Source organism: Ranitomeya imitator, chromosome 3, assembly GCF_032444005.1.
Source record: "Ranitomeya imitator isolate aRanImi1 chromosome 3, aRanImi1.pri, whole genome shotgun sequence".
In the NCBI taxonomy this organism is placed as follows: Eukaryota; Metazoa; Chordata; class Amphibia; order Anura; family Dendrobatidae; genus Ranitomeya; species Ranitomeya imitator.
In genome coordinates, this window is record NC_091284.1 from 807,447,039 (window position 1) to 807,990,669 (window position 543,631).

General features: G+C 44.1%; 1 protein-coding gene across 3 annotated transcripts; it reads left to right on the plus strand.

Annotated features, from left to right (window-relative positions):
• The first annotated feature begins 188,196 nt into the window (after window positions 1–188,196).
• On the plus strand, window positions 188,197–472,301 carry NOX4 (NADPH oxidase 4). 3 transcript variants are annotated; one of them, XM_069759250.1, is made up of 18 exons: window positions 188,197–188,470; window positions 195,163–195,258; window positions 242,592–242,702; window positions 249,991–250,075; window positions 262,561–262,658; window positions 265,359–265,386; window positions 303,073–303,145; window positions 304,746–304,826; window positions 313,421–313,652; window positions 322,124–322,288; window positions 322,959–323,021; window positions 338,833–338,893; window positions 399,136–399,214; window positions 446,791–446,910; window positions 452,939–453,047; window positions 455,704–455,772; window positions 457,927–458,027; window positions 468,797–472,301. In XM_069759250.1, the coding sequence occupies exons 1-18, from the start codon at window positions 188,414–188,416 to the stop codon at window positions 468,915–468,917; spliced, it is 1,749 nt and encodes a 582-aa protein (XP_069615351.1). In that variant the 5' UTR covers window positions 188,197–188,413; the 3' UTR covers window positions 468,918–472,301. The 3 variants fall into 3 exon arrangements, with proteins under 3 accessions (XP_069615351.1, XP_069615352.1, XP_069615353.1); XM_069759251.1 differs by having other exon boundaries at window positions 188,429–188,470; window positions 242,596–242,702; XM_069759252.1 differs by lacking the exons at window positions 188,197–188,470; window positions 195,163–195,258 and adding an exon at window positions 206,535–206,642.
• The last annotated feature ends 71,330 nt before the right edge of the window (window positions 472,302–543,631 follow it).

Sequence of the window (543,631 nt, forward strand, 5' to 3'; positions counted from 1 at the left end):
GAAAGCATCACCAAACCAGGGATTCAAGCTTCAGGAGGCTAATTTGCATATTCCAGGTGCCTTCTGGGAGAAGCGAAGTCTCCCTAAGCTAGAAGATCGTTGGGTACAGCCGGGACCAGCTGCTTCGAAAGCATCACCAAACCAGGGATTCAAGCTTCAGGAGGCTAATTTGCATATTCCAGGTGCCTTCTGGGAGAAGCGAAGTCTCCCTAAGCTAGAAGATCGTTGGGTACAGCCGGGACCAGCTGCTTCGAAAGCATCACCAAACCAGGGATTCAAGCTTCAGGAGGCTAATTTGCATATTCCAGGTGCCTTCTGGGAGAAGCGAAGTCTCCCTAAGCTAGAAGATCGTTGGGTACAGCCGGGACCAGCTGCTTCGAAAGCATCACCAAACCAGGGATTCAAGCTTCAGGAGGCTAATTTGCATATTCCAGGTGCCTTCTGGGAGAAGCGAAGTCTCCCTAAGCTAGAAGATCGTTGGGTACAGCCGGGACCAGCTGCTTCGAAAGCATCACCAAACCAGGGATTCAAGCTTCAGGAGGCTAATTTGCATATTCCAGGTGCCTTCTGGGAGAAGCGAAGTCTCCCTAAGCTAGAAGATCGTTGGGTACAGCCGGGACCAGCTGCTTCGAAAGCATCACCAAACCAGGGATTCAAGCTTCAGGAGGCTAATTTGCATATTCCAGGTGCCTTCTGGGAGAAGCGAAGTCTCCCTAAGCTAGAAGATCGTTGGGTACAGCCGGGACCAGCTGCTTCGAAAGCATCACCAAACCAGGGATTCAAGCTTCAGGAGGCTAATTTGCATATTCCAGGTGCCTTCTGGGAGAAGCGAAGTCTCCCTAAGCTAGAAGATCGTTGGGTACAGCCGGGACCAGCTGCTTCGAAAGCATCACCAAACCAGGGATTCAAGCTTCAGGAGGCTAATTTGCATATTCCAGGTGCCTTCTGGGAGAAGCGAAGTCTCCCTAAGCTAGAAGATCGTTGGGTACAGCCGGGACCAGCTGCTTCGAAAGCATCACCAAACCAGGGATTCAAGCTTCAGGAGGCTAATTTGCATATTCCAGGTGCCTTCTGGGAGAAGCGAAGTCTCCCTAAGCTAGAAGATCGTTGGGTACAGCCGGGACCAGCTGCTTCGAAAGCATCACCAAACCAGGGATTCAAGCTTCAGGAGGCTAATTTGCATATTCCAGGTGCCTTCTGGGAGAAGCGAAGTCTCCCTAAGCTAGAAGATCGTTGGGTACAGCCGGGACCAGCTGCTTCGAAAGCATCACCAAACCAGGGATTCAAGCTTCAGGAGGCTAATTTGCATATTCCAGGTGCCTTCTGGGAGAAGCGAAGTCTCCCTAAGCTAGAAGATCGTTGGGTACAGCCGGGACCAGCTGCTTCGAAAGCATCACCAAACCAGGGATTCAAGCTTCAGGAGGCTAATTTGCATATTCCAGGTGCCTTCTGGGAGAAGCGAAGTCTCCCTAAGCTAGAAGATCGTTGGGTACAGCCGGGACCAGCTGCTTCGAAAGCATCACCAAACCAGGGATTCAAGCTTCAGGAGGCTAATTTGCATATTCCAGGTGCCTTCTGGGAGAAGCGAAGTCTCCCTAAGCTAGAAGATCGTTGGGTACAGCCGGGACCAGCTGCTTCGAAAGCATCACCAAACCAGGGATTCAAGCTTCAGGAGGCTAATTTGCATATTCCAGGTGCCTTCTGGGAGAAGCGAAGTCTCCCTAAGCTAGAAGATCGTTGGGTACAGCCGGGACCAGCTGCTTCGAAAGCATCACCAAACCAGGGATTCAAGCTTCAGGAGGCTAATTTGCATATTCCAGGTGCCTTCTGGGAGAAGCGAAGTCTCCCTAAGCTAGAAGATCGTTGGGTACAGCCGGGACCAGCTGCTTCGAAAGCATCACCAAACCAGGGATTCAAGCTTCAGGAGGCTAATTTGCATATTCCAGGTGCCTTCTGGGAGAAGCGAAGTCTCCCTAAGCTAGAAGATCGTTGGGTACAGCCGGGACCAGCTGCTTCGAAAGCATCACCAAACCAGGGATTCAAGCTTCAGGAGGCTAATTTGCATATTCCAGGTGCCTTCTGGGAGAAGCGAAGTCTCCCTAAGCTAGAAGATCGTTGGGTACAGCCGGGACCAGCTGCTTCGAAAGCATCACCAAACCAGGGATTCAAGCTTCAGGAGGCTAATTTGCATATTCCAGGTGCCTTCTGGGAGAAGCGAAGTCTCCCTAAGCTAGAAGATCGTTGGGTACAGCCGGGACCAGCTGCTTCGAAAGCATCACCAAACCAGGGATTCAAGCTTCAGGAGGCTAATTTGCATATTCCAGGTGCCTTCTGGGAGAAGCGAAGTCTCCCTAAGCTAGAAGATCGTTGGGTACAGCCGGGACCAGCTGCTTCGAAAGCATCACCAAACCAGGGATTCAAGCTTCAGGAGGCTAATTTGCATATTCCAGGTGCCTTCTGGGAGAAGCGAAGTCTCCCTAAGCTAGAAGATCGTTGGGTACAGCCGGGACCAGCTGCTTCGAAAGCATCACCAAACCAGGGATTCAAGCTTCAGGAGGCTAATTTGCATATTCCAGGTGCCTTCTGGGAGAAGCGAAGTCTCCCTAAGCTAGAAGATCGTTGGGTACAGCCGGGACCAGCTGCTTCGAAAGCATCACCAAACCAGGGATTCAAGCTTCAGGAGGCTAATTTGCATATTCCAGGTGCCTTCTGGGAGAAGCGAAGTCTCCCTAAGCTAGAAGATCGTTGGGTACAGCCGGGACCAGCTGCTTCGAAAGCATCACCAAACCAGGGATTCAAGCTTCAGGAGGCTAATTTGCATATTCCAGGTGCCTTCTGGGAGAAGCGAAGTCTCCCTAAGCTAGAAGATCGTTGGGTACAGCCGGGACCAGCTGCTTCGAAAGCATCACCAAACCAGGGATTCAAGCTTCAGGAGGCTAATTTGCATATTCCAGGTGCCTTCTGGGAGAAGCGAAGTCTCCCTAAGCTAGAAGATCGTTGGGTACAGCCGGGACCAGCTGCTTCGAAAGCATCACCAAACCAGGGATTCAAGCTTCAGGAGGCTAATTTGCATATTCCAGGTGCCTTCTGGGAGAAGCGAAGTCTCCCTAAGCTAGAAGATCGTTGGGTACAGCCGGGACCAGCTGCTTCGAAAGCATCACCAAACCAGGGATTCAAGCTTCAGGAGGCTAATTTGCATATTCCAGGTGCCTTCTGGGAGAAGCGAAGTCTCCCTAAGCTAGAAGATCGTTGGGTACAGCCGGGACCAGCTGCTTCGAAAGCATCACCAAACCAGGGATTCAAGCTTCAGGAGGCTAATTTGCATATTCCAGGTGCCTTCTGGGAGAAGCGAAGTCTCCCTAAGCTAGAAGATCGTTGGGTACAGCCGGGACCAGCTGCTTCGAAAGCATCACCAAACCAGGGATTCAAGCTTCAGGAGGCTAATTTGCATATTCCAGGTGCCTTCTGGGAGAAGCGAAGTCTCCCTAAGCTAGAAGATCGTTGGGTACAGCCGGGACCAGCTGCTTCGAAAGCATCACCAAACCAGGGATTCAAGCTTCAGGAGGCTAATTTGCATATTCCAGGTGCCTTCTGGGAGAAGCGAAGTCTCCCTAAGCTAGAAGATCGTTGGGTACAGCCGGGACCAGCTGCTTCGAAAGCATCACCAAACCAGGGATTCAAGCTTCAGGAGGCTAATTTGCATATTCCAGGTGCCTTCTGGGAGAAGCGAAGTCTCCCTAAGCTAGAAGATCGTTGGGTACAGCCGGGACCAGCTGCTTCGAAAGCATCACCAAACCAGGGATTCAAGCTTCAGGAGGCTAATTTGCATATTCCAGGTGCCTTCTGGGAGAAGCGAAGTCTCCCTAAGCTAGAAGATCGTTGGGTACAGCCGGGACCAGCTGCTTCGAAAGCATCACCAAACCAGGGATTCAAGCTTCAGGAGGCTAATTTGCATATTCCAGGTGCCTTCTGGGAGAAGCGAAGTCTCCCTAAGCTAGAAGATCGTTGGGTACAGCCGGGACCAGCTGCTTCGAAAGCATCACCAAACCAGGGATTCAAGCTTCAGGAGGCTAATTTGCATATTCCAGGTGCCTTCTGGGAGAAGCGAAGTCTCCCTAAGCTAGAAGATCGTTGGGTACAGCCGGGACCAGCTGCTTCGAAAGCATCACCAAACCAGGGATTCAAGCTTCAGGAGGCTAATTTGCATATTCCAGGTGCCTTCTGGGAGAAGCGAAGTCTCCCTAAGCTAGAAGATCGTTGGGTACAGCCGGGACCAGCTGCTTCGAAAGCATCACCAAACCAGGGATTCAAGCTTCAGGAGGCTAATTTGCATATTCCAGGTGCCTTCTGGGAGAAGCGAAGTCTCCCTAAGCTAGAAGATCGTTGGGTACAGCCGGGACCAGCTGCTTCGAAAGCATCACCAAACCAGGGATTCAAGCTTCAGGAGGCTAATTTGCATATTCCAGGTGCCTTCTGGGAGAAGCGAAGTCTCCCTAAGCTAGAAGATCGTTGGGTACAGCCGGGACCAGCTGCTTCGAAAGCATCACCAAACCAGGGATTCAAGCTTCAGGAGGCTAATTTGCATATTCCAGGTGCCTTCTGGGAGAAGCGAAGTCTCCCTAAGCTAGAAGATCGTTGGGTACAGCCGGGACCAGCTGCTTCGAAAGCATCACCAAACCAGGGATTCAAGCTTCAGGAGGCTAATTTGCATATTCCAGGTGCCTTCTGGGAGAAGCGAAGTCTCCCTAAGCTAGAAGATCGTTGGGTACAGCCGGGACCAGCTGCTTCGAAAGCATCACCAAACCAGGGATTCAAGCTTCAGGAGGCTAATTTGCATATTCCAGGTGCCTTCTGGGAGAAGCGAAGTCTCCCTAAGCTAGAAGATCGTTGGGTACAGCCGGGACCAGCTGCTTCGAAAGCATCACCAAACCAGGGATTCAAGCTTCAGGAGGCTAATTTGCATATTCCAGGTGCCTTCTGGGAGAAGCGAAGTCTCCCTAAGCTAGAAGATCGTTGGGTACAGCCGGGACCAGCTGCTTCGAAAGCATCACCAAACCAGGGATTCAAGCTTCAGGAGGCTAATTTGCATATTCCAGGTGCCTTCTGGGAGAAGCGAAGTCTCCCTAAGCTAGAAGATCGTTGGGTACAGCCGGGACCAGCTGCTTCGAAAGCATCACCAAACCAGGGATTCAAGCTTCAGGAGGCTAATTTGCATATTCCAGGTGCCTTCTGGGAGAAGCGAAGTCTCCCTAAGCTAGAAGATCGTTGGGTACAGCCGGGACCAGCTGCTTCGAAAGCATCACCAAACCAGGGATTCAAGCTTCAGGAGGCTAATTTGCATATTCCAGGTGCCTTCTGGGAGAAGCGAAGTCTCCCTAAGCTAGAAGATCGTTGGGTACAGCCGGGACCAGCTGCTTCGAAAGCATCACCAAACCAGGGATTCAAGCTTCAGGAGGCTAATTTGCATATTCCAGGTGCCTTCTGGGAGAAGCGAAGTCTCCCTAAGCTAGAAGATCGTTGGGTACAGCCGGGCCCAGCTGCTTCGAAAGCATCACCAAACCAGGGATTCAAGCTTCAGGAGGCTAATTTGCATATTCCAGGTGCCTTCTGGGAGAAGCGAAGTCTCCCTAAGCTAGAAGATCGTTGGGTACAGCCGGGCCCAGCTGCTTCGAAAGCATCACCAAACCAGGGATTCAAGCTTCAGGAGGCTAATTTGCATATTCCAGGTGCCTTCTGGGAGAAGCGAAGTCTCCCTAAGCTAGAAGATCGTTGGGTACAGCCGGGACCAGCTGCTTCGAAAGCATCACCAAACCAGGGATTCAAGCTTCAGGAGGCTAATTTGCATATTCCAGGTGCCTTCTGGGAGAAGCGAAGTCTCCCTAAGCTAGAAGATCGTTGGGTACAGCCGGGACCAGCTGCTTCGAAAGCATCACCAAACCAGGGATTCAAGCTTCAGGAGGCTAATTTGCATATTCCAGGTGCCTTCTGGGAGAAGCGAAGTCTCCCTAAGCTAGAAGATCGTTGGGTACAGCCGGGACCAGCTGCTTCGAAAGCATCACCCAACCAGGGATTCAAGCTTCAGGAGGCTAATTTGCATATTCCAGGTGCCTTCTGGGAGAAGCGAAGTCTCCCTAAGCTAGAAGATCGTTGGGTACAGCCGGGACCAGCTGCTTCGAAAGCATCACCAAACCGCGCGCCTTACGGCGCACGAATTTTTGCCTGTAGGACATTATTGCAAGAGAGCTTGGCTGAGTAGATTACACAAGAAGGAAAACACACAGCAAGTCAGCAGGATCTAGGAGCAACATGGCAGATGTGACAACCTACATGGTGAGCTGCAGCATGTGCTACATGTTCACAGATCGACCAGAAGAAGAATCCAATTTCACCTGTCAGAAGTGTAGACTAGTGGCCCTTTTAGAAGAAAAGGTGCGGGGTCTGGAAGAAAGAATAGCAACTTTGAAACTCATCAAAGAGAATGAAGACTTTCTAGACAGAACAGAAGCATCTCTACTGGTCACAGAAGGTGAAAAAAGTGTCAGAGAACCTCCAAAAGCAGATGAGTGGAAGCATGTGACCAAAAGAAGCAATTAGACCATGGAGAAATCACCAACCACTAGTGTTGAGCGATACCGTCCGATACTTGAAAGTATCGGTATCGGATAGTATCGGCCGATACCCGAAAAATATCGGATATCGCCGATACCGATATCCGATACCAATACAAGTCAATGGGACATCAAGTATCGGAATGTATCCTCATGGATCCCAGGGTCTGAAGGAGAGGAAACTCTCCTTCAGGCCCTGGGATCCATATTAAAGTGTAAAATAAAGAATTAAAATAAAAAATATTGTTATATTCACCTCTCCGGCGGCCCCTGGACATCAGCGGGAGGATCCGGCGTCCGGCACGGCTTCTTTCTTCAAAATGCGCGCCTTTAGGACCTGTGGAATGACGTCCCGGCTTCTGATTGGTCGCGTGCCGCCCATGTGACCGCCACGCGACCAATCAGAAGCCGCGACGTCATTCCTCAGGTCCTAGAAGGCGCTCATTCTAGGACTTTAGCTGAGGAATGACGTCGCGGCTTCTGATTGGTCGCGTGGCGGTCACATGGGCGGCACGCGACCAATCAGAAGCCGGGACGTCATACCACAGGTCCTAAAGGCGCGCATTTTGAAGAAAGAAGCCGTGCCGGACGCCGGATCCTCCCGCTGATGTCCAGGGGCCGCCGGAGAGGTGAATATAACAATATTTTTTATTTTAATTCTTTATTTTACACTTCCAATACCGATACCCGATATCACAAAAATATCGGATCTCGGTATCGGAATTCCGATACCGCAAGTATCGGCCGATACCCGATACTTGCGGTATCGGAATGCTCAACACTACCAACCACACAACTGAAGAACCGATATCAAATCTTTGTAGAGGATGAAGATGGCACACCTAAGGATGAAGCAATACCAGCAAGCAAAAAAGAAAAGGGCACACAGCAACAAGTGACAGCAAAAAGTACAGCCAAGAAGCAACGAAGAGTGGTGGTGGTGGGAGACTCACTACTGAGAGGCACCGAAGCAGCCATCTGCAGACCGGACATAACTGCAAGAGAAGTATGCTGCCTTCCAGGTGCGATGATCAAGGATGTGACCGATAGGATACCAAAGCTCTTCAGCTCCAAGGACGTCCACCCATTTCTTCTGATACATGTTGGCACCAATGACACGGCAAGGAAGGACCTACCGACAATCTGCAAGGACTTTGAAGAGTTGGGGAAGAAAGTAAAGGAACTGGATGCACAGGTAGTTTTTTCTTCTATCCTTCCAGTAGACGGGCATGGCACCAGGAGATGGAACAGGATCCTTGATGCAAACAACTGGCTAAGACGATGGTGCAGACAACAAGGATTTGGATTCCTGGACCACGGTGTGAATTACTGGTATGATGGACTCCTCGCCAGAGACGGACTACACCTCAACAAACCTGGGAAACACAAATTCGCCAGAAGACTCGCTACACTCATCAGGAGGGCGTTAAACTAGAAGAAGAGGGGACGGGAAGAAAAACATTAGACTCGAACAAAGACGACCCAGGAAAACATACTCAGAAGGGAGGTAAGAACATTTCTAAAACAATCCACAGTGAGGAGATTGGAACAAAACAAAATCCTCTAAACTGCATGCTCGCAAACGCCAGAAGCCTGACAAACAAGATGGAAGAACTAGAAGCAGAAATATCTACAGGTAACTTTGACATAGTGGGAATAACCGAGACATGGTTAGATGAAAGCTATGACTGGGCAGTTAACTTACAGGGTTACAGTCTGTTTAGAAAGGATCGTAAAAATCGGAGAGGAGGAGGGGTTTGTCTCTATGTAAAGTCTTGTCTAAAGTCCACTTTAAGGGAGGATATTAGCGAAGGGAATGAGGATGTCGAGTCCATATGGGTCGAAATTCATGGAGGGAAAAATGGTAACAAAATTCTCATTGGGGTCTGTTACAAACCCCCAAATATAACAGAAACCATGGAAAGTCTACTTCTAAAGCAGATAGATGAAGCTGCAACCCATAATGAGGTCCTGGTTATGGGGGACTTTAACTACCCGGATATTAACTGGGAAACAGAAACCTGTGAAACCCATAAAGGCAACAGGTTTCTGCTAATAACCAAGAAAAATTATCTTTCACAATTGGTGCAGAATCCAACCAGAGGAGCAGCACTTTTAGACCTAATACTATCTAATAGACCTGACAGAATAACAAATCTGCAGGTGGTTGGGCATTTAGGAAATAGCGACCACAACATTGTGCAGTTTCACCTGTCTTTCACTAGGGGGACTTGTCAGGGAGTCACAAAAACATTGAACTTTAGGAAGGCAAAGTTTGAACAGCTTAGAGATGCCCTTAATCTGGTAGACTGGGACAATATCCTCAGAAATGAGAATACAGATAATAAATGGGAAATGTTTAAGAACATCCTAAATAGGCAGTGTAAGCGGTTTATACCTTGTGGGAATAAAAGGACTAGAAATAGGAAAAACCCAATGTGGCTAAACAAAGAAGTAAGACAGGCAATTAACAGTAAAAAGAAAGCATTTGCACTACTAAAGCAGGATGGCACCATTGAAGCTCTAAAAAACTATAGGGAGAAAAATACTTTATCTAAAAAACTAATTAAAGCTGCCAAAAAGGAAACAGAGAAGCACATTGCTAAGGAGAGTAAAACTAATCCCAAACTGTTCTTCAACTATATCAATAGTAAAAGAATAAAAACTGAAAATGTAGGCCCCTTAAAAAATAGTGAGGAAAGAATGGTTGTAGATGACGAGGAAAAAGCTAACATATTAAACACCTTCTTCTCCACGGTATTCACGGTGGAAAATGAAATGCTAGGTGAAATCCCAAGAAACAATGAAAACCCTATATTAAGGGTCACCAATCTAACCCAAGAAGAGGTGCGAAACCGGCTAAATAAGATTAAAATAGATAAATCTCCGGGTCCGGATGGCATACACCCACGAGTACTAAGAGAACTAAGTAATGTAATAGATAAACCATTATTTCTTATTTTTAGTGACTCTATAGCAACAGGGTCTGTTCCGCAGGACTGGCGCATAGCAAATGTGGTGCCAATATTCAAAAAGGGCTCTAAAAGTGAACCTGGAAATTATAGGCCAGTAAGTCTAACCTCTATTGTTGGTAAAATATTTGAAGGGTTTCTGAGGGATGTTATTCTGGATTATCTCAATGAGAATAACTGTTTAACTCCATATCAGCATGGGTTTATGAGAAATCGCTCCTGTCAAACCAATCTAATCAGTTTTTATGAAGAGGTAAGCTATAGACTGGACCACGGTGAGTCATTGGACGTGGTATATCTCGATTTTTCCAAAGCGTTTGATACCGTGCCGCACAAGAGGTTGGTACACAAAATGAGAATGCTTGGTCTGGGGGAAAATGTGTGTAAATGGGTTAGTAACTGGCTTAGTGATAGAAAGCAGAGGGTGGTTATAAATGGTATAGTCTCTAACTGGGTCGAAGTGACCAGTGGGGTACCGCAGGGGTCAGTATTGGGACCTGTTCTCTTCAACATATTCATTAATGATCTGGTAGAAGGTTTACACAGTAAAATATCGATATTTGCAGATGATACAAAACTATGTAAAGCAGTTAATACAAGAGAAGATAGTATTCTGCTACAGATGGATCTGGATAAGTTGGAAACTTGGGCTGAAAGGTGGCAGATGAGGTTTAACAATGATAAATGTAAGGTTATACACATGGGAAGAGGGAATCAATATCACCATTACACACTGAACGGGAAACCACTGGGTAAATCTGACAGGGAGAAGGACTTGGGGATCCTAGTTAATGATAAACTTACCTGGAGCAGCCAGTGCCAGGCAGCAGCTGCCAAGGCAAACAGGATCATGGGGTGCATTAAAAGAGGTCTGGATACACATGATGAGAGCATTATACTGCCTCTGTACAAATCCCTAGTTAGACCGCACATGGAGTACTGTGTCCAGTTTTGGGCACCGGTGCTCAGGAAGGATATAATGGAACTAGAGAGAGTACAAAGGAGGGCAACAAAATTAATAAAGGGGATGGGAGAACTACAATACCCAGATAGATTAGCGAAATTAGGATTATTTAGTCTAGAAAAAAGACGACTGAGGGGCGATCTAATAACCATGTATAAGTATATAAGGGGACGATACAAATATCTCGCTGAGGATCTGTTTATACCAAGGAAGGTGACGGGCACAAGGGGGCATTCTTTGCGTCTGGAGGAGAGAAGGTTTTTCCACCAACATAGAAGAGGATTCTTTACTGTTAGGGCAGTGAGAATCTGGAATTGCTTGCCTGAGGAGGTGGTGATGGCGAACTCAGTCGAGGGGTTCAAGAGAGGCCTGGATGTCTTCCTGGAGCAGAACAATATTGTATCATACAATTATTAGGTTCTGTAGAAGGACGTAGATCTGGGTATTTATTATGATGGAATATAGGCTGAACTGGATGGACAAATGTCTTTTTTCGGCCTTACTAACTATGTTACTATGTTACTATGTTAAGCGATAGAAATCGGAGGTGCATCATCATGAACCCCCTGACATCCCCAGCTTAACACAGACATTGTTTTCCAGTCAAGGACTGGATTATGAGTTTGTAACCATGGCACACCAAGTACTAGAACATCATGTAAATTATACAACACCAGGAAGCGAATCACCTCCTGATGAACGGGAGTCATACGCATGGTCACTTGTGTCCAGTACTGAGGTTTATTCATAGCTAAAGGTGTAGAGTCAATTCCCTTCAAAGGAATAGGGACTTCCAGAGGCTCAAGACTAAACCCACATCGCTTGGCAAATGACCAATCCATAAGACTCAGGGCAGCGCCTGAATCTACATAGGCATCGACGGAAATGGATGATAATGAGCAAATCAGAGTCACAGACAGAATGAACTTAGACTGTAACGTACTAATGGCAACAGACTTATCAACCTTTTTTGTGCGTTTAGAGCATGCTGATATAACATGAGCTGAATCACCACAATAAAAGCACAACCCCTTTTTCCGCCTATAGTTTTGCCGTTCACTTCTAGACTGAACTCTATCACATTGCATTGTCTCAAGTGCCTGTTCAGAAGACACCGCCAAATGGTGCACAGGTTTGCGCTCCCGTAAACGCCGATCAATCTGAATAGCCATAGTCATAGACTCATTCAGACCCGTAGGCGCAGGGAACCCCACCATAACATCTTTAATGGCCTCAGAAAGGCCATCTCTGAACTTTGCAGCCAGGGCGCACTCATTCCACTGAGTAAGCACTGACCATTTCCGAAATTTTTGACAATATATTTCTGCTTCATCTTGCCCCTGAGAGAGAGCTAATAAAGCTTTTTCAGCCTGAATCTCTTGGTTAGGTTCCTCATAGAGCAAACCCAATGCCAGAAAAAATGCATCCACATTAAGCAACGCAGGATCCCCTGGTGCCAATGCAAATGCCCAATTTTGAGGGTCACCCCGCAGGAAAGATATAATAATCTTAACCTGCTGAGCAGGGTCTCCAGAAGAGCGAGATTTCAAAGAAAGGAACAGCTTGCAATTGTTCCTAAAATTCAGAAAACTGGATCTATCTCCAGCAAAGAACTCTGGAATAGGAATTCTAGGTTCAGACATAGGAGCATGTACAACAAAATCTTGTATATTTTGAACCTTAGCAGCAAGATTATTCAAGCTGGAAGCTAAACTCTGGACGTCCATGATAAACAGCTAAGGTCAGAGCCATTCAAGGATTAAGAGGAGGAAAAAAAAAAAAAAAAAATCAGCCAGGCTGCAATTAAGGCTAGGCAGCAACCTCAGAGGAGAAAAAAAAAAAAAAAACTTCCTCAGACTACTTTTCCTCCTACTTCAGCCCAAAAATTTTGGGCCGGCTATACTGTCATGATTCCAATGGCAGGGAATCACAAAAGGACAAGCACCAACGAGCTCTAGGGTGATGGAACCTGAGCTGACCGCGACCCTAAACCTGAACACACAAATAACAATAGCCGGGGAACGTGCCTACGTTGATCCTAGACGTCTCGCACCAGCCGAAGATCTAACTTCCCCTATTAGAAGAAACACAGACCTCTCTTGCCTCCAGAGAAATACCCCACAGAAAATAGCAGCCCCCCACATATAATGACGGTGAAATGAGAGGAAGGCACATACACAGTATGAAATCAGATTCAGCAAAATGAGGCCCGCTAAAACTAGATAGCAGAGGATACAAAAGTAAACTGCGCGGTCAGCAAAAAACCCTTCAAAAAACCATCCTGTAATTACTTGAACTCATGTTCCAACTCATGGAACATGAGGAGCAATTACAGCCCGCTAGAGCAACCAGCAGCAAAGAAACAATTATATGCAAGCTGGACAAGACAAAAATAAAGCAAAACGTGGAACAAGAAAATCAAAAACTTAGCTTGTCCTGAAGATTACTGAAGCCAGAAGCTGAGGAAACAAAACACTCTGATAACCTTGATAGCCGGCGGGGAAATGACAAGAAAGCCCGGTTAAATAGGAAACTCCCAAATCCTAATAAAACAGGTGGACACCAGAGACAGCAGAACACAAATCACCCAGTACCATCAGTAACCACCAGAGGGAGCCCAAAAACAGAACTCACAACAGTTGTCCCCTTTAATGGTTTCAGGAATGGCTTCAATATCTTTCATAACCAACTGAACAAATAAGTCAATGGCAGGCACAGTACTGATCTGTGGGAAGTTTTTTTGATTTAGGAAGCAAATACTTAGGGTACTGTCTGGAAGAAGCTGCCTCCTCAGCAAGTTCTTCTAAAATCTGGAGTACTTCCGCTTCTGTTTCTGTAGGGGATGAAGCCACAGGAGGTTGTTGGCAATATACTCTCCTAAAAAACATCTTACACGCAAACAAATTAAGATCTTTCAAAATAGAAAAATGATCAGGGGCAGATGATGGAGAAAAAGAGAGACCGCCACGAGACCAATCAGAAGCCACGACGTCATTCGCAGATCCTAAATTCCTAGAATGAGGAGTTTAGTGCCTGAGAATGACGTCGCGGCTTGTGATTGGTCGCGTGGCGGTCACATGAGCGGCACGCGACCAATCAGAAGCCGCGACTTCATTCTCAGGTCCTAAACGCGCTCATTTTAAACAAAGAAGCCTGCCGGTTACCACCGGTGATGTCCAGGGGCCGCCGGAGAGGTGAATATATCAATATTTTTTATTTTAATTCTTTATTTTACACATCACTATGGATCTGATACCGATTCCAGATACCACAAAAGTATCGGAACTCGGTATCAGTATTCCGATACCGCAAGTATCGGCCGATACCCGATACTTGCGGTATCGGAATGCTCAACACTAGTGGTGATCTAAATGTCGCGTTGGATCCAGCCCTAGACACATCTACAAAAAAAAGTTCTATATCCCTGAGAGATTTGGCTCGCCTTAAATCTAATATATAAAGCTGAATGTGTGTATGTGTGTATGTGTGTATGTATGTCCGGGATTGGCATCTGCACCGTCGCAGCTACAGCCACAAAATTTTGCACAGTCACACGTCTGGAACCCGAGAACGTCATAGGCTATGTTGTGAGGCGAAATTTTAACCCCGCGCTTTCCAATTCACCAAACAATTTTGCCCCTATCTACATAATGGGGAAAAGTGAAAGGAAAAGTGTTGGAGGCAAATTGACAGCTGCCAGATGTGAACAAGGGGGACTTAAAGAGTGAGAGTGAGGTGGGGCCCCGACATGGGATACTCACCACACACGGGGATATGAACACACACACAAAATGCGCCACACACTACCACGTGCTTGAACACATATTACCCTCAGCACACATTTCACCACACATACACCAACCTCGCCACATAAAAGTCGAAACACAAAAGTCGCTGCTCAGAACTTGCCACCCGCAAAACTCGCCACATGCAAAAACTAGGCTCACGCAAAACTCGCCACAAGTACAAAACTCACCTCATGGAAAACTCGCCACACGCAAAACTTGCACACGCGGAAAAATTCCCACATGCACAAAAGTTGCAACACATGCAAAAGTTGCCTCACACAAAACTTGCACATACTCAAAAGGCACCACACATAAAACTCGCCATGCACAAAACTCGCCATGCGCAAAACTCGCCATGTGCAAAACTTGCTGCACACAACTTGCTACACTAACCTGTCACATGCAACTCGACACACAAAAAGTTGCTACACGCATGTTGCCACACAAAACTCATCTCACAAAAGTCGCTACATGCATGTCGCCACACGCAACTCAACACACAACTTGACATATGAAACTCGCCCTAAAACACACAAGAGTCTGGTATTATCCTTCAAAAATAAAAATCTGATTAATAAGCAGACAAACTACAAGAGCAACAAATGTACCATATAGGAAATACGGCAGCTGTCAGTCACATGACCTGTCTATTATGTGTATGTGTGAGCTAATATATACTGCCAGGGGGAGGGCTTCCTGTTGGCTGGGGATTTATCAGGCTGCCAATTTAGCTTACAAATACTGAGGTAAAAATACTGAGCGAATAACGTGTGAACAAGGTCTAATACAGGAGGAGATAACACACAGGTATATACTATATACAGGGGAGATGACACACAGATATATACTATCTACAGGAGAGATGACACACAGGTATATACTATATAGAGGAGGAAATGACATACAGGTACATATATATACAGGAGGAGATGACATACAGGTATATACTATATACAGGAGGAGATGACACACGTATATACTATATACAGGAGCAGATGACCTACAGGTATATACTATATACAGGAGGAGATGACATACAGGTATATGCTATATATAGAAGATGACATGCAGGTATATACTATATACAGGAGGAGATGACAGGTATATACTATATACAGGAGCAGATGACCTACAGGTATATACTATATACAGGAGGAGATGACCTACAGGTATATGCTATATATAGAAGATGACATGCAGGTATATACTATATACAGGAGGAGATGACACACAGGTATATACTATATACAGGAGCAGATGACCTACAGGTATATACTATATACAGGAGGAGATGACATACAGGTATATGCTATATATAGAAGATGACATGCAGGTATATACTATATACAGGAGGAGATGACACACAGATATATACTATATACAGGGAAGATGACACACAGGTATATACTATATACAGGAGGAGATGACACACAGATATATACTATATACAGGGAAGATGACACACAGGTATATACTATATATAGGAGGAGATGACATACAGGTATATACTATATATAGAAGGAGATGACATTCAGGTATATACTATATATAGGGGAGATGACACACAGCAGGTATATACTATATACAGGGGAGATGACATACAGGTATATACTATATACAGGAGATGACATACAGATGTATACTATATATAAGGGAGATGACAAACATGTATATACTGAGGTGATGAGGTGAAAATGAGAGGTGTGAGGTGAAAATGAAAAGGTGTGAGTGCAAAATGAGAGGAGTGAGGAAAAATAGTGGAGTGATCAGAAAATGACAGATGTGATGTTGAAATGACAAGTGTTAGGGGGGAATGAGAGGAGTGAGGGAGAAAATGAGAGGTGTGAGGGAGAAAATGAGAGATATGAGGGGGAAAATGAAAGATGTGATTGGGAAAATGAGAGGCATGATGGGAAAATAAGAGACGTGAGGTGCTATAACTAACCACAGATATTTACTATGCCCAGGCAACGCCGGGCTCTTCAGCTAGTCAATTATATATTCGCTAGAGTTGGTCGATGCCTGGAGATACCTACACCCATCTGATATTGACTTCACATATTACTCACACCCTCATAACTCTTATCACCACCTCGACTACATTCTAGTTTCCAGATCCATTCTACCCTCCACACTGAAAGCTGATATAATTCCTGCTATACACTCTGACCACTCTGTGGTAGTGACTAACCTAGAATTTCATAAACCCTACTCCAGCTTCAACTCTTGGAGGCTCAATGAGTCTATATTACAAAGCGAGGAATTCAAAAACCGTATCCGTTAGTCACTTCAAGAGTTTTTCAAAATTAACGCCTCTCCGGACATTGCCCCTCCTGTGCTATGGGAGGCGCACAAGGCCACTATTCAAGGTGTTTTTATTTCAATTGCCTCTTTCCTAAACAAACAAAGGAAATCAGAAATTCTTGCCTTATACAGTGACATCGTGGCTCTGGATGCCCAACATAAAGAACTATCACAAACCACACTCACCCAACTCACCAATAAACGCCAATCTTTCAGGGATCTCCTCAACACACACACCTCCAAACATTACCTATCTTGGAAAAATAAAATCTTTGCCCATGGAGACAAAGCCTCCAAACTCATGATCTCACTTATCGAAAAACGCCAAACCCAAACATTTATTCATAGAATTAAATCCAGGGTTGGCCAAATCCTTCAGCAATACAATCAGATCATCGACTCCTTCCTGTCTTTCTATAAAGACCTATATCAACTCTGACACAATGATACAATAGAAGATAAAAATCGGAGGAAATCCCATGTCCAAGCTTTCTTATGCTCCTTACACCTCCCTAAACTATCCAATCTTCAGCAAGATTGCCTACTCAGACCCTTCAACTTCTCTGAACTCCAGTCCACCCTGTCTGGAGGAGGAAGGGGGAAAGCCCCTGGCCCAGATGGGCTCCCTAAAATCTACTACAAAACTTTTGCTGATGTCTTAGGCCCACACCTATTGAATGTCTGTAACGCAGTCCTGGGTGGGGGGTCTTTCCCCACTCAATCGCTTGAAGCCCACATCTCTCTTCTTCATAAAGAAGGTAAAGACCCAGAATGTTGTGGAAGCTATAGGCCTATCTCCCTACTTAATGTTGATTTAAAAATTTATGCCAGTCTTTTTGCAGGGAGATTGGCAGAGCTCATGCCGCAACTCATTTCTCTCAATCAATCAGGCTTCATGGTGGGGCGTGAGGGGAGGGATAATACATCAAGAATTCTCCACCTGATTCAGTACGCAAAAATTCGAATAACTCCACTCGTTCTGTTGGGGACAGATGCCGAAAAGGCTTTTGACAGGGTGGACTGGATATTCCTTCGCAAAACGCTTCTTGCATTTCACATCCCTACTCAATTAGTAGATGCAATTTTCCAAATGTACACTACCCCCTCTGCCCGACTAAGAATTAATAATCTATTATGCCCTCTTTCCCCGATTTTATATGTATTGGCCATGGAGCCTCTCATTCAGAGCATTCAACAGGATCCAGATATTAAGGGAGTCCAGGTGGGTGGATTTCACCACAAATCTGCAGCGTTCGCTGATGATCTCTTTGTGTTCCTATCTGAACCCGAGGAGGGCATCCCTGTCTTCGTCCACATATTAGATCTATACGGGGAACTATCTAACTATAAAATTAACATCACAAAATCGGAAGCACTCAGTATAAACATATCCAAACCCGCTATAGACAAACTAAAAAAACTTTACCCCTTCAAGTGGCCCTCTAGATTTATCACCAACTTAGGGATTAAGATTGGGAGTTCGACTGGGGAGCTTCTGGAACTTAATATCATCCCCTTGCTGAAGCAAGCTACCTCCACCGTACAATCCTGGAGGGCCCCCTTCCTATCTTGGATGGGTAGAAAAAACCTCCTGAAAAGAATTATCCTACCCAAATTTCTATATTTATTTCAGATGCTCCCCATCTACATTCTAAAGCACTATCTATTAAGGATCAATTCTTTTTTCATTAACTACATCTGGAACGGCAAACGCCCCCGAATCAACGCAAATTCTCTTACTCTACCGAAATCTAAGGGAGGAATGGGTGTCCCAGATATCTTTAAATACTACAGAGCAGCTATGCTTACCAGAGTGGTGGACTGGATTAGAAATCCCCCGGAAAAATTGTGGATACCTATTGAAGAACAACTAGCCCCAATCCACCTTAGGACATTGGCCCTTTTGTATAACCACTCAAATCTAAACCAACTACTTTTCAACGAAATTAATAATAATAATCTTTATTTTTATATAGCGCTAACATATTCCGCAGCGCTTTACAGGTTGCACACATTATCATCACTGTCCCCGATGGGGCTCACAATCTTAATTCCCTATCAGTATGTCTTTGGAATGTGGGAGGAAACCGGAGTACCCGGAGGAAACCCATGCAAACATGGGGAGAACATACAAACTCCTTGCAGATGTTGTCCAAGGTGGGATTAGAACCCAGGACCCCAGCGCTGCAAGGCTGCAATTACAATTGCTATCCTTAAAATTTGGAGAACAGAATTTCCCAAATCAACCGCGCCTATCTCCCCAATATTGACGATACAAGATGTCGCGGGACTCATCTCCCTTAAAATGCCCAAAGGTCCCTCCAGCTCCAGCGATTTGCCTAACCCACCTCTACCACTTGACTTTTTTTTTTATCGACGGCTCCCTAATGAGCCTCGCTGAATTCCAGGCCTCAAGACCACAACTAAATATTTATTTTCTCCACTACAAATGAGTGAAAGACTACTGTTGCAAATACAAAGGACAAATAGACTTGCTCCGCCCACTCACTCCCTTCGAACAATTGTGCGCCCACAAAAACCTACCCCAAAAAGTTCTATCAAAAATTTACAGCCTCCTGATGATGGATGGTGCTAATATCAAGAGAGCCTTCATAGGTCTCTGGGAGAGGGATCTCAATATTTCTTTCACAGATGACCAGATTGCCTCTATCTACAACAAATCCCACGGACCCTCACAGAGTGTAAAAATACAAGAAAATTCATACCAGGTGCTATCTAGGTGGTACCCCACTTTAATCCAACTTCATCGTTGGCATCCCTCCACTTCCGATTGTGCTGGAGATGCTGCTCAGATTCAGGCTCTTATTTACACATCTGGTGGTCATGCTCAAAAATTACCCCCTTTTGGCAAATGGTTTCGAACATAATCTCCACGGTGTTAGGTCAAAACATTCTCTTACACCCTCAATCTACTTTACTTAACCAACCCTTATGGCCCGGGAATCCTTCAGCCTCAAAACTGGCATGCAACATAATTGCAGCCGGAAAATACCTGATCCCCACTTTTTGGAAATCTACTCTCATCCCCACTAAAAACTTAATATCATCCCCTTGCTGAAGCAAGCTACCTCCACCGTACAATCCTGGAGGGCCCCCTTCCTATCTTGGATGGGTAGAAAAAACCTCCTGAAAAGAATTATCCTACCCAAATTTCTATATTTATTTCAGATGCTCCCCATCTACATTCTAAAGCACTATCTATTAAGGATCAATTCTTTTTTCATTAACTACATCTGGAACGGCAAACGCCCCCGAATCAACGCAAATTCTCTTACTCTACCGAAATCTAAGGGAGGAATGGGTGTCCCAGATATCTTTAAATACTACAGAGCAGCTATGCTTACCAGAGTGGTGGACTGGATTAGAAATCCCCCGGAAAAATTGTGGATACCTATTGAAGAACAACTAGCCCCAATCCACCTTAGGACATTGGCCCTTTTGTATAACCACTCAAATCTAAACCAACTACTTTTCAACGAAATTAATAATAATAATCTTTATTTTTATATAGCGCTAACATATTCCGCAGCGCTTTACAGGTTGCACACATTATCATCACTGTCCCCGATGGGGCTCACAATCTTAATTCCCTATCAGTATGTCTTTGGAATGTGGGAGGAAACCGGAGTACCCGGAGGAAACCCATGCAAACATGGGGAGAACATACAAACTCCTTGCAGATGTTGTCCAAGGTGGGATTAGAACCCAGGACCCCAGCGCTGCAAGGCTGCAATTACAATTGCTATCCTTAAAATTTGGAGAACAGAATTTCCCAAATCAACCGCGCCTATCTCCCCAATATTGACGATACAAGATGTCGCGGGACTCATCTCCCTTAAAATGCCCAAAGGTCCCTCCAGCTCCAGCGATTTGCCTAACCCACCTCTACCACTTGACTTTTTTTTTTATCGACGGCTCCCTAATGAGCCTCGCTGAATTCCAGGCCTCAAGACCACAACTAAATATTTATTTTCTCCACTACAAATGAGTGAAAGACTACTGTTGCAAATACAAAGGACAAATAGACTTGCTCCGCCCACTCACTCCCTTCGAACAATTGTGCGCCCACAAAAACCTACCCCAAAAAGTTCTATCAAAAATTTACAGCCTCCTGATGATGGATGGTGCTAATATCAAGAGAGCCTTCATAGGTCTCTGGGAGAGGGATCTCAATATTTCTTTCACAGATGACCAGATTGCCTCTATCTACAACAAATCCCACGGACCCTCACAGAGTGTAAAAATACAAGAAAATTCATACCAGGTGCTATCTAGGTGGTACCCCACTTTAATCCAACTTCATCGTTGGCATCCCTCCACTTCCGATTGTGCTGGAGATGCTGCTCAGATTCAGGCTCTTATTTACACATCTGGTGGTCATGCTCAAAAATTACCCCCTTTTGGCAAATGGTTTCGAACATAATCTCCACGGTGTTAGGTCAAAACATTCTCTTACACCCTCAATCTACTTTACTTAACCAACCCTTATGGCCCGGGAATCCTTCAGCCTCAAAACTGGCATGCAACATAATTGCAGCCGGAAAATACCTGATCCCCACTTTTTGGAAATCTACTCTCATCCCCACTAAAAAACAAGTATTAGATAAAATTGACCTTCTATATCACACTGCTGAGTTAGTAGCCAATACACAAGAATCCCTCACCTCTTATAGGTGTATCTGGGAACCGTGGAGTATTTTCCGCTCCAGCCCTGACTTCCTATCAACAATATCGGATGCTACCTGAATCCACCTGAGTTCACAAAAACCTATATACTTAGTTACCCCCTTATTCTCGATTCCATCCTCCAAGACCTTCTCTCCCATCGGTTCCTCCCTCTTCTACCCTTCCTTCCTCTAACTATTCCCTTATGTCTCCCCTCCCTTTCTCCTCTTTCCTTCCCGTTACCCCCCTCTCCATTAATCTTCTTAGATCTGTTATTCCTACCCTAAAATTTTACTCGTGTTTCCATTGTCTTCTCTTGAATCACTACTTCTAGCTACATTTTTGTTCCTTTGATGAGGTCTGCTCCTGAAATCTCATTCAGTTTACCTAACTTAATGTATCCTCATAATTTGTTGGACTCATGATGTTGTCCCAATGTATGTCCAATGTTTTTGAAACTTCTACTGTTTCTTTTTCATTTCCTGTTCAAATGTGATTCTTTTTCTTCAATAAAAAGAAAGTTGAAGGAGAGAGACTTGGACTTGGGCAAGAGAATCTACAGGATGTAAAGTGCCAGAGGGTCATAGTCGTTGGCGAGCTGCTACTCCATGACGTCCTGGCACTATCCCTGCTTTAACTGGTCCTGTCAGTCACAGGGATTCCCAGCCCAGTCCCGCAGTACATCCAAGGTCTGTTAATTCTCCCACTCGCAACTAGATTTCTATCTTACTCCTAACGGAAGTGGTTAGAGTGCTTGCCTTAGCACAGGGTTTGAGCCTTTGGCTCCAGACGTTACTAGAGTATATTCACCCAGGGAATTCATACTGCCCAGAACAACTTATGCTTTCACCTTGCTGTTCAGCCCTCACTCTCAGCTACCTGTACTTGAACTTGGCCAACTACAGTCACTTGCCCTAACACTAATCCCTTCACACTATGGGCTTATCCCGAACATTCTTAAACACTATACATATTATAGGTAAACATCACATATCACAATATATATACAAGACGCATGACAAAATTTACAATATAATACAACACGATTGGTGATTTTAGGGGTAGGTACGTGATAGCCATTGCTCACCACCCTTACACAGGACACGGTCCCCAAAAGAGTCATTAACAAATCAGAATTAGATGGGAAAGTGAACATAGGTAAGAGTGAGTTGGGGTTTGGAAACAGAAGAACAGGAGTCTAGCACATTATCCAGGGGGTCTGGACTGGTACAATTTCAAGAGCAAGAGCAAGATGAGGGTCAAAATCAGAAAAGACGTACTGGAGAAGGTACAGCATGAAAGGGACCATAAAAAATGTTGTCTAATAATAAAACGGGTAAAACCTTAATACATTTTTATATAGAACAGCCAGCTCTCTGAATTGCTGAATGGCTTTGTATGCTGATTAGCTGGACAGCCAAGTGTGCAGATTGCCCAGTCAGCTGAATGCCATGATTGGGACCTGCAGTGGGGGCCTGGAAGCAGGGAACAGTACAGGATCATGTTGGGATGATAATATTACATTAGAGGGGGTCTAACCGTTCTAACCCCACACAACAGTAAAGTTGCATGCAACTATAACCTCTTATCGTTCCCACTTCTAGAGACCAAAGGGTTAACTATTGACTCTATTGAGCCAACCATGTGACCCCGTCCCCCCCAAAAAAAATGTATGAAGCCAACCAAATGGAGTCTAAACTGACCTTCATTCTGCTTTCATTGGGTGAATAAGTTTCTTTGGATTGGTTTGGTTTGGTGGTCTGCAAAAACAATGAAAATATAGGCTACTTATTACAGAGGTCAATATAGAGGACAGCCACAGCTATATGTGGCTAGAATAGGAGTCCAGGTGGTATTGGGGTTTTAAACATGGGATAGGGGCCAATACCAATCTATATTTGCCTCTGACCTGATTAGCGTGAATTATTCTAGGCCCTGCAATATTACTAACGCCACTAATAACTCCTTCTAAAATACATACTTCTGTAGAACAAGGTGATTTCCGAAAATGTAAACTGGCCCAAGATTTTGATAAGCTCCTCTTCTGAGTACGTTACTCCCGTAAATTTAATTTTGATTGATTTTAATTTATTTGAAGTCTCTAAAGAACAATAGTCATCTCCTAACGTTTCCCTCCTCCTTACTTAAGACGAGTGGGTAGACATATTCTATCAGTAAACCTATAATAAGGTAGTGTTTTATCACAATCTAAGATGATAATTGTAGAATAATGCCTGCAAATTGGAAGTTCTTGAATGCTTCTTGCATAAAGGAGAGAACTCAAGGACAGAGCGATTAAACACCCCCATTAGAAGCACTTAAAGAGATTGTGCAACCGGGAAATAAACACATATTGAGAACATTAAATACAATGAGTTAGTTATTTCCGCTCATGAAAACTCTAAATGATGTTATAAAGTAAAATTAACGGTACAGATACAGTTTTCATACATTCTCTTATCCCATCTGCTTATCATTATGTACCTGTCATTTCAGGTGACTTTCAATACACTGTCGTGTGTGTACATGAAGAATACAACTACGGTGTTTCTGAAAATCGCATTGCTTTTATTCTGAATTTTTTCAGTAGTTTTTCACTGTGCATCATGTATCTCTAATTTTCAGTTGTCTCAGAGCTGGTGGGTGTAGACCAAACCATACCCAGAAACTGAACGGTGGCTGTTGTGAATTCTGTGGCAGAGTTCACTCCTGTGGTCACAAGTGGTACTTCGGCTGATTCTCTCTGGGAGCTTCCGTTTGTGGAGGAAAGTGGTACTGCTGCTTCTGAGTTTCTTCCCTCAGGTGATCTGGTGAGGTCGTTAGCTGCTTCTCTACTTAACTCCACCTGATGCTTTGATCCATGCTTCCTGTCAATGTTCCAGTGTTGGACTTGTGTTTCTCTGGATCATTCCTGTGGCCTGCTGCTCTGCATAGCTAAGTGCTTCTTTGCTATTTGTTGCTATTTTTTCTGTCCAGCTTGTCTATTTGTTTTGCTGGAAGCTCTGGGACGCAAAGGGTGTACCTCCGTGCCGTTAGTTCGGTACGGAGGGTCTTTTTGCCCCTTTGCGTGGTTTTCTTTAGGGTTTTGTGTAGACCGCAAAGTTATCTTTCCTATCCTCGTTCTGTCTAGAATATCGGGCCTCACTTTGCTGAATCTATTTCATCCCTACGTTTGTCTTTTCATCTTACTCACAGTCATTATATGTGGGGGGCTGCCTTTTCCTTTGGGGTATTTCTCTGAGGCAAGGTAGGCTTATTTTTCTATCTTCAGGCTAGTTAGTTTCTCAGGCTGTGCCGAGTTGCATAGGGAGCGTTAGGCGCAATCCACAGCTGCCTCTAGTTGTGTTTGGAGAGGATCAGGAATTGCGGTCTACAGAGTTTCCACGTCTCAGAGCTCGTTCTATTATTTTGGGTTATTGTCAGATCATTGTATGTGCTCTGATCGCTATGTACATTGTGTTACTGAATTGCCTATCATAACAGGTGGCCACACATGTGCACCTTTCGCCGTTCATTTGTATGAAAGTTCTAAAAGTTGCCAATCAACCCTTCAAAATCCCAGAATCTTAGTGCTGCACTTGGCTTTTTCCAGCAGTTCAGAAAAGATTGAATCTAGTAAAGTAAGTGCGCACTCTCTAACTATCATTTGTCACTTTAAAGCCTTTCAGTGATCTCAAAAAAAGTTATGTTATTAACTGACTAATGTCACCATTGTCTCACTATGTCACTATGGAAAAGCAGTTGCTCGTCTGTCGAAAGTCAAAAGATTTGTCAGCTCTGATTATTATGAACATTTGGATAAATTGAGATTTTTGGTCTCTTCAATTCAGGCAATTATGTAAAGATATTGCATGTGCCTATAGACAAAGATATAGATTTGTAGAAACTCTGTGCGTCTTGAACTTTTTTTAGTAGGTGTTGTAAATTTAAGACTTTGGTTGGGTTTGACTTTTCACCACAAACACAAATTTTAAGTTTTTCCACAAAATTTTATTTTTGATCTAAAGTTACTTGAAGGCACTGTTCCATTCATTTTCATTCCCATTCCTTCTACTTTTTGCATGTTCTGCTAGGTGGTGAAGGGCCTTCATTTCATATGATTCAGGGTGACACCAGGACAGTTCAAGGACTTGTGGTGCCTGTGGGTTAATATCTGACTATTATCATCTTATTAGCTTCCTGCTGTGAGCCAAGGGCTGGGCTGGAACATTTTTAATGAAAATCCCTAGAAGTCTGTTTCCAGTTGCCAGTTATATGTTTCACTTACTCTGGTTCACTCCTGCCTACAAGCTCTTATTTAGCTTTTTTATTCTTGTCGGTGACACCTGTCTTTTGTTTTAGCTGTCCAACTGCCTATTGATATTGTTCCTGACTGTAACCTCTTGGCTCTTACTATTCTCTGCCAGCTTGCTACATTGGCCAGCGGTTACTTCATGAGCTCAACCTAGGGGGCTTTGCGTAAGACCAGTTCCCTGTATAGGGGTTAAAGGGTAAAGGCCAAGGTTCCTCTGGGACTTGCTAGATAGAGTGTTTTACACAGTATGTTCGTGGAAGAAATATTAAGAGCTGCTAGCCTTCTACATCGGTCAGCAGATATTCCATGAACTCAACCTAGGGGAATCTGCATAAGACCAGATCCCGTACAGGGGTTAAAGAGCAAAGACCAAGGTTCCCCCGGGACATGCTAGATGGAGTGGTTTGCACAAAGTCAGTCCATAGAAATAAAATTAAGAGCTGCCAACCTGCTGTATCGGCCAGCAGATACTCCATGAACTCAAACTAGGGGACCTTGCGTAACACCAGATCTCTCTATTGTGGTTAAAGGTTAAAGTCCAAGGTTCCACTGAGACTTGCTAGATAGAATGGTTTATAAAGTCTGTGGAAGTAATATTAAGAGTTACCAGCCTGCTGCATCGAAGAGCAGATAATTCATGAACTCAAACTAGGGGACCTTGCGTAAGACCACATCTCTGTATTGTGGTTAAACGGAAAAGTCCAGGGTACCCCTGTAACATGTTAGATGGAGTTGCTTGCACACAATCTGTCCATGGAAGCCATATTAAGAGCTGCCAGCCTGCCACTGACAGTGCTTTGTTAAATGTCTGGTAAATAAAACTCCTTGACTTAAGCTGGAGTGCTCCATGATTGCTCCACAAGCACCCATGATTGTAAAGCATTAGCACAATCTCTACGATAGCTGTCTACTTTCAGTAAATATGGGATTTAGAGTTTTAAAACTGATGCCTTAAAAATGTGACTTATGTACAGCATTAAAATCCTAGTGGGGGCTCTCTTCTAATTACAACTTTTTCAACATGTTTCCAGTAACGACTGTCAACAAGAGGAATTTGTCAATCAGAAATATCCTACAAGATGGCCTTTTTTTGGCTTTTGACGAACGGAGCGATTTGAGAAATGACCTAAGAGATGATCCTCTACTAGTCTGCAGCTGAAGCCTGTGCGACCTTGGTCATTTGACTATAATGCCATTGCCCCCTCCAACCTGCGGAACTTGAATTTCAAATTTCAGACATCCAAGGTGCATTTCTGGTCTTTTTCATTCATTTATTTCCTAAAAGGAGAATAATTAGAATCGGGAAAGAAATGGAAACTCTTCGCATCGAAGCACATTAAGACTTTTATCACAGAATGTAACACCAGACACTTACAGTGGTGTTCAAAAGTCCTGCATAGGATAAATTGATTGATTGATTTTTCAAGTTTTAAACGTTTTCTGTTGAATATCTTCGATGCTAATATGACATATTATATATGGTTTTGTGCAGAGTATATGTTGATGGAAAATAAATACGGTACTTTTTCCTCTTTGCCACCAATGCCCATTGATATACTCAATACGCCTTCAGTCCAAACCATCTTGCTGTGCAGATGACAAGATAATTGCCTTTATTTTTATACAACTGTCAAACCAACACTTAGCACAGAGTTGAGTCATCAAAGTATCGAGCAATGCATTCACGATACAAGGCACTTCAATCTCCCCTTTTGTGACGCTTAATTCATGGACGCTTTAATGGTATCTCTAGAACTGGTTCCATCCTGTTATTCTCTCTATCTATGTATATATATGAATGTAAGCATAAAATGTGTTTCTTTACAGGGAATAGAATGTATCTTCGGTGCAATCAATGGCCTATTTCATTCCTGTACCCATGGTAACTAGAAGGCCACCATTGATTAATAAGATGAAAACTCATAGAAGTAAAACAAAATAGCCGTGAAACATAAATAATTTTGTGCACTTGAGTACAATATGAGCCATTTATGGTTTTCGAGATGACAAGAAATGGTCTATAGTGGTCTGAAGGAGCAGCAACCATTTCTTTATAAGGACTCTGCTCCAAACACCTCCAGACTGATTTATTTGAAAAGCGCATGTGACGCCCAGGGGACCGGGATACCCAGCACCGGACCAATGGAGTCTGTCTCTTGAGGGGGATGTCACGGGTGGCTTGACCCGGTGCTGTGGCCTCAGGCAATGCACAGTGTAAGGGGTATCGTGAGGGGACAGGCACTTACTTGATCAGCAGCAGGTTCTCCCAGCGGTGACGATCCCGATCCTGGATAGATGGCTATTGTCCAAATGAAAGACTGAGGCACTGAAACGTTTAACCAGTTTACTTTAACATAAAAGGATTTACAACCAGTCCTGTCACCGGAGTCTGTATGGGAACTCTGAGTTACTTTGACCCTGCCGGGGTCTTCGCCTCTTATTGTGCGCAATTTCTGTGTGGCCCTGCTGCTGTATGTGAACTGGCTGCCGGCCCAATCTGTCCCCTCCGGGTCCTGGTTCGACGGGCAACCCAAGTCCTTTTATCGGTTTACCCCCTCTGGGAGTACCGCTGAACTCTGTATCTGTTGCTGCGTCCGGCCCTAGTGAAGCTGATATCACCTCACGTTTTTCCGGTTGCTGTATTATATATAATGAATACAGCCACGGATCCGGTATCCGTCTTTGCGCCTGTTCTGGGTAGTGATTAATGCTACCCGGTTCTCACAATGTCCTTTTTCTCTATCCCTCTTCTCCTCAGGCCGGTGATTTAGGCCTGGTAACAGTCACAGGGCTGTTAGATATTCAACTGTATGACCTCTCACTTTCAGCTCCTTGGCCCAACTGCCATTTCTTCTCTCAGACCAGAATGGATCAAGGGGAGTCTCTGGAGCTCCCCCTTCTGGCCGGAGGTGGTAGTGCAGTCTTGCTATTTTAGTATTTGTATTTACTGTCAGTAACTATTTTTGTGGCAAATACCCCTAGGGGTGCCACATTCCCCCTTAGTTAAGAACAGTACTCCGGGACTGTGGGACAATAACATTTTGAAATAACAATTAATATGTACAGAGTCTTAAAAATGAAAAGTTACAAAAACCACTCAAGGAAACAAAAATAGAGTTCTGTAAAAAGTCACTTCAAATAGCATCCATTAATACAGTTCTATCCTTGAAGGTATTAGGAAAGGCACTGTACTTAGTGTCCAGGAATTTAGTTCCATTTTTCCAACGGAGTTACCAATATAAAGTCTAAAGAAAGTTCAAAAAGAGCAAAAAGCAAAGTTCAAAAAGCAGTCTTTCCGGAGCTTTGATTTAGTGCCTCCGGGCTGATAAAAAGTTCAAGAATATGCAAGAAGTTCATACAGACAAGTCTCTGAAGGCACTGGGCTTAAACGTTGCAGACTGATAACAATGACTATACTACATTTTCTGTTTAACTATATATGGCATAACATATATACAATTCACATTATGAGCTTTATAGTTGGTAATCTGCATACCTGGCCGGTAATTGACCCTGGGTACTACGCTGTGATCTACGTAATAGCGGTGTCTCTTCATGTGGTGTACTACTGTCTACTGCGGATGTAGTATCTGCCCGCTCTGCTAAAGATAATTCCACGACTATGGAGTTGGCAAGTCCACCGTGAATGGGACTACTCTGACCAGGAATCTGTTCTTCCTGGCCTGGAACCTCCTGTAGTACGGGGTCAGCCTCTTCCCGTCTTGGGACTTCTGGTATTGGGTTCGGTGTTGGGTAAAAGGCCACCATGGGAACCACTACTGCACCATGGTATGTTAGTAGGGTTTTGGGAAAGTCTCCTATACAGGTGTGATACACTTCCTCTTCTTTTTCCTTTACTGGTTGAACCTGTATGGGTTGAATAACTTCTGGTTCTGGCTGGACAACGTCTGGCTCTTTCAATGCTTCTGGACATAATTTAAGATTGTCTCTTGACACTAGTACAGATGTTAAGCCTCCGTTTTTGCTAATGAGACACATTTTAGGATTATCCACTCTTGTTGGTAAAACTGTGTAGGGTACGGCTTCCCACTGATTGTCCAGTTTATTGGCTCGACGATTTCTCTTGAGCACTTGGTCACCCGGTCTTAATGGGGTCGCTAGAGCATTCTGGTTGAAAGTTCGCTCTTGTCTTTCTCTAGTTTGCTGAAGGCTTCTTTCCACACTCTCTTGCACTTGGCGATACTGCTTTTGCCGTATGATATCCCAATTGGAGTCTTGAACTTCTGCGTCTGGTTTCAGAATTCCCATTTCTAGATCGATTGGTAATTGGCCGGGTCTTGCACGCATAAGATAAGCTGGGGTGCAGTTGGTGGAGCTCACCGGGACATGATTATACAGATCCACCAAGTCAGGCAATTTCTCTGGCCATTGATTCCTTTCTGTCTCAGGTAAAGTCTTTAGTAGGTCTATTACAATATGGTTCATCTTCTCACATAAGCCGTTTGTTTGTGGATGATAGGCCGTCGTCCTGATCTTTTTGCAACCATACATATTACAGAATTCTCTGAAGATCTCTGATTCAAAGGCTGTACCTTGGTCGGTGAGAACCTGTTCCGGATATCCATGGGGTCTACAAAAGTACGTTTGGAACGCTTTGGCTGCTGTTTTTGCTGTCAGATCTTTTACGGGTACTACTACCAAGAAGCGTGAATAATGGTCCACGATGGTCAAGGCATAGACATAGCCGGACCGGCTTGGTATTAACTTCACGTGGTCTATGGCTACAAGTTCAAGTGGTTGTTTGGTGATTATGGGCTGCAGTGGTGCTCTTTGGTTCTTTTGATCGTTTCTTCTGAGGTTGCACGGGCCACAATTTCTGCACCACTGTTCGATTGATTTTCTCATCCCGACCCAATATAAATCTTTCTCTTAGAAGTACTTCTAACTTTTTCCAACCAAAGTGACCAGCACCATTATGGTAAGCTTCGAGGACCATCTTGACATCTTGTTTAGGCACGATAATCTGCCAAACCAATTCATGTGTTTTCGGATTGGTGTACCTTCTACAGAGCTTCCCTTGATACAGGAACATTTTGCCTCTCTCTTTCCAGAGTTGATGCGTCTCTTCTGGGGCATCCTCATCGGGATATGCACTTTGCTCAGTTAACAGTTCCTTCACCAACTTCACAGCCGGATTGCTGTGTCAGCCCATCTATGGTGTGCTAACGGATTAAAATTCACCTCTTGTTGTTTCTGATAGGTACTTGACTGATGATGTTTTGCCTTGGGATGATGGAAGGCTGGTAGTTCAATTTCTTCAAGCTCCCCCGTTTCTTCTTCTACATCTCTCAAGTGTGGCATCCGGGATAGGGCATCGGCATTTCCATTCTTGCGACCTGCTCGATACTTGATCTTGAAGTTGTAATTAGATAACCGGGCTATCCATCGCTGTTCTAACGCACCTAATTTGGCTGTGTCCAGGTGGGTCAACGGATTGTTGTCAGTATAGACAATAAATTCTGCAGCGGCCAGATAGTGTTTGAAACGTTCCGTCACAGCCCAAACTACTGCCAGTAGTTCCAATTTGAAGGAGCTATAATTTTCTGGATTTCTTTCAGTAGGCCGGAGCTTTCTACTTGCAAAGGCGATGACTTTCTCCCGACCTTCTTGCTTTTGTGACAGCACCGCTCCTAGTCCCACATTACTGGCATCGGTGTAGAGGATGAAAGGTTGATGGTAATCTGGGTATGCCAGAACCTCTTCCCCGGTTAGTGCCTTCTTTAGTTGTTCAAAGGAGTCTTCCCTTTCGTCGTTCCACTGGAAAGTAGGGTTTCGGTTTGAAGGTTTCTTCGTCTGCCCTACCAAGGCGTCTTGCAAGGGTGCTGCCAACTTGGTAAATCCTTTTATAAATCTGCGATAGTAACCCACCAATCCCAGGAATTGCCTCACTTCTTTTGCGCTGGTAGGTCTCGGCCAATCCCTTATGGCGGTTATTTTCTCGGGATCCGGTGCTACTCCCTCCGAACTCACGATGTGTCCCAGGTACTGTACCTTTGGCTTGAGAAGGTGACATTTGGATGGCTTGATTTTTCATGCCATACCTGGATAAGGCTTCGAACACTTCTGCCAAGTCTTTTAAGTGTTGTTTGTAAGTCTTTGAGTAGACGATCACATCATCTAGGTACAGGAGGACGGTCTCGAAGTTCTTGTGTCCGAGGCAGCATTACATCAGCCGCTGGAAGGTACCGGATGCATTGCAGAGTCCGAACGGCATGCGATTAAATTCACTTAGACCCATTGGTGTGGTGAATGCCGTCTTTTCCTTATCTCTCTCAACCACAGGGACTTGCCAATACCCGCTTGTTAAGTCTAAGGTGGAAAAATAATTAGCAGATTTCAAAGCAGTCAAGGACTCTTCTAACCTAGGCAAGGGTAGGCATCTTTATGGGTGATGTTATTAATCTGCCGGTAGTCTACGCACATTCTCATAGTTCCATCTTTTTTTTTGACAATCACTAGAGGGGCCGCCCAGGGGCTACAGCTGTCTCTTATTACCCCGGCCTGTTTCATTTCCCTCAGCATATCTTTTGCACATTGATAGTGAGCGGGCGGTATGGGTCTATATCTTTCTTTTATTGGGAGATGGTCACCTGTGGGGATTGTGTGTTCTATCCCTTCTATCCGTCCGAAGTCCAATGGGTGTTTACTGAAGACTTGTTCATATTCCGTCACTAGCCTATACACCCCTTGTTTTTGATGGGTAGGTGTTGAATTTATGCCCACGTGTAGCTGTTGGCACCAATCCTCCATTTCCCCATCTGAGCCATTGCCTTCCACCTGACAGGTTGGTTCTAAGGGCTCAATGGTTGTGATGGCATTGTTGTCAACAGTATATAGCTTTGCCATTGTAGCATACCTTGGCAAAGTGACCTCTTCCTCTCCACAGTTCAAAAGTCGTACCGGCACTCGTCCCCGGTATACCTCGACTATCCCTCGTGCTGTGAGTATAGTGGGCCTGCTGTCGGTGTACACTGGTTCTATTAAGGCTTGATAATCTCGTCCCTTAGTACCAATGGCTGCTCTACACCATACCAGCATTTCTGTTTTTGGTGGGATTACAATAGATGTTGGATCACTTACCCTCACACTGCCGATTTCTCCACCTGCAACTTCTACCTGTTGCCTTAACATCAATACTTTTATTTCCCTCCGGAGAACTCTCTGCTGGCAGGATTGGGCAGTTTGAGCAATTTGCTCTAAGACAGAAATGACTTCGGAAAAGCAGTTCTATAACACATTCATTCCTATCAATACAGTTGGTTCACAGTTCCGCCGGTCAACATCAACAACAATTATACCCTGTTTCTTCAATTCTACTTTACCAATCTTTATGGTCATCTCCCTGAATCCTAGTTTCGGTACCAACTTACCATTACTGGCCCATATATCTAGTTCAACATCAGAGGGCCCTTTATCAATATCTGCATCAGCCCAGTACCTCTTATAAAGGATATACGGTATAGATGAAATCTGGGAACCTGTGTCCAGCAAAGCATTGAGGGGCATTCCGTCCAGCACGATAGGGATAATGGGTCGTCCTCCGATGTACCTGTCGTGCCAGGGTGTTGGGCCTTGAAAGTTCATTCCTGTGAAGCGGCCCGCATTCCCAGGGGATTCCCATTTAAATCACAATCTCGTGCAAAGTGGCCTGGCTGCTGGCAACGGCGGCAAATGGGCTGTCCATCCGGTTGGTAGCGGTCGCGGGGTCATCCTCTCCATGTCGGGTATCTCCGGGGTCTCATCCATGGAACATCTTCTCTACGGTTTGCCAACTCCATCTTGGGTCCTCTCATCTCCTGCATGGTTTTAGCCATTGAAGCAACAACATCAGTTAAAGAGTCAAGCTTTTGTTGAAGAGCCTCATTAGTACTGGGCCCCAGGGGCTTAGCAATGTCCCCGGACATAGCTGATGTCACTGGTACTCCATGTTGTTGAGGAGCCTCTGCCATGAGTTGCGCAGGCTCCTGATCCCGAGGTGCTTCTGCCAGCTGGAGACATATAACGCTCTCCTTTAATTGGGTAAATGTCAATTCAGGGTTCTTAAAAACAAGCATGCTCACATGCCCCCGGTGAGAAGGGGTGTAGAGTCCCTCAATAAATTGATCTCTTAGCAGTTTATACGCTCCGGTGTTAAAAATGGGTTCAGCCAGTGTAAGTGATTTAAGGGCTTCCTGCAGGTTTAAGGCAAAGTCTCTCACGCACTCATTAACTTTTTGTTTGCAATTAAAGAATCGTACTTTAGCTTTGCTGCTGGCAGTGGTTTCAAATGTAGCTTTTAATCCAGCAAATATGCGTTCAACAGTGCCTTTTAGATCAGCTGCCCATGCTGTGACTTCTCGCTTAGCATGGCCACTTAACTGCATCATCAGGAGACTAACACGCTGAACTTCACCCACGGGGAACATGTCAAAATGGGCCAGCATCTTTTCTCTGAAATCGTCAAGGGTATTAGGCTCACCTTCATACATTGGAAGCCATGGGCCACCCGGGGTATATGGCATCAGCACCGACATGATGGGCGCCACTCCTTGCACCGCTGCGCTACCGGACTCTCTATCGACACTCTGTCTTTCAGCTGCATTAGCATCGCCGGGTGCTGCGGCGTCTCCGTGCTGCGACATACTGTGCCCCCTTAGTTAATCCGGACCCTTCCGGTCCTCCGCTTCCGTTGGGTTAGTGTAGATTCGTTCCGCTGTGCAGCAGGATCGATTTTCCCCTTGCTCTGATGTCAGAGCGCTCAGCTTGGTGCCGCCCACAATGACACCCACCCACTGCGCTCTGTAATGGCGGATTCTGAAGTTTTTCAGTTAGACTGGGGCTCAGGTGATGGCGTAGCTCAATTAACAGTCTCGTGCCTAACGGTTATGAAGTGATTACCTCAGGGGATGGCGGCCATCTTTACTCCATTATAACCAATGGGGAAAACTCACTTTCAATAGTTTTCAATGGGAAATGGAATTTTCTTTAATAAAGTCAATTTTCAAGATTTTTCATCCAAGTTTTCACAATTTTGGACTCCAATCATGGCACACAATACCCGGTATACGGGCTGGCTGAATCCTGTTCGTGACGCCAATTGTGACGCACAAGAGACCGGGATACCCAGCACCGGACCAATGGAGTCTGTCTCTTGAGGGGGATGTCACGGGTGGCTTGACCCGGTGCTGTGGCCTCAGGCAATGCACAGTGTAAGGGGTATCGTGAGGGGACAGGCACTTACTTGATCAGCAGCAGGTTCTCCCAGCGGTGACGATCCCGATCCTGGATAGATGGCTATTGTCCAAATGAAAGACTGAGGCACTGAAACGTTTAACCAGTTTACTTTAACATAAAAGGATTTACAACCAGTCCTGTCACCGGAGTCTGTATGGGAACTCTGAGTTACTTTGACCCTGCCAGGGTCTTCGCCTCTTATTGTGCGCAATTTCTGTGTGGCCCTGCTGCTGTATGTGAACTGGCTGCCGGCCCAATCTGTCCCCTCCGGGTCCTGGTTCGACGGGCAACCCAAGTCCTTTTATCGGTTTACCCCCTCTGGGAGTACCGCTGAACTCTGTATCTGTTGCTGCGTCCGGCCCTAGTGAAGCTGATATCACCTCATGTTTTTCCGGTTGCTGTATTATATATAATGAATACAGCCACGGATCCGGTATCCGTCTTTGCGCCTGTTCTGGGTAGTGATTAATGCTACCCGGTTCTCACAATGTCCTTTTTCTCTATCCCTCTTCTCCTCAGGCCGGTGATTTAGGCCTGGTAACAGTCACAGGGCTGTTAGATATTCAACTGTATGACCTCTCACTTTCAGCTCCTTGGCCCAACTGCCATTTCTTCTCTCAGACCAGAATGGATCAAGGGGAGTCTCTGGAGCTCCCCCTTCTGGCCGGAGGTGGTAGTGCAGTCTTGCTATTTTAGTATTTGTATTTACTGTCAGTAACTATTTTTGTGGCAAATACCCCTAGGGGTGCCACACGCACACAACCTTTTTATCACAAAATGAGTTCTGACTCCAACATATTGAGACTACAGATGAGCTAATCGATCGGTAGAGAATTGAGTTTGAGTCAAATTTCCTCAAAATTTGTGGTTTCATTCATTCAAACATTTTGAGATTCAATTTACTGCTCACAAAAAAAAACAAACTTGACTGGCACCAATTCCCACATTGTTTAAACATCAGTGAGTGGGTTATCGTCATTCTGGTTTGCTGCGTAGCCTCTCTATAATGCCCTGTACCTAGTGGATTATCATACCTTGTACAATGGTGGTCAGTGCCTGGAACATCACAGATCAGCAGGACCCAGTGGAGCACAACTTAACAGCAGAGTAATTTTCCTTCTCCTGAGTCACCGATTAAGCCTTTAACTCCTGTAGAGAGTAAGCTCTTATGGTCAGCGGCGTCCTCTCTCTCCTGTAGAGTGTAAGCTCTTATGATCAGCGGGGTCCTCTCTCTCTCCTGTAGAGTGTAAGCTCTTATGGTCAGTGGGGTCCTCTATCTCCTGTAGAGTGTAAGTTCTTATGATCAGTGGGGTCCTCTCTCTCTCCTGTAGAGTGTAAGCTCTTATGGTCAGTGGGGTCCTCTCTCCTGTAGAGTGTAAGCTCTAATGATCAGTGGGGTCCTCTCTCTCTCTTGTAGAGTGTAAGCTCTTATGGTCAGCAGGTCCTCTCTCTCTCCTGTAGAGTGTAAGCTCTTATGGTCAGTGGGGTCCTCTCTCTCCTGTAGAGTGTAAGCTTTTATGGTCAGTTGGGTCCTCTCTCTCTCTCTCTCTCTCCTGTAGAGTGTAAGTTCTTATGGTCAGTGCGGTCCTCTCTCTCCTGTAGCGTGTAAGCTTTTATAGTCAGCGGGGTCCTCTCTCTCCTGTAGAGTGTAAGTTCTTATGGTCAGTGCGGTCCTCTCTCTCTCTCTATCCTGTAGAGTGTAAGTTCTTATGATCAGTGGGATCGTCTCTCTCTCCTGTAGAGTGTAAGCTTTTATAGTCAGCGGGGTCCTCTCTCTCCTGTAGAGTGTAAAGGTACCGTCACACTTTAGCGACGCTGCAGCGATACCGACAACGATCCGGATCGCTGCAGCGTCGCTGTTTGGTCGCTGGAGAGCTGTCACACAGACCGCTCTCCAGCGACCAACAATGCCGGTAACCAGGGTAAACATCGGGTAACTAAGCGCAGGGCTGCGCTTAGTAACCCGATGTTTACCCTGGTTACCATCCTAAAAGTAAAAAAAAAAAAAACTACATACTTACCTACAGCCGTCTGTCCTCCAGCGCTGTGCTCTGCACTCCTCCTGTACTGTCTGTGTGAGCACAGCGGCTGGAAAGCAGAGCGGTGATGTCACCGCTCTGCTTTCCGGCTGACCGACGCTCACAGCCAGTACAGGAGGAGAGCAGAGCACAGCGCTGGAGGACAGACGGCTGTAGGTAAGTATGTAGTGTTTGTTTTTTTTTACTTTTAGGATGGTAACCAGGGTAAACATCGGGTAACTAAGCGCGGCCCTGCGCTTAGTTACTCGATGTTTACCCTGGTTACCAGTGAAGACATCGCTGAATCGGTGTCACACACGCCGATTCAGCGATGTCTACGGGGAGTCCAGCGACCAAATAAAGTTCTGGACTTTCTTCCCCGACCAGCGACAGCACAGCAGGGGCCTGATCGCTGCTGCCTGTCACACTGGACGATATCGCTAGCGAGGACGCTGCAACGTCACGGATCGCTAGCGATATCGTCTAGTGTGACGGTACCTTAAGTTCTTACAGACAGCGGGGTCCTCTCTTTCTCTCCTGTAGAGTGTAAGTTTTTATGGACAGTGGGGTCTTCTCTCTCTTGTAGATTGTAAGCTTTTATGATCAGTGGGGTCCTCCCTCTATCTCTTCTTTAGAGTATAAGCTCTTAAGATCACGGGGGGTCCTCTATTTCTCTGTCCTCTCCCCACATGTGTTTTCCAAGCAAGCTTTCTAGTAATAGGATTCACTCAAATTTATTAGCTGCAAATCGAATTTTGGGAGAAAATTTGGGGTCAACGAATTTGAATTTCAAAACTTCCTCTCATCTTTAATAGAGACATTAGATTCAGATGTTAAAATCAAAAGCACTATCAGACTTTGACATTGAATACAGGCCCCAAATTGGAACCCATATTGTATTCAATTTTCAACATTACAATTAAAATTTAGACCCTCAGTCCAGACCCTGATTAGTAGATCCCCAAGTTATGAGTGTATCATGCCACAAGAAGAAATGCCAGATGCTTCTGGTAGTAGGTCTGCACCACTGTGGTCTGGCAGCCATGGACTGCTAATCTGCATGTAGGACTGGGGTCCAGTGCAGCTCTAATTCCTATAATGAATTGCATGTAACTAAGATCAGTGGGGATCTGACCATTGGAACCCTTGAGAATTCCAAAAAGATAAATTTTGATGCACTTGTTGGGAAGATGATTGCGAGTGTGAGCTTTCAGCCTTCGAAGATAACCAATGTTTACCAGACGAAACTGACATTTTTATGATATCCATACTCAAATTAACTGGCATGTGTGCCTGCTGCTGTGCTACTCACTGTGTTCACCGCTCTGCTTATCCTCATGTCTGGCCGCCACACTGAGTCTATGCCGCACTTCCAACTCTGATGCCTATCCCGGATTTTTTACATATGGCTATAAGGTCTCTCACAGTCAAAAAGTATACACTTGGGGTAAATCAAACTAGACTCACAGAAAAAAATCCCCAAAGAAAAGAAAAATATTCTAAAAATGTATCCTTTATTGATATATATTAAAATCATAAATGTGCACTTGACAACACCAACACCAAGTAGATGCAAGCGTACTATAGGAAAGGCCGGGTGGTGCCAAGCCCTACGCTTTCTCAATACCCCCTACCTGTCAGCGGAGGTTGGCACCCTATTATCCTGCGCCGTGGCGCCCCCGCTCCTCGTCGACTAGCCCTGCTATCCCTTTTATGCCCTAAGTAGGGTCAGGAGAGAAAATCTCACTCAAACAATAATTAAATATGGATAGCTTGGAAGGACATGAAAATGTCAGTAAAATATCTAACTAGATCTAAGGGTCTCACCTGACTTGGTAGTCTGTGTCCCTTACTTAATATATATATACATCAAAATTATTATTTAGGCAAGACGATATAGACAACAGGTAGGGATGTCACAAAGAGACTAAACAAATACACATGTGATCTTGGTCTAGCTATATATGTATTACGGTCACCAGATGTTATGATGACAATAGGGAAGATGTATTTGCTGTAGTGTCAAGCATATCCCATACAGTCATAATAGCGATCAAGCTGCAGCTCTCAATAGATACTCAGTGCAGAGTAGCCACACATCGTCCCCCCATACACTTGTTTGTTGTGACACACGTGCTGACCAGATCCATAAATCACCTTCTATTTCACACAGAAGTTAATATGCATATCCCTTTTCTACTCAACGCGTTTCTCCCCTTCTAATGAAAAGGGGTTCATCAGGAGTACATCCAGATAACAAAGGGTTACTTAGCTTGCATAAGATATCAGCATGTTGGCATGGTAGATAGCTGCACCACCGGGCCGATCCCCTTATCTCAGTAGCGCCCACACACAAGTGCTAAACCTCGTGTATTAAATAGACTCCCCATTACCTCCGCACTCCAAACACCTGAGAACCTGGAGCGCTTATCCCATTTCCGCCGCTTCTGTCTTACTGGTCCATTACCTGAGTGTTCAAAGACGCGCTGGCGTCATCAGAAGGCGCGCCGTCGCTACAGCAGGACGACAAAGCGCAGGCGCCGACCAATCCAAAATGGCGCATGCGCACATCAATAGGCGTCTCACCGCCACAGAAGACCAGAACGCCGAACGTTCAGGGCGATCCGGCGTCACACAGAAGCGCATCTCCGCCAACGATGCGCAGGCGCCAATCCGCCCAGGACCAAGCATGGACACTCCGGCAAAACACCACATCGCCACACATCAAGGCGATAGTGCGCAGGCGCCAACCCATCCCGAGCTGCGCCTGCGCCCCTCAGTATATAGGATAGCAGCCGGTTCCATTAGCGCGCTATAGAGTATGGAAGTTCTTATATTCTTGCATAATTCCAAAATACAATGCAGCACCGGCCAATTGCGGTAGCGCCTGTGCACCCACATATGGGGACTCACGTTCACCAGGTTCTGAAGTAAAATGTAAAGCGCACAAATTTAATATTAGAAGTAATACAATAGCGCCCGTACTACAACATATTTAGTCATAAATGGTACATCCCAATTCACGTATCTACATGAGAGAAGGCAGAGGTAACAGGTAAAGCATAATACAGTCCTTAATACACTTTTTAAGACACAAATAACGTCTGTCACAAATTTGACAGGTAATAACAAGTTAATTGTCCAAGATTTGGACCGATAGTAAATAAATGACCCATTAGGGTCGATATGACAGGTTTTTCAATTACCACATATCTCTCAACCTTCATATGTATCGAGTCATAGGTAGCAGCCAAAGTTCATTTGTTCGTTTAGACCCTTCGGTGAGACCGTGTCCAGTCTATGGATCCATTTCAGTTCTTTTTGCAAGATTCTACGGTCCCAATCACCTCCTCGTATAGAGGGGGTCACTACCTCCACAGCACAAAAGGAAAAAGATCTCAGATCACCCCCATGTACAGATCGTATATGTCGAGAAATCGGTGTATCCCTAGCATGTTTTATATCACCCACATGATCACCAATTCTCCTGCGCAGCTCTCTCCTCGTCTTCCCAACATAGTTAACTGGACACGTGCAACTGAACAAGTAGATCACCCCGCTGCTTTTGCAATTGGCAAAGTGTCTACTTTCAAAATTCTGTCCTGTACTTGCACTTGAAAAATACTTCCCAGTGGCCAAATAGCCACAGAAAGAGCAGCCACCGCATCGAAATGTACCCACTTGTCTTCTTTCTAGCCATACCTTTCTTTATAGGGGGAATAAAGGTGCTATGCACAAGTTGATCCTTTATAGATCTCCCTCTCCTATACGTGATCATAGGTGTTTCTGACAAATACTCCCTGATGTCCGTGTCGGCAAGCAATATACCCCAATATTTGTTGATAATATTTCTCACTTCCTGGGAGCAGTCATCAAAACCCCCAATAAGTCTGACCAGGGCCTCCGAGTCACCTCTATCCCTTTGTTGGAATAGGCTAGACCTAGGGGTTGCCTCCACCTGTTTAAAAGTGCTCTGAAGAATGTTTCTAGGGTATCCTTTATCCAAAAATCTGTCCCTCAGTTCACGTGATTCAGCATAAAAGGACGCATCAGAGGAACAATTCCTCCTCACTCTCATGTATTGCCCCTTTGGTATCCCTTTTTTAAGGCCATAGGGGTGATGACTGCCCCAGTTAAGTAAGTTGTTAGTTGATGTAGGTTTCCTGTATACCGTGGTTGCAAGATGGCCATCACTGTCCTTACTGATTGTGACATCTAGAAAGTTAATTTTATTTTTGTCAATTTCAGATGTAAAAACAAGACCTACATTATTCACATTAAGGTCAAGAACGAAAGCATTGAAAGAGGCAACATCACCCGTCCATAAAATCAGGACATCATCTATAAAGCGTCCCCAGAATAATATCTGGGAGCCCCATAGTGCCAATTTCTCTTCACTAAACACAATAGTATCCTCCCACCAGCCCAGGAGCAAATTTGCATATGTGGGGGCACATGGGCTCCCCATAGCGGTGCCCCTGAGCTGGTGGTAGAACCTCCCCTCAAACAAAAAATAATTGTGAGTCAAGATGAAAGATAGGAGGCGATTGATAAATTGGTTGTGTTCAGTGAATTGAATACCTCTTGACCTTAGAAAAAAATCAACAGCTTTTAAACCGGCCTCATGTGGGATACTGCTATATAGTGCTTCCACGTCTATTGACGCCAGCAGTGTATCACTACTAACAGATATCCCCTCGATTTTTAACAATAGGTCAGATGTGTCACGGATATAGGATGGCAGAGCTGTCACGAATTCTCTCAAGACCTTATCAATATAAATACCACAATTTTGTGTGATGGAATCATTACCAGAAACTATTGGCCGGCCCTTTAGCGGTGTCAGGCCCTTGTGCACCTTTGGAAGGGCATAGAAAACCGGTATGGTAGGTGTTTTTTGCATCATAAACCTCCTCTCCCCATCAGAAATCAAACCAGCTCCATATGCCTCATCCAGGATATGTTCCAATTCCAAATTAAACACCGCTGTCGGGTCCTTCCGTAATAAACCATATGTGGTATCATCTCTCAAGATCCTAAGACACATCTCCCGATATTTGTCACAATCTAGAATAACCAGGTTTCCACCCTTATCAGATGGTTTGAACACGAGTTCCGTCCTCTCTGATAATAAATCCAGGGCCTTCCTCTCATCAGGAGACAAATTTGACACAGTCTTTCTTTTCTTCATGCTCAACTGTTTGAAGTCAGTTAGTACTAACTGCATGAATATATCAATGCTAGTATTTATAGACATAGGGGGCATTCTTGTGCTGTTTGGTTTCAATTTCGTAAATGGTCCAGCTCCCATTGGTCTAGAGCTCTCTTCCAACATGTTTGTGAGAATCCTCACATCTGAGAGCTCAGATAGATCAATACCCAGGGTTAGACACTCAGCCTGATCGTGATTTTTAAAGAATTTTTTCCACTTCAATTTACGGGCAAAGAGATTCATATCTTTCACCCATTCAAACTCATTAAATCTATTAGTTGGTACAAAGCCAAGGCCCCTTTCAAGAACCGCTGAATCAACATTTGAAAGACAATAGGAAGAAAGATTTATTATTCGATTCTCCCTATATCTATCTAACGCGGAGCCCCCAGCCGCTCTCTTAGATAGTATGGCAGAGTTCGTCTCTCTAAAAAAGAAGACGAGGAGGATGAGGAAGAAGAGGATGATGGACCAATTGAATTTCCGGGACCAGCATTGTAGCCTGAAAAGGTGTAATAGTTGTTTCCACCCCTTGTGTATCTCTTTTTTCCAGATCTCCCCATCTCTCCCTACGGGGTCTGAAAGCCGGACTGGAGAGATTACCCCCTGTGTTCCTACTCAGCTCCCCTCTTTCACTATCCGACGTTTCAGCTTCAGATGATGAGAGACTTGGGGCTTCACCTATCTGGGCCAGATGTTCCTCAGACAGAAACCCAAATGCTCTATTCTCTTTGAAATCCCAGCTGTCACGGTCAAATTGTTTATGTTTCCTATCCTTTATGTCAGCCTGAAACTTCTCAATGTTGGTCTGAAGTGTTGATTCTCGTCTGCTGAAATCTGGATCACCCTTATGCTTAACAATGTTGTCTATTAATTCAGTGAGTTTTTTACTAGATCTATCAAATGTATTTTTCTCTTCTTGTAGAAGAATCTGCATGAACCTTATTGAACTCTCAACCAATTCATTTTTCCACTTCTGTAGTAATTCAGGTGTTCTGGCTCTACGTGCTGGTATAATACTAAGTCTCAACCCTTTGGGTACAATCTTAGTTCTAATATAATTCTCCAGTGATTGGACCTCCCACCATGACTTTATATTGTCCCTATAACAGCCAGTCAGCTCGTGAAATAGATCTTTCAAATCCGGTATTTTAGCTGGATCACTCGGACCTATGGGGCCACTAAAAATGTCCCTGGCGTCAAATGCCCATGACTCTCTGTTGATTGGTCCCGTCAAAAAACCTGCCATAGAAGCTAACTAATCTCTCACAGTCAAAAAGTATACACTTGAGGTAAATCAAACTAGACTCACAGAAAAAAATCCCCAAAGAAAAATATTCTAAAAATTTATCCTTTATTGATATATATTAAAATCACAAATGTGCACTTGACAACACCAACACCAAGTAGATGCAAGCGTACTATAGGAAAGGCCGGGTGGTGCCAAGCCCTACGCTTTCTCAATACTCCCTACCTGTCAGCGGAGGTTGGCACCCTATTATCCTGCGCCGTGGCGCCCCTGCTCCTCGTCGACTAGCCCTGCTATCCCTTTTATGCCCTAAGTAGGGTCAGGAGAGAAAATCTCACTCAAACAATAATTAAATATGGATAGCTTGGAAGGACATGAAAATGTCAGTAAAATATCTAACTAGATCTAAGGGTCTCACCTGACTTGGTAGTCTGTGTCCCTTACTTAATATATATATACATCAAAATTATTATTTAGGCAAGACGATATAGACAACAGGTAGGGATGTCACAAAGAGACTAAACAAATACACATGTGATCTTGGTCTAGCTATATATGTATTACGGTCACCAGATGTTATGATGACAATAGGGAAGATGTATTTGCTGTAGTGTCAAGCATATCCCATACAGTCATAATAGCGATCAAGCTGCAGCTCTCAATAGATACTCAGTGCAGAGTAGCCACACATCGTCCCCCCATACACTTGTTTGTTGTGACACACGTGCTGACCAGATCCATAAATCACCTTCTATTTCACACAGAAGTTAATATGCATATCCCTTTTCTACTCAACGCGTTTCTCCCCTTCTAATGAAAAGGGGTTCATCAGGAGTACATCCAGATAACAAAGGGTTACTTAGCTTGCATAAGATATCAGCATGTTGGCATGGTAGATAGCTGCACCACCGGGCCGATCCCCTTATCTCAGTAGCGCCCACACACAAGTGCTAAACCTCGTGTATTAAATAGACTCCCCATTACCTCCGCACTCCAAACACCTGAGAACCTGGAGCGCTTATCCCATTTCCGCCGCTTCTGTCTTACTGGTCCATTACCTGAGTGTTCAAAGACGCGCTGGCGTCATCAGAAGGCGCGCCGTCGCTACAGCAGGACGACAAAGCGCAGGCGCCGACCAATCCAAAATGGCGCATGCGCACATCAATAGGCGTCTCACCGCCACAGAAGACCAGAACGCCGAACGTTCAGGGCGATCCGGCGTCACACAGAAGCGCATCTCCGCCAACGATGCGCAGGCGCCAATCCGCCCAGGACCAAGCATGGACACTCCGGCAAAACACCACATCGCCACACATCAAGGCGATAGTGCGCAGGCGCCAACCCATCCGGAGCTGCGCCTGCGCCCCTCAGTATATAGGATATCAGCCGGTTCCATTAGCGCGCTATAGAGTATGGAAGTTCTCTATAGCGGAAGTACTCCTCTATAGGAAGTACTCCTGATGAACCCCTTTTCATTAGAAGGGGAGAAACGCGTTGAGTAGAAAAGGGATATGCATATTAACTTCTGTGTGAAATAGAAGGTGATTTATGGATCTGGTCAGCACGTGTGTCGCAACAAACAAGTGTATGGGGGGACGATGTGTGGCTACTCTGCACTGAGTATCTATTGAGAGCTGCAGCTTGATCGCTATTATGACTGTATGGGATATGCTTGACACTACAGCAAATACATCTTCCCTATTGTCATAACATCTGGTGACCGTAATACATATATAGCTAGACCAAGATCACATGTGTATTTGTTTAGTCTCTTTGTGACATCCCTACCTGTTGTCTATATCGTCTTGCCTAAATAATAATTTTGATGTATATATATATATTAAGTAAGGGACACAGACTACCAAGTCAGGTGAGACCCTTAGATCTAGTTAGATATTTTACTGACATTTTCATGTCCTTCCAAGCTATCCATATTTAATTATTGTTTGAGTGAGATTTTCTCTCCTGACCCTACTTAGGGCATAAAAGGGATAGCAGGGCTAGTCGACGAGGAGCAGGGGCGCCACGGCGCAGGATAATAGGGTGCCAACCTCCGCTGACAGGTAGAGTTGAGCGACCTTGACCTTTTTAGAGTCGAGCCGGGTTTTGCGAAACCCGACTATGTCCAAAGTCGGGTCGAGTGAAATCGGCCGATTATGACGTAAAGTCGGGATCGACCGAAACACGAAACCCAATGCAAGTCAATGGGGCAGCATAGTCGGCAGTGAGTGGGGGCCAGGAAAACACCTAGAGTGGCCATTTTAATGTCAAAACCATCCATTCTTCTTAATGAAGCTTGTCAAGCGTAATTTACCTTATAATAATTGGAAGGCATTTGAAATTGGGGGTCATTTGGCTAAAGTTGTGGGGGGTAGGGCTGGTTCAAGTAATTAGTGGGCCCAGGAAATCTGGACCACGTCACGGCAGTGGAGCAGGGAGAGGTAAGTATTTCAACTTTGCAAGTGCTGTGAACCTGAGCAAGCAGGGGGGGCCCACTCGTTGGCATTGGCACTGGCACAGGGCCCCTCAAAGTACAGCGGTGTGTTTGCACGGCGGGGGCGCCTCCCACCGGCAGCAACACTTTTGCGTACTATGAGAGGCCCTGTGCCAGTGACGTCGCCAACTAGTATTCCTCCCCCCACCTGATGAAGGAACCTGCACTTTCATCTGCACCTTCCTCTTTGTCCCCGTGTAAGGTGGTATGGTATGCGGGAAGAGCAACCTGACTTTCAGCAGGGTCACAATGTTGTTGTGTAGCGTGCACGGGGAATGTTGCGTTATGGGTCAATGTACCAGCAGACTCATCTATCACTGGCTGGGCAATGGGCACGATGAAGTGGAAACACAGATATAGGCCCAAAGAAGAAAGTGGGCTAAATGCAGTTCAAAATTGGTAACACAGGAATAACCAGGGGGCATTGCAGTGGAGGACAACTGGAATGAGAGGCTGACACAGAGAGTAGGGCCAAATCAGTAAGTAGTCGAAATGCAGTTCAAAATTGGCAACCGTAGTAAACAGGCGGCACAGCTTTGTTCAGTGGAGGAGAACAGCAAGGAGTGGCAGACACCGATAGTAGGCCCCAAACCAACTAGTACGCCAAATGCAGTTGTTCCATTTAACCACAATTTAATGAGAGCCTGAAGATAGAAGCTCAGGAAAGGCAACCTGGGGAACACCTTGGAGTGTAACACACCATCTCTCTCCACCCCATACCCATTTTGTATGGCCTAATGCAGTGTACTTTTCTACAACTACTAAACGAGAGTCGGAAGACCGAAGCAATGGCAAGGAAACCTGGGGAACACCTTAGAGTGTAACACACCCTCTCTCTACACCCCATACCCAATTTGAAGGTCTAATGCAGTGTAGTTTCCAAGAACTATTAAACGAGAGCCGGAAGATCGAAGCTCAGGAAAGGCAACCTGGGGAACACCTTGGAGTGTAACACACCCTCTCGCTACACCCCATACCCAATTTGAAGGCCTAATGCAGCGTAGTTTCCAACAACTACTAAACGAGAGCCGGAAGATCGAAGCTCAGGAAAGGCAACCTGGGGAACACCTTGGAGTGTAACAAACCCTCTCTCTACACCCCATACCCAATTTGTAGGCCTAATGCAGCGTAGTTTCCGACAACTACTAAACGAGAGCATGAAGATCGAAGCTCAGGAAAGGCAACCTGGGGAACACCTTGGAGTGTAACACACCCTCTCTCTACACCCCATACCCAATTTGTAGGCCTAATGCAGCGTAGTTTCCGACAACTACTAAACGAGAGCCGGAATATCGAAGCTCAGGAAAGGCAACCTGGGGAACACCTTGGAGTGTAACACACCCTCTCTCTACGCCCCATACCCAATTTGTAGGCCTAATGCAGCGTAGTTTCCGACAACTACTAAACGAGAGCCGGAATATCGAAGCTCAGGAAAGGCAACCTGGGGAACACCTTGGAGTGTAACACACCCTCTCTCTACACCCCATACCCAATTTGAAGGCCTAATGCAGTGTAGTTTCCAAGAACTACAAAACGAGAGCCGGAAGATCGAAGCTCAGGAAAGGCAACCTGGGGAACACCTTGGAGTGTAACACACCCTCTCGCTACACCCCATACCCAATTTGAAGGCCTAATGCAGCGTAGTTTCCAACAACTACTAAACGAGAGCCGGAAGATCGAAGCTCAGGAAAGGCAACCTGGGGAACACCTTGGAGTGGAACACACCATCTCTCTACACCCCATACCCAATTTGAAGGCCTAATGCAGAGTAGTTTCCAAGAACTACTAAACGAGAGCCGGAAGATCGAAGCTCAGGAAAGGCAACCTGGGGAACACCTTGGAGTGTAACACAACGTCTCTCTACACGACGGAAGGGCTGATTCTTAGGAAGGAAGGCTGTTGGAAATAAGCATTGCGCGTCCGAGGGTGATTATATTCTTATTAGGTATATACTCACCCTCGGACGCGCCCTGCTTCTTTATTTGGAATGAATGTTTATTTGCAATGTGGTGTTGACTTTCTCTATTATTTTGGTAATTAATGATTTTATTATTTTCATTATTTTGCATCTTCTCGGCAATAATATAAAGAAGACGCGACAGGACAACACTCGGTGGATGCCATATGTGTGTTTTCAATTTAAAAAAACTTTCAGTTAACTACTTGCAGGAGAAAGTAATTGTAGCTGGTGGCCATTTTTAGTACTGTACCAGATTTTAGTTGTGTGTTTGTTTTTAATGTTAAAATGTCTGCATTTGATATCTCACCAGTATTTTCTTTTTTATAAGCAAAATACTTATTTTTATATTTTCTGATGTTGGTTCCAGGGGTACACGGCCAGCAGTGCCCTGGTCAGTGTAGTAGTAGTTGAAAGAATGGACCGCAGACAGGCATCGAAGGCCTAAAATAATAACACATGGCTGTAGGCAATTTTAAATTGGTTCCAGGGGTACACGGACAGCAGTGGTGTGGTCAGTGGAGGCCTAGTGGAAGGAGTGACCGCAGACAGGCATCGAAGGCCTAAAATAATAACACATGGCTGTAGGCAATTTTAAATTGGTTCCAGGGGTACACGGGCAGCAGTGACCTGGTCAGTGTAGTAGTAGTTGAAAGAATGGACCGCAGACAGGCATCGAAGGCCTAAAATAAAAAAATTGGGCTGGCTGTAGGCAATTTTAAATTGGTTCCAGGGGTACACGGGCAGCAGTGGTGTGGTCAGTGGAGGCCTAGTGGAAGGAGTGACCGCAGACAGGCATCGAAGGCCTAAAATAATAACACATGGCTGTAGGCAATTTTAAATTGGTTCCAGGGGTACACGGGCAGCAGTGACCTGGTCAGTGTAGTAGTAGTTGAAAAAATGGACCGCAGACAGGCATCGAATGCCTAAAATAATAACACATGGCTGTAGGCAATTTTAAATTGGTTCCAGGGGTACACGGGCAGCAGTGACCTGGTCAGTGTAGTAGTAGTTGAAAGAATGGACCGCAGACAGGCATCGAAGGCCTAAAATAAAAAAATTGGGCTGGCTGTAGGCAATTTTAAATTGGTTCCAGGGGTACACGGACAGCAGTGGTGTGGTCAGTGGAGGCCTAGTGGAAGGAGTGACCGCAGACAGGCATCGAAGGCCTAAAATAATAACACATGGCTGTAGGCAATTTTAAATTGGTTCCAGGGGTACACGGGCAGCAGTGACCTGGTCAGTGTAGTAGTAGTTGAAAGAATGGACCGCAGACAGGCATCGAAGGCCTAAAATAATAACACATGGCTGTAGGCAATTTTAAATTGGTTCCAGGGGTACACGGACAGCAGTGGTGTGGTCAGTGGAGGCCTAGTGGAAGGAGTGACCGCAGACAGGCATCGAAGGCCTAAAATAATAACACATGGCTGTAGGCAATTTTAAATTGGTTCCAGGGGTACACGGACAGCAGTGGTGTGGTCAGTGGAGGCCTAGTGGAAGGAGTGACCGCAGACAGGCATCGAAGGCCTAAAATAATAACACATGGCTGTAGGCAATTTTAAATTGGTTCCAGGGGTACACGGGCAGCAGTGACCTGGTCAGTGTAGTAGTAGTTGAAAGAATGGACCGCAGACAGGCATCGAAGGCCTAAAATAAAAAAATTGGGCTGGCTGTAGGCAATTTTAAATTGGTTCCAGGGGTACACGGGCAGCAGTGACCTGGTCAGTGTAGTAGTAGTTGAAAGAATGGACCGCAGACAGGCATCGAAGGCCTAAAATAAAAAAATTGGGCTGGCTGAAGGCAATTTTAAATTGGTTCCAGGGGTACACGGGCAGCAGTGGTGTGGTCAGTGGAGGCCTAGTGGAAGGAGTGACCGCAGACAGGCATCGAAGGTCTAAAATAATAACACATGGCTGTAGGCAATTTTAAATTGGTTCCAGGGGTACACGGGCAGCAGTGACCTGGTCAGTGTAGTAGTAGTTGAAAGAATGGACCGCAGACAGGCATCGAAGGCCTAAAATAAAAAAATTGGGCTGGCTGAAGGCAATTTTAAATTGGTTCCAGGGGTACACGGGCAGCAGTGGTGTGGTCAGTGGAGGCCTAGTGGAAGGAGTGACCGCAGACAGGCATCGAAGGCCTAAAATAATAACACATGGCTGTAGGCAATTTTAAATTGGTTCCAGGGGTACACGGGCAGCAGTGGTGTGGTCAGTGGAGGCCTAGTGGAAGGAGTGACCGCAGACAGGCATCGAAGGCCTAAAATAATAACACATGGCTGTAGGCAATTTTAAATTGGTTCCAGGGGTACACGGGCAGCAGTGACCTGGTCAGTGTAGTAGTAGTTGAAAGAATGGACCGCAGACAGGCATCGAAGGCCTAAAATAAAAAAATTGGGCTGGCTGAAGGCAATTTTAAATTGGTTCCAGGGGTACACGGGCAGCAGTGGTGTGGTCAGTGGAGGCCTAGTGGAAGGAGTGACCGCAGACAGGCATCGAAGGTCTAAAATAATAACACATGGCTGTAGGCAATTTTAAATTGGTTCCAGGGGTACACGGACAGCAGTGGTGTGGTCAGTGGAGGCCTAGTGGAAGGAGTGACCGCAGACAGGCATCGAAGGCCTAAAATAATAACACATGGCTGTAGGCAATTTTAAATTGGTTCCAGGGGTACACGGGCAGCAGTGACCTGGTCAGTGTAGTAGTAGTTGAAAGAATGGACCGCAGACAGGCATCGAAGGCCTAAAATAAAAAAATTGGGCTGGCTGAAGGCAATTTTAAATTGGTTCCAGGGGTACACGGGCAGCAGTGGTGTGGTCAGTGGAGGCCTAGTGGAAGGAGTGACCGCAGACAGGCATCGAAGGTCTAAAATAATAACACATGGCTGTAGGCAATTTTAAATTGGTTCCAGGGGTACACGGGCAGCAGTGACCTGGTCAGTGTAGTAGTAGTTGAAAGAATGGACCGCAGACAGGCATCGAAGGCCTAAAATAAAAAAATTGGGCTGGCTGTAGGCAATTTTAAATTGGTTCCAGGGGTACACGGGCAGCAGTGGTGTGGTCAGTGGAGGCCTAGTGGAAGGAGTGACCGCAGACAGGCATCGAAGGCCTAAAATAATAACACATGGCTGTAGGCAATTTTAAATTGGTTCCAGGGGTACACGGGCAGCAGTGGTGTGGTCAGTGGAGGCCTAGTGGAAGGAGTGACCGCAGACAGGCATCGAAGGCCTAAAATAATAACACATGGCTGTAGGCAATTTTAAATTGGTTCCAGGGGTACACGGGCAGCAGTGGTGTGGTCAGTGGAGGCCTAGTGGAAGGAGTGACCGCAGATAGGCATCGAAGGCCTAAAATAATAACACATGGCTGTAGGCAATTTTAAATTGGTTCCAGGGGTACACAGGCAGCAGTGGTGTGGTCAGTGGAGGCCTAGTGGAAGGAGTGACCGCAGACAGGCATCGAAGGCCTAAAATAATAACACATGGCTGTAGGCAATTTTAAATTGGTTCCAGGGGTACACGGACAGCAGTGGTGTGGTCAGTGGAGGCCTAGTGGAAGGAGTGACCGCAGACAGGCATCGAAGGCCTAAAATAATAACACATGGCTGTAGGCAATTTTAAATTGGTTCCAGGGGTACACGGACAGCAGTGACCTGGTCAGTGTAGTAGTAGTTGAAAGAATGGACCGCAGACAGGCATCGAAGGCCTAAAATAAAAAAATTGGGCTGGCTGTAGGCAATTTTAAATTGGTTCCAGGGGTACACGGGCAGCAGTGACCTGGTCAGTGTAGTAGTAGTTGAAAGAATGGACCGCAGACAGGCTTAGAAGGCCTAACATAACAAACTTGGGCTGGCTGTAGGCACTTTTAAATTGGTTCCAGGGGTACACGGGCAGCAGTGGTCTGGTCAGTGGAAGTCTAGTGGAAGGAGTGACCGCAGACAGGCTTCCAAGGCCTAACATAACAAACTTGGGCTGGCTGTAGGCACTTTTAAATTGGTTCCAGGGGTACACGGGCAGCAGTGGTCTGGTCAGTGGAAGTCTAGTGGAAGGAGTGACCGCAGACAGGCTTCGAAGGCCTAACATAACAAAATTGGGCTGGCTGTAGGCACTTTTAAATTGGTTCCAGGGGTACACGGGCAGCAGTGGTCTGGTCAGTGGAAGTCTAGTGGAAGGAGTGACCGCAGACAGGCTTCCAAGGCCTAACATAACAAACTTGGGCTGGCTGTAGGCACTTTTAAATTGGTTCCAGGGGTACACGGGCAGCAGTGGTCTGGTCAGTGGAAGTCTAGTGGAAGGAGTGACCGCAGACAGGCTTCGAAGGCCTAACATAACAAAATTGGGCTGGCTGTAGGCACTTTTAAATTGGTTCCAGGGGTACACGGGCAGCAGTGGTCTGGTCAGTGGAAGTCTAGTGGAAGGAGTGACCGCAGACAGGCTTCGAAGGCCTAACATAACAAAATTGGGCTGGCTGTAGGCACTTTAAATTGGTTCCAGGGGTACATGGGCAGCAGTGTATGGTCAGTGGAAGTCTAGTGGAAGGAGTGACGGCAGACAGTCTTCGAAGGCCTAACATAACAAAATTGGGCTGACTGTAGGCACTTTTAAATTGGTTCCAGGGTAACACGGCCAGCAGTGGCCTGGTCAGTGTAGTAGTTGTAGAAAGAAGGGACCGCAGACAGGCTTCGAAGGCCTAACATAAAAAAAATGTCAAAACAATGGTATTGTCAGTGCCAGGCATTGAAGGATGTCAGCGGCTAGACTACACATTGGTGAAGCTGTGAGAGATAATTTTGCTAGTGGTAGAGCACTGTTTGAGCTGGGGGGGGGAACTGTCTTGTGGCCGGCGGTACAGGCACAGGGCCCCTCATATTACAACGGTGTGTCTGACGTTGGGTGCGCACCACCACCGCCAGAGACACTTTATTGTACTATGAGGGACCCAGTGGCAGTGCCGTCGACCAAAAGCGGCCACACCCACCTCTTCAGACAAACAGCACTCTCAAGGGTCCAAGCGCAAAGTGGCGATAGCACGGCCCCGTGTGGGGAGTTTGGCCATTTCGTGAGTTGGAAACATGTCGTATGCTGGACAATCAGGTGAAGAAAATTACGAGATTGGAAAAGTCATTCAGAATAGTCCACAGGCAAGACCTTTTCATAGGAAAGCTAGGTGTCAGCCGGGCAGGGTGGGGCAAAAGATTTTGAAATCCAGTTGTGGTTCATTTTAATGAAGGTTAGATCATCTACATTTTGGGTAGCCAGACGAGTCCTTTTTTCTGTTAGTATTGAACCTGCAGCACTGAATACTCTTTCTGATAGGACACTAGCTGCCGGGCAAGCAAGCTCCTGCAATGCATATTCTGCCAATTCTGGCCAGGTGTCTAATTTGGATGCCCAGTAATCAAATGGGAATGACGGTTGAGGGAGAACGTCGATAAGGGATGAAAAATAGTTTGTAACCATACTGGACAAATGTTGTCTCCTGTCACTTTGAATTGATGCTGCAGTACCTGTCCTGTCTGCGGTCATAGAAAAATCACTCCACAACCTGGTCAGAAAACCCCTCTGTCCAACGCCACTTCTGATTTCTGCCCCTCTAACACCTCTGGTCTGCTGGCCCCTGGAGCTCGTGTGAGAACGATCACGGGCGCTGTGTGCAGGGAATGCCAGAAGCAAACGGTCAACAAGAGTTGATTGTTTTGTTGCTAATATTAGTTCCAAGTTCTCATGTGGCATAATATTTTGCAATTTGCCTTTATAGCGAGGATCAAGGAGGCAGGCCAACCAGTAATCGTCATCGTTCATCATTTTTGTAATGCGTGTGTCCCTTTTGAGGATACGCAAGGCATAATCCGCCATGTGGGCCAAAGTTCCCGTTGTCAAATCTGCGGTTGTGCTTGGTTGAGGGGCAGTTGCAGGCAAATCTACGTCACTTGTGTCCCTCAAAAAACCAGAACCCGGCCTTGCCACGCCACCAATTTCCCGTGCCCCCGGGAAAGCTTCCTCATTAAAAATATACTCATCCCCATCATCCTCCTCATCCTCCACCTCCTCTTCGCCCGGTACCTCGTCATGTACACTGCCCTGACCAGACAATCGCTGACTGTCATCAAGGCTTTCCTCTTCCTCTGGTGCAGACGCCTGATCCTTTATGTGCGTCAAACTTTGCATCAGCAGACGCATTAGGGGGATGCTCATGCTTATTATGGCGTTGTCTGCACTAACCAGCCGTGTGCATTCCTCAAAACACTGAAGGACTTGACACATGTCTTGAATCTTCGACCACTGCACACCTGACAACTCCATGTCTGCCATCCTACTGCCTGCCCGTGTATGTGTATCCTCCCACAAAAACATAACAGCCCGCCTCTGTTCGCACAGTCTCTGAAGCATGTGCAGTGTTGAGTTCCACCTTGTTGCAACGTCTATGATTAGGCGATGCTGGGGAAGGTTCAAAGAACGCTGATAGGTCTGCATACGGCTGGAGTGTACAGGCGAACGGCGGATATGTGCGCAAAGTCCACGCACTTTGAGGAGCAGGTCGGATAACCCCGGATAACTTTTCAGGAAGCACTGCACCACCAGGTTTAAGGTGTGAGCCAGGCAAGGAATGTGTTTCAGTTGGGAAAGGGAGATGGCAGCCATGAAATTCCTTCCGTTATCACTCACTACCTTGCCTGCCTCAAGATCTACAGTGCCCAGCCACGACTGCGTTTCTTGCTGCAAGAACTCGGACAGAACTTCCGCGGTGTGTCTATTGTCGCCCAAACACTTCATAGCCAATACAGCCTGCTGACGTATGCCAGTAGCTGCCCCATAATGGGAGACCTGGTGTGCAACAGTGGCAGGTGCGGATGGAGTGTTTGTGCGACTGCGGTCTGTGGACGAGCTCTTGCTTCTGCAGGAGGACGAGGAGGAGGAGGAGGAGGGGGTGCGAACGGCTACAGACAACTGTTTACTAGACCGTGGGCTAGGCAGAACTGTCCCAAACTTGCTGTCCCCTGTGGACCCTGAATCCACCACATTTACCCAGTGTGCCGTGATGGACACGTAACGTCCCTGGCCATGCCTACTGGTCCATGCATCTGTTGTCAGGTGCACCTTTGTGCTCACAGATTGCCTGAGTGCATGGACGATGCGCTCTTTAACATGCTGGTGGAGGGCTGGGATGGCTTTTCTGGAAAAAAAGTGTCGACTGGGTAGCTCGTAGCGTGGTACAGCGTAGTCCATCAGGTCTTTGAAAGCTTCGCTTTCAACTAACCGGTAGGGCATCATCTCTAACGAGATTAGTCTAGCTATGTGGGCGTTCAAACCCTGTGTACGCGGATGCGAGGCTAAGTATTTCCTTTTTCTAACCATAGTCTCATGTAGGGTGAGCTGGACTGGAGAGCTGGAGATCGTGGAACTAGCGGGGGTGCCGGTGGACATGGCAGACTGAGAGACGGTGGGAGATGGTATTGTTGCCGCCGGTGCCCTAGATGCAGTGTTTCCTACTACGAAACTGGTGATTCCCTGACCCTGACTGCTTTGGCCTGGCAAAGATACCTGCACAGATACAGCAGGTGGTGCGCTAAATGGTGGTCCTACACTGCCGGAAGGGATGTTGCGTTGATGACTAGCTTCATTGGCCGAGGGTGCAACAACCTTAAGGGACGTTTGGTAGTTAGTCCAAGCTTTCAAATGCATGGTGGTTAAATGTCTATGCATGCAACTAGTATTGAGACTTTTCAGATTCTGACCTCTGCTTAAGGAAGTAGAACATTTTTGACAGATGACTTTGCGCTGATCAATTGGATGTTGTTTAAAAAAATGCCAGACTGCACTCTTTCTAGCATCGGATACCTTTTCAGGCATTGCAGACTGAGCTTTAACCGGATGGCCACGCTGTCCTCCACCAGGTTTTGGCTTTGCCACGCGTTTTGGGCAAGATACGGGCCCGGCAGATGGAACCTGTGGCGATGTTGATGCCTGCTGCGGCCCCTCCTCCTCCTCTGCTTCAGAACTGCTGCCGCCTGCACCCTGTTCCCCCAATGGCTGCCAATCGGGGTCAAGAACTGGGTCATCTAATAACTCTTCTTGTACCTCCTGCGCAACTTCGTCTGTGTCACCGTGTCGTTCGGTGGTATAGCGTTCGTGATGGGGCAACATAGTCTCATCAGGGTCTGATTCTTGATCAGCACCCTGCGAGGGCAATGTTGTGGTCTGAGTCAAAGGACCAGCATAGTAGTCTGGCTGTGGCTGTGCGTCAGTGCACTCCATGTCAGATTCAATTTGTAATGGGCATGGACTGTTAACTGCTTCACTTTCTAAGCCAGGGACGGTATGTGTAAAGAGCTCCATGGAGTAACCCGTTGTGTCGCCTGCTGCATTCTTCTCTGTTGTTGTTTTTGCTGAAGAGGACAAGGAAGTGACTTGTCCCTGACCGTGAACATCCACTAACGACGCGCTGCTTTTACTTTTACCAGTTTCACGAGATGAGGCAAAAGAGCTAGAGGCTGAGTCAGCAAGATAAGCCAAAACTTGCTCTTGCTGCTCCGGCTTTAAAAGCGGTTTTCCTAATCCCAGAAAAGGGAGCGTTCGAGGCCTTGTGTAGCCGGACGACGAACCTGGCTCCACAGCTCCAGACTTAGGTGCAATATTTTTTCCCCCACGACCACCTGATGCTCCACCACTACCACTACCCTCATTACCAGCTGACAATGAACGCCCCCGGCCACGACCTCTTCCACTAGACTTCCTCATTGTTTTAAAAACGTAACCAAACTAACGTTATTTGTTGCAGTCACACAACTTACACGGTGAGCTATAACTTCAGTATGATTTAGCTACCCCTTTACAGGTTGGTGAGACCACAGCGAAAATCAGGCCCAATGTTACACACTCTTTTTTTGGTGGCTGCAAATTAGAGAGATGCCCCACACGCAGGACTGTCACTGAAGCACAAATGTTAATATTAATGTCACACTATTATTTTTTTTTTATTTTTATTTTTTTCAGGAACACTTTAGAAACCCCCCCAAAAAAAAAAATAGATTTTTGCAGGGAGAATTTAGAAAACAAATGTAACAAACTATATGCTTTCTATGGGCCACTGAGTGAGAGATGACGCACACAGGAATCAGGAGTGGCACACAAGCCCAGAGGCCAATATTTTTCTACCAATGATTGATGGAGTTATTTTCTCTGGTAGATTTTGGAACCCAAATCAAGGAAAAAAAATGTAGGCTTTCTATGGACCACAATTGGAGAGAGAGAGAGAGAGAGATGGCACACCCAGGAGTCAAGACTGGCACACAAGCAGAAAGGCCAATATTAATCTCCCACTGTTTTTTTTTTGTTTTTTTTTTTTCAGGGAGACTTTAGAAAAAAAAATAATAAAAAAAATATGATTTTATCAGGAAGAATTTAGAAACCAAATAAAATAAAATGATTTTTTCAGGGAGAATTTATAAAACAAATAAAACCAAAAATAGGCGTTCTATGGCCCACTGACTGAGAGATGACGCACCCAGGAGTCAAGACTGGCACACAAGCAGAAAGGCCAATATTAATCTCCCACTGTTTTTTTTTTTTGTTTTTTTTTCAGGGAGACTTTAGAAAAAAAAATAATAAAAAAAATATGATTTTATCAGGAAGAATTTAGAAACCAAATAAAATAAAATGATTTTTTCAGGGAGAATTTAGAAAACAAATAAAACCAAAAATATGCGTTCTATGGCCCACTGACTGAGAGATGACGCACCCAGGAGTCAAGACTGGCACACAAGCAGAAAGGCCAATATTAATCTCCCACTGTTTTTTTTTTTTTTTTTTTTTTCAGGGAGACTTTAGAAAAAAAAATAATAAAAAAAATATGATTTTATCAGGAAGAATTTAGAAACCAAATAAAATAAAATGATTTTTTCAGGGAGAATTTAGAAAACAAATAAAACCAAAAATAGGCGTTCTATGGCCCACTGACTGAGAGAGAGAGAGAGATGGAACGCTTAGTACTGGCACACAAGCCCAAAGGGCAATATTAATCTCCCTTTTTTTTTCCAGGGAGAATTTCTGAAACCCAAAAAAAAAATAAAATAGGCTTTCTATGGCCCACTATTTGTGAGAGAGATGGGACGCTCAGGACTGGCACAGATGGCACGCTCAGGACTGGCACAGAAGCCCAGAGGCCAATATTAATCTCCCTTTTTTTCTGGGAGAATTTATAAAACCAAAAAAATATTTAAATAGGCTTTCTATGGCCCACTATTTGTGAGAGAGATGGCACGCTCAGGACTGGCACAGATGGCACGCTCACAACTGGCACACAAGCCCAGAGGCCAATATTAATCTCCCTTTTTTCAGGGAAAATTGATAAAACAAAAAAAAAAAAAAAATAGGCTTTCTATGGCCCACTATTTGTGAGAGAGATGGCACGCTCAGGGCTGGCTGGCACAGATGGCACGCTCAGGACTGGCACACAAGCCCAGAGGCCAATATTAATCTCCCTTTTTTTCTGGGAGAATTTATAAAACCAAAAAAATATTTAAATAGGCTTTCTATGGCCCACTATTTGTGAGAGAGATGGCACGCTCATGACTGGCACAGATGGCACGCTCACAACTGGCACACAAGCCCAGAGGCCAATATTAATCTCCCTTTTTTCAGGGAAAATTGATAAAACAAAAAAAAAAATTAAATAGTCTTTCTATGGCCCACTATTTGTGAGAGAGATGGCACGCTCAGGGCTGGCTGGCACAGATGGCACGCTCAGGACTGGCACACAAGCCCAGAGGCCAATATTAATCTCCCTTTTTTTCTGGGAGAATTTATAAAACCAAAAAAATATTTAAATAGGCTTTCTATGGCCCACTATTTGTGAGAGAGATGGCACGCTCAGGACTGGCACAGATGGCACGCTCACAACTGGCACACAAGCCCAGAGGCCAATATTAATCTCCCTTTTTTCAGGGAAAATTTATAAAACAAAAAAAAAAATTAAATAGGCTTTCTATGGCCCACTATTTGTGAGAGAGATGGCACGCTCAGGGCTGGCACAGATGGCACGCTCAGGACTGGCACACAAGCCCAGAGGCCAATATTAATCTCCCTTTTTTTCAGGGAGAATTTATAAAACCAAAAAAAAAAATAAATAGGCTTTCTATGGCCCACTATTTGTGAGAGAGATGGCACACTCAGGACTGGCACACAAGCCCAAAGGCCAATATTAATCTCCCACTGTATTTTTATCAGGGAGAATTTATACACCCCACAAAAAAAAATACAGAAAAATGAAAAGGCTTTCTATGGCCCACTATGTGAGAGAGATGGCACACACAGGGATGGCACTCTAGCAGAAATGCCAAATTGCCAATCTTAATCTCCCACCAAAAAAAAAAAAAAAAAAAAAACAGGGAATGTCCTACAATTACTATCTCCCTGCCTGCAGTAATCTCAGCCAGGTATGGCAGGCAGCTACTATCTCCCTGCCTGCAGTAATCTCAGCCAGGTATGGCAGGCAGCAATAAGGAGTGGACTGATGCACAAATGAAATAAAAAGTGTGGACAAACAAAAAAGATAGCTGTGCAGAAAGGAAGGAACAAGAGGATTTGTGCTTTGAAAAAAGCAGTTGGTTTGCACAGCGGCGTACACACAGCAATGCAGCTATCAGGGAGCCTTCTAGGGCAGCCCAATGAGCTACAGCGCTGAGGGGAAAAAAAAAAAAAAAAAAAACTTCCACTGTCCCTGCACACCGAGGGTGGTGTTGGACAGTGCAAATCGCTGCAGCACAAGCGGTTTTGTGGTTAATGGACCCTGCCTAACGCTATCCCTGCTTCTGACAAAGCGGCAGCAACCTCTCCCTAAGCTCAGATCAGCAGCAGTAAGATGGCGGTCGGCGGGAACGCCTCTTTATAGCCCCTGTGACGTCGCAGACAGCAAGCCAATCACTGCAATGCCCTTCTCTAAGATGGTGGGGACCAGGACCTATGTCATCACGCTGCCCACACTCTGCGTTTACCTTCATTGGCTGAGAAATGGCGCTTTTCGCGTCATTGAAACGCGACTTTGGCGCGAAAGTCGCGTACCGCATGGCCGACCCCGCACAGGGGTCGGATCGGGTTTCATGAAACCCCGACTTAGCCAAAAGTCGGCGACTTTTGAAAATGTTCGACCCGTTTCGCTCAACCCTACTGACAGGTAGGGAGTATTGAGAAAGCGTAGGGCTTGGCACCACCCGGCCTTTCCTATAGTACGCTTGCATCTACTTGGTGTTGGTGTTGTCAAGTGCACATTTATGATTTTAATATATATCAATAAAGGATAAATTTTTAGAATATTTTTCTTTTCTTTGGGGATTTTTTTCTGTGAGTCCTATATGGCTATAAGGGGGCCAGATCATACAGGAATTTATCCCTGCTGTGTCCTGCAGGGTTTGGACTCCCCAGCCAATTACCAACCAGCAGATGCTATATCAGGCAGAATCACACTCAACACCTTGCCTGTGCTTAGGTTCCAGAATGCTGTTAGCATCTAGTTCCCAGTCAAGGAGGTTTGTTGTTTATCCCTCCCATTCCTGACCCGGATTGTCTTCTCATCGTGTCTGATCTCTCCGGTCTTGATGTCGTCTACGTATCCTGAACTTTTACTGCCTGTTCCGACCCGGGACCAACTGACTACACTTCTGTCTCCCCCTCCTGTGCATAACTCATATATCTGCTCGGACCCGTGGGTCAGCTACTGCAGATCAGGACACTGCCCTTGAGTGACACTTGGTGGCTATCCTGCGGCCCAAGCCTATCCGCCACATCAGAGATGCTAGTGAAGATCAGGTAGTCACTTAATCACGCTTCTCCATGGTAAGCCAAGATTATTGAATTTAAAAGGCAGGGTGTAATTCTTCATTTCCCCTGCGGAGGCGCTGTAGAAAAATTGAACACTTGCTACATGTTCTACAGGTTGTTGCTGATCATTGGTGGTCCCAATAGCAATGTGAAATGTGGTCACAAATTTGGAAACTTATAAACAAGGCATGTTCAAAAATGCATCCAAATTGTCCATACCCCAGTGGGCATTCCACATCAGCTACATGCATGATCATTTTTGGTGAAAAGAAAGTCATGTTTGTAACTTCGCTGCACACAAGACTATAGGCCGGGATCCATACTTGTCCAGGAATCATTTACAACTACTGTCTGGCATGATAGATTGATCAGTTTACTACTGGAGACCGGGAAGGACATTTATTTCTGTAATTATATCCTGGTATGGAGGAATGAAAAGTACAATGAGTTATCGTTCAGACATTATTTTTTTTATCACCCGGACAGTTGAAGATTGCGTTTTACATGCCTTATTACATTTATCGGTGCTTAGCATGCTAATAATTTAATAGGCTGTTGAAATCCGGGTGATTAATCAAAGCATTTCTCTCCATGTGAACGTCCCATAGTCATCATGGGTGCTGAATTATTGAAATGAGACGTTATATTATTAGTCATTTTCTCCTTCACTGTCATCCAAACATGCTTCTATTATACATAGTAATAACTGGGAAAAACTGAGGTCTCATAAATGGCCAAAAATAGCATTGTATTACTGGGACACAACAGGCAACGTTGTAGAGATAAAAAATTGCAATTGGCAGTATGGTTTTACCTCTACACTCTGCAGGAGAGAGAGAGAGATGATCCTACTGACCATAAGCGCTTACACTCTACAGGAGAGAGAGAGGACCCCGCTGACCATAAAAGATTACACTCTACAGGAGAGAGAGGACCCCGCTGACCATAAGAGCTTACACTCTACAGGAGAGGGAGGATCCCACTGACCATAAGAGCTTACACTCTACAGGAGAGGGAGGATCCCACTGACCATAAGAGCTTACACTCTACAGGAGAGAGAGAGGACCTCGCTGACCATAACATCTTACACTCTACAGGAGAGAGAGTACCCCACTGACCATAAGAGCTTACACTCTACAGGAAAGAGAGAGATGATCCTACTGACCATAAGAGCTTACACTCTACAGGAGAGAGAGAGAGGACCCCACTGACCATAAGAGCTTACACTCTACAGGAGAGAGAGAGGACTCCGCTGACCATAAGATCTTACACTCTACAGGAGATAGAGGACCCCACTGACCATAAGAGCTTACACTCTACAGGAGAGAGAAAGGACCTCACTGACCATAAGATCTTACACTCTACAGGAGAGAGAGAGTACCCCACTGACCATAAGTGCTTATACTCTACAGGAGAGAGAAAGGACCCCACTGACCATAAGAGCTTACACTAAACAGGAGAGAGAGAGGACCCCGCTGACCATAAGAGCTTACACTCTACAGGAGAGAGAGGACCCCGCTGACCATAAGAGCTTACACTCTACAGGAGAGAGAGAGGACCCCACTGACCATAAGAGCTTACACTCTACAGGAGAGAGAGGACTCCGCTAAACATAAGAGCTTACACTCTACAGGAGAGAGAGGGGAACTGTTGTGAATTCTGTGGCAGAGCTCCCTCCTGTGGTCACAAGTGGTACTTCGGCTGATTCTCTCTATGAGCTTCCGTTGGTGGAGGAGAGTGGTACTGCGGCTTCTGAGTTTCCTTCCTCAGGTGATGTGGTGAAGTCGTTAGGTGCTGCTCTATTTAACTTCACCTAGTGCTTTGATCCTGGCCTCCAGTCAATGTTCTAGTATTGGACCTGTTTCCTCCTGGATCGTTCCTGTGGCCTGCTGCTTTGCATAGCTAAGTCCGCTTTTGTTATTTTGTTTGCTGCTTTTTTCTGTCCAGCTTGCTTTTTTGTTTCTTCTTGCTTGCTGGAAGCTCTGGGACGCAGAGGGTGTACCTCCGTGCCGTTAGTTCGGTACGGAGGGTCTTTTTGCCCCCTTTGCGTGGTTGTTTGTAGGGTTTTGTGTTGACCGCAAAAGTTACCTTTCCTATCCTCACTCTGTTTAGAAAGTCGGGCCTCACTTTGCTAAATCTATTTCATCTCTACGTTTGTCTTTTCATCTTAACTCACAGTCATTATATGTGGGGGCTGCCTTTTCCTTTGGGGTATTTCTCTGAGGCAAGGTAGACTTATTTTCTATCTTCAGGCTAGCTAGTTTCTCAGGCTGTGCCGAGTTGCATAGGGAGCGTTAGGCGCAATCCACGGCTACCTCTAGTGTGGTTGGAGAGGATTAGGGATTGCGGTCAGCAGAGTTCCCACGTCTCAGAGCTCGTTCAATGTTTTTGGGTTATAGTCAGGTCACTGTATGTGCTCTGACTTCTATGTCCATTGTGGTACTGAATTACCAAATCATAACAGTACTGGAGGCCAAAAGTACTAATGATTCTCAATAGAGGGAAAAAAGAACTTCTGAGACCATTTTTTTTTTTCTCTGCACTGTGTTTTGCCTTTTTTTCCCCTAGACATTTGGGTGGTTCAGGACACAGGTGTAGCGATGGACATTAAAGGTCTGTCTTCATGTGTGGATCAGCTCACGGCAAGAGTACAAAATATTCAAGACTTTGTGGTTCAGAATTCTATGTTAGAACCTAGAATTCCTATTCTTGATTTGTTTTTTGGAGATAGAACTAAATTTCTGAGTTTCAAAAATAATTGTAAACTATTTCTGGCTTTGAAACCTCGCTCCTCTGGTGACCCAGTTCAACAAGTTAGGATCATTATTTCTTTTTTACGTGGCGACCCTCAGGACTGGGCATTTTCTCTTGCGCCAGGAGATCCTGCATTAAGTAATATCGATGCGTTTTTCCTGGCGCTCGGATTGCTGTACGATGAACCTAATTCAGTGGATCAGGCAGAGAGAAATTTGCTGGCTCTGTGTCAGGCTCAGGATGAGATAGAGGTATATTGTCAGAAATTTAGAAAGTGGTCCGTACTCACTCAGTGGAATGAAGGTGCGCTCGCAGCTATTTTCAGAAAGGGTCTCTCTGAAGCCCTTAAGGATGTCATGGTGGGATTTCCTATGCCTGCTGGTCTGAATGAGTCTATGTCTTTGGCCATTCAGATCGGTCGACGCTTGCGTGAGCGTAAATCTGTGCACCATTTGGCGGTATTATCTGAGCATAAACCTGAGCCTATGCAGTGCGATAGGACTTTGACCAGAGTTGAACGGCAAGAACACAGACGTCAGAATAGGCTGTGTTTCTACTGTGGTGATTCCACTCATGCTATCTCTGATTGTCCTAAGTGCACTAAGCGGTTCGCTAGGTCTGCCACCATTGGTACGGTACAGTCAAAATTTATTTTGTCCGTTACCTTGATCTGCTCTTTGTCATCTTATTCTGTCATGGCATTTGTGGATTCAGGCGCTGCCCTGAATTTGATGGACTTGGAGTATGCTAGGCGTTGTGGGTTTTTCTTGGAGCCCTTGCAGTGTCCTATTCCATTGAGAGAAATTGATGCTACGCCTTTGGCCAAGAATAAGCCTCAGTACTGGACCCAGCTGACCATGTGCATGGCTCCTGCACATCAGGAGGTTATTCGCTTTCTGGTGCTGCATAATCTGCATGATGTGGTCGTGTTGGGGTTGCCATGGCTACAACTCCATAATCCAGTATTAGATTGGAAATCCATGTCTGTGTCCAGCTGGGGTTGTCAGGGGGTACATGGTGATGTCCCATTTCTGTCTATTTCATCATCCACCCCTTCTGAGGTTCCAGAGTTCTTGTCTGATTACCGGGATGTATTTGATGAGCCCAAGTCCGATACCCTACCTCCGCATAGGGATTGTGATTGTGCTATCGATTTGATTCCTGGTAGTAAATTCCCAAAAGGTCCACTGTTTAATTTATCTGTGCCTGAGCACGCCGCTATGCGGAGTTACGTGAAGGAGTCCTTGGAGAAGGGGCATATTCGCCCATCATCGTCGCCATTAGGAGCAGGGTTCTTTTTTGTGGCCAAGAAGGATGGTTCGCTGAGACCTTGTATAGATTACCGCCTTCTAAATAAGATCACGGTTAAATTTCAGTACCCCTTGCTGTTGTTATCTGATTTGTTTGCTCGGATTAAGGGGGCTAGTTGGTTCACCAAGATAGATCTTCGTGGTGCGTATAATCTTGTGCGTATTAAGCGAGGCGATGAATGGAAAACTGCATTTAATACGCCCGAGGGCCATTTTGAGTATCTTGTAATGCCATTCGGACTTGCCAATGCTCCATCAGTGTTTCAGTCCTTTATGCATGACATCTTCCGAGAGTACCTAGATAAATTCCTGATTGTATACTTGGATGATATTTTGATCTTCTCGGATGATTGGGAGTCTCATGTGAAGCAGGTCAGAACGGTGTTTCAGGTCCTGCGTACTAATTCTTTGTTTGTGAAGGGATCAAAGTGTCTCTTTGGTGTTCAGAAGGTTTCATTTTTGGGGTTCATTTTTTCCCCTTCTACTATCGAGATGGACCCTGTTAAGGTCCAGGCCATCCATGATTGGACTCAGCCGAAATCTCTGAAAAGTCTGCAAAAGTTCCTGGGCTTTGCTAATTTTTATCGTCGCTTCATCTGCAATTTTTCTAGTATTGCTAAACCAATGACCGATTTGACCAAGAAGGGTGCTGATGTGGTCAATTGGTCTTCTGCTGCTGTGGAAGCTTTTCAACAGTTGAAGCGTCGTTTTTCTTCTGCCCCGGTGTTGTGTCAACCAGATGTTTCGCTTCCATTCCAAGTCGAGGTTGATGCTTCTGAGATTGGAGCAGGGGCTGTTTTGTCGCAGAGAAGTTCTGATTGCTCGGTGATGAAACCATGCGCCTTCTTTTCCAGGAAGTTTTCGCCTGCTGAGCGAAATTATGATGTTGGCAATCGAGAGTTGCTGGCCATGAAGTGGGCATTCGAGGAGTGGCGTCATTGGCTTGAAGGAGCTAAGCATCGCGTGGTGGTCTTGACTGATCATAAGAACTTGACTTATCTCGAGTCTGCCAAGCGGTTGAATCCTAGACAGGCTCGTTGGTCGCAGTTTTTTGCCCGTTTTGACTTTGTGATTTCGTACCTTCCGGGCTCTAAAAATGTGAAGGCGGATGCCCTGTCTAGGAGTTTTGTGCCCGACTCTCCGGGTTTGTCTGAGCCGGCGGGTATTCTCAAAGAGGGAGTAATTGTGTCTGCCATCTCCCCTGATTTGCGGCGGGTGCTGCAAAAATTTCAGGCTAATAAACCTGATCGTTGCCCAGCGGAGAAACTGTTTGTCCCTGATAGGTGGACGAATAAGGTTATCTCTGAGGTTCATTGTTCGGTGTTGGCTGGTCATCCTGGAATCTTTGGTACCAGAGAGTTAGTGGCTAGATCCTTTTGGTGGCCATCTCTGTCGCGGGATGTGCGTTCTTTTGTGCAGTCCTGTGGGATTTGTGCTCGGGCTAAGCCCTGCTGTTCTCGTGCCAGTGGGTTGCTTTTGCCCTTGCCGGTCCCGAAGAGGCCTTGGACACATATCTCTATGGATTTTATTTCAGATCTTCCTGTCTCTCAAAAAATGTCAGTCATTTGGGTGGTTTGTGATCGCTTCTCTAAGATGGTCCATTTGGTACCCTTGTCTAAATTACCTTCCTCCTCTGATTTGGTGCCATTGTTCTTCCAGCATGTGGTTCGTTTACATGGCATTCCAGAGAATATCGTTTCTGACAGAGGTTCCCAGTTTGTTTTGAGGTTTTGGCGAGCCTTTTGTGCTAGGATGGGCATTGACTTGTCTTTTTCCTCGGCTTTCCATCCTCAGACTAATGGCCAGACCGAACGAACCAATCAGACCTTGGAAACATATCTGAGATGCTTTTGTTTCTGCTGATCAGGATGACTGGGTGTCCTTTTTGCCTTTGGCTGAGTTCGCCCTTAATAATCGGGCCAGCTCGGCTACCTTGGTTTCGCCGTTTTTCTGCAACTCTGGGTTCCATCCACGTTTCTCTTCAAGGCAGGTTGAGTCTTCGGACTGTCCTGGTGTGGATACTGTGGTGGACAGGTTGCAGCAGATTTGGACTCATGTAGTGGACAATTTGACCTTGTCCCAGGAGAAGGCTCAACGTTTCGCTAATCGCAGACGCTGTGTGGGTCCCCGACTTCGTGTTGGGGATTTGGTTTGGTTGTCTTCTTGTCATATTCCTATGAAGGTTTCCTCTCCTAAGTTTAAACCTCGTTTCACTGGTCCATATAGGATTTCTGAGGTTCTTAATCCTGTGTCTTTTCGTCTGACCCTTCCAGATTCTTTTTCCATTCATAACGTATTCCATAGGTCATTGTTGCGGAGATACGTGGCACCTATGGTTCCATCTGGTGATCCTCCTGCCCCGGTTTTGGTGGAGGGGGAGTATATTGTGGAGAAGATTTTGGATTCTCGTGTTTCAAGACGGAAACTCCAGTATCTGGTTAAGTGGAAGGGTTATGCTCAGGAAGATAATTCCTGGGTCTTTGCCTCTGATGTCCATGCTCCCGATCTTGTTTGTGCCTTTCATATGGCTCATCCTGGTCGTCCTGGGGGCTCTGGTGAGGGTTCGGTGACCCCTCCTCAAGGGGGGGGGTACTGTTGTGAATTCTGTGGCAGAGCTCCCTCCTGTGGTCACAAGTGGTACTTCGGCTGATTCTCTCTATGAGCTTCCGTTGGTGGAGGAGAGTGGTACTGCGGCTTCTGAGTTTCCTTCCTCAGGTGATGTGGTGAAGTCGTTAGGTGCTGCTCTATTTAACTTCACCTAGTGCTTTGATCCTGGCCTCCAGTCAATGTTCTAGTATTGGACCTGTTTCCTCCTGGATCGTTCCTGTGGCCTGCTGCTTTGCATAGCTAAGTCCGCTTTTGTTATTTTGTTTGCTGCTTTTTTCTGTCCAGCTTGCTTTTTTGTTTCTTCTTGCTTGCTGGAAGCTCTGGGACGCAGAGGGTGTACCTCCGTGCCGTTAGTTCGGTACGGAGGGTCTTTTTGCCCCCTTTGCGTGGTTGTTTGTAGGGTTTTGTGTTGACCGCAAAGTTACCTTTCCTATCCTCACTCTGTTTAGAAAGTCGGGCCTCACTTTGCTAAATCTATTTCATCTCTACGTTTGTCTTTTCATCTTAACTCACAGTCATTATATGTGGGGGCTGCCTTTTCCTTTGGGGTATTTCCCTGAGGCAAGGTAGGCTTATTTTCTATCTTCAGGCTAGCTAGTTTCTCAGGCTGTGCCGAGTTGCATAGGGAGCGTTAGGCGCAATCCACGGCTACCTCTAGTGTGGTTGGAGAGGATTAGGGATTGCGGTCAGCAGAGTTCCCACATCTCAGAGCTCGTTCAATGTTTTTGGGTTATAGTCAGGTCACTGTATGTGCTCTGACTTCTATGTCCATTGTGGTACTGAATTACCAAATCATAACAGGGAACCCACTGACCATTAATGCTTACACTCTACAGGAGAGAGAGAGGACCCTACTGACCATAAGTGCTTATACTCTACAGGAGAGAGAGGACTCCGCTAAACATAAGAGCTTACACTCTACAGGAGAGAGAGGACTCCGCTAAACATAAGAGCTTACACTCTACAGGAGAGAGAGGGGAACCCACTGACCATTAATGCTTACACTCTACAGGAGAGAGAGATGACCCCGCTGACCATAAGAGCTTATACTCTACAGGAGAGAGAGGACTCCGCTAAACATAAGAGCTAACACTCTACAGGAGAGAGAGAGGACCCGCTGTCCATAGGAGCTTACACTCTACAGGAGAGAGAGAGAGGACCCCACTGACCATAAGAACTTACACTCTACAGGAGAGAGAGGACCCCACTGATCATAAGGGCTTGCAGTCTACAGAAGAGAGATGACCCCACTGACCATAAGAGCTTACACTCTACAGGAGAGAGAGAGGACCCCGCTGACTATAAGAGCTTACACTCTACAGGAGAGAGAGAGGACCCCGCTGACTATAAGAGCTTACACTCTACAGGAGAGAGAGGACTCCGCTAAACATAAGAGCTTACACTCTACAGGAGAGAATGAGGATCCCACTGACCATTAATGCTTGCAGTCTACAGAAGAGAGATGACCCCGCTGACCATAAGAGCTTGCACTCTACAGGAGAGAGAGAACCCTAATGATCATAAGATCTTACACTCCACAGGAGAGAGAGAGGACCCTGCTGACCATAAGAACTTACACTCTATAGGAGAGAGGACACCGCTGACCATAAGAGCTTACACTCTACAGGAGAGAGCGAAGACCCTGTTGACCATAAGAGCTTACACTCTACAGGAGAGAGGACCCCACTGACCATAAGAGCTTACACTCTACAGGAGAAAGAGGACCCCGCTGACCATAAGAGCTTATGCTCTACAGGAGAGAGAGAACCCCGCTGACCATAATATAAAGGGAGAGAGCCTTTTTCCAGCGATGTTTTCCTTACTGGGCTGCTTGGTGTAGTATTGATAGAATCACTATTTTCTCTCTGGGAGATGCAGCGGTGGTTAGAATGCTGAGCTCTGTACAACCCTGCCCACATTCCTGATTGGCAGCTTCCTGTGTACACTGTTAGCAAGCTGCCAATCAGTGGTGTGGGAGGGGTTACACAGATTAGCTGAACTACTGTGCACATGAGACCTAGTCCTGGAGTAATAATCTCCTTCTGATAAATCACTGATTGTATTGAAACTACACCATGCAGCCTAATAAGTGATAAATCCCTGAAATCAGACACCCTTGCCCTATATTATGTTGCCTTCAGATTAAATAGCAATAACCTGCTGACAAATTCCTTTTAAGGAAATTCCTATGGTAAAATCCTCCCTGGGAAATAAAATATGAAAATAAGCTCTTTACAGAGAGAGAGAACATGGTACCTAGTTTCACCAATTGGATGTAGCAATCTAAGTCTATATCGATCCCTTAAATACTAGTGCCACATGACTTAGGATATAAAGCCAAAGTAGAATGTCTATTTATTTGTTTCTGGCTTCTTGCCCCTCATCAGTGCAGAGTAGGAGCCCTGAAAAAAAGGGGTCTCCATGACCTCCACTAATTCCCCGTTCCTCCTTTTTTAGAAACAATAGCAAAAGTAGCCGATAGAGATTTGCGAATCGATTCGTAAAGAATCAAATTCAATACAAAAAATTTGTATGAACTAAAAAATGATTTTTTTATGGCACACAATTTGTTGGAATTTCAGAAAAATAGTGGCCAGCCAGCTCATATTTTGGTGGATTCTAAGCGGCAGGAGAGGGATAATAAAAATCTTACGCCTATTTATCGTCTGTCCTCTCCAATCTTCCTCCAGAGATTTGCCAATTGCCATGGCTGCCTTCTATCTTCTGTTTCCAGACCTCCAGCCGTCACCATTCTTCCCTAGTCTCTGTGCCGTCACCTTGGGTGCAATGTACCCCATTGACCCACGTAGAGCATGTCAATAACTTCAATGACGTGAATTGCGCCCCATGTGACGGAACAGCGCCTAGTAAGCAACAAAGGGGCCGAAAGAGCCTATTGGACGCTGGTCAGTAGCGAGACAAAAATGAGGACCGGGGAGAGGTGAGTATTAATTTTTTTTCCCATTCGTTTTGCACTGAATTTATTCAATGGGCATAAAATTTCCAGATCGATTTTAATAGAAGCCGCCAAGTTCGACTTTCGGCAGACTTGCTCATCACTTGTGGCCATGTATGCTCTTGGGTCCTATCGGAGAAAGCTGAGCAACGTTAATATCCTATAAATGTTAAAGAAATTCCCCTTGAAGGCGTTCAGCGAGCAATGATTTAAAAGGCAGCCATTTATAGGCAGAATGAATATTAGATTTTGTCTTTAGCGCTGCCGGAGGAGGATCATCATCAGTAAATCTCCGCGCACACCTTGGGTGCTTTTAGTCTATTACAAGTGAAGAGACACATGTACATGTCCCATCTTCACCAAATTGAAAAGTGACAAGTATTGAACAAGAAAGCAGCCGGGATAAAATGTAACACAAATGAATACATTCCCTTACCATTCAGCACAACGCGTGGACTTCTGCCGAGAGGTGATAGATCCTGATTCTGGGATATTGTACATAATATCTCTGACAATCCTGTGAGGAAGAGCAATAACATTTACAATCTGAACCTTCTTTGAGACGATGAATGATAAGTCACCGTTGATTTATACTGTCGATGTAACATGTTAAAGGAGAAGTATTATCTGAAAATTATGTATTATTAATTTTTATTTACTTATTATTTTAGATATTTATCCAAATATTTTGAATAATATATAATTTTTTAAGCTGATTAGCCATGTAAAAAAAAAATCATGAAAATATTGCTGTTGTTATGGTGGCCAATGAAGAATGAACATTAGGTTTACATATACTATTTTATTTAGCTAATTTTTCAGCTTTGCTGTGTAGACTTGTATAGAATCAGCAAAGTTATCTCAATGTCATTAGAGGACAAGGTCACCAGTCATTTTAATATGATTTAAGAAAGCAGGAATAGTAGTTATCCCATCATTAGAGGTGATGCTCTGTATAATCATCTCATTATCATTAGTAGGTAGGGCCAGAAGAGTCATCTCATTATCAATAGTAGGCATGGTCTGAAGAGTCATCTTATCATGGGATAGGATAAGAATAGTAACCATTATTGCTAGACAGAGTCAGCAGATTTGTATCATTAGAGAACAGGCTCAGCTGAGTCATCTCATTATCATTAGTAGGTAGGGCAAGTAGAATAATTGCATTATCAGTAGGTAGGGTCAGCAGTCATCTCATTATGAATAGTAGGTAGGTAGGTTCAGCAGAGTTATCATGGGATAGGATCAGAAAAGTAATCTCATTATCATTAGTAGGTAGGGTCAGAAGAGTCATCTCATTATTATTAGTAGGTAGGGTCATCAAAGTCATTCATTATCACTAGCACGTGGGGTCACCAGAGTAATCTCATTATCATTAGTAGGTAGGGTCAGCAGAGTCCTCTCGTTATCATTAGTAAGTAGTGTCAGCAGAGTCATCTCATTATCAATAGTAGGTAGGGTCAGCAGAGTCATCTCATTATCATTAGTAGGTAGGGTCACCAGAGTAATCTCATTATCAATAGTAGGTAGGGTCAGCAGAGTCATCTCATTATCATTAGTAGATAGGGTCACCAGAGTAATCTCATTATCAATAGTAGGTAGGGTCAGCAGAGTCATCTCATTATCTTTAGTAGGTAGGGTCAGCAGAGTCATCTCATTATCATTAGTAGCTGGGTCAGCAGAGTCATCTCATTATCATTAGTATGTGGGGTCACCAGAGTAATCTCATTATCATTAGTAGGTAGGTTCAGCAGAGTCTTCTCATTATTATTAGTACGTGTGGTAACCAGAGTCATCTCATTATCATTAGTAGGTAGGGTCAGCAGAGTCCTCTCGTTATCATTAGTAAGTAGGGTCAGCAGAGTCCTCTCATTATCAATAGTAGGTAGGGTCAGCAGAGTCATCTCATTATCATTAATAGGTAGGGTCAGCAGAGTCATCTCATTATCATTAGTAGGTAGGGTCACCAGAGTAATCTCATTATCAATAGTAGGTAGGGTCAGCAGAGTCATCTCATTATCTTTAGTAGGTGGGGTCAGCAGAGTCATCTCATTATCATTAGTACGTGGGGTCACCAGAGTAATCTCATTATCATTAGTAGGTAGGTTCAGCAGAGTCTTCTCATTATTATTAGCAGATAGAATCAGAGGAGTCATCTCATTATCATTAGTAGGTAGGGTCAGAAGAGTCATCTCATTATTATTAGTAGGTAGGGTAATCAAAGTCATCTCATTATCATTAGTATGTGGGGTCACCAGAGTAATCTCATTATCATTAGTAGGTAGGGTCAGCAGAGTCATCTCATTATCATTAGTAGGTAGGATCAGCAGAGTCATCTAATTATCATTAGTAGGTAGGGTCAGAAGAGTCATCTCATTATTATTAGTAGGTAGGGTCAGCAGAGTCATCTAATATCGTTAGTAGGTAGGGTCAGCAGAGTCATCTCATTATCATTAGTAAGTAGGGTCAGCAGAGTCATCTCATTATCATTAGTAGGTAGGGTCAGCAGAGTCATCTAATATCGTTAGTAATATAGATGAGCAAATAAATTCGAGTGGCATTGAATATTATTCAAAGATTGCAAAAATCTGCATTTCCCCAAAAGCAGATTTTTTTTGTAATTTTCTTCCACACGGATTTAGCAAATTGGCTGCTACTGGCTGCCATTTTTCTAACACATAGAGGGCTATTGAAATGTAAAAAAAAAAAATACTAAATACACACCTTACTGCTCACCTCTCCGGCTGCTTTGCTCCGCACCATTACCAGATGGATCCTCGGTGCAACTTCTTATCATCGCTGCAAGCGCTAAAATCTCCTTACACTAAACCGAGACTTCTGGCTCTGATGAGGCCGGGGATGGTTATGCATACGCGTGAACAAGGACGTGGCGCACATTGTAACAACTTGACATCATGACTAGAGTTGAGCGACCTTGAGCTTTTTAGAGTCGAGCCGGGTTTCGCGAAACCCGACTATCTCAAAAGTCGAGTCGAGTGGAATCGGCCGATTATCGCGAAAAGTCGGGGATCGACCGAAACACGAAACCCAATGCAAGTCAATGGGGGAGCATAGTCGGCAGTGAGTAGAGGCCAGGAAAACATGTACAGAGCCCATTGTATTGGGAAAAACATCCATTCTTGCTACTGAAGCTTGTCAATTGTAATTTAGCTTATAATAATTGTAAGGCATTTGAAATTGGGCGTCATTTGGCTAAAGTTGTGGGGGGTAGGGCTTGTTCAAGTAATTAGTGGGCCCAGGACATCTGGACCACGTCACGGCAGTGGAGCAGGGAGAGGTAAGTATTTCAACTTTGCAAGTGCTGTGATCCTGAGCAAGCAGGGGGGCCCACTCGTTGGCATTGGCACTGGCACAGGGCCCCTCAAAGTACAGCGGTGTGTTTGCACGGCGGGGGCGCCTCCCACCGGCAGCAACACTTTTGCGTACTATGAGGGGCCCTGTGCCAGTGACGTCGCCAACGAGTATTCCTCCCCCCACCTGATGAATGAACCTGCACCTTCATCAGCACCTTCCTCTTTGTCCCCGTGTAAGGTGGTATGGTATGCGGGAAGGGGGACCTGACTTTCAGCAGGGTCACAATCTTGTAGTGTAGCGTGCACGGGGAATGTTGCGTTATGGGTCAATGTACCAGCAGACTCATCTATCACTGGCTGGACAATGGGCAGGATGAGGGGGAAACAGATATGGGCCCAAAGAATAAAGTGGGCTAAATGCAGTGCAAAATTGGTAACAGGACTACACAGGGGGCATTGTTTTGTTCAGTGGAGGACAACTGGAATGAGAGGCTGACACAGAGAGTAGGCCCAAATCAGTAAGTATTCTAAATGCAGTTCAAAATTGGCAACAGTAGTAAACCGGCGGCACAGCTTTGTTCACAGTAGGAGAACAGCAAGGAGCGGCAGACACAGATAGAAGGCCCCAACCCAACTAGTAGGCCTAATGCAGTGTGGTTTTCAACAACTACTTCAGAAGAGCCAGAAGATCGAAGCAATGGAGACAAAACCTGGGGAACACCTTGGAGTGGATCACACCGTCTCTACACCCCATACCCAATTTGTAGGCCTAATGCAGTGTAGTTTCAACAACTACTAAACACGAGCATGAAGATTGAATCAATGGAGAGGAAACCTGGAGAACACCTTGGAGCGGCAGAGACCGTTAGTAGGCCCTACCGAAGTAGTAGCCCCAATGCAGTTTTCCAATTCCTAGAGGCTGAAAACCAGACTATTGATGCTCAGATTTTTTCAAAGGAGGACAGCTGTATTGAGTGGCGCAAACAGACACAGTTATTAGGCCTTAACCCAAAAATGTGGCTCAATGCAGTTAAAAAAAGGTTACAGGGGTACACAGGCAGCATTGGTCTGTTCAGTGGAGGAATATTAAAATTATGGACCGTAGACATACTTTGTACGCCTACTATTAAAAAAAGGATGCTCTATGCAATTAAAAATAGGTTCCAGGGGTACACGGGCAGCAGTGGTCTGGTCAGTGGAGGCCTAGTGGAAGGAGGGACCGCAGACAGGCTTCGAAGGCCTAACATAATAACATTGGGCTGTAGGCACTTTATAATTGGTTCCAGGGGTACACAGGCAGCAGTGCTCTGGTCAGCGGAGGACAATTTGAATTAGGGACTGCAGATAGACTTTGTAGGCTGTCCCCTGTGGACCATGCATCCAACACATTAACCCAGTGCGCCGTAATGGACACGTAACTTTTTGTGGAAATGCCTACTGGTCCATATGTCTCTTGTCAGGTGCACCTTTCTACTGTTTTATTGCCTGAGTGCTATGACAATGCAGACTTTTTGATGCCGGTGGAGGGCTGGGATGGCTTTTCTCGCAAAAGAAGTGTCGACTGGGTAGCTTGAACCGTGGTACAGAGTAGTTCATCTTTTTTAAAAAAATATAAAACAAAGAAAAAAAGTAGGCTCCATGCACTTTCAGCTGGGTTCCAGGGGTACACGGCCAGCATTGGCCTGGTCAGTGGAGGACAAGTGTAAGGAGGTACCGCAGACAGGCTTCGAAGGCCTAACATAATAAAATTGGGCTGTAGGCAATTTAAAATTGGTTCCAGGGGTACACGGGCAGCAGTGGTCTGGTCAGTGGAGGCCTAGTGGAAGGAGGGACCGCAGACAGGCTTCGAAGGCCTAACATAATAAAATTGGGCTGTAGGCAATTTAAAATTGGTTCCAGGATTACACGGGCAGCAGTGGCCAGGTCAGCGGAGGCTGATTGTAATGAGTGTCTGCCAGTTAGTAGTCCAAAACAATACATAAATGTGAATGTCTCACATTAAAACCCAACGAAAACACTAAAAGGTGCAATCTTTAGGTACAGGGGTGGGATCCTCTGCGTAGTTTCTGACCTACTAATTTGGCGCCAAGTATTTACTTGGGTAAATAGAGGACACTGCCCCTGACTATGTTAAGTACCATCATACATGTCAACACAATGGTATTGTCAGTGGCAGGAATGGAAGGATGTCAGCGCATAGTCTAAACATTGGTGGAAGTGTGAGAGATAATTGTGGAAGAGGTAGAGCAATGTTTGACCTGGGGGTGGGTGAACTCTCTTGTGGCCGGCGGTACAGGCCCAGGGCCCCTCATGTTACAACAGTGTGTCTGACGTTGGGTGCGCACCACCACCGCCAGAGACAGTTTATTGTACTATGAGGGACCCAGTGTCAGTGCTGTCGACCAAAAGCGGGCACACCCACCTCTTCAGACAAACAGCACTCTCACGGGTGCTTGCGCCAATTCGCGATACCACGGCCCCGTGTGGGGAGTTTGGCCATTTAGGGAGGTGTAAACATGTCGTATGCTGGACAATCAGCTGCTGCAAATTAAGACATTTGATAAGTAATTCACAGTAGTCCACAGGCAAGAACTTTTCATAGGAAAGCTAGGTGTCGCCCGGGCAAGGTGGGGCAAAAAAATTAGAAATCCAGTTGTGGTTCATTTTAATGAATGTTAGATCATCAACATTTTGTGTAGCCAGACGAGTCCTTTTTCGGTTAATATTGAACCAGCAGCACTGAATACTCTTTCAGATAGGACACTAGCTGCCGGGCAAGCAAGCTCCTGCAATGCATATTCAGCCAATTCTGGTCAGGTGTCTAATTTGGATGCCCAGTAATCAAATGGGAATGACGGTTGAGGGAGAACATCGATAAGGGATGAAAAATAGTTTGTAACCATACTGGACAAATGTTGTCTCCTGTCACTTTGAATTGATGCAGCAGTACCTGTCCTGTCTGTGGTCATAGCAAAATCACTCCACAACCTGGTCAGAAAACCCCTCTGTCCAACGCCACTTCTGATGTGTGCACCCCTAGCACTCCTGGTCTGCTGCCCCCTGCAGCTCGTGTGAGAACGATCACGGGCGCTGTGTTCTGGGAATGCCTGAAGCAAACGGTCAACAAGAGTTGATTGTTTTGTTGCTAATATTAGTTCCAAGTTCTCATGTGGCATAATATTTTGCAATTTGCCTTTATAGAGAGGATCAAGGAGGCAGGTCAACCAGTAATCGTCATCGTTCATCATTTTTGTAATGCGTGTGTCCCTTTTGAGGATACGCAAGGCATAATCCGCCATGTCGGCCAAAGTTCCAGTTCTCAAATCTGCGGTTGTGCTTGGTTGAGGGGCAGTTGCAGGCAAATCTACGTCACTTGTGTCCCTCAAAAAACCAGAACCCGGCCTTGCCACGCCACCAATTTTCAGTGCCCCCAGGAAAGCTTCCTCATTAAAAATATACTCATCCCCATCATCCTCCTCGTCCTCCACCTCCTCTTCGCCCGCTACCTCGTCCTGTACACTGCCCTGACCAGACAATGGCTGACTGTCATCACGGCTTTCCTCTTCCTCTGATGCAGACGCCTGATCCTTTATGTGCGTCAAACTTTGCATCAGCAGACGCATTAGGGGGATGCTCATGCTTATTATGGCGTTGTCTGCACTAACCAGCCGTGTGCATTCCTCAAAACACTGAAGGACTTGACACATGTCTTGTATCTTCGACCACTGCACACCTGACAACTCCATGTCTGCCATCCTACTGCCTGCCCGTGTATGTGTATCCTCCCACAAAAACATAACAGTCCGCCTCTGTTCGCACAGTCTCTGAAGCATGTGCAGTGTTGAGTTCCACCTTGTTGCAACGTCTATGATTAGGCGATGCTGGGGAAGGTTCAAAGACCGCTGATAGGTCTGCATACGGCTGGAGTGTACAGGCGAACGGCGGATATGTGAGCAAAGTCCACGCACTTTGAGAAGCAGGTCGGAGAAACCTGGATAAGTTTTCAATAAGCACTGCACCACCAGGTTTAAGGTGTGAGCCAGGCAAGGAATGTGTTTCAGTTGGGAAAGGGAGATGGCAGCCATGAAATTCCTTCCATTATCACTCACTACCTTGCCTGCCTCAAGATCTACTGTGTCCAGCCACGACTGCGTTTCTTGCTGCAAGAACTCGGACAGAACTTCCGCGGTGTGTCTGTTGTCGCCCAAACACTTCATAGCCAATACAGCCTGCTGACGCTTGCCAGTAGCTGCCCCATAATGGGACAACTGGTGTGCAACAGTGACAGCTGACGATGGAGTGGTTTGACGACTGCGGTCTGTGGAAGAGCTCTCGCTTCTGCAGGAGGACGAGGAGGAGGAGGAGGGGGTGCGAACGCCTACAGCCAACTGTTTCCTAGACCGTGGGCTAGGCACAACTGTCCCGAAATTGATGTCCCCTGTGGACCCTGCATCCACCACATTCACCCAGTGTGCCGTGATGGACACGTAACGTCCCTGGCCATGCCTACTGGTCCATGCATCTGTAGTCAGGTGCACCTTTGTACTCACAGATTGCCTGAGTGCATGGATGATGCGCTGTTTAACATGCTGGTGCAGGGCTGGGATGGCTTTTCTGGAAAAAAAGTGTCGACTGGGTAGCTCGTAGCGTGGTTCAGCGTACTCCATCAGGGCTTTGAAAGCTTCGCTTTCAACTAACCGGTAGGGCATCATCTCTAACGAGATTAGTCTAGCTATGTGGGCGTTCAAACTCTGTGTACGCGGAAGAGAGGATAAGTACTTCCTTTTTCTAATCAGAGTCTCATGTAGGGTGAGCTGGACTGGAGAGCTGGAGATCGTGGAACTAGCGGGTGTGCCGGTGGACATGGCAGACTGAGAGACGGTTGGAGACGGTATTGTTTCCGCCGGTGCCCTAGATGCAGTATTTCCTCCTACGAAACTGGTGATTCCCTGACCCTGACTGCTTTGGGATGGCAAAGAAACCTGCACAGATTCTGCCGGAGGTGCAGAAAATGGTGGCCCTACACTGCCGGAAGGGATGTTGCGTTGCTGACTAGCTTCATTGGCCGAGGGTGCTACAACCTTAAGGGACGTTTGGTAGTTAGTCCAGGCTTGCAAATGCATGGTGGTTAAATGTCTATGCATGCAACTTGTATTGAGACTTTTCAGATTCTGACCTCTGCTTAAGCTAGTTGAACATTTTTGACAGATGACTTTGTGCGGATCAATTGGATGTTGTTTAAAAAAATGCCAGACTGCACTCTTTCGAGCCACGGATCCCTTTTCAGCCATTGCAGACTGAGCTTTAACCGGATGGCCACGCTGTCCTCCAACAGTTTTTGGCTTTGCCACGCATTTTGGGCCAGATACGGGCCCGGCAGATGGAACCTTTTGCGATGTTGATGCCTGCTGCGGCCCCTCCTCCTCCTCCGCTTCAGAACTACTGCCGCCTGCACCCTGTTCCCCAATGGCTGCCAATCGGGGTCAACAACTGGGTCATCTATAACCTCCTCTTCTACCTCGTTCGCAACTTCGTCTGTGTCACCGTGTAAGTCGGTGGTAGAGTGTTCGTGATGGGGCAATATAGTCTCATCAGGGTCTGGTTCTGGATCAGCACCCTGCGAAGGCAATGTTGTGGTCTGAGTCAAAGGACCAGCATAGTAGTCTGGCTGTGGCTGTGCATCAGTGCACTCCATGTCAGAATCTACTTGTAATGGGCATGGCCTGTTAACTGTTTCACTTTCTAAGCCAGGGACGGTATGTGTAAAGAGCTCCATGGAGTAACCCGTTGTGTGGCCTGCTGCATCCTTCTCTCTTGTTGTTGTTTTTGCTGAAGAGGACAAGGAAGCGACTTGTCCCTGACCGTGAACATCCACAAACGATGCGCTGCTTTTACATTTACCAGTTTCAGAAGAGGAGGCAAAAGAGCTAGAGGCTGAGTCTGCAAGGTAAGCCAAAACTTGCTGTTGCTGCTCCGGCTTTAAATGCGGTTTTCCTACTCCCAGAAAAGAGAGTGTTCGAGGCCTTGTGTAGCCAGACGACGAACCTGGCTCCACAGCTCCAGACTTAGGTGGAATATTTTATTTCCCACGACCACCTGACGCTCCACTACCACTACCATCATTACCAGCTGACAATGAACGCCCACGGCCACGACCTCTTGCACCAGACTTCCTCATTGTTTTAAAAACTTAACCAAAGTAACTTTATTTGTTGCTGTCAAACAACTTACACGGTGACCTATAACTTCAGTATGATTTCGATATCCCTTTACAGGTGGGTGAGACCGCAAGGAAAATCAGGCACAATGTTACACACTCTGTTTTCTGTGGCACCAAATCAGAGAGATGCCACACACGCAGGACTGTCACTCAAGCACAAATGTCAATAATAATCTCCCACTGTATTTTTTTTTTTTTGTTTGTTTTTTAAGGAAACTTTAGAAACAAAATAAAATAAAATGATTTATTCAGGAAGAATTTGGAAACAAAATAACATAAAATGATTTTTTCAGGGAGAATTTAGAAACCAAAAAAAAAAAAAAATAGCCTTTCTATGGCCCAGTGCCCACTATTTGAGAGAGAGAGATGGCACACCCAGGAGTCAGGAGTGGCACACAAGCAGAAAGGGCAATATTTATCTCCCACTGATTTTTTTATGATTTTTTCTGGGAGTATTTAGAAACCAAATAAAACAGAAAAATGAAAAGGCTTTCTATGGCCCACTATGTGAGAGAGATGGCACACACAGGGATGGCACTCTAGCAGAAATGCCAAATTGCCAATCTTAATCTCCCACAAAAAAAAAAAAAAAAAACAGGGACTGTCCTACAATTACTATCTCCCTGCAGTAATCTCAGCCAGGTATGGCAGGCAGCAATAAGGAGTGGACTGATGCACAAATTAAATAAAAAGTGTGGACAAACAAAAAAGATAGCTGTGCAGAAAGGAAGGAACAAGAGGATTTGTGCTTTGAAAAAAGCAGTTGGTTTGCACAGCGGCGTACACACAGCAATGCAGCTATCAGGGAGCCTTCTAGGGCAGCACAATGAGCTACAGCGCTGAGAAAAAAAAAAAAAATGTAGCTTCCACTGTCCCTGCAAACCGAAGGTGGTGTTGGACAGTGGAAATTGCTACAGCACAAGTGGTTTTGTGGTTAATGGACCCTGCCTAACGCTATCCCTGCTTCTGACGAAGCGGCAGCAACCTCTCCCTAAGCTCAGATCAGCAGCAGTAAGATGGCGGTCGGCGGGAACGCCTCTTTATAGCCCCTGTGACGCCGCAGACAGCAAGCCAATCACTGCAATGCCCTTCTCTAAGATGGTGGGGACCAGGACCTATGTCATCACGCTGCCCACACTCTGCGTTCACCTTCATTGGCTGAGAAATGGCGCTTTCCGCGTCATTGAAACGCGACTTTGGCGCGAAAATCGCGTACCGCATGGCCGACCCCACACAGGGGTCGGGTCGGGTTTCATGAAACCCGACTTTGCCAAAAGTCGGCGACTTTTGAAAATGAACGACCCGTTTCGCTCAACCCTAATCATGACATTATGTGCACTTATGCAGAAAACTGCCGGACCTCTTCAGAACTGGAAGTCCTGGCCTAAAATGAGGAGGTCTGAGCTTTCAGTGCTCATAGCAGTGATAAGAACATGCATCAAGAACCGAATGAATGACGGCAAGGAGTGGAGGGGCCGTAGAGTTGAGCGATGAGGTGGGTATAAGGATTTTTTTCCTACATCTTATATTTATTATGCTATGGGGTCTGGAGAGATCCAAAAGAATACGAAGGGACATTAAATTCATGGAGAATAGCTTCTCTGTGAATCAAATTTCTCAGGAACATTAGCGCAAACAGACGAGTTCAAATTTTGTCTGATCCACTCAGCTCCAATTAATCGGCAGAGTCAGCAGAGTCATCACATTATCATTTGCAGCAAGGCCAGGTTTAGGCAAAGTGGGGCCCTGGGCAAAAATTTAAAGTGGGGCCTACACCCCTCCCCTGCTTCAACCGCATTTCATGCCAGTCTTCATGAATTGAGGTTCTAGGGTCCATTTACATGAGTCGATTTCAGATGATTGACGTTGTTCGGAGCTTGTCTACCATCCTCTTTAAACAGGCTGACAAAGAATGATGGGGACACAACGATCACTAATAGATCTTTCAGTCCCATGCAATATCATGTTATTATACACCGGTCCATGTGCTGCTGAGAACTATGATTTTTGTACCGGCATTAACGATCCCGTCACTAAATGAATGAGCATTTTCCTTGTCGATTGGGTGATTGCCAACGGGGTGAGTGCCAGTATTTTTTAAAGAGCGATGCTACAAACAAACTTCATGCTGCGCACAAACTACATTTTTCACACAGACACAAACATACTGTATCTTACACACAAATTGCATGTTACAAAAACTGAATGTTAGTATACATAACATACACACTCCATGCTACACTCACACTACATGTTACACACATAAGTAGTCCATATCGCACACACACACAAGCTAGAGTATTTATTAGGCTCTCACTACCTCTTCGAATCCTTAATATTCCTGCAGAATGAAGGATCTTTGAGCATATGATCATGATGTTACCAAAGTTCCTTCAACCCTTCTAATCTTTTGGCTATGAGGTTCTTGGGCAATTCCACAATTTCCCCCTTTAAAAGCAACCCTGATTAGCAAGCTAGCTCTGAAGAGTCAAGTCATGGTCATTAGGGAGCAGAATCAGCAGTTATGTCTTGGTGTAAAGTCTGTCGGAAGATCTCACACAGGCATGGCCCAAGCTACTCCATCTAGCAAGTCCCAGAGCAATTCCAGCCATCAATCTTTAACACCTATACATGGATCTTTACTTACTCTGGAGGGCAATAGGCCACATCCATGGAGTGGCTGCTGGCCGGTGAGGGTAGCCTGAAGCAAGGATTGTCAACCGAATCTGGATAATAACAGGCAGAACAAACCAGGGACAGGATCTTGAGACAAAACCATAGTCAGGGTAACAGCTAGGGTCAAATATCAGGTGGTAAGTCACAGCAACGTCAAGCTAGACGGGTCAGAGTCAGGAGGAACACAGAACAAACAAAGTCAGGATCACAAGCTGGAACAGGCTCAACATCAAAACAGAAAAAACACCAGTAAACGGTAAATCTTCAAGCTGTAAACACATGGAGACACCAGATTACACTAGATTACAAGAGATTATCACAAATGTTACTTCATTGACAGGTATGTATGGCTTCAAGAATGGCGTTTCAAGGCCACACGAGAGTAATGAAACATCTATTTTAACCTTCATGAATCTTATTAAAGTCATTGATGATGATGATGGGCTGTAGGCCATTAGTATTCATCATTTCCTGCAAGACAAACTGTGTTCATACGTTTGGATATGTCCGTTTTTATTTTGTCACTTAGAGTATTTTACATGTCTTATGATCTCTATATTCAACCTCGGGCCCTGAAGGCAAAAGAGCCCACTGCTGCCTTACATGAATAATAGTGAACCCTAAAATCTAAGCTCTTTGTTAGAGGGAACCTGTCACCTGAATTTGGCGGGACCGGTTTTCGGTTATATGGGTGGAGTTTTCAGGTGTTTGATACACCCTTTCCTTACCCGCCGGCTGCATGCTGGCCGCAATATTGGATTGAAGTTAATTCTCTGTCCTCCGTAGTACACGCCTGCGCAAGGCAAGATTACAAGACACACACACACACATATTCTCTGCCCACTCACTCTTCCTCCTTCTGACACAATTTCACTTTGACAAATAGTAGCATTTTTGGCAGCCAAATCTGCAGCAAATCTGCAAACCTTTTTACACCGGCATTTTTGATGCAGAAATGACTGGCTGCAGAAACGCAAAAAGAATTGACATGCTGCAGAAAAGAAAACACTGCAAATACGGACGGAAATTTACGGATCATGTGCACAACACTTCATAATTGCCATTGCATTGCCTTGCTTTAGCATTCCGTTGAGTTTTTGGAGCATTTCCGCATGTAAAAAAAGTAGCGAAAACGCATCGCGTGCACATAGCCTTATGGAGAATATGGAGTTATCGTACGTCCTAGCCACACACCAATTACATTTTCAAGATCTCTGGAATGGGCCGAACACCTTTCAGGGTCTTGATCTGTTCTAGCACCCCAGGGTGGAGAGATACACACAATGGCTAGTAGAAGCCAGGTAGCGAAGCCATGTTTGGTCTCCAAGCATGACGGGGTGCCCAACCGGATACGATAGCTCCAGAACCACAACCCTATGACATTCCATTAGGAAGTTTTGAATGATCCTTCATAGGTTGTGGGAGTTTTGGCTTCAAACACCCAGGGGAGGGAGGATAAGGCGAAAAGGGTATGACGTACCAATGCTTGTGGAAAGTCACATGTCCTCTCTCTTTGTCATGCTTGGCGTTCACTTTTAAAAGGGGGGGTACATCATGTAATGTGTTGGAAGAAACTGAATCAGTTGGCAGCCCATGCCACAATGCAGCCCAGCACACAAGGTCGAACATCAAACCAGTAATTGACATGATTCATCTGCTTAAATCTTTTGTCCTTCACCTATTGTTGACCATTGTATATGTATAACCATTGCGTATATAGTGTATTGTCTAGTATGCTCTTAAGGCGAGTAAATGTATAATTTAACCTTTGGCTGCCCTTTCATCTTGATCCATGTGTCTGTGTTCTCAGTTCTAACTTCACGTGGATGGTTTCTGGATAGATATAATCCGGTTAACAGAACCCGTTTTGAACACGTATAGTGCTCTTAGTCCTCAGTTTCATGTGAAACTGAGCACTATACGTGTTGGAAACGCGGCCAGTTATTCAAGACATGCCTTCCTCCAGTATGCACTGGTTTGTCAAGCAGCTTACTTTTTAAATTTGTCCAAATAAAGACTTTTGATTTTATTTTCTGAGCTGGATACCTTCATTTTCAAGCAATAGCATTTTATTGCCAGATGCAGGGCAGAATAGTGTTATTTTATCCTCCGTCTGGCCAATTTGCACACACTAGACAGGTTTAGAATAGACACTATATATCAGCCCAGAGTGTCCTGTAATGGAACCCAAGTGACAACCACAATACCTATAGATAAGACACCCCTCATTAACTCTCTGTGTCTGGAAGCTCTAGTTCAAGGAAAAAACAGCCGCACTCAATCCAGTGTATACGTTGCAAAAAAACGTATTGTGTTTATTACATGTGCAGAAAACACTACAGCAGGACAAAATAGTGATGGTAAGGTAACGTTTTGACCCAATTCAATGTCTTTGTCAAACCTCACTGAAAAATAAACATATACAATAATAATGTGCTGCACATGACAATATAACACCATAAACTAAAGGCCCCTTCACATTTAGCGACGCTGCAGCGATACCGACAACGATCCGAATCGCTGCAGCGTCGCTGTTTGGTCGCTGGAGAGCTGTCACACAGACCGCTCTCCAGCGACCAACGATGCCGGTAACCAGGGTAAACATCGGGTAACTAAGCGCAGGGCCGATGTTTACCCTGGTTACCATGCTAAAGGTAAAAAAAAACAAACACTAGATACTTACCTACAGCCGTCTGTCCTCCAGCGCTGCGCTCTGCTTCTCTGCTCTCCTCCTGTACTGTCTGGGAGCCGGAAAGCAGAGCGGTGACGTCACCGCTCTGCTTTCCGGCTCACAGCCAGTACAGGAGGAGTGCAGAGCGCAGCGCTGGAGGACAGACAGCTGTAGGTAAGTATGTACTGTTTGTTTTTTTTTACTTTTAGGATGGTAACCAGGGTAAACATCGGGTTACTAAGCGCGGCCCTGCGCTTAGTTACCCGATGTTTACCCTGGTTACCAGTGAAGACATCGCTGGATCGGTGTCACACACGCCGATCCAGCGATGTCTCCAGGGAGTCCAGCGACGAAATAAAGTTCTGGACTTTGTTCAGCGACCAACGATCTCCCAGCAGGGGCCTGATCGTTGGTCGCTGTCACACATAACGATTTCATTAACGATATCGTTGCTACGTCACAAATAGCAACGATATCGTTAACAATATCGTTATGTGTGAAGGGGCCTTAAAACCTGAAATAAACATAAATACGAAAGATCCCTTTTGTACATTTTTTGGAGCATCAAAGGAAAGGTACCAGGGTAGTCCATATCAAGGTCAAATCAGCATAGCATGAAATGACAATAGACAGTAATTAAGGCATGAAGCTTCAAGTATAGAAAATTATGCATAAACAGTGGTTAACTGCTGGGGGGTCAAAAGTAATTAGATTGAGCCATCCCAAAAGGGTAGTCTGAGAGGATCTACATAGGCACGGAATGAAGCCTGCATTTTAAACTTCACAATGTGATGAGGTGGATAGTGTGAGCCAGCAGAACACATCAATAAGATACTGACCTGAGAATTTAGAGAGGAAGGTCTAGACATAATGGTATAAGGTCCCCTTAGAGGCTGTGGGGAAAGGAGACATATAAGCTAAATAAAAAAGTAAATACTGAGAAAATGAAATAGATCCAGCAAGGGATGCAGGGAACTGACCTCCGTATTGGGGGAGGATGGTGAATCCTGCTTTTTCAATGGTGTGGTACCGGAGCATTGGTGGCAGTGTGCCTTAAATACAGTTCCGGTTGTGTATCGGAAGCTGGTGGCCGCGTGTGATGCGGCAGTGAAAACGAGGCTGGAGGCGCTGGAGCCCATGGCACTTGCACTTTGTTCGGGCGCATGCGCTATGGTGTTATGACGAGTTGTGACACGCAAGGTGTCGGAGCCTTTGTGTATCAGTGGTATCCGGAGTCTAGGCACATGCGCGTTGTGGAAAAAAGGGGATAGTGTTGTGGAATGGTTAACCCTGCTCTAGTGACGTCAGAACACAAATACGGAGTCCTCTCACTGGCGCTCCTCCGGGTGCTCAAGAAGACACCAATACATTTGTTCCTTTTTTCAATACTAAACATTGTGGACAGTGGATTTATTTTTTCTAAATACTTAATATGACTGTAAAAGGGAACCTGCCATGTGATTAATGCTGACCAGACTACGGGCGGCATGAATCAGAGCCTGACTGCGGGATTGTAGTCATGTATATATTTTTTCTGAAACAATGCAGAGCTTTAGAGAATACATACCGTAGCTTAAAGGTCAGATTATCCCTACACTGCTCAAGATGGCAGATCTTTCAAATGTGTACCTGCCAATCAGCTGGATTCATGGAGAAGGCAGCTGGACATGGCAGTGGATAACGCTAATCTATTTCATGGTCACTGGTCAGTTCTGTAGAGCATCACTTCAGCGTTTTATTTATTTCACTATTGGAGTGGTATCACCTAATGTAAGTTCCTTGTCCCTAGTAATATACTAACCAGCTGCTGCCTTCTGCTCTTCCCAGTGCAAGCTCAATTGTCCATCTTGTGACCGGGACTCTTGACTGACGTAAGTCGGAGGTTTGACAGTGAGGGTGATCAATGAGTGGGTCAGGCTGCCACCAGAGGTGGTGACTTCTCCTTCAATGGAAGTCTTTAAACAGAGGCTGGACAGACATCTGTCTGAGATGGTTTAGTGACTCCTGCATTGAGCAGGGGGTTGGATACAATGACCCTGGAGGCCTCTTCCAACTGTAACATTCTAGGATTCTATGGTAACCGTCACAACCTCTCAATGAAAATCCATGAAACTTGTTCTGACTCTCTTAAACTTACATTGAAAAATGACCTCCAGCTCCCCCAACAAACACTGGAACAATCTAGCAGGTCATAACTTGAAGAAGACCATGTCCAACGGTGGTGGATTCGCGTAGCTGCAGATCAGAACAGATCAGAGACATTATAGTTGCCACGGCCAGGTACTGCAGACGCACCCATTTCAATTTGAATAGAGGTGAATGTGCAGTACCAAGTTGTGGACACTATTCATTTGATGGAGCTGTACTGTTCTGCTTCGCAATTAAACCCTTCTGATTGCCGCTGGTTCAGAGAAAAATTGATCCGTGGTTTTTGCTCACCAGTGGGGGTCACACCCGCACTGATCTGTTATTGATGACCTATCCTAAGGATAGGCCCTCAATATTAAAGTAATAAATAGCCCCTTTAAATGCCTTTCCCAGTGACAGGTCACCGATTGAGATGGATTCTGTGCGGAAAATTGCACACATGCCACATGCAGAGTATCTCCATTGACTAGGGGTACTTCGCAAATAGATTTGCAGAAAATCAAACTGCACATCTGAGACTACATCAAGCTAACAATTGCTCCATCTGTGAATATGTATGTATATTCTGTATGTTTCATATGTAGAGGAGGGGGCCCCAATGACACTTTTTTCAAAGAGGCCCTCCAATGTCAGTGTCCGCCCCTGGCTGTAAGGGATATTCTCTTTTTCATTGTGATGGCTCAATATAAAGAGGCTATCACCCAAAAATCCTCAGTCTTCTTCATTATGCACATTCTTTAAATATTCAAGAACACAAAACGTCCCAGCTGCCCGAACACGATTCAGTAAGCAAACATTACACACAGGGACGGTATAATGTTTGATTTGCAGAGATGTTTTCCATATTCTGCTGAAATTTGCAATAAGCGCCTAAAACAAACAGTTCTGTGAAAGTTTTTCAAAGGTGGGACGTGTGCCAGACAATGAGAGGTGGAATATGTCAAAATCAGCGGCGCAGTAGCCTGAAACCCAAACAATGCAGGGGAGAAGTGACGATATCTGTAAGACGAGAAGCAAAGAAAAGGAGTACGTCAGCAAAACTCATAAAACTGGGAAGAGGTGGGAAACCCTCAGGTTGTGTTCTAGGCAAGTTCATAGAGAAAGTCTTTCGAGAACTTTGGGCTTTATTTACATTACATTTATTATATGTGATTGCCGTCTATACCCCAGAAGTTCCCAGTACACTCTCATAATACAAAATGTTCCATCTCTCTTTAACTATCTATCTTTCTTTCTATAAATATACTGCGGATATAAAAAGTCGACACACCGATGCTAAAATGGCACGTGTTTCTCATGTAAAAAAAAAATCATACTAAGAAGAAGAATTTCAGAACTTTGTCCACCGTTAATCTTCCCCATAATCTGTACAAATCCATTTAAAAATAAACTGAAATCTTTTCGGATGGAATAAGAAAAATAAACAACTAAAGTGTTGTGGCTTGAGAAAGTTTTCACCTCCTTTGGCTTTTTAACTATTTTGTATCATTACAAGCTGTGTTAAAATATTTTTGTAGTCCGATTTGTGTGTGATGCAACAGCACGAAATAGTCTAAATTGGTGAAGTGAAATTAAGAAAATATAGGTATAAAATAAATTTATGGGATCAAATAACTAAAAATTGGCATGTGCATATGTATTCATCCCTTTTGTGATTAAGTCTCTAAAAATTTCTGGTTCAAGCAATTCCCTTCATATGTCCCATGCTTAGTGACTGGATGCCCACCTACGTGCAATCTAAGTGTCATGTATCTGTCAGTATATACAATTTACCTTTTCTGAAAGGCCACAGAGGCTACAACGCCATTAACCAAACACCACCATGAAGACCAAGGAGATCTCCAAACAACACCATGAAGACCAAGGAGATATCCAAACACCATGAAGACCAAGGAGATCTCCAAACAACATCATGAAGCAAAAATCCTCCTGAGAAAGCATCTTGTGAACAGATGAGACCAACATAGAGCTTTTTTGGTAAAGCACATCATTCTAGTGTTTACCGAAAATGGAATGAGGTCTACAAAGAAAACACAGTACCTACAATCAAAAGTGGTGGAGGTTAAAATATGTTTTCGAGTTGTTTTGCTGCCTCTGGCACTGGGTATCTTGACTGTGTGCAAGGCATCATAAAATCTGAAGATTAAGGATTTTAGGTCACAATGTAGTGCCCAGTGTCAGAAAGCTGAGTTTGCTTCCTACGTCATGGGGTTTCCATCAGGACAATGACCCCGAACACAAGTCAAGAAGCACCCAGAAATGGATGGAAACAAAGTACTGGAGAGTTCTGAAGTGTCAAGCAATGAGTTCGGATCTAAATCTCAATGAATACCTGTAGAGGGATCTTGAAATTTCAGTTGGCAGAAGGCATCCTTCAAATATGAGACATGGAACAGTTTGCAAAAAAAAAGTGGTAAAAATTTCCAGTTGAGAGGTGTAAGAAGCTGGTTGATGGTTATAGGTGTTAGGGCTAGCAGAACGCACCAAATAATTAGAGAGATGGTATAAGGTGCGTTTGCAGCCCGGGGTCCACCGTGCAGAGATGGAACCTGCTGCTGAGTAATGATGGACTATATAAGCGGTACAATGAGGATACACACATGAGTTAGCTTCACCCTGTATGAAAGAAGCGAACCCTCTACCGCACAAAGAGCGCAAGCAAGGAGTCACAGAACTCAATCCCAAGACTCGGGATTAGAGTTCGTCTAGACCACTTGCGCTCGACACCACTACTGGGTGTCAGAAAATAACTAAAATAGTAATTTTATGCACAAGAGTGCGAGCAGAGCCGCACTGGCGGATGCCACTAACCACCCAGACTTGGGACAGGGAAGCTCTCTAATAGCGCACGGTGCCGCACTGGCGGTCACAGCAATAGACGCTGTATCATGTGTTTAGTACTGATGGCTCTTTCGGGCGCTAGATAGCAAACATCCATCTTATGTGAGCAGTCATACACAAGGGAGAGGATGATTAATGAGCGACTTTCACACATCAACACACATACGTTTTCAAGTTTACACTAGCGCATGGCCGAGCGGCCATGCAAACCTATTTATAGCGGCAGTGCAACAAGACCTTCCAGATGGACCAATAGGAGCTGCAACAGGACCTGAGCATGTGACCCCCGACCTCCAATGGGAGGTCATCCCATGGGCTTGCTCAGTATGTGAAAAGCAGGACTTAGTGCCAGAAAGACCTGCTCGCTGCTGAACATTGCTGGCTACAAGGACAGAGCCTGGAAGGGCAGTAGTAACCAGTTGTCCGTTATCAGCCTGAGCTAGATGCTGGGACTGATGTTTCTGCTGAGCAGACTTCACTGTGGCTGGAGAAGAATGGGAGATGGTTCAAGATTCCCCCTGTGCAGAGGCGGCAACTCGACACCTAACAAAAGAAGCGATTGATTGCAGTAAATTATTCCAAAGTGTGTTTTGTGTGAAATTATGTCCAATTTGCTATTTTTTCTTTACGTTTTTTGTGTTGTTCCAATACACACAAAGGAAATAAAAATATGTATAACAAAACCTGTGTAACTGCAATAATTTACTTCATTTTCTGGAACAAATTCAAGGGTGTCAACACTTTCGGCCATGGCTGTATTATGCATGGGAATGTATTTGTTCCCTTCTCTTAACTGCTAACTTTCAACAATGAGATCCCTTTGCTATGTTGTGAGCTGTTTACAAACCAGGGCTTCTGCTGTAAAATACAAGTAAGTAAATGTCAGGAAAATCCTAGTTAAACAGCTAAATTTACTATTTAACATGAACATAAATGTGATTGGCTAATTAACACAATCACATCATCAATTATAAGAGGATGTTCACGTTTATGCAACCACATTATTTTACTTTTATTTTTATTTTCCCCCTCAAATGATTACAGTTTGCTTCACGATGGATTTGTACAGATTACACAGGTCTGCGACTAAAAAGCTGTTTGATTACTTTCATGTAATTTCCATGCATTTTGGTGTTTTGATGACAAAAAAATATTTGTAAAAATCCTAACCATCAGGACTTTCCACAAACCTATAGGTTATTTTCGTTCCCTATTAACATCAATAGGAGCTGCGTGATTGGCTGTTGACAGTCACGGGGGTTAGTGACATAGTGAAAGGTCCTTATGCTTTCAAGAAACTTGCATTGGAATTTCATTCATCAACCGTTTTTCCCCAAATTAACGTTATGGCTTTGTGGAATTGTATTAATTTGCCTGTTTATTTCTGTTTCATTTCTGTTGAATATTAAGTGTTGAATCAGCAGCTGAATATTGCAGACTTTGTGAAAAAATTATATTTCGCATAATTTGGACAAAACCTTGGAGATCAAGACAAAGTTTGGGCGTCTCATAAAGTGAGCAAACCGTGTGTTGAGGATCTCCGAAATTGGTTCAAGGGTAAGAAAAAAGCTTTCCGTTATGGGATTTCTATGGTATGGCAAGAGCAAAAGAACCATAGTGATGGCTGTTACTTTTGTTCATGCAATGTGAAAGGGTATAATTCCAAATAGAAGCCTTCCATGTCATGCACCAATCTTTACTTAGTCCCATCTCCCATGGCACAGATATATCAGTACCCAATGTGCCTGCTACCTTGGAAGAGATACCTAGCTTCAATGAAGGTGGAATCATACCTGAACCACATGACGAATCAAGTTCTGACTTTGAATATGATACAAGACCAAATTTTTTTTTCCCATGAGGAGATGAAGGATTTAGTAAGAGACTTGAATCTTCCCAAAGATGCTGAAGAGTTACTTGAATCAAGTCTCAAAAGCAGGAATTTAATGTTAGCAGAAGTGTCTTTTCCATGGTTCAGACATTGTGAAAAGGAATTAGTTCCTTACTTTGCCAAGGAAGGTAAGTTGGTCTATTGCATCGATGTTGAAGGTTTGATGGGTTAATTCAAAATCCAATATGATTCAGTGCAATGGCGTCTTTTTATAGATTCTTCAAAAAGAAGTCTCAAAGCAGTTTTACTCCACAAAGGCGTTTTTTACGCTTTCATCCCTGTAGGTCATTCTGTACACTTGAAAGAAACCTACGAGAACGTGAAATTGGTTCTTCGTAAACTTAAATATGAAGACCACAGTTGGCAAGTGTGTGTGGATTTGTAGGTCTTGTGCGTGCTGCTTGGGCAACAAGCTAGGTATACCAAATACCCTTGTTTTCTGTGTCTGTGGGACAGTCAAGACCGATAAAATCACTGGACCAAGAGCAGTTGGCAACCGAGGGTGCTCACGGTCGGTGAAAAAAAATGTCTTCCGATAAACTTTGGTACAACTCTATAAAATTCTTCTACCACCTCTACACATAAAATTGGACTTGATGAAGCAATTCGTAAAATCACTTCCAAGAGATGGGGAATGCTTCAAATACTTGGACACCAAGTTTCAAAGCCTCTCAGAGGCAAAATCGAAGGAAGGTGTGTTCGTCGGACCAGACATTAGAAGGCTTATAGGTGATAAAGAGTTTGTCAATACCATCACGGATCCTCAAAAAGAAGGGTAGATTGCATTTAAAGAGGTCGTAGAGAAATTTTTAGGCAAGAAAAAAGATCCGGACTACGAAAAGATCGTAGGACGAATGCTGAAAGCCTTTCAAGCTTTAGGTTGCCTGATGAGTTTGAAAGTGCATTTCCTCCATTCCCACCTTGACAACTTTCCTGAAAATTTGGGAGCTGTGAGTAAAGAGCAAGGTGAACGATTCCACCAGGACATTAAAGAGATGGAAAGAAGATACCAGAGAAAATGGAGCATTACAATGATGGCAGACTACTGTTGGATATTTCAGAGAGACATTCCAGATGCTACTCACAAGCGTAAATGAGGAGCCTCAAGGGGAAATAAAACGATTTTAGTTAGTGTTATTGAGTTCATTTCAGTTCAAAAATAATTTTCATGAAAGATTTGTAACAAAAAGTAAATATGATATACTTTTATTTATTTTGCAGTATTGCCTTAACTAACATGTCTACCTACATTGTCAGGAAACGTCATGTTCTATGACAAAACAGAGGTCATTTTCAGAGTCAGTGCACCAAAAAACATAAATATGACATGGAATAACCAAGACAACTGTTGAAATTTTATTTTTTGCAGACCTGTGTTTTCGGAGACATTAAAGGGAACCTGTCACCCCCGTTTTTGAAAGATGAGATATAAATAGTGTGAAATAGGGGCAGAGCTGGGCTTTACATTAGTGTCCTTTTGGTGCCTTTATTCCCCCGGGATGCTGCTGAAATACCTTTGTGAAGTGTCCGTTTTGTCCTGTCAGTCAAGTTGGTCAGGTCGAATGGGCGTTGTAAAATAGCGGTTCCTCCCCCTGATTCTCGGCTTGTCTTTCGTAAACGCGATCTGTGAATAGCACAGATCGCGCTTTTTCTTAGCGCCTGCGCAGTGAATTTGCCTCCGGCGCCTGCGCATTATGTTTCGCAGTGTGGGATGAGATACGGCATCCAGAATAACACTTTGCCGATATGACAACTTCCGGGGCACCCCGGCTAAAGTGAAGGCCCGCGCATGCGCAATGATGTCAATTATGCTTTGCCCACAGATGGGCAAAACATAATGCGCAGGCGCCGGAGGCAAATTCACTGCGCAAGCGCTAAACATAACGCCAACGGCGGAACTAAACTTCGCAGGGAATCGCATGAGGTGGGGGAGGAACCGCTATTTTACAACGCCCATTCGACCTGACCAACTTGACTGACAGGACAAAACGGACACTTCACAAAGGTATTTCAGCAGCATCCCGGGGGAATAAAGGCACCAAAAGGACACTAATGTAAAGCCCAGCTCTGCCCCTATTTCACACTATTTATATCTCATCTTTCAAAAACGGGGTGACAGGTTCCCTTTAAAGGTGGAAAAAAAATTCTAAAATGATTCTTCTTGGAATAATGTTTTTACATGATAAAAACCTGGCATTTTTAAAGGGGTGTAGACTGTTTAAATACACTTTATTTCTATGATCCTTGATGGTTGTGGTGTATAGTTGACCCAGGCCAAATTGTTTAATGCATATTGGCCAATATTTGGGGAGAACCATGCCTCTAGAAGTTCCTACAAAGCATGTTTGGTCATCTTCCGAAATGCTCTGGATACAATCTTTAGGAATGGAGCAGCACAGGGAGAGTGAGCTGAGAAATAGGGCAGAGCTAAATTTAGATTTACTCATTTATTGCCAGTTACAAGATACACGGTTCCTAGGTATAGAAATGTAATAGCAGCCATATCGCTGTCACATTCATTCGATATTACTATATGAAGCTTCTGCCATATTTCACTTTCTCCCATTCCAGCATTTCATCTGAAACCTGAAATGAGGATCCAAATTAATTATCACAAAGCAATGTAAATGCAATCAGCATTCATTTACCAAATTCAGCAAGGTCATCGCCTTTTATAAAATAGCCCAATTTCAAATATATCTCCCTGCATTGACAAAAAATCTAAAACTGCAGATTGTTGTAGTCTGTAAATAAGATTTATATCATTAGCCAGAGTAGAAATTTTTACAAAGCTCGTAACTCGCTCTGGAGTGCTGAGCACATACTGTATATACAGTGCCTTGTGAAAGTATTCGGCCCCCTTGAACTTTTCAACCTTTTCCCACATACAATGCTTGAAACATAAAGATACCAAATGTAATTTTTTGGCGAAGAATCAACAACAAGTGGAACACAATTGTGAAGTTGAACGAAATTTGTTGGTTATTTTTAATTTTTTTGGAAATTCAAAAACTGAAAAGTGGGGCGTGCAATATTATTTGGCCCCTTTACTTTCAGTGCAGCAAACTCACTCCAGAAGTTCATTGTGGATCACTGAATAATCCAATGTTGTCCTAAATGCCTAATGATGATAAATATAATCCACCTGGGTGTAATCAAGTAGCCGTATAAATGCACCTGCTCTGTGATAGTCTCAGGGTTCTGCTTGAAGCACAGAGAGCATCATGAAGGCCAAGGAACACAACAGGCAGGTCTGTGATACTGTTGTGGAGAAGTTTAAAGCCAGATTTGGATACAAAATGATTTCCAAAACTCAAGGAGCACTGTGCAAGCGATCATATTGAAATGGAAGGAGTATCATACAACTGCAAATCTACCAAGACCCGGCCATCCTTCTAAACTTTCATCTCAAACAAGGAGAAGACTGATCAGAGATGCAGCCAAGAGGCCCATGATCACTCTGGATGAACTGCAGAGATTTACAGCTGAGGTGGGACAGTCTGTCCATAGGACAACAATCAGTCGTACACTGCACAAATCTGGCCTTTATGGAAGAGTGGCAAGAAGAATACCATTTCTCAAAGATATCCATAAAAAGCATTGTTTAAAGTTTGCAACAAGCCACCTGGGAGGCACACAAAATATGTGGAAGAAGGTGCTCTGGTCAGATGAAACCAAAATCAAACTTTTTGGCAACAATGCCAAATGATATGTTTGGCGTAAAGGCAACACAGCTCATCACCCTGAACACACCATCCCCACTGTCAAACATGATGGTGGCAGCATCATGGTTTGGGCCTGCTTTTATTCAGCAGGGACAGGGAAGATGGTTAAAATTGATGGGAAGATGGATGGAGCCAAATACAGGACCATTCTTGAAGAAAACCTGTTGGAGTCTGCAAAAGACCTGAGACTGGGACAGAGATTTTTCTTCCAACAAGACAATTATCCCAAACATAAAGCAAAATCTACAATGGAATGGTTCACAAATAAACGTATCCAGGTGTTAGAATGGCCAAGTCAAAGTCCAGACCTCAATCCAATCGAGAATCCGTGGAAAAAAGCTGAAAACTGCTGTTCACAAACGATCTCCATCAAACCTCACTGAGCTCGAGCTGTTTGCCAAGGAAGAATGGGCAAGAATTTCAGTCTCTCAATGTACAAAACTGATAGAGACATACCCCAAGCGACTTGCAGCTGTAATCGCAGCAAAAAGTGGCGCAACAAAGTATTAAGTTAAAGGGGCCGAATAATATTTCACGCCCCACTTTTCAGTTTTTGTATTTCCACAAAAATTTAAAATAAACAATAAATTTCGTTCAACTTCATAATTGTGTTCCCCTTGTTGTTGATTCTTCACCAAAAATTTACATTTGGTGTCTTTATGTTTGAAGCATGGTATGTGGGAAAAGGTTGAAAAGTTCAAAGAGGCCGAATACTTTCGCCAGGCACTGTACATTACATGGACTGTCCAATTATTTTAATTAATGCTATGTAATAGTTCAGTTCTCCTATAAGGGTACTGCATTGTAATTAAAATTGTTAGTCACCTGTCCCAGCATCGGGCTCTTTTCCTTTACTGCTCTACGACCTGCTCCTCTGATGTCATAATCCAAGGTCTTTTAAATGTAGCTCAGGTAGCTGTTTGCTGCCTGAGTATATTATATATATATATATAACGTAGTATAGTCCTCGCCAATCACATTTTTTGTCAGAAGTTTGGCTTCATCTTCCACTCAGCTCAGCTCCAACCAGCTAACTATCTCCTTAGCTTCATTTAACATCCATGCAGCTACCAGAATTTACTACAAGCTCCTGTCCATGTTCTGTAAGTGTTTCCTATATCCACAAATATGCAGAATTAAGATTACATTTAGCTAACTTTTCTCATTTAATCTTGGTGTTGTTACCGCCTTAGTCTCTGCTATCAAGGTGCTTATTTTTGAGTATGTTCATTCCTAATCAAAATAGTCTTTTTTTATGTGAATTTCTTTTTTTACACATTTATTTTTAAGAAATGGTGCCCAAGAGATTACACAGTGAGCCCCTTCCTTTTACCTACGTCCTAAGGTGCTGTGATTGATACTGACTGTGGCATTCAAAGGGGTTATACAATTATCATATGAGTTATCTCAGATGCCAATAGTTACCTCAAGATATCAGCTGTAGGTACATGTAAATGATGGCAAGGGAAATGCTTCTAACTGTGTCCATATATTTTGGATAGCAGCTGGCTGAATATCTCTGATGAGTCCCCCACAAACATGAACGCTAGGTTCAATGTATGTATTTTCAACATGGAGAAAGGAATAAGCTGCTGCCCGAAACATTTCAAGATCACCAGGAAGAACAAAAGAATTGTGAGTCTAAATGTAACATTTTATCAAGTTATTGAAAACTTGACATGATTGTCTGTGATCACGATACCAGATAGTCAACTCCTGTAGGCTTCAGGTCTGCTATCAAGGTACCTTATAATTCAATAATTTCTGTTTTTCGCAAGCCATCCTCATCTCCAACTTAGCCGTGTCAAGTTTGCTGGTGATCAACTTGCTTACTTAAACTATTCTGGTGCTGCCTATACACCTCTGCTGTACCTGTGTGTTTATCTGCACTCCTGCTGAAAAATATTAGTTTGCACATAAATCTCTGCTTTACCTTTACAATTTGCACATTTGACACAACTGCATCTAGTGCATCCAGCTCCACTTTCTCTTCTATCGTCTTCCATAGACTGATGTACAGGTCCTTGTTGACATACATGCCATCTGGGACATTCAGCTTCATTGCATCAATGCCTCTGGTCCATGCTGCTCACTCTGACCTATGGCTTAGAGCAGTGGTCCCCAACTCCGGTCCTCAAGAGCCACCAACAGGTCATGTTGTCAAGATTTCCTTAGTATGGCCCAGATGATAATTGCATCACCTTCACAGGCAGGAATGTCATCACCTGTGAGATACTAAGGAAATCCTGAAAACATGACCTGTTGGTGGCTCTTGAGGACTGTAGTTGGGGAACACTAGTTTAGAGAATGTAAGCTGTCACACGGGTATTGTCTAAAGAACACATAACACTTATGCAACACTATCTAAAACAATAGGAAAGTTTGAGGTCCCCCTTCCTTAACGAAGACCGTCACAGCGTGACACCAACATCGTTTGTTGGAAAGCCTGTTAGTGATCCCATAGATATTGGCAGGTTCTCATACTCAAAAAACCTAAACTCTCCCTGAAACCTGACCTGAATACTATGCCTTTAAATGCTTATTCTAGATACACTGCATATGTCTGGTTCTAATCTGTCCAAGAACCTGGATCCCGCTATGTAATGTATACAGAGTCAAGGCCATACTCTGTGGTCATCCTTTGTTAATAAAGTTCCCAGGGTCTGTCATATTTGTAAAGCCGCATGGTGCCCATGAAATCTCTCACTTTTTCTCTACCATTCATTAAAGGCTAATTTCCCAGTATGTCAGGATATTCTGCCAAAGCGGGAGCTATGTGCAGTGCCGCTTCGCCCCGCTCTCTAATGAAAGGAACAGACATGAGATTATGTCATAATTTCTGCATTTTAATGACAACACAGCTGCTGTTCCAAAAGTCAATCTATGCGATGACAGGCTACGTAAATGAGATGCCTAATTAATGGTAGTGTCGACAAGATTTGCAAAAGTAGATTCCTCTTCAAAAACTGTCAGTGACTCATCCGCAATTTTGCAGAGAGAGCCGTGTTTGGGCAAATATGCTCAACATAGAGGGATGTAAGATAAACTTGAGGGAAAGGATTTAGGTTCTTCAAGTCTTCTGGTAATTTAAAGAGGTCTTCCCGTTGTGTAAAATGATGAAATATCGGTAGAAGTTGACGTAAATATATGATTGGTGGATGACCGACCTCTTGGATCACCACGAATCCTGAGAATCTAGGGGACAAGGCACTAGTTTTTTCTTATGTGCACGAGCCAAGAACATTTCTGTGCAGGAAAAAAATTAAAAGGATGTGCAGCGCTACATGAACACTTGTCTCTTTCATAAGATCTGTTGAGGTCCCGAAGGTCCAATCCCAATCAACCATCAAGTGGTTTTATATTGTATTTTACCCTTGACCATATGCGAATTGCCTCTGTTGAGAGGAAGAGGGCTTTGAACTCTGGTGCCACCTATTGGAAGTAGCAATCCTAAAAGTCAATATTGATCATTTAACGAGCCTTGCTACATGACTAAGAATAAAATACCAACTAGGTTCTCAATTTTCAGACACATATTTCGGGGGCGTTGCCCCTCATCAGTGCACAGCATGAGATCTTATTTGGCTGTACGAAAGTTCTCTGACTGTGGTCTAAGGGGTAATGTTTCTCTTTGGGGAGAGAGACATGTCAGTGTAAGGAGACTTATCAACCATGCAATGCTCCTTTGGAAAATGAAATATGCAAATTGTCTCTTCAGATAAGAAAAAAAAACTTGAACTCTAATGCCATCTATTGGAAGTAGCAATCCGAAAATTCAATATTGACCATTTAATGAGACTTGCCACATGGATGAAAGACCAACTGGGATCTTAAGTTGCAGACATATGTTTCGGGGTGTTGCCCTTCATCAGTGCAAAGCAAAATATCTGATTTGGCTGCATGTGAGACTTCTAACTGGGATCTTAGAGGTAACATCAATCCTTGAGGAGAGTGACATGCCTGACATGCCAGTGTAAGTAGACTTATAGGCCATGCAATGCACCTCTGGAAAATTAAACAGAAATCCTTGATTATCATACATCATTCTCAATACCTGTATTTTGTTATTTGGCAGCACAAACCAACTTTTTTCCTCAGATTTCCGAATTTTAAAAATCTTTACAAGTTTGCTATATCGCTGTAATCATACTGACCTAAAGAATCAGGTTTCACGCCATTAAAAAAAAATCATTGGCGGAATTGTAGTTTTTCTTCATGTCAACGCACTTAGAATTTCTTTACCGTTTGTCGATACATTGTATGGTAAAATGAATAGAATCTTTCTAAACTACATTTCTTCTAGCAAAGAAAAAAAAAACAATTCCTTATATGGCCATATTGAGAGAAAAATCTAAAAAGTTACGGTTCTTGGAAGAAGGAGAGGAAAACATGAACTCGGAAAAAAATTGAAAACAATTGACTGGTAAATCCTTACAGAGTGCATACTGCACGCTGTCAAAATTGTTGGGTGCGATGAAGGAGCAGGCACGCATGTGACTGCAAGTATGTGACATGCCAACTAGTAGGTCACATGCCGACTTGACGTGATGGCCCCGTAGATTGATCTAATGGTGGGCTTCAGTAAAATGGCACTGGTTGCACTGAGCAGTCTAGCATGAGCAATTGCCAGTGAAATTTTTTTGAAGACCTTCAAGAGCTCACATCCCAATATTACACTCTTATCCTAAAATAGTTGTCTAGATGCAGAAAACATCTATATATATAATTGTCTAAGGGTTTTTCTGTCTGTCTGTCCTGGAAATCCCGTGTCTCTGATTGGTCGAGGCCGCCAGGCCTCGACCAATCAGCGACAGGCACAGCATGGCGACGATGATGTCATAAAGGTTGCCTCGACCAATCAGCGACGGGCACAGTCTGCCGCGAATTTGCCTCGACCAATCAGCGACGGGCACAGTATCGACGTAGATGTCATAATGGTTGCCATGACGACGATGATGTCAAAGGTTGCCTCGACCAATCAGCGACGGGCACAGTCTGCCGCGAATTCTGGAATCATCATTGTCCATATACTACAGGGATATGCATATTCTAGAATACCCGATGCGTTAGAATCGGGCCACAATCTAGTCTACTATATAATTGTCTAAGGGTCACTTCCGTCTTTCTGTCTGTCTGTTTTTCTGTCTGTCTTTTTGTCTGTCTTTGTCTATCTTTGTCTGTCTGTCTTTGTCTGTCTTTCTGTCTGTAACGGAAATCCCAAGTCGCAGATTGATTGGTCATGGCCGTTTTGCCGTGACCAATCTGCGACGGGCACAGTCCAGCATCAAAATGGCCGCTCCCCACTCCCCTGCAGTCAGTGCCTGCTCCATACTCCCCTCCAGTCAGTGCTCACACAGGGTTAATGGCAGCATTAACGGACCGCGTTATGCCGCAGTGTAACGCACTCCGTTAACGCTGCTATTAACCCCGTGTGACCAACTTTTTACTATTGATGCTGCCTATGCGGCATCAATAGTAAAAGGATTTAATGTTAAAAATAATTAAAAAAAATAAAAAATCATTATATACTCATCTTCTGTCGGCCCCCGGATCCAGCCCAAGCCTTTCCCGCTCCTCGCGACGCTGCGGTGACCGGTCCATGAATTGCGGTCTCGTGAAATGACGTAGTGGTCTCGCGAGACCGCTACGTTATCATCTCACGAGACCGCAATGCACTCTTGGGACCGGAGTGTCATGAGGAGCATCGATTAACGCCTCGGCTGAATCCGAGGGCCGACAGAGGGTGAGTATATAATTATTTTTTATTTTATTTTTTTCACTGGGATATGGTGCCCACATTGCTATATACTCCGTGGGCTGTGTTATATACTACATCTCTGTGCTATATACTATATGGGCTGTGCTATATACTACGTGGCTGTGGTATATATTACGTGGCTGTGCTATATTACGTGGCCTGTGTTATATACTGCATGGGCAGTGTTATGTACTATGTCTCTGTGCTATATACTAAGTGGCTGTGCAATATCTTACGTGGCTGTGCTATATACTACGTGGCTGTACAATATACTACGTGTCTGTGCTATAAACTACATGTCTGTGCTATATACTACGTGGCTGGGCAATATACTACGTGGCTGTGTTATATACTACGTGGCTGTATTATTTACTACGTGGCTGTATTATATACTACATGGGCTGTGTTATATGCTACTTGGCTTTGCTATATTTCTCTGCTGTATCTGTGCATCATGAATCGTTGTATGTGTTAAAGAGGAAGGCCCACTGAGACTTCTTTCGCCCGGGGCCCTCAAAAACCTGGAGCCGGCCCTGGCTTCACTGATTGGTCACGCCCGGCCACGAACAATCAGCAACAGGCGCAGTCCACACGCGAATTGGCACAGAATTTGAACTACGCTTCGTTAATTGGTCGTGCCCGGCCGGCTAAATCTTGTGTATAAATTACATTATTCTGAAAACTTCATAAATAAATTACATACATATTCTAGAATACCCGATGCATTAGAATCGGGCCACCATCTAGTGGCTTTATAACAATTTAGTGCCACCACTTCTTCATTTTCATGGTAAGGAGAGGATTAGTGAAGATAGTGCCCTACTGTAGACAGCACAAAGGGGGGAGGCTCCTGCTGCAGTAAGTTGTCTCACAACCACACACAGGACAATGAGAAGGAGGGTGGACAGCGAAAAATAAAACACTGAAAGAGAGACCAAGATAGTGATGATACTATCCTGTATCAGCGTCTGCTAGAAGATCCCAGTGAATGGAACTAGCGCCACACACTGTAAAGTGGCCATTCTTGGGTACTGCAGCTCTGTTCTTATTCTTCTCTTTGGGAGCTGAGCTTTAGTACCCTATTCTAGCCCCTGAAAGCCACTTACGTGTCCAAGGCAGATAATACTTTTTGGGTGCGTGCAAGATGCTGGGACATAATAATAATAGGAGTACCCAGATAGCAAAACTCCATGACAGATCCACAGTAGATGAAAATATACGCCTAATATTTATTTAAATCCATCTACAAATCCCATAAAAACATAACGTCGGATCTATGTAGTGATTGCAGGAATCAGAGATACAAATGTAACAGCGCTTCCCAACAACGCTTAGTGCTGTATCGGTGATTAGACCGATGGCTTTTGGATGTAATAATGGCGACGTGCACACATGAGGTCTCCTCCGAAGCCTGAAAACTGCTAGACTCAGAGGATGATTGTGAATTCTGAGCACATAGGTAACTAGCACACTGCGGGAACAGCGGGAGCCACAGCCAATATCCAGACTGAAGTGGAAGTTCACACTGAGGAAACTCCTGATGTGCTGTTTCCAGGCAAAATGAGATGCCCTAAATGCGTGAAAATGGAGAGAGAGAGAGAGACGTGGCCCTCGACCTTGTGTTATTGCAGAAAAGATCTCCTACCAAATATACGTCCATGGGTTAAAGATTCTATTTATTGTTCTTCATTATATCTGTATCTAGAAAAGCTGTGAAAAAATATTATCTATTTCAGTATCTACCTATCCATTATCTATCACCTATCTATCTAATATTTATCATCTATCTATCAAATTATCTATCTATCTATCTCATTCCTTCTATCTATTGATCTATTATCTATCTGTTATCTATCATCTATTATATCTGTTATCTATCTATTGTCTATCATCTATCCATCTATTATCTCTCTATCTATCTTTTTTATAATCATTTGACATGTACATAATATGACAATTATAATCAACCAATAACCACACTGGCGCTGCACGTGTATATGTTCAAAAGGAAGAAGGGGGGGGGGGGAAATAAGGGGAAGCAGCTGGTATTTGGACAAAGGTTATGCCGACCTCTGACAATTAAATTAACATCAGTAAAAAGTAAAAAATACCGCGCTATAAAATGCCTCACTGTGGAGGCTAGACAAAAGCTACAAGTACCATCAATAACTGACGTACCAATGTAAATAAACACCCTACTAGCGTATATTGAGACCAGCAGGCTGCGGCCAAAGATTAAGATATAATGCACGTTCCTAACGAGGTACTAATGGTTATAAATTAACAGCCTGGTTTAAATATAATTCCTCTTGCCTACCTTTGAGAGTGGAGAAATGTCCTATTGACCGCAGGGTAGATGTCTCCAGTATGCGGGGTTCCCGTACTGCTCTTGAGACAGAGCGGGTAGAGCGGAGGAAATGTTTCACGGTGCAGAGCCAGAGGCGCCCCGGCCGGTAGCGTCCCTGGATAAACGTGGAGAAAAGGAAGATGGCCGATGCTGTTCGGCCGCTCGACCTGAAAGTGACGTCACTTGTCCTACGGAAGCACAGGGGAGTCAGAATAAACCAACGCGTTTCGAGGTGGAGCGCACCTCTTCGTCAGGGTTACGGACCCCTCCATGCGAAGCCACTTATATTGCCGTCGGCTTGGCTGATTACCTCCGCCTCTTCACATTCACCCTTCGCATACTGGATTACCCAGTCAGTCTAGCAGTGGCCGTACCTAATGAGTGCTTAGCCACTATTACTGTGGGCTTCTGCCAGATTATTGTTTATAATAATATCTAAAACCTTAATTTTATTTAAATAGATTTAAAAATGGAATTAAACAAGAATAAATAACAATTACCTTAAGTTACATTAAAATACATTCACATACATTTATAATCAACTTGACAGTTGTTCAATTGAAAGCCAACATCCAGCATAATATGATGTTGGTATAACATAGTTAAATTACGGTAAGTTAAGTTAAAAAGAGGGATGGGAGAAATGCCATAGGTGACTCAGCACGTGTTTATATGTACACATCCATGAGTATATATATTTAGATGTGCACAACAAATATATATGCTCATGGATGTGTACATATAAACACGCGCTGAGTCACCTATGGCATTTCTCCCATCCCTCTTGGCGGAGGTAATCAGCCAAGCCGACGGCAATATAAGTGGCTTCGCATGGAGGGGTCCGTAACCCTGACGAAGAGGTGCACTCCACCTTGAAACGCGTTGGTTTATTCTGACTCCCCTGTGCTTCCGTAGGACAAGTGACGTCACTTTCAGGTCGAGCGGCCGAACAGCATCGGCCATCTTCCTTTTCTCCGCGTGTATCCAGGGACGCTACTGGCCGGGGCGCCTCTGGCTCTGCACCGTTAAACATTTCCTCCGCTCTACCCGCTCTGTCTCAAGAGCAGCACGGGAACCCCGCATACTGGAGACATCTACCCTACGGTCAATAGGACATTTCTCCACTCTCAAAGGTAGGCAAGAGGAATTATATTTAAACCAGGCTGTTAATTTATAACCATTAGTTCCTCGTTAGGAACACGCATTATATCTTAATCTTTGGCCGCAGCCTGCTGGTCTCAATATGCGCTAGTAGGGTGTTTATTTACATTGGTACGTCAGTTATTGATGGTACTTGTAGCTTTTGTCTAGCCTCCACAGTGAGGCATTTTATAGCGCGGTATTTTTTACTTTTTACTGATGTTAATATAATATGACAATTGCCCGGGATGATGACCCAGTGATGAGTCGTATAAAGTAGAGTTTACATAACAGCAATGCTGTAAATAATTCATATATTCAATTTGTAGTCTTTTGGCCATATTTTAGGTTAGGATCCTATCAAAAAATGGTCACATTGTCCAGGTTGGTGGGCACACACATGAATAGGCCATAAATATAGTCTATATTTAAGCGGTAATAATATAAGTAATATATTTAATGTTTGTATACATTCTAATTTACAGTAAGTAGCCAATTTGTGCAAAAAGTAGCTCCATATTATAAGTATAGTATTTTCTCGAATAGTCTATTTTTATTCTTATCATTTTGGAACCATATGCCTATTTATCTATTGACTTGCCTTATTAGTGTATATATATATATATATATATATATATATATATATATATACATATATATATATATATATATATAATAATAATAATAATCTTTATTTTTATATAGCGCTAACATATTCCGCAGCGCTTTACATTTATATATATATATATATATATATATATATATATATATATAAAAGTAATGTACACTGGCGCTGCACTGACAGAACAAGGGGGAAGGGAGGGGACTAGTCCAGTGGAAGGGGGGGGAGGGGGGCTGAGCTGTTGGTGAGATGACAGGGTCTGTGCTAAACCTTGTCTAAAATAAACCAATAAAAAGTATATGGGTATATCACCTGCGCTATAAAGTGGTACTGTTGGTAGGTGCACTGCGTCGACGCTTCCACCAAAGAAAAAGTCAAGGAGTGCTCTGCTTGGAGTATCAAACTCAATAAATTGGTTATTCCTCAGATCTGTATGTACACAAAAACATTGGTGATTCTAGCGGGGTAATCCTTCGCCCGATAATAACTGACAATGCAGGAGTGCTGATTATCATAAAGAAATGCACTTACTGGTTGTAGAGGCGAGGGTAGTTGCGAGGATCAGGGAATGTCGGTCCTCCTTGTAGGTTAACGTGTCGGGCTGCACCGTAGGGCTGCGGGGTGGTGCCCAGACTGGCTTACCCCAGAATATAGAACTGGAGTTATGTCCCAACGGGTCTATGGTCATTTATATACACTATGGAGTTAATTGTGCCACGGATAACCATACTATTCATCAGTAAATCCTGGTATAGACCTTTTTATCGCCTTCTCTGAATAATGATCATGTAGCTCTATCTGTTCTAATCTAGGTCTGATATACATGCACAACACACGTCACATCATAGTCTATGACTTAATCTAGCACGTCAATGATACTGTCCATAGGCTCCACTATGCGGGCTATATAGGCAGGTTTTGAGTGAAGGGGGCGTAGGCTATATAAGGACGGGCCCCACAGGGAACTCCAGCCCTGACTAAGAAGGAGTGTATCCTTCAAAACGCGTTGGATTGGTTGCCCTGACACGCGCCCGCCCACCAACCTTGTGACGTCACAACAGTTGCCACGCCCCCTCACACACTCCGCCTCTGCTCCGGGGTTGCTTCCGGCCGGGGCACGCTAGGAGTTGGCGGTTCCTGCCCATTCTTGACGCCTAGTGAGCAGAGACCTTCTGGGGTAAGCCAGTCTGGGCACCATCCCGCAGCCCTACGGTGCAGCCGGACATGTTAGCCTACAAGGAAGACCGATATTCCCTGATCCTCGCAACTGCCCTCGCCTCTACAACCAGTAAGTGCATTTCTTTATGATAATTAGCACTCCTGCACTGTGCACTTAACGCTAGCACGGAACAGCAGATGCAGCATGAAATGGACTGTTTTTCGCAAGCCTGCGACAGTTTTGGTCTCAAGATCAACATTAGAAAAAACCGAAGTCATGTATCAACCGGTTCCAGGAAAACTGTACAAGGAGCCACGTATCACGGTGAAGGAGCAAAACCTCAAAGCAGTCGATAACTTCACCTTCTTAGGCAGCACACTTTCCCGTGAGGTAACCATAGACGCTGAGGTTAATAACAGAATCGCCAAAGCCAGTGCCGCCTTCGGGAGACTACGTAAGAACGTCTGGGAACGAAGGGGACTCAGCCTTACCACCAAGCTGAAGGTCTACTGCGCGGTGGTCCTCACCACACTTCTCTATGCTAGCGAGACCTGGACAGTGTAGAGCCGGCATGCTAAACAGCTTAATCGTTTCCACATGAGTTGCCTCCGCAGACTCCTCCACATCAGGTGGCAAGACAAGGTCCCGGACACGGCAATTCTGGAACAAACTGGGCTCTCCAGCATTTACACTCTCCTGCTGAAAGTCCAAGCCAGGTGGGCTGGACATGTGGTCTGAATGCCTGACAGCCGACTACCGAAACAACTGCTGTATGGAGAACTGTGCCAAGGAAAGCGAGCAGTTGGGGGGCAGAAGAAGCGCTATAAAGACTGCCTTAAGGTGTCTCTCAAAAACCTGGAAGTCAACACCAATGAATGGGAAGAGCTTGCCCTGGATCGTCCAGGTTGGCGAGGCAGGATCACCTCAGGAGCACGTGCAGCTGAAGATAGGAAAATCTGTGACACAAAAAGAAAGCGTGCTGTCCGCAAGGCACAAGTAGAATCTGGTGTACTGACCACATCTGCTTTCGTATGTCAAGTATGTGGGCGAACCTTCAGGGCCCGGATTGGACTCATCAGCCACCTCCGGACCCATAACTATTAATTCTCTTCTAACCCTGAAGTCATGGTCATCTTCGAAAACGAAGGACGAACAACATCATCACAGTATATAACACTGCCCAAGCAGTAAATAACACTGCCCATGTAGTATATAACACTACCCAAGCAGTAAATAACACTGCCCGCGTGGTATATAACACTGCCCACGTGGTATATAACACTGCCCACGTAGTATGTAGTACCCACGTAGTATATAACACTGCCCACGTTGTATGTAGCAGCTGCGTAGTATATAACACAGCCCAAGTACTATGTAGCAGTGTGGGCACCAACATGCATAAAAAAATGGATTCGGAGGACGGATTCATCATTTAACATCATTCGTCATTTAACATCTCATTTTCATACGTTTTTCACCGGATCCGTTGCTGTGCGTTTTTTCGCCGGACAGAAAAACCGTTCCTCTATATGTGTTTTCCGTCCAACGGAAACAGCTTTTTTGACGGATCTGGCAAAAAATGGATGAAACGTGTGGCCATCAGGCACAATCCGGCACTAATACAACTCTATGAGAAAAAATGGATCCAAAACTCGCCGGATTGTGCCTGACAGCAAAAACCTGATGTGTGAAATTAGCCAGATAGATATATGGATAGAAACATCTATGTATTGTAGGGATTGTACTCACTCAGAGGCGTAGGTTGACACTCAGGAGACACATTCCATTAACCCTCCGTCACATACAACTGATCTGACAGGCGCTTCTCTTTTACTTTCATTTCTCCTTCCTCACCAGATTGTGAGGAAACCCCCTCCCTCCAGGTAGTCTCCTGTCTCTTGAAGGTCTGTGAAACCTGATATCACAGTTGGATTTCAGAGCTTCAGGGGAGAGGATATAGCTGCACAGATCTCTCAGGCTCATTGTATGTGAATACGTCACATTCAGTAAGGTTGGTATTTTATGTTTTTATTCATCACAATAGTTTATTTAGCTTGTTTTATGAATGTATAGCACAAAATGTGAGGATATTTCATAGAAATAAGGGAGATTTTATAAAAGAAAGTGTGCTGCTCAGGCATATACAGTAGTTCCCTAACATATTCCTTCTCTTGCTTCAGATTATCTGCTGAAATGGAGAGGAAAATGTACAATTTATCCAAACAACTTGATGTTGAGGAAGTAACAAACATGCTGTTAGATGATAGAGACCTCACACTGAATGAGGATTTAGGAGAGGAAAGTGAGATTGATTCTCATGATAAGGTGGAAGAATGTGTCCTGGATTCTGAAACAGAGCAAGATGGTGACAGTGGTGAGGATGAAGAAGTTGGATCATATTAGGCTTTCAAATTATGAATGTCTCAAATGTCATAAAGCAATTTGCCTGACACATGCAAAAATCGTGAGTAATTCTTGCTATTTGCTCTGCAAGTGTGACTTTTCTGGGGAAACCTCAGCATCTACTTCTGATTGAATATGTTTTTAATAGTACTTAAGGTACCTTAAAATTAAGTTTGTGTTCAAAAATTTTCTTTGTACATTTTTTTGAGAGAGTCGAACTGGGGACTATTTGGCGGGAGTTTTGAAAAGTTTGTATTTCATAGTTATTAGTTTTATGTTAAGTAAATGTTTTTTTTGCAACTGATTATGTGTAGTCTCTTTTATTACATCCCTATGAAGGTCACTGATCACTTTTAGAGCACTGAAATTGCAAACATTAGATATTATAGGTATTTTTCCAGCAGGCGCCTGACAGGCACATTGTTTGTGAACTCGTTAGTCCGAATATTGTATGTGACGGAGGGTTAAAAGTTCACAGGTTCATTGCTCCATAAACCACATAGCAACAGGAACAACAGGTAAACAGTCTTACTTCAGACAGTTGAATCCTCAATGTCCATATTAGAGCTCCGCTCTCTCTCAGACCTGTAGGCATACAGGCTGTGCCATGTCCAGCACGTAGGCTCTCCAGCCTAAATATGGTCTCTGTGTGCTGTTCAGGACGTCTGTCCCCACTTGGAACCGTCCAACACACAGGCCACTCTGCAGTGTCCAGCCAGGACACATGGAAGTCTGTCCACTCTTGCAGACTCCCAAACACACTCACCACATGGGCTACACACACCTCTTTACATAAGTGTAACCACACCCAGATACCTGTCACATGGCCAGTCAGGTGAGTGTGACATCACCACAGGTCCTTCAACACAAAACCATCTTAGGTATTCAAACACGCGTCTTAGGGTGGGTTTGTAGGTGACTGAACCCACCCATCTCTCCAATCACCTGGAAGCCTTCCCAATGTAAACAAATCCCTCAGCAGTAGATCTGCTTGAGCAAAACATACCTAGGCTTCCATCACAGGGCCACCCACCTCTGCGATACATACCGTCCATTAATCACATGACCTTTAGCCATGCTACAGTATCTATAGATAATCTATAGATAGATATATCCATAAATAGGCCGATGTTGATTAATGAACACAAAGAAAAGCCATTAGCCAATGTACAGCCCGTACAGTCTCCCCCCCAAAAAAACGGAAAAACCGGCATGGGCTCCTGCGCAATTTTCTGCACCAGAGGGGGAAAGCCGATGGCCGGGGGCCAATATTTGTAGCCTGGGAAGGGGTTAATACCCATGGCACCTCCCAGGCTATGAATATCAGCCCGCAGCTGACTGCGTAGCCATTACTGGCTATTAAAATAGGGGGACCCCCCAAAAAAAATGACACAGGGTCCCCCTATATTTTATACCAGAAAGGCTACGCTGGTATTCATAGCCTAGAGAGAGGCCATGGATATTGCCCCCCCGGCAACAAATACCAGCCTGCAGCCGCCCCAGAAATGGCGCATCTGTTAGATGCACCAATTCTGGCACATAGCCCCTCTCTTCCCATTCCCATGTAGCGGTGGGATATGGGGTAATAAGGGGTTAATGTCACCTTGCTATTGTAAGGTGACATTAAGCCGGGTTAATAATGGCGAGGCGTCTATAAGACGCCTATCCATTGTTAATCCTAGAGTAGTGAAAGAGTTAAAAACAAAATAAAGACAGCCTGAAAAAAGTATTTTATTATTCTTAATTTAACCATACTTACCATACTTCAGTGCCTGCAAAAAATGTAAAATTGTATTCCTGGAGCCCCTAGAGAGTGGTCGCATCTGCTGATGCTGACGCTCTCTGCGGGAGATCGTCGTGGGACACTCGTGGATTTCTGCGGATCAGGGAGTATAGTGTTTGTTTGTTATTTTAATTTTTTTTGCAGGTGACACTGGCTTCGGGGAACAAAGTGACAAGTGATGGTGAGAATGTAATCTATGTTATATGTACTGCATGTTATATGTATGTATTGTATGAATGTACTGTATGTAAGTATTGTATGTAGTATGTATGTTGTATGTTCTGTCATATGTTGTATGTAGTGTTGAGCATTCCGATACCGCAAGTATCGGGTATCGGCCGATACTTGCGGTATCGGAATTCCGATACCGAGATCCGATACTTTTGTGGTATCGGGTATCGGTATCGGATCCATAGTGAGGTGTAAAATAAAGAATTAAAATAAAAAATATTGATATATTCACCTCTCCGGCGGCCCCTGGACATCACCGCGGGTAACCGGCAGGCTTCTTTGTTTAAAATGAGCGCGTTTAGGACCTGAGGAATGACGTCGCGGCTTCTGATTGGTCGCGTGCCGCCCATATGACCGTGACGCGACCAATCAGAAGCCGCGACGTCATTCCTCAGGTCCTAAATTCCTAGAATGAGCGCGTTTAGGACCTGAGGAATGACGTCGCGGCTTCTGATTGGTCGCGTGCCGCCCATGTGACCGCGACGCGACCAATCAGAAGCCGCGACGTCATTCTCAGGCACTAAACTCCTCATTCTAGGAATTTAGGACCTGAGGAATGACGTCGCGGCTTCTGATTGGTCGCGTCGCGGTCACATGGGCGGCACGCGACCAATCAGAAGCCGCGACGTCAGTCCTCAGGTCCTAAACGCGCTCATTTTAAACAAAGAAGCCTGCTGGTTACCCGCGGTGATGTCCAGGGGCCGCCGGAGAGGTGAATATATCAATATTTTTTATTTTAATTCTTTATTTTACACATTAATATGGATCCCAGGGCCTGAAGGAGAGTTTCCTCTCCTTCAGACCCTGGGAACCATCAGAATACCTTCCGATACTTGGTGTCCCATTGACTTGTATTGGTATCGGATATCGGCGATATCCAATACTTTTCGGGTATCGGCCGATACCGATACTTTCAAGTATCGGACGGTATCGCTCAGCACTAGTTGTATGTTGTATGTACTGTCATATGTTGTATGTACTGTCATATATTGTATGTTGTATGTACTGTCATATGTTGTATGTTGTATGTTCTGTCATATGTTGTATGTTCTGTCATATGTTGTATGTTGTATGTACTGTCACATGTTGTATGTTGTATGTACTGTCATATGTTGCATGTTGTATGTACTGTCATATGTTGTATGTACTGTCATTAGTGTGGAGCGATACCTTCTGATATCCAGGAGTATCGGTATCGGATTGGATCGGCCGATATCCAAAAAATATCGGATATTGCCGATACCGATACACGAAACCAATGCAAGTCAATGGGACACAAATATCGGAATGTAAATAAGCCCTTTCTGCCCTTCTACATCCTTTTACGGAGGGGGGAAGAGTGTGGGCGGTGCGTGGGCGGACACTGTGCATATCTGTGTGTGTGGGCGGGGTCTGTGCGGGCCTGCTGGGGGTTTGTGTGGGCTGCCAGGGGCCTGTGCGGGCCTGCCAGGGCTCTGTGCTGGCTGCCGGGGGTCTGTGCGGGCTGCCGGGGGTCTGTGCGGGCTTCCGGGGGTCTGTGCGGGATGCTGGGGGTCTGAATGGGCCTGCCAGGGCTCTGTGCAGGCTGCCGGGGCTCTGTGCAGGCTGCCGGGGGGCTGTGCAGGCTGCCGGGGGTCTGTGCAGGCTGCTAGGGGTCTGTACGGGCCTGCTGGGGCTCTGTGCGGACTGCCGGGGCTCTGTGCGCGCTGTCGTGGCTCTGTGCGGGCTGTCGTGGCTCTGTGCGGGCTGCCGGGGATCTGTGCGTGTGCGCAGGCATCGTCCGATGGGAATACAAGTCCCACCGGATGATGCCTGCTTCAGTGACAGTGATTGACACATTAGCCAATCATGAGACAGTAGTAGTCCCATCATCTGGCTAATGTGTTGAATGAAAAAAACAAACATACATACATACTACATACATACATACATACTACATACATACATACTACATATAGTACATTCGTACATTACATACAATACATACATACAGACACAGTACATTAAACATAGAGTCCATACTCACCATTACTTGTCATTTTGATCCCCGAAGCCAGTGTCACCTGTAAAAAATATAAAAATAACAAACAACCAATATGCTCCCTGATCCGCAGAAATCCACGAGTGTCCCACGACGATCTCCCATTGAGAACGGCAGCATCAGCGGATGCGACCGCTCTCCAGGGGCTCCAGGAATACAATGACGGGAGGAAGGTATTTTTCCGCACTGTAGTCCTCCGCTGCTGTAAAAAAATAGTCCCTAGTTTCACTTTTGGCATTGCTGTGTGAGAAAGTTTCCCACGCAGCAATTGCCATAAAGTGAGACTTTGAACTATAGTAACCTCAGTGATGCACTGCAGGAGCCATTGTCTCCTGTCAGTGTGTCACTGAGGGTCCTATAGAGCAGTGACATCACCCGATGTCACTGTTCTATAGGGGAGATCGTCGTGGGACACTCGTTATTAATTGGACTACGGTGGACAGGTACTATACGGTTTATTATTTTACGTTTTTTGCAGGCGCTGAAGTATGGTAAGTATGGTTAAATGAAGAATATTAAAATACTTTTTTCCTAATGTGTGTGTGTGTATTATTAACCCTTTATTACTATTGGATTAATAATGGATAGGCGTCTTATTGACGCCTCTCCATTATTAACCCGGCTTAATGTCACCTTACAATAGCAAGGTGACATTAACCCCTTATTACCCCATATCCCACCGCTACACGGGAGTGGGAAGAGAGGGGCTAAGTGCCGAAATTGGCACATCTTAAAGATGCGCCATTTCTGGGGCGGCTGCGGACTGGTATTTGTAGCCGGGGGGTCAATATCCTTGGCCCCTCTCTAGGCTATGAATATTAACCCGCAGCTGTCTGTGTAGCCTTTCTGGCTATAAAATATAGGGGGACCCCAAGTCATTTTTTTGGGGGGTCCCCCTATTTTAATAGCCAGTAAAGGCTACGCAAACAGCTGCGGGCTGATATTCATAGCAGGCTACAAATATTGGCCCCCAGCCGTCGACTTTCCCCCTCTGGCGGAGAAAATTGCGCGGGAGCCCACGCCGTTTTTTACCTCTTTTGGGGGGGGGATCTGTATGGGCTGTACATTGGCTAATGTGTCAATCACTGTCACTGTAGCATGCATCGTCCGATGGGACTTGTAGTCCCATCGGACGATGCCTGCACACATGCACAGACCCCCGGCAGCCCGTACAGAGCCCCGGCAGCCCACACAGAGTCCCGGCAGCCGCAACAGAGCCCCGGCAGGCCTGCACAGACCCCCGGCAGCCCGGACAGACCCCGGGCAGCCCGCACAGAGCCTCGGCAGGCCTGCACAGACCTCTGGCAGGCACGCACAGACCCCCCATGGTTGCGCACAGACCCCGCCCGCACACACAGACACGCAGTCTCCGCCCAGGCACCGCCCACACTCCATTATAGTGCATCATTGGACTATGGGAACTTCTGATTCCGGTATCCGATATCGCAAAAGTATCGGAACTCGGCATCGGAATTCCGATGCAGCGAATATTGTCTGATACCCGATATTTGCAGTATCGGAATGCTCAACACTAACTGTCATATGTTGTATGTACTGTCATATGTTATATGTTGTATGTTCTGTCATATGTTATATGTTGTATGTTCTGTTGTATGTTCGTGTTTTTTTTAATTTTTACATTCATCACATTAGCCGGATGATGGGACTACTACTGTCCCATCATTAGCTAATGTGTCAATCACTGCCACTGTAGCAGGTATAGCCCGATGGGACTTGTAGTCTCATCGGACGATGCCTGCATGCGCACACACCCCCAAGGACCCCCCCACCGCCCACCGCAGACCCCCACAGCCTGCCGCAGACCCCACACAGCCCACCGCAGACCCCCGACAGCCTGGCACAGACCCCCCAAAGCCCGGAACAGACCCCCCCACAGCCCGGCATAGACCCCCCACAGCTGGCTACAGACCCCCCACAGCCTGCCGGGGACCCCCGACAGCCCAGCACAGACCCCCCCACAGCCCGCCGCAGACCCCCGACAGCCCGCCGCAGACCCCCGACAGCCCGCCGCAGACCCCCAACAGCCCGGCTCAGACCCCCCACAGTCCGGCACAGAACCCCCACAGCCCGGCACAGAACCCCCACAGCCCAGCGCAGACCCCCAGCATCCTCGCGATCCCCGCAGACCCTCGCGATCACCGCACAGACACGCACATTTTCCCCGCCCACGCACCGCCCACACTCCGCCAACGCACTCTTCCCCCTCCCGATCTGCAGCGTTTCTCACAGCAAAACCGCAGATCTTTTTTAACCTACAAGGAAAGAAAAGGTTTATTTTCATTCTGATATTTGTGTCCCATTGACTTGCATGGGTTTCCGGTATCGGTATCGGCGATATCCGATATTTTTTGGGTATCGGTCCGATCCAATCCAATCTGATATTTGCCGATTTTGGAAGTTATCGCACAACACTAGTCATTTCTGAACAGACTATAACCCTGCAATTTAACAGCCCTGTCATGGCTCTCATCCAGCCATGTCTCAGATATCCCCACCATGTCATAATTATGCTCAAACAACATTAGTTCTAATTCGTACATTTTGTTGGCGAGGCTTCTGGCATTAGAATACATGCACTTTATGTATCTCTCTGCACCTCTATTCTTTCTTAAATTATTAACTGTTCTAACCCCACCCCCCATGCCACCGCCAACCCCAACTTCCTTATTTGTGCCCAGGTCTCTATCTGCACTATCTTCCCCTCCTATAAATTGAATACCCTCCCCCACAATCCCTAGTTTAAACACTCCTCCAACCTTCTAGCCATTTTCTCCCCCAGCACAGCTGCACCTTCCCCATTGAGGTGCAGCCCGTCCCTAGCGTAGAACCTGTAGCCAACTGAGAAGTCGGCCCAGTTCTGCAGGAACCCAAACCCCTCCTTTGTACACCAATTCTTGAGCCACTTATTAACCTCCCTAATCTCCCGTTACCTCTCTGGCGTGGCACGTGGTATAGGCAATATTTCAGAAAATACCACGTTGGAGGTCCTTGCTGTCAGCTTGCAGCCTAATTCCCTGAAATCATTTTTAAGGACCTTCCACCTACCTCTAACTTTGTCATTTGTGCCAATGTGCACCATGACCGCTGGGTCCCCACCTGCCCCTCCCAGTAATCTGTCCACCCGATCTGTGATGTGTTGGACCCGAGCGCCAGGTAGGCAGCACACCGTTCGACGATCCCTGTCTTTGTGACAGATTGCCCTATCTGTTCCCCTAATAATTGAGTCGCCCACTACCAGCACCTGTCTGGCCTGCCCTACTCTCCTATTTCCCTTCTTACTGGAGCAGTCACTCTTCCGGCTTTAAGAGGACATGCCTGGCTGCAGCAGTGCTACCCCTGTACTGGCACCCCCCTCATCTGCCAACTTAGCAAACTTATTATGGTGAGCCAGATCAGGACTAGCCTCCCTGGCACTCTTCCCTCTACCCGGCCTTCTAACTGTCACCCAGCTAACTGCCTCACTGTCCTGCAGCTCCATCCTACCATCCCCCCCCTCATCTATCCCATTGAGCGTCTGCTCCGTGAGCAGAAGACTCCTCTCCATATTGTCTATGGATCTCAGTGTTGCCAGCTGCGCATTTAGATCCAGAATCTGGGCTTCCAAATGCACAACGTGCTCACATCTCGCACAGCAGTATGCACCCTCGATCGGCTGCTCAAGGACTGCATACATGTGGCAAGATATGCACTGGATGGCATTAACAATAGTGGAGCACATTTCCTAATGGGGATTGCACCAGACAGAAAAGTTAAATAAAAATAAATTCAAAGTATTAATAAAATACAGGCGCAGTAATAAGAACACATACAGCAGCTTTTGCAGGTTGGGGATAGTTGAGGACGGTGCTGGAAATGTGAGAAGTCAGATGTCACTTTGTCATAATCTCTGCAGACAAGTCGTGGCTTGAAGTAGTTGTCCGGTCTGGGCTAGATGGAAAAGACTGGAAAAGCAAACTACTATTAGAAAAAACATCAGCTGTAAGTCATTGCCTGTAACTGTACTGTCATCTAATTGGTGTTCTGCAGGACTGGTATCTACAGTATTTATCTATCTATACAATTATCGATCTCATATCTATTCATCTTCTATATATTTGTTTTTTATCTATCTATCTATCTATCTATCTATCTATCTATCTATCTATCTATCTATCTATCTATCTATCTATCTATCTATCTATCTATCCAGTGGTCCAAAAAAGGAAGCAGCACACCACTATCTGTGAATAAGGAGCTGTTTTATCTGTCCACCTTCTATCTATCTGGTTTCTATCTGACTCGTTTCTATCTATCTATCTATCTATCTCTGGATCTATCTAGGGATCTTCTCACTGACTGGACATCCTTGGAGCAGAACGTAGCGGGATTGGAACCTTGAATTGCTAAGTCTCTCCTTGCCCAGCAAGGTTGGCCAACCCCTTGGAAAAAACGAAGATGGATTGTGATTCTTCCTTCTGGTCGGTAGAAAGTAGAGACTCGGAAGATGACTCCGCCTTGACGTTCTCATTCTGTGACCTGGATCCAGAAGATACCTTCTCCGGGTCAGTTTTCAAATCGGTCTCACCGAGGACAGGTCCTTGAGGCAGGAAGGTTCGTGGTGGAGAAGATAGCAACACTCACAGCTGAGCTGGACGTATAGCGACCAGACACCTCTTGTGACGCGACTGTTCCCAACAAAGAACTTCACTGGAACTGGAAAGTGTTCTAGCCATGGAAACCTAAGAGGAGTTGGTGAAAAATACCAGACAGCATAAAGAAAAAGTTTTTCTCTAAATGCAATTCTCCTATCTGGAGCTCTACTGGTTTTGTGACAACTTTAATGACTTTGGTTAGGTCCTTTCCATCAACAGATGATAGTATCAGAAAAGTATGGAGATGTAGGATGGGAATCTGATATCGTCCCACTACGGATTGCTGTAATAAATTTCCCCATGAAACCGGAGTCCAGATAAGTTGTTTCGATAAACTGGATATATTTTCACTGGACACAGATACGTTCAAAGTCAGCGGTGAAGAATCGTCACTCACACCCAGGGAAGCTTCACCTACAGGCCCTAGATTTAGGAGTTTTTCAGAACTCTCAGGACAGCAACGAATCAAGTGCTCCTTCCTACTGCACTTGAAGCACACTCCCCTGGCACAACCAAATTTCGACTGCTGCTCTGCCAGTCTAAGATGATTGACCTGCATGGGTTCAGAGTTGATAGCAGTCACTGGGAACTCAGGAACAAGCAGTCTCTGGAAGGACAGAGCCAAACATGACAGTTTCCTTTCACCCGTCACCTTTTTGGTCCGCTCTTGAAACCTGAGGTAGATCCAGATTGCCAGGGAGATTCATTTGTCCAGAGTGGCAGGGATGTCACGACCAGCCAATATATACTTGATCCTTCTGGATAATCCCTCCCAATGCTTTGTTGTTCCAGCCTAGTTCAGAAACCATACCGGCTTACAGACAGTCCTACCTGACACAGTCTGAGAAGGGAAGATGCAGTGGAGGAAGCATGACAAGGCTTGTCGAAGACTTTTCAGAAGGCCACCAGGAAGGCCTGTAGATCCATGGTCACAATGTCTACAAGCCCGCAGATCCCATGCCAGAGTCTCTCCTGCAAGGTGGGACATCAGGAATCCCACTCTAGCCTGATCGGACAGGAACTGATGGGTCAAAAGTTCATAGCACAGGGAGAGGGCTGTATACATATAATTGTCTGATGTAGATGAGACAGAGAGAGAGCTCACAAAGAGTCTGGCTGACAAAGGAGTCCCTGCTCTCCCACCAGGGGAAATCAGGGCTTAGGGTACCATCACACAGTGGCATTTTGATCGCTACGACGGCACGATCGGTGACGCTCCAGCATCGTAACAATATCGCTCCAGCGTCGTAGACTGCTGTCACACTTTGCAATGTACGACGCTGGAGCGATAACTTCATGACGTATGTGTGATGTAGAAGCCGTTGGTTACTATGCGCACATCATATACAATATCTGCTGCTCTCTGCTGAGATTCAAAGGAACTTATTACAGGGACCGGAGCATCTCTTTCTCTCTCCTACCTGGGACGCTGAGTGCAGGTCTACCGGAAAAATGCTTGATTCTTTCATTGACATACATTATTCTCGGTACTCGAGTTGAGCAGTCTGACGTCCGCAAGTCAAGTACAGAGCACCCGAGCAGTTTACTGCTTGCCCATCACTAGAGATATCAGGTGTGTGCTACAGTTCTTCTATATTCACTGAGACTGAGGAATTCCTCAGGTGACCTCCCAAGAGCTCTTGACTTCGGACAAGTGTTAACATGCTAGAAAAAAGAGGGGGATTAAGAGGAAATAGATGGCTAGAAATCAGCAACTGTGACATGGAAACACCTTAAAGAGGAATCTATACACTGGCAATTGTGTCTCATCGGATTATAACATCCAATTCCACAGTCACCATGATAAATACAAACACCCAGGTCTATAATCAGAGGATTTGTCAAACACTTAGACTTTACTTATTCAAATACTACATAACTAATATATATATGTATATATATATACAGGTCCTTCTCAAAAAATTAGCATATAGTGTTAAATTTCATTATTTACCATAATGTAATGATTACAATTAAACTTTCATATATTATAGATTCATTATCCACCAACTGAAATTTGTCAGGTCTTTTATTGTTTTAATACTGATGATTTTGGCATACAACTCCTGATAACCCAAAAAACCTGTCTCAATAAATAAATAAATTAGCATATTTCACCCATCCAATCAAATAAAAGTGTTTTTTAATAACAAACAAAAAAACCATCAAATAATAATGTTCAGTTATGCACTCAATACTTGGTCGGGAATCCTTTGGCAGAAATGACTGCTTCAATGCGGCGTGGCATGGAGGCAATCAGCCTGTGACACTGCTGAGATGTTATGGAGGCCCAGGATGCTTCAATAGCGGCCTTAAGCTCATCCAGAGTGTTGGGTCTTGCGTCTCTCAACTTTCTCTTCACAATATCCCACAGATTCTCTATGGGGTTCAGGTCAGGAGAGTTGGCAGGCCAATTGAGCACAGTAATACCATGGTCAGTAAACCATTTACCAGTGGTTTTGACACTGTGAGCAGGTGCCAGGTCGTGCTGAAAAATGAAATCTTCATCTCCATAAAGCATTTCAGCCGATGGAAGCATGAAGTGCTCCAAAATCTCCTGATAGCTAGCTGCATTGACCCTGCCCTTGATGAAACACAGTGGACCAACACCAGCAGCTGACATGGCACCCCACACCATCACTGACTGTGGGTACTTGACACTGGACTTCAGGCATTTTGGCATTTCCTTCTCCCCAGTCTTCCTCCAGACTCTGGCACCTTGATTTCCGAATGACATGCAAAATTTGCTTTCATCAGAAAAAAGTACTTGGGACCACTTAGCAACAGTCCAGTGCTGCTTCTCTGTAGCCCAGGTTAGGCGCCTCTGCCGCTGTTTATGGTTCAAAAGTGGCTTTACCTGGGGAATGCGGCACCTGTAGCCCATTTCCTGCACACGCCTGTGCACGGTGGCTCTGGATGTTTCCACACCAGACTCAGTCCACTGCTTCCTCAGGTTCCCCAAGGTCTGGAATCGGTCCTTCTCCACAATCTTCCTCAGGGTCCGGTCTCCTCTTCTCGTTGTACAGCGTTTTCTGCCACATTGTTTCCTTCCAACAGACTTACCATTGAGGTGCCTTGATACAGCACTCTGGGAACAGCCTATTTGTTGAGAAATTTCTTTCTGGGTCTTACCCTCTTGCTTGAGGGTGTCAATGATGGCCTTCTTGACATCTGTCAGGTCGCTAGTCTTACCCATGATGGGGGTTTTGAGTAATGAACCAGGCAGGGAGTTTATAAAAGCCTCAGGTATCTTTTGCATGTGTTTAGAGTTAATTAGTTGATTCAGAAGATTAGGGTAATAGGTCGTTTAGAGAACCTTTTCTTGATATGCTAATTTATTGAGACAGGTTTTTTGGGTTATCAGGAGTTGTATGCCAAAATCATCAGTATTAAAACAATAAAAGACCTGACAAATTTCAGTTGGTGGATAATGAATCTATAATATATGAAAGTTTAATTGTAATCATTACATTATGGTAAATAATGAAATTTAACGCTATATGCTAATTTTTTGAGAAGGACCTGTATATATTCCTATCCTCCTATGTTATTCCTATCCTCCTATGTTCCCTTGCAATCCACATTCACCGCCCAATCCCCCCTCCATCACGACTCATATACATCAGCTCCTCTCTCCTTCCCTCTCCCATGTACAGCTCCCATGCACTTCTCACCTTCCTGAAAAACCTCAGTCCATCTTACCCAAACAGACTGCATAAAAAAACTTCATACAATCCCAAAAGCTACTTGCTTTTTATCTTCCTACTCCTGCTGATATCAGGAGACATCTCCCCAAACCCCGGTCCACCATCCACCAACCTCAACCCCTACCCTACCTCACATCGAAACCTTAATAATCTTACTAATATTAATTGCACTCCTTCATCCCCTCCTTCTTTTAATTGTGCCCTTTGGAATCCACGGTCTGTATGTAACAAGCTTCCTTTCCTACACAATTACTTTCTGAAAAACTCTCTGAATCTGCTGGCCCTCACGGAAACCTGGATTCAGGATTCTGACACTGTCTCTCCTGCTGCCATTACCCATGGTGGCTTACAATTCTCCCATTCCCCAAGACCAACAAACAAACCTGGTGGTGGAGTTGGCATACTCCTGTCCCCACAATGCACTTTCCAGGTCATCCCCTCAGTTCCATCACTCTCATTCCCTTCTTTTGAGGTCCACACCATCAGGCTCTTTCGCCCCCTCTCCCTCAGAGTAGCGGTAATATACCGGCCCCCAGGCTCACCCACCCGCTTCCTGGACCATTTCTCTGCCTGGCTGCCGCACTTCATGTCCTCAGAACTACCAAACCTTATCCTGGGAGACTTCAACATCCCCATTAACAGCCCCACTTCCACATCTGCATCCCAGCTTCTGTCACTAACCACTTCTCTCGGCCTCTCACAGCTCTCAACCTCTGAGACACACAAGGACGGTAACACCCTGGACCTGGTTTTTGCCCGGCTCTGCTCAATCTCCTACATAGATAACTCACCGCTTCCCCTCTCTGACCACAACATTCTCTCCTTCACACTCACATATCCTCGCTCACCCCAGCACCCTCCTACACACCATTCAGTCAGAAATCTACAAGCCATTAACCCTCTTACACTTTCAGACTCCCTACGCTTATCATTGTCCCCAATCTCTTCCTTTTCCTGTCCTGATCTGGCGGTACATCACTTCAATGACACTCTTAGAAGCACCCTTGACCAAGTAGCTCCCCTCACCCTCAGGACCTCCAAACACAGAATAAAACAGCCCTGGCTCACATCGCAAACCCGATTTCTCCAGCGATCCTCTAGGTGTGCTGAACGCTTATGGAGGAAAACACGCACACCAGAAGACTTCATACACTTCAAATTTATGTTAAGGACCTATAACTTTGCCCTTCACTTCGCTAAACAGACCTACTTTACCACTCTGATCTCCTCACTATCCAACAACCCCAAGAAACTTTTTGACACCTTTCACTCCCTCCTCAGGCCAAAAGCACAAGCCCCTATCACAGATATTTGTGCTGGTGACCTGGCCTCCCACTTTATAGAGAAAATAGACAATATCCGTCAGGAAATCCGCTCCCAACAACTAAGTTCAGTGACTCCCATCCCTCCCCTCATTGCCCCTGGCTCACTCTCCACATTCGATCCCATCACAGAAGAAGGAGTCTCCAAGCTCCTCTCTTCTTCTCGTCCGACTACATGCACTACCGACCCCATTCCCTCACATCTCCTCCAGTCTCTCTCTCCAGTTGTCACAAGTCACCTAACTACAATCTTTAATCTCTCCCTCTCCTCTGGCATTTTCCCCTCCTCCTTCAAACACTCTATCATTACTCCATTACTAAAGAAACCCACCCTCGACCCATCCTGCACAAACAACTACAGACCGGTCTCCAATCTCCCCTTCATCTCTAAACTCTTGGAGCGCCTGATATACTCCCGCCTTACCCGTTACCTCTCCACTCACTCCCTCCTAGACCCTTCACAGTCCGGTTTCCGCCCCCTACATTCGACATAAACTGCACTCATCAAAGTGACCAATGACCTTCTGACAGCAAAACGTAATGGTGACCACTCTCTGCTCATTCTTCTCGACCTTTCTGCAGCTTTTGACACTGTTGACCACCCTCTCCTGCTCTCTAGGCTCCAGTCACTAGGCATTAAGGACACTGCTCTCTCCTGGTTCTCCTCCTATCTTTCCGACCGCTCCTTCAGTGTTCTGTTCTTTGGCTCCACTTCATCTCCTCTTCCTCTCACTGTTGGGGTACCTCAGGGCTCAGTCCTTGGCCCCCTTCTGTTCTCTCTCTACACGGCCCCAATTGGACAGACCATCAGCAGATTTGGCTTTCAGTACCATCTTTATGCCGACGACACACAACTATATACGTCATCCCCTGACCTTACCCCCGCTGTACTACAGAATGCCACTGACTGTCTGTCCGCAGTCTCCAACATCATGTCCGCTCTCTATCTGAAACTCAACCTCTCCAAAACTGAACTTCTTCTGCTCCCACCATCTACTAACCTCCCTAAATCTGACATTTCCCTCTCCGTGGGTGGCACCATAATAACACCCCGGCAGCAGGCGCGCTGTCTGGGTGTTATGTTTGACTCCGATCTCTCTTTCACCTCCCATATACAATCTCTTGCCCGCTCGTGCCGCTTACACCTAAAGAACATCTCTAGAATCCGCCCTTTTCTCACCATGGAGACAGCTAAAACCCTCACGGTCGCCCTGATCCACTTCCGCCTGGACTACTGTAACGCTCTATTAATTGGCCTCCCCCTCACTCGACTTTCCCCTCTCCAGTCCATCCTTAATGCAGCAGCCAGGGTCGTCCATCTGGCTAATCGTTACTCGGACGCGTCCGCTCTTCGCCAGTCGTTACACTGGCTGCCCATTCATTACAGGATACAATTCAAAGTACTTGTTCTCACCCACAAAGCTCTCCACAGTGCGGCACCCCCTTACATCTCCTCCCTCATTTCTGTCTATCAGCCTAACAGACCACTGCGCTCTGCAAATGACTTTCGGCTAACCTCTGCACTAATCCGTACCTCCCACTCCCGACTCCAAGACTTCTCCCGTGCTGCGCCAATCCTCTGGAATGCTCTACCCCAAGATATTAGGACCATCCATAATTTGCATAGTTTTAGGCGCTCGCTCAAAACACATTTGTTCAGAGCGGCCTATCACGTTCACTAATCAAAGTTATGTTATGTTTGTGTGTGTGTAGCCCATTCACTATCCCCATCTATTCCCCACCCCCTGAAGATGGCTGGACCATGATTGTAAATACATCATTGTAAATACACACCTGTACTTTGTATCTCCCCCACCTCATTGTAGATTGTAAGCTCTCACGAGCAGGGTCGTCTTATTTTGCTTTAATTATTGTATTGTTAACGTTGTTACTTATGACTTTTGTGTTTGAAACTGTTAAACTGTAAAGCGCTGCGGAATATGTTGGCGCTATATAAATAAAGATTATTATTATTATTATTATATATATATATATATATATATATATATATATATATACACTGCTTAAAAAATAAAGGTAATGCTAAAATCCCACATCCTAGATATCACTGAATGAAATATTCCAGTTATAAATCTTCATTCATTACATAGTGGAATGTGTTGAGAACAATAAAACCTAAAAATTATCAACGTAAATCACAAATAATATCCCACGGAGGTCTGGAGTTGGAATGATGCTCCAATTCAAAGTGGAAAATGAAGTTACAGGCTCATCCAACTTCAGTGGAAATGCCTCAATACAAAGAAATGATGCTTAGTAGTCAGTGTGGCCTCCACGTGCCTGTATGATCTCCCTACAAAGCCTGGGCATGCTCCTGATGAGGCAGCAGATGGTTTCCTGAGGGATCTCCCCCCAGACCTGGACTCCATCAACTCCTGGACAGTCTGTTGGTGGATGGTGCGAGACATGTCCCAGATGTGTTCAATTGGATTCAGGTCTGGGGAACGGGCTGGCCAGTCCATAGCTTCAATGCCTTCTTCTTGCAGTAACTGCTGACACACTCCAGCCACATAAGGTCTGGCATTGTCCTGCATTAGAAGGAACCCAGGGCCAACCGCACCAGCATATGGTCTCCCAAGGGGTCTGAGGATCTCACCACATTACCTAATGGCAGTCAGGCTACATCTGGCGAGCACATGGAGAAAAGCCACACAACACCGTTACTGACCCACTGCCAAATCGGTCGTGCTGAAGGATGTTGCAGACAGCAGATCCCTCTACAAGGCATATCCAGACTCTGTCACGTTTGTCACATGTGCTCAGTGTGAACCTGCTTTCATCTGTGAAGAGCACAGGGCGCCAGTGGCGAATTTGCCAATCCTGGTGTTCTGTGGCAAATGCCAAGTGTCCTGCATGATGTTGGACTGTGAGCATAACCCCCATCTGTGGACGTCGGGCACTCAGACCATCCTCATGGAGTCAGTTTCTAACCGTTTGTGCAGACACATGCACATTTGTGGCCTGCTGGAGGTCATTTTGCTGGGCTCTGGCAGTGCTCCTCCTGTTCCTCCTTGCACAAAGGCTGAGGTAGCGGTCCTGCTGTTGCGTTGTTGCCCTCCTATGGCCCCTCCATGTCTCCTGTGTACTGGCCTTTCTCCTGATAGCGCCTCCAGCCTCTGGACACTATGCTGACATACATAGCAAACCTTCTTGCCACAGCTCGCATTGATGTGCCATCTTGGATGAGCTGCACTTGTGTGGGTTGTAGAGTCCGTCTCATGCTACCATGAGTGTGAAAGCACAACCAACATTCAAAAGTAACCAAAACATCACCCAGAAAGCATTGGTACTGAGATGTGGTCTGTGGTCCCCACTTGCAGAACCACTCCTTTATTGAATGTGTCCTGATAATTGACAATAATTTCCATCTGGTCTATTCCATTTGCACAACAGCATGTGAAATTGATTGTCAAACAGTGTTGCTTCCTAAGTGGACAGTTTGATTTCACAGAAGTTTGATTTACTTGGAGTTATATTCTGTTGTTTAAGTGTTCCCTTTACTTTTTCAGCTGTGTATATATATACACTACCGTTCAAAAGTTTAGAGTCACTTAGAAATTTCCTTATTTTTGAAAGAGAAGCACAGTCTTTTCCAATGAAGCTAACATTAAATGATTTAGAAATACACTCTATACATTGTTAATGTGGTAAATGACTATTCTAGCTGCAAATGTCTGTTTGTAGTGCAATATCTTCATAGGTGTATAGAGGCCCATTTCCAACAACCATCACTCCCGTGTTCTTATGGTACTTTGTGTTTTCTAACTGTGTAAGAAGGCTAATGGATGGTTAGAATACCCTTGAAAATCCTTGCGCAAGTATGTTAGCACAGCTGAAAACAGTTTGGCTGATTAGAGAACCTATAAACCTGGCCTTCCTTTGACCTAGTTGAAAATCTGGAGCATTACATTTGTTGGTTCCATTAAACTCTCAAAATGGCCAGAAAAAAGAACTTTCATGTGAAACTGGACAGTCTATTCTTGTTCTTAGAAATGAAGGCTATTCCATGCGAGAAATTGCCAAGAAACTGAAGATTTCCTACAACGGTGTGTACTACTCCCTTCAGAGGAGAACACAAACAGGCTCTAACCAGAGTAGATAGAGAAGTGGGAGGCCCCACTGCACAACTGAGCAACAAGACAAGTACATTAGAGTCTGTAGTTTGAGAAATCAATGCCTCACAGTCACAGGTACTCAACTGGCAGCTTCATTAAATAGTACATGCAAAACGCCAGTGTCAACGTCTATAGTGAAGAGGAGACTCTGGGATGCTGGCCTTCAGGGCAGAGTGGCAAAGAAAAAGCCATATCTGAGACCGGCTAATAAAAGGAAAAGATTAATATGGGCAAAAGAACACAGACTTTGGACAGAGGAAGATTGGAAAAAGTGTTATGGACAGACGAATCCAAGTTTGAGGTGTTTGGATCACACAGAAGAACATTTGTGGGACACAGAACAACTGAAAAGATGCTGGAAGAGCGCCTGACGCCATCTGTCAAGCATGGTGGAGGTAATGTGATGGTCTGAGGTTGCTTTGGTGCTGGTAAAGTGGGAGATTTGTACAAGGTAAAAGGGGTTTTTGAATAAGGAAGGCTATCACTCCATTTTGCAACGCCATGCCATACCCTGTGGACAGCACTTGATTGGAGCCAATTTCATCCTACAACAGGACAATGACCCAAAGCACATCTCTAAATTATGCAAGAACTATTTAGGGAAGAAGCAGGCAGCTGGTATTCTATCTGTAATGGAGCGGCCAGCGCAGTCACCAGATCTCAGCTCCATTGAGCTGTTGTGGGAGCAGCTTGACCATATGGTGCAAAAATGTCCATCAAGCCAAACCAACTTGTGGGAGGGGCTTCTGGAAGCATGGGGGGAAATTTCTCCAGATTACCTCAGCAAATTAACTGCTAGAATGCCAAAGGTCTGCAATGCTGGAATTGCTGCAAAAGGAACATTTTTGACGAAAGCAAAGTTTGAAGGATAAAATTATTATTTCAAATAAAAATCTTTTTTTCAAACCTTGTCAATGTCTGGAATAGATTTTCAATTCATTTGGCAACTCATTTGATTAACAAAAGCATGAGTTTTCATGGAAAACACAAAATTGTCTAGGTCACCCTAAATTTTTGAACGGTAGTGTATATGTATATATATATATATATATATATATATATATATATATATATATATATATATATATATATATACTGTATATATTATAAACAATATATATAATACTACCGTATACTGTAGGTACTCGAAATAATACCTGAATTATACTGTTCTATGCTTAAAAAGGACTCTACTAGCTTGGTAGACTGATGGACTATGAGTAGGTCCTCTGGGGCAAATATAGCTTGATCCATAAGGGGTTAAATGACTACCATATATTAGTATTTTTTTGGCAGGACCTTCAAAGATGATTGATTGATCCAACTTTGAAAAACCTCGTTGACTTCGACTAATATATCATTTACCTCTCTAGTCAGGATGAATTTAGGGTGATTCTTAGATAAAATGTCACTTCTCTGAGAACATACATACAAGGTGACTAATAAATGGAGTTAGCTGAGTTGTGATCTCATAAGCCCCAAGCTCGTCAGTCTGGTGGTTACAAAGAAAAAAAAATTCCAAGCATTATAATGAAATAACAGCCCCCTCCATGGATTACTGAGGAATGTATCTATCCCGAGCTTGGCTTGCAGTTAAATGCACCGTATAACCAGAAGACAACATGTCCATTCATGCTTGATTAGACCACTGACATCTAATGAACGTTCTCCACACATCCTGATGGAACCGCACCTGCCCGGTTGGCACATGCCTGCTGCTTTTCAGATTGTACTGAATCCATTTAAAGAGCTGATTTGGAGTCTTATGCAGATCAGATTTCATTTGTCAGTGATAACTATTTTTATCCAATATATTTTCCGACAGGCTGGCCATAAACAGTTAAATGTCTCATGTAAAAGTGCAACATCTCCAGAGATCAAACTCTGTCATTGTGTCATGATGAAAGAAGGGTTTCCTACTGTGGTCATTAGGGGATGCAGAGGTAACAGTGCCCCCGGCCCCTGGTGTCTGAGGAGCCTAAATGCTCATCATGCCACATTGGAAGTAACCAGTATCATTAATGGCACAAATAGGAAAGGGACATGTGACATATTTTTCAGTGGAACCTACAGTAGTTATAACTCTGATGGTTGCCCTTATGAGATACAACTGGTGCTAAGAGGAGCAAAAAGTCCAATTTCATTTGTTTAAAACATTTTAGGAGTACTGATTAGAAATGAGAGAACACTTCAAGGTTTGGTTTGGATTGGCGAACGTTCTAATGTATGCCGAACACTTCGTCGAACATATCTAAACCGAATTTAATTCAATGGGAAGCAAAAAGCAAAAGCATAGACAATACCTCCAGGGGAGCCAAAAAAGCTGCAAAAACAGCTCAAACTAGGGGCAGACTCCAGGACAAGTGGCACCAATTGACCCAGAGTACAAATAATATAATGGCGCAGCATGGGACAGGGCTTGGACCAGCATTTGTAGCTTAATCATTGAGCAATAACAGATGGGTGAGTGACAAGTGTAGTCCTGGTGCACTGAGAACCCTGCCAAATTCAGGCAACACACGAAGGAGACCCAACTTAGAGTCCAAACATTTCCAAAAATTAGGGGCAGACACTAGGAAAGGTGGCATCAATTGACCCACAGTAGAAATTTGATAATGGCACAGCAGCAGTCAGCCATGCATGAGGTAAGAATTTAAGTTTAAATTAAGACGAGGTGGGTGAGGGATCGATGTAGGCCTGCTGTCCTGGGAGCCCTGATACCACATGCAACAGCTCAACCTGCTTTCATGCTGAGCCACACTCAGGTGGCACAAATATCAGCTTGGTAGACCAATAATGTTAGAAAAATCTAACAATAGTAGCACAGATAGTTGACTGATCAATTCACCCACAGGAGAAATTTTAGAATGGCACAGCAGCAGTCAGCCATGGGCCATGCATGAGGCATCAAGGTCTGGCCCAGCATTTACAGCTTTTAATTGAAGTTTAAATTAAAATGAGGTGGGTGAGGGATCGGTGTAGCCCTGCTGTGCTGGGAGCTCTGAAACCTCATGCAACAGCTCAAACTGTTTCTCTGCTCAGCCACACTCAGGTGGCACAAATATCAGGTTTGCAGACTACTATGTAACAATCCGGTCGGCTGGATCACTCCAGGATACTGGAAGATCAGGCCTCGTCTGGCCGCAGGCATTCCCCTGTTCACCGCAATCTTACTTACCCTGTCCGCACTCCCATGATGTTCCCTCGGGCTGCGGTGGCTTCATGATGTGTCGCCTCCGCCTCTTCTCTTTCGGGTCGCGGGCAAGAGTGCGCGCACCCCGCTGTCAAATGATTTACAGGGCCAGTGCACCCTTTTCCTGTAATCACCTCTCAGCCAATCGCTGAGAGTCCTGCCTATACTTATGGTAATCACTTCCTTTTTTGAAGTGCCTGGGAAACTTTGTGCATTATTCAAAGTTGCCGTTCTCAGGTCTCAGACCAGCACTTGTTTGTTCAGCCTTGTCTTGCCTTGTTCTAATTCCCAGAGCTTTCTTCTCGTGCCAGTGTCCAGCCTACCTACCATCAACCCACAGACCCTGGCGTACCCTCAGGACCTTCCGGTTCACCTTCTCCGATTCCCAGGACCTCTTGCTCTCTTCCCCTCAATTCCACTGTTCCTCTTGGGTCTGATCCTCTGGTCTTGGAGCTGTTGCACTTGAGCCTCCATGGTAGTTCCGGGTCAATCCCTGTTAAGGGGTTCGCTCGCCGGAGCTCCCTCTGGGAATTCGGTGTTTCAGACCAGGGGGTCCTCCATTGTGAGTTCTCCTGTTTAAGAGTCTAAATAAAGTCTTGCAATTCATCTGACACCCTGGTTCCTAGGGTTCAGCTTCCACAGAGAACTCTTTTGTGGATTCACTAACCTCGCTCCGCCTGCCTTGGCGTGACAAAACATTTAAGGATAGTAACAAGGGTAGTTGACTGAAAGTAAGTACAGGCCTGCTGGTCTGGGATCCCTACTGCTACAGGAAACGCACATGGAGGAGACCCAACTTGGAGTCCAAACATTTAAAATTATTATTGCAACACACCACTAAAGTAGCATCAATTTCCCCAGAGTAGAAATGGTCTAATGGGGCTCTGACACCCCTTCCACTACAATCAAAAAAAGATGGGAACAGCATCCAGTCCAGGTGAAAAAAGATAAAATTGCTTTATTCTGCCATGTTACCCCTTCCACTACAGGCAACCCTCCAGATGCTGACCCAACTTAGGGTTTCCACACTTCCAAAAATTATTGGAGCACCTCACCAGGGCAATGGGGTACTCGGCACCAGGTCCGGTATTTAAAGGGGATGTCACGGTGGCTGCGACCCGGTCCATGGCCCTGGGCGTGCAAATAAAAGGGAACGGTCTTTTAAGGGAAACGTGTTTATGAGTCTGTCGTGACACCACCTGTGGTGTTTGGTCAATAGTGGGACCAACGCTGCGTCAAAGGGGTCCTCTGGGGGATGTTATTGCAGCACTGATTGTACACTTCTCACAGGTGAAGAGGGGTCCCCAGGGGTCCTAAGGTGTATGGTGGTGATGACAGTTGCCGGTAAATGAGTAAAGAACACAAGTTGTAAGTCTTTACCTGGTTTACTGTAGTTGGCAGGCCACAGTCCAGAGTACCAGGCACAGGTGATGGTGGTCTGGCCGGCTCAGAGGCAATGGGAGGATCTCCTTTCCAGTTGAGGTTCGTGAGCCTTTCCGACTAGCGCTTGCTGTATATGAAGTCCCTGCTGCCTGAAGCTTTCTGCAGAGTCCTCTATTCCCCCTGTCCTGAGACAGGTACCTGCATGATGTGCAGCTTGAGCCATTTTACAGGGACTCCATCATGCCACGGGCTCCTAGGTGCTGCTGTGTCTCAGGTGTGGTGTGTGCCAATCACAAAAAGCTCTGAGCCCTCTGGTTCTGCCAAGTGTCGTACAGTTCCACTAATGCCTCGGGCTCCTGGTACCCGGCACTGCGCTTTGGCTCTGAGGGTGTCCTTCCGCTGTTCCCCTCTGAGCCCTTTCTCTCTCCTCTGCTCCTTTCCTCTGTAGCTCCAACACATACAACAACCCTTCAGGTTTTCTCTTTCCAGAGGCTACAGATTCCTCGTGGCTGCCAAGCCTCTCTGTCTGCTCTCAGTTCCAGACTTCCTTCTTCTATCTCTCCCTCCTGGAGACTAACTAAGACTCCTTAGCTCCTTCTCCAGGTCAGGATACATATAGCTTAGGGAAGCTCCCCTGAATCCTCCTGAGCTCCCCCTCCTGGCCGGGATTTGGAATACGTTGTGTTGTGTGTGGGTGCCTTAGCTGGTGAAGAGAACTCCATTGCCTCTGAGCATGATATTACCCTCCCCAAAAGGAAATCCCGCCTCCCCCCCCCCCATTATAACCAGTACTCCCAGACTGGGAAAAGAAAAAAAAAACAGGCATTACAGGTTAAGAAATTTTGAGACATGCATGTCAACAGGTTCAAACTTAAACTGGAGCATCCCTTTATGGGAGGTATGATTCTTGAACGTTGCATAACATAACATTAACATAACTGTTTATTACAAGTGCACGCAGGTTAAAGTGCAAACTTTAATGATAGCAAGACGCATTAACCAGTCCTGGTCTCGGCTGCGCCATGCTGTTCTGCTTTGAGTCTGTAAAGAAACAAGGCCCTACCCACGCCGGCAAGAGGGCAGAACCAGGGTGCACCTTAACAGGTGCCAACCATTTACAGGAACAGTTCTCAGGTAATCATTGTCCATTACCCTATTGTCTCTTTAACTGTAAAAGAAACATCAATTAAACATTATTTACATTACTTTCTCGCAGGTGAATGTGCAGTGCCCCAAAGTCCTGGTCGTTGCAGTAATGTCGTTCTTCCACCTGGGGGAGCGATGTTACGTCTGATGGCACCAAAGGAGTTCACCCTGCCAGGTATCACAGCCACACACACACTTCACACACTGGCCACCAGGGGGAGCAAAAGGTTCTATCTGTTAGGCCACTCCTCACACTTGGGTAAAACTGGGGGTTGGTTAGGAAGTGAGAACAGAGTCGGAGTCGAGTTTAGGAGGAGGAGACGAGAGGAGCAGACTGGGCTCGACCCAGGAAAAGGGAAAGAAGGATACGGAGCTGGCTGCCTCCCACTGAGCGCAGATCCGGTGGCCGTAACACCGAGGGAGAAATAGACTCTACGCTTTTCTTCAGAGACCGGCAGGACAGTCGATTCAAAGTTGGCTGTCCAACCTAAGAACCTAAGCAGACAAGGTGGCAACGCGGAGGAGGGGCGACGCTAGGGTCCCTATAAAATAGCCTCAGGCCACCACCGTCATACGGGTTTGTCCTATCCATCTGGGGGACCGAGAGAAGAGTAACAAGAGTGAGGACCTTATGGTATCTAATGCAAGTTAGGACCTACTACGTTACTGTGCGCAAGGGGAAGGCTACTGATTTCCACCTGGATAAGGGGACTCTGGAATTGCCATCAGACCGGCCGGACCCTGCCTACCCTGTCATCCGGCACCGTGGACTGTGGATGCTGAAGCCTTCAGTAAAGGTAAAGAGACTGCACCCATTGTGTCCTCGTTATTCACCACACCTTGCACCATCCACCATCAACATCTACACTTCTGGGAAACCCTGGAGATATACTTCACCTGTGGGAAGGTATACCATCTAGCTTCCATTCCATCACCCCCGCGGACCCCTAAGCAGCGTCGGTCACCCTGACCGAATACCACAGGTGGGGTCACGAACACTACCGTTATCTACAAACTACTCTACCCTTTTATTTGGGCGCCCCTCATAGGGCCACGGTCCGGGTCGGGCCACCGTGACATCCCAGCTCAGGGAACTGAAGGACCTGGTACCGAGTACCCCATTGACCTTACGTGGGGGCGCAGCAAATGTCTCTTTAATAATTCTTGCAGGGCAGGTCCTGGTGTGCACAGCTTCCTGATTGGGGAAGTCCTTTGGTGTGTGTCACAACTGGTGACTCTGCTGCAAACAGCCCATCATCAGATATTTGTGTAGCCTGGGTTTGCGTTCCACTCTCAGTGGCTACATGGGTTGGAATATATTGTCCTAGGCACCTTTTTACATGTAGTATCCCCTTTCGCCAAGGTGCCGGGTAAAGGTCACTTTGTCAACTGGGTACAGATCACGGTCAGGATGCCCCCTTAATAGATGTGATTCAAGGTCTCTGCGGTTGACAAATAGTTCCTTATGTCCTCCTTGCTCTCTGATAAATCCCTATCCTTTGTCTAAATAAAAGATAATAACATTTCCTAGTCTTATAGGTCCTATATTGGTAAGTCTAGCCGTACAGGACTGAGCTTTAGATAGCAGGTTACGTTGTTCCTTTTGCTCCCATTTATCTCTGTGGTGTTTCTCCTCTGTGGCTAGTTTTAATTTCTGTTGTCTGCAATAAGTTAAATCATGTATTAAGTCTGCCATGTTATCCCAGATTATGGTTACAATGACTGAGTGGCCAAGTGGTAAAGTTGGTGGGATTACCAAGGGTCCTACTAGAGTGTCTTCAGCCTCCGGGGTAGTTTGCATACCTGTCTCGCCAGTGCCGGTGTTCTGTTCTGTCTTCGCTGGGGTCAGAATGTATGGTTGCTGCACCTGGTCTGCAGGCTGCAGGGCCTGGTGCTGCAGCACAGTCGTCATCTTTGGTTTCGGCGGCTAACTTTTTGGCCCTGCTGGGGTCACAGGTGCGGGCTCGGGGTTCTCCGTCGGTGTCATCTCACTTTCCAGCATCATCTCACTTTCTCGCTCCATCGGTGTTGTGAGTGCTGGTGGTAAGTTCCGTTGCTGTGCGGTCATCATCCTTTTGATCAGGGACTCCTTCCATGCAGCCACCGCTGTCATCTGGGTCTGCAGGAGTCGTTGGGCCAGCTCCTCCATCTCTGCACCGAGGAGCTCCAGATCATAGGTAGGTTTCTGGTCCGAGGTTTCTTGTCTCTGCGGACTGGGGACATCTCTGTTAATATCGACATGTTCCGGCGGCTCTCCACTGCTGTCCGCCATCTCCTCTACCGGGTAGTGTGCAGCCATGCTGCGGCCACGCTTTCCCTCGTCTTCCTCCTTTTTTTTCTCCATTTCGTGGGCGGTCTATGCTACACTTTCCCGCCGGCCATCTCCGGGGGCGGACCAGTCCTGGTGACGGACATCTTTTGTTAGCATTACAGTCTCTGAAGGGAGTGGATCCAGCTTTCGCAGCGGTTCTTGAACTCCACCCATGGCAACACATCTTCTTCCTCATCTGCCTCGTGGTGCAGCAAAGGCGGCCATTACACAAATCAATTTCACACATTCCATTATAATCCATGGCGCACAGGACCCATTCCAATGAGTCGGTCGATCCTGTTTGTGACGCCAAGTTGGAACACCAGCCAGGGCAGTGGGGTACTTGGTACCGGGTCCGGTCGCTCTTAAAGGGGATGTCACGGTGGCTGCGACCCAGTCTGTGGCCCTGGGCATCCAATAAAAGGGGAAAGGTCTTTAAAGGGGAAATTGTAAATGAGTCTGCCGTGACGCCACCTGTGGTGTTCGGTCAATAGTGGGACCGACGCTGCGTTAAAGGGGTCCTCTGGGGGTTGTTATTGCAGCACTGATGGTACACTTCCCACAGGTGAAGTGGGATCCCCAGGGGTCCTAAGGTGTGTGGCAAGGTAGTGATTGCCAACGAATAAGTGGAGGACACAAGTTGTAAAGTCTTTACCTGATATACTGAAGATGTAGTATTCCACAGTCCAGGGTACCAGGCACAGGTGTCCTATGGTTCGGCCGGCTCAGAGGCAATGGGAGAATCTCCTTCCCAGTTCAGGTCTATGAGCCTTTCCTACTAGTGCTTGCTGTATATGAAGTCCCTGCAGCCTGAAGCTTTCTGCAGAGTCCTCTATTCCCATTGTCCTGAGACAGGTACCTGCATGACGAGCAGCTTGAGCCGTTTACAGGGACTCTATCATGCCCCGGGCTCCTTATGTGCTGCTGCGCCTCAGGTGTGGTGTGGGCCAATCAAATAAAGCTCTGAGCCCTCCTGTTGTGAATTCTGTTATCAAACTCCCTCCTGTGGTCATGAATGGTACTTCGGCGAGTTCTGTCCATGGGCTCCCTTTGGTGGCTGTGAGTGGAGCTGCTGCTTCTGAGGTTCCTTCCACAGGTGACGTGGTTTGTCCTTTGGTTGGCTGCTCTATTTAACTCCACTCAGATCGTTACTCCATGCCAGCTGTCAATGTTCCTGCATTGGTTCAGTTCGCTCTTGGATCTTTCTGGTGACCTGTCTACTTCAGCAGAAGCTAAGTTCCTGCTAGTTATTATTTGTTCATTGTTTCCTTGTCCAGCTGGATATCATGATTTTGCCTTGCTAGCTGGAAGCTCTGGGATGCAGAGTGGCATCTCCGCACCGTTAGTCGGTGCGGAGGTCTTTTTGCACACTCTGCGTGGTCTTTTGTAGTTTTTTGTGCTGACCGCAAAGATACCTTTCCTATCCTCTGTCTGTTTAGTAAGTCTGGCCTCACTTTGCTGAAACCTGTTTCATTTCTGCGTTTGTGACTTTCATCTTTACTCACAGTCAATATATGTGGGGGGCTGCCTTTTCCTTTGGGGAATTTCTCTGAGGCAAGGTAGGCTTTATTTTCTATCTCTAGGGCTAGCTAGCTCTTAGGCTGTGAAGAGGCGTCTAGGGAGTGTCAGGAACGCTCCACGGCTATTTCTAGTTGTGATAGGATTAGGGGTTGCGGTCAGCAGAGCTCCCACATCCCAGAGCTTGTCCTGTGTGAGTTTAACGATCAGGTCGTGCCGGGTGCTCCTAACCACCAGGTCCATAACAGTACAGCTGGTCCAAAGTATTAATGCATCTCAATAGAGGGATAAGAGAAGTTCTGAGACCATTTTTTTTTTCTTTGCACTGTGTTTTGTCTTTCTTTTCCCCTTAACCTTTGGGTGGTTGAGGACACAGGTGTAGATATGGACATTCAAGGTCTGTCCTCTTGTGTGGATCATCTCACTGCAAGGGTACAAAACATTCAAGATTTTGTGGTTCAGAATCCGATGTTAGAGCCTAGAATTTCTATTCCTGATTTATTTTCTGGGGATAGATCTAAGTTCCTGAATTTCAAAAATAATTGTAAACTGTTTCTAGCTTTGAAACCCCGCTCTTCTGGTGACCCCGTTCAACAAGTGAAAATCATTATTTCTTTGTTGCGTGGTGACCTTCAAGACTGGCATTTTCCCTTGCGCCAGGAGATCCTGCATTGCGTGATGTTGATGCGTTTTTTCTGGCTCTTGGATTGCTTTATGATGAACCAAATTCAGTGGATCAGGCAGAGAAAATCTTGCTGGCTTTGAGTCAGGGTCAGGATGAAGCGGAGGTTTACTGTCAGAAGTTTAGAAAGTGGTCTGTGCTTACTCAGTGGAATGAGTGTGCCCTGGCGGCAATATTCAGAAAGGGTCTCTCTGAAGCCCTTAAGGATGTCATGGTGGGATTTCCCACGCCTGCTGGTCTGAATGAGTCTATGTCCTTGGCCATTCAGATCGATCGGCGCTTGCGTGAGCGCAAAGCTGTGCACCATTTGGCGGTATTCTCTGAGCATAGGCCTCAGCCTATGCAATGTGATAGGACTTTGACCAGAGCTGAACGGCAAGAACACAGACGTCGGAATGGGCTGTGTTTTTACTGTGGTGAATCCACTCATGCTATCTCCGATTGTCCTAAGCGCACTAAGCGGTTCGCTAGGTCTGCCACCATTGGTACGGTACAGTCTAAATTTCTTTTGTCCGTTACTCTGATTTGCTCTCTGTCGTCCTATTCTGTTATGGCATTTGTGGATTCAGGCGCTGCCCTGAATTTGATGGACTTGGAGTTTGCCAGGCGCTGTGGTTTTTTCTTGGAGCCCTTGCAGTATCCTATTCCATTGAGAGGAATTGATGCTACGCCTTTGGCCAAGAATAAGCCTCAGTACTGGACTCAATTGACCATGTGCATGGCTCCTGCACATCAGGAGGATATTCGCTTTTTGGTGCTGCATAATCTGCATGATGTGGTCGTTTTGGGGTTACCATGGCTACAGGTCCATAATCCAGTGTTGGATTGGAAATCTATGTCTGTGTCCGGCTGGGGTTGTCAGGGGGTACATGGTGATGTTCCATTGTTGTCAATTTCACCTTCCACTCCTTCTGAAGTCCCTGAGTTTTTATCAGATTACCGGGATGTATTTGAAGAGCCCAAATCCGGTGCCCTACCTCCTCATAGGGATTGCGATTGTGCTATTAATTTGATTCCTGGTAGTAACTTTCCTAAAGGTACCGTCACACTAAGCGACGCTGCAGCGATACCGACAACGATCCGGATCGCTGCAGCATCGCTGTTTGGTCGCTGGAGAGCTGTCACACAGACAGCTCTCCAGCGACCAACGATCCCGAGGTCCCCGGTAACAAGGGTAAACATCGGGTTACTAAGCGCAGGGCCGCGCTTAGTAACCCGATGTTTACCCTGGTTACCATCCTAAAAGTAAAAAAACAAACGCTTCATAGTAACATAGTAACATAGTAACATAGTTAGTAAGGCCGAAAAAAGACATTTGTCCATCCAGTTCAGCCTATATTCCATCATAATAAATACCCAGATCTACGTCCTTCTACAGAACCTAATAATTGTATGATACAATATTGTTCTGCTCCAGGAAGACATAAAGGCCTCTCTTGAACCCCTCGACTGAGTTCGCCATCACCACCTCCTCAGGCAAGCAATTCCAGATTCTCACTGCCCTAACAGTAAAGAATCCTCTTCTATGTTGGTGGAAAAACCTTCTCTCTTCCAGACGCAAAGAATGCCCCCTTGTGCCCATCACCTTCCTTGGTATAAACAGATCCTCAGCGAGATATTTGTATTGTCCCCTTATATACTTATACATGGTTATTAGATCGCCCCTCAGTCGTCTTTTTTCTAGACTAAATAATCCTAATTTCGCTAATCTATCTGGGTATTGTAGTTCTCCCATCCCCTTTATTAATTTTGTTGCCCTCCTTTGTACTCTCTCTAGTTCCATTATATCCTTCCTGAGCACCGGTGCCCAAAACTGGACACAGTACTCCATGTGCGGTCTAACTAGGGATTTGTACAGAGGCAGTATAATGCTCTCATCATGTGTATCCAGACCTCTTTTAATGCACCCCATGATCCTGTTTGCCTTGGCAGCTGCTGCCTGGCACTGGCTGCTCCAGGTAAGTTTATCATTAACTAGGATCCCCAAGTCCTTCTCCCTGTCAGATTTACCCAGTGGTTTCCCGTTCAGTGTGTAATGGTGATATTGATTCCCTCTTCCCATGTGTATAACCTTACATTTATCATTGTTAAACCTCATCTGCCACCTTTCAGCCCAAGTTTCCAACTTATCCAGATCCATCTGTAGCAGAATACTATCTTCTCTTGTATTAACTGCTTTACATAGTTTTTTACCTACCGCTGTCTGTCCTCGGTGCTCTGCTTCTCTGCTCTGGCTGCGAGCGCCGGGCAGCCGGAAAGCAGAGCGGTGACGTCACCGCTCTGCTTTCCGGCCACTGTGCTCACAGCCAGAGCAGAGAAGCAGAGCGCCGAGGACAGACAGCGGTAGGTAAGTATGAAGCGGTTGTTTATTTTACTTTAACGATGGTAACCAGGGTAAACATCGGGTTACTAAGCGCGGCCCTGCGCTTAGTAACCCGATGTTTACCCTGGTTACCAGCGAAGACATCGCTGAATCGGTGTCACACACGCCGATTCAGCGATGTCTGCGGGGAGTCCAGCGAGGAAACAAAGTTCTGGACTTTCTTCCCCGACCAGCGACAGCACAGCAGGGGCCTGATCGCTGCTGCCTGTCACACTGGACGATATCGCTAGCCAGGACACTGCAACGTCACGGATCGCTAGCGATATCGTCTAGTGTGACGGTACCTTTAGGGCCGACTGTTTAATTTATCTGTGCCAGAGCACGCCGCTATGCGGAGTTATATAAAGGAATCCTTGGAGAAGGGTCATATTCGCCCGTCATCGTCACCATTGGGAGCAGGGTTCTTTTTTGTGGCCAAGAAGGATGGCTCTTTGAGACCTTGTATTGATTACCGCCTTCTTAATAAGATCACAGTCAAATTTCAGTACCCTTTGCCACTGCTGTCTGATTTGTTTGCTCGGATTAAGGGGGCTAGTTGGTTCACCAAGATAGATCTTCGAGGGGCGTATAATCTTGTGCGAATTAAACAGGGCGATGAATGGAAAACAGCATTTAATATGCCGAGGGCCATTTTGAGTACCTGGTTATGCCATTCGGGCTTTCTAATGCTCCATCTGTGTTTCAGTCCTTTATGCATGACATCTTCCGAGAGTACCTGGATAGATTCATGATTGTATATTTGGATGACATTTTGGTCTTTTCGGATGATTGGGAGTCTCATGTGAAGCAGGTCAGAATGGTGTTCCAGGTCCTTCGTGCGAATTCCTTGTTTGTGAAGGGGTCAAAGTGTCTCTTTGGAGTTCAGAAGGTTTCATTTTTGGGTTTCATTTTTTCCCCTTCTACTATCGAGATGGACCCTGTTAAAGTTCAGGCCATTTATGATTGGACTCAGCCGACATCTGTGAAGAGCCTGCAGAAGTTCCTGGGCTTTGCTAATTTTTACCGTCGCTTCATCGCTAATTTTTCTAGTATTGCTAAACCGTTGACTGATTTGACCAAGAAAGGTGCTAATGTGGTCAATTGGTCCTCTGCAGCTGTAGATGCTTTTCAGGAGTTGAAGCGTCGTTTTTCTTCTGCACTTGTGTTGTGCCAGCCAGATGTTTCGCTCCCGTTTCAGGTCGAGGTTGATGCTTCTGAGATTGGAGCAGGGGCTGTTTTGTCGCAAAGAAGTTCTGATGGCTCGGTGATGAAAACATGTGCCTTCTTTTCTAGAAAATTCTCGCCTGCTGAGCGCAATTATGATGTTGGCAATCGAGAGTTGTTGGCCATAAAGTGGGCATTCGAGGAGTGGCGACATTGGCTTGAAGGAGCTAAACATCGCGTGGTGGTCTTGACGGATCACAAGAATTTGACTTATCTCGAGTCTGCCAAACGGTTGAATCCTAGACAGGCTCGATGGTCGCTCATTTTCTCCCGTTTTGATTTTGTGGTTTCATACCTTCCAGGATCTAAGAATGTGAAGGCTGATGCCCTGTCAAGGAGTTTTGTGCCTGACTCTCCGGGTGTTCCGGAGCCGGCGGGTATTCTCAAAGAGGGGGTAATTTTGTCTGCCATCTCCCCTGATTTGCGGCGCGTGCTGCAGAAGTTTCAGGCTGATAGACCTGACCGTTGTCCAACGGAGAAACTGTTTGTCTCTGATAGATGGACTAGTAGAGTTATCTCTGAGGTTCATTGTTCGGTGTTGGCGGGTCATCCTGGAATCTTTGGTACCAGAGATTTGGTGGCTAGATCCTTTTGGTGGCCTTCTTTGTCACGGGATGTGCGTTCTTTTGTGCAGTCCCGTGGGACTTGTGCTCGGGCTAAGCCCTGCTGTTCTCGTGCCAGTGGGTTGCTTTTGCCCTTGCCGGTCCCGAAGAGGCCCTGGACGCATATTTCCATGGATTTTATTTCTGATCTCCCTGTCTCTCAAAGGATGTCGGTCATTTGGGTGGTTTGTGATCGCTTCTCTAAGATGGTCCATTTGGTACCCTTGTCTAAATTGCCTTCCTCCTCTGATTTGGTGCCATTTTTTTTCCAGCATGTGGTTCGTTTGCATGGCATTCCGGAGAACATAGTCTCGGACAGAGGTTCCCAGTTTGTTTTGGGGTTTTGGCGGTCCTTTTGTGCTAAGTTGGGCATTGATTTGTCTTTTTCTTCGGCTTTCCATCCTCAGACTAATGGCCAAACCGAAAGAACTAATCAGACTTTGGAAACATATCTGAGATGCTTTGTTTCTGCTGATCAGGATGATTGGGTGTCCTTCTTGCCTTTGGCTGAGTTCGCCCTTAATAATCGGGCCAGCTCGGATACTTTGGTTTCTCCTTTTTTCTGTAATTCTGGTTTCCATCCTCGTTTCTCTTCAGGGCAGGTTGAGCCTTCGGACTGTCCTGGTGTGGATACTGTGGTGGACAGGTTGCAGCAGATTTGGACTCATGTGGTGGACAATTTGACATTGTCCCAGGAGAGGGCTCAATGTTTCGCTAACCGTCGGCGTTGTGTTGGTCTCCGACTTCGTGTTGGGGATTTGGTTTGGTTGTCGTCTCGTTATGTTCCTATGAAGGTTTCCTCTCCTAAGTTTAAGCCTTGTTTCATTGGTCCGTATAAGATTTCTGAAGTTCTCAATCCTGTGTCCTTTCGTTTGGCCCTTCCAGCTTCTTTTCCCATCCATAATGTGTTCCATAGGTCGTTATTGCGGAGATACGTGGCGCCTATGGTTCCCTCCGTTGATCCTCCTGCCCCGGTGTTGGTCGAGGGGGAGTTGGAGTATGTGGTGAAGATTTTGGATTCTCGTGTTTCGAGACGGAAACTCCAGTACCTGGTCAAGTGGAAGGGTTATGGTCAGGAAGATAATTCCTGGGTTTTTGCCTCTGATGTTCATGCTGCCGATCTAGTTCGTGCCTTTCATTTGGCTCAACCTGATCGGCCTGGGGGCTCTGGTGAGGGTTCGGTGACCCCTCCTCAAGGGGGGGTACTGTTTTGAATTCTGTTATCGAACTCCCTCCTGTGGTCATGAATGGTACTTCGGCGAGTTCTGTCCATGGGCTCCCTCTGGTGGCTGTGAGTGGAGCTGCTGCTTCTGAGGTTCCTTCCACAGGTGACATGGTTTGTCCTTTGGTTGGCTGCTCTATTTAACTCCACTCAGATCGTTACTCCATGCCAGCTGTCAATGTTCCTGCATTGGTTCAGTTCGCTCTTGGATCTTTCTGGTGACCTGTCTACTTCAGCAGAAGCTAAGTTCCTGCTAGTTATTATTTGTTCATTGTTTCCTTGTCCAGCTGGATATCATGATTTTGCCTTGCTAGCTGGAAGCTCTGGGATGCAGGGTGGCATCTCCGCACCGTTAGTCAGTGCGGAGGTCTTTTTGCACACTCTGCGTGGTCTTTTCTAGTTTTTTGTGCTGACCGCAAAGATACCTTTCCTATCCTCTGTCTGTTTAGTAAGTCTGGCCTCCCTTTGCTGAAACCTGTTTCATTTCTGTGTTTGTGACTTTAATCTTTACTCACAGTCAATATATGTGGGGGGCTGCCTTTTCCTTTGGGGAATTTCTCTGAGGCAAGGTAGGCTTTATTTTCTATCTCTAGGGCTAGCTAGCTCTTAGGCTGTGAAGAGGCATCTAGGGAGTGTCAGGAACGCTCCACGGCTATTTCTAGTTGTTGTGATAGGATTAGGGGTTGTGGTCAGCAGAGCTCCCACATCCCAGAGCTTGTCCTGTGTGAGTTTAACTATCAGGTCGTGCCGGGTGCTCCTAACCACCAGGTCCATAACACCCTCCGGTTCTGCCAAGTGTCGTACAGTTCCACTAAGGCCTCGGGCTCCCGCTACCCGGCACTGCACTCTGGCTCTGAGGGTGTCCTTCCGCTGTTCCCCTCTGAGCCCTTTCTCTCTCCTCTGCTCCTTTCCTCTGTAGCTCCACCACATACAACAACCCTTCAGGTTCTCTCTTTCCAGAGGCTGCAGCTCCCTCATGGCTGCCAGGCCTCTCTGTCTGCTCTCAGTTCCAGACTTCCTTCTTCTATCTCTCCCTCCTGGAGACTAACTAAGACTCCCTAGCTCCTCCTCCAGGTCAGAATACATAAAGTAGGCCAAATAAATAATTTTTCAGGACTGCTGTCTGTTTTCTAGTAGTTTTGAAAATCAATATATAACATCAGCCGTCTCGTGCCATTTCCAGGCCCCAAAAATAATTTCCCTGGACTGGTGTGTGTTTTTTATTAGTCTGGGAAATAAATAATTGGCATCAGCCATCTAGTTTCCACTTCTAGGCCAAAGAAATAATTTTCAGGATTACTGTGTTTTTTCTGGTACTGTTGCAAATAAATACATCTACTCTTCTGCCATCTCTTTGAGAGTAGTGTTTAGAAAACCAACTTACAAAACTGAGGAGAGCATCAAATAAGGGACTAGGCCGTGTTGGTGATGGTGTAACTGCTGATGGTGGTGATGGTGCAGCTGATGCAGGGAGAGGACGTGGTCATTCTGTATCTGCTACGTGCCCAAATACAACACCTTCCTCTGGTGCACACAGGCGACAGGACATAATGTGTCCTTTCTTGGGCCCAATACAGCTGAACGAATGGTGAGGCCACAAGATGTTGAAATGATGTTAGATTGGATGGCTGAGAGTGTCTCCAGTTCCTTCACAATGTCTTCCATCCAGTCCAGTGCAAAAAGTGCACAGTTGGCACCTGAGGACCATGGTCCTCTGGCTTCCTCCTCACCCCCTTGCAAATCAGCCAACCAGTCTGAGCCCCAAGTCATGCAGCAATCTCTTCTGCCTTTTGATGACTCCACTGGCTGGGGCTCCATAGCCCATCCACCTACCCCTGTTCCAGAAGTGGAAAAGTGAGAAGGTACTGATGCACAACAACTTGTTGGGTTGGATGATGAGTACGTGGGAGGGCTAGTGCACGCGGACAGTGCATCATCGCAGCACATGTCATTCCAAAGACATACTGATAGGGAATTTAGATTGTGAGCCCCATCGGGACAGTGATGATTATGTGTGCAAAACTGGAAAGCGCTGTGGAATATGTTAGCACTAAATAAAAATTATTATTATTAAAGATTATTATTATAATGTCGAAACTCGGTTGCCAACTTCATCATAGTCATGCACTGTGCAGACTGGCAAGGATGGCAGGGTTGAGGAGCCAGTGGAAGATGATGTGGGGGATCATGATGCCCATCCTAGTGATGTACACAGTTTAGAGGAAGAGGAGGTGGCCACACTGCCACAAGAGCACAGCAAAAGAGGGAGCAGGGTGCAAAGGCACAGCAGGAATCCTCTATCCAGTACAACGGCTGCTACTGCCCATCGGGCCGCCAATATATGCACACCAAAGACAGCTCAAAGGAACTCCCTGGGGTGGTATTTCTTCAGGGAATGTGGTGTCGACAAACACTCTGTGCCATCAGACACTGAAGCGAGGCATGAGCACCACCTGTATGGCGAGGCATCTGAATTCCAAGCACGAGGTTTAGTGGAGTACACACCTTAAAAACTATGACAAATCTGAGCCTCCTTCTGCTCCTCCTCCTGCTGACCCTCTTCTGCTCTGGTCTCAACCTCTTAAGGTACCTTCACACATAACGATATTGTTAACGATATCGTTGCTTTTTGTGACGTAGCAACGATATCGTTAATAAAATCGTTCTGTGTGACAGCGACCAACGATCAGGCCCCTGCTGGGAGATCGTTGGTCTCTGAAGAAAGTCCAGAACTTTATTTCGTCGCTGGATCTCCCGTGGACATCGCTGGATCGGCGTGTGTGACACCGATCCAGCGATGTCTTCACTGGTAACCAGGGTAAACATCAGGTAACTAAGCGCAGGGCCGCGCTTAGTAACCCGATGTTTACCCTGGTTACAATCCTAAAAGTAAAAAAAACAAACACTACATACTTACCTACCGCTGTCTGTCCTCCAGCGCTGTGCTCTGCACTCCTCCTGTACTGGCTGTGAGCGTCGGTCAGCCGGAAAGCAGAGCGGTGACGTCACCGCTCTGCTTTCCGGCCGCTGTGCTCACACAGCCAGTGCAGGAGGAGTGCAGAGCACAGCGCTGGAGGACAGACAGCGTTAGGTAAGTATGTACTGTTTGTTTTTTTTACTTTTAGGATGGTAACCAGGGTAAACATCGGGTTACTAAGCGCGGCCCTGCGCTTAGTTACCCGATGTTTACCCTGGTTACCGGCATCGTTGGTCGCTGGAGAGCGGTCTGTGTGACAGATCTCCAGTGACCAAACAGCGACGCTGCAGCGATCCGGATCGTTGTCGGTATCGCTGCAGCGTCGCTTAATGTGAAGGGGCCATTACTCCTGCTCACGATCAACAGGGCCACCTGCCTCCCTGCAGAGAGAATGTAACAGCATCACCACCATCAGTGTCACCGATTATCTCCAAAATGCAGAGCCAGAGCCGTAGTCGTGGCTGCGGTTAACTGGTTACACGTGCCCTGGGTCCCAATTACATGCAAACAATGTCCCTTCTGCAGTATACCTTTCGATTCACCTTCTGCACCATCTGGATCCCATCGGGCTAGCTGAAGTTACGCTGCTTCCATAGTACTATAAAAGACAGAGTCCTTTTCAAGCTTAAACTTTACTCTTGGTTTGTCGCAGCACATTATTTTCAGTTACATCATCAGCATTAGGTTTCAAGCAGTACCTGTTCTCCGCTCTCCCTACGCTTTCTCCTACATCCTACAGTACATTACAGGGTCTCTTGCGATAATGCAGCGTCCTCCCTGTGCGAGCTCAATGCACGTGAGTGTTCCTCTGTCCGTTTCGCACTGGCACGAAAGGCATCAACCCAAGCAATGATCTGCCACATGGTGAGCGACCTATGTCCCTGTACTGGTTAAGGACTTTTGTTCTCAACTGTGGAAACGCTGCTGCCTCAGCTGTACTCTCTGTCCATCCAGACTCTGAATGGCTGGGTATAGGGCTTGAATGTTGTGGAGCTGTCTGCCCAGAATGGGCACTAGGCCCCTACTGACTACAAAACAGGAAGACACCTTACTTGACACAGACAGCCCCTCCTACATGACTATGTACAATATAGTGCCCAATCTAGTGTCGATAACAGGTCCTACACTTGCCCTATACTACAATACACAATATGGTAAATATGTACATACCAGCATAACCAGTTTACACATTTAAAGGGTTTACATATTTAAAGGGGTAGGAATGCGACACCCCCTTACACCATCCATACAGAAAGAGGAAAAATTATCCTAAAACCCACAAACCATGGTCCTGAATCACAGCATTTTCAAATTAATGGCCCTTGAAATGCTACCATTCCAGCTGGTCTAGATCGACAGTTTTAAAAAACCGATGTCAGTGGCTGTCCCACAGTAGGTTGTTCTCAGCAGCCACTACTTTTCCAGGTGGATCAATCTGCCCTGCACAATCATGTTGCAGACCAAATCAAGTGTGCACTGTGCAACACCATCGGTGGCGAGGTCCACATAACCACCTATACGTGGACCAGTAAGTATGGCCAGGGACATTACATCTCCCTAAGAGCACACTGAGTAAATGTAGTGCCAGCTGGGGTTGAGTTCATGTCCTACCGCCATCTATTATTGCTGGATGCTTATCTGACCAGGTGGCCTACTCTTCTTCCTCCATTGCCTCCTCATTTGGTCACAGGAAGATCTGCACCACCAAGTTGAGTACAGTCAGGGGAAATGACAGCAGGCTGTTCTGAAACTCATCTGTTTGGAGGACAAATCCCACAATGTGCAGAAGCTGTAGACTTGGATCAAACACCAGACAGATGAGTGGTTGGTGGCGGTGCACCTCAAGCTTGGCCTGGTGGTGTGCGATAATAGGCAAAATCTCAGAGCAGCTCTGGGCCTACCCGGTTTGACACACATTCCTTGCCTGGCTCATGTGCTAAACTTGGTGTTGCAGACCTTCCCGAAAAATTTGTAATCTGCTAATGTAGGGGTACTCTGCACCATGTTCTGTGGGTGAAATTTGTAAGCTACTTCAGAGGGGGCACACTGTGACATGCTCTGTGGGTGAAATTTATAAGCTGCTTTGGGGGTATACTCTCTCCCATATGCTCTGTGGGTGAAATGTTTAACTGGACTGGAAGAAGCAAGTCTCAGTCTCTGTGGGGTGCACTATTAACATTTTTAAGTTGTTCAATTGCTTCCTATATAACCATGATTGCTATGGTGACAGAACCCCTTTAATTTCCCTATTCACATATGTTTGCAGGACAATTGTCCTGCTCTTAGCCCCATTTTGGTTCCTTTCGCAGCTCCCTAGCCCTAACTATGACCATTTTGCAGCCATTTTAAATCACCGAAGTTCAGGTCTCCAACGACTTCTATTGAATTCGGGCCAGGGGTCAAGTTTGAGGTTAAGTTCGGACTCAAATCAAACTTTTTACTGTATGTTCATTGAACCCGGTGAACCTGAACATCCACAGGTTCGCTCATCTCTAATCCTGACTTAAAGCCTGTATTACTCTCCAGAGCTCCACTCACCACTCTGCCGGTGGAGTCATATAGTAACATAGTTAGTAAGGCCGAAAAAAGACATTTGTCCATCCAGTCCCTGTGTGCATGTAGACTGTGTACCAGAGTAGGCTCCCCAAGATATAGTGAAGGTGAGAAAAAGAAAAGTAGCCAACACCTAACTTGCTAGATAAACTTTTACTGATGAATTTAGAGTGCTTTTCTAACAACCGAAAAAAATGAAACTAGGTAACTCACACACACCCAGTCAGGACTGACTAGGACCACTGCGCTGCACCACTCTGTAGACCCAGAAGAAGTGACTCGGATGCTATAATTTACCTACTTCTGAACCCACCTAGTGTGGTCACCAAGCATTTACCTTAGACTCTGGAACAATCAAATTAATGTCAGGGGGGCTGTTGTGAGTTCTGTTTTTGGGCTCCCTCTGGTGGTTACTGATGGTACTGGGTGATTTGTGTTCTGCTGTCTCTGGTGTCCACCTGTTCTATTAGGATTTGGGAGTTTCCAATTTAACCGGGCTTTCTTGTCATTTCCTCGCCGGCTATCAAGGTTATCAGAGTGTTTTGTTACCTCAGCTTCTGGCTTCAGTAATCTTCAGGACAAGCTAAGTTTTTGATTTTCTTGTTCCACGTTTTGATTTATTTTTGTCTTGTCCAGCTTGCATTTAATTGTTTCTTTGCTGCTGGTTGCTCTAGCGGGCTGTAATTGCTCCTCATGTTCCATGAGTTGGAACATGAGTTCAAGTAATTACAGGATGGTTTTTTGAAGGGTTTTTTGCTGACCGCGCAGTTTACTTTTGTATCCTCTGCTATCTAGTTTTAGTGGGCCTCATTTTGCTGAATCTGATTTCATACTGTGTATGTGCCTTCCTCTCATTTCACCGTCATTATAGGTGGGGGGCTGCTATTTCTGTGGGGTATTTCTCTGGAGGCAAGAGAGGTCTGTGTTTCTTCTAATAGGAGAAGTTAGATCTTCGGCTGGTGCGAGACGTCTAGGATCAACGTAGGCACGTTCCCCGGCTATTGTTATTTGTGTGTTCAGGTTTAGGGTCGCGGTCAGCTCAGGTTCCATCACCCTAGAGCTCGTTGGTGCTTGTCCTTTTGTGATTCCCTGCCATTGGAATCATGACAGGGGGCCTATTGCTAATACAGCACACCAGCTCACAAAAGTAATGAAATGACTCTAAACCCACTTCTCCCATTGGTGGGTAAATGAGTACTGCTCAGCTGTAGTGGCACGTGTGGTGGAGGGGGGAACCCTCCTAGGTAGAATCCAGTTCTCGATTTAGCTCTATGCTGAACCGTGTATCCCAATGATGGACGTCTTAAGTGCGGGTAAATTTACCTCAAGAAGGATTTATAAACTGTGCTGTTCACTTTAAGAACCATTTGAGCATGGCAAGGCTTCCCCCCAGGACAACTGTGTGTACTCCGGTGGATTGCACTTTACCGGTCTGGTCTCTCTAATGCCGACATTGTCACTGCAAACTTCTCCCCTATCAATGGAACTGGAAGGAGATGGTATCCTCTGTTATCCGATGCGGTCTTTGTCTCCCTAGGACACATGGCACGTTGTCCCTCTTCTAGCTCTCACCTTCTTCTTCCCAAGATGGTCACGATCAGCCCTTTCCTATGATGCAGTGCCTCCTAGTTGATTGCTACTCCCATCATCCCGGTCTCCATCTGATGCTGTAAAAGTGCAGTCCAAACCAGCAGAACAGAGTCTGTTTAACATTGCAAAAGTCTCTGCCAACTATATACTGTATGTACACACATAAATATATATACAGTGGGGCAAAAAAGTATTTAGTCAGTCAGCAATAGTGCAAGTTCCACCACTTAAAAAGATGAGAGGCGTCTGTAATTTACATCATAGGTAGACCTCAACTATGGGAGACAAACTGAGAAAAAAAAATCCAGAAAATCACATTGTCTGTTTTTTTATCATTTTTTTTGCATATTATGGTGGAAAATAAGTATTTGGTCAGAAACAAACAATCAAGATTTCTGGCTCTCACAGACCTGTAACTTCTTCTTTAAGAGTCTCCTCTTTCCTCCACTCATTACCTGTAGTAATGGCACCTGTTTAAACTTGTTACCAGTATAAAAAGACACCTGTGCGCACCCTCAAACAGTCTGACTCCAAACTCCACTATGGTGAAGACCAAAGAGCTGTCAAAGGACACCAGAAACAAAATTGTAGCCCTGCACCAGGCTGGGAAGACTGAATCTGCAATAGCCAACCAGCTTGGAGTGAAGAAATCAACAGTGGGAGCAATAATTAGAAAATGGAAGACATACAAGACCACTGATAATCTCCCTCGATCTGGGGCTCCACGCAAAATCCCACCCCGTAGGGTCAGAATGATCACAAGAACGGTGAGCAAAAATTCCAGAACCACGCGGGGGGACCTAGTGAATGAACTGCAGAGAGCTGGGACCAATGTAACAAGGCCTACCATAAGTAACACACTATGCCACCATGGACTCAGATCCTGCAGTGCCAGACGTGTCCCACTGCTTAAGCCAGTACATGTCCGGGCCCGTCTGAAGTTTGCTAGAGAGCATTTGGATGATCCAGAGGAGTTTTGGGAGAATGTCCTATGGTCTGATGAAACCAAACTGGAACTGTTTGGTAGAAACACAACTTGACGTGTTTGGAGGAAAAAGAATACTGAGTTGCATCCATCAAACACCATACCTACTGTAAAGCATGGTGGTGGAAACATCATGCTTTGGGGCTGTTTCTCTGCAAAGGGGCCAGGACGACTGATCCGGGTACATGAAAGAATGAATGGGGCCATGTATCGTGAGATTTTGAGTGCAAACCTCCTTCCATCAGCAAGGGCATTGAAGATGAAATGTGGCTGGGTCTTTCAACATGACAATGATCCAAAGCACACCGCCAGGGCAACGAAGGAGTGGCTTGGTAAGAAGCATTTCAAGGTCCTGGAGTGGCCTAGCCAGTCTCCAGATCTCAACCCTATAGAAAACCTTTGGAGGGAGTTGAAAGTCCGTGTTGCCAAGCGAAAAGCCAAAAACATCACTGCTCTAGAGGAGATCTGCATGGAGGAATGGGCCAACAACAGTGTGTGGCAACCTTGTGAAGACTTACAGAAAACGTTTGACCTCTGTCATTGCCAACAAAGGATATATTACAAAGTATTGAGATGAAATTTTGTTTCTGACCAAATACTTATTTTCCACCATAATATGCAAATAAAATGTTAAAAAAACAGACAATGTGATTTTCTGGATTTTTTTTTCTCAGTTTGTCTCCCATAGTTGAGGTCTACCTATGATGTAAATTACAGACGCCTCTCATCTTTTTAAGTGGTGGAACTTGCACTATTGCTGACTGACTAATTACTTTTTTGCCCCACTGTATATACTAGATGGCAGCCCAATTCTAAAGAATCGGAGTCTAGAATCCATATATACTTTATTTATTCAAATATAAGAATAATACAATTAATAAATAATAGTAAGAAAGAACAAAAAATGGCTGCACTCACCAGCTCTTGACAATTCTTGTTATTTAAGGTACAGTTACACAGGATCCATGAACATGCTTATGAGGGGAGGGATGAAAGACATCAGACGACAACTTCTCCTCTGTACTCTTGTTAGCACGCTGTTTGCGCTTACGTGCGGCATCGGCGGCTTTTCGCTCTGCATCATTACCATACTTTATATCAGACCTGATCTTACGTGCGCCATCAGCAGCTTTGGACTCTGTGTCATTAGTATACTTAACAGTATCCAGGCGCTTGCATCTATCCTCTGTACTCTTGTTAACACGCTGTTTGCACTCACGTCCGGCATCGGCGGCTTTTCGCTCTGCATCATTACCATACTTTATATCAGACCTGATCTTACGTGCGCCATCATAAGCTTTGGACTCTGTGTCATTAGTATACTTAACAGTGTCCATGCGCTTGCATCTATCCTCTGTACTCTTGTTAGCACGCTGTTTGAGCTTACGTGCGGCATCGGCGTCTTTTTGCTCTGCATTATTAGTATACTTTCTATCAGCCCTAATCTTACGTGCGCCATCAGCAGCTTTGGGCTCTGTGTCATTAGTATCCTTACTATTAGAGCTCATGTTAGCTAAGCTAAACAGCTTTAAGCGTGGTGGTGGCAAACAACAGGTTAATAAGAGGCAGTGTCAGGTAGTAGGAAAATAGCCAGTTAATAATAGGCAATAGTTCTTTGCAGGAATGCAGATATTAATAAATAGGCAGTTTATATCGCAGAGAAATTGCTGGGCAATAATGGACAATGTCCTTATGTGGCAAATAATAGAGCAATATACCCAATGTGGCAAAGAAGAGGTTAATAAACGGCAGTCTCTCAGTATAACAGTCAGTGAATAATAGGCAGTATATGGAGAAAACACCAAACAAAAGTTCAAAATTGGTGTGAAAATGTCACTGAACCACTTCACAACTAAATATATATAGTTTTGGTAAATGGTATTATCATTTTTTTGACGAAATTCGGCAGGAGCTTGAAGAGCAACGTCACTGGGCCCGCCTCCACGCAGTAGAAACTTGCTGTGAGGTAAAAATTCAAAAATCACACCAAAATGGCGGGCGGAGTGTGTCACAGTATGGCACGTTTCTGATGGGTCGCTCGCAGCAGGCGGCAACCAATCAGACACTGGACACTGTTGACGTCACTTATCTCCGGACATTAGCTCCGGACATTAGCTCCGGACATTAGCTCCGGACATTAGCTCCGGACATTATCTCCGCACATTAGCTCCGGACAAAGCCACGGAAGTTGGCACAAATTGCAGGAAGTAGTATTCTAGGCAATTAATCTCCGGACATTAGCTCCGGACATTAGCTCCGGACATTAGCTCCGGACAAAGCCACGGAAGTTGGCACAAATTGCAGGAAGTAGTATTCTAGGCAATTATATATTAGATATATGTATATATATATATATATATATATACATCTATCTATATATGTAATTGTCTAAGGGGTACTTCCGTCTGTTTGTTTGTCTGTCTGTAACAGAAATCCTGAGTTGCTGATTGGTTGCGGCCGACAGGCTTAGCCAGGCCGCGAATTGGCTCTTCCCTGTTCTCCTCCAGTCAGTGTCCCCTCCCTACTCCAGTCAGTGCCAGTGGGTCGCACCATCCCGGACCAACTTTTTACTATTGATGCTGCATATGCAGCATCAATAGTAAAAATATATAATGTTAAAAATAATTTTAAAAAATGTCCTATTCTCACCTTCCGACGTCCACCGATGCGCGCGATGCGGCCGCCAGCTTCCGTTCCCAGAGATGCATTGCGAAATTACCCAGATGACTTAGCAGACCACCAAAGACAGACCACATTGCTACGCACACTACCTGACCCGGCTGTTTGTAGGGACCACACTGTATCCCCCCTCTTTGCTCTCGGAAGGCCCGAAGGCCATGCCTCTCTATCCAGAAGGATAGATCAACCTCTTGACGCTCTACCATTAGTGATCTCTCCCCCTTCTTTAGAGCCTCCAGGAGACACCGTTGCAATATGCCATCCCCAGAGCCCGGAGACGAGGAGGGCACCATATTTCCCATGGAGGTGACAGCGGCATAACTCCTGACAGGTGCTGTCACTACTGGGGGGGCAACCGGACCAGTGACCACATCCACACCAACAGTATCACTATTGCCCACTAGAGTTGAGCGACCTTGACCTTTTTAGAGTCGAGCCGGGTTTCGCGAAACCCGACTATCTCAAAAGTCGGGTCGAGTGAAATCGGCCAATTATGACGTAAAGTCGGGATCGACCGAAACACGAAACCCAATGCAAGTCAATGGGGCAGCATAGTCGGCAGTGAGTGGGGGCCAGGAAAACACCTAGAGTGCCCATTTTAATGTCAAAACCATCCATTCTTCTTAATGAAGCTTGTCAAGCGTAATTTACCTTATAATAATTGGAAGGCATTTGAAATTGGGGGTCATTTGGCTAAAGTTGTGGTGGGTAGGGCTGGTTCAAGTAATTAGTGGGCCCAGGAAATCTGGACCACGTCACGGCAGTGGAGCAGGGAGAGGTAAGTATTTCAACTTTGCAAGTGCTGTGAACCTGAGCAAGCAGGGGGGCCCACTCGTTGGCATTGGCACTGGCACAGGGCCCCTCAAAGTACAGCGGTGTGTTTGCACGGCGGGGGCGCCTCCCACCGGCAGCAACACTTTTGCGTACCATGAGAGGCCCTGTGCCAGTGACGTCGCCAACTAGTATTCCTCCCCCCACCTGATGAAGGAACCTGCACTTTCATCTGCACCTTCATGTTTGTCCCCGTGTAAGGTGGTATGGTATGCGGGAAGGGGGACCTGACTTTCAGCAGGGTCACAATCTTGCAGTGTAGCGTGCACGGGAAATGTTGCGTTATGGGTCAATGTACCAGCAGACTCATCTATCACTGGCTGGGCAATGGGCAGGATGAGGAGGAAACACAGATATAGGCCCAAAGAATAAAGTGGGCTAAATGCAGTTCAAAATTGGTAACACAGGACTAATCAGGGGGCATTGCAGTGGAGGACAACTGGAATGAGAGGCTGACACAGAGAGTAGGCCCAAATCAGTAAGTAGTCGAAATGCAGTTCAAAATTGGCAACAGTAGTAAACAGGCGGCACAGCTTTGTTCAGTGGAGGAGAACAGCAAGGAGTTGCAGACACCGATAGTAGGCCCCAACCCAACTAGTAGGGCAAATGCAGTCTAACATTAACAACTACTTAACGAGCGCCTGAAAACGGAATTTCAGGACAGGAAACCAGGAGAACAGCAAGGAGCGGCAGACACCGATAGTAGGCCCCAAACCAACTAGTACGCCAAATGCAGTTGTTCCGTTTAACCACAATTTAATGAGAGCCTGAAGATAGAAGTTCAGGAAAGGCAACCTGGAGAACACCTTGGAGTGGAACACACCATCTCTCTACACCCCATACCCAATTTGTAGGCCTAATGCAGCGTAGTTTCCAACAACTACTAAACGAGAGCATGATGATCGAAGCATTGGCGAGGAAACCTGGGGAACACCTTGGAGTGGAACACACCATCTCTCTACAGTGGAACACACCATCTCTCTACACCCCATACCCAATTTGTAGGCCTAATGCAGCGTAGTTTCCAACAACTACTAAACGAGAGCCGGAAGATCGAAGCAATGGAGAGGAAACCTGGGGAACACCTTGGAGTGTAACACACCATCTCTCTACACCCCATACCCAATTTGTAGGCCTAATGCAGCGTAGTTTCCAACAACTACTAAACGAGAGCAGGAAGATCGAAGCTCAGGAAAGGCAACCTGGAGAACACCTTGGAGTGGAACACACCATCTCTCTACACCCCATACCCAATTTGTAGGCCCAATGCAGCGTAGTTTCCAACAACTACTAAACGAGAGCCGGAAGATCGAAGCAATGGAGAGGAAACCTGGGGAACACCTTGGAGTGTAACACACCATCTCTCTACACCCCATACCCAATTTGTAGGCCTAATGCAGCGTAGTTTCCAACAACTACTAAACGAGAGCCGGAAGATCGAAGCAATGGAGAGGAAACCTGGGGAACACCTTGGAGTGTAACACACCATCTCTCTACACCCCATACCCAATTTGTAGGCCTAATGCAGCGTAGTTTCCAACAACTACTAAACGAGAGCCGGAAGATCGAAGCAATGGAGAGGAAACCTGGGGAACACCTTGGAGTGTAACACACCATCTCTCTACACCCCATACCCAATTTGTAGGCCTAATGCAGCGTAGTTTCCAACAACTACTAAACGAGAGCCGGAAGATCGAAGCTCAGGAAAGGCAACCTGGGGAACACCTTGGAGTGGAACACACCATCTCTCTACACCCCATACCCAATTTGTAGGCCCAATGCAGCGTAGTTTCCAACAACTACTAAACGAGAGCCGGAAGATCGAAGCTCAGGAAAGGCAACCTGGGGAACACCTTGGAGTGTAACAAACCCTCTATCTACACCACGGAAGGGCTGATTCTTAGGAAGGAAGGCTGTCGGAAAGAAGCAGGGCGCGTCCGAGGGTGATTATATTCTTATTAGGTATATACTCACCCTCGGACGCGCCCTGCTTCTTTATTTGTAATGAATGTTTATTTGCAATGTGGTTTTGACTTACTCTATTTTTTTGGTAAATAATGATTTTATTATTTTCATTGTTTTGCATCTTCTTGGCAATAATATAAAGAAGACGCGACAGGACAACACTCGGTGGATGCCATATCTGTGTTTAAAATTGAAAAAACCTTTCAGTTAACTACTTGCAGGAGAAAGTTATTGTAGCTGGTGGCCATTTTTAGTACTGTACCAGATTTTTGTTGTATGTGTTTGTTTTTAATGTTAAAATGTCTGCATTTGATATCTCTCCAGTATTTTCTTTTTTATAAGCAAAATACTTATTTTTATATTTTCTGATGTTGGTTCCAGGGGTACACGGGCAGCAGTGGTTTGGTCAGTGGAGACCTAGTGGAAGGAGTGACCGCAGACAGGCATCGAAGGCCTAAAATAATAACACATGGCTGTAGGCAATTTTAAATTGGTTACAGGGGTACACGGGCAGCAGTGGTGTGGTCAGTGGAGGCCTAGTGGAAGGAGTCACCGCAGACAGGCATCGAAGGCCTAAAATAATAACACATGGCTGTAGGCAATTTTAAATTGGTTACAGGGGTACACGGGCAGCAGTGGTGTGGTCAGTGGAGGCCTAGTGGAAGGAGTCACCGCAGACAGGCATCGAAGGCCTAAAATAATAACACATGGCTGTAGGCAATTTTAAATTGGTTCCAGGGGTACACGGGCAGCAGTGGTGTGGTCAGTGGAGGCCTAGTGGAAGGAGTCACCGCAGACAGGCATCGAAGGCCTAAAATAATAACACATGGCTGTAGGCAATTTTAAATTGGTTACAGGGGTACACGGGCAGCAGTGGTGTGGTCAGTGGAGGCCTAGTGGAAGGAGTGACCACAGACAGGCATCGAAGGCCTAACATAACAAAAATGTCAATACAATGGTATTGTCAGTGGCAGGCATTGAAGGATGTCAGCGCATAGACTAAACATTGGTGGAGCTGTGAGATAATTTTGCAAGTGGTAGAGCACTGTTTGAGCTGGGGTGGGGGGAAACTGTCTTGTGGCCGGCGGTACAGGCCCAGGGCCCCTCATATTACAACGGTGTGTCTGACGTTGGGTGTGCACCACCACCGCCAGAGACACTTTATTGTTTTAGGAGGGACCCAGTGGCAGTGCCGTCGACCAAAAGCGGGCTCACCCACCTCTTCAGACAAACTGCACTCTCACGGGTGCTGTCGCCAAGTGTCGATACCACGGCCCCGTGTGGGGAATTTGGCCATTTAGTGAGGTGTAAACATGTCGTATGCTGGACAATCAGGTGCAGAAAATTACGAGATTGGAAAAGGCATTCAGAATAGTCCACAGGCAAGACCTTTTCATAGGAAAGCTAGGTGTCAGCCGGGCAAGGTGGGGCAAAAGATTTCGAAATCCAGTTGTGGTTCATTTTAATGAAGGTTAGATCATCTACATTTTGGGTAGCCAGACGAGTCCTTTTTTCTGTTAGTATTGAACCTGCAGCACTGAATACTCTTTCTGATAGGACACTAGCTGCCGGGCAAGCAAGCTCCCGCAATGCATATTCTGCCAATTCTGGCCAGGTGTCTAATTTTGATGCCCAGTAATCAAATGGGAATGACGGTTGAGGGAGAACATCGATAAGGGATGAAAAATAGTTTGTAACCATACTGGACAAATGTTGTCTCCTGTCACTTTGAATTGATGCTGCAGTACCTGTCCTGTCTGCGGTCATAGCAAAATCACTCCACAACCTGGTCAGAAAACCCCTCTGGCCAACGCCACTTCTGATTTCTGCCCCTCTAACTCCTCTGGTCTGCTGGCCCCTGCAGCTCGTGTGAGAACGATCACGGGCGCTGTGTGCAGGGAATGCCAGAAGCAAACGGTCAACAAGAGTTGATTGTTTGGTTGCTAATATTAGTTCCAAGTTCTCATGTGGCATTATATTTTGCAATTTGCCTTTATAGCGAGGATCAAGGAGGCAGGCCAACCAGTAATCGTCATCATTCATCATTTTAGTTATGCGTGTGTCCCTTTTGAGGATACGTAAGGCATAATCCGCCATGTGGGCCAAAGTTCCAGTTCTCAAATCTGCGGTTGTGCTTGTTTGAGGGGCAGTTTCAGGCAAATCCACGTCACTTGGGTCCCTCAAAAAACCAGAACCCGGCCTTGCCGCGCCACTAATTTCCAGTGGCCCCGGAAAAGCTTCCTCATTAAAAATATAATCATCCCCATCATCCTCCTCGTCCTCCTCCTCCTCTTCGCCCGCTAACTCGTCCTGTACACTGCCCTGGCCAGACAATGGCTGACTGTCATCAAGGCTTTCCTCTTCCTCAGCTGCAGACGCCTGATCCTTTATGTGCGTCAAACTTTGCATCAGCAGACGCATTAGGGGGATGCTCATGCTTATTATGGCGTTGTCTGCACTAACCAGCCGTGTGCATTCCTCAAAACACTGAAGGACTTGACACATGTCTTGAATCTTCGACCACTGCACACCTGACAACTCCATGTCTGCCATCCTACTGCCTGCCCGTGTATGTGTATCCTCCCACAAAAACATAACAGCCCGCCTCTGTTCACACAGTCTCTGAAGCATGTGCAGTGTTGAGTTCCACCTTGTTGCAACGTCTATGATTAGGCGATGCTGGGGAAGGTTCAAAGAACGCTGATAGGTCTGCATACGGCTGGAGTGTACGGGCGAACGGCGGATATGTGAGCAAAGTCCACGCACTTTGAGGAGCAGGTCGGATAACCCCGGATAACTTTTCAGGAAGCACTGCACCACCAGGTTTAAGGTGTGAGCCAGGCAAGGAATGTGTTTCAGTTGGGAAAGGGAGATGGCAGCCATGAAATTCCTTCCGTTATCACTCACTACCTTGCCTGCCTCAAGATCTACAGTGCCCAGCCACGACTGCGTTTCTTTCTGCAAGAACTCGGACAGAACTTCCGCGGTGTGTCTGTTGTCGCCCAAACACTTCATAGCCAATACAGCCTGCTGACGTTTGCCAGTAGCTGCCCCATAATGGGAGACCTGGTGTGCAACAGTGGCAGCTGCGGATGGAGTGGTTGTGCGACTGCGGTCTGTGGACGAGCTCTCGCTTCTGCAGGAGGACGAAGAGGAGGAGGAGGGGGTGCGAACGGCTACAGCCAATTGTTTGTGTTTGTGACTGGGTAGCTCGTAGCGTGGTACAGCGTAGTCCATCAGGGCTTTGAAAGCTTCGCTTTCAACTAACCGGTAGGGCATCATCTCTAACGAGATTAGTCTAGCTATGTGTGCGTTCAAACCCTGTGTACGCGGATGCGAGGCTAAGTACTTCCTTTTTCTAACAATAGTCTCATGTAGGGTGAGCTGGACTGGAGAGCTGGAGATCGTGGAACTAGCGGGGGTGCCGGTGGACATGGCAGACTGAGAGACGGTGGGAGATGGTATTGTTGCCACCGGTGCCCTAGATGCAGTGTTTCCTACTATGAAACTGGTGATTCCCTGACCCTGACGGCTTTGGCCTGGCAAAGAAACCTGCACAGATACTGCAGGTGGTGCGGAAAATGGTGGCCCTACACTGCCGGAAGGGATGTTGCGTTGCTGACTAGCTTCATTGGCCGAGGGTGCTACAACCTTAAGGGACGTTTGGTAGTTAGTCCAGGCTTGCAAATGCATGGTGGTTAAATGTCTATGCATGCAACTTGTATTGAGACTTTTCAGATTCTGTCCTCTGCTTAAGGTAGTTGAACATTTTTGACAGATGACTTTGCGCTGATCAATTGGATGTTGTTTAAAAAAATGCCAGACTGCACTCTTTCTAGCATCGGATACCTTTTCAGGCATTGCAGACTGAGCTTTAACCGGATGGCCACGCTGTCCTCCAACAGGTTTTAGCTTTGCCACGCGTTTTGGGCAAGATACGGGTCCGGCAGATGGAACCTGTTACGATGTTGATGCCTGCTGCGGCCCTTCCTCCTCTGCTTCAGAACTGCTGCCGCCTGCACCCTGTTCCCCCAATGGCTGCCAATCGGGGTCAAGAACTGGGTCATCTATTACCTCTTCTTGTAGCTCGTGTGCAACTTCGTCTGTGTCACCGTGTCGGTCGGTGGTATAGCGTTCGTGATGGGGCAACATAGTCTCATCAGGGTCTGATTCTTGATCAGCACCCTGCGAGGGCAATGTTGTGGTCTGAGTCAAAGGACCAGCATAGTAGTCTGGCTGTGGCTGTGCATCAGTGCACTCCATGTCAGATTCAACTTGTAATGGGCATGGACTGTTAACTGCTTCACTTTCTAAGCCAGGGACGGTATGTGTAAAGAGCTCCATGGAGTAACCCGTTGTGTCGCCTGCTGCATTCTTCTCTGTTGTTGTTTTTGCTGAAGAGGACAAGGAAGCGACTTGTCCCTGACCGTGAACATCCACTAACGACGCGCTGCTTTGACATTTACCAGTTTCACGAGAGGAGGCAAAAGAGCTAGAGGCTGAGTCAGCAAGATAAGCCAAAACTTGCTGCTCCGGCTTTAAAAGCGGTTTTCCTACTCCCAGAAAAGGGAGCGTTCGAGGCCTTGTGTAGCCAGACGACGAACCTGGCTCCACAGCTCCAGACTTAGGTGCAATATTTTTTTTCCCACGACCAGCTGATGCTCCACCACTACCACTACCCTCATTACCAGCTGACAATGAACGCCCCCGGCCACGACCTCTTCCACCATACTTCCTCATTGTTTTAAAAACGTAAACAAACTAACGGTATTTGTTGCTGTCACACAACTTACACGGTGAGCTATAACTTCAGTATGATTTAGCTACCCCTTTACAGGTGAGTGAGACCACAACGAAAATCAGGCACAATGTTACACACTCTGTTGTTGGTGGCAACAAATGAGAGAGATGCCACACACGCAGGACTGTCACTGAAGCACAAATGTAAATATTTTTTTAAGGGAGACTTTAGGAAAAAAAATAATAGAATAAAATGATTTTTTCAGGAAGAATTTAGAAACCAAATAAAATAAAATGATTTTTTCAGGGAGAATTTAGAAAACAAATAAAACAAAAAAAGGCTTTCTATGGCCCACTGAGTGAGAGATGACGCACACAGGAGTCAGGAGTGGCACACAAGCCCAGAGGCCAATATTTATCTCCCACTGATTGATGTAGTGATTTTTTCAGGTAGATTTTGGAACCCAAATCAAGCTAAAAAAATAATAGGCTTTCTATGGCCCACAATTGGAGAGAGAGAGAGATGGCACACCCAGGAGTCAAGACTGGCACACAAGCAGAAAGGGCAATATTAATCTCCCACTGATTTGTTTTTTTTTTTTTTTTTTCAGGGAGACTTTAGGAAAAAAAAAATAGAATAAAATGATTTTTTCAGGAAGAATTTAGAAACCAAATAAAATAAAATTATTTTTTCAGGGAGAATTTAGAAAACAAATAAAACAAAAAAAGGCTTTCTATGGCCCACTGAGTGAGAGATGACGCACACAGGAGTCAGGAGTGGCACACAAGCCCAGAGGCCAATATTTATCTCCCACTGATTGATGTAGTGATTTTTTCAGGTAGATTTTGGAACCCAAATCAAGCTAAAAAAATAATAGGCTTTCTATGGCCCACAATTGGAGAGAGAGAGAGAGAGAGATGGCACACCCAGGAGTCAAGACTGGCACACAAGCAGAAAGGGCAATATTAATCTCCCACTGATTTGTTTTTTTTTTTTTTTTCAGGGAGACTTTAGGAAAAAAAAAAAATAGAATAAAATGATTTTTTCAGGAAGAATTTAGAAACCAAATAAAATAAAATGATTTTTTCAGGGAGAATTTAGAAAACAAATAAAACAAAAAAGGCTTTCTATGGCCCACTGAGTGAGAGATGACGCACACAGGAGTCAGGAGTGGCACACAAGCCCAGAGGCCAATATTTATCTCCCACTGATTGATGTAGTGATTTTTTATCTCCCACTTTTTTTTTTTTGTTCCAGGGAAAATTTATAAACCCAATAAAAAAAATAATAAATAGGCTTTCTATGGCCCACTATCTGAGAGACAGAGAGAGATGGCACGCTTAGGACTGGCACACAAGCCCAAAGGCCAATATTAATCTCCCTTTTTTTTTTAAGGGAGAACCAAAATCAAGCAAAAAAATAAATAGGCTTTCTATGGCCCACTGAGTGAGTGATGATGCACACAGGAGTCAAGAGTGGCACACAAGCCCTGAGGCCAATATTTTTCTCCCACTGATTGATGTAGTGATTTTTTCAGGTAGATTTTATAACCCAAATCAAGCAAAAAAATAAATAGGCTTTCTATGGCCCACTGAGTGAGAGATGGCACAGACAGGGATGGCACTCTAACAGAAATGTCAATCTTAATCTCCCACAAAAAAAAAAAAAAAAACAGGGAGTGTCCTTCAATTACTATCTCCCTGCAGTAATCTCAGCCAGGTATGGCAGGCAGCAATAAGGAGTGGACTGATGCACAAATTAAATAAAAAGTGTGTACAAACCAAAAAGATAGCTGTGCAGAAAGGAAGGAACAAGAGGATTTGTGCTTTGAAAAAAGCAGTTGGTTTGCACAGCGGCGTACACACAGCAATGCAGCTATCAGGGAGCCTTCTAGGGCAGCCCAATGAGCTACAGCGCTGAGGGGGAAAAAAAAAAAAAATGTAGCTTCCACTGTCCCTGCACACCGAAGGTGGTGTTGGGCAGTGGAAATCGCTACAGCACAAGCGGTTTTGTGGTTAATGGACCCTGCCTAACGCTATCCCTGCTTCTGACGAAGCGGCAGCAACCTCTCCCTAAGCTCAGATCAGCAGCAGTAACATGGCGGTCGGCGGGAACGCCTCTTTATAGCCCCTGTGACGCCGCAGACAGCAAGCCAATCACTGCAATGCCCTTCTCTAAGATGGTGGGGACCAGGACCTATGTCATCACGCTGCCCACACTCTGCGTTTACCTTCATTGGCTGAGAAATGGCGCTTTTCGCGTCATTGAAACGCGACTTTGGCGCGAAAGTCGCGTACCGCATGGCCGACCCCGCACAGGGGTCGGATCGGGTTTCATGAAACCCGACTTTGCCAAAAGTCGGCGACTTTTGAAAATGAACGACCCGTTTCGCTCAACCCTATTGCCCACCTCTATAACCCCCTCACCCTCCACCAAACCAGCAACCACACCACTAGTCAAAGAATTTTCCTCATCCATACCCACCACCACATTCACACCTGCTGGACCAGTGACAACAGGGGCGACATTTTGACCTCCCCATCATCAGGAACAAGGGGCTGAGTCTCCTCCACAGAAATGGAGGTGACCTGCTCTTACGTGTGCCCTCCACATCATCAGTTGACAATTTCCAATGTTTCATAGTTGATTCCAGACGCCGCTGATCTTCTGCCACTGTGATGCGCCGCTGATCCTTTATATCACCATCCTGTTGACCAGCGGCGTCAACATAGAATAGCACTTTGGTGGGAGGACCGAAACTCCCAGCCCTGGCAACCCCCTCACACTGCCGCCACTTCTCAACTAAGTGATCAGCGGCAACAGCATTCAGGGGCACCGAGGCTACCGGAGATGTCCCTGACACTGAGCTGCTCCCTCCTCCCACTGAGGAGCGCACCACAGTATCGTGGCCTGACCGTATGACCGCAGCCGGGCCGCCCTCACTGTCCAGCCTCTCGGCTGATGCACCTGTTGCTACATCCCCGCTACCACAAGCAGAAACGGAGCTCTGCACCTTACTACTTTGCTTTGTAATCTCCCCGCACCTTTGTACTGGATCCACAGCAGAACCCGGGCTGACCCTGCAGCTGACTCAGGGGGTACAGGGAGGGGAGCATATACATACCTTACCGCTTCTTGCAGCTTTGGCTTGATGGTCTTCTTTACCTTTTTCTTCTGGCCCCCAGGTGACTCCTCCAGTAAATCATAACCAAGATGAAAGTTCTGAAGGCACACTGGGGACTCCAGGAGCTTAATCTTCTCCATTAGCGCCCCACCCTGTTGTCACTGTCCTCCCCAAAGCCAGCAGAACTGCACCCAGATGTTAATGTCCCCTGTCCTGCATGAAGCTTGCTGCACGTGGCCTGCAGGTGACTTTGCATGCTGCCATGTGGGGCTTTGCACTGGTCATCCTCCTCCTCATCATCATCATCCACCTGACTCTCAGGCTGCAACCTCATCTGTCTTTTCTCTCTGTTATCAGCAATTTCTTTAAATCTGTCCTCATTCATTAGTTTTTCCTTGAAGGGACCACTTATCTCTCTGATGAAGGCTTTCCTCAATTCAAGCTCATTAATTTCATGTTTCAGTCTCCTTACCTCTGCCTAGAATTGTTTTCCTCGGTTTAGAGGAACTTGCAGCTTTGTTTCTTGTGCAGTGCAGCTTTTCTGGAGCCTCCTGATGGTCTTGCTCACTTCTTCACACTCAAGGAGGTGGCTCATGGCCCGGGAGCCATAGGTGGACACAGACTCCTGGGGTCTCTGCAGCAACCAACCTTCCTCAGTGAGGTCGGCCTCACCTCCGTGAGCACTCAGCTTTCCTCCGGAAGGATCGCCATCTTGCATGCTAGCAGGCTTCTCCTCCATGTTGGAAGCCTTGAGGCTTCTCTGGGTCTGCAGACCCGGGGGCAGTAGGAGCCACATTGCTGTGACTCCTGGTGGAGCGTCTCACCCCTGAGTCCTCTTATCTGCAGGTCGGTTGCTGGTTTCTTCTGCCCCCCGCTGGCCTGGCTCAAGAAGCAGAAGCCTGGGACTTGGCTCCTTCAGTCATCCCAGGAAACCCACTCTCTCCCTGGGTAGGAGAGAGAGCAGGTCCCCGGGTGGAGAGGTGGTGGTTATCTGGAGCTCTGGAGCACACAGCAGGATCAGCAGCGAACACACCCACAATTACCACAATGAGCAGCAGCTGAGCACAGCTGCACTCACTATTCTGCTGGTGCAGTCACTGTGTACATATATTGCATTACTGATCCTGAGTTACATCCTGTATTATACTCCAGAGCTGTACTCACTATTCTGCTGGTGCAGTCACTGTGTACATACATTACGTTACTGATCCTGTACTGATCCTGAGTTACATCCTGTATTATACCCAAGAGCTACACTCACTATTCTGCTGGTGCAGTCACTGTGAACATACATTACATTACTGATCCTGAGTTACATCCTGTATTATACTCCAGAGCTGCACTCACTATTCTGCTGGTGCAGCCACTGTGTACATACATTACATTACTGATTCTGTACTGATCTTGAGTTACATCCTGTATTATACCCCAGAGCTGCACTCACTGTTCTGCTGGTGCAGTCACTGTGTACATTCATTACATTACTGATCCTGTACTGATCCTGAGTTACATCTGTATTATACCCCAGAGCTGCACTCACTATTCTGCTGGTGCAGTCACTGTGTACATTCATTACATTACTGATCCTGTACTGATCCTGAGTTACATCCTGTATTATACCCCAGAGCTGCACTTACTATTCTGCTGGTGCAGTCACTGTGTACATACATTACATTACTGATCCTGAGTTACATAAGTTACAAACTGTATTATACTCCAGAGCTGCACTCACTATACTGCTGGTGCAGTCACTGTGTACATACATTACATTACTGACCCTGAGTTACCTCCTGTATTATACTCCAGAACTGCACTCACTATTCTGCTGGTGCAGTCACTGTGTACATACATTACATTACTGATCCTGTACTGATCCTGAGTTACATCCTGTATTATACTCCAGAGCTGCACTCACTATACTGCTGGTGCAGCCACTGTGTACATACATTACTGATCCTGTACTGATCCTGAGTTACATCCTGTATTATACTCCAGAGCTGCACTCACTATTCTGCTGGTGCAGTCACTGTGTACATACATTACTGATCCTGTACTGATCCTGAGTTACATCCTGTATTATACTCCAGAGCTGCACTCACTATTCTGCTGGTGCAGTCACTGTGTACATACATTACATTACTCATCCTGATTTACCTCCTGTATTATACCCCAGAGCTGCACTCACTATTCTGCTGGTGCAGTCACTGTGTACATACATTACATTACTGATCCTGAGTTACATCCTGTATTATACTCCAGAGCTGCACTCACTATTCTGCTGGTGGACTCACTATGTACTTACATAAGGATATTTCAAGATCGCCATTCAGTGGGGCAGGTTACAAACACAGCAGTGCTGATTATCATCTATGAATAAAATTGTAGAGCAAAAGACTACTTTGATCAAAGACTAAGTGCAGTATCTTGAACATGAGGCTGAGATTTGTAGTTCAGCATTGTGTCGATTCACATAGCTGAATTTAGTGATAGAAAAGTATGACATTCAAAGAAGACCTTAGACAGGTCATGTGATACAACCTCCAGAGCGAAGGAAAATACAAACAGCAGCAAAATCTTCTGTCTTCAGTGAGTTGCAGACATAACTGTACAAGATCAATTGAACATGAGACTTGGAGCAGACCTCTAAATACAGACATCATTACCTGCAAACTCTATAGCCTTCCAATTACCACTCATGCCCGAGGCTTCACTGACAACATTAAGGCAGAGATTCTAATTAGGAAGCGAGCACAAAAACTGTAAAAGAAAAGGATATTTTAGCATTTTACATGGAAAATATGGAAATAAAAAGATGGGAGAAGAATTCATTATATGAACAACTCCCAAAGCATAAAAACAGTGAGTAGTATTAAAGTAGTTATATTCTTGTACATAGGAGCAGTATTATAGTAGTTATATTCTTGTACATAGGAGCAGTATTATAGTAGTTATATTCTTGTACATAGGAGCAGTATTATAGCAGTTATATTCTTGTACATAGGAGCAGTATTAAAGTAGTTATATTCTTGTACATAGGGGCAGTATTATAGTAGTTATATTCTTGTACATAGGAGGCAGTATTATAGTAGTTATATTCTTGTACATAGGGGCAGTATTATAGTAATTATATTCTTGTACATAGGAGCAGTATTATAGTAGTTATATTCTTGTACATAGGGGCAGTATTATAGTAGTTATATTCTTGTACATAGGGGTCAGTATTATAGTAGTTATATTCTTGTACATAGGGGCAGTATTATAGTAGTTATATTCTTGTATATAGGGGCAGTAGTATAGTAGTTATATTCTTGTACATAGGAGCAGTATTATAGTAGTTATATTCTTGTACATAGGAGCAGTATTATAGTAGTTATATTCTTGTACATAGGGGCAGTATTAAAGTAGTTATATTCTTGTACATAGGAGCAGTATTATAGTAGTTATATTCTTGTACATAGGAGCAGTATTATAGTAGTTATATTCTTGTACATAGTGGCAGTATTATAGTAATTATATTCTTGTACATAGGGGCAGTGTTATAGTAGTTATATTCTTGTACATAGGAGCAGTATTATAGTAGTTATATTCTTGTACATAGTGGCAGTATTATAGTAGTTATATTCTTGTACATAGGGGCAGTGTTATAGTAGTTATATTCTTGTACATGGGGCAGTATTATAGTAGTTATATTCTTGTACATAGGGGCAGTGTTATAGTAGTTATATTCTTGTACATAGGAGCAGTATTATAGTAGTTATATTCTTGTACATAGGAGCAGTATTATAGTAGTTATATTATTGTACCTAGGAGTAGTATTATAGCAGTTATATTCTTGTACATAGGAGCAGTATTAAAGTAGTTATATTCTTGTACATAGGGACAGTATTATAGTAGTTATATTCTTGTACATAGGGACAGTATTATAGTAGTTATATTCTTGTACATAGGGACAGTATTATAGTAGTTATATTCTTGTACATAGGGGCAGTATTAAAGTAGTTATATTCTTGTACATAGGGGCAGTATTATAGTAGTTATATTCTTGTACATAGGGACAGTATTATAGTAGTTATATTCTTGTACATAGGAGCAGTATTAAAGTAGTTATATTCTTGTACATAGGAGCAGTATTAAAGTAGTTATATTCTTGTACATAGGAGCAGTATTATAGTAGTTATATTATTGTACCTAGGAGTAGTATTATAGCAGTTATATTCTTGTACATAGGAGCAGTATTAAAGTAGTTATATTCCTGTACATAGGGACAGTATTATAGTAGTTATATTCTTGTACATAGGGACAGTATTATAGTAGTTATATTCTTGTACATAGGGGCAGTATTAAAGTAGTTATATTCTTGTACATGGGAGCAGTATTAAAGTAGTTATATTCTTGTACATAGGAGCAGTATTAAAGTAGTTATATTCTTGTACATAGGAGCAGTATTAAAGTAGTTATATTCTTGTACATAGGAGCAGTATTATAGTAGTTATATTCTTGAACATAGGAGCAGTATTATAGCAGTTATATTCTTATACATAGGAGCAGTATTAAAGTAGTTATATTCTGGTACATAGGGGGCAGTATTATAGTAGTTATATTCTTGTACATAGGGGCAGTATTATAGTAGTTATATTCTTGTATATAGGGGCAGTATTATAGTAGTTATATTCTTATAGAGAGGGGTAGCATTATAGTAGTTATATTCTTGTACATAGGGGTCAGTATTATAGTAGTTATATTCTTGTACATAGGGGTCAGTATTATAGTAGTTATATTCTTGTACATAGGGGCAGTATTATAGTAGTTATATTCTTGTACATAGGGGCAGTATTATAGTAGTTATATTCTTGTACATAGGGGCAGTATTATAGTAGTTATATTCTTGTACATAGGGGGCAGTATTATAGTAGTTATATTCTTGTATATAGGGGCAGTATTATAGTAGTTATATTCTTGTGCTTAGGGGCAGTATTATAGTAGTTATATTCTTGTACATAGGGGCTATATTATAGTAGTTATATTCTTGTACATAGGGGCAGTATTATAGTAGTTATATTCTTGTACATAGGGGCAGTATTATAGTAGTTATATTCTTGTACATAGGGGGCAGTATAATAGTAGTTATATTCTTGTATATAGGGGCAGTATTATAGTAGTTATATTCTTGTACATAGGTGTCAGTATTATAGTAGTTATATTCTTGTATATAGGGGCAGTATTATAGTAGTTATATTCTTGTACATAGGGGTCAGTATTATAGTAGTTATATTCTTGTACATAGGGGTCAGTATTATAGTAGTTATATTCTTGTACATAGGGGCAGTATTATAGTAGTTATATTCTTGTACATAGGGGCAGTATTATAGTAGTTATATTCTTGTACATAGGGGCAGTATTATAGTAGTTATATTCTTGTATATAGGGGCAGTATTATAGTAGTTATATTCTTATAGAGAGGGGTAGCATTATAGTAGTTATAATCTTGTACATAGGGGTCAGTATTATAGTAGTTATATTCTTGTATATAGGGGCAGTATTAAAGTAGTTATATTCTGGTACATAGGGGGCAGTATTATAGTAGTTATATATTTGTACATAGGGGCAGTATTATAGTAGTTATATTCTTGTACATAGGGGCAGTATTATAGTAGTTTTATTCTTGTACATAGGGGCAGTATTATAGTAGTTATATTCTTGTATATAGGGGCAGTATTATAGTAGTTATATTCTTGTATATAGGGGCAGTATTATAGTAGTTATATTCTTATAGAGAGGGGTAGCATTATAGTAGTTATATTCTTGTACATAGGGGTCAGTATTATAGTAGTTATATTCTTGTACATAGGGGTCAGTATTATAGTAGTTATATTCTTGTACATAGGGGCAGTATTATAGTAGTTATATTCTTGTACATAGGGGCAGTATTATAGTAGTTATATTCTTGTACATAGGGGCAGTATTATAGTAGTTATATTCTTGTACATAGGGGGCAGTATTATAGTAGTTATATTCTTGTATATAGGGGCAGTATTATAGTAGTTATATTCTTGTGCTTAGGGGCAGTATTATAGTAGTTATATTCTTGTACATAGGGGCTATATTATAGTAGTTATATTCTTGTACATAGGGGCAGTATTATAGTAGTTATATTCTTGTACATAGGGGCAGTATTATAGTAGTTATATTCTTGTACATAGGGGGCAGTATAATAGTAGTTATATTCTTGTATATAGGGGCAGTATTATAGTAGTTATATTCTTGTACATAGGTGTCAGTATTATAGTAGTTATATTCTTGTATATAGGGGCAGTATTATAGTAGTTATATTCTTGTACATAGGGGTCAGTATTATAGTAGTTATATTCTTGTACATAGGGGTCAGTATTATAGTAGTTATATTCTTGTACATAGGGGCAGTATTATAGTAGTTATATTCTTGTACATAGGGGCAGTATTATAGTAGTTATATTCTTGTACATAGGGGCAGTATTATAGTAGTTATATTCTTGTATATAGGGGCAGTATTATAGTAGTTATATTCTTATAGAGAGGGGTAGCATTATAGTAGTTATAATCTTGTACATAGGGGTCAGTATTATAGTAGTTATATTCTTGTACATAGGGGTCAGTATTATAGTAGTTATATTCTTGTACATAGGGGCAGTATTATAGTAGTTATATTCTTGTACATAGGGGCAGTATTAAAGTAGTTATATTCTTGTACATAGGAGCAGTATTAAAGTAGTTATATTCTTGTACATAGTAGCAGTATAATAGTAGTTATATTCTTGTACATAGGAGCAGTATTATAGCAGTTATATTCTTGTACATAGGAGCAGTATTAAAGTAGTTATATTCTTGTACATAGGGGGCAGTATTATAGTAGTTATATTCTTGTACATAGGGGCAGTATTATAGTAGTTATATTCTTGTATATAGGGGCAGTATTATAGTAGTTATATTCTTATAGAGAGGGGTAGCATTATAGTCGTTATATTCTTGTACATAGGGGTCAGTATTATAGTAGTTATATTCTTGTATATAGGGGCAGTATTATAGTAGTTATATTCTTGTACATAGTGGCAGTATTATAGTAGTTATATTCTTGTACATAGGGGCAGTGTTATAGTAGTTATATTCTTGTACATGGGGCAGTATTATAGTAGTTATATTCTTGTACATAGGGGCAGTGTTATAGTAGTTATATTCTTGTACATAGGAGCAGTATTATAGTAGTTATATTCTTGTACATAGGAGCAGTATTATAGTAGTTATATTATTGTACCTAGGAGTAGTATTATAGCAGTTATATTCTTGTACATAGGAGCAGTATTAAAGTAGTTATATTCTTGTACATAGGGACAGTATTATAGTAGTTATATTCTTGTACATAGGGACAGTATTATAGTAGTTATATTCTTGTACATAGGGACAGTATTATAGTAGTTATATTCTTGTACATAGGGGCAGTATTAAAGTAGTTATATTCTTGTACATAGGGGCAGTATTATAGTAGTTATATTCTTGTACATAGGGACAGTATTATAGTAGTTATATTCTTGTACATAGGAGCAGTATTAAAGTAGTTATATTCTTGTACATAGGAGCAGTATTAAAGTAGTTATATTCTTGTACATAGGAGCAGTATTATAGTAGTTATATTATTGTACCTAGGAGTAGTATTATAGCAGTTATATTCTTGTACATAGGAGCAGTATTAAAGTAGTTATATTCCTGTACATAGGGACAGTATTATAGTAGTTATATTCTTGTACATAGGGACAGTATTATAGTAGTTATATTCTTGTGCATAGGGGCAGTATTAAAGTAGTTATATTCTTGTACATGGGAGCAGTATTAAAGTAGTTATATTCTTGTACATAGGAGCAGTATTAAAGTAGTTATATTCTTGTACATAGGAGCAGTATTAAAGTAGTTATATTCTTGTACATAGGAGCAGTATTATAGTAGTTATATTCTTGAACATAGGAGCAGTATTATAGCAGTTATATTCTTATACATAGGAGCAGTATTAAAGTAGTTATATTCTGGTACATAGGGGGCAGTATTATAGTAGTTATATTCTTGTACATAGGGGCAGTATTATAGTAGTTATATTCTTGTATATAGGGGCAGTATTATAGTAGTTATATTCTTATAGAGAGGGGTAGCATTATAGTAGTTATATTCTTGTACATAGGGGTCAGTATTATAGTAGTTATATTCTTGTACATAGGGGTCAGTATTATAGTAGTTATATTCTTGTACATAGGGGCAGTATTATAGTAGTTATATTCTTGTACATAGGGGCAGTATTATAGTAGTTATATTCTTGTACATAGGGGCAGTATTATAGTAGTTATATTCTTGTACATAGGGGGCAGTATTATAGTAGTTATATTCTTGTATATAGGGGCAGTATTATAGTAGTTATATTCTTGTGCTTAGGGGCAGTATTATAGTAGTTATATTCTTGTACATAGGGGCTATATTATAGTAGTTATATTCTTGTACATAGGAGCAGTATTATAGTAGTTATATTCTTGTACATAGGGGCAGTATTATAGTAGTTATATTCTTGTACATAGGGGGCAGTATAATAGTAGTTATATTCTTGTATATAGGGGCAGTATTATAGTAGTTATATTCTTGTACATAGGTGTCAGTATTATAGTAGTTATATTCTTGTATATAGGGGCAGTATTATAGTAGTTATATTCTTGTACATAGGGGTCAGTATTATAGTAGTTATATTCTTGTACATAGGGGTCAGTATTATAGTAGTTATATTCTTGTACATAGGGGCAGTATTATAGTAGTTATATTCTTGTACATAGGGGCAGTATTATAGTAGTTATATTCTTGTACATAGGGGCAGTATTATAGTAGTTATATTCTTGTATATAGGGGCAGTATTATAGTAGTTATATTCTTATAGAGAGGGGTAGCATTATAGTAGTTATAATCTTGTACATAGGGGTCAGTATTATAGTAGTTATATTCTTGTACATAGGGGCAGTATTATAGTAGTTATATTCTTGTACATAGGGGCAGTATTAAAGTAGTTATATTCTTGTACATAGGAGCAGTATTAAAGTAGTTATATTCTTGTACATAGTAGCAGTATAATAGTAGTTATATTCTTGTACATAGGAGCAGTATTATAGCAGTTATATTCTTGTACATAGGAGCAGTATTAAAGTAGTTATATTCTTGTACATAGGGGGCAGTATTATAGTAGTTATATTCTTGTACATAGGGGCAGTATTATAGTAGTTATATTCTTGTATATAGGGGCAGTATTATAGTAGTTATATTCTTATAGAGAGGGGTAGCATTATAGTCGTTATATTCTTGTACATAGGGGTCAGTATTATGGTAGTTATATTCTTGTACATAGGGGTCAGTATTATAGTAGTTATATTCTTGTACATAGGGGCAGTATTATAGTAGTTATATTCTTGTACATAGGGGCAGTATTATAGTAGTTATATTCTTGTACATAGGGGCAGTATTATAGTAGTTATATTCTTGTACATAGGGGCAGTATTATAGTAGTTATATTCTTGTACATAGGGGCAGTATTATAGTAGTTATATTCTTGTACATATGGGCAGTATTATAGTAGTTATATTCTTGTACATAGGGGTCAGTATTATAGTAGTTATATTCTTGTACATAGGGGCAGTATTATAGTAGTTATATTCTTGTATATAGGGGCAGTATTATAGTAGTTATATTCTTGTACATAGGGGTCAGTATTATAGTAGTTATATTCTTGTATATAGGGGCAGTATTATAGTAGTTATATTCTTGTACATAGGGGTCAGTATTATAGTAGTTATATTCTTGTATATAGGGGCAGTATTATAGTAGTTATATTCTTGTACATAGGGGTCAGTATTATAGTAGTTATATTCTTGTACATAGGGGCAGTATTATAGTAGTTATATTCTTGTACATATGGGCAGTATTATAGTAGTTATATTCTTGTACATAGGGGTCAGTATTATAGTAGCTATATTCTTGTACATAGGGGCAGTATTATAGTAGTTATATTCTTGTATATAGGGGCAGTATTATAGTAGTTATATTCTTGTACATAGGGGTCAGTATTATAGTAGTTATATTCTTGTATATAGGGGCAGTATTATAGTAGTTATATTCTTGTACATAGGGGTCAGTATTATAGTAGTTATATTCTTGTACATAGGGGTCAGTATTATAGTAGTTATATTCTTGTACATAGGGGCAGTATTTTAGTAGTTATATTCTTGTACATAGGGGGCAGTATTATAGTAGTTATATTCTTGTACATAGGGGGCAGTATTACAGTAGTTATATTCTTGCATAAAGGGGCAGTATTATAGTAGTTATATTCTTGTACATAGGGGCAGTATTATAGTAGTTATATTCTTATAGAGAGGGGTAGCATTATAGTAGTTATATTCTTGTACATAGGGGTCAGTATTATAGTAGTTATATTCTTGTACATAGGGGTCAGTATTATAGTAGTTATATTCTTGTACATAGGGGCAGTATTATAGTAGTTATATTCTTGTACATAGGGGCAGTATTATAGTAGTTATATTCCTGTACATAGGGGCAGTATTATAGTAGTTATATTCTTGTACATAGGAGCAGCATTATAGTAGTAATATTCTTGTACATAGGGGCAGTATTATAGTAGTTACATTCTTGTACATAGGGGCAGCATTATAGTAGTTATATTCTTGTACATAGGGGGCAGTATTATAGTAGTTATATTCTTGTACATAGGGGGCAGTATTATTGTAGTTATATTCTTGTATATAGGGGCAGTATTATAGTAGTTATATTCTTGTACATAGGGGCAGTATTATAGTAGTTATATTCTTATAGAGAGGGGTAGCATTATAGTAGTTATATTCTTGTACATAGGGGTCAGTATTATAGTAGTTATATTCTTGTACATAGGGGCAGTATTATAGTAGTTATATTCTTGTACATAGGGGCAGCATTATAGTAGTAATATTCTTGTACATAGGGGCAGTATTATAGTAGTTACATTCTTGTACATAGGGGCAGCATTATAGTAGTTATATTCTTGTACATAGGGGGCAGTATTATAGTAGTTATATTCTTGTACATAGGGGGCAGTAACATAGTTAGTTAGTTAGTAGTAGTTAGTAGTAAGGCCGAAAAAAGACATTTGTCCATCCAGTTCAGCCTATATTCCATCATAATAAATCCCCAGATCTACGTCCTTCTACAGAACCTAATAATTGTATGATACAATATTGTTCTGCTCCAGGAAGACATCCAGGCCTCTCTTGAACCCCTCGACTGAGTTCGCCATCACCACCTCCTCAGGCAAGCAATTCCAGATTCTCACTGCCCTAACAGTAAAGAATCCTCTTCTATGTTGGTGGAAAAACCTTCTCTCCTCCAGACGCAAAGAATGCCCCCTTGTGCCCGTCACCTTCCTTGGTATAAACAGATCCTCAGCGAGATATTTGTATTGTCCCCTTATATACTTATACATGGTTATTAGATCGCCCCTCAGTCGTCTTTTTTCTAGACTAAATAATCCTAATTTCGCTAATCTATCTGGGTATTGTAGTTCTCCCATCCCCTTTATTAATTTTGTTGCCCTCCTTTGTACTCTCTCTAGTTCCATTATATCCTTCCTGAGCACCGGTGCCCAAAACTGGACACAGTACTCCATGTGCGGTCTAACTAGGGATTTGTACAGAGGCAGTATAATGCTCTCATCATGTGTATCCAGACCTCTTTTAATGCACCCCATGATCCTGTTTGCCTTGGCAGCTGCTGCCTGGCACTGGCTGCTCCAGGTAAGTTTATCATTAACTAGGATCCCCAAGTCCTTCTCCCTGTCAGATTTACCCAGTGGTTTCCCGTTCAGTGTGTAATGGTGATATTGATTCCCTCTTCCCATGTGTATAACCTTACATTTATCATTGTTAAACCTCATCTGCCACCTTTCAGCCCAAGTTTCCAACTTATCCAGATCCATCTGTAGCAGAATACTATCTTCTCTTGTATTAACTGCTTTACATAGTTTTGTATCATCTGCAAATATCGATATTTTACTGTGTAAACCTTCTACCAGATCATTAATGAATATGTTGAAGAGAACAGGTCCCAATACTGACCCCTGCGGTACCCCACTGGTCACAGCGACCCAGTTAGAGACTATACCATTTATAACCACCCTCTGCTTTCTATCACTAAGCCAGTTACTAACCCATTTACACACATTTTCCCCCAGACCAAGCATTCTCATTTTGTGTACCAACCTCTTGTGCGGCACGGTATCAAACGCTTTGGAAAAATCGAGATATACCACGTCCAATGACTCACCGTGGTCCAGTCTATAGCTTACCTCTTCATAAAAACTGATTAGATTGGTTTGACAGGAGCGATTTCTCATAAACCCATGCTGATATGGAGTTAAACAGTTATTCTCATTGAGATAATCCAGAATAACATCCCTCAGAAACCCTTCAAATATTTTACCAACAATAGAGGTTAGACTTACTGGCCTATAATTTCCAGGTTCACTTTTAGAGCCCTTTTTGAATATTGGCACCACATTTGCTATGCGCCAGTCCTGCGGAACAGACCCTGTCGCTATAGAGTCACTAAAAATAAGAAATAATGGTTTATCTATTACATTACTTAGTTCTCTTAGTACTCGTGGGTGTATGCCATCCGGACCCGGAGATTTATCTATTTTAATCTTATTTAGCCGGTTTCGCACCTCTTCTTGGGTTAGATTGGTGACTCTTAATATAGGGTTTTCATTGTTTCTTGGGATTTCACCTAGCATTTCATTTTCCACCGTGAATACCGTGGAGAAGAAGGTGTTTAATATGTTAGCTTTTTCCTCGTCATCTACAACCATTCTTTCCTCACTATTTTTTAAGGGGCCTACATTTTCAGTTTTTATTCTTTTACTATTGATATAGTTGAAGAACAGTTTGGGATTAGTTTTACTCTCCTTAGCAATGTGCTTCTCTGTTTCCTTTTTGGCAGCTTTAATTAGTTTTTTAGATAAAGTATTTTTCTCCCTATAGTTTTTTAGAGCTTCAATGGTGCCATCCTGCTTTAGTAGTGCAAATGCTTTCTTTTTACTGTTAATTGCCTGTCTTACTTCTTTGTTTAGCCACATTGGGTTTTTCCTATTTCTAGTCCTTTTATTCCCACAAGGTATAAACCGCTTACACTGCCTATTTAGGATGTTCTTAAACATTTCCCATTTATTATCTGTATTCTCATTTCTGAGGATATTGTCCCAGTCTACCAGATTAAGGGCATCTCTAAGCTGGTCAAACTTTGCCTTCCTAAAGTTCAATGTTTTTGTGACTCCCTGACAAGTCCCCCTAGTGAAAGACAGGTGAAACTGCACAATATTGTGGTCGCTATTTCCTAAATGCCCAACCACCTGCAGATTTGTTATTCTGTCAGGTCTATTAGATAGTATTAGGTCTAAAAGTGCTGCTCCTCTGGTTGGATTCTGCACCAATTGTGAAAGATAATTTTTCTTGGTTATTAGCAGAAACCTGTTGCCTTTATGGGTTTCACAGGTTTCTGTTTCCCAGTTAATATCCGGGTAGTTAAAGTCCCCCATAACCAGGACCTCATTATGGGTTGCAGCTTCATCTATCTGCTTTAGAAGTAGACTTTCCATGCTTTCTGTTATATTTGGGGGTTTGTAACAGACCCCAATGAGAATTTTGTTACCATTTTTCCCTCCATGAATTTCAACCCATATGGACTCGACATCCTCATTCCCTTCGCTAATATCCTCCCTTAAAGTGGACTTTAGACAAGACTTTACATAGAGACAAACCCCTCCTCCTCTCCGATTTTTACGATCCTTTCTAAACAGACTGTAACCCTGTAAGTTAACTGCCCAGTCATAGCTTTCATCTAACCATGTCTCGGTTATTCCCACTATGTCAAAGTTACCTGTAGATATTTCTGCTTCTAGTTCTTCCATCTTGTTTGTCAGGCTTCTGGCGTTTGCGAGCATGCAGTTTAGAGGATTTTAGAGGGGCAGTATTATAGTAGTAGTATTATAGTAGTTACATTCTTGTACATAGGGGCAGCATTATAGTAGTTATATTCTTGTACATAGGGGGCAGTATTATAGTAGTTATATTCTTGTACATAGGGGGCAGTATTATAGTAGTTATATTCTTGTATATAGGGGCAGTATTATAGTAGTTATATTCTTGTACATAGGGGCAGTATTATAGTAGTTATATTCTTATAGAGAGGGGTAGCATTATAGTAGTTATATTCTTGTACATAGGGGTCAGTATTATAGTAGTTATATTCTTGTACATAGGGGTCAGTATTATAGTAGTTATATTCTTGTACATAGGGGCAGTATTATAGTAGTTATATTCTTGTACATAGGAGCAGCATTATAGTAGTAATATTCTTGTACATAGGGGCAGTATTATAGTAGTTACATTCTTGTACATAGGGGCAGCATTATAGTAGTTATATTCTTGTACATAGGAACAGTATTATAGTAGTTATATTCTTGTACATAGGGGCAGTGTTATAGTAGTTATATTCTTGTACATAAGAGCAGTATTATAGTAGTTATATTCTTGTACATAGGGGGCAGTATTATAGTAGTTATATTCCTGTACATAGGGGCAGTATTATAGTAGTTATATTCTTGTACATAGGTCAGTATTATAGTAGTTATATTCTTGTACATAGGGGCAGTATTATAGTAGTTATATTCTTGTACATAGGAGCAGCATTATAGTAGTAATATTCTTGTACATAGGGGCAGTATTATAGTAGTTACATTCTTGTACATAGGGGCAGTATTGTAGTAGTTATATTCTTGTACATAGGAGCAGTATTATAGTAGTTATATTCTTGTACATAGGGGCAGTGTTATAGTAGTTATATTCTTGTACATAAGAGCAGTATTATAGTAGTTATATTCTTGTACATAGGGGGCAGTATTATAGTAGTTATATTCCTGTACATAGGGGCAGTATTATAGTAGTTATATTCTTGTACATAGGTCAGTATTATAGTAGTTATATTCTTGTACATAGAGGCAGTATTATAGTAGTTATATTCTTGTACATAGGAGCAGCATTATAGTAGTAATATTCTTGTACATAGGGGCAGTATTATAGTAGTTACATTCTTGTACATAGGGGCAGTATTATAGTAGTTATATTCTTGTACATAGGAGCAGTATTATAGTAGTTATATTCTTGTACATAAGAGCAGTATTATAGTAGTTATATTCTTGTACATAGGAGCAGTGTTATAGTAGTTATATTCTTGTACATAAGAGCAGTATTATAGTAGTTATATTCTTGTACATAGGGGCAGCATTATAGTAGTTATATTCTTGTACATAGGGGTCAGTATTATAGTAGTTATATTCTTGTATATAGGGGCAGTATTATAGTAGTTATATTCTTGTACATAGGGGTCAGTATTATAGTAGTTATATTCTTGTACATAGGGGTCAGTATTATAGTAGTTATATTCTTGTACATAGGGGCAGTATTATAGTAGTTATATTCTTGTACATAGGGGCAGTATTATAGTAGTTATATTCTTGTACATAGGGGCAGTATTATAGTAGTTATATTCTTGTATATAGGGGCAGTATTATAGTAGTTATATTCTTATAGAGAGGGGTAGCATTATAGTAGTTATATTCTTGTATATAGGGGTCAGTATTATAGTAGTTATATTCTTGTACATAGGGGTCAGTATTATAGTAGTTATATTCTTGTACATAGGGGCAGTATTATAGTAGTTATATTCTTGCACATAGGGGCAGTATTATAGTAGTTATATTCTTGGACATAGGGGCAGTATTATAGTAGTTATATTCTTGTACATATGGGCAGTATTATAGTAGTTATATTCTTGTACATAGGGGTCAGTATTATAGTAGTTATATTCTTGTACATAGGGGCAGTATTATAGTAGTTATATTCTTGTATATAGGGGCAGTATTATAGTAGTTATATTCTTGTACATAGGGGTCAGTATTATAGTAGTTATATTCTTGTATATAGGGGCAGTATTATAGTAGTTATATTCTTGTACATAGGGGTCAGTATTATAGTAGTTATATTCTTGTACATAGGGGTCAGTATTATAGTAGTTATATTCTTGTACATAGGGGCAGTATTTTAGTAGTTATATTCTTGTACATAGGGGGCAGTATTATAGTAGTTATATTCTTGTACATAGGGGGCAGTATTACAGTAGTTATATTCTTGCATATAGGGGCAGTATTATAGTAGTTATATTCTTGTACATAGGGGCAGTATTATAGTAGTTACATTCTTGTACATAGGGGCTGCATTATAGTAGTTATATTCTTGTACATAGTGGGCAGTATTATAGTAGTTATATTCCTGTACATAGGGGCAGTATTATAGTAGTTATATTCTTGTACATAGGAGCAGCATTATAGTAGTAATATTCTTGTACATAGGGGCAGTATTATAGTAGTTACATTCTTGTACATAGGGGCAGCATTATAGTAGTTATATTCTTGTACATAGGAACAGTATTATAGTAGTTATATTCTTGTACATAGGGGCAGTGTTATAGTAGTTATATTCTTGTACATAAGAGCAGTATTATAGTAGTTATATTCTTGTACATAGGGGGCAGTATTATAGTAGTTATATTCCTGTACATAGGGGCAGTATTATAGTAGTTATATTCTTGTACATAGGTCAGTATTATAGTAGTTATATTCTTGTACATAGGGGCAGTATTATAGTAGTTATATTCTTGTACATAGGAGCAGCATTATAGTAGTAATATTCTTGTACATAGGGGCAGTATTATAGTAGTTACATTCTTGTACATAGGGGCAGTATTATAGTAGTTATATTCTTGTACATAGGAGCAGTATTATAGTAGTTATATTCTTGTACATAGGAACAGTATAATAGTAGTTATATTCTTGTACATAGGAGCAGTGTTATAGTAGTTATATTCTTGTACATAAGAGCAGTATTATAGTAGTTATATTCTTGTACATAGGAGCAGTATTATAGTAGTAATATTCTTGTACATAGGGGCAGTATTATAGTAGTTACATTCTTGTACATAGGGGCAGTATTATAGTAGTTATATTCTTGTACATAGGAGCAGTATTATAGTAGTTATATTCTTGTACATAGGAACAGTATTATAGTAGTTATATTCTTGTACATAGGAGCAGTGTTATAGTAGTTATATTCTTGTACATAAGAGCAGTATTATAGTAGTTATATTCTTGTACATAGGAGCAGTATTATAGTAGTTATGTTCTTGTACATAGGGGCAGCATTATAGTAGTTATATTCTTGTACATAGGGGTCAGTATTATAGTAGTTATATTCTTGTATATAGGGGCAGTATGATAGTAGTTATATTCTTGTACATAGGGGTCAGTATTATAGTAGTTATATTCTTGTACATAGGGGTCAGTATTATAGTAGTTATATTCTTGTACATAGGGGCAGTATTATAGTAGTTATATTCTTGTACATAGGGGCAGTATTATAGTAGTTATATTCTTGTATATAGGGGCAGTATTATAGTAGTTATATTCTTATAGAGAGGGGTAACATTATAGTAGTTATATTCTTGTACATAGGGGTCAGTATTATAGTAGTTATATTCTTGTACATAGGGGTCAGTATTATAGTAGTTATATTCTTGTACATAGGGGCAGTATTATAGTAGTTATATTCTTGTACATAGGGGCAGTATTATAGTAGTTATATTCTTGGACATAGGGGCAGTATTATCGTAGTTATATTCTTGTACATATGGGCAGTATTATAGTAGTTATATTCTTGTACATAGGGGTCAGTATTATAGTAGTTATATTCTTGTACATAGGGGCAGTATTATAGTAGTTATATTCTTGTATATAGGGGCAGTATTATAGTAGTTATAATCTTGTACATAGGGGTCAGTATTATAGTAGTTATATTCTTGTATATAGGGGCAGTATTATAGTAGTTATATTCTTGTACATAGGGGTCAGTATTATAGTAGTTATATTCTTGTACATAGGGGTCAGTATTATAGTAGTTATATTCTTGTACATAGGGGCAGTATTTTAGTAGTTATATTCTTGTACATAGGGGGCAGTATTATAGTAGTTATATTCTTGTACATAGGGGGCAGTATTACAGTAGTTATATTCTTGCATATAGGGGCAGTATTATAGTAGTTATATTCTTGTACATAGGGGCAGTATTATAGTAGTTATATTCTTATAGAGAGGGGTAGCATTATAGTAGTTATATTCTTGTACATAGGGGCAGTATTATAGTAGTTATATTCCTGTACATAGGGGCAGTATTATAGTAGTTATATTCTTGTACATAGGAGCAGCATTATAGTAGTAATATTCTTGTACATAGGGGCAGTATTATAGTAGTTACATTCTTGTACATAGGGGCTGCATTATAGTAGTTATATTCTTGTACATAGGGGGCAGTATTATAGTAGTTATATTCTTGTACATAGGGGGCAGTATTATAGTAGTTATATTCTTGTATATAGGGGCAGTATTATAGTAGTTATATTCTTGTACATAGGGGCAGTATTATAGTAGTTATATTCTTATAGAGAGGGGTAGCATTATAGTAGTTATATTCTTGTACATAGGGGTCAGTATTATAGTAGTTATATTCTTGTACATAGGGGTCAGTATTATAGTAGTTATATTCTTGTACATAGGGGTCAGTATTATAGTAGTTATATTCTTGTACATAGGGGCAGTATTATAGTAGTTATATTCTTGTACATAGGGGCAGTATTATAGTAGTTATATTCCTGTACATAGGGGCAGTATTATAGTAGTTATATTCTTGTACATAGGAGCAGCATTATAGTAGTAATATTCTTGTACATAGGGGCAGTATTATAGTAGTTATATTCTTGTACATAGGAACAGTATTATAGTAGTTATATTCTTGTACATAGGGGCAGTGTTATAGTAGTTATATTCTTGTACATAAGAGCAGTATTATAGTAGTTATATTCTTGTACATAGGGGGCAGTATTATAGTAGTTATATTCCTGTACATAGGGGCAGTATTATAGTAGTTATATTCTTGTACATAGGTCAGTATTATAGTAGTTATATTCTTGTACATAGGGGCAGTATTATAGTAGTTATATTCTTGTACATAGGAGCAGCATTATAGTAGTAATATTCTTGTACATAGGGGCAGTATTATAGTAGTTACATTCTTGTACATAGGGGCAGTATTATAGTAGTTATATTCTTGTACATAGGAGCAGTATTATAGTAGTTATATTCTTGTACATAGGAACAGTATTATAGTAGTTATATTCTTGTACATAGGAGCAGTGTTATAGTAGTTATATTCTTGTACATAAGAGCAGTATTATAGTAGTTATATTCTTGTACATAGGAGCAGTATTATAGTAGTTATATTCTTGTACATAGGGGCAGCATTATAGTAGTTATATTCTTGTACATAGGGGCAGTATTATAGTAGTTATATTCTTGTACATAGGGGTCAGTATTATAGTAGTTATATTCTTGTACATAGGGGCAGTATTATAGTAGTTATATTCTTGTACATAGGGGGCAGTATTATAGTAGTTATATTCTTGTATATAGGGGCAGTATTATAGTAGTTATATTCTTGTAATTCTTGTACATAGGGGCAGTATTATAGTAGTTATATTCTTATAGAGAGGGGTAGCATTATAGTAGTTATATTCTTGTACATAGGGGTCAGTATTATAGGAGTTATATTCTTGTACATAGGGGTCAGTATTATAGTAGTTATATTCTTGTACATAGGGGCAGTATTATAGTAGTTATATTCTTGTACATAGGGGCAGTATTATAGTAGTTATATTCTTGTACATAGGAGCAGCATTATAGTAGTAATATTCTTGTACATAGGGGCAGTATTATAGTAGTTACATTCTTGTACATAGGAGCAGCATTATAGTAGTTATATTCTTGTACATAGGGGCAGTATTATAGTAGTTATATTCTTGTACATAGGAACAGTATTATAGTAGTTATATTCTTGTACATAGGGGCAGTGTTATACTAGTAATATTCTTGTACATAAGAGCAGTATTATAGTAGTTATATTCTTGTACATAGGAACAGTATTATAGTAGTTATATTCTTGTACATAGGGGCAGTGTTATAGTAGTTATATTCTTATACATAGGAGCAGTATTATAGTAGTTATATTCTTGTACATAGGAGCAGCATTATAGTAGTTATATTCTTGTACATAGGTCAGTATTATAGTAGTTATATTCTTGTACATAGGAGCAGCATTATAGTAGTTAAAATCTTGTACATAGGGGCAGTATTGTAGTAGTTACATTCCTGTACATAGGGGCAGTATTATAGTAGTTATATTCTTGTACATAGGAGCAGCATTATAGTAGTTATATTCTTTTACATAGGTCAGTATTATAGTAGTTATATTCTTGTACATATGAGCAGCATTATAGTAGTTATATTCTTGTACATAGGGGCAGTATTATAGTAGTTACATTCCTGTACATAGGGGCAGTATTATAGTAGTTATATTCTTGTACATAGGAGCAGTATTATAGTAGTTATATTCTTGTACATAGGAACAGTATTATAGTAGTTATATTCTTGTACATAGGGGCAGTGTTATAGTAGTTATATTCTTATACATAAGAGCAGTATTATAGTAGTTATATTCTTGTACATAGGAGCAGTATTATAGTAGTTATATTCTTGTACATAGGGGCAGCATTATAGTAGTTATATTCTTGTACATAGGGGCAGTATTATAGTAGTTATATTCTTGTACATAGGAGCAGTATTATAGTAGTTATATTCTTGTACATAGGAGCAGCATTATTGTAGTTATATTCTTGTACATAAGAGCAGTATTATAGTAGTTATATTCTTGTACATAGGAGCAGTATTATAGTAGTTTTATTCTTGTACATAGGGGCAGTATTATAATAGTTATATTCTTGTACATAGGAGTAGTATTATAGCCGTTATATTCTTATACATAGGGGCAATATTATAGTAGTTATATTCTTGTACATAGGAGCAGTATTATAGTAGTTATATTCTTGTACATAGAAGCAGTATTATAATAGTCATATTCCTATATAAAGGAGCAGTATTATAGTAGTTATATTCCTGTACATAGGGGCAGTATTATATTAGTTATATCCTTTTACATGGGGGCAGTATTATAGTAGTGATATTCTTGTACATAGGGGGCAGTATTATAGTAGTTATATTCTTGCACATAGGAGCAGCATTATAGTAGTTATATTCTTGTACATAGGAGCAGTATTATAGTAGTTATATTCTTGTACATAGGAGCAGTATTATAGTAGTTATATTCTTGTACATAGGGGCAGAATTATAATAGTTATATTCTTGTACATAGGAGCAGTATTATAGCCGTTATATTCTTATACATAGGGGCAGTATTATAGTAGTTATATTCTTGTACATAGGGGCAGTATTATAGTAGTTATATTCTTATAGTGAGGGGTAGCATTATAGTAGTTATATTCTTGCACATAGTAGCAGCATTATAGTAGTTATATTCTTGTACATAGGAGCAGTATTATAGTAGTTATATTCTTGTACATAGGGGCAGTATTATAGTAGTTATATTCTTGTACATAGGAGCAGCATTATAGTAGTTATATTCTTGTTCATAGGGGCAGTATTATAGTAGTTTTTTTCTTGTACATAGGAGCAGTATTATAGCAGTTATATTCTTATTTATAGGGGCAGTATTATAGTAGTTATGTTCTTGTACATAGGGGCAGTATTATAGTAGTTATATTCTTGGACATAGGAGCAGTATTATAGTAGTTATATTCTTGTACATAGGGGCAGTATTATAGTAGGTATATTCTTGTACATAGGAGCAGTATTATAGTAGTCATATTCTTATATAAAGGAGCAGTATTATAGTAGTTATAGTCTTGTACATAGGGGCAGTATTATAGTAGTTATATTCTTGTACATAAGAGCAATATTATTGTAGTTATATTCTTGTACATAGGGGCAGAATTATAATAGTTATATTCTTGTACATAGGAGCAGTATTATAGCCGTTATATTCTTATACATAGGGGCAGTATTATAGTAGTTATATTCTTGTACATAGGGGCAGTATTATAGTAGTTATATTCTTATAGTGAGGGGTAGCATTATAGTAGTTATATTCTTGCACATAGTAGCAGCATTATAGTAGTTATATTCTTGTACATAGGAGCAGTATTATAGTAGTTATATTCTTGTACATAGGGGCAGTATTATAGTAGTTATATTCTTGTACATAGGAGCAGCATTATAGTAGTTATATTCTTGTTCATAGGGCCAGTATTATAGTAGTTATATTCTTGTACATAGGAGCAGTATTATAGCAGTTATATTCTTATTTATAGGGGCAGTATTATAGTAGTTATGTTCTTGTACATAGGGGCAGTATTATAGTAGTTATATTCTTGTACATAGGAGCAGTATTATAGTAGTTATATTCTTGTACATAGGGGCAGTATTATAGTAGGTATATTCTTGTACATAGGAGCAGTATTATAGTAGTCATATTCTTATATAAAGGAGCAGTATTATAGTAGTTATAGTCTTGTACATAGGGGCAGTATTATAGTAGTTATATTCTTGTACATAAGATCAATATTATTGTAGTTATATTCTTGTACATAGGAGCAGTATTATAGTAGTTATATTCTTGTACAGTGGGGCAAAAAAGTATTTAGTCAGTCAGCAATAGTGCAAGTTCCACCACTTAAAAAGATGAGAGGCGTCTGCAATTTACATCATAGGTAGACCTCAACTATGGGAGATCAACTGAGAAAAAAAAATACAGAAAATCACATTGTCTGTTTTTTTAACAATTTATTTGCATATTATGGTGGAAAATAAGTATTTGGTCAGAAACAAAATTTCATCTCAATACTTTGTAATATATCCTTTGTTGGCAATGACAGAGGTCAAACGTGGATCTGGTCTTCAGCCTCGTGATAATCCAGGCTTTGGTCGCAGGGTGGATTTTTGGCATTTTGTCAGAGCTCAAGTTGCAGTGCAAGTGAAGGTCTAGGGTAATGGGATTCTTTTTATACACACACTAATTAACCAATCATTTACTGAGCACAGGTGAGGATGTAAACTAGGATTGGGTGCATAATATGACCAGGCAACAAAACTTTTGTCTTGCCAAAATCTGACCATTCTGTGTCCATTAACTGATCAATATTTCTGCATTGATGCCAATGTATTTTCTTAACCTAAACCACATTTCAGAGGGTTTCAGCTTTCAACAGAATAATTTATACAACCAATGGATGAATTTAACGTCAGGTTATAAGCTTTTATTTATGTAACATGGATAAGCGACATAACTCCTGCCAGGGAGTGTATAGTCTTGTACATGGTGGGCAGTTTTATAGTTGTTACTTGTAATATTGTTTTTAAGCTGTAAATTGTTCAAACGCACTTGTTTTCTATTAACTTTTTTTGCAATTTAAAGTTATATTTGATCTATTTTTGTATTTACAAAATATGTTTTTTATTAACGCCATGCATTCCTATTCTCTTTGTACAGTATTTACGTCTCTTTTAATATAATGTTTTCTGTTTATACTACATTTTATTTATAGAGCTTGACAGTCACTGCTTTTTTTTTTTTTTTTTTTTAAGCTGGGAAAAACGCAAACATCTGTTAACAAAAAAAAAAAAAAAGAATGAGCCCTCGGGGCCCCTGTAGCTGGCAGCCCCCCTTCTCCTAATCCCTCCTCTTTGTTAAACTATATCTGAATGGAAAAAGTTAGCCAGGAATCTAGAGATATGGAATGACTGGATGAGTGCCGGCTTCCTGCATTTCTTGGGGGGGGGGGAGAATATTTTACGCTACCTATCATGACAACTGTCTAGCACTTGATACATTGTACCTTCTATGGAAGTTTTATACTTTTTAAACTTTTTCCAGTAACTTTGAAATAGTTTGGAAAAACTTTTTTTTTTTTTTTTTTTGGGGTGTGTGGGGGGGGGGGGGGGGGGAGTTTACAGCTTGTCCTGTGTGCTGTGATTGCTGCTGATGATTCCTACTAGTAACAATGCAGTCTGTCCCACATCATTAACCAGAGGGTGAGGGTTACACAGGGTTGGGAATATATAGACATGAAGATCACTGGGGAGAAGGCAGGAAGCAGCTTCCTGCAACTTGTGGGGAGAGCTCTGACCGTTGTGGATTGATTTCACTCCCGCTGGAGCAGGACCGGAGGATGGCTTTACCTTGTAACAGCTGGCTCTACAATGAAGGATCCAAGCACCTCTTCCTGGTAGGACACATTCTCCATTTTCATTTTTAAAATTTGCAATATTAATTTGTAATAATTTTGTTTTTTTAAATTTAATTTCCCTTACAAAACTTGTTGGGAAAGTTTTAGGAAATTTTCAAAGTTTTTCTTTTTTTTTTGGTATTATTATGATGATATTTTATGTAGTATATTCCAGACTTCTTTACCTGTGCGGACTGGCGGTCCCACGGCTGAAACTTGTCTGTCGGGGCAGGCATGTTGGGAGTTGTAGTTCATCGACAGGTACTTACCAGGCACCACTGGTAGGCTCTGTTTTGGTAGCATTAATATTTTTTCGTTTAAAATATAGCGCTAACTTATTCCGCAGCGCACACATTATCATCGTTGTCCCCGATGCGGCTCACAATCTAAATTCCGTATCAGTATGTCTTAATATTACATTTTGCACAACCATCCAATTTATGCATTGCACGACAGATTTATCAGCACGGCTTACGCACAGCATAGGGTCAATACAATTTTGGGATGGACGCACTTGAAAATTACAATAAATTGATTTAACCCCTCTGTGATCTTAGACGTATTATCCCGTCGAGGTGCCCTGCGCTTATCTGACCCTGGACGGGATAGTACGTCATAGCGATCGGCAGCGCTCACGGGGGGAGCGCCGCCGATCACGGCCGGGTGTCAGCTGCTTATCGCAGCTGACATCCGGCACTATGTGCCAGGAGCGGTCACGGACCGCCCCCGGCACATTAACCCCTGGCACACCGCGATCAAACATGATCGCGGTGTGCCGGCGGTGCAGGGAAGCACCGCGCAGGGAGGGGGCTCCCTGCGGGCTTCCCTGAGCCCCCCGCAGCAACGCGATGTGATCGCGTTGCTGCGAGGGTCTTACCTCCCTCCCTCCCTGCTCCAGGCCCGGATCCAAGATGGCCGCGGATCCGGGTCCTGCAGGGAGGGAGGTGGCTTCACAGAGCCTGCTCAGAGCAGGCACTGTGAAGGCTGCAGCACTGCATGTCAGATCAGTGATCTGACAGAGTGCTGTGCAAACTGTCAGATCACTGATCTGTGATGTCCCCCCCTGGGACAATGTAATAAAGTAGAAAAAAAATTTCCAAATGTGTAAAAAAAAAAAAAAAAAATTCAAAAATAATGAAAAAAAAAAAAATTATTATTCCCATAAATACATTTCTTCATCTAAATTTAAAAAAAAACCAATAAAAGTACACATATTTAGTATCGCCGCGTCTGTAACGACGCGACCTATATAACTGGCCCACTAGTTAACCCCTTCAGTAAACACCGTAAGAAAAAAAAAAAAGAGGCAAAAAACCACGCTTTATTATCATACCGCCGAACAAAAAGTGGAATAACACGCGATCAAAAAGACAGTTATAAATAACCATGGTACCGCTGCAAACGTCATCTTGTCCCACAAAAAACGAGCCGCCATACAGCATCATCAGCAAAAAAATAAAAAAGTTATAGTCCTGAGAATAAAGCGATGCAAAAATAATTATTTTTTCTGTTAAATAGTTTTATCGTATAAAAGCGCCAAAACATAAAAAAATGATATAAATGAGGTATCGCTGTAATCGTACTGACCCGAAGAATAAGACTGCTTTATCAATTTTACCAAACACGGAACGGTATAAACGCCTTCCCCAATAGAAATTCATGAATAGCTGGTTTTTGGTCATTCTGCCTCACAAAAATCGGAATAAAAAGCGATCAAAAAATGTCACATGCCCGAAAATGTTTTTAATAAAAACGTCAACTCGTCCCGCAAAAAACAAGACCTCACATGACTCTGTGGACCAAAATATGGAAAAATTATAGCTCTCAAAATGTGGTATTGCAAAAAATATTTTTTGCAATAAAAAGCGTCTTTCAGTGTGTGACGGCTGCCAATCATAAAAATCCGCTAAAAAACCTGCTATAAAAGGAAATCAAACCCCACTTCATCACCCCCTTAGTTAGGGAAAAATAAAAAAAAATGTATTTATTTCCATTTTCCCATTAGGGCTAGAGTTAGGGCTAGGGCTAGGGTTAGGGCTAGGGTTAGGTTTAGGGTTAGGGTTAGGGCTAGGGTTAGGGTTAGGGCTAGGGTTAGGGTTGGGGCTACAGTTAGGGTTGGGGCTAAAGTTACGGTTAGGGTTTAGATTACATTTACGGTTGGGAATAGGGTTGGGATTAGGGTTAGAGGTGTGTCAGGGTTAGAGGTGTGGTTAGGGTTACCGTTGGAATTAAGGTTAGGGGTGTGTTTGGATTAGGGTTTCAGTTAGAATTGGGGGGTTTCCACTGTTTAGGCACATCAGGGGCTCTCCAAACACGACATGGCGTCCGATCTCAATTCCAGCCAATTCTGCGTTGAAAAAGTAAAACAGTGCTTCTTCCCTTCCGAGCTCTCCCGTGTGCCCAAACAGGGGTTTACCCCAACATATGGGGTATCAGCGTACTCAGGACAAATAGGACAACAACTTTTGTGGTCCAATTTCTCCTGTTACCCTTGGGAAAATACAAAACTGGGGGCTAAAAAATAATTTTTGTGGGAAAAAAAAATATTTTTTATTTGCACGGCTCTGCGTTATAAACTGTAGTGAAATACTTGGGGGTTCAAAGCTCTCACAACACATCAAGATGAGTTCCTTAGGGGGTCTACTTTCCAAAATGGTGTCACTTGTGGGGGGATTCTACTGTTTAGGTACATTAGGGGCTCTGCAAACGCAATGTGACGCCTGCAGACCATTCCATCTAAGTCTGCATTCCAAATAGCGCTCCTTCCCTTCCGAGCTCTCCCATGCGCCCAAACGGTGGTTCCCCCCCACATATGGGGTATCAGCGTACTCAGGACAAATAGGACAACAACTTTTGGGGTCCAATTTCTCCTGTTACCCTAGGGAAAATACAAAACTGGGGGTTAAAAAATAATTTTTGTGGGAAAAAAATTTTGTTTTATTTTTATGGCTCTGCATTATAAACTTCTGTGAAGCCCTTGGTGGGTCAAAGTGCTCACCACACATCCAGATAAGTTCCTTAGGGGGTCTACTTTCCAAAATGGTGTCACTTGTGGGGGGTTTCAATGTTTAGGCACATCAGTGGCTCTCCAAACGCAACATGGCGTCCCATCTCAATTCCTGTCAATTTTGCATTGAAAAGTCAAACGGCGCTCCTTCCCTTCCGAGCTCTCCCATACGCCCAAACAGTGGTTTACTGCCACATATGGGGTATCAGCATACTCAGGACAAATTGGACAACAACTTTTCAGGTCCAATTTCTTCTCTTACCCTTGGAAAAATAAAAAATTGGGGGCAAAAATATAATTTTTGTGAAAAAATATGATTTTTTATTTTTACGGTTCTGCATTATAAACTTCTGTGAAGCACTTGGTGGGTCAAAGTGCTCACCACACATCCAGATAAGTTCCTTAGGGGGTCTACTTTCCAAAATGGTGTCACTTGTGGGGGGTTTCAATGTTTAGGCACATCAGTGGCTCTCCAAACGCAACATGGCGTCCCATCTCAATTTCTGTCAATTTTGCATTGAAAAGTCAAATAGCGCTCCTTCCCTTCCGAGCTCTCCCATGTGCCCAAACAGTGGTTTACTGCCACATATCGGGTATCAGCGTACTCAGGACAAATTGGACAACAACTTTTGGGGTCCATTTTCTGCTGTTACCCTTGGTAAAATAAAACAAATTGGAGCTGAAGTAAATTTTTTGTGTAAAAAAGTTAAATGTTCATTTTTATTTAAACATTCCAAAAATTCCTATTAAACACCTGAAGGGTTAATAAACTTCTTGAATATGGTTTTGAGCACCTTGAGGGGTGTAGTTTTTAGAATGGTGTCACACTTGGGTATTTTCTATCATATAGACCCCTCAAAATGACTTCAAATGAGATGTGGTCCCTAAAAAAAAAATGGTGTTGTAAAAATGAGAAATTGCTGGTCAACTTTTAACCCTTATAACTCCCTAACAAAAAAAAAATTTGGTTCCAAAATTATGCTGATGTAAAGGAGACATGTGGGAAATGTTACTTATTAAGTATTTTGTGTGACATATCTCTGTGATTTAATTGCATAAAAATTCAAAATTTGAAAATTGCGAAATTTTCAAAATTTTCGCCAAATTTCCGTTTTGTTTCACAAATAAATGCAGGTACTATCAAAGAAATTTTACCACTATCATGAAGTACAATATGTCACGAGAAAACAATGTCAGAATCACCAGGATCCGTTGAAGCGTTCCAGAGTTATAGCCTCATAAAGGGACAGTGGTCAGAATTGTAAAAATTGGCCTGGTCATTGACGTGCAAACCACCCTTGGGGGTAAAGGGGTTAAATTAGAGGATGAGAGGTTCGTTTGAAATCTGAATTTGATGAATTTTCTCCCAAAATTATCGTGGCATAAAAAAAAAAAAATTCACTGCCAATTTCAATACTGAGAAGCCTTGAATTGTCCGGAAAATACAAGTATAGGTAACACTCGGAGGTCTCCTATGACTGTACTGTACCCCTTTTTAGCCCTTTAATGCAAACACAGGATTTTTAATGTCCAACTGATCGCAACCTATCTGGAAAAATCAGTGATTACCCAGAGCAGTATTCAGATGGCGTGTACTGGTCTAATATTCAACTATTGTTCAGGAAGTGTGCAATATATATATATATATATATATATATATATTTTTTTTTTTTTTTTTACATCTCGCGCACTGTATAAGGTAGACAGTTGTATTTACGTTTCTGGATGGGGACATTTTTTTTGGCCTTTAAAAATGAATATGAGTGCTTATCCATCTAACCTCCAGTCATCACGCTTTGTCTGACACACAAGCCCTGGTTTCATGATTTTTCTTTACCAGTTAAATTGGGACAGAGGGGTTTAAAACTGCCCTTGTTTGCAGTTTGTGAAGAATAATTACCAACAATGCTGTCATTAAGGTGCTGTTACTGCGGCATGTCACAGATCAATCAAGGCCACGTTCACTCGATCAGTATGTGGTCAGTATTTTACATCGCTATTTGTAAGCCAAAGTCAGGAGTGAGTGAAAAATGCAGAAGTTTTGACACGTTTCTATTATAGTTTTCGTCTGATTGTTCCTCTCCTGATTTTGACTTATAAATACTGATGTGAAATACTGAACGTGTGAACGTGGCCTTAAGCCCTCTTCACATGCCCGTATAATACCGCTACCAGAAAAATCCGTATTGGTGTCATCAATGTGTCATCTGTGTTTTTGCGGTATAGATAAAGAAAGAATTAAAGTACAAATCTTCTCATATACTTTGCAGAGTTTAACATGTACAGCACATGGATGCCATCCATGTACTGTACGTGTTTTTCATGGACCCATAGACTTGTATTGGCACTTGTCATTGTACTTCCGGAAAGCAAAGGGACATGTCTACATGTGGCTCACATGGACGCACGGAGCTTGAGAACATATAGACATGTGAAAATCACTATAGATTATACACAGTACATGTGGCATCTGTGCAAAAAAAGGATGCTACATGTACTGCAAACACATACATGTTAAAGGGGTCTTACACTGACTGTGCAGGTCCAGGACCTCCCTATCACTTAAATCTTTGAATTTGTATTCACAGATTGAATCTATCACTCCCGTTTTCAATGTGCTTCAGCATTGCAGTAGTTCCCCTCCATCGGATTTAGGCCTTTTCCTATCCTTATGGCTGGGTTCACGCAAACATTTTTTGCGCCCTTTATATGGACCATAATGCCCAGCGGATTTTCAGATTCAATTGAACACACCGCCTCATATGAAGATGTAAATTTTGGGTTGGTAGTCTTGTAATCACTCTGGGCATTGCATCTATTTATCGTCCATGAAAAACGTCCTTGTGAAATGAGCCGTGCGCTCTGACATACTATACCTATACTTGTGAAATCCTAAAAAAGATCTTCTTGGCCGACCACCATCTTTTATAGTCCCTCCAATAGTTCTCCATGATTGGCTGCCATAGACCATGGGAGAACAGAGCATCATTGAATAGCCCATATGGCCACACCTAATGTCATTGCCATGGTCTCTAAGTCTTCGGCAGTATATGAAATGGCGGCGGGCAATTTTTGTGTTTTTGATTCTCGCAAATTGAATCGCGAGCTGTTCAAATTTGCGGGGCCTGTGAAGTCGATCCGCCGCGTATGCTAACCTCTACCCATGTTGCATAAATTTGCTGCCGATGCCATGTAGAATAATTCTGCTCTAGCAGGGAAACCTCTAGAATAAATCATCTGATCAAACATATATAAACCTTTGTACAGTATAGGACAAATTTATTGAGGTTTTGTACTCCACGTTTCTGTTATAAAAAAAAAAAAAGTTGCATAGTTTGTCAAATGCAGTTTTCTAGGCTAAAATTTGTTTTTGTTGTTTTGTGTTTCATCCGTCAGTTTTGAATAGTGATGAGTAGAGTGGCAAATGTATGAAACGCCTCTGTAAATTCACTTCTGTGACAGTAGGGAATCGAAGGCGCAATGTGGAATTATAGATTTTTATGGGTGCCATATTCTGGGTCGGTGTAAGGAGGACCTGTAATACAATGGAGTATATGATGCCTTAGACAGATACCGGTGTGTAGCTATGGGGGGCGTAGCAGAGGCACCCATGTCCTGGTGCCTAAAAGAGACCACTGACCCCTCTATTTTGGTCTTTTTTCTAAGTGTCTCTTTTTTTCCCCAGTTTCTCTGGCTGGTCGCCAATACTCTACTATTCTGGAGAACCTTCACCCGGTACTACAGCGGCCCACAGTACTACTACTTGCACCAGATGCTGGGGGTAAGCACTCATAGTGGCAATGTTTTTGGATGCTCCATGAGATGTGTGTGCACTAGCACTAGGCAGCTGGGGTGATAGACACTGTCTTGCTGCAGTGGAAAAGCTGACAAGTGGAGAACAAAGGCTGCTGTTTGCTTAGTCACAGCCTCTGGCTGGGTTTGAATGAACTGACAGATTGCTGGAGACCCCCCCCTTCCCATCTCCAGAGCTGCAGGGGTCTTCTGAGCCTTCCACCATCAGCCTGTGGAATGAGGAAGCTGTGGGATCTCAATTAGTTTACAGGCAGGTAGAACGGATGTCGTGGTGCTGCGCCGACTTCACAGCGGGCCATTGTGCATGTAAACGGCTGCATTGACGGCTACGGAGAACCCAAGAGGGAAGAAGCAGCTGAATTCTCTGTTACGTTAATTGAATAATGTATGGGAATTCACATACTGTGTGTGTATGCCCTGGTGCCATGGGGCGGAGGATGGGCACTGGTTTATATTACATTAAAAATAGAGATGAGAGAATCTGCCAAAATCTGATTTACGTTAAATTTATTCTATGCAAATCAAATTGCTTGTGAAAGCCATTAATTATGCTATGAGGTCTCTCCCGACCCCAGAATATAATCAACGAAGAGGTTAAAAAATAGAAAAATATTATACTCTTGTCACCCTTCACCTGTCCTGGTGCTGCGGCTCCCCGCCTCGTCCATTGCTGGCTCGCTTCCTCCCTGAGGCTCAAGTCTTCTTTTCCACTTTCAGTCGTTATTTTTTTGCACGTCCGGTGCTCACTGTGCCTCATACAGCGTCTTGGCATGTGTTGCCCCATGACTACTTCATTTGAGTTCTAGCCAATGCTGGAAGTGCGGAAGAGTTAACATGGAAAAGAAGATGGGAGCTGGAGGGTAGAAGCAAGTCAGCGGAGGGAGAGATGGAGAGCTTCAGCGCCAGGACAGGAGAGGGATGAGTAGAAAAAAATGTTTTGAGTTTTTTTTAACCCTTTTTTTTCTTTTTACGCACAACCCTAAAAATAACCAAGCAAAATGGTCCTCTGATTGAGGTAATGTATTCTTTTGGTTTTTGGTGAGTAGGAAGTTTTTTTGACATTGGAGCCAAATCAATGTGGCTAGAATTGATTCTTTTATCTCTGAAATATTTTTTTTAATTAATCAGAACATGCTTCAGTCGATCGAAACACAATGCTTGGACTGGCTATCGGCTCGTCCCACCCGAGCGTGACAGCTGCATAGAAATACATGCTGTCACGCTCAGGTCCGCAGAGCCGCCGGCCAGTCCAAGCATGGTATTCTGATCCTCGTTCGAATTATATGGCGTCTGACTCTTTCCTAAACGGAATGTGCCATCAGGAATTGACCGATTGTTTAAGGCTGGTTTTATACTTGCCGTGTTTTTGCGGTCCGTTTTTGCGGCCCCAATAGATTTCAATGGGGCCGCAAAAGCGGGCCGCCAAAAATCGTAGGAGCACCGTATGCTGTATGGCCGTGAGGTCCGTATTTACGGCCATGAAAAAATATCGAGATTGCTTGAATGGGTCAGTGAGGAATAATAGAGGAACAGCACACCACAGAAAATGTGCTTTAGAATTCTTATACAAGTGATTACTAAATGAAAGATGTCTAGAAGGGTGACAGGTCCTCTTTAAGGAAAGAAGGGAAAAATATTGTATTTTCTGATCTTTTTTTCTTTTAACTATCAAGTTGCCACAAAATTCAGTGTAAATAGGTGGTCAGGGAAAAGGGAACATAGAATATCAAGCCTGGGTGACTGTGTGACAAAAGTAGATAGCTGCTGTGCCAATATCTTTTTTTACGAGGGACAGTCCGGAATCCCTTCTGTCTCCATTGCTCGTGAAATGTTTCTCTTTTGGAAGTGATCTATAGATCTGCATTCAGATATTGAGGGTCTGCGTCCAGGATTGTGAAAGGATGACAAATAAAATGAATTTAATGATGATCTTTTTTTGGATTTTTTTCTCTTTAAATCTGATCCCCCTCCTGGGTTTCTTCTCAGATCAGCCTCGTCTCCCTTCTTACGATTTTCCCTCATTTAATTGGCCTTTTCCTAGGTTGCTCAGTGAAGTTTATGATAAGAAGCCTGTCATCTCTGTAAAGTAGTGTGCGGCTGCCGTACATATAGGCTAGAGATTAATCCCCGAAAATAAAATGTACAATGCGGCAGATTGAAGAAATGATTGTGACAGATTCTTGGCCGGTTGTCACCTCCTGGATGCAATAATGTGAAAGCTTCTCACATGGCGGAATAGACAAAAAAAAATAAAAAATGAACATAGACGTTGTCAGTAACGACTCTGCTGACCTTTATCGGGAGGAGAAGAACTTCAGAAAACTTCACACTGAAATGTAGGAAATGCTTTCATGCGGAAAATAAAAAATCATTGGAACTGAAATGATGGCAACAGATATTTCTATTTGGTTAGAAACCTTCTAGACGTTCTGCAGATCTCTCTATCTGTAGCAATGAATCTGATATCATTGTACACACTAAAAATGGAGCTGATTGTGTACATAAGTGAGAGGGGGCTCTGATGAGACCCTAATATCTGCCAGAATGCCCTTTCTATTTCCTGAAACCTTTGTTTGCAAAAAAAATATAGTTCCTCGGGGGAGGGGAGTGTTGCACAATAATTACTGCCCAATACCAAAGCTGATGAAACCAATCAAAGTTGGTTTCTCACTCTACAAGGGTCTCATAGCTTCTACCTGGCCTACCCTTATCATACGCACCCTGTACGATGGTATTGAGGTCCATACGTTACATATAAAATGTATTCAAGTTTGTTACTCACCTTCCCTGGATTCATCACCGGAAACTTCACACTCCTCATTCTGCTGGCTCTTCCTTGGCATGTTCAGCTGTCTCCTTACTAACCCTGGTCTTATAAGGCCGCTGATACTGACTGAGTATTCAGGTAGTTTGAAATCAGAAATCCCAGTTCTGCTAATTCTGATACTTCACTTGGAAACTTTGCTTTGCTCAAACTGCCAAAGCTTTGTGAAGAATGAAACGTGAAGCGACTAAGAAGCCGTTATCCTCCAGTGCTATCATATTCCTGAAATGCAACCTTTCTGGAGGCCAAAAGTACAAAGTGTTTAGTACTCAGAGACACGGCCGAGGTGAGGAAGCTGAGCCGGATCACCACTGAGCAAGACACAGAAGTGCAAGGAGTTCAGTGCTCAGAGACATGGCCAAGGTGAGGAGACTGAGCCGGATCACCACTGAGCAAGACACAGAAGTGCAAAGGGTTCAGTGCTCAGAGACATGGCCAAGGTGAGGAGACTGAGCCGGATCACCACTGAGCAAGACACAGAAGTGCAAAGGGTTCAGTGCTCAGAGACACGACCAAGGTGAGGAAGCTGAGCCGGATCACCGCTGAGCAAGTCACAGAAGTACAAGGTGTTCAGTGCTCAGAGACACGACCAAGGTGAGGAAGCTGAGCCGGATCACCACTGAGTAAGTCACAGAAGTACAAGGTGTTCAGTGCTCAGAGACACGACCAAGGTGAGGAAGCTGAGCCGGATCACCACTGAGCAAGTCACAGAAGTACAAAGGGTTCAGTGCTCAGAGACACAGCCAAGGTAATGAGGCTAAGCCAGATCACCACTGAACAAGTTACCGAAGTACAAGGTGTTCAGTGCTCAGAGACATGGTCAAGGTGAGGAGGCTGAGCCGGATCACCACTGAGCAAGTCACAGAAGTACAAGGTGTTCAGTGCTCAGAGACATGACCAAGGTGAGGAGGCTGAACCAGATCACCACTGAGCAAGTCACACAAGTACAAGGTGTTCAGTGCTCAGAGACATGACCAAGGTGAGGAGGCTGAACCAGATCACCACTGAGCAAGTCACAGAAGTACAAAGGGTTCAGTGCTCAGAGACATGGCCAAGGTGAGGAAGCTGAGCCAGATCACCACTGAGCAAGTCACAGAAGTACAAAGGGTTCAGTGCTCAGAGACATGGCCAAGGTGAGGAGACTGAGCCGGATCACCACTGATCAAGTCACAGAAGTACAAAGGGTTCAGTGCTCAGAGACACGGCCAAGGTGAGGAGGCTGAGCCAGATCACCATTGAGCAAGTCACAGAAGTACAAAGGGTTCAGTGCTCAGAGACACGGCCAAGGTGAGGAGGCTGAGCCACATCACCACTGAGCAAGTCACAGAAGTACAAAGGGTTCAGTGCTCAGAGACATGGCCAAGGTGAGGGAGCTGAGCCGGATCACCACTGAGCAAATCACAGAAGTACAAAGGGTTCAGTGCTCAGAGACACGGCCAAGGTGAGGAGGCTGAGCCAGATCACCACTGAGCAAGTCACAGAAGTACAAAGGGTTCAGTGCTCAGAGACATGGCCAAGGTGAGGGAGCTGAGCCGGATCACCACTGAGCAAATCACAGAAGTACAAAGGGTTCAGTGCTCAGAGACACGGCCAAGGTGAGGAGGCTGAGCCGGATCACCACTGAGCAAGTCACAGAAGTACAAAGGGTTCAGTGCTCAGAGACACGGCCAAGGTGAGGAGGCTGAGCCAGATCACCACTGAGCAAGTCACAGAAGTACAAAGGGTTCAGTGCTCAGAGACACGGCCAAGGTGAGGAGGCTGAGCCAGATCACCACTGAGCAAGTCACAGGAGAACAAAGGGTTCAGTGCTCAGAGACATGGCCAAGGTGAGGAGACTGAGCCGGCGGAGGTAGGACCCCGAGGAAAACAAGCTGCCTAATAATTCTGCACACCCTGATAAAGGGCGCTGTATCCTTATGCTATATCCTCCTCACTACACAAATATACATCACCTAACCTGTTTCATCCAATCAGCATTGCCCTTTATATATCATGGAGGTGGAAAATTTGCTCAAAAATGATTATTTGGTCAAAATACTCCCTGCCTAATAATTCTGCGCACAGTGTAAAAGGGGTTATCCCAGAAAAAAATTGCTTTTTACCCTAAGTTTTGGAATAATAATTTAATGAGTTCTTCAATTGGATGTGGTAATAAAATGTTCTTGCGCTGATAAAATCTTAGAAATGTGCCCCCAATATATACTGTGTTATTTTCAATGTCCAACTATTCAGCCCTGCTACAGTTGACACATCCGCAGGTCCTGGCAAGGCTAGAAAGCATAAGAGATTATAAAGATGACACAGCTTGGGCTTGCATCTGCTTGTTTCTGTGAGGTAACACATTTCCCTGCCTCTTTTTGTCACAGGAACGAGTGTTTCAGTCCTGTGAGCTCATCATAGTTCAGGTGAATGACCTACAAGCTCAGTGTCCACCAGTGTTTCTACATGATTAACTTGATATACGATAAGCTCAGAGGACTGGAGATGTGGCAGAAACACTCGCTCCTGTTATAAAACAAGTGGGGAAATGTGTTAACTCACAGAAAGATGCAGTTGTACTTGTGAGCCTCTGTTGTCTGTACACTCACTCCTCTTAAGTGAAATGTGCTTCCTTCTCTGTACAGGAGCAATGTGACAACCATGAGCTACAGCAGCTCTACATGGTCAGACAGAGCAAACATAACAATACATAGAAAGGGAACATTTCTATGATTATCTCAGCACAGGAATATTTTTTAAGACATCCATACTTAATATTATTCCGATATCTCTTCTTGATCAGTTTCATCTTAGTCAGGTGAAGGACTAATGGATGGAGCTTAGCCAAGGATTCGGGTATTAAAGGAGTTGTCCCAAGAACAAAGTACATTTTAATCAATAGATATTATAATAATAAATAATAATAATATCTATTGATTAAAATGTACTTTGTTCTCGGGACAACTCCTTTAATACCCGAATCCTTGGCTAAGCTCCATCCATTAGTCCTTCACCTGACTAAGATGAAACTGATCAAGAAGAGATTAAGTCCTGAGTTTTCTGCAGGTTTTCTATATCACTAATTGTTTCAGTATCACGCTTAAAATGATGTATACTGACAATAAACGGTGAGTTCCGCTATATTTTTTTGGAAGATGCAGGCTGTGAATGTGTGCAATAATGAGGTCAAGACCTCTTGGGCCACCACCATTCCTGGAGCTACTTAACTATTTCCATAAGGAGAAGAACACAACCAAGATGAAGGCTAACAGCTGACTGTAGGAGTGATAGCACAGCTGTTTAGCACTTAATTGTCATGGAAATAGCTTCTGCTCTTGGCACTTAGGAGGGTAATTGACCACTGACTATTATAGGACTGTTAGTGACAACAGGGAGAGTGAGGGTTCATTTTTTTGTTTCTGCATCTTCTTAGCTTGCATTTTTCCATTTTATCTACTTCCAATAGGTGTCAAGGAGAGCCAACTTTCTTTCTCATTGAGGATAGCTCATTTGCATATATTTTTCCCAGGGTGCATAGCAGAATTTATGTGTCCTTACGACAGCTTGAGGGTACCCAAAAGGAGAATAAGTACCCATAGACTTTTTAAAAACCTACGTCAAGAGATGACCACGTGGGATCTAGGGCGTTTGCTACTGGATTTTGTGGGTTTCCTCCAAGTTCTCTGGTTTCCTCCCACATTCCAAACACAGACTGATAGGGAATTTAGATTGTGAGCCCCATTGGGGACAGCGACGATAATGTGTGCAACCTGTAAAGCGCTGCGGAATATGTTAGTGCTATATAAAAATAAAGATTGCTATCTATTCTATCTTGTCAGTGTGATATGACTGTACTCCGCACTGAATTGCCGGCTTTTCTATAGAACACCGATGCACATTTCTCGCAAGTCACACTGATGGTCTGTGTGTAATTCGCATTTTTCTCGCCCCCATAGACATTCATTGGCGGATTTTTTGCACAATACTCTGACAAACACAGCATGCTGCGATTTTCTATGCCCGTAAAATACAGCTGAGAAATATACGGCAGATAGGAGCTGCCCCATAGAGAATCATTGGGTCGTGTGCAATGCGTTGATTTTGCGCCTCTCATACGTCCATAAAACTCTCTAGTGTGACGCCGGCCTAAGTGATATGGCAGGAAGACATGAATGAGTGACTGTATAGCGCAGGCAGCAGAGAGTTAGGATATGTGCACACGTTGCGGAAAGTCCTGTGGATTTTTCCTGACTAATTTTGATAAATCCACAGGTAAACCGCACTGCGGATTTACTGCGGAATTACCGTGTATTTACCGTGGGTTTTTTTTTCGTTTTTTGTGCGGATTTCACATGCGGTTTTACACCTGCGGATTCTTATTAAGGAGCAGGTGTAAACCGCTGTGGAATCCGCACAAAGATCTGACATGCAGCGGAATAAACAACGTTACGGTTCCGCGTATTTTTTTTTTCCGCGGCATGTGCACTGCTGATTTTGTTTTCCATAGGTTTACATGGTACTGTAAATTCAGGGAAAAATGCTGCAGATCCGCAGCAAAATCCGCAACGTGTTCACATACCCTTACCGCTCAGTAATGGCCATTTTTAAATATTTCATGAAATTCAGCTCCAGATAAAGTTTGATTAAGTTTACATTCCAAAAAAAAACCTACCGAAAATCCACATGTTCTCAATGCAAATTTTAATGTGCCATTGAATTGCACATTTCACCCACAGCATTTTTATATCTAAATTTTATGGCGGATTTGGAACGGGTATAAAATTAAAGCTTCTCCTAATCCTTCCAAAACATACTGTATCTCCACATGGGGAAATCCACAGCAAAAAATGCATCAGACCATGTTTTCTTTCTGGATTTTATTTCCGAAAAGCTATTGATTTGTTATAGATTTTACACTGCCACACATGTCAATATACACCATGGATTTTTTTTTTTGTAGTGTGCAGATGAGAATTGGTAATATCTTATCCACAATACCGCTATTGCAATACACTTTGAAAAATGCAATACATACTCTTAAGTGTCTAAGACAGCTTACCGCTCAGTACCAGGCAGCAGCTGCAAAAGCCAATACAATTTTAGGCCTGTCCCACACGTCCAGATAATTCCGGTACCGGAAAAATCGGTACCAGAATTATCCGTGTCCGTGTGCTTACGGAGCACATCAGTGTGGCACACGTGCGGCAGCCGTGTGCCGCCCGTGTGCCGACTGGGGACCACACGGACCGTGCAGGAGACAGCGCTACAGGTAAGCGCTGTCCCCTGCGTGCGGTGCTGAAGCCGCCATTCATCCCTTCTTCCCAGCAGCGTTCACTGGAGAGAAGGAATGAAAAATCTTTTTTTTTTCTTTCCCCTGAAAACTAAAGTTTGTGTGTCCCCTCCCGCCTCCCATCCCCTGTGCGCCCCCCGGCTTGCCAGTAAATACTCACCGACACCCAGCTCCAGCGATGTCTCCTCTCAGCAGCTGCAGCAAGCCCTGTGTGAGCGGTCACATGATCCCGCTCATTACAGTGAGGAATATGCGCATATTCCTCACTGTAATGAGCAGGACCCCGTGACCGCTCACACAGCACAGGCTGCAGCCGCTGAGAGGAGAGATCGCTGGAGCTGGGTGTCGGTGAGTATTTCCTGGCAAGCGGGGGGGGGGCATAGGGGATGGGAGGCGGGAGGGGACGCACAAACTTTATTTTTAAGGGGAAAGAAAAAAAAAAGATTATTCATTTCTTCTTTCCAGCGAAGAAGGGATGAATACCAGCTTCAGCACCACACGCGGGGGGGACAGCGCTTACAGTAGCGCTGTCTCCTGCACAGCACACGGACTGCACATGGACAGCATCCGTGTGCGGTACATGTTTCACACGGACCCATTGACTTTAATGGGTCCGTGTGATCCATGCATTCCTACGAACACTGACATGTCTCCGTGTTTTTCAAACGGACACACGGTCCATGAAAACACGCTGACATGTGCAGAGACACACTGATTTTAATGTGTCTAAGTGAGTCAGTGTCTCCGGTACGTGAGGAAACTGTCACCTCACGTACCGGAGCCACTGACGTGTGAAACCGGCCTTAAGGTATTTGAAAAAAATAAAACAACAGCTCAAATATATTGTTGTCCCTTTTATAAATCTTCTAGGCCATATCTTAAATATAAGATGCAGGATTGTTTTAGCTGCACACTCTTAAAAATGGATAAATGAGAACTGAAAATGGTTTATGGACATGCAACTGCATTACTACAATTAGAAAGGATGTCTTAAAGATGACTTGTTCAGTAGTTCAAAAGTGGCCAGTTTTTGCTCCTCCCCTTAGTTGTTTTTTTTTAATCCGCATAGGGTTCCGGAGATATTGGCCTTTTTTATTTAGTGCTGATTTTTCGTGTGCCATCTGTGTGTATTGTCATTTATTTATCCATCCGTGAAAAACACTGATGACAACGGTACCTTCGTTTTGCAAACGTGAAAAACATAATGTCTGAATAAGACCTTGTACTTATTTCTGCTTATCTGGTCTTCAACTTAGGCCAAGCTCACACGTTCAGTATTTGGTCAGTATTTCATTTCAGTATTTCTCAGCCAAAACCAGGAGTGGGTGATAAATACAGAAGTGGTGCATATGTTTCTATTGTACTTTTCCTCTGATTGTTCCACTCTTGATTTTGGCTTACAAATACTGATATAAAATAGTGACCAAATACTGAACGTGTGAACGTGGTCAAAAATGGTCTTTCTGGTGGATCAGTAGGAGATCCCTACATGCCCTAATCTGTAGGAGCTTATTATAGATGATTTCAGGGTGCTGCTCTTCCCCACCTATATGCCTCTCCACTTTTACATTCACAGTATACATCACCCAATCCTAGGGACGTTCATCTCTCCCGATGTCTCTGTAGACCGGCAGCATTGGTGCATCATTCATACGTAGGCCATGAATCATTCTGATTAATGACGCCCCCACCTCTACATGCATGCAGTAATTGGCACATCAGATCCATTCATACATATTTCAGTATGACGGGCTGTGGTGCCTCACACGTATAGAAAGAGTCACACAATCTAGGAACAAGGTCTGGTGATTAGTAGCGCCATCTCGTCTATAGGAAATGATCACATCTGTGACATTACTCAGATCTAACTACCCATCAGTGTTATATCCGCACAATTATTAATTAAGAAGCAATTACAGAGCAGTAGAAATGTATCTCGGTAGGCTTAAGTACTATGCAACTCTACAATGGCTGTTTACTTTCCATGTGTCGTCAATTCCATATCTATCTACCTTGCATCATCCAAGTCCATCGAGCCGTTAAATCAGAAAGTGGTAAAGTTGCAAATCCAAAAGTGTAACTCATACTCGAGTCGCCAGCTGTTGCTGTGGCTACCCATTTGCCCGTTTTTACACGTCATGCTCCGTGCATGTGTGATTGAATGCCGGAGCTTCGTCTGATCATGGATTATCCTGCTGTCATGAAGAAGAAACCTTTCAAAAGTCGAGGCTATGTTGACATCTGGTTTACCAACTCGTCCAGGAGTCTTAGTGGTCTCTACTTTTTCTGGAAGCGTCCTATTTGCTTCAAAAGAATTGGCAAGATTGATGTTATTTGGGAATCAAGGACCTCTTTTGCAAAATTGTAGTAGGGTCCTAGCTGACCGTAAGACACTCATAATATGGGTGCCTTCTTACGTTGCAGGGCCCCAATCGCTACTTCTCCAGTCCGTATTGCTGTATCCCTCCTTTTAGTGGATGAATTGAAGCTTGAGTACCCACCTAACTGCAGAACTAAAGTCCTTCACGTTATGGTCACAAACAGTAGCAGCAGAGGTTTAGCTAGAGGTTCAGCTCAGAGAGGCATTTATCTGAGTGGACCTCAAAATGGTAACCAATGATTACAACTATGGTGGCACACCCTAATTGTGGGTATAGGGGAACCTCAGCAGATGACCACAATGTAACTGAAAGTAAATCTCTACCAACGATATTACCACCATATGGTGACCATTTAGTGGGAGATACCAGTCCAGCAAAACATATAGGAGACTACAGCACAGTTATATATAGTGACTTACAGATGATGTTGTTGTAAGAAGGTGGTGGGGACCTTCATGTACCTTCTCTCTCCTTAATGCTGTTCACCTGTGTCACATGCGGCACCCTGATGTTTTGCTATTATGTGCACTGTAATGTATTTGTCATGTACTGTAATGTGATGTATTGTGTTTAAGCTTAGGGATAGATTAGTAAATAGTGCAGGGCCATAGGGGTTAAGCAAATGGGAGGAGTCACAGAGCAGAGCAGCACAGAGCGGGGAAGTATAGGAAAGGCACTTCCTGATTAGACAGACACCCGGGCACCTTGCCCAAAGGCAGGACGTGTGAGCAGAGTATTATAGGCCATGGAGAATAAGTCTGCAGATGGCAGTAAGGGACCCCAGGCTCAGAATCGTGCAGGTGGTCACCAGCTTAGACAAGAACCGTTCCAAGGAAAGATGCGAAGCAAGCAGCGGGGATTAGGAGGCAGCTGAGTCGGTGAGCCTGTTACCCTATAACTCACAGCTGGACCAGGGAAACGGTAGGAAGCTGGTGGGCCTGGAGCACAAGTGGGACAGAGATTGTCCAGTAGAGGGACAGGGATTGTCCAATAGTCAGTCAGCGATTGACCAAGTATATAGACAGAGGCTGCAAGGATATAAACAGAGTGTCAGGAAGAACTGAGTCTGCCCAGATGGCAGGGAAAGATAAGAAGTTGTCTGTGTTTGAACTGTGCTGTCTGTGAGATGAATATGTTGCTGTTTAGTAAAGTTTAACTGTTGAAATGAAGACTGTGACTCCGTGGTGCTTCATGGTACTAGGATTCCAGCAGACACAGTGAGTACTCATCCCTTCATGTGTATGGTGCTGGGGTGCTCACTGACTGTTGCTTAGTGAACTCGCCCACGACTACCACCCCATGCCACCTTGTTACCTTCTTTCTGAAGGAGTCATTCATTTTTACTGTATTTTCTATGTGACCCAGATCGATATGACAACTTCTCTGGTTATGGCTCATCTGCAGAGATTAAAACAAAATTAGTGCCCCACATACTAATGCCACCTCTTTTCCCTTTACATACTAATAATGCCTCCTTTGTGCCCTCTACATGATAAAATTGCCCCATAAAAAATATGAATACCCTGTGCAAATACCCTAGAAAAGTGTCCACATTTTGCCCCTTTGATGGTTACAATATTCTTAGTTCCACTGTAACAATAATTCTTCTTAAGTACACACTTAACATTTAAAAAATTTCCCCTGAGTCCCCAATATGTATGCACAGCTCTTTATACACAGTATAGTGTGCCGCCAATCTCAAAGTTTTGATGATTTTTATGTTTTTAACATAGCCGTGAAGCATGTTTATGGATTGCTGCATTTTCAAGATCAAAACCGCCATCGGCACATAAATGCAGCGCTAGAACCACCATCAGTATATGAATGTAACAGTTTTCAGTACATAAATACCTCACCAAAAGCACCATCAGTACATGAATACCTCACCAGAATCACCATCAGTATATGAATACTTACTTCACCAGAACCAGTCAGTACATGAATGTAGCACGCGAACCACCGTCAGTACATTTATGCAGCACAAGAACCACTGTCAGTACATGAATGCAGCACAAGAACCACCATCCGTATGTGACTGCAGCATGAGACCCACCATCAGTACATGAATGCTGGATGAGAACCACCGTAAATACATGAATGCAGCACCACAATCACTGTTACTGAATGAATTCAGCACCATGATCATCGTCAGTACATGAATGCAGCATGAGAATCACTGTCAGTACAGGAATGCTGCATGAAAACCATCATCAGTACAAGAATGCAGTACATGAACCACTATTGGTAAATGAATGAAGTGCCAGAACCACTGTCAGTAGATGAATACAGCACTAGAACCACACTCTCCCTTCTCTGCATACAGCCAACAAAATACTCTGTGCCTTCACATTAACGTACCTCATATACAACAAAAGTCCCTATAAACTTTGGCTCTATAATGTACCTTCCTTTCCCACTTCAGTAGCAGGAAAATGGCGGCAGCAGAATGAGTGTGGCAGCAAGTGATGGACTCAGCAGGGTGACAGTCTCAGCAAGGTCACGGCCCCAATAGGGTGGCAGTGGCAGAAAGATCACAGCCTCAGCCAGTCAGTGATCCTGATTGTGTTCTCACTTCTCCATTCTGTCCCTCCATGCTCCCACCTCTCCACTGGCCTATCGCCCCACCTCTCTGTCCACACTTTGCCCATACAAAACTTTCTTCAAAATCATGACTCTCATAATATCTGTTCACACTCCCTCCATGCACTTAATAGCTCCCTGTGCCTGTACTGTACACATACTGACCGGTTCATGCAGCATTATGTGCATTCCTTATTTAGTATATTATGGCTGTACTGTACAATGTAAGCACACTTTATTATTTACCTTCCATGTCTTTCCTATTTCCTTATAGATTGTAAGCTTGCGAGCAGAGCCCTCACTCCTTTTGGTATCTGAGTCATGTTTATACTCTATTGTCTGTACAAATCCCCTCTAAAATTGTAAACTGCTGCGGAATATGTTGGTGCTATAAAAATTATTATTATTAAAAATTACTGTGCCCACGCATCTCTATACATTCGCCCCACTTTCCCACTTCTACATATAGTCCCCATACGCTCCTAATTCTACATCCTGTTCCTCCATTTCTCTATATTGTCCCTTACACTTTCACCACTCCATCCTGTTCCCCCAGTTCTCCATATTGTCCTCTATGCTTCCACCTCTCCATACTGTCCCCACACCTCTCCATAATGTCCTCCATTTCTCAATATGATTCCCCTAGTCCATCATATTGTCCCTCCATGCTCCCACCTTTCTATACTGTACCCCACTTCACCATACTGTTCTCCCACTGAACACCTGGATCCACAATTCGTGCCAGCAGGTGATACCACTGCCTTTTCTCTTGTGCTAGGTGCTTACCAATCCCCTGTCCATGACACTGGCCTCTCACCCTGCACCTGTCCTTGCGCATTCTGAGGCATCATCATCAGTCACTTCCAAATCCTTGTCCCAGCAAGGCATTCAGCTGTCCCTACCCCAGGCCTTGGAAAGAAAACTAAAGTTTCCAGCCAAAACAGGCCAAAATACTAAACGGGCACATTTCTAGGCTGCTTGTCATAGAAATGTTGACGTGAAGACTTCTAGACACTGAGGATATCCGCCAACTCATGGAGGTAGATGTCCCTCGTTAATTGTTTACTAGACACCACTATTTCTCCCAGTGTGGGGTCCCCACCTTGGACCAGCACTTATCCAGAAACATCAGTCTTGCCCTTACCAATGCAGTTACTGGGATGGCCCACTTAATGACTGACATGTACACAAGTGCTTGTGACCATAGATGTTACATTTCCCTTATGGCACACTGGGTGAACTGTTATGAACTGGTGGTTTAGCAGCAATATGGGACGAGCTCTGAAGGAAGTGGTACCTGTACTAACCGCAGTCCCTAAGCTCAACACAACACTAGAAATAGCCGTGGGATGCTCCTGACACTCCCTAGGCACCTCGTCACAGCCTGAGAACTAACTACCCCTAAAGATAGAAACAGGAAAACTATCTTGCCTCAGAGAAAATCCCCAAGGGATAGATAGCCCCCCACAAGTAATGACTGTGAGTGGAGAGGGAAAAGACATACACAGAATGAAACCAGGATGTAGCACAGAAAGCCAGTCTAGCTAGATAGATAGGACAGGATGGAATACTGTGCAGTCAGTTTTAAACACTACAAAAAAATCCACACAGAGTTTACAAAAATCTCCACACCTGACTAAAGGTGTGGAGGGTAAATCTGCTTCCAAGAGCTTCCAGCTTCACTGAATTAATTCATACTGACAAGCTGGACAAAACCTAGAAAGCACAGAACGGATAAGTCCACAACCTGTGGACAGAAAAGAGCAAGCAAGGACTTAGCTTTGCTGAACTGGTCAGGATAACAGGGAAATCCAAAGAGATGTGAATCCAACCAGGAACCATTGACAAGTGGCACAAGCTGAAGGAAAGAGCCAGGCTAAATAGCCGAGCAGAATAGACAATCAGTGGAAGCAGCTGCTGACTGCTAAATCCAAGGAGCAGCCATACCACTTAAAACCACCGGAGGGAGCCCAAGAGCAGAACTCACAAAAGTGCCACTTACAACCACCGGAGGGAGCCCAAGAGCGGAATTCACAACAGTGAACATTGTGAAGGCCAGGGCCGAGTCCCACCCTGGCACAGCACATGTGTTACCGATGCCGAGAAATGCTGGCTCTACTTCTATCAGGGTTTCCTACACCTACTACACCAGTTCCTGCACCCCCTCCAGCCTTTCCTCATCCTCCATTGCCAATGTGCTATTTCAGAGCATGTCGTCCGCATCAGCCAGAGCTGGAAGCTCTGAAGCACTGCCTCAGGGAAGTGGCTACAGGATCTGGTGAATCTAATTTGTCTAGGAGACAAACTGCACACCGCAGCTGAGTTATTGAAAGTAATAACAGACCAAACAGATCTGTGGCTCTCGCAGCTGAACCCACAACCTGAAATGGCCATGTGTGACAATAGCCGTAACATGGTAGGAGCTTTAAAGCTTGGCAAGCTCACACGTGCACCATGCTTGGCTCACATGCCCAGATTTTCCAGAGCTTCTGGTCATGGTATGCCACGTCAGTTGTCGCCGCTCTGGCAATGCTGCAGCAATGCATGCACGTGCCAGCTCACCGACTGGTATGCGATGTCACCACGCACTGGAATTCGACATTGCACATACTGGCAAGTTTTCGTAAGCAGCAGTGGTCAGGTGTGGAATACCAGCTCCAAATCGCCCACCTTGTCAGCCTTTGCATATAACAACTAAAGTGTGGGCACAGATGTCTGACATTTAAGCGTTTCTCTTGTGAGGACTCTACAAAGATGAATAGCAATGATGCCATAATCAGTGCAACAATCCCACTTTTGTGCCTACTTAAACAGTCGCTGCTGTCAATTAATTCTGAAGCTTTGCATGCAGACCTGGTGGAGATTGAGGAAGACATGAAACCGGAAGATACTACCCATCCCAGCCTCATCTTATGTGCTCAGCAAAGATTGGGTAACAATGAGGTTGTGGAGGATGAGATGAGGAGGAGGAGGAGGAAAAGGAGCTGTTGCTAGCTCAACAGAGACTAGTAACCACACAAGCCTTGTCCTGTCTCTGCTACGTGGATGGGCTGAGGAGGGGAATGAGGAGGAGGAGATGGAGAGTCGTTATCATGGTGGAGACATTATATTCATCTTGGCCAAAAAAGAGTACTAGTTGTTCACCCTGCTAGGTGCACTTTACAAGGAGAACTTTGCATCTCTCCTTCCTGAGACAGAGAGATCTTCTAAAATCGTGCTTTACCAAAAGGCCATTGTGGAAAATATGCTGAATAAATTCCCATCAGATAACGCTAGGGGCAGGGGGCAAGCTTCCTTGCCCAACCAAGGAGGAGAGGCCAGGGAGACACACACCAGGTACAACAGAGGCAGGGGTACACTGTCAATGGCCTGGGCCAAATTCACAACACCCTCCCAGCATCCAGTCCCTATTTTTGACAATGCGGGAAATGTTTTTAAAGATGGTCAGGCAATACATGGCCAACAAAACCAGCATACTCCATTGAAAATGCTGACAGGCTCACTCTGATAAAAATGAACAAAGTCTGGATTAGATCTGACTTTTCCACACTATCAGATGACAGCAGCACATAAAGTGTTTTTATCTTTAATATTTGAATGAGGCCCTCGAGTTATTGCCTTCACGAGTGTATTGAAAACCTTCCTTACAATTTTCTTCTGGATTTGCACTTTGTGCTGAGCCTTTATGATTGTAGAAGTACCCCAACTACATTTTCTTAATTTTTTATGAGGCACTCCAATTGGTGACTTCAAGGGTGTATGGATGACCATCCCTTATAATTGTTTTGTGGCTTTGCATAATGTGCAGAGATTTTATGAGTGTAGAAGTACCACAACTACACTTTGTTTACAATATTTGAATGAGGCACTACAGTTGGTGCTTTTAATTGTTTATGGATGACCCTGCTTGGAATTTTTGGCAGACTTTGCACTTAGTGCTTAGCTTTTATGAGTCTATGAGCACCACTACATGACAATTTGTACAGAATATGTATGAGGCCCTTCTTTATGTCTAATATAGGGTATATCGAAGTCCCACTGAGTTCCTAATTTTTGGCACTTCTTGCTTCCTTCATGAATTACACTGCAATTTTCAATTTTTTAATAAAAACTTCAATTTTAGTTTACTTAAATTATTATTTTTTTTTAATCCTTTTTAATATTTGCCTTATATACAAGTCATTGTACAGGAAAAAATGTTTCTTAACAATTTTTTTCCAGTATACTCCAATTTCTCTTCGATTTTGGATGTTTTTGTCCTTAAAGTGGAGTAAAAGTATGATACCATTGTTCTCAGCAGCGATCTGGGAGTAAGGGATGATTACAAGGGCTTTCCCCATGCTGTACTCCTTCCATTTCAAAATTGTCACTGTCCTCCAGACCATCTTGTAAGGTCTTCCGAAAAAATGCTCGGAATTCCAATTGACTTCCATAATACTTGTTGCTTAAAATGAGCATCCGAGCTTTAGGAATTGCTCACTTTAATTAATGAGCACCTGAGCAGTTTAGTGCTTGCTCATCCCTAATAACTAATTAAAGGAATTGTTCAATACTTTTATATTGATCAACTATGTTTGGATAAGTCATGAATATAATAAATGTGGTAGTCCGATCTTATGTTGATAACCTATTCTAAAAATAGGTCATCAATATAAAAGTAGTGGACAACCCCTTCAGTTACTGTATCCATTGTTGTGAGTAGGTAAAAGACAATAAAGAGAGCAGCATGAGGACAATAGAAAAGAGAGGGGGGGAAAGAAATTTCCATAAAAATAACTTTCCTAGTTTTTGCACACACCTATTTCTTGTGGGGGTTGTTATGAAGGGTGCCCGTTTTGTAATATTGCTATGCAGTTGTGACCAATTGGTCCTGGTGGGTCCTCATTGTCAAGTCCACAAATATTATATATCTTTGTGTTACCAGCATGTTCCATATCTATAGCATCCCACTGCAGGGCTGCCACTAGAAATTTCGGGGCCCCATACTGGCAAAATTTTCGGGGCCCCCTTGAGACTCCGCCCAGGCTCCACCCCAGCCCCGCCTCCAGGCTCCACCCCTCGAACTGTCCACAGTCCCACCGCCATCTCTTGGAAAATCTCCACTTCTCACCTATCACACATTGACAGTTCCCATCACCAGATCGCACATATAGCCGGCAGCTTTTGTTTTGGCCAAAAGATTTTTTAAGCCGCCACCAGAACACGGTTGACACTTTTGGCCGGGCCCTACTCTGCTGTAACCTATTAAATATTTGTTAAAATATGCAATACAATTTAGGTATATTTTTATTTATTTTTCAATTTTTAAAATGACCTATAATACTACATACGAGGAACAAATACCACAGCACTATGACCAGATGACATATTACCACCACAGTGACCGAATAATATCAAATACAAGGAACAAATACCACAACACCATGACCAGACCGCATATTACCACCACAGTGATCGAATAATATAAAATACAAGGAACAAATACCACCACATCATGACCAGACCACATATTACCACCAATGACTGAATACTACAATACTGATCAGTAATAAAAAAAAAAAAAAACAATACTATCACCATCAGTGCCATTATACACAGGAGATCTGTAATTAGTAAGCAGTGTCTGTGTACAGGTAATACAGTGATCACCGGTGACATTATACACAGGAGCTCTGTATATAGTATACAGTGTATAGTGTCAGTGTATAGTTAACACTGACTCACCAGTGACGTCTCTAGGTGAAGTCCTTCATCTTTCATCCAGCACAGACCGCCATCATTTCTTCCAGCCAGGACTCGTCTCTGCAGGAAATAACACAGTTATCTCGAGTTCCACTTGCAGAACACATTACTTAATTTTCACAGCCTCTACATTACACCACATAAAGAAGGTGACATAGTATCACTCTGCACAGTAACAGGACCTCCCCCCATTTAAAACAGTATACTCAAAAAATAAAATAAATGCATCACTGCAATAATAATATCCCTTAATTAGCCCCTATGGTAATATTCGCCATCCTAGCCCCCGTGTGTCTCATTCCAGGCTCCAGCCATATGTTCTCCCATCCTGCCCTCATGAGTATCCATTCTGCCCCATATGATCTCCCCATCCTGCCCCATCTGTCTCCATCGTATCCATCCTGCCCCATCTGTCTCCAATCCTGCCCCATCTGTCTCCATTCTGCCCCATCTGTTTCCAATCCTGCCCCATCTGTGTCCAGCACTCTGCCCCATCTGTGTCCAGCACTCTGCCCCATCTGTTTCCAATCCTGCCCCATCTGTGTCCAGCACTCTGCCCCATCTGTGTCCAGCACTCTACCTGTTGTGAGTTCTGTTTTTGGGCTCCCTCTGGTGGTTGCTGATGGTACTGGGTGACTTGTCTTTCCTGGGTTTCTGGGTTCCACCTGTTCCATCAGCATATGGGAGTTTCCTATTTAACCTGGCTTTGCTGGCATTTCCTCGCCGGTTATCAATGTATCCAGTGTGTCTTGTTACCTCTGCTCCCTGCTCCTAGAACCTTCTGGTCAAGCTAAGTTTGGATTTTCCTGTTTTGGTGTTTTGCTTTATTTGGTTTTTAGTCCAGCCTGCAGATATGTGATTCTTGCTGCTGGTTGCTCTAGTGGGCTGAAATTGCTTCTCATGTACCATGAGTTGGCACATGAGTCCAAGTAATTTCAGGATGGTTTTTTGAAGGGTTTTTCGCTGACCGCGCAGTTCACTTTTGTATCCTCTGCTATCTAGCTTTAGCGGGCCTCATTTTGCTGAAACTGTTTTCATACTGCGTATGTGCTTTCCTCTCATTTCACCGTCATTATATGTGGGGGGCTGCTATTTCTGTGGGGGATTTCTCTGGAGGCAAGAGAGGTCTGTGTTTCTTCTAATAGGGGAAGTTAGATCTTCGGCTGGAGCGAGACGTCTAGGATCATCGTAGGCACGTTCCCCGGCTACTTTTATTTGTGTGTTAGGTTCAGGGTCGCGGTCAGCTCAGGTTCCATCGCCCTAGAGCTTGTTTGTATCTGTGCTTGTCCTTTAGTGATCCCCTGCCATTGGGATCATGACAGTATAACCGGCCCACAAAGTGTTAATTGTATTGGCTGAAGTAGGAGGATAAGTAGTCTGAGGAAGTTGTTTTTTTTTTTTTTTTCTTTCTCTTTCCCTCAGAGTTTGCTGCCTAGCCTTATTGCAGCCTGGCTATTTCCTCCTCCTCTTAATCTTTGAATGGCTTTGATCCCAGCTGTTTATCATGGACGTCCAGAGTTTGGCTTCCAGCCTGAATAATCTTGCCACTAAGGTTCAAAATATACAGGATTTTGTTGTACATGCTCCTATGTCTGAACCTAGAATTCCTGTCCCAGAGTTTTTTTCTGGAGATAGATCTCGTTTTCTGAATTTTAGGAACAATTGCAAGTTGTTTCTTTCTTTGAAATCTCGCTCCTCTGGAGACCCTGCTCAGCAAGTCAAGATAATTATATCTTTCCTGCGGGGTGACCCTCAGGATTGGGCATTTGCATTGGCACCAGGGGACCCTGCGTTGCTTAATGCGGATGCGTTTTTTCTGGCATTGGGTTTGCTCTATGAGGAACCTAACCAAGAGATTCAGGCTGAAAAAGCTTTGTTGGCCCTCTCTCAGGGGCAAGATGAAGCAGAAATTTATTGTCAAAAATTTCGGAAGTGGTCGGTACTTACTCAGTGGAATGAGTGTGCTCTGGCTGCAAAGTTTAGAGATGGCCTTTCTGAGGCCATTAAAGATGTTATGGTGGGGTTCCCTGCGCCTGCTGGTCTGAATGAGTCTATGACTATGGCTGTTCAGATTGATCGGCGTTTACGGGAGCGCAAACCTGTGCATCATTTGGCGGTGTCGTCTGAACCGTCACCTGAGATAATGCAATGTGATAGAATTCAGTCCAGAAGTGAACGGCAAAAGTATAGGCGGAAAAAAGGGTTGTGCTTTTATTGTGGTGATTCAGCTCATGTTATATCAGCATGCTCTAAACGCACAAAAAAGGTTGATAAGTCTGTTGCCATTAGTACTCTACAGTCTAAGTTCATTCTGTCTGTGACTCTGATTTGTTCATTATCATCCATTTCCGTCGATGCCTATGTGGATTCAGGCGCTGCCCTGAGTCTTATGGATTGGTCATTTGCCAATCGCTGTGGGTTTAGTCTGGAGCCTCTGGAAGTCCCTATTCCTTTGAAGGGAATTGACTCTACACCTTTGGCTATGAATAAACCTCAGTACTGGACACAAGTGACCATGCGTATGACTCCCGTTCATCAGGAGGTGATTCGCTTCCTGGTACTGTATAATTTGCATGATGTCCTAGTGCTTGGTCTGCCATGGTTACAAACTCGTAATCCAGTCCTTGACTGGAAATCAATGTCTGTGTTAAGCTGGGGATGTCAGGGGGTTCATGATGATGCACCTCCAATTTCTATCACTTCTTCTACTCCTTCTGAGATTCCTGTGTTTTTGTCTGACTATCGGGATGTTTTTGAGGAGCCTAAGCTCAGTTCGCTTCCTCCTCACAGGGATTGCGATTGTGCTATAAATTTAATTCCAGGCAGTAAATTTCCTAAAGGTCGTTTGTTCAATCTGTCAGTGCCAGAGCATACTGCTATGCGGGATTATGTTAAGGAGTCCTTGGAAAAGGGACATATCCGTCCATCTTTGTCCCCTTTGGGAGCAGGTTTTTTTTTCGTGGCCAAAAAAGATGGTTCCTTGAGGCCTTGTATAGATTATCGTCTTTTGAATAAGATTACCGTAAAATATCAGTATCCTTTGCCATTGTTGACTGATTTGTTTGCTCGCATTAAGGGGGCTAAATGGTTCACTAAGATTGATCTTCGGGGTGCGTATAATCTTATACGAATAAAGCAAGGTGATGAGTGGAAAACCGCATTTAATACGCCTGAGGGCCATTTTGAGTATTTGGTAATGCCTTTTGGACTTTCTAATGCTCCTTCAGTCTTCCAGTCCTTTATGCACGATATTTTCCGTGAATATCTGGATAAATTTATGATTGTGTATTTGGATGATATTTTGGTTTTTTCTGATGACTGGGAGTCTCATGTTCAGCAGGTCAGGAAGGTGTTTCAGGTCCTGCGGGCCAATTCCTTGTTTGTAAAAGGCTCAAAGTGTCTCTTTGGAGTCCAGAAGATTTCTTTCTTGGGGTATATTTTTTCCCCTTCTACTATTGAGATGGATCCCGTCAAGGTTCAGGCTATTTGTGACTGGACGCAGCCTACATCTCTTAAGAGTCTACAGAAGTTCTTGGGCTTTGCTAATTTCTATCGTCGTTTTATAACTAATTTTTCTAGTGTTGTTAAGCCTTTGACGGATTTGACTAAGAAGTTTGCTGATGTTGCTAATTGGTCTCCTGCGGCTGTGGAGGCCTTTCAGGAACTTAAGCGCCGGTTTTCTTCTGCTCCTGTGTTGCGTCAGCCTGATGTTTCGCTTCCTTTTCAGGTTGAGGTTGATGCTTCCGAGATTGGAGCGGGGGCGGTTTTGTCACAGAGAAGCTCCGATGGCTCAGTGATGAAGCCATGCGCGTTTTTTTCTAGAAAGTTTTCGCCGGCTGAGCGGAATTATGATGTTGGTAATCGGGAACTTTTGGCCATGAAGTGGGCATTTGAGGAGTGGCGTCATTGGCTAGAGGGTGCTAGACATCGTGTGGTGGTCTTGACTGATCACAAAAATTTGATTTACCTTGAGTCTGCCAGGCGTCTGAATCCTAGACAGGCTCGTTGGTCACTGTTTTTCTCTCGTTTCAATTTTGTGGTTTCATACCTGCCAGGTTCAAAGAATGTGAAGGCGGATGCTCTTTCTAGGAGTTTTGTGCCTGACTCCCTTGGAAATTCTGAGCCCTCTGGTATCCTTAGGGATGGGGTGATTTTGTCTGCTGTCTCCCCAGACTTGCGACGTGCTTTGCAGGAGTTTCAGGCGGGTAAACCTGATCGTTGTCCGCCTGAGAGACTGTTTGTTCCGGATAATTGGACCAGTAGAGTCATCTCCGAGGTCCATTCTTCTGCGTTGGCAGGTCATCCTGGAATATTTGGTACTAGAGACTTGGTGGCCAGGTCTTTTTGGTGGCCTTCCTTGTCGAGGGATGTGCGTTCTTTTGTGCAGTCTTGTGAGGTTTGTGCTCGGGCTAAGCCTTGCTGTTCTCAGGCCAGTGGATTGTTGTCACCTTTGCCTATCCCGAAGAGGCCTTGGACGCACATTTCCATGGACTTTATTTCGGATCTCCCTGTCTCTCAAAAAATGTCCGTCATCTGGGTTGTGTGTGATCGCTTTTCTAAAATGGTTCATCTGGTACCCTTGCCTAAGTTGCCTTCCTCCTCTGAGTTGGTCCCTCTATTTTTTCAGAATGTGGTTCGTTTGCATGGGATTCCTGAGAACATCGTTTCTGACAGGGGATCCCAGTTTGTGTCTAGATTTTGGCGGACGTTCTGTGCTAAGATGGGCATTGATTTGTCCTTTTCGTCTGCATTCCATCCTCAGACGAATGGCCAGACTGAACGAACTAATCAGACCTTGGAAACTTATTTAAGGTGTTTTGTTTCTGCTGATCAGGATGACTGGGTTACCTTTTTGCCGCTGGCCGAGTTTGCCCTTAATAATCGGGCTAGTTCTGCTACCTTGGTTTCTCCTTTCTTTTGTAATTCGGGGTTTCATCCTCGTTTTTCCTCTGGTCAGGTGGAACCTTCTGATTGTCCTGGAGTGGACATGGTGGTGGATAGGTTGCATCGGATTTGGAGTCATGTGGTGGACAATTTGAAGTTGTCCCAGGAGAAGGCTCAGCAGTTTGCTAATCGCCGTCGCCGCGTGGGTCCTCGACTTCTTGTTGGTGACTTGGTGTGGTTGTCTTCTCGTTTTGTTCCTATGAAGGTCTCTTCTCCTAAGTTCAAGCCTCGGTTCATCGGTCCCTATAGGATCTTGGAAATTCTTAACCCTGTGTCGTTTCGTTTGGATCTCCCGGCATCATTTGCTATTCATAATGTGTTTCATCGGTCGTTGTTGCGGAAGTATGAGGTACCTGTTGTTCCTTCGCTTGAGCCTCCTGCTCCAGTGCTGGTGGAGGGAGAATTGGAGTATGTTGTGGAGAAGATCTTGGATTCTCGTGTTTCCAGACGGAAACTCCAGTATTTGGTCAAGTGGAAGGGTTATGGTCAGGAGGATAATTCTTGGGTGGTTGCCTCGGATGTTCATGCTGATGATTTGGTTCGCGCTTTTCATAGGGCTCATCCTGGTCGCCCTGGTGGTTCTCGTGAGGGTTCGGTGACCCCTCCTCAAGGGGGGGGTACTGTTGTGAGTTCTGTTTTTGGGCTCCCTCTGGTGGTTGCTGATGGTACTGGGTGACTTGTCTTTCCTGGGTTTCTGGGTTCCACCTGTTCCATCAGCATATGGGAGTTTCCTATTTAACCTGGCTTTGCTGGCATTTCCTCGCCGGTTATCAATGTATCCAGTGTGTCTTGTTACCTCTGCTCCCTGCTCCTAGAACCTTCTGGTCAAGCTAAGTTTGGATTTTCCTGTTTTGGTGTTTTGCTTTATTTGGTTTTTAGTCCAGCCTGCAGATATGTGATTCTTGCTGCTGGTTGCTCTAGTGGGCTGAAATTGCTCCTCATGTACCATGAGTTGGCACATGAGTCCAAGTAATTTCAGGATGGTTTTTTGAAGGGTTTTTCGCTGACCGCGCAGTTCACTTTTGTATCCTCTGCTATCTAGCTTTAGCGGGCCTCATTTTGCTGAAACTGTTTTCATACTGCGTATGTGCTTTCCTCTCATTTCACCGTCATTATATGTGGGGGGCTGCTATTTCTGTGGGGGATTTCTCTGGAGGCAAGAGAGGTCTGTGTTTCTTCTAATAGGGGAAGTTAGATCTTCGGCTGGAGCGAGACGTCTAGGATCATCGTAGGCACGTTCCCCGGCTACTTTTATTTGTGTGTTAGGTTCAGGGTCGCGGTCAGCTCAGGTTCCATCGCCCTAGAGCTTGTTTGTATCTGTGCTTGTCCTTTAGTGATCCCCTGCCATTGGGATCATGACATCTACCCCATCTGTGTCCAATCCTGCCCCATCTGTGTCCAGCACTCTGCCACATCTGTGTCCAATCCTGCCCCATCTGTGTCCAGCACTCTGCCCCATCTGTGTCCAATCCTGCCCCATCTGTGTCCAGCACTCTGCCCCATCTGTGTCCAGCACTCTGCCCCATCTGTGTCCAGCATATCTGCCCCATCTGTGTCCAGCACTCTGCCCCATCTGTGTCCAGCACTCTGCCCCATCTGTGTCCAGCACTCTGCCCCATCTGTTTCCAATCCTGCCCCATCTGTGTCCAGCACTCTGCCCCATCTGTGTCCAATCCTGCCCCATCTGTGTCCAGCACTCTGCCCCATCTGTGTCCAATCCTGCCCCATCTGTGTCCAGCACTCTGCCCCATCTGTTTCCAATCCTGCCCCATCTCTGTCCAGCACTCTGCCCCATCTCTGTCCAGCACTCTGCCCCATCTCTGTCCAGCACTCTGCCCCATCTCTATCCAGCACTCTGCCCCATCTCTGTCCAGCACTCTGCCCCATCTCTGTCCAGCACTCTGCCCCATCTCTTCCCAGCACTCTGCCCCATCTCTTCCCAGCACTCTGCCCCATCTCTGTCCAGCACTCTGCCCCATCTCTGTCCAGCACTCTGCCCCATCTGTTTCCAATCCTGCCCCATCTCTGTCCAGCACTCTGCCCCATCTCTGTCCAGCACTCTGCCCCATCTCTGTCCAGCACACTGCCCCATCTCTATCCAGCACTCTGCCCCATCTCTGTCCAGCACTCTGCCCCATCTCTGTCCAGCACTCTGCCCCATCTCTGTCCAGCACTCTGCCCCATCTCTTCCCAGCACTCTGCCCCATCTCTTCCCAGCACTCTGCCCCATCTCTGTCCAGCACTCTGCCCCATCTCTGTCCAGCACTCTGCCCCATCTCTGTCCAGCACTCTGCCCCATCTCTGTCCAGCACTCTACCCCATCTCTGTCCAGCACTCTGCCCCATCTCTGTCCAGCACTCTGCCCCATCTCTTCCCAGCACTCTGCCCCATCTCTGTCCAGCACTCTGCCCCATCTCTGTCCAGCACTCTGCCCCATCTCTGTCCAGCACTCTGCCCCATCTCTGTCCAGCACTCTGCCCCATCTCTTCCCAGCACTCTGCCCCATCTCTTCCCAGCACTCTGCCCCATCTCTGTCCAGCACTCTGCCCCATCTCTGTCCAGCACTCTGCCCCATCTCTGTCCAGCACTCTGCCCCATCTCTGTCCAGCACTCTACCCCATCTCTGTCCAGCACTCTGCCCCATCTCTGTCCAGCACTCTGCCCCATCTCTTCCCAGCACTCTGCCCCATCTCTGTCCAGCACTCTGCCCCATCTCTGTCCAGCACTCTGCCCCATCTCTGTCCAGCACTCTGCCCCATCTCTGTCCAGCACTCTGCCCAGCACTCTGCCCCATCTCTATCCAGCACTCTGCCCCATCTCTGTCCAGCACTCTGCCCCATCTCTGTCCAGCACTCTGCCCCATTTCTGTCCCGCACTCTGCCCCATCTCTGTCCAGCACTCTGCCCCATCTCTGTCCAGCACTCTGCCCCATCTCTATCCAGCACTCTGCCCCATCTCTGTCCAGCACTCTGCCCAGCACTCTGCCCCATCTCTTCCCAGCACTCTGCCCCATCTCTTTCCAGCACTCTGCCCCATCTCTGTCCAGCACTCTGCCCCATCTCTGTCCAGCACTCTGCCACATCTCTGTCCAGCACTCTGCCACATCTCTGTCCAGCACTCTGCCCCATCTCTGTCCAGCACTCTGCCACATCTCTGTCCAGCACTCTGCCCCATCTCTGTCCAGCACTCTGCCCCATCTCTGTCCAGCACTCTGCCCCATCTCTGTCCAGCACTCTGCCCCATCTCTTCCCAGCACTCTGCCCCATCTCTGTCCAGCGTTTTGCCCCTGTGTCCAGCGTTCTTCCCTGGGCCCCCGGATCGCCGCTCTCAAGAAAAAAAAAAAAAAAGAAGTTCTTCTTACCTGGCCGCACTCCTGCGGCGGGCGAAGTCTCCACGCAGCTGCAGCGTGCATGCACTCGCCGGCGACTGACAATGATGTCAGACGCCGGCGACATGCACGCACGCTGCAGCTGACGTCAGCGCCTGCCAGCCTCAGATTGGCTGGCGGCGCCGCGGCTGTTAACTATTGATGTGCGGGCCCGCGCCCGCACGTCAATAGCTTTAAACAGCTGCAGCGTCGGCGCTAAGGGCCCGGTTCAGCCTGCGGCTGCCGGTAGGGGCCCGGTGAGCAGATAAGACGGGGCCCGATGCGGGCCCCCTCTGCTCACCGGGCCCCATACGCCAGTCACGGCCGTCATGCCCTGATGGCGGCCCTGTCCCACTGTAAAACCAAGCCAGATGCTTTTTGCTCTTCCGTCTGATTTATCTCCAGCGTTTCTCACCCCGCCCGCTACTGCTGTATTCCGAGAGAGGCTGTCACATTATGGTTGCACAAGAAGACGTTCATGCCGTAGTGATTAATCTTATTCATACCATCTCCTCCAAGGGAGTCAAACAAGAGATTGTTCCCACCTATGGAGCGCTTGTAGTTTCTTCAGTCCCCCACAGAGCCTAACAGCCAGCGATTGTTACTGCAGAAGAAATCTACTAGCGCCGGTCATTGGGGGGCCTACACTATTGTGTGCACTTTTACTCATAATGGTCATATGTTTGCATGCATTTCTACAGTAGCACTCCGAATAATTAGTCTTGGAAGTCTCCTACACATACTTACCAAGTTCTCAGGCTACACATCCTTTGTTTTTGGGCACAAGCCCCCCTATAACACATTATTCATCCCACCAGGGCATGCCGTCATGATGCACAACCCTTGGAGAATGGTCATACTCAGACTGGATAAGACAATAGAAATTTGGGAAATGCACATCTTTTTGGGGGGTACAGTGTGTGGAGATCTAGTCTGTGTGGGATGTCTCAAAGGCAATGATCACTTGGCAAGTTAGCTCTACTCCTATAGAAAAAAAAAACCTTTTTTGGAGGAAAAATTTTGCCATGCCCAGGTCCTACTAGGGTGAGGGTTCATCTAAACTTTGCCCACCAATGTGGGGCAGAGTCATAGATGGGACAAAATATCCCATAGGTACCAACACATCCCTTACTAAGCTTCACTCCACCATTACAGCCACACTTTGCTCCATCATGAGCTTTGTGTCACTGGTCCCAGTTGCATCTCACGCTACTGCGGCGCCCCCACGTGGCAATGGGGTACTCGGTACCGGGTCCTTCAGTTCCCTCAGCTGGGATGTCACGGTGGCCCGACCCGGACCGTGGCCCTATGAGGGGCGCCCAATTAAAAGGTGGAATAAGTTTGTAGATAACGGTAGTGTTCGTGACGCCACCTGTGGTATTCGGTCAGGGTGACCGTCGCTGCTTAGGGGTCTGCTGGGGTGATGGAATGGCAGCTAGATGGTGTACCTTCCCACAGGTGAAGTATATCCCCAGGGCTTCCCGGAAGTGTAGTTGGTGATGGTGGATGGTGCAAGGCGCGGTGAATAACGAGGACACAATGGGTGCAGTCTCTTTACCTTTACTGAAGGCTTCAGCATCCACAGTCCAGAGTGCCGGATCACAGGGTAGGCAGAGTCCAGCCAGTCTGATGGCACTTCCAGAGTCTCCTTATCCAGGTGGAAATCAGTAGCCTACCCCTTGCGCACAGTAACGTGGTAGGTCCCTACGTGCATTAGCCCTCATAGGGTCCTCACTCTTGTTACTCTTCTCTCGGTCCCCCAGATGGATAGGACAAAGCTGTATGACGGTGGTGGCCTGAGGCTATTTTATAGGGACCCTAGCGTCGCCCTTCCTCCGCGTTGCCACCTTGTCTGCTTAGGTTCTTAGGTCGGGCAGCCAACTTGAAGATGACTGTCCTGCCAGTCTCTGAAGTAAAGCGTAGAGTCTATTACTCCCTCGGTGTTCCGGCTACCGACTCTGCACTCAGTGGGAGGCAGCCTGCTTCTAGCTGGTCTCCCACTGGTGTTATACTCCTGTTGCTACGACCAGGGCCGGCGTTAGGGGCAGGCAGACTAGGCAGCTGCCTAGGGCCCCCGCTGCCCTAGGGGCCCCCAGTCAGGGGCGGACACACTGCTGATGGCACTGCTCGGGGGGCCCCTGCAGGCAGGATTGGGCCCCTCTCACTCCCTCCTATAATGATGGAATACCCAGTGCCAGGGAGAGAGCGGGGCGCGAAGAGCAGGAGATCAAAAAGGGGGCGTGTCATGCAGGGAGAGACGCTGGCCAATGAACGCTTTCCTTACCTCACCATGACCAGACTGAGGAGAGCGCTCACTGGTTGCTGTCCTCCTGCATGGCGCGTCCCAATCGTGAGTACTCACCCCTACACCGCACAGCACATAGAGACAGCAGTGGAGGAAGAAAGCCTTAGGGGGTCTTCTGCTCCCTCCACTGTTCTGTCCCCAGCAGACTGCAGCGTCTCCTCACTGTGAAGAGATGGGGGAGGAGGCTCACTGCACGGGACAGCAGGTAGAACCAGGGGGCTGATATCAGTGCTGTCTGCTCTGTGCCCCATCCCCCACAGCGGGGTCTGCAGCCCACTCCAACTGAACTATGTGACCTCATCCAGGGCTCCTCTGATCACCTCTACAAGATTAGTATGTGTGTATATATGTGCTTGTATGTGTGTATGTATGTGTGCATCTGTGTGTATATCTGTGTATGTATGTACGGCATATGTGTGTATGTATGGTATATTTGTATGGCTGTGTGTGTATGCATGTACAGTATGTGTATGTCTATGTGTGTATGTATGTACAGTATCTGTGTGTATCTGTGTATGTGCAATACATTTCTTTGGATATATGGTATATATGTATGTTTCTGTGCATGTACATACAGTATATGTGTATGTATATGTGTGTATGCTATGTGTATATACTGTATGTGCGTATGTATGGTACATGAATGTGTATCTGTATGTTCGGTATATGTGTATATGTACGGTATGTGTATTTGGTGTATGTATGGTATATGTATGTACGGTATGTGTGTACTATATGTGTATATAACTATCTGTGTATGTACGGTATATGTGTGTGTATGCATGTAAGGTATGTGTATGTATGTACGGTATATGTATGTGTATCTGTGTGCATGTATAGTATATGTATGTACGGTATTTGTGTGAATGTACGGTATATGCATGTGTGTATGTACGGTATGTGTATGTATGACTGTATATGTATGTGTATCTGTGTGCATGTAAGGTATATGTATGTGTTTGCATATACCGTATTTGTATGTATATCTGTGTGTATGTACGGTGTATGTACGGTATGTGTATACTATATGTGTATATAACTGTATGTGTGTATGCATGTAAGGTATATGTCTGTGTATGTATGTACGGTATGTGTATCTGTGTGTATGTACGGTGTATGTACGGTATGTGTATACTATATGTGTATATAACTGTATGTGTGTATGCATGTAAGGTATATGTCTGTGTATGTATGTACGGTATGTGTATCTGTGTGTATGTACGGTGTATGTACGGTATGTGTATACTATATGTGTATATAACTGTATGTGTGTATGCATGTAAGGTATATGTCTGTGTATGTATGTACGGTATGTGTATCTGTGTGTATGTACGGTGTATGTACGGTATGTGTATACTATATGTGTATATAACTGTATGTGTGTGTGCATGTAAGGTATATGTCTGTGTATGTATGTACGGTATGTGTATCTGTGTGTATGTACGGTGTATGTACGGTATGTGTATACTATATGTGTATATAACTGTATGTGTGTGTGCATGTAAGGTATATGTCTGTGTATGTATGTACGGTATGTGTATCTGTGTGTATGTACGGTGTATGTACGGTATGTGTATACTATATGTGTATATAACTGTATGTGTGTATGCATGTAAGGTATATGTCTGTGTATCTATGTACGGTATGTGTATCTGTGTGTATGTACGGTGTATGCCGGAACAAAAATCATTGTTCTCATCAGCACATCGCCCAGTTAAACCTGCAGATATGCTGCTAAGATGATGCTGTATGGGGACAGATTGATTTACTAGTGATCATTCTGTCCCCATCATTATTCCTCAGCCAGTGTAAAGAGGCTGGAAACAAGCGGCGAATGACTTCAATATTGTTAAACACACTCGTTTAGTGGCCTGAAATCCGCGCATGTAGCTACAACCAAAATGTTTCTGTTTGATGGTGCAATATGTTAGCATTTGGGGCCCCATTTTAATTATTTGCCTAGGGCCCCACTTTGCCTAAAACCAGCCCTGGCTACGACTTCGGTGATCACTCACTACGGCACACTTCCTTTCTTGTCCTTCCTTAGGAGTCTGCCACAATCAGGTGCAGGCCCAGCTCCGTATCCTTCTTTCCCTTTTCCTGGGCCGAACCCAGTCTGCTCCTCTCCTCTCCTTCTGACTATCTCCTTCTCCCTCCAGTCAGAACTGAACTCACTTCCTAACCAAACCCCCAGTTTTACACAAGTGTGAGGAGTGGCCTACTAGATAGAACCTTTTGCTCCCCCTGGTGGCCGGTGTGTGAAGTGTGTGTGTGGCTGTGATACCTGGCAGGATGAACTCCTTTGGTGCCATTACACGTAACATCGCTCCCCCTAGTGGAAGAACGACATTACTGCAACGACCAGGACTCTGGGGCGCTGCACTACACGTGATTAGATTATGAATGAAGACATCCATAAGTCCCAGTCTAAGTACCTTGATGCATGGACTGGCAACAGGTCTCTTGACGAAGACTCGTCAACCTCATTGAGTCAGCTGTTGAGTTCAGGTCATGAGTTTCGAACAGTTCATATATTATAGTCCGTGCTAACAATGTGATATATGAACATCTGAATTTGGCCAACTACTGGTAGTCATCCTTTTGATCCCTGCCTTCGACAGAGAGTAATCCCTCATTTTTTATCTAACTGCTTAGATGCCGCAGTGACTATTGACCACTGCATCTAATGTGTTATCTATGATCTTGGCTTTTACAGTGAAAGCCTGTCAATCACTGCCAGGCTTATATGATGATCACCCTGGCAGAAGTTCTAAGCATGGGATACTGTATAATATCACTGTCACCATACACAAGGCATAATGACTTAAAGGGAGTCTGTCAGCAAAGAATGACAGTTCAGACCACGTACAGGCACTCTGTGTACCCTTGACTTGGCCAAACTGTTCAGTGCACCTTACCACATACTTGTTTTCCATCTATTGCCACGTTTCTCTAAAGTCAGAGCTGTCAATCAAAATAGGAGCAGAGATAGATGGAAAACAAGTAGGTGAAGATGCACTTAATTATTTAGCCACACCAAGGGTACACTGAGCATCTGTACATAACAGTCATTCTGTGCCGACAGAATCCATTCAAGCTAAAGGCTAAGTCCAGGGATCAGATTGGTTTGAAAAAATATGTATTTATATACATAGGGGAAAATACCGTATATACTCCAGTATAAGCCGACCCGAGTGTAAGCCGCCCCCCCTAATTTTGCCACAAAAAACTGGGAAAACTTAATGACTCAGTATAAGCCTGGGGTGGGAAATGCAGCAGCTACCGATAAATTTCAAAAATAAAAATAGATACCAATAAAAGTAAAATTAATTGCGACACCAGTAGTTTAAGTGTATTTGAATATCCATATTGAATCAGGAGCCCCATATAATTCTCCATATAGTTCATGATGGACCCATAAGATGCTCCATACAAAATACGCCCAATATAATGCTCCATGCAGTATATGATGGGCTCCATAAGATGCTCCATATTAAAATACGCCCCGTATAATGCTGCACAAATGTTGATTATGGCCCCATAAGACGCTCCATACAGACATTTGCCCCATAAAATGCTGCACAAATGCTGATTATGGCCCCATAAGATGCTCCATAGACACATTTGCCCCATATATTGCTGCACAAATGCTGATTATGGCCCCATATGATGCTCCATAGAGATATTTGCCCCGTGTAATGCTGCACATGGCCCCATACAGATATTTGCCCCATATAATGCTGCACATGGCCCCATACAGATATTTGCCCCATACAATGCTGCACATGGCCCCATACAGATATTTGCCCCATACAATGCTGCACATGGCCCCATACAGATATTTGCCCCATATAATGCTGCACATGGCCCCATACAGATATTTGCCCCATACAATGCTGCACATGGCCCCATAAGATGCTCCATACAGATATTTGCCCCATATAATGCTGCACATGGCCCCATAAGATGCTCCATACAGATATTTGCCCCATATAATGCTGCACATGGCCCCATACAGATATTTGCCCCATATAATGCTGCACATGGCCCCATAAGATGCTCCATACAGATATTTGCCCCATATGCTGTTGCTGCGATTAAAAAAATGAGAAAATCACATACTCACCTCTCAGGCCCCCAGCACTTGCTATACTCACCGTTCCCGTTCCACCGCCGACCGCCGATGTGTCTTCCCCGTCCTCTGCACTGACTGTTCAGGCAGATAGCGGCGCGCACTAATTGCGTCATCGCGCCCTCTGACCTGCGCGTCAATGCAAAGGACGGGGAAGGCGCAGCGGCGCCGATGGTGGAACGGGGAGCAGGTGAATATCACACACTGTGTTATACTCACCTGCTTCTGGTGCGGTCCCTGCACGTCTGTTCCCCGGCGCTGGCATCTTTTCCTGTAGTGAGCGGTCACATGGTAGTGCTCATTACAGTAATGAATATGTGGCTCCACCCCTATGGGAGTCCATATTCATTACTGTAATGAGCAGTACCATGTGACCGCTCACTACAGGTAGAAGCTGCCGGCGCCGGGGAACCAGAGACCTGCAGGGACCGCGCCAGGAGCAGGTGAGTATTATTACAAAGCTCCGCTACCCCTCCCCTGCCGACCCCTGGGTATGACTCGAGTATGAGCCGAGAGGGACAATTTCAGCCTAAAAAAGTGGGCTGAAATTCTCGGCTTATACTCAAGTATATACGGTAAGTATTTCATGCACTGACTATTTTGGAAGTTTTCCCAGTTACAAAAAATGTAGAGGTCTATAATTTTTATCTTACTGAGAGAGACAGAATCTAAAATAAACACGAGAAAATCACATTGTATGATTTTTATTTAATTAAATAGCATTTTTTTGCATGAAATAAGTATTTGATCATCTACCAACCACCAAGAATTCTGTCTCTCAGAGACCTGTTAGTTTTTCTTTAAGAAGCCCCCTACTCTGCACTCACTACCTGTAATTATTACACTTGTTTGAACTTGTTACCTGTATAAAAGACACCTGTCCACGCACTCAATCAATCTCACTCCAACCTCTCCACCATGGTCAAAACCAAAGAGCTGTTTAAGGACACCAAGAACAAAACTGCAGACCTGCACAAGGCTGGAATGGGCTACTGGACAATGGGCAAGGAGCTTGGTGAGAAGGCAACAACTGTTGGTACAATTATTAGAATATGGAATATTCAAATTGCCTCTTCTGAGAAAAAGAGGACTTAAACTCTATAGCGCCACCTGTTGGAAGTAGCGATCCTAAAAGTCACAATCAACCCTTTAACGAGTCGTGCAATATGACTTAGAATAAAAGCCAAATCAATATCTCAATTCGCAGACACGGTGTTTCGGGCTGTTGGCCCTCGTCAGTGCGAAGCATGAGAACTTATTTGGCTAGGTGAGAGGCTCTGGACTGGGGTCTAAGGGTTATCGTTTCTCCTTATGGAGAGTGACATACCATCTCTGGCTTGTCAAGGTAAGGAGGCTTATGATATTGATTTGGCTTTTATCCTAAGTCATATTGCACAACTCGTTAAAGGGTTGATTGTGACTTGTACGATCGCTACTTCCAACAGGTGGCGCTATAGAGTTTAAGTCCTCTTTTTCTCAGAAGAGGGAATTTGCATATTATATTTCCCAGAGGAGCATTGCACGGCGAATAAGCCTCCTTACCTTGACAAGCCAGAGATGGTATGTCACTCTCCATAAGGAGAAACGATACCCCTTAGAAAATGGAAAAAACACAAGATGACTGTCAATCTTCCTTGGTCTGGGGATCCATGCAAGATCTCGCCTCGTGGGTTAAGGATGATTCTGAGAATGATCAGGAATTAGCCCAGAACTACATGGGTGGACTTGATCAATGACCTGAAGAAAGCTGGGACCACAGTCTCAAACATTACCGTTAGTAACACACTACGTCGTCATGGATTAAAGTCCTTTAGGGCACGCAAGGTCCCCCTGCTCATGCCAGAACATGTCCATGCCTGTTTGAAGTTCACCAGTGACCATCTGGATAATCCAGAGGAAGCATGGGAGTAGGTCCTTTTGTTAAATGAGACCAAAACAGACCTTTTTGGTATCAACTCCACTCACTGTGTTTGGAGGAAGAAGAAGGATGAATACAACCCCAAATGCACCATCCCAACCGTGAAACATGGTGGAGAAAACCTCATACATTGGGGGTGCTTTTCTGCAAAAGGGACAGGACGACTGCAACGTATTAAAGGGCGGATGGATGGGTTCATGTATCGCAAGATTTTGGCCAACAACCTCCTTCTGTCAGTAAGATCATTGAAGATGGATCTTGGCTGGGTCTTCCAGCATGACAATGACCCAAAACACACAGGCAGGGCAACTAAAGAGTGGCTCCATAAGAAGCATTTCAGGATCCTGGCTTGGCCTAGCCAGTCTCCAGACCTGAACCCAATAGAAAATCTTTGGAGGGAGCTTAAACTCAATGTTACCCAGGGACTGCCCCGAAATCTGAAAGATCTGGAGAAGATCTGTATGGAGGAGGGGGCCAAAATCCCTGCTGCAGTGTGTGCAAACCAGGTCAAGAACTACAGGAAACATCTTATCTCTGTAATTGCAAACAAAGGTTTCTGTACCAAATTCTAAGTTCTGTTTTTAGATTGTATCAAATACTTATTTCATGCAATAAAATGTAAATTAATTATGTAAAAATCATACTCTCAATATGGGCCAACTTTCTATTCTTGGTAATTGCAGTACAGAAGACAATTGACATTTTTACTGTTATCAAGTCCTCCTGTGCCAGATATTGGATGTGTAGCCCAAGTGAATAACAATATGATTGTTTTTTTTCTGAAGCACAGCTTGTCTGGTCACCTTTAGTGACCCCCCAGAAAAAGTTTATCTTCAATACATGGAATTAATAATTGGCGTCCTGCTTTTCAAAGCTGGTAAATGTCAGGCCTGTGGACAAGAGTTGGGCTCTACATCACATTCAGGTGACAGGCATGTGTTCCGATGTGGAACCAGAAAGCGCACGGTTCTACTTCACCGGGTAAATCTAGATGATTCATTCTCCATTCTTCTGTTACATTTTTCACAATTTGTTCCAAAACTGTGCATATAAAAGGAACACTCTGATATAATGCATTGTACCCAGTGCTCTGGCAGCAAGCAGAGATGTTAAAAATTATCAGCAATGGAAACACGAAGGACGCTACAAAACCGCCGACCTTTTCATTATACAATAATTAGACTTTTCTTTTTTACACAAACTCATTTAAAGGGAATCATCAGAAAATTACCTATTGTTTAAATCGGGTTTTTGTGTTATTTGTATTTTTATATATTTTTTTGGCTTTATTTCTGTCTCCATATTACAAACTTGTCATTTTCACACTGTTTTTCCTATATGTTTCAGGAAACAACACATGCATATTAAGCCACAATGGTCAGACTTTGACACTATCTTTTGTATTGATGTGTTTCATCAGCATGTGCACAGGTCAATGTGAATGGAGGAACTGTGACATCACCTCTTGTGATTGGTTGATCCTGTGTTATCAGCTGTGTAAACAAGTGTCACCTGTCATTGTAACCCTGCCTCTGATGATAAGAAGCTTACTGAATATGCTTTATAACTTATAAATAAATAAATCAGCACAACTTCTATACTGCACTTATTTTCTCATCATGTGCTTTTATCCTTACCTGTAGACTATTTTCTCTGCCTTCCCTGACACTTAAAATGCTTTCTTCCCTGTCAACACTGGAGATTTGCAGACAACCTCCGTTCAGCTACTATATCTACAGTAGCAACAAAAAGTTTTGCACTTTAAAAAAAAAAAAGTTTGATTACTTCAGTCTTGTTGTTGTGATGCCATTTTCTTGGTGATTTTAGTAAACTGAAAGCAAATGGTTGCCAGCTATGAGGATGAAAATTATGTTTTGACATTGTATTTTCCCTTTATGTTTTAGTTTTCAATATTTGCTGGGCCAAATGTTTTGCATACTTTGTCATGGGTAGTCGATTTGCCTAAAATGTATTTATTTTTTTAGTTTTGTGTGTTTTTCATTTAAAACATGGCAAAGACAGAGCCAAATTTATCACCAGATGTCACAAAGATTATTATTTTGAGAGTAAATTCAGGCAAAAGTCAAAAAGAGGAGCTATGGAATTTAATTGCTCTCCGAATCAAGTGTAACCTATAATAAAGAAAGGAAAAAAAAGGTTATGGAACAGCTGACAAACCTAGAAATGGACGGCCATGGAAAACGTCCTCCAAAGTTGATCACATGATTAAGAAAAAGTGAGTATCTGATGTCCATAAAAGTGCTGTACCTATTTTACACGAAATTAATGAAGAATATGTGGTCAAAGCGAGTCGCCAAACTTTGGTGCGACGGCTAATAGCCAGGGCCGGTGTTAGGGGCAGGCAGACCAGGCAGTAGCCTAGGTCCTCTGCTTCTCCAGGTGCCACCAGTCAGTGGCCGCTGTGGGGCCCCTGAGTAAAAGGGGCTCAGCGCCGCCCCCTCCCCGCATCGCGCATTCAACTTATCGGCATCATAGATGCGGACAAAGTTGAAAGCAGTGATGGAGGAGAGAGCGTCATGTGACGCTCCCTCTCCCATCCCTCCCCCTCTGTATGTGACTCAGCGTGTTTCAGCAGTGGAGCTGATGAGACGCTCTGCAGAAGTCAGAGCAGCTGGAGAATGAGGAGAAGAGGTAAGTATTGAGTGTGTCTCTGCATTATAGTGTGTGTGTGTCTGCTTCATAGTGTGTGTGTGTGTGTCTGCTTCATAGTGTGTGTGTGTGTCTGCTGCATGATAGTGTGCGAGGGGGTACTGCACTATACTGTGTGTATTTGTGGGGGGGCTGCATTATACTGTGTGTGTAGGGCTGCATTATACTCTGAGGGGGCTGCTTTATAATCTGGGGGCTGCATTATACTGTGTGTGGGGGGGGCTGCATTAAACTGTGTGTGAAGGGGGCTGTATTATACTGTGTGTGGGGGGCTAAACTATACTGTGTAAGTTTGTGGGGGCTGAATTATACTGGGTAGGGGTGGGGCCTGCATTATACTGTGTGTGACGCTGAATTACACCCTGGGGGCTGCATTATACTCTGTGTGTGGGGGGGGGCGCATTACACTGTGTGTGGGGGGGCTGCACTATACTGTGTGTGTTTGTGGGGCCTGCATTATACTGTGTGTGTGGGGCTGCATTATACTCTGAAGGGGCTAACTATACCAATCATTCTTCCTCAGCCAGAGTAAGTGTAGGTGCACACGGTCAGTAAACAATGCGGGTTGGACTTTGCGCACTTGTACAGCAGCCAGATGTTACAGCATAGTGGAGGGGATTTCAAGAAATCCCATGCTCAGTATGCGTGTACAGACACGCGAGGTTAACCCGTGGAAACGGACATGCGTTGCGTCTTTCCAGACCGCAGCATGTCAATTTATCTTTATTTTTCTCCGCAAGATAAATTTCACCCGTACAAAGTATTGGACGCAGTGAATCCGCACGGTTCAATGAACACATGAGGATTCCCCTGCGTTCAATAGCTGGCAGAGGACATGTGCTGCCTCCAAAGAGCTGCCAATTACTGAACTAAAACTGGCGCCTTGCTAATAGCAGTAGGGTTGAATGCATGTGTTCCAGTCAAGAAGCTTTTCATCTCTGCAAAGAACCGGAAGGTCCAACTTGAGTTTGGCAAAGAACATGGTCAATGGAAATAAATAGATTGGTCTCAGGTGTTGTGGTTGGATGAATCCAAGTTCAATCTGTTTGATAGTGATGGCAAACACTATATATACTGCCCAATTGAAAAACATAATGATGTATGGCACCAAACACCTACAGTGAAGCATGGTGGAGGCAATGTCATGGTTTGGGGTTGCCTTTCTGCCATTGGCCCTCCGCATAGAATTGATGGAAATATGAATGCTACCATGTACAATGATATACTGGACAATGTCCTACTGCTACATAGTAAAACCAAAGTAGGCAGGGGCTGGAAATTCCAAGACAATGATCGTAAGCACACATCCAAGTTAGTCAAAAATTGGTTAGCAAAGAAAAATGTTTGCCTGTTGCAATGGCCAAGCCGATCACCAGGTTTACACTCTATAGAGCACCTTTCAGATGAGTTACGGGCTGGGGCCCATACCCATAGCAGTAAAAATTAGGGTTGAGCGAAACGGGTCGGCCATTTTCAGAAGTCGCCAACTTTTGGCAAAGTCGGGTTTCATGAAACCCGACCCGACCCCTGTGTGGGGTCGGCCATGAGGTCGGCGATCTTCTGAATCTTGTATCGGAATTCCAATACCGACTTCCGATATGTTTGCAATATCGGAAATCTGTATCGGAATCCATATTTAAGTGTAAAATAAAGAATTAAAATAAAAAATATCGCTATACTTACCCTCTGACGCGCCCTGGTACTAACCGGCAGCCTTCCTTCCTTAGAATCAGCGCGTGAAGGACCTTAGATGACGTCGTGGCTTGTGATTGGTCGCGCGACCGCCCATGTGACTGCTCACGCGACCAATCACAAGCCGCAACGTCACAGAAGGTCCTTCAAGCACTGATTCTTAGGAAGGAAGGCTGCCGGAAAGAAGAAGGGCGCGTCCGAGGGTAAGTATATACCTAATAGGACCCTGGGAACCATAGTATCCCATTGCACTGCATTGGGTTTCGTGTTTCGGCCGACCCCAACCCCGACTTTTCTATAGGATCGGCCGATTTTACTCGACCCGACTTTTGAGAAAGTCGGGTTTCGTGAAACCCGACCCGATCCTATAAAAGTAAAAGTCGCTCAACCCTAGTAAAGATGAATTGTTTGCAGAATTGTAAATGGAATGGAGCAAGATCCCTCAGAATGTCCTGAATACCTGAGTGGCTATATCATTCCCCGTCTGTGTGGTACAGTAATTAAAGCAAGAGGTTATGCTACAAAATACTAAGTTATGGCATTGAAGCAATGAATTACTCTCTATGTTGTGATCAATAAATAGTATATGCAAAACTTTTGACAGTCAGTTTTCTTTAATTAAATGACCAAACCTGTATTCTAAAGCATTTAGGTTAAAATTAAAGTCTTGCATGATGACAACTTCGTGCACTTTCAATTCCTCACCAGGAAAATGGCATCACAACAACCAGACAGAAGTAATCACACTTTTAAAAAAAATGCTAAGACAAGGAAGGAGGAAAGTTGAGAAAACCCCAGAGAATCCAGAGCACTTGCTGTGATGGATTTGTATCTTTTTTTTTCTTAACTGAGCACTCTAATAAAAAGACTTACAGACACTTTGTATCAGCAAAATGGTAGAAATTTTCTAAAGAAGGCTACTTAGAAATTTGCTTAACTATGCTTTTAGGAGACAAACAAACAATAATACTTTTCTGTACAAATATAAATATAGCATTAAAATATTAATTTTGTATTCATTACAAATATATATATATATGATAACTGAAAGGTTCATGTATGCAAATCTCAAGTATTGACAGGGGAGAAAGCATTTACAGTATCAGAGAGGGCAGAGAAAACAAGGCACAGATGAGAAGGGAAGCACATGATGGGGACATAGGTGCAGGGCAACAATTGTGCTGATATATATCACTTATTAAAGACAGCAGAACCCTTGGTACAGACCTCAATCCAGCCTATTACAAGAAGGGACACATGCTTATAATCTGAAACCAGGAATAGATTGAAAACTCATTTCCATGCATACATATTGTATTGGATATTGTACATAAATATCACGTTCATAGTTAATAGGGATGTGGCTATAGAGGTCGTAGAAGTTGTGCGTGGGTGCTGTTGTTTAAAGGGGGCTCCACTGGCACAGGTTTTAAAGATAGCACGTGTTCCGTAGAATACGTGGGTGTTGCGGATTTTACACTGTAGTCATCTTTGAAAACACATCTTCCTATCAAAAATAAGCTCACCATTTTTCCTCCTGAGTTAACATCAAGTTACAGAAATAGCAATATGAAATATCTGCCCTAGAGACCTGTAATCCCAGATATGTGACCGAAAATCAATACTCTATGAACTGTTTAACAACATTATGGATTTTCTCACACTAATCTTGCAGCCATAGAAGCAGCGTGACTCTTGTGTGATCCTTGGGATATTAATTCATGTGGTTTTATCCCAAGAGAAAAAACATTACCAATATATGGAAATAAGTAAAAAATTGTGTTGCTTTTTCATCCTTCATAGTAGTGGATAGTACTTGTCTGTAATCCATGTACTTAAGTGTATTCTGGTAAGAAGAAATTATCACCTATCCTTGGGATAGGTGATAATTACTACATCAGTGGGGATCTACCGAAATCCTTACTGATTGCTAGAATTGGGGACTTCTGTCCCCCGCTCGAATGAAGAAGCCATTCATTCTCAATGGAACTTCTGGAGATATCCAAGTGACTTCCTATAGTAACGACTACTTATGGTCAGACTCCTAGGGAATGAGCCAACAGTTCAGATTGACACTTAAAAGCATTAAGCTGCTTGCAATGTATTGTGATCTGTGCAAGCAGATAAAAAATAAATAGCAATGTTTAATGAAAACTAAATACTGAAATATTTTTTCACATATTGCATGCAATGCAATAAAAAAAGATTCAAAGGTATTCTTAGCCTCTAGGTGAGGGGGTAAAACATACTATCTGTGCAACCTGTGCCCATAGGGATCCTGTGACCCTGAGTCATGTCTCATGGCCAAGCCGTGACATAGGATAGTCAAGGACTCCAAGGTCAAAAGCCAGGAAGGTACATCATAAACAGAAGGAAGAGACGGAGGCGCTGTCAGGTAACGTTCCGAGGTCAAGAATACCAGGAGAATAGCGGATCAAAGCAGAAGGGGTTAAACAGATGGATGGTCAGAATGAAGTCCAAGGTCAGGCAATGAAAGATCTACAAACAGAATGCAAGACACAGAGAGACAAACATCAACAGCTGAATGTACGTCTGGGAGAAACAGCCCAGTTAAGTAGCCTGGCAATCGCCTGGGATAATGAACACCTGGAGACAGCTAGCACCTCCCAGTCTCAGATTGGAAGGCCGAGCTGTCAATCAACACACTGACAGCTCAGCATGCCCCTGCACCATATTGGATGACTGAGCTGTCGGTAACTGCTTCCCAGACACCCTAAAGGGTGGAACTATGACAGACCCAATGCGATTTGAAAACAGTTTCCACATATCGTCCATTATATTGCCTGTAAGGGGTTAAGCTAAAAAAAATCTACCCTCACTTCAACAACATAAATTACCTATCAACAGTGGTGAGACCCCCATGCATAAGTAGAGCTGGGGTCCCGCATTCCCTGTGTGAGTAGTAGCAGGTATATGGGAGCAACGGTTAGACATGCGCACTACCACTCCCATAGACCTATAGAGGTGAATGGAGTAGCGTTCTGACATGGGCACTATTTTGCAACATATACATGGGGAATACAAAACCCATCGGGTTTGTTGGGGAGTAGTAATTGTACTTTTATCACCTAAACAGATAGGACAACCCCTTTAATGGAGGAAGGATTGTGAATGACAAAAGGAATGTTCTCAGCAATGAGAAGAATTTTTTGCACAGGGACTCTCTGCTGTCTGTGGCCCTTTATACCGTAATTCTTCCAATTTGTAAAAGGCAGAATTTGTGTTTGATTTTTCCAGTTGGAGGACGTCTGGTGCACCCCATAAACCAGTCACCACCATTTCAGTAAAACATCACGTCTATACTTTATTTTTCTTAATGGCCCCTTGTCAGATCTCTGAGCAGGAGGCTCCAGCAGTGATTTTCCTGAGCAGTTTGTGATTATAGACCCGAGCCGTGCTGAAACCAATGACTGTGTTATTAGCGGTTGTCGTCACGGAAGGACACACATGGCTGTGCCACGACATAGGGGGTGGTGTATTAAATAGAGATTGCTTTAGGTGGGATCAATGTTGTATATAAATTGTGTTTTAGCTTTTTAGAATTGTTGTGCAAATGGAAATTTGCCTGTGTATCACTGCTTTGCATTTTCCACAACACCTCTGAAGTTGGCCGCCGTTGCCAGCTACAGTAAGGACAATTATGGAGAGTATAGGGATAAAGGACCATCATCATATATAGGCGGGTGCATGCAGAGATATTAAATAAAGCAGTTTAAAGCTATTTATATGGCTGTGATCTGTGAATCTAAGTTATTGACTCCCAAAAGATAAAGCACATGCTGTATCACATCTAGTGAGTCAACCCTACAGACCTGATCTCATTTAATAGATGATGTGATAAACAGACAATCTGCAAATCATTATATTCATAAAATATGTTGCTTTACACCCGAAAAATCTCCCTGAAGTGCCGTCCACAAGGTGGTTTGCTCCAATGCAACTTGCTATCCAGTTCCTGTTGTCAAGTGTAATCCATGGATTATAAAAAGTGGAGGTGGAGCTTTGTCTCTTTACAAGAAGTGGGGATGATCCTTTATCGCTCTATAGGAAGTGGATATAGTCCTTTATCGCTCTACAGGAAGTGGAGGTAGTCCTTTATCCCTCTACAGGAATTGGAGGTAGTCCTTTATCCCTCTACAGGAAGTGGAGGTAGTCGTATATCTCTCTACAGGAAGGGGAGGTAGTCCTTTATCGCTCTACAGGAAGTGGAGTTAGTCTTTTATCGCTCTACAGGAAATGGAGTTAGTCCTTTATCTCTACAGGAAGTGGAGGTAGTCCTTTATCTCTACAGGAAGTGGAGGTAGTCCTTTATCTCTACAGGAAGTGGAGGTAGTCCTTTATCACTCTACAGGAAGTGGAGGTAGTCCTTTATCACTCTACAGGAAGTGGAGGTAGTCCTTTATCTCTCTACAGGAAGTGGAGGTAGTCCTTTATCGCTCTTCAGGAAGAGGAGGCAGTCGTGTATCGCTCTACAGGAAAAGGAGTTAGTCCTTTATCGCTCTACAGGAAGTGGAGGTAGTCCTTTATCTCTACTGGAAGTGGAGGTAGTCCTTTATCACTCTACAGCAGGTGGAGGTAGTCCTTTATCACTCTACAGGAGGTGGAGGTAGTCCTTTTTCTCTCTACAGGAAGTGGAGACAGTCCTTTATCGCTCTACAGGAAGTGGAGTTAGTCCTTTATCGCTCTACAGGAAGTGGGGGTAGTCTTTTATCTCTACAGGAAGTGGAGGTAGTCCTTTATCTCTACAGGAAGTGGAGGTAGTCCTTTATCACTCTACAGGAAGTGGAGGTAGTCCTTTATCTCTCTACAGGAAGTGGAGGTAGTCCTTTATCGCTCTTCAGGAAGAGGAGGCAGTCCTTTATCGCTCTACAGGAAATGGAGTTAGTCCTTTATCGCTCTACAGGAAGTGGAGGTAGTCCTTTATCACTCTACAGCAGGTGGAGGTAGTCCTTTATCACTCTACTGGAGGTGGAGGTAGTCCTTTTTCTCTCTACAGGAAGTGGAGGTAGTCCTTTATCACTCTACTGGAGGTGGAGGTAGTCCTTTATCACTCTACATGAAGTGGAGGTAGTCCTTTATCTTTCTACAGGAAGTGGAGGTAGTCCTTTATCGCTCTACAGGAAGTGGAAGTAGTCCTTTATCTCTACAGGAAGTGAAGGTAGTCCTTTATCATTCTACAGGAAGTAGAGGTAGTCCTTTATGGCTCTACAGGAAATGGAGGCAGTCCTTTATCTCTCTACAGGAAGTGGAGCGGAGCCATTATCTCTCCACAGGAAGTGGGGACGGGTCTTTATCTTTCTAAAGGAACTGATGGTAGTCCTTTTTTTCTCTAAAAGAAGTGGGAGTGGGTCTTTATCTCTGTACAGGAAGTGCTGGCTGGTCTTTATCTCTACTGGAAGTGGGGGTGGTTCATTATCTCTACAGGAAGTGGGGGTGGATCTTTGTCTCTGTACATGAATTGGGGACTGGTCCTTGTGTCTCTGCTCCTTTTCTGTGTGTCAAAATGCATAGAGGCCTAATAGAGTCTTTCAGTTGGAGGCAGGAAATCTATTGACAATATGAAGCTCAGTGCTGAAACATAAGGGAAATGAAATTACAGCACCCATAGTGCTGGTAGAACACTGGTGAAGAGGATCCACTAAAAAAGTTAAAGAACAATAGAATTGGACGTGACAGCTACGTCTGCAGTCTAATATGTCCAAGAATTGTCTCAGAGACATGAGTAGACTCTATATGGCACAAGGCAAGTGGTGGCTTTTTACAGATTTTGATTGAAATCAAAGGACTTCAAATTACACCTCTGATTCCACCTCCACTATCTGTAGGATTAGTATATAAAATCATCAAATGAGGAACCACATTTAAAACAGGCTATATTAGGGAGATACTGATACTGTCTTTGACATGAGTGTGCATTATTTTGCTAGCAAAAGAAAAAGATCCTGAATTCCAAAGAGTACGATGTCACTCGAAGTCTTTACACCCCTAATAACTTCTTGAAATTAGAATCTGTTGACAACCAGGGAATGACATCCTGCTGTAGCGTGCATGATATTCACAGGATTGGTATTATAATGGTGCCTTTATTCTTCGAGGAGGGTCAGTAAAGCAGGTTCCGCCATGTCAGTCATTTGACAAGTTCACTCCTTAAACATAATTAAACTCCGGGAGGAGAAGATTCTTTAAAAGTTAAAAATTGCTTCTAAAATTCTCTTTGAATGGAGACATGTAAAACGCATGATCATGACTTGTTTGTGTCTCGGGAAGGAAAGTTGACGTCGCCTCCATAATTTGTTATCTGTTTACTCCTGTCTTGCAATCATTATTTCATCTTGAGAACCTTCAGTAAGTGAATGGGCTTCATGTTACCTTCATGTAGAATACTACCTTCATTCCAGTCCACCTTTCCTGAAATTGTGTTAACGACTCACAAATTATCATTATACAAATTCAATTAATTATAGAGGAATGCTGCCAAACCCTCAGTCAGGCTCAAAATTCCCATCACAACCAGATGCTCTGTTTCTCATAATAATCTAAAAATTTCACTGCACATATAGAAATATGTAGCAAAAATATCTCCCAATGGAATCTCCCAAAATGAGATTTTGTTTTTTTTTCAATCTGGTCATCCCACAACACTTATCTCTGGATATACTGAGCCAAGAGAAAAGGTAAAGATGGACCCTTATATTGGACGGAGTGGTAATCCAACAGAGCCTGGAGATTTAGCTCATAAACCTTGAGAACCTTTGAAAGAGGACCTATAAGCAGGACAAACGTGGCCAATTTTCACTCTCCTGCAGCTCCAATTTTTTTTTAAATTAGCTGTATGGTTTAAAAGTTTATTTAATGCGACCAATATGCAAATTTTTATGGTCTTTACAAGAGGTCGCTGCCCACAAGATTCTCTGGGGGTGTCTCTTTAGGCTGCTCTACATAATTACTCTCTGAGCGATTGATGAAATACTCAAAATAAGACCAAGAACAGGCCATTTATTTACCTCGCGACAGGTCCTTTTTAGGATTATATTAAAAACATGGGGATCCCAGTAAAACCAAAATTGTCATCAATACTTGATGGAGTGGGACCATAACCTATAGCTCCCATTATTTGATAGGAAGGTCTAGCACTTGATCACTATCCATTGTAGGAAATATAGGTATTGTAATCTTCGGTCTTGTCCTCCAGTAATTTTGCAATATCGAGTCGAATTTCTTAGAAAATGGAGATCACTCCATACTAAATTTTCAATGATTTTATAAAGCTAAGAGGAAAGGTGAGTAAGGATAAATTTCTATTTCCAAAATGGTACGAGTCAAACCTATGGCTCAGTAGAGCTGCCCGATAATGCTCACCCGTGGACTACAACCATGGACGAGTTGCCTACTATTGTTGCTATATTAATGGACTTATTGTATACACTTCACCCTAAAGCTTGTTGTGTTTGTCCAGTTAGGATTGTGTATAAGCAGAGCTTCAGCCTCTATCCTCAACTTCAACTGCAGCTTGGTTCTGTTGCCAATGTGCCGGACTCTGCTGGCTCTGGTCCGTAGGTCTAAAAAGGTAAGTACACGTCTCTTCTACATTTTTCTTCATTGAGTTGCCATATTGGTTTTTTTTTGTTGGATTAGTAGATGCTTTGTGTTTCTAGTTACTGTAACCAGTCAATGACCCTATGTCCTAGGCAATTCCATCAGGGTTTATGGTATTTTTTTTATAGCAATATCAATACTAGTAGACCATGTACAGTGCCTTATGAAAGTATTCGGCTCCCTGGAACTTTTCAACCTTTTCCCACATATCATGCTTCAAACATAAAGATGCCAAATGTAAATTTTTGGTGAAGAATTAACAAGCGGAACACAATTGTGAAGTTGAACGAAATTTATTGGTTATTTTAAATTTTTGTGGAAATTCAAAAACTGAAAAGTGGGGCGTGCAATATTATTCGGCCCCTTTACTTTCAGTGCAGCAAACTCACTCCAGAAGTTCATTGTGGATCTCTGAATGATCCAATGTTGTCCTGAATGCCTAATGATGATAAATATAATCCACCTGTGTGTAATCGAGTCTCCGTATAAATGCACCTACTCTGTGATAGTCTCAGGGTTCTGTTTGAAGCATCATGAAGACCAAGGAACACAACAGGCAGGTCCGTAATACTGTTGTGGAGAAGTTTAAAGCTGGATTTGGATACAAAATGATTTCCAAAACTTTAAACATCCAAAGGAGCACTGTGCAAGCGATCATATTGAAATGGAAGGAGTATCACACCACTGCAAATCTACCAAGACCCGGCCATCCCTCTAAACTTTCATCTCAAACAAGGAGAAGACTGATCAGAGATAAAGCAAAGAGGCCCATGATCACTCTGGGTGAACTGCAGAGATCTACAGCTGAGGTGAGACAGTCTGTCCATAGGACAACAATCAGTCGTACACTGCACAAATCTGGCCTTTATGGAAGGGTAGCAAGAAGAAAGCCATTTCTCAAAGATATCCATAAAAAGTGTTGTTTAAAGTTTGCAACAAGCCACCTGGGAGACACACCAAACATATGGAAGAAGGTGCTCTGGTCAGATGAAATAAAAATCGAAATATTTGGCAGCAATGCCAAACTATATGTTTGGCGTAAAGGCAACACAGTTCATCACCCTGAACACACCATCCCCACTGTCAAACATGGTGGTGGCAGCATCATGGTTTGGGCCTGCTTTTCTTCAGCAGGGACAGGGAAGATGGTTAAAATTTATGGGGAGATGGATGGAGCCAAATACAGGATCATTCTTGAAGAAAACCTGCTGGAGTCTGCAAAAGACCTGAGACTGGGACCGAGATTTGTCTTCCAACAAGACAATGATCCCAAACATAAAGCAAAATCTACAATGGAATGGTTCACAAATAAATGTATCCAGGTGTTAGAATGGCCAAGTCAAAGTCCAGACCTCAATCCAATCGAGAATCTGTGGAAAGAGCTGATAACTGCTGTTCACAAACGATCTCCATGAAACCTCACTGAGCTCGAGCTGTTTGCCAAGGAAGAATGGGCAAGAATTTCAGTCTCTCGATGTACAAAACTGATAGAGACATACCCCAAGCGACTTGCAGATGTAATCGCAGCAAAAGGTGGCGCAACACAGTATTAAGTTAAAGGGGCCAAATAATATTGCACGCCCTACTTCTCAGTTTTTGAATTTCCACAAAAATGTAAAATAACCAATACATTTCGTTCAACTTCACAATTGTGTTCCACTTGTTGTTGATTCTTCACCAAAAAAATTACATTTGGTATCTTTATGTTTGAAGCATGGTATGTGGGAAAAGGTTGAAAAGTTCCAGGGAGTTGAATACTTTCACAAGGCACTGTAGAAGCCAATATATCCTCTAATTGTCTCTATCTGTCCTAAAACTGGTCCCGCACAGCTGTCATGGCTCTTAAATACTCAATAGAATAGTATGTTTTTGATCAACAAGGTTGCAATAAAATGGTAAGGGAAAATTAAGGATGAGTCAACACTTTTAAATGGTTAGTTACCAAGAAAACGTGTGGATAGTTCATAGTTTGTTGATTGTTGGAAGTCTGACCACTAGACCTGTAGCAATCCAAAGAGTCGAAATTGAGAGATGGCTTTACAAGTGCTCCATTCATTGTTCCAGTTATGGGACTGCATGAGAAAGCCAAGAGCTGTACTCGCTCTTCTCTGGCAGATACCTTGCCAATGAATGGAGCAGAGGCTTAGCGTGCGCATCTCTGCTTCATTCAAGATGGGGCTGCAGGGTTCAACAGCCTCTTTCTTGGGTTCACTGGCGAACTCCTGTCCAATAGATAGGGGTTAAGTTGTTTTTTTGGAAAAAGACCTTTACGTTTCGCTTATTAAAGCTTGGGCTCCATGGCATCCTTTGATTACATGCGAGATGGTGAAAATCCTTGAGACCATTGCAAGTTGGCCATGACTTATTGTAATACAAAGGGAAGGCTGCATAAATGTCATAGTAATTGCATGATTTTACAGTGACTCACGGATGACCAACAGACATCACCACGGTGTCCCAGCCTACTGTAAATCAAAGGAGCAATAGGAAGCTTTTGTGCCCCAACAGAATAGAAATAAAAGTGACCTTAGCCACATATTGCGGTTTATAGCACCGATGTCCAGTTATGTAATCAAAGGGTCCCTGCAATGACAATAGAAAAAATTGGAGTCCGACTCAACGGGACTAGATTTTCCTTTTTTTTCCAAAAGAAAATATAGTGCATACAAAAGAAAAATTTACATGGTCCACATGACCCAGTCAAAGCTTTTGACTGCACTAAGCATGAGTCATGAGTAAGATTGCTTAGTGCAGTCGAAACGCGTCGACTGGGTCATGTCGACCATGTAAATTTTTCTTTTGTATGCACTATATTTTCTTTTGAAAAATAAAGGAAAATCCAGTCCTGTTGCGTCGGACCACAATTTTTTCTATTTTCCTTGATGTGAGGCCAAGGCGAGGTCGGTGTCTGAGCCCCAGGTGGATGAGCATAGAGCTACTAGGTGAGCTAGAATCAAGTTTTTATTCCAGTAATGACCTCAGGTCCTGCCAATGTCCCCCACTTAGTAACCCCAAGATGGATTCACAATTCTAGAACCTGAAGATTCACAAACTATTTATCCTCATGAATGTCGACTTCTACAACCTCTAGGCATAACTTTTATACCAATCTTGCATTGATGATTTTGAGCTGACCCTCAGATCAAAATAAGATATATCCCCGTGATTTTCCACTGAAAAAAATCACGGACATGTGAACGGACCCATATACTATCACAGGTATGAGTGATATCTCCAATTCCACGGATAGCACTTGTATGCGAAAATTGGACGTATAACTGAGGCCTAAGAGGCATTTTCCTCTTTATAAATCAAGCGTGTCAGACTCCAGCATGCCTCATCAAAACCTGTGTGAAAAATGTCCATCTTCATGACTCGGGGCCTATGGAAGATGAGAAGGAAATATCCAAACTGGCCTTGTTACCCATAGCAACCAATCAGAGCTCAGCTTTCATTTTTTAAACTACTGCGGAGAAATGAAAGCCACTTTGTGATTGGTTACTATGTGCAATAAAGTCAGTTTTACAATTAGACTAGTTTTTGCATGACGTGTTTTTTTTTATGTTCCTCTGTAAACAATACAATTCCGATTTTTCCCAAAAGCTGACATGGACCACACATTAGCAGTCATCTGTCGTATGTTTCTTATGTAGGAAGGTTTCCTGCAATACTAGTATATAAATCACCGCACTGCGATAGCTGAATTGTAGTGTTATATCACAGAACAGACAGTAAAGGTGCCAACAGAAGAAACAAATTCACAGCAAAGGAACACCATATACAGAATAGAAATACAATACTCAATAAAACTTAACATTTAATAATTAATTTTATAATGAAAAAACTCATACCACATACAACCTAAAACCAGTATCTACTGTTTAACACAGAAAGATACAATAAAGATACAGGGTGCTCTCCGACCCTAGGGTCCCGACTATCTGTCCCCTACCTTGCCGCGGAGGTTGGCACCCTATATATCCTGCGCAATGGCGCCCCCGCTCAACGTAGACTAACCCTAAATCGCCCTAATAGACCCTCACGTGCAAGAAAATAGACAAAAATATATCAAACAGCAGAGCATACACTCATAAGCTAATAGTTGATAAAGATAAACATATTGCACTTGCCCAGATCCTAAAGTGCAAACCCTAACACTCGTTTGGATGTTGCAAAAAATGATAACAAGCAACAAAAAAAAAAAAAAAAAAAAAAGGGAGAAACCTATAACGGCACCCTAGTTCACCCTACCTGTCAGTGGGGGTTGGCGCCCTAGAATCCTGCGCAGATGGCGCCCCCACTCCACGTAGTCTACCCCTAGTAACACCCTAGGCTATTTGTAGGGGGATGGCAGAGTACTATACAGGATGTACAATAAGGGGCAACCGCAAAAAAGAAAAAAGAAAGAAATATATAATACAAAACCCAAAACAGTATTCCAAACAGTGTTAGACTAGAACATACATTAATCGAAGTACTCTTTAAAGTATGAAGATCTCGACGCGTTTCCCTGAAATCAGTTCATCAGGAGACATACTTATGAACAATTAAGAGAACTTATCTGACTGACGATTCGGGAGGATAATGTCATTTGCATGTGGTGGGGAACAATGTCCAACCAGTACCACAGACCTAGATCAGCCCTATGTTGCCGGCAATATAACCAGCTTATATAGCACATGTACCTTCTTGTTAGTCCTGGTATCCCCGTTAGTTCCGGCGTGAAAGTTACTTCCGGGTTCATGGTTTAGCCCAGCCACATCATGTGACTAAATACTATGATGGACCCTAACGCGCCTACAAATATTACAACATTCTGATATCAAAAATGTGTAAAGCGATAATGCGCTAATAGTAAGGTCTTACCCGATTTAGTTCACAGTATACCTAACAAGCACAGAACAGTAAACTGATAAAACACTTCCGGGGTTACGAGCTAATATATATGCGGTTCGCTGCGTTCCACAGTGCGCAATCGCACTGAGGCACAGCATACCTGTGACCTCACTTCCGCTCGTATACCCAACTCCTCATGCGATTCACTGCGTTACACAGTGCGCAGTCGCATTGAAGCACAGTGTGCCTGTGACTTCACTTCCGGTATTATACACCAATCCTCATGCGCTTCATCCCTGCGTTCCATGATGCGCAGTCTCACACTAACAAAGTGTATCCTCCAAAGCAAAGGAAGACCAAGCAGGTATATGATGTCAGTATGATAAATGTATAATGTCTTGGAATAATTTTATTTTATGCAGAACGACAAACCAAAACCTCCATAGTACTTATGTACTCTCATGGACAATGTATAGAGGGCTAATAAGTACGACAGCACAGCCGCAGAGGAACTTATTGTATACATATATATGGCTGCCTATAAGGATGAGGAGTAACTAACAAGAAAGAATAATAAAAAGAAAAAGAAAAAAGAAATCCTCCTGACTACCCAGCCAAGGTTATATAAGGAGAGATAAATAACGATAAGATCTACATAAAGATAGTGATCAAACCCCATTTGGGGCAATGGATCATGGGAATCACATCAAATCTGGGATCTAGATAGGGGCAAGGGTCCCAACACCTTTTATATAAAGCATCCAAACTGTAGCTGATCATTCAAACCCATTGGTTTAATGCTTTTCATCCGAAAAATCCATTTAGTCTCCTTCTGAAGGATTAGACGATCCCAATCCCCCCCTCGCTCTGATGGTTTAACCACTTCTATCACAGAAAAGCAAAAACAACTCAGGTCACCTCCATGTACTTCCCTCACATGATTAGAAATAGATGTATCCCGTTTATGAAGTATGTCCCCCACATGTTCACCAACTCTTCTGCGTAGCTCCCTCTTAGTCTTACCCACATAATCTTTAGGGCAGTTACACTGAAACAAGTAAACCACCCCCTCAGTCTTACAGTTGGCGAAATGCCTCATGTCATACCTAATTTTTGTGTGGGAGCTAGCAAAAGAGTTGGATCTAGAAACATACTTACAAAATTGTAGTGTTTTATCAGTTTACTGTTCTGTGCTTGTTAGGTATACTGTGAACTAAATCGGGTAAGACCTTACTATTAGCGCATTATCGCTTTACACATTTTTGATATCAGAATGTTGTAATATTTGTAGGCGCGTTAGGGTCCATCATAGTATTTAGTCACATGATGTGGCTGGGCTAAACCATGAACCCGGAAGTAACTTTCACGCCGGAACTAACGGGGATACCAGGACTAACAAGAAGGTACATGTGCTATATAAGCTGGTTATATTGCCGGCAACATAGGGCTGATCTAGGTCTGTGGTACTGGTTGGACATTGTTCCCCACCACATGCAAATGACATTATCCTCCCGAATCGTCACTCAGATAAGTTCTCTTAATTGTTCATAAGTATGTCTCCTGATGAACTGATTTCAGGGAAACGCGTCGAGATCTTCATACTTTAAAGAGTACTTCGATTAATGTATGTTCTAGTCTAACACTGTTTGGAATACTGTTTTGGGTTTTGTATTATATATTTCTTTCTTTTTTCTTTTTTGCGGTTGCCCCTTATTGTACATCCTGTATAGTACTCTGCCATCCCCCTACAAATAGCCTAGGGTGTTACTAGGGGTAGACTACGTGGAGTGGGGGCGCCATCTGCGCAGGATTCTAGGGCGCCAACCCCCACTGACAGGTAGGGTGAACTAGGGTGCCGTTATAGGTTTCTCCCTTTTTTTTTTTTTTTTTTTTTTGTTGCTTGTTATCATTTTTTGCAACATCCAAACGAGTGTTAGGGTTTGCACTTTAGGATCTGGGCAAGTGCAATATGTTTATCTTTATCAACTATTAGCTTATGAGTGTATGCTCTGCTGTTTGATATATTTTTGTCTATTTTCTTGCACGTGAGGGTCTATTAGGGCGATTTAGGGTTAGTCTACGTTGAGCGGGGGCGCCATTGCGCAGGATATATAGGGTGCCAACCTCCGCGGCAAGGTAGGGGACAGATAGTCGGGACCCTAGGGTCGGAGAGCACCCTGTATCTTTATTGTATCTTTCTGTGTTAAACAGTAGATACTGGTTTTAGGTTGTATGTGGTATGAGTTTTTTCATTATAAAGTTAATTATTAAATGTTAAGTTTTATTGAGTATTGTATTTCTATTCTGTATATGGTGTTCCTTTGCTGTGAATCTGAATTGTAGTGTTACCATGGTAACTGATCTGTCTGCCGCCATCACCTCTATATTATGAGTGGTATATATATTTATTTATTTTTCTATAGATCGTAAGCAGGAAAACCAGAAGACTTCTGCATAAGTACAAATCATTCCATGCAGCTTGTGGCATCGCCATATGCGTCTTTTCAGGTAATGTTTACAATGTCCGCCCCCTCAAAAAATACCTCAATTTAACTTAAAAGAAAGTCCGTATTCTCTAAGCCATATTGGTCAGCTTTGAGAAAGACCTAATTTGCATACTTTTTTCCCATGTTGCATTGTCAATAATACTCCATGCCCAGTAGGCCTTCTTAAAGGGGATGTTCGGTGAAAACAAGTTATCACCCATTGAAATGATAATTTTTAGATCTATAGGGGTCCGACTGCTGGGACCAACACAAAATCGGTAGAACGGGGAACTTTATCTTCACTAGAATGGATCAGCTGTGACTCTGCACCATTCATTTTGAGCACTACACTCTACTTTTCTTTTTCCGGCAGCTCGATAGAGAATGAATGGAGCGGTGTTGGAGCATCCGACATGTTCCATTGTGTAACAGAGATAAAAGTGCCCTGTAGGGGATACAATACCCCCATTCTGCCAATCAGCGGGTCCTCAACAGATCAGCAAGTTAACTTATTTTCACCAGGCAACACCTTTAAGGAGAACCAATTCCTTCCAGACTTATATCCTTCAATCATTAAGGCCCCATTTTCTCAAGTACAAGAAAAATGGACTGGTTAATTTGATCAGACTCTGATCAGAGTTTTATCAGAGTTTCATCAGAGTGGTCTGAGTGTCATCAATTTTTCTGGTACGTGGATTAAAAGGAAACGTTTCTCCACCTTCTCCACACTGTAGGATAAGCTGTGTCCTATAGGAGCTGACCTGTAATACCTGTGAACCACTAAACAGTTGACAGAGTCACGGCAGGAGCTGAAAACAGCTAATCGGTGGGGGTGCTAGGTGGTGGACCCCACAGATCTGATAATTATGACTTATCCTAGGGATAGGACATCAATGTCATAGCTGTGAAACATCCCTGCTACTCTACAACAGTAATTTTGCATCTCCTATGAGATGTTTTTACCTTTCCAAACCCATTGTGATCTGATGTCAGCAATATTGGCAGTATAACCCCTGGTTAGCTGGACGCCAAGGGTGTATAAATGTAAGAGTTCCTGTTAGTCTGGAGCTCCATTTGTAAGGTCTGAACTAGGTTTAAATGAACTTCTTACTCAACAACAAGATCCATAGGCAATGGGTCACACAATATGCTCAATCTTCCACCTTTGCAAATGCATTGAGTTTCAACATCAACTGTCACTGTCAAACAGAAATCTTCCAGAAGGTCTCACCTAATGTCTTGACCTGGTTTGAGGCCTTGACCTTCTTTTTACTCACTTATTGAGCTTACTACAAATCGAACCAGGTTATCACGATATCATGTTTATTTATCATGTCTTTTCTTTCCAAAGTTGGTCATTTCGCACCACTCATCACTAAGAAAAAAGGACAAATCTGTATAGTGCTCTCATAGGACAGTAGGAGTTGACTAAACCAGCAAACCATGGAGATTTCGATCATAAATTTTGGGACCTTATGAAGAGGTGGACTTCATGCTAAATCAGAACTGCCATTAACTTTTTGGAGGAGGGAAATGTTATGATCCGGTGACCTTGGAGCTGCATGAGAATTTTCACTGGAGAAAGTGGACACTATACTGACCGCAATCCTGAACTTAACACTGCAACTAGAAGTAGCCGTGGAGTGTACCTAACACACGTAAACACCTCGTCACAGCCGGAGGACTAAATACCCCTAAAGATGGAAATTGGAATACTATCTTGCCTCAGAGAAAATCCCCAAAGGATAGACAGCCCCCCACAAATATTGGCGGTGAGTCGGAGAGGAAAAAACATACACAGGCAGAAAAACAGGATTTAGCACAGGAGGCCATTCTAGCTAGATAGGACAGGATAGGACAGAGTTCTGTGCGGTCAGTATTAAAACCCTTCAAAAAATCCACAGCAGAATATACAAAAAACTTCCTACATCTAACTAAAGATGTAGGAGCGTATATCTGCAACTCCAGTGAATCCTACAAACAGAGCAGGAATAAAACTGAAACAAGCACACAGCAGAGTGCCACAGATACAAAAACAAAACACTTATCTTTGCTGAATTTGGCAGCAAGCAGGAGAAGCCAGAAAGTGATCCAACCCTTAACAAGGAACATTGACAACTGGCAAGGGCTAAAGGATCCAGCACACCTAAATATCCCAGTCAGAATTGTAATCATCCGATACACCTGGCCAGGACTGCGAGTCAGAGATAACAGCATTCCCACTTACAACCACTGGAGGGAACCCAAGAGCAGAATTCACAACAGTACCCCCCCCCCTTGAGGAGGGGTCACCGAACCCTCACCAGGGCCCCCAGGACGATCAGGACGAGCCAGATGAAAGGCAAGGACCAAATCAGCAGCATGGACATCCGAGGCAAAAACCCAAGAATTATCCTCCTGGCCATAACCCTTCCATTTGACCAGGTACTGAAGCTTCCCCCTCGAAAAACGGGAATCCAAAATCTTCTCAACAACATATTCCAACTCCCCATCAACCAACACAGGGGCCGGAGAATCAACAGAGGGAACAACGGGCTCCACATATTTCCGCAACAAAGATCTATGGAAGACATTATGGATAGCAAAAGAGGCCGGAAGCGCCAGTCGAAAAGACACCTGATTAATAATCTCAGAAATCCTATAAGGACCAATAAACCGAGGCTTAAACTTAGGAGAAGAAACCTTCATAGGAACATGACGGGAAGACAACCAGACCAGATCCCCAACCCGAAGCCGGGAACCAACACACCGACGATGATTAGCAAAACGTTGAGCCTCCTCCTGAGACAACACCAACTTGTCCACCACATGAGCCCAAATCTGCTGCAACCTGTCAACCACAGAATCCACACCAGGACAGTCAGAAGGCTCAACCTGCCCAGAAGAAAAACGAGGATGAAAACCAAAATTACAAAAGAAAGGCGAAACCAAGGTAGCAGAACTAGCCCGATTATTAAGGGCAAACTCGGCCAATGGCAAGAAGGCCACCCAATCATCCTGATCAGCAGACACAAAGCATCTCAAATAAGTCTGCAAAGTCTGATTAGTTCGCTCGGTCTGGCCATTTGTCTGAGGATGAAATGCAGAACAAAATGACAAATCAATGCCCAGCTTGGCACAAAAGGCCCGCCAAAACCTAGAAACAAACTGGGAACCTCTGTCGGAAACAATATTCTCCGGAATACCATGCAAACGAACCACATGCTGAAAGAACAACGGAACCAAATCAGAAGAGGATGGCAATTTAGGTAAGGGCACCAAATGAACCATCTTAGAGAACCGGTCACAAACAACCCAGATAACAGACATCTTCTGGGAGACAGGAAGATCAGAAATAAAATCCATCGAAATATGCGTCCAGGGCCTCTCAGGGACTGGCAATGGCAAAAGCAACCCACTAGCACGGGAACAACAAGGCTTGGCCCACGCACAAGTCCCACAGGACTGCACAAAAGAACGCACATCACGTGACAATGAAGGCCACCAAAAATACCTACCAACCAAATCTCTGGTACCAAAAATGCCAGTATGACCGGCCAACACGGAACAGTGAACCTCAGAAATCACTCTACTAGTCCATCTGTCAGGAACAAACAATTTCCCCACAGGACAGCGGTCAGGTTTGTCAACCTGAAATTCCTGAAGAACCCGTCGTAATTCAGGGGAAATGGCAGAAAGGACCACCCCCTGTTACAGAATACCGACCGGCTCTAAGACCTCAGGAGAATCAGGCAAAAAACTCCTTGAGAGGGCATCAGCCTTAATATTCTTAGAACCCGGAAGGTACGAGACCACAAAATCAAAACGGGAAAAAAACAAGGACCATCGAGCCTGTCTAGGATTCAGCCGTTTCGCAGACTCGAGGTAAATCAAATTCTTATGATCGGTCAAGACCACAATATGGTGCTTAGCTCCCTCAAGCCAATGTCGCCACTCCTCAAATGCCCACTTCATAGCCAACAACTCCCGATTGCCGACATCATAATTGCGTTCAGCAGGTGAAAACTTACGGGAAAAGAAAGCACATGGTTTCATTAAGGAACCACCAGGATCCCTCTGAGACAAAACGGCCCCTGCCCCAATCTCAGAAGCGTCAACCTCAACCTGAAACGGAAGAGAAACATCCGGTTGGCGCAACACTGGAGCAGAAGTAAATCGACTTTTAAGCTCCTGAAAGGCAGAGACAGCCGCAGAGGACCAATTCGCCACATCAGCGCCTTTCTTTGTCAAATCGGTCAAGGGTTTAACCACGCTGGAAAAATTAGCAATGAAACGGCGATAAAAATTTGCAAAACCCAAAAATTTCTGAAGGCTCTTCACGGATGTGGGCTGAATCCAATCATGAATGGCCTGAACCTTAACCGGATCCATCTCTATAGACGAAAGAGAAAAAATGAAGCCCAAAAAAAGAGACTTTCTCCAAAGGATAGACAGCCCCCCACAAATATTGGCGGTGAGTCGGAGAGGAAAAAACATACACAGGCAGAAAAACAGGATTTAGCACAGGAGGCCACTCTAGCTAGATAGGACAGGATAGGACAGAGTTCTGTGCGGTCAGTATTAAAACCCTTCAAAAAATCCACAGCAGAATATACAAAAAACTTCCTACATCTAACTAAAGATGTAGGAGCGTATATCTGCAACTCCAGTGAATCCTACAAACAGAGCAGGAATAAAACTGAAACAAGCACACAGCAGTGTGCCACAGATACAAAAACAAAACACTTATCTTTGCTGAATTTGGCAGCAAGCAGGAGAAGCCAGAAAGTGATCCAACCCTTAACAAGGAACATTGACAACTGGAAAGGGCTAAAGGATCCAGCACACCTAAATATCCCAGTCAGAATTCTAATCATCCGATACACCTGGCCAGGACTGCGAGTATGAGACAACAGCATTCCCACTTACAACCACTGGAGGGAACCCAAGAGCAGAATTCACAACAGGGAAATACCAGTATGGATTCCCATTCTTCAAAAGGAATGTCTATAATTTTCATCTATAGTACGAAAGTTGGGTTTGGTCCTTTTTTCTATAAGATGCACACTTTGTGTAACCCAACTGTATTACAATTTGCAGTCAAATATTACAGTCAATAAAGGGCGCTCCATGCTCCTGTTCCATTGACCTACATTAGCCATAGGCTCGCTCCATAGTCAGGGGCTCCTCTTGTGCTGGCCAAATTATTCGTGTAACCTAAGCCTTCCTTTCCACTCTCCCAATCGATCGCCTTCTGGACATTCTCTGAATATTTTCTTGTGGTCGCGGCCTCTACATCTGTGGGTATTTTTGTTACTTTGCGGACAATTTATCACATTAGCAAATATATTAGTGATGATGTCTTACAAAAACCTATCGGATATTTTAGGATTTAGAAGGATTTGGTCTTCCAGGAGAGATTGCGAAATAAATTATTCATCATAAAGTATCAGAGGTCATCCCAGGCTTTCCTTATCAACTCCTACATAATCTTAACTATATTTACTGCACTGCTGAGCCTGTTAGTCAGCAAACACAATGTGGTTCATGGGAAGGAGAGGACTTGAACAGGATTTTAAATTATCAAGAAGTATTGCCATGGAAACAGCCGGAATAAGATATACAGGTACCTCGAGATATTCCTGGAGAAACCACAATTATTTCATCTGTTTTTTTTTCTTGTCTTAGACCCATATGTGCTCATTTCTCAATCTTTTTACAGAAATTTTTGTAAATGAAAAATAATAATACGTTTTAACTTTAGCAGAATCTAGGCCAGAAATGGGACCTTTGCTATGTATTTTGACTAGATTGGGGAACCTTAGCTCAGTCAGGCCCCATTCTCAATTCCAGTTACCAATTACATCTTGGGGCCTGAACCACTGTGGATACGTGTGGGGCTTTGGTGTCTAATTGGTATTTGTTGATCCAATCCAGTTGAGAAGAGGTAGAGATGTAGCTATATTTTTCCAAGATGATCGTTGACTTGGCTTAATCCATACACTCCATAGACTTCAGTGCAGATCAATGTCCACTTCTCTCATTTGTGGCTGCAGCTGAATGTCCAAATGGGTCTCACATGTGGGATATCTGTCTCCATCTGCCCTATTTTGACAAATTCTTTAAAGGGGTATTCCAGACAAAACAAGTTATTACCTATCCACTTTATAGATGATACCTGGTATATGTGTGTGGTTAGCACTGCTAGGATCTCCACTGATCACCATGATCCATGCATTTTGTCCTCCTATCACTAGATGTTCATACGACACTATTCGCAATTCCGACTGGTCTAACTAATTAAACTATGAGGTTCCATAAGATTACAACACCGATTTTACTATTTTACGATTTTGAAGACAACTTGCCCTCAACATTTGGGTTGCTAGAAATAGCTTTACATGATGAAGGCAATGTTTTAATTAGTTAATAGTGGCAAATCCTGTTGTCAGGTTGGTTTTAAAGGCGTTGTCCACTACTCAGACAACTCCTTCTGAATTCTTATATTTCCACCTACTAAAACATGAAACATATATTCACCTCTGGTGCCGGCGTAACTCCATTGGTGTTGGCACTTGCTCTCCTGGGGCTCTCGTGACATTGTGATATCACACGATCCCTACAGCTATCTGGAGGAAGTTAAAGAGCAAGTCGCAGCTCTCATTTCCTCCAGAAGTCAATTACGTCCATAGTAACAATGTCACGTGATCTCTGGGAGAGCCAGTGCCAACACCACGTGAACAGCGCTCTCATCGGAGGTGAGCATAGGTGTCGGGAAATATAGAGATTCAGAATGGTTGTCCAAATAGCGGACGGCCCTTTTAAAGTGGAAAGTGCATTCACATTCTGTCGTTCCATGTATCGCCTCCTGGACATGATCTTGCACCCAGGAGAGAACCGGAGAGGACGAGAAACACAAATCTACGATTTTGGTGATCAGCGGGCTCCCAGCAGTGAAGTGATAAGATATTTGTTTTTACACTTTATGTTCTATGATTTAATAAATGTTCAGTCGTACAAGGCGACGCGAAGAAGATGAAGAAAATGAAGAGCAAGGAAACTACCTTTCTTCACCCCCATTTTTCTGGGTCATTTACAGAGTGAAATAGAGTGCACTTTGTGATGTTCCTCATGTTTTAGGGGCCATCAAAAATTGGGATCATTTTGATAATAAGATCTGTTCCCCTATTATTGTTACGCCACTGGCAAAATAAAAAAAATGTGCTTGCTTTTTTCTGTAAAATATGTAAAAACCAAGCACATGAGCTCAGTATCTTTCCCTGCCAAATGAGCTCCACATATAATGAGCCGCACTCCGCAGGTGACCGAATGTCACGATCCCGATGCTCTTTTGCATGCTGGAACAGTGCGACTTGGCAGCACTGGAGCGTACGGGAATGGACATTTCAAATGGTTTAATTTTCCCTTCGTTTGCCTGTGTCAACCTTTTTTACAGATTGTAGGTGATGTCATTGTCTGGCTAAGTGTCTGCAGCAGATGGGAAAACCACGATTAGCAATTATCTTGTGGTTGATACTGAAGTCAGCTGTCCGCAGACAGACATGTGATAACGCAGATCTCTGTCCACCATCACTTGTGTCAGTATACACTACAGATGTATTATGTTTAATATAGCTTTATTCTCCCCTCCCCACCCCCAGTGAATTCTTGTGTACTGCCGTCGATTTCCCACCGAGGCTCTTACAGCAGCTTTCTCTCTTTTTCTGTAGCGGCCTTCATAAAGAAGCCATATGTGCTTAGTGCTGGTTGTCATTCATCCACAGATGCTCCCATTATATCTCAGTTCATGGATATGAAAGAGTGGTGACTCAGAAAGTGTTGATTTTCTTGTGGGACCTTCAGAAAAAAATGCAATAATCAGTCATAAAAAAGACTATTGAGCACTGAGCAAGCTTCTTTCCTATTGATGCACTTATGACAAATTACTCACGATCATATCATAGGTCACAAAGAGCAAAACTCTTAACTCTTGTTTCATTGGGAGTCTGGTTATGTCCTTGCTTGGTTAAAGCAGCGAGCAGCTATCATTTTGTCACAAAGTCACCCAAATTATATGGAAATTCATAGCCCAGACTATCCTATCCATTCCCTTCCCTTTTCTATTCTAAAACTTCTACACCAATCGGTTGTAGCGTTAAAAAAGTTGACAGGTGAGTTAAATAATGATTGTCTAGTGACAACGGCAACTGCCAGGGGTGAAAGATTCGAGGCAGGAAATGGTCAATTCTTCAAGTTGATGTTTTCAAGCAGGAAACATAGGCAAACGTAAGGATCCATCAGACTCTGACAATGGTCAATCTGTAATGTCTAGATGACTGGATCAGAGCATCTCCAAATAACAGGTCTTGTGGAGTGTTTCTGGTATATGGCAGCTTTTCTGAGATGTTCCTGTTATATGGTAGATCTTGAGGGTTGTTTCTGGTATACAGGTCTTGTGAGGTGTTCCATGAATATGACAGCTCTTGGTGTGTGTTCCCAATATATAATAGGTATTGTAGAGTGTTCCCTATAACCAGCACGATTTGTACGATGTTCCCTAGTTTAAGACAGGTCTCGTGATGTATTCCTGGTATACAGCAGGTTTTGTAGGGTGTTGTCAATACACAGCAGGTTTTGTAGGGTGTTCCCAATACACAGCATGGCTTGTAGGGTGCTCGCAATACACAGCAGGGCTTGTAGGGTGTTCCCAATAAACAGCAGTGCTTGTAGGGTGTTCCCAATACACAGCACGGCTTGCAGGGTGCTCCCAATACACAGCAGGGCTTGTAAGGTGTTCCCAATACATAGCAGATCTTGTAGGGTGTTCCCAATACGCAGCAGGGCTTGTAGGGTGTTTCCAATACACAGCAGGGCTTGTAGGGTGCTCCCAATACACAGCAGGGCTTGTAAGGTGTTCCCAATACATAGCAGAGCTTGTAGGGTGTTCCCAATACACAACAGGGCTTATAGGGTGCTCCCAATACACAGTAGGACTTGTAAGGTGTTCCCAATAAATAGCAGAACTTGTAAGGTGCTCCCAATACACAGCAGGGCTTGTAGGGTGTTTCCAATACACAGCACGGCTTGTAGGGTGCTCCCAATACACAGCAGGGCTTGTAGGGTGCTCCCAATACACAGCAGGGCTTGTAAGGTGTTCGCAAAACATAGCAGAGCTTGTAGGGTGTTCCCAATACACAGCAGGGCTTATAGGGTGCTCCCAATACACAGCAGGACTTGTAAGGTGTTCCCAAAAAATAGCAGAACTTGTAAGGTGCTCCCAATACACAGCAGGGCTTGTAGGGTGCTCCCAATACACAGCACGGCTTGCAGGGAACTCTCAATACACAGCAGGGCTTGTAAGGTGTTCTTAATACATAGCAGAGCTTGTAGGGTGCTCCCAATACACAGCACGGCTTGTAGGGTGTTCCCAATAAATAGCAGAGCTTGTAGGGTGCTCCCAATACACAGCAGGGCATGTAAGGTGTTCCCAATACATAGCAGAGCTTGTAGGGTGTTCCCAATACACAGCAGGGCTTGTAGGGTGTTCCCAATACACAGCAGGGCTTGTAAGGTGTTCCCAATAAAAAGCAGAGCTTGTAGGGTGTTTCCAATACACAGCAGGGCTTGTAGAGTGTTCCCAATACACAACAGGGCTTGTAGGGTGTTCCCAATACACAGCACGGCTTGTAAGTTGCTCCCAATACACAGCAGGGCTTGTAGGGTGTTCCCAATACACAGCAGGGCTTGTAGGGTGCTCCCAATACACAGCAGGGCTTGTAGGGTGTTCCCAATACACAGCAGGGCTTGTAGGGTGTTCCCAATACACAGCAGAGCTTGTAGGGTGTTTCCAATACACAGTAGGGCTTGTAGGGTGTTCCCAATACACAGCAGGGCTTGTAGGGTGTTCCCAATACACAGCAGGGCTTGTAGGGTGCTCCCAATACACAGCAGGGCTTGTAGGGTGTTTCCAATACACAGCAGGGCTTGTAGGGTGTTCCCAATACACAGCAGGCCTTGTAGGGTGTTCCCAATACACAGCAGGGCTTGTAGGGTGCTCCCAATACACAGCAGGGCTTGTAGGGTGTTCCCAATACACAGCAGGGCTTGTAGGGTGTTCCCAATACACAGCAGGGCTTGTAGGGTGCTCCCAATACACAGCAGGGCTTGTAGGGTGTTCCCAATACACAGCAGGGCTTGTAGGGTGTTCCCAATACACAGCAGGGCTTGTAGGGTGCTCCCAATACACAGCAGGGCTTGTAGGGTGTTTCCAATACACAGCAGGGCTTGTAGGGTGCTCCCAATACACAGCAGGGCTTGTAGGGTGTTTCCAATACACAGCAGGGCTTGTAGGGTGTTCCCAATGCACAGCAGGGCTTGTAGGGTGCTCCCAATACACAGCAGGGCTTGTAGGGTGTTCCCAATACACAGAAGGGCTTGTAGGGTGTTTCCAATACACAGAAGGGCTTGTAGGGTGTTCCCAATACACAGCAGGGCTTGTAGGGTGTTCCCAATACACATCAGGGCTTGTAGGGTGTTCCCAATACATAGCAGAGTTTGTAGGGTGTTCCCAATACATAGCAGAGTTTGTAGGGTATTCCCAATACATAGCAGAGTTTGTAGGGTGTTCCCTGTTGTGAATTCTGTGGCAGAGCACCCTCCTGTGGTCACAAGTGGTACTTCGGCTGATTCTCTCTGTGAGCTTCCGTTGGTGGAGGAGAGTGGTACTGCGGCTTCTGAGTTTCCTTCCTCAGGTGATGTGGTGAAGTCGTTAGCTGCTGCTCTATTTAACTCCACCTAGTGCTTTGATCCTGGCCTCCAGTCAATGTTCTAGTATTGGACCTGTTTCCTCCTGGATCGTTCCTGTGGCCTGCTGCTCTGCATAGCTAAGTTCCGCTGTTGCTATTTGTTTGCTGTTTTTTTCTGTCCAGCTTAATTATTTGTTTTTTCTTGCTTGCTGGAAGCTCTGGGATGCAGAGGGTGTACCTCCGTGCCGTTAGTTCGGTACGGAGGGTCTTTTTGCCCCCTTTGCGTGGTTGTTTGTAAGGTTTTGTGTTGACCGCAAAGTTACCTTTCCTATCCCCGCTCTGTTCAGAAAGTCGGGCCTCACTTTGCTAAATCTATTTCATCTCTACGTTTGTCTTTTCATCTTAACTCACAGTCATTATATGGGGGGGCTGCCTTTTCCTTTGGGGGATTTCTCTGAGGCATGGTAGGCTTATTTTCTATCTTCAGGCTAGCTAGTTTCTCAGGCTGTGCCGAGTTGCATAGGGAGCGTTAGGCGCAATCCACGGCTGCCTCTAGTGTGGTTGGAGAGGATTAGGGATTGCGGTCAGCAGAGTTCCCACGTCTCAGAGCTCGTTCTATGTTTTTGGGTTATTGTCAGGTCGCTGTATGTGCTCTGACTTCTATGTCCACTGTGGTACTGAATTACCAGATCATAACAGTTCCCAATACACAGCAGGGCTTGTAGGGTGTTCCCAATACACAGAAGGGCTTGTAGGGTGTTTCCAGTACACAGAAGGGCTTGTAGGGTGTTCCCAATACACAGCAGGGCTTGTAGGGTGTTCCCAATACACAGCACGGCTTGTCGGGTGTTCCCAATACACAGCAGGGCTTGTAGGGTGTTCCCAGTATAAGGCAGGTCTTGTGTGACGTTCAGAGTTTACAGCAGGTCTTGTAGGATGTTTTCTGTATTTACAGATTCTTGTGAGGTGTTTCCTACTGTGGAATTTTCTGAGTGTTCCAGTAAGTTGCAGGTCATGTAGGATGCTCCTAGTATATGGCAGGTTTTATGTGGTGGGCGCTGTAAAAAGCAGGTCTTCTGTTGTAATCAGTATCTACCAAAAGTCATCTAAGAAAACTGATGAACCAGCAATAGGTTGATGGACACCAAGACTTGATGATGCAAGTGGGGAATAAAGGCTAGCCCGTCTGGTCTGATCCAGCAGAAGGGTCATTGTCTACAGATACAAATTGCTGAAAATGTTTTGCTGGTTATGATAATTCGTTGTCAAAACACGCATATCATCACAGCCTGCTACCCACAGATCAGTTAGAATATCATTGTACAGACCAAGAGACCAGGGAATACCCTTCATGGCAGCAGTATTCCCTAATAACAGTGCCTCTTTTATCAGGTTTATGCCCCTGACACACTCAAAAGACTGCCCAGGAACAAGCCATAAGAGTCCTGTGTGATGAACTCCATCTAAATTTGTCAGATCTTCTTAATGTGTTGGATGTGCTGGAAAAGTCGTTGGGCGGAGACCTCAATGCACAACTTAAAGGCCTAAAATGACCTGCTGATAATGCAGAGCATCTTCCGAAATCTTATGGAGTCTTATACCTTGTCAAAGCTGTTTTGATGCCTTTAAGGGGGACCCACACAATATTACGCTGTAGTATCTTTACCCACAGTCCCATAAAAACCACACATATCAACAGCTGTGCACAAATATAGCACACCGGCCCTATATTTACTGTATTATTCCAGACAAAGTACTAATTTCTTCTTCTCCTACTCTGTAGCTATGCACGTGGGAGCTCACATCATCAATGCCGATAACTTTTCAATAAACTACAACACTGAATATAAAGCACTTAATGTTGCCCGATATAAAAATGAGGTAAGTGGTTGTGATGTTTATTCCGCTTTTGTTATACACAAAATCTATATATACAGTATAAGAGGCATCGTGATTACTCGCTAATCCCGCCCCCTGCACAGTAGCTCTGCCCCACCACATCACCACATATAATCCCGTCCACACACATTACCACATGAGGCTCCATCCTCACACATTACCACACGAGGCTCCGTCCCCACACATTACCACACAAGGCTCCATCCCCACACATTACCACACGATGCTCCGTCCTCACACATTACCACACGAGGCTCCATCCCTACACATTACCACACGAGGCTCCGTCCACACACATTACCACACGAGGCTCCGTCCTCACATATTACCACACGATGCTCCATCCACACACATTACCACACGAGGCTCCATCCCCACAAATTACCTCACGAGGCTCCGTCCCCACACATTACCACACGAAGCTCCGTCCCGACACATTACCACACGATGCTCCGTCCTCACACACTACCACACGAGGCTCCGTCCACACACATTACCACACGAGGCTCCATCCACACACGTTACCACACGAGTCTCTGTCCTCACACATTACCACACGATGCTCCGTCCCCACACATTACCACACGATGCTCCGTCCCCACACATTACCACACGATGCTCCATCTTCACACATTACCACACGATGCTCCGTCCTCACACACTACCACACGATGCTCCGTCCTCACACACTACCACACGAGGCTCCGTCCACACACATTACCACACGAGGCTCCATCCACACACATTACCACACGAGTCTCTGTCCTCACACATTACCACACGATGCTCCGTCCCCACACATTACCACATGATGCTCCATCCTCACACATTACCACACGATGCTCCGTCCTCACACACTACCACACGAGGCTCCGTCCACACACATTACCACACGAGGCTCCATCCACACACATTAACACACGAGGCTCAGTCCATACACATTACCACACGAGTCTCTGTCCTCACACATTACCACACGAGGCTCTGTCCCCCACATTACCACACGAGTCTCTGTCCTCACACATTACCACACGAGGCTCTGTCCCCCACATTACCACACAAGGCTCCGCCTCCCCACATTACCACATGAGGCTCCGTCCTCACACATTACCACACACAGCAATTCAACCACTTCAGCCAAAGTAAACGTACATTTAATTGCATAATCACCAGCAGCGTTAATTATATATCAATGAGCGTGCCAAGCGTTAGCTGGCTGGAAACAGCTAGTTACTTACATATGTGTCCTTCCTTACCTTTCCTCTTGGCTCGGTACATATTGAGATGAGTTCCATGCATGAGATGACCAGCTTGGAGATACTCTGTTGGTTGATGTTTACGCCATAGGTGTCGATGGGTGATTGTTATGTGTACAGGAGCTTAAAAGTATTTTGTTACCATATCACAATATGAATTTGTTATGTGAATTGTGAAAATTACCTCTTCAGAAACAAAAGGGGACTGGAACTCTAGTGACACTAATTGCAAGTAGCAATCCTAAAAGTCAGCATCGACTCTTTATAAAAAATGTGCCACATGACATAAAATAAGAAGCCAGACAAGAAACTCTATTTACAGACACATGTTTCAGGGTGGTTGCCTCTCATCAGTACATGGTAAGAACACTGATTTTCCTGGGTAAGATGGTTCTAACAGCTGTGTACATGTAAATATAGGACAATGAGGAGTAAGCGGGTTGAAAGAGTATACAAATATTTTTTTATTATTAAAGTATTAATATAAAATTGTAAAAAGGTAAAGTGACAAAAGATGGTTAGAATTAAAGAGGTTGTCCACTACTTGGACAGCCCATTCTAAATCCTTATGTTTCTCTCCCCCAAAAAATAATAAAACCTATATTCACCTCCGGTTCTGGCTCTGTTTCAGAAGTGTCAACACTGGCCCTCCCAGGGATTGCGTGACATTGTTATGTCACGCTATCCCTGCAGCCAATCAGCAGACAGTTTCCTCACCTTTGGACAAATCACAAACTTTCGGAGGAAGTGAAAGAGCCTCTGGAGGTGAGTATGCGTGTTCCTATTTTACTGTGGGGGAAACATACGGATTGAGAATTGGTTCTTCGAGTAGTGGACACTGAACAACTCCTTTAAATTCAGGGAAATAAGAAGAACGGGCCAAATAATCGTATCACTTTTAAACTCCAGTGAAGAAAGATTTTGGGCACTTTTACAACCCTTGCCTTGGGTACAAAGAGAGCCTTAGTTGGCGCTAGTAATCTGATCTCTCAGTGCTTTATATTTTATGATCCTGTAATTTGCATTGATTGACTGTATTGTCTATATTGATTGACTATAGTGAAAAATTACTAGAGTATTAATTCCACACCCAGCCCTGGAAATACGCTTTGTATAGACATTACAGTCTAATGCAAGCAAAACAAGGGAACATCGATTTATTTCACCAAACTCATTTATCAAGTGAAATGAGTGAGCAATATTCGTCACATTTTTTTTTTTTTCCTGGAGATGACAGGAGATGGAGGACCCTGGAGCTGCAGAAGTGAAGATTCATGGAGGATAATATGTCATTTGTCACTATTTTGCCTTTCTGTGTTTTGTGTCTTAATAATTAAAGTTAAGCAGTTTATGGAGTCTCGAGTCCTAACACAAAGCAATTTCAGGCAGGTGCAAATATTATCTTACCTTTTTTTTTTCATTTCAGGATCCGAGGAAAATTATTTTCACGTCGGGTGAGTGTCGCTAATTTAAAAGGGAAATTACATGTTGGCAGTGGAGGAATAGACTGTTGTAGTTTGTTTTGCGCAGGGCTGGGATGTAATAGGGGCCATAGGGCTACATGGGGAAATGTGAATTCCGACCCATGTCATTTTGTCTTGCTGGCTGCTGGTACAGAATTACACTGCAATCATTCAGCTACCTGCGTGGATCAATTGAATGTGATGTACTGCAATTTTGTTCAACAGACGTAGCAGAGCTGAATTTGCCAATCTGTTATTTTCTAGTGGCTGCTTTTCTTATTGTTTTCTTTTGGATCATCATCACATCAAACCATACGATACGATACTCTGTTGGGAGTTGTGTATGCTATAGGTGTATTCTCTGTGGCCATCTAATGCTTGTGGTATGAAATGCAGCCTGTTAAATGTTTTTCACATCAGGATAAATGTATTGTTATTCTCATTATTACAGTGCCTTGTGAAAGTATTCGGCTCCCTGGAACTTTTCAACCTTTTCCCACATATCATGCTTCAAACATAAAGACACCAAATGTAATCCGTTGGTGAAGAATGAACAACAAGTGGAACACAATTGTGAAGTTGAATGAAATTTATTGGTTATTTAAAATTTTTGTTGAAATTCAAAAACTGAAAAGTGGGGCGTGCAATACTATTCGGCCCCTGTAACTTAATACTTTGCTGCACCACCTTTTGCTGCGATTACAGCTGCAAGTCGCTTGGGGTCTGTCTCTATCAGTTTTGTACATCGAGAGACTGAAATTCTCGCCCATTCTTCCTTGGCAAACAGCTCGAGCTCAGTGAGGTTTGATGAAGATCATTTGTGAACAGCAGTTTTCAGCTCTTTCCACAGATTCTCGGTTGGATTGAGGTCTGGACTCTGACTTGGCCATTCTAACACCTGGATACGTTTATTTGTGAACCATTCCATTGTAGATTTTGCTTTATGTTTGGGGTCATTATCTTGTTGGAAGACAAATCTCGGTCCCAATCTCAGGTCTTTTGCAGACTCCAGCAGGTTTTTTTCAAGAATGGTCCTGTATTTCGCTCCATCCATCTTCCCATCAATTTTAACCATCTTCCCTGTCCCTGCTGAAGAAAAGTAGGCCCAAACCATGATGAGAAATGGCTTTCTTCTTGCCACTCTTCCATAAAGGCCAGATTTGTGCAGTGTACGACTGATTGTTGTCCTATGGACAGACTGTCTCACCTCAGCTGTAGATCTCTGCAGTTCATCCAGAGTGTTCCTCGGCCTCTTGGCTGCATCTCTGATCAGTCTTCTCCTTGTTTGAGATGAAAGTTTAGAGGGTCGGCCGGATCTTGGTAGATTTGCAGTGGTATGACACTCCTTCCATTTCAATATGATCCCTTGCACAGTGCTCCTTGGGATGTTTAAAGTTTTGGAAATCATTTTGTATCCAAATCCAGCTTTAAACTTCTCCACAACAGTATCACGGACCTGCCTGTTGTGTTCCTTGGTCTTAATGATGCTCTGTGTGCTTCAAGCAGAACCCTGAGACTATCACAGAGCAGGTGCATTTATACGGAGACTCAATTACACACAGGTGGATTATATTTATCATCATTAGGCATTTAGGACAACATTGGATCATTCAGAGATCCACAATGAACTTCTGGAGTGAGTTTGCTGCATTGAAAGTAAAGGGGCCGAATAATATTGCACGCCCCACTTTTCAGTTTTTGAATTTTCACAAAACTTTAAAATAACCAATAAATTTCGTTCAACTTCACAATTATGTTCCACTTGTTGTTGATTCTTCACCAAAAATTTACATTTGGTATCTTTATGTTTGAAGCATGATATGTGGGAAAAGGTTGAAATGTTCCTGGGGGCCGAATACTTTCACAAGGCACTGTAACTGGTTAAACATTGGAACCCTTAATCCAGGAGACGGGAATGTTTTTTTCTGCCAGTTGGTTATTTATACTCTCATTGGGGTACTGTACAAAATTATCAACTTGCAAATTACCCTGCTGTATTTGGTCAAACAATTGACTCACTGCTAATGTGACGGTTGGATCTGATTCTCTTTGATGCAACGTGTGATGTTAGGTGGTAGTAATGCTACTACTCACAACAACTGAATTTTTTCAGATTTGCATTAGTACATCACATAGGAAACACTGAGGCATTTATACATCATGTAGGAGACCTTGAGGCATCTATACATTACATAGGAGATGCTGGGACATCTATAAATCACATAGGAGATGCTGGGGTATGTATACTGTATATCACTGAAGCTGCTGTAGTATCTATATATCCCAGGAGACGCTTGAGAATATAAATCACTTGATACGCTGGGACATCTATACATCCCTGGGGAGGCGGGAGCACATATATCACTGGAGATGCTGGGTGCATGTATGCATCACTCGAAATGCTGGGGGCATATATAGATCACTTGAGACATGGGATCATGCAACAGGTGAAATGAGTATTGAACACGTCACCAATTTTCTAAGTAAATATATTTCTAAAAGTGCTATTAACAAAAAATTATCCCCAAATGTCGGTAACAACCCACCCACTCCACACAGGCAAAGAAATCAAACCATAGATGTCTATAAATTCTGTGTAATAATGAGAAATGACACATGGAAAAGCCATTGATCACGTTTAGTGAAATTCATCTAAAAGTTGGTACAAAAGCCTTTGTTGGTGATGACAGCTTTAAGACTTCTCCTGTATGGAGAAACTAGTTGCAGGCATTGCTCAGGTATGGTTTTGACCCATTTTTCTACACAAACACTGGTCATAACTTGAATCTTCAGTGGGCTCCTTCTATAAACACTGAGCTTCGGTTCCTTCTATACATTTTCTATTATATTCAGGTGCGGTGATTGGCTTGCCAAATCTATCAGCTTTATTTTATCCTCTGAAACCAATTGAGTATTTCCTTGGCTGTGGGTTTGGGATCATTGTTTTGCTGAAATGTCTACTCGTTTTTGATCTTCTTCATCCTAAAGATGGCAGCAGTTTTTTATGAAGAGTGTCTCTTTACATTTGTCCATTCATCCTTCCTTCAAATACATGAAAATTGCCAGTGCATGAAGCTGGAAAACAGCCCCACACCATGATATTCCCACCTGCACACTTCACTGCTGGTATGATGTTTTGGGAGTGATACACAGTGCCTTTTGGTCTCCAAAATGTTGTGTATTATGGCATCCAAAGGGTTAAATCTTGGCCTTATTTGACCAGTCTATATTCTCCCAGTATTTCACACGCTTGTCTAAATGTTGTTGAGACTCGCTCGCAATTTCATCCTTTTTTTTCTGCTCGATTTCTAAAACATAATATGGACAAAAGAAAATTCATAATGTTTCTCCCATCTCACTCAACCCCCCACACAGCAGACTTATTCATCAAAATCAATGGCTGCTCTCTCTCCCCAAGTCACTCTCAAGCTCGTTGCCTCGGGGTAACCTGTAACTGCTCTTTCCTTCAAACCACATATCCAAGCCCTTTCCACTTCCTTCCAACTCAAAAATATTTTCTGGATTTGTACATTCCTTACTCAAGAATCTGCAGAAACACTAGTCCACGTCCTCATCATCTTCCATCTTGTATCCTGCAACCTCCTGCTCTGTGGTCCCTATCATAAACTCTGCTGCCCAACTGATTAATGTGTCTGTCCACTATTCCCAGGCCTCTCCTCTCTGCCAATGCCTTCACTGGCTTCCAATTACCTAGAGAAGCCAGTTCAAAACCCTAACCATAGCATACAAAACCATCCACAGCCTGTCTCCTTCCAACATCTATGACCTCGTCTCCCGATACTTATCTGCACGCAACCTTCAATCATCACAAGATCTCCTGCTCTGCTCCCCTCTTATCTCCTCTTCCCACAATTGCATACAAGATTTTTACCATGTATCCTTCTTACTCTGGAACTCTCTACCCAAACATATCAGACTCTTGCCTACCGTGGAAACCTTCAAAATGTACCTGAAGACCTACCTCTTCCGACAAGCCTACAACCTGCAGTAACCACTGATCCCCTATACTGCTACATGACCAGCTGTGCCCTCAATTCCTGTATCCTTGCCCATCTCTTATAGACTGTGAGCTCTTACGGGCAAAGTCCTCTTTCTTCCTGTACCAGTTGGTGACTTGTGTTGTTCATGATTATTGTACTTGTTTTATATTATGTACTAGATTGTGGCCCGATTCTAATGCATCGGGTATTCTAGAATATGCATGTCCCCGTAGGATATGGACAATGTTGATTCCAGAATTCGCGGCAGACTGTGCCCGTCGCTGATTGGTTGAGGCAACCTTTATGACATCATCGTCACCATGGCAACCATTATGACATCTACGTCGATACTGTGCCCGTCGCTGAATCAGAAATGTGGGATTTCTACGTCCTTTATGACATCATCGTCGCTGTGCCCGTTGCTGATTGGTCGAGGCCTGGCGGCCTCGACCAATCAGAGATGCGGGATTTCTACGTCGATACTATGCCCATCGCTGATTGGTCGAGGCCTGGCGGCCACGACCAATCAGAGACGCAGGATTTCCAGGACAGACAGATAGACAGACGGAAAAACCCTTATACAATTATATATATATAGACTAGATTGTGGCCCGATTCTAACGCATCGGGTATTCTAGAATATGCATGTCCCCGTAGTATATGGACAATGATGATTCCAGAATTCGCGGCAGACTGTGCCCGTCGCTGATTGGTCGAGGCAACCTTTATGACATCATCGTCGCCATGGCAACCATTATGACATCTACGTCGATACTGTGCCCGTCGCTGATTGGTCGAGGCGAATTCGCGGCAGACTGTGCCCGTTGCTGATTGGTCGAGGCAACCTTTATGACATCATCGTCACCAAGCTGCGCCCGTCGCTGATTGGTCGAGGCCAGGCGGCCTCGACCAATCAGAGACGCGGGATTTCCAGGACAGACAGACAGAAAAACCTTTAGACAATTATATATATATAATACCCCTTTTCACATGTAAAGCGCAATGGAATAAATGGTGCTGTAATAATAATCAATAATAAGCTTTTTGTTCAGCAATGGAGTCTTGCGTGGTGAGCGTGCATGCAAGCCGTGGAGGTTGAGTGCATTACTTAGGCCAGCGTCACACTCGGCGCAAGACAATACGGTCCGTATATTACGGCCGTAATACGCAGAAAAGTCCCCAAAATAGTGATCCGTAGCTCCTCCGTAGGCAGGGTGTGTCAGCGTATTTTGCGCATGGCATCCTCCGTATGTAATCCGTATGGCATCCGTACTGCGTGTTTTTCTCGCAGGCTTGCAAAACCAACATACGGATATACAAGGGATCCATGTGTAAAAAACATAAAAACATATATACTGTCTATATATATATATATATATATGTCAGTAGACACATATATGTATATATATTAATATTTCATACAGCGCAAGATACCTAATAGGAATATACTCACCCTCGGCCGCGCCCTCCTTCTTTCCGGCAGCCTTCCTTCCTAAGAATCAGCGCTTGAAGGACCTTCGGTGACGTCGCGGCTTGTTATTGGTCGCGTGAGCGGTCACATGGGCGGTCGCGCGTCCAATCACAAGCCGCAACGTCATCTCAGGTTTTACACGCGCTGATTCTAAGGAAGGAAGGCTGCCGGTTAGTACCAGGGCGCGTCAGAGGGTGAGTATAGCAATATTTTTTATTTTAATTCTTTATTTTACACTTAAATATGGATTCCGATACCGATTTCCGATATTGCAAACATATCGGAAATCGGTATCGGAATTCCGATACCAGATTCAGAAGATCGCCGACCTCATGGCCGACCCCACACAGGGGTCGGGTCGGGTTTCATGAAACCCGACTTTGCCAAAAATCGGCGACTTCTGAAAATGGCCAACCCGTTTCGCTCAACCCTACACATAACATAATTTATGGACATCTATGGTTTGATTTCTTTGCTTGTGCAGATTGGATGAGTTGTTACCGTCATCTAGGGAGAATTTAATGTCTAGAGCACCTGACTCTGCCCACAAATTACGCGCTGACTCTGCCCACAAATGAACGCTTTGTGCGCATCCTCGCAATGTAAAGAGCAATTCAAGAGCCAGACGCCAGCAAAACGTGGCCACTGGCCAGAGCACTACGTTACCCGGGAATTAGCCCAGTGGGTGCAGGAAAGGGCATTGTGGACCTCAAACGGCCTGCGGGCTGAAGGATCCCACTCTTGCCTTAACCCGTTACTGACATCCGCCTTACATGTATGGCGCAAGTTGGATAAGGGTGTATGTAGCGGGCTCACGGGGTCTGCAAAATACCCAGCAGATATTGGCGGTGTGTTACAACCAGGACCTGCCTCTAACAATCACAGATGGAACGAAATTCAAATTACACCCCTTTTCGCTCATTAAATATAAAGATAATAAAAGATACACATATTTGGTATCGCCATGTACAGAAAAGTCCAATCCATCAAAATATAAAAATAATCAATGCTGTCGGTAAACACCATAAATTGAAAAAATTCAAGAACACCAAAATTACCGTAAGTTTTCTTGATCGCTTTAATAGCACAAAAAATGCTGTAACGAGCCACCAAAATGTAATTTCTATCTCTAAATATTAGCAATAAAAACATCTCACCCAGCAAGAATTACGGTAAGCCCTCACACAGCGACATTGACCGAAAATTGAAAACGTTACGGGTCTTGGGAACTGGCAACACAACCCCTCAATTTTTTTTTTTTTAAACTTCTGATTTTGTTTTCACCACTAAAATACTATAATAATAAACTGGATATGTTTGGTATCACCATAATCATACTGATGAGCAGAATCCTAGTGCCAGGTCATTTATACCTCACAGTGTACACAGTAAAAAAAAAAAAATTCAGAATTGAGTTTTTTCACAATTTCACCGCACGTGGACAATTTTTCCCATTTTCCAATACACGATGTGGTAAAATTAATGATGTCTTTCAAATGTACAACTTATCGGGCAAAAAACAAGCCCTCACATGTCTAGGTGGACAGAAAAGTAAAAAAAAAAGTAATGGCTCTGGGAAAAAGGGGAGTAAAAAAACGAAAATGCAAAAACAGAAACTGGCTACAATGGGAAGGGGTTATTGTAATTCACAGAAAGGTATGGGTGGACACGTCAGTATGTGCTCTATCAAACTATGAGAAATGCAAATCACTATGTCTGTGAACGATGTGCGTGTTGTCAGTATCCTCTTGTGCTGGCGACAGGAACAGGTGGTCATGTTATGCGATTTTCATACTTCCGGTCATATTCCGACTAGTCTTGTCCGGCCTCACTCAATTCACTTGTATTGAATGAGGCCGGACATGTCTAGTCGGCATGTGACCACATGTATGGAAATGACATACTTGTCATGACTCGCCTGCACGCTGTCATGTCTGCAGTCAGTGACTGCTTACTTAAGCCACAAGCCTTGACAATGCCTTCAAGGAAATTAACTTTTTTCCCCTCGTCAGGCAAGGCCTTTCAGTCACAGGGGTGACACCAGCACAGTTTCAGTCGCCACTCTGTGTGTAGAGACAGCGGCTCTAACCGCGCCCTGGGCATTGACTGACAGCCGCCTCATCATTAGGGCCAGCTGTCAGTGAGTCCCGGGGCACAGTTACAGCCACCACTCACTCCACACTGAGTGTTGACTGCAGCCACACAGCGCCATCCCTGTGATTGAAAGACAGAGCCTGCTGAGTCGAATAAAGTTCATTTCCTCCCAGGACTCTCAGTGGAGCGGCCACACGGTGTCAGAATGCTATTAACCTGCACATTATCCCCATATCTTCAGGATAAAATTACGCATCCCCTTTAAATTCTCCTTCCTGCATACGATTGAGGTGACTCGGTTAACTCTGTCCCTGTCTATATGGCAAAGCAAAAAAAAAAAAATAGCTGCACTAAACGGGAAATAGAAATAAACCTTCTGAAAGTACAGCAGGGTGTATATAATCTATGGAAATTGGATGTATGGGTGTTAATTGACTGATAAATGTCTAAGAATATTACAGTCTCCATGAAAAGATGGACTACAGCCCCTCTCGTCCAGAGACCAGGGTGTGATAGGAGAGCTGCATACAGAGACTTATCTGTCTGTATATTGTATTGCATTACTATACTGCCTCCAGCGGAACTGTAGAGCTGTCATTAACTCATCTGCCTTTTAATAATAATGAGATGACTCATTCTGTCTCAGTCTACACAGCAAAGCTAAAAAAAAAAGTTGTATTTAAAAGAAAAAAAGGATATGTCTGCCTATTGTGTCTGCTACATTTCTCAGTATAACAACTAGAATATTCAGATTTTTTTTTATTATTATAGAAGAGTGATGCCCCGTCTGTGGCTGAGTGATCCCCCATCTTTCATGACATGTACCATACAGCAGCTATTGAAGCTGGCTTAGCTTTGATTCATGATTGCATTTCAGAGTTGCATATTGGGGGTGGGGAAGGTCAGTTTCAGCATCCGTGAGAGACCCCCAATCCCCGCAACCGGTTCACGAGTCCTAATAGATTGCCATGGCAGCAGGGGACCTACTGAAGACCATTAATTGCTGCCCCTGGCAATTTCAACCTCTACTTAGGCTTTATAGGAGACTGTTATTTTCACTGTATAATGCAATACCGACTATCACAGGTTTCAGTCCCCCACAAGGACAAATAAAGAGGCCAAAAATTATTTGAAAAGCTTAAAAAGGTAAAAAATTTAAAAAAAACTAAGACTTCAAATTATCCCTTCTCCCAAAACGAACAGACAATTATATTTGTATTGCCGCATTCATTTAAGTCCCAGAGCCCCATGAATCCCCCAATACAGATTGTGCATTATCGTACTGAAATTTAGACTGGACAAAGATGCCAGCCATTATTAATACTGTTTTGACCTTTCTGAGAATTTACTTAATTTCCTACTTTGGCTACGTAGGAGGTATTGATATAAATTAGGATAATTGGTTTTATAAGTTTAATGTCTGCCAGAGCATATTGCATTACTTCTATACATAGAATGATTATTGTATAGATACCAAAAATATTCCTGACCAACATCCTCTAGATGACAGCAATGTTCTTTAACCTTGAGAATATCAGAACATGGCAGGATTTCAAAGTTTCTAACGTCAAGTGAGCCAAAGATTGTCAGTCTCTGGATATGACCTTTTCCTTTGCTCATTGTGGAAGCAAAGTGACAACTATAATACTGCCAACTACATACAGTATTGTAACTACTGTAATACTGGCCCTATGTACACTATAGTAGCTACTATAATACTGCTCTCCATGTACAAGAATATAACTACTATAAAACTACTCTCCATTTACAGGAATATAACTACTATAATACTGCCCCTATGTACAAGAATATAACTACTATAATACTGCTCCTATGTACAATAATATAACTACTATAATACTGCCCCTATGTACAAGAATATACCTACTATAATACTGCTCTATGTACAAGAATATAACTACTATAATACTGCCCCTATTGTTGTGAATTCTGTGGCCAAGCTCCCTCCTGTGGTCGTGAGTGGTACTGCGGCTGGTTCTGTCTATGAGCTTCCTTTGGTGGATGAGAGTGGTACTGCGGCTTCTGAGTTTCCTTCCTCAGGTGATGAGGTTAGGTCGTTAGGTGCTGCTCTATTTAACTCCACCTGGTGCTTTGATCCTGGCCTCCAGTCAATGTTCTAGTATTGGTCTTGCTTCCTCCTGGATCGTTCCTGTGGCCTCTCTTTCCTGCATAAGCTAAGTTCTGCTTGTGTTATTTTTGCTTGCTATATTTTCTGTCCAGCTTGCTATATTGTTTTTTTCTTGCTTGCTGGAAGCTCTGAGACGCAGAGGGAGCACCTCCGTACCGTTAGTCGGTGCGGAGGGTCTTTTTGCCCCTCTGCGTGGTTGTTTGTAGGTTTTTGTGTTGACCGCAAAGCTATCTTTCCTATCCTCGGTCTATTCAGTAAGTCGGGCCTCACTTTGCTAAATCTATTTCATCTCTGTGTTTGTATTTCATCTTTACTCACAGTCATTATATGTGGGGAGCTGCCTTTTCCTTTGGGGAATTTCTCTGAGGCAAGGTAGGCTTATTTTTCTATCTTCAGGGCTAGTTAGTTTCTCAGGCTGTGCCGAGTTGCGTAGGGAGCGTTAGGCGCAATCCACGGCTACCTCTAGTGTGGTGTGTTAGGATTAGGGATTGCGGTCAGCAGAGTTTCCACGTCTCAGAGCTTGTCCTATGTTTTTGGTAAATGTCAGGTCACCTTGTGTGCTCTGAACTTCAAGGTCCATTGCGGTTCTGAATTACCTGTTCATAACAGTACTGGAGGCCCAAAGTACTAATGCTTCTCAATAGAGGGAAAAGAGAAGTTCTGAGACCATTTTTTTTTCTTTTCACTGTGTTCTGTCTTTCTTTTCCCCTTTCCATCAGGGTGGTTCAGAACACAGGTGTGGACATGGATATTCAGGGTCTGTCCGCTTTGATGGATAATCTCACTATAAGAGTACAGAACATTCAAGATTTAGTGGTTCAGAATCCTATGTTAGAACCTAAAATTCCTATTCCTGAGTTATTTTCTGGAGATAGAGCTAAATTTTTGAATTTTAAAAATTATTGTAAACTGTTTCTGGCTTTGAAACCCCGCTCCTCTGGTGACCCAGTTCAACACGTTAAAATCATTATTTCGTTATTACGTGGCGACCCTCAAGACTGGGCATTTTCCCTTGCGCCAGGAGATCCTGCATTATGTAATGTTGATGCGTTTTTTCTGGCGCTCGGATTGCTGTACGACGAACCTAATTCAGTGGATCAGGCAGAGAAAAATTTGCTGGCTCTGTGTCAGGGTCAGGATGAGATAGAAATTTATTGTCAGAAGTTTAGAAAGTGGTCCGTGCTCACTCAGTGGAATGAAGGTGCGCTGGCAGCTATTTTCAGAAAGGGTCTCTCTGAAGCCCTTAAGGATGTCATGGTGGGATTTCCTATGCCTGCTGGTCTGAATGAGTCTATGTCTTTGGCCATTCAGTTCGGTCGACGCTTGCGCGAGCGTAAATCTGTGCACCATTTGGCGGTATTATCTGAGCATAAACCTGAGCCTATGCAGTGCGATAGGACTTTGACCAGAGCTGAAAGGCAAGAACACAGACGTCAGAATGGGCTGTGTTTCTACTGTGGTGATTCCACTCATGCTATCTCCGATTGTCCTAAGCGCACTAAGCGGTTCGCTAGGTCTGCCACCATTGGTACGGTACAGTCGAAATTTCTTTTGTCCGTTACTTTGATCTGCTCTTTGTCTTCCTATTCTGTCATGGCATTTGTGGATTCAGGCGCTGCCCTGAATTTGATGGACTTGGAGTTTGCTAGGCGCTGTGGGTTTGTCTTGGAGCCCTTGCAGTGTCCTATTCCATTGAGAGGAATTGATGCTACGCCTTTGGCCAAGAATAAGCCTCAGTATTGGACCCAGCTGACCATGTGCATGGCTCCTGCGCACCAGGAGGATATTCGCTTTCTAGTGTTGCATAATCTGCATGATGTGGTCGTGTTGGGGTTGCCATGGCTACAAGTCCATAACCCAGTATTAGATTGGAAATCAATGTCTGTGTCCAGCTGGAGTTGTCAGGGGGTACATGGTGATGTTCCATTTCTGTCTATCTCATCATCCACCCCTTCTGAGGTCCCAGAGTTCTTGTCTGATTACCGGGATGTATTCGATGAGCCCAAGTCCAATGCCCTACCTCCGCATAGGGATTGTGATTGTGCTATCGATTTGATTCCTGGTAGTAAGTTTCCTAAGGGTCGACTGTTTAATTTATCTGTACCTGAGCACGCCGCTATGCGGAGTTACGTGAAGGAGTCTTTGGAGAAGGGTCATATTCGCCCGTCATCGTCGCCATTGGGAGCGGGTTTCTTTTTTGTGGCCAAGAAGGATGGTTCGCTGAGACCTTGTACTGATTACCGCCTTCTAAATAAAATTACGGTCAAATTTCAGTACCCCTTGCCGCTGCTGTCTGATTTGTTTGCTCGGATTAAGGGGGCTAGTTGGTTCACCAAGATAGATCTTCGTGGTGCGTATAATCTTGTGCGTATCAAACGGGGCGATGAATGGAAAACAGCATTTAATACGCCCGAGGGCCATTTTGAGTACCTGGTTATGCCATTCGGACTTTCTAATGCTCCATCGGTGTTTCAGTCCTTTATGCATGACATCTTCCGAGAGTACCTGGATAAATTCCTGATCGTATACTTGGATGATATTTTGGTCTTCTCGGATGATTGGGAGTCTCATGTGAAGCAGGTCAGAATGGTGTTCCAGGTCCTGCGTGCTAATTCTTTGTTTGTGAAGGGGTCAAAGTGTCTCTTTGGTGTTCAGAAGATTTCAGTTTTGAGGTTCATTTTTTCTCCTTCTACTATCGAGATGGACCCTGTTAAAGTTCAGGCCATTTATGATTGGACTCAGCCAACATCTCTGAAGAGTCTGCAGAAGTTCCTGGGCTTTGCTAATTTTTATCGTCGCTTCATCGCTAATTTTTCTAGCATTGCTAAACCGTTGACTGATTTGACCAAGAAGGGTGCTGATGTGGTCAATTGGTCTTCTGCTGCTGTGGAAGCTTTTCAGGAGTTGAAGCATCGTTTTTCTTCTGCCCCTGTGTTGTGCCAACCAGATGTTTCGCTTCCGTTCCAGGTCGAGGTTGATGCTTCCGAAATTGGAGCAGGGGCTGTTTTGTCGCAGAGAAGTTCTGATTGCTCGGTGATGAAACCATGCGCCTTCTTTTCCAGGAAATTTTCGCCTGCTGAGCGAAATTATGATGTTGGCAATCGAGAGTTGCTAGCCATGAAGTGGGCATTCGAGGAGTGGCGTCATTGGCTTGAAGGAGCTAAGCATCGCGTGGGGGTCTTGACTGATCACAAGAACTTGACTTATCTCGAGTCTGCCAAACGGTTGAATCCTAGACAGGCTCGTTGGTCGCTGTTTTTCTCCCGTTTTGACTTTGTGGTTTCGTACCTTCCGGGCTCTAAAAATGTGAAGGCGGATGCCCTGTCTAGGAGTTTTGTGCCCGATTCTCCGGGTTTGTCTGAGCCGGCGGGTATTCTTAAAGAGTGGGTAATTTTGTCTGCCATCTCCCCTGATTTGCGGCGGGTGCTGCAAAAATTTCAGGCTAATAGACCTGACCGTTGCCCAGCGGAGAAACTGTTTGTCCCTGATAGGTGGACGAATAAAGTTATCTCTGAGGTTCATTGTTCGGTGTTGGCTGGTCATCCTGGAATCTTTGGTACCAGAGATTTGGTGGCCAGATCCTTTTGGTGGCCGTCTCTGTCGCGGGATGTGCGTTCTTTTGTGCAGTCCTGTGGGATTTGTGCTCGGGCTAAGCCCTGCTGTTCTCGTGCCAGTGGGTTGCTTTTGCCCTTGCCGGTCCCGAAGAGGCCTTGGACACATATCTCTATGGATTTTATTTCGGATCTCCCCGTCTCAAAGGATGTTGGTCATTTGGGTGGTTTGTGATCGCTTCTCTAAGATGGTCCATTTGGTGCCCTTGTCTAAATTGCCTTCCTCCTCTGATTTGGTGCCATTGTTTTTTCAGCATGTGGTTCGTTTACATGGCATTCCAGAGAACATCGTTTCTGACAGAGGTTCCCAGTTTTTTTCGAGGTTTTGGCGAGCCTTTTGTGCTAGGATGGGCATTGATTTGTCTTTTTCCTCGGCTTTCCATCCTCAGACAAATGGCCAGACTGAACGAACCAATCAGACCTTGGAAACATATCTGAGATGTATTGTTTCTGCTGATCAGGATGATTGGGTGTCCTTTTTGCCTTTGGCTGAGTTCGCCCTTAATAATCGGGCCAGCTCGGCTACTTTGGTTTCGCAGTTTTTCTGCAATTCTGGGTTCCACCCTCGCTTCTCTTCAGGGCAGGTTGAGTCTTCGGACTGTCTTGGTGTGGATACTATGGTAGATAGGTTGCAGCAGATTTGGACTCACGTAGTGGACAATTTGACTTTGTCCCAGGAGAAGGCTCAACGTTTCGCTAACTGCAGGCGCTGTGTGGGTCCCCGACTTCGTGTTGGGGATTTGGTTTGGTTGTCATCTCGTTATATTCCTATGAAGGTTTCCTCTCCTAAATTTAAGCCTCGTTTCATTGGTCCATATAGGATTTCTGAGGTTCTTAATCCTGTGTCTTTTCGTTTGACTCTTCCGGCTTCGTTTTCCATCCATAACGTGTTCCATAGGTCATTGTTGCGGAGATACGTGGCACCTGTGGTTCCATCTATTGATCCTCCTGCTCCGGTTTTGGTTGAAGGGGAATTGGAGTATATTGTGGAGAAGATTTTGGATTCTCGTGTTTCGAGACGGAAACTCCAGTATCTGGTTAAGTGGAAAGGTTATGCTCAGGAAGATAATTTCTGGGTCTTTGCCTCTGATGTCCATGCTGCCGATCTGGTTCGTGCCTTTCATGTGGCTCATCCTGGTCGGCCTGGGGGCTCTGGTGAGGGTTCGGTGACCCCTCCTCAAGGGGGGGGTACTGTTGTGAATTCTGTGGCCAAGCTCCCTCCTGTGGTCGTGAGTGGTACTGCGGCTGGTTCTGTCTATGAGCTTCCTTTGGTGGATGAGAGTGGTACTGCGGCTTCTGAGTTTCCTTCCTCAGGTGATGAGGTTAGGTCGTTAGGTGCTGCTCTATTTAACTCCACCTGGTGCTTTGATCCTGGCCTCCAGTCAATGTTCTAGTATTGGTCTTGCTTCCTCCTGGATCGTTCCTGTGGCCTCTCTTTCCTGCATAAGCTAAGTTCTGCTTGTGTTATTTTTGCTTGCTATATTTTCTGTCCAGCTTGCTATATTGTTTTTTTCTTGCTTGCTGGAAGCTCTGAGACGCAGAGGGAGCACCTCCGTACCGTTAGTCGGTGCGGAGGGTCTTTTTGCCCCTCTGCGTGGTTGTTTGTAGGTTTTTGTGTTGACCGCAAAGCTATCTTTCCTATCCTCGGTCTATTCAGTAAGTCGGGCCTCACTTTGCTAAATCTATTTCATCTCTGTGTTTGTATTTCATGTTTACTCACAGTCATTATATGTGGGGGGCTGCCTTTTCCTTTGGGGAATTTCTCTGAGGCAAGGTAGGCTTATTTTTCTATCTTCAGGGCTAGTTAGTTTCTCAGGCTGTGCCGAGTTGCGTAGGGAGCGTTAGGCGCAATCCACGGCTACCTCTAGTGTGGTGTGTTAGGATTAGGGATTGCGGTCAGCAGAGTTTCCACGTCTCAGAGCTTGTCCTATGTTTTTGGTAAATGTCAGGTCACCTTGTGTGCTCTGAACTTCAAGGTCCATTGTGGTTCTGAATTACCTGTTCATAACACCCTATGTGCAAGAATATAACTACTATAATACTGCCCCCTATGTACAAGAATATACCTACTATAATACTGCTCTATGTACAAGAATATAACTACTATAATACTGCCCCTATGTACAAGAATATAACTACTATAATACTGCCCCTATGTACAAGAATATAACTACTATAATACTGCCCCCTATGTACAACAATATAACGACTATAATACTGCCACAACGTACAGGAATATAACTACTATAATACTGATCCCTATGTACAAGAATATAACTGCTATAATACAGCCCCTATGTACAAGAATATAACTACTATAATTCTGCCCCCTATGTACAAGAATATAACTACTATAATACTGCCCCCTATGTACAAGAATATAACTGCTATAATACAGCCCCCATGTACAAGAATATAACTACTATAATACTGCCCCCTATGTACAAGAATATAACTACTATAATACTGCCCCCTATGTACAAGAATATAACTACTATAATACTGCCCCCTATGTACAAGGATATAGCTACTATAATACTGCCCCCTATGTACAAAAATATAACTACTATAATACTGTCCCTATGTACAAGAATATAACTACTATTATACTGCCCCCTATGTACAAGAATATAACTACTATAATACTGCCCCCTATGTACAAGAATATAACTACTATAATACTGCCCCTATGTACAAGAATATAACTACTATAATACTGCTCCCTATGTACAAGAATATAGCTACTATAATACTGCCCCCTATGTACAAAAATATAACTACTATAATACTGCCCCTATGTACAAGAATATAACTACTATAATACTGCCCCCTATGTACAAGAATATAACTACTATAATACTGCCCCCTATGTACAAGAATATTGCTACTATAATACTGCCCCCTATGTACAAAAATATAACTACTATAATACTGCCCCTATGTACAAGAATATAACTACTATAATACTGCCCCCTATGTACAAGAATATAACTACTATAATACTGCTCCTATGTACAAGAATATAACTACTATAATACTGCCCCTATGTACAAGAATATAACTACTATAATACTGCCCTATGTACAAGAATATAACTACTATAATACTGCTCCTATGTACAATAATATAACTAATATAATCCTGACCCCTATGTACAAGAATATAACTACTATAATACTGCCCCTGTGTACAAGAATATAGCTACTATAATACTGCTCCTATGTACAAGAATGTGACTACTATAATACTGCCCCCTATGTACAAGAATATAGCTACTATAATACTGCCCCCTATGTACAAGAATATAACTGCTATAATACTGCCCCCTATGTACAAGAATATAACTACTATAATACTGCCCCCTATGTACAAGAATATAACTACTATAATACTGCCCCTATGTACAAGAATATAACTACTATAATACTGCCCCCTATGTACAAGAATATAACTACTATAATACTGCCCCCTATGTACAAGAATATAACTGCTATAATACTTCCCCCTATGTACAAGAATATAACTACTATATTACTGGCCCCTATGTACAAGAATATAACTGCTATAATACTGCCCCTATGTACAAGAATATAACTACTATAATACTGCTCCTATGTACAAGAATATAACTACTATAATACTGCCCCCTACGTACAAGAATATAACTACTATAATACTGCTCCTATGTACAAGAATATAACTACTTTAATACTGCTCCTATGTATAAGAATATAACTAGTATAATACTGTTGCTATGCACAAGAATATAACTACTATAATACTGCTCCTATGTACAGGAATATAACTATTATAATACTGCCCCTATGTACAAGAATATAACTACTATTATACTGCCCCTATGTACAAGAATATAACTACTATAATACTGCCCCCTATGTACAAGAATATAACTACTATTATACTGCCCCTATGTACAAGAATATAACTACTATAATACTGCCCCCTATGTACAAGAATATAACTACTATAATACTGCCCCCTATGTACAAGAATATAACTGCTATAATACTGCCCCTATGTACAAGAATATAACTACTATAATACTGCCCCCTATGTACAAGAATATAACTACTATAATACTGCCCCCTATGTACAAGAATATAACTACTATCATACTGCTCCTATGTACAAGAATATAACTACTATAATACTGCCCCCTATGTACAAGAATATAACTGCTATAATACTGCCCCTATGTACAAGAATATTACTACTATAATACTGCCCCCTATGTACAAGAATATAACTACTATAATACTGCCCCCTATGTACAAGTATATAACTGCTATAATACTGCCCCCTATGTACAAGAATATAACTACTATAATACTGCTCCTATGTATAAGAATATAACTACTATAATACTGTTGCTATGCACAAGAATATAACTACTATAATACTGCTCCTATGTACAGGAATATAACTATTATAATACTGCCCCTATGTACAAGAATATAACTACTATAATACTGCTCCTATGTACAAGAATATAACTACTATAATACTGCCCCCTATGTACAAGAATATAACTACTATAATACTGCCCTCTATGTACAAGAATATAACTGCTATAATACTGCCCCCTATGTACAAGAATATAACTACTTTAATACTGCTCCTATGTATAAGAATATAACTACTATAATACTGTTGCTATGCACAAGAATATAACTACTATAATACTGCTCCTATGTACAGGAATATAACTATTATAATACTGCCCCTATGTACAAGAATATAACTACTATAATACTGCCCATATGTACAAGAATATAACTACTATAATACTGCTCCTGTGTACAAGAATATAACTACTATAATATTGCCCCGATGTACAAGGATATAACTACTATAATACTGCTCCCTATATACAAGGATATAACTACTATAATACTGCTCCCTATATACAAGAATATAACTACTATAATTCTGCCCCGATGTACAAGGATATAACTACTATAATACTGCCCCTATATACAAGAATATAACCACTATAATACTGCCCCCTATGTACAAGAATATAACTACTATAATACTGCCAATATGTACAAGAATATAACTACTATAATACTGCTCCTATGTACAAGAATATAACTACTATAATACTGCCTCGATGTACAAGGATATAACTACTATAATACTGCTCCCTATATACAAGAATATAACTACTATAATACTGCCCCTATGTACAAGAATATAACTACTATAATACTGCCCCGATGTACAAGGATATAACTACTATAATACTGCCCCTATATACAAGAATATAACCACTATAATACTGCCTCATATTGACAGTACTAGAAGTGTGTATGTGAGCGCGGCAGTTATGTAGCTTATAGCTCCTGGGAATTCTCTGACATTCCTCTGACCCCCATGTGTAATGAGTGTCACTACATTCGCTGTTCACACTACATGCTCTGCACTTGCTCCATCTCGTGTGCCGGTCATTGCCATTATTAAGTTTTTCACATTCCGGTACCTGACTTCAATTTTTCACTCATTAGAATTTGTGGAAACTAGATGTTTGGGTGTAATTTTCTTATATTTGTTAGATGATTCTGTGGAAAATAGAGAATTATACGAGAGATTAAATCAAGCTGTGCATGATGTCAGCGGCTGCTGCAGGGGACGGGTCAGACGGCTTCTTATTACCTGCTTATTAGTGGTTTATTTGACCATTGGATCCTATTCGGCAGAAGATTAGCGTTCAGCCATCTGCTGACACTGGGAAGACAGGCCCTAATGTGGGACCCCAGTCTAATATTATATCATCTTAGTTGGACTGTGGTTGTGTTGATAGTAATTACGGACGTAGCAGAGCTGAATGTGTCACACAACACATCCTTTGGTGATATCATACTGAATTATTTATGGTCAGCAGATTATTTTTTAGAGCTACCACAATGTAAAAACGTAGCTCAGTGCATGAAAAATGACAACAAATGTTTTGTTGAACTTTGAAATAAAATGGCAAAATACAAAAGATTCCAACAGAAGACATGCTCTGATGGGAAAACGTTATTGCTATAGGGAAATGGGGCTAAGCAGCTTGCAGTCACCGCCGGCACCACTGCTCCTGTAAGTAGTTGGACACGCTGTCCTCCTTCCCCATTGAATAAAAAAGTATATTGTTGTAATGTGAACTGTGATGTATAATGTGAATTGTGATGTAAATTAAAAATGTGAATGTTGATAGCATGTGTAGATTGACAATAAGGATAGTGGGTTAATGTTTTGGATTAGCCCAGAATGGGAGGGTACAATTTACTGTTAGAATGTCAGATAGAGCCTGTAGTGCATAGAGAAAGGACCTAAGGCTACTTTCACACTAGTGTTTTTTGCAATACATCGCAATGCGTCATTTATGGGAAAAAAACGCATCCTGCAAAGTTGTTTGCAGGATGCGTTTTTGCCCCATAGATTAACATTAGCGACGCATTGCCACACGTCGCAACCGTCGTGCGATGGTTGCGCCGTGTTGTGGCGGACCGTCGGGAGCAAAAAACGCTACATGTAACGTTTTTTGCTGCCGACGGACCACTTTTTCCGACCACGCATGCACGGCCGGAACTCCTCCCCCACCTCCCCACACCTCACAATGGGGCAGCGAATGCGATGAAAATCTGCATCCGCTGCACCCGTTGTGCGGCACAAACAACGCTAGCGTCGGTAACCTCGTCCCGACGCACTGCGACGGGCCGAGCCCGACGCTAGTGTGAAAGTAGCCTTAGATCCATTGTGAGCAGTGCCGCATTCTGGGGTGACCCTAAAGAGAGAGGAAACCGAAGGAAGGAGATAGTGTGATCCGGAGCAGAGGTGACTAAGAGACAGTGATCTATGGGAGACGGGTCCTGGAAGACAATGCCTAGTCAAAAGGTTCAGAGTTTATAACTCTTGAAGGTAACGGCCCTAGAAAGGACTGGGTATGTTAGACAGATTGTCCCGGGCAGGAGTCCCAGAGATTCAGCACTAGAGGAGGAGAGAAGGTTTTTCCACCAACATAGAAGAGGATTCTTTACTGTTAGGGCAGTGAGAATCTGGAATTGCTTGCCTGAGGAGGTGGTGATGGCGAACTCAGTCGAGGGGTTCAAGAGAGGCCTGGATGTCTTCCTGGAGCAGAACAATATTGTATCATACAATTATTAGGTTCTGTAGAAGGACGTAGATCTGGGTATTTATTATGATGGAATATAGGCTGAACTGGATGGACAAATGTCTTTTTTCGGCCTTACTAACTATGATAAGCACTGACCATACTGGCACCCTGAGTTGAAAGGAGATGCGGAACCGCGGGTCTAGTAATGGACTTTTGCTAAGCAGGAGTGCAGTGTCAAGCTGGGTTGTGGTGAAGTAGTGAGAACCAGTAAAACAGAGAACAAGTAGAAAATGAAATGGTGAATATAGAGAAAAGAAGGAAAGGAACTGTGGAAAATGCTTCAAGTTGTAAAGGAAACGTTCATAAGATCGTGTACCCGCTATCTCCTGTATATATTCCCTATCAAGTTACCATTCAGTAAAAGGATTATTTTTCAATGGTGGTCTTCCTCACTGAACTGTGAAACTCCTGGTCCTGGCAAACCAGCAACATTTGTTATATGCAGCCTCCACTGGTATAGGCCCCTCGTAGCACAAGTCCATAGACCCAGACAAGACCCCCACTTTCATGTGACGTGTAGGGGGTATGAATACCTCGCCCACAGCTACCGTCCGGCGCCATGTTACGTTCCCATTCAGGATCCTGCATGGCTTTTCATATACCTAATGGAAAGAGAGAAAGAGTGAAAGAGAGAGAAAAGGAAAAAAGAGAAAAAGGAAAAAAAGAGAAAAAGGAAAAAGGAAAAAAGAGAAATACAAAGAAAGGAAAAAAAAGAAAAAGGAAGAAAGGAAAAAAAGAAAAAAAAGATGGAAAGGGAAAATGAGAACAAGATAAAGAAAGAGGAAGATGGGGAGAATACGATAAAAAAAGAAATAGGAAGAAAGGGAGAACGAGAGAGGAAGATAGTACATGATAGGTATAAAACAGATGACAGACTGATATTCACTGATTCACTGATATTCTATACTATATAGACAGAGCTACTAGGACGCTCATCTTAATCTTTGATTTTCTGGTTTCTCGTCTAGTCCCATTGCCCTCTGTGTATAACATCCAGCCCTTCTCCCCCGGTGTATAACCTCTAGCCCCACCATGCTGTCTGCTTTCACTAATGTGACAAAACACGCACAGCTTACAAATACAAGCGCAGTCCTAAAATAGGGGCAACCAGGGTATCAAGTCCCTTCATGACATTTCTCCCTCCTAAATCTTCCCCATCACCTTTGAGTGATATTATTGAGAAGAGAAAGAGCCGCAGCAACTCAGTTATGAAGTTGAGACGCCGTAATGTTACAGAGTGGAGTCACCAAACACTGAGGAACAGGGGGCAGAAAAATCACCTCCACTCTGCTGACTCCATAAATGCAGAGTCCAGACCTCTTTTGGTATTAACATCAGCACAAACACTGCGCCCCCCCCGTACATCACCAAGCACAATACCGAACGTCGGATGGAGTGGGGTAAAGCCACCACCACTGGACTCCGAAGGAGAAATGTTCTGTGCAGTGAGGGATCACACTTCTCCGTCAGATGCGGATAGAGGAGTCCAGGTTTGGTGGTTTCAGGAGAAGGATAACCCCTGACTGCATTGTGCCCGCTGTACAGATGGTGGAGGAGGATAATACTATGGGCCGTTACCAGGGGCGACCTCGACCTCTTAGTTCCAGTGGAGGGAACTCTTAATTCTTCAGCACAAAACATTGTGGACAATTGCAGTTTACGTCTTTGTGAGAACAGTTTGGGGGAGACCCTTTTCTGTTCCCCTTAATTGTGCCCAGTGTGATAAAGACGTGATTGGGTGGAGTTTGGAAGAATAGCTTGGACATCTTTGTGATCCCGGCCTCTCCCCAAAATCAGTGTCTGACCTCACAAATGCTCTTCTAGGTGAAGAGATAAAAATTCTCTCAGATGCCTCTAAAATCTTGTAGAAATCCTCTCCAGATCTGTCTGTCTCCATATTAATGTCTACAGATGTAGAACGAGAGGCCAGAAAAGCTCCTGGAGGAGGATGTGGAGGGTGCCCATACTTACATGCATCTCCATATAGGAGCATATTTATCTACCTTAGGCTAGGTTCACATTGCGTTAGGGCAGTCCGTTTAGCGCATAGCGCTATGAACTGAGCTAACGCAATGTCTCAAAAGGGATCGCGTTTGCCGATCCCGCTAGCGCAGATACCCGATCTGCGCTAGCGAGGAACGGACCTCGGACGCTGCAAGCAGCGTCCGCGGTCCGTCCGAAACTAACGGGACATCACTAGCGCGTGCCGAAAGTGGCATGCGCTAGCGATGCGCTAGAGATCCGTTAGCACATTGCCGTCAATGGGTGCGCTAACGGATCCGTTGCATGGCGTTAATTGTGACAATTTCGCCATGTAACGGAGTCCGCTAGCATTAGCCCATTAACGCAATGTGAACCTAACCTTAATGTGATGGAATTCTGGCTTAATTTTGTGCACAAAAAGGCTTTTAATGGCTTGAACATTTCTGGTACAATGTACGCCAAATAATAGGTGGTATGAACTTGTAACATGGCTTGGGATAGTAGCTGTAGGTCAAGTTAGTGTCTCTTACACACCCCGACATGTTGAATGAAGGTGGGGGACCCAGGTGGGTGTGTGGACTTATGCAGTGAGGGTGATACACGGGCGTATCACCCTCACAGCATAAGTCCACACACACAGCTGTACACTTGTAACCAATGTTCCTGGTTTGCCAGGACCAGATGTTTTACAGTTCAGTGAGGGAGACCACCAGTAAAAATAAACTTTTTACTGAATGAGAACTTGGTAGGGAATATATACAGGATATAGTGGGTAGAAGTTTCCTTTACAACTTGAAGCAGTTTCCACACAGTTTCAATTCCTTCCATTTTTCCCTCCTTTGCATTCACTACTTCACCACGGCCCAGCTTGACACTGCTAAGCTAGAGTCCTTTACTCAACTTGTTCTTTCTCCCTAGGGTAGCTATGGTGCCAGTATGGCTGGTACTTATCTTCTTTAATGCTGACTCTCTGGAACTCCCACCTGGGGCATTCTGGTTATCTTGCATACTCAGTCCTGTCTAGGCCTCTTAGGCTGCGTTCACATTTGCGTTGTGCGGTGCAGCGTCGGCGACACAACGCACATTGCAAATGTAAACGCATGCACAACGCAGCGTTTTGTGACGCATGCGTCCACTTTTGCATAGTTTTTGGCGCAGAAAAAACTGCATTATGCAGCGTCCTCTGCGCCCTGACGCATGCGCCACAGTGACGCATGCGTCACAAAACGCAAGTGCAACGCATGTCCATGCACACCCCATGTTAAATATAGGGGCGCATGATGCAACGCTAATGTGAACGTAGCCTTAGAGTTATAAACTCTGGGCCTTACTGCTAGGTGTCCTCTCCCAGGACCTGTCTCCAATAATTCACACTTTCTCTCAGTTTCTTCTGCTCTGGATCTCGCTATCACTTTACTTTCAGTCTCCTATCTCTTTATGGACACCCAAGAATGCAGCACTGTTCACCTTGGGACTTAGTGTCTGGAGTTCAGAAAGGACCTATCTGCCTCACTACCAGGAAACTGTCACTTTCTCTTCAATGTAGCCCCTCCCGCTCTGGGATAGCCCCAAACATTAACTCTCACTATCCCTAACTGTCAAAACTACACATATTATCACCATCATTAAAACATAGCGCAACTAACGTTATACATCACAACAACATCCTTGCTTCTTCAAGGGGGAGCGTGGGCAATATGTACATCTCTTTACAGTACATACTTATGAGTAGATGGTGTTAAAAATTAATTAGATAGAATGATACATTGCACAGAATGACTTCTAGTAATACATAGGATTCCTTATATCCTAGCAACAGCCCCGGCTTTCCCCGCAGATGTCATTTAAATTCTAGAAATGTAAGGGTTGTTTTTTATCAAGGTCAGCTTCATATCCGCACACGGCCGCAGAATATTCCCAATTCTCATAATTAGAAAAGTCCTTGTCTGCCGGGTGATCGCCGAGGAGCACATGGCCCATGTTCCCCCATTCTGGATATGCGGCTGGTGTCAGTGCTGCAGTGGAAGCCATCATTCATGCATCCTGTATGGCCTGTGGCTGCCGCGCTGTCACCTATTATCACAGCGTTACTTATTACTAACGCATCTCATTATATGGCACCGAGAGCAAAAGGCTCAACCTGTCTCATCCGGCGACCCCCAGTCACTGCTCTGGGGGCGTCAGGTCATCACACTGCACATCCCATGAGGAGAATAGGAAGAACAGGGACAGAGATGATGATGATACATTTCATTATGGAAAATCTAAATAAAAATGGGAGTTTGGATAAATTCCATAAAATGCAAAATTGGAGATTTTTAAAGGAGTTTTCTGTAAAGAAAAAAGAAGGGACTGATCAATTGTACAGACCTTAAACTTCTCAAATCTGAGGGTTTCTTTCTAGTGATAAGGCGATATCCGAGCATGCAACCGAGAGTCTTCGCCATGCTCTGAAATGATGTTTGCAGCGCCCCAGAGATCTGGTCGTTGCAGTATGACACTCTGCCACTAAGGGGAGTGATGGTACGTCTGATGGCACTGAAGGAGTTCTACTGACCAGGTATCACCAGAACACATTACACTTCACACTCCGGCCACTAGAGGGAGAAAAAGGCTTTATTTATTGGGCCACTTCTCACACTGGTAAAACTAGGGGTTGGGGAGGAAGTTAGTCAGAAGCTGACTGGGTTGGAACCAGGCAACATCTTGTGGCAGGGGGTGTTGCAGGGAGAAGACACAGGGGGGTCCCTGTCAGGCGTGGGAACCTGGCAGGTGCCTAGCGAACAGAACAGAACGTAACGGAACCGTGCCTGCACCGATCAAAGCGGCGGAGAAGCCGTCCCCCATAGCGAGGGTGCCCCCTTGTCACCGGACCACGACCGTCACCAAGACCACGGTGGTGAACCCTACATGCACCGTTGTGAAAACCACCACTTGCACCATGGACACTGCTACTATGGTGGTGGCGGAGAGCTCGACCTCAGGAGTGGTTGGCACCTCGGTTGATGCGAGGTCCAGGACAATCGCCACACAGACCCCTGACTGGAGCCCGGGATCTCCTGTGACCACACCGAGTGCCCGCGAGTACCCGGTGGGGTGGCCCTGCCCACTGCTGCCGGTGGAGTTGTCACGACCACTAGCGCCGAGGAAATAAACCTCGAAGATCCGAAGATGTAAATAGTTAATTGTTTCCTGCTTTTTGCTGCTGCCTTAAACCCGTCCAGGGTTAACTACTAGGGATCCCTTTGTTTACCCGGGATCCCTCTTCTTTTTGTTTGTTCACTATTGTTTTCAAGGACTGCCGGATCATGGGCGGTGAATGATTCAAAACTGTTTTTGTATATAGTTTGCACCTTCTTAAAGGTGCTCCCTACTGGTTTTACAAGCGAAAGAAGACTTTGCGAAGATAATGCTTCTGGACCTGACGCAGAAGGTCTTGCTTTCAGTGGACTTGCAGAGAGAGAGAGAATCTGCACTATCTCCTAGAGACTTGGGTCCCTCTTAAAGGGAATGTTTACATGATTGCTTTAATAAAAGTTGAAACGTTAATAATGTTGAAATTTAGAAAGTTTGATAATGTTGATAGAGACTGAGGACAGGAAAGCTTGAATGTGAACCCGTAGGGGTTAGGGAGAGAGTCCTCCTGAGAATTGTAGAAAGATGTTCGGCACAATGACAGTAGGCTCAGCCAAGGAGCTAGGCGGTCCTGCATTGGGGAAGTTAGAACGGAAAGAAAAGTTGAGTTATATAGCATTTTATAGTAGGCCTTTAGTGGGTTCAGCGTATACGCCCTTAAAGGAAAAGTTAACTTATTGTTCAAAGATTGCACTTGGTAGAATACCCGGCTGGGTACTGAGAGTTATTTATAGTCAACATGTTATTTAAAAATATTTAATTTTGTTTGTAACATTCAAGTGTCCTCACGTCCCATAAAGGGAAGCATTGTTCTATTTACTTGTTTTAGCATTTCAAAAATGTTGTATGTCTTTTGCTGCTATGTATTGTTGTTCTTCTTCCCAGTCCTGGAGTACTGGATTTAACCGGGAGGTAGTGCAGCGCCCCAGAGATCTGGTCGTTGCAGTATGATACTCTGCTACTAAGGGGAGTGATGGTACGTCTGATGGCACTGAAGGAATTCTCCTGACCAGGTATCACCAGAACGCATTACACTTCACACTCCGGCCACTAGGGGGAGAAAAAGGCTTTATTTATTGGGCCACTCCTCACACTGGGGTAAAAGTAGGGGTTGGGGAGGAAGTTAGTCAGAAGCTGACTGGGTTGGATTCAGGAAACATCCCGTGGCAGGGGGTGTTGCAGGGAGAAGACACAGGGGGGTCCCTGTCAGGCATGGGAACGTGGCAGGTGCCTAGCGAACAGAGCAGAACGTAACGGAACTGTGCCTGCACACCTTGCGGCGGTATCCTAAGAAAGAGACAAGAAGGGAAGGATGTAGTGGAACAGTGTAAACGAGATCAAGCACAAAGGAGAGCCAGTAGGAGTCGTGCCGTGAGACCGAGGCAACATCCTACTAAGGCGCGTAGCCGGTGGCCAGAACACCGCGGGAGTAACTGACTTTAAAGCTTACTTCGAACTCCGCAGGACAGTTAATTATAGGTTGGCTGTCTACCTTAAATTTCCTAAGAAGACATAGGGGGCAACAGTGGGAGAGGGGCGTCTCTAGGGTCCCGGAAGACCTCCAGGCCTTCCCGTCATACGGGTGCGTCCTAGCCAAAACATACTGGGGGACGAGAAACTAGCAACATCTGGAACTAAAGAGCGAGAGAGCTGTAGAGAACGACGAACGATAAAAGCAGTTGTGAGGACTATTCCGAATGCTCAGCAGGGTAGGACTACAACACACAGGCGCTAGTGGTAGGCAAAGATTTCCATCTGCGAGGGAAACTCTGGAAGTGCCCATCGGACCGGCCGGTCTCAGATAGCCCTGTTAAACGTGCTCTGGATTGAGGATCCTGAAGTCTACAGTAAAGAGGTAAAGAGACTGCAACTTTGTGTCCTCATTATTGACTGCACCTCACACCATTATCATCCACCTTACTGGGAAGCCCTGGGGACATACTTCACCTGTGGGAAGGTACACCATCCAGCTGCCATTCCATCATCCCAGCGGACCCCACAGCAGCGTCGGTCACCCTGACCGAACACCACAGGTGGCGTCATGAACCCCTGACAAACTGCACCACCTTTATTGGATGCCCCTTAGCAGGGTTGCGGACCGGGTCTAGCCACCGTGACAGCCTCAGAACCGAACCAGAGAGGCCAGATACCGAGAACTCGTGGCCCTGTGTCTGGGGGCGATCCATGTTCGCCTCGCAGCGGCTGCATGTCTCGAGGCTGTTCGTCAGCAGCAACACATGTGGTAATTGCCTATTTGTTAGGCACTTCATGCATGTGTTGCAGCTGTCTAACAGCCAAAAGACATGCAGCCGCGAGGACTCGAACAAATTATTCGAGCATGTCAAAGTCACTCGGTTAGCTCACGAGTATGCCGGGACACACCTTATCCCAGCATGTTCGCGCATCACTATTTGTTATCATTTATTCTAACCTCAAGCTAAAATAGTTAAAGTTCTTGTACTTTAAATTCAGTTTATGACATAAGATAGGTAATAGTTGCTTTCTGATGGGATTTTCCCCGAATCCAAAGACCAGGGATGTAGGGTGATATATAGATAAGTGAGTACACCTATTCATCTATTCATAGAGTAGTGGTCCCTGTTCTCAGGATCAGTGGGTGCCCGTGGAAACTAGCAAGTGATCATCAATCCTGTTGTTCTTATGAGGCAAAACTTTTAGGCTATGTGCACACGTTCAGGATTTCCTGCAGAAGTTTCCTGAGCAAAACCGGACGTTTTCTGCAAGAAATCCGCATGCAGTTTTTTCCGCGTTGTTCTCGTGTTTTTTGCGGATTTTTCGCATTTTTTTCCGGAGATTTCCCAATGCAATATTATAGTGGGAAATCTGCAAAATTAATGAACATGCTGCGTTTTTTACCGCAATGTGTTTTTTTCGCGGAAAAAAACGCATTGTGTGCACAAAAATTGCGGAATGCATTCTAAATGATGGGATGCATAATGTATGCGTTTTTTATGTGTTTTATAGCGTTTTTATAGCCAAAACTCAACGAAAAATCCGCAACGTGTGCACGCAGCCTTAATTTTATGCTTCCAGATGATGGACAGAGGAGGGTCTTTCTTACGGGATGAGGGCTTAGTATGCAGGTATTATACATTGGGGCAGTGCTTCTGCTGTAGCCAAACACCTTACAGCTAAAGGACAAACAGATCACCAGTTTGTAAAAAAGGGAGACTGAGGCTGATCGTCTGGATCACATATTAAAGAGTCATATTAACCCCATCCAGACCGGGTAAATTTGTGTTTTTTTTTGCATTTTTTTCTATTTTTTCCTCCTATTAACATAGTAACATAGTAACATAGTTAGTAAGGCCGAAAAAAGACATTTGTCCATCCAGTTCAGCCTATATTCCATCATAATAAATCCCCAGATGTACGTCCTTCTACAGAACCTAATAATTGTATGATACAATATTGTTCTGCTCCAGGAAGACATCCAGGCCTCTCTTTAACCCCTCGACTGAGTTCGCCATCACCACCTCCTCAGGCAAGCAATTCCAGATTCTCACTGCCCCAACAGTAAAGAATCCTCTTCTATGTTGGTGGAAAAACCTTCTCTCCTCCAGACGCAAAGAATGCCCCCTTGTGCCCGTCACCTTCCTTGGTATAAACAGATCCTCAGCGAGATATTTGTATTGTCCCCTTATATACTTATACATGGTTATTAGATCGCCCCTGAGTCGTCTTTTTTCTAGACTAAATAATCCTAATTTCGCTAATCTATCTAGGTATTGTAGTTCTCCCATCCCCTTTATTAATTTTGTTGCCCTCCTTTGTACTCTCTCTAGTTCCATTATATCCTTCCTGAGCACCGGTGCCCAAAACTGGACACAGTACTCCATGTGCGGTCTAACTAGGGATTTGTACAGAGGCAGTATAATCCTCTCATCATGTGTATCCAGACCTCTTGTAATGCACCCCATGATCCTGTTTGCCTTGGCAGCTGCTGCCTGGCACTGGCTGCTCCAGGTAAGTTTATCATTAACTAGGATCCCCAAGTCCTTCTCCCTGTCAGATTTACCCAGTGGTTTCCCATTCAGTGTGTAATGGTGATATTGATTCCTTCTTCCCATGTGTATAACCTTACATTTATCATTGTTAAACCTCATCTGCCACCTTTCAGCCCAAGTTTCCAACTTATCCAGATCCATCTGTAGCAGAATACTATCTTCTCTTGTATTAACTGCTTTACATAGTTTTGTATCATCTGCAAATATCGATATTTTACTGTGTAAACCTTCTACCAGATCATTAATGAATATGTTGAAGAGAACAGGTCCCAATACTGACCCCTGCGGTACCCCACTGGTCACAGCGACCCAGTTAGAGACTATACCATTTATAACCACCCTCTGCTTTCTATCACTAAGCCAGTTACTAACCCATTTACACACATTTTCCCCCAGACCAAGCATTCTCATTTTGTGTACCAACCTCTTGTGCGGCACGGTATCAAATGCTTTGGAAAAATCGAGATATACCACGTCCAATGACTCACCGTGGTCCAGCCTATAGCTTACCTCTTCATAAAAACTGATTAGATTGGTTTGACAGGAGCGATTTCTCATAAACCCATGCTGATATGGAGTTAAACAGTTATTCTCATTGAGATAATCCAGAATAACATCCCTCAGAAACCCTTCAAATATTTTACCAACAATAGAGGTTAAACTTACTGGCCTATAATTTCCAGGTTCACTTTTAGAGCCCTTTTTGAATATTGGCACCACATTTGCTATGCGCCAGTCCTGCGGAACAGACCCTGTCGCTATAGAGTCCCTAAAATTAAGAAATAATGGTTTATCTATTACATTACTTAGTTCTCTTAGTACTCGTGGGTGTATGCCATCCGGACCTGGAGATTTATCTATTTTGATCTTATTTAGCCGGTTTCGCACCTCTTCTTGGGTTAGATTGGTGACCCTTAATATAGGGTTTTCATTGTTTCTTGGGATTTCACCTAGCATTTCATTTTCCACCGTGAATACCGTGGAGAAGAAGGTGTTTAATATGTTAGCTTTTTCCTCGTCATCTACAACCATTCTTTCCTCACTATTTTTTAAGGGGCCTACATTTTCAGTTTTTATTCTTTTACTATTGATATAGTTGAAGAACAGTTTGGGATTAGTTTTACTCTCCTTAGCAATGTGCTTCTCTGTTTCCTTTTTGGCAGCTTTAATTAGTTTTTTTAGATAAAGTATTTTTCTCCCTATAGTTTTTTAGAGCTTCAATGGTGCCATCCTGCTTTATTAGTGCAAATGCTTTCTTTTTACTGTTAATTGCCTGTCTTACGTCTTTGTTTAGCCACATTGGGTTTTTCCTATTTCTAGTCCTTTTATTAAACATTTTCCATTTAATATCTGTATTCTTATTTCTGAGGATATTGTCCCAGTCTACCAGATTAAGGGCATCTCTAAGCTGGTCAAACTTTGCCTTCCTAAAGTTCAGTGTTTTTGTGACTCCCTGACAAGTCCCCCTAGTGAAAGACAGCTGAAACTGCATAATATTGTGGTCGCTATTTCCTAGATGCCCGACCACCTGCAGATTTGTTATTCTGTCAGGTCTATTAGATAGTATTAGGTCTAAAAGTGCTGCTCCTCTGGTTGGATTCTGCACCAATTGTGAAAGATAATTTTTCTTGGTTATTAGCAGAAACCTGTTGCCTTTATGGGTTTCACAGGTTTCTGTTTCCCAGTTAATATCCGGGTAGTTAAAGTCCCCCATAACCAGGACCTCATTATGGGTTGCAGCTTCATCTATCTGCTTTAGAAGTAGACTTTCCATGATTTCTGTTATATTTGGGGGTTTGTAACAGACCCTAATGAGAATTTTGTTACCATTTTTCCCTCCATGAATTTCGACTCATATGGACTCGACATCCTCATTCCCTTCGCTAATATCCTCCCTTAAAGTGGACTTTAGACAAGACTTTACATAGAGACAAACCCCTCCTCCTCTCCGATTTTTACGATCCTTTCTAAACAGACTGTAACCCTGTAAGTTAACTGCCCAGTCATAGCTTTCATCTAACCATGTCTCGGTTATTCCCACTATGTCAAAGTTACCTGTAGATATTTCTGCTTCTAGTTCTTCCATCTTGTTTGTCAGGCTTCTGGCGTTTGCGAGCATGCAGTTTAGAGGATTTTGTTTTGTTCCAATCTCCTCACTGTGGATTGTTTTAGAAATGTTCTTACCTCTCTTCTGAGTATGTTTTCCTGGGTCTTCTTTGTTCGAGTCTAATGTTTTTCTTCCCGTCCCCTCTTCTTCTAGTTTAACGCCCTCCTGATGAGTGTAGCGAGTCTTCTGGTGAATTTGTGTTTCCCAGGTTTGTTGAGGTGTAGTCCGTCTCTGGCGAGGAGTCCATCGTACAAGTAATTCACACCGTGGTCCAGGAATCCGAATCCTTGTTGTCTGCACCATCGTCTTAGCCAGTTGTTCGCATCAAGGATCCTGTTCCATCCCCTGGTGCCATGCCCGTCTACTGGAAGGATAGAATAAAAAACTACCTGTGCATCCAGTTCCTTTACTTTCTTCCCCAACTCTTCAAAGTCCTTGCAGATTGTCGGTAGGTCCTTCCTTGCCGTGTCATTGGTGCCAACATGTATCAGAAGAAATGGGTGGACGTCCTTGGAGCTGAAGAGCTTTGGTATCCTATCGGTCACATCCTTGATCATCGCACCTGGAAGGCAGCATACTTCTCTTGCGGTTATGTCCGGTCTGCAGATTCTACCTAGAGCCATAATGTCACAACTCTGTTGTCAGGTGACCCGGGACAAGGGGCTCCTTCCCTGTCCCTAACGCTAGAGAGTGCCCTAGCTCATGCTATTCTCCGAGTTATTTCTGAAAATGAAGATGCCAGGGCCTCATACCTTGCCTTATCTCCAGAATCCGCCCTCCGTCTGTCCCCTTCCCCCACCATAGGAAGAGAGGAGTAGCAGTGCACCATAATACACCAATCAGATGACCAAGGTAACACAAACAGGGGTGATGGAAATTATCAGGCAATACAAATATACCCAAATATACACTCACATATAACAGAGGAATGCATCGGGGAGTGGAGGACGGGGAAAAACCAGAGTAGAAGAAAGGGAACGATCACACTATTATTAAACTAAGCAACCATCACAGATAAACCTACCAAATGCCTTTTCCTATAACCACCAACTAGTGTCCTCCCAGCCATGCAGCATTAAGCTAGCTCTGACAATGTGTGCCAGTCAGGACCCAGATTACATAGGGAATGGGAGTGGCTAATTGGGCTCAGCTGAGTGCACTACCTCCCAGAGCTCCCAGCATGGCTGATTAACCCCTGCACTGCCAAAAGAAATTTAAAAAGAAGGTGAAGTGCTTCTTTTCAGCGCAGAAGGAGCAATAAGATACTGCAGTCTTCTGGCTCCTCTCTGTCGTGGTAACCCCATGACACATAACTTTTTAATTTTTTTCATTGAAATAGCCATAAGAAGACTTGTTTTTTGTGGAACCACTTGTACTTTTGAATGTAATTCAATTCAATTTGTAATGTGATGTACTAAAAAATGGTAAAACTGACCTCGAGAGATTCTCCAGATCAGTACGATCACAAACGTGAACAAAAAAATTGTGAAATTTGCAAAAAAACACATTTTTTGCTTGTGTTGTCATTTGATGAGAGTCGTAACGTTTTCAGTTTGGTCCTGAGCTGATGTTTGATTCCATTTTGCGACAGAGGATCAAAAACATTAATTCTGGTGTTTAGATTTTTTTTCTGATTTACACCGTTTACCAATCAGGTTAATTAATTTTATATTTTTATAGCTCAGACTTTTACAGATGTAGCGGTAATGCATACAGTCATGGCTGAAAGTGTTGGCACACTTGAAATTGTCACAGAACATGAAGTATTTCTCCCAGAAAGTTAATGCAAATACACGTGTTTTGTGAGATCTTGATGTTCCTTTGTCCATGGTGCCCACATAATCAAGACGTTTACAACCCATGGCATTGTAGCTAATTTCCCTGGACGTGGACAGCAGAGTAAAACTGATGAAAGGTTGCTACCCAGGATAGTCTGGATGATGGATAAGCCCCAATCAAGTTCCAAAGAAAGTCAAGCTGTCCTGCAGGCTCAGGGTGCATCAGCATCAGTTTCAGCGCAAACTATCCATCGACATTTGTATGAAATGAAACGCAATGGCAGGAGACACAGGAGGACCTCACTGCTGACACAGAGACATTAAAAAGCTGGACTGCAGTATGCCAAAATGTATGTGAGTAAGCCAAAATCATTCTGGGAAAGCATCTTGTGAACAGATGAGACCAAGATAGGGCAATTTGTTAAAGCTTATCATTTTCCTGGTTATCGAAAACAGAATGAGGCCTACAAAGAAAAGAACACAGTACCTACAGTCAAATATGGTGGAGGTTCAAAGATGTTTTGCAGTTGTTTTGCTGCCTCTGGCGCTGGGTGCCTTGAGTATGTGCAAGTCATCATGAAATCTGTAGATTACCAATGAATTTTGAGTCACAATGTAGTACCCATTGTCAGAAAGCTGGGTTTGCGTCTTCAGTCATGGGTCTTCCAGCAGGACAATGACCCCAAACATACAGTACTTCAAGTAGCTCCCAGAAATGGATAGAAAGAAGGTGCTGGAGAGTGCTGAAGAGTCTGGTGCTAAATCCCTTCGAACACGTGTGGAGAGATCTTAAAATTGCTGTTAAGAGAAGGTGTCCTTCAAGTATGAGAGACCTGGAGCAGTTTGCAAAAGAAGAGTGGTCCAAAAATTCCAGTTGAGAAATGTAGGAAGCTTGTTGATGGTTCTAGGAAGCGATTGATTGCAGTAATTTATTCCAAAGGGTGTGCAACCAAATATTAAGTTGAGGGTGCCAACAATTTTGTCCAGACTATTTTTGGGGGTTTGTGTGAAATTATGTCCACTTTTTTCTATTTTTTTTCCCAATACACACAAAGGAAATAAACATGTATAATAATTTTCTGGGAGAAATACTTTATTTTCTGGAGTAATTTCAAGGGTACCAACACTTTCTGCCATGACTGTATGCATTTTTTTAATTTCTTTATTTTTAATGGGGGAAAAAAAACTTGTGATATTAACTTTTTATATATATTTTTTATTCTACTTTTAAAAACACCTTTTTTCACTTTCTACTGTATTTGTTAGTCCCCTTAGGGGACTTGATCCAGCAATCATCTGATCAAATGTACTTTACACAGCAATACTACAGTTCTGAGGTGGCTTTATGTAGCCCAATTGTCTATAAGCTCCCATACACATTAGATAAAGCAGTAAAACACGCTACTTCGACACAATCAGTTAACCTCTAATGTGTACGGTGACCTTCCAACTATCCAGTTACAGATTTTTGGGGGACATAAGGATTGGAATTCAATCGCCCCATCCTTTTGTTAGGCAGGGAGATAAGCTGATGCACAGGAGTCTGCCAGTGTCTCTCTCATAGTGCAGGAGCGCTTTGCCAAGCCGAGATATGTTTGGGGTAGTTGGGAGAGTGAGCTGTCGGCAGGACGATTATCCTTCCATCAGCTATCTAGTGTGTATGGCCAGCTTTACTGTCCAGTGATTTATAGGTCACATTTTCAGTAGAGTGCTTTATGAGCCTTGGTCTCGGATTTTCTAGATTTTTCTTAGGACTTGGCAAGAGTGATAAGGAAGTGTCTAATATTTTGATGCCTCAAAGTGGAGATGGGAGCCATTAGTAGAGATTATAATGGCCCCACCATAGAAGTGCCTAGTTTTTCTCAGCCCTCCTCATCGAGCTATGACCTTCAAACCAATTTCCAACCTCTAGTTGCTACCATTCTGTTCCTCTCGAGGAGTGTCTTGGCCAGGTTAATATTATTATTATTTATTGTTCTAGCGCCATTTATTCCATGGTGCTTTACATGTGAGGAGGGGTATACATAATAAAAACAAGTACAATAATCTTAAATAATACAAGTCATAACTGGTACAGGAGGAGAGGGGACACTGCCCGCGAAGGCTCACAATCTACAAGGGATGGGTGAGGATACAGTAGGTGAGGGTAGAGCTGGTCATGCAGCGGTTTGGTCGATCGGTGGTTACTGCAGGTTATAGGCTTGCCGGGAGAGGTAGGTCTTCAGGTTCTGTTTGAAGGTTTAAATGGTAGGTGAGAGTCTAAGATGTTGGGGTAGAGGGTTCCATAGTAGGGGTGATACGCGAGAGAAATCTTGTATACAATTGTGGGAAGAGGAGATAAGAGGGGAGTAGAGAAGGAGATCTTGTGAGGATCGGAGGTTGTGTGCAGGAAAGTACCGGGAGACGAAGTCACAGATGTATGGAGGAGACAGGTTGTGGATGGCTTTGTACGTCATGGTTAGGGTTTTGTACTGGAGTCTCTGGGCAATGGGGAGCCAGTGAAGGGATTGACAGAGGGGAGAGGCCGGGGAATAGCGGGGGGACAGGTGGATTAGTCGGGCAGCAGAGTTTAGAATAGATTGGAGGGGTGCGAGAGTGTTAGAGGGGAGGCCACAGAGCAGGAGGTTGCAGTAGTCAAGGCGAGAGATGATGAGAGTTCTCATCATCCAGTAGTGAAGAGAATGAGTTCAACCCAACCTGTGCCCCCTTTCTGCAACAACCCCGTAGAAATCACATTGCATGTAGGGTAGGCCTTTACATTACATATTTTCCATGCTCATACATGGTCTTCCCTGCACACAAATAGATACTGCACAATCCAACAAGCATCATTTCAGAGATTTCTTATTTTACTGAAGAACGCAGTAGGAAGCTGAACAAAACTGTGAAAATGATATTATTATGGGCCAGAAATAGGAACATAAACGTGCAGATCGCCCTTTTTAAACCCGAGCCCTACCGGCAGTGTGACTGATAATAGCTGTCTAGAAATCTCCCCATGAATTCACACTTATGATGGCTTGTGTGAAAATCTTCTATCTTCTTACAACTGGGTAATCGAGACCTGGTGAATGGAAACAAGTCAGATTTATATTTTTATGTGCACCTAGGACTTATTTTTCTTCCTCAAACACTTGTATATGGAGGTCGTTGGGTTCCTGCAGGGACATATCTTGGTGATTGGATAGAGGTGACATATGGGAATTCTTTACAATGTGACATTGCGCTTTATACTGTATACAGGGCGGGATGTTACACTGATAATTTGATAATATATTACCATCTTATTATTAGTTATTACATGCATTGATATAATTTAGGCCCTTTTTCACTCATTGCCGGCTACGATTTTATGAATGCCCCTCCGAACCATATTCTTGTTATGGAAAAGAAGTACAGCCTTCTCCCTCCTGCTCCAAAGTTATGTAACACACCTTTTAGTTGTGCCATAGTCCTAACACTTCTCTAACACCTTTCGTGCAAAGTCCATTTTCATTTTTCCCCTTTCGCTTTTTTTCCTCCCCTTCTTCCTAGAGCCATTATTTTTTTATTTTTCCATCAATAGTTATATGAAAGCTTGAGGTTTTTTCTTTCAGTACGAGTTGTAATTTTGAATGACACCACATTTTAGCATTCAATGTAGTGAAAAACCGGAAAAAATTTGAAGTGCAATGAAGCAAATTGTAAAAAAAAAAAACAGCAATTCTGCCATTTTTTTTAAGGTTCTGTTTTTAATGCTATAGTAAAAATCACTCTGAATCACGTTTCTCAGGTCAGCACGATTATGGCGATACCAAACTTTAATCATTTTGTTTTTTTCATTTACGTGAAAAAAAAAAAATTAAAATAATTGGGTTTGCGTCACAATTTTCCGAAACTTGTAACATTTGTATTTTTCCATCAAATGAGCTGGGTTAGAATTTTTTGTTTGTGTGACGAATTCATAGTTTTATTGATGCTAACCATTTGTTTTTATCGTATTTTTTTACAACTCTACCTTAAATATACATGATTTCACTTATGGCAGATATTATGCTACCATAAAAAAGATTAAAAAAAAACTATTAAATTATTAATTATTATTTTTTGTTATCAGGAAATGTAATTTATGATATATTTCAAACATCATTTTTGTTTCAGTTCCAGGTTTGACAGGAGTCTTCATGGTGCTCATTTTATTTCTTATGTCCACAGCTTCCACAGCATCAATAAGGTAAACACAGGATATTTCTTGTGTGAAGTTTGACTAAAATTAGGAGATATATATGTATGTAGAAATATAAATATACAAGTATAAATAAATTATACCGTACAGACCAAAAGTTTGGACACACCTTCTCATTTAAAGATTTTTCTGTATTTTCATGACTATGAAAATTGTGCATTCACACTGAGGGCATCAAAACTATGAATTAACACATGTGGAATTATATACTTAACAAAAAAGTGTGAAACAACTGAAAATATGTCTGTACTGTATATACAGTATATATATATATACATATGTATATGTATATATATACATACGAATGTACATAAATAAATATCTAAGGTATAAATATATTTCACAAGACATTTTTCGTTTTCAAGCTAATCTTATCATCTTGAAATCTCTTTAAAATGTGAAATTTATATATATAAATATACAGTGAATGAAATAAGTATTTAATCTCTTGCTGATTTTGTAAATTTGCCCACTAACAAAGACATGAACAGTCTATAATTTTAAGGATAGGTTCATTTTAATATTGAGAGATAAAATATAAAAAATAAACTCCAGAACATCACATTGTGTAAATTATATAAATGTATTTGCATTTTGCAGTGAGAAATAAGTATTTGATCCCTCTGGCAAACAAGACTTAATACTTGGTGGTAAAACCCTTGTTGGCAAACCCAACTCGGAGCTTCAACTTCCTCCATAAGTTTTTTATGGGATTAAGGTCTGGAGACTGGCTAGGCCACTCCATGGCATTTAGTGCCAGATTATTAAAAAAAAACTAAAGGGCGGTGGAGTCGAAGTTGGTGTAAAATGGACCAACACCAGCTCCTAAAATATCTAATAAATTGGGTTCAGTAGTACAGTGCAGGATGTGATGTAAATGTTTTCATAACAATTTCGGAAAGTTATGAAATGTCCTATAAATGTCTGTACTGTTCCTGATCTAAGGATCTCGGCTTTTAGTTCAGATGATCCTGTGCTGCCCATTACATGCTTAGTAGTGAGGCAGTGCTGTGGAGTCAGAGTTGGAAGTCAGGGAAATTGAGGTGTCAGAGTCGGAGTCAGTGGTTTTGCTTACCGACTCCACAGTCCTGTAAACTAGGGGTCTGTGATATATATATATCCACTATATTTTAGACATAATGTTCCATAATGTGACGTTTGTGTACAGTCGGAGGCAATAGCTGATACCGAGGTAACGTATGGTCCAAATGCAACTTTTTACGAGTGCCTGAGTCAGAATCTGTGTCATAAATTCTGAACATACATTTTTTTCCATTGGGGATTTACATTGAAATCTGTGCCATTTCTGCATCAAAATCTGTGTTGAAATGAATCTAAATTGTGGTGTACTGCAAATGGCTAAAGTCTACAACAAAATGGACATACTGTGCTAAGAAAATCTATATTTTTCACTAGTCACTGAAGGTCCTGTGCCTAGGGCAGCAACTTCCTTGGGGCGGAGTGACAGACCGTTTTCAGTCAGCCCCCTACGTTTTAGGATTTTAGATTGTGTGAAATCATAATGATGGTACAGCTTCTTATATGGTCAAGCATCTAACTTTTTATTTTTTTTGTTTTTTTTCCACAGGGCGTCTAACTTTGATATCTTTCTACACACACACAACCTGTTTTTTATATTTTATGTGCTTCTTCTGGTCCATGCGTCAGGGTAAGTGTCTATGAATAAAATCTTGGCGGTTTCAGTAAAAAAAATTCTGATAGTAAATGAAAAAGAAAACAAAAGGTTTCCAAATAGGACAGCTTTGGAGAACAGTCTGGAGTTAATCATGTACTCTTTGAGTGACCCTTTATTCACTGATTTTCCATTTTCCAAAAATAGCATTTGACTTTGTCAGGACTTTGCAAAGTCGAAAACACTTGGTATCTTTTTTATTTTTTAACAATGGAGGCTAGACGTAGAAAAGCTAGTATTGAGATGTAGTAGAGTTGATCCATTGTTGAGGAACCAGTGTTGCAGAGATGAGTTACAATGAAGACTGAATGCAGTAGAGACGGCACAGCAGACCTTGATGTGGCAATGCTGGAACCACAATGACTGGAATAGGAGAGTTGCACAGCAGAGTTTGATGTAGCAATGCTGAAACCATGATCACAGTGTTTGCAGTGCTGGTGCAGTGTAGTGGTAAGAATGCTAACTACCTGAATACTCAGGCGGTGTTCTGCTGCCTGAGCCAGGTTACATGACTCTGGTGGAAGACATCATCAGAGTATGTCAGTTTGCTGCAGGAGAAGAGGTTCAACTAGATGCGTACTTTGCTGTATCTAAGACAGGTGAGTAACAATTTTATTGCATATACTGCACATCAGAAGAAAAGCAATCATATTTGGTATCTACACAACTGTAATAACTAGTGATGAGTGAGCGTGCTCACCACTGCTTTATACTTGATCAAATATCGTGGTGCTCGGGCATGCTCGCTACTCAATCAAGCATCGCGGATGCTCAAGTCTCTGGCCCACATGTTTTGTGGATGTTAGACAGCCAATAAACATGCAGGGATTGCCTGCCATACACGGTAATGCCGTAGCCATGTTGTTTACTGGCATTACTGTGTTTGGCCGGCCGCATTGCGTCATCGAGCCCCCCCTAAATATTACAAAGTTGCACCCTTTACCTTTAGTTCTTTTCATGGGGCAGTAAAGGGTGTTTTTAAGCTTTTTAAACATATTAAGCAAATAAGTAATTTTTAAAAAATGACATGGGGTCCTGCCTATTTTTGATAACCAGCCTAGGTAAAGCAGACAGCTGGAAGCTGAAATTATCAGGCTGGAAGGTGGATGGATATCGGCCACTTCCCAACCTTAAAATACCAGCCCACAGCCACCCCAGAATTGGCGCATAACATGAGATGCACCAATTCTGGCACTTTGCCTGGCTCTTCCCATTTGCCCTGATGCAGTGGCAGTCATGGTAATATTTTTGGGGGTTGATGTTAGCTAGTGTCAGCTGGCATCAAGCCCAGGGGTTAGTAATGGAGAGCCGTCTATTAGACACCCTCAATACTAACCCAGTGAGTTAGAAAAAAAACCACACACAATAATATTTTATGTAAAAAAAAAACACTTCCCGACTCCCTGGTTCACCAATTTATTAATAAAAAAAAGCCATGCTGGTTTGAAGTAATCAAAGGATTCTGACATAGTCCACTAAATGGCAACATGAAAGACTTAAAAACTAAGAATTAAATAAACACAAGAGACCGTCCCTCGTTAGCCAATTAATTAACCCTGCAGCTTCAACAAAATCCATGGCGTTCCCACGACGTTGACCGATTCTGTAGTACAGCCTATTGAGCCTAGAAGCTTCATAGGTCACTCCCGATCTGCGCTCTGTGTGACCCGGCGAGAGTGGTTATGTCAGTAACATTACTGATGTCACTAGTGCTCTCGCTGGGTTTTGCGGAATGCAGTCTGACCGCCAGTGACCTATGAAGCTTGATTCTCACACCGAGGCACCAAAGGTTGCACTATGGAATCAGTGGACGTTGTGGGAACACCATGGACTACGCCAGAGCTCCAGGGTTAATATGTTGGTGAATGAGGTACTGTCTCTTGTCTTTATTTATTTAAGTCTCTCTTTTTATATCTTTCAGGTTGCCATTCGTGGTGGAATCCTTGGACTACTTCAGACCAGCATGGCTTTTTTTTTTATTAATAAATTGGTGAACCCGGGAGTCGGGGAGCGTTTTTTAACATAAAATATTTTTGTGTTTTTTTTTTAACTTACTGGGTTAGTCTGATAGATGCCTCTCCATTACTAACCCCTGGGCTTGATGCCAGCTGACACTACACAGCTGACATCAAGCCCTAAAAATATTACCTCGAACGCACCATGACAATTTGGAATAGTCGAGGCAAAGTGCCAGAATTGGAGCATCTCATGTAATATGCCAATTTTGGGGAGGCTGCGTCCTGGTATTTTTAGGCTGGGAAGGGGCCAATATCCATGGACATTCACAGCCTGATAATTTCAGAGCCAAGCTGTCTGCTTTACCTTGGCTGGTTATCAAAAAATGGGTGGGGCCCATTAGTTTAGCGACCTGGGAGTCAGAGATGAGTCCAGTCGTCTTCCCTATGCGCTTCCTCTTGCATTTAGCACTGTTTCCATCCATTACAGCGATTTTCCTGCCTCTTCAGCCCTCTTGTTAGCGTTTTCCGGAAAATGCTCATGCTTCCCAATGACTTCCATTATACACGTCACTCGAATCGAGCCGCGTCCGAGGGTCCGACCTGCTTGACTTGATTACCGAGTGCTCGAGTATTTTAGCGCTTGCTCATGACTAGTAATAACCTAAAGAATTCATCAGGTTATTTGGTGTGAAAAATAAACAGTATATAAAAATAAACAAAAAGAAAAATCTCTCAGACCTCTTGTTTTCTATATTTGTGTTACAAAAAAAAGAGAATATAAATTGCAGGATTATTTACACAAACCTTTAAAAAGTGGAGAAAAATAATGAAATTCCTATGGCATAAAACAAAGCCTCATGTAGCAGCCTAGGTTTAAAAAAAAAAAAAAGAAAAAACGTATGGCTACTTATAAAATCGGAAAATGAAAAGAAAAGGCATTACGGGCATTTTCAGGCCTGATCATTTCCAATTTATTATAAATAATAATAAAAAGATGGCAAAATGAACAAGCCGCCTGCCCTCACTATAAAGATGTATGTATGATACATAAATTGGATTTCTAGAAGATCAATCATTCATATGAAATGTTTACAGCAGAGGATTAAGGCGTCCAACGGAGTTTTCCAGAGGGGACATCTGTTCATCTAGTGAGGATGAATTTACAATCTTGTGCGCACCGTAGCTTTAAGGGATAATCATTAATAATTAATGACTTAAAGATGTACTGAGACACAAACTCATTTATTAAATGCAGAGATAAATTAACAAATGGCCGTTTCGCACTCAATCTTTTAAGTGTTGGTGGTCAAGACGCTCATCTCTGCTCCGTGAGTTCTGCACGTACCTGTGTAATGAGCAGAATCTTTATTATTCCACAGAGTTTTTATTTCAAATCTTTTCTGTGCAAACTTGCTGAATAAAAGACAATAATGACTTAAATTCTATGTATCTATAGGTCCATTATGTAGCTATACAAAAATCTATTACAAGCCTCTGCTCAGTTTTGATGCCTCTAAGCTATCCTCCTCCAATTCTCTTAAAGTTAGAGATAACAGAAGTGAGGGGATTAGACATTGATCTACACACAGCGGAAAGGGAGAAAGTATCACTGAGAGGGCAGAGAAAATAGGCTGTAGAAAAGAAGGAAAGCATATGAGTGAAGGAAAGTACATAAAAAGGAAATAAGAACAGGATAGAAGCTGTGTGATACATGAAAGCAATAAAAACAGTACAGTCTGGTGTAATAGCCCTTAAAATTTGCTAAACTTTGGCACAACGAGAGGCTGGGCTAGTGATATGGCAAACCCAGCTCGTCAAATTTCTGTTGAGCATCGGCATTCCGTATGTAACAATTCTTACTCCAGTCACCAACTAGAGTAAGATTAGTAACGAGGCGCACATCACTTTTCAGACCATGGCTATGGCCTCCCCCAGCCTTAAAACAGCAGCCCGCAGCACTAGCGGTGCCGTCACCGAAGCTGCGTCCTCTGGCGGCATGAACTCAAATGACCTCTTCAGCCTGGGAAAGTTTCTGAATACTAGTCACCGAAGCTCTGTCCCCTGCATTCCATTCAATTCCCAGTCATTTACATTCAGGAGCGCTCACATTAGCAGCGCTCCTGATTGTAATTGGATTTAACCCCTTGAGATGGAGTTACAGCGTTGCACTTGACTGTATGGCGGACAGGTATGGGATATTGTTGCTTTTTTTAAATTTTATTTATTACAGGAAAACGAGGGCTTCGGTTGGATTGAGTGTACAATAAAGGTAATAAAACCTGTGTGTTTATTTATTTCATTAAAGTTCTTTTTTCTGTGTGTGTGTGTGTGTGTGTGTGTTTTATTAACTCTTTCACAACTGTGGAATTAGTAATGGATAATGGATTGACACCTCTCCATTACAAAGCTGGCTTAATGTCACCTTACAATAGCAAGGTGACATTAACCCCTTATTACCCCATATGCCATCGCTACGGGGCAGTGGGAAGAACCGGGAAAAGCTCCAGAATTGGCGCACCTGATAGATGCGCCTTTTCTGGGCAGCTGCGGGCTGCTGTTTTAAGGCTGGGGGGGGCCCATAGCCATGGCCCCTTACCAGCCTGAGAATAGCAGCCCGCATCTGTGAGTTTTGCTGGGTTGGTTGGAAAATATAGGGTTTTTTTTTTTATCCCTTCTCCCCTGCTCGCACTGCTTTCATCCGAGCAGGGGAGAATGGATGACAGCTGGCTTCAGCACCACAAGCAGGGGGATAGTGCTGTTTCTCCTGCAGCCGTCCGTGTGGTCCTGATGCTTCCCGGCAGCCATCCGTGTGGTCCTGATGCGGCACACGGCTGCCACCCATGTGCCACACGGATGTACTACGTAAACACACGGACACGGATATCTCCGGTACCGATTTTTCTGGTACCGGAAATATCTGGACATGTGAAACCAACCTTACTGGTAGAGACACAAGGACGACGGATCTAGCTTATATTACTAGTAAAAACATGCAGACCTCACATCCAGCCAATATTACTGGGAAAAACACACAGGGTTCACATCCAACCTATACTACAGAGAGAGACACACAGACCTCACATTCAGCCTCTATTACCTTGAGAGACACAGAGCTCACATTCAGCCTATATTACTGGGAGAAACACACAGATCTCACATCCAGCCTATATTACTGGGAGAGAGACACAGACCTCACATCCAGCCTATATTACTGCCCTTGCCCTTACCCTATCCTGGATTGCCTCATACCTATCCAACCGCACATTTAGCGTTTCCCACTCCCACACTACCTCCTCATCCCGCCCTCTCTCTGTTGGAGTCCCTCAAGGCTCTGTCCTAGGGCCCCTACTTTTTCCATCTATACCCTTGGCCTAGGACAACTCATAAAGTCCCATGGCTTCCAGTACCACCTGTATGCTGATGACACTCAGATCTATCTCTCTGGCCCAGATGTCACCTCTCTTCTGTCCAGAATCCCGGAGTGTCTGTCAGCCATATCCTCCTTCTTCACCTCTCGCTTCCTTAAACTCAATGTAGACAAAACCGAATTCATCATCTTTCCCCCACCTCACGTATCCCCCCTACCTGATCTATCTATTATGGTAAATGGCATCAAGCTCTCACCCGCACCTGAAATCCACTGCCTCGGGGTAACTCTCGATTCTGCCCTGTCCTTCAAACCTCATGTCCAAGCTCTTGCCACCTCCTGTCACCTCCAACTCAAAAATATTGCTAGAATCCGTTCCTTCCTCAGCCCACAATCTACCAAAACTCTTGTGCATGCCCTCATCATCTCCCGCCTCGATTACTGAGACACCCTCCGCTTTGGCCTCCCAGCTAACTCTCTTGCACCACTCCAGTCTGTCCTCAACTCTGCTGCTCGGCTAATCCACCTCTCCTCGCTACTCCCCTGCTTCTCCCCTCTGCAAATCCCTCCACTGGCTCCCAATTTCCCAACGAATCCAATTCAAACTACTAACACTGATCTACAAAGCCATCCACAACCTGTCTCCTCCATATATCTCTGAACTAATCTCCCAATATCTTCCCTCACGTTATCTCCGATCCTCCCAAGACCTCCTACTCTCCTCCACACTTATTCGTTCCTCACACAACTGCCTCCAAGATTTCCCGAATATCCCCCATCCTCTGGAATTCTCTGCCTCAACACGTCCGATTATCCACCACACTCGGATCCTTCAGACGGAACATGAAAACCCATCTCTTCAGGAAAGCCTAAAGCTTACAATAACCAAGCCGCCGCCTCACCGCCGCCAGAGCCGCCGCTTCACTGCCGCCTCACCGCTGCCAGAGCCGCCGCCTCACCGCAGCTAGAGCCGCCGCCTCACCGCCGCCAGAACTGCCGCCTCACCGCCGCCAGAGCCACCGCCTCACCCCTACCTTCCGTCTCTTCCACACTATCCCATAGAATGTAAGTCCGCAAGGACAGGGTGCTCTCCCCTCTGTACCAGTCTGTCAATGTAAACCTGTTTACTGTAAACGATATCTATAACCCTGTATATAACCCCTTTCTCATGTACAGCACCATGGAATTAATGGTGCTATATAAATAAATAATAATAATAATAATAATAAATAATAATAATAATATTGGGAGAAACACACAGATCTCACATCCAGCCTATATTACTGGGAGAGACACACAGCGCTCACATGCAGCCTATATTACTGGGAGAGACACACAGCGCTCACATTCAGCCTCTATTACTGGGAGAGACACAGAGCTCACATCCAGCCTATATTACTGGGAGAGACACAGACCTCACATCCAGCCTATATTACTGGGAGAGACACACAGACCTCACATCCAGCCTGTATTACTGGGAGAGACACACAAATCTCACATCCAGCCTATATTACTGGGAGAGACACACCGACCTCACATCCAGCCTAGATTAAAGGGAGAGACACAAACCTCACATCCAGCCTATATTACTGGGAGAGACACACCAACCTCACATCCAGCCTATATTACTGGGAGAGACACACCGACCTCACATCCAGCCTATATTACTGGGAGAGACACACCGACCTCACATCCAGGCTATATTACTGGGAGAGACACACAGATCTCACATCCAGCCTATATTACTGGGAGAGACACACAGACCTCACATCCAGCCTATATTACTGGGAGAGACACACAGATCTCACATCCAGCCTATATTACTGGGAGAGACACACAGACCTCACATCCAGCCTATATTACTGGGAGAGACACACAGACCTCACATCCAGCCTATATTACTGGGACAGACACACAGACCTCACATCCAGCCTATATTACTGGGAGAGACACACAGACCTCACATCCAGCCTATATTACTGGGACAGACACACAGATCTCACATCCAGCCTATATTACTGGGAGAGACACACAGACCTCGCATCCAGCCTATATTACTGGGAGAGACACACAGACCTCGCATCCAGCCTATATTAAAGGGAGAGACACAAACCTCACATCCAGCCTATATTACTGGGAGAGACACACCGACCTCACATCCAGCCTCTATTACTGGGAGAGACACAGAGCTCACATCCAGCCTATATTACTGGGAGAGACACACCGACCTCACATCCAGCCTATATTACTGGGAGAGACACAGACCTCACATCCAGCCTATATTACTGGGAGAGACACACCGACCTCACATCCAGCCTATATTACTGGGAGAGACACACCGACCTCACATCCAGCCTATATTACTGGGACAGACACACATGCCTCACATCCAGCCTATATTACTGGGAGAGACACACAGACCTCACATCCAGCCTATATTACTGGGACAGACACACAGACCTCACATCCAGCCTATATTACTGGGAGAGACACACAGACCTCACATCCAGCCTATATTACTGGGACAGACACACAGACCTCACATCCAGCCTATATTACTGGGAGAGACACACAGACCTCACATCCAGCCTATATTACTGGGACAGACACACAGACCTCACATCCAGCCTATATTACTGGGAGAGACACACAGACCTCACATCCAGTCTACTCTATATTATTTAAAGAGACAAACAGATCTCACATCAAGTCTAAATTCGAGCGAGACACAGAGCTTAGCTCCTCTTCTCCAAAAGCACAAGTAGCCTCGGTCTGTCTCAGATGTATTGGTCAATGTTATAATCATGGCAGGTAGTTTTTTGCAAAGCAGTAACAGTAGGGTTTTGCCTAGTGGAGCTCCATAGCCACAGTTAACCGGCAGAGACTTTTTCTGTCGAGGGTGCATGAGATTGTTAAGGTGGAATAATAGCATATCAGAAAAGTAAGAAAAATGCAATTGTAGATTTTAAATTTCTCTATTTTTTTCAACTTTTTGTAGATTCAGGTATGAAAAAAGTTGGTTTCAATTACATGATGCCTGGAAGATTTCATTTTTGTCTTTTTCAAATCAGAATCTGAATAGCAACTTTGTGATTACGCCGCAAACTTTTATAAGACATTTAAAACCCAAAACACTTGTTCTTCAATCACCCGAATTACCAGCAATTCAAGCCCTCTTGAATTCAAGTTAATTAGCACTTGAGCATGCTGATCCCAGCCCTCATCCGTCTTTATTTCTTTTCTAGAGGTGTGCTAAAATATCAGACTAATTTAGAAGAACATCCTCCCGGCTGCCTCCAGCTAAACAGGACCGTGAAGTATTACGCTCCACTTGCTGAGCTTAATGGAGAGGCATATTTGCTGAATACAGAAAAAATCGCCCCAAACTCCTTAAAGACACGTGGAGAACTTTTAATTGACAATAGCACGCTTGGGATATGTAGCAAGGACCCAGCATTTCAACCCCATTTCCCAGAGGTAAGTCCGTTGGTAATATTCATCTTACGCCCTACTAGGAGATCGTCCTGATTAATACGGCAATACAAGGTCATCTTTGTTTAAAGAGACCGTTCACTAGAATGGTTAATACGATACGATGCGATACACTTTATTGATCCCGGGGGGAAATTACGGTATTACAGCAGCAATACACACAGCAGTACATAAAATATCAGGACACAAATCTTGCACAAGTATACCAACATTACATAACAAATAAATGTGGGTGGTTCAGGTATATAAGTCACTTATTTCACATTAGTATGCCTACAATCAGTCATTATAGTCTACCACCCTTAAGAAATTATTATACATCCCCATGGCATTAGGTACAAATGATTTCCTGAATTTCTCCTTCTTGCACCTTAGTCGGATTAGTCGGCTGCTGAATGTGCTCTTCTGCTCGTATAGTGGGTGCGTATTATTGATCATTATAAATTTATAGCCCTACACTTCCTCTGAATTCTATCCTCCAATACCTCCTCAAAAGAGTCCAGATGGAGGCCAACAGCGGCGCTTACCTTCTTGATAAGTTTATTGAGCTTATTAGCGTTAGCTACTCGCACACTATTGCCCTAGCATATGATAGCAAAAAAGATGGCGCTTGCCACAACGGACTGGTAGAACATTTCCAGCATTTTACTGCACACATTGAATGACCTGAGCTTCCGAAGAAAGTACAGTCTGCTCATTCCCTTCCTGTAAACCTTTTCTGTATGACACCTCCAATCGAGCCATCAAGGTGAACCCCCAAATATTTGTAGCTCTCAACAATCTCAACCTTCTGGCCAGCATTAGTGATCGGTAAGTAATCCTCCTTTTTCCTTCTATAATTCCCCACAAACTCCTTGGTTTTCTTTACATTTAGTTCTAGACAGTTAGTCCGGCACCAATCCACAAAGTCAGGAACCGTCCTTCTATATTCCTCCTCGCCCCCGGCCCCCCACTATGCCCCCTACAATCGCTGAGTCATCTGAGAATTTGACAAAAATCCGATTTATACTGAAAGTCAGCTGTATACAGTGTGAAGAGGAAGGGCGACAGCACTGTACCCTGAGGGGCTCCAATACTGCTCTGTACGCTGCCAGATACCACCTCCCCCATCCTTACAAACTGCGGACTGTCCGTCAGGTAGTCGTTTATCCAGTTCACCATCTCCTCATCTACCGCCATATCAGTCAGCTTATTACCTAGTAAGGGCGGCTGTAAGGTATTGAAAGCACTTGAGAAGACAAAGAACATGGCGCGCACTGTAGTTCCATCATTGTCCAAGAACGAATGTACTGTATGTAGCAGAGATACCACCGCATCATCCACCCCAAATCTTTGATGGTACGCAAACTGTAGGGGGTCAGTAAAAGCCCTCACCCCTGGACACAAGTAGGCGAGTATTATTCTCTCCAGGGACTTCATAGCATGTGATGTTAAGGCCACTGGACGATAGTCTTGTAGGGAAGTTGGAAAAGTAGGAACCGGCACCAGGCAGGTGGTCTTCCACAGTTATGGTCCCCCCTGTGATTGAATGTAAACAATGTGCCACAGGATTGGGTTAGGCAAGAAGGTGGATCCAGGCAACTACCTTCCGGTAAGCCTGGGATCAGTTGTGTGGCAAGTTTTTGAGGGCATTATAAGAGATCACCTACAGAGAATGATATAACAGACAACCGACATGTACCGATGCAGCACACACTGAAAGGGGATAGTAGTTTGATGTCAGTAACATTACATTATTCTCCATGTGGTATTAGCAACGTGAGAAAAATAAAATCTACAATGCATATAAGATAAATAGGATAATGTCAAACTGTTTGCTACTGAGGAAATAATACTGGAAATCTCTCACCCAAAGTTCAGATCCGCAGGGTAGATAAGAAATTCCTCCTCATTGCAAACAAACGCCAGACATGCTCCTCCTCAGGTCTAAGGGGGTAGAGATGGGAATTATTAGCCCTATTAGGCCCCAAGGGTAGGCATCATTACACTGCATGCCCCAAACTCCCTCCATTACAAGGGCGGTCCAAAGCTATCCCTCAGCTGAACTGATCCAATAACAGCCCCGCGTGCTTCCTGACACGTTTCTCCTCATAGGTCATCAGGGGAGGACAAGTGCACGCTCCTAGAGAGTTAAAGGCTGAATGTCCACTGCCCACCCTTCTAGATATCAAAATATTGTGGTCACACACACACATTGGGAGGGTCTGAACTTTGGGTGAGAGATTTCCAATTTTATTTCCCAAGTAGAAACAGCATGACATTTTCCTAAATATCGTATATGTTTTATATGTGACCACTATGGTTTTTCAGGCATATGTATCACATTTTTCTTGCGGGTCTATAGTTTGTTTATATACACACTGTCCACCACTGTGGTGGTGTCGTTGTTTTTGTACTGCTATAGTAGTTTTTAAATTTGTGGGCGCCAGGAAGAAGAATAGGTGAAACGCGCGTTGGGGTGGGAGATGCAGCTGTCACTCAGGAATTTGGCTATTTACCTGGTAAAAACATATGCAATCATCATTTTAATCTCATGCATGTTATCGGTTTAATCTTTGGATCTCATTGCTACTTTAAAGCCTTTAAGATTAACGAAGACACAATTAATCTGTAAATATATGCACTAAGGCACTTTATTGTAGGATTACCTTTCAACTTTGGCCCACATACACATGCAGGCTTTGCTGTCCATGATCCCGTTGTTTTTGATATATTCCCATCTTTATATTTGGGTGTATATACTGTAATGGACTGTGACTTCTGCATCAATGAAAAGCAATGCCTAGATGACAGTGGGGGGCCAGGGTCACGACCGTTATCGAAATGCAAAAACTCATAACATTTTTGCACAGTTTAGAACTTTGCAACGTCGTCAGAGGTTTCAAGTGTAAAGTTTTATGAATTGAGGCGAAAGCATCCATTCCGATTATATATTTGTTCTATGCGCACGGCTACATGTTAAATAATTCTGCCCGATTCTAAAAAAAAAAATCAGAATAATTTCTGCTTTGTGCTTTCTGAACTATTTTAAATTGAAACGACTTTCCACTCTGGAGGTCAAAATGTTAATTTGGGAGGTTAAGACACGTTTTTACAATCAAATATCCGAAATTAGGTCTTTTCTACCACTTCAGATGAGGTTTCATGGCTCTTTACATTTGAGAAGAGATTAGAGTGTAGAAGTTATGGGTATATCAAAGAGGCAAAACTTTGTAATTAGGAAACTTAAAGGGAAGGTGCCATCAAATTTTTTTTTTTCCAGCGATTGAAAAAATGTAAAGAATTAATGTTTGAATGTTCTTTAAAAATATTATCATTTGTTTATAGTTAAGTAAAATATGAAAAATAATTTTAAGAGGTTTGGTATTTCCACTTTTAAACACTAGGGGGAGCAGCTGCTGAAATTTGACAAAAACCTAGAGTACAACTAGCTCACATTACTGCACTGCAGTAATTACGGGCGGAGTCTGGTGACATAAGTGATGACTCCTCCCCTCCCCTTCTGGGTGTTTGCTAAGGGATTAGAGAGGATGATATTCAGGAACCCAATGAGCAGCCATTTTGTTGGTGACGGCAGAGTTATACTGACAAGTAGACAGTCACTGAGGATGGCAGGCAGCAAGGATTCTGGGAGATATATGGTGGAGGGAGCAGGGTGACAGCAGCACAGAGTATTTCAGGAGAGCAGTGTGCTGGTGTATGGAGGCACCATGTTCAGTGCGCGGAGCAGTCAATGATTGTACATGGACACTGTCTTTTATACACATGGATGGACCGTCTCCTCAGAAATCCAGGAAACATTTCTGCGGATTGATGGCCTGGTCTGATCCAGACTTTGCATGCAGACCCCATTCCCCTCCTCAGATCCTGTCTTTTCCATCCTGTCCTGGCAATGTGTGAAAGCGAGGCGACAGGCGAAGTACGGGGTGACGCTGGGAAGGAAATGTAGCCTTATATTAACGATAAAAATGAGACCCCTCTCTTCAGCTGCCTCACCAGCCTTCCCCTGACTACACCTAACTGGAGGTCATGCTGCCCCTCTATTACCCCAGACCCGCGTGCAGGTGCTCAGCCAGAACCACCCTAGATTGGGTCCCCTTTCTGAAGATAATACTGCCATAGGGTTCTCACATAATACCGCCATAGTGTTTTCACATAATACCGCCGTGTAGATCACACATAATACCATCATATAGATCACACATAATAATGTCCTATAGTTCTCACATAATACCATCATATAGATCACAAATAACAATGCCATAGTGTTCTCACATAATACCGACATATAGATCTCACATAATACTGCCATATACAGTACTTCACACATAATACCGCCATATCCTTCACACATAATACCGCAATATACTTCACACATAATACTGCCATATACTTCTCACATAACGACGCCATATAGATCACACATAATACCGCCATATAGATCACACATAACAGGGGGGGGGGGGGAGGAGTGCATAGGAGAGGATTAGATACACAGCTCAGTCAGTATCATACAGGATAGGATTAGATGCACGGCTCAGTAGTCAGTATCACAAATAATAGCATTAAATACACAGCTCAGCAGACAGCATCACACAGGAGAGGATTAGATACACGTCTCAGCACAGTATCACACAGGGAAGGATTAGATACACGTCTCAGCACAGTATCACACAGGGTAGGATTAGATACATGGCTCAGCAGACAGTATCACACAGGAGAGGATTAGATACACAGCTCAGTCAGTATCACACAGGACAGGATTGGATACATGAGTCAGCAGACAGCATCACACAGGAGGATTAGATACACGTCTCAGCACACAGTATCACACAGGACATGATTAGATGCACATCTCAGCACAGTATCACACAGGGTAGGATTAGATACATGGCTCAGCAGACAGTATCACACAGGAGAGGATTAGATACATGTCTCAGCACAGAATCACACAGGGTAGGATTAGATACACGTCTCAGCACAGTATCACACAGGGTAGGATTAGCTACACGGCTCAGCAGACAGTATCACACAGGGTAGGATTAGATACACGTCTCAGCAGACAGTAACACACAGGGTAGGATTAGATTCAAGTCTCAGCACAGTATCACACAGGAGAGGATTAGATGCACGGCTCAGTCAGTATCACACAGGACAGGATTAGAAACATGGCTCAGCAGACAGCATCACACAGGAGAGGATTAGATACATGGCTCAGCAGACATTATCACACAGGTAGGATTAGATACATGGCTCAGCATACAGTATCACACAGGAGAGGATTAGATACACGTCTCAGTACACAGTATCACACAGGACAGAATTAGATACACATCTCAGCACAGTATCACACAGGGTAGGATTAGATACATGGCTCAGCAGACAGTATCACACAGGAGAGGATTAGATACACGGCTCAGTCAGTATCACACAGGATAGGATTAGATGCATGACTCAGCAGACAGGATCACACAGGAGAGGAGTAGATACACAGTCAGCACAGTAACACACATGGGAGGAGATACACTACTGAGAGTCAGCATCACAAAGGATAGGATTAGATTGCCTCTACCACTGATACTTACTTCACTGCTCCGCTGCTGAGTCCTTTCCTCGTCCCGTCCTTGGTCTCCTCCTTCTCCTCCTATAACCGCAGGGCTCCTGCGATTATACTGGGAAACTGGAGCTCACAGATGCACTGTGAGCTCCAGAAAGATGGCGCCGATCTCCTGTCTCTGCTGTGGTGTGGACGGCTCAGGGGGCGTGGCCAGATCACAGCAGGGAGCAGCACAATGCAAAGTATAGGGTCGGATGCCGACCGCAGATCTCTATGCCCAGGGCTGCCGTATTTGCAGAGTGTAAGTGTCGTGCAGCTACATTTACACTCCTGCAAAGCAAAATGGCAGCACCCAGTGGCTGAAAAAAAATTAATGATAAAAAAATGTTACAGTTACAAAATGTAAATTTGTATTAAAAATAATTGTTTATATAAACAATCATTAAACTTTTGGTGAATATTAATATTAACACCCAAGACTTTAACCATTAAAAACATTAATTAAAAAATTAATTTGTAAACTGAGATTGGTGAAATCTGACCATAGATGTACGAAAAGTCCTTTGGCCAACAGCTGTCGGCCATAATCCCTTCATGAACTTGCACAATTGGCTTGGCTTGCCTCAATCATTTTTCAGTAAGGATCAAATGATCTCAGAGGTTTCCTTACTAGACACATCTTCTCTTATGGGAACCAATAGGATAAGGCATATTCAAATTGAATCAGCCAGTCCCCAGACTGGTGCCAACTAAAGATGAGTCCAGGCCAAATGTGGAGCTGCCAGAACCTGGGACCGCACTGATAGAGATGAGGGTGAGATTGTTTTCACTCACAGGCATCCATCTTTATTACTTGTCACACAAAGTTCTCTCACTTAAAGGGTTATTCTCGTGTTATGAAATTTGTCTACTTACTTGAAAATAAGTTGGTTTGCAATTGACTTCCTTTTTCTATCAGCTATTGTTCTGCTGCTATAAGAACTTTTGTATTACATTGTTTAATGCTCATTGCCAAGGAGACCGATCACCATATCCAAAGTATGAGCAGTAGTTTCCTTCCAGACTGAGGAGTTAACTCCTGAGATCCTAGTCACCACTCAGTAGCCAATTGATATTTATACAGCAGTTAGAAAACTCCCTCTCCCTCTCAGCTCCTTATCCTGAGCTGTTATTATCAGTCCGAAAAATCACCAGCTACTGATCCCTACCATTGGCTGTTTGTAGACTAGTTGTTCTATTCACTGCTCACTTTCCATGTGCTTGTTCAAATGCACTGTTATCCCTGTATGCAAATAAAGTGATAACATGGAGACTTCAGAACAAACTACTGACAGAGTTGAATATGTCATAGTAGCACTATAAGATCAGCAGAATGGTGCTACTAAAACAGAACTGTCACTAAAGGAGGATCACCCTCCCATCCAGCAACAAGGAAGTGAAGAGGCCGGAGAGCTGTGTGCTCCTGAAGACATATGTTCAGAATAACTCTTTAAGAGGATTAAGATGACTGAACATTGCAAAAGCTGTTGTCCGATATCACACTAGGTGACAAATTACAGTTTATTGTGCCGTCATATCCCAGTTCTGTATTATCTGAGTCAAGGTAACCTTTCCTAGAACTGTATCTATAAATCGGGACCAGTGGTGTAACTTAGAGTCCCAATGCAAAATCTCAAACAGGGCCTCCAACTATTGCAAGTCTTTAAAAGTACTCATCTTTTCATATAGGCCAAAGGGACCATTTGTGTCCATCTAGGCTCCAGGGCCCAGGTGCGGATGCAACCCCTGCAGCTATTATACTTATGCCCCTCATTAGGACACATTTTCTAATTAGTATTATAATAAAAGTAAGTGATACATATGGATGTGTTTCTAAGGCTGGGTTCACATTGCGCTAGGCGCGTCCGTTAGACGAACTACGTTACACCGCGGCATTAGCGTGGTGTAGCGTAGTCCGTTAACACCGCCATTGAGTCCAATGTCGGACGCCCCGCTAGCGCACGCCCACAATGGGCGTGCGCTAGCGATGTGCCATCATTGAGTAACGCACCCCGAGACGCGGGCTGCAGCGTTTCCGGGTCCGTCACCGCTAGCGCAGATAGAGCTACCAGATGCTCTATCTGCGCTAGCGTGCTGCCTTAACGGCACTTGCGTTAACAGCAGCCCGTTAACGTATGTGTTGAACGGGGTTTTATTAACGCAATGTGAACCCGGCCTAATAAATAAATAGATTTTTTTCAGCTGTAGAACCCCTTGAAGTAATACTGTGTAACCCCAGTGTGACTGCCAAATGGACTAAAGAGTGGGGCAGTGATCTCCTATCTAATCTATGCAGGCCGCTGGAGATGCTTAATCTATGCAATTTTACTACTTACATAATGTTTATTATTATATTAATTATTGTATCTGTGGAAAGACCTCTGTTTCCCTAGTGATAGTTTTTGATGCCCAACTGCTTGATCACCATAGCACTTGTTATAGGGGTATCTCAAGGGTGTCCACATTTACCTTTCTGGAAATTTGATTATGGACTCTCGCAACAATTGATTGTGGTTTTCTCACAATTCCATTTGAATACTTTATCACAACATGCTAGAGAAACCCTTTACAGACTGGTATTCCCGTAACACCTACTGCCTGGCCATATACAGACATGGAAAACATCATTTTTTTCCCGACAGATTATCTCAAATTACCATTTTTTTTCAAAGTTGGTCATCGGCTACACTCCTCTTTATGGAGAGCCAAGAGTAAAGTAAGGCAGATAAAAAACGGTGGGCCGCACCCTGAACATTTGATTCGGTAGACTCTCCTGGTAGGAGTTTCCATGTGCCACTTCCACTATGCCGCCTCCTTGTCTCTTTTATGGGATTTTCTCAGTTCATCTTTTTCTTTTTAGACTTGGCTGTGGATATCAGCACCCTTATGCTTGTACTGCGCAGAACGATTATATCGATTCTTCCGAAGCACTAAGCCAGTGACCATCACCTCTGTCATACACCATCCTTGTAATGTCATTGAAATCAGAATGATTAAAGATCATTTCAAAGCAAGACCTGGTCAGGTGAGCAAAATGGGAATCAAATCTTTCTTCATATACTGCAGCTACAAAAAAAATGAAAGCGAGATCATTCTCTGCTAAGATCCAGTATTCGGGAGCAAAGTGGTCACCTATTTCTCCTCCTAAGAAAATACAACAAATCTATGGTCGTGGATTTGCCACTTACCTAGTATTGAACCAGGGTTATTACTATTGTTAAAAGTTAGGATAGGTGATAATTTGAAGATTGATGGGACACCCCACAAATCCTAAGAGAGGGGCTCTGAAAACCCCATTGGAATGGAGCGGGGTCACACATACGTGTGAGGACTCCATTGATTTTCTACGGGACTGCTGGAGAAAGTCAAGTGCAGACATATACCAGTTCCAGAAATCTTAGTTACTGTTTCATTCCAGTGGAACATTTCATAACCCCATTTTCTGGATCGGTGAGGGTCCCAGATTTCACCCCTCCCCCTCACCAATCCACACTATTGAGTAGCTTTTAGTGATGGGAATAACCCTTTAGTATTACATAACAGATGGTGGTACTAGAACTTTGGCAGCACAAATGTAATGCTCTACCCTTACCCCATGGTACCTTGTGCTTCTAGTAATGGTGCAGTGAAGGCAGAATGTTGACTTTTGTTACTCCTTTATTGTCCTGTAATCCATTGCACTCTCGATTTTCTAGTACATCATTCTACAATGCCCAAGAGTGTCCGCACTGGAAAACCATCCCTTCACATTGACAATGGTAAGTGTAGAGATAAAATATTTTTGTTTTTCTCATGCCCCATATAATAATGGCGCCATATCATTCTATAGTAACATTCCCTTACAATGGCCACACAAGAGCACCCCAATAATGCCGCAGTATAGACCAGTGGGGAGCAAGAAATGGAAAACACTGTCCAGTTGTGATTAAAAAGGGGGATTCTCGTCTCTTGTTATCTGGTTAAGATTGGTGGTGATCCAACTGGATCACCACCAATGATTCTACTGATTCTGAAAATGACCCCCTACTGCTTGCAAAAATAATGAAGCTACTGCACTGATTTAGTGTTGCATCTGTGCAACCCTCCAATGTTTGTTCCTTCCCAGCGGTGTCCTGGAGTGCAATCCAGAAGAAAACGGGGCTGGTTGTAGCCCTCAAGGAAAATTAAGAATGGGAAGCAGCGCTGCAGCCCATCCATTAAAAGGATGAGTGGGATCGACCAATCATAAAGTGATGGTGTAGCCTAGTGACTCAGTATGTCATCAACTTACAAGCTGGGAATACTTCTTTCTTGGCCCTTCTACGTATAGTAGGCTAAATTAGAGGGTTGTTCCACTATTTTCACATTGATGAGATAGCAGATCCACCAAATGAATAGGAGCTGATCTGCAGCACCTGGCAGAAGCCACTACACAATTGATATAGAGCTATGCTGCTCAGCTCCACAACTGCTTACATGTGGCACTTTTGATCAGTGGGGGTGCCGGATGTCAAACCTCCATCCATCTAATATTGACAGCACATAGGTCATCAATATAAATTTAATAGAACAACTTTCTTCAGGCCCCTCAAACTGACAGTGGACCCCTTTGTTAGGACCACTTACGAAGCTGGACCATTGACCTACCCATTAAAATTGATCTTGGATCGCATGTACAAAAAAAAGCAGCGCATAAATAACATATTAATATTAGACATATAAAGTTAAAGATTCTTAAAGGTTATTCCTATGATAGGTAATTATGGTATATCCACAGGATTTGCATAAATCTATGACATGATCCTACCCATCACTAGAATGGGCGCCTGTTGACCCATTTGCCGATTCCGCGCTGCCACGTTCTCCATTCACTTATCTGGAGAGGTGGTCCCATTGTTATGGAAATTTGGTTTGGATAAATCTATCCCTGTGTGTGCTGCGGCCGTTCCCAATAAGACTGAGTATTTTGAGCACTCAAGGAATGAGACTGCACAACATTGTGACAATAACATTCCACCAATACTGATGATTTATTGTACATACATGGATTTATAATTGCATATAGAAAGGAGGTGGTTAGGGGTGGTTAGTTAATTACCATATTGTATAGCTCCTCTGTTATTGGTTATCTAAATATATATGGAATATTGTGATTAATGCACATATGGATGCTGATTAAGGAACTAAAATGTAGCTCTCGGCATCTTTCGGCAACTAGGACAAAGTTGAGACATCTGATCATCACTTAATACATCTGGTGCTGTTCCGCTTTCTGCTGGAAATCCCCGAACAATCTGTCTGGCTTATATCAGTTTATGTCAGCCATTTTAAGCAATTGATTATAGTGCATATATGATAATAAAGGAGTATACATGCAAGTGAGATCTACATGATATATATATTTCCACCACAACATTTGGAAGCAGTCCTCTCTGTAAAGAAAAGTCTATGGGTGCCCCCTCTTTTCGACAGGTGCCAGAGGTTGGACACACAATTATCATGTATTATGGCATGCACTGTACATAAGCTATAATTGCCTATAAAAGGAATATCCCCCTTAAGGTAATATGACTTTTTTGCAAGTATAATTTATGGTATTTATGTCATTTTGTTTGCTAAAATTAAACCCCAAGGTTACAATATGGCAAAGACGCAAAATAAATGCCAACGAGAACAATGATCATTTGTAATGCTTAGTCATTTAGAACACTATTAATGCAGGGTGCATACAGTCATGGCCTAATTGATAATGAACAGCGAGTGTTATAATAGGTAATTACTACTATTTCCAGATCCCATTTACAATCTTAGAAAGCGTCCTCCTTCCAGATGTTGTTTATAGGTCACCATTTACCCGTAGGCGGCTCCAGGTCACTGTTTTGACAGTCCATCCTTTATGGTATTACTCATTACACTGTAACCTGCTACACAGCATTGAGCGATTACTCACATTTCACAGTAGACATCCAGCAGTGTTAAATGTAATGGACCGATGACATTTATTGACACTAATGGATCTGGGAAAACAGCCGCAAAAAATAATAATCTAGGTTTATTACATTATTTTCAGAATCAAATATTTAAAGGGAACCTGTCACCTGAATTTGGCGGGACAGGTTTGCGGTCATATGGGCGGGGTTTTCGGGTGTTTGATTCACCCTTTCCTTACCCGCTGGCTGCATGCTGGCCGCAATATTGGGTTGAAGTTCATGCTGTGTTCTCCGTAGTACACTCCTGCGCAAGGCGCAAGATTGCCTTGCGCAGGCGTGTACATCGGAGGACCTGAAACCCCTGCCCATATGACCGTAAACCTGTCCCGCCAAATTCAGGTGAAAGGTTCCCTTTAAGCATCTGGAGCTCAATTTTTATAGCAGTCCAACACTGGTAAAATGTATTTATTTTTCAAAGGTTGTTGCAACAATTAGCATCTATCAGAGATCGATCAGCCGAGGATCGAATTCGAGTAGAATTTCCCGAAATCCGAGGTTTCCGAATTAAATCAAACATTCTGCGATTTGATTGGCTAAGACGGCAAAAACAAAATTCCCAGCGTCTATTGACATGTGGTGTGGCAGCGGGGGCTTCGCCATAATGCCTAGCAGCAATCTCATCACATGGTGCTGCACAGCCAAACAGGAGGGCATATCATAGGCAGTATGAAACATAGGGGGTTGCCAGCGGACACCGTTTTTTGCCTGTACTGTTTAGGGATAGGAGCTGAGTGCACACAGCATAGGGACAGAAAAAAGTAATTTTGGTGTACTATTTCATTGCTGATTGAAAATGGGAGTGATAGTCTCAGCCTGTGAGTAGAAATCCAAGACTCCAGTGATATATAGTGATGGACAATAAAAAATGATGTTGTGATACTGTGATAGCCAGAAAAATCGAAGTAAATACTTTTATGCCTAAAAATGACAAAAGTATTCTAAAAGGTATTACTAATAGAATACTTTTGTCATTTTGGGGCATAAAAGTATTTACGGTGATATATAGTAAAATGTTGTAGCGTCTCCTCATCACTAGGGTTGAGCGACCTTGACTTTTTTAGAGTCGAGTCGGGTTTCGCAAAACCCGACTATCTCAAAAGTCGGGTCGAGTGAAATCGGCCGATTATGTCGTAAAGTCGGGATCGACCGAAACACGAAACCCAATGCAAGTCAATGGGGCAGCATAGTCGGCAGTGAGTGGGGGCCAGGAAAACACCTAGAGTGCCCATTTTAATGGCAAAAACATCCATTCTTCTTAATGAAGCTTGTCAATCTTAATTTCCCTTACAATAATAGTAAGGCATTGGAAATTGGGGGTCATTTGGCTAAAGTTGTTGGGGGTATGGCTGGTTCAAGTATTTTGTGTGCCCAGGAAATCTGGACCACGTCACAGCAGTGGAGCAGGGCGAGGTAAGTATTTAAACTTTGCAAGTGCTGTGATCCTGAGCAAGGATCGTTGGCATTGGCACTGGCACAGGGCCCCTCAAAGTGCGGTGGTGTGTTTGCACGGCAGGGGCGCCTCCCACCGGCAGCGACACTTTTGCGTACTATGAGGGGCCCTGTGCCAGTGATGTCGCCAACGAGTATTCCTCCCCCCACCTGATGAAGGAACCTGCACCTTCATCTGCACCTTCCTCTTAGTCCCCGTGTAAGGTGGTATGGTATGCGGGAAGGGGAACCTGACTTTCAGCAGGGTCACAATCTTGCAGTGTAGCGTGCACGGGGAATGTTGCATTATGGGTCAATGTACCAGCAGACTCATCTATCACTGGCTGGGCAATGGGCAGGATGAGGAGGAAACAAAGATATAGGCCCAAAGAATAAAGTGGGCTAAATGCAGTTCAAAATTGGTAACAGGACTAACCAGGCGGCATTGCTTTGTTCAGTGGAGGACAACTGTAATGAGAGGCTGACACAGTGAGTAGGCCCAAATCAGTAAGTAGGCTAAATGCAGTTCAAAATTGGAAACAGAAGTAAACAGGCGGCACTGGTTTGTTCAGTGGAGGAGAACAGCAAGGAGCGGCAGACACCGTTAGTAGGGCCAACAAAACAAGTAGGCCAAATGCATTGTTATATTACAAAAGCTAAGCTAAGGAAAGGCAACCTGGAGAACACCTTGGAGCGGCAGACACCGTTTCTAGAACCCAACCAAACAAGTAGGCCCACTGCAGTTTTTAAATTAAAAAACTCTTCAACGAGAGCCTGAAAATTGAAGCTCAGGAAATGCTACCAGGAGAACACCTTGGAGCGGCAGACACCGTTAGTAGGCCCTACAGAAGTAGTAGCCCCAATGCAGTTTTCAAATTCCTATAGGCTGAAAACCAGACAATTGACGCTCAGCTTTTTTCAGAGGAGGACAGCTGTATTGAGTGGTGCAGACAGACACAGGTAGTAGGCCTTAAACAAAAAATTTGGCTCAATGCAGTTTAAAAAAGGTTACAGGGGTACACAGGCAGCATTGGTGTGGTAAGCGGAGGACAATTTGAATTAGGAACTGCAGACAGACTTAGTAGGCTGTCCCCTGTGGACCATGCATCCACCACATTAACCCAGTGCGCCGTAATGGACACGTAACCTTCCGTGGACATGCCTACTGGTCCATGCGTCTGTTCTCAGGTGCACCTTTCTACTCTTAGATTGCCTGAGTGCATGGACAATGCGGACTTTTACATGCTGGTGGGGGGCTGGGATGGCTTTTCTCGCAAAAGAAGTGTCGACTGGGTAGCTTGTACCGTGGTACAACGTAGTTCATCTGGGCTTTATAAATATAAAATAAAGAAAAAAAGTAGGCTCTATGCACTTTCAACTAGGTTCCAGGGGTACACGGCCAGCATTGGTCTGGTCAGTGGAGGACAATTTCAATTATGGACCGTAGACAGACTTAGTACACCTACAATTAAAAAAAGGATGCTCTATGCAATTTAAAATAGGTTCCAAGGGTACACGGCCAGCATTGGTGTGGTCAGTGGAGGACTATTGGAAAGAGGGACAGCAGACAGGCTTAGTAGGCCTAACATAAGAAAAGTAGGCTGTAGGCACTTTTAAATAGGTTCCAGGGGTACACGGGCAGCAGTGGTGTGGTCAGTGAAGGACAATTTCTATTATGGACCGCAGACAGACTTAGTACGCCTACAATTAAAAAAGGATGCTCTATGCAATTTAAAATAGGTTCCAGGGGTACACGGCCAGCATTGGTCTGGTCAGTGGAGGACTATTGGAAGGAGGTACCGCAGACAGGCTTACTAGGCCTAACATAACAAAAGTAGGCTGTAGGCACTTTAAAATGGGTTCCAGGTGTACACGGGAAGCAGTGGTGTGGTCAGTGAAGGACAATTTCTATTATGGACCGCAGACAGACTTAGTAGGCCTAACATAACAAAAGTAGGCTCTATGCACTTGGAATTATCTTGCAGGGGTACACAGGCAGCATTGGTGTTGTCAGCGGAGGCCGATTGTAAGGAGTGTCTGACAGTTAGTACTCCCAAAAAATAAATAGATGTTAATGTCTCGCAATACAACAAAACCAAAAAACAAAAGGGTGGCATACTTAGGTACAAGGGTGGGCTCCTCTGCTGAGTTTCAGACCTACTAATTTGGCGCTAAGTATTTACTGGTGTAAATATAGGACACTGCCCCTGACTATTTTAAGTAGCATCATACATGTCAACACATTGGTGTTGTCAGTGCCAGGCATTGAAGGATGTCAACGCATAGACTAAACATTGGTGGAGCTGTGAGAGATAATTTTGCAAGTGGTAGAGCACTGTTTGAGCTGGGGGGGGAACTGTCTTGTGGCCGGCGGTACAGGCCCAGGGCCCCTCATGTTACAACGGTGTGTCTGACGTTGGTTGCGCGCCACCACCGCCAGAGACACTTTATTGTACTATGAGGGACCCAGTGGCAGTGCCGTCGACCAAAAGCGTGCACACCCACCTCTTCAAACAAACAGCACTCTCACGGGTGCCTGCACCAAGTGGCGAGAGTTTGCCCATTTAGGGAGGTGTAAACATGTCATATGCTGGACAAACAGCTGCTGCAAATTACGAGATTAGAAAACTCAGTCAGACCAGTCCACAAACAAGACCTTTTCATAGGAAAGCTAGGTGTCAGCCGGGAAAGGTGGGGCAAAATAATTCGAAATCCAGGTGTGGTTCATTTTAATGAAGGTTAGATCATCAACATTTTGGGTAGCCAGATGAGTCCTTTTTTCGGTTAATATTGAACCAGCAGCACTGAATACTCTTTCTGATAGCACACTAGCTGCTGGGCAAGCAAGCTCCTGCAATGCATATTCTGCCAATTCTGGCCAGGTGTCTAATTTGGATGCCCAGTAATCAAATGGGAATGATGGTTGAGGGAGAACATCGATAAGGGATGAAAAATAGTTAGTAACCATACTGGACAAATGTTGTCTGCTGTCACTTTGAATTGATGCTGCAGTACCTGTCCTGTCTGCGGTCATAGCAAAATCACTCCACAACCTGGTCAGAAAACCCCTCTGTCCAACGCCACTTCTGATTTGTGCACCTCTAACACCTCTGGTCTGCTGCCCCCTGCAGCTCGTGTGAGAACCATCACCGGTGCTGTGTGCTGGGAATGCCTGAATCAAACGGTCAACAAGAGTTGATTGTTTGGTTGCTAATATTTGTTCCAGGTTCTCATGTGGCATAATATTTTGCAATTTGCCTTTATAGCGAGGATCAAGGAGGCAGGCCAACCAGTAATCGTAATCGGTCATCATTTTAATAATGCGTGGGTCCCTTTTGAGGATACGTAAGGCATAATCCGCCATGTGGGCCAAAGTTCCAGTTGTCAAATCTGCAATTGTGCTGGGTTGAGAGGCAGTTACAGGCAAATCTACGTCACTTGTGTCCCTCAAAAAACCAGAACCCGGCCTTGCCACGCCACCAATTTCCAGTGGCCCCGGAGAAGCTTCCTCATTAAAAAAATACTCATCCCCATCATCCTCCTCGTCCTCCTCCTCCTGTTCACCCGCTACCTCGTCCTGTACACTGCCCTGACCAGACAATGGCTGACTATCATCAAGGCTTTCCTCTTCCTCTGGTGCAGACGCCTGCTCCTTTATGTGCGTCAAACTTTGCATCAGCAGACGCATTAGGGGGATGCTCATGCTTATTATGGCGTTGTCTGCACTAACCCGCCATGTGCATTCCTCAAAACACTGCAGGACTTGACACATGTCTTGTACCTTCGACCACTGCACAGCTGACAACTCCATGTCTGCCATCCAACTGCCTGCCCGTGTATGTGTATCCTCCCACAAATACATAACAGCACGCCTCTGTTCGCACAGTCTCTGAAGCATGTGCAGTGTTGAGTTCCACCTTGTTGCAACGTCGATGATTAGGCGATGCTGGGGAAGGTTCAAAGACCGCTGATAGTTCTGCATACGGCTGGAGTGTATGGGCGAACGGCGGATATGCGAGCAAAGTCTGCGCACTTTGAGGAGCAGGTCGGATAACTCCGGATAACTTTTCAGGAAGCACTGCACCACCAGGTTTAAGGTGTGAGCCAGGCAAGGAATGTGTTTCAATTGGGAAAGGGCTATGGCAGCCATGAACTTCCTTCCATTATCACTCACTACCTTGCCTGCCTCAAGATGTACAGTGCCCAGCCATGACTGCGTTTCTTTCTGCAAGAACTCGGACAGAACTTCCGCGGTGTGTCTGTTGTCGCCCAAACACTTCATTGCCAATACAGCCTGCTGACGCTTGCCAGTAGCTGCCCCATAATGGGACACCTGGTGTGCAACAGTGGCAGCTGCGGATGGAGTGGTTGTGCGACTGCGGTCTGTGGACGAGCTCTCGCTTCTGCAGGAGGAGGAGGAGGAGGAGGGGGGGTGAACGGCTACAGCCAACTGTTTCCTAGACCGTGGGCTAGGCAGAACTGTCCCAATATTGCTGTCCCCTTTGGACCCTGCATCCACCACATTCACCCAGTGTGCCATGATGGACACGTAACGTCCCTGGCCATGCCTACTGGTCCATGCATCTGTTGTCAAGTGCACCTTTGTACTCACAGATTGCCTGAGTGCATGGACGATGCGCTCTTTAACATGCTGGTGGAGGGCTGGGATGGCTTTTCTCGAAAAGAAGTGTCGACTGGGTAGCTCGTAGCGTGGTACAGCGTAGTCCATCAGGGCTTTGAAAGCTTCGCATTCAACTAACCGGTAGGGCATCATCTCTAACGAGATTAGTCTAGCAATGTGGGCATTCAAACCCTGTGTACGCGGATGCGAGGATGAGTACTTCTTTTTTCTAACGAGAGTCTCATGTAGGGTGAGCTGGACTGGAGAGCTGGAGATCGTGGAACTAGCGGGGGTGCCGGTGGACATGGCAGACTGAGAGACGGTTGGAGACGGTATTCTTGCCGGTGCCCTACATGCAGTGTTTCCTACTACGAAACTGGTGATTCCCTGACCCTGACTGCTTTGGCCTGGCAACGAAACCTGCAGAGATACTGCAGGTCGTGCGGGAAATGGTGGGCTTACAGTGACGGAAGGGATGTAGCGTTGCTGACTAGCTTCATTGGCGTGCTACAATCTTAAGGGACGTTTGGTAGTTAGTCCAGGCTTGCAAATGCATGGTGGTTAAATGTCTATGCATGCATCTTGTATTTAGACTTTTCAGATTCTGACCTCTGCTTAAGGTAGTTGAACATTTTTGACAGATGACTTTGCGCTGATCATTTGGATGTTGTTTAAAAAAATGCCAGACTGCACTCTTTCTACCATCGGATACCTTTTCAGGCATTGCAGACTGAGCTTCTTTAACCGGGTGGCCACGCTGTCCTCCAACTGGTTTTGGCTTTGCCACGTGTTTTGGGCTAGATACGGGCCCGGCAGATGGAACCTGTTGCGATGTTGATGCCTGCTGCGGCCCCTCCTCCTCCGCTTCAGAACTGCTGCCGCCTGCACCCTGTTCCCCCAATGGCTGCCAATCAGGGTCAACAACTGGGTCATCTATGACCTCCTCTTCTATCTCGTGTGCAACTTTGTCTATGTCACCGTGTAAGCCGGTGGTATAGCGTTCGTGACGGGGCACCATAGTCTCATCAGGGTCTGATTCTGGATCAGTACACTGTGAGGGCAATGTTGTGGTCTGAGTCAAAGGAACAGCATAGTAATCTGGCTGTGGCTGTGCATCAGTGCACTCCATGTCAGATTCAACTTGTAATGGGCATGGACTGTTAACTGCTTCACTTTCTAAGCCAGGGACGGTATGTGTAAAGAGCTCCATGGAGTAACCCGTTGTGTCGCCTGCTGCATCCTTCTCTGTTGTTGTTTTTGCTGAAGAGGACAAGGAAGCGACTTGTCCCTGACCGTGAACATGAAGAGGCCGGTTACATTTGCTTACTTGTGGGAAGTGATTCTACCTACATTTTCTGGTTCCAACCTATTTTGTGAAGGCACGTGGACTTTTTTCTTCCTCATTTTTTTAATATAAAAATGTCTCTGTTTTTGGAATGAAAAAAAGATGATCCAGCTTCCAAGCTTCCAAAAATTGATTAGATTAAAAAATATTAATAGATTCTGTCAAGAGTGTAGACACAGCTAAGCATTTCAAACATCCATTGCGTTCTTTTTTTCAAGTACAGTACATTATAAAATGGATGGTGTCATTCAAAAGTACAACTCGTCCCGCGAAAAAGCAAGCTTCATATAACTATATTGACAGAAACTGAAAAGAAAAGTTACGGCTTTTGGAGGAAATAAACTAAAAACACAAAAATGAAAAATGGCTATGTTGGGAAGGGGTTAATGTAATTGACCATTGTTGACCTTACAATCCGACAATTTAGATCATTTAAAGGCATGAATTGCAACCTACAGACTTAATGGTGCCATAGATGGCCACCTGCTCTCCATACCGGAGCCCCGACTGCCGGTGATTAGTTGATTGCCCTAAGCTATCGGCTAAAATTTCCAGAATCTGTGAGTAGGTGCACATTTCTCCTATACAGGCCACTGTGTTTATTAAAATTAACGAATATCCATAAAACACAAAGAGTCCAACTAAGAGTCCGGCAAAATATTTGTCTGTTGTACAAAAATTTTGCAACTTTTCAAAGCTTTAATAAATCATTGGTCTCCAGTCAAGAATCACTGTGTTTCAGCCAAAAATCCAACTCCTCAATTTCCCTGACTCCGACTCCATGATTCTGACTCCGACTCCACAACCCTGGTTGCAGAGAATTAGTCTTTCCCTCTTGCTTGTAGGGCGAGATGCCAATTAGTAGACCATTCGTAAGATATCCACATGTCCTAATAAGGGCTCATGCAATCGACTGTAATAATTGGACAATTACCACACTATTTTGTCCCCATGTTATGCTATGGGACTGTGCACAAGTCTGATTTTTTTTTTCTTGTACCGAGTCGGGACGAGGAAAAGTTCACAGCCTTTCCAATACCGAGTCTTCCCAAGGAAAAGTTTACAGCCTTTCCAAATTGCCCACCGATAATCGAATGGAACTCATCCATTTCTATAGATCCGTGGTAAATACCCCACCTCACTCGGGTGACATCCGGCTGCTGTCCGATTTTCACGGACTTAATGAATGGAGAAAATGGAAACTTTTTTTTTTATTCTCCACTTTCTAGATAATCGGATCACACTATCATTATTAATCAGTGATCAGATTAGAGTCTGATGAGAGTTGATTACCATAATCGGCCATTTTTCTCGGATGAGAGAAAATCGGTCATGTAACCCCAGCCTGAGACAAGTTCTTTAGCTTTAGTGATACTTGAGTTTTCAGATTAACCTAGAGAATGACTTAAATTTTTTGACATATTTCTGCAATTCAGTTCTTAAGTTTATGTGACCAGGCATAAAATTGCCTTTCCTATTACTATTCATTGGAAAGAATGGGCCGCCAGGTCTCGTATGCCGAGCAAAGAGGCATTGAAAGCGACTACACGAAGAATGATAAATTTTCTGCAAAAAACGCAAACATCTGCTTTCTGTGTCTGGCCAATTTGCATAATTAAACATGCGCTAATTGCACGAGGCTCTGATTTAAAAGCCGCCTGGTGTATACGCTGGATGGGTTTTCTACTCGAATTTCTCAGCGGCCACCTACTTACTTGTACAGCATTTATTTTCTCTCGTCATTAATACACCCTGTATGGATAGCATTTATGGCTTCATTTAAAAAGGATTAAACAGTCAATCGCGCAAGCATAAATCATATCATATGGTGATAAAAATGCTATTTATTAAGAGCAAAAACATTCTACAAAATGAGAAATAACCCCAAAGAGTTATCAAAAATATAAGATGTCGAGACATTTATCATCTATAATCTATATAGGAACTTACAGTTTATCACAAAAGTGAGTACACCCCACCCATTTTTGTAAATATGTTATTATATCTTTTTATGGGACAACACTGAAGATATGACACTTTGGTACAAATTACAGTAGTCGGTGTAAGTAGAAAAAATCTATGCCAGCTCACCGATTGTCGAAGTCCAGTGTACAGGGAAATCGCGATTCGAATATTCATGTAACGATGAGAATAAATAGGAAAAAAAAAGATTTTTTCAGCTCCCGGTAAAATTTCTTTAAACTTTATTCCATCATAGATTAAATAAAAATATCATTCTGATGCAAACAGAAATGCAGAAAGCGACGCGTTTCGAACGGATGCAACCTTTCTTCGTCAAAGTTAGTTCATGAAGAGCATCCACCTGAAATACATGTGTAGACAATTAGTATATCAAAAATAGGTGGTGCAAAAATGCTAATTCTGCCAAGATATTTCTAGTGTAAAGTTTAAAAATGCAGAAAGACAAGGGGTGAAAAGGAAGGCTGACCCATAGAGGTTTGTTCCTCTGCGGTATGAAACGGTGTAAGATTTGCAGGCATGCATCACAATGTGCATCTTTTTTCAGTCATGAAAATAGTCAAAAATATGACATCAAACAGTTCATAAACTATGATAACAAAAATGTAGTTTATTCAATAGAATGCATGGCTTCCAAAGAGATGTACATTGGATATACGGTACGGGAATGTTTTCACAGTAGTCAGTGTACGGCATGTATAACAGTGTAAATTTTGTCCCCTCTAAATAACTCAACATGCAGCCATTAATGTATAAACCTCTGGCAACAAAAGTGAGCACACCCCTAAGTCAAAATGGCCAAATTGTGCCCAAAGTGTTAATATTTTGTGCGACAATCATTATTTTCAAGCACTGCATTAACTCTCTTCGACATGGAGATCACTAGAGCTTCTCAGGTCGCCATTGGAATCCTCTTCCCCTCCTCCATGATGACATCAAGGACCTGATGGATGTTGGAGACCTTGCGCTCCTCGACCTTCCATTTGAGAGTGCCTCACAGATGCTCAATAGGGTTTAGGTCTGGAGACATGCTTGGCAGTCCAACGCCTTTACCCAGTTTTTTTTTAGCAAGGCAGTGGTGGTCTTGAAGATGTGTTTGGAGTCATTATCATGTTGGAATACTGCCCTGCAGCCTAGTTTCCAGAGGGAGTGGATCATGCGCTGCTTCGGTATGTCACAGGACATGTTGGCATTCATGGTTCCTTCAGTGAACTGTAGCTCCTTTCAGCCAGCAGCACTTATGCAGCCCCAAACTATGACACTCCCACCACCATGCTTGACTGTAGGCAAGACACACTTGTCATTATGCTCCTCACCTGGTTGCCGCCACTCACACTTGATACCATCTGAACCAAATAGATTTATCTTGGTTTCATCAGACCACAGTACATGGTTCCAGTAATCCATGTCCTTAGTCTGCTTGTCTTCAGCAAACTGTTTGCAGGCTTTCTTGTGCATCAGCTTTAGAAGAGGCTTTCTTCTGAGACGATAGCCATGGAGACCAATTTGCTGCAATTTGCGGTGTATGGTCTGACCACTGACTGGCTGAGCCCCCGCATCTTTGACCTCTACAGCAATGCTGGCAGCACTCCTGCGTCTATTCTGATCATATGACCTCTGGATAAGACTCTGACCACGTTCACTCAGCTTCTATGGTCGACCATGATGAGGCAAGTTCTGACGGGAACCTGTCATGTTACACCGCTCTATGGTCTTGGCACCGTGCTGCAGCTCAGCTTCAGGGAGTCGGCAAGCTTCTTATGTCCTAGACCATCTCTATATGGAGCAACAATTGTTTTTTTTCAGATCCTCAGTGAGTTCTTTGCCAGGAGGTGCCATGTTGAGCTTCCCATCACCAGTACGATACAGTGTGTGAGTGATGACACCAAATTCACCACACCTGCTCCCTATTCACACCTGAGACCTTGTAACGCTAATGTGTCACATGACACTGGGGAGAGAAAATGGCTAATTGGGCACAATTTGACCATTTTGACTTGAGGGCTGTACTCACTTTTTTGCTAGCGGTTTTGACGTTAATGATTGTGTGATATTTAGAGGACACAACAAATTTACACTGTTATACAAGCTGTACATTGACTACTGTACACTCTATCAAAGAGTCAGATCTTCCGTGTTGTCCCATGAAAAGATATAATACAAGATTTACAAAAATGTGAGGGGTGTACTCACTTTTGTGATATACTATAGCAATAAGTGTTTAGTTTCCCTACAGCTCCTCTACATGGTACCTAGAAAAAATATATATGTTCAATCCCTACACACTCCAAATGATTGATTTCACTTTTGAAAGACAGACTTTTCTTTAACTGAGAATATCGTTCAAGAGCTATTTAAAGGGATATCTGGGACTTTAAAAAAAAAAAGTCCAAACTAAAAAAGTTGTTAAACCGCACCCTTAAATGTCCAAGTCTTTAAAGACCAAGAGGCGCACGTTAAAACCAGGGAGTCCATCCCAGAGCGTGTTCCATATCCAGATAAATGAAAAAAACAGCGCCTCAAAATGTAGTGAAGATTAAATCTTACATTTTATTCTGCCTCCTGTGGTGACGTTTCGGTCCAGAGACCTTTTTCAAGCACAGTACACAGTGTTCTAACCACCATTATATATACAAAGTTGCACCCACTATTTAACAAAACACCAATAGGATATGCACATAATTGTGAACACAATCCCATCACATCAAAAAAACACTTATACTGATAAAAACAATCCCACCGAAGCATCTACTATATTATCGCCTGATCTAACATCAAACCGCTATCTCTGATCGTTCTTATGCACATGATTTAAAGCATAATAGCACAAAAAGAGTCCCGTCGGTAAAATGTAAACATTTTTTTGATTTATCTGGATTTTAAAAAAAAGTGTCTAAGCACGAACAGGCAGGTAGTTGCGACCTACCTGCCTGTTGTGCCCTGCGCCGTTCTACACCAGCACAGAGTGGTCACAAATTTCTGCTGATATCCTGCCAATAGATCAGTAGTTTGTCTTCCTGTTGACAGGGCAGGACTACTGGTGTCATGTTGATTGACAGCTATCTCTCCGCTGCCTAATTGGGGGAAGCCGGCTGTCAATCGACATTACACCAGTAGTCCCGCACTGTCAACGGGAAGAAAAACTGTCCCGGGTATCCAGTTTAACAGTGTGAGCATGGCTGTAACAAGCAACATACAGTAACTTTAACTGTAAAGCTAAATTTGGAGAAACCCTTAAATGCTGTAATCTCTAGCAACCACAGCATCTAAGGAGGTTCACCATGTAAGAGGGACCATTAGTACCCTGCGAATAAGGACTGCTAAAGACTTAAAAAGCCTGAAAAGAACTCCCAAGTCTGCCATAGGCATCTGCCCATTAGACCATTGGTGTACTAGAAATGGCAGCACGCCACAAGATTTCTATGGGGCCTTAAAGCTGGAGGAGGCCCGATATCTAAAAATCCTGACCCCTGTATAGTATCTTCTTACTTCTCCCAGCATCAGCTCTATATCCATGCCAGAAGTCAGGAGGATTGTATCATTAGCACACGCTAATTATACAATCAATAGCAACTACAGCCTCTACATAATCACAGATTGAGAAGACCCATTAGTACCCTACAACCACAGGGTGCTGCAGGACTACCATTGCACCCAGGGGTTTGAAAAAGGCCCCCAAGTTGGCCATAAGGTCAGTATCATAGCACCAGTAGAACAGGGGCACATGATTCCTATGGCGTCCACCCACTCTCCCAACATCCACCCTATATGTGCTACAGAAGTCATAAGGACTTGAGAATGCCAGCTGTTTTAAGCAGCAGACACCGGCTGATATAGACTGAGATTGGAGCTACGTCTGTTAGAGTAGTTTAACCTCTTCGATGCCATAGCGAACAGTGAAGGTGGCATCTAAGTGGTATCCAAGGAAATAGCTTACAGTTTTGCTTTAGAGCTCTGCAGAGGTGGGGATTTAAGGTGTCTATTTTGATATTTCTAGTTCCAGTGTACACCCATGAGCTTCATTATTTCAATAAGTATGATGCAATTGGTCCTAAGAAAAAATAAAACCTGTCCTCCAGAACATGTTGGATTAAAGCGGTTGAGCGAGGACCACAAACCTTTAGTATAACACTAGAAGATATATTAATTATTATTAGATTATTAATGTTTTGTAGTAAATTCTATGGTTCTACTTCCTGGTTGATCTTTGTATTTTAATATTTTAGTGCCCCACGGACACCAAGGCCACATTTGCAGTTCATATAAAAGTCGTGGGAGACTGGACAGGTAAGTTTTACAGAAAATAAAAGGATTTTCACTTTTACGTTTGGGCACTTCATATTATGACTAGTGTTGAGCGATACCTTCCGATATCGGAAAGTATCGGTATCGGTTTGGATCGGCCGATATTCAAAAAATATCGGATATCGCCGATACCGATACCCGATCCCAATGCAAGTCAATGGGACCAAAATATCGGAATTAAAATAAACCCTTTCTTTCCTTGTAGGTTCATTCTACCTGAAGGAAAACAACTAAGAATAATGTAGGATGTATGGGGGAGGTGGCGGAGACATTAAAGGCAATGAGGATTAGTCCAATCAAATAGAATAGCATGTTTTTTTTTTTTTTTTAAAGAAGTTCGGATTGAAAAAGATATTGAGTATGTAAATTTTTTTTATTTTGTCAGATATTGATGTTTCACTATTCCACGCCCTTCCCCTTCTTTTTTTTCTTTTTTTTTTTTTTTCTTTTCCCACACTTTCATCTTCATCATCATCAGCATCCTTGACATCAACTTCTTCACCTTATTCATCTTCTTCTTCATCTTCTACCTATTTTTTTTTTATTACATTCTTCATATTCATTTTCTTCAACTATTATTATTCTTCCTATTCTACATATTCTTTTTATTCCACTGTTATTATTCTTCCTATTCTACTTCTTCATCATATTCTCATTTGTGACAGGCATTCCCGTAGTTGTTATCTATAAAAGTTGGAAGATTACACCTTCCGTTCTGCCAGTCACAAAAGTTACATTTGTCCGCGTTCAGTTTGGCCTGCAGCATCAGGCTTTATCCAGGGGCACCACGAGGAGGAACGGACTCACCCCCATACACTGCTTAGTCTTCTTCTGCATATAATTTAGATAATATCTTTTGCTCTGATATTAAGTCTTATGCTTAATGTTCTTCTGCTCTTTGTTCTGCAGCCTCTTGTTCTTCTGCTTCTCGGTCTTCCATGTTGTCGTCTCCAGGGTCTTCGTCTCCAGTGTCGTCATCTCCGCCGTCGTCGTCTCAGCCGTCGTCGTCTCCGCCGTCGTCGTCGTCGTCGTCATCGGGGTGGTCTTCCGGGTCGTCGTCATCGGGGTGGTCTTCCGGGTTGTCGACGTTAGGGTCTTCAACTTGGAAATGTAGCAGAAGGTACAAGAAGGCTGAGAAAATGCCAAGAACCAGCTGATGGAACTGGAACTCGGATGGCTACCCGAAGGTTCAAGAGCCTATGGAACTACCGAGGACCAGCTGACGTTACTGGAACCCGGTTACTAAGCAGGAGGTACCCGTGCTAAAAAGCACTACCAAGGACCGCCTGACGTTGGCGGAACTCGGATACCCAGAAGGAGGCACCTAAGCCAAAGGCTCTGCCCGGAACCAGATGACGTTACTGGAACCAGGATGGGGAGCAGAAGGTACAAGAGCAAAAGACACTGCCGAGAACCAGCTGACGGTACTGGAACCCGGATGGGTAGCCGAATGTCCAAGAGCCAATGGAACTACCAAGGACCAGCTGACGTTACTGGAACCCGGTTACTAAGCAGGAGGTACCCGTGCCTGAAAGCACTACCAAGGACCACCTGACATTGGTGGAACTTGGATACCCAGAAGGAGGCACCTAAGCCAAAGGCTCTGCCCGGAACCAGCTGACGGTACTGGAACCAGGATGGGGAGCAGAAGGTACAAGAGCAAAAGACACTGCCGAGAACCAGCTGACGGTGCTGGAACCAGGTGGTGGACCCGAAGGCCCACAGGAGAGGAGAGAACAGCTAGGCCGCGAGGCAGCCGCAGTTACCGAACCCCAACAGTCCTACAGGGGGAGCTGGGCCTACTGGCACTACAGAACCAGCCTTGACTACCAGTTCACGCAGCCCACATAGGAAGCTCCTAAACTGGAGGCACCCTGGAGTTGGCTAACTCGACCGCCCCACGACAGGGCAAGCATAGGCGTCTCAGTGAAGTTGACACAACCCGGAAACAGCTGACGGTGCTGAAACCAGGCTTGGCACGAGGGAGTACCTGTGACAAGAACACTGCCGAGAACCAGCTGGCGGTGCTGGAACCCGGATGCATTGCCCCAGTGTGCAAGAGCCAATGGCACGACCGAGGACCAGCTGACGGTGCTGGAACCCGGTTACTAAGCTGTAGGTGCCCGCGCTTAAAAGCACTACCAAGGACCGCCTGGCGTTGGCGGAACTCGGATACCCAGGAGGAGGCACCTAAGCCAAAGGCTCGGCCCGGAACCAGCTGACGGTGCTGGAACCAGGTGGTGGACCCCAAGGCCCACAGGAGAGGAGAGAACAGCTAGGCCGCGAGGCAGCCGCAGTTACCGAACCCCAACAGTCCTACAGGGGGAGCTGGGCCTACTGGCACTACAGAACCAGCCTTGACTACCAGTTCACGCAGCCCACATAGGAAGCTCCTAAACTGGAGGCACCCTGGAGTTGGCTAACTCGACCGCCCCACGACGGGGCAAGCATAGGCGTCTCAGTGAAGTTGACACAACCCGGAAACAGCTGACGGTGCTGAAACCAGGCTTGGCACGAGGGAGTACCTGTGACAAGAACACTGCCGAGAACCAGCTGGCGGTGCTGGAACCCGGATGCGTTGCCCCAATGTGCAAGAGCCAATGGCACGACCGAGGACCAGCTGACGGTGCTGGAACCCGGTTACTAAGCTGTAGGTGCCCGCGCTTAAAAGCACTACCAAGGACCGCCTGGCGTTGGCGGAACTCGGATACCCAGGAGGAGGCACCTAAGCCAAAGGCTCGGCCCGGAACCAGCTGACGGTGCTGGAACCAGGTGGTGGACCCCAAGGCCCACAGGAGAGGAGAGAACAGCTAGGCCGCGAGGCAGCCGCAGTTACCGAACCCCAACAGTCCTACAGGGGGAGCTGGGCCTACTGGCACTACAGAACCAGCCTTGACTACCAGTTCACGCAGCCCACATAGGAAGCTCCTAAACTGGAGGCACCCTGGAGTTGGCTAACTCGACCGCCCCACGACGGGGCAAGCATAGGCGTCTCAGTGAAGTTGACACAACCCGGAAACAGCTGACGGTGCTGAAACCAGGCTTGGCACGAGGGAGTACCTGTGACAAGAACACTGCCGAGAACCAGCTGGCGGTGCTGGAACCCGGATGCGTTGCCCCAGTGTGCAAGAGCCAATGGCACGACCGAGGACCAGCTGACGGTGCTGGAACCCGGTTACTAAGCTGTAGGTGCCCGCGCTTAAAAGCACTACCAAGGACCGCCTGGCGTTGGCGGAACTCGGATACCCAGGAGGAGGCACCTAAGCCAAAGGCTCGGCCCGGAACCAGCTGACGGTGCTGGAACCAGGTGGTGGACCCCAAGGCCCACAGGAGAGGAGAGAACAGCTAGGCCGCGAGGCAGCCGCAGTTACCGAACCCCAACAGTCCTACAGGGGGAGCTGGGCCTACTGGCACTACAGAACCAGCCTTGACTACCAGTTCACGCAGCCCACATAGGAAGCTCCTAAACTGGAGGCACCCTGGAGTTGGCTAACTCGACCGCCCCACGACGGGGCAAGCATAGGCGTCTCAGTGAAGTTGACACAACCCGGAAACAGCTGACGGTGCTGAAACCAGGCTTGGCACGAGGGAGTACCTGTGACAAGAACACTGCCGAGAACCAGCTGGCGGTGCTGGAACCCGGATGCGTTGCCCCAGTGTGCAAGAGCCAATGGCACGACCGAGGACCAGCTGACGGTGCTGGAACCCGGTTACTAAGCTGTAGGTGCCCGCGCTTAAAAGCACTACCAAGGACCGCCTGGCGTTGGCGGAACTCGGATACCCAGGAGGAGGCACCTAAGCCAAAGGCTCGGCCCGGAACCAGCTGACGGTGCTGGAACCAGGTGGTGGACCCCAAGGCCCACAGGAGAGGAGAGAACAGCTAGGCCGCGAGGCAGCCGCAGTTACCGAACCCCAACAGTCCTACAGGGGGAGCTGGGCCTACTGGCACTACAGAACCAGCCTTGACTACCAGTTCACGCAGCCCACATAGGAAGCTCCTAAACTGGAGGCACCCTGGAGTTGGCTAACTCGACCGCCCCACGACGGGGCAAGCATAGGCGTCTCAGTGAAGTTGACACAACCCGGAAACAGCTGACGGTGCTGAAACCAGGCTTGGCACGAGGGAGTACCTGTGACAAGAACACTGCCGAGAACCAGCTGGCGGTGCTGGAACCCGGATGCGTTGCCCCAGTGTGCAAGAGCCAATGGCACGACCGAGGACCAGCTGACGGTGCTGGAACCCGGTTACTAAGCTGTAGGTGCCCGCGCTTAAAAGCACTACCAAGGACCGCCTGGCGTTGGCGGAACTCGGATACCCAGGAGGAGGCACCTAAGCCAAAGGCTCGGCCCGGAACCAGCTGACGGTGCTGGAACCAGGTGGTGGACCCCAAGGCCCACAGGAGAGGAGAGAACAGCTAGGCCGCGAGGCAGCCGCAGTTACCGAACCCCAACAGTCCTACAGGGGGAGCTGGGCCTACTGGCACTACAGAACCAGCCTTGACTACCAGTTCACGCAGCCCACATAGGAAGCTCCTAAACTGGAGGCACCCTGGAGTTGGCTAACTCGACCGCCCCACGACGGGGCAAGCATAGGCGTCTCAGTGAAGTTGACACAACCCGGAAACAGCTGACGGTGCTGAAACCAGGCTTGGCACGAGGGAGTACCTGTGACAAGAACACTGCCGAGAACCAGCTGGCGGTGCTGGAACCCGGATGCGTTGCCCCAGTGTGCAAGAGCCAATGGCACGACCGAGGACCAGCTGACGGTGCTGGAACCCGGTTACTAAGCTGTAGGTGCCCGCGCTTAAAAGCACTACCAAGGACCGCCTGGCGTTGGCGGAACTCGGATACCCAGGAGGAGGCACCTAAGCCAAAGGCTCGGCCCGGAACCAGCTGACGGTGCTGGAACCAGGTGGTGGACCCCAAGGCCCACAGGAGAGGAGAGAACAGCTAGGCCGCGAGGCAGCCGCAGTTACCGAACCCCAACAGTCCTACAGGGGGAGCTGGGCCTACTGGCACTACAGAACCAGCCTTGACTACCAGTTCACGCAGCCCACATAGGAAGCTCCTAAACTGGAGGCACCCTGGAGTTGGCTAACTCGACCGCCCCACGACGGGGCAAGCATAGGCGTCTCAGTGAAGTTGACACAACCCGGAAACAGCTGACGGTGCTGAAACCAGGCTTGGCACGAGGGAGTACCTGTGACAAGAACACTGCCGAGAACCAGCTGGCGGTGCTGGAACCCGGATGCGTTGCCCCAGTGTGCAAGAGCCAATGGCACGACCGAGGACCAGCTGACGGTGCTGGAACCCGGTTACTAAGCTGTAGGTGCCCGCGCTTAAAAGCACTACCAAGGACCGCCTGGCGTTGGCGGAACTCGGATACCCAGGAGGAGGCACCTAAGCCAAAGGCTCGGCCCGGAACCAGCTGACGGTGCTGGAACCAGGTGGTGGACCCGAAGGCCCACAGGAGAGGAGAGAACAGCTAGGCCGCGAGGCAGCCGCAGTTACCGAACCCCAACAGTCCTACAGGGGGAGCTGGGCCTACTGGCACTACAGAACCAGCCTTGACTACCAGTTCACGCAGCCCACATAGGAAGCTCCTAAACTGGAGGCACCCTGGAGTTGGCTAACTCGACCGCCCCACGACGGGGCAAGCATAGGCGTCTCAGTGAAGTTGACACAACCCGGAAACAGCTGACGGTGCTGAAACCAGGCTTGGCACGAGGGAGTACCTGTGACAAGAACACTGCCGAGAACCAGCTGGCGGTGCTGGAACCCGGATGCGTTGCCCCAGTGTGCAAGAGCCAATGGCACGACCGAGGACCAGCTGACGGTGCTGGAACCCGGTTACTAAGCTGTAGGTGCCCGCGCTTAAAAGCACTACCAAGGACCGCCTGGCGTTGGCGGAACTCGGATACCCAGGAGGAGGCACCTAAGCCAAAGGCTCGGCCCGGAACCAGCTGACGGTGCTGGAACCAGGTGGTGGACCCCAAGGCCCACAGGAGAGGAGAGAACAGCTAGGCCGCGAGGCAGCCGCAGTTACCGAACCCCAACAGTCCTACAGGGGGAGCTGGGCCTACTGGCACTACAGAACCAGCCTTGACTACCAGTTCACGCAGCCCACATAGGAAGCTCCTAAACTGGAGGCACCCTGGAGTTGGCTAACTCGACCGCCCCACGACGGGGCAAGCATAGGCGTCTCAGTGAAGTTGACACAACCCGGAAACAGCTGACGGTGCTGAAACCAGGCTTGGCACGAGGGAGTACCTGTGACAAGAACACTGCCGAGAACCAGCTGGCGGTGCTGGAACCCGGATGCGTTGCCTTGCCTATTAAAGATTGTCTTCCTAGAGCCCCAACTAGCGGTGTTGGAGCAAAGGGTAAGCAGGGGGAGATGAGTGTAGGCCGAAGCCTGCACTGGAGGCAGCTTTGTGTCTGCGTTGCGTTTGCAGGACACTTTGCCGGCTACACACTGGGGGAACAGCTGGCGTTGCTGAACCCCACTAACACAATGGCGTGTGTTTTTATCTGTGCAGCTAGCACTTGCGGGCAAAAACTTGCGATGTTAGAGCCCGTGTTGAAGCAGGAGGAGGAGGAGAGGAGCAGAGTGTAGGCCGAAGCCTAGTTGAACCAATTTCAAAGGAAACCTTTAACCCCCCCCTCAGGTGTTACAAAGTACAAGAGACACACCTTGTGCAGTATTAATGCTGCACAAGTGAAAGGTTGCTCTATTAATTTGTCTACTTGCACACGCTGAATGAAAGACATACACAATTTACCCCATTCTACAGTCAAACTGTAGTGGATGCGTGACTTGGTTTTTTGATGAGACGCAGCACAGGTGTCCAAAATAACGCCTTGGTGCTTGGCGCAGCTTCCTGAGCGTTGTTATTTGCTGTACAGGAGTCTGCGCTCTTGTGTTATCCCTTGGCAATGCCCTGTTAGCGCTGCCCATCTTATGACCTCATTTCATGTTGGCCGGTGCGGTTAACGATGGCCATAAATCCCAGACCCACAGTGTCTTTTCATAAAGCCACACTGCGGTGCTGGGATTCGTGGCCTTGAGCAGTAAATATTTTGGCCGCTCACACACGTCCTTACACCTGCTTCAGACTGGGCGGCCTCTGCTGATCCCTTCTCGCATGCCGCGGCCATGAGGCTGCACAGTCTGAAGAAGGCGGAAGGAGATGAGTTAAGACAGGCGAAGATATGCACTGCTCGTGCCCATCAATCACACCCTCGCAGTCAAAATAATTAAGACAACGAGGAGCATTTTATTCAGGCAGGGCGGACGAACAGGCGCAAGTAGCCAACCAATGATGTCAGAAGACGGGAAGCGCTACCAAGGGGGGTGCTGCGTATCATTAGAAAGGAAAGTCACACCTCAGGGACAGTGGAATGGTCTCAAAGAGACACATTTTGTACGTGTTGAGTTCCACGTGGGCAAGGAGAAAACGTCAGCCACCTTGTACAAATGCAGCAGTACTGCTGTACAAGGTGGCTGTTATACATAGAAACACCTGGGGGTGGTGGCCAGGCTCCCTTCAATTTCAGTTCATGTGCCTGCGTGGCGTTTGCAGGTCACGTTGCAAGCTGCACAGCAGGGGAACAGCTGGCGGTGCTGAACCCCACTAACACATTGGCTGGTGTTTTTCTCTGTGCAGCTAGCATGTCCGGGCAGAAACTGGCGTTGTTTGAGCCCAGGGTCAGCAGGAGGAGGAGAGGAGCAAAGTGTAGGCCGAAGCCTGCACTGGTGGCAGCTTTTGTTCTGTTGTGCCAGCGTGGCTTGTGCTGGACACGTTGCCGACTACACAGCAGGGGAACAGCTGGCGGTGCTGAACCCCACTAACACATTGACTGGTGTTTTTCTCTGTGCAGATTGCATGTCCGGGCAAAAACTAGCGGTGTTAGAGCCCAGGGTCAGCAGGAGGAGGAGGAGAGGAGCAAAGTGTAGGCCGAAGCCTGCACTGGTGGCAGCTTTTGGTCGGTTGTGCCAGCGTGGCTTGTGCTGGACACGATGCCGGCTACACAGCGGGGGAACAGCAGGCGGTGCTGAACCCCACTAACACATTGGCTGGTGTTTTTCTCTGTGCAGCTAGCATGTCCGGGCAGAAACTGGCGTTGTTTGAGCCCAGGGTCAGCAGGAGGAGGAGAGGAGCAAAGTGTAGGCCGAAGCCTGCACTGGTGGCAGCTTTTGTTCTGTTGTGCCAGCGTGGCTTGTGCTGGACACGTTGCCGACTACACAGCAGGGGAACAGCTGGCGGTGCTGAACCCCACTAACACATTGGCTGGTGTTTTTCTCTGTGCAGCTAGCATTTCCGGGCAAAAAATAGCGGTGTTTGAGCCCAGGGTCAGCAGGAGGAGTAGAGGAGCAGAGTGTAGGCCGAAGCCTAGTTGAACCAATTTCAAAGGTTACCTTTAACCCCCCCCTCAGGTGTTGCAAGGTACAAGAGCCACACCTTGAACAGCATTAATGATGCACAAGTCAAAGGTTGCTCTATTTAATTTTGCTCCTTGCACACGCTGAATTAAACACGTACACTATTTAGCCCATTATACTGTCAAACAGTTGTGGAGGCGTGACTTGTCTTTTTAACGAGACGCAGCACAGGTGTCAAAATTTGCACCTAGGTACTGGGCGCAGATTCCTGAGCGTTGTTATTTGCTGTACAGGAGTCTGCGCTCTTGTGTTATCCCTTGGCAATACCCTGTTAGTGCAGGCCGTCTCATGACCTCATTTCATGTTGGCCGGTGCGGTTAACGATGGCCATAAATCCCAGACCCACAGTGGCTTTTCCTAAAGTCACACTGCGGTGCTGGGATTCGTGGCCTTGTGCAGTAAATATGTTCGCCGCTCACACATGTCCTTACACCTGCTTCAGACTGGGCGGCCTCAGCTGATCCCTTATCGCATGCCGCGGCCATGAGGCCGCACAGTCAGAAGAAGGCGGAAGGAGGGGAGTGAAAACAGGGGAACATATGCACTGCTCGTGCCCATCAATCACACCCTCGCAGTCAAAATATATGAGACAACGGGGGGCGTTGTGTCGGGCAGGGGGGACGCACAGGCACAGCCAGCCAACCAATGATGTCAGGAGACGGGCAGCGCTAACAATGGGGGTGCTGCGTGTCATTAAAAAGGAAAGTCACACCTCAGGGACATTGTAATGGTCTGTAATGAGACACATTTTGTACTTGTTGAGTTCCACGTGTGCAAGGAGAAAAAGTCAGCCACCTTGTACAAATGCAGCAGTACTGCTGTACAAGGTGGCTGTTATACATAGAAACACCTGGGGGGGTGGGGGGCAGGCTCCCTTCAATTTCAGTTCATGTGCCTGCGTGGCGTTTGCAGGTCACGTTGCAAGCTACACAGCAGGGGAACAGCTGGCGTTGCTGAACCCCACTGACACATTGACTGGTGTTTTTCTCTGTGCAGATTGCATGTCCGGGCAAAAACTAGCGGTGTTAGAGCCCAGGGTCAGCAGGAGGAGGAGGAGAGGAGCAAAGTGTAGGCCGAAGCCTGCACTGGTGGCAGCTTTTGGTCGGTTGTGCCAGCGTGGCTTGTGCTGGACACGATGCCGGCTACACAGCGGGGGAACAGCAGGCGGTGCTGAACCCCACTAACACATTGGCTGGTGTTTTTCTCTGTGCAGCTAGCATGTCCGGGCAGAAACTGGCGTTGTTTGAGCCCAGGGTCAGCAGGAGGAGGAGAGGAGCAAAGTGTAGGCCGAAGCCTGCACTGGTGGCAGCTTTTGTTCTGTTGTGCCAGCGTGGCTTGTGCTGGACACGTTGCCGACTACACAGCAGGGGAACAGCTGGCGGTGCTGAACCCCACTAACACATTGGCTGGTGTTTTTCTCTGTGCAGCTAGCATTTCCGGGCAAAAAATAGCGGTGTTTGAGCCCAGGGTCAGCAGGAGGAGTAGAGGAGCAGAGTGTAGGCCGAAGCCTAGTTGAACCAATTTCAAAGGTTACCTTTAACCCCCCCCTCAGGTGTTGCAAGGTACAAGAGCCACACCTTGAACAGCATTAATGATGCACAAGTCAAAGGTTGCTCTATTTAATTTTGCTCCTTGCACACGCTGAATTAAACACGTACACTATTTAGCCCATTATACTGTCAAACAGTTGTGGAGGCGTGACTTGTCTTTTTAACGAGACGCAGCACAGGTGTCAAAATTTGCACCTAGGTACTGGGCGCAGATTCCTGAGCGTTGTTATTTGCTGTACAGGAGTCTGCGCTCTTGTGTTATCCCTTGGCAATACCCTGTTAGTGCAGGCCGTCTCATGACCTCATTTCATGTTGGCCGGTGCGGTTAACGATGGCCATAAATCCCAGACCCACAGTGGCTTTTCCTAAAGTCACACTGCGGTGCTGGGATTCGTGGCCTTGTGCAGTAAATATGTTCGCCGCTCACACATGTCCTTACACCTGCTTCAGACTGGGCGGCCTGAGCTGATCCCTTATCGCATGCCGCGGCCATGAGGCCGCACAGTCAGAAGAAGGCGGAAGGAGGGGAGTGAAAACAGGGGAACATATGCACTGCTCGTGCCCATCAATCACACCCTCGCAGTCAAAATATATGAGACAACGGGGGGCGTTGTGTCGGGCAGGGGGGACGCACAGGCACAGCCAGCCAACCAATGATGTCAGGAGACGGGCAGCGCTAACAATGGGGGTGCTGCGTGTCATTAAAAAGGAAAGTCACACCTCAGGGACATTGTAATGGTCTGTAATGAGACACATTTTGTACTTGTTGAGTTCCACGTGTGCAAGGAGAAAAAGTCAGCCACCTTGTACAAATGCAGCAGTACTGCTGTACAAGGTGGCTGTTATACATAGAAACACCTGGGGGGGTGGGGGGCAGGCTCCCTTCAATTTCAGTTCATGTGCCTGCGTGGCGTTTGCAGGTCACGTTGCAAGCTACACAGCAGGGGAACAGCTGGCGTTGCTGAACCCCACTGACACATTGACTGGTGTTTTTCTCTGTGCAGATTGCATGTCCGGGCAAAAACTAGCGGTGTTAGAGCCCAGGGTCAGCAGGAGGAGGAGGAGAGGAGCAAAGTGTAGGCCGAAGCCTGCACTGGTGGCAGCTTTTGGTCGGTTGTGCCAGCGTGGCTTGTGCTGGACACGATGCCGGCTACACAGCGGGGGAACAGCAGGCGGTGCTGAACCCCACTAACACATTGGCTGGTGTTTTTCTCTGTGCAGCTAGCATGTCCGGGCAGAAACTGGCGTTGTTTGAGCCCAGGGTCAGCAGGAGGAGGAGAGGAGCAAAGTGTAGGCCGAAGCCTGCACTGGTGGCAGCTTTTGTTCTGTTGTGCCAGCGTGGCTTGTGCTGGACACGTTGCCGACTACACAGCAGGGGAACAGCTGGCGGTGCTGAACCCCACTAACACATTGGCTGGTGTTTTTCTCTGTGCAGCTAGCATTTCCGGGCAAAAACTAGCGGTGTTTGAGCCCAGGGTCAGCAGGAGGAGTAGAGGAGCAGAGTGTAGGCCGAAGCCTAGTTGAACCAATTTCAAAGGTTACCTTTAACCCCCCCCTCAGGTGTTGCAAGGTACAAGAGCCACACCTTGTGCAGCATTAATGCTGCACAAGTAAAAGGTTGCTCTATTTGTTTTGCTCCTTGCACACGCTGACTAAAACACGTACACTATTTAGCCCATTATACTGTCAAACAGTTGTGGAGGCGTGACTTGTCTTTTTAACGAGACGCAGCACAGGTGTCAAAATTTGCACCTAGGTACTGGGCGCAGATTCCTGAGCGTTGTTATTTGCTGTACAGGAGTCTGCGCTATTGTGATCCCTTGGCCATGCGCTGTGAGCGCTTCCTGTCTTCTGACCTCATTTCATGTCGGCCGTTGCGGTTAGCGATGGACATGAATCCCAGACCCACAGTGTGTTTTCAAAAAATCACACTGCGTGGCTGGGATTCGTGGCCTTGTGCAGTAAATAGGTTTGCCGCTTACACATGTCCTTACACCTGCTCCAGACTGGGCGGCCTCAGCTGATCCCTTATCGCCTACCACGGCCAGGAGGCCGCACAGTCTGAAGAAGGCGGAAGGAGATGAGTTAAGACAGGCGAACATATGCACTGCTCGTGCCCATAAACCACACCCTCGCTGACAAAATAAATATGACAACGAGGGGCGTTGTTTCTAGCAGGGCGGATGCACAGGCGCAGCCAGCTAACCATGATGACAAAAGACGGGAAACGCTACCAAGGGGGGTGCTGCGTATCATTACAAAGGAAAGTCACACCTCAGGGACAGTGGAATGGTCTCAATGAGACACATTTTGTACGTGTTGAGTTCCACGTGGGCAAGGAGAAAAAGTCAGCCACCTTGTACAAATGCAGCAGTACTGCTGTACTAGGTGGCTGTTATACATAGAAACACCTGGGGGGGTGGGGCCAGGTTCCCTTTTAATTTCAGTTCCTGTGCCTGCATGGCGTTTGCAGGTCACGTTGCCGGCTACACAGCAGGGGAACAGCTGGCGTTGCTGAACCCCACTAACACATTGGCTGGTGTTTTTCTCTGTGCAGCTAGCACTTCCGGGCAAAAACTAGCGGTGTTTGAGCCCAGGGTCAGCAGGAGGAGGAGAGGAGCAGAGTGTAGGCCGAAGCCTGCACTGGTGGCAGCTTTTGTTCTGTTGTGCCAGCGTGGCTTGTGCTGGACACGTTGCCGACTACACAGCAGGGGAACAGCTGGCGGTGCTGAACCCCACTGACACATCACCTAGTGTTTTTTTCTGTGTAGACAACACTTCCAGGTGGCAACTGACAGTGTTGAAACCCAGGGAATCAAAGAGGAGCAGAGTGTAGGCCGAAGCCTGCAGTGGAGCAAGTTGAAAGGGAACCTTTAACCCCCCCCCCCCAGGCATTTGTTGCTGAAAGAGCCATCTTGTACAGCAGTAATACTGCACATGGAAAATGGTGGCTCCGAAAATTATGCTCCTTGCAAACGCTGAAGTACACACTCATATAATGTGTCCCCTCACACCGTCAAACCATCCCGGAAGTGGGACTTTCCTTTGTAATGTGACACAGCACAGCCGTCATTCCAACCCCCTTGGTGCCGGGCACCACCTCCTCAACGTTGTTTGGTTCTGTCACGGAGCCCGCACTGTAATGTTATCCCTTGGCCATGCACAGTTAGCGGTGCCCGTCTTCTGACATCATGTAGGTGTCAGGCTGGCAGTGCCTGTGCGTCCAAGCTGCCCGAGATCCAACCTTGCAGTGTCATCTAATGTAGTCCCACTGCGGGCCAGGGATCCATGGGCATGCGCAGTGCATATCATCGCCTCTCACTCACCTCCTTCCTGCTTCTTCAGACTGTGCGGCGTCACGGCCGTGGCATGCTATTAGGGATCAGCTGACGCCGCCTAGTCTGAAGAAGCGTGAAGAAGGGGAGTGAGAGGCTAGTATATGCACTGCGCATGGCCATGGATACCAGGCCCACTGTGGGATCACATTAGACGACACTGCGAGGTGTGATTTCGGGCAGCGTGGACGCACAGGCGCAGCCAGGACGACAACAAATGATGTCAGAGGACGGGCAGCGCAAACTGTGCATGGCCAAGGGATAACATAACAGCGCAGGGTCCATGACGGAATCAAACAACGCTAAGGAGGCAGCGCACGGTGCCAAGGGGGTAGCAATGACGGCTGTGCTGCGTCACATTACAAAGGAAAGTCCCACCTCCGGGACGGTTGGACGGTGTGAGGGGACACATTACATGAGTGTGTAGTTCAGCGTTTGCAAGGAGCATAATTTCAAGAGCGACCTTTCCCTTGTGCAGTATTAGTGCTGCACATGGTGGCTCTTTCAGTAACAAACGCCTAGGGGGGGGGGGGGACAGGTCCCCTTACATTTTAGTTGTGCCAGCGTGGCGGTCGCATGACACGTTGCCGGATACACAGCTGGGGATCAGCTGACGTTACTGAACCCCAATAACAGAGGAGCGACTCTTGACTGTGCACACAGCACTTCCAGGCACCAACTGGCGGTGTTAGAGCCCAGGGACAGCAGGAGGAGCAGATTGGAGGTATTGCCGCACACACAGCTGGGGATCAGCTGACGTTACTGAACCCCAATAACAGAGGAGCGACTGTTGACTGTGCACACAGCACTTCCAGGCACCAACTGGCGGTGTTAGAGCCCAGGGACAGCAGGAGGAGCAGATTGGAGGTATTGCCGCACACACAGCTGGGGATCAGCTGACGTTACTGAACCCCAATAACAGAGGAGCGACTGTTGACTGTGCACACAGCACTTCCAGGCACCAACTGGCAGTGTTAGAGCCCAGGGACAGCAGGAGGAGCAGATTGGAGGTATTGCCGCACACACAGCTGGGGATCAGCTGACGTTACTGAACCCCAATAACAGAGGAGCGACTGTTGACTGTGCACACAGCACTTCCAGGCACCAACTGGCGGTGTTAGAGCCCAGGGACAGCAGGAGGAGCAGATTGGAGGTATTGCCGCACACACAGCTGGGGATCAGCTGACGTTACTGAACCCCAATAACAGAGGAGCGACTGTTGACTGTGCACACAGCACTTCCAGGCACCAACTGGCGGTGTTAGAGCCCAGGGACAGCAGGAGGAGCAGAGGAACAGAGTGTAGGCCGAAGCCTGATTGGAGCAAGTTGAAAGGAAACCTTTAACCCCCCCCCCAAGACGTTTGTAGCTGAAAGAGCCATGTTGTGCAGCACTAAGGATGCAAAAGGAAAAGGTTGCTCTTTTAATTATGCTCCTTGCAAACACCGAAGTAAACACTAAAAATGTGTCCCTTTATACCGTTAAACCGTTCCGGAGGTGCGAATTTCCTTCGTAATGGGACACAGCACAGCTGTCATTCCTATCCCCTTGATGCCGTGCGCTGCCTCCTCAGCGTTGTTTTAAGCTGCCACGGAGCCTCCGCTGTTCTGTTAGCCCTTGGCCATGCCCAATTAGCGCTGCCTGTCTTCTGACATAATTTGGTGTCAGGCTGTCAGTGCCTGTGCGTCCACGCTGCTCCAGATCCCACCTCGCAGTCTCATCTAACGTAATCCCACTGCGGGCCTTGGAACCATGGGCATGCACAGTGCATAACCTCGACTCTCACTCCCCTCCTTCCCTCTTCTTCAGACTGTGCGGTGTCACGGCCGTGGCATGCTAGGGATCAGCTGACGGCGCACAGTCTAAAGAAGGCGGAGGGAAATGAGCGAGAGCCCGAGGGGAAGATATGCACTGCGCATGCCCATGGATCCCAGGCCCGCAGTGTGACTCAATCAGAAGACACTGCGAGGCGGGATCTCGGGCACCGCGGCCGCACAGGCGCAGCCAGCCTGACACCAAATTATGTCAGAAGACAGGCAGCGCAAATAGGGCATGCCCAAGGGATAACAGAACAGCGCAGGCTCCGTGACAGCTTAAAACAACGCTGAGGAGGCAGCGCATGGCACCAAGGGGGTAGGAATGACGGCTGTGCTGCGTCACATTACGAAGGAAAGTCCCAGCTCCGGGACGGTATAACGGTATCAGTGAACACATTTTATAAGTGTTAAGTTCTGCGTGTGCAAAGAGCTAAAAAAAAAGAGCTACCTTTTCCTTGCGCAGCATTACTGCTGCACAAGATGGCTCTTTCAGTAACAAACGACGGGGGGGGAGAGGTTCCCTTACATTTAGGTTGTTGTGCCAGCGTGGCGGTCGCAGGACACATTGCCGGCTACACAGCTGGGGATCAGCTGACGTTACTGAAACCCAATAACACTGGGTCGTATGTTTTTACTGTGCAGCCTGCACTTCTGAGCCGCAACTGGCGGTGTTGGAGCCCAGGAATAGCAGTTCAGGTGGTAGAAAGATGAACACAGCAGGAGACCTGGATGACACCCAATTACTTAATCAGGCAGAGGAGTGGCAAATTCCTGCGAGATCCAGGCCTGGTTCATTTTCAGGAAAGTAAGCCGGTCAACGTTATCGGAGGATAGTCGCATGCGACGGTCTGTTAGTACACCACCTGCGGCACTAAAGACACGTTCCGATAAGACACTAGCCGCAGGGCAAGCCAGCACCTCCAATGCATACTGGCTTAGCTCTGGCCATGTATCCAGCTTAGAGACCCAAAACTTGAACGGGGAAGAGCCGTCTGGGAGTACAGTAAGAGGGCAAGCCATGTAGTCTGTCACCATCTGACGGAACCGTTGCCTCCTGCTGACTGGAGCCGCCGGTGATGGTGTAGACATTTGGGGCGGGCACACAAAAGTGTGCCAGAGTTGTGCCATACTGGGCTTGCCTTGGGCAGAGGCACTGCTTCTGCTCCCTCTTTGGGCAGAGCCTCCCCCACTGCCTCGACGCACTGAGCTGCTTTGTAAAGCACTAGCAGCACTCCTCTCAGTTGGACAGGAGAAGATGATGGAATTCACCAGTGTGTCGTGGTACTCCCGCAATTTACGCTCCCGGGTCAACGCAGGGATGAGGTTTTGGACGTTGTCCCGGTAGCGAGGATCGAGGAGGGTGAACACCCAATAATCAGGCATGTTGAGAATGTGGTCGATGCGGCGGTCGTTTCTCAGGCACTGCAGCATGAAATCCACCATGTGCTGCAGAGTGCCAACCGGCCCAGAAACGCTGTCCCCTGCTTGAGACATGATCTCTGCCCGCTCGTCATCACCCCACCCTCGCTGTACACACTGACCACTGGACAATTGTGTCGCTCCCTCCTCTGGACGGAGCTCTTCCTCCTCCATTGACTCCTCCTCATCCTCCTCACAAATTGGCCCCTGCGTACCCCTTTGTGAGGAACCACGTGGCGCTGACTCTCCAGAAGCTGATGGAAAAGGTGACTCCTCATCCTCCACCTCTTCCACCACATCATCCCTTAACCCTTGCAAAGTTTGCTGAAGCAGACAGATAAGGGGGACAGTCATGCTGACTAGTGCATCATCTGCACTTGCCATCCGCGTGGAATAATCAAAAGGACGCAAAACCTGGCAGACGTCCTTCATAGTGGCCCACTCTGTGGTTGTGAAGTCTGATCGGCGCTGACTGCGACTTCTTTGCGCCTGATGCAGCTGGTACTCCATAACTGCTTGCTGCTGCTCACACAACCGCTCCAACATATGTAACGTGGAATTCCACCGGGTAGGTAGGTCACATATGATGCGGTGTTCCGGAAGGCGGAATCGGCGCTGCAGAGCAGCAATGCGGGATCTGGCCAAGCTGGAACGCCGCAAGTGAGCACACTCTAGGCGGACCTTGTGCAGCAGGGCATCAAGATCCGGATAGTCCCTCAGAAAACTCTGCACAACCAAATTGAGCACATGTGCCAGACATGGGATGTGAGTGAGGTTGCCAAGGGCCAAAGCTGCCACCAGATTTCGGCCATTGTCACACACTACCATGCCTGGCTGGAGATTCGCTGGCAGTAACCACACATCGCTCTCCTGCTTTATGGCATTCCAGAGCTCCTGCGCTGTGTGGCTTCGATGCCCCAATGAAACTAGTTTCAAGACGGCCTGCTGACGTTTGGCCACGGCTGTGCTCATGTCGGTCATAGGTAAACGTTCACGGGTCCATGTGGGGGTGGACTGTGACGGATCCTGCAGAGAGGAATCAGAGGAACTGGTGTAAGAGGAGGAGTCGATGCGTACAGACTGGATTCCTGCAATCCTTGGAGTGGGCAGGACACGTCCTGCGCCACTCGCACGATCTGTACCTGGCTCAACAACATTAACCCAATGGGCAGTGAGGGAAACATATCGCCCCTGTCCATGCTGACTGGTCCACGCATCGGTGGTGAGGTGGACCTTGCTACTGACGGCGTTCAGTAGCGCATGTTTTATGTTTGCCTCAACATGCCTGTGCAGGGCAGGGACAGCCTGCCTGCTGAAGTAAAAGCGGCTGGGCACCTTGTACTGTGGGACTGCCAATGCCATCAAGTCACGGAAGCTGTCAGTCTCCACCAGCCTGAACGAGAGCATTTCCAGGGACAACAGTTTGGCAATGCCTGCATTCAGAGCCTGTGCTCGGGGGTGGTTGGCCGAGAATGCCCGCCTTTTCTCCCATGCCTGTACTACCGATGGCTGTAGAGTAGACTGGGAGTGTGAGGATGACTGGGAAGGTGGTGCTGTGGGTGGAATTACACAAGGTCTCTGGGAGGAAGCCAAACCAGCTGTGCGTGAGCTGGAGGAAGAGGCAACACGAGCTGAAGAGGTGGTAGCTGCCGCTGTTGGTTGGCCTACATCTTCAGTGTGTTTCTGTAACTCCACCGCGTGCCTGGTCCGCACATGTTTCCACATATTTGTGGTATTGAGGTTGCTGACATTTTTCCCTCTTTTTACTTTATGATGACACAGCTTGCATTTGACAAAACAAATGTCATCTGCAACTGTGTCAAAAAAGGACCAGGCACTGCAAGTCTTGGGAGCGCCCTTTTTGGCTTTGGAAAGAGACAGGCTCCTAACGGGTGCCAAAGTGGAGGCTACAGGCTCCGCAGTCTTCCCCCTCCCTCTCCCTCTTTGGCCCGTAAGAGGAAGCTCTTCCTCTGAGCTGCTCCCACCACCTTCCTGTTCCTCACGCCACGATGGGTCAAGGACCTCATCATCTCCACTACCCTCTGCCACCAACTGCTCCTCCTGGGTAGTCTCAGCAGCACAGTACGCACGAGAAAGCGGCACCTGAGTTTCATCATCAGATGCGTACTGCGCTGTGGTCACCGGAGGCACTGGCCCACCTGCCTCTTCAGAGTCAGAGAGAAAAAGGTGTTGGGCATCACTGCACACTGCCTCTTCTTCCATTTCTCCAATGCTGCTTGGCTGGCCCCCTGTTTCCAAGCCAAGAGATTCAGAGAACAGAAGTAGAGACGGCTCCTGTCCTGGGCTCTCTGACTGCCTGGCCAATTTGGCAGGTGGTGAAGAGACAGATGGCTGCTCTCCAGTGCTCTGTGCCTGAGAGGATGTGGCACTAACTGAAGTCGATGCCGAGGCGTTAGCTGCCATCCACCCGACAACGGCTTCAATTTGGTCTTCACGCAGCAGCGGTGCACGGCGCTCTCCGACAAAGCTGCGCATGAAGGACTGTTCCCTGCTGAAACTGAGTGACGACGAGTCACCGGCGCCCGCAGCAGGCACAGAATCACCACGTCCTCTCCCTGCTCCTCTCCCTGCTCCGCGCCCACGCCCACGTGCCTTACTCCCTGCCCTCTTCATCTTGGTTGACAGATAAAGATAAGCAGAAAAGTACTAAGGCCTTAGTGTGCTTATTCCTGTAATGCTCCTCCTAACAGGTGTAAGAAACACTAATGTTGTAAATTGTGGACTAAACTTTATTATTTTTCAAATGTGGCCTACACAAGTGTAAGTTGTGTTTGGTGAACTTAACCTTTTTTTTGGTGCAGATCGGGCTACAGAGCTAGTTTAAATCACACGGAGACCGTGCAGACAGCCGTAAACGGCGCTGCAAGGCCAAGAAACCCTCCTCTAGGTTATCCTATATAGTGTTTTTCCACTATTTAGCTGGATACAAGTGGAAAGACACTAATAGGAATTTTTTTTTTCAAATTTTAAACTGGCTGCACTATTTGAAAAAAAGGAAATTGTTTTTCAAGGTATGAGGCAGTAACGCACCCTGAGCTGAATCCAACCGGCTATGGCTGCACACAGACTACAGGGCGAGCTGCGCTCACACAGAGACCGTGCAGACAGCCGTAAACGGCGCTGCAAGGCCCCCAAAAAAACCTCTAGGTTATCCTATGTAGTGTTTTTCCACAATTGAGCTGGAGACTGGTGGAAAGACACTAATAGGAATTTTTTTTTTTTTCAAATTTTAAACAGGCTGCACTATTTGAAAAAAAGGAAAATTTTTCTCAAGGTATGAGCCAGTAACGAACCCTGAGCTGAATCCAACCGGCTATGGCTGCACACAGACTACAGGGCGAGCTGGGCTCACACGGAGACCGTGCAGACAGCCGTAAACGGCGCTGCAAGGCCAAAAAACCCTCCTCTAGGTTATCCTATATAGTGTTTTTCCACTATTTAGCTGGATACGAGTGGAAAGACACTAATAGGAATTTTTTTTTTCAAATTTTAAACAGGCTGCACTATTTGAAAAAAAGGAAAATTTTTCTCAAGGTATGAGCCAGTAACGAACCCTGAGCTGAATCCAACCGGCTATGGCTGCACACAGACTACAGGGCGAGCTGGGCTCACACGGAGACCGTGCAGACAGCCGTAAACGGCGCTGCAAGGCCCAAAAACCCCCCTCTAGGTTATCCTATGTAGTGTTTTTCCACAATAGAGCTGGAGACTGGTGGAAAAACACTAATAGGAAATTTGAGAAAAAATGTGCAGCAGGCTGCACTAAGAGCAAAAAAGAACAACTGTGTGAGGCAGTGTGAACCCCCCCTGAGCTGAATACAACCGGGTATATGGCTGCACACAGACTACAGAGTGAGCTGCACACACACACACACACACACACAGAGACCTTGCAGAACGCTGTTAAAACAGCGCTGCAAGGCAAGAGCAAGGTGAACAGTGAAGAACACACAGCGTTTTGCTAAATTAGCCTTTGGAAAGGAAAATAAAGCAATTAGCTAGCTCAACTGGCCCTCAGTTAGAACACAGCGTCCTGTCCCTAACTGAAATCACAGCAGAGTGAGCGCAAAATGGCGGCAGCGCTTTTTTATAGTGCAGAGTGACATCATTTCAGCAGCCAATCCAAGCCTTGCCAGTACTTACATGCCCACCATGCTAAACAGGATGTGCCCACACTTTCATTCATTCCTCATTGGCTGCTGCGTTCAATTTGAATTCTGGGAACTTCCGATTCCGGTATCCGATACGCGGGAAGTATCGGAATTCAGTATCGGAATTCCGATACCGCAAATATCGGCCGATACCCGATACTTGCGGTATCGGAATGCTCAACACTAATTATGACATTGTAGTAGCCTTGATGCTGGACATGATGCATTGTGTTGTAAATGATGGTAAAGACAGTTTGTTATTCTTTGAAGTTTCTCCAGAAACAAAGCATAATAATGAAGGGGTAAAAAAGAAATCGTACTCACCTCGCCCTTCACCTGTCCTAGTGCCGCATCCCCCCTCCGATCCCCTGCTGGCTCGTTTGCTCCGTCTGGCTCAGATCTTCTCTTCCAGTTCTGGTCTTTTGCTCCTCGCGAGGCCTCACCCAATGTCATAGAGTGCATTGTCTCATGGCTTCAGTTTCAGCCTAGTGAGTGCCAGAGGTGCGGAAGAGTGAAGGCGCAAGAGAAGACCGGAGCCGGAAGGAGGAAGGGAACCAGTAGAGGACTGGACTAGGGCGCTGTGGTGCCAGAAAAGGTGAGGGTTGAGGTGAGTACAACATTTTTTCTTTACCCTTTTCCATCCTTATCAAGAATCTATCAAAACGATGACCAGGAAGCTACAAGTATTCTTGATTCAAATTAATCGAATCTGGCTCTTGCAAATCCGATTTCTTTATTGTGAAATTCAAACTGTTTTTTATTTGCCTTGAATCTCTTCAATCATGTCTGAGCTGAGAAAAATTTCAAAGAGATGCATCAAAGGAAAAGAAAAGAGAATATTAGCCACTCTTATTGTGCTTTTGTAGGGACTCAGATCGAAGGATGAAATGGGGTCTTGGTGCAACCATTTGTGCAACGGGCAAACATATTGAGCAGAAACTCTATGCAGGCATTGTAAAAAAGCAAATTGGCAGATCAATTTTTATTAAAGTGTTTCCCTTTTTCTCCCAATTTGCCCGGCTTTTATTAATTGTTTACTACTCGTGAAAAAATGGATTGGATGCCGCAGTCATCTAGGCAAGGAGGCTGAACACGTGCAGGGCTGACAAGCTGTTTCTTACTATACTTGTAAGCACTGCACAGAGTCAGTTTGGGATTGCTCCTAATCCCAGTCAGCTTCAGCCCTACTGTACTTCCAAAACTGCAGAAAAAATCCTGAGTAATATAGCAGCATCAGCCAAACATGGCAACACAAACACAATGACGATGCTACTGGCCTGAGCTGTCCCTCAATCACCACTTTCCCACCCAACCAGAAAATCGTCAGGCTGATGTTCTTGCACCCCTTAGGATAGAAAATAGGACAAAACCTTTAAAGGGCTTATCCAGGACTTTTTTTTTCTACTATCCCTGCCAGCACAGAACAGTCACAGATGGCTCCTGCCTGCGATTTACTGAATTCCACTGATGCCACAACAGCGCCTTCTTTTCGCTCTACTGGAAGAAAAAGGAGACATACACAAAACCGGGGATTACCAAAAGAAAGGGGAACAATAATCCCAATAATACAATAGTCAATTTTATTAAGGTCAAACAGAGACACAACATACGATTAAAAACACTTAAAAACGATAGTAGTACATCCCCACATGGGGAATACCCCCCAGAGACCAGAGAAAACTAAACACTAATATCAATGTATATACATATAATGTAGAAGTATACACAGCGCATACAAAAGAGAATACACACATATAGCTGCTTAAAAAACAAGGCAAAAAAATATATACATACGCCCTAGAGGCATATAATTGTTATGGCCAAAACAAAAGTGAGCAAAAAAGAATATATATATAAAGTTTATCGTGCTCCCAAGGTCATATTGGTCAGTCTCAAGTGCCACCAAGTATTTGAATGTATAAAGCAGATATTGCCCCAACACAATGAATATCAATGACATATGGTTAGATGCAATGGAGTTGACACAGGGGACAATATCAGGTGGCTCATCAAATATATACTAGTATAAATGAGTATGTCATATATATTGTAAAAATTCAAGAAATATAAGATTTTACAAAACCATGAGGAAAATACTTAGACCACACACATTAACCATGTAATATATATAAGCCTGGAGATATGGAGCATATCTATGCAGTACCTGCCAGCAAGTAGTGGCTACATAGAGGGGGAAGGCATACAGATACACACCAAAGGGAGCGAAGAGGAGCTATGAAGGACCAATATAACCTGCCCAGGGCTGAAAAGTAGCGCTTAAGAGAACATAAAACCGGTCATTGGGGCAAAGGGAGCCCAACGCGTGTCGCCACAGCATGGCTTCGTCAGGGGCAAGGGACACGCGTTGGGCTCCCTTTGCCCCCCACATTTGCAGTCACACCCTGTCGACATAGCAGCCCAAAAGATGAAGAGCTGCTCTGTTGATGTTGAGCCCCTGAATCGCCAGCAGGAGCGCTCTTTGTCGGAAATGGGTAGGTCAATAGTAAAAAAAAAAAAATGTTCTGGATAAACCCTTTACGTTTAGTATTTTCTTCGTCTTGTCAGTCACCTGAGTGCACTTACCAACGGCCACTTAATCACTTATTTATTACATTACACCAAAGACTTTATTTTCCTGGCTCCACTAGCATACCTTACGTGCTCATTAATAATACTTACCAGATAATACTGTTCTGCATATTTTCAAAAGTTGTCAGGTTCAGTTATGAAATTAGCCATTTCTTAACGATTTTGACCTCCTGAATTCAAATCTCACAGTGAAAATGTTTAGTTGTCTCTTGTTTCTATGATATCAAAGAGTCTTCCTTTTATTGCCACAAATAATTAATACATAAAAGTTTTAGTTCTTTGAAACATTATTATCTTTGCAAATATGAAGATGCAGAATATTTTTTAGGCCAATTTTCTGATATTTATTTAGAGGAGTCTTAGCAATAGTTCAAATTACTAAAACCTGTATAAACAGTTGTGAATTATAAAAAGTTACAGAAATTGCACTACAACACTTGGTCTTCATTCAGCAACAACTCTTTTTTGCTTGTCTCTTGTACTCCTGTTTCGGACCGTCTCTTACAATTCTCCAACAGTAATCTGAAAGCATTGATGGATTCCATTTTCCTTGATATCTTTTCTCCCTAGCTGCAATATATTGGTGATATCTCTCATTGTGTTTGTCGCTCACTGCTACTCAGTTTAGTGGAAAAAAAAGTCTAAATATGAATCTAAGAAATTAACATGTTACAGCCAAGATCCTAATATATGATGAGGAGATTTTCCACCAACTCTTCATAGTTACCTGCTCTTGAGTTCCCCCCAAATTTTAATTACCACTAATGTGAATGCTACCCATGCAGCCTTTTCCTTTACCCTGAAACAAATGGAGAAACTCCTCATAATGAAGAAGCTTACAAATCTGAGGTCTAATAGACTCCTTCCTTTATCTTTGCTTCACTCAACTATGGAAATTTATCAATGAAATACTTAAATGCTTTTGAATTTTTGTCCATTGGCTTTACAAAGTTCTTAAATTGGCCCAACTTGATATTCGATGGTGGTAACCTTTTGATGCAGGACATTTTTACTCCCAGGCTGAAGTGAATGTCGGAGAGGCCAGTCTCTATTATTGTAGTGATTTTCTCTTGCATGACTATCCCACTCACACAGAAAGCGCAGTACTTTGTGTATCCACCCTGAAGACCATGTAAGAGGGCCACCACCTTTAAGTCACCACAGAGGGGCCACAAATGTTGGTCATAGTTCAGGCACCTCAACAGTTTCACGTTGCCATAGGTTTCTTTCATGTGGACGGCATAACCTAATGGAATTGAAGGTAGCACATTGTCATTATGCAGCAAGACTGATTTTAGGCTTTTTCTGAACAAATCGACGAAGAGCCTCCATTCCTCTGGATTATGACTTATCTTCAGAGCTTCCATAAAACTGTTGATGTTGTTGCATGCTACAAGATCATGAATAAGTATTGGGCAAGATTTTTATCATGATCGTGGAACAAAGAAATCTGAACATCTCCCGCTAGGAGATTCTACTGCTGTAGCCTGGAACCTAAGATCTCAGCCTTACTCATGAGCAGATCTAAATCTCTAATAAGATCGTTCAGTTCACTTTGTGTTATAAGGTGTGGTTCAGTTGAGATTGCTGACAGAAAGTCTGGGTCATGAGAGGAAGATGCTTCATGACACCAAGCGCCCTCTTCTTCCTCGCTTGACTTGACTGAAAATGTTTCTGGTGCTTTTGGAACTGGCAGTTCTTCTGTACGTGGTACTGGGCGTATTACAGATGGAAGGTTTGGATACTGTTAAGTCCACCTCTTCTTCCTTGAAACTCCTTTTCTAATGGGGGGCACCATGCAGAAATAGCAATTGGTAGTGTTATCAGTTGTCTCTCTCCAGATCATTGCGACTGCAAAAGACATAAATTGCATCTTCCCATGCAACGACTGGGTAAGATGTGATGCACTTCAATTGTAGCATACGTGTGGAGTCCAACTCTTGTCCTGATCTTCTATTCTGCAGCCAAAATACGGCTTGTAGGCTTTCCCTATCATGGTAGTCAAGTTTTGCCTTTGTGATGCAAAAAAACACATAGAAGTATGTCAATGTGCTAAGAAGCTAACTGCATACATTACACAAAGATCATTTATAAAAGTAGGTGATGCCACTGTAATTAGGATTACATCATCAGAGCTGAATTAGCATTTTTTGATTGGTCACCTTAAGATGATAGAAGTCTGAAGGCTCAATAGACTAAATAGATGATGTAATAGACGAGCTACTAACTGCAATAACGATGATGAAATAATAAAGATGCAATTTTTCTATAAGTCTGCATGGAAGGTGTCATAAGTAATTACAACCTCCTCTGGATCTTCGAATTTGCAGCCAGTCAGCAAACTTAACCATCATATTCGCTTTCAACATCACAAAATTAGCAAAGTTCAACTGTTTTCGCGTCCGAACCAATTTGGCTGTAGAACAGTGTTGTAAAAGTTTTACTACAGATATTATGATAAATATAAAAGTCTAAAAACTCAACTAATTTGTCCTCCAATTCATACAAGTCGTACAATATTTAGTAAGTAATTTAATTTGCTGTTTTTCAGATTTGTATATATATAAAAAAAAGGATAGAGAAAAAGTTTATCCCATAATACTATATCATCAAAAGAAGAACCAGGCAAACATTTGTCTCACTTGTTTAATCCTTATACAAAATTTTGTCTGATCGTGTTTTCTTGGTTTGCGACACTTTTGTGGCATTGGAAGACTTTATATAACGTTATGGGGCTGCTTTGTTTTGTCAAACACACAATAACATTTTAGTGTTTTCTGTGAAAACAGTTCCGCACTTGGGTTTATACAAGAGTTTTTAACGGTTTTGCTCCAAAGCTTGATTTTATTAAAATAAAAGCATTGAGCAGCTTGCAATGTAACCTGTGAGCATTTCAACTTAATCTCCAGCCCCAATCGTCTATTCATGAATGTGCATTTAAGCTCAAATCTAATTTGATACTATATAAAAGAACAATCTCCACGCTCATACATATAATAAATATATGATATATAATATATCCCCTTGAGATAAATTTTATACCATATATATTTTATAGCTGAGTACAGAAATTTGTCTTTTTTTTTATACATTTTATTAAATATATGGTATGTGCTTTTGGAGTAAACTCACTTATCTGTAGTTGCGCACCAATGCATACTTTGGGTCAACATTGAACCATGTGTACCTTTTTAATATTTTTTTATGACCAGATTTGAGCTTAGATTTCCTTTCAAGAAGATGAAGGGACTGGAGACTGAGCAAAAAGCAGAAGACTGGCTATTTTAGCTGAATACTGGGCAGCATTGAGCAGCTTGCAATGTATTGAACTAAATGCAAGCTGCAGAAGCAAAAGCATAAAAAATGTAACTAATCAATTATAAAATACTTTTTTCATATATAACTTGCAATGCGGTAAAAAAAGGAAGGGAAAGCACCACCTGCTAAAATTAAAGTGCAGAAGCACTAAGCTAAAAACAGCAGCCTCTTATTTTTTTGCAATTCATGGGGTCTGTGCCATTCATCGTCTGTGCCATGTCAGAAAGTTTTCAAAAAGATCATTACCCTATACTATACCCTAGAACTAGTGATAACTATGTAAACAGACATTAACCATATTGTAGCCGTGTTTCGCTTTGTGTAATGCATTGTCAAGAGTATCATATAATTGGTGAATATTGTGAGTCAAAGATTAGGGCAGACCTAATGTGGCGACTTGTTAGGATTAACCCTTGACTCCAGGGAGCAGGGAACTTTATTTACACCGAAAAAAACCCAAAACAATGATTTTTCATTCCTTCTCTCCAGCGAACGCTGCTGGAGAGAAGAAATGAATGGGGCTTCAGCACCACAAGCTGGGGGGACAGCGCTTACTGTAGCGCTGTCTCCTGCACGGCACACGGACTGCACACGGACAGCATCCATGGGCGGTATGTGTTTTACACGGACCCATTGATTTTAATGGGTCCGTGTGATCCGTGCGCTCCCACGAACACTGACATGTCTCCGTGTTTTGCAAACAGACACACGGTCCATGAAAACACGCTGACATGTGCAGAGACACATTGATTTTAATGTGTCTACGTGAGTCAGTGTCTCCGGTACCTGAGGAAACTGTCACCTCACGTACCGGAGCCACTGACGTGTGAAACCGGCCTTATTCGATTTGCTTACAGGCTGAGATTTCCATTGCTCTAATAACTCAGTATAATTTAAACGTAATTATTGTTTTTCAGTCTCGGGGCTCTAAGGGGATGGTGTCAAGTAGTAGCAGGTATTTAACTGTAAAAAAGGTTGCATTTTGTGTCTAAGTGCTAACCAGCGGCTGCACACGTATCGACATTCTTTTTGATTAAGTGTCAGAGCATTGGATAATTTGTTCGGTGTTGAGTGATCTCCAGGGAAACGCCAGCTCTAGCGAGAATTCGGGAATATTGAGCGGCCCTTGATTGTGATGTGTCAGAGAAGTAACTTTTGTGTGAATAATCACAACCAATGTAAAATGGCAAGGAATATTTCTACACTCTCACATTCATCATATGACAAATAAGTATTCAATTCATTATATATTCATATATTTAATTAGAATGTGTCCTTTTATTTTAACCTCCATTAACATATTTTTATATACGGCAGATACCTTACACTTGAGAAAGAATATCAGAATGTACTACTGTTCTCAGTACAGAATGATACAACCACTATAATATTGCTCCTATGTTCAAGAATATAACTACTATAATACTGCTCCTATGTACAAGAATATATCTCTTATAATACTGTAATACTGCTCCTATGTAAAGGAATATAGCTACTATAATACTGCCCTCATGTACAAGAATTTAACTACTATAATACTGCCCCTATGTGCAAGAATATAACTATTGTAATACTGCCCATATATACAAGAATATAACTACTATAATATTGCTCCCTATGTACAAGAATATAACTACTATAATACTGCCCCTATGTGCAAAAATATAAATACTATAACAGTGCTCCTATGTACAAGAATATAACTACTATAATACTGCTCCCTATGTATAAGAATATAACTACGGTACTATAATATTGCTCCTATATACAAGAATATAACTACTATAATACTGCCACTATGTACAAGAATATAACTACTATAATACTGCTCCTATGTACAAGAATATAACTACTATAATACTGCCGCTATGTACAAGAATATAATTATTATAATACTGCTCCTATGTACAAGAATATAACTACTATAATACTGCTCCCTATGTACAAGAATATTACTACTATAATACTGCTCCCTATGTACAAGAATATTACTACTATAATACTACTCCTATTTACAAGAATATAACTACTATAATACTGCTCCTATGTGCAAGAATATAACTACTATAATACTGCCCCTTTGTACAAGAATATAGCTACTATAATACTGCTCCTATGTACAAGAATATAACAACTATAATACTGCCCCTATGTACAAGAATATAATGACTATAATACCTCCCCTATGTACAAGAATCTAACTAGTATAATAATGCTCCTATGTACAATAATATAGCTACTATAATACTGCTCCTATGTACAAGAATATAACTACTTTAATACTGCTCCTATGTACAAGAATATAACTACTATAATACTGCTCCTATGTACAATAATATAACTACTATAATACTGCACCCTATGTACAAGAATATAACTACTATAATACGGCTCCTATGTACAAGAATATAACTACTATAATACTGCCCCTATGTACAAGAATATAATGACTATAATACTGCCCCTATGTACAAGAATCTAACTAGTATAATAATGCTCCTATGTACAAGAATATAGCTACTATAATACTGCTCCTATGTACAAGAATATAACTACTTTAATACTGCTCCTATGTACAATAATATAACTACTATAATACTGCCCCCTATTTACAAGAATATAGCTACTATAATACTGCTCCTATGTACAAGAATATAACTACTATAATACTGCTCCTATGTACAATAATATAACTACTATAATACTGCTCCCTATGTACAAGAATATAACTACTATAATACTGCTCCTATGTACAAGAATATAACTACTATAATATTGCTCCTTTGTACAAGAATATAACTACTATAATACTGCCTCTATGTAAAAGAAAAGAATATAAATACTATAATACTGCTCCTATTTACAAGAATATAACTGCTATAATACTGCTCCTATGCACAAGAATATAACTACTATAATACTGACCTTATGTACAAGAATATAACTATTATAATACTGACCCTATGTACAAGAATATAACTACTGTAATACTACTCCTATGTACAAGAATATATCTACTATAATACTGACCTGTGTACAAGAATATAACTACTATAATACTGCTCCTATTAACAGGAATATAACTGCTATAATACTGCTCATATGTGCAAGAATATAACTACTATAATACTGCTCCTTTGTACAAGAATATAACTACTATAATACTGCTCCTATGTACAACAATATAACTACTATAATATTTCTCCCTATATACCAGAATATAGCTACTATAATACTGCTCTTATGTACAAGAATATAACTACTATAATACTGCTTCTATGTAAAAGAATATAACTACTATAATACTGCTCCTATTTACAAGAATATAACTGCTATAATACTGCTCATATGTACAAGAATATAACTACTATAATACTGCTCCCTATATACCAGAATATAGCTACTATAATACTGCTCCTATTTACAAGAATATAACTGCTATAATACTGCTCCTTTGTAAAAGAATATAACTACTATAATACTGCTCCTTTGTAAAAGAATATAACTACTATAATACTGCCCCTATATACAAGAATATAACTAGTATAATTCTGCTCCTATGTACAAGAATATAAGTACTATAATACTGACCCATGTACAAGAATATAACTACTCTAATACTGCTCCTATGTAGAAGAATATAACTACTATAATACTGCTCCTATTTACAAGAATATAACTACTATAATACTGCTCCCTATATACCAGAATATAGCTACTATAATACTGCTCCTATGTACAAGAATATAAGTGCTATAATACTTCTCCTATGTACAAGAATTTAACTACTATAATACTGCTCCTATGTACAAGAATATAACTACTATAATACTGCTCCTATGTACAAGAATATAACTACTATAACACTGCTCCTATGTACAAGAATATGACTACTATAATACTGCTCCTATGTACAAGAATATAACTACTATAACACTGCCCCTATGTACAAGAATATAACTACTATAATACTGCCCCTATGTACAAGAATATAACTACTATAATACTGCTCCTATGTACAAGAATATAACTACAATAATACTGCTCCTATGTACAAGAATATAACTATTATAATAATGCTCCTATGTACAAGAATATAACTACTATAATACTGCTCCTATGTACAAGAATATAACTACTATAATACTGCTCCTACGTACAAGAATATAACTACTATAATACTGCTCCTATGTACAAGAATATAACTACTATAATACTGCTCCTACGTACAAGAATATAACTACTACACTACTGCCCCTATGTACAAGAATATAACTACTATAACACTGCTCCTATGTACAAGAATATAACTACTATAATACTGCTCCTATGTACAAGAATATAACTATTATAATACTGCTCCTATGTACAAGAATATAACTACTATAATACTGCTCCTATGTACAAGAATATAACTACTATAATACTGCTCCTACGTACAAGAATATAACTACTATAATACTGCTCCTATGTACAAGAATATAACTACTATAATACTGCTCCTACGTACAAGAATATAACTACTACACTACTGCCCCTATGTACAAGAATATAACTACTATAACACTGCTCCTATGTACAAGAATATAACTACTATAATGCTGCTCCTATGTACAAGAATATAACTACTACACTACTGCCCCTATGTACAAGAATATAACTACTATAACACTGCTCCTATGTACAAGAATATAACTACTATAACACTGCTCCTATGTACAAGAATATAACTACTATAATACTGCTCCTATGTACAAGAATATAACTACTATAATACTGCTCCTACGTACAAGAATATAACTACTACACTACTACCCCTATGTACAAGAATATAACTACTATAACACTGCTCCTATGTACAAGAATATAACTACTACACTACTGCCCCTATGTACAAGAATATAACTACTATAATACTGCCCCTATGTACAAGAATATAACTACTATAACACTGCTCCTATGTACAAGAATATAACTACTATAATACTGCTCCTATGTACAAGAATATATCTATTATAATACTGCTCCTATGTACAAGAATATAACTACTATAATACTGCTCCTATGTACAAGAATATAACTACTATAATACTGCCCCTATGTACAAGAATATAACTACTATAATACTGCCCCCTATGTACAAGAATATAACTACTATAATACTGCTCCTATGTACAAGAATATAACTACTATAATACTGCTCCTACGTACAAGAATATAACTACTATCATACTGCTCCTATGTACAAGAATATAACTACTATAATACTGCCCCTATGTACAAGAATATAACTACTATAATACTGCCCCCTATGTACAAGAATATAACTACTATAATACTGCTCCTATGTACAAGAATATAACTACTATAATACTGCTGCTACGTGCAAGAATATAACTACTATACTACTGCCCCCTATGTATATGATTAAATGCTCTATACGATATATGCATATAAGGATTTTATGCTTTACAAGTATGAAATCTTTGATAATGTTTAGTCCATTATTCAACAGCAGAGATTTAATTCAAGGCCATACTTCACCTTTTTGGTGTAAAATAAATAATAAATGAGATCAGTTCATAATAAAAAGTCCAAAGTTTATGGTATTGGGATTTTATAGGTCACCCTGCACAGCTTCTCACCCTGGGGCAAGCTACTAGCACCTCAGTTAATTACTGACTGGTAAATGTCCTCAGTGCATTATCAAAGCCGTCCTTCCGGGGCAAATTTTTTGTCTCTTAGTCCTGCGGAGAATAATTAGGGAATATATTGTTTCAATTAAAATTGTTTCATGGTTATTTAATGATTCTTGGGAGATAATGATTTCCCAAGTAATATATGCAGGAGATAATGTTAATTTTAATTAAGTCATCTGAAACTGTTAACCAAACTATGCTGATATTACAGTGTCAGGAGGAGGCCGCCGAGTCTTATGTTGTTGGGATATTTACAACTTTAGAATGTAAGTGAATCCAAAGATCACGCCACATACCTTCCTCCCAGAATCATGACTTTTTTGTGTGGGACGAGCTGTAGTTTTGATTGACAATCTTCATTTTACCATAAAATGGACTGAAAAATGGGCAAAAATATACAGGTGCATTAAAATAGAGAAAAGAAAACTACTCCAAAATTGTTCTATGGCTTTTCTTTTAACACCATTCATTGTGAAGTAAAAATAGTCTTCCACCATGATTCTCCCGAGCAGTATGATTACAGCAATCCCAAATTTTTGTAGTTTTTTTTTTTAAATTTTAGTGGTGAAGAAAAATTCTGAAAGTTGTAAACTATAATGGGTTGTATATAGGGACGAGCAGACTCGTGGATGTTCGGGTTCATTTGGTTTGACCGGAATTTAGTAGTAAACTTGGTATGGGTGCCAGAACTGTATCCAAACTTGAACCAGAATCTGAACCCCATACAAGTCAATGGGGACCCGAACTTTGATGCTGTAAACTTCGCTCTTTACTGTTCAGTCTCACTCATTTCTAGTGGTGTCTCCTTTTTCTGAGACTTGTACGTTTTTCAATTTTTCATCTATGGATTTATTTTGTGAGTGATAAACCGAAGTGTTTATTGGTGCCATTCTGTACAACTTTTTGATCACTTTTAATTGCTTTTTTTGAGAAATACGGCAACTGAAGAACAGCAATTCCGGCTTTTCATTTTTTTTTTTGTGCTTTACCGCCGGTGTTAACTAATTTTGTATTTTGATAGATCGGTCTATTACAGAAATTGTGATACTAGATATGATTTTTTTTAATATACGGTACATATATTTTTTTTTTACCTTTTAATGGGGTATAAGGGAAGTCAATGGAATTTAGTTTTTTTTTTTATAAACTTTTTTTTTGCCATTTTAGTTCATTCAAACTTGCAATTGTCCAAAAGTCTTGTGTTATACTGTAAGGAAGAGGTATTTCAGTACATAGGTAATAATGTGATTTCCTAGGAGGCCCCGTCTGTGTCTGGTCTTCACGAGAGTATCAATATGGCCGCCATGGATGCCTTCAGAGATGGAATCCACCGGCATCCCGTGATCACGTTGAGTGGGAATGGCATGAGGTCCAGCCCAGAGATAGACGTTATAGGCATTAACAACAATCAAAGCTTAGCTCCAGTTAGATTCAGATCCCTACTGTTACATGCAAGTGTTTCGATCACGCACCTCACCCTCCCCCCTCAAATAAATGCAATTAAATAAAAAAGTATGCAAAATGTTGCTCATAAAAACAACAGAAAAAAGAAGCCCTGTAGATTGTGAGCCTTCGCGGCAGGGTCCTCATTCCTCCTGTACCAGTTATGACTTGTATTGTTTAAGATTATTGTACTTGTTTTTATTATGTATACCCCTCCTCACATGTAAAGCGCCATGGAATAAATGTCGCTATAACAATAAATAATAATAATAATAATAATAATAATGTCTATCGAAAGAAAAAACAATTTTATTTTTGACAAAATTCAATTTGGTATCACCATATTCGACCTGACCTACAGAATTATGATACCAGATCATTTTTCCCGCACTATAACCTCCATAATCACGAAACTCAACAAAACAATGGCCGAAATATGTTGTTTTTTTTCATTACTTTATTTCTTGCTATTTCTTTGCATTAGCCAATGCTTTCCTTGTTCCCCCGGTTAAAAAAAAAATGGTGTCATTCCAAGCTGCAACTCATCCCGAAAAAAAAAAAAAAAAAGTATATTGACAGAAAAAAAACAAAACACAAATAGTTGAAAAAAAAGGAATAAAAAAAAACACCAAAGCGCAAAAATGAAAAATGTTCACGGCGGAATTTTTTTTCAATATAATATTAGAGCTCGCCAAGTAACATTGTAAATTGTGGGGAAAAAACCATCACCGATGACTGTAGAAAAGATAGTATATTTATAAAGAAAACGAGGTGCATTGTTTTATATATCGGTTCTCAATTCAGAATATTACAAAAAAAAAAAGATTTCGGTTCTTTCTATTCAGAGCCAATGTCATCTCCGGAAAACAGTGTAAACATTGCAAAATCAGCGACCGTCATGAATATTTTAGGTGCTAGTGGATTAAAACAAATGTTTTGCCGCAGTGTTCTGCCCTCTGGTCGCTCTTTCTGTTTACCAGAGCAAAAATATTTTAATTGATGCTACTTAGTGTGTATCACCCCTCCGGGCGACTTTAAGGAGGGCATAAAAAAAGAAAAAGTCCATTAATGTGAAAGTCTGATGTGAACAGTAAGAAAATGAAATGTGCTGTAACTATGGGATCCTCGGGTTCTTCCCCGACATCCCATAATAAAGAGGAGTATGCTCCGAAAAAAAAAAAGAATATAAATTATAATAATACTTTACGAAACAAGAATAATATAAAACAAACATTTGTAATAATTTGGGAACCTATTCATTTACCCTTGACCCCAATTGCCTCTTCAGAGAGGAAGAGATCTTGAACTCCAGGGCCACCTTTTAAAGTCAATCAACCCTTTAATGAGCCTTGCCACATGACTTGAGATAAAAGTCAAACCAAACACTCTTTTTGCAGACATACCTGTCAGATGTCTGTCATCTAGCAAAATCAGATTTCTTGCTTTGCACTGATGGGGAGCAAACACCCTGAAACACGTGTCTGCAAATAGAGACAATTTGAATTAAATTTCCCAGGGGATCATTGCATAACCTATACGATTCCTAAGGATTTCACTCTACACAAGGAGAAATGTTACCATTTAGATCCACATGCAGCCAAATCATACCTCTAACTTTGCACTGATGAGAAACCAACACCCTGAAACACGTGTCTGCAAATAGAGACAATTTGCATTAAATTTCCCAGGGGATCATTACATAACCTATATGATTCCTAAGGATTTCACTCTACACAAGGAGAAATGTTACCATTTAGATCCACATGCAGCCAAATCATACCTCTAGCTTTGCACTGATGAGGAGCAAACACCCTGAAACACGTGTCTGCAAAGAGAGACAGTTTACATTAAATTTCCCAGGATTTCACTCTACACAAGGAGAAATGTTACCATCTAGATCCACATGCAGCCAAATCATACCTCTAACTTTGCACTGATGATGAGCAAACACTCTGAAACATGTGTCTGCTAATGAGATAATTTGCATAGTTTAATTTCACGAAGGATCATCACATGGCCTATAAGATTCTTCAGGCATGTCACTCTCTGAGCAAGGAGAAATGTTACCATTTAGATCCAAAAAAAGATGCCTCTATAATAAAATAATAATAATAATCTTTATTTTTATATAGCGCTAACATATTCCGCAGCGCTTTACAATTTTGCACACATTATCATCACTGTCCCCGATGGGGCTCATAATCTAGAATCCCTATCAGTATGTCTTTGGATTGTGGGAGGAAACCTGAGTGCCCGGAGGAAACCCACGCAAACACGGAGAGAACATACAAACTCTTTGCAGATGTTGTCCAAGGTGGGATTAGAACCCAGGACCCCAGCGCTGCAAGGCTGCAGTGCTAACCACTGCGCCACCGTGCTGCCTCTCATCCAGCTAAATCATACCTCTTGCTTTGCACTGATGAGGAGCAAACACTGTGAAACATATGTCTGCAAATAGAAACAATTTTGCATCATTTCATTTCCAGAAGCTTCATCGCATGGTCTATAAGATCCCTCAAACATATCACTTTACACAAGGAGAAATGTTACCCCTTAGATCCCCAAGATAGGTTTTTCACCCAGTCAAATAAGACATCTTGATTTTCATTGATGAGGGGCAAACACCCCGAAACAAGTGTCTGCAAATAGAGTGTCTGGTTTGGCCTTTACCCCAACTCAAGTGGCACGTCTTGTTAAAGGGTCGATATTAACTTTTAGGTTTGCTTCTTCGAATAGGTCACATTAAAGTTCCTGTAGTCTTCCTCTCAGAAGAGACAATTTGTATATTTCATTTCCGAACCGAACATTGCTTGTCTTTTCAGACCTAAAAACCCACATAAAACCCATAAACACTGTAATTGAGAAGATGTCACTGAGCATGCTCGCTATACTCTTTCATAGAAGTCGATAGTCATTTTCTAAGTGAAACCAGACAATCCTCCCGGGTGCAGCCGTTCCGGTTTAGTCATTTTGAAATTTCGCCTTTTCAATGGGAATTGGCAATTCGCGCTATTGCAAAGTATTTGCTGATCAATAACTTTTTACAGGGACGATATAAAAGCGGATGGGTAAAGCCTCTAGTGATGGTTGGGTGTCATGCTCCGATTACGCGGCAGATCCCCCTCGGCCTATAGGAGTTTGGCTTCGTTGGCCGCCGTATTGATTTCCTAATGGCAATTAAAAACAAAGGTTTGATGGAAGCTAAACATTTCTCTCCCTCCGTTAACTCCAAAAAACGTATTGACCAACAACTAATCCTGTGATATTGTCAGAAGCTAAATACAACCACAGGAGAGAGAAAGATAATGTGTGATATCTTCAAGTGCAGAATTTGCTTTTAACACCATCACGCCGCAGCCAATTTTTCATTTTAGTTTTTTCTTCCCCCTCCTTCCAAGAACCATAACTTTTTTTTTTCTGCCCACATAGCTGTATGAGGGTTTTTCTTCCTTTTGCGGAATGACATCATTCATTTTATTTAAATAATGTACTGGAAAAATTCCAAAATTGTCACAAAAATAAGTGCAATTCCACAATTGTCTTTTTGGGGGGGTTTATTTACTACGTTCACTATAAGGGAGTATGATTCTCCAGGTCAGGACCATTACGCAGATACCAAACATGTCCAGTTTTTTTTTTTGTTACTTAAGTGGCGAAAACAAATTCGGAAATTTGTAAAAGAAAAAACAAATTAGTTTGAGTCCATAACGTTTTACATTTTTCGGGATCTGAGTTTTATTTTTTTGCACCCTAAGCTGATGTTTTTACTGATACCATTTTGGGGTAGATACGATGTTTGTATCGCCCCTTATTGCGTTTCATTGCAATGTTGCGAGAGCCAAAAAAACAAAGGAATTTTGGGTTTTCGATTTTTTTTCTCATTACGCGTTTACCAATTGTATTCATTTAGTTTATATTTTGATAGATCGGACTTTTATAAACAAAGCGATACCAAATATGTGTATTTACTAATTGTTTTATTTATAATGGGGCAAAAGGCGGGTGATTTGAACATTCATTTTTTTTTATATTTTTTAAAACATTTTTTTGCCTTTTTACTGTATTTCTTAGTCTCCCTAGGGGATTTGAATCTGCGATCACCTATCCATTATTAATCCAATATTAATAAAGGGTTAAAAATACACACACATACATTATGAATAAAGTATTTTAATGAAATGAATAAACACATGGGGTTTTATTGTCTTTATTGTACGCTCAATTCACTGACCCTCGTTCTCCTGTAAAAAAAAGGAAATTAAAAAAGCAGCAATATCCCATAACTGTCCGCCATACAGTCATGTCCCATGATGTAAATCCATCTCAAGGGGTTAAATACAGTTACAACCAGGAACACTGCTAATGCAACTGCTCCTGGCTGTAAAACACTGGGGAATGAATGAAATGCAGGGGGTGGAGCTTCAGTGACTAGCGGTGCTGTAACCGAAGTTGCGCCCCCTGGTGGCATAAACTCGTATGAACTGTAGCGTGAGAAAATATTCTGAAAAATTCCCACGCTACAGTTCATATGAGTTTAGGCCACCAGAGGGCGCAGTTTCAGTGACGGCACTGCAAGTCCCCGAAGCTGCGTTACCATCATTTCATTGTTTCCCCAGACTTTTACAGCCAGGAGCAGTCACATTAGCAGGCTCCTGGTTGTAACTGCATTTAACCCTTTGAGATGAATTTAAAGCATGGGACACGACTCTACGGCGGGCAGGTATGGGATATTGTTGCTTTTTTAATTTCCTTTTTTTTACAGGAGAACGAGGGTCGTCAGTTGGAATGAGCGTACAATAAAGATAATAAAACCCTATGTGTTTATTTATTTCATTAAAATACTTTATTCATAACGTGTGTGTATTTTTAACCCTTTACTAATATTGGATTAATAATGGATAGATGTCTTATTGACACCTCTCCATTATTAACCAGGCTTAATGTCACCTTACAATAGCAAGGTGACATTAACCCCTTATTACCCCATATCCCACTGCTACAGGAGAGTGGGAAGAGAGTGGCCAAGTGCCAGAATAGGCGCATCTTACAGATGTACCTTTTCTGGGGTGGCTGGGGGCAGATGTTTTTAGCCGGGGGGGGGGCAATAACCATGGTCCCTCTCTTGGCTATTAAAATATATATATACAGTACAGACCAAAAGTATTGACACACCTTATTTAAAGATTTTTCTGTATTTTCATGACTGTGAAAATTGTACATTCACACCGAAACTATCAAAACTATGAATTAACACATGTGGAATTATATACTTAACAAAAAAGTGTGAAACACCTGAAATTATGTCTTATATTCTAGGTTCTTCAGAGTAGCCACCTTTTGCTTTGATGACTGCTTTGCACACTCTTGGCATTCTCTTGATGAGCTTCAAGAGGTAGTCACCGGGAATGGTTTTCCAACAATCTTGAAGGAGTTCCCAGAGATGCTTAGGAATTGTTGGCCCTTTTGCCTTCACTCTGCGGTCCAGCTCACCCCAAACCATCTCGATTGGGTTCAGGTCTGGTGACTGTGGAGGCCAGGTCATCTGGCGTAGCACCCCATCACTCTCCTTCTTGGTCAAATAGCCCTTACACAGCCTGGAGGTGTGTTTGGGGTCATTGTCCTGTTGAAAAATAAATGATGGTCCAACTAAAGGCAAATCGGATGGAATAGCATGCCGCTGGAAGATGCTGTGGTAGCCATGCTGGCTGAGTATGCCTTCAATTTTGAATAAATCCCCAACAGTGTCACCAGCAAAGCACCCCCACACCATCACACCTCCTCCTCCATGCTTCACGGTGGGAACCAGGCATGTAGAGTCCGTCCGTTCACCTTTTCTGCGTCGCACAAAGACATGGTGGTTGGAACCAAAGATCTCAAATTTGGACTCATCAGACCAAAGCACAGATTTCCACTGGTCTAATGTCCATTCCTTGTGTTCTTTAGCCAAACAAGTCTCTTCTGCTTGTTGCCTGTTCTTAGCAGTGGTTTCCTAGCAGCTATTTTACCATGAAGGCCTGCTGCACAAAGTCTCCTCTTAACAGTTGTTGTAGAGATGTGTCTGCTGCTAGAATTCTGTGTGGCATTGACCTGGTCTCTAATCTGAGCTGCTGTTAACCTGCGATTTCTGAGGCTGGTGACTCAGATAAACTTATCCACAGAAGCAGAGGTGACTCTTGGTCTTTCTTTCCTCAGGCGGCCCTCATGTGAGCCAGTTTCTTTGTAGCGCTTGATGGTTTTTGCAACTGCACTTGGGGACACTTTCAAAGTTTTCCCAATTTTTTGGACTGACTGACCTTCATTTCTTAATGGACTGTGTTATATACTGTGTGGGCTGTGTTATATACTGTGTGGGCTGTGTTATATACTGCGTGGCCTGTGTTATATATCAGAGTATACAGATAAAAAAGAGGTATCGAGTGAGTCCATGTAAAGTGCAAAGAAAGTGCCGAGTAGAACAAGTTATATATAAGAAATCAAGTTTAGCAGCTACTAGAAGAAATGTGCAGACCTAAGTGACTGTAACAAGTGCATGGTGTAATGACCGGTAGCATAAAATAGTAAGAATCACATGGTAATCTATAATTTATAGATTAGACCACATACAAGGCATATATAAAGTACAGAAACAATGCAGGGCAGCATAAGTAACACTTGGAGACAGCTTACTAGCTGCCAAATAAAGGGTATAGACACATAAGTAAATCTGATATATGCCAGTATAAATGCCAAATGCAGAAAGATAGTAAACAGATGGTCACATGTAAATCTAAAGCACGTACCCAAAGAGTATCCGCAGGTCCGAGCGTCCAGCGCACCCAACCTTCTTCACCGTGGTCTATATTTAAAGTGTTCTCATTTGGTGTGTGTATCTATAATAGTCTAAAAGTCTTTAAATAATGAATTAAAAAAAATCGTGAAATCTTGCAGTTTTCTATATTGGCTGCCGAGCCTCCACAATATGCTGCCACTGCCACTGTACGGCTCCTGCTGTGTACACTAGGGGGCAGTATCCTCGGTCATGTCATTATTCTAACAAATAGGATTAAAATCCGCTCTTGTAAAGCTAAAAGGCGATCAGGCATTGGCCAGTGGTAGAAACCGCTCAGCTGCTTCGCACTTTCCTTGCACAGCGACTGCTGCATATCACAAAGCATGCCCACTACAGTCATCAAGTAATTTTCTAATAACCACGTCGCTGCGATATTGAAAATGACATTAAAGGTAGCCATTATACAGATCTTTAAATGTTATCAAATTTTTGCTATGCAATTAAGAGCAGTATGATAAAGTGTCTGAGACCCTCATTCCAGCGATATATCACTTGCTTGTCTGCTTGCTGTCATTTTCATACAATCACAGTTTTCTCTGCTAAAGATTTAGCAGAGCTCGGAATGCTGAGCCAGCCTGTATAGCCCCGCCCACTTGACTGATTCGCAGTTTTCTATTACTGAAAGCTGCCAAGCAGTGCTAGAGGCGTCATTGGGTAAGGGTGTGACAGGAGTGATCACTCGCCTCTCCCCCCAAAGATAACGTTTGTGAATTGTATTGTATGAGTAATGTGGCGTTATGGTGCATAGAACCTTATAGACACTTAAGTGCGCAGTTAATATATTGTAATGTGACAAATGTATAATGTTCTTTATGTAAAACATTTAGGGATAAGCTTAGACTAGCATACGGTATAGCATAGGGTTGTCACAGGGTTACTGCGACAGAGGAGGCAGAAGACTGCAGTGTCTCATTGCTCCTACTCCTGTTCCGAATATAAGCACTGCACCTTCTTTTTAAATGGTGTAAATTACTTTTGGCAGTGCAGAGGTTAACCAGCCATGTTGAGAGCTCTGGGAACTAGCTGCCAAATAAAGGGGAACTAAAGCTCTCAGCTGAGCATGGTTAGCCATTCCTATCCCCTTTATAATCTGGGTCCTGACTGACACACATTGTCATTGCTAGCTTATGCTGCATGCCTGGGAGGATAGTAGTTGGTGGTTATAAGTGTAGGCGTTTGGTGGATTTATCTGTGACCGTTGCTTGGTTTAGTGAGTGTGATAATTCCCTTTCTTCTCCTACTTTACTTCTCCTACCCCATCCTCCACTCCCCGGTGCATTCCTCTGTTATATGTGAGTGAATATTTGTATGTTTGGTATTCTCCATTACACCTGTTCATATTACCTTGTCTGGTTGGTGTACTACGGTGTACAACTACTTCCCTTTTCCCTCTGTGGGGGGAGAGTGCAGACGTAGTGCGAATTCAGGAGAAAAAGTAGGGTACGCGGCCCCGGCTCCTTCACCATCAGAAGTAACCCTGGGAACAGGGCAAGCGGTGGCGCCCCCTAGCATTAGGGACAGGGAAGGAGCCCCTGGTCCCCGGTAACCTGACAACAAAATAGTGTCAAGGATATTCCGTTTGTATCACATATAAGCTAATAAAAGTGCAGTTCTGGGCACAGTAGATTCAGGAAGTAGGAAGTAAGTCGCACGGGTTTAGGAACAGTTAAATGATGGGGACCAGCCCAGCCAGTGGGAGGGGTCAGGTTAGTTATTAAGGGGAGCACTTCCTGGTTTTAGTCAGAGAGAGGAGCATGAGAGACTAGATTGAGAGGAGAGCAGCAGTTTGGGACCAGAGGACTGGAGGGTACGCAGAGCAGGGGCTGCTTAGCAGTGTGAGAACATCAGCCACAAACTTAAGCAGACATTCCTGGAATGGCCCATGTCCTATGGCCCATCGGAGGCACTGAGAGATGTGCCTCATTGTCCTCCTATGTGAGGAATCGCATTCAGGAGTTGGGACCGGGACTCATGGAAGCTACAGAGTTGGATGGAGTTTCCCATGGGTCAGAAATGCTAGTGAGGAAAGGGATAACTCAAGTTGTGCGGACAGCATATATAAATGTTGTGGTGTGCTGTGGACTTTGAGAATCGAAAAGGTTGTGCCAAATATTGCATATTTCAATATAATGAAAATGGACAGATAAGTAAACTTCCCTTTTATAAAATGAATTGGGTGTCCTCTGATATGTGCGCGGTGGTTCTTGAAGTTGATGAACCGGAGACTTGTCTGAGGCCTGCGACCAAAACGTGAGTGTTACGAACCACACACATAGCAGAGGAGAAACGGGACACTGTTTATCTGTGGGGTGCCAGGGTGTGGCAGATCAGTAGCCCCTCGTCCACGACTACCCTCCACTGCACTTTACAATTGGACCAGGAGGAACGAGGCACCTAGTCCTGTAGTGATAATCTCCTGCTGATAAAATGCTGATTTTATTAAAAGAGCAAAGCACAGCCCAGTAAGTGACCCATCGCTGGAATCAGGGTCCCAGCCCCTGCATCATGATGCTTTCAGATTAAATAGCAAAAATCTGCCGACGGATTCTCTTTAATGAGTTTATTAAATTATGAAAATGTATTTTTTTCTTCCAGAAAGAGCAGCACATACTGTTTTCTCGTACACTTATCTCCATCCACTTGAGCTGCAATAGCAGATGCCATCTGAAAAAAAATTGTCATTTTTATTCATTTTGAACAACCCCTTTAAACTTGACATCATGTCTTTAATCTGTTCTTGAATTGCTATGTGCAACCATGTCAAGATTCGCCTATGCCTGGTGCTTACGTCCAGCTTTCTGCTCAATGACCCCCGAAGCAGCATATACAATAAAAAAATAAATTCAGAAGAGAGATCTTTTTCCATTTTTGTCCTCCACTTTTATACGGTGTTTTTGAAGATTGCAGTCACTGAAGTGGACCGATGTGTCACTTTCGCTGGGTGTCTCCCGGGACGGTCGGGTCTGTCAGCTCCAGTGAATTGTGCCAGAAGATACCACAGGAGGCCGTGATCTGAAGCTATCATTTCTGCTTTCCAAATCTTTTCAGTTTAATCTCAGACACGTTTGTGAAAGATGAATTGCCGACTTTCATGCCAACTGAAAGCAGAGGAAAATTATATGTGCAAGTGCAAGTGATGAGGACACTTCAGTATTGAAGTCTTCTTAGGATGACTGTTTCTTAAAGGGGCTTTATCTACATTGTAGGAGGGTCCCATGATAATAATCTGATCATAACAACTCATTTCCCTGGACCCTCTTCACTCATCAATGACTGCTATTTGTAGGGAAAACGTATAGCTAGTGTTCCATTTCCCTGCAGCACCCCCAAAGGGGAGAAGATGCATTACACACTGCCTATTCAAATCAATGGGTTGTCTATGTAAAATAGGGCAAGAGAGGTCCTCCAGAGTGGGAGACATACTTTCTAACTACTCTTCACTTTGGGCAAGCGATGCGGATGGTCAGAGTGTCCTCTACAACTGATACTTGCCTGTCTCAGCTCTGGTGCTGGGCTCTGTTCCCTTCTAAAATGGCTGCCTTCCTTTGGTGTGGTCCATGCTGAAATTCTCAGGTTGCCCAATGAACTTCCCTGACATTATCACCTAATGCCCTTTAAGACTGACTGAGACAGCTATGTGTATCTGAGTATTCTGTAAGCTTCACGTTCAGTTACCATGTGCTTTGGCAATCATCTCTTTAGCGAACCCCTATTTATTTCTAAACCCTCTGCAATTATATCTTGGCTCAGACCTGCGGATCAACCCTTCATCTGCTGTAAGCATCACAAACTCTTCTCTGGTGTTGTTCACACTACAATTGCTGCTGCTACTTTACGTATCTTCTTGACAACTGATTAGCCGCAGACAGCAGTGATGAATAGGTTAACTGAACACTTGCTTGTAAAACAAACAGGCGCCCACTCTACACAATACTTGGTCCTCGTTTTGACTTTTTCCTATGGAGTAGCCCACCCCAAATCCTGAATCTGTCTAATTTGGGGAGTATTTACCACCATAGACATGTCTGATGAAGGATATTTAATTGATACGTTAAGTTTTTGCTATACTGACGGTGGTGTAAAGTACGGATATGATATATTCTGAGTAAGTCCTAATTGAGCATCTCCACCTGCCCTTTAGTGTACAGTTCCTTCTGTAAGGTGCACAGGGCAGTAGTCCTGGACGAGCTGCTTCTTCTCCACGCCCTGGCACACCACAAATAAACAGTGTCCCAGTCCATCAATGTGCTGTGTGCAATGCAATGTACTCACTTGTAGGCCGGATGCTTCCTCTGCATCTGCTTCCTTTAGTCCAGGATCAGCCGTACACACATCAGGTTCCGTATAACAAATTCAACTTTACTGGACAGTCCAGATACAACAGTCTTTAAATTGTAGTTTTGGGCACCTCACCCTCCAGTTCCAGTTTCATCACTACAGTACATTTTAAGCCTCTACTCACGTTCAGCTTTTATTACCCCTAAGCTTAATCCTCCTGTCGGCCTCCGAGATTTACCATCCAGCCCCACAGCACTCCCAATATCCACTCCATTTCACTCATATGGTTCCTCATCCGGCTTCCTCTGTATGGAAGGGTTTAAGGCTCACTCCTCAGTGCCTAGTTCAGGCCATAGGCTTCAGACGTTACAGGAAAGTCCACAGGAAATTTGGTGCCACCTTATGCTGCCAGAACAACATGTACTCCACGTTTCTCCAACCCACTGCAGCTTGAACCTGAACTTCACACAAACCTCACACTATCTCAGACTAACTAAATTAGGAAATGATTCCCCTTCTTGCTTGACCCTTTCCCCTCCCATGCCGGGTTGGGCCCACATATTTGACTATCTGTTCCTGCAGTCTGTTTCTGGAATGATCTAACCTCGCCTACATTCCAGCACACAGCTTGCATTACTTTCTTACATTAACATTATACTAACAATATGTACAGTATACTCACACACTAATAGGCCCACCACTGGCTGTCTTACTCTATCTGTACCTTCTCTGGGTCCTAAAGTTCTTATCTTTTAAAAAAACATTTAAAAAAACCTGATCTGCACATCCAAACATAGACTGAGTGTGAACAGGTGCTGAACCCAGAGTCGCCAACTCGTATATAGTTAAATAAATAGGGCAGCACACTGCAGCGCCAAAACATGCAAACTTGAAAAAACGAAATTTAAACTGCATTACTGCACTAGAAATATGAAAAATGAGAGCTTTTAGCGCATAAAAATGGCCAATTTTATGTGTACCTCGTAGCCACTTTACGGCATCTCTCTTATACCAGGTCCTACTCTAAACCTACCTCGCTGAGAATAAACGTCTCCATCTGAATGGGTACATGTGAAACCTCTCCTTGGACTCAAATTCTCTCTCACTGTGGAGGGGTATTGGACCTACTATAATTAAAACACCTGAAGCTAGGAGGCAGGGAGTGCACGATCAGAAGGCTAGAGAATACATTTCAAAAAACCGTAAAGTGGATGCCGTAAAGTGGCTACGAGGTACACATAAAATTGGCCATTTTTGTGCGCTAAAAGCTCTCATTTTTCATATTTCTAGTGCAGTAATGCAGTTTAAATTTCATGTTTTCAAGTTTGCATGTTTTGGCGCTGCAGTGTGCTGCCCTATTTATTTAACTATATACGAGTTGGCGACTCTGGGTTCAGCACCTGTTCACACTCAGTCTATGTTTGGATGTGCAGGTCAGGTTTTTTGAAATGTATTCTCTAGCCTTCTGATCGTGCACTCCCCGCCTCCTAGCTTCAGGTGTTTTAATTATAGTAGGTCCAATACCCCTCCACATAGAGAGAGAATTTGAGTCCAAGAAGAGGTTTCACATGTACCCATTCAGATGGAGACGTTTATTCTCAGCGAGGTAGGTTTAGAGTAGGACCTCGTATAAGAGAGATGCCGTAAAGAGGCTACCAGGTACACATAAAATTGGCCATTTTTATGCGCTAAAAGCTCTCATTTTTCATATTTCTAGTGCAGTAATGCAGTTTAAATTTCGTGTTTTCAAGTTTGCATGTTTTGGCGCTGCAGTGTGCTGCCCTAAAGTTCTTATCTGTCACTACCTAAATACTAACTTTCATCCTAGTCTTTCCCTAAACCTGAGCTGAGTGTACAGTGTTACCTTACCCACCAATACAGTACCCTCACAGCAGTATCAGTACTTATAAAATTCTATGTATTTCATATTTTACATTATACCATAAGCCTTAATGAAACAACATTATTATTATTATTATACATTTTTATAGCGCCATTTATTCCATGGCTCTATACATGTGAAAAAGGGGGCAAATACAGACAAATACATTAAACATGAGCAAAAAACAAACAAGGCACACGGGTACATAAGTAGGGAGGTCCCTGCCCGCGAGGGCTCACAGTCTGTAGGGGATGGGTGAGGATACACTAGGAGAGGGAAGAGCTGGTCGTGCGGCGGTTCAGTAGGTTGAGGATCACTGTAGGCTTGTCGGAAGAGGTGGGTCTTCAGGCTCTTTTTGAAGGTTTCTATGGTAGGCGAGAGTCTGATATGTTGTGGTAGAGAGTTTCAGAGTATGGGGAAGCACGGGAGAAGTCTTGGATGCGGTTGTGGGAAGAAGAGATAAGAGGGGAGTAGAGAAGGAGATCTTGTGAGGATCGGAGGTTGTGTGCAGGAAAATACCGGGAGACGAGGTCACAGATGTATGGAGGAGACAGGGTTTTGAACTGGAGTCTCTGGGTGATAGGTAGCCAGTGAAGAGCTTGGCATAGGGGATAGGCTTGGGAAACCACATGTCACAGTACACACTTTACGGTTGTTGCCTTCAGTCTCTATCACACCATAACACTTCCATTCACTACGAATCTACAGGAGCTCAGTGGTTAGCTCAAAAGGAACTAGCGCCCTCTACAAATTCATATTGTCTGTTAAGGGTGTGCCACCTACCTTATTGATTATTCGAGCCTCAATTACTTCAGGAAAAAGCATCATCAGTCAAGTAGAAGAAGACAGTTCTGGATGTAGAAATAGAGCTGGAGTGACAGAGGCTTCAGATCTCCATCATCATTTGCATAGTAATTCAAACACTAATTTTTCAGTAACGGAGGAACGGACTGGCTATGTGAAGGTAACACTGGACTTGTCTTTGAATGGGCTACATGCACATGTAAACATCTGGATACCTTCAACCACCACTAGGGGAGCTTATAATTGTAACGGGGTCTACCAAGCTGGGGTACCTCTTTCAGTACCACCCCATGTTTCAGGAGGTCCACTCTGCTTTGGCTGGAGTCTGAAAGAAGGACGTATTTCCAGTCTGACAACACTTTACTCACAGGACACAAAATATATCACACAGATACAGAGGGCAGGCCAATAGAAAAGCGGCAGGCCAGACATGCATTACAATAGCCGCAGGTGGCCGGAGCCTGCTGATATTTACTGTGGGAATTACAAAGGTGGGGGTGGACAAAAGGGGAATATCGTGTCCCCTCTGCCCAGGGACGCAGCCTGTGGGCTGATGCATTAGGGACATGCATTTCACATGGAACCTATTATACATACATATAACTGCACAGCATATTCTGGGTGCTGAGCGGTTCCGTAACACGTAACAATCATCCTCTCTCAATAGAAGTGCCCTAAGTGTGGACAAACACGTCTAGCAGGAATGTGAGCGGAAGTATGCAAATCGCATACATGCGATCACGTGACTTCTCGCTCACCCAAGCAATACCAGTAAATACTGACAGTGTGCACATCTCATATCTTACAGTGTGCGCATAGCGCGGCTGCAGACTTTTATCCGATGCCTGGACAGCCCCTTTAATCACTGCGGCTCAGTCTGCTTTATTTCTTGTAACCGCTCAAAGAAAATTCTGTTATCTGCACAATGCCCAGAGGAAAATTTACTGCGCCGCATGGCTGTAAACCATTCAACATATTGAATCAATACCCTTATTGTGCTTATCTGCTCCCGTTTCCTAAATCACACAATCCATTCTTCATACATTTATGAAGGCCTCAAATTCCCCACACGGTGTGATGAAGTTTTTTTTTTTGGCTTGACCGGGCCCGTTCTGTCCTTTCTACTAAAGTTGAAAAATGCCAAAGTATTTACTCTATGTTTAAGCCGTGACCCGTCCTATTGATTTAGGAAAGACATAACCTGTTTGAATTCTCAGATCCGGGGAATGTACCAGGGAATGATTTTTTGCCTTAAAATGGAAGATGAACTTTCTGAATAATGTGTGACCTCCAGTGGTGTAGGATTCAGGGAATGTAGAAGGATTCTTATAGACTTACCGTAATTTGCCAAGTCTGATCGGATGAGAATAGGACCGACTGCCCGGACACGCAGATCCGGTTTTAATCCATTACTTGCCAAATTCGAAATTTTTATTTTATGGATTTTTCAGAAAACAGCGTCCCAATATTCAATTAAAAATGACAATGACATGATTTCCTATTTTTAAAACATTCATTTTACAAACACAACACAAAAAATTAGACCTAATTATAAAAATTATAAAATCTTAGTTGCTAGAAGCAAAAAATTAGGCGCCCCAAAAAAGGACATTGGTAGATAATGGGTTAAAATGAATGCTTGAATCAGTTATATGGCTCAAAGACACTCTGTAGCGTGAAAAACGGGAAAAATGTTTTTTGCTTCAGTGATCCATCAGCGTTTCATCCGTTTCTAATCTATTACGAAGAATCAATGGATGAGAAACGATCATGCAATCTCCCTCCTTCACTTTTTAAAAACAGATAAGAAAAAAAAACTTATCACTAAAAAATAGAAACCGGATGACATTTTTTACAACCTCTGTACATAGGTGTAAAACATCGAAATGATCTTGTGAGTTTAGCCTTAGTGATATTTTGTTTATGTTTTTTTTAGGCTATTGAGGGAAATTTATGAAGTCATTTGCTTCACTTATTTTTTTTTCATTTGCTTTAACATGTCACAAATTTTGACAAATGCCTCCGTAGAGTTTTGGTGTTAAATTTACTGAATTTTTTACGCCAATTTTCATAAAAATGTCGGTGAAGTCGGTTGCTCTTAATTTATTAGGAGTAGAGATGAGCGGATTGATCCACGGAGTTTAAGTCAATTTTCCTGATATTCACCTTTTCAAGTGAATTCTGCCATTTTAAGATTCGATTTGTGGTTTCAGAAAAAAGAAGGGGGCTCCCCGACTACATTTCCCACACTGTTTGTAAAAAAGAAGATGGAGGGCACCACCAAAAGAAAAATAACCTATACAAGTATGACGATCCTGAATCCCCCTCAACAAGTAAGCAAACACCATAGAACCAGTTAAGAAAAAGACATGTTGTATGGGAGATCAACAGGACTCAATAGTAACTAGATATCAAAAATATTTATTTTAATTGAACAGTCTAATAAGCAAAAAACACACAACACAATTAAAAACAAAAGCACAAAACATGCCCATAATGACAAGGAATACAAGACATAGCCCACAGACAGAGAGGTAATTATTAGTTTATGGCACCTGAGGAGGCTGAGACAATTATGAGGGCGTACCCCCCAAAAAAAGGAGGAAATCAAAGTGTTACATCCATTTATCCAAAGAGTATAAATATATAACAGTTGAACAATACTAAATACCTGTCCCAGCTAAAAGATAGACTAGTACCACATACAGAGATATGGGAGACTGCTGACCTATAAGCAGTAAAGGCAAACCTGCCAAAATACTATCCCCCCCAAAAAATTAATTAATAAGGACCACTGCAGGTTAGGTAGAGTAGCCAAACCAAAATAAAGATAATCTCATGAAAAAAAGGCATATATATGCATACCCAAAAAAAGAGATATCCCAGGCCCAACAGGACAATGGCAGGGAGGTCATCAGTCCAAGTCACAGGTCCAGTCCGTGCTGTCAGTCAGGATACCAGTCTAAATGTCAAAGCCAGTCCGTGGGGCTATGTTGCCCTACGCGTGTCGCTGCATAGAGTCGCTGCGAGTACGCCCCTGATGAAGCTGCCTCTATGCAGCGACACGCGTAGGGCAACATAGCCCCACGGACTGGCTTTGACATTTAGACTGGTATCCTGACTGACAGCACGGACTGGACCTGTGACTTGGACTGATGACCTCCCTGCCATTGTCCTGTTGGGCCTGGGATATCTCTTTTTTTGGGTATGCATATATATGCCTTTTTTTCATGAGATTATCTTTATTTTGGTTTGGCTACTCTACCTAACCTGCAGTGGTCCTTATTAATTAATTTTCTTGGGGGGATAGTATTTTGGCAGTTTTGCCTTTACTGCTTATAGGTCAGCAGTCTCCCATATCTCTGTATGTGGTACTAGTCTATCTTTTAGCTGGGACAGGTATTTAGTATTGTTCAACTGTTATATATTTATACTCTTTGGATAAATGGATGTAACACTTTGATTTCCTCCTTTTTTTGGGGGGTACGCCCTCATAATTGTCTCAGCCTCCTCAGGTGACATAAACTAATAATTACCTCTCTGTCTGTGGGCTATGTCTTGTATTCCTTGTCATTATGGGCATGTTTTGTGCTTTTAATTGTTTTTAATTGTGTTGTGTGTTTTTTGCTTATTAGACTGTTCAATTAAAATAAATATTTTTGATATCTAGTTACTATTGAGTCCTGTTGATCTCCCATACAACATGTCTTTATCTTGACTGGTTCTATTTCCCACACTGTTGATACATCAGTATGAACTAATGTCTTTTTGTGCGGCCGCGCGGACTTGCCCATAATGCTCTTCAGCTATGACACATAGAGGATCATGGTAAAAAGCTGGAATAACAATAAGTGCAATATGGTCATATCGAGGTAAAATGTGAAGATTTTGGGCAAGTTGCTCACCTGGCCACAACAACTGTAAAGACTCAAGGCTGCTGCTGACCCACAGCTTGGAAAACATCAGAAATGGGAGTGAATGGGTTAATTCTGTGCTGTCGGTAAATGATGATGGAAAAAGAAGAAATTCAAAAATTTGGTTTATTTGTCTATGTGTTTTGAAGTTTGCGCTTCTTCACCAGGACAGACTACAGTCTAGCAGATCACCATACCTTGTACAGAGGTGGTCAGTACCAGGGCCATCACAGATCAGATCAACGGTTCCCATTGGAGCACAGTTTGGACTGCAGAGTCATCATCCTTCTACAGAGTTACTTGGTACGCCTCTCATCTGTAGAGTGTAAACTTTTATGACCAGTGGGGTCTTCTCTCTCTTTTTCTCTCTCGCTGTCATGACACAGCTGTGGAGTGACCCAGGACCAGGGGCTCCTTTCCTGGTCCTAACACTAGGGGGCTCCCTAACTCGCCCTGTTCCCCGAGTTACTTCAGATGGCGAAGACACCAGGGCCTCCGCCCTTGCCTTATCTCCTAAGTTAGCACCTCGTCTGTTCTCTTCCCCCAACCAGGGAAGAGGGGGTGCTACTGTGCACTGCAGTACACCAACCCGACAAACAGGGCAAAAAAGACAAGGGGAAACTAAAAACTACACACACACAAAATATTCACTTACATATAAAAGAGGAATCCACCGGCATGTGCAGGAGGGGGAAGAAACCAAAATACGGAAGGATAATGAATTATCAAGCGCACAAACCAAACAGTCACTTATAACTCCTCCAACTCTCCTTTTCATACCAACTTCTCTCCCTCTGTTAGCCATGCACCAAGAGCTAGTTCTGATGAGGATTAGTAATAGAGCCCATAGTATATAGGGAAAAGGAGTGGCCAACTGAGCACAGCTGAGAACAAGGATTTCCAAAATGGCCGATTAATCGCTGCTCTGCTGGAAGAATTAAATATGTTTAATAAGACAAAGAAATGCTTCTTCTCAGCACTGGAGTAGGAGCACCAGATGCTGCGGTCTTCTGGCTCCTATGTGTTGCAGTAACCCCGTGATACTTGCTCTTTAGAGTGTAAGTTTTTATGGACCATGAGGTCCTCTCTCTCTCACTCTCCTGTAGAGTGTAAGCTCTTATGGTCAGCGGGATCTTCTCTCTCCTGTAGAATGTAAGATCTTATGATCAGTGGGGCCCTCTCTCTCTCCTGTAGAGTGTAAGCTCTTATGGTCAGTGGGGTACTCTCTCTCTCCTGTAGAATGTAAGCTCTTATGGTCAGTGGGGTCCTTTCTCCTGTAGAGTGTAAGCTCTTATTGTCAGTGGGGTCCTCTCTCTCTCCTGTAGAATGTAAGCTCTTATGGTCAGTGGGGTCCTTTCTCCTGTAGAGTGTAAGCTCTTATGGTCAGCGGGATCTTCTCTCTCCTGTAGAGTATAAGATCTTATGATCAGTGGGGCCCTCTCTCTCTCCTGTAGAGTGTAAGCTCTTATGGTCAGTGGGGTCCTCTCTCTCTCCTGTAGAGTGTAAGATCTTATGATCAGTTGGGCCCTCTCTCTCTCCTGTAGAGTGTAAGCTCTTATGGTCAGTGGGGTACTCTCTCTCTCCTGTAGAATGTAAGCTCTTATGGTCAGTGGGGTCCTTTCTCCTGTAGAGTGTAAGCTCTTATTGTCAGTGGGGTCCTCTCTCTCTCCTGTAGAATGTAAGCTCTTATGGTCAGTGGGGTCCTTTCTCCTGTAGAGTGTAAGCTCTTATGGTCAGCGGGATCTTCTCTCTCCTGTAGAGTGTAAGATCTTATGATCAGTGGGGCCCTCTCTCTCTCCTGTAGAGTGTAAGCTCTTATGGTCAGTGGGGTCCTCTCTCTCTCCTGTAGAGTGTAAGATCTTATGATCAGTGGGGCCCTCTCTCTCTCCTGTAGAGTGTAAGCTCTTATGGTCAGTGGGGTACTCTCTCTCTCTCCTGTAGAATGTAAGCTCTTATGGTCAGTGGGGTCCTTTCTCCTGTAGAGTGTAAGCTCTTATTGTCAGTGGGGTCCTCTCTCTCTCCTGTAGAGTGTAAGCTCTTATGGTCAGTGGGGTACTCTCTCTCTCCTGTAGAATGTAAGCTCTTATGGTCAGTGGGGTCCTTTCTCCTGTAGAGTGTAAGCTCTTATTGTCAGTGGGGTCCTCTCTCTCCTCTAGAGTGTAAGCTCTTATGGTCAGTGGGGTCCTCTCTCTCCTCTAGAGTGTAAGCTCTTATGGTCAGTGGGGTCCTCTCTCTCCTGTAGAGTGTAAGCTCTTATGGTCAGTAGGGTCCTCTCTCTCCTGTAGAGTGTAAGCTCTTAGGGTCAGTAGGGTCCTCTCTCTCCTGTAGAGTGTAAGCTCTTATGGTCAGTGGGGTCCTCTCTCTCCTGTAGAGTGTAAGCTCTTATGGTCAGTGGGGTTCTCTCTCTCCTCTAGAGTGTAAGCTCTTATGGTCAGTGCGGTCCTCTCTCTCCTGTAGAGTGTAAGCTCTTATGGTCAGTGGGGTTCTCTCTCTCCTCTAGAGTGTAAGCTCTTATGGTCAGTGGGGTCCTCTCTCTCCTGTAGAGTGTAAGCTCTTATGGTCAGTAGGGTCCTCTCTCTCCTGTAGAGTGTAAGCTCTTATGGTCAGTAGGGTCCTCTCTCTCCTGAGGAGTGAAAGCTCTTATGGTCAGCGGGGTCCTCTCTCTCCTGTAGAGTGTAAGTTCTTATGATCAGTGGGGTTCTCTTTCTCCTGTCGAGTGTAAGCTCTTATGGTCAGTGGGGTCCTCTCGCTCTCATGTAGAGTGTAAGCTCTTATATTTAGTATGGTTTTCACTTTCCTGTAGAGTGTAAGCTCTTCTGGTCAGCTGGTTCTTTCACTCTCCTCTTCCCCATATAAAATTTTGGAAGCAATTACAAGCTTTCCAGTATTGAGACTTACACAAATTTACTCAACTTGAATCCCATTTTTGGAAAATTTCCGGTGAAGACGGCAAATTTGAATTTAAAAAAATCCAATCATCTCTAATTATGAGGCATCACATGCTTAATAAAGTAGACATATCTCTTGCTGAGTGCGCCAGAAAAGGAAATCTACTGTATGCCAGCCCAAGGATGGCATAGATTGGATTTTCTGTTGCACAGTCTGAAAAAAGGCCATGTCTGATCCCGTCCCTGCCTTTGATCTGCGTGCACCTTTTAGAAAAATGCAATGACAGCTTTAAGAAGAAAAAATATCATGAATTATTGAGAAAACATGGAGTCTGATTCATTATGGTTAGCGTTGTGCACATAAGGGGCGCACCAGACATAGAAGAAATTATACATTTCACCTCTATCTATTATTGCTACTCAACTACTTTCAGGCCACTCGGAACTCCTACACCAGACATGTAACATGGAGAAAGATGACACCAGGCTTCCAACTTATTGCATTTACGTCTTTTTTTTTTTGTCTAGTTCTTGGTATTTTTAGACTGTTTTTGATTTGCACCAAATTCTTCTTTTAATTTGTACCTATTTTCAAGTCTGTACAAGTAGTCCTCCTCAATGTTACTACTGCTACTAAACCCTACATATGATAAACAGTTTGGCCAGAAATTGAAGAATAACAAAAAATTAACAAAATTGCACATGGCTTTTAATTGAATATGTTGTCAAGGGAAGAGCTGAAAAGGGTTGTTTGGTGAACAAACATTTTTGGAAATAAAAATGCTCAGGTTGGTCTAAAAAGAGACAAGAAACTCTACAGACCTCTCTGATCCCCAAACATTCCAGCTTTGACACTGCATGGTCATCTGCTGGTTTCGACTTCCTACAGCACTGATGACTTTACCATTACAGGGACACGCGAGCCTGTTATTGTCTACAGCTTAGAACTGTGTAGTAGTCGTTCATGAGTGCTGCAGTTCATCTCTCATGAAAGTGAAGCAAAACTGTAGCAACCGGCAATGGATACTGCACAATGTATGCAACTCTGGTGTCCTGGCCATCATGGGACTTGCCAACTGCTGATCGGTGAAATTGACAGTTGTTGGTTCCTCACTAATATGATATTCATGACCATCGTTGTGGATAGAACATCAGTATGAAATAAAGAAACAACTTTTTCTAAGGGAAAGACTGTAAAGTTTTGCTAGATGCCAAAGCCTGGTATACTGGCGGTCAAGTCCAGCTCTCGAACACTGGGACCTCCACCATTCACAAGACTGGTCCATACCGTGTAAGGTGGCCTGCCAAGTCTCATTCCACCCAGTGAATGTAGTATTTCCTATTAAAGTACCAATTTTAGTGAAATCGTAACGAATTCCATAAAAAAATTCTCCTTTCTTGTCACTGGAACTTATTATCTTATATTAATTTAGTAGAGGAAGAAATATAGTAACCCAATTTCACACCTTGCCTCTGTATACCTGTATGTGTAGGGCTGTAAACCTTTACTGTCACAGCTGCACGGTTCTGATGAAAATATTTATCTCCTCCAGCTAATGAGGCTATGAGCCCCTGACACATCCGGCTTCTCCAAGTTGGATACTATGAATAATTCCCAGGAAAGTCTATTTCCTCTCAAGACTGGAAGTTAATCATTCAGAGCTAATAGAGTTTGCATATCTTATTTGTGAAATAAAATTATAGGTCAAGTTAGATATCCTCGTGAGTCGCAATGCACCGCACACATTCCTCTGCTCACAGGTTGTTTTTTTTTACTTTTTTGTACTTTTTATGACTGTACTCAGTTCCACACTGTCCCCTTGTATTGTATCTTTTCATGTGTAATGTATCTGACATAAGTAATCCTATTGAATCAATATCCTATACTTGGCCATAGGAGCAGTATTATAGTAGTTATATTCTTGTACATAGGAGCAGTATTATAGTAGTTATATTCTTGTACATAGGGGGCAGTATTATAGTAGTTATATTCTTGTACATGGGATCAGTATTACAGTAGTTATATTCTTGTACATAGGGGGCAGTATTATAGTAGTTATATTCTTGTACATGGGGGCAGTATTATAGTAGTTATATTCTTGTACATAGAAGCAGTATTATAGTAGTTATATTCTTGTACATAGGGGCAGTATTATAGTAGTTATATTCTTGTACATAGGAGCAGTATTATAGTAGTTATATTCTTGTACATAGAAGTATAATAATAGATATATTCTTGTATATAGGAGCAGTATTATAGTAGTTATATTCTAGTACATAGGGGCAGTATTATAGTAGTTATATTCTCGTACATAGGGGCAGTATTACAGTAGTTATATTCTTGAACATTGGGGCAGTATTATAGTAGTTGTATTCTTGTACATAGGGACAGTATTATAGTAGTTATATTCTTGTTCATAGGAGCAGTATTATAGAAGTTATATTCTTGTACATAGGAGCAGTATTATAGTAGTTATATTCTTGTATATAGAAGCAGTATTATAGTAGTTATATTCTTGTACATAAGGGCAGTATTATAGTAGTTATATTCTTGCATTTAGGAGCAGTATTATAGTAGTTATATTCTTGTATATAGAAGCAGTATTATAGTAGTTATATTCTTGTACATAGGGACAGTATTATAGTAGTTATATTCTTGTACATAGGGGCAGTATTATAGTAGTTATATTCTTGTATATAGAAGCAGTATTATAGTAGTTATATTCTTGTACATAAGGGCAGTATTATAGTAGTTATATTCTTGTATTTAAGAGCAGTATTATAGTAGTTATATTCTTGTATATAGAAGCAGTATTATAGTAGTTATATTCTTGTACATAAGGGCAGTATTATAGTAGTTATATTTGTGTACATAGGAGCAGTATTATAGCAGTTATATTCTTGTACATAAGGGCAGTATTATAGTAGTTATATTTGTGTACATAGGAGCAGTATTATAGTAGTTATATTCTTGTATTTAGGGCAGACCCCCCATAGCCAGACCCTGTAGTATTAGGCAGACCCCCCATAGGCAGACATTGTAGCATTAAGCAGACCCCCCATAGGCAGACCCTGTAGTATTAGGCAGACCCCACCATAGGCAGACCCTGTAGTATTAGGCAGACCACCCATAGGCAGACCCTGTAGTATTAGGCAGACTCCCCATAGGCAGACCTTGTAGTATTAGGCAGACCCCACCATAGGCAGACCATGTAGTATTAGGCAGACCCTGTAGTAATAGGCAGACCCCCCCATAGGCAGACCATGTAGTATTAGGCAGACCCCCCATAGGCAGACCCTGTAGCATTAGGCAGACCCCCCATAGGCAGACCCTGTAGTATTAGGCAGACCCCACCATAGGCAGACCCTGTAGTATTAGGCAGACCCTGTAGTAATAGGCAGACCCCCCCATAGGCAGACCATGTAGTATTAGGCAGATCCCCCATAGGCAGACCCTGTAGCATTAGGCAGACCCCCCATAGGCAGACCCTGTAGTATTAGGCAGACCCTGTAGTATTAGGCAGACCCCCCATAGGCAGACCTTGTAGTATTAGGCAGACCCCCCATAGGCAGACCTTGTAGTATTAGGCAGAACCCCCATAGGCAGACCCCCCATAGGCAGATTCTGTACTATAAGGCAGCAACCCTTAAAAAAAAAAAAAAATACTCACCTCTCTTCTTCCTGGTTCCTGCGCTGCTCTGCGCTCCCGCTCGTCTCCTGACAGCAGGCGCCGGGCAGTGATGTCATCGCACCCCCTGTCAGCGTCGCCGATGTCAGATGCTGACAGGGGGATGATGGGGGAAAGAGCGCAGCGCTCCTTCCCTCATCATTGCAGTCAGCTCTATCATTGCAATCAGCTGTATAGGGTCAGTTGTACCGGTACAGATGACCCTGCGATGACAGGCAGGGGGCCTACTGTTGGCACCGGGGCCCCCCTGCCTGCTCAGGGGCCCCATAGCGGCAGAGCAGAGAGATCAATTCTCCTTGCTCTGCCTCATAAGGTATCTGTATCGGCGAGCTGCGTGCGCCAATCCAGTTACAGTACTGTAGCTCCGGGTGGGCCCTCTCTGATCACCAGGCCTGGGGCGCCCGCACCCTCTGCCCCCCCCGGTAGCTATGCTACTGGTTGTGTGAGAACATAGAAGAAAAAGTGGAGTTAATGTCCATAAAATTTAGCAAATTTTATTGGTTACACAAATAACAACCATAGCAATATATACACAATTCATAATCCAATAACGGTTAGTTACAAGCAAAAAATAGGGTGGAGGTAGCAAAGATGGAAAAAGCACGGCGTGGATAATCTTAATGCCATTTATATCTTTCTAAAGTGCATAGTGCAGATAGTGAATGGGCATAGGACCAGGCTCTATAATATCTCCATAAGTCATAGTCAATCCATGTGATCAGGTACACTGAGCCCTGCGCACAGGCTCAAAAACCAAAGGTCAGATCGGTAATCAAAAAAAGAGGGGGTGAACCCACACTAGTCCTTACCCAGATGATGGCAGCCAAGAGAATCCACGCCGTGGCCCCAATGCGCGTTTCGCGTCAGCTTCGTCAGGGGGCGGTGCAGCTACATGTCCCGAAGGTGCTATTAGAAGGTGCTCTAATTAGTTATATCGGTACCACATGGTGCGGCGCATGTCGCCGCTCGTCCGACCGGGAATTACATCCAGCGGGGCCGCATCCAAGATGGTGCCGCGGTCAGTTCCGTCGCTATGACGTCACTGAACCGCACGCGTCATCAGACGGCACCGCCCACAATGTCCAGGACTCAAGACGTCAGCAGACATGCGCACAGTGGACCTACCCCAATGAACAGACCAGGTACTATTCCAAAAAAGGCGGTGCTGCTACCAAAAGAATGATAATGAATAATTGGTATGCTTTGTAGTAAGGGGATTATTCGTTATAATTCTTTTTTAATCTATTAATATGCTATTTGGCATGTAGCACTTTGGCGGTATTTCCTATCTCTTTCTCCCTCTGAGGCACATCTGGTTTCTGCTTCTTAGGATGGTAGCAACTGACCGCGGCGCCATCGTGGATGCCGCCCGGGATGTAATTCCCAGTCGGACAAGCGGCGACATGCGCCGCACCATGTGGTACCGATATAACTAATTAGAGCACCTTCAAATAGCACCTTCAGGACATGTAGCAGCACCGCCCCCTGACGAAGCTGATGCGAAACGCGCGTTGGGGCCATGGCGTGGATTCTCTTGGCTGCCATCATCTGGGTAAGGACTATTGTGGGTTCACCCCCCCTTTTTTTGATTACCGATCTGACCTTTGGTTTTTGAGCCTGTGCGCAGGGCTCAGTGCACCTGATCACATGGATTGACTATGACTTATGGAGATATTATAGAGCCTGGTCCTATGCCCATTCACTATTTGCGCTATGCACTTTAGAAAGATATAAATGGCATTAAGATTATCCATGCCGTGCTTTTTCCATCTTTGCTACCTCCACCCTCTTTTTTGCTTGTAACTAACTGTTATTGGATTATGAATCGTGTATATATTGCTATGGTTGTTATTTGTGTAACCAATAAAATTTGCTAATTTTTATGGACATTAACTGCGCTTTTTCTTCTATGTTACTGTTTGTGGGAGGGTCCTTTTGGTCATTGTGAGAGATTATCTCCCCGATAAGCTCCCCCACTGGGGTTGTGAGCATGGTGAAGAAACTTGGAAAAATACTTTTCAATTTGGGCCTTTTTTGTTGTGTGGTTGTGTGAGAACACCTGAAAAAGCTCATAAATGACATAGCACAAATTGCTTGTTTCCTCCTCTTTGTATTACTTGTATAGTAATGTTTTCACTTTGTTTTTTTGCTTGACAGAGAGATTACGTAGTTTATTGATACAGTGTGACCAAGGAACGGAAATAATTCCAATCTTTCAGCATATGAAAAACCCAAAGTAAGTAGATCCAGCAGTAGATTATTATGAATTTTAAGCATAAAGTTGGGTAAGTTGCTAATACTTTGCCTTACAGAATGTTCTATGCCCATTCTGATCTAAAGCTAAAATAATAATTCTAGTGTTTATCTAATAAGAGAAAGCAGTGCATTGTTGGCTTCAGTTACAGTTATAGTGGTTGCTCATGATTATAAATACATAGCTGCTGTTTTCCTGAAACAGTGCCACACGAGTCTACAGGTTGTGTCTGATGGATTGTCATGGAATTGAGTACAGTTGGGGTGCAATACCTACCTCTGGATAGGTGTGGCACTGTTTCTAAAAAAACAATAAACAATAATAATAGTAATAATAATAAAACAACTAAAATAAAAGTTTTTTTCTAGACACATAAACACCTTATCTGCGCTGGATCCTCTTACTCCTTATAATAACCTAAAAAACGATAATATAGTATAGTAAAAACCAAACTAATTGGTATATAAAAAAGGTGAACCTCTAAACGAAGAAACACGAATAAATAATAATGGTGTTCCAGGACGCACTCAACCTTCGTAGCACAGACCAAGACAATGGTGCATATACAGCTCCCTACTTGTTTGCAAATGGAAGTCCGGTATTACCTTAAATTGTACATTCAGCGGTGTCTGGAGCTTTCATAGATGGAGCCTTCTGTGCAGTCCCCGAAGTTCTTCGGAGTAGAATTAATAGATGTATATTCACGTGGGTGTATTGCAGGTGCTGCCCCGGCCGGTGGCAAAAGCACCATGCACTCACCCACTTCACAGGACGGAGGAGCGCTAGTTATTTCAGCCGCTAGGTACACTGCAGATGCAGGACCTTCCGTGACGTCACGATCACGTGGTAACACACGTGACTGGCTACGGATAGCGCAGTAAGTCCACTTTTCCTTTCCTACGCGTTTCGGAATATTGCGTATTCCTTCCTCATTTCCTTCCTCAAGTTTTTTTCTCATTTCTAGTTTTGATTTGAGAAAAATATATAGATGGACTGGTGTGATTTTAAGTCACCTTCTAGCACATAATTTAAAGCACATGACTGACATAAAGATGAAGATTTTGGCCTCATCTTAGACATTGCAACTGAAGTGACTTCGAAGTACAGCCAAAACTGCAGCAAAATTCGTATTGGAATGACTTGTTTGGTTGCATACCTGTTTGACCAATAGCCATTAAAGCAATCAACATTTTACACAGTTTCAGCTACATCATAGGTGCACAGTGTGGGCCCTGCTGAAAAAAACTGTCTGTATGGGATTAAAAAATAGAAAAAAAAATTATACTTTCCTTTCCCCAGCTCTTACCTTCTCCACTTTCTCCACAAAGCTCCCGTCCTGGTCCTCAGTGTCGGTCTGGTCTTCACAGTCTTAAATCTTCTTCACAGATCTCTTTTGGTCTTTTACGCCTCTAGCACTAGTTCTCACATTATACCATGATGCGCATTTCACTGCAGTGTTATGGCATCACTTGAGTTGCTGAAGGCCACTAATCAGTGTCCTCTAGTGTCGATACTGGTGCTGATGCTGAACAATCATACTAACAGTCCTTCTAAGGTTTAATCCTCTGCTTTGCTGTTTGTATCAGATTCATTCTTCATTTAACCAAGGAACAGTTGCAGGTGGCAGAATACAGGCTCTAAACAGGGCTTAGGGCTTTGCAGTCCGTTGCTAAATATATAGCTATTGCACGTGGCCACATTATTTTTGGGGAGTGAAAAAAACTGACTACATTGGCATTCACACAGTTTATCGTGCTTAGTGTCACATTATGGTGGTATATAAAACTAAAAAAATGTTAAAAAATTTTATCTGGATTCAGTTATTCATCAATAGGATTTAACGTGGGTAATATTACATTTTGGTGGTATATAACACTCCAAAAAAGCATTGAAATTTTTTTCTGGATTCAATTAGTCATCCATAGTATATTAGTGCTGTGTTTTACATTTTGGTGGTATATAACACTCCAAAAAAGCATTGAAATTTTTTTCTGGATTCAATTAGGCATCCATAGTATATTACGTGCTGTTTTACTTTTCGGTGGTATATAACACCATACACTTTTACGTGCTTTGAGTTACATTACCGTGGTATTAAACTCCAAAAAAAGCTTTGACTGTTGCAGGTAAGGGACAGGGAAGTGCTCATGATAGTTCACGCAGACGTTGCGGACATGGGGCTGGTGCGATTTTTGACATTTGCTAGAGCACAAGAAACCCTCTAATCCACGACACATAGGTTCTTGTCTCACTTTGCAGCCAGGCACGATACACCACTTCTGAAGCCACATAAGTGCAAACAGATGGTCGGTAGGATAGCAAATAATGCTTCCAGCATGCTTAGCAGCACCACCCAGTCTTACCAGCCAAGAGTCTGGATCACTTAATCCTCACCCTGTTCCTCTTTCCTCCAACTATGTTGAGTCCCAGGAGACTAGTAATCTCTTCCACACTAGAACACTCCATGGAGCAGTTTACAACATAATTTCTTGATTTGGCTTCTCACCCTGCATGGTCCAAGAGGGTCAGGCGGACATGCCGTTTAGTGAGAGACAAAACTTAAAGCAGCCACAAGAAAATGACAGTGGGGAATGGCAAAATTTGGCTAAGGAGGAAGATGATGATGAGACACAGTTGCCGATAAGTCAAGTTGTTGTTAAGACACCAAGAAGCAGGCATGCAGAAGAAGACCAGCAGCGCTGAGGGTGAGGGATTGGCAGCACCAATATAGGCAGGAAAAAGCAGTGGCGTGATCAGAGGAAGAAGGTAAGCAATTGTTCCTCAGAGCACCGACATTTAAGAATTTCTCCTTCAAAGAGTTAGGTGTTCCACAGTCTGGGACTTTTAAAGAGAGATCTGCACCTGTCCTTACACATTTTGATGCATCATCATCAGGTATGTCCAAATCGCTGTCCCAGCATAGCGTTCAGCTGTCCCTACCTCAGTTCTTGGAACGAAAGACAAAGTTTCCAGCCACCCACCCACAGGCCCATACGTTAAACAGGTACTCGGTCCCCAGCCACCACTGTTTCTAATGGTATGATATCCCCACCCTGCACCAGCACATGTCCAGGAACATCACCCATGCCCTTCCAATGCACTTACTGGGATTGTCCACTTAATCACCAACATGTGGACAAGCGCTTGTGGCCATGGATGCCACATTTCCCTGATATCACACTGGATGAACTTTGTGGAGGCCAGGGCTGAGTACCACCCTGGCATGGCACACCCACACTGAGGATGGCTGGCCCTATTTCTATCCGGGTTTCCTCCATCTCCTACATTAGTTCCTGCACCTCTTCCTGCTCCTCCTCGTCCTTATCTCAGAGCATGTTATCCACATCAGTTGGAAGCTACAAGCTTTAAAGCACTGCCTCACCAAAGTGGCAACAAGCTGTGCTGAAGCTAATTTGTCTAGGAGACAAACTGCACAGAGCCGCAGAGTTACTTAAAGGAATTAACAGACTGGGCAGATCTGTGGCTTTTACCATGGAATCTCCAACCAAGTATGGTCATTTGTGATAATGGCCGTAGCCTGCTTGGCACATGTGCTCAACTTGGTGGTTCACTGGTTTCTGAAAACATATCCAGATTTGACAGAGCTTCTGATCAATGTACACCGCATCAGCACCCATTTCTGCAAGTTAGCTACAGCTGCTACTACTCTGGCAGTCCTGCAGAAGCACATGCAAATGTCAGCTTACCAAATGGTGTGCGATGCCACAAAGCACTGGAACTCCACACAGCACATGCTGACAAAGCTTTGTGAGCAGCAGAGGTTAGTTGTGAAATACCACCTGCAACACGCCCTTCGGTATTCTGGTCAGCCTCTGTACATAGCAACTGAAGAGTGGGCATGGATGTTTAGCATTTGTGTGGTTGTCTAAGACTTTGAGGACTTCACAAAGATGGTGAACCATAGTCAGCACAATGACCCCGCTTCTGTGCCTATTTAAACAGTCGCTGCTCACAATTTAACATGAAGTTTTGCATATGGACCAGGTGGAGAAGGAAGAACACCTGAGACAGGGAGATGCTTCCCAGCCTCACCTCATCTGCTCAGCGCAGATTGGGTAACAATGAGGAGATGTAGACTGAGGTGGAGGAGGCTAGTATCCACACAACCTTCATCCCATCTCTCCTACATGGATGGGTTGAGGAGGAGGAGAAAGAGAGAGACGAGTAGGACGACGACATGGAGAGTCATTATTATGCTGGAGACATGGAAGTGTTGGCTGTGGCTATCTTGGCACATATGGCCAACTTTATGTACCGCTGCCTTTCCTGTGACCCCCCCATTAAACTTTACATTTTTTATGAGGCACTCTACAGTGGTTGATGCCTTCCAGGGTGTATGGATGATCCTGCTTGTAATTTTTGGCAGGCTTTGCTATGTGTGCAGAGCTTTCATGAGTGTAGGAATATCACAACTACACTTTGTTCATGATATTTGAATGAGGCACTACAGTTGGTGCCTTCAAGGGTATATGGATGACCCTGCATGTAATTTTTGGCAGGCTTTGCACTAAGTACAAAGCCTTAATTAGTCAAAGAGTACTACTACATGACAATTTGAACATAATGTAAGTGGCCCTCCTCTATCTCTAAGAGTCCCTCTTCCATCTAATTGTTGGCAGTTCTGGTTTTCTTCATACACTGAAATTTCCAATTTTTTAAGAAAAAATTAATACAAATGTAATCGATATTCAATTTTCTTTTTACTTAAATTATTATACTTTTATTAATTTTTACATTTTGTCTTATATACAAGTCATTATACTGGAAAGAATGTTTCTTAACAATTATTTTCCTGTAAATTCCAATTTCTCATCAATTTTGAATGTTTTGTCAGTTTTTAAAGTGGAGTAAAAGTGTGACACCATTGAACTCGGAAGTCAGAGATGCTTCCAGTGGTCTTCCCCATACAGTTCTCCTTCCATTCAACACTTTTCCATCTATTTCAACATTTTCGCTGCCCCCCCCAGACCTCCTTGCAAGGTCTGCCAGAAAAATACTCGGACTTCCCATTGATTTCCATTATACTCATTACTCAAAATGAGCACTGGAGCATTAGGAATTGCTTTGCTCTAGTAACTAGCATGTGAGCATTTTAGTGCTCATTCATCCCTACTTATTATATTTGTGATCATGCTCTATTTTCTATACTATTATGTGCAGTATAAATGTACATTTTTGTATATGCAGTGTTAATGGATAGCTATAAGGCTATATTATACACAACATGTTTACATTTTCTTCTATCAAATTAATCACACTGATCCATAACTTAATACTTTTGTGTTACCCTGAACTATTTATGCCCACTTTTGTATTTTTCCTGATTTTTCTTATTTATATTTCCTTAAACATATGTAGCAAAGCCAAGTAGTCTAGAGTTAAATCCTAGCAATGCATGTCTTAATTAGATGCACCTGCCTAGCTTTGACTAAAAACCAGGAAATGGGTTCACCCTTTGTCAGTCACCTGAGGAAAACTGGCCAGACTTGATTATATTGGAGCCGAGAGAAAGAAGCTAGAATCTGGGAAGAGTTTGCACAAGTATCACTGGTTGCTATGGACAGTCATTTGTACCCCGGTTACTGTCACGGGGCATGCCTGCGGTCCCTCGCCTGGTTGAAGGACAGCACTGCAGGCAGGGTATGCAAAATATGAGCATCACCGTCCTAGGCTGCAGTCGATTGTCTCGGTGGTTATGGGGCAGTGGGCGGCTATGTGACCTCGGGTATGACACCTCCAACATATTATACGATTGGATGGGGCCTTTGACTCAGATACCTCCTGGACTCGTAGATGTTCCACCCACTTTTTGGTGTCCGCCCTCTTTTGGGAACCCCAGTATGGCGATGCTCCACCCCCTTGCTTCTTCAAGGACCTCTCGACCGCCTGGTACCTCTCCACCAGGCTCACTCATCGGCATTACGGTGATCTCCATGGGCAACCCAGGATTGCACCGACCTTGGTAGGGAGTGTATTAACCTGTCCATGACAACCTTTTTCACCATCTGTGCTGGGGAAAAGGATTCAGGTTGCAACTATTTTTGGACCAGGTGTAGGAGTTCAAACATTTGGGACCGGGGAGGTTTAAGCCCACTGGTGCATTCCTTGCATCCTGACAGTCAGTCACTCTTAAGCGTACCAAGATCTCAGCCTTTGGCTTGGCGTACTGTTTTGCATCCTGCAACGCCAAGTCATAATACGCCATCTGTGGTTCACCTGTTAAATATGGCACAAAACGTCCGCCCACCACTCCGGAGGCAATTTCTCCTGCTCCACCACCCTTTCAAATACCGCCAAGAACGTTCAACATCATCACCCGGGTTCATCTTTTATAATGCTCTTCTTACTGTCTTCCTCACGTGAGAGTCATCATCTGGATTTGGGGTCGGGGCGGATGCCCAGCCATGGACCTCCTCAGCTAGGAGTTTCATCTGTTGCCGCAGCTGCTGCTGCTGATGTTGCTGCGGCCATATCTGTTGCTGCTGGAGACTAGCCTGCACCAGTTGCTTTATCAAATCCTCCATGTTGTCAGATTTGTCCTGCAGCTACTTTCACCCAAGACATGTGATATCTGTGCGGCAGTTACACTCCCCTTGGGGTTCATGCCTGTGCTTCTAGCACCAAGTGTAGAGGTTTGTACTCACTCAGCTGCGTTTGAGGTAGACACAGGCAATGGTATTGCTGCAATGTCCAGGCAAGTTTATTTAAGGTTCATGGCAAAACAAAACCGAGCCTATTCTGGCACAAATTGAAAACAAACTGAAAATAAGCTCCACTCAGTACAAGGAAAAAGTTAGACGTGTACACAGCCCAATAGAATATTATAGGTACGACTGTTATCCGTGAAAACCACAGATGGCACTCATACCAGAAAATTGGTCGGGTTCACAAGCCCATACTGTTAAAGTTAGGTTTAATTAATTGTTTTTGGACTCGTCCTCTAAATCCATTTAGTAGAAGTTAGTGATAATAATAAAGCCTGAGATTCAGCAAGGGAATTAAAGTGTCAGGGACTAAAGATGGTGAAAACCTCTGCAGAAATAGCCTTTCTTCCCAATGGACTCCTTATTGCACTCATAGGAGAGATGGCCACACATTCATTGCTCTCTTGTTAGAAGTATGGAAACAGGTGAACCTGTAAGGGTCCCAGAAAGGCCCCAGAGAGGGTCTTTTAGTGAAAAAAGGTGCCCCTATTGCCCAAAAAGGACTCTGAGGCCTCTACATGAACCAAAACTAATGCAAGGTTTACCACTGCTCCACTCACTCAACTCAAATCCTGGAAATGTGGCCTGCAGAGCCAAAATGATGCAAAATGCAAAAACTCAATGATGACCTCCGTCCCTTGTGACAAATATATGTTTTATTCATTCCTGGTTGCCCTGATTTGATCTCTTTTTAAGATTTCCACCACAGTGGGAGGTAACACAGTTTATTTCTTGGTAACGAGAAATCAATATCTTTCCTTAGCACAGATCCAGCTTCATTTCATCTCACCAAAGACCTCATGTGTTAAGATTAGGGCAAATTATTTTTCAGGGGATTTTGCGGCTTTCAATGGTTTACTGCCCTGATTCCCTATTTAAGACTGTGGGGCAGCACAGTGGCGCAGTGGTTAGCACAGCAGCCTTGCAGCTCTGGGGTCCTGGGTTCTAATCCCACTCAGGACAACATCTGCAAAGAGTTTGTATGTTCTCTCCATGTTTGCGTGGGTTTCCTCCGGGTACTCCGGTTTCCTCCCACATTCCAAAGACATACTGATAGGGAATTTAGATTGTGAGCCCCATTGGGGACAGCGATGATAATGTGTGCAAACTGTAAAGCGCTGCGGAATATGTTAGCGCTATATAAAAATAAAGATTATTATTATTATTGTGTTGCCTTTCACATGATGATGAAACGATAAAACTGTATGCCTCAACCACCTGTCAACTATTTGGTCTCTGATGCCTTCAAGTTTTATTGATACTGCAACACCTTTCCTGAAAGACTTTCCCAGTACGGTCAGCTTTCTCTTGCACACCATAATGTATGGATTTTCTATACCATGCCACAATCGGAATTTAAAATGGAAGTAATCTTGGAATTTAATTTTCAGTGCAGAAAAAACGTAAGAAAAAAGATTACAACAACATTCCTTATCAATTATAGTTAGTACAAATCAATATACAGGACCTGGTCCTTCAGCCACATCTGTAATCTCTGGTCCCTGGATGGAAGCCTTTAGAAGTGCCTTCTACCTGGCGGAATCTGTGGCTCTTCTTTTTATTAGCCAGCCTGATTCGACTTCATTGTAGCGGTGAGGCACATGATGTCAAAAGTTGGAGTCATTTTCAAGCCTCCTATGCTGCAACCATGAATTACTGACTTGGCCAATGGATCAGGTCCTGCAAATCGATTTCTAAAATTAAGACGTTCCTAATCAGTCACACTAATTAAACTATTTAACATTACTTAATGCATGGTTACGGTGACCATCATCTTGCCAGGACGGCTGCACTGGGTTGTGAGTGGCATCTTCAAAGATTTTCTTTAGAACAAGCAACTACGACATAAGAAACGAAAACTATTGACTACAGTGATTTTGTGGTGGGCATGCTCTGTGAACTGTGCAGGGAGAGGGATGAGGGAGGAGAAGCCATCTCTATTACATGTACATATAGTCAATGGTAAGATCACGTATTTTCTTCTTCCAGCTTTATAATGGGGATGTTAAATTTTGTTGTAATCTTGCCTTATGGTAATGATAATTGTATGAACATGTGTAGTGTAATCAGCATGCGATATAAGTGATCTTTGCAAAATAATGAGTTAGCACAATTTTGGCTGTAGAATACCCACTGCCTGATGGGGAACCAGACATAGAAATAAGAATATCATAAAATAAAGTTTCTATGTGTTGGAAGCCAGGGAGTCAGCAATGGTGTACTTACTAATAACCTAGATCATCTGGGTGGCTCATTGAAAAAGAGTTGGCAAATCTCTTGGGTGTCTAAGTCAGCATTTCCTTAATATTTTGTTCTCCACATCATCAAGCCTTGGCATCTAGAGTCACTTTTCCAAGGTGCAGGAAGCTATGGGCAAATCAACAATGAAGTCTTTGGACAAGGTCTTCAAATCAAGGAACATTTCTCTGGCGACGAAGACAAGGCTTGTACATAGTCTGGTCTTTTTTGTGGTAACATACGGATGTGAAACTTGGATGATAAAGATACAAGACAGAAGAAGAATCAATGCCTTCGAAATGTGGGGCTGGAGAAGGATGTCATCAATACCATGGATGACAAGAAGAACAAGCAAATCGATTTTGGAACAAATCAAACCAGACATGTCAACATGGATCATATAGCAACTACTTGTCTACTTTGGACACATCATACGAAGAGAGCAATCACTGGAGAAGGACATCATGGCTGGAAGTATAGAAGGTACAAGGGGAAAACCAACAACTCGAGGACTTGATGCTATCAAGGTAACTGTGGACCTATCTAGACTTGCACAAGATCAATCTTCCTACAGAGCGTTCGTTCATCAAGTTGGCATGGTCATCGAGATTGAGCCAAAAGCCATTAAACAATTAAATTAAGGAAAAGAGTGTGTGTCAAACGAGGTTGCCTGGAAAAGTTGTGGTATCTGAAAAGGGATTTAATTATGCAGAAAATTAAAATTCAATTTTCGAGTGGGTAACATTTTAGATAAAAATGAATAGGTATAAGCCTTAGAACTGGGGATGCAGTACAGTTGGGGTAGTCACAAGGGCAGTCCGATGTAAGTACTTCAAGCAAACAGTTAGTAAAAGTTGTTTATGGCATCAACAAACTATGGATGGTTTTTCTATTGAAATGATGCCTCACCTGTCCATAGGTTATGCGTGGCATTGCCTCCTAGCATAATTTGCTTAAGTGGAAGAAAGCTGTAATATTAGGCATAAAACATGGACAGGCATTGTGCTTTTTCTGGATGTAAGCAGCCATATTTTGTATAGCCCCTTTAAAATGTTTAAATTCACCAGTGCTACGCAACTATTTCTACTGGAATAGCTGCATCAAGCCTCCGCGTTTCACTTCATTACCTTACATTAGATTCATGCATTCCATGAAAAAATTTCCATTACAATGGAAATAGTAAGATTTCGTTTTTAATTTTAGTTTGTCTACAAGCTTGTCTTGTTCTCTAATGACCTAGATCCACCGTGAAACAGTTGTGACGGATTCTAACTGTTCAGATTTATGTGAAATATGAGAAGTGATTTTTGTAATCTATCTGTATCGCTCAGCCCACTAAACTACCCTCAGGCTCCAGACCCGTGAAGAATTTAACTTGTCACTGCGTATTACAGTATTCATTCAAGGACACTGGAAGACATTTGGTTCCTTCTTTAACCACCTCGAAATGTCATTATAGGAATTAATGGAAATGACTGATTATTAAATGAAGGCAATTTAAATATTCATGTTAAATGGAAAAAGGGACCCAGGAAAGGGTTTCCCAGTGGTTGTTTAAGTCCCATCTCCTAGACCACCACTTTGACGCAACTGTTTTTCTAGCTCAATGGAGACATCTTCTTTTGGACTCCTTCCATATGTGGTAGCCAAAATCGTTTTGCAAGCTAAGGTTAAAATAATAAATAATAATAATAATAATAATAATTCTGAAATAATCCCTAAAAAAAAGGATAAAAAACTCTTCTTATTCATTCTATTCTCTTTTGAGTCTTTTTTTTTCTACTACAGATTTTTGCAAATTGTCTGGTGAGCAAAAAAAACACAGCAGGAATAAAAATAACCTTCAAAAACTCCCCCAAAGAGAAGTGTTTCCTGAAGTTGGTTCTATTAGAAAACTCATTTTTTTCCTCTTCCTAGAAACTGTCTGCACATAACCTAAAGAGACTGCATATAGGAAGAGTCTGTGCTTTCAAGATCACTAAATCAATAGAACAAGATCCCTTGCTGTGCTATTTTTGTAACTCCTGTAGAACTTATTGGGAGAACCTTAAAGAGGTTGTCCAGTCTAAAAAAAAAACAAGTCTGTAGTCAATATACAGTATGTGACTGCAGACTTTTGAATCTTCACATCCCATGCATGCAATGTGAAGATTCACAAGTCTGCAGTTACATTTAGTCAACCTCTAAATGTGATAATCATCACCATTCTGGAAGCTAAAGTTGTTGGCAGTGATGCATCAAGGAGATGAAAAACTAAACCACAACCCAAACTCGGATAGCCAGAAAAGTGTGTCCACACAGAGAATTATTAAATATAAGCCTTTATTTATATTGGCAATAGGCACAAAGAAATTATTAAAATTCAATACATAGTACGCGAATATAACAGGACAGTCAAAAAATATATATAAAAACAATTTAGGATATAGACAGGTGACCCTGGTAAAAATTGCTGGATATAATATATATATATTTCATTTGATGATAGCGAAAAAAACAGTAAAAAGTATTATATAAAAATAAATAAAAAAATATAATATATTGTAAAGTGCACTACAAAAACCCACCAAAATTTCAAAAAATATATACCAAATATATATACTAAAATTAAAATTGTGCTGCTACAAAAAATAACAACAATAGTGTGCAAAAAGAAATCTCAAAGTACCACCAAGGCACAATACGTGCTATAATCAGGTGAATAAACAACACCGCTAAAAAGTGCACTGTGCTGTGTACCACCAGGGCACAATGTGTGCTACAATCAAGTAGAACAACAACACCACTAAAAAGTGCAAAGTGCTGTGTGCAAATCACGCTATCAATCAATGCACAAAGTGCCTACAGGGTATAATATGTTCCACAGACAGGTGGATTAACCACACGGCCGCGGTTCAATGTGCAATGTGCAAAATAATGCTATCAGCTAGTTCACAAGAGGTAATATATTGCTATCATATACCTTATACCAGAGGTCACTATGTCCCGTGAATCGCACACCCCGACGCGCGTTTCGGAACTCGTCCTTCGTCAGGGGGTCACCTTCCCCCTGACGAAGGATGAGTTCCGAAACGCGCGTCGGGGTGCGCGATTCACGGGACATAGTGACCTCTGGTATAAGGTATATGATAGCAATATATTACCTCTTGTGAACTAGCTGATAGCATTATTTTGCACATTGCACATTGAACCGCGGCCGTGTGGTTAATCCACCTGTCTGTGGAACATATTATACCCTGTAGGCACTTTGTGCATTGATTGATAGCGTGATTTGCACACAGCACTTTGCACTTTTTAGTGGTGTTGTTGTTCTACTTGATTGTAGCACACATTGTGCCCTGGTGGTACACAGCACAGTGCACTTTTTAGCGGTGTTGTTTATTCACCTGATTATAGCACGTATTGTGCCTTGGTGGTACTTTGAGATTTCGTTTTGCACACTATTGTTGTTATTTTTTGTAGCAGCACAATTTTAATTTTAGTATATATATTTGGTATATATTTTTTGAAATTTTGGTGGGTTTTTGTAGTGCACTTTACAATATATTATATTTTTTTATTTATTTTTATATAATACTTTTTACAGTTTTTTTCGCTATCATCAAATGAAATATATATATATTATATCCAGCAATTTTTACCAGGGTCACCTGTCTATATCCTAAATTGTTTTTATATATATTTTTTGACTGTCCTGTTATATTCGCGTACTATGTATTGAATTTTAATAATTTCTTTGTGCCTATTGCCAATATAAATAAAGGCTTATATTTAATAATTCTCTGTGTGGACACACTTTTCTGGCTATCCGAGTTTGGGTTGTGGTTTAGTTCTCTAGTCTTAGTGTTTAATCACTATTTTTTGCTCACAGACACCATCGGTTTTTATTGATATTTATATACATATATACAGTGGGGCAAAAAAGTATTTAGTCAGTCAGCAATAGTGCAAGTTCCACCACTTAAAAAGATGAGAGGCGTCTGTAATTTACATCATAGGTAGACCTCAACTATGGGAGACAAACTGAGAAAAAAAAATCCAGAAAATCACATTGTCTGTTTTTTTATCATTTTTTTTGCATATTATGGTGGAAAATAAGTATTTGGTCAGAAACAAACAATCAAGATTTCTGGCTCTCACAGACCTGTAACTTCTTCTTTAAGAGTCTCCTCTTTACTCCACTCATTACCTGTAGTAATGGCACCTGTTTAAACTTGTTATCAGTATAAAAAGACACCTGTGCACACCCTCAAACAGTCTGACTCCAAACTCCACTATGGTGAAGACCAAAGAGCTGTCAAAGGACACCAGAAACAAAATTGTAGCCCTGCACCAGGCTGGGAAGACTGAATCTGCAATAGCCAACCAGCTTGGAGTGAAGAAATCAACAGTGGGAGCAATAATTAGAAAATGGAAGACATACAAGACCACTGATAATCTCCCTCGATCTGGGGCTCCACGCAAAATCCCACCCCGTGGGGTCAGAATGATCACAAGAACGGTGAGCAAAAATCCCAGAACCACGCGGGGGGACCTAGTGAATGAACTGCAGAGATCTGGGACCAATGTAACAAGGCCTACCATAAGTAACACACTACGCCACCATGGACTCAGATCCTGCAGTGCCAGACGTGTCCCACTGCTTAAGCCAGTACATGTCCGGGCCCGTCTGAAGTTTGCTAGAGAGCATTTGGATGATCCAGAGGAGTTTTGGGAGAATGTCCTATGGTCTGATGAAACCAAACTGGAACTGTTTGGTAGAAACACTGCTTGTCGTGTTTGGAGGAAAAAGAATACTGAGTTGCATCCATCAAACACCATACCTACTGTAAAGCATGGTGGTGGAAACATCATGCTTTGGGGCTGTTTCTCTGCAAAGGGGCCAGGACGACTGATCCGGGTACATGAAAGAATGAATGGGGCCATGTATCGTGAGATTTTGAGTGCAAACCTCCTTCCATCAGCAAGGGCATTGAAGATAAAATGTGGCTGGGTCTTTCAACATGACAATGATCCAAAGCACACCGCCAGGGCAACGAAGGAGTGGCTTCGTAAGAAGCATTTCAAGGTCCTGGAGTGGCCTAGCCAGTCTCCAGATCTCAACCCTATAGAAAACCTTTGGAGGGAGTTGAAAGTCCGTGTTGCCAAGCGAAAAGCTGAAAAACATCACTGCTCTAGAGGAGATCTGCATGGAGGAATGGGCCAACATACCAACAACAGTGTGTGGCAACCTTGTGAAGACTTACAGAAAACGTTTGACCTCTGTCATTGCCAACAAAGGATATATTACAAAGTATTGAGATGAAATTTTGTTTCTGACCAAATACTTATTTTCCACCATAATATGCAAATAAAATGTTAAAAAAACAGACAATGTGATTTTCTGGATTTTTTTTTCTCAGTTTGTCTCCCATAGTTGAGGTCTACCTATGATGTAAATTACAGACGTCTCTCATCTTTTTAAGTGGTGGAACTTGCACTATTGCTGACTGACTAAATACTTTTTTGCCCCACTGTATATATATATTTATATGGTTTTTATTGGATATCCGTTGGTATTTTGTGTTATATAACCAAGGAGATGAAAGAATAGTCACACATGTGCACCTTTTGGGTCTCACGTCAGGAGAATGGATGTCACAGTTGTAGTATTCATGGAAGAATGGCAGCTATTAATTGGGCTTCCAGGGACAGGCTTAGCACAAGTCACTTCCTTTACTAGATATCGGGACTGGCCTTTACTCATTAACCCCTGGACAGTTAGGTGGACTTACACAGGGACCTCCGGGCTGGGACACAGAGTCAACTACCACCCAGTGGAGCAAGCTAGAAAGGTCATCATGCTGGGTTAGAAACAAGAGGTAACGTCAGGGACAAAATTAAAATGCAAGCAGATGCTCAAAAAACAACAAATGTTAGGAAACAAGAGAAATCAGAAAGCCACAACAGGAGCAAGGAATTGGGCTATAGACCAGGTAAACTGAACGTATTGACTGGCAGTGGAAGTCACAGGTTCAGGTGTTTAAGTAGAAAACAGCCCGACCTATGGATCATAGGAAGGAGTAATCAAAACCAAACTGGAATTAAACCCATAGCTCCTTGATTTAGCAGCACCAAAACTTCCAGGAATAAAACAGGACTGCCACTGTCATGTGGGAATAGCGTTGCCCAGCAGCAAAAGCAGAAACAGAGTGGACTGGAACAGACACAGATTTAAAAATGGGTCCACCTTTGCATTAGGGTCTCCCTCTGAATAAGGTGCAGACACAGACAGAAAGAGGGCTCCTGGGAAAGAACGGTATATGGGCCTTTTGAAATCCAAGAGCTCATCATGATGAACAATTCAGCCTGCTTTTGAGGTAAAAATTGTCCCCCTTAGCTTTTGTGCTCCTATGTTCCTGTGCAGAATCATGAGTGGTATGTTGTTGCTTACTCTTAATGTCCTAACCACTGTTTTGAAAGGTAAGGTGTCACGGGATTACCGTGACAGTATGAAGCAAGAAGACCGCAGCACCTAATTGCTCCAACTCCGGTGCTGAGAAGAAGCACTTCTCCTTCATTTTAAATGTATATCTCTACCGGCAGGACAGGGGTTAATCGACCATGTTGGAAATCCCTGTGCTCACAGCTGTGCTCAGTTAGCCACTCCCTTTCCCTTTATAATCTGGGCTCTGTTACTAATCCTCGTCAGAGCTAGCTTTTGCTGCATGACTAATGGAGGGAGAGGAGCACATATTAGGAGAGTTGAAGGAGTTATTAATGACTGTTGCTTGGTTTGTATGCATGGTAATTCCTTAGCCATCTTTGTTTTTGTTTGTTCCCCTATCTTCAAACCCTGGTGCATTCCTCTGTTACATGTAAGTGAATTTTTTGTATGCCTGGAATCTTCTGTTAACCTTTGTCCATGTTGCCTTGTTTCTCGGATTGGTGTAATACGGTGCACAGTAGCGCACCCTCTTCCCTGATTGGGGGAAGAGGACAGACAGAGGGCTAGCTTAGGAGATTAGGCAAGGGCGGAGGCCCCATAATCTTTGCTATCTGAAGTATCCCGGGGAGCAGGGCAAGCTAGGGTGCTCCCTAGTGCTAGGGACTGGGAAGGAGCCGCTGGTCCCCGGTCACCCAACAGCTACGGCATGACCTAAGGCATATTTGTACCATATTCGTGCCGAATTTATGTTTAATGATCGGTTCCGAACATATTCATTCATTTCCACTTCCATTGACTCCAATGACGTTCGGCTATGTTTGTCAATTACCAAAACAATATTTGGCGCCGATTATAATAGGAACTGAATTTTGAAAAATTCGCTCAACTCTAATCAGATCACGCTTGATCTTTAGAAGGTTTTTTTTATCTCCTGTAGACCTTCACAAATAAACTAGCACCTCTCCATTTGGTCTCTTTCCAAATGTGATATCCACCACCATTTAGTAAGCTAAGGGACCTTGCATTGGCTACAACAAAGAATAAACATATTCATCACGTACGTGCACTTTCTAGATCTCCAGGAGAACAGCGTCCTTATTTTGTAAGGAGTTTTTACTAGGTTCTATCTGTCTAAACTCTACTTACTTGTTTACTTTGAAATTGACTATGCAAAGAGTGTATTTTTTGTCCTTTTTGATCTGCACAGCAAGTAAAGGCAACTAAGATTTGTTAGCTAAGCTCTTCTGTGCTAATTTATGACCACATCAAAGTTCAGTTCTCCTTTGATGTGGTTTGTGTTCATAAATGAGTTGTGAGGAGCACAGTAAACCTCCCTATCACAACGAGCTCGTTCTGAATCCAGTGATGTGCAAGTTGCAATTAGCCTTAAAAACCAAAGGATGCAACATTTTTAATGAAACCTAATTACAAAAATTGTTATTTTTCAGTTTCAAATACATGCATTTAAGTAAAAAATAAAAATTCCTCCATAGGTGTCAATATCTTTATATTTGCCCTTACGGTACTGTAGAAATAGTCATGTCATGCTTGACATAGACTTCAATGAAGGCCGCACACGACTTGTATTTTTTTTGCTGCAAGACTTTTTAGAGATACGTGTCATTGTGTCCGTGTAGCCCCAGGCAAATCCACAACTTGGGAATTTGGCCTTAATGTCAAGTGTCAAGATGGGGGATCCCAACAAGCAGGGACATAGAATCTACTAACAAGTACGGATTGTCCAAATCAAGGAGAAGCCCTTTGACAAATTTGGGCCAATGTTTGTAAACTCTGAGAATGCCGAAGTCTTTTCTTGTCTGTCCTGATTTCTGTTTATTGTGCACGTCTTGACTGAAACGTCTCTTTAACCAAAATCACTTAATACCGCACACTGTTACGGAGCTATATGTAATGATGGAATGCTCAGAATGAGCCATATCGACAAGTGTAGGAGGAATCAGTGTCATTTATACCAAGTTGCTTAGTAACATGCTACTTGGACAGTTTTCTTCTTGATATTACTTAGACTATTTTTATCGTTCCCCGGAGGAATGTATTTTAGAAGTTTATCTGCAATTTGCATATACCATATGCCCAGAGATGATGCTTAATGCCAGGATTCTTCACGTGGTGGAAGAGAAGAGACATATGTACTGTAAATAATACAAATAATTTAATATGAACTGGATATGGCAAAAATAGACCTAGAAAAATGATGTAGGTTGACTCGCTGGCAAGATGGACACCTCGGTTTCAGATGGTTATGTCTGAATTTACTGTGAACTTCCGGCAGGTGTGAGCTGAGTTGTGGGGGTAGCCATGTATTGGACCATAGAAGATTTAATGAAAGGATAGGTGATCAATAACTTAGACCTGGACAACCCCTTTACCAGTTTTGCCACTTTTATCACTTCTGCAGTTCATCACACACTATGCTTTTTACTTAATGGAGTACTGTGACTGACCTGCATGGGGTCATGTTGCTGACGTTTATGGGGGACTGTGGCTGTTTGTTATGTCATCCTTTACTGGAACTTTTAGGAAAACTAGAGCATTTGTACCTAAGGGGGATCTTCAACCAATTATTTACATGGCATAAACTATGTCTAAAGTAAAATGGGCTGGTCCCATGTGGGACATTTGGGAAATGAAAGTCTGACAGATATAGGTTCCAATTCTCACCAATCAAGTCTTGCTCTGGAGTACCCAGCATATTTATGCATTACCATGTAATACTTCACTTGCCCTGTGGAGGCACTGCATAGAAATTGAACAGGTTCCTCCATTAAGTGGACAACCCCTTTAAATACTTTTCTGTAATTCATACAACATGAACAACTTTGCATTTTATCACATAAGCCGGCACGTGAAAATTTTCCTTTCCTTCTTAAATTCCAATAAAAATATAATGAAAGAAATATAGCAGCAGCTCAAACTGTAGATGTCGAGCCTGGGGGGTTGGTAAGGAATAAAGAGCAGAGACAAGAGGAAGTATTTGATATTCAGGCACTTAGTCATTGACAAGGTTCCTTCTCTTAACTCCAAAACTGACTGCAGCTGCATCTAAAAAGGGGAGAAGGGAAAGAAAAAAAAAAGTCCATTTGACGACAGCTGTGTTCATGTCATGAGAACAAGCCCATGTTGGAAATGTATTATTATGGGGAAGATTGGGCTTTAATTAAGTACAGCTGCAACTGTTTTTAACATTTCACTCAGTATTTTTTTTCACTGGATGTCGTAGCCCAAGTGTTTTGTCTCTGCGCATTTATCAGGCACAAACAAAAGAAGATGATGAAATTAGAAAAATATAGAAAATGCGATGTCACACGGTGCACAGGAGTGATAGCATGAGCAGGCTGTATAGACACATATTAATATATGGGATGGATGGAAGATAGATGGATGGATGGAGAAAGGATAGAGGAAGGAAGGGAGGGTTTGATGGAGGAAGGGATTGATGGATGAATCGAGGGATGAATGGAGGGATGGATGGGTGGAGGGAGGGATAGATGGAGGAATGGATGGAAGAAGGGAGAGATGGATGGATGAATGAGAGATGGATGGATGTAGGGAGGGAGAGTTGAATCGAGGAAGGGAGGGAAGAATCTACGGAAGGATGGAGGAAGGGATGGATGGATGGATAAATGAAGAGATGGATGGATGAAAGGATAGATGACTGAAAGGAGGGATGGATGAATGGATGGATGGATGGACGGATGAAAGGATAGGTGGCTGAATGGAGGGATGGATGGATGGATGGATGAAAGGATAGATGGCTGGATGGAGTGATGGATGGATGAAAGGATAAATGGCTGAATTGAGGGATGGATGGATGAAAGGATAGATGGCTGAATGGAGGGATGGATGGATGGATGAAAAGATAGATGGCTGAATGGAGGGATGATGGATGAAAGGATAGATGGCTGAATGGAGTGATGGATGGATGAAAGGATAAATGGCTGAATGGAGAGATGGATGGATAGATGGATGGAAGGATAGATGGCTGAATGGAGGGATGGATGAAAGGATAGATGGCTGAATGGAAGGATGGATCGATGGGGTAGATGCAATGTACGGGGGAGGATGGGATGATGGATGGATAGATGAAGGGATGGAAATAATTATGGATGGATAGTATGGATGGATCTGACGCATATCTCAGCGTTATCCTTTATTCCTATATAGTGGGAATAGAGCCTAATGCTACATGCACATGATGCTGTGTATCTGCAGCCTTTCTTCTGTATTCCTACCTCACAATCTGCGCATGTTACTGGTGCATTGTATTGGGAACTTTATCCTATGCATTCCAAGAGTGAAGATTTCCATATATTCAGCACAAAGAAGTGGCATGCTTCAGATTGTGCGGATTGGGCAATTCATGTGCGGGAAATTTCCACAACTTGTTGTAGAGATGATTAAAATCTCAATAATTTACCAGGAAATTTGCATGAAAAATACGCTCCATGTGCGTTTAGTTTAATATATCAGACCCGTCTTTCTGGCATCTCCAGCAATGCTAAACTGGCAGCGTCAGCAGAAAGTGACTGTTCACACCAAGCACTAGCACTCGGTGCACCATTGGCGCAGATTTCCACTGACTTACAGTATTTTGCGCCCTCTCTGTCCCGTTCTTCCTTGACTGACGGCTCTGAATTTACTGGAGCCTTAGAATGGCAGAGATGGTCTTTCATCGATTAATAATTGTGAAAATGATGGCGCTCGGTGCATTCTTGGTGTGCCCCAGCGCTCCGCGCACGATTCTGCTCCCTAAATTAGCACCATATGGCCCCTCCTTATACCTTAATTGATAGTCCTCACTTGCCTTGAGCTGGCGCTACCAAAACCGAATCATCCAGCGAGCGAGCGCACCCACTGACAGTTTAGGGGGTTGCATGGGTGCACACAGACATCTCTGCTGCCGCTGCAAGTGGATGCAACAGAACAAGGGTGCATGCTACCGGCTCCGGACTGACACTGTGTGCGCCGGTTCCTGAACCCGCAGTGTATGCATGCGCACACCGGAGGATTGTGCTCACAAGTGAGAGCTGTCAATCAAGATAAAGGGAGGGGCCTTGTGCATGTGTAGTATAATTCAGGGGGCATTCACGATACACTGATCTCTGGACCATGCACCCTAATTTACTTATTGACTGGAGTTTTCTAGGCCAGTAAAGGCGAGCATTAATACACTAAGGACCCCATTCATCATTTGCAGAGGAAGGGGGTTTTAGTCCCTTTTCTTTTTTGTATTCTAATAATTAATACCATTTTTAAGCATACGCGGACTCTTGAATTTTGCTTAAAATCACAAATGTTTTTTACTTTTATCTGTTTGATCCTTTTTTAGTGCCAAAAAAAACCACACAAACCATTAAAATGTCGCAAACAGAAAATCACTTGGGGGTGGTGGGACCGTGGGGGAACGGGACAGAGTTAATTTGCACAAAAAAATTGCGACTTTTTAAAAAGTCTATGTTACAAAAAGAGGGATTTAATGGCGAGAAAGAGAAGAAAAAAAACAAACAAGTAGAAAATAGACTTCAAAATAGGTGCAGGGTAAAAGAAGAATTTAGCTCAAAACAGGCTTGCAAAAAGGAAAACCTAGGCATAAAATAGGCTGCGTCCACTATATGGCTATGTACTTAGTTTTATCTTCGGTTTTGGGGGATGACAGAATCCCTTTTATCCTTCCATCACCTGGGTTCTCAGTGTCTTTTACTTTGGTAGCAGCAATATCATGCAGTCTATGCATGTGAGCGCTCCAACCATTCACTGGCCTCAGTAGAGTTTTGCCAAGACCCCACACACACGGCAAAGCATCACAAAAGGTTAGAGACCTGGGCAAGATAAACCAGTAAATAATATCTAATTTTGGGGATATGGAGTGAAGGGACTACTGGATTATTGGCGACAGCAAGGCTCAATGATCACAGTAGGTGCACAAGGTGTGATAAACTTAGGTAAGAACTTTCTTTAACCAGGAAGAAATATTATCTTCAATCTCTACCTCCGACCTGGAGACATCAACCACTGGTGAAGTCCCAAGGAAGTTTGCCACACATATACTTATTTTTCCCCAGCTAAGTGGCTTTTGCAGGTCGGGAAGGAGAAACCCTTTACTTGTTCAGCGTCCCGCAGCAGCAACCATGATGCAGGATGTGTATAGACCTAAAAGCCCACATTATGTACTCAATACCTTACAGTGGTAACCACTAGCAATGCCGATAGAGCTGTCCTTAGAAGTATCATCAACACGTGCACGTCAGTTCATCAGGTGTCTTTACACTTTGCATTCTCTGTTGGGGAACCTAGTGGCTTACTGTCACGCTGCAGCTATGCAGGTAACTGCAAACTCCACTAGATGGCAATAGAGTGGAAGGATGGCACCAAGTCTGCAGGAGCAGACCTGCAGTGCTGCAGCGAAGCTACCACCAGGTGGCAGCAGAATAGTAAAACAAGCCGAGTCAAAACCTAGACCATCATGCAGTACAAAGGGAAAAAACAAGCACAGAGTCAGAGGAGAGCCAGAGGGTCAATACCAGACAAGAGGCAGCAGTACCAGGGATCAGAGGCAAAGATAAGTCAGAGTCAAAGCTGAGTAAAAACCAGGAAATCCAAAGGCAATCAGGAAACACTAAGACAGGATGGGCAGAGAGGGAGGAATAGACACGGGCAAGGTCAGAAAGTGCAGCAGGACAAATCAGGGTACTACAAGAGTCAGATACTCACGCCGTAGGCAGAAAATATAACTGACATGGCCTGCAGGATGCAGCAGGAAGAAATAGCAGACCTGAACCCAAAATGAGGCCAGGCAAAGTTATCCCATGAAATGATCAGCCCGGGAAAGGGGCAGACAGGACTCAAATCCTGGATTGGATCATAACACTTACTTGGCTCTGTCCACATTGAGTGATTAAAACTGTCTATGGCCCTTTACATCAGATTAGGTAGGACTTGACCTGAAAGCTCTGCTGGGGGTGTACAAACTCTAGTGGGCTCTGCAGTAGGGCTGGTAGTCTGCCATGGTCCTCTGACCAGTCTGTTTTTAAATACCAAAGCCTGTTTTGGCACTGCGATTCTTCTTTGGTGTAAACTAATGAAGTCCTTCTTTTCTGACTTCCTGGAGACCACAGTCTGTTGTTTGAGCTGAAGTAATTAGGAAAACATGGCACTTCTGGACTTCTGGTGGTGCACAAGTAGGATAACCAAATCCGTCAGCTGCGATGTAGAAATACTTGGAATTCATATAGGTGTATTCAAGAATTTATTTACTGAATTAAGAAATTCCCGAAAATTTAGAGACTTTTTGGTCAATAACTGACCTTCATCAGTCATCTGGACAGAGGAGATCTGTGTGGAAGCACGCTGTGTGAGGGTCTCCAGTGTCCTGTCTTAGCAGTGGACACTGCAGACCCTCACACAGCGCGCTTCCACACAGATCTCTATCCAGATGACTGATGAAGGTCAGATATTGACCGAAACATCTCTTAATTTTTGGAATTTCTTCATTCAATAAATAAGTTCTTAAATACTCCTATGTGTTGTTTGGTCTGCACAGACTCACCAGGTACACCGTGTGGTCTCAGCCACACACTGACTTCTTCCTGCTTGCAGCCTCTATATATAATTCTTGGTACTACCGCAGCATCTAGTGGCAGGATGAAATACTGCAAGTATGCAATCGGCATACATCAAAATACAAGACAGTGGAGGGGGCACACCTACAGTTATTAGTTTTTGCCACCATGGCAAGGATTCTTACTGTGGACTATAAATTTAATAATGTCCAACTCTGTCCATACAAATTGTACGGTCCGACTTGAAAACCTCAGGATACATGACCAATATCCAATATGTATGACCAGCCATAGTCTGAACATGATAAATGCAAACTACTCAGTCCCATTATTTGCTAGGTGCTCTGGAGAATTAAGCAATCTGAGACCACGCGGGCTGTGCGAAAGTTTAGGTTGTTTTAGTTATGTGCCGCTTATATCCCCTGCAAGTTCAGAAAATATCAGCATTTTCTGCTAGTTGAGATGTTCAAGTTACATCACATTTGGAAAGCCGCCAGTGAAAAAAATTACCAAACATATAAATATGCATAAAAAGTGAAGAGCGATGAATATTGATGCCGCTGATGACTAATGGATCTGTAAGACCAAAGCAAAGTCAGCGTGTAGCAGAAAGGTTGTACGCTCTGCAGTCATCATTTGTTGGTCACCTAGGAGGTCAATTGGAGACAAGTCTAATTATTAAGAAAAAAAAGACTGTCTCCATGGTGCAGCGCGCTCCGAGACTGAAGGATTAACGCCGAGGAGATTCCTCCCATACTGATTGCTTCCTGCAGTTATTTTTAACATGGAGATAACTCCACTCAAAGAATGTGAATAGTCGAGAATAGTCGATGTATCTACACAGCAAGGCTTCATCACTATAATTCTACTATGTGCATCATTACAGGGGTTGTCCTAACTTACCAAGGTGATAACTTGTTGATCACTGAAATCCCAGAGAAAAATCGACGCAACATGGGACTGCTATAGATAGCTGAGTACTGCTCTCTTTATGTTTGACATTTCCATAGACAAAGGAGTGGTGGTGCGCCTGCGCAGCAATCGGTGGGACTGTTACATGTCATGCTGAGCTTAATCACATTGTTCATGGCGACAGTTTTACAGAGTTGTTTCTAAATTCCTACCCAACCCAAAATATTAGGAGATATTGTGCTGTATATTTTCCACTTGTTCCAGCAACATCTGCTTCTGTCCTCAAGAGTTTCTTTCAATGGAGGTGACAGCATTGCCAGCATCTCTGCTGCTATAATTCTGTTGATCCCCTGTTGCTGACTGGGCTTGAGCCTGACCTCATTTTCTCCGTGACTTTCACCTCGGCTTACCAGACTTATGTTCTGATTGACCTTCTTGTATCTGTCCTTGCATACAGTGTCACCGCACTGTTGCAGGATATCCCGTGGCAGGAACTCCTTCCTTATACCTAAAGCTAGGGGTGCCCTAGCTATCCCTGCTCCCCAAATTACTTATGATGGTGAAGATGCCGGGGTCATGTGCCTTGCTGAGCTTCTAAATCAGCCATTATCTTTCTCCTCCCCCACCCATTGAAGTGGAGAGTTGTAGTGTTTAAGAAAACACAAACCAGACTAACAAGGGAAGATGTACAGGGATAAATGAAAATACCAATCATACAAATATGCACTCACAAACAACAGAGTGGAACACCAAGAAGTAAAGGTAGTAAAAACCAAATAAGGATGGTTTCACATTTGCGTTTAAAAACGCAGCATTTTAAACGCATCCGCAAGTGGTGAAAAAAACCGCATGTAAACGCGTACAAACGCTGCGTTTTTTAGACGCATGCGTTGTCGCATGTGGTTAAAAAAACGCCACGTTTGTACGCGTTTATATGCGTTTTTTCCTGCATTTGCGCTTTTGGTAAGCATGATGAGAAATTTCACAAGCTGGTTTCTGTTCATTCTGCTTCACAAAAATCGGAATAAAAAAGCAATCAAAAATGTCACGTGCCCGAAAATGTTACCAATATAAATGTCAACTCGTCCCGCAAAAAACAAGACCTCACATGACTCTGTGGACCAAAATATGGAAAAATTGTAGCTCTCAGAATGTGGTAACGCAAAAAATATTTTTTGCAATAAAAAGCGTCTTTCAGTGTGTGACGGCTGCCAATCATAAAAATCCACTAGAAAACCCCTTATAAATAGAAATCAAACCCCCTTCATCAACTTTAGTTAGGGAAAAATTAAAAAATTTAAAAAATGTATTTATTTCCATTTTCCCATTAGGGTTAGGGTTCGGGCTAGGGTTAGGGTTAGGGCTAGGGTTAGGGTTAGGGTTAGGGCTAGGGTTAGGGTTTGGATCCCTTTATCACCTTGATGGTGGGGGCGCCTTATCAGTGTCTAGACTTCTTTTTCTCTATTGAAACACATGCGTTCAAAAACGCAACCAAACGCATGTGCTTAAAAATGCATGCGTTTACATAGACAGCAATACGTTTTTTTGACGCAATCGAACACATGCGTTTTTTTTGGCAAAAAAAACGCCTCTAGAAATTACTACATGTTGCATTTCCGCACCAAAACGCAAGCATCGAAACGACGCATGCGTCATCAAACGCGGCCAAACGCATACAAAAAAAACGCATGCGTTTTTATTGTTAAATATAGGAAAACAAGACACATGCGTTTATATGCGTTAAAACGCAGCGGCAAAAAACGCAAATGTGAAACCAGCCTAAGAGAGGATGAGGATATGCACATAGACAAATTGACAAATTGCCAAACAGTCTTCAGAACAATACTCCAAACACCTCCTCAAATATCCAACACCTCCAACTCCAGAAGCAGGAAGTATGAAACTAACACTGGCAATTCTTGCCAGAGTCAAGTTTTTATAGCAAAGGCCAATACTGAACAGGCCATCAAAGGGGAAAGCTCTAAGAGGTTTCAACTGAACAGATTAACCCATGCTCTGCTAACAGAAACCTGCACTGTTTAATATGATGGTGAAGTGCTTCTAATCAGTGCAGGAGTATATGAAATCAGACAGCACAGTCTTCTGGCCTTTCTCGGTCATGTAAACCAGGGGTCCCCAACTCCAGTCCTCAAGGCCCACCAACAGGTCATGTTTTCAGGATATCCTTTGCATTGCACAGGTGATGCAATTATTACCTGGGCAAGACTAAGGAAATCCTGAAAACATGACATGTTGGTGGGCCTTGAGGACTGGAGTTGGGGACCCCTGATGTAAACCACCTGACACTGAGCTTGTTGGATTGCTTTTGCTTCCATCTCGCTCCTCAGGCCAGCAGCCACTCCGTTAATGCAGTCCATTAGACACCTTAGTTGGGTGCACGCCGGAGTACCTCTGGATAGGACCTGTTATATGGAATGGCTCGAGTCAAGTCTACCAAGGTTGCCTTTTTCAGTCATTGGCCTCACTGAGACTTTGCAGATATGTGTCAAAAGACAAAAGTAATAGCCCGAGCAGGCTCTGGGGAAGGGAGCCACAGAGAAATCTTTATCTGAGTATTATTTACACCAGTGTTTCCCAAACTCCGTTCCTCACGGACCCCAAGGGTCATGTTTTCAGGATTTCCATAGTGTTGCACAGGTGAGACAATTCCTGATACCTTGATGATACTTCTACTACTTGAGCAATACTAAGGAAATCCTGAAAACATGACCTGTGGGGTCTGTGACGACTGGAGTTTGGGAAACACTGATTTACACAGTGCACTGCTAATATATTAATATAGGTATGGTGCTGTTATTTTGTCACTGTGGTTGTATTATTTGTATTATTTGAGCACTTTTTGGTGGTATTATTTGAGTTTTTTGTAAAATAGTATAAAGTATTTGCACATGATATGGCCACACAGGGCATAATGGAAGTTCCACCTGATTCAGGACATAAAAGGGACTATCCGCTCTTCTGCAAAAATCTTCTGAATCCTTACAGCGTGCACACCACACACTGTCAGGATTCCCCAATATTGCATACATGTGGTCACGTGCAAACTGGGCATGCACTGAAATTGCACTTGTGGGCCCTCCCCATAACATTTGTATAGAAGCTACAAAATTGTCTTGCGTACTTGTCACTTTTCAGCACTGTAAAAACGAGTCTTCTCCATTCCTGACAGTGCATGACAGGGTCCCACTTTCAAGATAGGTGCTGGTCCCAGGGATACTTCGGGTAACCATTCTCCATTACAGCTAATAGATGAAGGTCCCAGAAGAGGAATTTTCTTGTATGATGGTTGTCTTTAGATATTAACTTTTGAAGCATAACTAACAAATAACACATACTTCTTATAAATATTATAATATCAGAAAGGATAAGAAAACATGGCTGCTTTCTTCTGATAACAGCACCACGCAAGTCCTCAGGTTGTATATGGTATTGCAGCTCTGCGTCATTCATTTCACTAGACCAACACTGCAATACCAGTCACATACAGGTGTGGCACTGTGTGTGAGATAAAAAAAAAAACAACAAAAAAACAGCCATGTTTTTCAATCCTCGACAATTCTTTTAACTGTTTACGAGTGATTTCTCAAAGAAAAAATAAAGGAACCTTATCTGCCATCCCTAATTCCCATGTTACCCCCTTGGATGACATGTTCAAGTGCCGTATAAAATCTGTTTTTATAAGCTTTTTTAGTTTTGTCCCCGGTGGCAAGAATTGAGTATTAGACCATTGTTGAGAACTTTTTTACATTGACTAACTTAAGGTACCGTCACATTTAGCGACGCTGCAGCGATCTAGACAACGATCCCGATCGCTGCAGCGTCGCTGTGTGGTCGCTGGAGAGCTGTCACACAGATCGCTCTCCAGCGACCAACGATGCCGAAGTCCCCGGGTAACCAGGGTAAACATCGGGTTACTAAGCGCAGGGCCACGCTTAGTAACCCGATGTTTTCCCTGGTTACCAGTGTAAATGTAAAAAAAAAAAAACACTACATACTTACATTCCGGTGTCTGTCGCGTCCCCCGGCGTTCTGCTTCCTGCACTGTGTAAGTGCCAGCCGTAAAGCAGAGCGGTGACGTCACCGCTGTGCTTTACGGCCGGCCGGCGCTCAGTCAGTGCAGGAAGCAGAACGCCGGGGGACGCGACATACCCCGGAATGTAAGTATGTAGTGTTTTTTTTTTTTTACATTTACACTGGTAACCAGGGTAAACATCGGGTTACTAGGCGCGGCCCTGCTCTTAGTAACCCAATGTTTACCCTGGTTACCAGTGAAGACATCGCTGAATCGGCGTCACACACGCCGATTCAGCTATGTCAGCGGGTGATCCAGCGACTAAATAAAGTTCTGGACTTTCTGCTCTGACCAACGATGTCACAGCAGGATCCAGATCGCTGCTGCGTGTCAAACACAACAATATCGCTATCCAGGACGCTGCAACGTCACGGATCGCTAGCGATATCGTTGTTAAGTTGTTCAGTGTGAAGGTACCTTTAGAGCTAATGGTCTAAATCATATAAACCTAAATTAAACATATTTTGAGTATCTGGAAGGCACTTAGTATATGGAGATATGAAATATGGAGGACATCATGGTTGGAAGAATACAAGGAACAAGGAGAAAAAGAAGGACAGCAACCCAATTGCTTGATACTATCACGATAACAGTGGAGAAGAGGCTTGCACAAAATCGATCTTCCTTCAGATTGTTTATCCATCAAGTCGCCCATGGCTCGAGATTGAGCAGAAGGCCATTAAAGGGAACCTGTCATCCCCAAAATCGATGGTGAGGCAAGCTCACCGTCATCAGGGGCTTATCTACAGCATTCTGTAATGCATTCTGTAATGCTGTAGATAAGCCCCCGATGTAACCTGAAAGAGGAAAAAAAGAGGTTAGATTATACTCACCCAGGGGCGGTCCCGCTGCGGTCTGGTCAAATGGGTGTCTCAGGTCCGCTTCGGCGCCTCCCATCTTCATTCCATGACGTCCTCTTCTTGTCTTCATGTCGCGGCTACGTTGTCTGCCCTGTTGAGGGCAGAGCAAAGTACTGCAGTGCGCAGGCGCCGGGCCTCTCTGACCTTTCCAGTGCCTGCGCACTGCAGTACTTTCCTCTGCCCTCAACAGGGCAGACAAAGTACGCCTGCGCTGGAGCCGCGGCGTGAAGACCAGAAGAGGACGTCATGGAATGAAGATGGGAGGTTCTGTTCCGGACCTGAGACACCCATCGGAGCAGGACCGCCCCTGGGTGAGTATAATCTAACATATTTTTCTCCTCTTTCAGGTAACATCGGTGGCTTATTTACAGCATTACAGAATGACGGTAAGTTTAACCTCACCATCGATTTTGGGGGTGACAGGTTCCCTTTAAATAAAGGGTGATAAATAAAATAAAGAGGATCTGTCACTAAGTTAAAAATGGACAGATTTTGCTCTTCTTGTTTTACTCCCGCAGCTCTCTTAACCCCTTCAACCCGAAGCTTTTTTGTTTTTTCATTTTCGTTTTTCGCTCTCCTTATTTCCATAACTTTTTTATTTTTCTGTCAATATGGCCATGTGAGGGCTTATTTTTTGCAGGACGAGTTGTACTTTTGAATGCCACCATTGGTTTTACCATGTCGTGTAATAGAAAACGGGAAAAAAATTCCAAGTGCGATGAAATTGCAAATAAAGTGCAATCCCACACTTGTTTTTTGTTTGGCTTTTTTGTTAGGTTCACCAAATGCTAAAACTGACCTGCCATTATGATTCTCCACATTATTACGAGTTCATAGACACCAATCATGTCTAGGTTCTTTTTTATCTAAGTGGTAAATAAAAATCCAAAATTTGCTGCAAAAAAAAAATTGTGCAATTTTCCGATAACGGTAGTGTCTCCAATTTTCGTGATCTGCGGTCAGGTGAGGGCTTATTTTTTGCCTGCCAAGCTAATGTTTTTAATGATCCATTTTGGTGCAGATCTGTTCTTTTGATCGCCCGTTATTGCAATTTAATGCAATGTTGCGGTGACCAAAAAAACGTAATTTTGGCGTTTTGATTTTTTTTCTCGCTACGCCATTTAGCGGTCAGGTTAATCCTTTGTTTTTATTGATAGATCAGGCGATTCTGAATGGGTTGTTGTTATTGTTTTATTTTGATTGGGGCGAAAGGGGGGGGGGTTTGATTTTAAACTTTTATGTATTTTTTATTTTTTTATATTTTTAAACACTTTTTTTTAATTTTGGCATGCTTCAATAGCCTCCATAGGAGGCTAGAAGCAGGCACTACACGATCGGCTCTGCTACATAGAGGTGAAGTACAGATCACCTCTATGTAGCAGAAATGCAGGGTTGCTTTGAAAGCCAACCACAGGGTGGCGCTTAAAGCAATCGGCCATCAACAGCCATAGAGGTCTCAAAGAGACCTCTGGTTGTTATGGCAATGCACCGATGACCCCCGATCATGTGACGGGGTCAGCGGTCCTAGCACTTCCGGCCGCGTGGCCGGGAGCGCTAGTTAAATGCTGCTGTGAGTGTTTGATGGTGGCTTTTAACTAGTTAATGGGCGCACGCGGATCGCGTGCACATGTCAGCTGTACAAAACAGCTGACATGTCGCAGCTTTAAGGTGGTCTTACCGCTGGAGCCCACCTCAAAGCAGGGGATCTGCCAGCTGACATACTATTCCGTCAGCCGGCAGAAAGGGGTTAAGTAATGCGTTTTTTTTAATCTGCCAAATGGTTCCATTTATGTAAGCCATTTTAACTTCAGTGCACATTTTTTGATCTTTATCAAGGGACGTAGCTCACAGGATCCTCTGGGGAGTGTCTTTAGGCTTCCCTGCATTATTACCTTGTGAGCCACACCTCCTTGTAAAGAGCATACAAAGTAGCACTAACTTAAAAGTCCTGTATCTCAGGAACCGTATAGCAGATAAAAAAAAAAAAAAAAAAGCGCAAAACACTTCGGGAGTCAAATAAGTGCTAGGACGGGATACTTTTCCCTCAATGACAGATCTTTTTTTAAAGCTAAAATCTGCCAAAAATAAAACTCCCCCTCTAATTATTCAATCCAAGAGTGAAGATAAGAATATCATTCTCCAAAAAGTTCCCATGTGAAGTGCATTAGTTTGTTCTTTGCCGCAGTAAGATTGTGGTTCCCTGAAGACGTACGTCTTCCCCTCTTCGCGTCTTGTCATCTCCTGCGCGGCACAGACGGAATTGCTAGTTGTCAAGTAAACTGTCATCCCTCCCGTGCAGCCCACAACCTGTTTATCTCGCATATATTATTGTTCTCCTTTACTTCTTTTCACTTCCCACATATGTTTCCTATTCTTAGATGAAATCTCAAGGAATCATTTCCGGTTATTATTTTTTTATTTTTTTTTTTTGCTATATTTCATTTTTTATTTTTTTATGTGATTTTTAATTTTGATGTTATTCGTTTAATTTTAATCCTATGATCTAAATCGATCAGCACGATCCTGCTTTACCAGGCAAGACTATGGTAACATGTACGATTTTTTTTTGCTGATGTAGTTTCTATGGAAATCTTAAAAAGTGATGGTGCGAGAACTGTTGTTTTAATGCACTTATAGGGAGGAATTGGTAACCATTGCTTTCGGTAAATTAAGGAAAACCAGGACAGTTTGTACCTAAATCATGTTTTTGCATATATTTTCCAGGGAGAAAAAGTACTTTCTGTGCTTACATTATTTACAGTATTAAATGGCAAACAAGTACTATCTGTGCCTAATTCATTTATGGGGAGAGAAGAAGAGGAAGCATTGACAGTGTCTACATTGGGAAGCAGTGAAACCATACTATTTTTGCCTAGAAGGTTTACCATGAGAGAAGAGAAGGCAGCCATGCCTGTGCCCTCATGATTTACAGTAAGGGTTAGACAAGACAGCACTGGGTTTCCCATACATTCTGTAAATAATGTAGGTATAGATAGTACTGTCTTAATTAACCTTTACTGTAAATCATGAGGGCACAGGTATGGCTGCCTTCTCTTCTCTCATTGTAAACCTTCCAGGCAAAAATAGTATTGTCTCACTGCTTCCCGATCTAGATTATGTAGACACTGTTAATGCTTCCTCTGCTCTCCTCATAAATGAATTAGGCACAGATAGTACTGGGCTTCCCATCTCTTTCTGTAAATAATGTATCTCCTTGCGGAGAGTGACACGTGATGCCTGATAAACTATGGTGAGTAGACTTTTACTCCTTCGCGCCGTAACACATTTTCGTTTTTGCATTTCTGTTTTTTGCTCCCTTGCTTCCCAGAGCCATAACTTTTTTTTTATTTTTTCATCAATATGGCCATGTGAGGGGTTTTTTTGCGGGACGAGTTGTACTTTTGAACGACACCATTGGTTTTACCATATCATGTGCTGGAAAAGGGGAAAAAAAATTCCAAGTGCGGTGAAATAGCAGAAAAAGTGCAATTCCACAACTTATATCATATTCACTAAATGCTAACACTGACATAGTAACATAGTTAGAAAGGCTGAAAGAAGCCATTTGTCCATCCAGTTCAGCCTATATTCCACCAGAATAAATCCCCAGATCTACGTCCTTCTACAGAACCTAATTGTATGATACAATATTGTTCTGCTCCAGGAAGACATCCAGGCCTCTCTTGAACCCCTCGACTGAGTTCGCCATCACCACCTCCTCAGGCAAGCAATTCCAGATTCTCACTGCCCTAACAGTAAAGAATCCTCTTCTATGTTGGTGGAAAAACCTTCTCTCCTTCTGCGCAGAGAATGCCCCCTTGTGACCGTCACCTTCCTTGATATAAACAGATCCTCAGAGAGATATTTGTATTGTCCCCTTATATACATATACATGGTTATTAGATCGCCCCTCCGTCGTCTTTTTTCTAGACTAAATAATCCTAATATTGCTAATCTATCTGGGAATTAGAGTTCCCCCATCCCCTTTATTAATTTTGTTACCCTCCTTTGTACTCGCTCTAGTTCCATTATATCCTTCCTGAGCACCGGTGCCCAAATCTGTACACAGTACTCCATGTGCGGTCTAACCAGGTATTTGTACAGAGGCAGTATAATGCTCTCATCATGTGTATCCAGACCTCTTTTAATGCACCTGCTTTGGCAGGCGCTGCCTGGCACTGGCTGCTCCAGGTAAGTTTATCATTAACTAGGATCCCCAAGTCCTTCTCCATGTCAGATATACCCAGTGGTTTCACATTCAGTGTGTAATGGTGACTTGCCATTATGATTCTCTAGGTCATTATGAGTTTGTACATACCAAACATGCATAGGTTCTTTTTTATTTAAGTGGTGAAATTTTTTTTTCTGGGATCTAGGACTGGGTGAGGGCTTATTTTTTGCGCGCTGAGCTGATGTTTTTATTTATACCATTTTGGTGTAGATACGGCCTTTTAATTGCCCATTATTGCATTTTTTTTAAAAAATAAAAAAAATGTAATTCTGGCGTTTTGACTTTTTTTTTTGCTATGCCATTTACCGATTGGATTAATTATTTTTATATCTTGTTAGATCAGGCAAATGTGAACATAGCGATACCAAATATGTGTATCTTTTTTAATTATTTATTCAAATTGGTCGAATTGAAAATGATTTGAACTTTTATACTTTTTTTTATTTTTTTTATATTTTTTAAAACTTTTTTTTAAATTTACAATTGCTTCAATAGTCTCCATGGGAGACTAGAAGCTGCGATCATCCGATTGTGCTACACAGAGCAGGGCTTAAGCCCTGCTCTATGAGTCGCCCCGCAGGCTAGGGGTACTCGGTGCTGGGTCCGGTGTTCACAAGGGGATGGCACGGTGGCTGTGACCCGGTCCATGGCCCTGGGTGCCCGTATAAAAGGGGAAAGGTCTTTAAAGGGATAAAGTTTATGTTCGCGATTCCACCTGTGGTATTCGGTCAGGTCGACCGACGCTGCTTTAACGGGTCCGCTGGGGTGATGTTATGGCAGGTAGATGGTATACCTTCCCACAGGTGAAGTGTATCCCCAGGGCTTCCCAGAGTGTAGATGGTGGATAGTGAGAAGCGCAGAGAAGAACGAGGACACAAGGTTGCAGTCTCTTTACCTTTACTGAAGACTTCAGCATCCACAGTCCAGGGCATCAGACCACAGGGCAGGCAGAGAAGTCCGGGCAGTCCAGAGACAAGCAAGTTCCCCTGGGTAAGTCAGGTGGGAGCATACCTCCCTGCGCTTTCTGTCTCTAAGTCCCTGCTGCCACTAAGTGTCTCAACAAGGTCTTTAATCATTCTGCTGTCCTAGGACAGGTACCTGTATGGGAGGCAGCTCGGGCCGAGTGAACTGGGGTCTGTTCGCGGTGACTCCAGGCTCCTAGGTGCTGCTGTGCCACAGGTAATTATGGGTGAAGTCCTTGTTGAACAATAACCTCCAGTTCTGCTCTGTGTTTTATAATCAACATAAGCCTCGGGCTCCCGGTGCCCGGATTCTTGCGCTGATACTCTTCAGAGGCCTGCTCATGGCCTCCTGGAGCTCTCACTTTCCTCTGTGCTCCACTCCTGTCTGTCCTCGCACACAGACTTCTGCTACAAACTGAGCTGTCTCCGCCTCCAAACCAGGATCTTTATTGAGGGAAGTGTTGTGAATTCTGCTTTTGGGTTCCCTCCAGTGGTTGAAGGTGGGAATGCAGTTGTCTCTGAGTCACAGTCCTGGCCAGGTGTAGCTGCTGATTGCAGTTCTGACTGAGATATTTAGGTGTGCAGGATTCATTAGTCCTTGCCAGTTGTCAATGTTTCTTGTGAAGTGTTGGATCACTTTCTGGCTTTCTCCTGCTTGGCTGCCAATTCAGCAAGATAAGTGTCTGTTTCTTTTTCTGTGGCACACATGCAGTGTGCTTATATTCTGTGCTTTTCATTTGTTTTTCTCTTGTCCAGCTTAGACTGTGTCAGTGTTTTTCTCAGTCTTGTTGGATTCTCTGGAGTTGCAGATATACGCTCCACCTCTTAGTTAGATTGTGGAGTTTTTGTATTTTCTGCGGTGGATATTTTTGGAAGGATTTTTTAATACTGACTGCTTAGTATCCTGTCCTATCCTTTCCTATTTAGCTAGTGTGTGCCTCATTTGCTAAATCCTATTTCCTGCCTGCGTGTGTCTTTTCCTCTACTACTCACCGTCAATATTTGTGGAGGACTGCCTATCCTTTGGGGTTCTGCTCTGAGGCAAGATAATACTATTTCCATCTATAGGGGTATTTAGTCCTCCGGCTGTGACGAGGTGTCTAGGTTTTGTTAGGCACACCCCACGGCTACTTCTAGTTGCGATGTTAAGATCAGGGTTTGCGGTCAGTATAGTTACCACCTACTCCAGTGAAAGTTTTCATGCTGCTCCAAGGTCACCGGATCATAACAGGGAAGCTGCCCTAAAACAGGGCTTGGAGCTCCCCCTCCTGGCCTGGAAGTGGAAGGTGTTGTGTGTGTGTAAACCTACCAAAGGAAATCTCACTTGTCTCCAGACATAGTACTATCCTCCCAGAGAGGAAGACAGCACTACTGTGGTACCCGAACTCCTGGGGTGCCACACTCTATGTAGCTAAAATGATCACTCGCTATGAGCGCCGACTGCTGTGCGGTGCTCATAGCAATCCGGCAATAACAACCACAAAGGTCTACTGCAGACCCCAGATTGTCATGCCAATCCATCTGCGACCCGCGGTCATGTTACTCAGGTGCCGATGGGCGGGATTAGTGACAGCGTGATCAGATTAAATGCCACTGTCAGAGATTGACAGCGGCATTTAACAGGTTAACAGCCGCTAGTGGATCGCAATTCCACCCGCAGCTGTTAGGAGCACATATCAGCTGTTAAAATTAGCTTACATATGCCGGGAAAGATGTGGGCTCATCGCCGGAGCTCATATTAAAGGGAGAGACACAACATGCACAGTACATGTACAGTTCATATCTTGAAGGGGTTAAGCCTTGCAATGCTCCTCTTGGAAATTAAATATGCAAATTGTCTCTTCAGAGAGGAAGAGGACTAGAATTCTAGTTCCACCTATTGTAAGTAGCAATCCTAAAAGTCAGTATCGACCTTTTAACTAGTCTTGTCATACGACTTAGTATAAAAGCCAAACCAGGAATCTCAATTCGCCGATACAGTGTTTCGATGTACAGTACATGCAAAGTTTGAGATCTGGTTTAGTTGGATGAGAGGCGTCTGACCAGGATCCATGGTGTAATGTTTCTCCTTGCTGATAGTGACATGTCAAGTCTGACATACCAAGGTGAGGAGACTTTTAAGCATTGTCAGGCTTGACATGTCACTCTTCGTAAGGAGAAACATTAACCCTTTGGTCCCAGGTCAGACATCTCTCATCTGAGGGTTGTCGACGTTCTTGGTCTGGTGGCTCCCTTCTTCTTGCCATACCACCCTCCTGCTTGCTTCGTGTGGATGATGCATCCCTACGTCATCCACACAGTCTCCTCGACATCACGCTCCTGTGCAGGTGTGCTTCTATGCCCTGATCAGGGCAGAGTAAAATACTGCAGTGTGCATGTGCTGGGGCTCTTTCACTTTTCCTGGTGCCTGCGCACTGCGGTACTTTGCTCTGCCTTCAACATGGCTGGAAAGTATGCTTGAGCAGGAGCGCAATGCCGAGCAGACTGTAGATGATGCAGGGACAAATTAATTTATGAGAAGAGGAGGCAGCAGCAATATCTTTGCCTTTCTTCCTTTACAAGGAAACAATGGAAGCCAGTAATATCTTTAACTACATTACTTATAGAAAGAGATATTAACTTAGTAATATCCGTGACTGCATTATTCAGGAGGAAAGAATAGGAGTCAGCAATATCTGTGCCTCCATCATTTACAGGGAGAGAAATGGAGCCAATCATTATTATTTAAAGAAATAGATATTACTGGCTTTCTATCTGCACCTAAATCATTTATGAAGAAGGAAAAGGAGGTAAAAATATTTGAGACAAGTAGACAGTACTATCTGTCCCTACATATCTTACAAGGAGAAAAGGAGGAGACAGCAATGTCACTTTAACTGTTCCCTCTTCATAAAATATTGCAAAATAAAATTTCTGCACCTAAATCAGTTATGAGGAAGGAAGAGGAGGCAACAATATTTGTGCCTATATCATTTACAGTGAGAGACAAGGAGACAGTACTATCTATGCCTCCGTAATTTACAAGGAGAAAAGAGGAGACGGCAATGTCATCTTAACTGTTCCCTCTTCATAAAATATTGCAAAATAAAATTACTGCAACTAAATCACTCATGAGGAAGAAAGAGGAGGCAACAATATTTACCATTTACATTGAGAGAGACAAGGAGACAGTACTATCTATGCCTACATAATTTACAAGGAGAAAAGAGGAGATAGCAATGTCATCTTAACTGTTCCCTCTTCATGAAATATTACAAAACTAAATTTTAGCTTGCATTGCTTTCTTTTAGGGCTCCTAGGCACAGATCCCACTTCTTAGTGGCTTTTTTTTACATTTTCTATTGTTTGTATGCCTTGTAGCAGTGCTGTGTGCTATTCTGCATGCAGACTCCTTCCCCATTATAACTATTTGCTATATGCAAGCAATCACAAATTGCCCAGCTGCCTGTCGCTTAAGGTACCTTCACACATAACGATATTGTTAACGATATCGTTGCTATTTGTGACGTAGCAACGATATCGTTAATGAAATCGTTATGTGTGACAGAGACCAACGATCAGGCCCCTGCTGGGAGATCGTTGGTCGCTGAATAAAGTCCAGAACTTTATTTCGTCGCTGGACTCCCTGGAGACATCGCTGGATCGGCGTGTGTGACACCGATCCAGCGATGTCTTCACTGGTAACCAGGGTAAACATCGGGTAACTAAGCGCAGGGCCGCGCTTAGTAACCCGATGTTTACCCTGGTTACCATGCTAAAAGTAAAAAAACAAATGCTAGATACTTACCTACCGCTGTCTGTCCTCCAGCGCTGCGCTCTGCACTCCTCCTGTACTGGCTGTAAGCCGGAAAGCAGAGCGGTGACGTCACCGCTCTGCTTTCCGGCTCCCAGACAGTACAGGAGGAGAGCAGAGAAGCAGAGCGCAGCGCTGGAGGACAGACGGCTGTAGGTAAGTATCTAGTGTTTTTTTTTTTTTACTTTTAGCATGGTAACCAGGGTAAACATCGGGTTACTAAGCGCGGCCCTGCGCTTAGTTACCCGATGTTTACCCTGGTTACCGGCATCGTTGGTCGCTGGAGAGCGGTCTGTGTGACAGCTCTCCAGCGACCAAACAGCGACGCTGCAGCGATCCGGATCGTTGTCGGTATCGCTGCAGCGTCGCTAAATGTGAAGGGGCCTTTACACAAGGAGCTTCGCTGAGTTTACACGTAATGCTTTTGTTCCCAAAGGCTTGAATACCAATGTGCTGTTCAGTAACTTCCTAGATAAGAGCTAAGAAACCCATTTATATTCTTGTTTTTCCTCTCATCAGAGCTGACATGACGCTTTGGATGGGAATAAAATGGATTATTGGAAACAAAAAGTCATTGATAAGAATTGGTAGTTAATTGGTAACACTAGTTATTGGGTTATCTGTAGTGATGAGCGAATATACTCGTTACTCGAGATTTCCCTATCATGCTCGAGGGTCCTCCGAGTATTTTTTAGTGCTCGGAGATTTAGTTTTTATTGCCGAAGCTGAATGATTTACATCTGTTAGCCAGCATAAGTACATGTGGGGGTTCCCTAACAACCAGGCAACCCCCACATCTGCTTATGCTGGCTAAGGCCGGTTTCACACGTCCAGATAATTCCAGTACCGTACAAAAACGGTACTGGAGTTATCCGTGTCCGTGTGTCCGTGTGCACACGTGGCACATCAGTGTGCCACACGTGCGGCACACGTGTGCCGCCCGTGTGCCAACTGGGTACCACACGGAGCGTGCCGGAGACAGTGCGAAAGTTTAGCGCTGTCCCAGGCATCGTGCTGAATCCCCATTCATATGTTCCCCGCAGCAAAAATATGAATAATAGTGTTTAAAATGCAAATCCAGGTCCCCCACCCTCCCACTTCCTGTGCGCCCTCCCCCCCCCCCCCCGCGATTAAAATACTCACCTAGCTTCCGGATCCCTCGCCGCAGCGTCCTCTTCTGGCCGCAGCTTCTCCTGTATGCGGTCACGTGGGGCCGCTCATTTACAGTAATGAATATGCGGCTCCACCCCTTTGGGAGGTGGAGCCGCATATTCATGATTGTAATCGGCGGCCCCACGTAGCCGCATACAGGAAACGATGTGGCCAGAAGAGGACGCTGCGGCGAGGGATCCGGAAGCTAGGTGAGTATTTTAATCACAGCGGGGGGAGCGCACAGGGGGTGGGAGGGGGGGGACCTGGATCTGCATTTTAAACACTATTATTCATATTTTCCCTGCAGCAAACGCTGCTGCAGGGAAAATATGAATCGTGGCTTCTGCACCAGTGGGGGGGGACAGCGCTTAATGTAGCGCTGTCTCCTGCATGGAACACGGACTGCACACGGACGACGTCCGTGTGCGGTACGTGTTTTACACGGACCCATTGACTTTAATGGGTCCGTGTAATTCGTGCGCTCCCACGAACACTGACATGTCTCCGTGTTTGGCACACGGAGACACGGTCCGCAAAAAATCAATGACATCTGCACAGATGCATTGATTTCAATGTGTCTACGTGTGTCAGTGGCTCCGGTACGTGAGGAAACTGTCACCTCACGTACCGGAGACACTGACGTGTGAAACCGGCCTAACAGATGTAAATCATTCAGCTGCGGAAAGAAAAACTAAATCTCCGCGTGCTCGGGAAATCTCGAGTAACGAGTATATTCGCTCATCACTAGTTATCTGCTGTCAGTCACTATATAATGTGCATTCCTTATATTTCTCCTATGGATGTTTTCCATATTTTGATGTATTTCTCGCTCTGTCACAAGGTAATATATTATCCACTTAAGGAAAGGTTTTGCTTTTCAGTCATGGGCGACTTCCCGAGGAAAGCAGGTCACTAGTCCCCCACTGGATGCTAGATGCTGAGCAGGACCCCTTACATGTCAGTCACTGAATTATTTTATTTATTCCACTGTGAATGAATCCCCTTGTGACCTGGAGATTCTTTATTAATTTATTTTTTATTTTATTTTTTTATTTATTTTGTGCTTTTTTTTCTCCCTTTCTTTCAAGAGCAATAGCTTTGTTATTTTTCCATCAGCCTAGCAGTACGAAGGCTTGTTTTATGCAAGACGAGTTATAGTTTTGACATGATTCACTTTATTATACAATGGACTGAAAAAATGGTCAAACAATCCCAAGTTGGGTGAAAAGGGGGGAAAAAGAAAAGCACAATTCCACTAATATTTTGTGGCTTTATATTATAGTTTATGTAATATAATATAATATATATATATATATATATATATATATATATATATATATATGTGTGTGATTAAAACATTGAGAACTTTGTAAATAAATACACATTTAACTTCTGTGTCTATTTTCTGTCACCCAAATCTTTTTAATTTTTCTGTTTATATGTAAAATAATTATTTTTGCATTGCTTTATTCTGAGGACTATAACTTTTTTATTTTTTCGTTGATGCTGTATGGCAGATTCTTTTTTGCGAGACAAGATGACGTTTTTAGCGGTACCATGGTTATTTATATCCGTCTTTTTGATCGCATGTTATTCCACTTTTTGTTCGGCGGTATGATAATAAAGCGTCGTTTTTCGCCTCATTTTTTTTTTACGGTGATCACTGAAGGGGTTAACTAGTGGGACAGTTTTATAGGTCGGGTCGTTACAGACGCAGCGATACTAAATATGTTTACTTTTATTTATTTTTTTTTTTTAGATAAAGAAATATATTTATTGGAACAATATATTTTTTTTTTCCTCATTTACGATTTTTTTTTTTTACACATGTAAATATATATTTTTTTAACTTTGTCCTGGGGGGGTACATGACTATATAGGGTCAGATCGCTGATCTGACACATTGCTGTGCACTGTGTCAGATCAGCGATCTGACAGGCACAGCAGGGAGGCTTCCCGACACCTGCTCTGAGCAGGCGCTTGGAAGCCACCTCCCTGCAGGACCCGGAAGGCCCCCCTGCAGCCATTTTGGATCCGGGCCTGAAGGGAGGAGGAGGTAAGAGACCTTCGGAGCAATGCAATCACATCACGTTGCTCTGAGGGTCTCAGGGAAGCATGCAGGGAGCCCCGTCCCTGCGCGATGCTTCCCTATGCCGCCGGAACGCTGCGATCATGCTTGATCGCAGTGTGCCGGGGGTTAATGTGCCAAGAGTGGTCCGTGACTGCTCCTGGCATATAGTGCCGGATGTCAGCTGCGATAGTCAGCTGACACCCGGACCCAATCGGCCGCGCTCTCCCCATCAACGCAGCAGATCGGTGATGGCGTACTATCTTGTTGGTGGTCATACAGGCCCATACCATCTCGACGGGATAGTACATCCGATGTCAGAAAGGGGATAATGGTCCTTTGTCCACAGCATAATCAAGAAGTTTATTACTCATAGCACTGTAGCTAATCTCCGTGGACGTGGACGGCAGATAAAAATTGACGGAATGCAGGATAGTCTGGATGGTGGATAAGCAGAAACATAAAAAAGCTAGACTGCAGTTTGCCAAAATGTGCACGAGTAAGCCAAATTCTTTGTAGGAAAGTGTCTTGTGGACACATGAGACCAAGATAGAGCTTTTTGGTAAAGCACATCACACATCATTCTGTTTACCAAAAATTGAAAGAGGCCTACAAAGGAAAGAACACAGTACCTACATTCAAATATAGTGGAGGTTCAAAGATGTTTTGGGGTTGTTTTGCTGCCTCTTACACTGGGTGCCTTGACTGTGTGGGTGCAACGGGCCCACCAGAGTTGATGTGCAAGGCCAGATTAAAGGTGTTGTGATGACCGAGCTTGTAGAATCAATACAGTACGCATACACGTAGTGTCCAGCATAAGATTCCACTTTAATTAAATGCAGGTGGGGTTTATATACACCCCTGTCAGAAAGGGCTTTATGCGAACAAGCAAGAAACTGTTGGCTCAGTGGTTAGCACTGCAGCCTTGCAGCGCTGGGCTCCTGAGTTCAAATCCCACCAAGGACAACATCTGCAAGGAGTTTATATGTTCTCCCCGTGTCTGCGTGGGTTTTCTCCGGGTACTCCGGTTTCTTCACACATTCCAAAGACATACTGATAGGGAATCTAGATTGTGAGCTCCGATGGGGACAGTGCCGATAATGTATGTAAAGCGCTGTGGAATTAATAGTGCTATATTAATGAGTAAAATAAGTAAATAAACTGTTTTGTTGGATTCATACTTGGTTGTGTCTAAGTGTCTGGTTCGATCCAGAATGTCAGGGACTTGGAATGTGAAGAGGGGAAGGTTTCTATGTAAAACTTCTACGTGATAGATTTACAGCATAAAATGGAGACAGAGAAGGCAAAATGGACCCTGGTTTACCACAACTGTGTAGAAGGCATCATGAAATCTGAAGATTGCCATTGGATTTTGGGTCGCAATATAATGACCAGTGTCAGAAAACTAGGTTTGCATCCTTGGTCATGGGTCTTCCAGTAGGACAATGACCACAAACAAACTTCCAGAAGCCCCTGGAAATGATTGGAAACAAAGTGCTAGAGAGTTCTGAAGTGGTCAGCCATGAGTCCAGATCTAAATCCCATTGAACACGTGGAGAGAGCTTAAAATTGTTGTTGGGGGATGGCCTCCTTCAAATATGAGAGACCTGTAGCTGTTTTAAAAGAAGAGTGATCCTAAATTCCAGTTGAGAGGTGTAAGAAGCTTTCATTCAATCTTCAACATATCGTTCGCAATGACATTAACGTACCATGATCCAGAAGAGCAGCTGGAATTTTTAATAATTGATTTGCTTATTTGCTTATCCACCATCTGAACTATCCTGCATAGCAACTTTTCATCAATTTTTCTCTGCTGTCCACATCGAGGGATATTAGCTACAGTGTAATGGCTTATAAACTTCTTGATTACGTTGTGCACCATTACCAAAAGAACATCAAGATCTCTAGGAATGGACTTGCAGCCTTGAGATTGTTGATAATTTTCAACAATTTTGGTTCTCAAGTCCTCAGACAGTTCTCTTCTCCTCTTTCTGTTCTCCATGCTTAGTGTGGCACACGCAGACACACAATGCAAAGATTGAGTTAATGTCTCCAGTTTTAATCTGGTTTCAGGTGTGACGTTCATATTCTCCACACCTGTTACTTTCCACAAGTGAGTTTGAATGAAACAGTGTCATATACTGAAAACAAAGTTGTTTACCCACATCTTTGGAAAGGTGCCAACAATTTTGTCTTGTCCATTTTTAGGTTTTATGTGAAATTATGTCCAATTTGCATTTTTGTTTCTCATTTTTTCTGTTATTCCAAAACATTGGAAGGAAATAAACGTGTAATTGCAATAATTGAAAACTTCATTTTCTGAAACAATTTCAAGGATGCCAACACTTTTGGGAATGACTGTATATACAGTACAGTAGCTTTCGAAAGAATTCACCCCCATTGGCATTTTACGTGTTTTGCTACGTCACAGACTGGAATTTTACAGGAATTTTTTGAGGGTTTGCATCAGTTCATGTAAAGAACATGTCTATAACTGTGAACATTTGGTTTTCTTTTTATTGTGAAGCAAATAACAAATAGGGCATAACTATTACTTTGTAGAGCCTCATTTTGCAGACATTACAACTGTAAGTCACTTTGGATAAGTCTCTATGAGCTTTCTACATCTAGCCACTGGGATTTTTGCCCTTTCCTCAAGGCAAAACTTCTTCAGCTCCTTCAAGTTAAATGGTTTCCTCCAATCTTCACGTCTGACTACAGATTCTCCATTGGATTAAGGTCTGGGCTTTGACTAGACCACTGTAAAACATTTATAAGTTTCTCCTTAAAGCACTCGAGTGATATGCTTGGGTCATTGCCTTTTTGGAAAGTGAACTTCCATCCCGGTCTCAAATTACTGACAGAAAGAAACAGGTTTTGCTCAAGAATATCCCTGTATGTCGCACCATCAATCTTCCCCTTAACTTGGACCATTTTTCCTGTCCCTGCTGCCAGAAAACATCCTTACAGCATGTTGCTGCCACCAATATGTTTCACTGTGGGGATGGTGTTTTATTTATTTTATTTATTTTTACTCATTTTATGTGGCATCATTAATTCCACAGCGCTTTTACAAACATTAATAGCACTGTCCCCATTTGGGTTCACAATCTAGAATCCCTATCAGTACGTCTTTGGAGTGTGGGAGGAAACCTAAGTACCCAGAGGAAGCTCAGGCAAACAAGGAGAGAACATACAAACTCCTTGCAGATGTTGTCCGTGGTGGGATTTGAACCCAGGACTCCAACACTGCAAGGAGTGTTCTTAAGTTCTTGGGTTGATGAGCTGCGTTGGTTTGGCACCGGACATAGCATTTATCTTGGTGGCCAAAAAGTTCAATTTTAGGCTCATCTGACCACAGCACCTTCCTCCATACTGTACACTTGGGGAGTCTAACACACAATTTTAGTGTGTAAGTAAAGGCTTTTCTTCTGCCCACTTTTCTATAAAAGCCACCTCCATGGAGTGTACAGCTTATTGTGGTCATATGGACAGATAACTAAGTCTCTGCTTGAGAACTCTGCAGCTCGTTCAGGGTTACCTTTGGTCTGTGGGCTGCCTCTTTGATTAATGCACTCTTTGCTCAGGCTGAGAGTTTTGGTGGGCGGCCCTCTCTTGGAAGGTTTGATGGGGTACCATGTTCTTTCCATTGATAATATTGGGTTTGATGGTGCTCGGGGGATCATCAGAGATTGGGATTTTTTTTATAACCCAACCCTGACTTGAATTTCTTAACAACTTTGTTTGTTTGACATGTTCGGAGATCTTCTTGGCCTTCATGGTGTTGTTTGGTCAGTGATGCCTCTTGTTAATGATGTTGCTGCCTCTGTGGCCTTTCAGGAAAGGTAAAGTGTATATACTGACAGATATGTGACATTTAGATTGCACGCAAGTGGACATCCTGTTACTAAGCATGGAGCTTATGAAGGTAATTGCTTGAACCAGGAATTTTTAGGGGCTTCATCGCAAAAGGGGTGAATATATATGCACATGTCAATCCTTTGTTATTTGATCCAATAAATTTAATCTAGGCCTGTAGTTTTCTGACATCTCTTCACCAACTTAGACTATTTAGTGCTTATGCATCACATACACATCGGATTAAAACCTGTGTTTAAATATTTTAAAGAAGTGAGTGTGAACGAGCATCACATGCTTGAAACAAAGTTGTTGCCAACATTGTTCGGCCCATTTGTGGGGGTTTGTGTGAAATGATGTTTAATTTGCTTTTTTTTTCTCTGTTTTTTCTTGTGTTGTTCCAATATACACAAAGGTAATAAACATATGTAGAACAAAACATGTGTAATTAAAATAATTTCCTGAGAAAAAATACTTCATTTTCTTGAACACTTTCAAGGAAGTCGACACTTTCGGCTATTACTGTATAAAGATAGTCTTAAGGTAAGCTTTTATATGGAAAATAGACATTTCTCAACAGTGGCTTTGTAGGTGGGCAGAATATGTGATGTTAGATATATCGGTGATGTCCCATTAGGCTAAAAGGAAGAATTTACCTTCTAAGGAAATGTTGGCATTAGAATAAAACAAAGAGCTGGATAACAACTAGTAGCAGGTTTATACCTTTAGAAATGTTATATTGCACAGGCAGAGATGAGCATGTGATGGACTAACATATAAACATGGAGACAATGAAGAAAAGAAGACTGTGTAGCGCGTGAAGAGTGTAGATGATGGGCGTAAAGTGGGTGGTGAGGGGGATGGACTGTCTATACCGCGATGTGATGTTTCCTTTGTGTTGTGTTTCCTTTCCTATGGGATGGTGGCTGTTATCTTATTTGTTTATGTCCAAGAAGTGCGCGACTCTTGTCAAGGATTCCATTTCTGTAGGTAGCAGGTTTGTGAGCACCAAAATGTACTAGCTGTAAGAAGATTTTCCCCTGTAAGGAGTAATGTAAGCAGGGTATTTGTTTGACTATTGTATCCCTCCATAGGAATGTTTAAGAAATGTTCTTAACTTTTGGTCTATTAGAGATGTAGCTTATGTGTGATGCCAATGATGTTACTTCGTTCCAGAAGGAACTACACATGACCACCAGATATGAAAGAAATTGCCATGTTCATGGAGCACATGACGGTCAGATATGCAATAGAACACCCCTTCAATATTTTTGGAGACAGAAGGATTCCACTTGTGTGTTTTTACCAGGGTGATATGCCATCTAGCGAATATCCTATATGAGCTCTCTGTTTTCACACATTGAGAAGGACAATCAGAAGTTCTATAGATTGTCGTCAAATTCACAGGGGAGAATAACACATTTAGGTCTTTTTCCTAGGCGCATATGAATGCCTTTGGTCTTTGCTTGTAAGTAAAGTGTTGTATAGGAAAGACAAGACTTTTTAGGATGAATTGAAAGAATCTTCATTTTTTCACATGGATTTAGGCTTTTTTGTTTGTCTCCCATTTTAATGAAAGATGTTATCGTCTTTTTGAGCAGAGGATAGTGTAGGAATTAGGTTGAAAGCTAAAATATGAAGGCACTTCCTCTCTGTCCTTCTTCTCTTTCCTTCATTCTCCTCTTTCCTCCATCTCTTTCCTTCCTGCCTTACTCTTTCCTCACGCTCTTTCCTTCCTTCCACTCTTTACTGCCTCTATTTCCATCCTTCCTCTTTCCTTCCGCTCTTTCCTTTCTTCCTTCCTTCTTCTCTTTCCTTCATCTTTATCTTTCCTTCCTCTCTTTCCTTCCTTCCTTCTTTCTTTCCTCGCTTTCCTTCATTCCTTTCTTCATTCCTTCACCTTCCTTCCTCTTTCCTCCTTTTATTGCTTTTTGTTTATTCCTTCCTTGCTTTCCTTCCTTCCTTTTTCTCTTTCCTTCCTTCTTCTCTTTCCTTTTGCTTTCCTTCCTCTCATTCCTTCCATTTTCTTTCCTTTATCTTTTTCCTTCCTCCCTATCTTTCCTTCCTCTCTGTCCATCCTTCCTTCCTCTCTTACCTTACTTCCCCTCTTTCCTCCCTTCCTCGATTTCTTTCCTTCCTTTCACTCGTTCCTTCCATGTTCCTTCATCTCTTTCCTTCCATCCTTTCTGTTTTTCCTTCCTTCTTCTCCTTCTCTTTTATCTTTCCATTTTCTATCCCCTTTTTTCTTAATTTCATGCATACATTCATCCATATTTTCTTACTCTTCCTCCCTTGTTTTCTCATGTTTCTCTTCTTCATCCTTTTATTTTCTTTAGACAACTTTCCTTCTTGAAGTTTTAGGTATGCACAACAAGCAGTCAAGTACAAGTGTCTGCAATTCACCTTCAGGCAGCTGAGCTAAAACTTGGCAGCCGATGTCCCATTATTAGTTGTATTAATCCCTTTAGATTGTCTATTATCAGATGTGTACACGTGTTATTGTAGTTGTTGTACTGGCGCTATATCCCCAATACTTCTCTCAGTAATTCGGGTTTTTACTAAATACTGTATTTTATTTTTGTAATATTTAGAGACAAATAACGCAATAGTGTTACCATTCTCACAATTGTATAAAGAGATACTTTTTTTGTATCTGTAGGATTTATATTGATGGACCCTTTGGGAGCCCCTCAGAAGAAGCCATGAATTATGAAGTAAGCCTTTGTATCGCTGGCGGGATCGGAGTCACACCATACGCCTCCATATTCAACCAGTTACTGTACGTACAACACTAAGAATTATGTTATTTCATCATAAAAAAGTAGATACATAATATGTAGGGTAATTTTGAAGAGATATACTTATGGAGCACTCAATGGGACTTATATACAGGCTATTGACTGGGACATCATTGGAGTGACAGTACTGCCCAGGCCGTAGTGAAGAGCTATGGTGCAGCTGACATATTGCAGAGCACCATGGCTCTATACACCTGGCATACAAAGAAGGAGTGAAATATGAAGAGATTTAAAGATTTAATAGTGAGGGTAAAGCACCATAAACTATTTAGCTACACTTGGTTCTTGTTTCAGGCCAGAAATGAGGTGCCAACCAAGAAAAATACAAACATAGAGTAACCCCAGAAACATAGAATTCTGGAGCAAGAACCCAGAGTGGTACAGGGGCCATACGTAGTGTAACCCACTGTAACCCACTGTATGTGTATAAGCCTATGTACAGCAGTCATAAGACAAGGTGATGGACTATTGGCCAAGGGATGGAGGAGCGCAGATTGAAGTAGCATCTGCCCCAGATGTAACGATCAGATAATAGAGTGACTTTTGGCCTGAGGCTTTCTGCATGATCTGTTCTCCCAGCTGAACAGAGTGAGAGGACTGCTGAGGATCAAATGATTTATTCTAATATAACAAAAAATATGGCACCGAACCACAGGGTATATACCTGCAGACAAGGATAGTCAGGATTCTGTGAACAGCAGTGGGGTAGCAGCTGCCCGAACCCATGGAAGTAGAGAGCATTTCCCATACTCGGTGACTGGTGCACTACCTTGTCCTCTCATCAGGTAAAAGTGAAATTCTCACATGTGTGTCAGGCTAGAATCCACTTATAACTTTTATTGCAGCTCTTGGGAGTGAGTGGTATAGTTTGACGATGTGGCCACCAATTTGTACACTCTTTCCACCCCAGTTGCCTTGCGGTACCACAAATTAGCTTGATCCGCAGGTGGCTGATGTCTCATGGTCATCCAGCAGTGTGACACTTAGGCTATGTATACATAGAATTGATCTATTGTAAACTTTCTGCAGTGGCAAAGTCTATACAACATTTTGGTTTGATTTTGATGAAATCCCGCTAGACTGTTATGCCAGTATGTAGTATGACAGATAGGCGAACAGGAGCAGATAGTCATGACTTTAGTTCCTGCAGAAAGACAAAGATCTGGCACCACTTTTTGTAGGTAAACAAATACTATCCATTACTTTCCTTAGAGAAAAAATCCTCTTACTTCTTTAGAGAGACAGAAACTACTTACTGTAGAGACAACAACCCACTTCCACTTTCTGCAGAAAGATAAAGACCTACTTCCATTTCCTGTGGAAAGATAAAGATTTGCCACCACTCCTTGTAGAAAGTTATAGATCTGCCCCAACTTCCTGGAGAGACAAAAATTCTCCCCCACTTCCTGTAGAAAGATAAAGGCCTACCTCCACTTCCTGTTGAGAGACAAAGACCCGTACCCACTTCCTGCAGAAGGGTAAAGACTTCTCCCCGCTTCCTGTAGAAATATAAAGACTTGCCCCATTTCCTGTAGAAAGATAAAGACTTGCCCGCAATCCTTGTAGAAAGATAGATAACACATCCTGTAGAGAGCCAAAGTCCGGACTCCACTTTCTGTAATCCGTTTTGGTGTCTCTACCGCTAGACACAGATTACAGCTGACAGCAGGCCGCGGACTGCAAGTTACACAAAAGAGAGACACATAGCGGCTGACACTTCCCAATTTCCCAATATTTGTCTTCTCTGTGGACTTTTAGGATGCAGCATGTATATTTTCTAGACTGTACTTGTGGTATGCAACCAATACGCAGATGGTTATCCTCAATCACACGTGGTGAAGTACTGGAGATGTAAAGCCTCCACGTTCTCGGCTGTCTGGACTATTTCATTATCTCTCCTCTCACTTAAGTGTCATATTGGGGTTATGCTGTGGACAAGAATTCTGAGGAGATTTATATGTGACTCTTTTCCGCTCGCTATCTACTTTAATAAATGGATTCCCTCGAGTTTTGCCTTCAACTGCTTATACAGATTATATAGGGTCAGTACAAAGCAGCAGGCTGAATTGCTGGCATTTTCAGACACATAATACTTATCTATTGACTGTACTCTTAGTTAGGAAGTTATTATTATCATTTCTGGCACAACAAATACCACCACAAGCTCTAGGAAATATAGCGCAATCACAACATAAAAACCATTGACAGGTGAAGGGAACAGCAAGGATTACTGGTGACAATGGCGCCTGCCAGAAATGGGATATATCAGGCAGAACTTGATCAGTCAGTTTTTGAAGTTGATGTGTTGGAAGCAGGAAAAATCGTTAGGTCAACGGTATAAAAGCAAATGTTGTGGGACATTCTCAGTATACGGCAGGTCTTATGGGGTGTTCCCCATGTATGGCAGGTTCTGGGGAATGGTATATGTCAGGTCTTTTAAGGTATTCCAAATATTCAGCAGGTCTTGTCTACAGTATAGAGTGGGTGTTGTGGGATGTTCCCCGTATATGTCAGGTCTTGTGAGGTGTTCCCTGCATACGGCAGGTCTTATGGTGTTTCCCATATTCGCAGGTCTTGTGAGATGTTCCTGGTATAATACGTCTTATGGGTTGTTCACCATATATTTCAGGACTTGATGGTTATTCCCCATATGTGGCAGGTCTTGTGAGGTGTTCCCGTATATAGCAGGTCTTGTGGGGTGTTCACCATATGCAGCAGGTTTTGTGGAGTGTTCCCGACATACTGAAAGTCTTGTAGAGTGTTCCTGGTATACAGCAGGTTATTTATTGTGTTCCCAGATAAGCCAGTTTTTTGGGGGTGTTACTCAAAATGCAGCAGGTCTTGTGGGGTGCTTCCTGTATACGGCAAGTCTTTTGAGGTGTTCATGGTATAATGTAAGTCTTGTGTAATGTTCCCGTTAGACAGGAGGTCTTGTGGGATGTTCCCAGTATATTTAAGCTTCTGTGAGTTCCTTCCGGTATAAGCAGGTTGTGTGGAGTGTTCCTGACATATTACAAGTCTGTATGCCTGATTTCAGCAGTATTCTTGTAGAGAAATCGTCTTTTATTCTGTGATGGTAATTTCTGCCATGCTTCAAAGCGTGCGCTACCCGGAAGAAAACTCTGACTCTGGTCTTCATTATCATTCCAGCCCCCTCCTATCAGCATCACAGTGCCCCATGACGTGTAGTGGTGACCTTGGAATCCCGCACCTGCGCCATGTAGTATCGTGATTACTCAACACTTTTACGCCCTTCTATAGGCATTGGCTTCTTTGTTCTTCTGCGCAGGTCACTGCTACATTTGCTCCAGTGATCGCCGGCGAGCACGGTGATAAGGTGCTCTCACCTTTCCCCACTCCCAGTGACTTGCCGCGCCTGCACAGATGATGCCAGTTATTGAAAGTCCCACCAATGTCAATGTCCCACCAGTTAGAATGGATCGATGGTAGTGCCGCCAATTATTGTCCATGGGACTGCTGAAGAGTGCCAAATGCTGTCCATCATTATCTCCGTCAGTCCCATAGACAGTGAACCGAGTGGCGGTGGGCATGCTGTTGTGAATTCCGCTCTTGGGCTCCCTCCGGTGGTTGTAAGTGGCACTTTTGTGAGTTCTGCTCTTGGGCTCCCTCCGGTGGTTTTAAGTGGTATGGCTGCTTCTTGGATTTAGCAGTCTGCAGCTGCTTCCACTGATTGTCTTTCTGCTCGGCTATTTATGCCTGGCTCTTCCCTTCAGCCAGTGGCACTTGTCAATGGTTCCTGGTTGGATTCACATCTCTCTTGGATTTCCCTGATATCCTGACCAGTTCAGCAAAGTTAAGTCCTTGCTTGCTCTTTTCTGTCCACAGGTTGTGGACTTATTCGTTCTGTGCTTTCTATGTTTTGTCCAGCTTGTCAGTATGGATTAATTCAGTTAAGCTGGAAGTTCTGGGAAGCAGATTTACCCTCCACACCTTTAGTCAGGTGTGGAGATTTTTGTAAACTCTGTGTGGATTTTTGTAGTTTTTTAATACTGACCGCACTGTATTCTATCCTGTCCTATCTATCTAACTAGAATGGCCTCCTGTGCTACATCCTGGTTTCATTCTGTGTATGTCTTTTCCCTCTCCACTCACAGTCATTACTTGTGGGGGGCTATCTATCCTTTGGGGATTTTCTCTGAGGCAAGATAGTTTTCCTGTTTCTATCTTTAGGGGTAGTTAGTTCTCAGGCTGTGACGAGATGCCTAGGGAGTGACAGGAGCATCCCACGGCTACTTCTAGTGTTGTGTTGAGCTTAGGGACTGGGGTCAGTACAGGTACCACCTCCTTCAGAGCTCGTCCCATGTTGCTCCTAAACCACCAGTTCATAACAGCATGCATTGCCACCATGTCATTCTATTGAGGCATTTCAGAGTCAAACTTTTTGGGGATAATCAGTCTGACCACCCACAATCGGCAACTTTTCACCTCTCTTGTCAAATTGGAACAACTCTATTAATGGACTACTGTTTTATATACTTAATCTACATTTGTAATGTATTGGCATGTTCCCATAGTCTGGTATATTATCCTCTGTGAAACTATGACGTGAAGCATAGGGCTGACTGCAGAAAAGTCTCAAAAACCCAGTGATCTGATTGAAGGAGACTCCCTTTTGGCATGCCATGATCAATCAATAGGTTAAACTGCCGGGTTGGGAGGTGTTTCCAATTCCGTCTGTAAGGCCGGGATCACACATGCGAGAAATACGGCCAAGTCTCGCATGTTAATACCCGGCACTGCCACCGGCATTCAGGAGCAGAGCGTGCGGCCGCATAGCAATACATGGATCCGCACGCTCCGCTCTGGAGTGCCGGCGAGACTTGGCTGTATTTCTTGCATGTGTGATCCCGGCCTAAAGCAGGGGACTGCTCTAAGAACAGAAGCTCTATGGTAAACACTCGTCTTACCGCAGGAGAGCACAGTAAAATGCCCGTCTCTCTACTGCCGCAGAGACTAAAATATTTCTGGAGACCGAAGACCTACCATAATCAAAAGCCAATGGCCGGTCGTTAATAGGAGGTTGTCCGGTGTTAGTACAATTGATATTAGTAAAATCAATGTTTTCAGTGTTAGGTCCTGATTCACATTCGCATTAGTTATTTTCAGGCACTCTTTGATAATCATAGTGTAGCATGAGATGGGAGAGGGGCGTGAGTCAGATTTTATTTTCCATTCTGTAACAGCAAAGAGAGTTCTTACGATTAATTATAAGGCTAGAATAATAAACAGTAGGATAATTTTTTATTATACAATGTTTTAAGTGATTGTCATCCATTAACACCATTTTTTACATGAATTGATACAAAATTCTGGACTAAATCATTTCTTAATTTATCTTTACCGTGCTTGAAACTCTTTTTTTTCTGATAAAGAGTTCCAAATTCTCTGCATAGATAGAGACAAATGCTGAAATTCTCTCTGCCTGCAGCCACCACTAGGGGGAGATTGCTGCATACTCTTTATACATTGACCCCCATAATAAATCAGAAGACAGCGCCACACCGGTCAGATGGCAGATTAAATCTGTAAGTCATTTTTCACTGACCGGTGTGGCGCTGTCTTCTTCTTTGTTATGGATTGGACTTTGTAGCTGGGCTGACCCCCTGGCAGTGACGTGCGCCACTAAGCCTATTAAGGCCGTAAGGGTGTAAGGTGCGGTTTAACGCATTTTTTTTTATTTTCCCCATAATAAATCAGTCTTCAGCATGCTCCTCAGCTCCCTCTAGTGGTGGCTGCAGGTAGACTGAATTGTATAATTTAGCTCTAGATTTCGAACACCGTGTTAGCACTGAATGTTGTGAAGATGAATTAAGAAATGAGACTATATAAATTCCCTTATGCCTAATTTATATAATCTACATTAATATAAAGTTGTCTGTTATAAACCTCGTGTCTGTGATCAGTAAGCCACGCTGCCGATGTGACTACACTTTATAGGGCCTCCTGGAATAGTTCTAAAATTGTTTTTATTTTCCTTTATTTCAATAGGGAGAAGTGGAAAGAATACAAACTGCAGAGGTTGTACTTTGTGTGGATATGTAGAGACATCCAGGCTTTCCTCTGGTTTGCCGATTTACTGTGCATCCTCCATAAAAAGGTAATTTAATGTTTGTTGCAATAAATTCCGCACACCAAAGCTTATTTAATGGAGCCAATTACTTTAGCTTCCATTCTAAGGCAAGGACTATAGATTTTGCTTAAGTCCTTTCCATTCTTTGCACGGCTTCGCTCCTTCATTATTCTCACCCCACAAAACTCTCTTGGAAATCCTATTACAGGTTCTGAATTGCTACATTGTAATCGTGCCGTTTCCAATATATCATGGTCCGGGTAATGCTCTGTAATTCTAGGTGTTAACTGCAATGTATCAGTGTGTACAAATATATCAATTATTAGCAGGGATATAAATAAAAGCCATAAGAAGATGAGCGAATCTCAAAGAAATTTATTGCATTCACGTTTGCTCGAATCTTCCGATAAATTCAGCCTCAGTCTGACTTGAAAGTTTCCCAGTAACCATTTATTATGCTTCGAAATCCCTCCAGATGCCAAAGGAAAAGAAGAGGGAATGTGTTAAAAATTTAATAAAACATTACCTTCACTTGTACCATACCCACCTCTTACCCCACCTGCTGTCCCAGGTATCCGCTTGGTCTTCTTGTGGCTTCCATGGTCTTCAGATCTTTCGGCACTTACTGATCCGTAGGACCCTGATTTTGTGACCACCTCCTACCTGTCGGCAACACCCGCTCTAATGATGATTAGCTGGCCTGGTGCGATGTCAGACCAGTTTATCAAAAGAGGAGCCGAGATGCCAGCAAGTAGGAGACAGCTGGCAGAGCTTCTATCCAGTGGACAAGGACTACTGACTTGGCCACCAGACCAGGTTCCGCACATTTGTTACTCATCTGTACCGACTAGGGATCGCGTGGTCACTTTCATTGACGTGGAAGCTTTTCATGCTCTGACTCTTCTGCAGAAAATGGTCTTGGTGGATTGGGGTATCATTACAAGTTTTGCTAAGGAGCATTTTGATTACTTGTTGCACCCTGGTACGATCCTTCATCAATCATTATGCCTCCTGGAAAAAAAAAACTTCAAAAACTATTAAGGCCAACTACGTGATAATGTCTTTATTCTGACTGTTGCACTCCATCCATCATGTATTCAGCTCCGTGCAGGCAGCATTCGTAACGGCTCCGACATGATCCCCGGTGGTTAAATGAATCAAGAGTTGAATTCTTTGAGTGATGTAGTGAAGTAGCCGAATGGAGAGCTTCAAAATCTGAGAACTGCTAGAAAAATGAGCATGTACTGATTTCACTGCTTTTCTGGATGGCCTCTGTGCATCTCAATGAATCAGTCTATTAGGGAGCAGTCAGAGCTCCGAATCCTCTGCTTCCCCTCACACAGTTATAGAGTTAAAGGCGTATTCCCACCTCTTAAATGTCTGCCAGATGTGACCAAATTCTCAAATGTGGACATATCTGTCTAATGTCCTTTAGCCAAGGTTGAACATTTTTAGAACTCCCGCAGAAGTGAATGAGGAGAACTGCACATTTTGTGGACACCTCTTCATTCATTGGGAGACCGCCTTTGTAAAGAGAAATGTGGTACAACTAGTGGGACCCACACCTATTAGATATCTGAGAAGAATCATATGTAAAATAAAAAATGTAAGAAACTTATACTCACCCTGCCTTCACCTGTCCCACTGCATTGCTCCCCTCTAGTCCTGCCATCTTCTTCAGTTGGGTCATCAATGAGGTCTTCACTGAGTCATCTTTGACGTCTTCCAACCCCCAGCATCTTTTTTGTCTTCTGGAGTTCTCCATCTTTGGTACCCATTGTTCTGACTAGGCCGCTTTGCTGTGACGTCACATATCATTGTGAAGTTATAGTCTAGTTTTTGCAGGCGACCCCAAAGATGGCAGGTGCCTGAAGGCACCAAATATGGCTGTATGAAGTCCACATGATTGATACTTGTCCTTTATCTCTCCTGTTTCATCCTCTGTGTAGTTCCCCCTTGCTCTGACCCTTCTCACAGTCATGTCTACAATATGCCTCATCTTGTCCCAACTGCTCTGACATGGACAACCATTAGCTAGGACCCAGACAATGCTCCTGCATCTGCACTATTTTTGCCAATCCAGGACTATTCCGGAAACCATAACCTGGGAATTTTCCTGTACAAAGCTCACACCTCTTCTTCGTTAGTGGTTTTTTATTGTTTGTTTTCTTTTTTTTCACTTGGATGTCTCAATAGCCAGAACATATTGGGTGCCGTTATGTTAATTTGCAGTTTTTCGCAGGATTAAGAGCATGAGGGGGGTACGACTTACAAATATTATGTCGTAATTAAGCATAAAAACCATTATTACATGTGCAAATGATGGTTCTGATTTTCAAAATGGCTAAAGATACTGGTGCTGGCACTTTGTAAAAAAAAAACGCAATGCTATCTAGTAACTTGTAGAGAATCTATCAAACAGTTTTGAGCCACCTAATCTGAGATCAGCAAAATGTAGAGACAGAGACCCTCAGGTGTCACTTACTGAGCTGCTTACTGTAGTTTTGGTAAAATCTCATGATAGCAACTACACAATCCAACCTTGATTCTCTACGACTCTAAGGGTCAATTGAGGTCTTGTCATGGCCATGTTTGACGGGCTACCGGAGGACATATGTTACATTTGCTCTCCTCATATTAGAACTTTCATGATTTACTTATTAACTTTGACTTTTTCCATCAGTTCTGGCAAGAAAACCGACCAGACTATCTGAACATCCAACTGTACCTGAGCCAAACAGATGGGATACAGGTAATGCGCGAAGACTCCTCTTTTCAATAATGTTGCTCATACAATTTCAGAATGACATTCGAGAAGACCACTACCTCCTGGTGTGTGGTTACAGGTCAAACCTCCTGGGGGGAAAGCAATTTTCTTTGGTACGCCTGACTACCTCTCAAAATGTTTTCTGGATAATGGTTATGTTCCTCAAACAAAGACAGTAAACAAAATCTGATTTTCATATACGACGGAATGAGGTGAGATGAGAAATATTTTTCCGGAAGAACTAATGCTATTTTTTTTTACTGATCCTTTAAATCGATCCTTATTGAAAAACGCTAATCCTGTCCAATATTAAGACAACGAAAACAAACGGCGTAATGATCATTGCAGTTTTTTTCATTTACCATTTTTCTTTTGTCTTGTGGTATTCATTGCCATTTTTGTGCAGCAAAGTCTTCAAGATGACGCAGACAACTCCTGAATTTTGCGCAAAATCGAAACTTTTTTTTTTACATGTTGATGTCTTAAGAGCAGATTACCATGAATAAGACCCGAATGGTCGAAACGCGTCGGTTTGGACCACCAGGGACCCCATTTTTGTGTTGCATGTAGCCCAACATTGGTTTAAAATACGTCTCAAATAAAATTGATGTTTTAATTCCATGAAAATCCACGCTGGAGACTTTTCTATTTTCACTAAGAGCAGAATGGGACATAATTCGTTAAAATGTTGCACGCAGCTCTAAGATTTGCACAACATTTCTGGTATGCAAAAGAAACCACTCCAGGGTGGGGGACTAGAATAAATTGACGCAAAAATTGTACAACTTTGTAAAATGACATAAATAACAAATCAGCCGCTCAAGCCGTAATGAAAAATGAAGAATTTGGATCAAAAAGATAATTAGATTAAAAACAGGAAAAACTAGACAAATAAATAGAAGCACACGTAATAATGATTCCAGTAATCTATCACGTGTTAGGTTGTGGGTTGTAATTTCAGTACAATCAGTGATTTATCAGCAGGAGATTATCATTGCAGGACTAGGTCTCATGTGAAAGCCAGTCCAGCTAAACAGTGTATCACCGGCCCAACGTTGATTGGCTGATTGCTGACAATGTACAGTATATATAAAAAGAGAGCTTCCATTCAGGGGTGTCTACAGCAGCGAAAACAGGGATTCTAGCAAATTGCAGACAGATTATTTTTAAAGAGGATCCAGTTTTTTTTTTGAGCGAGCTTAAATCCACCCCATACAGTTCCATACATATTGGCCTTTTTATTTCACGCTGGTTTTTACTGCCTTTACTAAAGGGACATAGCACACAGATCCTCTGGGGCGTGTGTTTAGACAGCTTTGCATAATTAACCTGTTAGCCACACCCCTTATTGTAGACCATAAAAAACATTAAATATAAAGGTCCATGTCTGGAACTGTAAGGCAGATTTTAGCGTTTTCCTAGAATGCTCGGCTGCTAACGGAGTGACTTTGGCCTCGAATAATAATCCCAACATTCACTATGCTTTTCAGTGCCATTATAATAGCCAAGTTTTGGCAGTCTTTTTAGTGTACCTCTGGCTAACAATAGACTCTTGGCATGTTTGACATATAGAAGCATCCTTCCTTACCTTCCCTTTTGGCTTGATATATCCCAAGATGAATGGGACGAGATGATCCGCTTTGAAAAAAAAAAATCAATGTCATGATACTCTGCTGGGAGATGTTTCTGCTATTTGGATCTATACGTGGTTGTACTGTGTACTGCAGCCCTAAATTTGTATCATGAAAAAATTAAATACGTTAGTAAAATTTGCAGAAAAGTTAAAGCGGACACGTCTTTGGGACCCCCGACCGAATCTGAATAATGGAGGAACATTCTTGGCCACTTGATGCATAAAGTATAAAAATTGTGTCAGTGGAAGATTAGCTGTGTCCATTCTCATATAGACCGGGTTCAGGGCGCAGACTCATCTTTTCATTCATATCAGTGGTATCTAGTCAACGTTTGTCTCTTAGCAGAACCACTATTATCTGCTGCCCCCCCGTTGGGTCTAGACTCCTTCAATACCCGACCACCAGCGCAGCAGTGACTCCGCGAACGTCGTTATCAGAGCCGTACACGATGTGTAATCCCTTCGTTCACGAATTCTTATGGATCCCACTGTGCCATTTTTTACAGAAAATAATTGGTGAAAAATACCAGGCTTTGAACTCGCGTCTTTTTGTCGGACGCCCGCGGTGGAAACTTTTGTTTGATGAGGTTGCCAGATCTAACAGACAGTAAGTACCATTCAGAGGAATTGTGCGGTGATGAGGAGGGAGGGCGATTGTGAGGCATTTTCAACAGTCTAGCAATTTGTTTGCAGATTTTATATATAAGTAAAAAAAAGTCAGAGCCTCTGATGTCACATGTAATTCACGCGGTGCGATTTTCTCAGCTTTGGGGACGGAGCCAACAAAAATGGTTGGTTTATGCACCCAAACTGGGTTTATTACAGCCAAATTACAATCTAAATGTACAGCTGAAATCAGAAGTTTACATTCTATAAAAAGACACATCTGCAGGTTTTTCTCAATATCTGACATGAAATCAGAATAAACCTGACCTTAGGTCAATTCGGATTACCATAATTATTAATATTTGCAAATGTCAGAATAATGAGAGAGTGAGAGAGAGCTTTAAGGCATTTTTAATACTTACGGCAAAGTCAAACGTTTACATCCATTTCATTAGTATTTGGCACCATTGCCCTTAAAGTGAATGACTTGGGTCAGACGTTTGGGATCTCCTTCCTCAGGCTTCTCACAATAGTTGGTAGTAATTTGGGCCCATTCCTCCTGACAATACTTGGCTAACTGATCCAGGTTTGTAGGTTGTCTTGCTCGCATCGACCTTTTCAGCTTTTCCCATAAATTTTCAGTCTGATTGAGATCAACGTTTTGTGATGGTCTCTCCAAAACATTGACTTTGTTACCCTTAAGCCACTTTGTTATCACTTTGGCAGTATGCTTCGGGTCATTGTCTATTTGGAAGACCCATTTTGGCCCAAGTTTTAACTTCCTGGCTGATGTTTTGAGATGTTGCTTCAGTATTGCCACATAATCTTTTCTCGTGATGCCATTTATTTTGTGAAGTGCACCAGTCTCTCCTGCAGCAAAATAACCTCACAACATGATGCTGCCACCCCCGTGTTTCACAGTCAGGATGGTTGTTACAGAACCACCAGCACCAAGAATATGTTATGCAGTATATGTATGTATAATAGTTTCCATGTGAAATGCATCAGTCCACAGGCTGCACCTCTGGTCAACAAGATATTCTCGTTCTGACCTCCCCCACCTTTGTAATTCCCCCAGTAAATATCAGCAGGCTCCGGCCCCCTGCGGATATTGTAATGTATGTCTGGCCTGCTTTTTCTATTGGCCTGCCCTGTGTATCTGTGTTATCTATTCTGTGTGCTGTAAATAAAGTGAGTTCTTTTAGACTGGAAATACGTGGGGTAGCAGTCAGGTTTTATATGCTCTAATGTAACCAAGGAATTCCAGCCAGCGTCCTTCATTCAGAATCCAGCAAAAGCAGAGTGGACCTCCTGAAACACGGGTGGTACTGAAAGAGGTACCCCAGCTTGTTAGACCCCGTTACACTGGTGGCAGACAGCGGGATCTGATACCCCTTCTACAGGAGGAAAGGAATGAATGGAAGACAACTACCAGAAGTTAAAGAGGACTACATTAAAAGGTCTGGTGGAAGCCCGAGGGTTAATCGCCAGCAACAAAACAAAAGCGGATTTAGTAACATAGTAGTAACATAGTTAGTAAGGCCGAAAAAAGACATTTGTCCATCCAGTTCAGCCTATATTCCATCATAATAAATCCCCAGATCTACGTCCTTCTACAGAACCTAATAATTGTATGATACAATATTGTTCTGCTCCACGAAGACATCCAGACCTCTCTTGAACCCCTCGACTATAGTAACATAGTCTATAGTAACATTTGATAGCAGCCATCATGGAACACGACAGTGCAGCGCCCCCCAATGTGAACGTGGAGGAGACTGAATTCCAGAGGGAGGTAAAGAACAGACTGGCGTTCTATGGCCCAAACCCTGCAGTAGAGATCATACGAGAGGTGATGGCTGATGTGCGTACTGATCTGAAGGAAAAGATGGCCGAGCGTACCAGGATAGAGCTAACCAAGATGGAGATGGCAGAGCGGACTAAAGTGGAGCTGGCCAAGATGGAGATGGCAGAGCGGAGAGAGGAGAGTCAGCGAGCAGGGGGAGCTCTGGCTTCCGCCCAGGTACCTTCAACAATAAGCCACAAAAAGATCCAGTATAATGCCTTCCGACAGTTGGGGGAGGCAGAGGAAGACATTGATGGCTTTCTGCAGGACTTTGAGCGGCAGTGTGCCCTTCATCAAGTGAAGTCGGAGGAACGGGTTGAGATTCTGGCCAGCAAGCTGACAGGCCGGGCAGCGGACGCCTATCGCACGGTACCTGATGAGGACTGTATGGACTATGAGCGGTGTTATGATATGGTGGTCTAGGAGCAACATGGAACGAGCTCTGAAGGACGTGGTAACTGTACTGACCACAGTCCCTAAGCTCAACACAACACTAGAAGTAGCCGTGGAATGCTCCTAACTCTCCCTAGGCATCTCGTCACAGCCTAAGAGCTAACTACCCCTAAAGAAAGAAGCAGGAAAACTATCTTGCCTCAGAGAAAATCCCCAAAGGATAGACTAGCCCCCACAAATAATGACTGTGAGTGGAGAGGGAAAAGACATACACAGAATGAAACCAGGACGAGCACAGGAGGCCAGTCAAGCTAAATAGATAGGACAGGATGGAATACTGTGCGGTCAGTATAAAACACTACAAAAATCCACGCAGAGTTTACAAAAAAACTCCACACCTGACTAAAGGTGTGGAGGGCAAATCTGCCTCCCAGAGCTTCCAGCAAGACAGAATAAATTCACACTGATAAGCTGGACAAACATAGAAAGCACAGAATGGATAAGTCCACAATCTATGGACAGAAAAGAGCAAGCAAAAACTTAGCTTAGCTGAACTGGTCAGGATAACAGGGAACTCCAAAGAGATGTGAATCCAACCAGAAACCATTTACAAGTGGCACTGGCTGAAGACAGAGCCAGACCTAAATAGCCGAGCAGAAAAGAAGATAAGTGGAGGCAGCTGATGACAGCTAACTCCAAGGAGCAGCCCTACCACTAGAAACCACAAGAGGGAGCTCAAGAGCAGAACTCACAAAAGTGCCACTTACAACCACCGGAGGGAGCCCAAGAGCGGAATTCACAACAGTACCCCCCCCCTTGAGGAGGGGTCACCGAATCCTCACCAGAGCCCCCAGGCCGATCAGGACGAGCCAAGTGAAAAGCACAAACCAAATCGGTGGCATGGACATCGGAGGCAACAACCCAAGAATTATCCTCCTGGCCATATCCCTTCCACTTGACAAGATACTGAAGCCTCCGCCTCGAAAAACGAGAATCCAAAATCTTCTCAACCTCATATTCCAACTCTCCCTCAACCAACACCGGGGCAGGAGGGTCAACCGAGGGAACAACGGGCACCACATATTGCCGCAACAAAGATCTATGGAAAACATTATGAATGGCAAAAGAGGCATGAAGAGGCAAACGAAAAGACACCGGATTAATAATTTCAGAAATTTTATAAGGACCAATAAACCGAGGCTTAAACTTAGGAGAAGAAACCTTCATAGGAACATGACGAGAAGACAACCAAACCAAATCCCCCACACGAAGCCGGGGACCAACACACCGACGGCGGTTAGCAAAACGTTGAGCCCTTTCCTGAGACAACGTCAAATTGTCCACCACATGAGTCCAAATCTGCTGCAGCCTGTCCACCACAGAATCAACACCAGGACAATCTGAAGGCTCAACCTGCCCAGAAGAAAAACGAGGATGAAAACCAAAATTACAAAAGAAAGGTGAAACCAAAGTAGCAGAACTAGCCCGATTATTAAGGGCAAACTCGGCCAACGGCAAGAAAGACACCCAATCATCCTGATCAGCAGACACAAAGCATCTCAAATAGGTCTCCAAGGTCTGATTAGTTCGCTCAGTTTGGCCATTAGTCTGAGGATGAAACGCCGAAGAAAAAGACAAATCAATGCCCATCCTAGCACAAAAGGCCCGCCAAAATCTAGAGACAAACTGAGAACCTCTGTCAGACACAATATTCTCCGGAATGCCATGCAAACGAACCACATGCTGAAAAAATAATGGAACCAGATCTGAGGAGGAAGGCAACTTAGGCAAAGGTACCAGATGGACCATTTTAGAGAACCGGTCACAAACAACCCAGATAACAGACATCTTCTGGGAAACAGGAAGATCCAAAATAAAATCCATGGATATATGCGTCCAGGGCCTCTCAGGGACTGGCAAAGGCAAAAGAAACCCACTAGGGCGGGAACAGCAAGGCTTGGCCCGGGCGCAAGTCCCACAGGACTGCACAAAAGCACGCACATCGCGCGACAAGGTAGGCCACCAAAAGGACCTAGCAACCAAATCTCTGGTACCAAAAATCTCAGGATGACCAGCCAACACTGAACAATGAACCTCAGAAATTACCTTACTTGTCCATCTATCAGGAACAAACAGCTTCCCCACTGGACAGCGGTCAGGCCTATCAGCCTAAAATTCCTGAAGCACCCGCCGCAAATCAGGGAAGATAGCAGAAAGAATTACCCCCTCCTTAAGAATGCCAACCGGCTCAAGGACTCCAGGAGAACCAGGTGAAAAACTCCTAGAGAGGGCATCAGCTTTAACATTCTTAGATCCTGGAAGATATGAGACCACAAAATCAAAACGGGAGAAAAACAGGGACCATCGAGCCTATCTAGGATTCAGCCGCTTGGCCGACTCGAGGTAAATCAGATTCTTATGATCGGTCAGGACCACAACACGGTGTTTAGCTCCCTCAAGCCAATGTCGCCACTCCTCAAACGCCCACTTCATAGCCAACAACTCCTGATTGCCGACATCATAATTGCGTTCCGCAGGCGAAAACTTTCTGGAAAAAAAAGCACGCGGTTTCATCAAAGAACCATCAGACTCCCTCTGAGACAAAACGGCCCCTGCACCAATCTCAGAAGCGTCGACCTCAACCTGAAAAGGAAGAGAAACATCCGGTTGACGCAACACAGGGGCAGAAGTAAATCGGCGTTTAATCTCCTGAAAGGCCTCAACAGCCTCAGAGGACCAATTCGTCACATCAGCGCCTTTCTTCGTCAAATCAGTAAGGGGCTTAACCACACTGGAAAAATTGGCAATGAAACGGCGATAGAAATTAGCAAAGCCCAAATATTTTTGAAGACCCTTCACAGATGTGGGTTGGATCCAGTCACGAATAGCTTGGACCTTAACAGGATCCATTTCTATAGACGAGGGAGAAAAAATAAAACCCAAAAAAGAGACCTTCTGAACTCCGAATAGGCACTTAGACCCCTTCACAAATAAAGCATTATCACGAAGTATCTGGAACACCATCCTGACCTGCTTCACATGAGACTCCCAATCATCGGAAAAATCAAAATATCATCCAAATATACGACCATGAATTTATCAAGATAATTGCGGAAAATATCATGCATGAAAGACTGGAACACAGATGGAGCATTAGAGAGCCCAAATGGCATCACAAGGTATTCAAAATGGCCTTCGGGCGTATTAAATGCAGTTTTCCATTCGTCACCCTGTTTAATATGAACAAGATTATATGCCCCTTGGAGGTCAATCTTAGTAAACCAACTAGCCCCCTTAATCTGAGCAAACAAATCAGTAAGCAAAGCCAAGGGGTATTGGAATTTGACAGTGATTTTATTAAGAAGACGATAATCAATACAGGGTCTCAAGGAGCCATCCTTCTTAGCAACAAAAAAGAAACCAGCTCCCAATGGTGACGAAGACGGCCGAATATGCCCTTTCTCCAAAGATTCCTTAACATAGCTCCGCATGGCGGCATGCTGTAGCACAGACAGATTGAAAAGTCGTCCCTTAGGGAACTTACAACCAGGAATCAAGTTAATAGCACAATCACAGTCCCTATGTGGGAGAAGGGAACTGGACTTGGGCTCATCAACTACATCCTGGAAATCCGACAAAAACTCAGGGACCTCAGAAGAGGGGGAAGAGGAAATTGACATCAAAGGAACGTCACTATGTACTCCTCGACAACCCCAACTAGTCACCAACATAGTTTTCCAATCCAGTACCGGATTATGTTCCTGTAACCATGGAAAACCCAGTACAACAACATCATGCAGGTTATGCAACACAAGAAAACGGCAATCTTCCTGATGTGCAGGAGCCATGTACATAGTCATCTGTGTCCAGTACTGAGGTTTATCCTTGGCCAAGAGTGTAGCATCAATGGCCCTCAAAGGAATAGGGCTCTGCAAAGGCTGCAAGGAAAAACCACAGCGCCTGGCGAATTCTAAGTCCATTAAGTTCAGGGCAGCGCCTGAATCCACAAATGCCATGACAGAAAAGGACAACAATGAGCAAATCAGGGTCACAGATAAGAGAAATTTAGGCTGTATAGTTCTAATGGTAACAGACCTAGCGACTCTCTTAGTACGCTTAGGGCAATCAGAGATAACATGAGCCGAATCACCACAGTAAAAACACAGCCTATTCTGACGTCTGAATTCCTGCCATTCTATTCTAGTCAAAATCCTATCACATTGCATAGGTTCAGGACTATGCTCAGAGGATACTGCCATATGGTGCACAGCTTTGCGCTCGCGCAGACGCCGATCAATCTGAATGGCTAGAGACATAGATTCGCTCAAACCGGCAGGCGTAGGAAAGCCCACCATAACATCTTTAAGGGTTTTAGAAAGACCTTTTCTGAAAATAGCAGCCAGAGCCTCTTCATTCCATTTAGTGAGCACAGACCATTTTCTAAATTTCTGGCAGTATAACTCTGCCGCTTCCTGACCTTGACACAAGGCCAACAGGGTTTTTTCTGCATGATCCACAGAATTAGGTCCGTCATACAATAATCCGAGCGCTTGAAAAAATGCATCTACATTCAATAATGCCGGATCCCCTGTTTCAAGAGAAAAAGCCCAGTCTTGAGGGTCACCACGCAGTAAGGATATGATGATTTTTACTTGCTGAATGGGATCACCAGAAGAACGGGGTTTCAAAGCAAAAAACAATTTGCAGTTATTTTTAAAGTTCAAAAACTTGGATCTGTCCCCAAAAAACAAATCAGGAGTAGGAATTCTGGGCTCTAAAGCCGGAGTCTGGACAACGTACTCCTGTATACTCTGTACCCTTGCAGCAAGTTGATCCACACGAGAAAACAAACCCTGAACATCCATGCCAAAGCATATATCCTGAACCACCCAGATATCAAGAGGAAAAAAAAAAAAAAAGACAAACCAAAGCACAGAAAAAAAAAATGGTTCAGAACTTTCTTTTCCTTCTTTTGAGATGCATTCAATTCATTTTTGGCCACTTGTACTGTCATGATACGGTGGTCTAGGAGCAACATGGAACGAGCTCTGAAGAACATGGTAACTGTACTGACCGCAGTCCCTAAGCTCAACACAACACTAGAAGTAGCCGTGGAATGCTCCTAACTCTCCCTAGGCATCTCGTCACAGCCTAAGAGCTAACTACCCCTAAAGAAAGAAGCAGGAAAACTATCTTGCCTCAGAGAAAATCCCCAAAGGATAGATTAGCCCCCCACAAATAATGACTGTGAGTGGAGAGGGAAAAGACATACACAGAATGAAACTAGGATGAGCACAGGAGACCAGTCTAGCTAAATAGATAGGACAGGATGGAATACTGTGCGGTCAGTATGGAATACTGTGCGGTCAGTATAAAACACTACAAAAATCCACGGAGAGTTTACAAAAAAAACTCCACACCTGACTAAAGGTGTGGAGGGCAAATCTGCCTCCCAGATCTTCCAGCAAGACAGAATAAATTCACACTGATAAACTGGACAAACATAGAAAGCACCGAATGGATAAGTCCACAATCTATGGACAGAAAAGAGCAAGCAAAAACTTAGCTTAGCTGAGCTGGTCAGGATAACAGGGAACTCCAAAGAGATGTGAATCCAACCAGAAACCATTTACAAGTGGCACTGGCTGAAGACAGAGCCAGACCTAAATAGTCGAGCAGACGAGAAGATAAGTGGAGGCAGCTGATGACAGCTAACTCCAAGGAGCAGCCATACCACTAGAAACCACAAGAGGGAGCCCAAGAGCAGAACTCACAAAAGTGCCACTTACAACCACCGGATGGAGCAAAAGAGCGGAATTCACAACAGTATTGGCAGCACCCGATCAAACTAAACGTTTCCTTGTTCACAAAGACGCTTCTATGTTTGGATTGGGGGCAGTACTAAGCCAAGTCGGGCCGGACGGCCAAGAGCACCCGGTAGCTTATCTGAGTCAGAAACTACTGACCCCTGAAAAGTGAGCTATGCGGCCATCGAGAAGGAGTGCCTGGCAATAGTATGGGCACTCAAAAAGTTACAACCATATTTGTATGGACGACAGTTTTCCCTCCTAACGGACCATAATCCCCTAGTCTGGCTTAATCGGGTCTCCGGAGACAATGCCAGATTACTGCGGTGGAGTTTAGCCCTACAACCTCTGGACTTCACCATCCACTACAGACCTGGCAAACAAAACGGTAATGCCGATGGACTAAGTCGACAAACGGAACTTGTACTAACCCCATAAATTTTGGTTATCCCCAAACCGATCCGTTAAGGATCAGACTGTGTATGCCGATCGCGTCGCTGAAAAGGGGAGCCGTGTTACAGAACCCCCAGCACCAAGAATATGTTATGCAGTATATGTATGTATAATAGTTTCCATGTGAAATGCATCAGTCCACAGGCTGCGCCCCTGATCAACAAGATATTCTCCTTCTGACCTCCCCCGCCTTTGTAATTCCCCCAGTAAATATCAGCAGGCACCGGCCCCCTGCGGCTATTGTAATGTATGTCTGGCCTGCTTTTTCTATTGGCCTGCCCTGTGTATCTGTATTATATATTCTGTGTGCTGTAAATAAAGTGAGTTCTTTTAGACTGGAAATACGTGGGGTAGCAGTCAGCTTTTATATGCTATCATGTAACCAAGGAATTCCAGCCAGCATCCTTCATTCAGAATCCAGCAAAAGCAGAGTGGACCTCCTGAAAAACGGGGTGGTACTGAAAGAGGTACCCCAGCTTGTTAGACCCCGTTACAATGGTTTTCTTAGGTTTCCAAGCTTCTCCCTTTTTCCTCCAAACGAGGAAAACAAGTTCAATTTTAGTTTCATCAGACCACAGGACATGTCTCCAAAAATGAAGGTCTTTGTTCCTGTTTGCATGTGCAAACATTAATCTGCTTTTTTTATCTTTCTTTTGGAGTAATGACTGCTTACTGGCAGAGTGGCCTTTCAGAACATGTTGATATTGTACTGGCCTAACTGTGGATATTGACACAATCTTATCAGCTTCCATCATCATCTTCACAAGGTCTTTTGCATTTGTCCTTGGTTGATATGAAGATGTCGGACCAAAGCATGTTCATCTCTGGGACACAGAACCCATCTCCTTCCTGAGCAGTATGATGGCTGGACATTCCCATCCTGTTTATACTTGCGTATAAATGTTTGTACAGGTGAACGAGGCACCTTCTGGTGTCTTGAAATTGTACTCAAGGATGAGCCAGACTTTGCAAGTCCACAATTCTCTTCCTGATATCTTGGCTGATTTCTTGAGACTTTTCCATGATATTACACAAAGAAGCAGTATGTGTCAGGTGTGCATTAAAATACATCCACAGATGTGTCTCTTATTAACTCAGATGTTGCCAAAAAAAAACAGAAGCTTCCAAACACATGACATTATAAGGGCAGTCCTGAATTGTTTAAAAGCATAGCAATCTTAGTGTATGCAAACTTTTGACTTTGCCTTAAGTAATAAAAATTACTTAAAACATTCTCTCTCTCATTATTCTGTCATTTGGCAAATATTAATAATTATGGTATGGTAATCCTAATTGACCTAAAATGGGAAATGTGTATTTTGGTTTCTTGTCAAATATTGAGAAAAACATGCAGATGTGTCTTTTTCTATAGTGGATGGAAACTTCTGGTTTCAACTGTATAATGGGGTTGTCTGGGATTAGAGAAACATATCAGATCTTTTTTCAATAGTGCCACCACTGTCTAGAAGTTGTGTGTTGCATTGCAGCTCAACCTTCAACAATCCAAATCAAAAAGTTTCCAGATTGCTGTTATTGTGCTCAGAGGCCTCTTCAGGTCATAATCATAAAACAACAAATAAGGTAGGGGGGGATAAGATAAAAAAAAACACATTATATTTATCCATCCTAGGTCCTCGCCTATCTTTATAAAGCCTCAGTGGCCATTCATCTCACAGGGTCTTTGGTTTATCCATCACTGGGGTACGAACCATGTCAAAGGCGTGCGACCACATCGGCCTCAGTGAGGGAAGAACCAAAGATCCGTGTGGGGAACCTGGGAGCTACAGAGGAGTTGGCATAAGAAATCAGATGGAGGCCTACAAAATGTGAGTAGAATAATGTTTTTCATTTGAACTCCTTCTCGGCCTTCAACTTGTTGGACCAACAGTTTCAGCCACATATTTTTCACTTCCTGCCAGTATTTCATTATATCATCTCCTCTTCTTGGTCCTTCCTCATGACAACACCATGAAACCATGCTCAGCACCAATAAACTACATCAGGCGTAGTGTGGGGTTACAATAATGTTGGGCTCCTGATGACCAGGAACAAACAAGATGTTCCATGGTGGAACATTACAGAAGTAGGGGTAGAAGAAGACCACAAAAATACTTTTAGTTAGGGTTAAAAGTTATAGTCCCTCAACACCTTCCAAATGTCTCAATGATATGTATGAAGGCTGAAGTTCCAGAGAAATATATGTTTGAGGTTCTTTCTATGATGTTGGCCAAGCTTTAAGTCTTAAATACCAAAATCTTTGTATTTTCTTAGGAAGTCAGTTGGGGTTTTCTGCTGTGGACCCAAAGGTCTTTCTAAAGACCTTCATAAACTCTGCAACCGCCCCAATGCCTACGGGACCAGATTTGAATATAACAAGGAATCCTTTAGCTGAACGGAAATACTCGAACAAGGGATGAAGTGCAATTATCACCAACCAAAGAGCATTAATCAACTGAGATCAAGATGGAGCAATCACTTTCTCTGGACATCAGAGCCGCGTGATGAAGAGATGACGATCTACACAACCTCATCACTTGTGGCTTATTTATGTTTTTCGTTTTTACAGACTTGACATAACGTCGATGCATACCTCTCGGTCATCAATTGTGGCAAAAAATGCAATGTGACCACAACGTGTCAATAGACCAACGTAGACCTTAGTTTGTCTTATAGTTTGAAAGCACTTGAACCTTTATGAAGCCTCCTAAGATGGCACTTCTATGCAATCCACATCAGTTCTATGTAGGTTACTTACTGATACCTCTTAGTAAATGGAGTTGAATAGATAAGTCAATTTTTAATTGCAAAAGTATTTAATATTTCACTTTTTATTATGCATTATTTTCACGCCATTATCTTTTATTGTGTTTTTCTATATTATATTATATGACGTGGTCCCATCTATGAGCAACATTAATGTGCCCGCTTGTACATGTTGATCGCAGATGTTACAAATACTGTAGATCGCAATTTTTCTTCTGGTCTCTCGTTGAATTATTTTGCCTGGAGGAATATTCCAGGCAAAACTAATAAAATATGTTTCGCATAGCGCAGGTCTTGAGGGGTATAGGGGTTTTCGACACTATCTCTGGCTGCGCAGTCTTATTTTACCCAGTGTGCTCCTTTAAAGTGCATGTCCCCCTTTTATAATCATATGGTATTAGGTCTGTGCTAATTTAGTAATATTTGTTTGCAGTGGACAGAGTTACTTTTTCAGATACGGAGCTTCAAATCTTCGGCAATGACAAGACTTGGATAGGCATACAATTCTGTCTGCCTGCCGCCTCCACTAGAGGGAGCTCACAGTATGAGGTTTCATCATTTATTTCAGTGTATAATCAGTATGCAGTAAGCACCCTCTAGTGGTTTGTGGCAGGCTGCAAATGTTTTATAATTCAGGGACCATAGAAAATAATCTGTTCGGCAAATTAAACCAATGTGCAGTATACGCACCCCCTGCAGCGACATTGTTCTTACCAATGTAGAAGCGCCGGTGTGGGCGCGAAACGGCTGTTGTCCTCTCCCCGCTCACCTCCTTTCCTCTCCTCTCCCCCGTGCTGTGAAGATGGTTTCACCGATGTTTAATTAAAAGGACTCATATCCGCTTCACAGGACTGGTGAGTGTTGCCACGTCTTTTCTTTCTTTTTGATGATCCCAGTGTGTGACGCCCCATTGTTGTGTCATATGACTAATGCAGCCAGGATGTAGCTCATAAATAATTTGATATAGTAGAGGCTGCAGACAGTCAGCAGCTGATGATTGCCTGCAGTTCTTATGTGACATAACAATGTCATACGAATGCTGGGAGACCCGGGACTGAATGGTGCCGATGCAGCAGGAGATGAGTAAAGACTTTTCCTAATTTTACTGGGGAAATCGGGCACTTCAGAAGTGGTTTTCCCATTAGTGGACAACCCTTCAAAGCCAAAGGACACCTAAAGGGAATCGGTCACAAGGTTTTTGCTACCGCACCTGAGAGCAGCATAATGTAGGATAAGAGACGTCGATGCCAGTGATGTGTCACTTCATTTACTGGGTGCAGCAGTTGCAATACAATCAGAGGTTTTAGATGTAGCAAGAAGCAGAGCTGAGAAAGCTGCCCCCGCCCACACCACAGCTGACCACGCCCACACCACAGCTGACCACGCCCACACCACAGCTGACCGCACCACAGCTGACCACACCCACACCACAGCTGACCGCACCACAGCTGACCACACCCACACCACAGCTGACCCACCCACACCACAGCTCTCTATGCACATTGTCCACTGACAGTAAGCTGCTTATCAGAGGAGGGGGCTGCTCCTACTTTTAGACTTTCTCCTATGGAAATGTCCTTCTCAGTAATATAGTAACATAGTAACATAGTTAGTAAGGCCAAAAAAAGACATTTGTCCATCCAGTTCAGCCTATATTCCATCATAATAAATCCCCAGATCTACGTCCTTCTACAGAACCTAATATATGAGTGTGGATATGAATTATGTGTGTAAATTCTTCTTCAGGTGTGAATTCCCCTCTTATAGCCTATGGAGGATCTTTTCTTCCTGGTAGACACTGCTGCTAAAGAGTGTGTAATTTCTCCCTCTTTTCCCTGGAAAGTCTACCATGGGTGCTCTGTTCTTTCGACACTCAAACAGTTTAAATGATCTTTTCCTTCCACTGCAAACGTCTTTCCTTCCTATGTCCGTCTGTGTGATCTGCCCTCTCTGATACCTTAGATGCTCCACCCCACTTTCCACACAGATCCACCTTGTATCAACTTTTGCTGCTCCTGTCTCCACCATAGAAAGAAGATGAGGAGGGCGAGCAGACACCGCCATTTCTGTGTACTCTCTGATCCAAGGCAGCACTATCAGCTGTGAGAACGAGCTACAGATTTCAAAGCTGCAAAATATTACTGTTGTCGTAATAAAGGTTTTCAATGAAAATTTAGTTACCAATGTGTTCACCATTTAGCTTTTCACAAATTTAAGCCGACAATACAAATTCAATAGCTAGATACCTCTACATGCTAGCAAACTCATTAACAGGCAACAATTCACAGAATGACCACTGGGTGGCGATGTATAGACAGTGACACACATATCGTAAACATCTCCAAACAGAGTATCACAAAGTCATGTTTTGATAGATGGTCAATTGGTCACCTCACGTACCCATCATGGGACATTATACGTTTAGCCAAGTGAATAGGTAGAAAAGTGGGATGTATCTGTGATTCTTCATTTAGAACACAAATGAACAATATCATTTTAGTCTAAAGTTGTCCTCAGCCTGTAATTATTTGTCTATGCCGAGGATTTGGAGCTCCGTGTTGGGAAAAGCAAAGATCTGATAACCCTAATGAAAAAGTTAATTTGAAGGTCACTGTACTGTAATTCGATAAAAAAAACAGAGGACGTATGAACCAAAGATAGAAATCATCTAAAAGTGGCCATAAGAAAAACTGAAGAAAAACAGAGGTGGCCATAGTAGTTGGACTTCGTGACTGACACCATAAGTGGCTTAAAGGGGTTGTAAAGATAATAACACAAATCTATGGCATTAATCTTTTGTTATGAATTGGCTGAAAAGTCGGACGACATTCGACACCTAAAAGGATCAACCTGAATAATAGGATCAGGAGAGGCTGGTACACTGTTACTCTGTCACTATCTTCACAACAAACTAGCCGATTAAGAATTTTGCCTGTACTGTTCATGGAATCCAATTTGGGCTAAATTATGGACATTTGGGATGTTTTGGGCATTATATGTATTTTTCTTTTTTTTTGTTTGCACCTAAATGTTATTACTTAGAGTTTTGTTTTATTGGTTCTTATTTGGACGCCTTTTATTGCATGCGGAGATGTTTGGCTATAAGGAGCATAGTTTTGTTGTAGATATATATCACACATGCTAAAGCTTTTCAAATAAAGAGATTTTACATTACTTTTGCTTAGTTAAAAAATGAGTCCACGGTGGTCGTAACATAAAATACTCACATGTCGGATCTCCGTCGTTCCTCTGTACTGCTACTGGTGTCCTCCACTGATTTCTTGCCCTCCACTTTAAGGGGGTTCAGGGCCGATGGTGTGGGCTGAATCTGACTTCTCTTCATCCTGAAACCCCTTCTGTAAACAGGAACCCTACTCCTGTGTACTGACTTGTGGGCCGGAAGCCTCTGCTACATCTCCATCCTTGGGTCCGAGATTTGTAATACACACACAGAGACCTTGGGTCCGATTCAGCAGGTTTGGTTATACTATACAGTTCAGATACATTTGGCTGTGGCATGAAGCCCTCCGGTTGTTATTTCCGTTAAACAGTATGTTACCAGGTCCTGCCTCCGGTTTGCCCGAACTGTTCTGTTTGCCAGAACTGAAAGAGGTCTGGATACACATGATGAGAGCATTATACTGCCTCTGTACAAATCCCTAGTTAGACCGCACATGGAGTACTGTGTCCAGTTTTGGGCACCGGTGCTCAGGAAGGATATAATGGAACTAGAGAGAGTACAAAGGAGGGCAACAAAATTAATAAAGGGGATGGGAGAACTACAATACCCAGATAGATTAGCGAAATTAGGATTATTTAGTCTAGAAAAAAGACGACTGAGGGGCGATCTAATAACCATGTATAAGTATATAAGGGGACAATACAAATATCTCGCTGAGGATCTGTTTATACCAAGGAAGGTGATGGGCACAAGGGGGCATTCTTTGCGTCTGGAGGAGAGAAGGTTTTTCCACCAACATAGAAGAGGATTCTTTACTGTTAGGGCAGTGAGAATCTGGAATTGCTTGCCTGAGGAGGTGGTGATGGCGAACTCAGTCGAGGGGTTCAAGAGAGGCCTGGATGTCTTCCTGGAGCAGAACAATATTGTATCATACAATTATTAGGTTCTGTAGAAGGACGTAGATCTGGGTATTTATTATGATGGAATATAGGCTGAACTGGATGGACAAATGTCTTTTTTCGGCCTTACTAACTATGTTACTATGTTACTATGTTACTATGTTCCCACCTCAACTTCTTCTGTTGGTACTAAAGACTCCCCGTCCGGCAGCCCAGCTTTTCTGTTGCCCGCCACTGTTCCTGTTCACTCTTCCCTGACCGACCTCTTCCTCTTAGGAGAGATTGAGACATGGACGCCAATGCCTTCTCCGAGCCATAGGCCTCGGACCATCCAGTGATCTGAACTAGGCTTTCGATGCGTCCTCCTGCTGTTTGACAGCTTCATACTATTCGGGCCCATCGCAGCTTGTACATGAACCGAACTTTAACCTTTCACCAACATTGTCTGAGACTCCATATCTAGGAAGAGCTTCAGCTTTTTGTTTGCTATAACCCCTCCCAGCATGTGGGCTATTCCCAAACATTTAACTGTACCTTACCCAGTGTGTTCTAACTATATCCCTGCAGCCTTCCAGTGGTTCCCTTATTGGACATCCTTCCCCATTCCCAGAGGCCGGCCTTAAGGTTAAACCTCCAGGAAACCGAAACACACACTGGCAATAAGGATAAATATATAACAAAAAACAATTTAAGCAAATTCAACCCACTTGATACTACGTCTTTCTGAGCTATTGCTAACCCTCTTACACACCACTGACAGGGGGCACATAAGTGTGTAGTGTTCAGACTGGGGCAGACTATTTCCTCCAGTTCACACAGAATGTGACCACTGCAGCCAATGAAGCTAAGACTAGTGGGGGATACTGGCAGCAATACGAAGACGGGTGGGGGACACTGGCAGTTAGGCTGGTTTCACATTTGCATTTTTTGCCACTGTGTTTTAACGCAAAAAAACGCATGCTTTTTTTTCCTATATTTAACATTAAAAACGCATGCGTTTTTATGTGTATGCGTTTTGCCGCGTTTCACGACGCATGCGTCGTTTCTATGCTTGCGTTTTGTGGCGGAAATGCAACATGTAGTAATTTCTAGAGGCGTTTTGTTGCGGCAAAAAAACGTATTGTTGTCTATGTAAGCGCATGCGTTTTTTAGCACATGCGTTTTGTTGCGTTTTTTAATGCATGCGTTTCCATAGAGGAAAAACAAGTCTACACACTGATAAGCCACCCCCCACCATTAAGGTGATAAAGGGATCCAAACCCTAACCCTATCCCATCAAGGTGATAAAGGGATACAAACCCTAACCCTATCCCTAACCCATCAAGGTGATAAAGGGATCCAAACCCTAACCCTATCCCATCAAGGTGATAAAGGGATACAAACCCTAACCCTATCCCTAACCCATCAAGGTGATAAAGGGATCCAAACCCTAACCCATCAAGGTGATAAAGGGATCCAAACCCTAACCCTAACCCATCAAGGTGATAAAGGGATCCAAACCCTAACCCTAACCCATCAAGGTGATAAAGGGATCCAAATCCTAACCCTAACCCATCAAGGTGATAAAGGGATCCAAACCCTAACCCTAGGGATCCAAACCCTAACCCTAACCCTAGCCATTTCTATTTATAGTGGGTTTTCTAGTTGATTTTTGTGATTGGCAGCTGTCACACGCTAAAGACGCTTTTTATTCCAAAAAATGTTTTTTGCGTTACAACATTTTGATAGCTACAATCTTTCCATATTTTGGTCCACAGTCATGTCACACGCCCTCTGTAGTCCCATTGGCGGTGTCTGGATCTTGATTTTTCTCTTGTGAAATTTCTCATCATGCTTTTAAAAAACGCATGTAAACGCGTAAAAACGCGGCGTTTTTTTACCACATACAAAAACGCATGTGTCCAAAAAACGCAGCGTTTGAACGCGTTTACATGCGTTTTTTTAACCACCTGCGGATGCGTTTTTAACGCTGCGTTTTTTAACGCAAATGTGAAACTAGCCTAAATGACGGAGGGTCAGAGGTCCAATAGGTGAGTGAGGTTTTTTTATGGTAGGACCACCATTTATGTAGTAGATAACCCTGTAACGTTATTGATGGCACAATACCATTAAAAATGCAAATATAATACTGTATATAATGCTGAGCAGCAATCTGCTAATTAAGGGTCTCCAGCTGTTGCAAAACTGCAGCACTGATCACGTTTGGTGGTGGAGTTACTTTCACACAAGAGTAAAGGGTTGGGACCTCTTCGGTATGATGGAAGAACTGCCCAATATACCAGACTAAACGGGTATTCCCATCTTTTGATAGCAGATATGATTGTTGGAAGTCCAACCTCTGGTCCCACCACCGATCTTAGCCATGAAGGAGCTGCATCTGCCTCTCCTGGTGTCCTGATGACCCACCACATTGCAGCACTCCATGTTTAAGTGAATGGAGCTGTGCTGCAGTTCTCTCCACAGCCAGGTAACCATGGGTGGCACTGTTCTGGGAAAAACAGTAAAAGGGCAGCACCGTTAAATCAGAGCTGCTCCCTAATCATTCTGATTTAGTGGTGGCATGTCCTAGTAACTTTACTGGATGGAATTACTTTTTCAAGCCCTTTGTCAATTGGCATTATGGTACCAATTTGGGACTAAATTCTGGACCAGAGGCTGTCTGGGAACGTTATCAAAAATATGCCATCCAACACCGATGTTTACATTGCCTTGACAGTCAGCACTACAATTTGGATCAGGGTGCTATAAGAGGTAATAGAGAGAAGACGTCTGTTGACCTGCGGAGAAGGACTGGCCTTTCTTGAGACATTATTTTCCTTTTCAATCATTTAGCTTTTTTGCTGGTGCTGTAAATTTAGGCTTTGCTCTGGATTCATGTAAAATAATCTCAATCTTGAGCCTTTCAATCCACATATGTATGGTATAAGTGCATTGAATGTGGGGTTAGACCTTGTGATAAGTCTGACAGATACTGCTCCTCTGCTCAGCATCTTTCCAATATCATTTTCCAGCCAGAGAACTATTCATTAATTTCTTGATTTGGCTATTAAATGCTGTAAATTATATACAGGTGATTCTCACAAAATTAGAATATCATCAAAAAGTTAATTTATTTCAGTTCTTCAATACAAACAGGTGAAACTCATATATTCTATAAAGTCATTACAAACAGAGTGATCCATTTCACGTGTTTATTTCTGTTAATGTTGATGATTATGGCTTACAGCCAATGAAAACCCAAAAGTCATTATCTCAGTAAATTAGAATACTTTATAACACCAGCTTGAAAAATGATGTTAAAATCTGAAATGTTGGCCTACTGAAATGTATGTTCAGTAAATTCACTCAATACTTGGTCAGGGCTCCTTTTGCATCAATTACTGCATCAATGTGGTGTGGCATGGAGGCGATCAGCCTGTGGCGCTGCTGAGGGGTTATGGAAGCCCAGGTTGCTTTGATAGCAGCCTTCAGCTCATCTGCATTTTTGGGTCTGGTGTCTCATCTTCCTCTTGACAATACCCCATAGATTCTCTATGGGGTTAAGGTCAGGCGAGTTTGCTGCCAATCAAGCACAGTGATACCGTTGTCTGTAAACCAGGTATTGGTACTTTTGGCAGTGTGGACAGGTGCCAAGTCCTGCTGGAGAATGAAATTTTCATCTCCAAAAAGCTTGTCTGCAGAGGGAAGCATGAAGTGCTCTATAATTTCCTGGTAGACGGCTGCGCTGACTTTGGTCTTGATAAAACACAGTAGACCTACACCAGCAGATGACATGGCTCCCCAAACCATCACTGTTTGTGGAGACTTCACACTAGACCTCAAGCAGCTTGGATTGTGGCCTCTCCACTCTTCATCCAGACTCTGGGACCTGGATTTCCAAATGAAATGCAAAATTTACTTTCATCTGAAAGCGCCTTGGACCACTGACCACAGTCCAGTTCTTTTTCTCCTTGGCCCAGGTAAGACACTTCTGGAGTTGTCTATTGTTCATGAGTGGCTTGACACATGGAATGAGACACTTGTAGCCCATTTCCTGGATACGTGTGTGTGTGTGTGTGTGTGTGGTGGCACCTGAAGCAATGACTCCAGCAGCAGTCCACTCCTTGTGAATCTCCCCCAAATTTTTGAATGACCTTTCCTTAACAATCCTTTCCAGGCTGCGGTTATCCCGGTTGCTTGTCCACCTTTTTCTACCACAGTTCTTCCTTCCACTCAACTTTCCATTAATATGCTTGGATACCACACTTCTTTACCTTTGACCTTTCGTGGCTTAACCTCCTTATGGAGTGTGTCAATGACTGCCTTCTGGACATCTGTCAAGTCTGCAGTCTTCCCCATGATTGTGGAGCCTGCTGAAACAGACTAATTGACCTTCATAAAGGCTTAGGAAGCCTTTGCAGATGTTTTTTGTTAGTTATTCTAATTTACTGAGATAATGACTTTTGGGTTTTCATTGGCTGTAAGCCATAATCATCCACATTAACAGAAATACACACTTGAAATAGATCACTCTGTCTGTAATGACTCAATATAATATATGTTTCACTTTTTGTTTTGAAAAATTGAAAACATTAACTTTTTGTTGATATTCTAATTTTGTGAGAAGCATCTGTACTATTTCAGATTTTCTACCAAAATTGTAGAATTATCTTTTATTACTTGGCAGATGGGCACAAGGAATCCCCACTATTCAAACCTAATTTGCCTCCGTATCACATCATAATGCGGACATAAGTCAGAGAAAGAATACCCATGTGCCTCTGTATGGGTATGGACACATTGGAGCACATATAGAGATTTCTGCTCCATAACGTGGATCTGGCTATGGCTGGATGCCTGACCTGTAATTACCTCTTTCACAGCAGTAAGAAAGGAAAGTAATAAAAAAACAAGCATATGAATATCTAGTTCTAAAGATTAGCAAATCTTCTGAAATCCAAATTTGCTGGCATCGAATTTTTCAAAACTATTGCAGGTACTGAAAAGCCTCCTATTAAACTTTAGGGGTCTACTAGGACTGAATCCTGCCCCTTTTCAAGCCTTTTGTCGCAAACACAGAGTTAGAAATGTCATCTGCAAGAAGCTTGTATCTTCTCCCAGTGTTAGCATGGGTTTCCGCCAGGTTCTCCGGTTTCTTCCCACACTCCGAAGACATACTGGTAAGGAATGTAGATTGTGAGCCCCGAGGGGGACAGTGCTGATAATGTCTGTAAAGCGCCATGGAATAAATTGCTCTATATAAGTGAATGAAACTAATATAAACTATGGTAACCAACATCCTGACGCAGCGCATTGACGGGTTTTTAAAATAAAAGTGCTCCAGAAATTATCCCTCTTTTTGTTTTCAAATAATTTTTATTAACAATTTTTTTAAACAAAACCAATATAATGCATTTGTGAAATATTAGTATGCATCTACATCAAAGAAAAGGAAGTGGTTGGGAGAAGGGGGGAAGGGGAAAAGGGGAACAGGAGGGGAAGAGGAAGGGGCAGGGGAAACATAATAACAAAACAAGAACAAAACTAACAGATAAGCAATAACCTTGCTTTTTGGGCCACTGACCAAGTTAGGCCAGAAACAAATTGCCCTAATAAAGAAAGAAAACTTTTAACTTAGTTACTCGTCTTAATTTGATCGTCAACAACACCACAATCCACCGAAAAGATTACTGATTTTGGAATCTGAGGTTCCATTTATTCCATTTTTTTTCATATTTTTGTAAACATCCATTCGCTATAGCGAATTTAAGATCTAAGTAATTGTGAAGATTAAGATTGTCCACAACGTCAGGGAAACTCGGAGCCTCAGAGCTCTTCCACATCGCTGCAATTTTGTTTTTAACTATCAAAAAGATATGGATTATTACAAACCTCATTGAGTAATGTAATTTTTCGATGTCCACCGATAGGAGAGCCGTCTGGGGAGTCAAAACAAAGTCCTCATTGAGCAGAGTACTAATGTATTTGGAGACCTGCTTCCACAGGTTTGTTAATTTTGGACATGACCAAAATATGTGAAGTAAGTCCCCTTGTTTCCACATCCCCTCCAACACAACGGTGAAGAGCTTCCGCCGAAATGAGTAATTCTTTCTGGTGTAAAATACCACCTTGTAACTAATTTTTAATATGTCTCGTGGAGTGGAAGCGAGATATTAGAGACATAAGTGTTTTTTAATGCTTCTTCCCACTGCTCGTCATCTATTTGTAGGTCTAATGTTTTCCCCCATTTTTTTATGTATTTGTTCTTTTTAAATGTATAGTAACATGGTAACATAGTTAGTAAGGCTGAAAAACGACATTTGTCCATCCAGTTCAGCCTATATTCCATCATAATAAATCCCCAGATCTACGTCCTTCTACAGAACCTAATAAATAGTAACATAGTTAGTAAGGCTGAAAAAAGACATTTGTCCATCCAAAGACATTTGTCCATCCAAAGACATTTGTCCATAGTCTTTATTGAAAATATTATATAGGAACTTAGTGCTCCAGAAAACTTTATGATCAAGATTTCTAAGCAATAAATATATTGGTTCGAATTTAGGAGAAGCCTTAGAAATGAAGATCTGAAGGCATTCTTTAACAATGAGGTACTGATTAAATTCTGACGAAGGGATATTACATTTTTGTTTGATTTCTGAGAAATTTAGTAGTTTATTGTTTGCCAACAAGTCTCCTAATTTTTTTACTCCCTTTTGTTCCCATAATGTTGGAAATTTTTGTCCGAATAGAGAGGTTATTAATGAAATTGGTGGAATTTCCCCAATTTTTGTTTTATTTTTTTCCCCCGGGATTTTAGCTAATTTATCCCATGCTTGAAGAATGGCTGAGATAATCAGATGACTACGTTTATATTTGTCTAAATTTAGGGTATGTTTAATCAGAAGGTTTCCCAAAGAATCAGATTTATTTAAAGACAACTCCATATCGAGCCACACCGGGTTATCTTTTTTATTGAATCATCCCTGGCTATGTTTTATTAAATTAATTTTGTGGTATGCTTGTAAGTTCGGGAGACCTAATCCACCATTTCTTTTACTTTTGTAAAGGATGTCCCTAGATATTCTGGCTTTTTTCCCACTCCAGACAAAAGACAGTATTTTTTTTTGACAGGTTTTGAAAAATTCTGAAGAAAACTTCAAAGGTAATGTTCTAAAGATGTACAGAATTTTTGGAAGTATCATTGATTTGACCGCTAGAACCCTACCCATCAACGATAACCCCACTTTACCCCATGATTGAAAATCTTTATTAATTACTAAAAGAATGTTCTCCCCATTAGTCTTGGCCAATTCGCTAACCCTTTTTGTAAAAGTAATTCCTAAATATGAAATCTGTTCCTCCTCCCAGGTAAAATCTACCATTTGTTTTATTGAATTAATGGTTTCTTCTTGTAAATTGAGTTGGAGTATCTTTGATTTAATATTGTTTATTTTAAATAGAGAAATTTTAGAAAATTCCTCAAGTATTTCCAGGAGGTTTTTAATGGAATTGTGGGGGTCTGTTAGAGTTAGTAACATATCGTCTGCAAACAGGGATATTTTATATTGGTTGTTACCGATGTCCACTCCTAGAACATTCTTGTTAATACGAATCATTTCTGCTAAGGGTTCAATTGCCAGGGCAAACAACAGGGGGGACAGTGGGCAACCCTGTCTAGTTCCATTACTTATTGGGAAGGATTTTGATAAGTTGTTGTTAATGTAAATTTTTGCACTGGGTATCGAGTAAAGCGCAAATACCGATGTGAGCCATTTATCATCAAAACCGAATTTCTCCATCACCATTTTAAGATACTGCCAATTTATTCGATCAAACGCCTTTTCGGCATCAAGTGTCAACAGGACAGATGAAGTACCATTGGCGTTAATTTTGCTGAGAATGTTGAGTAATCTCCTGGTGGCATCAGAGGTTTGTCTCCCCTCGATAAACCCAGATTTGTCATGTTTTATCACTTTTGGTAAGATTTCTTTTAACCTATTAGCTAAGATTTTCGAATAAACTTTAACGTCTGTGTTTAAATTATCCCTCTTTTGTGACTATTCGGTCATTGAGTCTATGTCCAGAAGAACGACCGAAAGTTCTTGCCCAGGGACCTACTAAGAATTCACCTGCCTTGGCCTGTGGTCCATGCCAAACCCAGGCAAGGGTTCAATTCTGCGTAGGGTCCTCCTGGAGGAACTCAGAACAGTCAAAGCACAAAAAATCTTCATATTCAGAAAAACAGTGAGATTGATGGTTAATAAAATTGTAGTCATGGAATACCATATATTGTTTGAAAAAAGTGTGTGCTTATTGTACCTAAGCCCTGCGCAGGGTTCTACCAAGGAAATTCACCCCAGTCAAAACCTGAAAAAAAAATCATTCACAAAAAAAAGGCTAATAGCTCATAATCATGGAAGTATTGGCTTATTTTTTAAGCTGTGAGAAAACTAATTGTTTGGACAACACAGCAATAAAATCCCAAGTGGGTATATTTGTTTAAAAAAAGATTCAAGATCATTTTAATGTCATGTTCCATTCAGCGAGCATGTGGTATTATGCCCAAACGGATGGCAGCCACAATGTTTCTGGCATTCTCGCTTACTAAGTTGCCCAGTTGTACTTAAAGAGGAGTCATCCAATGTTACATCTAATACAATGTTCCACCCTGTTGGTGTTTGGGACACGGAGATGTCTATTAAGGAGAATGTGCAGGAGATGCAAAAGCAGCGCCCGGTGTGGTGGTGTCACCAGTTAACACTTGGCTTTCTTGCAGTAGTGTATCACTCCAAATAGATAAGTAAAGTAACTGCATGTTAATGCAGACAAAGAAAGACAAAAAAATGGCACCATTCTGACCGCATACCTTGAGAAGTATTTAGCGGAGACTTGATAGCAGCTTGCTAGTATTGTGGTGTACAGGTGCTCCAGCTGAGGACAACAAGTCCTTGGTGCAAGCTTAAGAAAGAGGAAAGAGTGGCACTGACTCACGTGAGTACCTTGTATAAACTTTTATTCTTACAGCACTTTATAAAATATTGAGCCAGGGACGGTATTCCTTCAGGACGATGGCCGTTTTGTGCTGTCCTAGCACTTCAACGGGTCCAGGGCGAAATAGCTGCCGTCCTGAAGGAATACCGTCCCTGGCTCAAAATTGTATAAAATGCTGTAAATAAAAGTTTATACAAGATACTCACGCGAGTCAGAGTGCCACCCTTTCCTCTTCCTGAAGCTTGCATCAAAGTCCCTGACTGTAGCTGCTGCTGTTAATGGTGGAGTGCATCTTGCAACACATCAATTCCAAAGAGTGGCACATGGTCTCTGCCACGTGAAAATACAAAGAAGGAATGGCTTCCTTAAAGAAATAATGGTAGCTAGGTATCTTCCTTCAGGCCTGAATGCATGCCATCATTTCTCAAAAAGCAGTAGAATATCCAACTGTAGTGAACTTCAACATGTGGCAGTTGGGGTCACGTTTACTGGGCACACATATGGCTAACTGACTCCAAAGGAGGAACACCAGAACGTATAGAAAGCAGTAGATGAGGATGATGATGGAAATGACGACAATGACCAGGCACTGCAAGCTAACAGAAAGACAATCATGAGAAGAAACTTGAGCATGGCTCATATTGCTAGTTTATTTTCTGCCCCACGTGGGCAGCTGATGGCGCTTCACCGGCTGATATAGAGCCGCAGTTCCTAGTCCATTTATGTCAGGAGGTCCAAGACTTATTCTCCAACTGCAGAGCCTGCACACTGCAGTAGATTGGACTAGTGGCAACATGAAAAATAAATCCCACCCTCAAAATGCACACACATAGGACTTGCCACCATCATGACCACCATCAGAACTTTGAGGTGCTGTTGAGCCTTATTCACAAACGGTTGAGTTTTAACCAGTTCTTGAACTGACCGTAGATAAAGCATGACTGTCCCTAGAAAATCATTTGGCTGGCCTTCAGCTCAAAGTTTTTTCATTACTGCTACCATCCTCCTCCTCTGATGACATCATCTCTTCATCTCCCTGATTTGGTTACCACCTGCCCATGACACAATCGTTATCATAGACTCAGATGACAATTTCCACAGTAAGGGAAATGTTTTGAGCTCCTTGTATCTCTTCTTAATTCCCACCTTTAGATTTGCCTTGACTCATAGTACTAGTACCACCTCCGCTACTACTAAAAGTGTCCCGATTCACTGAAAACAAATATGATACATGCCACAAAACATCAAATCACCGAATAAAGCATTAAACGATAGTACGAAAGTGTACGGTAACCCTAATGACCAACTATTAATCTTCTACCTTGCTGCGGAGGTTGGCACTCTAGAACTTGCTCTGTGATGCCCCCACTCAATGTAGACTCTCCCCAATGTGCCCTAGTAGGCCCGAAAATGAGGGAGAAAAAAAGAGTCAGACAGCAGACACAATGATTCAGAAACGTAAGATGTCATAGGTGTGCATTCAAAAAATGCAATAAACAGGGAATGAAGGTGTAAGTACAGGTGAGTAAACACACATATATTGCACATGTTCCCAATTATAATGGGGAGCGTAATGCTAAGAAGGTATAAATGAAAAAATGGCAATTGCACCTATTCCCAAGTGTATTGCACTAAACAGTCATATAAAGCCTACTGTCTATGAAATAACGGGGTGATTCTTTGGGGGAGAAAAGTGACCAACAATATTGATAGGTGCAGAATCTTGGTGCAACGTTGCTTTCATTGACCAAGAAAATGGTTAATATATCTGATAGTCATTAATACGGTCAAAAAATTAGGATTAACACAGGCCTAGTAAAAGTCAAGGGTCTGCTTGTATATGACGGCAACAAGGGTACCTAGAAAAACCATACTATACTACTGTTAATGCCCTACCTTGCTGTGGGGGTTGGCATCCTAAGACCTGCGCAAATGGCGCCCCCGCTCGACGTCGACTCCCCCTAATATGCCCTAGTTGGCCCTATGGTAATGTTGTAGCCATTTTCGTTCTGACCCAAAGTCAGATATGCCGGATCACCAGTGAGGCCAAATTAAGAGATTTGGCCCAAAAATAATGAATCCACACTGGTTGTGAGCAAGTCACTTTTCTGCTTTATTCACACAAGAACCAGTATTTTATACCATTTACAGCAATGTAACTCATGTAGCCCCCCCTGTTACCCAGGTCATGATGACTTTATTTACCATGTACCCAAAACATGTTCTTCCTGACTCTTGAAAACATTTCATATCAGATAAAAAGTATAAAATCCCTGAATCGGAGACTATAAGACCCAATAGAGAGTAAGGTTAACAACAACAGCTATAGTATGACAACTTATATCTGTTAAGTATGCAAATCTTGATGCGTTTCTCCTAAAGTCGGTTCATTAGGAGACATACTTAATAACAAGTTAGAGATGGAAAACTTATCTGAAATCAAATGAACCAGAAAAAGGGGGATAAACTCCATGGATCAAAAGTCTCAGGAGCTCCATGTCACTAAAAGTATCCCTCTAACAGTGCCACTAACAAAGCTAGGAATTTGAGTCATATTCTCGTTTTCCTACAATTTCATCCATTTTAAAATGCAGACTATTCACCTCATTCAATACAGCAACTAGAAGAAGTTGTTGTTCTGAAATATTGTCCTTAGCATCCAGAGTTCCCCATAGTAGCTTTGGGAACTAAGGGGCGGAAAAGACAAAGTGGTCATTGTTGGAAATGGATACACAAGAAACTACTAAGCAGTCACAGAATCCAACAAAATAACAACTTTATTAAATAAAATATAGAACAAATTACATCAGACAATCGGAATCAATGGGGCCAAAATAATAATTTTATTTATTTAGAATAATTTTATGTATATAGCGCCAACATATTCCGCAGCGCTTTACAAATTATAGAGGGGACTTGCACAGACAATAGACATTACAGCATAACAGAAGATGGTATCCAGATAATACCCACATCAAAAAGGCCCAAGGTAGGGTATGTCCCTTGTACAAGGCATATACAGGTATGAGTATAACCAAAAAAATACACTCTGATGTAGAACGTGGGGATGTATATATAATACGAGTACACCACAGTAGCCTACAAAACTCATCCCCCATTCTTATGATATCATTAGATCGCAAAATACCTCTGCATAGTACCTTGTAGGTGATGACGCTGACACCCAGGGACACCCCTCCACCCCGACGTGCGTTTCCGTAGTGTTACCTTCCTCTGGGGGCATGACAGGGCATGGAGTTTAAATAGCAAGTGAAGATTGTGTGCAGCATCCCGTAACCGGGCATCACCCTACATCCGGCGAGCCACAACCAAGCGGGCAGCGGAAGACCGGAAGCACATGGGGCCCCACGTGACCCGGAAGTCGGAGTACCGCTGGTACAGGCATCGGCGGACCAGGCCGCAGACCAGCATGTGCGTACTGCACAATAATAACAAGGGGCCATATCTACTGAGGGCAATGGGAAGGGCAAATTGCCTATTACAGGTATATGGTGTTAGAACCAACACTAACAAAACAAAAATATTGCATCACTAACAGAAAATTATATCAATGAGACACTAAACAAAATATCCACATTTCCCTTAAAACCAACACCATAGGAAATGAAAGTTTGAAATGTAAAACATTAACTGTTATGGTAGAGGACGACAGACTCAAACTGACAGTGTCACTGTCAGAGGTAACATCTCAGTTACATCAACATGATAAGTTTTGTGGCTTATATTCCTGAACATTTTCTGCTTTCTCTCCAATAATATGCTTGTTGTAGGCAAAGGAGGCAAACTGAGTGCGGTAATAATACTGCCAGGACAGCTGTGCCAGATGGTGGTGGCAAATGCAAGTGGTGGCAGTGATGATGCTTCTGCAGCTGCTTGTTGCTCCAACATTCTTAATGCCAGATGCCATTTTTTACATTATCCTGTCCATCACCACTATTATTTTTACCATACCCTTATTACCTAATTATAATTAATGGGAATCTTTATATACTCGTGTATAAACCGAGTTTTTCAGCACATTTTTTGTGCTGAAAACGCCCCACTCGGTTTATACACTAGTCATTGTCTCAGAAAAGCGGCGGGGAGGGGGAGCGGTGGAGCAGCAGGAGCCAGCGGCGGCAGCTATGCCTGTGCAGCTATGCCTGTGCCCACTGCTAAAGAGACATGAATATTCACTTTATTTCTTTTATAGAGGGCAGTTACAGCCGCAGCCACCGGCTTCCAACACACATCCTATAAACCCTCCCTGCGTGCCCTCCCTGCATGCCCTCCCTGCATCTCGTTCCGGCTGGCGCTAGCAGCTCTTCCGACTGAGCGATCACGTGTCCCCCGCTCATTAAGGCAATGAATATTCACTTATCTCCACTCCCATAGGCGTGGAGTGAATATTCATTACCTTAATGAGCGGTGACACATGACCGCTCCACAAGAAGAGCTACTGGCCCCGGAATGAGATGCAGCAAGGTCATGCAGGGAAGATAAGTTGGATGTGTTTTTTTATAGAAGCATGCATACAGGGATAGGGGATAAGGAGCCATGCATACAAGGATGGGGATAAGGAGCCATGCATATAGGGACAGGGAGTCATGCATTCAAGGATGGGGATAAGGAGCCATGCATACAGGGAGCCATGCATACAAGGACAGGGATGAGGAGCCATGCATACCAGGATAGGGATGAGGGGACAATGCATACCCGGCTTATACTAGAGTCAACAAGTTTACCCAGTATTTCATGGCAAATTTAGGTGCCTCGGCTTATACTCGAGTTAGCTTATACTCAAGTATATATGGTATATGACCTATTAATATGGGCATACAGGTAGTAGAAATGTTTAGCTAGTTCTACCTGTATGCCTCATATTAATGGTCTTGATGCTGAGAAATGTTATATTCTTTATTTATATTAATGATTTCTTCCAGGGCGTGCGGTGCCTGGAAGAAATCCCTGCCTCCTGTTTTCATTGTAATACTTACCCCTCCCATCAGCATCAGCTAGGGCCCCAGAATCCTGTGCGTGCGCCCTGCACTCTCTCAGAAATACATGCCTCATCCTCCCTTCTGGGGGCACTGTATTCAGAAATCTTCTGCAGCGGTGACTTCTGCTCCAGTGACCTACATTGTGCATGCCAATAAGGTGATCCTTACTTCCTCACTGCATAGTCTTCGCCGTGTTTACATGGTTCCTAGCAATCCCTGAATGCAGTGATCACCGAAGGGAGGATGAGGTATGGTACGTATTTCTGGGGAAGCGCAGGGCACAGGTGCAGGATTCCGTGGCCATAACTGACGCTGATGTCACGTCTGTCATGTCATGGGATACTTAACTGTCCGGCCGGCGCACTACCGACGGTGTCTCTCGCTCTCTTCCACCCAGCTTGCGTCGCTTCTGTGGCCCACGCATGCGCAGATGCACTTCTCCCACCACTAGGGTTTCTGGGAGGTCTTGACCCGGGGGCTCCGCCCCAACATGGCGGCACCCATCGGGTATTTTAATCCTGCGTCTACTCAGGTAAGATGCCTAAGTGTCTATTGTGCTCACGCTATAAATCTTGCTGGCATTTTCCCTGGTACCTAGGCTCCCTCTCTCTATTTACTTTGCTAAGTCTCAGCCTTGTCCTTTTCCGTTTCCCAGGTCTCTCTGCCGTTCCGCCAGTCCTGTGTCTCTGCCATCCCGCCAGTCCTGTGGCTCTGCCTTCCCACCAGTCCTGTGTCTCTGTCATCCCGCCAGACCTGTGTTCCTGCTGCTCCGCCAGTCCTGTGTCTCTGCCGTCCCGCCAGTTCTGTGTCTCTGCCGTCCCGCCAGTCCTGTGTCTCTGCCGTTCCGCCAGCACTGTGTCTTCGTCCATACCCCGTTTTCTTTTCTTCTTTGTCCAGCCTATAGTCGCCCCTTTGGCTCCGGCAGTTGTGGCTTTCATCCCCCTTGGGCCTGTTCAAAACACTCCCTGTATAGGGGGTGGATCCCTCTGGTCCACTCATCCTCGGGGGTTCTGAAGCCGCAACTCAGAGGGTCCACTTTTTGGATTTATCCTCCTGAACCCTGATAGCTGATTGGAATGGGTTTGCATTACAGTGAAGACAGGAGGCAGGGATTTCTTCCAGGCACTGCACGCCCTGGAGCCTGGAAGAAGTCATTAGCATAAAAACAAAATCTAACATTTCTACACAACAAGACCATTAATATGAGGGATACTGGTTGGACTAGTGTAACATTTCTATTTCCTGTATACCCATAATAATAGGCCATATACGTCTTGGGGGGGGGGGGCATATTCCCTTTAAATGTTGTCACTATTTAGAACCACAATTCTCCCATTCCTCTAAAAAAAAAAAATAGGTACATGTACAAAAAGTATTAGAATTAGTCACTAAAAATATCCATGGCTCAGAGTTATACTGGAGAAGATTGCAGTTCATACTGGCTTTATATACTAATTCTCCATTATTAGTTTAAGAGAATATTGAGTAAATAATTAGTTCAAACATTAGGCTGGCATCCTACTGTATGTCTGAAACTGACATAAATGGCATAAATTTAACCTAAAACTACATCAGATGTCCACACAAGTCCTAAAAGTAGAGGAAGAACCAAATCAATCAAATGAGTTAAAAATACTAGACTATATTAGACTTAGACCAATATTACGCTCTCCAGGAGTGGTCAACCAGCAAGGATCTATCCAAGAGCAAGGCTTATAATAGTCTTGAGAGGTCACAAAGAAACCCAAGGTGACCTCTAAGCAACTAAAGGCCTCTCTCACATTATATAATGTTAATGTTCATGCGTCCACTGTCAGTAAACAACAATGCTGTACATGACAGGATTGCCTGGAGAAAGCCACTGCTTTTAAAAAGAACATTGCTTCCTATTTGCAGTTTGCTTTCAATCACCTGGACAAACCACAAGGCTATTGGAACAATAATTTGTGGACAAACAAGTCCAAAATAGAGCTCTTTGGTTTAAAATGAGAAGTGTTATGTTTAGAGAAAAAAAAACACTGCTATAGCTTAATCTTTGTACCTTATTTACTGCGTCTGGACAGGAATGGAACCATGAATTTTCAATTTCATCAGCAAATTCTAAGGAAAACATCAGGAGTAGGAAATCTATCCATGAGCTGAATCTCAAGAGAATGTGGAGCATGCAGCAGAACAACGACCCAAAGCACAAAAGTTGTTCTACAAAAGAATGTTAACAAAGAATAAACTTAAAGCTTTTTAATAGACAAGGCACAGTCCTGACCTTAATCCTGCCGAATTGTTGTGGAAGGATCTGGAGCGAGCAGTTCATGGGAGATAATCCACCGACATAACTGAGGTGAAGCTGTTTTGTAGGGAGGAACAGGCTAAAATTCCTCGAAGCTGAAGTGCAGGATTAATGAACAATTACCGGAAACATTTAGATGCAGTTATTACTGAACAAGGGGGTCACACAGATACTGAAAGCAAAGGTTCACATACTTTTGCCACTCACAGATATGTTATATTCGATAATTTTCCCCATTTAAAATAATGACAAAGTCTAATGATTTTGACTCATTTGCCTGATTTCTTTCTTTACTACTTGTTGAACTTGTGTGAAAATCTGATGTAGATTATTCTGAAATATGAGAAATTCTGAGGGGTTCACAAAATTCCAGATACCTATTGTATACAGAAATAGTCCCGAGGGAGGGAATGTGATAAATTTTACCACAATTACTATTGAGAACCTTTTCACATCACGATAAAAGGATAAAATTGCCTACAAAAACAAGACACTTTGCAAATTACCCATTATAAAAAAAGAATCCTCTCCATTCTCAAGACCAGGGAGATTTTTAATTGTATAGTTTACTATTTATTGCCTAAGTTATCAGTCACTTCTGCAGTGTATTAGTGGTGGCCGGTCTTCTAGGCAAGGAACACGCACTTACAAGCTTTTTCTAATAGGGCTTGTAAGCGCTGCTATGAAGCTGAGCAGATTATGGTACAGAGCACCTAAATTGCTGAAAAGGCAAATATGTTCTTGTTTGCAGCATTGAAGAGTAAACAGTTTTGGCCAGAGGCAAAACGATCCCAATGATCCAAAATACCAAATAAAGCAGGAGCACACCGCTCTCGGGCAAGCAGACAGCCAGGAGGCAGGAGAGCAGTGTGCTCCTGAAGCTTCATGTTGAACATAACCCTTTAATCTTATTTGCAAAGTTATAATAAAAGACCAAAAACAATTAAAAATGACTAAATAGCCTCAAATAACATAATAAGAGCCGGAGTCCTTCTTAAATTCACGGCATCTCGTATTCACGCGGCATCGCAGCGAGGTCTCCAGGCGATTCCTTATTGATTGCACAACTTCTAGCTAATTACCAGTAATCAACAGTCTCTAAAATCCACTTGTATACAATTGACTTTTTCAGTCCGGTTATGAATCTTACTTTTATGGGGTTTTTGTTGTTGTCATTATACTTTCCCTCGGCTCCACCAGGAAAGCAGAAGGTTCCCCAACCCCTACAAATTCCCACTGTACGACAGATGACACCTCATTGCTCATTCTATAAATACTTCTGCAATCTAAAGAGACCTAATTCCTTTGACAGCAGGTATTGATCGTGGATTTTACAGTCCGGGCACACAACGTTGTTTATGTTCGAAAGCTAACAGCTTGACCGTGACACTAGTGAAAATTACATTAGAGGAATTGTGCGGGTGGGTCGTGAAATGCAGCTCCCTTGTTTCCCTTGTGTAGTTTGTAGATGATGACACTTGTCAGGCCAAGGCTTCTACATGGTTCCGACAGGGATTGTGGTAGTCCAGGCCGATGTACAGACAAACATTCATAGGAACACAAGATTGTTCCACTGGCAAATTTCTGGACTTACCTGTTCAACCAAAGGGCAGTAGTGAGATAATACCGGATCGTGACCAATGCCAAAAATGTGGCAAATCGCATGTTTGGACACCAGTCATTGCTATAGAAGTCCAGGAAATGGTTAGGACAAGCTTTGGGAAATTGACAGTAAATGGTCCCAGCGGTCACATGTCGGGCAAACAGATGTGTCATGTAAGTGGCTACTGGATATAATTGTAGATGAATATCCAATTTTCCGACTTTCCCGTTATATTTAAGTAGTGGGACAAAAGTGATGCAATACAGAATCCATGAATGATGGCAAAAAAAATATAGACAATCGCACGTTTTTACACCCATCATTGTTGCAGACGTCCAGGAGAAGGTGTGGAGGAGCCTCGGGAAATCGACACCAAATGATCCCAACAGTTGCATGTCGGACAGAACGACGTCATGTAAATGGCTACTCAATATAATTATGGATGGTCAAACAAATTTCTGACCTTCCCGTTCTAGTAAAGTAGTCAGGCAGAAGTGATGCAATACAGAATCCATTAATGATGCCAAAAATGTAGGCAGTTGCATGTTCTGCTACCCGTCATTGCTGCAGACGTCCAGGAGACGGTCATAAGTCCCGCAAAATGACGCCAAATGATTAGAGATGAGCGAACCCGTGAATTTTGGGGTAAAAAGTTTGGTTAGGGGCCAAACTTGACCTCGAACTTGAACTCGAACCCGAACCTAATACAAGTCAATGGGGACCCAAACTTTTGTGCTTAAAAATGGCTTTAAAATGGTCAGAGTCAGGTCTAGAGGGTTGCAAAAGGAAGCTAAATGAGGGTGAGAACAAGAAATTGCCCTGCAAACAAATGTGGATAGGGAAATTATTTAAAATAACATAGAATGAAAAAAGAAAAAATCATATTTTTGATCCAGGAGGCGAACTTCCAAGTCAAAGAGGTTGACACGGCGGTGTAGGTGGAAGAATTAGGGGAGGAGGTATCCAACACTGTTTTAGTGTTTGTTTTTTTTGTTTTAGTTATGGAACAGATTTGAAAGAACATAGAATAAAGAAAACTACAACAACAATGTAGAACCAGGAGGCAGAGATCCAAGTGGAGGAGAAGGTGGAGATGTAGGTGGACATGGTGTAGGAGGAGAAGGTAGCCAACACTGGGTTGTTGTTTTTTTTCTTTTGGGGGGGGGGGGAGACTCTGAAAACAGGCCATGTAATAATCTGATGGCCACTGTCTCCTTGTATACAGACCACGTAATACTCTACACTTTTTTGGGTTGAAAACAATAAGGAGAGCATCAAATAGGGAAAAATAGGGACTGTGGCTGTGTAGCTGCTGCAGAGGATGTGGTAGATCTGTGCCTGCTACCAGGGCTGTAGAGTCGGAGTCATGGAGACAGTGTCCATTTTGATGGAGTCTGTATAAAATGTACCAAGACTCCTAAAATATCTAATACATTGGGTACAGGAGTTCAATGCAGAATGTGCTGTAAATTTTTTTAATAATAATTTGGAAAAGTTATGAAATGTCCTATAAATGTCTGTTCTGTTCCTGATCTAAGGATCTTGGCTTTTAGTTGAGATGAATCTGTGCTGAACTTTATGTACATGGTCAGTAGTGAGGCAATACTGTGGTGTCAGAGTTGTGTGGTCAGGATTAATCATGGAAATTAAGGAGTGGTAAGTTTGGCTTACCGAATCCACAGCCCTGCCTGTTGTGCGCCCAAATGAAACACCTTCCTCTGAGGCATGCAGACATCTGGATGTTCTCCGTAATATCATAGACACGAGTACTGTTGGATGATAGGAGAGGCCACAAGTAGAGAATGTTTTAGATTGGTTGACTGAGAGAGACTTCAGTTCCTTTGCCTGGTCTTTCACCCTACCCCATGCTGAAAGTGCAGATTTTGCACCTGCGGCCATGGGCATCTGTCTTCGATCTCACCTTCTTGTAAATCAGGCAAACAGTTTGAGCCACAAGCAGTCACTTCTGCTTTTCGATGACTCTGCTGACTGTGGTTCAATGGGTCATCAACCTGGACCTGGTCAGCAATTGGAAGAAATTGGGTGCACTGATGCCCAACCACTTCTTCTTTTGGAGTATGAATATGTGGGAGGGGTAGTGCAAATGGTTAGCGAACCACCAAAGCACATCTCTGATGATTTTGAAACACAGGTGCCAACTGCTGCAGCTTTCTGCTGTTAGTAGTCTGACAAGGAGGGCAGGGGTGAGGACTGGGTGGAATATCATGAGGCAAACAGGAAAAAAAAATCCAGCTTCCAAAAATATCAAGATTTATTGAGGATAAAATCCAAAGTCCAATGACATGGTTCACAGGAGAATGAGTAGCAGCAGGCTACGCGTTTCGAACAATGAGTTCTTTTTCAAAGCGCTTTGAAAAAGAACTCATTGTTCGAAACGCATAGCCTGCTGCTACTCATTCTCCTGTGAACCATGTCATTGGACTTTGGATTTTATCCTCAATAAATCTTGATATTTTTGGAAGCTGGATTTTTTTTTCCTGTTTGCCTTATCGTTCCACGTGATGACTGCACGGTATCCGGGCTTCCCCACAACAAATGCCTAATAGGTGAGCTGGTTTTTCACTATTTTTCCTGGAGTATCATGAGGCTGCATTCCCAGCTCACTTTGCTGTGAACTGGGCCGATTAACTGCGATGACCTCAGTGAGATAACCAGCGAGCACCGTAAGAAAAAGTTTCACGTTGCAGCGCTGAGCTCAGTGAGTTCACTGTGAGAAATTTCTTACTGTGAACTGCTGTTAACTCACTGAATATAAAGCTGCATCCAAAAGGTGATAGGTGGACATAAGAAATAACACCTATATTAAGCTAGACAGACTGCACCCAGAAACATAACTCAAACACTCAGCGAAAATATGTTTATCCTGTGGCCCAGCAGTAAAAGAAGCTGACCACAAAACACAAACTCAAGGATCAAATCCATGAGCTAGATAGTTTCAACCATTTGATGGAGTAGCATGTGTCCACACGCCTCCACAAGCTGAATGATGGGTCTGGCACATTTAAATTCTGGGCCTTCAAATGGAACACCAGGTCTGAGCTTGCCCTTTATGCCTTGGAGGTGCTGGCCTGCCCTGTGGAAACTGTACAATCGGAAAATGTGTTTAGCACAGCAGGAGGTGTGATCAAAGACAGGCGCATGCACCTGTCCACAGCCAACGTGGGCACGTGTGGCACCACAGGAGTTTGGGTACCACAGTGGTACAGCCTTCCGCTAGTGGAGGGTGATGCCATGTCTGGAAACGAGGAGGATCCTTTTGACAGGTAACCTGTACATGCAACATATTCTGACTCCAGGCCAGAAGGGGGAGCTCTAGACCCAGTTTCAGGGGAGCTTCCCTAGATACAGTACAGACCAAAAGTTTGGACACACCTTCTCATTTAAAGATTTTTCTGTATTTTCATGACTATGAAAATTATACATTCACACAGAAGGCATCAAAACTATGAATTAACACATGTGGAATTATATACTTAACAAAAAAGTGTGAAACAAATGAAAATATGTCTTATATTCTAGGTTCTTCAATGTCGCCACCTTTTGCTTTGATGACTGCTTTGCACACTCTTGGCATTCTCTTGATGAGCTTCAAGAGGTAGTCACCGGGAATGGTCTTCCAACAATCTTGAAGGAGTTTCCAGAGATGCTTAGCACTTGTTGGCCCTTTTGCCTTCACTCTGCGGTCCAGCTCACCCCAAACCATCTCGATTGGGTTCAGGTCTGGTGACTGTGGAGGCCAGGTCATCTGGCGTAGCACCCCATCACTCTCCTTCTTGGCCAAATAGCCCTTACACAGCCTGGAGGTGTGTTTGGGGTCATTGTCCTGTTGAAAAATAAATGTCGGTCCAACTAAACGCAAACCGGATGGAATAGCATGCCGCTGCAAGATGCTGTGGTAGCCATGCTGGTTCAGTATGCCTTCAATTTTGAATAAATCCCCAACAGTGTCACCAGCAAAGCCCCCCCACACCATCACACCTCCTCCTCCATGCTTCACGGTGGGAACCAGGCATGTAGAGTCCATCCGTTCACCTTTTCTGCGTCGCACAAAGACACAGTGGTTGGAACCAAAGATCTCAAATTTGGACTCATCAGACCAAAGCACAGATTTCCACTGGTCTAATGTCCATTCCTTGTGTTCTTTAGCCCAATCAAGTCTCTTCTGCTTGTTGCCTGTCCTTAGCACTGGTTTCATAGCAGCTATTTTACCATGAAGGCCGGCTGCACAAAGTCTCCTCTTAACAGTTGTTGTAGAGATGTGTCTGCTGCTGGAACTCTGTGTGGCATTGACCTGGTCTCTAATCTGAGCTGCTGTTAACCTGCGATTTCTGAGGCTGGTGACTCAGATAAACTTATCCTCAGAAGCAGATGTGACTCTTGGTCTTCCTTTCCTGGGGCGGTCCTCATGTGAGACAGTTTCTTTGTAGCGCTTGATGGTTTTTGCCACTGCACTTGGGGACAATTTCAAAGTTTTCCCAATTTTTCGGACTGACTGACCTTCATTTCTTAAAGTATTGATGGCCAGTCGTTTTTCTTTACTTAGAATTTGTATTATGGCAAGAAAAAAAGCAGCTAACAGTCTGTTCAGTAGGACTGTGTATCCACCAGACTTCTCCACAACACAACGGATGGTCCCAACCCCATTTATAAGGCAAGAAATCCCACTTATTAAACCTGACAGGGCACACCTGTGAAATGAAAACCATTTCCGGTGACTACCTCTTGAAGCTCATCAAGAAAATGCCAAGAGTGTGCAAAGCAATCATCAAAGCAAAAGGTAGCTACTTTGAAGAACCTAGAATATAAGACATAATTTCAGTTGTTTCACACTTTTTTAATTAAGTATATAATTCCACATGTGTTAATTCATAGTTTTGATGCCTTCAGTGTGAATGTACAATTTTCATAGTCATGAAAATACAGAAAAATCTTTAAATGAGAAGGTGTGTCCAAACTTTTGGTCTGTACTGTATATAGATTCTGGCTTGGAGGAGGAATTAGTTAGTTCAGTTTTGGAGTTTGAGGAGCACAGGATAAGTGAGGAGCTGGAGGGGAGCTGCAACTGGGCTCCCTCCACATTGGAGCGCAGGAACCGGACACCGGGAGTCCAAGGCTGTGTGGAACTGTACGCCCCACAGCAGAAACTGGAGGGCAAGAGATTGAAAGTAATTTGCCTACACCTACATCCGGAGGTACAGCAACATACAGAGCCTGGAGTCACCGTGAATAGAGACACCTACAAAACGGCTCGCGTTGCCTAACATGCAGGTATTGCCATAGGCAGCAAGGGATTACAATACAGCAAAGAAGAAAAAAAGCCAGCTCACCAAGTAGCCACCGCAGGAGCACGGAACCCAACGCTGATCCACGCGGTCATCTCATGAAGAAAAATCGTTCCAGCTCCAAATAGTAAAATCCAAATTCCAACTTTATTAAACCAATATAAAAACAACGGTGGACATATGCTCTACATGTGCATATCAGGACACGAGCGACGCGTTTCGATCCTACACGGATCTTTATCAAAGCTTTGATAAAGATCCGTGTAGGATCGAAACGCGTCGCTCATGTCCTGATATGCACATGTAGAGCATATGTCCACCGTTGTTTTTATATTGGTTTAATAAAGTTGGAATTTGGATTTTACTATTTAGAGCTGGAACGATTTTTTCTTTTCTTCATTATAATACAGCGACTAGTGGAAGGCTCCCAATCTGACCTGGAAAAGGGAATTCAACTCGTTTCCAGGCTGCCTGGACTCAACCGTCACCTGTTGTTGGTACCCTGGCCTGTGGCCGTGAATCACCAGTAAACAGGTAAAGAGACTGCAACCTTGTGTCCTCTGATTATTTCTGGCACCACACCATCTTTGCCAAATACACTGGGAGCCCTGGGAACCCAGCTTTACCTGTGGGAAGTCATACCATCCTTGCTGCAGTGCCATCACTCCCCAGAGGACCCCTTTAAGCAGCATCGGTCACCTCTGACTGAATACCAGAGGTGGCATCACGAACATTCTTATTCCTAATAACCCCTTTAAAGACCTTTCCTTTATCTTGGACTCCCAGGGTCACGGACTGGGTGGCTGCCACCGTGACCACCCCTTTAATGACGACCGGACCCAGTACCGAATAACCCCTAGGCCCTTGCGGGCATTCCACAAGCTCATGTTAAAATGAACCAGGCGTGGAGCCCACAGGTCTTGCTCATACCTTTAGCTTAACATAGAAGTATACCAGCTGCACCCAGTCATTGTTAGACTCCACCTCAGTTTGTTTGTTCTATTTTCCAGTCACAATGTTTTGTAGCCTTCCCAAATATAAAAAACAGGGTGCTTTGCGGAGTAGCCACACAAAGGCACGTGAAAAGTACACGCACAGGTTTTTCTGGCACAGTATTCCCATAGACATGATGATTGAATAGTAGAAAAATTAGTTTTTGCTAAAATGCTCCTACAGACACGGGTGCAGAGCATAACCATTTTTTAGGCCAGTAACTCAAATCTACAGAGCGGCAGAGGATAATTATTTTTTAAGCATACTACTCTCACACACACGGCTGTAGAGTACATAGAGAGGCTTTTTGGCCCAGTACACAAAACAAACACCAGGCCTGAAAAATTATTTTTAGGGCATATTATTACCAATGAGACAGACACACAGCAGCTTAAATTAACAGTACTCCTACAGGTGGGGGGAGCTAAGCGCAGATGGATCGCCCCCAGACACAGGGCCACAGGTTCTCGGTATCGGTCCTCTCTGTTTCGGTGCTGGGGTTGTCACGGTGGCTGAACCCGGTCCGTGACCCTGCTAAGGGGCGTCCAATAAAGGTGATAGTACAGTCTGTCAGGGGTTCGTGACGCCACCTGTGGTGTTCGGTCAGGGCGACCGACGCTGCTTAGGGGTCCACTGGGGTGATGGAATGGCAGCTAGATGGTATACCTTCCCACAGGTGAAGTGTGTCCCCAGGGCTTCCCAGTAGTGTAGGTGGCGATGGTGTGAGGCGCAGTTAATAACGAGGACACAAGGTTGCAGTCTCTTTACATTTTACTGAAGACTTCGGGATCCTCAATCCAGAGCACTGTTAACAGGGCTGGCTTAGTCCGGCCGGTCCGAAGGCACATCCAGAGTTCCCTTTGCAGGTGGAAATCATTGCCTACCACTAGCGCCTGTGTGTTGTAGTTCTTCCCTGCTGAGCATTCAGGATAGTCCTCACAACTCTCGTGTTCGCTCTTTCTCTCTCTCTCTCTCTCTCCGTCCCCCAAGTTCATCTGGATAGGACGCACCCGTTTGATGGGAAGGCTCAGGGCTATTCTGGGACCCTAGAGGCGCCCCTCTCCACGCTTGCCCCCTATGTCTTCTTAGGTGATGTATGGTAGACAGCCAACCTATAATCAACTGTCCTGCGGTATTTGAAGTAATGCTTGAAGTCAGTTACTCCCTCAGTGTTCCGGTCACCGGCTACACGCCTCAGTAGGATGTTGCTGTTCTCGGGGCACGACTCCTACTGGCTCTCCTTTGTGCTTTGATCTAGTTTCTCACTTTTCCACAATATCCTTCTCTTCGTGTCCTTCCTTGGGATACCGCCGCAAGGTAGTGCAGGCACGGTTCTGTCACTCTCTATCCTTTCTGCTAGGCCCCTGTCAGGAACCCACCCCTGACAGGTCCTCCCTGGAGCTCTCCCAGGCTGCGTTCTGTTCTAACTTCCTATCCGACCCCCAGTGTGAGGAGTGGCCTAATACATAGTGCCTTTTGCTCCCCCTGGTGGCCGGAGAGTGAAGTGTAATGTGTGCTTGTGATACCTGGTCAGGTGAACTCCTTTAGTGCAATCAGACATAACATCACTTCCTTAGTGGCAGAGCAACATTACTGCAATGACCAGGACTCTGGGGCGCTGCACTGACAGCAGCTTAAAGGACGGTTTTCCCACGGGGCACAGGGTGAACAGTACACACTGCTGCTTTTACCACAGAAATAGCACATATAGGGGTCGCAGAGTACCCAAAGCATTGTGTTTGTGGAAAGCGCAATTAGAATCTGTCCCTCACTAAAGAAATTACCTAACAGTAGACTAATGAGAGCATAATGGCGGCGGCACTCGTGATCCGTCTTTTATGTAGGTCGGGTCATGTTCTGCGCCAGCCAATCACAGCGATACCAATATTTGCAGCCTTTCAACAAGCTTTATTAGACTGACGAACCCAAACAGGAAACAGGACATACAATAAAACATCCGTGTTCGGTGTCCAGTACGAACCCCGAACTTTCCAGTTTGGATTCACTCATCCCTACAAATGATCCCAGCAGTCGTATATCAGACAAAAAGATTTGTTGTGTATATGGAAATCAACTGAAGCCATTGTGACGGGGGCCAGGGTTGTAGTCGTGGCTTCCCATGGTGGCTGCTTTGGCGCACCCTGGCGCTCTGTCACATGCACACAATGTCTCAGCTTTCCTGTCCATCTGGTCCCCTCTGATTCACTGGGGGTTTCTTTCTTGAGATTCCACAGGATCGTACCGTTGTCCCCGGTACCGCAGCATTCTGTCTGACAGGTCTGGCTATCATTAGGATTTCCCGGTCCGTTTCGCCGCAGACACACAGGCGTCTTCCTATATACACCTAACATTTATATACAATATAGCAGCAGCGTATGTTAAACACACCAGTTTGTCAGGGTCATAAAACACGGGCCAGGCAAAGTGGGCCCCTGTACACCCCTTACACCAGTGCTCCCCAACTCCGGTCCTCAAGAGCCACCAGCAGGTCATGTTTTCAGTATCTCCTTAGTATTGCCTATCACCTGTGCAATACTAAGGAAATCCTGAAAACATGACCTGTTGGTGGCTCTTGAAGACCGGACTTGGGGACCACTGCTTTACACCATCGAGTGTCAGCAATGCAAAAGTTAAAGGCGAGTAATTGTTGGCGATCATGGGACCCGTTATAATATATCATGTCTAGAGATGAGCGACTCCCACAAAATTTGTCTGAGGCAAATTCCAGTCAGTTCTAGTAAAATTGACCCAAATCAAATGTGGCCCAGCAATTATGTTTATATGCGCTGAGGTTTAAAATAAATACTGTATACTTACCTGTTTTCCATCAGGAGCTGCGTTAATGAAGCAACATGAACTTTTTTTCCTTCCTACTTGAGGTTTTTCAAAACAGAAAAAAAAATATTTAAGAAAACGGATAAATAAGCAGCAAAGTAGTTTCACAATTAAAGTGAATAGGAAGAATCCTCCAAGTCTGAGTGATTTTTCTGCCATTTTTTCTCAGTGGATCCTGTTTACATATTTTCACATAACATCTTTTTCCTGTAACTAAAAATGACCATTTTTCAGGCTTAAAACATTTCTTCACGAAACTTCTTTTTTTCCTGGAATTTTGTAAACCTGAAATCTTTTGCTTATGTTTTGGTATATTTTTGTGCGTTTTTTTTTTTTGTACATTTTGCAGAATTATCTCCATAAATAAATGAAAATGCCAGTGTTCCTTGTGGGGCAATCAATGAAAGGTAAAAAAAAAAAGCGAGAAAGCATGCATGCGCATTTGGGGCGTTTTTTTTTTAGCCTTTCCATTGACTTGTATTGTATCAAATGTCTTGCTAGTGGAAAACACATTGGCGTCTTTTAAAAGCCCGAGGGTGTGTTTTTTTGTGGAAATGGTGAGGAAACTGAACAGAAACTCAGTGTCAATACACCCTAAAGCATTTAAAAGATGCTCAAAAATCTGAATATATAAAATAAGTCGTTTTTGCATTGAAATGATTGTTTCTTCTTTTCAGCATCTTTTACCCTTTTTTTGCAGCGCTTCCATACCCCCAAAAATGGTAGAAGAGACGCAATGTGAACTTACCCTTATGATTTTTTGTATCATTTTTACGGTGCCTGCAGTATTTTGCACACTGTACTTTAGGCTACGCTTTCGCCTTCTTCGGCTCGGCGTGATGTAAGCGGCTTATGCTGATGTTTGTCGTACTTGGTGCCTGATAACCCCCGTCACCTTGTGATCAATCTTTAGTTTAATCTCTCCTGGATGAATGGTTTTGTTAAAGCTAAAGCCATTTTACAAAAAAAGATAGCAGTAATCATGAGCGATAACGGCTCTTACACGCTGATGTCATGGGCTAATGTCCTAAACACAGATTTAAAGGGACTCCCTATATTTTATAAGGATTATACTTAACAAACTAGCAGGGACTATAAGACCTTCTTTTCCAGTCTTCCTGTGGGATTATAAAACCCCCTTCAGTGTGCAGCTCTGACAGAACACCTAGACCCCCTTTCAGTGTGCAGTGCAGCTAGCAGCAGGGTGAAGGAAGGGTCAAGCTTCAAAAGGCTGCGAGTGACAGATCCCACACCTTGAGTCAGCTAAGGGTAGAACAAAAGGCTTGCTTGCCATGTGGATACCATGCAGTCTAAACTGCTTTGTTGAGTCCACTATGATTTCATAAGGAGTTATGGAGATGCTTTATGTTCTCTCCGTATATTGTGCATATGTCCTAGATCCCCAAATCATGGCGTACGGCTGCCTGGGTCTCGACTCGTTCTAGCACCCAGAGGTATGAAGATCAGGTATGGACTGGGACTGAAATTCAGCCCTGGCATTTGAAATCACACAGGCCCATGGTGTCCCTGCCCCCGAGCACCAGATGAGAATATATTACTTACCTTGGATGGTGGGAAAGCAAGATTTACTACAAGACCAATATTTCTACTGATTCCCGTGGCCTGCTTGGGTAAATGATGGAGTCAGCAACTTTGTGCTCCGTTACAACTCTTAACAGTATGGGTGTCTTGAAAACACAGATTCTGCTAACAACATAGCAGTTATACCACAAAAAGACTTGATCACCCAGTATTAGAAGAATAAGTGACCTAGACTGAGGTACTGATAAAAACTAACAGTTTATTGAAAATTATTAAAAACAATATATAAATACTACAAAGAAAGGTATTAGACCTAGAAGGAGGGACACAAAAAAGCCATAGGCTACATCCAAATCGTGGACTAGTTTAACACAAACATGTGTTAATTACATCCATGCTACCTATACTCTATGTGCATAATGATATATGGTAAAACATCCCCTCATAGGAATGTGCCGATGTAGACTGTCATGCGGAGGCGGGCTAAACCCATCCACTAATATGATACATGATTGTCACTAGCAAATATAGAGTATTGTATTAGAATGGGTATATTACCTTAAGGTCTGCCACGTGGATGTATGCCCCGGCGTCCCTCTGCCCCGACGCGCGTTTCGCACTGCTTCTTCGGGAGGCCTCAAGATTGTCACAGGTAGTCCAAATGGGGGTCACTATTTTCTGTCCGTGAGAGCCAAAAAATAACCAACATTTCTCCATATCCTCCTGAATCTGGAAGCAGAGAATCTATTCTTATTATGGGAAGAGGTGGGATTTCCACTTAAGAACACTATAGCCTGTGTGAGTGATAAATAAAGGTCACACAAACACTCAAACATCCTAAAAACAGCACAACAAATGGAAGAAAACCTAAATCTGCCAAGCTTCGCGGACTATGGAGGTGTCAATCAAAGAACCTGGAACAACTGCAGAAAATCCACAAAATCCCCAAGGACTCACATATATTGTATTATCAGGTAGGGACATCTGCATAGCAGGCTGCAAAGGAAATCTCACACTGCTGAGTTAACCATTTAAGGCATGCCATGGCTCAGGCAACCTGCTACCTACAGCCCCTTTAAGCCTTAATACCCGCCTAAGCTCTTTACTCCATAATGTAATATTCAAAAATTACAGTGTGATTCGCTCGTTACTTACTTAGAAAAATTGCTGTAACTTTTAAAAAGAGACTGAAATCTGGACTGTACCTACTTTGATTCACGAGTAGTGAGTGCAAGGAACCTCAGCGAGGAGAAACATCCTTGTGCCGAGTGGTCTCGCTGAGTTATCGCCCCTTCTAAGCAACGGTAGTTTGTGCGGGGCTTGCATTTCACTACTGGCGAATTCCTTAATTTGTTAATGTACAGGTACATTGAGGAGGAGCATGTTTTCATTGAGAAACTTATTGGAAAACTGAGTCCTTAGAAAGAGTCTCTAAAGAAGTTTGGAAGTCGAAATCTGTTGACCAAACGGTGTATTGAAGCAATTTGCTGACCAAGTATAATCTCCAAGGCACTGTGGCTAGTAATATCGCCAGATTTAATTCCGCTTGATTTTTTTGAAGGGTCAGGTGTACGGTAACAAGTCATGAACATTACAGGTGTTCAGAACATACAACGAGAAATTCAGGCTATTACCCCAGACTTCCTGCAGAATACACTCAACAATATGGAGCAGCGCCTGTAGGCGTGCTTGGATGCGAAGGGTGGACATTTTCAACACCTGCTTTAAAACATCAGTTTCTCATGATCAAAGCTATGTCCTGTCCAAATTTCAGTATAATAGATCTTTGATTTTTGAAGTTACAGCAATTTTTCTGGGTAAAGTAGCAAGTTTCATGTCATGATTAAGGGAGCTTAGTCTCCAGAAACGCGTTGAGATTCTTACCAATATGGTTCGTGCTGAAGTCTTTATCCTCTATGCTCAAAGTTTGTGAATAAAGAAAACTCTTTTTTACGGATTCGGTGAAGCTGGACATTCTTTTCTTTTTTGGACTTTATACGCCTGGACACAGCGGGTCTGTGCTCCCGAAGATTGGTTTATGCATCACAGGTGAGCTGGCTTATTTTTCTTCTTTCATGGTTAGTCCTCCCTGAAGAATAAAAAGTCTCTTTGTAAGCAGCTTCACTTTCTGGGAAATAGTCATAGGTTATGATTTGAGGAATATTTTAAATTTACAGTTAGGTCCATATATATTTGGACAGAGAGAACATTTTTCTAATTTTGGTTATAGACATTACCACAATGAATTTTAAACAAAACAATTCAGATGCAGTTGAAGTTCAGACTTTCAGCTTTCATTTGAGGTTATCCACATTAAAATTGGATTAGGGTTTAGGAGTTTCAGCTCCTTAACATGTGCCACCCTGTTTTTAAAGGGACCAAAAGTAATTGGACAATTTACTCCAAGGCTATTTCATGGACAGGTGTGGGCAATCCCTTCGTTATGTCATTCTCAATTAAGCAGATAAAAGGCCTGGAGTTGATTTGAGGTGTGGTGCTTGCATTTGGAAGGTTCTGCTGTGAAGTAAACATGCGGTAAAGGAGCTCTCCATGCAGGTGAAACAAGCCATCCTTAAGCTGCGAAAGCAGAAAAAACCCATCTGAGAAATTGCTACAATATTAGGAGGGGCAAAATCTACAGTTTGGTACATCCTGAGAAAGAAAGAAAGCACTGGTGAACTCATCAATGCAAAAAGACCTGGGCGCCCACGGAAGACAACACTGGTGGATGATCGCAGAATAATCTCCATGGTGAAGAGAAACTCATTCACAACAGCCGACCAAGTGACCAACACTCTCCAGGAGGTCGGCGTATCAATATCCAAATCTACCATAAAGAGAAGACTGCATGAAAGTAAATACAGAGGGTTCACTGCACGGTGCAGCCACTCATAAGCATCAAGAATAAAAAGGCTAAAAAACATCTAAAAAAGCCGCACAGTTCTGGAAGAACATTCTATGGACAGATGAAACCAAGATCAACCTCTACCAGAATGATGGAAGGTGAAAAGTATGGCGAAGGCGCGGTACAGCTCATGATACAAAGCATACCACATCATCTGTAAAACCCGGCGGAGGCAGTGTGATGGCTTGGGCATGCATGGCTGCCAGTGGCACTGGGTCACTAGTGTTTATTGATGATGTGACACAGGACAGAAGCAGCCTAATTAATTCTGAGGTATTCAGAGCCGCCATACTGTGTGCTCAGATCCAGCCAAATGCAGCCAAGCTGATTGGTCGCCGTTTCATACTACAGATGGACAATGACCCAAAACATAAAGCCAAAGCAACCCAGGAGTTTATTAAAGCAAAGAAGTGGAATATTCTGGAATGGCCAAGTCAGTCACCTGATCTCAACCCAATTGAGCATGCATTTCACTTGTTAAAGACTAAACTTCAGACAGAAAGGCCACAAACAAACAGCAACTGAAAACCACCGCAGTGAAGGCCTGGCAGAGCATCAAAAAGGAGGAAACACAGCGTCTGGTGATGTCCATGAGTTCAAGACTTCAGGCAGTCATTGCCAACAAAGGGTTTTCAACCAAGTACTAAAAATGAACATTTTATTTAAAATTATTGAATCTGTCCAATTACTTTTGGTCCCTTTAAAAACAGGGTGGCACATGTTAAGGAGCGGAAACTCCTAAACCCTTCATCATATTTTAATGTGGATACCCTCAAATGAAAGCTGAAAGTCTGAACTTCAACTGCATCTGAATTGTTTTGTTTAAAATTCATTGTGGTAATGTCTATAACCAAAATTAGAAAAATGTTGTCTCTGTCCAAATATATATGGACCTAACTGTATAAATTTAGAAGGCATACAAAACAAGAATGATTTTATGTTATCAGCATCCTTTGTGTTTTTAGTAATGAAGTGAGAAAAAACACTTACTAGAAAGCAGCACAGTTTTATGTCTCTTCTTGAAGCGCCTACTTCTTCTTCCATGAAATCTGAGTGATGTATAACAATGGCTCGCATGAAAAACCCCATGAAAAAGATAAAAATTAACTTTTATTAAGTAGGTTAAATGGACTACTAACTGTGACAACTGTGCCTAAACAGCGGAGGCTGGCACCCTACTTTACAACAAATATTGCGCCCCCCGCTCCTCGGGGGCTGTCCCTTGGAAGCCATGCAAATATACTAGTTCTAGCAGAAGATAATGTATCAAAGCAAATCCGTTAGACTACACTACGGAAATGATTTTCATGCCTGAACTTTGCTCATAGCACACTACCCAAAGAGTATACTTATGAATCACAAGTTGTGATATAAAAGCTATCTAGATATATATTCACAACTGATGGTATCTTGTAACCTTAATCCTCCTCAATGAGGAAACAATGAGATGGAGAACAGAGATAGCATTAGATATGCAACAATTCCAGTGCATGGAGACAAATTAGGAAACACAAAGGGTTCATATCCATGTAGATTCATCATAAACCTCAATGCGTTTCACCACAAAGGATCATCAGGAGGGGAGATAAGTTGCTGTTTTTCCTTTGGTCTGTTTGTTGTCACAGTTGTTGTTATTCCTTTCAATTTACTTAATAAAAGTTAACTTATCGTTTTCTTGGGGTTTTTCATGAGAGCCGTACTTCTTCCCCTCTAGAAAGGATTCTATGAGCAACTGGATCGCCCGCCAGGGCCGTGGGGTACTCAGTGCAGGGAACGGTACTTAAAGGGATGTGTCACGGTGGCAGTTACCTGGTCCGTGGCCCTGGGCTCCAAAGTAAAAGGGACAGTCTTTAAAGCGGTTTGTGAAATAATAAAAGTTTGTGACGCCACCTATGGTGTTCGGTTGGGGTGACCGACGCTGCTTAAAAGGGTCCTCTCGGGGGTGATGGCACAGCAGTAAGGATAGTATGGCTTCCCACAGGTGAAGCTGGGTCCCCAGGGCTCCCGGTGTATTTGGCAAAGATGGTCTGGTGCCAGAAATAATTAGAGGACACAAAGTTGCAGTCTCTTTACCTGGTTTACTGGTGGTAGACAGCCACAGTCCAGGGTACTGGCAACAGGTGATGGTGGAGTCCAGGCAGCCCGGAAATGAGTTGATTCCCCTCTGTCAGGTCAGATTGGGAGCCTTCCACTATGCGCTGAATGTTAGTCCCTTGCTGCCTATGGCTTCTTCAAGGTCCTCTCTTACTCCCTGTCCTGGGACAGTACCTGCATGGTAGGCAATGCGAGCCGTTTCATTGGGGTCTCTATCCATGGTGACTCCAGGCTTTAGATGTTGCTGTACCTCAGGTTGTAGATGTGGGCAAGTTACTTTCTATATCCTGCCCTCCGATTTCTGCTGTGGGACTTAAAGTACTACACAGCCTTGGGTTCCCGGAGCCCAGTTTCTGGGCTTCAGCTTAGAGGGAGCCCACTCGCAGCTCCTGACCTCTCCTCTGCTCCTTCCTCCTTCACGGTCTCTGAACAACTGCCTAACTCCTCCTCCAAGCCAGAATATATATATATATATACATCTGGGGAAGCTCCCCTGACTCCGGGTTCAGAGCTCCCCCTTCTGGCCTGGAATCAGAATGTGTTGCATGTAGGTCTACTACCTGATAAAGGGATCTTCCTTACTTCCAGGCATGACATCACTCTCCCAGAAAGGAAGGCAACATCACTGTAACAACCGGTTTCCTGGGATGTTACACAACTGTAATATGATCCCTCAGTGACTGCTAAAATCTGTCTTCAGAAGACAAGCTATCACTCAATTTAGATCAGTTCAACAAGCAGGTGGGAGGAGAAGTGGTAAATAAGTAGAGAGAAAGACATTTATTTGTCTGCCAAGACACAATACAAAGCTCCTTGTCAATGCATATACCAAGAATAAAATACAAATAAATAGAGGTGAGCTGTGACATCACCTATTGTGGATGGTGGATCCTGTGTTATCTACTGTATATAGAGGTGTTATCAGTCATTGTACAGGAGGTGAGCTGTGACATCACCTATTGTGAATGGTGGATCCTGTGTTATCTACTGTATATAGAGGTGTTATCAGTAATTGTACAGGAGGAGGTGAGCTGTGACATCACCTATTGTGAATGGTGGATCCTGTGTTATCTACTGTATATAGAGGTGTTATCAGTCATTGTACAGGAGGAGGAGGGGAGCTGTGACATCACCTATTGTGAATGGTGGATCCTGTGTTATCTACTGTATATAGAGGTGTTATCAGTCATCGTACAGGAGGGGCAGGTGAGCTGTGACATCATTTATTGAGAATGGTGGATCCTGTGTTATCTACTGTATATAGAGGTCTTATCAGTCACTGCACAGGAGGAGGTGAGCTGTGATATCATCTATTGTGAATGGTGGATCCTGTGTTATCTACTGTATATAGAGGTGTTATCTGTCATTGTACAGGAGGAGGAGGTGAGCTGTGACATCACCTATTGTGAATGATGGATCCTGTGTTTTCTACTGAATATAGAAGAGTTATCTAAAATCGTAATTCGGTCTGTAATAACGAGATGACTGCTGAGAAGTGATTTCTACAGAACACTATAAGGTTTAGTGGCCAGAAAGAAAACTACAAATTTACCTGGATTGTCACATGTAAAATTCTAGAAAAAAAAAAAAATCTACAAGAATTCTGTATAATTGTGTTTAAAATAAAGGCTTGAGGAACAGATCATTGTAAGGAGGAATATTACGATAAAACGCAATATGTCTAATATCAGAAGCAGCCATAATGTAAAACATTGTGCGGCACTGGACATATTTTGTGGCCCCTATGAACAGGGAGGATCCTGAGCAGATAAATGATGTCACACAGTTATTCATCCTTTATAAATAGAAGATTTATCATGTATGAGCCGCTTGACGGTTCTGTCACCGCTCTGTGGACTACGCGTAGCTGTCTGCTCGTCTGTCTGCCCGCCTAAAGGTCAGTCCTGCTAACTCGCTCCAAAATACATTTTATCTTACACGCTGGCACTTTTTCTGCTCAGCAAATCCGGTGGATACATGTGCTAGTTGTTTTTAAAGGTTGGGACTAGGGTTGAGCGACCTTGACCTTTTTAGAGTCGAGCCGTGTTTCGCGAAACCCGACTATCTTAGAAGTCGAGTCGAGTGGAATTGGCCGATTATCGCGAAAAGTCGGGTATCGCCCGAAACACGAAACCCAATGCAAGTCAATGGGGGAGCATAGTCGGCAGTGAGTGGAGGCCAGGAAAACACCTACACTGCCCCTTTTAATGGCAAAAACATCCATTCTTGTTAAAGAAGCTTGTCAATCGTAATTTACCTTATAATAATTGGAAGGCATTTGAAATTGGGGGTCATTTGGCTAAAGTTGTGGGGGGTAGGGCTGGTTCAAGTAATTAGTGGGCCCAGGAAATCTGGACCACGTCACGGCAGTGGAGCAGGGAGAGGTAAGTATTTAAACTTTGCAAGTGCTGTGATCCTGAGCAAGCAGGGGGGGCCCACTCGTTGGCATTGGCACTGGCACAGGGCCCCTCAAAGTACAGCGGTGTGTTTGCACGGCGGGGGCGCCTCCCACCGGCAGCAACACTTTTGCGTACTATGAGAGGCCCTGTGCCAGTGACGTCGCCAACTAGTATTCCTCCCCCCACCTGATGAAGGAACCTGCACTTTCATCTGCACCTTCCTCTTTGTCCCCGTGTAAGGTGGTATGGTATGCGGGAAGAGGAACCTGACTTTCAGCAGGGTCACAATCTTGCTGTGTAGCGTGCACGGGGAATTTTGCGTTATGGGTCAATGTACCAGCAGACTCATCTATCACTGGCTGGGCAATGGGCAGGATGAGGAGGAAACACAGATATAGGCCCAAAGAATAAAGTGGGCTAAATGCAGTTCAAAATTGGTAACACAGGACTAACCAGGGGGCATTGCAGTGGAGGACAACTGGAATGAGAGGCTGACACAGAGAGTAGGCCCAAATCAGTAAGTAGTCGACATGCAGTTCAAAATTGGCAACCGTAGTAAACAGGCGGCCCAGCTTTGTTCAGTTGAGGAGAACAGCAAGGAGTGGCAGACACCGATAGTAGGCCCCAACCCAACCAGTAGGCCAAATGCAGTCTAACATTAACAACTACTTAACAAGAGCCTGAAATGGAATTTCAGGACAGGAAACCAGGAGAACAGCAAGGAGTGGCAGACACCGATAGTAGGCCCCAAACCAACTAGTACGCCAAATGCAGTTGTTCCATTTAACTACAATTTAATGAGAGCCTGAAGATAGAAGTTCAGGAAAGGCAACCTGGAGAACACCTTGGAGTGGAACACACCATCTCTCTACACCCCATACCCAATTTGTAGGCCTAATGCAGTGTAGTTTTCAACAACTACTAAACGAGAGTCGGAAGATCGAAGCAATGTGGACGAAACCTGGGGAACACCTTGGAGTGTAACACACTGTCTCTCTACACCCCATACCCAATTTGTAGGCCTAATGCAGTGTAGTTTTCTACAACTACTAAACGAGAGTCGGAAGACCGAAGCAATGTGGACGAAACCTGGGGAACACCTTGGAGTGGAACACACCATCTCTCTACACCCCATACCCAATTTGTAGGCCTAATGCACTGTAGTTTTCTACAACTACTAAACGAGAGCATGAAGATCGAAGCAATGGAGAGGAAACCTGGGGAACACCTTGGAGTGGAACACACCATCTCTCTACACCCCATACCCAATTTGTAGGCCTAATGCAGCGTAGTTTCCAACAACTACTAAACGAGAGCATGAAGATTGAAGCTCAGGAAAGGCAACCTGGAGAACACCTTGGAGTGGAACACACCATCTCTCTACACCCCATACCCAATTTGTAGGCCTAATGCAGCGTAGTTTCCAACAACTACTAAACGAGAGCATGAAGATTGAAGCTCAGGAAAGGCAACCTGGAGAACACCTTGGAGTGGAACACACCATCTCTCTACACCCCATACCCAATTTGTAGGCCTAATGCAGCGTAGTTTCCAACAACTACTAAACGAGAGCATGAAGATTGAAGCTCAGGAAAGGCAACCTGGAGAACACCTTGGAGTGGAACACACCATCTCTCTACACCCCATACCCAATTTGTAGGCCTAATGCAGCGTAGTTTACAACAACTACTAAACGAGAGCATGAAGATTGAAGCTCAGGAAAGGCAACCTGGAGAACACTTTGGAGTGGAACACACCATCTCTCTACACCCCATACCCAATTTGTAGGCCTAATGCAGCGTAGTTTCCAACAACTACTAAACGAGAGCATGAAGATTGAAGCTCAGGAAAGGCAACCTGGGGAACACCTTGGAGTGTAACACACCATCTCTCTACACCCCATACCCAATTTGTAGGCCTAATGCAGCGTAGTTTCCAACAACTACTAAACGAGAGCATGAAGATTGAAGCTCAGGAAAGGCAACCTGGAGAACACCTTGGAGTGGAACACACCATCTCTCTACACCCCATACCCAATTTGTAGGCCTAATGCAGCGTAGTTTCCAACAACTACTAAACGAGAGCATGAAGATTGAAGCTCAGGAAAGGCAACCTGGAGAACACCTTGGAGTGGAACACACCATCTCTCTACACCCCATACCCAATTTGTAGGCCTAATGCAGCGTAGTTTCCAACAACTACTAAACGAGAGCATGAAGATTGAAGCTCAGGAAAGGCAACCTGGAGAACACCTTAGAGTGGGACACACCATCTCTCTACACCCCATACCCAATTTGTAGGCCTAATGCAGCGTAGTTTCCAACAACTACTAAACGAGAGCATGAAGATTGAAGCTCAGGAAAGGCAACCTGGAGAACACCTTGGAGTGGAACACACCATCTCTCTACACCCCATACCCAATTTGTAGGCCTAATGCAGCGTAGTTTCCAACAACTACTAAACGAGAGCATGAAGATTGAAGCTCAGGAAAGGCAACCTGGAGAACACCTTGGAGTGGAACACACCATCTCTCTACACCCCATACCCAATTTGTAGGCCTAATGCAGCGTAGTTTCCAACAACTACTAAACGAGAGCATGAAGATTGAAGCTCAGGAAAGGCAACCTGGAGAACACCTTAGAGTGGAACACACCATCTCTCTACACCCCATACCCAATTTGTAGGCCTAATGCAGCGTAGTTTCCAACAACTACTAAACGAGAGCATGAAGATCGAAGCAATGGAGAGGAAACCTGGGGAACACCTTGGAGTGGAACACACCATCTCTCTACACCCCATACCCAATTTGTAGGCCTAATTCAGCGTAGTTTCCAACAGCTACTAAACAAGAGCATGAAGATCGAAGCAATGGCGATGAAACCTGGGGAACACCTTGGAGTGGAACACACCATCTCTCTACACCCCATACCCAATTTGTAGGCCTAATGCAGCGTAGTTTCCAACAACTACTAAACGAGAGCATGAAGATTGAAGCTCAGGAAAGGCAACCTGGAGAACACCTTGGAGTGGAACACACCATCTCTCTACACCCCATACCCAATTTGTAGGCCTAATGCAGCGTAGTTTCCAACAACTACTAAACGAGAGCATGAAGATCGAAGCAATGGCGATGAAACCTGGGGAACACCTTGGAGTGGAACACACCATCTCTCTACACCCCATACCCAATTTGTAGGCCTAATGCAGCGTAGTTTCCAACAACTACTAAACGAGAGCATGAAGATTGAAGCAATGGAGAGGAAACCTGGGGAACACCTTGGGGAGGCAGACACCGTTAGTAGGCCCTACCAAAGTTGTACACCCAATGCAGTTTTAAAATTCCTAGAGGCTGAAAACAAGACTATTGACGCTCAGCTTTTTTCAAAGGGACACAGCTGAATTGAGTGGCGCAGACAGACACAGGTAGTAGGACTCAAACCAAAAATGTGGCTCACTGCAGCAGAAAAAAGTTACAGGGGTACACAAGCTGCAGTGCTCTGGGCAGTGGAGGACAATTTCAATAGTGAACCGCAGACAGACTTTGTACGCCTACTATTAAAAAAAGGATGCTCTATGCAATTATAAATAGGTTCCAGGGGTACACGGGCAGCAGTGGTGTGGTCAGTGGAGGCCTAGTGGAAGGAGTGACCGCAGACAGGCATCGAAGGCCTAAAATAATAACACATGGCTGTAGGCAATTTTAAATTGGTTCCAGGGGTACACGGGCAGCAGTGGTGTGGTCAGTGGAGGCCTAGTGGAAGGAGTGACCGCAGACAGGCATCGAAGGCCTAAAATAATAACACATGGCTGTAGGCAATTTTAAATTGGTTCCAGGGGTACACGGGCAGCAGTGGTGTGGTCAGTGGAGGCCTAGTGGAAGGAGTGACCGCAGACAGGCATCGAAGGCCTAAAATAATAACACATGGCTGTAGGCAATTTTAAATTGGTTCCAGGGGTACACGGGCAGCAGTGGTGTGGTCAGTGGAGGCCTAGTGGAAGGAGTGACCGCAGACAGGCATCGAAGGCCTAAAATAAAAAAATTGGGCTGGCTGTAGGCAATTTTAAATTGGTTCCAGGGGTACACGGGCAGCAGTGGTGTGGTCAGTGGAGGCCTAGTGGAAGGAGTGACCGCAGACAGGCATCGAAGGCCTAAAATAAAAAAATTGGGCTGGCTGTAGGCAATTTTAAATTGGTTCCAGGGGTACACGGGCAGCAGTGGTGTGGTCAGTGGAGGCCTAGTGGAAGGAGTGACCGCAGACAGGCATCGAAGGCCTAAAATAATAACACATGGCTGTAGGCAATTTTAAATTGGTTCCAGGGGTACACGGGCAGCAGTGGTGTGGTCAGTGGAGGCCTAGTGGAAGGAGTGACCGCAGACAGGCATCGAAGGCCTAAAATAATAACACATGGCTGTAGGAAATTTTAAATTGGTTCCAGGGGTACACGGGCAGCAGTGGTGTGGTCAGTGGAGGCCTAGTGGAAGGAGTGACCGCAGACAGGCATCGAAGGCCTAAATTAAAAAAATTGGGCTGGCTGTAGGCAATTTTAAATTGGTTCCAGGGGTACACGGGCAGCAGTGGTGTGGTCAGTGGAGGCCTAGTGGAAGGAGTGACCGCAGACAGGCATCGAAGGCCTAAAATAAAAAAATTGGGCTGGCTGTAGGCAATTTTAAATTGGTTCCAGGGGTACACGGGCAGCAGTGGTGTGGTCAGTGGAGGCCTAGTGGAAGGAGTGACCGCAGACAGGCATCGAAGGCCTAAAATTATAACACATGGCTGTAGCCAATTTTAAATTGGTTCCAGGGGTACACGGGCAGCAGTGGTGTGGTCAGTGGAGGCCTAGTGGAAGGAGTGACCGCAGACAGGCATCGAAGGCCTAAAATAATATCACATGGCTGTAGGCAATTTTAAATTGGTTCCAGGGGTACACGGGCAGCAGTGGTGTGGTCAGTGGAGGCCTAGTGGAAGGAGTGACCGCAGACAGGCATCGAAGGCCTAAAATAAAAAAATTGGGCTGGCTGTAGGCAATTTAAAATTGGTTCCAGGGGTACACGGGCAGCAGTGGTGTGGTCAGTGGAGGCCTAGTGGAAGGAGTGACCGCAGACAGGCATCGAAGGCCTAAAATAATAACACATGGCTGTAGGCAATTTTAAATTGGTTCCAGGGGTACACGGGCAGTAGTGGTGTGGTCAGTGGAGGCCTAGTGGAAGGAGTGACCGCAGACAGGCATCGAAGGCCTAAATTAAAAAAATTGGGCTGGCTGTAGGCAATTTTAAATTGGTTCCAGGGGTACACGGGCAGCAGTGGTGTGGTCAGTGGAGGCATAGTGGAAGGAGTGACCGCAGACAGGCTTCGAAGGCCTAACATAACAAAAATGTCAATACAATGGTATTGTCAGTGGCAGGCATTGAAGGATGTCAGCGCATACACTAAACATTGGTGGAGCTGTGAGATAATTTTGCAAGTGGTAGAGCACTGTTTGAGCTGGGGGGGGGGAACTGTCTTGTGGCCGGCGGTACAGGCCCAGGGCCCCTCATATTACAACGGTGTGTCTGACGTTGGGTGCGCACCACCACCGCCAGAGACACTTTATTGTACTAGGAGGGACCCAGTGGCAATGCCATCGACCAAAAGCGGGCACACCCACCTCTTCAGACAAACAGCACTCTCACGGGTGCTGTCGCCAAGTGTCGATACCACGGCCCTGTGTGGGGAGTTTGGCCATTTAGTGAGGTGTAAACATGTCGTATGCTGGACAATCAGGTGCAGAAAATTACGAGATTGGAAAAGGCATTCAGAATAGTCCACAGGCAAGACCTTTTCATAGGAATGCTAGGTGTCAGCCGGGCAAGGTGGGGCAAAAGATTTCAAAATCCAGTTGTGGTTCATTTTAATGAAGGTTAGATCATCTACATTTTGGGTAGCCAGGCGAGTCCTTTTTTCTGTTAGTATTGAACCTGCAGCACTGAATACTCTTTCTGATAGGACACTAGCTGCCGGGCAAGCAAGCTCCTGCAATGCATATTCTGCCAATTCTGGCCAGGTGTCTAATTTTGATGCCCAGTAATCAAATGTGAATGACGGTTGAGGGAGAACATCGATAAGGGATGAAAAATAGTTTTTAACCATACTGGACAAATGTTGTCTCCTGTCACTTTGAATTGATGCTGCAGTACCTGTCCTGTCTGCGGTCATAGCAAAATCACTCCACAACCTGGTCAGAAAACCCCTCTGGCCAACGCCACTTCTGATTTCTGCCCCTCTAACTCCTCTGGTCTGCTGGCCCCTGCAGCTTGTGTGAGAACGATCACGGGCGCTGTGTGCAGGGAATGCCAGAAGCAAACGGTCAACAAGAGTTGATTGTTTGGTAGCTAATATTAGTTCCAAGTTCTCATGTGGCATTATATTTTGCAATTTGCCTTTATAGCGAGGATCAAGGAGGCAGGCCAACCAGTAATCGTCATCGTTCATCATTTTAGTTATGCGTGTGTCCCTTTTGAGGATACGTAAGGCATAATCCGCCATGTGGCCCAAAGTTCCAGTTCTCAAATCTGCGGTTGTGCTTGGTTGAGGGGCAGTTTCAGGCAAATCCACGTCACTTGTGTCCCTCCAAAAACCAGAACCCGGCCTTGCCGCGCCACCAATTTCCAGTGGCCCCGGAAAAGCTTCCTCATTAAAAATATAATCATCCCCATCATCCTCCTCGTCCTCCTCCTCTTCGCCCGCTAACTCGTCCTGTACACTGCCCTGGCCAGACAATGGCTGACTGTCATCAAGGCTTTCCTCTTCCTCAGCTGCAGACGCCTGATCCTTTATGTGCGTCAAACTTTGCATCAGCAGACGCATTAGGGGGATGCTCATGCTTATTATGGCGTTGTCTGCACTAACCAGCCGTGTGCATTCCTCAAAACACTGAAGGACTTGACACATGTCTTGAATCTTCGACCACTGCACACCTGACAACTCCATGTCTGCCATCCTACTGCCTGCCCGTGTATGTGTATCCTCCCACAAAAACATAACAGCCCGCCTCTGTTCACACAGTCTCTGAAGCATGTGCAGTGTTGAGTTCCACCTTGTTGCAACGTCTATGATTAGGCGATGCTGGGGAAGGTTCAAAGAATGCTGATAGGTCTGCATACGGCTGGAGTGTACGGGCGAACGGCGGATATGTGAGCAAAGTCCACGCACTTTGAGGAGCAGGTCGGATAACCCCGGATAACTTTTCAGGAAGCACTGCACCACCAGGTTTAAGGTGTGAGCCAGGCAAGGAATGTGTTTCAGTTGGGAAAGGGAGATGGCAGCCATGAAATTCCTTCCGTTATCACTCACTACCTTGCCTGCCTCAAGATCTACAGTGCCCAGCCACGACTGCGTTTCTTTCTGCAAGAACTCGGACAGAACTTCCGCGGTGTGTCTGTTGTCGCCCAAACACTTCATAGCCAATACAGCCTGCTGACGTTTGACAGTAGCTGCCCCATAATGGGAGACCTGGTGTGCAACAGTGGCAGCTGCGGATGGAGTGGTTGTGCGACTGCGGTCTGTGGACGAGCTCTCGCTTCTGCAGGAGGACGAAGAGGAGGAGGAGGGGGTGCGAACGGCTACAGCCAACTGTTTCCTAGACCGTGGGCTAGGCAGAACTGTCCCAAACTTGCTGTCCCCTGTGGACCCTGCATCCACAACATTCACCCAGTGTGCCGTGATGGACACGTAATGTCCCTGGCCATGCCTACTGGTCCATGCATCTGTTGTCAGGTGCACCTTTGTGCTCACAGATTGCCTGAGTGCATGGACGATGCGCTCTTTAACATGCTGGTGGAGGGCTGGGATGGCTTTTCTGGAAAAAAAAGTGTCGACTGGGTAGCTCGTAGCGTGGTACAGCGTAGTCCATCAGGGCTTTGAAAGCTTCGCTTTCAACTAACCGGTAGGGCATCATCTCTAACGAGATTAGTCTAGCTATGTGGGCGTTCAAACCCTGTGTACGCGGATGCGAGGCTAAGTACTTCCTTTTTCTAACCATAGTCTCATGTAGGGTGAGCTGGACTGGAGAGCTGGAGATCGTGGAACTAGCGGGGGTGCCGGTGGACATGGCAGACTGAGAGACGGTGGGAGATGGTATTGTTGCCGCCGGTGCCCTAGATGCAGTGTTTCCTACTACGAAACTGGTGATTCCCTGACCCTGACAGCTTTGGCCTGGCAAAGAAACCTGCGCAGATACTGCAGGTGGTGCGGAAAATGGTGGCCCTACACTGCCGGAAGGGATGTTGCGTTGCTGACTAGCTTCATTGGCCGAGGGTGCTACAACCTTAAGGGACGTTTGGTAGTTAGTCCAGGCTTGCAAATGCATGGTGGTTAAATGTCTATGCATGCAACTTGTATTGAGACTTTTCAGATTCTGTCCTCTGCTTAAGGTAGTTGAACATTTTTGACAGATAACTTTGCGCTGATCAATTGGATGTTGTTTAAAAAAATGCCAGACTGCACTCTTTCTAGCATCGAATACCTTTTCAGGCATTGCAGACTGAGCTTTAACCGGATGGCCACGCTGTCCTCCAACAGGTTTTGGCTTTGCCACGCGTTTTGGGCAAGATATGGGCCCGGCAGATGGAACCTGTTGCGATGTTGATGCCTGCTGCGGCCCCTCCTCCTCTGCTTCAGAACTGCTGCCGCCTGCACCCTGTTCCCCCAATGGCTGCCAATCGGGGTCAAGAACTGGGTCATCTATTACCTCTTCTTGTAGCTCGTGTGCAACTTCGTCTGTGTCACCGTGTCGGTCGGTGGTATAGCGTTCGTGATGGGGCAACATAGTCTCATCAGGGTCTGATTCTTGATCATTACCCTGCGAGGGCAATGTTGTGGTCTGAGTCAAAGGACCAGCATAGTAGTCTGGCTGTGGCTGTGCATCAGTGCACTCCATGTCAGATTCAACTTGTAATGGGCATGGACTGTTAACTGCTTCACTTTGTAAGCCAGGGACGGTATGTGTAAAGAGCTCCATGGAGTAACCCGTTGTGTCGCCTGCTGCATTCTTCTCTGTTGTTGTTTTTGCTGAAGAGGACAAGGAAGCGACTTGTCCCTGACCGTGAACATCCACTAACGACGCGCTGCTTTGACATTTACCAGTTTCACGAGAGGAGGCAAAAGAGCTAGAGGCTGAGTCAGCAAGATAAGCCAAAACTTGCTCTTGCTGCTCCGGCTTTAAAAGCGGTTTTCCTACTCCCAGAAAAGGGAGCATTCGAGGCCTTGTGTAGCCAGACGACGAACCTGGCTCCACAGCTCCAGACTTAGGTGCAATATTTTTTTTCCCACGACCAGCTGATGCTCCACCACTACCACTACCCTCATTACCAGCTGACAATGAACGCCCCCGGCCACGACCTCTTCCACCAGACTTCCTCATGGTTTTAAAAACGTAAACAAACTAACGGTATTTGTTGCTGTCACACAACTTACACGGTGAGCTATAACTTCAGTATGATTTAGCTACCCCTTTACAGGTGAGTGAGACCACAACGAAAATCAGGCACAATGTTACACACTCTGTTGTTGGTGGCAACAAATGAGAGAGATGCCACACATGCAGGACTGTCACTGAAGCACAAATGTAAATATTAATCTCCCACTGATTTGATTTTTTTTTTTTTTCAGGGAGACTTTAGGAAAAAAAATAATAGAATAAAATGATTTTTTCAGGAAGAATTTAGAAACCAAATAAAATAAAATGATTTTTTCAGGGAGAATTTAGAAAACAAATAAAAGAAAAAATAGGCTTTCTATGGCCCACGGATTGAGAGATGACGCACACAGGAGTCAGGAGTGGCACACAAGCCCAGAGGCCAATATTGTTCTCCCAATGATTGATGTAGTGATTTTTTCAGGTAGATTTTGGAACCCAAATCAAGCTAAAAAAATAATAGGCTTTCTATGGCCCACAATTGGAGAGAGAGAGATGGCACACCCAGGAGTCAAGACTGGCACACAAGCAGAAAGGGCAATATTAATCTCCCACTGATTTGTTTTTTTTGTTTTTTTTTCAGGGAGACTTTAGGAAAAAAAAATAATAGAATAAAATGATTTTTTCAGGAAGAATTTAGAAACCAAATAAAATAAAATGATTTTTTCAGGGAGAATTTAGAAAACAAATCAACCAAAAACATAAATAGGCTTTCTATGGCCCACTATTTGTGAGAGAGATGGCACGCTCAGGACTGGCACACAAGCCCAGAGGCCAATATTAATCTCCCACTTTTTTTTTTTTTGTTCCAGGGAAAATTTATAAACCCAATAAAAAAAATAATAAATAGGCTTTCTATGGCCCACTATCTGAGAGAGAGAGATGGCACGCTTAGGGCTGGCACACAAGCCCAAAGGCCAATATTAATCTCCCACTGATTGATTTATTGATTTTTTCAGGTAGAATTTAGAACCCAAATAAAGCAAAAAAAAAAAAAATAGGCTTTCTATGGCCCACTGAGTGAGTGATGATGCACACAGGAGTCAGGAGTGGCACACAAGCCCTGAGGCCAATATTTTCCTCCCACTGATTGATGTAGTGATTTTTTCAGGTAGATTATAGCACCCAAATCAAGCAAAAAAATAAATAGGCTTTCTATGGCCCACTGAGTGAGTGATGATGCACACAGGAGTCAGGAGTGGCACACAAGCCCTGAGGCCAATATTTTTCTCCCACTGATTGATGTAGTGATTTTTTCAGGTAGATTATAGCACCCAAATCAAGCAAAAAAATAAATAGGCTTTCTATGGCCCACTGAGTGAGTGATGATGCACACAGGAGTCAGGAGTGGCACACAAGCCCTGAGGCCAATATTTTTCTCCCACTGATTGATGTAGTGATTTTTTCAGGTAGATTATAGCACCCAAATCAAGCAAAAAAATAAATAGGCTTTCTATGGCCCACTGAGTGAGTGATGATGCACACAGGAGTCAGGAGTGGCACACAAGCCCTGAGGCCAATATTTTTCTCCCACTGATTGATGTAGTGATTTTTTCAGGTAGATTATAGCACCCAAATCAAGCAAAAAAATAAATAGGCTTTCTATGGCCCACTGAGTGAGTGATGATGCACACAGGAGTCAGGAGTGGCACACAAGCCCTGAGGCCAATATTTTTCTCCCACTGATTGATGTAGTGATTTTTTCAGGTAGATTTTATAACCCAAATCAAGCAAAAAAATAAATAGGCTTTCTATGGCCCACTGAGTGAGAGATGGCACACACAGGGATGGCACTCTAGCAGAAATGTCAATCTTAATCTCCCACAAAAAAAAAAAAAAAAAACAACAGGGAGTGTCCAACAATTACTATCTCCCTGCAGTAATCTCAGCCAGGTATGGCAGGCAGCAATAAGGAGTGGACTGATGCACAAATTAAATAAAAAGTGTGGACAAACAAAAAAGATAGCTGTGCAGAAAGGAAGGAACAAGAGGATTTGTGCTTTGAAAAAAGCAGTTGGTTTGCACAGCGGCGTACACACAGCAATGCAGCTATCAGGGAGCCTTCTAGGGCAGCCCAATGAGCTACAGCGCTGAGGGGAAAAAAAAAAAATGTAGCTTCCACTGTCCCTGCACACCGAAGGTGGTGTTGGGCAGTGGAAATCGCTACAGCACAAGCGGTTTGGTGGTTAATGGACCCTGCCTAACGCTATCCCTGCTTCTGACGAAGCAGCAGCAACCTCTCCCTAAGCTCAGATCAGCAGCAGTAACATGGCGGTCGGCGGGAACGCCCCTTTATAGCCCCTGTGACGCCGCAGACAGCAAGCCAATCACTGCAATGCCCTTCTCTAAGATGGTGGGGACCAGGACCTATGTCATCACGCTGCCCACACTCTGCGTTTACCTTCATTGGCTGAGAAATGGCGCTTTTCGCGTAATTGAAACGCGACTTTGGCGCGAAAGTCGCGTACCGCATGGCCGACCCCGCACAGGGGTCGGATCGGGTTTCATGAAACCGAAACCGAATCGGGTTTCATGACTTTGCCAAAAGTCGGCGACTTTTGAAAATGAACGACCCGTTTCGCTCAACCCTAGTTGGGACAAATAAAATTTCCTGGGGTTAATTTTGGTTTTTTTTTTAAAGAAGAAGAATACATTCTCTGTCAACCGTTCATTTTTTAATTAATTTGCTTTGCTAAAAGGTATGTGAATGAATACCAAATTTTTCGGACTAAAAAATAATTTGTTCTCTCAAAAGACATCATGCGTAATAGCAGTGCACCCATTGTAGTGCCTTAGGTGCCCATGATCCTGTCCAGACTCAGACTGGCCCACAGGAGAAATGGTCAATTCCCCGATGGGCCCCTTTGCAGTAGTTGGCACAATACACTTGATTTATTTTGTACAGACAAAGATGGCATGGATGTAATCATTTATTTAACAAACTACCTAGATTATTATTATTATATAGAAGCAGAGGTAAGTTTGCAAATGAGGGTAATGTCATATGTTCCTGAAAAGTGGGTTCCTAGAGTCAATGATGTCGGAGGGCCATTGGCTCTTCAGTACGGGTTGTCCTTCTTTGGACCACTTTAGCCCTGTGCTCACCACCACATACCAGGAATACTTTGTAAGACCTACCTCTTTGGAGATGTTCTGAGCCAGTCTAGTCATCACAATTTGGCTTCCTCCTCGCTAGAGATTAATGAATCGATTCTAGAGAAATTTTACAAAAATACAAAAACTTGGATTCACAAGAATTCTAAATTTTGCATTCGCTTCAGTCAAGTTGAAAAAAAATGGTGGCTGGCCACCAATTTAATTTGATTTTAGGAGGTCAGGAAGGAGTTCATGTAACTGTCCTGCTGATCCTCCATTCGGCTCTTCTATCTTCCTTCTTACAAGGTCTTTCATCCACTTGGCTCACATGAGTGGCTAATCCCTGACACATGTCAACAATTCTCAGTGTGCCCCATTTAAGGACTAGTGAATGGAGAAACCATCTGGAAGGAAGATAAAAAAGACAAGAAGAGCCAGTTCGAGAAAGGTCCGGGAGTTTAGCAAATCTGCCCCAAAACTTGGGGAGATTTCCTCACCTCTAATCCTTACACTTTCCAACTTTTCCAGCTTCTAACCCATTGAAAATTTGGAAATTCTAAACTTAAAAAAAAAAATGATGGGACTTGAAGCCCCTTCAGTCTTACTCTAAATGCAAAGCTTTTGTCGATTTAATTTTCTTTTAGAATATTGTCCAACTACGTCCAGGGAGATCTGGGCAATATTGGAATCAGTATGAAAATGACTCATAACTATGGGTCACAGCTTAGAAAAGCCATGAAATAACGGAGTGTAGGTCATCAGCCTGATGGATCTGAACATGTATTAAAGTGGAAAGGACCGGTGACATCTTACACTTTCTTGTAGCTAAAGGAACTTGACACGGCTACGTTCCGTGATAACATTCAGCAGAGAAAAAATTAAATAAGATGACAGTCAGGTCCGTGGTAGCAAAATGCAACGTTCACGGAAAGGACTTTAATAGAAGGTCAGAGCCCTACGTCACATGGAATAATTCATTTCTATAGAGATGGGATTATTTATAGGGACTTAAAATAGAGAATATTCCAATTAAAATAAAAGCAGAATTAATATACTCTATAAATTAAATAAAAATATACAAAATAGAAATTAAAATGTTTTAATAAATTAATGGAAGCTAAAAGTATGAAGAAGAAAAAAAATTAACACAATGTTAAATCGGTCTGATTTTTAGGGGCAATTAAGTGTTCACATTAGACTTCATTTCCTCTTAATCCCAGCTATTGAGGCCTGCCTGTACGTTGGGCCGCCACTACCGGGTACACCTTTCCGCGGTATGATTGCTTATGCTTTTTTGATTAAAAGAATGGTACTTCCATGTACTAATGGCATTTACTTATTTGCTTACATCAGGGTATTTTCTTTTTTTCATAGAGAGCAGGCAGAAGGTGGAACAATATGAAGTACAGTAGTGATGAGCGAATTTGGTGAAATTGGACCTCGGCAGATTCGTTCACATTAGAACCGGAAATTCGATTTGCATCTTATTTATTCGATGTGAATTGACCATTCCATATTATGCTCGGAGGACTTCCCAGATCCAAGATAATTTAATAAATAAAAATTATACTACCTTGGCCCTCATCTGTCCCACCAATCAGCCCCACATCCGACTTCAGTCTTCAGACATCTTTTTCACTTCCAAGGATCACTTGGCCCCTCAAGATTGCAGGGTGATGCATGTTATGATGGCCAATGGCTTCAATGGTGCTGGAAGCACTTGGAGATGCAGGAAGACTTTGCCAAAATGAAGACCAGACCGGGGCAGGGTTGTGTGGGGAGACAGTGAGGTCCGAGGTGAATAGAGTACGTTTTTAAAACCCTTTAGAATCAAGCATACTGCTTCCATTTTACCAAAATTTGCTTGATGCGAAACGCCAAAAATTGGGGTTGTGCCCAACCTGATTTTTTTCATAAAGTTCAAAGTGAATTCAATTTACATCAAGAGTTATTTGCTCATGTCTAACAGGAAATAAATGTTCAACCATTAATAGGCGGATTTTAATTGTCCTAGTTCTAACTAAAAATTATATATATATATATATATATATATATATATTAATGGCCATTTTGTATCGGGATTATACAGCCATTATGAAATAGATTGTCACAGAAAGTATACCAGACTCATCAGGTCTAATAAATCTATTTAACCTTTAAAATACGTTGGTTCCATTGGATCACAAGAGAGTTTGTTATTGTCATATTCCCTCAAGTATGGAAGGTAGGTATCTGTCAGTTTCAGTGGCTTCCTAGCTCCGGAGCTGACTACACGTACCATAGCACGGTGTGCACGACTAAAATACTAAAAGTATTTTGGCGTGGCTAACTGAAGGTTAATATTGTCTGCATTATGAAAGATTTAATGAGTTTGCAGATCAGAAGAGATTTGTAAGGCTGGTTTCACATTTGCGTTTTTTGCCACTGCGTTTTAGCGCAAAAAAAAGCATGCGTTTTTTCCCTATACTTAACATTAAAAACGCATGCGTTTTTTTGCATGCGTTTTGCCGCAGCATGCGTCTTTTCTATGCATGCGTTGTGTTGCAGAAATGCAACAAGTAGTAATTTCTAGCGGCGTTTTTTTGCGGCAAAAAAACCTATTGCTGTCTATGTAAACGCATGCGTTTTTAAGCACATGCGTATTTAAATGCTAGGGGTTAGGGTTAGGATCCCTTAGGGTTAGGGTTAGGATTAGGATCCCTTAGGGTTAGGATCCCTTAGGGTTAGGATCCCTTAGGGTTAGGGATAGGGTTAGGATCCCTAGGGTTACTAGGGATCCTAACCCTAACCCTAACTATTTCTGTTTAAAGTGGGTTTTCTTGTTGATTTTGATGATTGGCAGCTGCCAGACACTTCTCATCATGCGTTTTAAAAACACAAACGCAGGAAAAAAACGCATGTAAACGCGTCAAAACGCCGCATTTGTATTAAAACATGCAAAAACGCATGCGTCTAAAAAACGCGGTGTTTTAATGCATTTACATGCGTTTTTTTCACCACATGCATTTGCATTTAAAACACTGGGTTTTTAAACACAAATGTGAAACCAGCCTAAAGTAGTATGTGAAAGGTAAACAATATTATACAAGAATTGTATATATGATCATAGCTATACTGAATTTTCTCTTAACATTCAACGGGCCACTTTTTTGCCTTCGGGAACCAATTTTTTTTTATTGTTAGACATAGTTTCACACATTTCTTTTTGCACAAAAGTGGTACTTTTAAGAAGTAGTTCCAATAATTTTTTGCCTGTGACTGTTCCCTGCCCCAATTGTCTAACACACTTTTCACTTTTAATATATTACTGCAGTCCAGCCTCCTCTTTACTTGTCCTCAGACTCCATGTTGGTTCTCAGATTTCACTCTCGTACCGGCTTACTAGGCAGGTCAGTGTGATTAACTTCTATATATAAAAAAAGAAAAAGCTTATCAGATTGAATGTATCTAGCCAGGGAGCTGTCTAGTCATCAGCAGTAAGTGTGATGAGAGTTTGTCATCTTCTGCAGAGAATTATATAGTACATTCCATGGGGTTTCACCATATTGGGAGCTTTAATGAACCCCTTGAGAATAAAAAGACATATTAGGCCCCATTCACATGTTCAGTATTTGGTCATTATTAGTGTTGAGCGATACCTTCCGATATCGGAAAGTATCGGTATCGGTTTGGATCGGCCGATATTCAAAAAATATCGGATATCGCCGATACCGATACCCGATCCCAATGCAAGTCAATGGGACCAAAATATCGGAATTAAAATAAACCCTTTCTTTCCTTGTAGGTTCATTCTACATGAAGGAAAACAACTAAGAATAATGCCGGATGTATTTGGGGAGGTGGCGGAGACATTAAAGTCATAGAGGTTTATCCCAATCAAATAGAATAGCATGTTTTTTGTTTTTTTTTAAGACGTTCGGAGTGACAAAGATATTGACTATGTAAATTTTTTTTTTATTTTGTCAGATATTGATGTTTCACTATTCCACGCCCTTCCCCTTCTTTTTTTTCTTTTTTTTTTTCTTTTCCCACACTTTCATCTTCATCATCATCAGCATCTTTGACATCAACTTCTTCACCTTATTCATCTTCTTCTTCATCTTCTACCTATTTTTTTTTTTTTATTACATTCTTCATATTCATTTTATTCAACTATTATTATTCTTCTTATTCTACATATTCTTTTTATTCCACTGTTATTATTCTTCCTATTCTACTTCTTCATCATATTCTCATTTGTGACAGGCATTCCCGTAGTTGTTATCTATAAAAGTTTGAAGATTACACCTTCCGTTCTGCCAGTCACAAAAGTTACATTTGTCCGCGTTCAGTTTGGCCTGCAGCATCAGGCTTTATCCAGGGGCACCACGAGGAGGAACGGACTCACCCCCATACACTGCTTAGTCTTCTTCTGCATATAATTTAGATAATATCTTTTGCTCTGATATTAAGTCTTATGCTTAATGTTCTTCTGCTCTTTGTTCTGCAGCCTCTTGTTCTTCTGCTTCTCGGTCTTCCATGTTGTCGTCTCCAGGGTCGTCGTCTCCAGTGTCGTCATCTCCGCCGTCGTCGTCGTCGTCATCGGGGTGGTCTTCCGTGTCGTCGTCATCGTGGTGGTCTTCCGGGTCGTCGACGTTAGGGTCTTCAACTTGGAAATGTAGCAGAAGGTACAAGAAGGCTGAGAAAATGCCAAGAACCAGCTGATGGAACTGGAACTCGGATGGCTACCCGAAGGTTCAAGAGCCTATGGAACTACCGAGGACCAGCTGACGTTACTGGAACCCGGTTACTAAGCAGGAGGTACCCGTGCTAAAAAGCACTACCAAGGACCGCCTGACGTTGACGGAACTCGGATACCCAGAAGGAGGCACCTAAGCCAAAGGCTCTGCCCGGAACCAGCTGACGTTACTGGAACCAGGATGGGGAGCAGAAGGTACAAGAGCAAAAGACACTGCCGAGAACCAGCTGACGGTACTGGAACCCGGATGGGTAGCCGAAGGTCCAAGAGCCAATGGAACTACCGAGGACCAGCTGACGTTACTGGAACCCGGTTACTAAGCAGGAGGTACCCGTGCCTGAAAGCACTACCAAGGACCACCTGACGTTGGTGGAACTTGGATACCCAGAAGGAGGCACCTAAGCCAAAGGCTCTGCCCGGAACCAGCTGACGGTACTGGAACCAGGATGGGGAGCAGAAGGTACAAGAGCAAAAGACACTGCCGAGAACCAGCTGACGGTGCTGGAACCAGGTGGTGGACCCGAAGGCCCACAGGAGAGGAGAGAACAGCTAGGCCGCGAGGCAGCCGCAGTTACCGAACCCCAACAGTCCTACAGGGGGAGCTGGGCCTACTGGCACTACATAACCAGCCTTGACTACCAGTTCACGCAGCCCACATAGGAAGCTCCTAAACTGGAGGCACCCTGGAGTTGGCTAACTCGACCGCACCACGACGGGGCAAGCATAGGCGTCTCAGTGAAGTTGACACAACCCGGAAACAGCTGACGGTGCTGAAACCAGGCTTGGCACGAGGGAGTACCTGTGACAAGAACACTGCCGAGAACCAGCTGGCGGTGCTGGAACCCGGATGCGTTGCCCCAGTGTGCAAGAGCCAATGGCACGACCGAGGACCAGCTGACGGTGCTGGAACCCGGTTACTAAGCTGTAGGTGCCCGCGCTTAAAAGCACTACCAAGGACCGCCTGGCGTTGGCGGAACTCGGATACCCAGGAGGAGGCACCTAAGCCAAAGGCTCGGCCCGGAACCAGCTGACGGTGCTGGAACCAGGTGGTGGACCCCAAGGCCCACAGGAGAGGAGAGAACAGCTAGGCCGCGAGGCAGCCGCAGTTACCGAACCCCAACAGTCCTACAGGGGGAGCTGGGCCTACTGGCACTACAGAACCAGCCTTGACTACCAGTTCACGCAGCCCACATAGGAAGCTCCTAAACTGGAGGCACCCTGGAGTTGGCTAACCCGACCGCACCACGACGAGGCAAGCATAGGTGTCTCAGTGAGCTTGACACAACCCGGAAACAGCTGACGGTGCTGAAACCAGGCTTGGCACGAGGGAGTACCTGTGACAAAAACACTGCCGAGAACCAGCTGGCGGTGCTGGAACCCGGATGCGTTGCCCCAGTGTGCAAGAGCCAATGGCACGACCGAGGACCAGCTGACGGTGCTGGAACCCGGTTACTAAGCTGTAGGTGCCCGCGCTTAAAAGCACTACCAAGGACCGCCTGGCGTTGGCGGAACTCGGATACCCAGGAGGAGGCACCTAAGCCAAAGGCTCGGCCCGGAACCAGCTGACGGTGCTGGAACCAGGTGGTGGACCCGAAGGTCCACAGGAGAGGAGAGAACAGCTAGGCCGCGAGGCAGCCGCAGTTACCGAACCCCAACAGTCCTACAGGGGGAGCTGGGCCTACTGGCACTACAGAACCAGCCTTGACTACCAGTTCACGCAGCCCACATAGGAAGCTCCTAAACTGGAGGCACCCTGGAGTTGGCTAACCCGACCGCACCACGACGAGGCAAGCATAGGTGTCTCAGTGAGCTTGACACAACCCGGAAACAGCTGACGGTGCTGAAACCAGGCTTGGCACGAGGGAGTACCTGTGACAAAAACACTGCCGAGAACCAGCTGGCGGTGCTGGAACCCGGATGCGTTGCCCCAGTGTGCAAGAGCCAATGGCACGACCGAGGACCAGCTGACGGTGCTGGAACCCGGTTACTAAGCTGTAGGTGCCCGCGCTTAAAAGCACTACCAAGGACCGCCTGGCGTTGGCGGAACTCGGATACCCAGGAGGAGGCACCTAAGCCAAAGGCTCGGCCCGGAACCAGCTGACGGTGCTGGAACCAGGTGGTGGACCCGAAGGTCCACAGGAGAGGAGAGAACAGCTAGGCCGCGAGGCAGCCGCAGTTACCGAACCCCAACAGTCCTACAGGGGGAGCTGGGCCTACTGGCACTACAGAACCAGCCTTGACTACCAGTTCACGCAGCCCACATAGGAAGCTCCTAAACTGGAGGCACCCTGGAGTTGGCTAACCCGACCGCACCACGACGAGGCAAGCATAGGTGTCTCAGTGAGCTTGACACAACCCGGAAACAGCTGACGGTGCTGAAACCAGGCTTGGCACGAGGGAGTACCTGTGACAAAAACACTGCCGAGAACCAGCTGGCGGTGCTGGAACCCGGATGCGTTGCCCCAGTGTGCAAGAGCCAATGGCACGACCGAGGACCAGCTGACGGTGCTGGAACCCGGTTACTAAGCTGTAGGTGCCCGCGCTTAAAAGCACTACCAAGGACCGCCTGGCGTTGGCGGAACTCGGATACCCAGGAGGAGGCACCTAAGCCAAAGGCTCGGCCCGGAACCAGCTGACGGTGCTGGAACCAGGTGGTGGACCCGAAGGTCCACAGGAGAGGAGAGAACAGCTAGGCCGCGAGGCAGCCGCAGTTACCGAACCCCAACAGTCCTACAGGGGGAGCTGGGCCTACTGGCACTACAGAACCAGCCTTGACTACCAGTTCACGCAGCCCACATAGGAAGCTCCTAAACTGGAGGCACCCTGGAGTTGGCTAACCCGACCGCACCACGACGAGGCAAGCATAGGTGTCTCAGTGAGCTTGACACAACCCGGAAACAGCTGACGGTGCTGAAACCAGGCTTGGCACGAGGGAGTACCTGTGACAAAAACACTGCCGAGAACCAGCTGGCGGTGCTGGAACCCGGATGCGTTGCCCCAGTGTGCAAGAGCCAATGGCACGACCGAGGACCAGCTGACGGTGCTGGAACCCGGTTACTAAGCTGTAGGTGCCCGCGCTTAAAAGCACTACCAAGGACCGCCTGGCGTTGGCGGAACTCGGATACCCAGGAGGAGGCACCTAAGCCAAAGGCTCGGCCCGGAACCAGCTGACGGTGCTGGAACCAGGTGGTGGACCCCAAGGCCCACAGGAGAGGAGAGAACAGCTAGGCCGCGAGGCAGCCGCAGTTACCGAACCCCAACAGTCCTACAGGGGGAGCTGGGCCTACTGGCACTACAGAACCAGCCTTGACTACCAGTTCACGCAGCCCACATAGGAAGCTCCTAAACTGGAGGCACCCTGGAGTTGGCTAACCCGACCGCACCACGACGAGGCAAGCATAGGTGTCTCAGTGAGCTTGACACAACCCGGAAACAGCTGACGGTGCTGAAACCAGGCTTGGCACGAGGGAGTACCTGTGACAAAAACACTGCCGAGAACCAGCTGGCGGTGCTGGAACCCGGATGCGTTGCCCCAGTGTGCAAGAGCCAATGGCACGACCGAGGACCAGCTGACGGTGCTGGAACCCGGTTACTAAGCTGTAGGTGCCCGCGCTTAAAAGCACTACCAAGGACCGCCTGGCGTTGGCGGAACTCGGATACCCAGGAGGAGGCACCTAAGCCAAAGGCTCGGCCCGGAACCAGCTGACGGTGCTGGAACCAGGTGGTGGACCCGAAGGTCCACAGGAGAGGAGAGAACAGCTAGGCCGCGAGGCAGCCGCAGTTACCGAACCCCAACAGTCCTACAGGGGGAGCTGGGCCTACTGGCACTACAGAACCAGCCTTGACTACCAGTTCACGCAGCCCACATAGGAAGCTCCTAAACTGGAGGCACCCTGGAGTTGGCTAACCCGACCGCACCACGACGAGGCAAGCATAGGTGTCTCAGTGAGCTTGACACAACCCGGAAACAGCTGACGGTGCTGAAACCAGGCTTGGCACGAGGGAGTACCTGTGACAAAAACACTGCCGAGAACCAGCTGGCGGTGCTGGAACCCGGATGCGTTGCCCCAGTGTGCAAGAGCCAATGGCACGACCGAGGACCAGCTGACGGTGCTGGAACCCGGTTACTAAGCTGTAGGTGCCCGCGCTTAAAAGCACTACCAAGGACCGCCTGGCGTTGGCGGAACTCGGATACCCAGGAGGAGGCACCTAAGCCAAAGGCTCGGCCCGGAACCAGCTGACGGTGCTGGAACCAGGTGGTGGACCCCAAGGCCCACAGGAGAGGAGAGAACAGCTAGGCCGCGAGGCAGCCGCAGTTACCGAACCCCAACAGTCCTACAGGGGGAGCTGGGCCTACTGGCACTACAGAACCAGCCTTGACTACCAGTTCACGCAGCCCACATAGGAAGCTCCTAAACTGGAGGCACCCTGGAGTTGGCTAACCCGACCGCACCACGACGAGGCAAGCATAGGTGTCTCAGTGAGCTTGACACAACCCGGAAACAGCTGACGGTGCTGAAACCAGGCTTGGCACGAGGGAGTACCTGTGACAAAAACACTGCCGAGAACCAGCTGGCGGTGCTGGAACCCGGATGCGTTGCCCCAGTGTGCAAGAGCCAATGGCACGACCGAGGACCAGCTGACGGTGCTGGAACCCGGTTACTAAGCTGTAGGTGCCCGCGCTTAAAAGCACTACCAAGGACCGCCTGGCGTTGGCGGAACTCGGATACCCAGGAGGAGGCACCTAAGCCAAAGGCTCGGCCCGGAACCAGCTGACGGTGCTGGAACCAGGTGGTGGACCCGAAGGTCCACAGGAGAGGAGAGAACAGCTAGGCCGCGAGGCAGCCGCAGTTACCGAACCCCAACAGTCCTACAGGGGGAGCTGGGCCTACTGGCACTACAGAACCAGCCTTGACTACCAGTTCACGCAGCCCACATAGGAAGCTCCTAAACTGGAGGCACCCTGGAGTTGGCTAACCCGACCGCACCACGACGAGGCAAGCATAGGTGTCTCAGTGAGCTTGACACAACCCGGAAACAGCTGACGGTGCTGAAACCAGGCTTGGCACGAGGGAGTACCTGTGACAAAAACACTGCCGAGAACCAGCTGGCGGTGCTGGAACCCGGATGCGTTGCCCCAGTGTGCAAGAGCCAATGGCACGACCGAGGACCAGCTGACGGTGCTGGAACCCGGTTACTAAGCTGTAGGTGCCCGCGCTTAAAAGCACTACCAAGGACCGCCTGGCGTTGGCGGAACTCGGATACCCAGGAGGAGGCACCTAAGCCAAAGGCTCGGCCCGGAACCAGCTGACGGTGCTGGAACCAGGTGGTGGACCCGAAGGTCCACAGGAGAGGAGAGAACAGCTAGGCCGCGAGGCAGCCGCAGTTACCGAACCCCAACAGTCCTACAGGGGGAGCTGGGCCTACTGGCACTACAGAACCAGCCTTGACTACCAGTTCACGCAGCCCACATAGGAAGCTCCTAAACTGGAGGCACCCTGGAGTTGGCTAACCCGACCGCACCACGACGAGGCAAGCATAGGTGTCTCAGTGAGCTTGACACAACCCGGAAACAGCTGACGGTGCTGAAACCAGGCTTGGCACGAGGGAGTACCTGTGACAAAAACACTGCCGAGAACCAGCTGGCGGTGCTGGAACCCGGATGCGTTGCCCCAGTGTGCAAGAGCCAATGGCACGACCGAGGACCAGCTGACGGTGCTGGAACCCGGTTACTAAGCTGTAGGTGCCCGCGCTTAAAAGCACTACCAAGGACCGCCTGGCGTTGGCGGAACTCGGATACCCAGGAGGAGGCACCTAAGCCAAAGGCTCGGCCCGGAACCAGCTGACGGTGCTGGAACCAGGTGGTGGACCCCAAGGCCCACAGGAGAGGAGAGAACAGCTAGGCCGCGAGGCAGCCGCAGTTACCGAACCCCAACAGTCCTACAGGGGGAGCTGGGCCTACTGGCACTACAGAACCAGCCTTGACTACCAGTTCACGCAGCCCACATAGGAAGCTCCTAAACTGGAGGCACCCTGGAGTTGGCTAACCCGACCGCACCACGACGAGGCAAGCATAGGTGTCTCAGTGAGCTTGACACAACCCGGAAACAGCTGACGGTGCTGAAACCAGGCTTGGCACGAGGGAGTACCTGTGACAAAAACACTGCCGAGAACCAGCTGGCGGTGCTGGAACCCGGATGCGTTGCCCCAGTGTGCAAGAGCCAATGGCACGACCGAGGACCAGCTGACGGTGCTGGAACCCGGTTACTAAGCTGTAGGTGCCCGCGCTTAAAAGCACTACCAAGGACCGCCTGGCGTTGGCGGAACTCGGATACCCAGGAGGAGGCACCTAAGCCAAAGGCTCGGCCCGGAACCAGCTGACGGTGCTGGAACCAGGTGGTGGACCCGAAGGTCCACAGGAGAGGAGAGAACAGCTAGGCCGCGAGGCAGCCGCAGTTACCGAACCCCAACAGTCCTACAGGGGGAGCTGGGCCTACTGGCACTACAGAACCAGCCTTGACTACCAGTTCACGCAGCCCACATAGGAAGCTCCTAAACTGGAGGCACCCTGGAGTTGGCTAACCCGACCGCACCACGACGGGGCAAGCATAGGCGTCTCAGTGAAGTTGACACAACCCGGAAACAGCTGACGGTGCTGAAACCAGGCTTGGCACGAGGGAGTACCTGTGACAAGAACACTGCCGAGAACCAGCTGGCGGTGCTGGAACCCGGATGCGTTGCCTTGCCTATTAAAGATTGTCTTCCTAGAGCCCCAACTAGCGGTGTTGGAGCAAAGGGTAAGCAGGGGGAGATGAGTGTAGGCCGAAGCCTGCACTGGAGGCAGCTTTGTGTCTGCGTTGCGTTTGCAGGACACTTTGCCGGCTACACACTGGGGGAACAGCTGGCGTTGCTGAACCCCACTAACACAATGGCGTGTGTTTTTCTCTGTGCAGCTAGCACTTGCGGGCAAAAACTAGCGATGTTAGAGCCCGTGTTGAAGCAGGAGGAGGAGGAGAGGAGCAGAGTGTAGGCCGAAGCTTAGTTGAACCAATTTCAAAGGAAACCTTTAACCCCCCCCTCAGGTGTTACAAAGTACAAGAGACACACCTTGTGCAGTATTAATGCTGCACAAGTGAAAGGTTGCTCTATTAATTTGTCTACTTGCACACGCTGAATGAAAGACATACACAATTTACCCCATTCTACAGTCAAACTGTAGTGGATGCGTGACTTGGTTTTTTGATGAGACGCAGCACAGGTGTCCAAAATAACGCCTTGGTGCTTGGAGCAGCTTCCTGAGCGTTGTTATTTGCTGTACAGGAGTCTGCGCTCTTGTGTTATCCCTTGGCAATGCCCTGTTAGCGCTGCCCATCTTATGACATCATTTCATGTTGGCCGGTGCGGTTAACGATGGCCATAAATCCCAGACCCACAGTGTCTTTTCATAAAGCCACACTGCGGTGCTGGGATTCGTGGCCTTGAGCAGTAAATATTTTGGCCGCTCACACACGTCCTTACACCTGCTTCAGACTGGGCGGCCTCTGCTGATCCCTTCTCGCATGCCGCGGCCATGAGGCTGCACAGTCTGAAGAAGGCTGAAGGAGATGAGTTAAGACAGGCGAAGATATGCACTGCTCGTGCCCATCAATCACACCCTCGCAGTCAAAATAATTAAGACAACGAGGAGCATTTTATTCAGGCAGGGCGGACGAACAGGCGCAAGTAGCCAACCAATGATGTCAGAAGACGGGAAGCGCTACCAAGGGGGGTGCTGCGTATCATTAGAAAGGAAAGTCACACCTCAGGGACAGTGGAATGGTCTCAAAGAGACACATTTTGTACGTGTTGAGTTCCACGTGGGCAAGGAGAAAACATCAGCCACCTTGTACAAATGCAGCAGTACTGCTGTACAAGGTGGCTGTTATACATAGAAACACCTGGGGGTGGGGGCCAGGCTCCCTTCAATTTCAGTTCATGTGCCTGCGTGGCGTTTGCAGGTCACGTTGCAAGCTGCACAGCAGGGGAACAGCTGGCGGTGCTGAACCCCACTAACACATTGGCTGGTGTTTTTCTCTGTGCAGCTAGCATTTCCGGGCAAAAACTAGCGGTGTTTGAGCCCAGGGTCAGCAGGAGGAGGAGGAGAGGAGCAAAGTGTAGGCCGAAGCCTGCACTGGTGGCAGCTTTTGGTCGGTTGTGCCAGCGTGGCTTGTGCTGGACACGATGCCGGCTACACAGCGGGGGAACAGCTGGCGTTGCTGAACCCCACTAACACATTGGCTGGTGTTTTTCTCTGTGCAGCTAGCATTTCCGGGCAAAAACTAGCGGTGTTTGAGCCCAGGGTCAGCAGGAGGAGGAGGAGAGGAGCAAAGTGTAGGCCGAAGCCTGCACTGGTGGCAGCTTTTGGTCGGTTGTGCCAGCGTGGCTTGTGCTGGACACGATGCCGGCTACACAGCGGGGGAACAGCTGGCGTTGCTGAACCCCACTAACACATTGGCTGGTGTTTTTCTCTGTGCAGCTAGCATTTCCGGGCAAAAACTAGCGTTGTTAGAGCCCAGGGTCAGCAGGAGGAGGAGAGGAGCAGAGTGTAGGCCGAAGCCTAGTTGAACCAATTTCAAAGGTTACCTTTAACCCCCCCTCAGGTGTTACAAAGAACAAGAGCCACTCCTTCTGCAGCATTAATGCTGCACAAGTAAAAGGTTGCTCTATTAATTTGTCTACTTGCACAAGCTGAATGCAACACGTAGACTATTTAGCCCATTATACTGTTTAACAGTAGTGGAGGCGTGACTTGTCTTTTTAAAGAAAAGCAGCACAGGTGTCGAAAACAACACCTTTTTGCATGGGCGCAGCTTCCTGAGCGTTGTTAGTTGCTGTACAGGAGTCTGCGCTCTTGTGATCCTTTGGCCATGCGCTGTGAGCGCTTCCTGTCTTATGACCTCATTTCATGTTGGCCGTTGCGGTTAGCGATGGACATGAATCCCAGACCCACAGTGTGTTTTTAAAAAATCACACTGCGGTGCTGGGATTCGTGCCCTGGTGCAGTAAATATGTTTGCCGCTCACACATGTCCTTACACCTGCTTCAGACTGGACGGCCTCATCTGATCCCTTATCGCCTGCCGAGGCCATGAGGACACCCAGTCTGAAGAAGGCGGAAGGAGATGAGTGAACACAGGCAAACATATGCACTGCACATGCCCATCAATCACACCCTCGCTGTCCAAAAAAATAAGACACCGAGGGGCGTTGTTTCGAGCAGGGGAGATGCACAGGCGCAGCCAGCTAACCAATGATGTCAAAAGACGGGCAGCGCTAACAAGGGTGGTGCTGCGTGTCATTACAAAGGAAAGTCACACCTCAGGGACATTGTAATGGTCTCTAATGAGACACATTTTGTACGTGTTGAGTTCCACGTGGGCAAGGAGAAAAAGTCAGCCACCTCGTACAAATGCAGCAGTACTGCTGTACAAGGTGGCTGTTATACATAGAAACACCTGTGGGTGGGGGGCAGGCTCCCTTCAATTTCAGTTCATGTGCCTGCGTGGCGTTTGCAGGTCACGTTGCAAGCTACACAGCAGGGGAACAGCTGGCGTTGCTGAACCCCACTGACACATTGACTGGTGTTTTTCTCTGTGCAGATTGCATGTCCGGGCAAAAACTAGCGGTGTTAGAGCCCAGGGTCAGCAGGAGGAGGAGGAGAGGAGCAAAGTGTAGGCCGAAGCCTGCACTGGTGGCAGCTTTTGGTCGGTTGTGCCAGCGTGGCTTGTGCTGGACACGATGCCGGCTACACAGCGGGGGAACAGCTGGCGGTGCTGAACCCCACTAACACATTGGCTGGTGTTTTTCTCTGTGCAGCTAGCATTTCCGGGCAAAAACTAGCGGTGTTTGAGCCCAGGGTCAGCAGGAGGAGTAGAGGAGCAGAGTGTAGGCCGAAGCCTAGTTGAACCAATTTCAAAGGTTACCTTTAACCCCCCCCCTCAGGTGTTGCAAGGTACAAGAGCCACACCTTGAACAGCATTAATGATGCACAAGTCAAAGGTTGCTCTATTTAATTTTGCTCCTTGCACACGCTGAATTAAACACGTACACTATTTAGCCCATTATACTGTCAAACAGTAGTGGAGGCGTGACTACTAGTCTTTTTAAGGAGACGCAGCACAGGTGTACAAATTTACACCTAGGTGCTGTGCGCAGATTCCTTACCGTTGTTATTTGCAGTACAGGAAACTGCGCTCTTGTGTTATCCCTTGGCAATACCCTGTTAGTGCAGGCCGTCTCATGACCTCATTTCATGTTGGCCGGTGCGGTTAACGATGGCCATAAATCCCAGACCCATAGTGGCTTTTCCTAAAGTCACACTGCGGTGCTGGGATTCGTGGCCTTGTGCAGTAAATATGTTCGCCGCTCACACATGTCCTTACACCTGCTTCAGACTGGGCGGCCTCAGCTGATCCCTTATCGCATGCCGCGGCCATGAGGCCGCACAGTCAGAAGAAGGCGGAAGGAGGGGAGTGAAAACAGGGGAACATATGCACTGCTCGTGCCCATCAATCACACCCTCGCAGTCAAAATATATGAGACAACGGGGGGCGTTGTGTCGGGCAGGGGGGACGCACAGGCACAGCCAGCCAACCAATGATGTCAGGAGACGGGCAGCGCTAACAATGGGGGTGCTGCGTGTCATTAAAAAGGAAAGTCACACCTCAGGGACATTGTAATGGTCTGTAATGAGACACATTTTGTACTTGTTGAGTTCCACGTGTGCAAGGAGAAAAAGTCAGCCACCTTGTACAAATGCAGCAGTACTGCTGTACAAGGTGGCTGTTATACATAGAAACACCTGGGGGGGTGGGGGGCAGGCTCCCTTCAATTTCAGTTCATGTGCCTGCGTGGCGTTTGCAGGTCACGTTGCAAGCTACACAGCAGGGGAACAGCTGGCGTTGCTGAACCCCACTGACACATTGACTGGTGTTTTTCTCTGTGCAGATTGCATGTCCGGGCAAAAACTAGCGGTGTTAGAGCCCAGGGTCAGCAGGAGGAGGAGGAGAGGAGCAAAGTGTAGGCCGAAGCCTGCACTGGTGGCAGCTTTTGGTCGGTTGTGCCAGCGTGGCTTGTGCTGGACACGATGCCGGCTACACAGCGGGGGAACAGCTGGCGGTGCTGAACCCCACTAACACATTGGCTGGTGTTTTTCTCTGTGCAGCTAGCATTTCCGGGCAAAAACTAGCGGTGTTTGAGCCCAGGGTCAGCAGGAGGAGTAGAGGAGCAGAGTGTAGGCCGAAGCCTAGTTGAACCAATTTCAAAGGTTACCTTTAACCCCCCCCTCAGGTGTTGCAAGGTACAAGAGCCACACCTTGAACAGCATTAATGATGCACAAGTCAAAGGTTGCTCTATTTAATTTTGCTCCTTGCACACGCTGAATTAAACACGTACACTATTTAGCCCATTATACTGTCAAACAGTTGTGGAGGCGTGACTTGTCTTTTTAACGAGACGCAGCACAGGTGTCAAAATTTGCACCTAGGTACTGGGCGCAGATTCCTGAGCGTTGTTATTTGCTGTACAGGAGTCTGCGCTCTTGTGTTATCCCTTGGCAATACCCTGTTAGTGCAGGCCGTCTCATGACCTCATTTCATGTTGGCCGGTGCGGTTAACGATGGCCATAAATCCCAGACCCACAGTGGCTTTTCCTAAAGTCACACTGCGGTGCTGGGATTCGTGGCCTTGTGCAGTAAATATGTTCGCCGCTCACACATGTCCTTACACCTGCTTCAGACTGGGCGGCCTCAGCTGATCCCTTATCGCATGCCGCGGCCATGAGGCCGCACAGTCAGAAGAAGGCGGAAGGAGGGGAGTGAAAACAGGGGAACATATGCACTGCTCGTGCCCATCAATCACACCCTCGCAGTCAAAATATATGAGACAACGGGGGGCGTTGTGTCGGGCAGGGGGGACGCACAGGCACAGCCAGCCAACCAATGATGTCAGGAGACGGGCAGCGCTAACAATGGGGGTGCTGCGTGTCATTACAAAGGAAAGTCACACCTCAGGGACATTGTAATGGTCTCTAATGAGACACATTTTGTACGTGTTGAGTTCCACGTGGGCAAGGAGAAAAAGTCAGCCACCTCGTACAAATGCAGCAGTACTGCTGTACAAGGTGGCTGATATACATAGAAACACCTGTGGGTGGGGGGCAGGCTCCCTTCAATTTCAGTTCATGTGCCTGCGTGGCGTTTGCAGGTCACGTTGCAAGCTACACAGCAGGGGAACAGCTGGCGTTGCTGAACCCCACTAACACATTGGCTGGTGTTTTTCTCTGTGCAGCTAGCATGTCCGGGCAGAAACTGGCGTTGTTTGAGCCCAGGGTCAGCAGGAGGAGGAGAGGAGCAAAGTGTAGGCCGAAGCCTGCACTGGTGGCAGCTTTTGGTCGGTTGTGCCAGCGTGGCTTGTGCTGGACACGTTGCCGACTACACAGCAGGGGAACAGCTGGCGGTGCTGAACCCCACTAACACATTGGCTGGTGTTTTTCTCTGTGCAGCTAGCATTTCCGGGCAAAAACTAGCGGTGTTTGAGCCCAGGGTCAGCAGGAGGAGTAGAGGAGCAGAGTGTAGGCCGAAGCCTAGTTGAACCAATTTCAAAGGTTACCTTTAACCCCCCCCTCAGGTGTTGCAAGGTACAAGAGCCACACCTTGTGCAGCATTAATGCTGCACAAGTAAAAGGTTGCTCTATTTGTTTTGCTCCTTGCACACGCTGACTAAAACACGTACACTATTTAGCCCATTATACTGTCAAACAGTTGTGGAGGCGTGACTTGTCTTTTTAACGAGACGCAGCACAGGTGTCAAAATTTGCACCTAGGTACTGGGCGCAGATTCCTGAGCGTTGTTATTTGCTGTACAGGAGTCTGCGCTCTTGTGTTATCCCTTGGCAATACCCTGTTAGTGCAGGCCGTCTCATGACCTCATTTCATGTTGGCCGGTGCGGTTAACGATGGCCATAAATCCCAGACCCACAGTGGCTTTTCCTAAAGTCACACTGCGGTGCTGGGATTCGTGGCCTTGTGCAGTAAATATGTTCGCCGCTCACACATGTCCTTACACCTGCTTCAGACTGGGCGGCCTCAGCTGATCCCTTATCGCATGCCGCGGCCATGAGGCCGCACAGTCAGAAGAAGGCGGAAGGAGGGGAGTGAAAACAGGGGAACATATGCACTGCTCGTGCCCATCAATCACACCCTCGCAGTCAAAATATATGAGACAACGGGGGGCGTTGTGTCGGGCAGGGGGGACGCACAGGCACAGCCAGCCAACCAATGATGTCAGGAGACGGGCAGCGCTAACAATGGGGGTGCTGCGTGTCATTACAAAGGAAAGTCACACCTCAGGGACATTGTAATGGTCTCTAATGAGACACATTTTGTACGTGTTGAGTTCCACGTGGGCAAGGAGAAAAAGTCAGCCACCTCGTACAAATGCAGCAGTACTGCTGTACAAGGTGGCTGATATACATAGAAACACCTGTGGGTGGGGGGCAGGCTCCCTTCAATTTCAGTTCATGTGCCTGCGTGGCGTTTGCAGGTCACGTTGCAAGCTACACAGCAGGGGAACAGCTGGCGTTGCTGAACCCCACTAACACATTGGCTGGTGTTTTTCTCTGTGCAGCTAGCATGTCCGGGCAGAAACTGGCGTTGTTTGAGCCCAGGGTCAGCAGGAGGAGGAGAGGAGCAAAGTGTAGGCCGAAGCCTGCACTGGTGGCAGCTTTTGGTCGGTTGTGCCAGCGTGGCTTGTGCTGGACACGTTGCCGACTACACAGCAGGGGAACAGCTGGCGGTGCTGAACCCCACTAACACATTGGCTGGTGTTTTTCTCTGTGCAGCTAGCATTTCCGGGCAAAAACTAGCGGTGTTTGAGCCCAGGGTCAGCAGGAGGAGTAGAGGAGCAGAGTGTAGGCGAAGCCTAGTTGAACCAATTTCAAAGGTTACCTTTAACCCCCCCCTCAGGTGTTGCAAGGTACAAGAGCCACACCTTGTGCAGCATTAATGCTGCACAAGTAAAAGGTTGCTCTATTTGTTTTGCTCCTTGCACACGCTGACTAAAACACGTACACTATTTAGCCCATTATACTGTCAAACAGTTGTGGAGGCGTGACTTGTCTTTTTAACGAGACGCAGCACAGGTGTCAAAATTTGCACCTAGGTACTGGGCGCAGATTCCTGAGCGTTGTTATTTGCTGTACAGGAGTCTGCGCTATTGTGATCCCTTGGCCATGCGCTGTGAGCGCTTCCTGTCTTCTGACCTCATTTCATGTCGGCCGTTGCGGTTAGCGATGGACATGAATCCCAGACCCACAGTGTGTTTTTAAAAAATCACACTGCGGTGCTGGGATTCGTGCCCTGGTGCACTAAATATGTTTGCCGCTCACACATGTCCTTACACCTGCTTCAGACTGGGCGGCCTCATCTGATCCCTTATCGCCTGCCGCGGCCATGAGGACACCCAGTCTGAAGAAGGCGGAAGGAGATGAGTGAACACAGGCAAACATATGCACTGCACATGCCCATCAATCACACCCTCGCTGTCCAAAAAAATAAGACACCGAGGGCCGTTGTTTCGAGCAGGGGAGATGCACAGGCGCAGCCAGCTAACCAATGATGTCAAAAGACGGGCAGCGCTAACAAGGGTGGTGCTGCGTGTCATTACAAAGGAAAGTCACACCTCAGGGACATTGTAATGGTCTCTAATGAGACACATTTTGTACGTGTTGAGTTCCACGTGGGCAAGGAGAAAAAGTCAGCCACCTCGTACAAATGCAGCAGTACTGCTGTACAAGGTGGCTGATATACATAGAAACACCTGTGGGTGGGGGGCAGGCTCCCTTCAATTTCAGTTCATGTGCCTGCGTGGCGTTTGCAGGTCACGTTGCAAGCTACACAGCAGGGGAACAGCTGGCGTTGCTGAACCCCACTGACACATTGACTGGTGTTTTTCTCTGTGCAGATTGCATGTCCGGGCAAAAACTAGCGGTGTTAGAGCCCAGGGTCAGCAGGAGGAGGAGGAGAGGAGCAAAGTGTAGGCCGAAGCCTGCACTGGTGGCAGCTTTTGGTCGGTTGTGCCAGCGTGGCTTGTGCTGGACACGATGCCGGCTACACAGCGGGGGAACAGCAGGCGGTGCTGAACCCCACTAACACATTGGCTGGTGTTTTTCTCTGTGCAGCTAGCATGTCCGGGCAGAAACTGGCGTTGTTTGAGCCCAGGGTCAGCAGGAGGAGGAGAGGAGCAAAGTGTAGGCGAAGCCTGCACTGGTGGCAGCTTTTGGTCGGTTGTGCCAGCGTGGCTTGTGCTGGACACGTTGCCGACTACACAGCAGGGGAACAGCTGGCGGTGCTGAACCCCACTAACACATTGGCTGGTGTTTTTCTCTGTGCAGCTAGCATTTCCGGGCAAAAACTAGCGGTGTTTGAGCCCAGGGTCAGCAGGAGGAGTAGAGGAGCAGAGTGTAGGCGAAGCCTAGTTGAACCAATTTCAAAGGTTACCTTTAACCCCCCCCCTCAGGTGTTGCAAGGTACAAGAGCCACACCTTGTGCAGCATTAATGCTGCACAAGTAAAAGGTTGCTCTATTTGTTTTGCTCCTTGCACACGCTGACTAAAACACGTACACTATTTAGCCCATTATACTGTCAAACAGTTGTGGAGGCGTGACTTGTCTTTTTAACGAGACGCAGCACAGGTGTCAAAATTTGCACCTAGGTACTGGGCGCAGATTCCTGAGCGTTGTTATTTGCTGTACAGGAGTCTGCGCTATTGTGATCCCTTGGCCATGCGCTGTGAGCGCTTCCTGTCTTCTGACCTCATTTCATGTCGGCCGTTGCGGTTAGCGATGGACATGAATCCCAGACCCACAGTGTGTTTTCAAAAATCACACTGCGTGGCTGGGATTCGTGGCCTTGTGCAGTAAATAGGTTTGCCGCTTACACATGTCCTTACACCTGCTCCAGACTGGGCGGCCTCAGCTGATCCCTTATCGCCTACCACGGCCAGGAGGCCGCACAGTCTGAAGAAGGCGGAAGGAGATGAGTTAAGACAGGCGAACATATGCACTGCTCGTGCCCATAAACCACACCCTCGCTGACAAAATAAATATGACAACGAGGGGCGTTGTTTCTAGCAGGGCGGATGCACAGGCGCAGCCAGCTAACCATGATGACAAAAGACGGGAAACGCTACCAAGGGGGGTGCTGCGTATCATTACAAAGGAAAGTCACACCTCAGGGACAGTGGAATGGTCTCAATGAGACACATTTTGTACGTGTTGAGTTCCACGTGGGCAAGGAGAAAAAGTCAGCCACCTTGTACAAATGCAGCAGTACTGCTGTACTAGGTGGCTGTTATACATAGAAACACCTGGGGGGGTGGGGCCAGGTTCCCTTTTAATTTCAGTTCCTGTGCCTGCATGGCGTTTGCAGGTCACGTTGCCGGCTACACAGCAGGGGAACAGCTGGCGTTGCTGAACCCCACTAACACATTGGCTGGTGTTTTTCTCTGTGCAGCTAGCACTTCCGGGCAAAAACTAGCGGTGTTTGAGCCCAGGGTCAGCAGGAGGAGGAGAGGAGCAGAGTGTAGGCCGAAGCCTGCACTGGTGGCAGCTTTTGTTCTGTTGTGCCAGCGTGGCTTGTGCTGGACACGTTGCCGACTACACAGCAGGGGAACAGCTGGCGGTGCTGAACCCCACTGACACATCACCTAGTGTTTTTTTCTGTGTAGACAACACTTCCAGGTGGCAACTGACAGTGTTGAAACCCAGGGAATCAAAGAGGAGCAGAGTGTAGGCCGAAGCCTGCAGTGGAGCAAGTTGAAAGGGAACCTTTAACCCCCCCCCCCAGGCATTTGTTGCTGAAAGAGCCATCTTGTACAGCAGTAATACTGCACATGGAAAATGGTGGCTCCGAAAATTATGCTCCTTGCAAACGCTGAAGTACACACTCATATAATGTGTCCCCTCACACCGTCAAACCATCCCGGAAGTGGGACTTTCCTTTGG

Bases quoted from the DNA above. Each gene is read 5' to 3' on its own strand.
- NOX4 (XM_069759250.1), top strand. From the start codon at position 188,414: ATGGCTTTACCTTGTAACAGCTGGCTCTACAATGAAGGATCCAAGCAC. The intron at 304,827-313,420 runs GTAAGTGTCTAT...TTTCTTTTCTAG, and splicing joins CTTCTGGTCCATGCGTCAGG to AGGTGTGCTAAAATATCAGA. The intron at 322,289-322,958 runs GTGAGCAAAATG...TCGATTTTCTAG, and splicing joins TCAAAGCAAGACCTGGTCAG to TACATCATTCTACAATGCCC.